Source organism: Acinonyx jubatus, chromosome D1 (assembly GCF_027475565.1).
Source record: "Acinonyx jubatus isolate Ajub_Pintada_27869175 chromosome D1, VMU_Ajub_asm_v1.0, whole genome shotgun sequence".
Lineage (NCBI taxonomy): Eukaryota > Metazoa > Chordata > Mammalia > Carnivora > Felidae > Acinonyx > Acinonyx jubatus.
Window position 1 is genome coordinate 106,859,789 of NC_069390.1, and position 576,716 is coordinate 107,436,504.

Genomic DNA, 576,716 nt, shown 5'->3' on the forward strand with positions numbered 1-576,716 from the left:
GGTAAAGGCTCTCCAGAAGAGCAAAATTGTACTTGTAGGATTTAATGTCCCAGACTTTCTGCTCCTGATGGCCTTTGTCATGCACTTCACTCCTTGGTTGAAATACTGTCCTCTTCAAGCAATCCTGAAGTGCAGATACTTTTGGAGAAGGAATTTAGGTTGAAAGGGAAGTCCTTTGAACAATTACTGGCTCCAAGTGACCTTAATAAGCATACAGATGGTGCCATATAATCATCCCACGGTGAGCAGTGACTACCTGTGGCCTGCCCAGTGGGGAGGCCAGATTGTACACACCAGGTATGATGGAGGGGACTAGCGGTGCTAGTGTCCGGAGTTACCACATGGAGTCCCACCTTCCCCGACCACAGATGGTACTTTGTTTCTGCAAAGTGACCGTGCTGTTCCGCTCTGGCCCAAGTATTTCACATTTTCCCATTCTTTGGGATGTCTGTTCTTGGTCTTGTGAGCCCACGTGAGAGCTTACCCACTTTGGTCTTTGTGAAAAGGCTGGCAGGTGAATGCATGCACCTTAAATGGGGGTGCGGAGGGACACAGACACCCCCTCGTCACCTCCATCAGCAGCTCCTCCCCAGCCCTACCCTCCAACATCTTATTTCTCCAGAAGCTGCTTTGTCCATAAGACTGATAGGAGCTGCCCCAGGAAATCTGCCCCCACCCTTGACACACAGCTAGAGGCATTCCTGTAGGACTTCAATTTCCGGTCCACCTTTTGGGTTGAGTGTAAATGGTACCTTCATTGGTCACAACTGGCATACAGTAATTTGGAGGATTTGACAAGATGGGGAGGGCCAGGGCCTGATTCTTGATCTGCTCACTATAGTGTGAGCCATGCCAGAACAGGGGTGTGTGGCCCAGTTGAGAGCCACAGCTGGCTGGGGAGCATAGTGTACTTCCCAAGAACTCTTGGGTCATGATACACGAACTTAGGTCATGCCCCATCTCTTTGTGGGGAGTAGAGCAGGAAGACTCTAGGTCAGGCAGAGCCCCTGGCTGGGAGACTTATTTGTAGACAGAAGGGCACTTTCTAATTGCCTGGAGTTCAGTGACGGCATGCTAATCTAGGAAGAAGTTTGGCTGGGTTATAGGAGGATACCCCTAGAGATCCCCAAGACAGGGATGCATGGGACAAGAAGAGACTAGGGAAGGTGAGAGTCCTATGCCCCTGGGACTGTGGATGGCACCACATTCATGATGGTCGAAGGGTGCTTTTGTCCAGCTTACATAGGCAGGAGGACTGGTTTCTGCTTTGTGAGCTTCTGTTGATTTTCTTCCCAAATATACGGTATTACCATGGAGAAGATGGTTCTCTGGATGACAAGGGGTGCCATTCTTTTCTGGGTGGGGCCTGTGCTGATCTAGGTGGGCCCAGACTTGATATAGTTCGTTGTGGTTCTCCAGGGAACGACCTGAACCTGCTGAAGCCTGGCCATCTGGGTCACAGTCCTTAATACTTAGCATTCAAATTCAAACACAGTCATCTCGTAAGGTGTCAGCTGAGCTCGTGCACTTAATATATATCTCTTGCCCAAAGCTACTGACTTTATTTCCTGTCTAGGGGCCTACACTTTCAGGGATCAAGCAGTTTTAAATTTTCAATCCTCAACACAGAATATTCCCCCGAGTAGACCATCAGGCCCTCCTAAGGGATGTATCCCTTGCTACTTCAAAAGCCATGAAAGTAACTCACCTTTTTAGAGACGATTCTTCAAGATATTCCATTGTGTCCACATCAAATTCGGGGGCAATAACTATGTTCAATCTATGCTATCCCATCCCCTTTGGAAGGGAAGCTGCTGTCAATAAAGGTAGAGCAGTTTTCTGGTGCCTTCCTGGCTGAAAAAGAGATTTGTCATCTGCACAGTCACTCCACTACAGTAAATTTAGTATGACTTACATTTAAGAATAAACCATCAACTTTGAAAAATCTAGTGATTTTTCTTTTGAAGTATAACATTTACAAGTAATCATTACTCTGATGGGGATTAATAACTACTTGTGCTTTATTGACATAGCAGTAAAATTTGTTGCCAACAGTATTGTTTTTATTTTTGGCCCACTAGAGTGATTACTTTGTGATTTTTCTCAGAGCAATAAAATTTATTTCCAACAAAGCAACTGTACATTTTATTATCTTCCCATTTCATTATTTAGCATCCCCCCCCCCCGCAAAGTTTTTATTAATTTATTTTGAGAGACACGGAGACAGTGCAGGTGAGGGAGGGACAGAGACACAGGGAGAGAGAGAATCCCAAGCATGCTCTGTGTTGCCAGTGCAGAGCCCAACGTGGGGCTCGAACTCACAAAACCATGAGATCGTGACCTGAGCCAAAACCAAGAGTCAGACGCTTAACTGAGCCACTGAGGTGCCCCCATATTTCGTTTTAGTCTCTCTGTCTCTCTCTCTCCATCTCTCCATATGGTCAGCCAACTCTTGCCTCCCCGTCACTCACAAGCCCTCACTAAGGATTTTGACACTGGCTACCATCTTCCCACCCAACTTCCTCCATAACTTGGATGATCTGTGCCCATGTGGATGACTTGCCCACACTTGAATCGCACGGTTTATTTATGGCCTCCATGCCAATGACTGTTACCTTAATTTCTCTGCTGCTCTCGTGATACATCTGTGTCTTGTTATCACTTAGAAGTGCTTTGTGTATTCCCATATTTTATATTCTGAGCACAATTTACATCCCTAAACCCAGCATACCTGTTTGTTTTTCCAGCCCTTCTGAACTCTTGTTCTTTGGTTGCTTTCATTTCACCCCTTCTAGAATATTCTTCTCCCTATTCTGCCCAGAGTCTGTGACTGATTGCTTGGATTTCGTCCCTCCTCACCTACATTCTTCATTTCCTTGCCCCCACATCCTACCCAGCAAAACCCCAATGCTGGATGGGTGGTGTGATACAGTACCTTTCGTGACTTCCTAGATTGAGAGATACAGATTTGTCCCAACCTGACATTCCTAGCCCATGATCTGGGCATCACTCAACTACCTGCTTAACATCACCTCTGGTCTAACTTAGGAAGTAGGCGTTGGAGAATCCCTAGGGTTGAGAGTCTAGGTTATTCTTCTATCCAGTCAAGGGAGTTACATGGATAAGGTATCAGCAGGTTTGTAGTGGAAGGCCTCCCTATCAACTTCATCCTTCGTTCTTTGGTTTCTCTTGGTATTGGTTCATTCCTCACTTTTTTAAATAGGAAATTTACTTGTTTATTTACTTATTTAAGAGAGAGGGCTCGCGCACACGGGAGGGGCAGAGGGTGGGGAGAGAATCTCAAGAAGGCTTCATGCTCAGTGTGGAGCTTGACGTGGTGCTCTATCCCACGAACCATGAGATCATGAATTGAAATCAAGAGGTGGACGCTCAACTGACCGAGCCACCCAGGCGCCCTGGAGCTTCATCCTTCCATTTGGAATGTCCTATTGTCCTGCTGTTATTTCCCTGCCTTCTGACAAGCCAAGCACTGGTTCAAGAAGTTTGCTTATAAGTACCAGACCTCAGGTATGACTGTTCAAGTGACACATATACCAGGTCTCCCCCATCACTTATATACTGCCCTGCTGTGCTAACATGGGGGCTACTGCCTAGGGCCCTCTGAGACAGTGAAAGTTGTCAGTCCAACAGCCTTCTACAACAAGATTGGTTGTTGCAACTTTAATTATAATAGCAAAAATTTGAAAACGGTGCATCAGCAGAAAGGATCAATAAATTTTGGTGTATTCACAAATGTAATGCTGCTCACTGATGAAAAGAATGCTTATGATACACGTGATGATGTAAATAAGTCTCAAAAACATCATATTGGGTGAAAGAAATGAAGAAGAAAAGAGTACATATTGTATGATTCCATTTATATAAAGTTCAAAGACAGGAAAAACTCATTTATAGAGCATGGGGAAAGGGGCGCCTGGGTGGCTCAGTCGGTTAAGCGTCCGACTTCGGCTCAGGTCATGATCTCACGGTCTGTGGGTTCGAGCCCTGCGTCGGGCTCTGTGCTGACAGCTCAGAGCCCGGAGCCTGCTTCGGATTCTGTGTCTCCCTCTCTCTCCGACCCTCCCCTGTTCATGCTCTGTCTGTCTCTGTCTCAAAAATAAATAAACATTAAAAAAAATTAAAAAAAAAAAGGGAATGGGGAAAAATTGACAGGAAATAGAAATCAGAATGTTAATTGCTTCCGGGTAGCACAAGGGTCCTTGGAAAAGTGCATGAAGGAACTTTCTAGGGTGGTAAAAACATTCTCTACCGTGCCTGGTAATATTGGTTAATGGGTGTCCAGTAATCTTTATGCCCATTGACTTCTTTCACTCAGACCTACCTCATCTTGCACTGTTCCTTGTTCCGTTTGATCTGCCCGATTCTCCCCTTCCACTGTCCAGCTGTGACCTGTCCTGGTACCTCGGGATGCGAAACCACAAGGCTTGTGGAAGGGGTCCTGCGCAAAAGGGGTGGCATGCAAGCTCCACGTGGACCCTGATACGGAGGTGAGCAGCTTACAGTCCAGAAGTATGGCTGTGGGATGTGACCTGCAACCCTTAGAATTCATTCTCCTAGGGGATTAGGATTCTCTGCTAAACCCACAAGGAAATTTAGGTCTGCTCTCTGTGAGAAGAGACCTTGGCACTCCAAACAGCAACTTCCTCAAGGACTTATCGTTGCTGTGATAAAAACAGCCTAGTATAAGTATAAATTTTTTAAATTGTAATTTCAAATAAATAAGATCTCTAAAGATCAGTACTCTCTGGTAGGCAGAATAATGACTCCCCAAAGAAGTTCAAGTCCTGTGAATATGTTACCCTACATGTTACAGATGTGATCAAGTTGCAATCTTGAGATGGAGAGAATATCCTGGATTACTGGGTGGGTCCAATGTAATCACAAGCGTCCTTCTAAGTGACAGTGGAAAGCAGAAGGGTCAGGGAAGATACTGAAACAGAGTCAGAGTGATGGGACAAGATGGAAACAGGACCATGAAGTACGGGGGATGGGCAGCCTCTAGAAATTGGAAAAAGCAAGAAAACAGATTCCCCCTGGAGACTCCATAAAGGAACATAGCCTTGCCCACACCTTAATTTTGACCCAGCAAGAACCATTTCAGACTTACGATCTCTAGAATTGGAAGATAATAAATTCGTGTTGTGTTAAGTCACTAAGTTTGTGGCTGTTTGTTACACAGTACATAGGGACACTAATACGCCAACCGTCTGTGGTTAATAAACACATCCAGGCGTCAGATGGAACAGGGGTACCAGAGGCATCTTGGACTCTAATCTTTTCAACTAGCTGAGGGACTGTGGACAGTGATAGTGTTCAAGTCATTGGGCCCCAGATCCTCTTCTGTTAAATGGGGATGACGGCAGGCTCATGTTTCCATTATTTTTCTCAAATATGGGTTGGTCGTACCCTGAGCCCAGGGAAGCATCCAATAGAGGGCAGGATCTGGGCTATGCAGTTCACCAAACCTATGTTCAAACTCCAGCTCTTTTATTTACTAGCTGCAGTCTTGGGCGAGTCATTTAACCTCCCTGAGCCTTTTCTTCATCTGCAAAATGAAAAGGGTAATCATGCCTCCTGCCCCATGGAAGGTTTAACCACTCAGTACATGTTACAGACTCAGAGCACGGCCTGGCATTTAACAAGTGCTTGACACACTCATTGTTGGGGCCATTATCTCTGACCTTAGGTAAAGTTATCATATAAGGATGACCTTTTGCTTATTTGTAATGTGGTTGTACTCTAAGAAATGTCTTCTTCATAGATTCCTATGAGGATTAAAGAAGTGCCTGGTACTTAGTGTTCAAAAATACTAACTCCCTTTTGTATCCATGCTTGTGGATAGCTTGGGGGAATTTCTTAGAAACTTGGAGGGGAGTTGGGTACCAGTTGAGTGTTTGGGCTTTGGAGAAAGACCTAAAATTTGAATCTCCTATAACTTGGTGACTTGGGGTAAGTTCCTTAAGCTCTCTGAGCTCAGTGTTCTTAACCTCAACAGTTTTACCTACAGGATTGTTTAAACGCTCAGCACAGCGCCTCGCAGGGAGTAAATGCTCGTTAAAATGTGGCTAGTGTTTTGGTAGAAGGATGTCACCCGACTTTTCCGGTGTACCTCAGAATCAGAAGATTGTACATAGTACATACTCAATAAGTTTATCCTGAATATATCATTTCAGAAAATAATAATTTGGGTGGATTCTCATCTAGGGAGCTCATTTGGTCTTCGAAAAATTGTTTTCCCCCTGTTTACACAAATGGTTAATGTTATGAAAAACTGAAGAAATACAGGTAAGAATAAGAAGGTAACAAAAATTCCTCCAGATCGGGATAGTCACCATCAGTAATTTGGAGAATGTCTTCCCAGTTTTTTATGCATGTACTCACATGAATAAAATTTGCAGTCATATACACACACACAAGTCTACATGTATGGAACTATATGGTACATAACACCTTGTGATTTTCTTTCTTTCTTTCTTTTTTTTTCACTCAACAAGATGTCATAGACATCTCCCCAAGCAGAGAATATTGCTCTTCCTGTCTTAAGAGTTGAATGCTTGAGGGGTGCCTGGGTGGCTCAGTCAGTTGAGCCCTCTGACTTGGGCTCAGGTCACGATCTCACAGCTCGTGGGTTCGAGCCCCGCATCAAGCTCACCGCCTGCTTCGGATCGTATGTCTGCCCCCCCCCCCACCTCTTCCCCATTTGTGCGCTCTCTGTCAAAAATACATAAATCTTAAGAACCAAAAACCCCAAACCAAAAAAACCAGAGTTGGATGCTTGAACCGGTAAGGAGACACCTGGTAAATCAAAGAAGTGGACACTAGGTGGTGGTGTTGAGATGATGAAAAATTCGGAAAATAAATCCCGGAGTTACACAGGAATGGGAGGCCCCTGGGACTTTGTTGAGCTGAATCCTGCCATTGACGTTCTGATAATTAATAACTGGTAAAAGGATATTTATCTAAGATTGTATTACTTTGGAGGCTTCATATTCCCCCAGCAAGCATCAGCAACTAAGACTCTTAAAAGATTGGTAAGGCTGCCTTCAGAGCTGTTTTATTGTCGATCTGTGAGACTGAAATCTGCCCTCTAACAGGAGGAGTGAACAACTGGCCTCCCCTTCACACTCTCTTCCCAGCCCCCAATCCAGACACAGCTGAGGACGAGCACTCTTGCTTCCTGTCGACTCTGAAAAGCAAGCCTGATTTTGGATTTCTGTCCATGGCAGCAGAAGCCCAGCTCCACGGCAATGAGGCCAGAACCAGCTCCCTGACTGGCCCAGGGTACTGTGGGTGATGCTCGACTCTGAGAGCTAAGTCCTAAGGGCCTAGATCCCCACACTCCCATCAAGTGCGTCCACAGAGATAGCAGGTCAGCCTAGACCTTCAGAAGCCTAGCCACCTTGGAGCCACCTGGTTTTCTGTGGAGACTTTCCACTTCAGATGCCAGCACACACACACACACACACACACACACACACACACACACACACCTTTGATATTTGTGCAGTATGCTCTATTGGGAAGAGTGCAAGATGCAAATCAGGAGTTTCAGGTCCAATTTTACGACATTGGTTAAATCCCTTACCCTACTTCTCCATCTTGGTTTTGTGAAATAGGAGTATTAGAAAACCGTAGGTCCAAGATGGAGTCACTTACGCCAGGCCACGTCACCAAGGTGGGGCTTAATACCTAACCCGACTGCATTTCCAAACTCCCCCAGAGGTGTAGTATTGTTGTTGTTTTTGAGATTTTATGTTTAAGTAATCTCTACACCCAGTGTGGGGCTTGAACCCACAACCCCGGGATCAAGAGTTACAGGCTCCACCGACTGAGCTAGCCAGGCGCCCCAGAAATGTAGTCTTAACTGGTCAGTCAGGAATTTTCTGGTCAGCACCCATGATGTAATGTATCACATGGATCCTCTCCATCCCCCAAAGGAAAATGAGGTAATCTGCCTAATGAGACCTCCTGCCATCCCCCTGAGGGAAGGTGCCCACAGAGGGGAACAGTCTTTTCTTTTGCTACTAACTTCCTTGTCCCACCCTCCTTCCTTTGAAAACCTTAAATTTTATACAACTGGGAGTTCCCCCCTACTTGCTGGTTGAGATGCTACCTCATCATGAACAGCCTAATAAGGCCAATTAGATCTTCAAATTTCCTCACTTGAATTTTTGTGTATTACATGAGTACTAACAGCTGGTCCCATTCTGGGGTATTAAATATGTAGACGATGCACACGCTTAGGACCCCGCCAGCCACCCCCGTAAATTAGAAAAAACATTCTGAATTTGGTAATTTCTATTTAAAAAAAAAAATTTTTTTTTAACGTTTATTTATTTTTGAGACAGAGAGAGACAGCATGAATGGGGGAGGGTCAGGGAGAGAGGGAGACACAGAATCTGAAACAGGCTCCAGGCTCTAAGCCATCAGCACAGAGCCTGACGCGGGGCTTGAACTCGCGAACCGTGAGATCATGACCTGAGCCAAAGTCGGACGCTTAACCGACTGAGCCAACCAGGCGCCCCTGGTAATTTCTAATTTTAAGACTAGCTGTCATGGGAAAAAAACGGTCTTTTGTGAGTTCCTTTACCTTTATTTTATGATTCAGTTCATTTTTATTTTGTACTACGCCAACTTCAAATCACTCCATGGTAGAGGCTCCTACAAGCTTAGTACCATCCAAATACTCTGTGATTCGGGACGTGACGGTATTTTCAGAGTCAGAGCTCAGTCCTGTCACATTCACTGACAGTAACCCCACGTGTCTATTATAGCACTGAGTCACTGACATAAATTTCTTCTTACGGGAAGTGGCACAAGGCAAGGAGAGGCTATGTTCACACAGACTCTATGAAAAGCTGTAAGTCACTTGCTCTGGAAGCAGACCCTTCTGGCTTTAGCTGGAGAAAATATCTGTCTTAATTGCACAGCCCGAATGGGGAAAGCTTGAGGAAATGGTTTGGGAAAGGACATTGTTGAAAATGTAAGGGCAATCTAGCTCTCCTTCTGGTCACAAGCAACCAAAAAGAGGGTTGGGGCGCCTGGGTGGATCAGTCAGTTGAGCATCACTCTTGATCTCAGTTCAGGTCTTGATCTCAGGGTTGTGAGTTCAAGCCCCTTGCTGGGTTCCATGGTTGGTGTGGATCCTGCTTTAAAAAAAAAAAAAAGAGGGTTAACTAGTGACCCAAATGAGGCATTGCCAATGTGATCACATTATATTCAATTTAATTCAATGAAATATATTTCAATCCACTTAACAGCTTAAAAAAATGTTTTTTAATGTTTATTTTTTGAAAAAGAGAGCACAAACAGGGTAGGGGCAGAGAGAGAGGGGGAGACACAGAATCTGAAGCAGGCTTCAGGATTTGAGCTGTCAGCACAGAGCCCAACGTGGGGCCCGAACTCCTGAACCGTGAGATCATGACCTGAGCTGAAGTCAGCCGCTTAATCAACTGAGCCACCCAGGTGCCCCATCCACTTAAAGCTTCTTGTGTGGCTACTGTGACTAGGGAATGTGGGAGATGAAGCGGGTGTGACTTCATCCCTGCCTTCAGGAGGCATAATCTAGAAGAGACAAACATGGGCACAACTCTGTTCTCCACTGCAGTCCAGTAAATGCAGGGACTTCGTGTATCTCTGTTCATGGTCCTGTATCCTCTGCTTGGAACATAGGAGGAGCTCATTGTTGTTTTCGGATGAATAAACATATAACCCATGCAAGGTGGAATGTGACGGCTGCTACCAAAGAGAGAAAGTGTGATGTTGGAACATGGATTAAAAGGAAAAAGGGAGAAAGGGAGACGGAGGAAAGGAGGTGTTTAGAGACCCTTAGGGATGGGTGGCATTTTGGAGGGAGCAGGGAGGGGGCACAGCGACTGCTCTCTTGTTCCAGGAGGGAACGTGATGGAACGCAAGGAGCACAGGCAAGGAGGTAGAGAGACAAGGGCAAGACAAACTTGAATACACATCAAAACACTACACATCTAGGCTTCCTGTGGCAGGTTCTGCTTTAAGCACTTCATAAGCGTGGACTCTGAACCACACCACATGTCTATGAGATGTGCTGTAATTACCTCCTCTCACAGATGAGGAAACTGAGATACAGAAAAGTCGAGTCATGTCCAAGGTCAGACGACCGAGTGACAGGGCCAGCATTCAAACCCAGGCAGTCGGTCTCTGGAGGTTGTGTCCTCAAGCGCTTGTGAATTGCAAATTCAGTGGAGATTGTTTTCTCTGTGTAGCCAAGGCTTTGGAAGTAGGGTTGACTTTCTCTAACCCCTTGAGTCTGGACTGAATGTGTGACTTCCTTTGGTCAGCCACATGCAGCAAAGGCAACACTATACCGATTCCAAGCTGAGACCGCATCGGCTTCAGTCGCTTGGAGGAGACTTGCCCGCTGGTCAATGAGAGACAGGTGACTCCATGACCTCCTTTGTTCAAGCTGACAATAGCCCGTTCCCGGAAACTCCCAGCTGATCCCAGCCCAGATCACCGATCCACAGATCGGGACCTAAAGAAATTGTGGTTGTTTTAAGCCCTCAGATTTGGGATAGCTTGTTAAGCAACAAAAGCTAATAGATAGGTGAGTACACTATGCTGCTTCTGGCTCTGTTGCTTACACCGTAGGACACATTTCATAAATGATTTTGCATGAAGCCTCAGAGTTAACTACCTGAGATGAGATTTTTAAGAAGCAGAGATTTTAGAAGTTGCCCAAGATCAAATCGCTAATCGGAAAAAACCCAGGATTAAAACGTGTAGTTTCAAAAATCATAGGTCAAAGAAGACTTCACCCTAATGCTGCTAAGGAACGGAGGCTACTTCTGGTTCTAGACACGCTGGTGAACCAGCAGGCTGCAGGCTCTCCTAACTGAACCACAGACATGCCACCAAAATGAGAAGAAAGCCCTGGGTTTGGCGCACTGAAGCATAAGGCATAAGAACTCCACCAGAGAGCCTTGGGGAGCTGCAGAGTGATGGTGACCTGGGGTGGAAGGGAAAACTGCGCAAGGAGTAAAGGAGACCGGGCTCAGGTAGGACGGCGGAGGGAAACTTGGTTATGGTCTTGTCTGTTGCTTGCGTGGCTCATTGAGGGGTCTCGTATCATAGAACAGAACGACGGCAGCTCCAGTCCAGGGGGAGGACAGTGGGATATCAGCAGGGTGACTGACCTGGGGGAGGCACAGTTAACAAGGATGCGGTCCGATGAAGGAGCCTCCCACCTCCTCCTAAAGGCAAATGCAGTGTTCTTCTCTCCTACCACACTCACACCTCCCTTCTGACACCATCTACCTAGCATCAGATCGCCCAGCTTAAAGGGCTCGGTCTCCCAGACTGCCCCGCTCCCTCTCAGACACCAGCCCTAAGTCCTGGGTTGTGTACTTCTGACCGTCCAGCTGGAAGTCGGGCGTTCCCAGGACCACCTCCTCCGGTTTCATAATCTGCTAAAAGGGCTCCTAGAAGCCAGGAAAACCATTTACTTACTAGATTACTGGTGTTTCATAAAAAGAAAGAACTCGGGAGCAGCCAAGATGGAAGAAGTTCATAAGGCTATGTGAGAAGGGGTGCAGAGCGTCTCGGTTGAGGGGACACCCTCCCAGCACCTCCGGGTGTTCACCAACCCGAAAGCTCCCCGAACCCCTTCAGTTCATTTTCTTTTTTTTTTAACGGTAACTTCATTATGTAGGCCCGAGTGATTGAATCGTTGGCCAATGGTGGTTGAATTCCATCTCCAGTGCCTCACCCCTTCCTAGAGGTCAGGAACTTTCAGTCTCACCACTCTCATCACCGGTGGTTCCATCTGGTGGGTCCTTGCCATCACCTGCACGCCATACCCCAATCCACCCCCAAGAGTGATCTCATTAGTATAAACACAGTGTGGTTGACAGGGACCTGTATGCATCACAAAAGATGTCCTCTCCCCTTTATCACCCTCATGACTTAGGAAATAACAAGAATTTTAAGAGCTCAGGTGCTTAGGAGGGGGACAAAAACCAAATATATATTAATTATCATCAGTCACAATTATCACACCCCACACATCTGGGGCTGGATAATTACAATGTAATTACAATGTGGATAATTACAAACTTAGAGGACTTTCCTTTCCCTGCAAGTGTTCTGCTTGACCAAAACACAGCTTATGTGCTCAGCCAATCCTCAGTGGCCAAGCCAACTCTGGGCTCTGTCATTACTTCTTTGTTTCTTATTTGTCATCCTATAAAGGAGTCCTGTTTTGCAGTTTTCCAGCACTTTGAAGAGGGAGACTGCCCGCTTCATACAGTGCTAAGTAGAGTTTGTTTGTATCACCTAAATTGTCTTCGTTAATCATTCTTAACAGTATGTAGGGGCAACTTCTCCCTCTTTCTCTCTGTCTCATTTGTAATTCATCTCTTCCTTAAGTAAAAGGAAGTGCACCATGCACTCTGTTTTGAGTCTTGTGTTTTCACTTAACAGTACATCCCAGAGATTATTCCATAGCATAGACTATAAGATTATTCATTATATCCTTAAAAAATTTTTTTTTAATGTTTATTTATTTTTGAGAGAGAGAGAGAAACAGAGCGTGAATGGAGGAGGAGCAGAGAGAGAGAGGGAGACACAGAACCTGAAGCAGGCTCCAGGCTCTGAGCTGTCAGCACAGAGCCTGACGTGGGACCCGAACCCACAGACCTCGAGATTATGACCTGAGCTGAAGTCGGCACTTAACCAATTGAGCCACCCAGGCACCCCCTTGTTCTACAAAATGATGTGGATGTGTTATAGTTTATCCAAATAGTTCCTTCTTGAAGGACATTTGAATTCTTTCCAGTCTTTTACTGCAATGATTAACCTTGTTCATGTTGGAGGAGGTAATCCAGAAGATGTGACCCAAGATGTGACTTGGGTCTCTGGATGACCCAAGAGCTGGGCTTGGGAAATCAGAAGCACCTCACCCCCTCTCCTTTCCTTGGGATGTACCTTCTGCCTACCATTCCCACAGTGGGCGCCATTTTCAAGGACACGGCCTCTAGAGGGCAATACGCTGTTAAGATCATCTGGATGGTATCCATGACTGAACCCAGTTGAGGCTTCTTTTTTTTTAATGCATTTTTTTTTAATGTTTATTTATTTTAGAGAAAGAGCAAGGGAGGGGCAGAGAGAGAAGGGGACAGAGAATCAATCAGGCTCTGCCCTGATAGCTGGGATCCCAATGTGGGGCTCAAACCCACAAACTCTGAACTTATGACCTAAGCCAAAGTCAGACACTCAACTGACTGAGCCACCAAGTTGCCTCCAGGTAAGGCTTCTATGCAAAATTTTAAGATAAGGCGGATAGGTGTGGAGGTCTACCTGTACTGTAAGTACTCTTAACTATTAAAAGGGTCACCTGCCCACTTGGAGTGGCCTGCCTCTTTCTGTGGTCTCTCCTTGCCTTCTGTGTACAGGGCCAGTTTGGGACCCAGCGACATTGTAACATAGTAAGGGAAGTCCTGGCCGGTGGCGAAACAAACAAACAATAGCATGAGAGGTATAAGCACTCAAAATGTGGAGGCCAATGGCAGTCCACCCCAAGAGGGTCCCTTTGACATGAAGCTTATTTTGAGTTAAACAGCAACCAAAACCCCAGCAGATTCAGGAAAAGCTCCTTATGTCCCTCCACAGCTGTCTAAAAAGAATTTAGATAGAGGACCTGCTCCAGGGAGCCATCACCACAGACAAGCACATCACACTAGGAACTAGGTATGCTGGACAGGGAGGAACCTAGCAAGGCTTGTTGGGTCAAAATCCTCTGTGTCCTGTTGTTTTTGTTTTTGTTTTTTTTTTTTCATATTTACTCTTTTTCATATTTCTGCAAATTGTATTCCTTCCCTTTGCGGTCCCAGACCCCTACCTCCTTGCTTAGTAGTTCAGAATGACACATATTCCTCATTTTGCCTGACTTTGGAATTTCATGTCTGTGTGGATTCCTTGTAGGCACAAAATTAAATTTGATTTTCTCCTCTTAGTCTGTCTCGTGTCATTTTGATTCTTAGTCCAGCTAGAAGGACCTTGAAGGGGATAAGACATTCTTACTCCTCAACAGACAAGGTAAAACCAAGCTATTCAACATTCAAATATATCAGAATTAGGGGTGCTTGGGTGGCTCGGTAGGTTAAGTGTCCGACTCTTGATATCAGCTCAGGTCATGATCTTATGGTCTGTGGGTTTGAGCCCCGTGTTGGAGTCTGCACTGATAGTATGGAGCCTGCTTGGGATTTTCTCTCCCTCTGTCTCTGCCCCTTCCCTGCTCATGCTCTCCCTCTCGAAATAAATAAAAAATAAACATAAAGAAACAAACAAAAGCAAATATATCAGGACTAATCCAAATATTTGGTGAAATTGTTGGCTACAAGGTCAAATAATAGTAAAAGTCAACACTGTTTCTCTAGGCCAGCAATAACACACTTTAAAATAATAGAGAAAATAAGAATCTGATGACAGTAGCAATAAAACTTGCACAAGAGGATAGATAATTAAAATATAGTGGCTACAAACTGAAACAGAAGTTTTAAATTGGATATTCGTGCAGGAATGGATATTTCTTAAAAATGGTGCTGAAGTGACAGAAGTAAGAAAAAGATTGAAGTTATTTTAAAAGCACAAATTTCATGAGAAGATATATACCTGGTTGAGAACATTATGTAAAATACATTATGGTTTGTGACTGGGGGTGAGGAATGAAGGAAAAGAATAAGGAGGTTAAAGAAAATAGAAATAGAAGAAAAGAATTAATAGATATAAAGGGCGGTATTTGCATGGGCTGTTATGACAATGTGTTGAGAATTAGGATTCTGCTAACTCTTCATCTAAGGTAAAAGAAAACAAACAAAACCAAACCTCATAAATAGACTTCCTGCAAATCCACAGGGACGTGACTCATGTTACACCAGGCAAGCAAAGGTTACTAAAATGGAGCGTTAGAAATCGCACGGCATGTTGAGAAACTGTATGACAGATTTTCTAAGCATGTAAGTATTTTGTTGAAATAAATTCAGCAACTTGTTAGATCAAGGTCTCTGTGCCTTCACAAAAGGTGTGGTACCGTGCTACCCCACACCTTTCTGAGACCTGATCATCAAAAACTCACTGGATCTTCTCATATGAAACCCGGTAGCAAAGAGTAGGAGTTTTCCACCAACACGTGGTGATGTGTCACTCCACAGAATGTAGAGTGGGAAGCAGCTGTCAGTGACCTTGAGTCACAAAGATTTGTGGTTAGAATATGTCTGCCTCATGGAATATTCTGCACAAATACCACCTCCTGTTGATGGAATTCACATCAGGGCCCCTCTGGGTGATGGTGTTCAGAAAGTGCACAGTCTTACAGAGGATTGAGTTTCAATTGGCTTAATCCATTTGGCTAAAATAATGAGGTCTAGGCAGTGTGGTCAAAACAAAAGTATCCAAGGGAACTGTGTTCCTTTGAGTCATAAAATATTTTTAGAAGGAGCCTATTAAATGGTTGTCCCGTCCAGTTCTTCATGTGATGCTTAACAGTGCTTAGCAAAATTCCATTAATTAGTCATTTAATTATGATTGAACATCCTTGTCTGGAAAGCTCATTAAGCCAGCAATAGGGATTGTGTTACCCTTTTAATACATTCACATATTTATTGACAAAAATTTATTGAATACCAACTCTGTGCCAAGTACTGGGCATGCAAGATTGAACAAGATACACAAACTTTCTACTTCGTGGGGCTTACCATCTGGCTAGAGCGAGGAATCAGCATACAGATAAAGAAGAATATGTCAGTGGGGTGCCTCGGTGGCCCAGTCAGTTAAGTGTATGACTCTTGGTTTCAGCTCACGTCATGATCTTGCGGTTTCATGAGTTCAAGCCCCAGGTCTGGCAGCAATCCCTGCTTAGGATTCTCTCTCCCCCCTCTCTCTCTGCCCCTTCCCCACTTGTGCTGTCTCTGTTTCTTTCAAAATAAATAAATAAACTTAAAAAAACACAAAGAAGAATATGTCAGGGAATAATCAGTATGCAATGATGTAATGAAGATGTAATGAACAGGGTGCGTAAACAAATAATGACGGGGAGGTAGTGGGAAGGCTATGTTAGGTGCAGGGGGGTGGAATCTGAATAGCAAGACAGAGTCATTCAGAGGAAATTTTAGGGGAAAACACGGAAGACTGAGGCAATGGCTGGTGCAGACACTCAATAGCCAGAACAATAACATTGGGTGTGTTGGAGGAACAGGAAGATCTTGACTTGAGGGGCAGACATTTGCTACTCATTTGTGTGTGTGTGTGTGTGTGTGTGTGTGTGTGTGTGTGTGTGTGTGTGTATTTTCTATTTTGGGAATCATATTATTTATTCATTTTTTTCAACTTAAAAAATTGGATGCCATTTCTTTTTCTTGTATGCTTTCAGATGTTCCTGGTACAACCTGGAAATTAATTCCTTGTTGGCTTTATAAGTGGCAGACATTTTCTAATGTTTGGTGTGCGTTGTTGAACAGAAATCCTTAATTTTGGTGTAGTCAAATCTCATCAACTTTTCTCCTTATGGTTTTGCTTTCTGGGTGTTGTTTAAGAAATCCTTCCCTAACTTTATAAGCTATTTTCTGACATTTTTTTCTCGTTTGCCTTGTGGGTCTACCTCTCACATATAGTTATTTAACACACCTGGGATTTACCTTGATTAATGATGTAAGGTGTGGGGGTGCCTGGGTGGCTTAGTTGGTTAAGCATCCTACTCTTTCTTGATCTTGGCTCAGGTCAGGATCTCACAGTTCATGAGTTTGAGCCCTGAACTGGGCTCTGTGCTGATGGGATGGAGCCTGCTTGGGATTCTGTCTCTCCTTTAATCACATTTACTCTCTCACAATAAGTAGATTCAGAATAGTTGCATCCATATCATGATGAAAACAAACCTACCAAAAAAAGGAGTTTGGGATTTGTTTGCTGGTCTGTCTCTCTTTGTCATTCATTCATTTGAAATACAGTTGAGTTGATTTGTTTCTGTTTACACTCAGCTTTAGGTATTCCCCACTCCTGCTGAATTAGTTTCATTGTTTGAATATGCAGAATATTAACCTGCTTCAGGGCGCCTGGGTGGCTCAGTCAGTTTGGCTAAGACTCTTGATTTTGGTTCAGGTCGTGATCTCACGGTTGTGGGTTCGAGCCCCGCATCGGGCTCTGCACTGTCAGCACAGAGCCTGCTTGGGATTCTCACTTTTCCTCTGTCTCTGCCCTTCCCCCATTCGTATGCCCATGTTCTCTCTTTCTCAAAATAAATAAACATAAAAAATAAATAAAAATGAAAACATTTCTTTTGGTACTTGGAACGTGTGTATTATTCACTGTAATAGTTACCTTTGTTTTTTAGTTGGGATATAATTGACATGTAACATTATATTAATTTCAGGTGTACGACATAAAGATTCGATATTTCTATATATTGTGAAATGATCACCACACACTGTGACAGTTTTTTTTATTGTGATGAGAACTTGCCTATAGTCACCATGCTGTACATCCCCATGACTTATTTTTGTAATTGGAAGTTTATACCTTCTGATCCCCTTCATCCATTTGCCCATGCCCTCCCCCCTGCCTCTGGCAACTACCCGTCTATTCTCTGGATCTGTGAATTCCATTTGTTTGATTGCTGGCTTCAGCTTCCACATGTGAATGAGTTCAGATGGCATTTGCCTTTCTATGTCTGACTTAATTTCCCTTAGCCTAATGTTCTCAATGTCCATCCACGTTGCTGCAGATAGCAAGATTTCCTTCCTTTTTATGGCTGAATAACATTCCATTGTATATATGTACATATACACCACACTTTTTTTATCCATTCATCTGTTTTTTTAAATGTTTATTTATTTATTTTTAATGTTTTTTTTTTTTTAATTTTTGAGAGAGAGAGAGAGAGAGAGAGAGAGAGAGACAGCACGAGCAGGGGAGGGGCAGAGAGAGAGAGAGAGGGACACACAGATTTTGAAGCCGGCTCCAGGCTCTGAGCTGTCAGCCTGATGCAGGGCTTGAACTTGCGAACCGTGAGACCATGGCCTGAGCTGAAGTCGGATGCTTAGCCGACTGGGCCACTCAGGCGCCCCTTTAAATGTTTATTTTTGAGAGAGGGAGAGAGACAGCAGGAGCTGGGGAGAGGCAGAGAGAGAGGGAGACACAGAATCAGAAGCAGGCTTCAGGCTCTGAGCTGAGAGCACAGAGCCTAACAAGGGGCTCGAACCCATGAACAGTGAGATCATGACCTGAGCTGAAGTCAGATGTTCAACCACTGAGACCCTCAGGCACTCCTATCCATTCATCTATGGATGGACACTTAAGTTGCCTCCACATCTTGGCTATTTGTAAATAATACTGCAATGGACGTGGGTGCATATAACAGTTATCTTTGTTCTAAAATCCTTTCTAACAACCCTAGTTCCTCTTTTTAAAACAAATAATGTTTCAGTTTGAAAAGGCATCTTTTTTTTTCAGTCAGTTATCTTTTCTCTACTTTCTCCTCTGTCTCTTCTCCTCCTGTTTTTTCTTTTTCTTTTTCTTTTTCTTTTTCTTTTTCTTTTTCTTTTTCTTTTTTAGAGAGAGAGACTGTGCAAGCAGGGGAAAGGGGGCAGACAGAGAGAGAGAGAGAGAGAGAGAGAGAATCTCAAGCAGGCTCCATGTTGAGGATCCCATGACTGGAATCATGACCTGTGCTAACCTCAAGAGTCGGGCGCTCAACCGACTGAGCCACCCAGGCGTCCCTCCTCTTGTTATTTTAGTTACATTGTTTTTATTTTGTTCACATACTATTCCGCTTATTTCCCAACCTTTGGTTTATTCCTAGCTCTACAATGAAATACGTTAAATGCTCATCATCAGACCTCTTGCTAAAATTTTCTTAGTTCTCTCTTGGTTGAATGAAACTTATCCCTAGTGGGTTTCTCCAGAAGTGTTTGTGTGCACCTGAAGGTATAAAATCCTTGGTTCTGCCAGGCTTCCTGTCAAACCTGCTACCTGGTTCCTTTCGTCTCCCACAAGCCTGGCGACTTGCTGGGATCATGCTGGTGGCAAATATCCTGTCCCATCATCAGACCTGTGTCAAATCACAAGTTCTCCTTTGGGGTTCAATACATGGTCACCAAACCTTTAAGCTTAGTGTTTTAATTTTTTTTATTAAAAAAATGTTTAATGTTTTATTTTTGAGAGACAGAGCATGAACAGGGGAGGGGCAAAGAGAGAGAGGAAGACACAGAATTCAAAGCAGGCTCCAGGCTCTGGGCTGACAGCACAGAGCCCCACTCGGGGCTTAAAACCACAAACCATGAGATCATGACCTGAGCCAAAGTTGGCCGCTTAACAGACTGAGCCATCCAGGTGCCCCAAAGCTTAGTGTTTTATACCAGAATTGGTGATAATGAAGTTTCATATCAAGGCATTTGGCTAGGGGTAGGGGGAAAGAAACAGTACCGGAACGTTCAGACCCATCACCGTTTAAACCTAGTGTGGAAGCTTAATTTAGATAGGGTTCCCAGAATATAAATAGATAAAACACTGACTGGGGAATGCCTCTCGGGTGATGCTGCTGAGAAAAGAAGCAGCTTCCATAATTAAAAAAAAGTTCCAGGGCTTCCTTCCCTTGTAACAGCTGACAGTATATTCCTAGCCCCTTTCCAGAATTTACTCAGACAAAAGGTCACTCATCCACAATCTCTTTAAAGCCTCTGAGACTTTGTAGGAGGTTAAGTGTCAGGGCTGAAAGCAATACTAGAAGTGGTCTAATACACCTTTTCTTTCTTTAGCGGATGAGGACTGAGTTGTCAGGGCAAGTCTTTGAAAATTGCATGTGAAATGTCAGGCTTATTTAAAATGTTTGGGAAAATAAGTTTGGTGCAGAAATGAACAAAGAATTATAAAATACTGTTAAGTTTTAGATTGAGATTTTTAAAAATTATTTTTATGGGAAAAAAAAGCCCAGAAGTATAGCATCCCATGTAGAGAAGTTAAATCACTGTGTTGTACACTTGAGACTAATGTAACATTGTGTGTCGACTCTACTCAAATAAAAAGAAGACAAAAATAAAAAAGCCCAACAAAGCTGAAGTCCCTTATGTTCCCCCCTCCCCTCTTTTTTTAAGTAGGCTCCTCACCCAATGTGGTGCTTGAGCTCATGACACTGAGATCAAGAGTCACATGCTCTGTGAATGGAGCTACCCAGTCACCCCCTCCGTGTTCCCTTCTTCTCCATCTCCTTCTCCATGTTCCCTTCTTCTCCTCCTCCTCCTCCTCCTCCTCCTCCTCCTTCTTCTTCTTCTTCTTCTTCTTCTTCTTCTTCTTCCTTTTAATGTTTTATTCATTTTCTAAGAGAGAGAGAGAGAGAGCAAGCAGGGGAGGGGCAGAGAGAGAGAGAGAGGGAGACACATAATCCGAAGCAGGCTCCACAGCCCAGAGCCTGATGTGGGGCTTGAACTCAGGAACCATGAGATCATGACCTGAGCCATAGTCAGACACTTAACCGACTGAGCCACCCAGGCGCCCCCGTGTTCCCTTCTTAACCATATTCCTGTCCTTCCCCAGAGGAAACCATTATAAATTTGGTATAGGTTCAGTCTGGGTTTGCACTTTTGCTTATATATGTATTAAATGTTATATAATTATTTTAATTTATAGAAATGGTAATATAGTATATAGCATTCTGAAATTTGCTTTCTAAACATTTTGATGTCAAACAACACTTCGTTGAACCCCCAATACATACCTCTGTACGTATGCGTGTTTCTTTAATATCAATCAATCAATCAATCTAGCTATCTGTTATCATCTGTCACCCATCTATCTGACTGTGTATCTAGAAATGGAATTAATTGCTTGGCCATAGAGCATTTGCTGCTTTTGTGTATATTGTTTTATTCCTTCCCAGAGCAAAATTCTTGGCTGTTCCATCGTCATCGTTGTTAGGCCTGGACATTTTTATAAATCTGGGGGCGCCTGGGGGGCTCAGTCGGTTGAGCCTCCTACTTCGGCTCAGGCCATGATCTAACAGTTCATGAGTTTGAGCCCTGCGGGCTCACTGCTGTCAACGCAGAGCCTGCCTCAGACCCTCTCTCCCTCTCTCTCTGCTTCTCCCCTGCTCATGCTCTCTCTCTCAAAAATAAATAAACCTTAAAAAAATTTTTAAATAAAAAATAACTTTTTAAAAATAAATCTGATTGGGGTAGAAGGTTTGTTATCTTAGTGTTTTACTGTGCCTCTCTTCATTAACAGTGAGCCCTTTCCATGTGTACATTGGCCATTGACGTTTCCTGTTTGTTGTGAATTGCCTATTGATATCCCCTGCCCATTTTTTTTTATTGGATTATAACTCTTTTTCTTATTGACTTTCAGGAATTTCCCAAACTCTGGATGTTATTACTTTGTTTTTATGTGCAGTTCATATCCCCGCCCCCTGCCCCAGTCTTTGGCTTATGTTTTAACTTTGTTTATAGTCTTGCTTTTACAGAAATTTTACAGTTTTATATAGTGAAAATTAACCATCTTTTTCATTTGTAACAAGGCTGACCTACAACCTCACACCAAATCAAGGCAAGATCAGGTAAAAACCCCAGTCATCTCAGCGTCCTTCGGGCTGCTGGTGAACGAGACGTTCGGCACAAGTATTCTTGTAATGGGACACACCGTGATAGTTAGCAGTGGTCAGTCCGTATCAAGTGTCAGGACTCTCTTGCCTTCTGGAAGGAGCTTTGGATGAGGAGTCCAGTCTACCGCTGGCTCTGTTCTTAATGGTGTGACTTTGGTAGAGGAGCTGAGGTGTGGCCGAATGAGCGCCAAGTGTGACGCAGAAGACCTGGCTCCTAGCTCTCCCGCTAGCTCCCTTCGAGCCTCAGTTTCCTGAGGCGTGAAGAACACTGGTGCTGCCTCACAGGGCCGGATAGGGGTGGAAATGCTTTGTAAGAAGAGAAGAAAAAGCAAAACGTTGTTACGACTCTCCTCTGTGGGCTTCGGTTTTCGTACCTGTACTATGAGAGTTACACAGCCAGGTTTGAAGGTCCTTTTTGGCTCTACAGGAGCCAGTGATTTCTGTGACTGGGAGTGAAAGCAGACTGTCCAAATCAGATGCGGTGGCAGGTAGCCTCTGGTGACTTAGGACTCTTGGTAAGGCCACCTTCCAGAATAAGAGATACGACAAGGCAAATGAGTAATCCAGTAGCCCTTCCTGCTTCCTTCCATTGCTTCTGTTCCTTCCTCCCTCCCTTCCGTCCTTTCCTCCCTCCTTTCTTCTTTGCTTTCTTCCATTCCCCACACCCGCTGCACTTCCTGGAACACTCACTCCCACCCTTCCTGGCTAATTCCTTTTCTTTCTTGAGATGTTCTTTGTTTTTCTGGGAAGCCTCCCCTTGGAGCTTTTCCCGATCCCTCAGATTTTGGTTGTGACGCTCTTCCCATGGGATCCCATGGCGCACTCACAACCCTTATCATTGCACTTGCCACACTGATTCTAATTGTCTGCAACCCTGAATACGGTGTAAGCCTGGGGGGCATGGGAGGCTCTGTCTTCTCCACCGCTGTATCCCCAGAGCCCATTCTAGCGCCTGGAGCAGAACAAGTCCTGAAATCCTGTTGAATGAATGGATGAATATACAGGCACTCTACTAGGCATCATGGATACGGAAATAAATAAGGCAAAACCTTAGCTCTCAAGGCACTAAAAGTCTTACGGGGAGGACAGACAGGCACACAAGTAACTGCAGCGCCGTGGTATGACTACAAGCAACAGGAATCTGTTAAAGGGGAGATAAATCGAGAGGAAAGGGTTTCGTGGGCCAAAGAAAGCTGTACAAGAGATAAGTGAACTGAATCTTGAAGGATGAGCACGAATGTGTTAATCTGAGAAAAGTCAAGGGCATGCCAGGCAGAGCAGCGGCAAGTTTACTCAGCAATTTACTCCACACATGTATCTGATGAATGCCTACTGTGTGCCAGGCCCTGCTGCAGGTGCTGTGGGGATAGCACACACTAGGGGAAATAGCCCTCCGGGGGTCCCTGCCCGCCTCCTGCAGAGACCCTCGTCCGTCCGGCCCGTGTCCTTCTGTGCCTCCGCGGGTCGCCTGACAACATGAGTGTTTACTGCATATGGCGTCCCACGGAGCAAGGGCGTACCTTTCTTTCCTTGGGCCAAGAGAACAGGGTCCTGGCTGTGTTTGTGCTGAGGAGGACGTGAGGGTTTGTGTTTCCCAGTGTTTTGATCAAAGGCACACACTGTTACATGAGAACGCCTTGGAAATGTAACCTGAGTCCCCTAAGGCACCCCACCATCTGTCTCAGGCCACAGTGCGACCAAGGACTATCTTTGGCCGCACACCCCTTGCGTAGGTCAAATATTAACACAGGCATCTGCTAAAGGGAAAGAACAAAGTGAGAAGAAATATAAATGGAATAAAGTCTGGAAGAAGTGTCATAACTCAACGTATGTGATTGTGCAGTGTTTCTATGGAGAAGATCAGTGGAAAGAAATACAGGAGGCTGCAGACAGGGGTGTTTTATGATAAAACTAGAATTTCCATTTCCAGCAAAGTTGGGGCCCATGTATACAGAGTGCCGGAAAGGAAGTGATCTTTCTTGTCTAATGGCGTTCTACTGGTTTACCAGAGTAAATCAACTTGGTATTTAAAACCAACCCTCTTTTCCATCTGATTGGCTGGTGGGGTTGACATAAGGTTTAAAACAAGAGAAAGACAGAGATGGAAGAGAGGGGAGGGGAGTGGTGAGGAGAGAGAGAGAAAGAGAGAGGGAGAATGAACATATTATACTACTTAAAAACATTTATCTACATTTTAGTCTTTTAAGTTATATGTGCCCTAGTGTGAGGTGACGATTGGCTTCACCATGCACCACAGGGATCCTTCGCTCACTGCGCATCTCTGTGCTCCGAAGCCAGTCCTCTCCTCCTTTTTGCTGATTCATTTCACGTTTACTTACTTATTTTTAAATAATGTGTCTGTATTATTCCTTGAGTTTTTAGTTTTAAGCATTATGTTGACTTCTTAGTGGGGTAGAAAAAGTTTGTTTCTTTTTACTCCCCCCCCCCACCCCCACCATGTTCCAATAGAGTAATATATAGCTATATATAATTTTTTAAAATATGTATTTATTTTGGGGGAGAGAGCAAGCAAGGGAGGGGCAGGGAGAGGGGGACAGAAGATCTGAAGCAGGCTCTGTGCTGACAGGCTGACCGCCGAGAGCCCCGTGTGGGGCTCAAATGTACAAACTGCGAGATCGTGACCTTGGCCGAAGTCAGATGCTCAACTGACTGAGCCCCCCGGGTGCCTCCCAATAGAGTTATATTTTAATGTTATTCAGCGTAATATTCATTCTTTTGTATTAGTGTTATGGAAATGCTATTCATAGTGGAGCCATGTAATACCGTGTAATAAACTGTGACTACTTTTCCATTTTCTGTATGAAATTTAATTTTTTCCTTGCAGTTAGAATTCACATCTTTTTGTCCGCTTGCTTGCTTTTCTTACACTTATCACTTATTCAACCCCAAATTTTGCTCTGATTCTCCAAAACTCCTTTTGAGATGTTCAGACGCATCAGGCTTCCTGGTGGCTGGCATTTTCCAGGGGTCTCCTGCGGCTGCCTGACCTACCCCAGTGTGGACAGATGGCCCTTTATTCCAGGGTACGGATGTCACTTTGCCGCATCCATTTACGATTATCTCCGTGTCCCCTTGGACTCTGCAGTTTCTTGGATCCCTTTTCCTGTTTGATGGGTAACCCCCTCCTTTCAGTGGAGCACATCATCTGGGACTGATTTTATGAGAGGTGAATTATTTGAAGCCAAGCGTGTCTGAAAATATCTTTACCCTTTCACTTGATGGATCGTTGACTGGGGATAAAATTCTCAGTTGGATATGGTTTTTCCATTTAAAAAACCCTGAATTTTGAGGTAATTTCTCCATTGCCTACCAGCTTCCAGTGTTGCTGGTGAGAAGTTGGACACCAATCTGATTTCTTCTTTGCATGTTTTCTCCCCATATAATTTCTGTTTCCTGCATATTGTTTTTCTTCTGTTTATTTTGGGCTCTAACTTCTACATTTTTTGCTAATATTTAAGTATGTGGACTAAAAACTGCTAAGACTCTTAGAGTACATGAGTCAGGCTTCTGATTATGCAGTTCTCTATAGTATGAGCTATTGACACCTTTTTTTCTCTTCTTTTTTGGCTTTTTAAGTTTTTATTTTATTTTATTTAAAACAAGTTTTATTTTGTTTTGTTTTATTTTATTTTATTTTATTTTATTTTATTTTAAGTAGACTCCACACCCAATGTGGGGCCTGAACTCACAACCCTGAGATTAAGAGTTGTAGGCTCCACCAACTAAGCCAGCCAGGTGTGCCCCTGCGTTTTTATTTTAATTCTAGTTAGTTAGTATACAGTGTTACCTTAGTTTCAGGTGTACGATGTAGTGATGCAACACTTCATACATCACCCTGTGCTCATCACGACAAGTGCACTCCCTCGACTCCTCATCCCCCACCCACCTCCCCTCTGGTACCCATCAGTGTGTTCTCTGTAGTTAAGAGTCTGTTTCTTGGCTTCTTTCTTTCTCTCTCTCTCTTTTCCCTTTGCTCATTTGTTTTGTTTCTTAAATCCCACATATGAGTGAAATCATAGTGTATTTGTCCTTCTTTGACTGACTTGTTTCACTTAGCATAATACTCTCTAGCTCCACCCGTGTCGTTGCAAACGACAAGATTTCATTCTTTTTGATGGCTGAGTAGTATTTCATGGTATATATATACATTCTGCATCCATTCATCAGTCGATGGACACTTGGGCTGCTTCCATAATTTCACTATTGTAAATAATGCTGCCATAAACAAAGGGGTTGTGTGTATCCCTTTGAATTAGTGTTTTTGTATTTTTGGAGGGAAATACCTAGTAGTGAGATTGCTGGGTCATAGTTTATTTTTAACTTTTTGAGAACCTTCATACTGTTTTCCAAAGTGGCTGCCGCAGCTTTCATTCCCACCAACAGAACAAGAGGGTTCCCCTTGCTCTGTGTCCTCACCAACACCTATTGTTTCTTGAGGTTTTGATGTGAGGTTCTTCTGAAAAGTGTGAGGTGATACTTTATTATAGTTTTGATTTGTATTTCCCTGATAGTAAGTGGTGATGAACATCTTTTCATGTGTCTGTGGGCCATCTGGATGCCTTCTTTGGAGAAATATCTGGTCATGTGTTTTGCCCATTTTTAAACTGGATTATTTGTTTTGGGGATGTTGCGTTTGGTAAGTTCTTTATAGATTTGGATACTAACCCTTAATCAGCTATGTCATTTGCAAATATCTTCTCCCATTCCAAAGGTCGCCTTTTAGTTTTGTTGGTCATTTCCTTTGCTGTGCTTTTTATCTTGTTGTGTATTTTTGCTTTTGTTTCCCTTGCCTCGGGAGACGTATCTAGTAAGAAGTTGATGCGGCTGATGTCAGAGAAGTTACTGCCTGTGTTCTCTCCTAGGATTTTCATGATTTTCTGTCTCACATTTAGGGCTTTAATCTACTTTGAGTGTATCTTTGTGTATGGTGTAAGAAAGTGGTCCAGTTTCGTTCTTTTGCATGCTGCTGTCTGGTTTTCCCACCACCATTTGTTGAAGAGACTGTCTCTTGCCCATTGGATATTCTTCCCTGCTTTCCTGAAGATTAATTGACCATATAGTTGTAGGTTTATTCCTGGATTTTCTATTCTGTCCCATTGTTTTGAGGCCTTGTCACTGAGGAATTCCAATATCAGCATCTTTTCTCCTTGGGCTGCTCAGAGTCCTCAGAGAAGGTTCTCTAATCATTTGCCTGGTGCTTCATGTGCAGTCTTAGTTTCCACTCTTCTGGAACCTGAACAGGAGAAGAGGACTTGGTGGGGAGATGGGTTCACCATACTGATGTGCATTCGTTTAAATCTCTCCTGTGAACAGGATACTTCTTTAACCGTGCCTGCAGCTTCTTAATCCAGAGACTCCCTCCGGGGAATAAACTCCAGCCTTCTGCCTGGGTGGGGGAAGAGCAATTGTTGGCCGTGCCAAGGCCGGGGGAGGGAGGAAAAGATCTTGGCACCTGACAATTTCTTGAAACCCTCTCAGAGAATTCTCCTTATTTTAGCCACCCCACTTTTGAGCCCCACCGCCACCAATCTGTAGCATCTAGATCGGCTCGGCTCTTGGCTTTTCCGACTACCAGTTTAGGATTCAGCTTTCTTAGCTTTGCTAAATTGGTTACACCCATCCTTTTGCTTTACAGCTTCTGAAATTTATTTGCTGCTTTTTTTCCATTTGATTCTCTTCATCCTTATGGCTTTATGTCTCAAAAAAAAAATCTTTCTACTGTTATTTTAGTAGGGTTTGGAGAGGGAGCACGCTTAGATGCATATGTTCAATCTGCTATCTTCACCCAGAAGCCCAGAAAACTTTTAAATTGAGGGTAAAGAGATGCTATTCCTATTACTGAATCTTGAACATTAATCGAAGTCAGGAAATTAGCAATCAGATAGCATAAGAGTTCACAGCTCAGACCCTGGAATTAAACCTGGGATTGAACCCTATGTCTGCCACTTGCTGGTTTTCTGGCCTTTTGACATTTACCTAACCTCTCCCAGCCTCAGTATGTCTTATCTGTACAATAGAGATAATAATGTGGGTCATTTATGAGATTGAAGTACATATAAATATATGATATGCTTCTTACATTGTCTAAATTCTGGAGTCTTTCTGTCACATCATTTGACTTCTCTTGGCCTTAATTTCCACATTTATAAAGCAGATAGAACAGAATAATCTCTCTACTCACAGCTTTTACAAATCCATACAAATCTAGGATGGTAAGAATATTTTAATAAGGTTAAACATAGAACATACTCTTCCCCTATTTAGTCCTCATTATATAGGTTTTTTTAAAGTTTATTTATTTATTTATTTATTAGGGATGGGAGGGAGGGAAGGAGAGGGAGGGAGACGGAGAGAGAAAGAGAGAGAGAAAGAGAGAGAGAATGAGTGGCAGAGGGGCAGAGAGAGAGGGAGAGAGAAAATCCTAAGCAGACTTCGTGCTGTCAGCACAGAGCCTAACAAGGGGCTTGAACTCATCAACTGTGAGATCATGACCTGAGCCAAAATCAAGAGTTGGATGCTTAACCAACTGCACCACCCAGGTGCCCCCATATATACTTTATCGCTTGTTTTATTCTTAAAGAGTGAAGGGAGCTTTACATTTGATTTAAAAGTTTGTGTCGAGAGGGGTGCCTGGGTGGCTCAGTGGGTTCAGCATCCAACCCTTGGTCTTGGCTCAGGTCATGACCCCAGGGTCATGGGAGCACGTGTAGAACATGCCTAAGATTCCCTCTCTGTTCCGTTGCCCTTCCCCCCCACTCTCTGTCTCCAGTTAAAAAAAAAAAAAAAGTTTGTGTGGAGATAGTTCTTGGTAGTAATTATTTTGTTGCAACAAAATTGTCTATGAAGATTGATTGTACAAATGGTTTATAAAAATATGACAGCCAGACCACATTTCAATCTTTGATAGTCATGTAATATATTCATAAAAGAAAGTACTGACCTTTATCAGCAAGATCTTCCTTTCCATAATGAATACAGGGGCATACGTAATGGAAAAGAAGAATTTCTCTGACATCTTTCAGTAATTAGTAGAATTGTAGATTTATCACCCTTAGAAAAAGGGTGGTAGATTGAATATTCTGTCTTATCTCCTTGTCTAATATTTTTCTTATTTTATTTTAGTTTTATTAATTTATTATTATTTATATATATATTTTAGTTATTTATTTGTTTATTACTTTCTAATAATTGTAAGAAGGCCAGTAGAATATATACGTTCCCGCTGAATGATCCATTTTGGAGTCCACCATATCGAATGATATCAAGACTCTTCTAATTCTTTGAAAAGTTCAGGTGGAAATTGATTATGTAATATTGTTCATGAAACTTTAAGGGACTAAGGATGTTCCCTTGATGTAGATTGGATCAGTGCCTGGGTGCCGTAGACTTACCACCAATGTTTTTGGATTCTTATTCATACCAAGCAGAGCCTATGGACTGGATACGTGACACTCCTTAGTATTTTTCAAATATTTGTTAATGTTATATAATTCATTTAAAGCCATTAAAACATTTTTTTCAGTGTGAATTTTGTTGACAAATGTTTTCTAAAAGTTTGAGAATTATTTACTTGGTGAAATGGGCACTTGATCTGGAATATGCATCTTTGAATGACCATAAACATTGCTTTTATATATAAAGGGTAAAGACTCCACCCTGGGTTGACCATTTAACTACTTGTGTGGCTCATTTACTTTTCCTCATTTGAAAAATGGAGATAATAATACAACCTGTATTTATTCCTCCAGGAATTTTGTGAGTCTCAAGCACATTGAAGAAACCAGATATGTTGAATGTACTAGATGTCACTGTGGTGACAGATATTATCACAATTGTCCACATGATGATTTGAAGCATAATGAGAGAATTGGAAAAAACAAAAAGATTCACCTACCTTCCTACCTCAGGGTTAGGGAATCAGGTTCACGTTTCTTGATTTTTAGGTGCTTAAAAGTTTAGTTTTTGTTGTTTACTTCAGTAATAATTCATTTTAAAAATAGAAGCAACATTTCTGCGTTAGCATGACAGAACGAGTACATGCAGAAATCTCCACCTTCTGTTCTAAATGCATAGGCATGAGATAAAATATTAAAGAATATATATAATCACATTCAAAAACTACTGGATTTTATTATTTTTATTTTTATTTTTTAAAATATAATTTATTGTTAAGTTAGCTAACATACAGTGTATACAGTGTGCTCTTGGCTTCGGGAGTAGATTCCCATGATTCATCGATTACATTTAACACCCAGTGCCCATTCCAACAAGTGCCCTCCTCAAGGCCCATCACCCATTTCCCCCTCCCTCCGCCCTTCCCTATCAACCCTCAGTTTGTTCTCTGTGTTTAAGAGTCTCTTACAAAGAGAAACACATAAAACAAAGCAAACAAAAAAACAGAAAACAAACAAAAAAAGAGTCTCATTGTTTGCCTCCTTCTCTGTTTGTAACTATTTTTTTTTCCCTTCCCTTCACCCATGGTCTCCTGTTAAGTGTCTCACATTCCACATGAGTGAAAACATATGGTAATCTGTTTTTCTCTGATGGATTTATTTCACTTAGCATAATACCCTCCAGTTCCATCCACGTTGCTGCAAATGGCAACATGTCATTCTTTTTCATTGCTGAGTAGTATTCCATTGTGTATATTAACCACATCTTCTTTCTCCATTTGCCAGTTGATGGACATTTAGGCTCTTTCCATAGTTTGGCTATTGTTGAAAGTGCTGCTATAAACATTGGGGTACAAGTGCCCCTATGCATCAGCACTCCTGTATCCCTTGGGGAAATTCCTAGCAGTCCTATTGCTGGGTCATAGAGAATTCTATTTTTAATTTTTTGAGGAACCTCCACACTGTTTTCCAGAATGGCTGCACCAGTTTGCATTCCCACCAACTCTGCAAGAGGGTTCTCCTTTCTCCACATCCTCACCAACGTCTGTTGTTTCTTGACTTGTTAATTTTAGCCACTCTGACCGGTGTGAGGTGGTATCTCAGTGTGGTTTTGATTTGTATTTCCCTGATGATGAGCGATGTTGAGCATCTTTTCATGTGTCTGTTAGCCATCTGGATGTCTTCTTTGGAAAAGTGTCTATTCACGTCTTCTGCCCATTTCTTCACCTGATTATTTGTTTTCCCGGTATTGAGTTTGGTAAGTTCTTTACAGATTATGGATACTAACCCTTTGCCCATTATGTCATTTGCAAATATCTTCTCCCATTCTCTTGGTTGCCTTTTAGTTTTGTTGATTGTTTCCTTTGCTGTCAGAAGCTTTTTATCTTGATGAGGTCCCAGTGGTCCTTTTTTTTTTTTTTTAAAGTTTATTTATTTATTTATTTTTGGGAGAGAGAGAGGGAGAGAGAGAGAGACAGAGCACATGAGTGGGGGAGTGGCAGAGAGAGGAGAGAGAGAATCTGAAGCAGGCTTTGCCCTGTCAGTGCAGAGCCGAATGTGGGTCTTGATCTCATGAACCGTGAGATCATGACCCGAGCCAATATCAAGAGTCAGATGCCCAACCGAGTGAGCCACCCAGGTGCCCCCAGACATACTCTTATTCAACAAACTTCTGTGGGGTGGCCACTACATTCTTTGCACTACCTGACTAGGCACTGGGTCTATGGGGTGAGAGAGCCAATCTCTGTTCTTAAGCTGGGGAGATGGACAAGAAGGTCAATGCTAACAAAAGAGTGGAATTAGTCGTATATAGGGCAGCATGGATCCCAGCCTTAAAGATCAGGGAATGTGATGTTTGAATCCAATAGTATTGTTGATCATCAAACAAAAGTAGGCGGTGTTGAGGGAAGGGAGGAAGGATGTTCTAATCAAAGGGAATGGCACACACACACACACAGAGAACGTCTGAAGTGCTGACAAGTTGGGGATTGTCGCAGAGGATGGCAGCAGTGAGTGTAGAAGCTCGACCACAGTAGGATCTTGTCTCTGCAGCTGAAGATTTCAAACCTCATCTGGGAGCGACAGGAAACCGCTGACACACAAAATAGTACGCTCGCCTTCTGGAGTGCAGAAAAGGCAATTTCCACTCCGACCTCGGTGGAAAGACAATTGGTAGGAAGCGCAGGATGCTGATGGTGTATGGCCTGAGCTTGAGCCTGAGCTTTGTGGTGCCGCATCCCCAGATACGTCAGTACGCGTCTTACGTACCGATAGAGCAAGTCTGATAGGGGTCGATTTGCCCTGGGAACTTAGCCAACTCCCGAGAGAGAGAATTCACTCTAAGAGAAGGTGAGTTTGGTATCACACGATAGTGGTGGAAGGGAAGAAGTGAGTCCGAGATAACAGGATGCCTCTTAACTTCTACGTAGTCCCTGGCCGAACTTCCCCATGAACTCCTGTCTGGGAAGACCGTGGCATGAGAGCAAGGAGGTGCTCCTGTGGTATTCCTCAACAGGGCGGAACACACAGAGAGAGACACGCTTCCTCACTGCCCCTCCTCATTTTGCTCCAGAAGCCAGTCTAACTCTGCCGTGGTCAAAATCTGCGGCACCCAGCCGAGGTGGCTGCAGAGGAAGGGCATCTTGGAGGCACAAGATAAGGCAAGCCACGGTGATGCCTGGGAGAGGCATTCGTCCATATCGCAAGTGGCAGGCACGTCTTCCGTTTGAGTTCGTAGCCAGTGGGAGTGGCATGTAAGTGGACTCAGTGACATGTAAGGGCAGTGCTGTAGCATCTAGCAGAAGAGGGCAGAATAGAAGAAGGAGAAAATGTTAGCTGGCTGGCTTTTCGTTAGCGCTAAAGGGGTACCCCCATGAGGGCACAGGTAAAATTGGCCTGAGGTGTGGGGACCCCCTTGTCTCTTTACAATGACAAATGAGGGCAAGAACCAGCAAAATGCGAACTGAAGAGACTAGGCCTGAACCACTTTCTCCCAGATAAGCTGCTCAAATTCCCAGAATATGAGTCCCTGGCGACTTCACATCGCTTACTGTAAAAGTGTAAGAGGTTAGGTTACTCCCCAGGCTCTAGAACAAGAGCCCAATGGCTCCCAGAGATAGTACGTCCCTCATCCAAAAGGAAACCTGGCCGGTAGCTTGCCTCCAGCTAATCTTCCACATTTCTGCAAACTAGGCGCTTCGGTTTTATCGTTGCCTTTACAGAGAGCGGAGTCGGATTTTCATGATTCTTCATGACCTTGTTCTCTCTGCTGTAACAGCCACAGCGAGAGCCAAAACGGACTCGTTCACAGAGAGCAAGCAATTTTGTCTGATCCTCGTTCTTCGTGTTGAAATTGCAATTGTGTTAGTGTGACTGACAGGTTCTCCAAAGAGATTCAGTGAAATCCTCCGTCAGGTTCACCAGGAAACAGAAGGTTTCGAGTAGGCGTGTCTGGCTGGTCTCCCCAAAGGGCTCAGTAACAACACGTCAAAAGACTGCTGAATTCTTATTTCCCATCAGAAAAATATCAAAGCCAGTCTGAAATCTGGGAGTGTTTGGAGGGCAGATGGTATTAGCCTAGTAGTAAACACATTTTTGGCTGCTTCTTTTTTTCTCCCTGGTTGCTATGTTTAATGTGCTGAGAGAAAGCTGTTTGCTTGCAGAATCTTATTATAGAGCAGAAATATACTTGTTCCAGAGAAGAGGAATTTAATTGGTTCCAAGTCAAATGATGCTAACAGGTGTCACCTCACCAACCCAGGACTTAAAATGGGTTATTATAAAAAGGACGAATACCTAGTTGTCTGGCTCTCGCTCCCGCCTGTTATGCAAGACTGCCTGCCCCTGTAATGTTCCTCCTGATTATTTCCAGCAACTTGAGGAGGTGGCTCATATGTACCCATGCACAAGTCCTGTTGGCTACCGCAGCGCCTGCAATTTTCTTGCTCTTTCGGCTTGAGCTGCTCTCTGCTATTATTTGCTACTGAGGCCTGCACCACTTAATGCAAACTGCAGGTTAAGCCTCCGTTGGTATTGCTGCTTCGGCCAGACTCTGTGACACTGGAAGGAAGGAACACTGCTGGTTCCCCGGAGGTGCCGAGGTCCGTGAGAATCTCTCTGTCCCGTTCAGCGCTACACACGGTGGAGGTTAAATTGTTAAAAGAGTTCCGGGGTTTTCACACGTGGCCCTCTCTCTCCGCTAGGACCCGGACTCTGAGCTGTAGTGAAGCAGGATGGGAAGTATGTGGGCACAGTGGCCGTGAGAATGTGTCTCTCACCACAGCGACATCATTGAGGTGGACCCCAGCTGCTGTGCTCCGAAATCAAAATCACATTTTAAACAGAAGCTATGCCTGCCATGGGCTGCTCCCAGTCAGTTATAAGCATGGTGGGGGGGGGATACGAAGGCTGACTCCTCCCCGGGAGACGGGGACCATCTCTGATGCACCACTAATAGCCTGCTCAAACTATCCTGAGAACTTCTACCCAACCTCCCTTCCCTTTTTCCCTGTCTCTTTCTCTTGCTGTGTGATGACTCTCTCAGTTTCCCCTCCTCCCTCTGTATTTTCTCTCCCAGGCATTTCCCCTAATATATTTTTCTTCTGCATGTTTAGTCCCGTCTTGGCATCTGCTTCTCATGGGACCAGCGAATCTGTGTTATGTGCAGTGGAATGACTATTCTCCCTGTTGCTGAAACACATGTATCTTCTTGACCACCTCCCTTCAGAGGAGTGTTCCATCCCAGGCGGTGTCTAGATCCTTTGGAGTAGATTTGACCTTGACCTCAACCTCCTCCACTCATGTTTGCTGGACATGCTCAGACATGTCCGAGTCTCAGTAGGAGATGCGATATGACGGAGGCTTGGGCTGAGCCCCTTGCTCTACATTCTGGAGCATCTATTATGATACTTTGTGGGTTCGATGCGTGGCTAGAGAACAAATAAATACAAGAAACTATCCCTGACTTTGAGGTGAAAATCCAGTTAGTGAGACAAAAATCACACATGTACCACAAGTGTTTAAGAATACAGATAATAAAGAGGAGGTCTGAGTGGCTCAGCCAGTTAAGCGTCTGACTCTTGATTTCATCTCAAGTCATGATCTCACAGTTCATGGGTTCAAGTCCCACATCGGGCTCTGTGCTGATAGTGCTGAACCTACTTGGGATTCTCTCTCTCCCTCCCTCTGGCTCTCCCCTGCTTGCACACACACACACTCTCTCTCAAAATAAATAAATAAACATTTAAAAAATTTTTTAAAAAGAATACAGATAATAATCATTACTTTTTCAAGGACATGGACAGAACTTCAAGAAATAGGGTTTCCTCTTTCTCTGGGCTTGTACTTAGGTATTTGGAATAATGAAAAAGAATAGCAGAGAGTGGTTTCTTTCCTTCTGAGCAGCTCCATGATGAGCTGGATGTGAAGATGTGAAGGTGAGAAAGACACCGTCATCATCATATTCATTACCATGATGTGTTAAGAGCTTATCACCTTTCATCAGGCCTTACTGATTTCTTACGGATTTTTTCCCCTTGTGTCATAGACTTGACACAAAACTCATGGACTGACATGAGGTGTTCACTTTTTACTTTCCAAACTAAAAAGGTGGATGGAAATGGGGAATAAATTGAACAAGCTAGGTGAGCTGCTAACCAGGCACAAGAACCCAACATTAATTCTCAAAGAGTACTGTTTTACACCTAAGAATGTATGGTGGTGGTGAGCGGGCGGAGGGGATATAAATGCTAATTAGATCGTTGGTATCAGTGTCAAGGTGAATGTTATTCAGTTGACATTTTTGGCCCTTGGCTAAGGTCTACAGTAATAGGCATAGAGATAATGTCAAAGATTTTTAAATACGTCTTCTTGTTGATGGGCAGAGCAGCACCTTGAAAGAAAGTTGATATGGCATGAATGCTGTCAAATCAAGGGGATTGCTCACAGAAAGGAAAATATCAGCAGACTTTAAGGAAGGTTGATTGAAAGGGATGCATTTGCTTTGGCACTGAGGTTTGAAATCTTGTTATTTTCAGTTTCTTAAATGAGAGACAGTAATGTTGATTTTTTTTTTTAATAGATCTGAAGATCTCTAGATCCTTAGGCATTTGAATACGTGCCAGGTAACTGGGTGGCTTGCATATTTTTCTGGAGAGATTAGGTCAAACTAATAACAAGCTAAATTCTCAATGTAACCCCAGTCTCTGATGACATCACAGGATAAGCCACTAATATGCAGAAGCTTCTGCAGGCTCTATCCGGGAGTTTGTCAATGTACTGGGCATAGTCGTCCCTGGTATAAATTGGATAAACCTAAATGGGACAACCAAGTAAACAAATTGAACTGACTCATTATTAAGTGGTAGGATTATCCCTCCAAGTTACATTGAAAGCGACCAGTTCGACCAAAATGACAGTGTTGGTGAGCTGTTCTGGAATATGTTAACATTTCCCCATTGTATTTAATGTTTTACATATTGTAGAGCTAATTCTGTGTTGAATAATGTAAAAAAAATAAATGCTTGCCCCCTAAGCACAAAACCAAATACATCGTATAGTATGAATTTGATTCTACATGCATCAAAAAAGATACAGGTTTTTCAAGTATCAGATTCCTTTACCAAAAATATCTTGGGAATTTGAGATTGTATCTGTGCAGCCTGAATGTGAATAAAGAGTAGTAGAGAGGATTCCCCCCCACCCCTTTGGATGGTGAGATTAGTGGCTGATATAAATTTTCTTTATGATTTAATATTTTCAATTTTTCTATAATAAATATATAACTTTTTAATTGCCTACAAAATAATTTTGAGTGGTCAAAAAAAGGTATGGGTGTGGCTTGGTGACTAAGAAAACACTCCCAGCATTTGAAACGATCTGGCAAGGGCTTGGAGGCAAAAGACAGAAATCTGACTACATTCAAGAGGTTTGCCAGATGGCAACAGATAATTGCCAATGTTCGATTGCACTGTAATTATTATATACTATCTGTCACTTCACCAAGCTATCTTTTTACAAGGCCTGTGGTGACAGAATGTTGTATTAACGTTATCTAGCATTGGGTTTGTGTTGAAAATGAAGAAATGGAATGGAAAGTCTTTCTTTTAGTAACGTCTCTGGAGTAGGAGGAACAGTGGGGTGAGATTTGACTCTGAACCCAACCACACGAAGAATTTTGCTTGATAAGCCTTCTGGGGATGCATTATTTCGATTGACCCTATCTGGGAATTCAGAGGGGCATTTGCTCTGTTATCTATAAAGAAGGGATTTGCTGAGCAAACACGATTGCTGGGGTCCCATGCTTTCAAGTCCAGTTAAATATTTCAAGAGGCTCCATGGACCTCTAGACATCTGAACTGTTAATTGTAAACTCATCTTAACAGCCTAGTTTTCATTGGTGTTTATATTTGAGTTATACAATTCTATTTCTTAAGGACAGATTCCATAACTTATGGTTTCCTCATTTCAATGCACTCTCCTTTTACCCCCTAGGTCTCTCCAAAGGACTGAGTTTTGCAGTATGGGTTTACTGCAGTATTGGTTTACTGACAGAGATATATAAACCAGGGCTTCCACAGCTGTTTCAGATGAAACTGTATATTAATGTGTAAACTTCCAAAATACAGCTTAGCTGGAATCTTATGCAGAGCAGGTGACTGAAGAGATCAGTTTCACCGCCTGGGGTACGGTCAGTTTTGAAGGAGCCAGAGATGCCTGTTGAATTCTGGTGCCTGTGCGGTTTGGGATGTGCGTGTGCAAGACAGAAAAGTCTTCACATTTCTAATAGTTAAGGATGGGGGTGGTAAAGAGAAGTCATATTTTGACACCCTCACATGCTGCGTAAGAGGAGCAACCAATTTTGGCACCCATCTGTTAATATCAGTCTATTACTCTTGGTTTATTAGGTTTCAAACACATGTTAAGATACTCATGAAGATCCAAAAGATGAATTAAAAATCCACATCAATTGCACCTAAAGTCAACTGGAAGAGAGGACTTTAAGTCCCTGGGCGGGGGGCGGGGGGGTGGGTGGGTAATACAAATCGGCAGCCAAAGGAATAGAGTCTTAGTCAACATATTTCTGTATTCCCCCTAAACACAAATAGCCTCAAACCTTTGAAGGTTGTTCCTCTGAGATGTTTCATCAGTGACATCACAGTGCTTGCCACCTCCCTCAGACTACATTAGGTCCTGCCCAGAGTCTGGGACTCCAGAGAGCCTGGGAGACGAGCGGGAGTTGGAGCCCAAGTTGGAGAAAGAGAAGAAGCCTATCCCAGCCACTTGTGTCCTTGACCCTCCTCAGGTGACAGCAGGATTTTTATACTTAGCATAGTGTGTGTGTGTGTGTGTGTGTGTATGTGTACAAGTTGCAAATGAGAAGCACTGAGGCATGTTTACATTTCTTAATGAAACAAGCAATACCTATTAGACATAGTATTTTTTAAGATGTAGAGAGTATTATTTATCCTTGCTTCCCTTTTTTTCCCTCTCCTGGTATGTGTTTTCTCCCTTTCTAATTCTCCAAGCCTCCATTCAAAGAAAGTCAATGTCAGTTTATTCAGAGCTTTTCTGGTTTTTATTTCACCCATATGGCAATCACTTTGGATCGTATGGTGCGATCTTGACTCCTGGGAAGACTTACGAGGCCAAAATTGTCTTTGTGGGTAACAGCAGAAAAATGGAAGGTTGCTAATCTCAATTTCTGCCTAACTTTGGTATAAATGTGTGTGAAAGTCAAGTGCGCTTCTTACTATTAGCATATGTGTTGATTAAATTGGGTTCATTAGAAATTCTCGGCTTAACTCTTTGTGCTTTATTCATTTAAATACAAATATTTAAGTTCACCATCAAAGTGCAAAAAATAGTAAGAGGTAAACTGTAGGAAATAAAGAAGTATACGAGGTGGCCCATCAATTCAGAGACTACTGAGAAAAAAATGTAAAGAATCATTAAGCATAATTTGAAAATAATTATAAATCGACACCTATATACTGTCACCCAGGTCAAGTAAGAGATCGTTGCTGACACCCCAGAAATCCATTCCTGATCATCTCTCCCTTCTGCCCTACCATAGGTAATCACCACCTTGATTGCTGAGATCATCTTGTTCATGCTTTTCTTTATAATTTTACCATCGATCTCAACGTTCTTTTTTTTTAAAGCAGTTTTTTTTTTTTTAACGTTTATTTATTATTGAGAGACAGAGTGTGAGCAGGGCAGGGGCAGAGAGAAGGAGACAGAATCCGAAGCAGGCTCCAGGCTCTGAGCTGTCAGCACGGAGCCTGACGTGGGGCTCGAACTCACAAACCATGAGATCGTGACCTGAGCCGAAGTCGGACACTTAACCGACTGAGCCAGCCAGGCACCCCTCAACATTCTTAAACGATAGGATTACATTCCTTGATTTGGGTTTTGGATTAACGGAGTCATATTCTAAGTTTCTTTTGTAAATTCTTCCTTGGCCCAAGGGTTATATTTGTGAGATCCACATACCTTATTGAGCATTCAAATGTATGAAAATACCCCAATTCACCATCTTTTCTGCTGTTGATGAACACCTGAGTTTTTTCCAGCCTGGGGATATTACGAAAATGTTGCTGTGAATATTCTTGGCTGTGTATCCTGGTGCATACGTGCTTGAGTTTCTAGAGTAGAAGTGAAATGGCTGGAGAATAGAGAATTAGCATTATCAGCCTTAATAAAAAAAATGTCAAACCGTTTTCCCAAAGTGTTGAAGACGTACGCAAAGTTGGCGTAGTCGGGGCAGTTAACGGCAGTCATAACCCCTTCTTGTATCACTCCTGTGTAGTGACCGCATTCTAACAACTACCAGCAGCCTGAAAGTTCTAGTTTGGCCTCTCCCTTGCTGTGTGTCATTGCACAAACGACCTAACTTCTCTCTCAAAGTCAGTTTCTCAGCCGGCATAGTGGGGCACATAAAAATCGTGGTGATGTTTGCCTGAGTGGTAAAGGTCACAGAGTTGTGAAGGTCACACCGACAGAGCTGTGGCCAGCCTTCAATAATATGTTCTGAGTATGTTGCTCTTGGGCCAGTCTCCATGAATCCTTCCTTTTCTTTTCTTTTCTTTTAATTTTATTTTTTAAGGGTTCTTTTTTTAAAATTAATCAACTGATTAATTTTAAAAATGTACATCCAAGTTAGTTAGCATTTAGTGCAACAATGATTTCAGGGGTAGACTCCTTAGTGCCCCTTACCCATGTAGCCCATCTCCCCTCCCACAACCTCTCCAGCGACCCTCTGCTTGTTCTCCATATAGGAGTCTCTTATATTTTGTCCCCCTCCCTGGTTTTATATTATTTTTGCTTCCCTTCCCTTGTGTTCACCTGTTCTGTGTCTTAAAGTCCTCATATGAGTGAAGTCATGTGATATTTGTCTTTCTCTGACTAATTTCACATAGCATAATACCCTCCAGTTCCATCCACATAGTGGCAAATGACCATGAATCCCTTCTTTTAAGAGGTTAATCTACTAAGCACATTTGGTGGGACAGTGATTTTGCCCTCACTGAATCGGATTGATCATTATAAATAGAGTCTCTGTCTCTCTCTTTTCTGCATATCTCTGTATTTCTTCAACATGTACCCAAATTAGTATTCATACCAGGATTTAGTATTATTTAAAAATTCATAGAGGGGCACCTGGGTGGCTCAGTCGGTTAAGCGTCCGACTTCAGCTCAGGTCTTGATCTCACTGCTAGGCTCGTGAGTTCGAGCCCTGCGTTGCCTGGAGCCTGCTCAGGATTTTGTATCCCCGCCTTTCTTTCTGCCCCTCCCCCACTAGCACTCTGTCTCTGTCTCTCGCTGCCTCTCTTTCTCTCTCTCTCTCTCAAAAAAAAAACAAAAAACAAAAAACCCGAAAAACCTTTTAAAAAATTCATAGAGAAGAGTGTGCCTATGATTCTCTTTCCTTTGCCTCCTGGCTTCCTGCCTGGACTTATCACCTTCCCGTTCCTGTATGGTCTTGTGTATATTCTAACACCTTCTCTCTACTTCTGTTATCCATTCATTTTCTTCATTTTACTTTCTCCTTCAAGCAAATCTGTGTAAAGAGTTTCATTGACAATTTACTGTATTCTTCATGCGGAGGGCCAAAAGATGGATAAGAATTAAAAGGAAAATGATACAAAAACCAGTGTTTATCAGCCATTTTTTTTTAAAGCAAGATTGAACAACCCACTGGCTATCACCAGCTGATTTGAACTTGTATGTTAATTATACTATTACATACTATGAAGAATGATTATTTAGTTCGTTTGTATAGTTAATAATTTGGTCCATTAATAATACAATAAACACAGTAATTAGAAATCGTAATTCACTCTGGTTAGATAGTTAAGAGTGCCATTCAGGGTCAAAACTTACTAACAACCCTTCCTACTCCCCGAACTCCCACCCTTAACAAAATAAACAAAACACTCCTTCCCCCTAAACGTCTTCCCTTTGGAGTATCAAAAATTTTAGTATCTAGATATCTAGAATTTTATCTTTAGTCTTTAATTTCATTTGGTTTGCACGAAGTGCCAATTATGCCCCCTCGCGAAGGTAATAATCTGATTGACTACATTGCGTGAGTTCTCAAAGTTTGATTTCCCGCATGTACTATCTTACAAGCTATAAAGATACCATCCCTGCTCTTTGAAGTGTTTACAATATAGGCACATCCTGCACTTGACTAAAAATAGCTGGCACAAGCCCTTTTTGAAATAGAAGTACCCATGAGGTTAACACTTGCTCTTTTGACTGAGTGCCTGCTATGCGAGGGACTTCTGGTTGACCCCAGTGGGCTCTATGCCCAATGTAGGGCTCGCAAGAGGCCACGCAGCTGCTGCAAATGCTTCATATGCTTTCACAGGGTTAGGCGAAGACCTGTGGTGGCCCGAAACTCGAGAGATTATGGCATCCTACTTCTATGTGCAATTCAATGCAAGAACAGATACTAAACCATACCACTTTGGGGGTTTTATTTTGTTTCGGTGACCTGGCTTGTTGGTATTCTAAGAAAAGCAAGCGCATGCGTGCACACACACACACACACACACACATATTGAAGAGAGAAAATAGAATATTTTGTGTTTTATCCAAAGCATCTGTACGTTCATCACAGGAAAAAACAATCAGGACTTTGTTGGATTTTTTGACATTAGGTAGCAAAACCAGGTTCTCTTTATTAGTCAGGGTTCTTCAGAGAAATAGAAGCAATAGGGTGCGTGTGTGTGTATGTGTATGTGTATGTGTATGTGTATGTATGTATGTGTAGGACCTACGTCTAGATGTTCATATTGAGATGGATATAGATAGATATATAGATAAAATTGGCTTATGTGATTATGGAGGCCAACAAGTCCAAAGTCTACAGGGGAGGTCAGCCGGCTGGAGAGCCAGGAAGAAATGTGGCTCTAGTCCAAAGATAGTCTGGAGGCTAGAAACTTAAGATGAAGGTATTGGCAGGGCTGATCTCTTCTGAGGCCTCTCTCCTTGGCTGGTAGGCGGCTGCCTTCCCTGCCTTCACATGGTCTTCATTTGTACATGTCTGCGTCCACATGTCCTCTTCTCAGAAGAACACCAGTCATAATGGGTTAAGGCCCATCTTGATGGCCTCCTTTAAACTGAAGTACCTTTTGAAGGACCCTATCTCCAAATACAGTCCCACACTGAGGTACTGGGTGTCAGGATTCCAACACAGGAATTTTGTTGGGGACACAGTTCGGCCCCTAACACTCTCCTCTTCCGCAGTGAGGAAAGCATGCTCATTAATCTTCCATGTTCTCTGTGTAACTTTCCATTAGGTGAGGACAAGCAGGACGTCTGTGGTGCGCCCTCAGGAGTCTGCCTTCAGTTCTCACCGAGCCAACTCAGAATGGGGATATCCACTCGAGAGCTGTTCCTCAACTTCACTATTGTCCTGATTACCGTTATTCTCATGTGGCTCCTTGTGAGGTCCTATCAGTACTGAGAAGCCATGTCACGCTCCTGGGATTGACTGCATCTCTCCAGAGCTGCCTGCCATATGCCCTGAGCTCCCATTGCTGTCATGGGATGCCTCTCTTGGCACCCCAAGGCACTTCTGACCCTCCCTCACGATATCCAAGGTGCCTCCAGTGTTAGGATCAATTGTGGGTTCTCTAAAGATGCTGTTCTCAAGGGCTGCTAAGTATTTGCCAGTGAGCATTAGATTTACTCCTCAACTCTTCCTGCAGATGTGTTAGACAAGCCACAAGGTTAAAATTAAATGATTCATGATGATGTAGAATTGTAACAAGCCCCTGATCTGTCTTACCCACACATCCCTTCAACCCACACTGTCTGCAACCAAACTCTAAATCAACTCACCAGAAGAAAGAAATGTTAGAGGAAGTCGTTGTCAACCCCTATAGCTATCATGTGAATAAAGTTAACTCAACCACAAAATGACTTTGGGAATTTATTTTAGCTTCTAGTTGTGATGCTGCATTTGACCCTTGGCTGGGATCGAAGTGACACGTGTTACAGTATCTCTAGCATATGAGATAAACCCAGATGCTCGAACTGCTGAGGATTGGGAACCAAGTCAATTAGGATTTGTCACATTTCAGAGAATTCTGTTGATTCGGTGTTTCTCCAACTTTCTCTCTAAACTAGTCCCAAGGGCAGAGGGAGATTAAATTCCACTCAGAGGTCTGGGGCATGGCCTGAAGTGTCCACTTAAAGCACAGAATTTCTTTGAAGTCTTGTGTTTTACCTTTAAAATTCACAAACAATATATATTGTACCCTGTAAATCCCCTTGTTTGTTTTAATATAAGGGAAGTTATTTGCCACTGAGTAAAACTGAACATGAAGCAAGTATCTAAGAGAAGCATACTCCAGTTCGCTTATTGTCATTATGCACATAGAGCTAGTCATTCATAAACTGCAGCTGTAACAAGGGGGAAAATTGAAAATGCAAATTTACATATGTGCTTATGAAATAGACATTTTTTAAACATGTTGCTAGAAAGCCCCATCCTAGAGAGACCACATTTGTTCTTTGGCCAATTCCAAGGTGACCATGGAGAAAAGGAATGTTGATGAACCTTGTGTCTCACAGCTCCCTCATGAAGGCGCTCCTGGCCGAGAATTCAGCCCATCTCTGAGGCAACACCTGCCTGGCATTGTGGTCCTCAGCCCTGGCCGCACGGTTTATGTACTCACGGGAGATTTTTCAAAATATTTATGCAAGGTCCTCTTCAGACCAATTAAATCAAAGTCTCAGAGGATTGGGGCGCCTGGGTGGCTCAGTGGTTAAGCGTCCAACTCCGGATTTCGGCTCAGGTCATGATCTCACTGTTCGCGAGTTCAAACCCCACATTGGGCTCTGAGCTGACAGTGCTGAGCCTGCTTGGGAGTCTCCCTCTCCCTCTCTCTACCCCTCCCTGGTGTGCACTCTCTCTCTGTGTCTCTCAAGAATAAATAAATAAATTTTTAAAAAATCTCAAGAGAGTGGAGCCCAAGCATCTGCCTTTTCCAAAGTTCCTCTAGATGATTAGAGTATGTAGCCAGAGTTGGGAACCCCTGGCCCCCACTAATACCTCTCAAACTTTGATGCGATGATGAATCACTGGGAATGACGATTCTGATTCCTTCTGATTCTGATTCAGTCTGGACTGGACCTGCGATTCTGCATTTTAAACAAACCTCTAGGTGATGCTGGTGCTATGGTCCAGGGTCTACACATGAATTAGCACGTTAGAATCGCCTGGGACCTTTAGAAAACCACCCAAGCTTGAACCCTCTTCCTGGGAATTTCTAACCTAATCGGTCTGGGGGTGAACTTGAGCATTATTCTTTTTTCGGGAGGATTTCAGGTGATTCTCATGTGCAACTCACTAAGAACCAGATAGAGTGAAGGGAAAAATTGTTATTTTGAGGAGTTCCCAGCAAAAGTTGAGAAATAGCAGCGTATGGTCGTCAACGTCCCGTTCCTAAGGTCAGAGTCAGACTACACATCTGGATGTGCAGTTGTTAATGATTTAGTGTGCAGCGCGTCTCCTCATAGACGCGTGGCTTTGGGGCTCTTGGTGGAAGGTTATTAGTCTTTCCCTTACTCTGAGAAGACCTTGGAGAATCTCCTGCTGTTTGTGTATGTGTTTGAGAAGCTGTGTGCATGCTGGTGGAGGGGAATGGGCAAAATGAGTGACAACGATCCCTTCACCTAAGTCAGTACTGGTGCCAACATTCACAACGGGTGCCATTTCTTGAGTCTGCTGTATATGAAGCTCTGTTCTGGGCACTTTCCACACGTTGTGCCGTGTAGACAACGTGGGAGCTGAGGATCGCAGATGTACGTGGTGAAGCTAGGGTGACAAGTCTCCTCTCCATCTCTGTTGGGACTACAAACAAATCATGCTTCATTATAGATCTCCCAACCATTTGATTCTAAGTTTTTACCCTCACATTCTTTAGCGTCCTAAAACCTCAGGCTAATCAGATAAAGGTACCAGCTGTAATTTCTCTGCTTGTCAACCCTCGCCTGTCTTTCTCCTGCTCCTCTTTTCCTAACTTGCTGTGACTGGATGTACCGATAGGACCCATTTGCAGACCACATTATGGATCACCTTTGCAGGGCTAGGACATCCATTAGCGAATATGTCTAATTTCCTCCCTGTTCAGTGGTCCCAGTCATTTTGGCTAAATTCCAGTCTGACTTGTAAGTCTCCTTTCACGTATAACTTTCCCCTAGACCTCGGGTATCCCGAATCATCACAGTCCTACCTCAGTGTTGGCCCCACCCACTCAAATAAGATTCTAGTTCTCTGGAACCACAACACTGAATCCTACTCGTTAACTAAAGTTCCAGCTGATGGGCTTGAGCCAACCCTAGCTTCCTTCTCTTTAGCTCATTCATTCAACAAGCACCTATGTGAACCGACGATATGTTGAACATCATACTAGACACTTGGGATAAAATGGCTAATAAGTCAGGTAAGCTCCCGTCTCAAGGAGCATATAATTTAGTTGGAGATGTGAGAAAGGGGGGTTACAATGGCATAATAAATTATTTTACAAGAGAAGCTTAGGGTGGGTGTTGTCACAAGAGATTTCAGGTGGAGGGAACGGCACGAATAGAGTCTCAAAGGCCAGACAGCGTGGCAATTCCAGGAAACTGAAGCGTAAAGTATGTCCCCAACCACTGGCAGAAGTTATACCATGTAAGGGCAGAGCTCAAGGCTCTGATTGCATCTGGCTTCCAAGTTGGACCATCTCTGGCTGTCCTCACTGTCATACCACCTCATTCACTGGAAGGGGCCTCCCACCACCGATAATTGTCTGGCCTGTGCCCGTGCTTGGACTTGGGGCCTCAGAACACCTGGCCATAGTGGTGAGGTGGGTTCTCCCCGTTCCCGTCTCACCCTCGGAGCAGCTCTCTGATGGGTGGGGGGTCTCTTCTTGCTGTGGGACCCAGGCTGCCAATTCAAGCACCTCTTAAAGTTGAACTTTTCACATGATAGTGCCAACCACCCATGTGAATTTTAAAAAGAATCTTGAGCTGCTGGCTTAGGCTCTTCTTCCAGTCTTCCTTACACTCGCTACTAAATTGGACATCTTTTTGTCTAACAATTTTTTTTAAGTTTATTTATTTTGAGAGGGAGAGAGAGAGAGTGCAAGCAGGGTAGGGAGAGAGAATCCCAAGCAGGCTCCGTGCTGTCAGTGCAGAGCCCGACATGGGGCTCAATCCCATGAACTGGGAGATTACAACCTGAGCCAAAATGAAGAGCCAGATGCTTATCCAACGGAGCCCCCTGGTGCCCCCTAACGATTTCCTTACAGTGAGGAAACACACATGCTTTTATCAGTTGTTGGAAATTCCAACACAGTATTTGCCAGCTCCTCTCCCTAGGAAGTTGGCTTTATAGGCATAAGAAATTATCCATATAATTCATGTCCCAAGCCACGGTTCTAAGAAAAGAGCCCCAAGATACTCCAACCTGATCAGCTTTTCCAATCACATTTCCATCTTTGCTCCATTGTCCCAGATGTGTGAAGATGGTCATAAAATGGCAGTGCTGTCATGGTTGTCTTTTAATTTTGGGCTTTCAGTCATTCCAGAAGACATGTCAAGGGGACAGCCTCCATTGCAGGTTTGCTAAACCATGAACTTTATTCTCTCACTGGACAACAAATTGGGGAAATCCTTATTTAGAAGGCAGTCTCCTATGAGAAGGTAAAGGTTGGATTTTCAGTTTTATTTTCACCCAACATCTGCCTCTTCCTATTTGTTTAGAATCAAAAGAGCAAGATTCATAGAAAAAAAAAAGCCATCTCTTTTTCCACAGGCCTGTCCCTTGGGGTAGTATCCTTCCACGTCATTAGATATTTTCAAAGTTCCAACCTTCATCCATTCATTTCTGATTGACCATCAGGCATACTGGAGACATACTTGTCAAACTGTACTGGGACGGCTTGGTCTCATGTGTCACCTCTCACTTTCATTTTAGCTCATGGTTAAGGGGATTGATCACCTTTATGATTTTTGTTTGTTTGTTTTTGCTTAGCTGTCCCTTGAACTCCCCCGGGGACACACTTCTTTCTGCCATTCCCACATGTCCACAGCCATTTGGGCGCACGATCCGTTTCATTCCTGTATGGGATCCCAGAGCCTTCTTCAGCAAGCCACGGGCGTGGGTTACCTCCTGGAGACCCCACTACCCAGAATCCTGTCCTGAATGCCTAGAGTTAGGGGTGAATGCCCCCAGGAGTTAGGGACCAAATAACCTAAACTGGTTCTGTGCCTCTTTCCTCCAAATACACTACCTATCATTCTCCAGGACATGTTTTATCATTTTCTTGCTTTTAGAATGTCTTTTAAAAGGGGCACCTGGGTGGCCGCCCAGTTGGTTGAATGCCAACTTTGGCTCAGGTCACGATCTCACAGCTCGTGGGTTCAAGCCCCGCGTCGGGCTCTGTGCTGACAGCTCAGAGCCTGGAGCCTGCTTCAGATTCTGTGTCTCCCTCTCTCTCTGCCCCTCACCCAATCATGCTCTGTCTCTCTCTCTCTCAAAAATAAAATAAACATTTAAAAAAAATTTTAAAAAGTCTTGACACAGAAGACTTTTCTTAGCTGATCTCTGTCTACCTGTAGCTTCTCTTCTGTTTACCTGTCCAACGCGCTGCACTCGACCTCTCACTTCCCCACATTTCTTACTATTCGTAGTTTTCCAGTATGCCATGCTGTCTTACACTGCTGTGATCTTGCACACCTATTCCCGTCGTCTGAACACTCCTCTCTTCCCTTTCCTGGCTACGTCATTGTTAAGATGGCCATTAGGTGTTAATTACCTCTTGGAGGTTATCCCGAAGATAATTCCCTTCTGTGAGCCTCACGCCTAACAGGCTATTAGCACTTATTACATTGTATGGTTTGTTGTTTGTCTCTCTCAGGTTACTTTTTAGTCCCCGAGGGTCTCCCCGCCACCCGAGGGTCTCCCCGCCACCCGAGGGTCTCATTTCAAAGCTACATTTTAGTTCCTAGCTGGTCCACTATCATCATTAGGTAAGTATCTATTGAACACATCAAGAAATGCTTGGCTAGATATGAAAATCCAGGGACGAGACACGTACCCGTTTCAATGATTAGGTACATGATCTGTGCTTGCCACAGGGTAAGAAAAGAGGGGGCCTGAAGTCTGTAGTCTAAAAGTTCTATTACGGTAATGAGCAAAGCAAACTTCTTTTAGATCTTAGGCAGTTGAAACAGCTTTTCCAAAGGCAGTCTGCTTCTTTATGAAATATTCATCGTGCTCGCTTCTTTTGATCTATATCTCTATCACCACCCTGAACAGTTTGACAGCGTGTATGAATGACTCAGCAAAGCCCAATGTGTTGAGCACATATTTGAGTTCATCTACAAACAGGGTGATACTGGAGAAATTTCAATCTTTCAAGCCGCATAAAAAGTTAGGGTTAAACTTCATTTATAAACAGTATAGTTAAACAAAACTCATTGCACACCTACAGTATGTTAGAAGCTTTTTAAATTCTCTTCTATCTTGCAACGTATTCGTTTTTACTCATACGTTAAAAGTGAGAAGACCGGACAGAAAGGACAGTAAGGTTCAGAAAGAACAGATGACCAGCCCCAAGACAGAGCTAACGAGAGTTTGAGCTGAGAGTCAAAGCCAGTTCTTTCCAACTCAGATCAGGTAGAGCTCTTTCCAATCACAGGGCTGCCCTTCTGCATTATCAGGTAAGTGATTCTAGGACAGAAGGCACATCCCCTTACTTTGGGCTGAAAATGTCAAAGGATAGTATATATCAGAGGCCTCTAGGCAAATACTTTAACTGCCCTATAGTTCCTTCACACAGGGTATACAATGTACATAATTCTGTTTCCCAAGGAACAGAGTCCCGGAATCATCTTTTCTTTGTCAGTCAGCTGAGCAGCAGACAAGAAAGGACAAGGATATTGATGGCTGATTAAAGCTATTTTCAGTGTGTCAGTGTTAGCTATGGGGATTAAGTAGAAATGACAGTTGTGTCTACAGCATTAGCCACTTATGCACACTTGCAGGAATTTGTTGGAGATGTTTTCATCTCCCACTCATTCGTTCATTTTAAAATAAAGCACTGGAAAAAGGACGGTCTTTGGATTCAAAGACTATATTTTGCTTACTAACATGTGACCTCAGACAGGTCACTGAACTTTTGTGAGCCACAATTTTCTTAGCTATAAAAATAGAGAATACTATTTTCTTTGTAGGATGGTTAGTCATTATTTAGATATCCTGCATTTAATTAGTTAACAGTGCCTGGTAATTACTAAATACTCAATAAACAGTAGTTAATATTATAACATAGACTAAATGTTTACAATGTTTGGAACACAGTGGCCCTAAAAAAAGCATCAAGCATCAAGGGTTTATGGTGAGTAATGCTGCTGTGATTCCAAGGCTATTTCTTCTAAGGGGGAAAATGATAGTCTTGGTGAAAGTTGGGATTTTTAAAAAATGTTTATTTATTCAGTTATTTTGAGAGATAGCATGTGATTGGGGGGGGGGGGCAGAGAGAGAGGGGGAGAGAATCCCAAGCAGGCCATGAGCTGTCCGCACAGGGCCCCATGCGGGGCTCAGTCCCATGATCCACGAGATGATGACCTGAGCTGAAACCAAGAGTTGGACGCTTAACCGACTGAGCCGCCCAGGCGCCCCGGCTGGGATTTGTTTAAAAGCAGAGGACAGGGATAGGAGAATGGCAGATTCCCTTACTCCAAAAGAGTACAGTCTATCTGTCAAAATGAAGGGGCCACCTGCATGACAATATCTGGATTGCTGCCCTGACCCTGGATCTGAAATGGAGTCTCCAAGAGTGGAGCCTGATTTGCTAACTTTTAAATCCGCTACCTAGATGATTCTTATCTTCACTTAAAGCTTGAGAACCACTAACTGACAACGTGCTGACATGGCAACCCACAGGATTTGCATCTCTGAGACTATTAAGGATCTGGGTGCTGGCTGGACTCACAAGTTCTCACATTTTCACTTTCTCAGAGGGATCAAGGAATTCTCACCCCCGTCCCTCTGAACTATAAATTTATCTTCTTATTCTTCCCCATTTTTCCACAGAAAGCTCTCCTTGCCCCCTTCCCCCGTGCTTTCCTGCATCTATAGAATCTCCCCCAAACGTGTTTGCTTCTTTGTACCTGCAGATTCAGATGCCATCCACATCTCCACTTGAAGGTTAATATTTCTGGGGACACCTGGGTGGCCTAGTCGGTTGAGCATCTGACTCTTGATTTTGGCTCAGGTGCTGATCTCAGGGTCGTGAGATGGAGCTCCCCCCTCCCCCCCACCCCCTGCTACACTGACAGCAAAGAGCCTGCTGGGGACTCTCTCTTCCCGTCTCCCCCTCCCCCTCTTGCACTCTATTTCTCCAAAAAAAAAGTTACTATTTCTAAACCTGAGGTTATGTAATGTGTTAGCTTGTACGCAACAGTTCTATTTTGATACATTCTCAAAGAAAACGTTGGAACTGTCAGTCAAGTTTTGATAGCTTTAGAGACATAAACATGAATAGATCTTTGCAAATTATGTTCCCCATTTGATCCTCGCCTTCCTGGCAGTGAGGTTGCACCCAAGGATAGAACATCAGAAGAAAGCTAGACCTCCGATTTCAAAAATGCAGAAATTTGTTTCTCCATCCGTGGGTAGGTAAAGTGAAAACGAGTTTTCTCAGCAGCAGCTGTTCCATTCAGGGTCTGCACGGTATGATCCAAGTCAGGTGGCAGCATTCACAGGCTCCGGCCAATATCGTCTGACCTCGATCCACCTGTGAATTGCTTCTCTTCCAACCACTTACGCACTTTATATTCCTCTGACACGGCCTCAAAAAGGCCGTGGAGGGAAAAAAGTCTATTTCCAATGCGTGCTGGGTCCACAGTGTCACGCAAAGTGATATCTACCGCCCACCGCACACATCCCACCAAGTCCTAAGATGGTTCGTCTTCACGATACAACCTTTTCAGGTGTTCAGAGGTTTCATGGTGTTTATCTGCTCATCTAACATGAAAGCTGTCCCTGTCTTTTGCTGCCTCCTTGTCGAACTTTCCATCTCACCCAGAAAGACAAGACATTCGTGGCGTCTTAAAATCACTTTTGAGAGGCGCCTGGGGGGCTCAGTCAGTTAAGTGTCCTACTTCGGCTCAGGTCATGATTTCATGGTTTGTGGGTTCAAGCCCCCACATCGTGCTCTGCATTGATGGTGCAGAGCCTGCTTGGGGTTGACTCTCTCTCTGCCCTTCCCCACCCCCACCCCCCAAATAAATAAATAAACTGATAAATTTTTATGTGTTAATTTTTGAGAGAGAGAGAGAGCATGAGAAAAGGAGGGGCAGAGAGAGAAGGAGACACAGAATTCAAAGCAGGCTCCAAGCTCTGAGCTGTCAGCACAGAGCCCGACGTGGGGCTTGAACCCACAAACAGCGAGATCATGACCTGAACTGCAGTCGGACGCTGAACCGACTGAGCCACCCAGGCGCCCCAGTAAATGGATAAACTTAAAAAAAAATCTCTTGGGGTTTCTCTATGAGTGGAGTGATACTGCAAGGTCATTTTTGTGAGTCACCACTGCCAGCCCCACCTTGTCAGAATGACTGGGGCCATATTCAGATTGCAGACTAACAATAAGCGGGAAACTAAACTCGTAAGATTTGATTTTGTCACATGTGATAATACCGTCAAACCTCGATTTGGGAAATGAGAGACAGTCATGTGCAATTGCAGAGACTGCCAACCTGAGATACATTATGCATTATACCATATGTCACTCACTTTAATGGCGGTTTTGGACTAGTTCCTTTTGAATATCACTTAGGGGAGATCATATCATTGACATTTAATATTGACGATTAGCTGCTGAGCCAGAAAGTGTTCTCTTTTCTTTTCCCTGTTCTTCGGGTATTTTCAGTGTCCCAAATATGCTTATTCTAATACCATAATGGTTACGATGACTGTTGGCTGAGGCTGTATTTCATCCGCAAGTCAATCCCCCAAATAAAAATCCCCCCAATTTTCTATTTACAGTGAAAAGGCAAAGCAAGCCTCATCTTCAGTCCTAGCTGTACAAAGCCCGTGGCCACTCATCTATGCAGACGAGAATGAAGGAGTATCTCTTATGGGGGAAAAGAGTGCAGGGGTACCCGATAGCAAGGCATGCATTTTGATAAGTACTATTTTTTATTTGCAATTCAAAGCCGGCAAATGCTCTTCTAAATATTAGATACGATGGCCTTGAAGAAAGGTATCAGAGGTCTTTTTCTATCCGGGGGCTAATCAAAAAGAACTCAGTCCTGAAATATGAATTGTTATATGTTACTGTGCTATTTTCCTTACAACTGGTTCTAGCCCTTCATTGTAATGTCTTCTATTTTCTGGGAAGAGAGAAATCTATGCAAATTTTGCTTGACTGGAGCTCCCCTGAGGCTGTTGGAGCTCTTGGTAAAGTGAGTGGTCTTCAGTCGCTCTTCCACAAAGGAAAACAAAATGGAAATAAGGTTGATGGAAAATAAAGTTTCTAAAAAAAAAAGAAAAGAAAAAAGAAATTAGAAGCCTTTCAAATGAAGGCTTCCCATTGGGCAGCACCCAGTGTGCTTAAACTACCCCATGTGATCTAGGCACAAGCTGCAACAGAGAGTCAGGAGAGATTCTTCCACAATAATTTGGGGCTAATTTTAAACCTAGGGAGTAAATATCTCTTCACTACCAGACCTCCAGTAAAATTTCTGGAATGTTTCAGCTAGAGAGAATTTCAAAGATACTTGGTTCAACAGTGAAATTTACAGCGGGGCGGGGTGGGGGGGCATGCTTAAAAAAGTTAAGCAACAATTCCTGATTTGTTAGTTGCAATTCTGGAGCGAGAAGCCAGATGCCCTGATGTTTAGGCCACCATTTTTCAACGGGCAACTCCAAATAATTGGAGTTCTTTAGTGGAATTTCTCTTCATAGCTCTTAGATGGGGCATGGGAGGGGGTGGGAGGCAAAATGTAGTTCCTTTAGGCTGTGGCCCACAGAGTGTATCTCATTCTGTATGTATACAACAACTGAAAGTATGTGATTGTGTGGCTACCCATGACGAAGTTTGTGTTGCTATAGGCCATAAAATACAGTGGCATTTCATCCTGGCTAGATGTCCAGTCCCCTCCACTTAAATTAAGCTTTCTAATAGTACAGTTACCCAAAAAGGGTGGGCTTGGGGTCCTGGCATCAGAAGCCTGAAGAATCTGTTACAGTCTTTTTTATGATTATTTAATGATGAACATTTTAGCCTTCATCATTTATGGCTGGAAGAGGAAGGGAACTTTCAGCAAGGGTTAAAGTGTTAGCCACAGGGAGGAACAAACAGCTCCTATGACCTCTGAGATTTCCTACAATATCATTGGATGGTTTCCCTGAGAACTTTCTTCACAACTCAGATTCTAAAACCAGCTGCTTTCAGATATCTTTCCCTACTCTCAAGGAACATGATCTAAATATGAATCATCACAGGCACCAAGACCTTGGCTAGAAAATCTTCCTAGTGACATGGTATCCTATTCCCTGAGATGTGCCAGAGGAATTCTTTCCATGGCTTCTTCCTCAGAAGAGAGGCAATAGGGCATAGTGGAAAAAGCTCTGGCTTTTGCTACAGTCAGAGTTAAGTATTAATCCTGACTCAGCCATCTATGGGCTATCTGACCTATGATAAATATTCTTTTCCTGGAGCCATAGCTTCTAATCTAAAAATGGGGATAATGTTGTGCACCTCAAAGAGTAGTGAAAAAGTAGAAATAGTGCATACAAAGTACCCTAACATGGTGGATTCTAGATAAATTATAACTTGCAACCATGCCGTGTATGTTGAGTCTGATCACTAGAATGAAGCACCATCTCTGTGTAAGGTAAGCTCGTGAGAATTTAATGCCCCACCAAGTCCCACACATGGATCAGTGCATGTCTGTGTTGGGGGTGAGAGTTTGGATGAGAGAAGGCAAGAATAAGAGAAGAGACCTAATTTTTATCTTTTTTACTAATTGTCTTTTCATCTTTCCCTTGCTCATTCCTTACTCATTTACTTAAAAAAAAAAAAAACACCAATATTAGATGTTAAAATAAAAAGTAACACACCAATACATTCTTGCGAAAAAATGTGAACAGAAGCATCCTTGTCATTCCTTTCTTCTGACAGGGGAGAGGACAAGATAAAATGCTAGCAAGTAAATGACCAAGGCTGGCTCTCTTGCTAGAAGTCAAAATTACCTTACCGATTTCTTCATATTAACTATTCCATATGAAATTTAGAATTCATTTTTTGAATTTTATAAAAAGTTCATTGAGATTTTTATTTTCATTACATTGAGTTCTAAACCGATTTTAAAAGAAGTAACACCATCACAAGGTAAAATATTTTCAACCATGTACTTGGTGTATTCCTCTAAACTTCCTAGCCTATTTAAAAAAAATATTCTTCAGTGAAACTTAGTATGATTTAAAGGGTTTCATATATTTCTCATTAGAGTTATTTCTATGTATTTCATAGCTCTTTTGCTATTATGGACAGAACATTTTTCTATTAAAAGTTAGTTTTGCTATGAATATTGTTCAGTTTATATCCATTATATCCACATTACTAAGCTCTTCTCGGTTCCAGGAGTTGCTATTGCTTTGAAATTTCTAGATGGACAATCGCATGTTATGCAGAAAGTGATGTTTTATTTCTTTCATTCAGATTTGCATAGTTTATATTCTTTCTATTCACGTTGCACTGGCTAGGTTCTTCAATAATCGGTTGATTAACAGTGATAATAGAGGGCATCCTCTAACTTTTTCTTACTTTATTGAGAATACTTCCATAGTTTCCTCATTAGATATGATATTTGATGTTGGTAACTTTTACGGAGTAAAAAAAGTTTCTATTTTGAATTTGTTAATTAAAAGAGTCATGGTATGGGGGCACCTGGGTGGCTCAGCTGGTTGAATGTCTGACTTTGGCTCAGCTCACCATCTCACGGTTCGTAGGTTCGAGCCCCACCTCGGGCTCACTACTGGCAGTGCAGAGCCTGCTTCGAATCCTCTGTCCCCTGTCTCTCTGTCCCTCCCCTGCTCTTGCTCTCTCTCTCAAAAATAAGTAAACATTAAAAAAAAAAAAAAAAAAGAATCAGGGTATGGTTTTAACTTTATTAAATGCTATTCCTCTGAGACTATCATATAGTTGTTGTTGTTGTTTTCTCAATTGATCAGGTAATGTATTAATCTACTTACATTCCTGGGATATATCCTACCTGATGACAATGTATTATTGTTTTCGCTATACTACAAGAATTCTAGTCATCCATGAAATGCTCAGAAGTGGCTTCATGCACAGATTTAGGGGATCCATTTCTCCAACTGTCTCTTTTCTATAATTTTCCCCCTATGTCTCGAGAGTGCCTTTTCATGGTCCTTAGAAAGCTGGAGTTAGAAAGCAGTATTGTTTTTTTTTTTTCTTTCTATGCTGTTGCATACTTTCCATTGTTGGGTCTGGTTCAGGAACAAAGGGGAGAGAGAGAAGAGAGAGAAAACAATGAATAGAGATTCATTCCTTCAACACTGTTTAAACTGCAGGGACTCCTTTTCCCAGTTCTAATGTAATAGAGAAGGATTTTCTGTGGGTTTTAGGTGCCTGCAAGCTCACCACTGCCGCTTTGTTGCCAAGAGCTGCAGGTTTTACGATTTGCCACCGGGCAGGGTCAGGAGATTAATAAAAGAAAAAAGTGGGAGATTTCCTTCAAATTCACAATCCCCTACCCAGTCCTCTAACTAGAAAATACAGGTTTCTGTTGGAGCTATTCTGTTGACATGCTGTTATAGTTCCAGGATCTGGGCTTGCTGTAGAGTCTAAATTAGGAGATTTGGCTTGCCCTAGAGTCTAAAGTAGGAGATCTGAGTAGAAAAAACAAAACGAGACAAAACAAAACCCCCCAAGAAAGAAAACTCATCATTTGAAAAGTTGTTATATGATTTTAAAGAAAGATAGAGAGTGGGGTTTATTCATTTTAGGCAAAACCCGAAGTTTCGTAAATCTAGATATGAATCCTCTAATCCCCCAACTGGATTAAGATGACACAAGGCTGTTAGTGCCACAGCAGTCTGGCAGAGCACATGGAAACTCTCTTGGGAGAGACTCTCTCATAATCCTAGAGCTCCATTTATTTTTATAATTGTTGATATGCACTCAATAAAAAAAAAAAACTAGGCATATGAAGAGACAAGAGAAGGTAAATAAAAAAGGAGAAACAATAAAGAAGAGCCACAGGACCCACAGAGAACAGTCACGGACTTGGAAATAACTCCTGCTTAAAATGTTCAAGGAAAAAACAGGGTTAAAAAGCTGTCCTTCGTGTTCTCTTATAGCTTTTAATATTCTATCAGTAATTTGGTCTTGTTTTAGAAGGTCTGCCAGCTGCTACTGCTTCTTTTTCTCCCCTGAAAAATCATGTATTGTTTCCGTTTGGTCCACGGTGTGGGAGAGGGTGGCTGAAACGCGGCCTGGTGGCTGCACGGAAAGGCTTAGGCAGCAGCCCTGCAACAGGGGGACGCGAGGGGGACACCGAGAGGACGCCACAGGGCCCCTCAGAGGCTGCTGGGCTTCGAAGGCTCCCGGTTGTGTTTGAGAGGAGCCTCTCTGAGAGCTACGGGCTGGGGCCCAGCGTGCGGGCCGGCCCGCGGAGGCGAGCCGTGGGGGCCGCCATCTTCCCGACGGGGTCACCTCGCCACCCAGGAAGTGGTTCTCCAGCAGCTCCCGGAGATGCCGGCCTGCACGGGCCCCGCCGAGCGCTCGTGGCTGGGCCAGGACCCGCCGCAGGTGCTTCTCCGGAACCACGGGGTCGCCCCGTCGTGCCGGGAGGCCTTCCGCACGCCCGGGGAGAGGGCGCGGCCCGCTTCCCCTCGGTGGCCCGCCGTGCGGAGCCACATCGTGGCGGGGACACAGGAGCGCACAGAGAGGTAGGGCGGGGGGCCGGCGGGTGCGTGCTGGCGCGGGGTCCACGCGGCCTGAACCCGGGGTGGACTAGTCGTGCCGAATCCGGGCGTCGGTGGTTGGGGGTGGGGGGTGGGGGGCGGCAAGGAGGGTGCTGGCGGGACGCCTGGCGCGGAGGCTGGGAAAGAGGCTGGAGGGTGGTGGGAGGCCGGACGAAGGGGCGTCCCCCGGCCTGTGCCGTCCGCGCCCCGCCGAAGCCGGACACGCGGTGCCCGCCTTTCGAAGCCCAGCAGTCTTTGAGGGGCCCTGTGGCGTCCTCTCGGTGTCCCCCTCGCGTCCCCCTGTTGCAGGCAGGGCTGCTGCCTAAGCCTCTCCGTGCAGCCACCAGGCCGCGTTTCAGCCACCCTCTCCCACACCATGCGCCAAATGGAAATGCGTGCTGTAGAACGTGTGTTTGTAGAACGTGCGATCCTTCTATCCGAGCCAGAGGGAATCCCTGTGCAAGGAAAGGCTGTTGTGAAGCCAGCCGCCTTCCCACAAAACCCAGTGCTGTTGTCTATGTGCACTTTAAAGAACTAGTTACAGTCACTTTTATGTCGCCCGTATTTTAATGTATGTTTTCAAGGCTTTATTTTGCTTTTCTGTATTTTTTTCATGATGGATGTTTGTTTTTTACTGTTCATTTATTTAAATGTGTATTTATTTATTTTGAGAGAGAGATTGGGAGGGAGGGGCCGAGACAGAGCGGGAGAGAGAATCCCAAGCAGGCTCCGTGCTGTCAGCGCAGAGCTGGGCTCGGGGCTGGATCCCACAGACCGAGAGATCATGACCTGAGCGGAAGTCGAGAGTCCGAGACTTCATCTACTGAGCCACTGGGGCACCCCTTGCCCATATTTTGAATCCTCACAAATATATCCAGCCGTAGTTTTTACTCAGCTTGCCCATTTGGACTACAGTCTCCAGGTTATTCAGGTGCCCTCTTTTTTTGACAGTAAATTTTCTTCGGGGAATCTTGTTTCTGATGATTGGCTCGCTTTTCTGCCCTGCCTCACGTTATCTTTTTAAATTTTCTTCTCCTATCCCGTTAAAAAGCTTATGATTCCCCCAGAAGTGGCCGCCCTCTGACTTGCCTCAATTAACATTAAAAAAGGAAGAGGCCTTTAAACTCCCCCGAATTTGTTACTGCAGTCACAGAACAATCCTCGTGCCAGCTGTCATTCAGTCACAGTTACTTCAAAGGGATGATACTCCAGCAGTAGCAGAAATGGGGACTAAAGAAGTTTTGCATTTGTGAAAAAGCACAGTATTCTGATTGGCTCATCTTGCGCCTGAGCTTTCGGTCTTAGGGGTGTGAGGTGAGAACACAGCATTGCCATTTCACTGGAGTTTGACTGTTCATAATGGAGGTGACTAAAAATAGGTCGGAATCTGTGGCGTGCGGTACATGGAGTTATTCCGAGCAGCTTTCTTTGAATATGCGTGCTTTTTAAGTAAAAAAAATTTACATAAATGGAAATGCATCTCTCCTCACTCACATTTCCTTTCTCATCATTGTCCGACGGTGTCTGCTAATAGAGACACGTGGTGTATTTTCAGGCAAATATATTGTTTTAAATAATTTGCTGCAAGATTGTCATTTTGTATCCCTTCGGTTGAAGCATTTTCTTTACAGTTATGTGATTGATCATGGCATACGATATGATTTATAAAGAGAGTGCTTTACATGGGCATTCCTCAAATTTTTCACTCTCCAAAGTAAGGCACTGCTCAATCCAGGTGTCCAGCCAAAACCTCAGCTCAAGTGATGGACGTGTCCCATGTCCACCGTTGCTTTTTCTCTCTCCTCACGGGGATTTCAAACACGACAGGGCAGTGAGTCCTATGAGCTGCCCTCCTGTCTCTCCCACTCTCTCTCTTTGTCTTATTACTCCATTATTTCTTATGAAGGGCTTATTTAGGATCTAAACAAGATACAAAACCCGAGCCAGACATTCTGTTTTTTTCAAAAAACAAATGACATGGGTGATTGCAGCTGTAAAATGAATGAGCCCAGGTGTAGCACTGGGGAGGGAGGCCCTGTCCCCTAGTTAAGGAGACGAATCCTTTGCCTGGAATGAGCCTTTCTGGAAACTTCTAGGTTTACTCGAGTCCGCTCAGGAGGCTTGCTTCATGCCCAGATGTGTGAACAGACCCATACACAGCAGAGGGCGCCCCAGTATAACACTAAAACCCCGGGGCCGCCGAACAGCCCTGCAGTTCCTGGGTCTGTGCTCAGGTCTTGCAGATCTAGCGATAGCAGTCCAAGCCAACATCTGGTGAGTGCTTATGACGTGCCAGGCGCATATACACTTCAGGCACTTCAGACACAAAGATGAATTTGGCTCAGTTCCTGCGCTCAAGAAACTTACATGCAGTCAAGTAGAGGAGATGGGAGTATGTGTGAACTAAAAATAACAACAGCTAATGTTCATTTTCCACTTCCTGTGTTTCACACACCATGCTATGGGTTTTGTTTTGCCTGCACAGTCTCATCTATTGTTCATAAGATTTCTTTAAATTAGGTACTATTATTATGGCTGGCATTGCACTGTCACCACCCTAGGGAATAAAGGTATTGGGGAAGAAATAGTAAGAAAGGCTTAAGTCTGCTGACCACACTAGGGAATAAAGGTATTGGGGAAGAAATAGTAAGAACGGCTTAAGTCTACTGATGGGAGTCAGGGAGGGGAAAGAAATAAGACAGTGACATTAGCCTTTCCTCAACTATGAGCTAGTTCAGTGCTCAGACTATATTTTGCTCAATTTTGAAACCTCAGTGCCTCACCTCGATAAATATCTCATGAACAAAAGGATAATGTTAGACTCTAAATAAATAAATAGGAGCATGTGGGTAGCTCAGTCAGTTGAGTGTCCAACTCTTGATTTTGGCTCAAGTCACGATCTCACAGTTTGTGAGTTTGAGCTGCTCATCAGGCTCTGAGCAGACAGTGCAGAACCTGGTTGGGAGTCTCTCTCTCCCCCTCTCCCTGCCCCTCCCTTGCCCCCTCTCTCTCAAAAAAAAAAAAAAAATGTTTGAGCTTGATCTGGAATGGTGAGATTTTCACAGTATAGGAGAAAAGAGCCTTCTAGGCAGTGGTTGCAGCATAACAAAGGCAGTGGGGTATGATTGTGAGATTGTCAGGGAATTTCAAGTGCTTTGGGGTGAAGGAATATCAGAGCACAAGGTGGAGAGTGGGAGGAGAAGCTGGAGAGTAGGTTGGTGTCTCAGTTAGCTGTGCTGTGTAACAAGTCACCGAAAGCTCTTTCTGTGTAACAAATTACCATAAATGGAGTGGTTTAAGCAATCAGTATTTATTGTTTATGAGCGTACAAGTCGATATGGCGGGGGGGGGGGGGTGGGATTCTGCTGATCTGGCCAGACGCTGATTTCAGCTGGGCTTGGTCATTAGTCTGTGGTGACCTGATGGGTATGCTAGGGGCTGCCTTGCCTAGGATGGCCTCATCTGCACATGTGGTTGTTGGCTGGATGTTGGCTGGTGGATCGAGGTGGCCGGCCCTGTCATCATGTGGTGGCCTACTCTGGGTTTGTTCACTTGGCGGTGGTGGGGTTCCCAGAAGGAGAGTGCAAGTGTGCAAGGCCTCTTGAGACCTGGACTTGGAATGGGTGCTCGGCCATTTCTGCCATTTTTTATTGGCCAGAGATAGTCACAGGGAGAGTCCCAGCCTAAATTCCAAGGGTGGGGGAATCGACTCCACCCCTTGATAGGAAGAGCTTCAAAGTCAAATTGCAAAGGGTGGGGATACAGAGGTGGTGAAGCACTCAATGTCTCGTAGTCAGATCAAATACCAATGATTATTGCCATCTGAATACCAAGTATGGATGTTATTTTGTACAAATGGGAAGCTCTCAAAGTTATGCCATAGATTTGGGTTTTAGAAAGATATCTCTGGTAGCGGTATAATACAAAGTTTGGAGGGAGGAGAGAATAGAGGCAAGGTGCCTTCGAGGTGGGTAATGGAACAGCCCAAGGCAATATGGGTTTAAACAGAACCCATAGTGGGGCGCCTGTGTGGCTCAGTCCGTTAAGCGTCCGACCTCAGCCCAGGTCATGATCTCGCGTCTGTGAGTTTGAGCCCCGCGTCGGGCTCTGTGCTGACAGCTCAGACCCTGGAGCCTGCTTCTGATTCTGTGTCTCCCTCTCTGTTTGCCCCTCCCCCACTCATGCTCTGTCTCTCTCTGTCTCAGAAATAAATAAACATTAAAATACTAAAAAAATAAATAAACAGAACCCACAGTAGTAGTCCACTCCATCTAGTGATCAAGACCACCTCTTCAATGCACCCACCAATTCATCTTCCATAGAGATTTAAGGGTTTGAATTTAAATATGTGGGCCTATAAATTAACTTAGATCTCTAGATTTCTTGTCTATGTTAAATTTCCATCATTTTAAGAGGAGCCTTGTCTATCGTTATTCCAAATGACTTGAGGATGAAATACTGTGTAAAAGTTACTTTCTTGGGGCGCCTAGGTAGCTCAGTTGGTTAGGCATGCGGCTCTTGATTTCAGCTCAGGTCATGGTCTCATAGTTTTGTGAATTCGAGCCCCACATCAGGCTCTCTGCTGACAGTGTGGAGCCTCCATGAGATTCTCTCTCCCTGTCTCTCTGCCCCTCCCCTGCTTGTGCTGTCTCTCTAAATAAATAAATAAAACATTTTAAAAAAGTTATTTTCTTACATAAAATAGATACACGTTGTGAGGGATCAAGGAAGGTTTTTGAACAAGAGAAAAATGTGATCATAGATATCTCTTCGAAGGTGAATTGCACAAGGAATAGAATAGACTGATGGAGGAATGTTGTAGTAAGGGAACCATTTGGAACCCATGGAGATAGTTCATGTAGAAATTCATAAGACCTGGGGGCGCCTGGGTGGCTCAGTCGTTAAGCATCCAACTTTGGCTCAGATCATGATCTTGCAGTGTGTGAGTTCGAGTCCCTCATTGGGCTCTGTGCTGACAGCTCAGAGCCTGGAGCCTGTTTCAGATTCTGTGTCTCCCTCTCTCTGACCCTCCCCTGTTCATGCTCTGTCTCTCCCTGTCTCAAAAATAAATAAAACGTTAAAAAAAAAATTTAAAAAAAAGATAGTATCAAGGGTAAACAAAAAAGGTTGATACATTGAACCTTGTTACAGTGTGAAACATAATTTCTCAAAAGTTGCTATTAAGAGAATAAGAAGATAAACCACTGGGTGGGAAATGTTTTCAGTATTTATACAAGTTTCACAAAATATATAAAATATTATGTAAATAAGAGAAATTGGGCAAGTTTTTTTTTTTAATAAGTATGGAATAGGAGTTTCATAAGTGCTCAGATGGCCAAAAAGCAGATATAAAAATGGGTAATTTTGAGATGCCTTGGTGACTCCGTCAGTTGGGCATCTGACTCTTAGTTTCGGCTCAGGTCATGATCTCACAGGTTCGTGGGTTCAAGCCCCACATCGGGCTCTGTACACTGACAGCACGGAGCCTGCTTGCGATTCTTTCTCTCTCCTCTCTCTCAGCCCCTCCTGTGCATGCGTGTGTTCTCTCTCTCTCTCTCTCTCTCTCTCTCTCTCTCTCTCTCAAAATAAATAAATACACTTTAAAGAAAGGTTAATTTCATTAGTTATCAGGGAAACCTAAATTAAAACAAAAATTATACATGGCACCTGCCAAAATAGTTTAAAATAAACAAATGTAATAATACCAAGTGTTCGTGAGGATATAAAGCAACAATTCTCATAAATCCTAACCACTGTTATGATTTAAAATTAACCACTCTGAAGTTAATATAATCACTTTGGAAAATTCAGAAAGCTGTACGTTAGTCCTAGGAGCAGCAGTTTCACTGCTAGATTTATACCCGACATCAATGAGTATATGTGTACAACGAAGGACTTGCACAGGAATGTTTATTACAGTACTCTTCCTAATAGACCAAAATAGAAAAAAACAATCAAAATGTTCATGAATTGTAGCATAGGTAAATTGTAACACTCAAACAATGGAATATTATTCGGGACTGAAAGAAGACAAAGTATTGGAATATGAAACAACAGGTGTAAATCTCACAAACATAATCTTGAATTAAAGAGGCCAAATACACTGGAGTCCATGTCCTGTAATTCCATTTGTACTAAGTTCAAAAACAGGCAACTCATAATCCATGTTGCTACAAGTCTGCACACTAGTGGTTCCCTTTATGGGGTTGTTGACTGGAGGGAACATGGGGAGCCCTCTAGAGAGCTGATGATAACTCTCTTTCTTGGTATGAGTGGTGATTACACTGGTTATACATATGTAAAAACCAGTGTTTATACAGTACCATATTATACTTCAATTAAAACTTATCTAGAAAAAAGTGTAAATTATCTTAGAGGCCAGAGCACAATGACTTGTTTTGGAGAGTTTATGGCAAGTCATTCCACAATGGAATAACTAAATGCTAAATGGTGCAAACAGAGGTTACTCTTTTACTGGACATTTACACTATTAAGCTTGGAAAATGATTAAATTCATTTTTCAAACTGTCACAAAAACATTGGAGGCAAGTTGGAACCTGGTTGTGGGAATGGGACAAGGCAGAGGAAGAGACGGAGGGAAATTCATTGATTAATGTCAGTCTTCACTCATTCATTCTATCTCCAAGGTCACCATTTTATTATTTATTTGTTTGTTTTGTTGATGTTTATTTATTTTTGAGAGACAGAGTGTGAGTGGGGGAGGGGCAGAGAGAGAGGAAGACACAGAATCCCAAGCAGGCTCCAGGCTCTGAGCTGTCAGCCCAGAGCCTGGTGCAGGGCTCGAACTCATGGACCGTGAAATCAGGACCTGAGCCGAAGTCAGATGCTTAACTGACTGAGCCACCCAGGTGCCCTAAGGTCACCGTTTTATAAAAATTAAATCTTGTTCCTTATAATACCATCTAGGTCTCTTCATGTTGTCACAAGTGGCACAACCTCATCCTTTTTTTTTGGCTCAGAAATATTTCATTGGATATATACGTACCACTTATATTCTGTTCATCTGTTGTTGGATACTTAGGTTGCTTCCATAGCCATAAACATGGGGTGCCTATATCTTTTTGAACTCGTGTTTTGTTTTCTTTGGATAAATACCCAGTAGTGGAATTGTTGGATCGTATGGTATTTTTAATTTTTTGAGGAACTGTTTTCTACGGTGGCTGTACCAATTGATATTCCCACCAACAGTACATGAGAGTTCTTCATCCCCACATCCTTGGCAATACTTGTTAATTTTTGTCTTTTTGATTTTAGCCATTCTGACAGGTGTGAAGTGATATTGTGGACTTGATTTGCGTATTCCTGATGATTACTGACGTTGGACATCTTTTTATGTGTCTGTTGGCTCTCTGGATGTCTTTGGAAAAATGTCTATTCTGATCCCCTGCCTATTTTTAAATTGTTTGTTTTTTGGTGTTCTTTCTGTATTTTAGATATTAACGCCTTATTAGATATATTATTTGCAAATGGCTTCTCCCATTCAGTAGGTTGTCTTTTTGTGTTGTTTTGTGTGTTTCCTTCACCATACGAAAGCTTTTGGTTTTGATGTAGTCCCAGTAGTTTTGTTTTTGCTTTTGTCTCCCTTGCCTTAGGAGACATATCTAGGAAAATGTTGCTATGGGTGATGTTAGAGAAATTACTGCCTTTGCTCTCTTCTAGGATTTTTATGGTTTCAGGTCTCACATTTAGGATCTAAACTGGAATTTTAACCTGTGATTTTAACTACTACACTTTAGTGTCTCCATAAAAAGTAAAAAAAAAAAAAAATGTTAAAGGTGGAAAAGCACATGCTGCCTAGGGAACTGTGTAAAAAAAGGACAGGAGATAAGAGATAGCCTAGCATTATAACTTATGCATAAGATTGGTTCTGGTGGAATATTATTGTATCAGTTCAGCTTCTCAGTTCCCTGTACTGGAAACTGAATCAGAATAGCTTAAGCTAAAGGCAGTTTGTTGATAGGACGTCAGAGGGCTCACACAATAGACAGGAGGCTGAATGACCAAGGCTTGGAAACGTAGGACCCATGAAAACCTGTGGAAACCTCAGTAGGCATTGTGGGAAGGGAACAGTCTGGTGAGCAACGTCTCGCCAGCCCTAACCCACCTGGCTTAGATTCTAAGTCCTCAGGAGTGTCTTAGGGGCCAGTGTTGCGTCACTTCTGCCCCCACCCCCAGGCTAGGAGAAGGAGAAGCTAAGCCCTTCATTCTGCTATGAGAATTGGTTTCCAAGGACTGTACTCTGTCTAAGATTGTGCAGTGCAGGAGAATTATTCCCCCACAGGAAAGCTAGGGTTGGGCGGAGGGGTGCTAGCTGGAAGCTAAATAATGACCTGGTCTGCTAAGACTGGTGTAAAAGAGCAATGACAGTTGATATGGAGTGTCACCACTCCCCACATCATCAAACAGGTGTTTTTTTCAACACTGAGGCTCTGTGTTCCGAGGAGCAAAAGACATTTGATTATTTTCATAGTGTCAAGAGTCCTCATTACTTTTGGGAGATTTGAAACTTTTCTGGAAAATGGTAATAGTCGAAAGATAATTCTTTTTCATCCTATATTTAAAACTAATATCCAAGTCTCCCTCATCCTCAGCTTTGACTGGACCGTTGGCTGGGTTTTTCTTTCCTCTTCCAGCTCTCTGAGAAGAGAGGATTTTTGGACCAAAGGTAAAGTGGGTGAAATATTCCAGAAATTGCATTTTTGATATTTATATAAATATCATATAAATATATAAATTATTAATTTATTAATAAGTAGTAATTATTTATTATATATATGTGTGTCCTGCCCAATGTCAAGCAGAAACAAAACTCACGTCTCCTGCTGTCAACTCTGCTTTCTCTATCCTAGCACAAAAACAACGGAATAATTTTTTCCACATTTTTCTTATGGTTTGCAACATGATTCAGATCCTTTAGTCACCTGTCCAAGCTTCCAAATTTCTGGCAGTACATTCTTCCCATTTCATGGGAAAATCTGGCTCAATTTCTCTCCTTCAAGTTTCCTGCACCCCAGGGCCCTCCCCCTCCTCTGGTTTCTGTGTTGCTCTGCGCCTGCATCTTGCCTGTGTGCCCTTGGTCACATCACAAGGATCATTAGGTTCTGCTCATTTTATGAGTCCGTGTCTCTTCTCCTCAGCAACTTTATCTTTGCCTCAAGGCCTCGACCCCTGCATCATTTAACAGTCTATCAAACACTGTGTGAATTGAAACTGGTAGGTTGATTGGTCTGATTAGCAAATTACCTTTTTTAACAACCTGCTTCCAGCCTTCAGTACTCTTGGCCCAGCTCTCCGAGCCCTCGGGCTGTTAGCGTGCCCAATGTAGCAACCTACTCCGGCTCCAGCCTCGTGCCTGTGTCTTTCTCTTTCCTGCTGTCTTCCCAAGCGCCAAAACCAGCCCATTAGTATTGTGGGCTTTTTGCCTGTGTTAACTTTGATAATCATGTTATTAGGCGTAAATGGAGAATGTCTGTTTCAGATACAGATGCTGCCTTATAAACCACTGCACAACTTAATGGCTTCAAAGAACAACCATTTTTTTATTGCTCTTGAGTCCGTGGCTGGGTGGTTCTGCTGATCTGGGCTGCGCTTGGCTCATCTTGGCCGGGCTTGCTCCTACGTGTGCTGTCAGCTGGCAGGTCATCGGGGGCTGGTGGCGTCTAGGTTAGTTTTGCTAGGATATCTTGACTTTCCTCCACATGGTTTTTGGTTCTCCAGCGGGCTAGACCACGCTTGTCCTCCTGGTGGTGGCTAAGTTCAAAAAGAGGAGGAGGAAACCTGTGGTTTGTTTTTCAGGCCTATCAGGTTTGAGATTGTCCCACTGGTAAAACAAGGCACAAGGCTGAGCCCAGAGTCAGTGAGGAGAGCAGAGAGATCAGATTCAGAGAAGTGTGAAAATTTGCAATGCAAGTACAGTCAATCTGGTACAACACCCAATTAAAGTAACTTTAAAATTAACCAGGCTGGTTGCTTGATAGGTGTATATTATACACATATATAAATATTTAGGGGTGTGTGTGTGTGTGTGTGTGTGTGTGTGTGTGTAGTTTTAATCCAAGGTAGTAATAGCAATCAATGGAGTAGTAACCAATGGAGTGGACATTGGTTGTTTTTTTGCCACTATCCTCCCCCCTTGTCCCTCCTTCTTGCAGAGGTCCCTGATTTGTTTAGGACTGGGTGATTTCTCCTGTACTCTCCGTGTTTACAGTTTTGGGAGAGCGGCATGTGACCATGTTTAGTGAACCAAAGCACCGCTTCCCTCTAGTAGCAGTGATGGGCACACATCTCCAGTTGGGCCAGTAAGAGACTCAGTGTGAGGTCTTTATCTGAAGCAGGCTGCTGCACCTAACTCCTTGGCAGGGCCTGAACCTGAAAGCAGACATTGTGGAAGCTGCTTTAGTCACTGCCACTGTGGAGCCAAGAGATGGAGACAAACTCAGTCCTGGTGGTGATGGTATCTGAGCTGCTGGATCCATCTGTATCTGAAGACACACACGGGACTCATTTATTCATTTACATGAGCTAATAAATCTTCTCTTTTTATTTAGCTGAGTTAAAAGATTAATACATATAAAGTACTTAGATCAGTATCTAGCAATAATAAGTACTCAGTATGTATTAATGTTATTTGTTTATGTCAATTTGACTTGGGTTTTCTGTCATCTGTAACCAAGTGAAACTTAACTGATGCAACTAACGAGAAAATATGATGAAGAAGAGAGCCCGTTTACAGTAGCGACAGGGAAATAAAAAATCCATACGTATTCACCCAGACAGAAATAAGTGAGGCCTAAGTGAAGCAAACGATGAAACGTTATTGAGGGACCAGAAGAAGATTTGAATATTTGAAAAGAGACAGCAAGAACCTGGCTTGGAAGATTCCATGTTTTTTTTTTTTTTTAAACATTTATTTATTTTTGAGACAGAGAGAGACAGAGCATGAACAGGGGAGGGTCAGAGAGAGGGAGACACAGAATCTGAAACAGGCTCCAGGCTCTGAGCTGTCAGCACAGAGCCCGACGTGGGGCTCGAACTCACAGCCCTCACGGACTGCGAGATCATGACCTGAGCTGAAGTCGGCCGCTTAACCGACTGAGTCACCCAGGCGCCCCAGATTCCATGTTTTAAATAGATGAAATTTCCATAAAATAATCCACACATTTTTCTGTGTATTAGCTCCTTCTTCTCTCTCCCACAGCCTGATGCCTCTCTCTCAACTCTTCCAAATATATACCACCCTCTTCCTCTAATCAGTTACGAACGCCTTGTGATTTAAGCTTTCCAGTAGTTTCTGAATCTGTTTCCTCTTCCCCATGCCCACCCTGACATTTCCAGTTTGGGACTGCATGGTCTGTTTCCTAGACCGTACTACCAGTCTGCCATCAGTCTTGCCGCCTTACTTTTGATCCCACAAGTTCACCGTCGAGTCCCTGCTCGTTATTGAAGCCTTCGAGGCCATTCTTATCCTGTCTCCCTGCTCTCTGACAGCACTGAGCTGCTTGGCGTGCTTCGCCTGGACCGTGCTCAACAAAGGCAGGTTGGTGCCTTTGTTCGTGTGGTCGCCATTAGTGGCGTCTGCTATGGCACCTTTGTTCACGTGGTCCCCGTTATTGGTGTCTCCCGTGGCACCTAAGACCTAATGCCGACCAGCGCACTCACCTCACTTAGTGTTATGGTTTGTTGACGTCTGTCTCCTGACTAGACTGGCAGGCAAGGAGCGTGTCAGCTTTGTATCCTGAGCCTAGCACAGAGCCCTCAGTGAATATTTGCTGATGGATCAGTGAACAAATGCATGGTTCCCTGGCCCTCTAGCTGCACAGGAAAGGAAAACTGAACATTTCTTCAAGGGGTATTGCACTTACGTAAGAAGATCGTTCACAGTGGGGTGTATGGTGCTGCGGAGTGGGAGGAAGCAAAGAATATTCAGGGTCGAGCAGTGAGATGAAAATGAATACGGTCACTTGTGCTGAAACTGTCATTCCTTGCAGCAGCGATAATAACAAGACATAAATATTCATGGTGCCATTATTCAGAGACTTACGAAGTGTTGGCAGAGGATGTGCTGTCTGGAAATTTTGCTTCAGTGCCTGAAACTATTACTGATAATTTTTTTTAGAGGAAAACCCAATGAACTAGTGGTCTCAGAGCTAGCGAGATCATGGGACTCTCACAGGGTGATGGCTAAGTGAAAGGAGGCTCTGGGCCAGCACCAGCCCAGGGGCCTGCTATCTGGCCAGGCTTTTACTGGGAGTATTTGTTAGGCTTGGCTCTCACCTGTGTGGCAACACGGGGCTGTTCTTGTGAGACCGTCTCCTCTTTGCTGCCAAAGAACGTGTGCATACAGTTAGATTTCCAAGGCTATTCTTTCTTTCTCATAGTTTTATGTATTATTTAGACAGAAACATTTATTTTCTCCAGATTTATTTCTCCAGATTGTGGATACCATGCAAACTCATGGAAGAGAATCTGGAAAACGTAGATGTGTATAAAATAAAAATTGCTTCTGTCACCCAAAGGTAACCATTTTGGTGTATTTTCTTTCAGTGACTTTTCTGAAAAATATACGAGTGCTGAGCTGGTGGGATATGGCATCGGGCTCTGTCGTAGAGACCTGCACTGGCCAGAGAACTGGGTTTGCAGCATATTCTTATTGCTGTCTAGCTGGGAGGCTCTGAGCCAGCCACTCACCTGTTCCCTGCCCTGGTTTCCTCATTGTAAAGTATGGATTAAGACAGTACTCCACAGAGTTAGTGTGAGAATTAGAACAGATGCTCACTGCAAAGCCCTGGACTCAGGGGACTCACGGGGTAGTGTGGAATTGGTGGCCAGGGATTGGCAGCTATTTCTAGTAGCTTTAGTGTTGATAACGGAAGTTGTCCCGTCCCTGACATCTCCACACACTCCTCCCTTTCCTCATCCCTGCGTCTAACCAGTCACCAAATCCTGGTGATTTTACTTGTTCTGTGCTACTCAGACATGTCCTTTCCTCTCTGTGGGGAGGAGGTCCTCCGATGCACCCCTCAGTCTCTGCTTTGGTTCAGGGTCTCAGAATTCCTTGCTTGGGGTATCACAGTTTTACTGGCCTCTTTTCTTGCTGCCTCCCAAACCATTTTCCATGCAGCAAGCAGAGAGAAGTTCTTTTCTTTTTAGAGAGCACACAAGTGCAAGCAGGAGAGGGGCAGAGGGACAGAGAGAGAGAGAGAATCTTAAGGAGGCTCCACACTCAGCACAGAGCCCAACGTGGAGCTTGATCTCACAAATGTGAGTGAGATCATGACCTGAGCCGAGGTTAAGAGTCAGACACTCAACCAACTGAGCCACCCAGGTACCCCAAGAGAAGTTCTTCAATGTAAATCTGACCATATGATGGTCCTGCGATAGTTATGGGGCCACGATGTTTAGCTCTGTGCGTGTGTGTGTGTGTGTATGTATGTGTGTGTGTGTGTGGTTCATGTAGGAGAGACAGGGAGAGTGTATGAGTGTGTGTGCATGTGTGTGTAGGAATTCTGAGGGTGAAGGAAGGGGTTTTGTGCTTGAGCCCCAGAGGAAGTATGGAGAGGTTGACTGAACTCCTTTCTGGTCTGGAAAGCTTCCTGATGGAGGAGGGGGTTTGGGCCAGAGTCTGAAGGCACTGTCTTCTTCAGCATTTTTGGTGCAACTATAGCTATAAACAGTGCCGCTGCAGAGACCTGGTGCCCGGTGGGCTCTGAATTACTTGTCATAACGTCTGCATGACCCACAGCTGCAGTGTCAGCTGCTAAAGCAGCAGTGAAGCCAGGAGGCTGAGCTGGGAGGCTGAGCTCAGCTGAGCTGAGCTGCCCGTCAGAGCCCTGGGGAGAGCTCCAGCCCACTGCCAAGGCCAAGGCTCCCTCTCAGTGGTCTGTGTAATGCGCACACCTGGTATACCGCACCCTCCGTGACTGGGCCCTTGCCTTTGGCTTTGGCTCCTGCCTCATTTCTAGTTAGGTACCCAGGAGTCCTCTTGCTCACACTGTTCGGAGCTAATGGTGTTTCCTGGGTGGATCGTGTATGTCTCCATGGTTTGGTACCTGATCTATTGGTCAGGATCTAGTCCGGGTGTAATTAACAAAGACTTACATAAAGAACAGCCTAAGTCACCTAGTGTGTTTCACTTTCACATGAAAGTCTAGGGAAGACAGGCTAGGGCTGCTAGGTCTCCCACTAGGAGTAGGACTGCCTAGGGACTTAGGCTACTTCCAGCTTACCACTCTGACATCCCTAGGATGTAGCTCTTGTATTTAGGGTCCAGGATGGCAAATATCACAGCTAGTTTATAGCAGCAGGACGAACTGAGAAATAAGTAAAGGGGCACAGGGCACGTTCTGCATTTCTTTAATGGAATATTCTGAGAAGCTTCCCACAGAACTCCTACTTACATGATATTAGCCAGAATTAGTCAAGTGATCATACCTAGCTGCAAGGGAAGACAGGAAGTGTATGTCTTTACTTTGGGTATAGCCAAAATTAGGGGTTTCAATCACTGTGAGAGAGGGGTCAGATAGATAATTGGGGAATGGCTGCAGTATCTAGAAATTCCTGCTCGTCTTTCATGCAGAATGGTTCAGCTCCTTTGGAAAGCGATTTGGGTATTTCTTATAAAACTAAAATGTGCGTTGCTGCCATATGTCCATCACTAGATGAATGGAGAAAGAGGATGTGGTGAATATATACAATGGAATATTATTCAGTCATAAGAAGTAATGAAATCTTACCATTTGCAACAACATGGCTAGAGCTAGAGAGTAAAATGCTAAGCGAGTTAAGTTCGTCAGAGAAAGACAAATATATGATTTCACTCATATGTGGAACTTGAGAAACAGAACAAATGAACAAAGGAAAAGTGAGAGCAAAGAGAGAGAGAGAGAGAGAGAGAAGAGAGAGAGAAACCAAGAAACAGACTCGTAATTACAGAGAGCACACACTGCCGGTTGCCAGACGGGAGGTGGGTGTGGGAATGGGGGAAACGGGATGGGGATTATTTTCCCGTAAAAATGTGCACACTGATATTCAGAGCAACTTTATTTGTAATAGCCCCAAACTAGAAACATGTCAAATACCCTTCAGCAGATGAATGGTTAAACAAGTGATGGTTTGGTTATTCCATGGAATAGTGCTCAGCCATGGAAAGGAATACTGATCCGTGGAAAAACTTGGATGATCGCAAGGGAATTATGCTGAGTGAAGGAGCCAATCTAAAAAGGCTACATACTATCTGATGCCATTTATAAAACATTCTCGAAGAGACCAGATGGTGGAGATGGAAAGCACATGAGTGTCAGGGCTTAGGGCCGGGGTGGGAGAGGAAGGTGGGTGTGCTTATAGAAGGGCTGCATAAGGTATCCTTATGGTGACTGGAATGTTCTGACATTGACTACGTCAGTGTAATTGTAATTGCAATTATGTAATTGTATGTTTTACACTGTGTAATTGTGTCAGTTACACAAACGTACACACAGGATAAAACTGCTCAGAACAACACACACACACACACCACACGCACGCACCAATGAGTACATGTAAGATGAAATCTGAGGTAGACTGGAGCAGTGTTGACTTCCTGGTTGTGATGTTGTGCTCTAGTCCCGCGAGACGCTACACTGGGGGGAAATGGATGAAGGGCGTATGGGATCTTTCCTTATCATGCTTTACAGCTGCCTGTGGTACGACATACAGTTATCTTCAGAAGTTTGATTAAAAGTGCTTTCAGGAAGTAAAATTAATGTAATTAAAACATCAATCCATAAAAAAAATAAACCCACAGCAAGTGAATAGCATTTTGGAAAGATCCTGTTGAGACGATCCACATATCTCCTGAAAATAGTAATTTTTAAAAAAGAAACCACACTCACACATGTTAATTCATTTCATATTTATAGAGAATCAGGAACACAAGTAGAAGCAAGGACGAGATCTAAAGCCGGGAAATTAGCTGTGTGGCTTATTGTAAGGGTAAATGTAACCCCAAACGTAGCAGTTTCATAAAACATTTAAATAGCTTTCTTAGAACTGGCATATTTTAAATTGGTTTAAAAGTGTCATTTTTGTTCTAGGTCATGAGAAAAGATTCAGATTGTTGTAAGTCCCAGTCAGATTCTTTGGTTTATTTAAGACTGGCCCTACCTTGTTTGGCAAATATTTTGGTTCCCTCTTTTTTTTTTTTCTTAAATTTATTTTTATTTTTAAAAATTTTATTTAGATTCCAGTTACTTAACCTACAGGCCAACATTAGTTTCAGGTGCACAGTGTAGCGATTCCACACTTGTGCACACCACCTGGTGCTCCTCCCAGGTGCCCTCCTTGGGTCTCTCTTAGAGTGGGGTCAGAACACTTGGGCTCAGAGTCGCGTAATTTTGATTTTCAGCCTCTTGGTGCTTCCAGGCTTCTGGGTTTGCTCTAGGAAGCACACACCTCAGACTTCAAATGACTTCTGTGGATAGTTGCTAAGTTGCAACCAGGTCGTTTCTGTTCATTGAAGGGGACACCTTGGCTAATATGTGAAGACTGTTTTCTCCAGCATGTAAGAGGCTGGCCGCTCTGACAGACTCCTTGAGAACAAAACTCTGAGCGTGGTCTTTGGTGGGAGGGAGCGTCTGGGGCAGCACCAGCTTTGGCTACTGTAAGAAGCTTCTCAGGAAGCATTTGGGGTAGAAGGGCAGGCCATCCTCTTGGGTCCAAGTCGATGTCTTAGTCAGTTTGGGCTGCGGACTGAGTAGCTTAAACAACGATTTATTTCTCATTGTTCTGGAGGCTGGGAAGTCCATGATCAAGGTGTTAGCAGGTTCAGGGTCTGGTGAGGGCACTCATCTTGGTTTGCCCATGGCCATCCTGTCATTGTATCTTCAGGTAGAGAGGGGCAGAGGGAGAGAGAGAGAAAGAGAAAGAGAGAAGGGATTCTCATGTCTCTTCATAAAAGGGACTACTCCCATCCACCCTTATGATGCTTATGAGGCCCACCCTTATGAGGCCTCTACCCTTACCACCTAATCATCCCAACACCCCCCTCCTGATATCATGACATTGGGGGTTAGTCCATCACAGCCCTCCTCCACCACGTTGACTCCTGTCTGCACCTGTGAGTGGCTGACAACAGAACACGTAGTCCTTCTTTGCTTTCCAGAGTAAGTTGTGGGAAAACAAAGGGAATGTTTGATTTATTTCTCAACCATAAACAGTTGAAGATTAGGCCTTGTCAGGTTTCAGCAGAGAGTGGCTGGATCAATACCCTCTGGAGCAGTGCTTGTCTAACTTGAAAGTGCACACGACCCCGCTGGGGGGAGTGTTACATGACCTTGTTCAGCAGGTCTGGAGAGGGGCTACGATGATTCATGTTGCACAGTGCCCATGTCGGTGGCCCCAAGACCACACTCCGCAAGCGAGGCACTGGGTTTGGACAGTGAGGTCTGGGAGACCAAGGACGCTGCCTTGTTTCCCATTTTATCCCGTCTTGGCATGACGCCTGGCACAAACGGAGTTCTCAATAAATATTTGCTGAATTGAATTAATGGGGGACACCAGCTACAAGGACAAATTTTATAGCCTAATTTTCTTTGAGAGTCAGCTCATAGCCCAAAACCAAATGGATAAATACCAACCATAACTAAACATGTGTTTAACCAGCCCTTTGGAGTTTCCCAAGCCCTTGAATTGATGTTAGTTTATTTGATTTTTACTCTTACAATAATCCTCTGAAGAGGAGCTGTTACTATTATTTTTCTGTTATGGATGATAAAAGCCAAGTCAGCAAGGGCAAGTCACTTGCCTAAGGAAGGCTAGCAGAAGGTACCCTGCAACGTGGGTGTTCTGACTCCTGGCTTTTTCCTCTTGTACTTTGCACGAATAGTAAAAACTTGACCGGAAGTAGATTATGTAACTCTTGGTATCGTACAGCTGGAGCCTGCTGATGTCCCTATTCCTTGTTAAGTGCCACACACTTGGCATAGAGGAGCTAATAATGTGTCTGAAATGTAAGTCTGTGGGTGTGACTGGAGATTTGTCAGAGAACTCACAAGCTCTCACTGGGCTGCTGGACCAAACTCAACTATCTGTGCCTGAAGGCTCTTGTCTCTCCCTCCCAAAGGAAGGGAGTGCATCTATGTTTAGTTTCCCGAAGGACCAGAGATTCCCTCCCCCAGGGCACCATCCCACACACCCTGGGGTCTGCAGGGGCAGGGCAGCTGGCAGGCAGGTACAGACTGCCTGGCTGCAGAGTGACCGTGGCAGGTCACCACCTCCCCCGAGGTTGCTTTCAGGCCTGTCCTGAGAGAAGGGCGGACAGCAGGGAACTCGGACCTACAGTGTGTCTAGATAGCACACAGGCCCTGCTGTGCCTTGGGACGTGGGGTGCGCTCACATCTTCTTTTCTCTTGCTAACGCTTGCTTTAGAAATTTCCCTGATGAAGCCTCTTCCAAGACCCATGTCTGGAGATGCTGTGGACTTCATCCGAGCTATTGTTATGGGGGGTGGCAGTCTCAAAGGGACCTCCCTTGACCCATCTTGCCTGACGGAGGGGGTTTGACTGTTTTGTAGGTGGAATCTCAGCTTTCTCTTCTCTTTGCGACACTCACCTGTTGCCATTGGCTTTTCATCTGTGGCCTCTTTTGCAAAGCAGACCACAGTTCCGGGTACATAATAGATAGAATAATAGAAAGGCACTGAGTCAACATTTTACTTTTTGTAACCCTGCCCCGACCCCTCTCCTAACCATCTATGTGAGCATATTGCAGTCCAGTCTCTGCAGACCCACCGAGGAGCCTCACTGAAGTTTCCCACAGGGGAGTCTGGAGGAGTCGTGCAGGCTTCCCGGACTCTCAGGAGAGAGCTTACAGTCCTGTCAGAATGGTTCTTTGTGTATCAAGGAAGAAATTCTGAGCAAGAGTGGGTGACGTCCTGAGGGACAGTGTGGCAGGATTTGTAATCTTTGTAATCTGCCACACGTGAATTCACCCGAAAGACGCCCGGCAAGAACTGTTACTTACGTGTATATTACCCCTTGAGGGGTAGGGGGCGTGTATGTGTTTATAATCTACCCTGGGCAGTGGAGAGTAATTCCAACTAGGGAGATGCATACTGATGAAAAGTCGGGGCTTCAGGCCCTGGGTTCGAGATCTAGCTGTGCCGTTTAGTTTTTTCTTCTTTTCTGTGCCTGTTGACCAGCCTTTCCCATTTCACCCAGCCTCCCCCACCTGCTCTGGCAACCACAGTATGTCTCTGTATCCATGAGTTCAGGGTTTTGTTAGATTCCACATATAAGTGAGAGAAATTTGCTTTTCTCTGTCTGGCTTATCTCACTCATCATAATGCCCTCAAGTCCCATCCATGTCACAGATGTCAGAATTTCCTTCTTTTTTATTGGATGAACAATACTCCATTGTATACATATGCCATGTTTTCTTTATTCGTCCTTTGATGGGCATGTAAGTCTTTTTCATGCCTTGGCTATTTTAAGTAAAATGCTACAGTCAGCTTGGGAGTGCAGATATCTGTCTGAGTTAGTGCTTTCATGTCCTTTGCACAAAGACCCAGAAGTGGAATTGCTGGGTTATAGGCTAGTTCTAGTTTTAACTTCTTGGGGGTCCTCTGGTTGCACCAGTTTGCATTCCCACCAGCAAGTGCACACGGGTTCCCTTTTCTCCACATCCTCACCAACACTTTGCTCCGTGAGGTGATATCTCACTCTCTTGAGATGTCTGGCGATGTATTTGATTCTGTAAGCCTGTTTGTCTAGAAAAACAAGCAAGTAAGCAATCTCACTTTGTATGTTCATGAGGGGATGGAATAATGCAGATAAAGGCCAGCATGGTCCTGGCACATGGCATCAGCACTCACCGAACGTTAGTTCTTGAGATGGAGTCCATCCCGGAACCCCTTTCATTCTAGGACCCAGTGTTACTCTCGCTTCTGCTCTTCTGCCGTGGTCTGCAGATTATAGAGCAGTTACTCCAAGCCTCCTCAAGGGTTAGAGGCATCGCTTTGATAGAGGACGTCACTGTGGCTCAAAGTTTCCTAGATATGGTTATGGATCTGGCTGACTCTTTTTTTTCCTGTCCCCCTTTTCTTCTCTTTCCCATCCCTGATTGCCACACTTCACCAACTCTCATCCTCTCCTGATATTTCTTCAGTTTGGATCTGCCCCATCTGTTTACAGATCAAGATTATCTGTGGCCATGGAGTCTGATTACTGGGTTTTTGTTTCTCCTACTGTTGACTTCCCATAAGCCCAGCCTATTCACCTGACCTTCTCAGATAAACCTCATGCCTCTGATGGGTCTTTTTTTTTTTTTTTTTTAATGTTTATTTGTTTTTGAGAGACAGGGAGAGAGCATGAGCAGGGGAGAAGCAGAGAGAGAGAGAGAGAGAGAGAGAGAGAGAGAGAGAGACAGAATCCAAAGCAGGCTCCAGGCTCTGAGCTGTCAGCACAGAGCCCAACATAGGGCTCGAACTCACAGACTGTGAGATCATGACCTGAGCTGAAGTTGGACACTTCATCGACTGAGCCACCCAGGTCCCCCTCTGATGGGTCTTTAAGATGTTGCTAGTATCCTAGATATCACAATGTCCATGTCCCTGTGATGTACTTCTCCCAGAGGTTAGAATGTGAAGAAATCAGGTTGCATTTGTCTGAGTCGTGGGTGGACAGTCCCTACTTAAGTCTGTCTCTTGGTCTCTCCCAGCCACCTAACATCTCCATTTCCTCAGACTGTCAGTTTACCCTGTTGTCCTGGAGAAATTACTCACAGCATCCTCTTCTTTTTCTCAAAAGTATCTTGAGCTTAGAAGATATATCGTAAGGGCATCCTATATTTTGGGATAGGTATATATTTAAGTTTTCAAGTAGAAAAGATGGTGGATTATCAGGCAAAAACATATTTTTTCAGTACAATAACAAGAATTGTGATAAGGAAAGTCAAATTGAAGTCATAATTTTCAAAAACGGTGCTTCAAAGGGTTTTCTTTCTGTAGTGAAAACTAGAATGTGTTTTTATCATAGCAAGCAATGTTTTGGAAAACTTGGAAGAGGCTTGCTACATGATTTACATTCTAAGTGGTCAACCCTTGTTCAATGGAATAAGTATACAACGAGCTAAGAATGCTCAAGGGGAAAACACATGCACATCACACATTTTTTGAAGCTTCTGAAACCCTTCTCTTCTTTTTCTCGCTTCCCTTCATGTTACTGGGCAGAACGCATCTTTCACAAGCAGGTGTGAACAAGAAGTCTGATAATACTCAGGACTAGTAAAAGTACTCAGAACTAGGAGGAGCCGGCAGCCCATCCTAAAATTCTGCAGCCATGTTAAGATATGACTGAGCGGAATCGTGTGAGGAGCTGGGAGAGAAAACTTCCAGCTTTGTTACCATCAGCTGTCTCTACCTGAGCAGAAGAGACGTGAGGTGGTGTAAATGCCACATACTGTCAAGCCGCATCAGTGACACAGGGCCACAGTGGATAGAAAGAGACAACGTAGCCTTCACACACAGCAGCCGCAGCTGTGGTAGAAACTCGGGGCTCCCAAGACAGGCCGTTTACCAGGTTCACACATTCTCACTCTGTCGTTCCTCAAGATACATGTCATGCGTTAACCAGGTCCTTTCCTTCTGCACTGTGTAGAAGGGCACAGGGCTGTAATAGAGGCCGGGCGAACGATGCCACCTGGTACCCAGCTGAAAGAGGACGTATAGCAAAATCCCAGAGGAGCTAGAATGGACAAGGAAACAAAGGTGGCTTAATGTTTCCTTTATCAGTTGTCTTCCCATGGACAATCCAGGCTTTATAAGGAGGTTACAAAGAAAAGGCTGGATCCTATTCTTTCATTAAAGCACCATCAGGCCTCAATGTTAAACAAAAGAAGTCTCTCAGATACGACACACTGTAATTTACACCTGGTTACTCGGAATGATGGCGTGATTTATATTCAGCTCTAGGTTGTCTGTCTTTGACATTCTACCCACTCACATCTTTGCATATTCAGAGGCTGTGGGAGCACAAAAATATTAAAATGAAATCCACTACACTTTACAGTAGAATGACATGTAATTTATTCATATAACTGACAGTTAGGCAGTACTCAAAATTCATTTAAGTAAGCAAGTGGTTACACAAACATCTAATCATACTAAAATCGATAGTCAGAAGGTATAAAATACCATGGGTATGAAATGCCATGGTAAATACTATTCAACAGACTACAATCATAATTCCAAACGAAATCATGGTCTTTCAAATGATTTTTAGCAATTTTGGAATGATGTGATTTTTCCCCCCCTCCAAGCCATTTACTTTTTTCACTGATACAAGACAAGGTCATTATTTTCAAGAGATACTACAGAAGGACACACCTTAGGTCCCTCTCTTGCAACACATTTTCTTGCAAATTGTTTTTTTTCATATAACCTCTTGACATTAAAAATAAACCAGTCAGCACTCAGTTCCCCAAGCACAGATGCTTGGATCAGAAGAGTGCCAGGGTGTAACTGAGTTCAGCAAGAGGCAGGCAGTGAAAAATCTTCTGCAGCTTTTGAAGCGTGCATACTTCTTTTCTGAGGCTCCAAGCATCATAAACATATTTAGGCATCCAAGCCAGTAAAATTAGGGGGATAAAATAATTTGATATCCATACGACTAGGATACAATCGCAACTGGGGATAAGTTACAGTATAATTCTGCGGTACTTTGGACAAAAACAGCACCTACCTAAATCTGCTTCTCGTAAGCCTCGTTACATCGTCATGAAGCGCAGCTGTGTTTGCAGGAATGGTTTGGTTTATCATGTGTCTGTCTGTATTATTTGCAAGTCATATACTTTAGTGGAATGAGGTCCAAGCGTGAACCCGGCCCGAAGAGCTAGCAGCGGTTGTCATGAGACGGATCAATAAATTAAAAGGCTTTCACAGAACAAGAGTCCGCTAGATCTCTCACGTACAAAAGACAGCTAGAGAAATACAGTTCTTCGATGCTGAATGATGAGGGGGAGGAAAACAATCTAAAAAAATAGAAAACTCTCTCCATACTTGGGTGTCAAGGCAAATGTAACACTGCATAATGCCACAACATGAACAGTCACTGGATGGCAGATACTCCAGAAGCGGTGATATCTGGGGATCTGGTAGTTGTGACCCAGAGATGAAAGTACCGTACCAAAAGGCATGCATACAATCACTGTGTGCACTCAGTGTATGAGCTGGGACCTAAGCAGGGAACTAACACGACAATGAGGCAGTGTTCCGGGGGTATCCGTTAAAACCAGTATGCGCGACTACATGTTGATCAAACCTTCTGAGGCAGCGAAGTGTGGGCACAATGCCATGTCTGGGTTCCGCAGCTGTTTTATGATCCTCTTGCGAAATTTCTCCCGCACACGATTGAATTCCATGATGTCCGTGGGGTCCTCTTCAATCCAAAACTTGTGAAACTCGTGCATCAAGTAGCCTGTTACAGAGAAGACAGTGATAAGATTGCAGGAGAAAGAAAAAAGTCCTTAATCACATTCAGAGTCACTGAATGCTGAAAGAGATGTCCGATCAATTGGTCAATTGACGGCAACCCCGGGGCTCAAAGAAGAGGTCGAAATGCAGCAGATACTCCTGTTATGGATTGTTCTTTAAAACCCGTGGGTGAGGAGAGGGCAAATGGGTGACCGGCATTGAGGAGGGCGCTTATTGGGATGAGCACTGGGTGTTGTAGGTAAGCCAATTTGACAATAAATTATATAAAAAAAAATGAAATAAAATTCGTGCAGTAGAAACTACCAGTCTGCAAGATTTTTGCGGCTGGTCCTGGGATTATTGTCCCTGTACTGAAGGAGGGAGATAGACAGTTCTGCCGTCTCTGGAATGTGCACCACGTCTGGAGCAGAACCTGAGGGGCTGACAGTGACCACTTCATCCTGCCCCTCCTGATTAAATTAACATAATGCCTGATTTTTCAGAATTACTCCACTCAGCCTTTTTTCTCGTTACTTGATTTGAGAAGAGCTTTAAATTACTCTGACAAATCAAACAAATGTGTTCTGACAGTCTATTATGAGACAATAAAAATTGTAAATCAACTCTGAACAACACAGAGCAGTCATTAAACTGCATGAAATTGTTACTAAGACCTTCTTGCTCTGAAGCATAATGTCCTCTTCAAATACTTCTGTGTCTCAAAAATGTTATCTATGAATAAAATGGATTGGGAACGTTTTCGGAATAAGCGCTAAGTATTGAATCTATTCATTGTGCTGTTTTCCCCACTGTGCACCGCCTCCCTCCCCTCCCCCCGCCCCCATTTAGAACTGACATGTGAACAGCTTTTTAAGAAGACAATAAAAGATACTTGTATGTACTAAACCTATAACAAGTTCAAGTGTCTTGTTATATATTAGGAAAAAAGTACTTAAGAAAATAATCGTACTTAAAAAACAAAACGAAACAAAACATTACAGAAGCTTTTCTTGGTATTAGCATTAGAAGGAGCAAGGATTCCAGAGCCAGAAACCTGGTTAGAATCCTAGCTCTTTCCACTGGGGAAGGAGTGAGCAGAGAGATGATGGGGGGTATGGGAAGAGAATTTTGGAACAAACATGTTAAGTCCTAATAGTAAAAAGTAAAAATTAAAGCCATTTGTTTTTCTATTTATTAACTAGCTACTTACGAGAAAACCTTGAACATTGGTCCCAAACAGATTTTTAAAAATCTCTACCCTATCTTGCTGTAATACAAAATTAGAAGTGACCTTCCTTCCACCCCAACACACACTTCCAGATATTGGTCCACTTGCACAAACTTCCCTGGTTTCTCATTCATTATGCTGTTCAATATGCTTATACATCTGTAAGTATATAGTCTCTCTACAGCTACAGGAAGAAAGGTAGTAAGGAGGGAGAAAATTTGGTTTGCTTTTTGTGGGGATTGACCATTGCATTTCTTTTAGGATTGGATTTATATCGGGCCCTCCGCACACAACTGATGTGACTGTTTTTAACATCTCTCCATGGGGACACACCAGTGCTGACTCAAAGGCCTCTGGGTCACACAGCCCAGGGCCCACTGCCACTGTTAAGGAAACCTGATCACATCTGGGAAACCCCGGATCAGCAATCCCAGGAGCGGTCCTATCCATCCTCCTCTATCTGCTGCTTGGATTCCCCGAGGCAGCGTCCGGCCTTGAGCTCTTCTGGTGACAGTGCCGACATTAGCCTGTCCCATGGATGAAGAACCTGGTTTTTAAAGGGATTTTCCTTACACTGGGCCCAAATCTGTTACCCTGTATTTCTTGGAACAAATTCAATCCTTCTCCAACTCAAATATTTGAAGTGTCTTTTATGCCCTGAACTTCTCTCTTTTCTAGGCTAAGCATCCCTATTTCTCCTCACCATTTCTCACAGGCCATGATCAGGAGTCTGCTTATTATTCTGGTTGTTTTCATGCACATCAAGAGGAAGTTGTTTCCTCTAATCTCAATATCTTATTCAACCAAAAGAATTCAATCATGTGTCCATTTCAGTGACTGGGCAAAGTCCTGAAGTATCCTGAGAATGTTATGAGGTACTTTTTAAAAATGCAGACCTCTCAGATTCAACCGCAGTTGAGTAAGATGAGTCTCAGGTCACTAAAGTTTCAGATCCATTGTTCTAGAAGATGCCATCTTTTTAAGTTCCTTTGGCTTTTTTCTAAATGTTATATTTTTTTGTGGTTCTGTGTGAAATCTTACGATAATTTATAATTTCTTCCTCCTGTGCTATATAATATACATAATCTTCCTGACTTAGCCTCTGAGCTCAAGTAAATGTGCCTGAGTTGTTTTGTAGAGTCAGACTTCTAATACTTCGAATTAAAATTATACATAATCATGGGGCGCCTGGGTGGCGCAGTTGGTTAAGCGTCCGACTTCGGCCAGGTCACGATCTCGCGGTCCGTGAGTTCGAGCCCCGCGTCAGGCCCTGGGCTGATGGCTCAGAGCCTGGAGCCTGTTTCCGATTCTGTGTCTCCCTCTCTCTCTGCCCCTCCCCCGTTCATGCTCTGTCTCTCTCTGTCCCAAAAATAAATAAACGTTGAAAAAAAAATTTAAAATTATACATAATCAGCTAAAAGCATCTTATCAGTATCTCATGAGTTATACGGTCTTTATCCTTATCAACAACAATGAACAGGCACTGGGAAAATCATCTTCTAATGAAGAATTTACTTTTCCATCAGACACAAGAAAATGTTCACTCTTCTCTACAATGTGCTGGTATGATGGCAATTGACTCTAAGGTGATCTTGTGTAGCTCAGAGTGTTAGAAGAATGCAGACCCATTTGGTTTCCCCATTTTTCTACCTTAAATGCAGTTACAGAAAGACATTTTGAAAGGTTTTAAAGACAGGCAAGGATAAGACTAGAGGTGGGTGGTTAACAATCTGACCCCACTCTCAGGATCCTTCCTCTTAAGAAGCTACAAAAGTGAAGCTGTCCCGTCAGGAGAATAGTGACTATATAACATGATTTGAATCAAAATGCAGAAATGGTGGCTTGGCTTCCAGGGTACACATGATAATTGTAAAACTCAACTCATTTTTATATGAACAGAGTGTTCCTATATCCATTCAGTCAGTTGGCCAGTTGGCTCATCTGCCAGGTAACACATATGCAACAGATATAAGAAAAAGGTAGAGTTCCTGTGTCCCCCAATTCTCTACCTCTTGGAAGAGACACCCAGGTAGACAATTGCCAGTGATGATTTATTAGCTGAGAAAGCTAACGAAACGGTGTGGAAAGCAGAGGGAGGAAACAGAGGCCAGACTATTGCTTATAGTTTCTTAATTCTCACAACAGCTTTGTGGAGTAGGCAGTGCAGATATAGCTTCATTTTACGGATGAGAACATTGGGCTTAGAAAAGGCATTTAAATGATGTACAATCCCACAATACAGCTGGAAGCTGGAAGCCAGAACCTGAAGTTGGCTGACTCTCCACCACTGTCCCTGCTGCCTCTTCCAGTGTACCCTCTTCCTCTGGTTCTTACTCTTACTGAATAGTCGCTTCTGAAGGTCAAAGGAAAGATCATTCTTTTTCCTTTTCTGGTCACTGTACTTTTCCTTGTGCTCATGAAACCTCACCTTGCTTCATTTCAGGGAAGCTTTAGACTGAATGCAGTTTTCGTAGCATGCTGCCTTGTAGTGCAGTATTCGCTGAATACTACTATAAAGTCAGAATGATAGAGCTATTATTCTCTTACATTTTTCACCTAGATGAAATACCTGTTTAGAATACTAATTTGGCTTTCCAGCCCAAGCCTGCAGTGTATTTGTTGTTGTTTGAATGTATCTTGGTTTTGCTTCGCTGCATTCAGTTAGTAGACAGCATACACATAAGCAAGGACACAAGTAATTGCAAGAATATTACAGAGGAAACGTGCAGAACTGCTCTTGTCCGATGGAGGGACAATGAATTCAGGGCACAGGGTGCTTCCTCTGAAGAGGTGTGAGTCCCTCTGCGTATACCCCAGTTCACAGGGGGATTGTGTGCTTTCTGAAAAACTGGTGAGGGCCTTGGGAAATGAGTAACCCTACTGCATGCCACTTACCTTGGCTAGGGTTCTCTTGAAAACCTATCACTTAAGGCCAAAAGCTAAATTTTTCATGAGAAACTAGATTTCCTTTCCTTTCCTTTTCTTTTCTTTTCTTTGTTTTTTTAAGAGAGAGAGAAAGTGTGTACATGAGAGAAAGAGAGTTGCAGAGGGGGCAGAGGAAAGGGGTGGAAAGAGAAAGAGACAGAGAAAGAGAGAATCTTAAGCAGGCTCCATGTTCAGTGTGGAGCTAAGCTTCCTTTCTTCTACAAAAGACATTATCCTTTATTTTAGCTTCCTCTCCACCCATCCATCCATCCATCCATCCATCCATCCATCCAACCATCCAACCATCCATCCAACCATCCATCCATCCATCCATCCATCCATCCATCTAACCAACCATCCAACCATCCATCCGTCCATCCATCCATCCATCCATCCATCCATCCATCCATCCATCCATCCAACCAACCATCCATCCATCCAACCATCCGTCCATCCGTCCATCCAACCAACCATCCATCCATCCAACCATCCGTCCATCCGTCCATCCAGCCAACCATCCATCCATCCATCCGTCCGTCCGTTAGTCCGTCCATCCGTCCATCCATCCATCTATCCAACCATCCATCCAACCAACCAGCCAACCAGCCAACCAGCCAACTAGCCAACCAACCAACCAACCAACCAACCAGCCAACCAATATCTACTGAGCACCTACTCTCCCAGGCTCTTTGCTGAGGATACAGTAGTACATACAAACAACAAAATGCCTGTCCTTAAATGCCAATTCCTACGACTCTCATTTTGATTTTCTCCTGCCAGAGCGCCCCCACTGTGTGGCTCTGATTTTCCTCTCAATGCTGATGAATCCCAAATCTGGACTTGTAATTCCTCAGAGTTCCAGGGCCTTACGTTGGAATGCCCACTGTTCAGCTCTGTGAGGATTTCCCAACAGAAACTCACCCTCAGAATGCCTGAAACTAAAAGTCATTCTATTTTGGCAAGTTTTCCTTGACTCCCAGACTGAGTGAGCTGTGTCAGCCATAAGTCTTTTCAATTAAAAAAAATTTTTTTTAATGTTTAGTTTTGAGAGAGAGAAAGAGAGCACAAGCCTGGGACGGGCAGAGAGAGAGGGAGACAAAGAATCAGAAGTAGGTTCCAGGCTCTGAGCTGTCAGGCACAGAGCCTGACATGGGGCTCCAACTCACAAGCTGTGAGATCATGACCTGAGCTGAAATCAGATACTTAACCATCTGAGCCACCCAGGCACCCTGAGCCTTTTCACTTCTTAAAAACAGTATCTTTACTTCCCAATCACAAAATCCTTCCCACTATGTTTTAATTAATTTTTTTTAGATGCACAGAACCCGATCTGTAGTAAAACTTCAGTATCTGCCAGAAATGGTCAGACTGAATATAATCACCTAGTTGTCAGAGTAGGAGCTATAATCATATATTTGAGGGGCTGCCATTTCCCACTATTAACCAGTCATAAAGTATATGTATTTCTAAATTTGCTCTTAATTTTTATCTAAGTTATACATGCATATAGTTTAGAGTCATACAGTTTAACAAGTCTTGTTACAAAAACTAAACAAAACCCAGCAGCACTTCCTGCCTTACTGACTGCTTCCCTAAAGGAACATTTCATCTTTTTTGCTGATTATTTTGATCATCGACTTCCATGACTGTATACAATGTGATTTCCATTGCGTGAATTTTTTGGACTTCCCTTAGAAGAAGATGAAGATTTCACTCTCTTTCACCCAATTCCAACCACATTATCACATGTTTCCTAACAATTTCCTTTGTGTGGTATTACCAACTGCCCTCTCTGTTTATTTGCTTAGTTTTCACCAACTTCACTGTAAACCAGGCCAGTATCTTTGCAGTGTGTTCAAACAAGGTTAGACACTCCCATCAGTTTTATATTCTTCAAAGAGTTGCTATCAGAGCGTTCTGACCTGTTAAAGTCTAGGTTTAATATTCTCATCCTGCTGCACAGATATCACCTGGAGCTTTTCCTTTACCTTTGTCTTTGAAAATTCTCTGCACTTCATTCCTGTGATAGGCTTCCTGAACCTCCTGGGAGGTCCTGTGGAGTAAATCAGGTTGCTTCTTACCTTTCCACACTACCTGTTTGGGATTTATTTTCTCAGGACTACTAAATCAGTTATCACTTAATCTGTTTTCCAGTTTCTAAAATGAGGTTTTTATTGCTTACTTCTTGATTTTTCCTGTCCTTGTGGGTTCATGCTTTCTTGGAAAAAATCCTTCTACATTAACTTCAGTGAAGTTAAAAAAAATTTTTTTTAATGTTTATTTATTTTTGAGACACAGAAGGATAGAGCTTGAACTGGGGAGGGTCAGAGAGAGGGAGACACAGAATCTGAAGCAGGCTCCAGGCTCCGAGCTGTCAGCACAGAGCCTGACGCAGGGCTCACAATCACGGACTGTGAGATCATGACCTGAGCAGAAGTCCGATGCTTAACTGACTGAGCCACCGAGGCACCCCAACTTCAGTGAAGTTTTAAAAGGGAGCATAATTAAATGCATTAAGTATGCCATCATTAACCAGAAGTCCTGATTAAGCGGACATTTAAGAAGACAAAATGCTAGATAATAGAATCACTATTAATTTAGGAGTTTAGAGAAAATAAATTGCTGTTAATTCTGTCACATTGTAAAAATGAAATGGGGACCAGCATGCCCCTGCGGTGGATTTGAGATGAGCATCTGTGTCTTAACCATACTTAGAGCAGCAGAACTGCTTAGCAAATTAGCAGAAAAGAAGAGTTGAAAGAAATATAAAATAGAGGAAAAACTTAGAATTTTTTTTTTTTTTTTTTTTGCTAAGAAATCCTGGGTACAAGGCCCTCAGTGCAGGAAGCGTGGTGTAAATGGTTTAGATGACATTTCTCCTTTAAACTGCCTGAGTTGCTTGATGATTTAGAACATCTTTCCATGTTCCTCCAAACCAGTCTGTGTCTGGCCCTCAAGGATCGTAATGACATTCAGATTTTAGGATCGTGTCTCTAAGAATGGAGAAAAACGTTCCAGGGCTCTGTCATATCATCTTGTTCTTTATCTTCTGAAACCTCAGTATAACTGCATCTCCAGAGGATACCCCTCATTCATACTTACCTCTGCAGCATCTAATCTGGGGGGGCTACACATCTTCCCTCTGTGGCAGGAGTAGGGAAAGCGGGAAGAGTAATACCAGTGGCAACGCTTACCAGCTCTCAGTTATCACCCACGAAACCAGCACTCCCTCTTTCTCGTGCTCCCTGAGCACCAAGTGTGGAACTGGCTAATAAAAAGTTTGTGTCCATTATCTCACTTTATCTTCATGGCAACTCTATAAGGAAAGGACTCATAGATGCCATAACTAAGGCTTAGAGAGTCTGGTAAGCATAGACCCAGGAGTCAACTCAGGCTGTCTTCAGAACCCAGGCTCTTAAGTGCTGTGCCATGCTGGATCAGAGGGAGGGAGACACCCAGACCAGAAGCTGATACCCTGAATATTAAGCAAGAGCTGGGAAAGAGAAAAATCCACGATGCCTGCAAATATCACTGTTGGATTTTAAGAAGAAGACAACAAAATCAAAACCAAAGGGGAACTTCAAAGACCCCAAAGCAGCCAAATTGCAAAGATCTCTCCGCTTTGCCCCTTGCGTAGCATGTTCCATAGAAACTATATTGCTGTTTAAGCAGTAGGACACTTACAAAATGTTTGCTGGAAATGAGACAGTGTTGGAGCTTCTGGGGCAATGTTGTAGAAGTGAGTTTTTAGCGCTCCGCTCACCAGTAGATTATACGCCAGATCAGTTATATTGATGCCCACAATTGCAAATGAGTACCTGTAAAGCGTAAACCACAAAACCAACTGTGTGTCACATAAGCATTGAAAAATATAACCTAATTTTTAAATGACTTATAAGATATCAGATTGGAAGGTTGGCCTTCCCTCTCTATCCTATCTTTACCCTGAATTTCGTAACTTATCAAAATGCCAGTAATGTAACCAAGGGAATTAAGAATCCATATGCTTTGATTGGGTAATTTTATTTCTAAATATATAAGAGAAAAAAATCTGAAACTGAGAGCTTTATACCCAAGGGTACTCATTATAGCATTATTTATAATGGCAAAGACATGGAAGCTATTCACATATTCTAAAAAAGGTGATTGGTGAAATAAGTTGTGGTAATCTCTTATGATATATTACAGCCAATAAATACTATATTTCTAAAGAGTACTTAAGTAGGAAACATTATGTATAAAACAAGCCAGGTTTTATTATATACACACAGATGTGCACAAAAAACAGGCGAGAATGAAATGCCACCAGATATTACTGTGGTATCTTAGAGTAATAAGATTGAGGTGATATTTTTTTTGTTTACTTTCCTATATTTTCTAGATTTTCCATAATGAGTTATATATTACTTTTAAGATGGGGGAGAATTTAAATAAGTATCTTAGCACTCAGGGTATATTTCCTAGTTCCGTTTCTACATGCGTATCAAAAATTAAATGGAACTGAGTACTTAAGTCTCAGAGTAACACAAACCCATCACATTAAAAAAGGGAGTTCTCCATTCAGCAATATCTTTGAATGCAAAGGGGAATTTAAAAAAAGACTTCTAAAGTAAATTTATATAATCCAATAAATTGACACTTGATAAAAATCCTTAAAACTACCAAGTGCAATCCTAAATGATGGTTTCTGAAAATCATGTGCATATAGTTTAACATTTTAAATATTGTCACTTGGCCAAAGGCGAAAATAGTACCATAGAACCATACAAATAGATCCAAACACATATAAGCACATCCTTTTAAAAGTTCACCTGGGTGATACGTTTCCATCAGGACACTCGTCATCTTTGTCATCCTTTACAGTGTTCTTAGGACATTTTTGTTCCGGTTCTAGTTCCAACTGACAACCTCTATATATGAATGAAATCCCACACTCACCCAATTGCTTTATCCATCCTTTTCTTCTCCCATTCCGCTTTGCTGAATTTGCTGAATAAATGAGTAAAGAAATAAGCTTTAATCTCTACTTGGTCCTTGTTCTCTTGGAATGCTTATACTAAAACTGTTGACTGGATGTCTGTAACTCAGTTATCAAACACTAATCAATTTAAATGTTCTCAATTAAAAATCCACAATATAATTTATGCAGATCTCAGAAATGGGATTATTTAAAGCCCTGCTACTTATCCCCTATTCCCTTTAGTGCAGCAGTGGGAGAGAGTCCTTAAGGCCAAACATTAAGGGACTTTTTTACGGGATTGTTAATTATCAAACGATACTTTCTCCATGAACCTTTGCCCGGGATGTGTGTCTTCTGATGCTCCCTTGCTCTCTCACGATTCCCCACTGCATCTCCTTTGGTTTTATTTGATGGCATTTATCCTAGTCAGTCTTATTTGTGATGTCTGGCTCACAGTAGATGCCAAATAAATGTTTATTGATTAAAGAAGTAGTGAACTAGTGAAGGGAAGGAAGGCAGTGGGGGGGAGGGAAGGGTATGTAGGCTTTACAAACTCTGACAAGTGCTATGGCAAGGCCTCTGGCAAAACTAAGGCAGCTAACCTGGAGCAGTTACACCGTAATCCGTGTTATAATCTGGGCTTCTGGCTAAGACTGCAGAGAGGGCCCTCTCAGATGCATTCTGAAAATCCTGCCTTGCCTTCCCTTAGCTTGTGGACTTGGCAGTCCTCCCTATTCTCCCCCACTCCGTGCCGCCACTGTTTTGTAAGCGGGACCCACGTCCCACTTTCTTCGTGGCTAACGTAACCCTCATTTCACACTAGAAAATGTGGTTAGCCTTTGAACTAAATAACATTTTAAAACTAGAGTTAGGAACATTTAGCTTCTATCTAAGCAGGGTTCTCTAGAATACACTGCAAACACTACACTAAAAGACACACATGTAAGACACACAGTGAAAGACCACAAAAACATGATACAAAGTTGACATTTAACTCTGTGGACTTTCTACTCTGTAAATGACTGGCTGTAATTCAGAGAACCTGCCTTTAATTCATGTTAAAATATGCCACCTCTTTTTTTTTTTTTTTTTAACATTTATTTATTTTTGAGACAGAGAGAGACAGAGCATGAACGGGGGAGGGGCAGAGAGAGAGGGAGACACAGAATCGGAAGCAGGCTCCAGGCTCTGAGCCATCAGCCCAGAGCCTGACGCGGGGCTCGAACTCACGGACTGCAAGATCATGACCTGAGCCGAAGTCGGATGCTCAACCGACTGAGCCACCCAGGCGCCCCTGCCACCTCTTTTTAAAGTGTAACCACGTACTAACCAATCAACCAACCAGCCAAAAAGGCATGAGGAGATTTTTACTTAAAAGACTCACATCCAACTAAAATGAATTAGGTGTGAAATTTAAGAGACTTTATATAGACAAACTTATAAGCACGTGTTTTCTCTTAACGAAGCTTTATGCACAGTGTCTCTGTGTTAAATGAAATCTCTCTCTGCATTGGAAATATAAGAAAGGCCAAATGCCCTCCACTTACGTGATTACTGAGGATACCCTGGCCCAAACGGAATGAATCCCTTTCTTCAAGAAACACACAACAACAAATAATCAAACAGTCAAAATTCTCCTTGTAAACTTGAATCTACTTATATCCCTCAAGCTGCTGTGGGACTCAATAGATGGAGGTTTACAAGGGCAATGATAACGATGTGTAATGCTTGCTGAAGGATAGACGGGAGAGAGCTTTCCTTAATAGATATTGCTGCTGAATGCCTAATAGATTCAGGGCCTCACACAACCTACATTGCTATCACAAGTCGTCATTATATACCTATTTTTTGACACTGATGAAGGATAGTAGCATTTCCCAAACATTCTGTTTTGTGTTTACTGACATTTACCACCAATTTGAATTGAATAATATTTGAACATCATCTCCTCAATTTTATGATAGCTTAAGGGACAAAAGCACAGTAGCTTTATGTACATGTATACACACACACACACACACACACACACACACACGTCTCTTCTTAAATAAGAGTATTCACACAAACCCTCAAATACATCCTCTCTGCTGGCTGACACAAGAGATAAAACTATATAAAGTCTTTCTTTGAGAATGTCTCACGGATAAAATTCATCACCTTTTAATGATTAATCCAAAAATATTTTAAGCTTCTTGTCACTTCCCAAAGACCATGGAGGATTCATGTGTTTTTTGCTGATGGTCTTTGGGGAATACCTGAGTCTATATGCAGACTCCCCAGACAATTTTAATTAGATGGAGTTCAGGGTCTATACATTACAGAAATATGCAATTCAGAAAATATAGTTAAAAAATTAAAATAGCTTGATTTTAACCCTGTGATATATCAGGAAAGAGCTAAGTGATTTTACTGTTTTTCTCAAAGTAAGTAAAAGGTAAAAAAAATGAAAATGTAATTTATAAAAAGATTATAAATATAAATCAGAAAGTATAGTGTTATTTAATGAACCTGAGGCAAATGAAGCTAGAATAAGTATAATAGTAAGGTGGTGGGGTCAAAGTCAACCTGTTTTTGAATTTTTGAGAATGGTCTGATAAAATTTTGCATTTATTTATTAAATATGAACACGAACAAGCAACTTAGCATGCTGAGGAGAAGGAAGTGATACAAACACATGGCTGCAAAATTTCAGAACTGCTTACATACAGTAAGTGTATATAATAACTACTGTTTATAAGACTTAAATATTTAATAACGAAATTAGAAATAGAGTACTCGACGAGCAGAATTGCTCTATGCCACAAAACTCCCACGTAAAATGTCCGTCTCGGGGGAGGATATGAGGTCGGAGCACGTGTGGAGATGTGTTCAGCCCTGAGGCAGAGTGTTTGACATGCTTCTGCAACCAGATAGAGCCATGGCCATAGAGGGCTGTTTGAAATTTTCTCTTGGGTTTGTCTACCGTGGTTTTCCTTCAACCCACATATAATGAAGTACATTAGATAAAAAGTTGGGAAATGTTTTTTTTTTTTTTGAAAAATTTTTCATGAATTTGTACGGCTGTTAAAATTCTTACTAATACTTATTCTAAAATGAAATAAAAGCAACAAAACACAAAAGCAAACAAAAAATACCTTGTTTCCTCTTTAGTGATATCCCTTCATGTAATCAGTTAAAGAAAAAAAGTTTAGGAAGGTAAATGAAAATGTAAAATATTTAGACTCTAGATTTTTACCAAGAAAACTAAAAAAGCCTCAGCATTCTAGACTTTCTCACTGGGCCCCTGACTTCATGACTCCCACTCTCCCCTCTGTTCCCCCATCATGCTCCCTGGTCTCTGAAATACTGCTTCCAGACTCCTCTCTCTCCTTCTTCCACGCCCGCCTCTTTAATCCTCTGGGCACCAGCACTGTTATCAGTCCTTTAAATACTTCTCTCACTCGCACGGTGCCACTTTCCCTCCTGAATCCCAGGAGGGATTGAGTACCTGCAGGTTTAACCCTCCTATTCAGTATTTGTCCAGAGGGCTCATTTGAAAGAGCTTGAAGCCTCGCTTCCGGAGGGGTGACGCTCCTGACAATCTCACCGACCTATCCGTGAAGGAGAAGTTCCTTCTGCCTAATCCGTAAGCCCCGTCCAGCTTTGATTTTCAGCAATTACCTGCATTTTGGATGAAGAGAGTCGGAGAGGACCTGCTGGGCTGCCGCGGCGTCCCTTTCCGCAAAATACCTGCGGTTGGAGGGAAAGAAAACCACAGCTCTGTTCCTGCCTGATGCACTCGTTTTCATCCAGTGTTGGGACGTGCTGCACTCCGAGTTTACCACTTGCTTCAGCTCTTCCAGAGAAGAGACAGCTTTTCATAACAGAATTTCCCAAATATAATGACAGTAGAGTAGGGTAGTTGTAAAACCCACTTAGATTTAGGAATGTATCTGGTAGGTTTGAAATTTGAGTTACGATCATTGCCTTTCCCCAGGGAGCAAAGGATATTTGTAGTAAGAAGGGTCATGGACAAGGGGGGCGGAATGAAGCTCCTCGGAAGGCAGAAGTAGCCTGAAGGGAGGGACACGCGGAGGGGCTGCAACGGCCAAGGGGCCGAGAGAGGAAGAGAATAGAGGAGGTGAGAGACCATGTGTTTCAAGTGCATTCTTCTTGGAGGATAGTCACGGGGTATTTGAATTCTGGATGGATGGACAATATCTCCTGGTGCTAAAAGCAAAATTCTGCCCTGGGGGCAAAGGGCAATGAAATTTCCTAAAAATACACAAAGTGACGTACCTTCTAAAATGCATCACAGAAAGTACTTCATAATGGCAGTAACAAAATAAAATGCTAGCATATGTTGTTTAATTTCATGTGTACGTATTTCCCACATAAATCGGAAGCCTAAAACAAGCTCTTGAATTTTCTCTCAGAAAAGTTCAAACCACAGTCAGCGTTTTGATAGTTTCATTATTAATGAAATTGAGCCTTTTTTCATACTTTTGTTGGCCATCTACGTTTCCTGTTTTTTGGTCCAGCACATCTAAAGATGTCTTCAGACAACTAAGTAACTGTACAGATCGGGATACTCTGTCACTTGTGTGAGTGTCGGCCTTGGCTCGTCTTTTCACTTTGCTTATGGTGGCTTATCTTACAGAGGTGCTTAATTTTATTTATTTATTTAAAAAAATTTTAATGGTTATTTATTTTTGAGAGACAGAGTGTGAGTGGGGGAGGGGCAGAGAGAGAGGGAGACACAGAATCCGAAGCAGGCTCCAGGGTCTGAGCTGTCAGCACAGAGCCCGACGCGGGGCTCGAACTCACAACTGCGAGATCATGACCTGAGCTGAAGTCAGATACTTACCCAACTGAGCCACCCAGGTACCTCAGGCTTAGTTTCTTTTAAAAATACATTACTATCCTCACTAATAGGATGGTAGCAAAGGACAAAGAGCCAACTTAAAAGGACTCCCTTTGGCTTGAAAAATAATGACTACATATGACTTAATTTAAACATGAAAAAATGATGAGCACTATTATTTGAATTATAATAAACATATAAGAACCAGGAATTAAAAATGATACTTAAAAACCAAAGCAAAAAAAAATTTTTTTTTGATCACTAACAAGGGAATTAGGGCACCAACTCCTTCCTCACTCTGAACATTGTCAGTTAAATAGAAAAATTGAGCATCTGTCTTGCCTCTATTTTAGAGAAACTAAATAACCATAGTTGATGAAGGAAACGGAGTCTTTACAGAATTCCAGCCAACAACTGTGGGAAGAATCACAGGATTGGAAAAGCACTTTTTACACAGTTAATTAACGGTCCAGTGACTATCAGTGAAAGATGAGATGCTCAGATAAAGGGCTGATGGGGGGAACTTTACAATGGAGACATCAGGCTGTGATTCCTCTGATCCAACTCAGCACAGGCCTTTCCAGATACCAGTTTTCAGGAAATACAGGCCATGGGTACCGGTGCAAACAGAAAATCCAGACCGTGGGACATTTTAGAGGATAGCTGACCTGGAATCTTGCGCAAGTTAGTTACCCCGGGGAGGGGCAAAAGGAAAAGGCACATGGGGACACACATAATAACAGTGTGATGTGTATGGATCTCGTATGGAACCAGATTAGGAGAAAACAGCCATAAAAAGACATTTTTGGCTTTTTTGAGAGAGCTGGGAAATATGGACTGGGTACAGAGGACACCAAGGAGTCATTGTTAATATAAGGTGAATACAGGTTTTTTTAGAGCTGCCTATTGAAATATGAGGGTGAAGTGACAGGTACAGGATTTTCATTAATATGCTTCTGCCAAAAGAATGAGCATCGTGGGTATTTCAGACCCTGATAATTACTGCACGTGGGCAGCGCAAGGGGTTCTCGAGTCTTCCGTGTGGTTTTGTACATACTTCAACTTTTTGTAAAAGAAAATTAAAAACAAAAACATTTGAGATCCACTTATAAAACACAATAAAGTCTGCCAAAGAAAAGGAAGATGGAAGCACCTCTTCGACGTTTAGGAACCCGAGTTATCTGAGGACGTCAGTGTTTTCTTGGAGTTTTCTGTGTGGTGGCTTTTGGAACTAATAACTTTATCATTTGCACGTGACCACAACATCACTTTTTAAATTTTTTTTTTAATGTTTGTTTATTTTTGACAGAGAGAGAGAGAGAGGGCATGAGTGGGGGAGGGGCAGAGAGTGAGAGGGAGACACAGAATCTGAAACAGGCTCCAGGCTCTGAGTGGTCAGCACAGAGTCCGACGCGGGGCTCGAACTCACAGACTGCAAGATCATGACCTGAGCCGAAGTCGGACGCTCAACCGACTGAGCCACCCAGGTGCCCCAACATCACTTTTTAATACTTGACCCTTCTCCATTTACTTACTGCAAATTGTATAGGCCCAGAAGTCCCATTCCTCGAAAATCTGTTTTAGGATCATCACCTTGGAAGCCAATTTCACACCATTGCTTAGAAATCCGAGATTCCAGTGGAGTATTAGGCTTCAAGAATTTCCATAACTGGAAGACAAGACAGAAAATTAGCCTGTTGATACAAACACAAATCCTCTTTCCCATTGGCTCAGATTTTGTACTCGGTATCTGAAGAAGGAACTTTACAAAGCTGAATGTATGCAAATATGGTATAGTTAAAGGTTTCACCGTATTTCAGTTATCTGTGGCAGGAGTTCTCAAAGTGGTCTGAAGGCCCCTGGGAGGGACTCCAAGACCTTCTGAAGGCGTCTGGGAAGTAAAGACCATGTCATAATAAAACCAAGAGGTCATTTGCCTTTTCCCTCTCCTGTGAGTATATAGTGGAGTCTTCCAGAGGCTACATGACCTGTGATGATGTCATTACCCTGGTAGTTATGGAATGTGTCCGCCTATATTTTAGCGTTTTCCATCTTTCTGATTCAATTTCTTTTTTTTTTTTGGCAAGTGTATTCATTTTTCAGAGAAAGCATGAGCGGGGGAGGGGCAGAGAGAGAGGGAGACACAGAACCCGAAGGAGGCTCCAGGCTCCGAGCTGTCGGCACAGAGCCCGACGCGGGGCTCAAACTCACGAACTGCGAGATCATGACCTGAGCTGAAGTCAGACACTTAACCGACCGAGCGACCCAGACACCCCTCTGATTTAATTTCTAATAAAAAATAGAACTATATAATCTCCCACAAAAGGTCCTCAAAAATATTTAAGAGAATGAAGGTAAAGGGCAAAAAGGGAAAAATTTGAGGCCATGTATTATTTAAATTATCAGAAAATTGCTATCTAACTCTATAGCAAAATTTTTCATAGCATTATTAACCAAAAGAAAAGTGGGCTGTCTTGAGTTTCATTTCTCACCTATAACAGAGGGGACAGTAAGTCATCTACTAAGTAGATGACATCTAAGTGTCATCTACTGGATGAAGGAAGATCAGTCATGTTCGTGAACAAACCTCAAAATATATGACCATTTTTCAGAGTTACCAAAGGGAATTTTGATTCCAGTTATATATTAATTGACAAATACAAACTTTAAACATTATGCTCTTCTTAAACTGGTTCTATTTTTCTAGGTTTTCTATAGAAAGATAGATTTAGCACATACTATTACTTGAGAAAGAGACCTACAGCCGTATAAATACATAATGCTCACACTATTAGTTCAAATACATAGAGATGGGCACATAAGCAAATTTACTTTTAGACTATTAATAATACTTTATATTTTATCTTTATTATGACAGGGACAAATACAAATGTAAAATTTTCATATTAGTATTTCAGACATAACTTTTTAAAAATGTTTTTTATTTTTTGAGAGAGCATGAGCAGGGGAGGGGCATGGAAAGAGGGTGACAGAGGATCCAAATTGGGCTCTGCACTGACAGGCTGACAGCTGATCTGACATGATCTGAGCTGAAGTCGGACACTCAACTGACTGAGCCACCCAGGCACCTCCATAATTCAACTTCGAAATAGTTTTTTCTTTTTTAAAAAAAATTTTTTTTTCAACGTTTATTTATTTTTGGGACAGAGAGAGACAGAGCATGAACGGGGGAGGGGCAGAGAGAGAGGGAGACACAGAATCGGAAACAGGCTCCAGGCTCTGAGCCATCAGGCCAGAGCCTGACGCGGGGCTCGAACTCACGGACCACGAGATCGTGACCTGGCTGAAGTTGGACGCTTAACCGACTGCGCCACCCAGGCGCCCCTGAAATAGTTTTTTCTATGTTATGTGGATTTTAAATCCTATAGAGAACAGTAATACACAAGCAGCTTCCTTTATAGTAAATTGTCACATATCTGACACAGTATAGAATGTAATATTCAATGAAGGGAAACACTAACCAAAAAAGATAGAATTCAAGGGATACATAGAATTCAAGGGATACATTATGTTAGTAGCACAACGGATGGATGCAGTCTGAACTATGAGAGGGGCTCCTGGGCGGCTCAGTTGGTTAAGTGTCTGACTCTTGATTTTGGCTCAGGTCATGATGTCAAGGTTTGTGAGATCCAGCCCCGTGTTGGGCTTGGTGCTGAGCCTGGGGGCTGCTTGGGATTTTCTCTCTTTCCTTCACTCTCTGCCCCCCTCCCCGCCAATAAATAAACATATAAAAAATAAATAAAGGTTGAGAGAAAAATTTCAGAGGAAAGAAAGTATATCTATCACCCTTGAAAGCAAAGTAGCAAACATGAGCATTAGAAATTGTCTTATAACACCCAGATGAGAATTTGCCAGTGCTCTGCATTCATCAAGACAGAAAATGTTTGAGTTCAACAAAAGAGTACTAAAAAATGAGAGAAAAGGTCTCTTTTTCCTCTAGGAACTGATTTGATTGCTATCACAATGAAAAAAGCAAGAACAAAGGGAAACCGTTTGTAAAGCTCATCACATTCATTTGACTAATAATTTGAAGTAATCTCAGGGCCCTACACAGTTTAAAAATCTCTGGTTTCACTGAGTGAGTAGAGTGAAATGGCAAAAGCAAACATTTCATTTCTATAGGCAGGTTATAAACCTCATTCATTGGGGCAATACTTAGTTTAGGGGAGTAAGAAGTTTGAATAATAAAATGCTTAAAAAAAGAAATTCCGGGGTGCCTGAGTGGCTCAGTCGGTTAAGCGTCTGACTTCGGCTCAGTCACAATCTCACGGTCCGTGAGTTTGAGCCCCGCATCAGGCTCTGTGCCGACAGCTCAGAGCCTGGAGCCTGTTTCGGATTCTGTGTCTCCCTCTCTCTCTGACCCTCCCCCGTTCATGCTCTGTCTCTCTCTGTCTCAAAAATAAGTAAACGTTAAGAAAAAAAAAAAAAAAAAGAAATTCCACTTTAATAATTTTATGTATCCTGACAGATTGGACTAATGGCTAAAAAGTGTTCTTAATTATGTTCTTAATCCTATCTGCTTTAATAAGGGTCACTTTCTCAGAAAATGAAAAGTCGATTATGCTAAAGTACTTATATAAAGTGCTACCATGGGTATATTTCCTGTGAGAATACTTGAGCTACTGGATTCTCTTCCGATAGACAGGCTATTCTCTGAAAAAGTAAGGGTAGGAGGCAGGGTGGCCCTGAAGGATGAGGTCATTTCTGGCATGTCGGGAGCTGACCAGAAATCTGAATGAAGGCAGTGGGCCTCTGATGAGGGGTGCTCTGAGGAACTCAGCCATCTAAACTGTGCTGTTGGGAGTGGAGTTACTACAAAGCCACTTGCCAGGGCAGGAGACCAGAGACAGAGAGGGTGATTCCTGTGCCAGATGACAAGTTGGGTGTGGAAGCTGCACTCTGAGTCACACCGTCCTCTGTCACGGCCCTGGCTCTGCTTAACTCTGTTCTCTTTGCACTGAGCCTTTGACACAAGCTTGTTTCAGCACTTTCTCCTTGTCTTACTTAGGTTTGCTGCAGAACAGCAAGGCAGGGGTGCTCGTGGCTCAGTTTGTTAAGCATACAACTCTTGATTTCAGCTCAGGTCATGATCTCATGGTTCATGAGGTCGAGCCCTGCATTGGGCTCTGCACTGACAGCTTGGATTCTCTCTCTCTCTCTCAAAATACCTAGACACTTAAAAAAAAGAAGAGCAAGGACAAGGCCGTTTGTCTGTCCACCCATTCATTCGAGGAGAAGCCGCTTCTCACCAAGGCCACCATGGGATTATCTCTTCCCAACAAGAGAGGATCTTTCAATTCTAGGCTATATTTTTTTCTATTAGGTACATGAATCCACATAAAAATTTCCCTTTATTATTTATGTGGTTTAGCAAATGTTTAATAGAAATGTCCATTTGAATAGCTCATATGGACAGTGCTGTGTGAACATAAGGTGATGTTTTTCATTTTTGTCTCAGCCAATGTTTAAATGATCCTAAAATCCAGATTTTTTTATACTTTAAGACTCTGAGTATAAGCACTGATGATGGTCTCCCACGTTTGTAAGTCAGAGCACTTAAACAATATGGCTAATATATTACCAGAGCTTCTAAATCAGAGGTTGGCAAACTTTGTCTGTAAAGGGCCAGATATTAAATATTTTAGGCTTTGGTGGCCATATGGTCACTCTCCAATTACTTCACTTTGCCATTGTCGTACAGAAGCAGCCACAGACCATACATACATCAATGAGTGGGCATGTTCCAACAAAACTTTATTTACAAAGAAGGGTGGCAGCCACATTTGGCCCACAGGCTTTAGTTTGCTGACTCTTGCCCTAAAAGTTTTATGGAGTAGGTAACAAGGGTATTGTCCATTTTAAAGATAAAGACGCCAATATCAGGTAGTTAAACACAAACCATGGGCCTGCCTCTGGAAATACAAATGGGAAGAAGACATGGGTCCTCCGTTGAGAGGCAGCGTGGAGCCCTTCCTTACCACGTGAGCTTGCGCAGTACTTAACTGCCCAGCCTCATTTTCCTCATCTGAAAATGGGGATAATGGCAGTATCTCACCACGAGGTTATTGTGACCATCAAATGAAATGATGTTGTAAAACATTTACTGTAAAGGTTAACATGTGCTAAACATTCACTGAGTGTTTTATGATTACTGTTTTTATTATCATACTTGGAATGTGAATAAACCAAAGAAGAGAATAAAGATCCCACTCCGAGGTGTTCCTGGGGAGACTGGAGAAGATTTCAAAATTGAACGAATAAGGATTTCTAAAAAGAGCTGGCTTTTGTGGTGAGAATAGGTAATAGGTAATTGGAGAAATAGATTGGAAAGGGTCCAGAATGCCACGTTAAGAAGCATGGGATTTATTCTGGCAGACACAGGGAAGCTGAAGTTTTTAACCTAGGGAATCACATGACTAGACAATCCCTCCAGCAGTATTTTAGAAGACGGAAGGGAGGAAGCTAACACTTAGTGGCAGAATTAAAAGGCTGTTGTAACAACCCAAGCTGGAGATGATGGTAGAATAAGCTGGTGGGCATGGAAAACATTTAAGAGATATTTTGAGGGATCTGTCTGGATAGGGTTTAGTGATTTTTTGTAGATGCATAGTATGTCCCAAGTTCGCTTGCAAGCCACTTAAGCGTAAAAAAGATGCCTTTCCTCAAAGTGCCTGGCACAATAGTGGACATTCCTGGTTTTGTAACTTACTGGCTGTGTGGATCAGAGTCTGGACTGAAATGCTTGTAGTCTGCTCAGCTGCAAAGTTACAAACCATCACCTTACCTCTTACAGCTGTGACAATAAAAGATAACACATACAAAATCAAATCATGACCAGAGATGAAAGGTACGTCATAAAAGTTCTTGACTTTTAGTATCCAGTGAACCACAGTGATTCATGCATTCACCTGTATTTGTTGAAAACCTGCTATGTGCCAGCACACACACGCTATGGATCAGCTAAGACAGTATAGCAGGCACACACACAACGGATGAGCTAACACAGAGCACCGCAGGCACCCAAATGTCTGAATCTGAAGGCATCACGGCACTCTAAGGAAGCCTTCAGCTGCTTGTGGCCACTCTGTTAATTCCACCGTCTTGTTTCTCTTTCATTCACCTCTTGTTTCTCACCTTGAAGTCATTTTAATTGAACGTGACTACTTCGATCGGAACATAGAATGAAAAAGGCAATAAAAGGAAATGAAGTTTATTTAGCCCAGTAGGTTAGGTAAATTTAAGCAGAGCAGAAATGGAAGAAGAAAACTACTGCAAAGAATGAAGCTTCTTTTAGCTTTAGGGATTCACATCAGATACAGCACAAATTAGCAGAGACCAGTGAGTCATCTGCTTACGTATTTCTATACACAAAAACACGGCAGGATACATTCTTAAAATTACAGCTCCTAGTGACACTTTTCAATAAAATAAAGTTAAGGCAGCTAACCAAATGTTTTCTTCCAATTTTGTTAGTGTCTTTTTGTATCCTAGCAAAGACAAGGAAGCACTCCATCTTAAAAAGCATCTGTTTTCAGAAGTGAATTGAGAAAATATTTTAGATGAACAGTTCTGAAGGTTGGTCTTAATTTCTTAAGCTCCAGATTCAGTGTTGAGGTCAAGTTTTGTTGGTATTTCATAACGCACCGTCAGATCATATGAGATTTTTAAGTTTTTACTTGGACAGCCAGAACTGTATATTGTTCTTCTTTTTTTTTTTTTAATTTTTTTTTAACATTTATTTATTTTTGAGACAGAGAGAGACAGAGCATGAACGGGGGAGGGGCAGAGAGAGAGGGAGACACAGAATCTGAAACAGGCTCCAGGCTCTGAGCAGTCAGCACAGAGCCTGACGCGGGGCTCGAACCCACGGACAGTGAGATCGTGACCTGAGCCGAAGTCGGATGCTTAACCGACTGAGCCACCCAGGCGCCCCTGTATATTGTTCTTCTAGCAGTTTTAATAAACCAGGTATAAACCTTAACCTCCTCTTCTAATACTCTCCAAGATACATGAATAAATAATCAGCAATAAGATCTTAGGTAATTTCCCAGGAGGGCTATTGCCAAAGCAGAAACCAACTTCATCTTCTTTGATGTCTATTAAAAGTCATAAATGGAAATCCCAGGTCACTCTTGGACAAGTGCTATTTCTCCTCCTGGCTTTCAGTACAGCTAAACAGCCTAAACGTGAGCCAGATACAAGAGCTCAGAGAAATCACCTGAGATGCTCTCAGATTACCAAAAAAAAAAAAAAAAAAAAAAAAAAAAGGACTTTACATTTAACTTCTCCCATGAGTTTTCTCGGGAAGAATTTACCTCCCACATCTGAACCAGCAAGAAAAGCAGGCTTTACCAACCAGGCACGGTGCCCACGTCTTAGTCATCTTTGTACCCTCCCCGTCTGAGCAGCGTCTAGCACTTGGCAGGTGCTTGGTGGACGTCAGCTGACCTAAGTGAAGGACTGAAATACGTTCGAGGTCTAACCTTCAACAGCATTTCTTCGTGTTGGGGGTCATCAGAATCATACGGTTCTCTGCGCAGTTTTTCCACATCTGCAACAAGGTTTCTGTAGCCAACGATTTGCAGGAGGCAAGCCTGAAGAGAGATTCCCAGCCTAAGGTGTTCAAAACCGGAAGCGACACACGTGAGGAAAAACGAAACAGATATTTTAGCATTTGTTCACTGGTTGTGTGCATAATAGGGCTTTCCATAATATAGAATGGAGGAAATTTTCACATGGGACGTATTTATTCACTTAGTTATTTTCTTCACATTTTTGTTTAGATTTTAGTTAGTTAGCATACAGTGCTTGGTTTCAGGAGTAGAATCCAGTGACTCATCCCTTATATTCAACACCCGGTGCTCATCATAACAAGTGTCCTCCTCAGTGCCCATCACTCATCTAGCCCATCCCCCACCCACCTCCCTCCATCAACCCTCAGTCACAGGGGATATATTTAATTGAAGCCCAGTTTTTTCTTTCCTTCTCTCTGTCCTTCCTTCCTTCTTTCCTTCCTTCCTCCCTTCCTTTTTCTTTTCTTTTCTTTTCTTTTTCTTTTCTTTTTTCTTTTCTTTTCCTTTCCTTTCCTTTCCTTTCTTTCTCTTTTTCTTTTTTTTTCTTTCAACATAGAGCCATACTTAGTTTATTTAGAAAAATAAAGGAATGTAACATTTCCTGTGCTGGTCTCATAACCACTTCTTACTTGAGTAGAAGCACAGTTTCTTACCAAAGCTCCACATGGATAGTTGAAGAACTTGGCTAAAAGTTTCGTCTCATTCTGGCCATTTCTTAAGCCAAGTTGCAACAATATGGTTTAAAAAACAAGGGAGTTCTTTTTGCAGGTGATTTAAGTAAGATGTAGAAAATATAAGTGATCATGAGCTCGTAGGGACCCATTAGCCCTGCCCCCCACCAGGTGGCTGTAGTCAGAAGCACCTTCCATGTGTGTGAGAGCGTGTCAGCCCTCAGTGGTAAGAAGATTCACAACAACAACACAAAACGACAAAAGCGCTTCTTCTTGGGAGCATCCCTGGCAGATGAGGCAGAGCCAAGAGGAAAAGCTGACTACACAACTTCCCACTCCATTCTGACTTGCTCTTTGTCTGAAGCCTTTTCCTCATGCTGAAACAAAATGTGCCCTCCTTATTACCGGGTGGTTCAAGGCTTGTTCTCTGAGGAAATTAATTTCCAACTTTCCCCTGCCACGACCGTTTAAGACAGTGATTTGCCCTTGTCGCCTGATCTTCAGTGCTAAAAAAAGTGCCCTATTCCTTCAGTTCCCTCTCATGGGACACGGTTTCCACATGCTTTACCATCTTGCACAGTCTTCTCTGAATGGACACTGTTTGAATAACGGCCCCCTTAAAACATATCACCCAGACAGAAAGCAGTCCGGCAAGTGTGCTACACAGAGGATCACTAGCTACTTTCTGTGATCACAACACAGCAGGTGAAACTCCGTCTCCTTAAGTAGTCACAGAACAAATTTATCGAACAGGTGGCTAAATAGTCACCAAGATCCTTGTTCACATAAACTACTGTCGTGCAAATTATTCTCCCATGCTTGTTTGATGGCATTTTTAAATCTAAAGGTAGGGTTTCACATTTATGCATTCCTGGTAAGTTTCTTTACGGTCATTCACTTTTGTGGCTCAAAGATTGTTTAACACTGGGAGCCACAGAGAATTTCACATCTTAGGATGGCATACCTATTCCATACTTAGAGTGCAGGGTCAGATAACCCAAATGCGAAACTTAAATAAAACTGAATGTTCAGTGAAATGGCCATTATAATTATTCGTTACCACAGCACCAAGAAAACCAAATCAGATTTAAATTTAGGAAAAGGGCACAGTGGCACTGGTCACCTTGAGAATCAGCATAGGCCTGAGAGGAGACTTAATTTGGAGGAAGAGAGCGAGAGAAGTAAAACGGGATGGAGCAACAGGAGCCGATTCCATGTTTACTGTAGTCATTTTTCAACTTGAAAAAAAAATGTAATTAAAACCAAATGTGGTTAAAGTTACAGAAGCAGCCCAAGGGTCCACCTGCAGATGAAGGGATAAAGAACATGTGGTATCCGGACAGTGGAGTATTACTCAGCCATAAAAGGGATGAGATCTTGCCATTTGCAACAACATGGATGCATCTACAGAGTATAATGCTAAGTGAAATAAGTCAGAGAGGGGCGCCTGGGTGGCTCAGTCGGTTAAGCGTCTGACTCTTGATCTCAGCTTGGGTCATGATCCCAGAGTTCATGGGATTGAGCCCATGTCAGGCTCTGCGCTAAAAGTGTGGAGCCTTCTCGGGACTCCCTCTTTCTCTGCTCCTCCCCTGCTTTCTCTCTCATTCAAAATAAACAAGCAAACTTTTAAAAAAAGTCAGAGAAAGACAAATACCATATGGTTTCACTCATATATGGAATTTAAGAAACCAAACAAAGGGAAAAAGTGAGACCAACCGAAAAAAACGTACACCTGAAACTGATAGGACATTGGATGTTAACTACCCTGGAATTAAAACCAAAAAAAGACGTGCGGTTTAAAGAAGTAATGGCTTGACAGATTAGAAAATATTTCCTTCAGCCTTTCCTATTTCCTGATTTTTTCCAGAAATTGAATTTCTAAAAATCACATTTTGTCATGTCAGTGTAGAAAAAAGCACCGAAGCTCATACTGAGATGTAAACATACACGCTACCGCTTATGAGGTTCCTCCCCGCCCCCCCCCCCCCGCCAAAGGAAATCACAAGAATAGAGGGCAAGGAAATGCTTCTGGAATGAAACCTAACTTTCACAGAAGAGACAGAGAAGATCTGCTATTAAATCTAACCCAGTCTCCAAATATGATTGTGAGTCTCATACCCCTCATGCCCAACCGCACTCTTAAATTTTTGGTTCAACTTTGTTTAATAATGAATTGCCTTCTTATTACCTTCCCAAAGAAATAAAATATGTGTCAGAGGTTTCAAAAAGACATTTGCCGTATAATTAAATCACCCTTCATGACTGAATAAGGAACAGACACCCAATTAGCTGAAGTGTGTGCGGAAGGATGCTCTGGAGACCATGTGGAGATGGAATTTTGTGATGAGCCCCCACTAGTCCCCAGAATCCCTCCAAGAGACAGACCTATACAGAGCGCACTCTGACATTCCCTTCAACCACAGCTCCCCGTCTTTAGCAATTAAAAGCCTTTCTCAGCGATAACATGCGAAGTTCCCGCCTATCCCATCCGAAAGACAGGTTGATTGTTACCTACCTAAACTGTCTCTAAATATACCTGCACCAGAACTTATTCTACCCAACATCCTTAGCCCAAAATTTCACTGAGAAACTCCTGTACCCGATGGAAAATATAAAGCTAATTTTAAACATCACGTACGATGACAAATGCATTTTAATATTTCCAAGATAAGATGACTAAATCACAAAGTTCTAAAGGCTTCATATAAAAACCATCTATCCCTCCCACACACGCCAGTCTCCTTGACAAGCATTAAGACCCGTCGCCAACATTATCAGCCTGTCATAAACTGGAGGAATATTTTTGATGGAGCAGATCCACTTAGGTGCATTTACAAGGTGAACATTTACTGTTCATTGAAAATAGGCATCGCACGGAGCGACTGCTGCTAAATGGGCTCCCCTGATTTCATCTTCTGATAGTAGGGCATCCATCAGATTTCTCACATTCATGGCATCTCAGAAGCCTACGCATAAATCATGACAAAAGTACAGAGTTGCTGCTGTTTACAAATATGAAAAAGGCACCTTTTCCCCCTTATTTTTCATCTGAAAGTCAAAAACATTGCAGATGATTGTGGGGGTGGGGCACAGAGAGGGAGAGCATGCCAGCGAGCTCAGCTCTACAGAAGTACTCAGTGCGTGCCCTGCGCTCTGTGTTTACATCATAAATACATTCTTACTGTGGATTTATGTCGGGGTTAATTTTTTTCAGTTCCATGATGTCTTCTATAGTTTTTTCAATAGCATCAGGGTGAACACTCACGGAAGTCTGCAGCAGCTGGAAAACACATTTCAGTCAGTTCCCTTGTCACGAGCATCAGTGGCTTAAGCGGGGTCTCTTTAGATGGGGAGCTTCAAGTATTTGCTTAGAACTTCTAAATAAGACTAAGCTAGAGCTAAGCTAAAAGCAAAAATTGATTTAGTGTTTGAATTCTAGAAAATCAGACATTTTCACAATAGGGGGAGTGCAATTTTCCTGATTAAGATAATTAACATAAAACAGAAATACATAAGTTTTTTGTCCTATTTAATTTTTTTCAAGATCCTTATATTGAAACATTACAGCTTATTTTTCTGACCCAGTGTATATGGTTTCCATTGTTAATGGGCAGTATGCCTATGAGTGAGTGAAGCACATAGTCTTAAGGATATCAAATTAAATAATAATATTCAAGAATCTTGAAAAAAAAACCCAGATTTTTCTCTTTTATGTGGATGCTTAACTGTGTGCTGTGATAGCTAGCATAGTGGCTTCTCTGATTTTCTTGGGAAATTTTGAGTATAAAATTAAGTGATTTGGGGCATCTGGGTTGCTCAGTTAACATTCCGACTCTTGATTTCAGCTCAGTCATGATCTCATGTTTCATGAGTTCAAGCCCCACATCAGGCTCTGTGCTGATGGTGCAGAGCCTGCTTGGGATTCTCTCTCTCCCTCTTGCTTTGCCTCTCCCCTGCTCACGCTCACCCTACCTCTCTCTCAAAAAATAAACTTTTTAAAAAAGAGGACGAATTCAACAATGAAGTAATACTGTGTCATAAATCTGCCTAGAAATTCACATTCAGTGGCTGCTCTCGTGTCATCAAGAGTATAATGGCTTGTAATGAGCAAACCAATCTTTTTTCTCAGTTTGCATTGCCATTGGTATATATTTGTTTGTTAAAACGTTTACTTTTTGATGATGGAGGTAAGCCTCCAAGTGAAAAGTTGTTGAAAAATACAGAAACGGTTTCACTTACCTTACTTTTTGAATCCCTCAGTGATGTTTCTGTAGAAGTGACAATAAAAAAGCCATGAAAAAATGACCATTTACAAGGGGCTTAAAATTACTAAAAACAGGGGTACCTGGGTGGCTCAGTCACTTAAGTGTCTAACTCTTGGTTTTGGCTTAGGTCATGGTCTCATGGTCATGAGAGTGAGCCCTGTAACGAGCTCTGTGCTGGGCACGGAGCCTGCTTGGGATTCTCTCCCTCTCCCTCTCCCTCTGCCCCTCCCCTGTGCATGCGTGTGCGCTCTCCCTCTCTATCAGAAGAAATTGCCATACACAAATATAACGTGCTGCACCCACAATCCCATCAAGCTTACATTCTGCTCACTTCTTTGTTTCATACTTACCGATTTTCATGGTTCTAGAAGCCCCAGGCTTGGTACTGTAACAGATCCGTTGCAGTTCACATCTTCCAGTCAGCTTCCTCATTACAAATTTTAGGCAGCGCCACAAAAATTTGCAGTAAAAATACAGGCACACCTGGAACAACATTCTGTCAAAGACAAAAGACAGCACCCTTCCAATAGAACTCTGGAAGAGAATGGAAAGCGGCCACCACCAGCAGGAAAAGCCCAGAAAAAAATCAACCATTAGACTTCTGGGTTTGCAGTCATATTCGTTTCCCTGCTCCCGTGTTATTTTACTTGGCACAGCTACAAAACCCATTTTTGCGAGGGAAGCCCACGGTCTGTGAGGATGCACTAACTATGACTGCAGGCAACTCTAGAAGGCCCTGTATTCTGGTTGAATTTGATATTCCAAACACCGAGGGGGACACACAGCCAAGAATCCTTTCTTTTCTTACCTTTGCCTAAAAACCTCATGAAAGTGAATCAGTACCATGTAGACAGTACGTCTGTGTTTTGGAGTTGCCTCTCCCGTAGCCACGGGGAAGAACGAGCCATGGCTGAACTCGCCTCCTGCCGCTGTAGACAGCCCCTCAGCTGGCCCTGCTCCATGTGCAGCCCCTCAGTGCCTGCTTTGACTCTTCCCTCGCTCTCATTCTTTCCCCCGCCTGTCTGCTTTCCATTAGGCGCCGTTGTCCCCCTTGAGGACTCGGTTGTGTGCCACCTGTCTTCTCTGCTGCCGCTTCTCGCGCTTGTCAGAAGGCAAGTTCATTGAACAAGTAGGGTGACCTTCAGTTCGTCAACCTTCTCTGATTTAAACCTTCCCCTGACTCCACCTCTTGACAAGCTTGTTCTTGGCTCCCGTTAAACAAAGTTTGCCTTAGAGCAGCCCAGTAATTCCCCAACAAACCAGGAAGTATCTAGTCACCAATCGTGTCCTTACATCTCTGGCACATGTGGACTTGTGTTTTATGCTGACTTTTATTTTTAACTTTTTTAAATGTTTATTTTTTGACACAGAGAGTGAGAGTGAGACAGAGTGTGAATAGTGTAGGGGCAGAGAGAGAGGGAGACAGAATCCGAAGCAGGCTCCAGGCTCTGAGCTGTCACCACAGAGCCTCATGTGGGGCTCGAAACTCAATGAACCACGAGATCATGACCTGAGATGAAGCTGGACGTTTAACCAGCTGAGCCACCCAGGCGCCCCTTATTTTATTTTTAATATGGGAATGTCTCCTACTTCATGACACTGTTTAGAGTCTCAACATGACTCAAGCTACAGAGGTAAAGAGGACTTCTCGTCCAGGAACTTATATTCAATCTACGTCTGCATACCGCGCATTCCTAGGAGGCAGAATTATTTATAGAACTTCCTGTCAGTGTCATTTCTAAAAGATGTTTCTTTTTCTCAAATGTTCACTGATTCCCTCCAGCCCTACCCTAAGGTGATCCGGGGTCACGCAGGTGAATGAGAGTTGTTAACTAGTAGCCTTAGTGATGTGATCCATCCGTGAATATGAACCGTCACCTTGATTGTGTTCCTTTGCTTAATTGCTCTGGCTCTAATGTCTTGAACAGCCTGTGTTAAAAATAAAAATTCTAGTAGGCTAATGTGTACAAGGGCTTGGAATCTGTATCATATAAATGCATAGGGAGTGGAGGAAACCGTAAGTAACCAAACTGCTACAATAAGACAACACAATGGAATCCTTTGTAGGTAATGGAATTATGTTCTAGGATATCAAATAACGTGAGAAAATGTCATGATATGCTTACAAATAGGAAAAATTAGGAAGAGACATACATGAAATGATCGACTTTATGTTTTAGAAAACTCTAATGCTGGGGTACCTGGGTGGCTCGGTCAGTTAAGTGTCTGACTCTTGATCTCGGCTCAGGTCATGATCTCATGGTTTGGGAGTTCTAGCCCTGTATTACTGGGCTCTGTGTTGATCCCAAGCCTGCTTGGGATTCTGTCTCTCCTTCTCTCTGCCCCTCTCCTGCTTTTGCTCTCTCTCAAATAAATAAACTTTAAAAAGTCAAAAAAAATGGAAACTGTTAAAAAAAAAATCTAATGGTGATGTCTGAACAAGGAGAAAAAGACACTGGATACATTCAGATGTTAACAGTGGTATTAATGGGTAAAGGAATTATGAGTACTTTTTACTTTCAATTTTCACTAAGTATATTTTCATTTTTTGTATAAGTATATTTTATTTTGTTTAATAAAAAAGGCTATAACAATTAAAATGTATAAATGATCACCAAAAGCCATTACAAGAGTGTATATAAGATTTCTATGTGAAGTCAGTTAGCTTCTGCTGAAAGATAAAAAATGGATTTACTACCTTTTAAAGTCTGAAATTCAGCTGTTTTAGTCACATACATCCTAAGATCTATTATGATTTAAAAAAAAAAAGGTAACCTAAATATAAATTTAGTGGAACATCTTAATTAGATGCATGAGAAATTTTATGAAACTTGAGCTTTCTCTCGGAAAAAAAAATTTCCGTTTTCCAACTACTAGATAGCTATGCCAGCAGAGAGGATTGAGCATATCTTTGTTAGCTGGTGATGGGCCAGCTGCTATTGCTGTTACTGGTCGGCTTCATTCCTGTGACGAAGTCGAGGATAAAAGCTTCCCGTGACCGGTCCTTCTGGGGCCCAGGGAGCTTGCTTACAGCACGTGGGCCGGCTCCTCAGATGAAGCCTCGTAGTCCGCGAGCCAGGACTCCATGACAGTCAGGTTCTTGGGGACAAAGGGTTCTGATCAGTCAGGGGTACCTTTGTATTTACTCTGCTTAGGGTACGAGGCACCAGACCATTTTACAGCTCAAATTAAACTAGAAAGTTTCCCTCATACAATGTCTCCATCAGATCCATGCAGAGACGTGGCTTGAGGCCTAGCCGTGTCCTCTGAGGGGCAGGAGGTGTCCACGTGGACAGTGGCATCTAGCCCATCTGTGATTTCTCCCGCTGCCTCCTTGCCCATGAGAAGAAAACGCCTGGGGAACTGTTTTGCATTAAGACAGTCTTACATAAAAGGAGAGAAAAGACATCATGTTCTGTTTGCTCTGATCTCTTCTGTTTCCAGCTCCCCTGAGGCTCACACTGTCAAAGACAGGGAGACCCGTCGTAGTCGGAGATCTCCAGCGACAGGCTGGCGATGCCGCCTCATGTCTCAGGGCTTGGCACTCTCTGGGGTCTGTCACATCCCTCTCACACAGCCACACAACCAGTGTCACAGGTTGTGAAAGAGAAATGCCCACTTCCATCACGGAGTGAAAGTTATACACTGCTTCTTTACCTGTTTGTAATTTCTAGGCCAGGAGTCCTGATAATTATTTATTAAGAATATATTTTAGCTCTTTTCCTAATGGGCCCAGACACCCACAAGTATTTCATTAAAAGGCCAGCTTGCTGTGCTATAGCACTGTATATTTTCTTGCTCTGCTATCTACATACTATATATTTTTTCAAGCCAGATCATTAGATCAAACAGTATTTTGACAGATATAATTTATTTTGTAATTAGATCATAAACCTAAGGCAGAGATTTCAGAGATGGAAATGCCAGTGGTGCCTTTTACTTTGGAAGCCTCGTTTTGATGACAGACACCACATCTAACTTGTTTCTGCAAGAAAGGACCAGATCAGCAAAGCTTCCATAGGATGACTGTTCTTCACCATCAGCTGTTGTCAAGGGCTCACTTTTGGAACGTTTGGACCTGTTGAAGTCCCTAAATCGTAAAGTTTATGCAAAAACTCCTGACGGTCCAGGGAGGATAAACATAATTAAATATTTTGGGAGAATGTTCGTAAGTTCATTTGGCATGTCTACCCTGAAAAGGAAGAAGTTAAGAAATGGATCTTTCAATGCTTTTTAAGTCCACCAGTGGCTGGTTTAGGAGAAAAGAAAGGAAGTTCTGTTCCTACTCTTTGAATGAGAATTACAGCCACACCCTCTCCACCATCCGAACTCTATATTCTGCTTGTTTTTTTTCCCTCCTGGCCTAAATCATCAAAATGAGAAGCTTAATTTTAGGTAGGGGAGTCTTTCGCTTTTTTACTTCATAACGCTAGACTTTGTTTTCTTACTTGTGATGGAAGATTCTCAACTTACTACTGAAAGGATCTACTACCTTTTGTAGGAACAGCCACAAAATTCTCAAGACTACTGGAAGAAAATCCAGATTAAAACTCGCCCCTGTTTTAATAGCCACATGCATAGACAGCCGTTTTTGTGTTTGATCCCGTTGTTTCTTTTTTTAATCATAGCATTTTGAGAGTGTTCCAGAAGGACTTACTGTGGCTTCCTAACTAACATCGATGTGTTGCACAAGCACTGGGAAAAGCTGATTTAATAATAAGAACTACTTACACGTTTCATTTCCAATATTTTCTATTACAACCATTTATTGGTATGCTCTAGAGTGAAGTCTATGGTTGAGGTCACAGCGGTGTTTTTCCACAAGCCAATTAGGGTCGCTTTTATTATTTCACATTCATTCCCTAGCTTGAACCAGAATAGCCATCCCAAGTAAGTTATTCAAAATGGATCATATCTCTAACACCAGATAAAAGAGAGCTCCTGTCTTGTGGTGCTTTGTTAGAGGAATCTACTCAGCAGGGATGGGACCGTTGAAGCAGGAGAATCGCCTAGAACCACGTAGCCCCAGCCTGCGGGGTGAGGGGGTGTGGGTACCTGTGGTGCAACACTACGCCATCATCTTAAGTTTGTGACTGACGTCTTCTTTTGGAATAATAAGAGAAAAGTGGCTTATTTTGAACAGTTTCAAGGAGTTTGCTAGTGAAAGTTAATTCTTGCTTGAAGAAATCCTGTAATAAATAAGAAGTACACTACTGGTGAGGAAGGACACAAGAAATAATCACAGTTCTTGATTCAAACCATAGTTGCCTAAACAAAACACTTTTCATCTGAGTGGCCGTAGAGAACAACAAACCGCTCAATGTTTCCAACATTTCATTCATTTTCTAAAACGATGTTTGAAAAATTTTAGAAAATGGGCGCCTGGGTGGCTCAGTCGGTTAAGCGTCCGACTTCAGCTCAGGTCATGATCTCACAGTTCGTGAGTTCAAGCCCCGCGTCGGGCTCTGTGCTGACAGCTCGGAACCTGGAGCCTGTTTCAGATTCTGTGTCTCCCTCTCTCTGACCCTCCCCTGTTCATGCTCTGTCTCTCTCTGTTTCAAAAATAAATAAACATTAAAAAAAAAAAAAGAAGAAAAATTTTAGAAAAAAATATTCTATTGAGGTTCCTAACTAGGGCTACTGGCAATCAATTGGGAATTAACTTGTCAATAGAGGTTTGGCCTAGTAAATGGGCCTCTCTCTACAATGAGCTTCCTAGTAACAAGAAAAACTGGAGTAGACTTGATGCGTGGACTGGTAATAGTAAATCACAAAGAAACTATTTGTGGGCCCTTAGAAGAACAAGAATAATTCCCCGCCTTGAACAGTGGTGAGACCCAGTGCGCCGTCTGGCAGGTGGGTCCCCTGGTCTTTTCCATCATTATTTATCTGAAGAGATAACACTGCCTTTGAAAAGTAGTGGGTATAAACTTATCATGGATTGGCACTATTTCAAATTCTATTGCTATAGCAAAGGGCACGGTTTTTACTTTCCAGGGAAATTTTATCTGAGGGCGTAGAGACCAAGAGCGGACGGAGGGATAACTAAAACAATACTGGGGCGCCTGGGTGGCTCAGTCGATCAAGCGGCCAATTTCTGCTCAGGTCATGATCTCGCGGTTTGTGAGTTCGAGCCCCGCGTCGGGCTCTGTGCTGACGGCTGGGAGCCTGGAGCCTGCTTCGGATTCTGTGTCTCCCTCTCTCTCTGCCCCTCCCCCGCTCATGCTCTGTCTCTCTCTGTCTCAAAAATAAATTAAATATTTAAAAAAATGAACACAATAAATAATGGCTTATCCTTTTTTCATTTCAAAGAAAAGGAGGCATGGGCTTATCTTGATTTATTGATGACTCACTACTCTATAAAAATTTGATGCTTAAATACATACATTTTATAAAACTTATTTTTTTTATAAAACTTATTTTTAAGATTCAGATTTTTTGTTTTTCTGTTTGGAGAATACTTACATTGACTTATTTATAAGGCAATCAACAAACACATTATACTTTGACATTTAAAAAGCATTTTTAAAAAGAAACTAAAAAGACTATTTAAACATAATCTCAAATATAAACTTTTATTGTAGATAAAAATATTTTAAAGAGAATGAAAAGTAAATCTATAAATAAAAGAAAGTCATCTTCCATAATAGGCCTCAAAATGTTCTAGAGGGGAGAAGGAGTGGGCCTATTACTGTTATGGATTCACTGCATAAGAGAATTTTTAAAAATGTGTAGTAACCGTCAGGAGCAGGGTAGAGGATGTTCTCAGTATTATGAATAAATTAATTTCTGTTGAGTTAAAGACCTAGAGTAGTTGCAGGAAAGAGATTGGAAATGAATCGGTGGGGGGAAAAATGACAGATGGTCACTGAAAGGTAGTTTACAGATACAAAACGAGAAGACAGGCTGTGAAGGACAGGACAGGGCGTGGCAGGGGGAAGAAGGGAATGTGAGTCAAGAGCTTAGTTTCACTGCAAATCACATGCCATCCCTGTCCACAGAGAACTTCCAGTCTGGTAAGGAAAATGACCATAAAAACAAGAACAGTGTGACAGTCCTCTCCAAGAAATCGCCCAGAGTGTTAGTTAGAGAGGCAAAGGAGAGAAAGTACCTTCCTCTGAGACTGGATGGGGAAAGCCCACCCCCGCTGACCTGATCATCCTAATAAGGAGGCAAAAACAACGGGGAACATGAGGGCGCCCCCCCCACTCCCCCCACTTCGGAACAAAAGACAAACATACAAGAGTTAAGGAAGTGAAATTCAAACTGACACTGAGTATCCCTGGCCTCATGCTCTGGATGACGAGCTTCATGAAAGTGAAGTGGCCCAAGGGGTGGCCTTGAAAATCTCACCCACAGGAAACTGCCTAGAACACCTTTCAGGCTAACATACTTCAACAAGGGTGTGGAAACAGTTTGTTGTTGCTGTTTTGTTTTAGCACAGGGAAGAAAATAATTTAAAATATGTGTGTGTGTAGGTGCACATGTGTGTGTGCTTGTGTGTGCACGTCATATGCGTGCGTGCATATTTATGTACATACGTATACGGTAACATGCATGCGTGTCGGCGATCACAGTCCTTCTTACTTGTGACTTCTGTGTCCATGGGCCTAGCACATTCTCCCTAGCAAGTGGTAGGCTCCTTCAGAGCAGAGGCCACCTCGTGTTTCCTGTCATATCCCCCACAATGCCTCACCACAGGCACACATGAGGACGATGCAGAAACGATGAGAAACAGCTTTGAGGTCAGGTGGGCCTCGTTCAAATATCTGTGTGCCCCTGGATGAGGTACTTCACCTTGCAAAGCCTTCTTGCCCTGCTCTGTACTATGGGATAGCGATTCATACTTTATTACAATTGTAATAAAGAGAAAGTAAGAATTAAAAATGTGGTACAGTACTGGAATTATTAGCAGTATGTGCTCACTAAATGAATCAGTGGACGTAGATACTAATCAAATGTGAATGACTTAAACCAATTTACAGTATTTTTTGCTAATTGGGAGCCTTTATTTACCTAATGACGGCAGCAAAATACTCTTTGTTCCCCTCAGTTGCTTTACAGTCAGGACTTGGGTGTAACTTTGTTTTATTTCTCAAAAGTTCTCCTGGGGCGCCTGGGTGGTGCAGTCGGTTAAGCGTCCGACTTCAGCCAGGTCACGATCTCACGGTCCGTGAGTTCGAGCCCCGCGTCAGGCTCTGGGCTGGTGGCTCAGAGCCTAGAGCCTGCTTCCGATTCTGTGTCTCCCTCTCTCTCTGCCCCTCCCCCGTTCGTGCTCTGTCTCTCTCTGTCCCAAAAATAAATAAACACTCAAAAAAAGAAAATTAAAAAAAAAAAAAGTTCTCCCAAGAAGGTGGGAGTGTGACGAATACATTCCCTGTCTTCTGCCCAAGGAAGGAAAGTACGCAGTGAAGTCCACAGCCAAGAAAGTGAGACCCTGAGGCTGGGATAGTTGGAAGCAATCATTTATATGGGTGACTTAAAAGATTCCCTTGGGGCGCCTGGGTGGCTTAGCATCTGACTCTTGATTTCGGCTTAGGTCATGATCCCACAGTTGCTGAGATTGAGCACCACACTGGGCTCTGTGCTGGCAGCATGGAGCCTGCTTGGGATTCTCTCTCTTCCTCTCTCTCTCTCTGCCCCTCCTCCCCTCAGAATAAATAAACTTAAAAGATTCCCTTTATTAGAAAATTTCAAAATTAATACTGTTCTGATTACTGTAAAAAACATAATTTCAGTAAGCCATCCCTGTTAATAAAATATGTAAACTAAACCCTAAGCCTCAGTTCTGTTTGGGGCTCAAAAAGTGCCCCCTCTTTTTCTGATCACACATAAACACACTTTCTTCTCCATTTTATCTTTGTATTTTTTAAATGCAGACCATGGCTAAAAGTCACTGAGTGACCACGGGCTACTTATCCATTATCCTGTATCTACTCTTACTTTAATTTAAAATACACCCTTCAGCTTGCTATACTAATCCTGGAGCATTTCTTTCTAATATATAGTATTTTTTTAATCAAATATTTTCTCCACTCTGTATTGCTCTAAGTGGTACACCATTAATAGATCCGATTGCAGCAGTGAGCTAGAAAGAGCGGAGTTGGGTACCATGTAACTTATATGTGGATTAAAATCCATTTTTTCCACAGCTCGGTTTAAGATTAACCTCGTTTCTTCTGGAGCTATAGCTGAAGTGTTTCATTCTAGAACAACTCAGAGGTTGACAGATTAACCACTCTGTGGGCTTTTAAATAATGCTGAATTCTTCTCAGAATCAGTTCCTTATTCTGCATAATGTATTGCTGAGCTCAGGAATAAATGCCTAATTTGTTCAGGCTATGCTTACATAACCTCTTTGGTTCAAGTGAAAAGATTGTCAAAATTGCACCACATCTGTGGGAGGGGACTACAGTGGGGAGAAAAGGCAATCTAAATGACCCGATAGGGTTTGCAATTCAGGGTTATTACTCCTTGCCCTGTTGCCCTTCCAGATTCCATAAACACCAACGTATAATGAATACACACACATTATAACTTACTAAGAAGCATTAAAAACACAAACGAAGGTCAAAAGCAACGATCAACTAAGGACGGCAGTGATCGAGTTTCCTTTTATGACTTCAAAACCAAAGGTCAATGGAAATCCTCAAGTTTCTTTCTTGATACGTAATCTGTTACCCTAGCTTCAGTGTCATATAAATAATTGATATCAAGTAATATGTATAAAATATGTGTCCCGTTAAAAGAGAAGAATTTATATCAGAACACCTAAGTGACTGCGACGTGCCAGTTCTGTTATTCTTGGCACTGGCCTGTGTGAAGTTACAGCAGATTCTTACCACGCCACATCTCAATCTCAAACACTAATTGTAAAATACTCCAGTCTCTTCTAAACCCAGTGTTGCAGCTATTCAGCTTAAAACTAACAGAAACAAGCGCTACCATTTCTCCCGAAATGGCTGGTTTTGAGGCTGCTCAAGTTTTTCTAAAGTAAGAGCCTGAAGAGGAAATCCTACTAGTACTGTAAGTCTTGCCACAGACGTCATCACTATCATCTCCCCCTTTTCAAAAGGAGCTCCTGACCTCTCAGCTCCGTGTAACACGAAAGCTTTCTACAACGAAAAGACACCTTGTTTACATTTGGGAGGGATTCCTAAATACCAATTTTTCGTGAATGTGTAAACAGGTGGGTTAATTCCCATGGCAACCCAAACCATGTCAGGTCAGTGCTCTGCTGGCCAATGTCCTAGTGCTTTTTCAAGTACTGTCCTTTTGCACAGCTGAGATACACAGGCTGAGGACTATTCTGTACAGTCAGTCGAAACCTAATGCCTGTAAACGGTTTAATAGTGACCTCCTGAGAGCTTTCATACTTCTAAGACCCCACCAAAACAGTGAGTTGCACACAAAGTGATGTAGGTGTTCCAGACACAGTGATGCAACCCAAATCAGTGAGGAAAAGAAAATCGTAAATGGCAGCCACTGAAAGAAACCATTTTCTCAAAGAATTAAGCCCACCAGGGGCCAGAAAGTGTCATAGAGGTAGCCCATCTTGGGGAAAAGAAACTCAGTCTTCTGGGAAGTGTGTACTGCTTTCTAACTTTGGGGGCCAGAATAACTTTGGAGACTATTTTGTCATAATTTTAATAAGATGTAAAATTTCTCTGGGAATTTCATTAGATTGTGAATGGCAGTTAAATACTCGTAAAAATAATTATAATCATAGGTCCAGCCAAATGGCTTTCAAAACAAAACAGTATCACCTCACAACGCACCAGCATAAATGTTACTCTATACAGCACAATCTTGAGGGAACCAATGGTTAATGTAGATTTCAGAGGCATCAGGAGTCAGGAGGAACAAAAGCTTAGAATATTTTTTTTTTTTAACCAAAAAGGAACATTTGAAAATGCCCGCATGGATGGCCAGCCAACCAAAATTTAAATTGGGGGATATTTAAAATTACTTTTTCTCAGGAAAATAATTCTATACAAATTATATTGACTACTTGGCTACTAATCCCTCAAACGTCATCCTAAATGCTTTAGAGACACATGGCATCCGGGTCGTCCAAAACACACCTGCCCCAGGCTTTGACGCCTGTGCTGGCTTACAGTCTTGTGTCACATCCTGCTGCTAAGTGCTCCGTCGTATCTGTTTGCAGACGGGGTAGCCGAGGAACCTGTGACCAAATTATTCTTAGCCAAAATACAATACTGTTTGATGCAATCCTAAGAGACCTGGATATAGGATCCCAAATGGTGAACAGGAATATTATCCTAATTGGGAAGGAAGTTTCTCCATTTTAGAGAGCTCAACCAGGGAACCATAAATACTTACCGCAGGAAGTGCTTCATTGTGCCGGTTTTGATTAGGTGTTATCCACACTGTCCTCAAGGAGCTGCTTCCGAATTTGCCTTTGTCAGCGTAAGTGTCAGCTGTGGGAACAAATTTAATATATTTACTATTAATGGAGCTGGAAATCCCAAACCTGAGATTTCTGCTTACCATAGTAAGCAGACAGAAAGCACCCAGAACGTTATCAACTGAACTGCTCACATAGCAATCCAGTTTGGTGGATGGAGATCATGGCCAAAGACTTTTACTTTGTAATGACATAATTAGCCTTTCATTGTAAGTCCCTTGATGGGGAAATAATTAGTTTCATAAACAGTCTCTTCAATAGTAAGATTTTTCTCTATTTTGGGTATTGTTCCTGTATTTTTAAAATTTATCTTATTTTTACTTTTTTTTAAAGTAGGCTCCACGCCCAACGGGGGACTTGAACTCACAACCCTGAGTTGGGTGCTCTATTGACTGAGCCAGCCAGGTGTCCCTGTTCCTATATTCTGAAGAACAGTATTTGTAAGAAAAATAGAAATGAAGAATCATATTATCCTAATTTTTTTAGAATCATATTATCCATAATTATCCTAATTTCCAGATATTTGGTAATCTTAAATCTGGCAACCCCAGCCTTCCAGAAGTACAACTTGAAAATAATTAGAAGCAACTGGTAATGTCTTTAAGCTAAAAATCAGATGTTAAAGAGCCACGCCCCTCCAAATAAATGAATCCTATGTCCCCGGCCCTGTTCTGCTTTTTTTTTTTTTTTTTTTTTTTTTTTGCACTGTGAACGAAACCGTGAGATTTTCTATTTGTCTAGCCATTTCCAGTTTCCAGTTTGCTTTCACAAAGTCTGCAGAGTATTGGTCTTCTTCCCCCCACAAGGAGGAAGCGCAGTTTCAAGTCAGGATGAGACAGAAAGGTACAGACCAGATAAGAGAGTGGCTGGAAGCCACAGAGAGAAGAGACGAGCGGAGCCCCAGCTGCCCTGGCCAGGCAGGCGAGGAGCTGAGTGTACAGATGGTGGCTGAGGGTGGAGACACAACGACCGGCCAGGACAGTCTGGGAATGTGGGCAGCTCAGACCGAAGAAGAGCCAGGTTTTTCTTTAATACATATGCTTCTGTAGCTGTTCCATGAATGCTTGAAAAAAAAGTGTCTGCACATCAGCTTAAGATTGTGGTTGCTTCTGGGAGGGGAGGGCAGGGTTTAGGACTGGGGAAAAGGCCACTGGGGGAAAATGACCTTCAACTTCAAGTGTTTTATTTCTTAACATAGATCTGAGGTAAAACAAAGCAGAAAAACATCGGCTTATTTTGGGTGGTGGGAAGATACATTAGTCTTTGTGCTTTTTGTGGTTTCTAAAAATGGATCCAGTTTTTCTGAAAAATTGTTAGTACTTACCCAGAGCCCAGATCATGGGTGTGCATATAGTTTACAATAAAGGGAACCAGGGCTCCTTGGGGAAATGGCTGATTCTAGGGCTGGGGTAAGGAATATTCAAGATGAGCCTGAAATGTCTTGTGCCAGAAAGTAAGGGAGTGCTCAAAAGAAATCGAGGATATATCAAATAAACACAGGAGCCAACTGAAAAGCTCCCAATGGCCAAAGCTGGAACCACTTAAGTAACAAAATATTGGATTATTGCCCAAAGTATAAAATAAATACCCATGATTGCACACTGATATAAATAAATGACTGAATAAATAAGTTGGGGAGAATATATAAATCTCTTGCACCAATGGATTCCAAATAGTTTGTGTAGATACTCTGCCCTCAAGGAGGTGGAGCCTGTCAACCCCTTAAATGTAGGCAGGCCACAGTGACTCCTTGAGTACAAAATGGAAAGTTGGGGGGTAGGGGTGGGAGGGAACCAGTAACTTTGCACTAGAGAAACCTGACAAACACTACCTCAGCTAGGTGGGCAAGGTTAACATCATGGTGACAAGTCATGTTGACAGTATGTACCCTGAATATGATGCAATGAAAATGGCAGCGAAAAAGACCTCTGTGGTCTTCCTCCTCCAAACTTACAACCTGGTCTAATCATGCTAGAAACATCAAATTCTTACTGAGGGATACTCCACAAAATACCCAACTAATACTCATTATAACTCCCAAGATCACCAAAAAGAAGGAAAGTTTGAGAGACTGTCATGGCCAAGGGGTACCGAAGGAGGCATGGCTAAGTGTAATGTGGTATCCTGGATGGAATCTTGAAACAGAAAAAGGACATTAGGTTAAAAACTAAAGAAAGTGGGGGCACCTGGCTGGCTCAGACAGAAAAGCATGTTATTCTCGATCTCAGGGTTGTGAGGTTGATCCCCATGTTGGGTGTAGAGATTACTCAAAAGTGAATAGTAGGGGCTCCTAGCTGGCCCAGTCAGTTACGCTCTGACTTTGGCTGAGGTCGTGGTCTCATTGGTTTGTGAGTCAGTGAGTTTGAGCCCTGCGTCGGGCTCTGCACTGGTGGTGTGAGCCTGCTTGGGATTCTCTCTCTCACCCTCTCTCTCTCTCTCTCTCTCTCTGCCCCTTCCCCACTTGCACTCCCTCTCTTTCAAAATAAATAAATAACCTAAAAAAAAACGCCAAGGCATTAAGAAGGCTATGTTCTCTTCTGGGAGCTCTAGGAGAGAATCTGTCCCCTTGCCTTTAAAAAAAAAAAAATGAATAAACTTAAAAAAAAAAACCAAAAAACTAAGGAAATCTGAATAGCATGGCTTTAGTTAATAATTAGGTATTAATACCGGTTCATTAGTTGTGACAAATGGATCATACTAATGTAAGATGTTAACAATAGGGAATACTGGGTGCCAGTATAAGGGAACGCTGTACTAGCCTCGTAACTTTTCTATAAATCTAATACTATACTAAAACTTAAACAATATTAGTGCCAACTCCGCTCTAGACACAGAGTTAGGTACTAGGGATATAGGTGAACACGTGGGGCATGGGTTCCATCTTCCAGCCCCAATGGCCTTGAGGGAGGCAGAAGAGAAGACAATATAGAGAAACAAATAGGTACTTAACCACAATATTACAAGCAGAAATAGGTGCTGTGTTCGTGAGTATGAGAGATATCTACCTTAGATGGAGGGGTCAGGGGTTCTCCAGACAACACATGCAAAGTCCCAGAAGCAAGAGAATACACAATGTGTAGATGGGAATGTTCTATATGACCTGGTTGTGCTCGGTGAGAGGGACAGGTAAAAAGGGATGACAAGATACAGAAAGGCAAGAAAGTCTCAAATCATCGAAGGCTTTGTAAGCAATATTGAAGACATTCAAACCTTATCCCATGAGCAGTGGTGAACTATTGAAAGTTTTCAAACTGAGATGTGACACAATCAGACTTCTAGTTAAAAAAAAAAATAGTATGGAGAATAAATTAGATTGTGGTAGAATTATAGATAGGGGCACCATTTAGAGGGTTGTTAACATTAAAGATAATAATGGTAGGATAAGGCAATGGACGGAGACAGAAATGTGATGATATTTGAGCGATATTTAGGAGGTAAAATCAAGAGGACTTTTGTTAATTTACTGATTAGGGAATATTAGTGAAAGAAAAGGAGTCATCAAACATTATGCCTATCTCTATGCGTAGAGAGTAGACCCACTAAGAGAAGAATTCTGGAGATGCAGATCTGAGGGTCTGGGTGTATTTAGGGGTCTTTGGGGCATTTTGAACTTGCAGGGTCAAGTGGTAGTGTGGATATATGTGGATCTGAAAGTCAAGAGAGAAATCCTGGTTGGAGACAAAGATTTGGGCTTCCTCAGCATATAGATGGTAATTAAAACCACAATCCAAAAGGAAATAGTAAATAAATACTATATACAACATCTGTTTCTTATAACAATAGTTCTTTGTCATTAAGGTAATATATTAGGATGGTCATACTACTAAAGAAATAAAGAATGAAATACACTTCAGAAAGATTTTGTGAAAATAAAAATATATCCTTAAATGGTTTAATTTCAGTTATCTAGAAAACTGGTTTATCTAAAAAAAATGTCATAAGGATGTGGGATAAGTGAAATATTATAATAATTCAGCTTCCTGTTCTCTACATAAGTCTTCCTGAATTTATCCATTTAAAAAAAAACCCTTTTGAATTTTTATGTGCTAGCATCATGCTGGGTTAATACAATATAGTTTAATGCTACAAGGGAGATTTACCACATAAGGGAAAATTCGCGAATATGGCAGCATGCGCATGCTGGTTAAGAGCACAAGTTTTGGAGACAGAGTTCATCTCTGGGATGTACCACTAACTAAGTGACTTTAGACGATTTGTTTAACGTCTCCAGGGTTTAGTTTTCACCCTCTTAAGTGGGGCAAAAAATTAATAACTACCTTGTATGGTTGTACTAAGGATTGAATGAACCAAAGCATGTAAGGTGCTTAGCACAGTGACAGGTATATAACATGCACTCAATGAGTTCGTACTCATTACTACTAATATTTTACTTATTATTTATCAAATTCTATTAAATACTAATAAATTAAATATTTATTAAATTATCTTCTAAAATAAAAGGTCATTTTGTCAAGTGAAGAATCACTGAAGGGACTTTTTAAATTTTATTTATTTTTTTATATCAAATATAATTATCAAATTGGTTTCCATACAACACCCAGTGCTCATCCCAACAGGTGCCCTCCTCAGTGCCCATCACCCACTTTTCCCTCTCCCTCACCTCCCATCAACCCTCAGTTTGTTCTCAGTATTTAAGAGTCTCTTATGGTTTGCCTCCCTCCCTCTCTTTAACTCTTTTTCCCCCTTCCCCTCCCCCACGGTCTTCTGTTAAGTTTCTCAGGATCCACGTATGAGTGAGAACGTACGGTATGTCTTTCTCTGCCTGGCTTATTTCACTTAGCATCACACTCTCCAGTTCCATCCGTGTTGCTGCAAAGGGCCAGATTTCATTCTTCCTCACTGCCAAGTAGTATTCCATTGAATATATAAACCACATTTTCTTTATCCATTCGTCAGTTGATGGACATTTAGGCTTTTTCCACAATTTGGCTATTGTCGAGAGTGCTGCTATAAACATTGGGGGTACAAGGGCCCCTATGCATCAGCACTCCTGTATCCCTGGGGTAAATTCCTAGCAGTGCTATGGCTGGGTCATAGGGTAGGCCTATTTTTAATTTTTTGAGGAACCTCCGCACTGTTTTCCAGAGCGGCTGCCCCAGTTTGCATTCCCACCAACAGGGCAAGAGGGTTCCCGTGTCTCCACATCCTCCCCAGCCTCTATAGTCTCCTGATTTGTTCATTTTGGCCACGCTGACTGGCGTGAGGTGGTATCTCAGTGTGGTTTTGATTTGTATTTCCCTGATGAGGAGCGACGTTGAGCATCTTTTAATGTGCCTGTTGGCCATCTGGATGTCTTCTTTAGAGAAGTGTCTATTCACGTTGAAGGGACTGTTTAGATAAATCCTGGCAAGTTGTGACCTGAACTGGGCCACCGACAGTGGTGGTAGAGAGAAGTGCACAGAAGTGGGAAATATTCAGAAGGTAGAATCAAGTGGATGGGAAGAGTGAAGGGATGGAAAAATAACAATTAGTTCCAATTATTTGTCCCCCAAACAGGAAACAAAGACAACGATTAGTTCTAATTATGTGTCCCCCAAAAAGGAAACACCAAAAATGGCGTTGAGTGGAAAGCTTGTGTAAATGCTGTTTAACTCACTGCTTGCTGTGTATTCATTCAATAACCTCGCTAAATGTTTCATCTAAAAAAAAATTACTGGTTACTTTATTTTTTTAAATCCAGCTTTGTTTTAAAAGAGGCACGCTTGCCAATGGCCTATGTGCTGTTAACTAGACAATCTGTGCGAATGGTAGGAGCGTGCAACAGATAGTTTGGCGTGCAAAGTATGATACTCTGAGCCACTGCGATTTAAGAAAATGTCTTTTGAGTTGCTTTTCCCTGAGTGGTTCTGAGTTAACCGATTCCTTTGTAGCCAAAGCAGCATTTTTTTCGAGCGCTGGACAGGGCCAGAGAGGTCAGGGAGACTTGGAGGCTGCTTCTGATGTGCACAGCGTTCTAACAAAACAGCAGCTCGGAGAGACTTCCCAAGTATTTTACTCACATGCCTGTCGACCTTCACTCAATTAATGAAGGCGCTTGTCTTGTTTGTATCCGTCTCACTAATTGAAAAACACTGATATTCACTCTTCTGTTTAATTCAGATTTATTCAGGTATTACTTATGTAACGTTTGCCCTGTTTTCGTCACATGTGAGCTCCAATGCCACCTGTTTCCCCGAGTGCAAGGACAGTGTGGGGACTGCTCTGTGTGCCGTCTCTTCCCTGAAACTGCCTCTCGAGAGGGGCGTGTAACCAGGTGGACACCAGAATTACCTGCTGTATTTAGATCTCTCCTCCTGTATTGAGGTGATGTGCTCCGTGTTTCTTTCCCCTTTGGACTACATGCCCCTCTCAGGCCCCAGGGAAGCCCCAAGGCCTGATACAGTGCCTGGCACACTGGAGGCTCAGTATGGATTTGTTGGGATGAACCCTGCCCCCTTCTAGAGAAATGCATGTCTTTAACAGCACTATTCCATAACAGCACTCATAAACGAAAAATGTCCCCACTGGAAGAAAAAGAAAACCCCTTAGATTTTCTTTTTAAACCAAAATAAACAATATGACCATAATCCTGGGTCTCCTAATCTTCCATTTACGTGCAGTGATTCGTCTCCACGAGTGTGAGGACACTGCCCTGACCCGCTCCGCAGGGAGGGATCGGATGACTGTGCCCCGTGCATCAAACACCTCCAAAGATCAGGTGACACTTCAGTGCTGTGTGTGGGCTTAGGTTCCTCTGTACTTTTATTTTCCAGCTGGAAAGAAAGGGACGGCAGGCGTGGTCCGCAGCTTTGAAAACTCATCGTCTCTTCTGGTATCAAAGAACCTGCTGCGGCCCCTTTGAGTGAAAAACCTCCTAGGGTTCTTTGTAGAGTACCTCGGGGTGACACTGCCTCTTAGAAACCGACCTCTCTATTGAGTATCACAGGGACTGAATTAGACACTCAACTAGAGGGAACAGAAACACTTTCTTTAAAGTCATAATCCCTACATGAGACAAAAAAAAACGACATATGTAGCCTTCAAATTCTAACTGACTGAATCCCCTATAACAACCCAAAATGCTTGTGGACTCATATTTATGTGTAAGTAAAAGACAATCCACAAAGTAAACAGTGCTCCACTCTCAATAATTTCCCTAATTTGGGGTCATCCTAGTTTGTTTTTTTTTTTAAATGTTGTACGGAACACATTTAAGAAATAAAATTTAATTTAAAAATGTAATGTCAGCGTAAAGTCTTGTGGCTGGCTAACATTTACCAAGTGCTTACCGTGCACCAGGCAGTATTCGAGGAGCTTTGTTTGTATCAGCTTACCTCACAGTCACTCTATGCAGTGAATAATAGTGTCTCCATTTTACAGTTGGGAAAGTCGAGGCACACAGAGGTGAAGCAGCGTTCCGTGGTCACACAGCTACTACTTACTGGCAGAGCTGGGATTCCCAACCCCGCAGCGTGGCTCCTGAGACGCTATTAATCACTCCCCTGTGCTGCCTCTGGAAACCACGGAGGGAAAATTCTGGACTGACTTAAGATTGAAAGAAATAAACAGCACATTCAATTCCAGCTAAAGTGCAGAGCTGGGGATAAAGCCTGGATGTCCATCTGCACATGAAAACTTAGTGTTCCTCTGGGAGTGAGCTAGGGGACTCTTGAATGTAAGAGTCACTCCTGCACTAAAAACCACCCTGTTTCCTTTCCTGAGGCAAATACACTGCAGATCTGAAAGTTTCCCAATGAGAACCTTTTATGAGAAGTTACACAACAGAGCCCCAAAGGGTGGGTTTTATAGTCTTTCCTGAGACCACATTTCCAAGGACATCTGAATCCTTGGTAGTATAATTCTGAAGTAACTAGCAGTAAAAGTACCCTTCCTCTCAAAGTCAACCTAGTGCTCCCTTGGGGAAAATCCAACGAAATGCAAGCTCGGGCCAGACTGCCATTGCTGTGGTGATTTCACTCTCCCCAAATTATTCTTTGAGTTATTGATCAGTGAGACACGGTGCTCAAATCAGCATTTTCTCTTGGTTTGCTTTCCGTCTACCTCTGTATGTTTTAGTTTCCACCTTGCAGATGAAAATATTTGTTTACTGTTTGTTTGTTTTTTGCTGCACATAAAAATCTGTGTAATGGTTGGTAAAATATTCCAAATCTACCCAGGAGGTATATACTAACTTGAATGAGTTTTCTTGATGTCACTGAAAAACAAAATAAGTTCCATTCCCCTTTAGAGTTCCCTAACTGCTTCTTGTTGTTTTCTTTTCACGCTACAACACAACTAAGGAGAAAAAAATCAATCAAACGGGTCAATCTCAAAATATGTCATTATAATCAGGAGATGAAGACAAATTCCACTACCCTTACCCCCAACCCAGAGTGGATTTAAAAGACAAAGTTTCTTTTTATCAGTAGTGAAAAAAAAGTCCATTTAGCATTGGAGGGAGGGGGGATATCCCGCACTTGAACCCTGCAGATGATAAGTTCAAGGTCAGCGGTATGGAAGTCATTTGCCAATGATTTAATTTCCTCACTTTGAGCTTTTCTTCTCATTTCAGATGAGAGAAGAAAACAATGGCACATTGGACGGTAAGGTCCAGAAATACTAAGTTTTATAGTTTTCTCCCCTAAAAATACGATTGATCAAAAGCCACTTTGGGTATCAGAAGAAAGCCTAAGGTTAATTTGGTTCAATTCCGTTTATTCTGTGTCCTTATTATATTATGTCACTTTACATATTTTCTAAAAGTAGTTGAGAAAATTTTCCTGATGACAATAATAAACTCCAAGTAAATGATCTTAACCTATGGGGAAATTTCCATTTCCCTCTTGAATGGTCTCAGAGTGTGCTACTTGTGCTCTGCTGAAGTCCAATGAAATCACAGTGGTGACATCCCTCCATCAGTCAAGGAGAGATTTGGGACTCTGGCAGAAAGAGATAGGGGCCCCTCTTTTCCACCCTTTCTTCCGCTTTGGTGGAAGACCTGTATGTCTAGGTGGGGAAGGTAAGCGGAGGAGAAGGGTTTGAAGCTTAGGTGGTTTTAAGATATCACCACTTCAGAATTGCTCCCAAACAGGCACGTCTCTGTAGGATCACAGGCAAGGGCAGTGAGGGCTGGGGATAAGGAGTGGCTGCTAAGCCACCTGCCGTGTGTGGGGCTGGGCTCCGGCTGAGCCCAGCCACAAAACACAAGGACGTGGAGGTCAGTCTTCTTAAATCTGGTGGGCCAAGTATCAGACCCAAATGAGGTGAATAAATAGGTCTGAATTAGCAAGTTCAGGTAGTGGCTAAGTTTCCATCATGCTTCCTACTTGTCAAGTCCTAAGAAGCACTGTGTCAGTGCGAGGGAGCCCTAGACAGATGAGGGAATCAGTCTTCAGAGGATAGAACATAGTCACCATGTGGAATAGGAAGGGAGGTGGGGGAGGGGGCGCGAGGATTGGCAGGGGAGGGAAGAGAAAGGAAAGAAAAATTTCTAAGGCTATTTTTGAGCATTTGAAACATGTATAACGTGCAGTTTTTGACTTTATTACAGGTATGCAGATGAGAGAGAGCAAGCAATATGAAAATTCACCACCCTGGAAAAGTGACAAATCTTTCAGATTACATTTCACACATGCTGTCCAGCATGCCACGTTAGAGGTATAACGCTCATGCATAACGTTCTCCCTGAGGCCACATTCCAGAACTTTTCTCCTCTATTGCTTAGCTTGAAAAGTGCTCTGCTGACACTCATGAAAATGACAACTAGGAAGGTTTTCTTTCCCCTTCTTCAGGAATAAAACACTCATCCAGGGTTTATTTTCGTGATTTATAGCAATGGAGGCCCCTGCCAGCCACAGGATCCACGGCTGCCTGCAAATATATTGATGATCTGCTTTAAAGGTACAGTGATTTTCTGGCTTTCCCTGTGGTTGCCAGCGTGTCTGCACTGTTTTCATGGAGGGAGCGAAGGGCTGGGAAAGCAGAACTGATAAAACTTGTCTTTCATCTTTAAAAGAATAAGGGCATTTCAAAATCATACCTTCTAGGTATTAATTCATTTTTCCACAAAAATACTTGTGTGGATTTTGTACATTCTCAATTCTTTATTTGAGTTTTAAAAGTTAAATTAAAAAAAATTTTTTTAAGTTTTATTTATCTTGAAAGAGTGAGTGTGAGTCAGGGAGGGGCAGAGAGAGAGGGAGAGAGAGAGAGAGAGAGAGAATGCAAGCAGGGGAGGGGCAGAGAGAGATCCCAAGTAGGCTCCACACTGTCAGCGCAGAGCCTGACACGGGGCTCAAACCCATGAACTGTGGGATCATGACCTGAGCTGAAATCAGGAATTGGATGCCCAACATACTGAGCCACCCAGGTGCCCCTAAAAGTCAAATTTCTATAAAACCACAATAAAAGAATGGTAACCTTATGACTACGTAAAAATTAAATGTATATGGTTTTGCCAATCTAGACTGATACTTTTTATTAAATTTTCTCTTTCATATAATGATAATACAATGAGGACATATGTTAGAAACACTTGACAGGAAAATCCAAGCGAATTAGGGCATTTCCAGGGGCCTGGAGGCAAACAGGTACTGCGCCCCTAAGGCAGTCGCTGACCCCAGTCACTTATTAGGTTGGGCTACAGCAACTATTCGTACTGTAAAACAAATTAAAAAAAAAAAAGTAGCTTTAAACTTATTTTAGAGCTATGACTTAACATGCATGACGATAAACATTTGCTGAGTACATATTATTTTATTCTTCCTGGTGGTATCTCATCAGTGCCATAAAGGATAAGATGTGCCATTATGTCATGTGTCCTTAAGGAAGGATAAAATGCTGCTAATTTGCTGCAGCCCGATTTCAGTGGCTTAGTGGGGAAAAAAGTCTTAGGATAGGTGAAATATAGTCAGACTGAAGTCACCTACTTATTTCCAAATTCCAGGCCATGATGTTTCTGCAGAAGATTCCATTGGTTGGTGACAAAGAGCACGAATGGCCTGCAGCAAATCACACCAGAGGATTCTTATTCCCCAACTCAAACGTTTTTATTCAGCTTAAACCAGGCTAAGTAATTCCAAGATCTGTTAGAGGTTGATGACATAGGAGCAACTCGCATCCTTCTTAACCCACCAGAGATGCTTCCAGCTGGTTACTGCATAGGCTCTGGGCTCTGGTTCCCCTCTCCTATCACAGCCCCTCCACGATACACACAGCACACACCGTTCACACACGTGAGCACACCTCATCTACAGCAAGAGTGAAGGAGTGAGTACGGAAATGCTTCATTGAAGGCAGAGCACTGTCTAGTCCAAGCTCCGTTTCCTTGACCTTACCATAGTTGATATGCTTTCATGTGATGCTGTGGCCTGTTTTTGCCTTCCATGATCACCCCTTCTCCTGGTTCCACCCGTTTCACATTCTTCTGCCTTTTAAGTGTAAGTGTTCCCTAGAATTCCATTCTTGACCCCTTCCTTCCTCTTCACCTCTACAAGGTGACCTTGTCTTTTGGGACCTCCGTCAAATCCAACAAATCACTTGTCCAAGGCCAGACAGCCACAGTTGGTAGGAAAAGACCTTGGCTCTAACTGCTAGTCCACAAACGTGTTCACTTATCATGTTCAGTTCTTTCTAGGCACCAGAGACACAAAATAAACAGGATACAGTCTTTGTCCTCCAGGCGTAGGAAATCTAGCAGATTTCACACATGGAGTCTAGGGCCTTTCTGAAGTCAGTTTAGAAGATCTGAGCTGTCTCAGGGGCACCAGGGCAACTCTGTTGGTTGAGCCTTCGACTCTTGATTCCAGCTCAGGTCACGATCTCATAGCTCATGGGATCGAGCCCCACATCAGGATCTGAACTGATAGCATGGAGCCTGCTTGGGATTCTGTGTCTCCCTCTCTCTCTGCCCCTCTTCCCACTCTTTCTCTCTCTCTCTCTGTGTCAAAATAAATAAACATAAAAAAAAGAAGCTCTGAGCTGTCTCAAATGAAAATACATTTCAGCCACGTCAGACTAAACTGGACTATCCTCTTAGGCAAGGGTTCCTGACCAGTATGTCCTTGTTATGGATTTTTCGTGGATGTGATGCAAAATTCTGATCAATGATATGAAATTCTCTTTTTTAGGGGGGAGTACATGTTATTTATAGTAGTGTGTGTGAGGTGGAATACTTTGCTAAGAAAGTGGTATGAGTAGGTTAAGAGAGCATTAAGATTTTCTGTGGGTTAGAGGCTCAGAGGAGCAACAAACAAGAATGGTCATTATGGAAGTTCACACAGGCAGCATGAGGTCCTTACTAAGTAGGAATTGTCTCACTGCAATTATTGCTGCTGTAGTTAACAGTATTTTACATCTATAATCCCTTTTAACTTAAAGCTTCTGTCATGGACTTCCATTTAAACATGGCAGAAAAAGGGGCACCTGAGTGGCTCAGTCGGCTGTGTGTCCAACTCCAGATTTCAGCTCAGGTCATGATCCCAGAGTTATGGGAATGAGCCCTGCATTGGGCTCAAAGCTGACTGTGGAGCCTGCTTGAGATTCATATTCTCTCTCTCTCCCCCTCCCTCCCCCTCTCCCCCTCTCCCCCACTCACACACTCTCTCTCTCTCAAAAAAAAATTTAGTAAGTAAACAAATAAACATGGCGCGCCCCCCCCCCCCACAAAATCCCACTGACGTGAGAATAAAGAAATCAAAAAGGTTTAAATCCATAAGGCTAAGGGCAATAGGAGCGTACGTGAGATATCAGCAGATTTCTAGAGGCTGAAAGGATGAACAAATGGTAATTTACTTAGCCTAACTGATTAAGCCTGCAGTCAGGGAACTGATCCAAAGGCAGTACCATTGAGAATATGGACTCTTGGTCATATTCAGGAGTTAGTGATGCCCAGTTCCTCTAAAAGTGGTAGTGTAGAATGAAGCCAACACAGGAGGCTTGGTGGGCATTTTTCATAAGGAATAGGTAGAGCTCCTTCCCCATTCTTGGAAAGCAAGTATAACCGCGCTCCATTCTGTCAGAAGAGGTGAGATTTATTCTTGAAGAGGTTGAGCTAGAGAGGCTCTGAACTTCTGGACACAAGAAAATGAGATGAACGGTCATCCTGAATAGAAGGAGCTAAATAAAAGTCTGCATGATAAATGTGAGATTTATCCAGGCTTCTTCTTCCACTCAACTCCCTGGTCAGAGGCAGCTATAATGCTTCTCCCCAGGCTACTGGGGATTTATCCCTCAGGAAATTACCCAACACACAGGTGGATCTCCCCCAGTGAAGCACCAGCCCCTCACTGGACTGCTGTGACACGATATGGCCAACAAGCCCCATGGAAAGCTTCCAGTCAGCATTTTAGTGCCTCAGTCTTAAATATGAATGGACAGCCAGGGATTATCAAAGAATTAGGGAACGTTTCTAACTTGATTGAATTATAGAGGCTCAAAGAAAAGTGAAAAAAGGGGGAATTTGGAAGAAACAAACAATGCAAAGAGAAGAAAATAATCAATACATCATAATTAATTTTCATAGATATTAGAAAGATATTACACTCATGAGACACAAGAAACACTAAAAATTCACATTAAGAGAATAAGAAAATGTTCTTAGCATTTTTTTTTAAACAACAGAGATGGAAGTTGAGGAAATCTCCCAGATTTGAGGAAATCTGCTGAGAAGAAATTGACAAAAAAGATGAAAAATGGGATAAAAAGATTCAGTATTCAAACAACAGATATTCCAGAGAGAAATAAAAGTGAAAAAGTATGTGAAAAAATTATTGAAGAAATAATACAAGAAATGCCAAGAACTGAGGAACTGAATCTTCAATCAAAAGGGCCCGGAGGATACCCAGCTCCTTAAACAACAAAAGATGCTCACCAAAGCATACCAATATGCACTTTTACAACATAAATGTATCCAGTGGGGGAATAAAAACAAACAGTTCACACACAAAGAGCTAAGAATCAGTGTCCAGTTTGTCAGTGGGAACATGGAAGCAAGAATAAAAATTCTGAGAAAAAAACTCTTTCCAGTTCAGATTTCTATACCCAACCAAAATATTAGGGATGAGAAAAGAATGGAGTCAATTTCAGACACACAGGCCTTCCATGTACCTCCCAAGCATGCCTTTTAAGGAGTTTCTAAAGGAAACATTCTACCGAAATGAAGGTAGAGAATGAGAAAGACATTGGACCCAGCAATCAGATCCTATATTTGAGAAAGGGGAAAAGAATTCTCAGGATGATGGTGAATGGGGGCTTAACAAAGGCTGTCTCCATGAAAAATGAACTGACAGATTACTTGACAGATATTTATGTGATGTTTTAAGGGACAGGTATTACTTTGCTAAAAACAGAAACTTAAATTTAAAGATAACATACACTAGATGGTACTCCTAGCCCCCTGAGGTCCAGTGCCCTTAATCTCTGTGAATCCATACAGAAAGAAAGAAAGATGGGAGGGAGATAGAGAAAAAGAGAGAGAGAAAGAAAAGGAAGAAAAGAAAAAGAAACTAAGGCTTCAGAGGAACTAAGGAACCAGAAACTAAGGAACCAGAGAGCTGCCTGCAATAGGTGGGGGGATTCAAAAAGCCCATCCTCCTTCTAGAACAGTATCCGACTAGGCCATAAGTTGCAGCTTGAGTGCTGGATGTGACACGGATGAAGACGCACTGAAAACATTCAACAGGAAAGTCACGGAGTTTGTGTTAACAAATGCTGGCAGGGTTCAGTGTGGGTGTGCCCATCATCTAACAGCATGTCCGAGCCACTTGGACAGTGATTCTGGATCCTCCTTTTAGGGACGAAAACAGAAAAGGCGTAGATAGGACTTTTCTGAAGATTGCTTTGGAAATGGCAAGAACGGCAGTTCTAGTTCTCAACTAGAGAACACATTCATATAAAAGCTACAGAATGGAAAAATCGAGATCAACACTATTCAGAGCTGCAGTATAACCTACCAGCATCATATTAATTTCTTAAAAAGAAATCAGTGGACACTAAAGTGGACTTAATTTGTTTTTCTTTTTAAAAACCTCCAAAGCTGGGGCGCCTGGGTGGCTCAGTCGGTTAAGCATCCGACTTCAGCTCAGGTCATGATCTCGCGGTCCGTGGGTTCGAGCCCTGCGTCGGGCTCTGGGCTGATGGCTCAGAGCCTGAAGCCTGCTTCCGATTCTGTGTCTCCCTCTCTCTCTGCCCCTCCCCTGTTCATGCTCTGTCTCTCTCTGTCCCAAAAATAAATAAACGTTAAAAAAAAAATTTATAAAAAAAAAACCTCCAAAGATAAAAACAGCTTAAAACCTAATTGATGAACACAAAATCTGTTAAGAAAAGATGCCACAAATTATAGCTATATTTTTCCAGAATATAATAATGTTATTGTGATTATGTGTTTTTGAAGAGTCATTGTATTTTACAGATACACACACAAATATTTACAAATGGTATGATATGTGTCTAGGATATGCTTCAAAAGAAAATGGGGTGGAAAGACAATAGGTTAGAAATCAAACAGTACTGGTCATGAGTTGATGATTATTGAGTATTAGGATCCATTATACTATTCTGTCTACTTCTGTATATATTTGACATTTTCCAAGTAGAAACTTACCAAAAAAAGGAAAAAAAAGGCACCATCAACAAAACTGAGAATCACTGTAAGCACATTAGGCATTTTTCTAGCCAAGCAATGATGATTAACACCTGACTTTGTTCATATCAGAAGTTAGAGGTAAATCTATGATTCTTCAACAGCCTTGGGAGAGTACAACAAAAATAAACAGGAATTTGGCATCTAACCCATTTCCATGACTGACTTAGTTCTTGTAGAGACTTTATACCCTCGACTGTAGAGCCTCTATATGGTGTTAGGCATTGCCATTTAAAAATATTTACCGAGCTTGTTTGTTAGTGGTTAAAAACAGTGTATACCAATGACATCTTGTATTTGTGAAATATGGTAGATGGATTTAGGAGAAAAAGTGGCAATTAAAATATGACACATTCTAGCAGTGTTTCCTAATTTCATAAATGTTAAGGTGAAAAAAAATTGCCTCTTGGAATTTTCCCAAGAATCCTTTCTTTCTCTCTTTTTTAAATTGTGTTTATTTGTGTATGTGTGTGAGAGAGAGAGAGGGAGAGAGAGAGAGAGACAGACAGAGCGTGAGTGGGTGGAGGGGCAGAGAGGGAGGGAGACAGAATCCGAAGCAGGTTCCAAGCTCTGAGCTGTCAGCACAGAGCCCAATGCAGGGCTCGAACTCATGAGACCATGACCGATTGAGCCACCCAGGTGCCCACCCCCAAGCATCCTTTCTTATCTCAACCCTTTGGCCCCATGCTAAATCAATCTTTAGAATCAGTAAACCCTCAAAATGATACCTGCCTCCATCTTCTCTGACAGTGGTGTCCCTGCCTCCTCCTGCTTGTCCCCATAGCACTGATTTGAAAATACCAGCTTCGTGTGCCTCTCCTCTCCAGTGCCAAGCAAGGTGCCTTATTCCAGAAGTACTCGGAAAATGAACACACATTTCCATTAGTGTTTTTCAGAGTGCATCGCGTTCAGCAGGTCCTAGTGACCGACTGATATGCCAGCATAAGCATGGACTTGCACCCTCTGACAGTCAGGGCTTATTATCACAAGGGACAGAAACTAGCTCTGTCTGTTTAAGCAGAAAAGGAACTTATTCCGAAGGTAACCCACCGAATCTCCAGGAGGGGTAGAGAACTAGGTTTAGAGGTTAGGTAGCCAAAAATAACTCTTGAAATGATGACACGGAGCTGGTCCAGTAAAGATACTTCTGATGCCACTGTGTCGAGACTCTGGAGCAGACACTGCTGTCCCCCAGCATTGGCCAAGGGGTGTTGCTGTCTGGAACAGCCGCCCCCAGGGCAGGGTCTGGGTCATGGGCCCAGGATGCAAGGATGATGTATCAGCATTTTAGCTCCTATGGTGGGGGGGGGGGGCGGGCTCTGCCTCATAATGTAGGACAGCCCCCAACACGGGAAGGGGGTTCAGAAGACAGTGTTCAAAAGGAATGAAAAGTGTCCGCCCTACACTATAAACAAATACCTTTGAAAGCCAAAACACAGTGCGGAGTAGTGAGTACACAGAGAGAACAGGAGAGGCACATGCTCGCCTTCCGTCTCTGAGTTGATTAGGTGTGCTGTGCGATTTTATTTTAGAGCCTGGACACATGCCCATTGTATGGCTCTTCAGTATACATACCTTTTTGAACTAAGAATTTCAATTCTGATCTTAGGTAATGAAAGAATACCTGTAAGTAGCCTTTTAAATTGAACCCGAGGTGGTCACAGAATGGAGGCACTTACTTTAAGTGATGATTGATTAATTACCTAGGGAATCATCATTAAGTAGAAAGAATAAGAATAGATATTATAAATCAACAAAAGGATGTATAATAGTTACATATTACATAAATAGTACCAGGCTGAATTAGACATTGGCAGATTCACGTAGAAGTGCCTGGGAGCTCAGTGTAAAGTGCATAATCAGATTTAGGAGGTGCTTTTGAGGTCATGGGTGCCAGCGTCCAGCCCAACAGAGAGAGTCCCTCTTATTACATCCCTGACAGGTGGCTTGCCATGCATCATTTTTTTTTTTTTAATGTTTATTTATTTTTGAGACAGAGAGAGACAGAGCATGAACGGGGTTGGGGCAGAGAGAGAGGGAGACACAGAATCGGAAGCAGGCTTCAGGCTCTGAGCCATCAGCCCAGAGCCCGACGCGGGGCTCGAACCCACGGACTGCGAGATTGTGACCTGAGCTGAAGTTGGACACTTAACCGACTGAGCCACCCAGGCGCCCCGCGCCATGCATCATTTTGAGTATAGTGTGTTATATTGTGTGTTTCTGATACAGACTCTATTCATCTCTGAGTCTAACCAAAGATAGCATTGATTTCTTTTGTATTGTTGTTAATACTCAAGTGAACTAAAACTACTTTTTACAACCCAAACTGTTGTTAACTAGGACTGCCACTCCCATGTCCTTGGGCAACTGATTTTACATCCTAAATGAAGCCAACATCTGTTTTTCTTCTTTTTTAAAAATACTTTATTTTTAAATTTACATCCTAGTTTGTTAGCATGTAGTGCAACAATGATTTCAGGAGTAGATTCCCTAATGCCCCCTTACCCATTTAGCCCATCCCCCCCCCAACCCCTCCAGCAACCCTCTGTTTGTTCTCCCTGTTTAAGAGTCTCTGACAACATCATTTCTTCTTAAGTACAGTCTTAGTTTCAGCCCTTGCTCTGGGCTCAGGGATATCAAATTTAATAGTGATTGTCATTCAGGGGCACCCAGGTGGCTCAGTCCGTTAAGCGTCCAACTTCAGCTCAGGTCATGATCTTGTGGTGTGTGAGTTCGAGCCGCACATCAGGCTCTGACGGCTCAGAGCCCGGAGCCTGCTTCGGATTCTGTGTCTCCCTCTCTCTCTGCCCCTCCCCCTGCTCATGCTCTCTCTCTCTCTCTTTCTCCTTCAAAAATTAAAAAAAAAAAAAAAAGATTGTCATTCAAACACACTAGTGCTTTGAGCTTTGCAACATCAGCAAACCTAATGTGCATATGGTCAAGTATACCTGAGTCATTGATAAAACGTTGACATGTCAGTGTCTGAGGCCAACAGAAACCATGTTGGCTTCCACACCTGTGAACATTCTTTGGGTACAGCTGGTCAACCCAGCTATTAGACCACATCCTAGACCTTATTTCTGCCTCTCCCCCTCAAAGATGACTCCACAGCCCCATTTACAGATGCTTTCCAGAAGGATGTTGTAGATATAAAAATCTGATGGTCTAGCTCTATTTTAAACACATTACGTTATCCACAGTTTAAAGTAGTAGGAGAAATTTCTGATACAACAAAGAACTCTTCAGTGAAGCAAAAACTGTAACCCCAATCCTTTTTTAAGTCTTGATTTTTATATACTGGGTTTACTGTTGGGCCGCATACACATCACACATGAGTCAATATGAAAGTCAAAATTCTATGTTAGGCATTTTAATACAGGCTTTAAAAATTATGACTAGCGATGTGCATAATACACATTTTAATTAAAACAACTTTGACAAATGCTTACCATTTTAAGAGAATGTATGATTTAACTTCTTAAGTAAAAACAATTTTTTTAAAAGTTTTTGCTAACTTAAATGGATTCTAAGGCCAAAGAAAATCTAATTAAAATTGAAATGTTCTACTGGAGGGGCACCTGGGTGGCTCAGTCTGTTAAGCGTCTGACTCCTGATTTAGGCTCAGGTCACGATCTTGCGGCTTGTGAGTTGGAGCCCTGCGTCAGGCTCCGCGCTGACAGTTCAGAGCCTGCTTGGGATTCTCTCTCCTTCCCTCTCTGCCCCTCTCCCTGCGTACTCTCACTCTCTTTCAAGATAAATAAACTTTTTAAGTGTTCTACTGGAATGTAGAATCTTCAGAAAACCTGTCTTCTAAATTCTGAAGGGGAGAACATTCTTACTCTTCTTCTAACAGAAAAAGGAAAAAAGGTACTTGTGCAGCAAATTCATTGCAGAGATGGATTCACACTTAAAATATTTATAATGCCAACTGGTGATATAAAAAAAATAGGAAACAGAGTTTATGATGTCACTGATATAAGCTAAGCCAAAAAACAGCTGTGGGATAAATAAATTATTCGTTTCATCATGAATGAAACCTTCAAAACACATGCCAGCCTTTTGCCATCTACTTGTACGAGGGAACTAGGAGGGAGAGTTCTAGCAGCTGAAGTAAGCTCTTTTACCAAGACTTCTAATTAACCAAGTCCTAATACCAGTAATTAAGAGGGAAACAACATTTAAAAGCTATATAAAGACCTTTGAATTCTGCAGTTATTAGCTTGTTTGAGACTGATTTTTTAAAGGGGTTTAATGAGTCCTTCTTAAGCATTTACCACAATCATCTTGCTTTGTACCAAAAAAGCAAAAAATGAAACAGCAAATTGTGAATTATCTTGATGGTGTCTAAAACATCGGAGGGTACACAGACAATACACAGATTGTCTAATTATCCTGAAAATGAAATTATTTATCCCTCAGAACAGTAGTCACAGTTAGCATCTATTTTATAGACATAGAGGATTGGAGCTGGCACGATTTTCTTTTTCTAAATGTGCATATCTTCCGTTTCACAGCACAGAAATGAGGTAAAATAAGACTTGCTTGTGGTCAGCAGAAGTGCGCTGGAGGGTTAAAAGCTCTTGGGATGCAAGAACACACTGTCTTCAGATTCTTTAAATTCAGAGTATTTACTGAGGACTTAGACTGTGAACTGAGCACACAATTTCAGTTAAAGCTCTCTTGGGGTGATCGTGCACATAAGCTTGTCATTAGAGACCACTGCAGTAAGCTGTTCTTTAATAAGCCATATCCATGTGAAATCTTGCTGAAAAAAACAACCTATGGTCTAACTGCCTGGAAATTTTAGCAAGCTTAGTATGTGCTAGATCACTTTTTTTTCTCATCTACTATCAGAATTATAAGGCAAGACGGGGCGCCCGGGTGGCTCAGTCGGTTGAGTGTCTGACTTTGGCTCAGGTCATGATCTCGCGGTTTATGAGTTCGAGCCCCGCGTTGCGCTCTGTGCTGACAGCTCAGAGCCTGGTGCCTGCTTCGGATTCTGTGTCTCCCTCTCTCTGTCCCTCCCCTGCTCACGCTCTGTCTCTCTCTTTCTCAAAAATAAACAAACATTAAAAAATAAAAATAGAAAGAATTATAAGGCAAGACATGTTTGGTAGATATTACAAAGAGGAATGGTACAAATACCTGAAATAGGATTTTTTTGGCTCTATTTTAAAGAATAATCCTTTGATAAGAAAGATCCTAATTAACTACTTCATTATTCATTTCAGCATAGAGTGATTTTTGTAATTTTTCAAGAACTTATTATAAAATATGAAGTGGAAACGTAACCATATGGAGGACACTCAAGCATAGGAGCTTCTTCTGAAGATGGTTGACAAACCAGATTTGTTGACAAGCGCAATCTCGAATGGCACTCTGGTGTCATTTCCTTGAGACTGGCAAATTGGAACCTTCAAGATCTGAGTAACACTTCTCTACGTAGCCTGTGCTGGTCTGATCTTCAACTTCTCTGGAAACTTCCTGTGCTGATGATCAATAGTGAAAGTGCCCAGTGGGTTTTCGAAGACGCGAATGTTAAGTGGTGTCCTATTTTTTCGGAATTAATTGCATTTGGAATGTTCTGAGCGGGAACTCTCTGGTACTACAAGCATCTGGTCATTTTCACATAGTGCTATTTCTGTAAAATCTACATTCTTTCCACCATCAGAATCTATTTCTGTAAAACCTACATTCTTTCCACCATCAGAATCTGCTTCCTTAAAGATAGCTGGACCACATCACGCAGTCATTGCCCTTTAGTATCTTTTCCTACTTGAGGCGATAGATTTGTTAAAGCTAAAACACCTGCTAATCCTGTGTCAGGAATTTGTGCCAGAAGCAAGTGAATATCGATCAACATCTCAAATATTACACTTTAAGATCTACTTGTATACAAAATACTATATAAATAGTATACTCCAGTATTACTCGACAATGACTTTTTACCTGAAGAAACCAGGATGGTGGTGGAACAGTGAAGGAGCACTTTGGGTATTAATCAAAGGGCATACCAACTGCTTTGTTAAATGCAGCAAAATGCATTCGTCCAGGTACCATTTCCGGATCCCTGCATTTGTCCCCACTGCTCCCTCCAGTCCCCAACTCCCCAACTATTTAAGGTCTTTCTTTCAGAATCCCCTTCTCGTCTCTTACTTTCCTCATTGTCAGCAGGCCACTCCGTCCTCCAGCTGAGGCCATCAGGTAAAGTCCTTCAACTTCCGGTCCAGCTCCCCTCCACAAGGTGTAAGCCCAGGGGTGTTTTTCCTCCCAGGATAAGGATAAGATCTCACTCTCTGATTCAAGGCCAGACCCGTCCAATGTGCTGGTCTTCTCACTCCCTGCCTGGAGCTACCCAGCAGAATTCCGTGTGGCTCCCAGGCTGCAACACTCACAGGCCCTAGCAGGCCTCAGGTCTCTATGTGGACGCCCCCTCACACACACTTCCCCCACTCTGTAGCTGGCACCTCTCACGAGCAGCTCAGGCAGGGGGACTCGACAGATATGTGTTGAACTGAAACTACTAACTTTTCAGCATGAGTTATTTTCAATAGCTTGAACCAGAACTGAGCCTGTCCCAGATTGTCTGCAGAACAGCATATGATTCCTGCTCCACTTTATTTTTTCAACCCATACATGACCCAAAAATGAGGAGTGAGAAATTTCTAGTGACTAGAGTTGCCAGATAAAATGCAAGCTGCTCCGTCAAAACTGATTTTCAAGTAAACAATATGGATCTTAAGTATAAGTATGTCACAGGGGGCATACTTATACTAAAAACAATTATTCATTGTTTATCTGAAATTCAAATTTAACTGGGCAGCCTATATTTTTATTTGCTAAGTCTGACAGCTCTACCAGTGACTCCTTAAAAATTCTCAGAGGACTCAAGGAATGCTTTAGAGCACTTGGAGATTTGTGTTCCAACTCTGCAAACTTCTCAACTGGGCAGATTTTATGTCTGTTAATGCAGCTGGGTTTCTTTCTGAACATCTCAGCGACATACTTTAGCAAGTGCTGTTTATTATATAAAATTTTCATTTCTTTTGCCAATTTATAGAATTCCTTTCTAATATCTATTAATGATTTACGCAGAAAGAATACCATGGTACTGCTCCAAATCTCTTACAAAGCTGATATTCGTATTATCACTATGTCTGAGTCAAGTCCTAGCTACATGTATTAATAACAATTTTTAAATATTTCGTATTTTCAGTTAAACCAGCAAAAGACAATATTGAAGATACCTAAGTCATCTTGGGGTTTCTGTTGTTCATTAATCAGACACCCGAAGACAGACTGTCCTCACTAACAGGCTGGGGAGAAGCAGCCTGGCAGGCGGGGGTGGAGCCCGTGATCTAACCGCAGTGTGCGTGTCTTTGCTGGAGAAGCCTTCCCCAATTGGGAAGCATCTGTAAACCCAGGCGCTTGGGCTTCCGTGTGAATGGGCTGGAACGCGAAAAGAGTCGCCTCTTTCAGCATCCTGTAAATCTTGGAGGCTTGAAATCTTGGTTAGCAGAATGCCTCGCAGGTCGTTTTAAAAGACATAGCTGTCTCTCTAAGGAAGGGAAAAGCAGGTTTCTTCTGCAAAGGAGTGAGTACCATTTTAGAGGACCGACTGCCCTGTGTGCCGTTGACCCAAGGTGATGGTGCAATGGAAGTTAAACGAACAGCTTGTTCCAGTCCTGAAAGTTTCCTACGTTAATGTGTTCCTGTTTAAGCGTTCTTGACAGCGATTGCTCGTTACTTAAGACACTGACTCCTTATTCCCATGAAAGAAAGCATTAGGGATGAACAGCTCCCTAAGCGGACGGATACGGAGTGTGCCATCCTCAAAATTTCATCTAGACTGTTCTCGGATTCAACTTGGAGGGAGAGAGTGACCAAGTCCGCCGTGGCCACCGGGTGTCACAAGACGGTAATGAATTAAGACGTCTATCCCGACACAAGCTCAGCACCTGCTTTCCACCATATTGGCCGCTCCGGTTAAGGACGGTTGTCAAGCCACCGGCACCACACGCACACACTGCAGGCATGCAGAACAATGCCTGGATGCCTGCCCAAAACTAGTCTCCAGATGACACACGCGATTTGTGGTCCCATTCCAAAGCTCACCGGGGGTTAGTGGCGTCATTCTCCTGGTTGGTGCGAGAAAAGGGATGGGATTGTTGGGGAAGCGGAAGGGCACGGGGCGCCCACCTGCCGGTGCAGAGAGCGGCGAGGCTCAGCACCACATTCATTAAACTTGATCTGAAGCAGGCAAGCCTGCGAGGTCGCCCCTGAAATATTCATAAGGCGTGTTACCCGACCTCCGCTCGGAGGTGGGGCAGGCGCAGCCCGCACCCGTACCCGCACTTGGGGGAAAGGCACTCACGACCGCACACGCCACCGCCACGCTCCCCGGTTCCACCTGCCTGGGGAGGAGCGATGCTCTCCTAAGGACTTTCCCGGCAGTTGCAGGAGGTGCGGCGCGGCGGCCCCTCCGGGACGGGGGCGAGGCCGACCCGCTGCCCGCGGCCCCCGCACGGCCCCGGGGGAGCCCCAGGACCCCGTGTCTGCCGCTCGCGGGGCCCAGGCCGCCCTCGGCGTCCCCCCCTCCCATTCCGGCCTCCGCCGGGGATGCTTCCTCCAGAGCCCTCGCTCGGTCGCTAGGTGACCCGCGCCTGGGCCGAAACGCAAACGGCCTCCCGCGCGGCCCCGCGCCCCGCCCCCCCGGGTGCTGGTTCTGGGGGGGGCAGGTTGCGGGGAAGGATCTCGGTCCCGAAGCCCCCGCACCGAGGCTGGGCGTGCTTCCCTTCCCAGCCCCTCTCTGGCCACGAGCCTACCTCGCCGCTGCGCCCCGCACTGTGCCGCGTCCCCGTCACCACGTCCCTCCTCCCCAAGGGCGTTCGCCCCTCGCGCCCCTGCCTCTTCGGGGTCGGCCCCAGGCGCGGCGACTCACCGGGCTCCGGCGGCGGCGGCGGCGGCGGCGGCTGCGGGACGCTCAGCAGGTCCGAGCGCTCAGCGGCCGGGTCTCCATCCCCGCCCTCGGCGGCGGCGCTCCACGCGCTCCGTCCGTCCCCCCGCGCCGCGGCTGCACCGGGAGGCCGCGGCTGCCGCACTGGCTGCGGGCGGGCGGGGCGGGGGCGGGCCCGGAATCTGGGTCGCGGGGAGCGGAGCCCGCCGGGAGGCGCCCGGGCGGCCGGCGGCGGGGAGGCGACCGAGAGCCGCCCGCGGAGGGCGCGCGGAGGTTTCCCGGGGACCGCGACGCGGACGGCGACTGAGCATGCCCAGTCCCCGGGCGGGGGCGCGGGCGCGGGGCGGGGGCGCGGTGGGGGCGCGGTAGCGGCGCGGCGGGGAGCGGAGGGAGGGGGGCGGCGCTGGGGGCGGGGGAGCGGGGCGGCCGCGCGGGTCCAGGTCAGTGGCACGGGGCCCATCCGCGGGAGGCGCGCGGACCCGGGGACCTGTCGGAGCGAGATGCGCTCCCCGCTCCCTTCCCAGAGAATTGTCCAGAAGTCAAAGTTTGCTGTCAGTTCAGCTGCGGCCCCGCGGCCTCTCCCAGGGCTTCCAGCAGTCCAGACGCCCACCCCACCTGCCTTCCTGTGCCTGGGAGCGGTGGGGGGGGGGGGGGAGGGGGGAGGGCAGCGTCGCCTTTCCCAACTCCTGGACCGGTCGGGTCAAGTTCTCCCAGGGCCAGCTCTTTCATTAGGTGTAATGGAGAGATCGGGTCCGTCCTCCCGGGTCACATATCTGCATTTCAACCAGGGCTTCGGAAACACTAGCCTCACCCCGGGGTTAATTGTTCTGGAGGGACGGTCCACCTCGTGGTCTGGGACTCTTTGGGGAGCATTGCTTCACCGCGCAATAGCGGTGGCCCAGGACTGCTCCGAAGCCCGTGCCTTGCTTTGGGATGGTGTTCGGTGTTCAATGAAGAACGTTTCCTCCCTACCTAAGCAAAAAGCTGCTCACGTTAGAGGCAGCATAGGTCAGGGAAAGAGGATGCGCTTCGAGGTCGGCCTTGATTTTCAGTGTCATTTCCTACCCTGGCTCCCTAGCCGTTGGGCGCCTCTGTGACCTGGAGGGTGGTGGTCCCGATCTCTCCGGACTGTTGTGAGGATTAAGTGAGGCAATGCGGTCAAACGAAGCACTTGGTACGAGGTAGATGTGCACTGAACAAGAGTCCCTGCGGGTCGCGCGTCCACTCTTCCGTTTTCATGAAAGGGGGGGGGGGTGCTAATCTTTAAATGGTGAGCATTTGTGCTGTTGCCTTGAATTGAATAAGCTGAAACTTGGATCTTTCCAACTTTTTGTTACAAAACATTAGCCACTGTTACCTTGTGGTTCAACTCTCCAGTTTCTTTGTACTTCTTTGAAGAAACCTCTAGGGAAAAGCTAGACCAAGGCCGTGTATAGGTGGGACGCGCTTTGGGCAGAGGGTCACCTACATAAGAACTGCACTCTATCGTCTTCTAAGAGTAGTTTAATTGGCCTGCATTCCGCTGTGGTCCGTGTTTCACAACTATTGCAGAAAGCGGGGGATGCCTGTATGAAAGGAAATTATAGTCTGTTGTGGGGAAGGTAGGTGGTAAGCACCCAAACAATAAATGATCACCGAGGAACAGGTCAAGACTATTTTTGTGTTTGTGTTATTCATCAAGTTAATGTATGCAGTCCCGATTCGTCCTTCCAGAAGTATCAATAAAAATACCAATACTGGCCCTAGGCCCACCAGATTACATGGACCTGGCTGCTGACCTACTTGCTGTTGAACCACTGATTTTTACACCTCTCTTTTGACTCCCTCAGCTAAAACTGTCCTAATCCCAAACAATTCTAGGTAGGTACCTGCAATCCCATATGATGAATGGAAGATGGTGAGGGGTAGGCCGGAGAGTTTAATCCCCACACCAAGTTATAGCCTTTCTCTGACTTCAAGGAATCTCCTCTCCAATGGCTAGATTTAGCCTGAATGCCCATATCTCCGGAATCCCAATCATCTCTCCCAGGATCATACACCACTCCCAGTCCCTCATCCTCTCACGACCTTTGGCCTCTGTGTATGTGAATAGTTCTTCTCTGTCGTACATCATTTGACTGTTTGGATCTACTCACGATCTGAATGACTCAAGCTTTTCTCTCTGATTCTCTTATTATCTGAGTGTGAGACAGACTTGGAGCCACGAAGAACCAACTTTCCTGAAGCGGATGCGTATACATGTGTTCCATGGCATTGATGACACCCTTGTCACGTGACACCCTGTAGGGCAAGATCTCATTCATCCTTAGATGGCCACACTAGCTGGTGATCATTATACAATAGATCCTCAAGATAAGATTGTGGAATGAATAAATGAATGTGTCCAGGTTCTCAACTCTTCTTGCCTCCTCAGACTATAGTTCTTTTCTAACTATTCTTCCTACTAAGGCTAGGGTTTGGCTCCGTTTCATCCTTTTCTACTCCACGATTTCCCTCCTGCCACAAATGCATAGAGTTCTGCACTTCAGGGTCCACAGAGCATTCTAGAGAGAGCCTTAGCCATAATTTGTTACAAGTTTGTGTGTTTTAACTAAAGCCACAACCTATTATCTATAAAACAGTATCACTCTTGCTTCCTCCAATCCACAGCAACTATCTTTAAAATTGGGTCTCTTTTCCAACTCCCACCCACCCACCACGTTTTGAACAATGAACCTCTGGCTCTCCCCACTGTAGCAGCGAAGAGAGACCATCAAGGGTCATCAGCTCATTATTATAAATATGTCCTCCATCCCCTCTTTCCTCTTCCTCTTCTTTCTCAGCAGAGTAGGTATTATCCTTATTCTCACGTGCTAGTCCAGTCCAGTAGACTATTTTCTTCCATCTTTGGTCCCTCCCTTTTGGCTATCACCAACTTTCTCTTATCTCTCTCAACCACCTTCTATCTTCTGATAAACATACTCAGAGTTTGTTAGGAGACCTGATTTGACACCATTGCCCTTTTAAGATGTCTAAAAATGACGGTCTAGTATAATGCTCTTAGGGGTTCTTTAAAGAAAACTCATTCGCTCTTTCCCGTCTCCAGGCATTTCTTTTGTGCCTCATCACGGCTACAGTTACAACTGCCAAGTTTGTAAGTACACAAAGATGTGTGACCTCATGGCCTGCTAACTGAAAAAGCTTTTCTAAATATCTCCATCATCAGACGTCTTTTATCTGTTAGTAGAGTACCAGCTAGGTGCCGCTCCTCTGACGTGCAGCTTTGTCACAGGCAAATAAAGCATTTCTCGTCAGTTAATCAACATTGGAACACTCAACGGATAGCCCGTGTAGTAGGGTGACATACAAAGAGGCGCGTAGAGTTTCAGGTAACAGCCTGTTGCAGACTGCTGCATCTTTGGATTCATCCAGAAAGTCCTCCCGGGCTTCCAAACTGGTGAGGGTTCTTGCCCAGGTGGCTTGGAAGCAATTAATTGTTGGAATGAAGGAAGCCAAGTGTTTGGTGACATTTGCTACAGCAACGTTACATAAAGTGAAAGCGCCAGCCTGGAAAGTCAGGGATGTAGGCTTCATTGTTTTCAGTTTTCTCCCTCAAGTGAGGATGACGAGAAGAACGTCTGCCTCAGAGTGTTGCTGGCGGGATTAAATGAATGATTTGTAAGGTGCTTAGCTTTGTGGCTAGCCCATTGTGCTCAATAGACGTTAGCCATGAGTCTAGCTGCATTGTTTTTGGATCAAAATCGTATTTAACAGATTACCGTGAGATCAATGGACGTGGTAGTTGAAGGAACCGAGATCGTCCGATGTAGCATTTAGACATAATGAGTGGAGACGATCTACAGAGGAGGAAATTGTGCCACCAAAGCCTGCCCTAATTACAGCAGTGGAGCTGAGGAGGAGGGGAATGCTGTGCTCCATCATCTACGGGATTCCACATCAGCTCATTACAGGTGATGCAGAGTCTGGGTCTTTCCAGGCAGGTGGGTATGCCGCCCTGCTCAGGAGATCTCTCACTGAACATCATCCTTAGGAATGTATTTGAATAAAAGCCTCCCCACCCAGAGGTTTCTATCTTTGGCAAGGGTTCTGTTGAGCAATGGGCAAGTGGGAGTTTCCTGCCTGGATCATTTGGTGGGTGGGGTGGAAGTCAGGGCCCATGTATTTATTTTTAATCTAGCTCCGGTCTTGGGTTTTTTGACTTGAAGAACTGCTGGTAGAAGATGTATGTGTTGTGTATATTGGCATCATAATGAAACCAGAAAGGCAGCCTCTGGGCTTCAAAAGTACCGGGCCTTGTCCCCTTTTGCCTAATTGTTGTGTCAAGTTTAGAAATCAATTCAAGGCCGTTCTGTCTTCCAACAGCATGGATTTTATAAGCCTGTGGAGTTCTGGGTACAAAACGGAAGTGGCAGCTGGACCCGGTATGCCTGTTAATATCTACATTGATAAAATTGTGCCTGGGATTATGTGTTAATCATCATGCCAGAGAATTCTCGAAACCAAGTACAATAAGGCTCTTAGACACGTTGCCTGCCATGTTAGTAGTTCTCAAAATATGGGATAGCGAGGGCTTTCTGGGGGCCTAAACACTGGTCCAAAATGAAACACGTTTACTGATCATTTACTGAGCACCTAGTGTATATAATGTATTGTGCTAGATAACTGGGGGGACAAAGATGGATAACACACCATCCATGATCTTGAGGAACTCCTATCCAAAGAGAGGTATAAACACGTGTGTACACACACACACACACAGGTTTTCTCTAACATAGGATTAAATCTCTACTAAACCTCCTTCTGTTCCCCTTTCAATCACCCTGTCAGACTCCTCTGGGCCTGGTTTTTGTTTAAGATGTCACTGCCCCATGACAATGCAGGCCCCAAATAGCTGTGAGTCCTGGTGCTCAGTCTTATCAGCCAAGTCCAAGGGAGTTCAGTTAATCTCCAAAAGGTGGCTGACCCTGCAGGAATCCAAGAGCAAGAAACTGATGTCAGATGACAGGGCACACGTTGGAATATTTTGTGACTGACACTGTCTGATGCTCCTACGTGGAAATTTTGGTGGGCCCAACCTACAATGGCCTTTCCTGGTGGGCAGCCTCGAGCTGGGGCATTGACGTTTAATATGTGGCAGCTTCTAGACTAGAATATATTTAAGGAGCAAACTAACATTTTTGAAGGGTTTTGTTGTTGTTTGTTTTTGTTTTTGTTTTGGAGGACAGTCAAGTTTAGTGGATGGGAGAAAATGTAGGCTTCTATTAGTCTTTGAAAATCAAGCTGTGATTCGAGTTAAGAAGCTGTGTCATTTCTTCCTGAAAATTGATGCTGCTTAGGTTGCAGTGAAATCCTTTGGTAAAACTCTGGAAAGATAAGTTACCTGGTTGGATGCCAAGATAAAGTTCAAGGACAATTTAAGACACCTGCAAAAACACGTATTTTCCCGTGGACAACAAATAAGAAAAGGCATTTATTGAAAATGACATGACCTAAAATACATAAAAGTAAGTGGGAATGTCCTTGGCTTTGTGCATGGTGCTGGGCTAGACACGGCTCTATATATGGCATCATTTCCCTTACCGGTCAAAGCCTAGCCAACTTCTTGGATCTCAGTAGTGGTGTAAAGGAGTTTCATGTGTATTAAATTTTAAATTGCTCGTTGCTGATCCTGGGGTTGGAACCCTGCTCCACATTGTTTTAGGTGGGACAGTGAAATTAGCTGTATTGTTTACGGCATCTTCAAAGACGGCTGAGAACCAGAACTCATGGCTCAGGTGGTCAGACTTGAAGGAATCGGTGTTCAGGGATCTTAGGATAGATACAGCAGTGCCCACCTCTCTGTTGCTTCTGGTTGACTTGGGGGACAGCCAAGAAGGATGTGGCCAGACTTCACCCAAAGGATACAGGAGTGCTGATGCATAGGCACACATGTACCCCAATATTTATAGCAACGCTTTCAACAATAGCCAAATTATGGAAAGAGCTCAAATGTCCATCAACTGATGGATGGATAAAGATGTGGTTTATATATACAATGGAATACTACTTGGCAATGAGAAAGAATGAAGTCCGGCCATTTGCAACAGCATGGATGGAACTGTGCTAAGTGAAATAAGTCAGGCAGAGAAAGATGGATATCATATGTTTTCACTCATATGTGGGACTTGAGAAACTTAACAGAAGACCATGGGGGAGGGGAAGGGGAAAAAAGTATATATATATATATATGCGTGTATATATGTACACCGTAAGAGACTTTTAGATACAGAGAAGAGGGGCACCTAGGTGGCTGAGTCGAGCGCCTGACTTTGGCTCAGGTCATGATCTTGCGGTTCTTGAGTTTGAGCCCCACATCGGGCTCTGTGCTGACAGCTCAGAGCCTGGAGCCTGCTGCATATTCTGTGTCTCCCTCTCTCTCTGCCCTCCTCTGCTCATGCTCTGTCTCTGTCTCTCTCTCAAAAAATAAAATAAACATTAAAAAAATTTAAATACAGAGAAGAAACTGAGGGGGGAAGGGAGTGGGGGGGGTAGTAGGGGGGTGGGGAAAATGGGTGATGGGCATTGAGGAGGGCACTTGTTGGGATGGGCACTGGGTGTTACATGTAGGTGATGAATCATGGGAATCTACTCCCAAAGGCAAGAGCACATTGTATACACTGTATGTTAGCTAACTTGACAATACATTTTACATTAAAATAAAAGGATGTGGCTAGAATGGCAAAGAAATGGCTCCTTGTTTCTTTTTTTTCTTTTTTTTTTTCTTTTTTATTTTTCTTTATCTGTTTTGAGAGAGAGAGATAGAACATGAGTGAAGAGGGGCAGAGAGAGGGGAAGAGAATCCCAAGCAGGCTCTGCACTGCCAGCACAGAGCCCGATGTGGGGCTCAATCTCATGAACTGTGAGATCATGACCTGAGCTGAAACCAAGAGTCAGATGCTTAACCGACTGAGCCCCCCAGGCACCCCTCTTTTTTTTTTAATTTGAGAGAGAGAGAGAGAGAGAGAGAGGGAGAGAGAGAGAGAATCTCAAGCAGACTCCATGCTCAGGGCAGAGCCCAATAGGCTCAATCCCACAACCCTGGGATCATGACCTAAGCCGAAATCAAGAGTCGGACGCTCAACTGACTGAGACACCCAGGTGCCCCTGGCTCCTGGTTTCTAATTCATGGGGGATTGAAGTCTCCATTCCTAGAGAAAGGGACAGTTCTCATCACTAGAAGGAAAAATAGTTTTCCATTAAAAAAACACAAAACTGAGTGAGGGTCGGGAGGCATATGGAGAATCTTAAATTTGTACTTTTCTCAATCATTAATTTCACATATAGTTTTCATTAAAATAATTTTGTCATGTTATGCTCTTTACACGGTAAAACTACCAGTGGACAGGGGTGCCTGGGTGGCTCAGTCAGTTAAGCGTCCGACTTCGGCTCAGGTCATGATCTCACAGTTTGTGAGTTCGAACCCGGAATCAGGCTCTGTGCTAACAGCTCAGAGCCTGGAGCCTGCTTCGGACTCTGTCTCCCTCTCTCTCTGCCCCTCCCATGCTCATGCTCTGTCTCTCTCTGTCTCAAAAATAAATAAACATTAAAAAAAAAAAAAAAACTACCAGTGGACAGCATTTTGGTGACTTTTGTGAGCAGTCTATGTGGATGCAGTGAAAATTTTTGAATTAGGACCTAGTTTAGTTAAAAGAATTCTGTTGGACACATAGTCTTGGATAATAATTAAAAGAGATAAAAAAAATCTCTGGCAATATTGCATTTAAAACAGATGGCTTGGTCATGCTAAAACTATTGAAAGGCTACAGTGGAGACATGATAACAAATATTACACAACATAATGTTGTTGCAAGTCTCTCATTTCACCACAGACTGAATTTATGGGGTTCTTCTATTCCAAACTATTTTCCAATAAAAGTTCCATATGTTTACCTGACATGTGTACTGTACCACTTGCCTTAAACTTGAATATACTATTTACGTCACAATCAACATCAAACCTAATGGCTTTTTTTTTGATGTCTGTAGAGCAGAAGTTTTCGTTTTTATTTTGTAACTGAATAATTCTGATTCTTCTCAAAATCAATGTAATTGATTCATCTTCAGGTGAGACAACCCTGAAGATCAAGTTATAGTTGTTGGTGCTTTAAATTTATTTTTTCTTCAGAATCTACCAGCTTGTTGCTGAAAGAGGGAAAAATATAATAAAATGTGGCTTTTTCTGTAATAGTTATTTATGTGGTAGAGAAGAATTTGAGTTAAGTTTTAAGTATTGGGGATGCCTTTAAAATCTGTTCACTAATTTAAATCCTATATTATGTGACCTATTGGCAAAAAATTCTGTACTGAGAAGCAAAAAAAAGTAATTTTTGTGACTATGTATTTATTTCCTGTCGAAAGCAACAGAGCCCCTCCCCACCCCCCATTTTGGAAGTATGAGTAGGTAATGTATTTTGAATAAATAAGGGATGGATGGATAGATAAGTGGATGGATGGGCAGATAAATGGAGGGAGGAGGGAGGGATGGGACATGGACAAGGCATTCATCTGTCCAGAATTTTCTGAGACTCACCAGATTTTCAAATATTTTTCTGTCGGGGCGCCTGGGTGGCTCAGTCAGTTAAGCGTCCGACTTCGGCTCAGGTCATGATCTCATGAACCCACAGGTTTGTGGGTTTAAGCCCCATGGTGGGCTCTGCACCGATAGGTCAGAGCCTGGAACCTGCTTCAGATTCTGTCTTCCTCTCACTCTGCCCCTCCCCCGCTCCTGCTCCTGCTCTGTCTCTCTCTGTGTCTCTCTCAAAAATAAACAAACATTAAAAAAATATTTTCTCTCATTGTCAGATTCCGTTTCAGATGATGAATCTCAATTTTTGGTTTGGAAGATGTGTTACCATATACGTGGAGATATTTCTCTTACTAATTTAATACGCAAACTAGAAAAAAAAAGATTACCATGACATCCTGTCTTCGTGCTGGATTTATTGAGTGCTATGAGCTAGGTTCTGGTGGATAGTGGGGATGTGAAGGTAAATAATGTGGAGACCAGCCTCAAAAATAGTAGCAGTCTAGTAGCAAAAAGAGTCACGGAAACAGATAAATTTAAGGGGTGGACTGAAGAGATGGACAGGTGCCTGTGGGGAGCCCACTGGAGGGAGTGCCTGAGTCTGTGTGTCTTTAGTATGTCCGGGAATTCTGTACACACAGCAAAGCTTTTCCATCACAGAGCATGTCTCCTTGGAGCTCAGGGGCATGTCGGGACAGCACCCTGTGACTCGTGCGGTGTGGGTATGCAGCTGGTGGTTTTTAAGTGTGTTAGTCACACTAGGGAGCCGCCTGCGGTGATGTACATCTCAAAGTTTGACTTTCCAGCCCTTGAAATTCCGCATAACAGCCGGGCTGAGAGTACCTGCTCTTTTGTGATCGTAGGAAGGGTGTTTCTTCTGTGAAGCAGCTCTGGAATTCAAAACATTATGTATCCATTCACAATTAACTTCCGTGGCTAAGATGACAGAGTGTTTCTTGAGGGTCTGCTATAAATGAGACACATTTCTAGGGAGATGCCGCGTAGTTAGGCCCTAGAAAGTAGTTGTAGCCCTGGGATGATAATAACAACACCTGAAGATAATAAAAAATAATACAAATAGCTGACATCGCCACACCGCTCCCACAAGGTAGCAGGGGCCGCTGCACGCACTTTCTGTATGAACCCAATTGACATGGGGCTCTCGTGCCCTGGATTTAACTGATTTCTGTGGATTTGGGGATAAAGGGGACGAGAAATTTGTGTTTGGATGTGCTGGGAAATACTGTCCTCTTGTAAAATCCCTGTTTAGTTTGCCGGATCACTTTAGCCAGTGTTTGCTTAGTGCCAGTATGGAAGGAGCTGCTACAGATGGCCAGATTATCAACCATTTTCGGAGGCAGAGAAGCAGCCAATGGTAATAAGGAGAACTTTTGATGCCGAGGAGCTACAAGTAGGTGAACCAATATGTCTTTTTTATTTATAACATCTCTCCTTTCATGAAAGTCAAACACATGCTTTACTTAAATCAAGTAGAATTCATTATATTTTTCCTATTCCCTGTTGCGCTCTTGTTTCTACATCAAAGTTCTAAGTGACTGGGGTGCCTCATAAGTAAATGTAAACAAGTATCATAAATTAAGAAACTAGGGGCAGAGGCACCCAAGAGAAAAATAAAAATCGCAACAGCCATGCCATTATGTTTTCAACATCGGCTTCAGGTGAAGGAAGTAAGGCACAAAATTACCCACAAAGGCTCTTTTTTTCTGTTGTTGCTCTCATTAAAATGGAGGAGGAACCCACTAGAAGAGTTAGTAGTTGCTCCGTCCTAACAGAACATAATTCCACGGTTATGTGATGGACTTGAACTGCAGGCATTTTCTTCTGTGATTGGAGAATTGGCTAAGAGATTCCTAGTACGCCTCGTTATATGGAGAGTGCCATCAAAACTGTGGGTAATGTTTTCATTCTAGTTGAAACTGAGTTTTGTTGAATAGGAGGGAAGGGGCCGGGAATACTTGGAGCAGGGGTTTTGCGTCAGAATATCGCTTGGGTAAACACTTCCCAAATAAACATGCTAGAACATCACCTAGGCCTAGGGAATCAGAATCCTTGGGGTGTGGGCCCCAGGTCTGTACGTGTTGGAAAACTCTCTCAGGTGCCTCTAATACACACAGCTGATTAAGAACCACGTGCCTAGAAGATCAGCCAAGTTCTGCAAAAGCATAAACGGCAGTTCCTTTGGTTCCTATTTTATTATATTCTTGCAATAAAATAACAAAATGTGTATGTTTTAAGCTTTGGTGACACTTTTAAAATCTGTTCACTAATTTAAATCCTTCGAAACAAGCCTGTTGTGAATAGAATAAGAGGTGGTTATCCCCCCCTTTTTTTTCTGCCTAAGTGGAACTATATTAACTAGCACGACAGCGAGGGCATTTAATGGGCACTCCAGAGAGGGAAGCAATGTTTGCCATCATTTACCAGGAACACTGATTAGGCTGTGGTAGACCTGGTAAGGCCACGAGAGACTGGGCCAGTTCGTTTACAGAGGAGCACGATGTAGAGGACGGGTCTGGGGGAAGAGTCTTAAAACAAAATATTTCTCTAGAAGAATGTCCCTTGTTCATAGGGCCTTACTTTGTGCCAGGCCTCATTCAGAACTCTTTGCTGGCATCGGGCCATTTCATCGTTGTAACAACCATAAAGGTGAGTTCTTCTGTGATGCTCACCTTCAAATGAGGAACTGGAGGCAAGGTGAGGTCAAGGTCACAAAGCTGGCAAGATTCCAGGCAGTCTGCCTGCATGTTGGAATGAACAGGGGATACTGTCTCTCAAAGTCATGTAGTTGACTGCAGTTTGGTAGAAGGGATGATGAGTGCGAGTTTTACTCTGTTGTGGGTTTTTTTTTTTTTTTTTACTGATTGTCAGAAGCAGCCCCATGCATAGTGGCAGCCTGGGGCGTATTTTGGAAGCCGGGGAGGACGTGGGTTTGTCGCCATTTGCTGAGACCATGCACACCTCCCCCAGCTGCTCTCCTCAGTCGCCTTCTCTCCTTTGTCTTCCCCCTTCCTCCTTGCCCCACCGCTCCTCCTTTTCCACTGCTCAGGCTATTAGTCTAGAGACTTCACCTGCAGAAACTCTTAGCGCTTTCCAGAACCCTCGGGTCTAAACAGGCAGAGTGCGAGAAGAAAGGCAAGCGTAGACCGGGCAGAGGAGGCACGGGTAAGAGTCCTGTGGAGGGGAGAAGCCTAAAGGGGCGGGGATGTATCCAAGGGAGTGGAGGGACGGCTGTCCCTGGTGCCTTTCCCTGCTGTCTGGACACGATTAGGCTCATGAGAAGCTGCAGGAAAGGGAGGTGGGTACACGTCTGAAATGAATGAGCTGCAGAGTGTGAAGCAGGGGAGGACTCCCTGCACACAGGGCCCGTCTTTATTCCTCCTCTGCAGATGGGAGGGGCAGCGGCGGCCAGGGAGGGAGAGGGAGGCCCAGTCCTTAGGCTGGGCCCGACCACCACCTGCTGGTAAGGCCCTTGTCCCAGGTACCTGTCGGTGACATTGCAAAATCATGTCATGCTACAGCGAAAGAGACTTTGGAGATATTTGAGTCAGGTAATTTTTAAAACTTTTAGCCACCGAAGCCATATGAACGGCCTTCTACGGTGAACCCCCAAACGTAAAACTGACAGAGGCGGATGTGCTGTCGATGAAGCGGGCGCAGGCCAGTGTCCTTCCCCTCCGTGCTTGGTGACCGCCTATGGTATCACTAGGACACCCTGAGGCTCCGAGAAACGCAACGTAAAACCCAGCAGTTTGGTCTCACGGCCCCATTTTACGGAGATGTAGGTGAGGTGCGGAAAGACCCCCAGACCTGCTGGAATGAAATGCCCCTCGCTCGTGACCCCCGTACCGCGTTCTCTGATGTACCTCGCTGCCTCTCCACCAGCGAGCAGAGTACATCTACAAACACGTGTCAGCACTCTCCATGTGCGGCGCTCGACCCCGGGGGCTATAATGGAAGACAGAACGGTGGAAGCCTTCCAACAGTTGGTCGCTTCCCTGGGGAAAACTGAATTCACGATGTAAAAGTGGACGAGTCGAGGGGGGACCTACCTGACCCCCGAGGGAAGGAGTGGTGTCAACCAGACCTATCCACCTCTGTTTCCTGCGGGCGCTCGGACGTTCCCACAGCGGGAGCCTCCTGAACGTGCCCTCCGTCCTTGACCTCTCACCTGTAGGCTCAAACCTGCCCCCCACGCTTCCCCCTCGAGGGAGTGAAAGCCCCCGCCAGGGCTCCTCCCGGCCGCTCCTCCGTTTCCGTCCCGCCTGTGGGATCTCCAGACGCGTTTCCTGCCCGCTGCTTCTGAGCCCGCGTCATGGAACTCGCTTTTCCTGAAACTGAAACTTGCGGGGTCGACTTTGTCCTTCAAGGCCGGTGACTGAGGGCTTTTACCTGCTGGTCCATTTCCCTGAACACGTTCGCTGGGTTTCCCATAATTGCCTGCTGTTGAATCTTTGTCTCCTTCTCGCCGTTTGGGGACAACTCTGCCACCCCGTTGCCTGCATGTCACCGATGGGTCTGCCTGGCTTCCTGGGTGCACTGTCTCCCGGCCACCCTGCCGGGCCGGTTCTGGTTCTGCCTCTTCCCTTCGGCTTTAAGCAGCCCGTGCCAACAGTGGCTGAAGAGGTCCCGTCTCTGCCTGCGGGCGGCTTCTCCTGGTCTTAGCTGCTATTAGACTAACTGAGTCTGGTCTGTCCTCACCTGCGTGCACGTGTATCTTTTAGGCCTTTGTGTCACCGCGGGCCCGGAGAGTTGTTTTTGGCGACCTGATTTGCAAAGAAGAGCAGGAGTGTCCTAGCAGCCTCACCTGGACCTTCCTGGCCCTGACTGCACCCTGGGAACACTGGCTCTGTGGGGTCCAGAGCAGCGGTCACTGCGGGAGAACGCTGCTCTGAGGCCTTACGTCTCCTTCCTCACCGAGAAGGATCACCTCTTCAAGACCCAGCATCTGGGCCGTCTCATCAGGGTGCGACCCACCGCTCTGACAGTTCAACACGTGTGGAGGAGTTAGAGAAGTCTGACTAGCTGTTTGCCGCTGACCTAACCTTTTCCGATTTTTCTAGGTCCTAGAATCCAGTCGCGGTCTCGTCTGATCACATGAAAATCCGGCCGAAGGTCAAGAGCCTCAAGGTAAGCAGCCTGCTGGGTGAATAACAGCCCCCAGGACGGCATTTGTGGAAAAGGCCCTGACAAATCTTGGGGGAGGAAAACGAAGCCGGTGTGCCAGAGAAGCGGTAAACCAGCTTTTATTTATTTATTTATTTATTTATTTATTTATTTTAACGTTTATTTATTTTTGAGACAGAGACAGAGCATGAACGGGGGAGGGTCAGAGAGAGAGGGAGACACAGAATCGGAAGCAGGCTCCAGGCTCTGAGCCGTCAGCCCAGAGCCCGACGCGGGGCTCGAACTCACGGACCGCGAGATCGTGACCTGAGCCGAAGTCGGACGCCCAACCGACTGCGCCACCCCGGCGCCCCAAAACCAGCTTTGAAATCCAGGGTTAGAAGTCTTTCTCCAGGTGAAACTGAAGTGCATCGCGGCACAGAGGAGCTCAAGCCCCCAGTGTCTGCAGCGGACCTAGGTCAACCGTAGGGCTCTGGGGATTTCCCAGCCGTGTGTCCAGTGCGCCCCAAGCTGGGGGTGGCTCATTTGCGTAGCAAAGGGCCGACGGCTCTCCCCTGTCTGGGCTGCTTTGTATTATCCACTGGTGGCATTTGTATACCACTTGGGACTCTGGCTTCCTGGCCAATGCTTGGGATGGAAATTGCCCTTCTAATCGCACTGGACCTTTGTCAACCTTGACTACTTCTTTAGTGACACTATGAGCTGGAGCCTCGGTGCCCAGGTCCATACAAAACCTCACCTACAGGCACTTACTTCTTGTACTCCTCCCAGCACTTCTTTTTTGTTGTGGTGGTTGATTTATTTTTTTAATTTACATACAAGTTAACATGCAGTGCAATAATGATTTCAGGCGTACACTCCTTAATGTCTCTTACCCATTTAGCCCATCCCCCGACCTCCTCCAGTAGCCCTCTGTTTTCCATAGTTAAGAGTCTCTTATGTTTTTTCCCCCTCCCTGTTTTTATATTAGTTTTGCTTCCCTTCCCTTATGTTCGTTATCTGTTTTGTCTCTTAAAGTCCTCGTATGAGTGAAGTCGTGTGATATTTGTCTCTCGAATTTCACTTAGCATAATACCCTCTAGTTCCATCCACGTAGTTGCAAATGGCAAGATTTCATTCTTTTTGATTGCCGAGTAATACTCCATTGTATATATATATCACATCTTCTTTATCCATTCATCCATCGATGGACATTTGGACTCTTTCCATACTTTGGATATTGTTGATATTGCTGCTATAAACCTGGGGGTGCATGAGCCTTTTCATTTTTTTTTTTAATTTTTTTTTAACATTTATTCATTTTTGAGACAGAGAGAGACAGAGCATGAATGGGGGAAGGGCAGAGAGAGAGGGAGACACAGAATCCGAAACAGGCTCCAGACTCTGAGCTGTCAGCACAGAGCCCGACGCGGGGCTCGAACCCACGGACCGCGAGATCATGACCTGAGCTGAAGTCAGACGCCCAACCGACTGAGCCACCCAGGCGCCCCAGCATGAGCCTTTTCAAAACAGCATACCCGTATCCCTTGGATAAATACCTAGTAGTACAACTGCTGGGTTGTAGGGTAGTTCTACTTTTAGTTTTTGAGGAATCTCCATACTGTTTTCCAGAGTGGCTGCACCAGCTTGCATTCCCACCAGCAGTGCAAAAGAGATCCTCTCTCTCCACATCCTTGCCAACTGTTGTTGCCTGAGTTCTTCATGTTAGCCATTCTGACAGGTGTAAGGTGGTATCTCATTGTGGTTTTGATTTGTATTTCTCTGATGATGAGTGATGTGGGGCATTTTTTCATGTGTCAGTTGGCCATCTGGATGTCTTCTTTGGAGAAGTGTCTATTCATGTCTTTTGCCCATTTCTTCACCAGATTATTTGTTTTTTGGGTGTTGAGTTTGATAAGTTCTTTCTAGATTTTGAAGACTAACCCTTTGTCTGATATGTTGTTTGCAAATGTCTTCTCTCGTTCTTTCGGTTGCCTTTTAGTTTTGCTGACTGACTGTTTCCTTTGCCATGCAGAAGCTTTTTATTTTGGTGAGGTCCCGGTAGTTCATTTTTGCTTTCGTTTCCCTTGCCTCTGGAGATGTGTTGAGTAAGAAGTTGCTGCGGCCAAGATCAAAGAGGTTTTTTGATGGCTTCCTGTCTTACATTGAGGTCTTTCATCCATTTTGAGTTTATTTTGGTGTATGTTGTAAGAAAGTGGTCCAGGTTCATTCTTCTGCATGTCGCTGTCCAGTGTACCCAGCACCACTTGCTGAAGAGACTGTCTTTCTTCCATTGGATATTTTTTCCTGCTTTGTCAAAGAGTAGTTGGCCATATGTTGGTGGGTCCATTTCTGGGTTCTCTATTCTGTTCCATTGATCTTTGTGTCTTTTTTTGTGTCAGTACCATACTGTCTTGATGATTACAGCTTTGTAATACAGCTTGAAGTCCGGGATTGTGATGCTTCCTGCTTTGGTTTTCTTTTTCAAGATTGCTTTGGCTATTCGGAGTCTTTTCTGGTTCCATACACGTTTTAGGATTGTTTGTTCTAACTCTGTGAAGAATGCTCGTGTTGTTTTGGCAGGGATTGCATTAAATATGTAGATTGCTTTGGGTAGTATTGCCATTTTAACAATATTTGTTCTTCCTATCTAGGAGCATGGAATCGTTTTCCATTTTTTTGGTGTCTTCTTCAATTTCTTTCATAAGCTTTCTATAGTTTTCAGTGTATAGATTTTTCACCTCTCTGGTTAGATTTATTCCTAGGTATTTTATGGTTTTTTCTGCAACTGTAAGTGGGATCGATTCCTTGATTTCTCTTTCTGCCGCTTCATTGTTGGTGAATAGGAATGCAACTGATTTCTGTGCATTGATTTTATACCCTGCAACTTTGCTGAACTCATGAATCAGTTCTAGCAGTTTTTTGGTGGAATCTTTTGGGTTTTCCATATAGAGTATCATGTCATCTGCGAAGAGTGAAAGTTTGTCCTCCTCCTGGTCGATTTGGATGCCTTTTATTTCTTTGTGTTGTCTGATTGCTGAGGCTAAGACTTCCAATACTATGTTGAATAACAGTGGCGAGAGTGGTCCCAGCACTTCTTATCTGGCGTGGCACACCCTGATTCTAACCTGACACCTGACACACCTGAGCATTGGGCCTTCGTGAAATCTACCTCTTCCATGGTCTGTGATCTCTTAGTGTGGAGACAGGCATTCCAGAGCTAATGGATGACGTCCTCAGTCTCCCCCACAGTGTATATGGGAGCAAGGAGGGGGTTCTCACTATTTTTTAATGGCCCCAGGGGCTAGATCATGGTTATCAAAGTCTGAAAGTCAAATTCCTAAGGAATTTCTATATATCAGACTTCCTTGGAGGCTCTCTGGCCCCATTTGTGCAAGAAACAAACCCAGGGTCTTCTGACTCTGGTTTTGCTTGCTTACCATCCTTGACCTGGGGACCATCTCTGCCAAGCACTTGTTCCTAACCTGACTGACCAGGAGATAGGACCTTGGAATCTGAAGTGAAGGAGCAGGGAGTTGGACCTAGCAGGAGCTCTGCTGAGGCCAAACTCTGTATCTGAGGCTCAGCACAAGGTCCTATTCCTTAAAAGAAGGATAGGTGACTGATTTGGTGCTTAATCCTGGGCTCTGGACCAGACAGACAACCTGGTAAAACCCTGCTTTAATCAAAAAGTGTGGCTAAGGGAGGGAGTATTCCTGAAGCACATTTTCCCTCAGGAAATGGCAATGGTGGCTGAAATCTGAGTGTTTTTGTTTAGAACGTCAAACAAAGCTTCTTGGCTCTTCTTCAGGTAGGCGTTTGACCCTATTTCTCTACCGTCCACATCCCTAGGAACTTAAAGCTCCAGCCATCACCTTCTGCCATCAACTTGATTAGAACTAATGCCCATTCTAGATCATGTTGTGACTGAGCCGTGCTTTATAAGATAGCACAGCCCAGGATGCAAGGCATCACGCTAGACATAATTCCTCACGGTAATACTGTCTCTCCTTGTGGTGATGAGGTCTGACCCAGCCTCAACAACCATCTCTTCAAGATCCTGGGAAAAAACATTCATTGGCCTTTGTTTATCTAAATGACACCTTGGCTTCGTTCCTTATTCCTGTATTTACTTTAACAGTTAGTGAAAAGTAAGGGGACATTTGTGATCTGCACCATTTAATTTTAGCTGCTCTCACAGACCACTTCAGTAGGGCTCAAGAAACTGAAGGACCCCCAAACACAGGATGGCTGTGTGTTGCCAAAATACCACCTAACTCAGACCAGACTCCCCCCTTGGGGGTGCTCCCCACCACTACTTCAAGAACTCACGGACCCAGATGCCCAGCCTAGATCTTTGGCTCTGGCCAGTGTTGTCAACATTTTCTGTTCCCGGTCAGATTTGCTTCTGGGACACCTGGGTGGCTCAGTCAGTGAAGCATCTGACTCTTGACTCTGATCAGGACTCAGGTCCTGACCTCATGGTTTGTGAGATTGAGCCCCACGTTGGGCTCTGTGCTGACAGTATGGAGCCTGCTTGGGATTCTCTCTCACCTCTCTCTCTGCCTCTTGCCCGCTTGCATTTTCTCTCTCTTTCAAAAAATAAATAAACACTAAAAAAATAAAAAGAGGATTTGCTTTTCTGCTTTGTTCTAGGACCCAAATCCCTATTCATCATTTCTGCTTCTTACTGAAATGCTTTGGTATCTCTGTTACTTCTGCTTGATTTTTGTTGGTAGGAACCGGGCTGACTTCTGAGAGACCCTTTGCTACCCTGGCTTCATGGCATCTGTTCAATATGCCCAACCCTTTCTGCTGGGACTCTGAATGGAGAAACCTGTGATCGTTTCAGTGACAAGGCACCTCCTAAAGGCTTCCGTACCTGCCAGGAGCCTCAAGTGATTCCGGAGTTCTTGAGGCAGGGTCCTGATTTCAGAGTGTGGACATTTGCTCAGGATTCCGTTTATTTTTTCCCCCCTACAAGTTCCCGCTTCTGCTGCTGCCACCTCCTGGTTGGAGGTACCTACTACATATGGCTCCGTGCTTCCTGCGTTTCTTTAGGTCCTGGATGCCCATTCATTAAACAATTCATTCCTAACTCCTTTTGTTTGGAATTGCTGAATTCCCAGCAGAGGCTTGTCTGACCGCTTCACCCCATGCAGTCTCCTCGGGTTAGATTAGAGCCAGTGAACACGAGGCCACTGCCACAATAACATTTACAGTGGTTGGACCGAGAGAGCATTTAAAACTATGGATGAATTTGTAGTAGGAGGGATGACCCAAGAAGTCTGTCGGAGACCCCTAAACCTCCAACAGTGATTTTGGCAGGCACAGAAAACATTTTTTAAAAATTTGAGATCATGGTCACCTGTATCCCCACGTTAATAATTCAACTTCACTAAGTTTCTGGTTTCAAATGATTTTTCAAAGCTATCTGTTTCCATCACGGTGTGTTAAATTTCACGAAGAACTCCGTAATCAGTGCTAATTAATTATTAATTCCTCATCCTGAGACTGTCAACAGGCTTCCTAGAGATGTTGAAAAGTAAATTCTAGGTTTAGTTAACTTCCTATTAACCACATGGTCTCTGAGGCCAGGATTTTCAACGGGAGAGAAACTGATAGTAGCCAATCTTTTGTTTGTGACACTGGAAGCTGGAGGAGCTGAATAAACAAGACAGTTAATACTGCTTGTCCTTTAAAAAAAATTGAGAATAGAGGGACACCTAGGTGGCTCAGTTGGTCATGCATCTGACTTAAGCTCAGGTCATGATCTCACAGTGTGTGGGTTTGAGCCCCGTGTCGGGCTGTCTGCTGTCAGCACAGAGCCTGCTTTGGATTTTCTGTCCTTGTCTCTTGGCCCTTCCCCTACTCACGCTGTCTCTCTCCCTCTCTCAAAAATAAACATTAAAAAAAAATTGGTAATAGAGCATCTAAACTTGCAATCAAGATTCTGGACTCACTCTCTTTATGGAAGGATAAAAGTTATACTCTGTAAATTATTCTTGCATGGGCTGCTTAAAAGATGCAACCATTTAGACAAGACATTTTTTCATGTTTGTCCTGTCTATATTTGTCTCAGTAACACTTGGGTAGTTGTCAGAATATCAACGGGCATTTTCCTACAGTAGTGTCCTTGAACTTAATGCATACGAATGGAAAAGGAGGGACACTGTGTTGACTCGCGTCTCTGTCACTAACTGTGTGATCTTGGGAAAACTGCTTCGCCTCTCTGAGCCCTAGTTTCCACTTGGTAAAATTGAGAACATAAAACTTATGCCTAGGGTTGTTTTGGTTGTTAGGGTTAAATGATAACGTACGTTAAGTGTTAGTACTTGCCCAAAAATAGTAGATAGATATGTTTTAACATGTAAAAAACTGAGCTCTTTTATTCATGTGAGAACACAGACGTGAATGTAGATCAGTCTCTTAAAAATGTCCCCTATTTAACCAGCTTACACTTTGTCTTTAAGACTCAGTTCCTACATCTATAAAATGGGCTGTGGAGATGGCAATAATTAAAATTGTTCTGAGACAGACATTTGATGGGTTCTCTAATTTGATGATCTGAATGCTGTATCATCTGGTTTCTTGGTCCCTCATTGTACCTTATACATTGAAAACATTTCACCTAAAATAAATCCCAAATGTATTAGAACCCTGGCACTCTGTTACTCTGGGAATTTTTCTTGGTAGAATTTTTCTTCAATGGTCGAGCGTTTGCAAAAGCAGCAGGATGGCTTGTGAAATGTGCGGATTGTTGGGCCCTAGCCCCCTGAGATTTTGAGACGCACCCTATACTCTTCCGGGGCTCAGAGAAGCTATTTAAACTTAGGTTTGCTTTCAGTTGACTCCTGTTGTCTCGTGGGGTCTGTAACTCTTCATTTTTAACAAGGACTCCAGTGATGCTGGTGGCGGCCAGTCTGAGGGCCACGCCTGGAGAAACATGCCCTCGTGCTGTGGTCTCTAATGTGCAGTTTGCACGGCTGAGAGTATCTGGAAGACGCTGGAAATTCTGCTAATCGTGTTACATAAAGCAAGTGAATCTCCACTCACGGTTCATCTACTGGAGGCTTTGTCAGGCCTGCGCGTCAGATTGTCACGTGTCCGGGACTTGGAGAGATGCTCTAAAAGAGGAGCGGTGTGGGAGTTCTCAGGCACAGGGGCTGCCGTGGCTGCCTTCCCTGCTTTGCCTTAAGCACGGTGTGATTTGGGTGCCTGGTAAGTGCTTACGTAATCCAAAAACTATTTTTGCAAAATGAACAAGTGGGCTAGAAAATTCTAAATTCCCTCCAGTGAGGGGGAATAAAGAGAAGTCCAGCCCCACCAATGAAAAATGGCAGAATTGATGCTGCTAGCCTGAGGTCGTCATTAGCCACAAAGTGAAACCCGAGACCATTTAACCACATGTAACAAGAAGCAATCGTCATGAGAATATGAAATGTGGATTTATATCTAGCACAGTTAATGAGGAAGCTTACCGTCTCTGGGCAAGTATCTTTTTGTTTGAGTGTGTTTTTGAGAGATTAATGATAACAGGAAGCCATCGAGGTAGACATTTTTAAAGGATTGTTTTTTAAATTTTTAAGAGAATTTTTGTCTTGTAAAGGGACACGTTTTATTTAATTATGTTTTTCAATGTTTACTTATTTATTTTGAGAGACAGAGAGCAAGTGAGCAGGGGAGGGGCAGAGAGAGAGAGAGAGAGGGAGAGAGAGGATCCCAAGCAGGCTCCAAGCTGTCAGCACAGAGCCTGATGCCAGGCTCAAACCCATGAACCGCAAACTTGGGATCATGACCTGAGCTGAGATCAAGAGTCAGATGCTTAACCCACTGAGCCACCCAGGTGTCCCTCGATCCTAACCTTTTTAAAGCCATAAATCCCAGTACTCTGGCCACCCCAAAGGTTTTCCTGTACCCAGAGTGGTCTGCTCTTTATTCTATTTATGAAAAGTATGTTGCAGGAAAAAAAAATATTCTGGGAAGTAAGCAGGACTTCAGCCTCAAGAACAAATCATTTTGTGTGTTTGTTGGTGGGGGTGGGGGGGCAATTAAAACATTGTTTTACAGCTAAAATGTTATGTTTTGTAACTGACCAAAAAAATCCCAGAAACAATCCTCCAAGCAGTGTTTTATGTTCTGTATAACAAATTGCAGGCTGGCCCCTTTCCTTTTTTATTTTCCTTTTTTTTTTGCCTCTAATTACTGCATGGGAATTTCACCATATGACAACCCGCAAACTTTTCATTGAATTTTTATCACCAGAGCATGAATAATGCATTCAGTCTTGAAATGTCACTGTGAACATCAAATGCTTTCCCATTATGCATTCTTGCTGGAGTTTCAAGAAGCCAGCGATCCGGGAAGCAGCAGAGACAAAAGTTTGGAAAGGAAATTTGATACAAACTTGTCATTTACCTAGGAGGGATAAAATAAGTCGCAGAAGAGTAAGTGGAAAGACTGAGAAATGAAAGTGTATTTTTAAAACCATAAGGAGGAAAAAAAAAAAATAAAACTTGCCAGTGGGGACAAGCGGGGAAAAAGCCAGAAGGTAGCCAGGAACAAATGGTCTGGGGTGGGAGCAAGGGAAATGAAAAAACTCCTAAGCATAGGAATTGAGTTTGAAAGTGTCGTGAAATGGCTCACAATTTGGAACCATAGTAAAAATGTAAGAAGTCTCAGGGTCTGTTGGGAACATCTTCAAATATTTTCTGATTGAGGAGTCTTGAAGTAGAGATGTAATGCTATTAGAAACCTACCTTTGGGGGCGCCTTGGTGGCTCAGTGTGTTGAGCGTCCAACTTCGGCTCAGGTCATGATCTCACGGCTTGTGAGTTTGGGCCCCACATCGGGTTCTGTGCTGACAGCTCAGAGCCTGGAGCCTGCTTCGGATTCTGTCTCCTCCCCACTTGTGCTCTGTCTCTCTGTCTCTCAAAAATAAATAAGTGTGAAAAATTATAAAAAAAAAAAAAAAAGAATCCTACCTTTGAATGCTGTGTTAGTTTATCACAGCACTCACCCTTCTAGCAACGCTGTCCCTTAGGTTTTAAGATAAATCCAGCCAGGTCAACTGTTCTGTCCTTTTATGGGATATACTGTCACTTGTCTACCCAACAGTTGTCTTCCTGTTTATTTCTTGCTAACAGAAACCTAATTTTAGAGTTTATGCCATCAAGGTCTCTTGATCTCGGGGAGGATGGGCCTCATCCCAGCCCCATGGAATTAATGATGATTAGCCTAAAGCAGCCATGGAAATCCCACGCTAGTGATCAGTCAGAGGGTAAACACATGTTTTTCTATTGCTGCTGTAACACATAGGCACACATCTATTACTTCACAGTTTTGTAGGCCCTAAGTTTGCACTGGCTCACTTGGTTTCTCTGCTCTGAGTTTCATAAGCACAGAATCAAGGGGTCAGCTGGCTGGGCCCTGACTACAATGCTCTAGGAAGGATTTGCTTCCAAGCCTATACAGATTGTGGGCAGAATCCAGTTCCTTGTGGCTGGAAATGTGGAAATGTCCCCATTTCCTTGCTGGCTACCAGCTGGGGGCTGGTTCTAGCTTATAGAAGCCTCTCTCCAGACGCTGCACACAGACTCTTACTTCTTGGAGACAGCAACAATATATCAAATCCTTCACACTTGAAATCTTTTTGATTTCTTCCACTTGAACTGTCTTGCTCTGGCTGGAGTAGATGTTCTGTTGTTTAAGGAGTTGGGTGGTTATATTGGGCCCCTGGATACTCTATTTTAAAGTTTGCAAACTTTAATTATACCTGCATATTCACAGGTTCCAATGTTTAGAGTGTGGTTATCTTTGGGGGTCCATTATTCTTCCTACCGCAGTATGCAACTCATGTCTGCTCAAAGAAGTAAGAGGGAGTCCATTGGGACTGAATGGACTCCATTTCCTGAATGAAAAAGACATAGACTCTGCTCCTTTTTTCCAGCTAGAGACACTAGTATGATGACAAGATATCTGGAGCAGCAGCAGCCACCTTATAACCAGGAGACATCAAGAATGAGGATAAAAAGTGAACATACAAAGGATGGTGGAGTGGGAGTGTAGAAAGCACCTGGGTTCTTGATGACATTTTGGAACAGGAGGACCAAAACCAGTGATTGTTTTGGTCTGGATGGCTTGTCAGTTGAGGGAAAAAATACTTTTTAAGCAGTCTGCCTAGGTTTCTGTCCCTGGCAACTAAAAGCAATTCTGAGTGATATGTTGCTCCTAGCCTTAATTCCCAGAGCTCTACTGTGGGACAGACTTCTGCTTTTCCATGCTTAAAATGTAGTAGTGACTAGCCTGATAAAATTCATTTATACACTAATTCATTATAAATGTCTTCAGTGGTGGTGCCAGTGTTAGCTTCACCTTGAGACTGGGGTCAGGATTACAGGGTCCAGGAGTCAGAAAACTATAACCCATGAGCCAAATCCTGCTGGCATAAGCCAGGGGAGTTAAGGAGGGTTTTTAGATTTTTTAAAGTGTTGTTTAAAAGCAAACAAACAAAAAGGACAAAAAAAGAATATGTGACCGGAGACCATGGGTGGCCACAAAGCTGAAAATATTTACTTTTTGGTTCTTTTACAGAAAAATGTTGCCACCCCTGCATCAGTCACTCAGAGGACAATAATAATCATGAAGCTGAGATGAGGTTTACTAAGGAAAGAGTCATTAGGTCAGCATTTAAGGCCTTAGAGAAATTATTATAGATCACCATGTAAAGCTTTTGGCACAGGTAAGGATGAATTCTATCTTCAAATTAAGTTTCTTTTCAGCTCAACATTGATTGGATTTCTATTATTACAAGACTATGGAAGACCCTGGAGTTACATAATGCAATACAACAGGGTCTTAGTGCAGCTGAAAATTGCTCCAGGGAGTCCTCTTCTCTGGGAGACACGATCCATGCAGTATTCCAAGCAAGAGATAAGGGCCAGTATAAAAAGGATTGCATGAAAAATTTAAAAAAATGTTTACTTATTTGAGAGAGAGAGAGAGAGAGTGAGCGTGAGCAGGGGAGGAGCAGAGAGAGAGGGAGAGCGAGAATCCCAAGCAGGCTCCCTGCTGTTGGCACAGAGCCTAATGTGGGGCTCCATCCCATGAGCCATGAGATCATGACCTGACCATCCCATGACCTGATCATGACCGAAATCGAGTTGGACACCTGACTGACTGAGCCACCCAAGAGCTACTGCATGCATAATTTTATACGTATCCACCTCTTTCTAAGGATATATTGTCACGGATGGACAGCAGGTAGTTAGAAATTTGTGTCTGTAACTTAAGGTCTGAAGGGTAGAAAAGGAACAAACAACCATTTAATGGCTACTTTATAGTAATGATTACATCAATCCCAAAAGGTGAACGCCATCTTGTAGTTTCTACTTCAGGTCATTCCGCAATGCCTGTGTTGTTTTCACTAAACCAAACTCCCTCCTACAAGGAAGTCAGGGGTGAAGATAAAAGATGAAGGAATGATTCACAAATCTTTCAAACTCTGGGGAAGTAGGGAAAGACTATAGAATAAGAGAAAAGCGTCAAATACATAATTTGAAGGATTGCTTGCATTTAATTGTGGAAAGATGAAGGCAAGCTAGCAAAAAACCCTGAAAACAAGTGATCGGAATGTGTAGAGACCTAAGAAAGAGAAGTTTCATGGAGGCTAAGAAGCTCAAAAGTTTTAAAAGCTTCAGCACGGGGGCGCCAGGGTGGCGCAGTCGGTTAAGCATCCGACTTCAGCCAGGTCACGATCTCGCGGTCCGTGAGTTCGAGCCCAGCGTCAGGCTCTGGGCTGGTGGCTCAGAGCCTGGAGCTTGTTTCCGATTCTGTGTCTCCCTCTCTCTCTGCCCCTCCCCCGTTCATGCTCTGTCTCTCTCTGTCCCAAAAATAAATAAACGTTGAAAAAAAAAAGTTTAAAAAAAAAAAAAGCTTCAGCACATTCCAGCTGGGTGGATAAGCACATGAAACAATTGAACTTGGCCAACAGGAGATATTTTATGTTGTTCAATTTGGGAGCCACTAGCCACATGCAGCTGTTTAAATTTTTTAAATGTTTGTTTTTGAGAGACAGAGCATGAATGGGGGGAGGGGCAGAGAGAGAGGGGAACACAGAATCTTAAGCAGGCTCCAGGCTCCAGGCTCTAGGCTCTGAGCTGCCAGCACAGTGCCCTATGCGGGGCTCGAACTCATGAGTCCTGAAACCATGACCTGAGCCGAAGTTGGACGCTCAATCGAATGAGCCACCCAGGCACCTCACAGCTGTTAAAATTGAATCAAAACTCAATAAAAAATTTTATTTATTTATTTATTTATTTATTTACTTATTTATTTATTGAGCACTTGAGCAGGGGAGGGGTAGAGAAAGAAGGAGAGAGAAAATCCTAAGCAGCCTCTGCCCTGTCAGCACAGAGCCTGAAAGGGGGGTGGGGGTGGGGGCTGGAACCCATGAACTGTGAGATCATGACCTTGGCTGAAACCGAGAATTGGACGCTTAACTGACTGAGTCACCCAGGTGCCCCTCGATAAAAATTTTTAAAACTAAAAATTCAGTTCTTCAGTTGTACTTACTAGCCACATTTGAAATGCTCAAAAGCCACATATGGCTAGTGGCTAACATATCGGGCGCCTACAACATTGCCATCATCACAAAGCCCTGTTGGAGTGTGTTTTTGAAAGCATCCAGTTGTGCAGAAGTAAGAACGCAATGGGGGAGATTGAAGAGGTTGTCCCTTATGCCCTCCCGTGGTGAGGGTGACTTGACCTCTCCAGCTTGCACCTGGCCTCTTCACTTTTGCAATTGGGACTTCCCCTCACACTCTTTCCTGGACTGTTGCAGTGGCTGCCTTTCTGCCTCCCGACTTCTGTTCTTTCCTGCTTCTAACCTCCTCTCCGTGAAAACCCTTCCTCCGCTCAGCAACACTCTCGTTGGGGCCATGTTTCCCGGGCCGGTCCAACCTCAGCTTTTGCTGCCGCTCCACTGTGCTGGGGTGCGGATGGGGGCAGCACATCAGCGCTGCGGAAAGTGATCTCCTCCAGGCTCCTGGCTCCACTTCCTTCCCTGCGCTCACGCGGTTCCTAATACAATGCGGGCTGAATGGTGATCAGTGCAGTCGTGTCACACGGATAACACTGGAGTCGCAACAATGGCTAACCCTCATCCTCTCCTGTTAACACCTTTTTCTTTTCCGTGCGCTAAGCCTGGGTCCTGGTTAACCGTTTGCTACCGTGCTTTTTTTTTTTTTTTTTTTTAACCAGTGCAACAGCCTGTTAAATAGTCTTTAGTTCCTCGTCCCGCCTCCCAGCGGAAGCTCTGGTCCCAGACCCGCAGGACAGGATGGTTTCTGTGATCACAGAGCGTCTTCCCTGACTCGGGGCGGCCCCTCTTCCCTGCCCTGCACCCGCCTCGGCGTTCTTCCACACGTCTTCCTGTCGCTGTGTGGTACTCACCATCCCCGGGCACGTTCGTGCATATTCCCTGTCCCCTATGTGGCCCACGCGATGTCACCTTCCAGACCCCAGGGTCCTCGCCCGTCCCTCTTAGAAGATTCGGGAGGAAAGGTGCTCAAGGCCCAAGGAGTAGGGGGGAAAGGGGGAGCATCATTGAGGGACCGAGGGACACAACCGGCTTGGCAGTGCCCACCTGGGGAGCTATGCAAAGTAAGGAGCACTCCCAACCCTCACTATTCCCGAGAATAAGATAACCACACCTTGATGGTACCACACAGCCATTTACGGGCGGCGGACCTAGGCCGGGGGAGTGGCCGAGGCCCTCGGGGCGGCGAAGGGGATTGTGGGAGCGCTCCTCGCCGCCCCGCAGACTCACGGGAAATGTAGTGCAGTTTCCTCCAACATGGCTGCGCCCAGGTGAGGGGATGCGCCTGTAGCCGCCGCCGCTTTCGGGGACAAACCGGTGAGGCTGGCGAAGGAGAGGGCGCCGGCGCGGTGAGAGCCCAACCTGGGCCGTGGCGGAGATGTGAGGCACTTGTCAGAGGCGGGAGGGGTGGCTGCAACGCTGCGTTGTCCTGTCGGCCTTTTCCGGTCTCCTCTGACCGCCTCACCCCGTGGGCCTCGGCACGCAGGGAGGGGAGGGGTGGCCGGAGCGGGCCCCTGGGACGGTCCGTGGGCTGCGGGGTGTCTGTGCGTCGTCTGGTCGTGTCGCTGTGTGAGGTGCACGTGTGTGTGTGCGCGGTGCGGATGCTCACGTGACTTCGGTGTCGCTCTTGGGTTTGCTGTGGGGTTGGGGACTGGCGGTCGCGGCCTGGGGAGTGTTCGTCTGGCGCGATTAGGGCTTGTCCGACCTGTGCATTGAAAGAAGGGCGTTGCTCGTGGGGTTGGGCGGCTCACACAGCTCGCTCTTCCTGTGCTCCAGTTTGAGCAATCCCGGAGGCCTTTTGGCCGTTGGTGGTGCCAGGCTCTGGTTTTAGTTGATTTCGTTTTACGGGCGTTTACCGATTCCCGCTGTCTGCCGGGCACTTTCTCTGTGACCTCAAGTAGACAGCATTTTTCTGGGCGAACCCATCACGCAGACGGGTAGTTGTGATACAATCTGAAAACTGCACAGATAGAGATACACTACGCATTAGTGAAACATTGAAGAGGGCCGCCAGACTCAGAATTCTGAGTGGCTTGGGAGGGTAGAAGGCAAGGTTAGGTAAATTTAGTGAGTATAGGCCTACTCAGTAAACGTTTATTGGGTGGTTACTTGTTGCCAGATCCTGTTTTTTGTTGTTGTTGTTTTCCTTACTTTTTTTTTTTCTTAAAGTTTATTTTGAGACACAGAGAGAGGGACGAGTGGAGGAGGGACAGAGAGAGAGAGAGAGAGAGAGAGAGAGGGAGGGAGAGAAAGAATCCCAAGCAGGTTCCTCGCTGTCAGCACAGAGCGCCATGTGGGGCCGGGTCTCATGAACAGCGAGATCATGACCTGAGCCAAAATCAAGAATGGGACGCTGAACTGACTGAGCCAGCCAGGTGTCCCTAGATCCTAGGGACGAAATACAGACAAAATACAGACTTTTCTTGTTTTATTTATTTTATTTTCTGTTAAGTTAGAGGAAGAAGAGAGGAAAATAATGAGTAGTTGTTCTTCAAAGTAAGAAAATACAGAGTAGGTGTTCTTCAAAGAATTAAAACAGTGAAATGACAAGTGACAAGTGAAATGACAACCATTTACAATTTCAGGGGCACCTGGGTGGCTCAGTCATTTAAGCATCTGACTCTTGGTTTCGTCTCAGGTCATGATCTTGTGAGTTGGAGCCCATTATCAGGCTGGCTGCTTGAGATCTCTGTCTCTCTCTGCCCCTCCACCACTCAGTTTCTCTCTCAAAAATAAACATTACAAAAATTTAATTTTCAGGGCACCTGGGTGGCTCAGTGAAGCCTCCTACTCTTGATTTTGGCTCAGGTTAGGATCTCACAGTGGTGAGACTGAGCCCTGAGTTGGACTCGGTGCTGGGCATGCAACGTACTTAAGGTTCTCTTTTTTTTCCCTCTATTCCTCCTGTCTCCCCTCACCCTTACCCATTCACTCTTTCAAAAAAAGGTTTTTAATTTTCTTTTTTATTAAAAAAAATTTTTTTTAATGTTTATTTATTTTTGAGAGAGAGACAGAGTGCAAGCAGGGGAGGGGCAGAGAGAGAGGGAAACGCAGAGCCTGAAGCAGGCTCCAGGCTCTGAGCTGTCAGCTCAGACACAGGGCTTGAAATGACAAATTGTGAGATCATGACCTGAGCCACAGTCCCACACTTAACCGACTGAGCCACCTGGGTGTCCCTTTAATTTTCTTTTTTAGTAGGAATGCAATTTGAATAGCTGCTAAATTCAAAAGTTATGAAAGAAGAAAGCCCCCTCTCATTCCTGTACCCATCTACCCATTTCCCCTTCCTGGAGGCAACCCTTACCACTAATCTTGTATGTTCTGGAGATTTGTGTGTGCAGCCTATATACCTGTGAGGTAGTTTATAAACAGGGCTCATTTGATAGGAATTTGCCTACAAGCACAGGAGCATTTTTCTTTCCTTCTTTCTCCCTCCCTGTCTCTCTCTCTTTCTTTCTTTCTTTCTTTCTTTCTTTCTTTCTTTCTTTCTTTCTTTCTCTCTCTTTCCTTCCTTCCTTCCTTCCTTCCTTCCTTCCTTCCTTCCTTCCTTCCTTCTTTCTTTCTCTCTCTCTCTCTCCCTCCCCCTTCCTTCCTTCCTTCCTTCCTTCCTTCCTTCCTTCCTTCCTTCCTTCCTTTCTTTCTTTCGTTTTTATTTTTGAAAGAGAGCCAGAGCACGAGCCAGAGATGGACAGAGAGAGAGACACACACAGACACAGAATCTGAAGCAGGCTCCAGGCTCTGAACTGTAAGCACAGAGCCCGACATAGGGCTTGAACTCACAAAGCATGAGATCATGACCTGATTCAAAGTCCGATGCTTGACTGACTGAGCCACCCACATGCCACCAGGAACATTTTTCTATACTTCTTTGGTTAATTATAGGCACCCCGTTGTTCAAGGAGGATGACACATACTGCTGTTACCACTTAGGGGGATATCCAATAGGATATGTCGGGGTTCAGCTTACTAGCAGAGTCTGTGTGATCTCCAAACTCTTGTGTCCTACAGAGAATGTGCTTTAGACTTTGATTAGACTGGACTCACCATGGCTAGTAGGCTGTCTGGTAAATCGCGATCTCACTCCCGTCACACTCCCACAACATGGCAAGCAGCATCCAAACCTTTGTGCAGTGGTAGAAATTTCTTGGTGAGGGAAGTGGGTTTTTTAGAAAGAGGGCACCTCCAGACCTCAGCAGCTGCTAGCAGCCTGCTCCTGGTTGAGGTGACTCAGACCTGCTGGGCCAGCGCATTGCCACGTCACTGTAACGGGAAGAAACGAGGCCTCCGTGGCTACCTGGATTTGTCTTTCTTCAAGTGTAATAATGTTGTTTGAGGGAGGAAGGGAAAGAGGATGACAGAGTGTGGTCATGAGGCTCCATCTGCTGGCACTGGGCTCTCAGTGTCATACTTTTACGAACATGTATCCAGCATCTTTTCTTTCTCATTTCTTCCACTTTGCAGTCTTTGCTCATGTGGCATGTAAAGAAAAAAAAAAAATCTTAATGCGTTCATCCCTTGTTTTCCATTTCACACTGCAAAAATGCCGTTCCAAAGATCATGATCTTGGGATAGAATGGCAATGAGATAGTTCTTTGAGGGCCCTCAGCTTTCCTTTGTCTTCCTAAACCATTCTGATCTGGCTCTTCTGGAAGTCACCAAATAATTATTAATAGGCGTATTTAATCCTTTTAAGAAATTTGTGACATAGTGTCAGAGATTAACACAGCCAGACACTAAAGTGGTGAAAACAGGTTTTAATTAGTAACTACTGACAGTAGGAGAAAGAGCTCAGCTCCGTTCCAGTTTGTGAGAAATGATTCGGATGTTTTAAAGGGAGACTAGGAAGGGAGAGCAGAGCAGGGACTCCGTAGGGCCAGAGAAGAATTACAAAGGATTGGTCCGTGCAAATGCAATACCAGCCAGCCGTGTTTGCTGCTAGCAGTTATCAAAGTTAGGATTCTGTCCTACCATGGAGACTGGGACAGAGGCTCCATCCTTCCCGATGACTACATTCCAAAGGAATGGCTCTTAGGTCCTTGAGAGCAACACTTCTGAGCAGAGAGCAACACTTCTGAGCAGCAAGAGATACATATTCCAACTGTAGTTCCCTTTCAATAAATACTTTAAGAAGGGGAGGTAGGGGTCTGTTGACAGGTGTTGCTGGAACAAATGGCATACTTTCCTGGCAGCATTTTTAGTTTTCTCAGGCAGGCTTTTAATGGGGGTGCTGGAGACATCCTGGCTTTATGCTGCTGGAAGCCACAGAAGAGTTTGGTCAGATTTTTTAGTGCAGGGTTTAGGTGGAGTTACGTGCCGGGAACAGGCACTGTTATCCCCATTTTACAGGTGGGGAGCCTAAGCACAGAAATGAATAACTCACCCAGGATCATACTGCTAATAAGTGGTAGAGCGGAGATTTGAGTGGACAACTGGGACCCCTGAACACTGTGTTACACTGTCCCTTAGCAGTGACAGAGGCTCCGGGGAGGCCATGTAATCCTGGTCCTCAGAGAGCGTGTAGTCCAGTGGAAGGGACCAGATGCTGGAAACAGATCATTGTAATTCGTGCAGTTTTAAAAATACCCATTCAGCTGTCCTCTGCCTGTCTGTTGAGGACACCGAAAGCTTCCTCTCTCACCTGGTTCCTTCTCCTTTTAGCCACTTCACACCGTCGCCCGCCAGCCAGGCACCGCAACTCCGTACCTCGCCACGACCTCACACACGTTCTGTCCTAAATCCTACCCACTACCGTCTCGTCCTGACCTTCTTCTGATGTCTGGAGTCAGCCCGGTGTCCGAGTGCCATCACTAGCCTGAGACTCTGCCGTGTTAGTGAGTGGCCTGTTTCCTCTTTCCCTCACGTCTGGGGAGTCACCAGGCCCTCCTGATCGTACTAGAACTTTCCCCGTGTCCTCCCCTGTCCCTGTTTCCTTTCTTCTTTCTTCCCTCCTTTCCTTTCTTCTTCTTCTTTCCTTTCTTCTTCCTCCACCCCGATCTTCCTGTCGGTTTCCACCTGGTGGGCTGGATTATCGAAGGTCCTCTTGCCTCCCCCTCCCCTGTTGCGCTGTGCAGCCCGCCTGTTGTCGCGGCCTTCCCTCTCTCACGCGCACTCCGTGTGCCAGGTAAGCTCCTTCCTGGCTGTTGTTTCAGCTGACTCAGCATTTTCTCTCTAGACGTGAAGATGGCTAATTAGAGTTTGGGCTGTTTATGAGCTGTTTTGGAGTATGATTTTATTTAACTTCCTACATTTATGTTGTTTGCTAACTTTGGAGGCTTTCAAGTGGGTGACGAGTGGGATCAGCAGATCAGCCAGCATTCCCTGCTCTAAAATTTTGCCTACCTCTCCCTGCCTTTGCCAGACGCATCCAATTCTGTGTTGAGCTTCTGTTGTCTCGCTCGATACCCTCCTTCCAAATGGCTCTGTGTTCCTCCTGTCCTTCAGTGCTCAGCTCAAGTCGGCTTCTGATTTGAAGTTCCCCCAGATATTTCCAGTTAACATCAATCTTATTTTTCTTCTAATTCACGGCACATCTGAAGACTGTACAGCTAACAATTGTAGAAAGATGTGTCATTCTTTCATTGCTTAGCGTCTGTGTGTTTTCCTGAGCTACGTGTAAGCTGCCTGTTATAGTTGTGGGCTGCACGCGCTGAGACCGTCCGTAGGCACGTGTGTATTTGCCCATCATCATCCGTTTATCCCTTCCACACATTTTCCTTGAGCACCTGCTGTCTTGGGGTTTACCTCCTGAGGGGGCAATTAAGCCAACAAAGGAATCATCACAACTTATGTTAAATTCTGTGACTGAAATAAGTAGGCTACTGTAATAAAGCATGACGTAGGGTCCTGATTTGGGTCGTGTGAAGGCCTTTTTGGGAAAGTGCTCGGTAACGACTTGCTGACTGGCATATTTTAGTAGAAGGCAAACACAGTTCTAGGGGTTCTTATGTCTGTATTTAAAAACTATAGAATTGTATAACATGTACTGCTTAAAAATAAAATATACCTGAACCTCCATGTAACCTAAGAAAGACCTTGATGCTTTGTATGTGCCTTTTATATCACCTTCCTCTCCTCCCCTGCAGGAATAACTTTTCTCCTGCATTTTCTGTTTATTATTTCTTTGCTTTTCCTTGCATTTTGCTCTGTATGTATTTCTAAACAATATATGGCTTATTTTGGGTTTTGAAGGTATGTCACTAGAATCGTACTATATATTCTGTGAATTTTTTTGTTTCGTTTGTTTCTTTTTTTTTTTTTCTTCTCTCCTAACATTATGTTTGTGAAATTTGTCTGTGGCACATTTTACCTAGGCCGTCATAAGTAAGGGGATATATACCTGTGGGTGATAGAGTGCATTTAATAGAGCTAAAGCATTGGAAAGTTTTGTAGAACCTCCAGAGATACTCTTAGATATCCTTGCTTCTTTGTTACCTTCTTAAATATGTCTTTGTTGTCCAGGCATCTGTTTGTTTTCACTTCTCTTGGTTGGTGAAAAGTAAAGTAAACATTTTAAAAAATTGTCACATAGAAGTATCTATAAACTATAGAATATATGCATAGCATCATTAGAATTCCCTTTGGGATTCTTAAGGTTGACATTTTGTATCTTTTTTTTTTTTTTTTTTTTTTTTAGTACTGCCATGGACAGCAACCATCAAAGTAATTACAAACTGAATAAAACTGAGAAGAAGTTCTTAAGGAAACAGATTAAAGCCAGGCATACTTTGCTGAGACATGAAGGCATTGAGACAGTATTGTATGCCACCCAGGTGACCTAAAACTATTATTTGAATGTAAACGTATTGCCATGTTATTGTTACAGTAATATTCATTAGTAATTGCTCAGAGAAGGTGGCTATGATTGTTCAGTCATGTGATACATCTCTACCAAATGTGCATACGGTAGTACCTGCTAACCTTGGATTTGGGGACATACTTTGAATTTCCATTGATTGTGTTGGTTGAATTATGGGTGCATATTAATGATACACTGTATATATACACTGTATAACTGTTTATGGTTTACAGAGTGTCATTACATTCATTATTATATTTAATTCCTTAAGAATTCTTACATGATAGTTGAGAAAACTAAGGTTCTGAGAGGTTGTGATGCATCCTTTGATACAGTGTGGCTGAACAGGAGACTAGAGTTAGGTCTTTTGTAACCTAATTCAGTCTTCTCCCCTCTATGCCTGACTTCAGTTTTGTTATAAAGTATTTTGATCATATGCTATAAAACATTTTTAACTTATTAGACCTTATTTACAAAGCCTTTTCATTTTCCGATGATCGTAATTCAATCATATCCATATCCATGTATATATGGGACTATGAGACGTCTTGGACTGTGGGTTAAGAAGAACTTACTTTACCTCTTAGCTTCTCCTCTTACTTGGACACGGGCAGTGCCTCTGATCTCAGCTCTCTTCATTTGTAAAGACCTGTTCCTGCATCCTTTTTATTCTGTTGGATTGTTAGATGCTAAAGGGAACATGTATGTGATGGTACTTACTAGGCATTAAAATGCCATGTGAATATCAAATATCTTTTCTGGTTGTAAAGAGTAGGAAGGAAGCTCATCCATCATGTAACTGAAAGCAGGAGAGAGACATGTCTTTGAGAAGATGAAGCTGGGATTAAAACTTGGGTTTCTTGACTCTCGGACCAGTTCTCCTCCCTTACGTCATGATCACGCTGTCTCCTGTGACGAGTTAAGGTTGACAAATGAGTGCTCTGTTGAGGGGGATTTAAATGAGCGAGGAAAAGGCCCATACTTAGATTTCATTAAGCACCATATCAATGACTTCAGAGAATTAAACTAAAATCCTGTAAAGAGGATAAAATACATAACATTACAAGTGGTTTGCCTGCACACACTTTACTGTTTGTGCCAAGAGCCACCGAGGCTGTGGGACGCTCAGAAGATGAAGCTGGCTTGCTCTCTTCTCATCGTCTCCCAAGTGCAACTTGCTTTCTTTTCCTTCCGGGGTCGTGAAGAGAAGTGGTAAGGAAAGAAATGGGTTAAGTTTCTTTCCTGCCTTAGAGGCTTGTTTCTAGTAGATCTGTTTTCTTAGGATTTCTAGAAGCTTTAATCCCACATTTATGGCTTCCAAAATGTGTTCTTATTTGGGCTTGCTTATTTTTTCTCCACAGTATTTTTTATTTTTATTTTTTAAATATTTATTTATTTTTGGGAGACAGACAGAGTGCAAGCAGGGGAGGGGCAGAGAGAGAGGGAGACACAGAATCTGAAGCAGGCTCCAGGCTCCGAGCTGTCAGCACATGGCCCAATGCAGGGCTCGAACTCACGGACTGCGAGATCATGACCTGAGCCAAAGTTGGTTGCTTAACCGACTGAGCCACCCAGGCGCCCCAGCAGAATGTTTTTTAAGGGGTGCTGTGATTATAAGAGGTGCTGGGCCATAAGCATCAGAATAAAAACAGGAAGCCTCTCCCCTCCCTCCCACTCCCACCCCTCAAACAAATCTCTGAAATAAAGTTTAACGCAGGACTGCAAATAACAGGCAGGAATCAGGAAGCTTACTAAGGAAAAAGTTTTAATTGTAAAATGGCTGAATTACTCAGACACAGAGGAAAATTTTCCTGTTTATGTTCAGCAGAAGCTGTGGTTGATTTTTCCTTGAGTCAGTACCTTTACTTCAGTTTTTAGTAGACATTGTAGCATGGTTATGTCAAAAGTGTGGATTCTGGAAAATGACAGAAGTATAGGTTGGAAACACAACTCCCCCTAATCACTATCTTAACCTACTTTTCATCTCTTCAATTTCTTCCTTTGTGAAGCGGCGTTAACATTAACCACCTTGTAGGCTTGTTGTGAAGCTTATGTTAACGAGGATTAAGTGGGTAAAAGCATCCATGGTGTAAGGTCTGGCAAAAAGTATTATGTAACTTCTTATTCCTTCTCTACCTCCTTTCTCTTTCATTGTGTTAAACTTATAAACAGTAATAAATGTTATTTTAATTTGTGTGGCCATTAAAAAAGGAATATTTTGCTGAAAGGGCTATTTAAGAATCATCTATTATTTACACATAGGTGTACTTTTTAATCCTCAGTGTTTAATAAATTGTTTTACATACTGTGTATGAAATTAGAAAACCAAATAACCGCCATAAGGAGACCTTTTTTTCCATCTTAATTACACCTTTGTAAAAATCTAATTTAAAAATAGCCTTATTTTTATTTGAAAATAAAATTTCAAATCTTATTTGAAAATAAATGGGTTGATACTAATTGCTCCTGTTTTTTGTTTGTGTGTGTGTGTGTGTGTGTGTGTGTGTGTGTGTGTGTGTGTGTGTCTTTCAAAGAGCCTGGTTGTGGCCAATGGTGGATTGGGTAATGGTGTGAGTAGGAACCAGCTGCTCCCAGTGTTAGAGACGTGTGGACCAGTAGATGCTCTCTTAATGCCTCCTAACAAGCCCTACTCATTTGTGAGCTACAAAACTGCAGAAGAATCCAAGAAAGCCTATGTCACCCTCAACGGAAAAGAAATAGTGGATGATTTAGGACAAAAGATCATTCTGTACTTCAATTTTGTGGAAAAAGGTATTAGCATATGGGCATCTTTTAAAACATAGTTGTTGCTTTTGGGTGAGTTTTCTCTTCATACCTAAGTGAGGAGGTGTGGTTTTTGTGAAACCAAACAGGACATCAGTTAAGTGCCCCCTCTTTCTTTTCAAACCCTCTTTACGCACCTAGTTTGTTCCAGGCATGGGGTAAGTAGCTGAAGGGACGTGAATTAGACATAGCCTCCCTTTAAGGAGCTGGGCCTACCAGCCCAACAGTGTGTGAATTATGTATGTCAGGTAGTTTGGAATCCTGCTGTGTTTTTCAAAATTTAATGGTGAGGATTCAGATGACCAGTTTTGCAATCTACCCAGAAGCTTTCAGTGTAGCACTTTAGAATTAATTGTGATCCAGATGACTGTGTGCCACACTTCCATTTACGGAGGCTACCCGTTAGCCGCCAGACCCCTAAAGCTTTATAGTGGCAGCGTCCAGTAGAACTCGCTGTGATGATGCAGATGTTCACACGTTCATAGTGGCACTGTCCAACATGATTGTGGGATTGAGGAAATGATTTTTTAATTTAATTTTATTTAAGGTAACTAATTTAAATAAAAGCTTTATAGGCTGATTTACAAAGCTGCTAGGGAGATTATTATGTCTCTTCACCCTTGTCCCATGGAAATGAGATGAACTTTGACTTAGACATCTGATCTCCTATTAAATTCACTTGCCACCTCTTTTTTTTTTTTTTTTTAAGTTTATTTATTTATTTTGAGAGAGGGAGAGAGTACAAGCAGGGGAGGGGCAGAGAGAGACGGAGAGAGAGAGAATCCCAAGCAGGCTTCACACTGCAGCGAGGAGCCCGACATGGGGCTCAATCTCACGAACCATGAGATCATGACCTGAGCTGAAACCAAGAATTGGACACTTACGTTATTGAGCCATCCACGTGCCCCTAACTTGTCACCTCTTCAGACAATGTCATGTTTTGTTCAGGTATCCTGGGGACTGGTAGGTGAGCATAATCTGACCAAATTTATGTGTTGGTAAAGTAAGACTCAAAGGAAACTTTTTAAAACTTTTTAAAGATCTATTTTAGGTGTTATAATTTTCAGTATCTGTATGTGTTTAGTTTAAAATCTGGCTTAAGCTTTGCAGATTGAAAAAAAACATATCTAGTATGTGTTTATGATTGGCTTTTGAAAACTGAATGGTTTGGGCGTAAGTTTTAATTAGAAAATACTGTCTTTGGGTTTTCTCCTAGTCAGTATGTTGAACACCCTGTAAGAAATTGCCCAAAGTGAGTTCTAGAGTGTTCTTTATTTGAAATCCCGTGTTAGATACAGATGTACTTTCAAGACTGTTGTTATCATGTTTATAACCTTGGAAAAAATACTTTTTAAAACATTTTTTTTTAAGTTTATTTATTTTGAGAGAGAGTATGAGCAGGAGAGGGGCAAAGGGGGACAGGAGAGAGAGAATGCCAAGCAGGCTACATGCTGTCAGCGGAGAGCCTGATGTGGGGCTTGAACTCGGGAACTGTGAGATCATGACCTGAACCCAAATGAAGAGTTGGGCACTTAACCAAATGAGCCACCCAGGTGCCCCCACCTTGGAGATAATTCTTGGTAGAAATGAATAGACAATAGAGGTGTGTCACAGATGTTCTGATAATCACCACCAGAGAGCCATGGAGTAACAAATACAAGGGGTATTTTTAATCTTTTTTTAAATGTATTTTTAGAAAACTAAGTATGAATTTCTTATACTATAAATTGCCTATCTTTAAGGAATTTTCCCCAAGTGTTTCGTACATAATTTAAACAAATAATATAATGCCTGACACACAGTAAACACTTTGGTAAATATTTATCAGGTTATTCACTATTTGTATTTCTGAAATAGTAATAAAATCTAGTAGACATTTATATTATTATTGTAGTGAATTTTTATATTACATGATTCAAAGATGAAAACTCTTCAGCAGAAAAGCTTTAGAAATCACGTCTAACATGAACAGTGAGATTCCCTAATGATAAATGTGAATTGCACTGTTCCCTTTAATCATAAATTCTATCTTTTTTTTCTTTCACGGTTGCATCTATCTTAAACTTTAAGGACACAAGGACTTAAATTATTTTAATGTATACCAAATAATTCCTTAATGCATCAATTCTACAATGATATTTTTATTTCTTTAGAATAAGTTTTTTGTTGTTTTACCTTTTTCTGTTACTTGACCATAGTTAGTATCAAGAACCTAAGGGCCAAAATGAGCATTTAAATTTGTGTTTTCAATATTTACAGACAATCTAGCTTTTAAATAGAGGAGCATATTGTAGATATTATGAAAAACCTTGTTTCCTAGTGAGATTTAAAAAGCTCAGTCGTGGGGTGCCTGGGTGGCTCAGTTGGTTAAGCATCTGACTTCGCTCATGAATTTGCGGTTTGTGAGTTAGAGCTCCGCATGGGGCTCTGTGCTGACAGCTCAGAGCCTGGAACCTGCTTCGGTGACTGTGTCTCCCTCTCTCTGTCCCTCCCCTGCTCATACTCTGTCTCTCAAAAATAAATAAATGTTAAAAAAAATTAAAAAAAACCTCAATTGTGTTCAAATAATATTGAAGTAAATATTGTTTTATTTGCTGTTGGTAACTGTAGTGGATAAAATGTACCATGATTTTTATCTTGGTCTTTATTTTTATATTTTCCTATGTCATGTGCCTCTAGTGTTCTTATTTATGAATATGAGGATTGGGAATTTTAGGATCTCATAAATGGCTATGGACAGAATTATTTGTATTTAGAAACTGTAAGTTTTGTATGTGACTTTTAATTTGGCTTCCCACAGCACAATGGAAAGAGTTGGGGCTTCAGGCCTTACCTCCAGGCCTCATGGTAGTAGAAGAAATTATTTCTTCTGAGGATGAGAAAATGCTTTTGGAAAGTATTAACTGGACAGAAGATACAGGCAATCAAAATGGTAAGTAAAACTTTTAAAATGTGTTATTTAAGTGTCTCTGCAAAATACCACGTTACTGCTCCTTCTTTCCTCCTCCTCCTTTGCTTTATTAAAACTTCTAATATTTTCTCAAAATTATTGGAAGTAGCCTAGATCTAATATTAGGCAAGTCATACCAATAATTCTTAGGAGCATTAATCATAAATGACATTTATATAACTATCAATTTTAAGCTCCAAACTAATTAATATTTATTAGCTAACTTTTGTAGAGCTAACACAGATAAGCCCTTTCACATGTATTATCTTAGTTGATCCTCTCCCCTCTAAGGCACATTTCCTGTGAGGAATCACCAGTTCACAATGCAGTAAGAGCCTCCTGGAGAGTCTTGCAAATTAGTTACCCTGACTCTTTCCGGATCTTTAATTGTCTTGTGATTGGCAGTGTTTGTGTTTAACTCTTTAAAGTTGACTGGAGTGAAAAAAGGGATTGTCACAATTTTAGACTGAAAATGTAGCAGAGATGAGGTAGAGTGGTTAATTTTATTAACGACAATAATTTAGCAGTTAGCAAAAATTACTATTACTAAGGGAATCTTCACTCACAATTTTGACTTCGAATATACAAAGAAATGCAATTCTTTTTCTCTCAAGTAGTTTATTTTCTTCTCTTCGTATAGTTCAAAAATCTTTAAAGCACAGAAGAGTAAAGCACTTTGGTTATGAATTCCACTATGAAAACAACAATGTGGATAGAGGCAAGCCATTACCTGGGGGTAAGTAATTGTGAATCGGTGACAAATGCTGAGTCAGAAAAGAAAGACTTAATCTATTGGAAGGATGTCATAGTATGTTTCATTTGTCATTTCTAGGTAAACTGGTGAGATAACTGGTTAAATTTAAAACATTTAAATTACATACGTAGTGCAGTTTTGTTATCAAAACTGGATACATATAGCCAAGGCTGAAGTCCCTCTTGAACACCATCCTTAGTCTCATACTTCTCAGAAGTAGTACTGTTAACCGGCTAGTACATTTTATTCCAGTCCTGTAACAAATGAGTTTACATCCCACCAGGGACACCTGTAAAGGTAGATAGTTGTTAGTATGTCATACTCACTATGTTGTGATTATATGTGGTATGTTCACATATTACGTGTATCCTTCTGCTTGTTCTTTTCCCTTCGTTAAATGTCTGGGAGATCTAATACAGCTTTATAATTTTATTTAGTGTTTAGCGGTAGCTTATTCAGTTAGTTCCCTGTTGGTAGACATTTAGGTTGTTTCTAGTTGTTAGCTGTTATAAATAGTGCTGCTGTGAGTGTCTTTGTGCCCGCCTGTCATGCAGTAAGTCAGGAGAAGTAGAATAGTTAGATCAAGGTTGTGTTCATTTAAAAATGTTAGTAGACACTGAAAAATTGCCCCCTAAAGCAGCTGTGTCGACATATTCTTACCAAGCGTGTACCTCCTCTCCCACCCGCCACGCCAACATTTGATGCTGTAAAACTTTTAACTTTCTGTTATTTTTGACTCCAGTGAAAGTAAGTTGGTTCTACTTTGAAAGCTGTGTTTTGTTTTTGTTTTTTAAATATTTTATTTTTTAAAGTAATCTCTGTACCTAACATGGGGCTTGAACTCACAACCCAGAGATCAAGAGTCTCATGATCTTATCAGCTGAGCCAGCCAGGTGCCCTGAAAACTGTGTTTTTCTAAAGGGAAATGACTTGGAATAACTAAGTTAAATTTAAATTTAATTTAAAATAATTAAAATAATTTAAAAAGAGCGGTCAGGCTAATTTCTAGTATATAACAGTAACTTTTATAATCTTATTGCTGTTTTACAAAATACCAAAATTGTCAGCACAAGTGTTCTTTTGGATACTTTATTGATTAAAATCAATAAAATAACTTCAGAAGCTTCTCAAGAAGGTTTTGTTTTTATTTTTATTTTGTTTTGCGTTATGGGTCTATTGCTGCATTTGGATCTGACTGCGAAATTAAAAGCTGCGTGATTTTTTTCACAGTGACTTTATTCTTGAATGAAACATGCAAAGTAAATATTTTAATATGTTTCACCTTTATGATTACCGACATCAGGTCTTCCTGACATTTGTGATGGCATTTTGGAGAAATGGTTGAAAGAAGGTTACATTAAACACAAACCCGATCAGTTGACTGTAAACCAGTATGAACCTGGACATGGTGAGTGCTTCTTATTTTAATACTCCAACCACATATTTCATAACGAAGTAGAGTATGCAACTCCCTAAAATCAAAGATATTATTTTTTATCTTGAACTATCTCTTCACAGTAATTTGCTTGTGTTTGTTACATGTAAGGCAAACTTTAATCCCTTGAGGAACTTGCTTCTCAAAGTGTAGGTAAGCAGGCTGACATAGTTGCTGTGTGATTTTTTTTTTTTTTTTTGTGATTTCTTTTTTTGTTCACTTCTCTACGTTTCATTTAGAGAGAGGGGAGATTGTTTTAAGGACATAGGAGACAAGTGTGATAGAGGTTCCAGATAATTTACAGATACCTGGTCTCTCTCTTCTTTCCCCTCAGAAGGTGAAGACAATTCTAGGATGGTACGTCAGTGAAAAAATCTTTAGGGTCCTGATTTTTTTGCATTTATTAGCATCTTCATTTGATGTTTGTAGTAACGAAATGGTCTTAAGGATCTGACTAATGTCAGACATTGTGGGGTTTTGTTTTTTTTCCCTGCTTTTATCACAATGTATTATAATTGCCTGTTTACCTATCAGTGTTCTTGGTCTCTATGTTCCTTGAGGACAGGGGTACATCTTACTTGTTTTATGTACTCATACCATGTGGCAAAGTTCCTTTTTCTAGGAAATACTCAATTAACATAGATGAGAAATGGGTAGTGGAAGCATTATTGATAGGCTTGGTCCTCACACCTGGCTGTCGCTTTTGCCCTGCGTGTACTTGGGGATCCAGTGTTCAAGGAGAACATGACTTTGGTATTTATCTTTCACACCTTTCTCTCGGGCTGGGACCGGGTCATTGTCCTAGGTCAGCAGTGATTCTCACGTTTTGGTTTCAAAATTGAGTGCCAGTGGCACTTCATCATGAAGTTAAGATATTTTTAGTTGAGATTTAGTTTGATTTTGTTTAGTCACGTTCACCCTAAATGTTTCCTTTTAACTAAAATTATCCTCCACTCCCGATTATCACACAGTGTTCTCAACCATAGTAATGAGAGGCTGTATTTAGAGTCATCTTAAACCTGCTAAAAGGAAAAATGAAGTGACATGTTATTTTATTTTCTGTCCCAGGAATTCCTGCTCATATTGACACACATTCTGCTTTTGAGGATGAGATTATTTCTCTCAGTCTGGGGTCAGAGGTAAACGTTCACACATTTTTATTAGCTATCTACAACTCTATTACCTTATCGGATGCCAGGAAAACCCCTGTAATTTGATTTTTCACACATTTCACCTGAAGCCCTTGACTACAATCCAGACTGGCCTTACCCATGCAGCACTGCCATCTAGTGGCGGAAGGCGGTAGCTGCCGGCCACGCAGAAAGGAAACAAAACAGAAATGTGCGTGTCCAGAATTTTGATGCTTTTTCACCTATATTAAGTGATTTGGTCTCTTCACGACACCTGAGCAGTACACGGTAATATCCTCATTTTTACAGATAAAGAATAAGTGGCTCATGTGTATTCATTGACTTGTTCGTATCGCTGCACTTTACTTGAACTGCTAAAGAAGATGTGAAAAGTGTGATTTCCAGTGATGGTTGCAAACTGCAGATAGAGTTTTAGTTAAAAATCAGAACTTTAAGTCCAGAAGAACCCTTAACATGTGAGGTCATCTGATCTAACTAGAGGTTGCCTCAAAATCTAATCTTGTTGCTGAGGGCTGATACTATTGACTAGGGGTTGGTTTGTTTATTTGTTTTTTTAAAGGATATTTATTTTGAGAGAGAGAGAGAGAGTGAGCGAGAATCCCAAGCAGGCTCCAGGCTGTCAGCACAGAGGCTGATGCGGGGCTGGAACTCATGAACTGTGAGATCATGACCTGGGCCAAAACCAAGAGTCAGACACTTAACTGACTGAGCCACCCAGGTGCCCCAAGTGCTTTGGCTTGTTAACCCATGCTGAGCTCGTGTGATCATGTTGATTCTGGGACAAGCAAGCTGGTGTCATTTGATGAGACGGAACCATTGTATCAGCTACATGTGTGGATTTTTTGTTAAATGCTTTAAAAAGTAATGAGGATGGGTAGGAAAAAGAAAAAGGTCTTTGTCTAGCTTATTTTTATCTTCTTAATACTGGCTTATGGCTCTAGGGGATCAGTAAAGAACATCTTTGTCCTTTCCTCTCAACTGTGTACTGAACTGAGAAAGGAGACATAACTGGAGATCAGACTGCCCTAGATCTGTAGCCGTGTTCGTGTTAATACTTCCCCTTTGAGTTAAGAGACACGTCGTCCTTGTCCCTGGCACAGCCAGATGGCTGGACACCGTCCTCATAGAGGCAGAGACTTCCCCTAAAACAGGACTTGAAGGAGCATATATTAGGTTCTGCAAGCCAGCTAGATCTGAAAGAGAGAGGAAAGAGCTCAGCCAGATGCATGGCCCCAGGCAAGCCACTCAGTGGAAGCCAGGCCTTCTCTCCTGGGAAGTTAGGGGTGGGAGTGGGGTGGGGAGGAAAGCCTGGTATGTTCTATACTTTCACTCCAGGGGACATTCCCTCCCCTCTTGGGGAAATAGGAGGACTGGGAACTAAGTGTCCCCCCACAGCCGAAAGTTGTAGAGAAGGGACAACGTGCCCCTTACCTGCACCGATAATCTGCTGTATTTGTTGTCTCCACTTGGTGTCTCTGAAGGCACATAACTGTTAGCTGCCAGTTTGCATGGTGGGGATCTTGGTTACAGCTGGCCTGGTAAGAGCAGGAAAGCATCCATGTTATACATTATGACAAGAACAGCAGATTTTCTTGTAAATGAGTTTTTGAGGGGTAGAGAATCTTTCTAACTTGGGGAAGAATATTCACTCGACAGGTAAGTTTGTCATGCTATTTAAAAAGTTGACTGTATTTGGAGCCCTTTGTCTCATATGAAAAATGGCATTAACATCAGCTCTTGCCTGGCTGAAGGATTGGGGGCTAGCGTATGCGGACTGTGTTCTAACTCTGAGCACTGGGTACATGTAGAGACATCTTACTAAGGGGGAGCTACTTCTGGGGCTCCTTCCGGGAAGGTGTATCAAAAGGAAGGTTACATTCCCATGGCCTCAAAATAAGATTTCCAGTGGTCACCAGAAAAGTGACCTCAGCTTTTCCTCTTGAATTTACCCAGTGTCACACCTGGGCCGTGTGCTGTTTGCTTTTTCCTACTGTGCAATTGCTGGTTCTTTACCCCCGACCTGGAACTGGCTCCCAGACTTATGTCCTTTTTTTCTCTATGTTCTCAGCCTTGACATCCTTAATTGTTGTAAGAAATGTATTACAGTGTCTATCCCAGTAATAATTTGTCAGCATAACCTTTTTTTTTTAGTGTTTGTTTTGTTTCTCCTTGCCCAAAATCTTTGAGATTATATTTAGCTCTTGACTTGCTTGCTTTTCCTAGAAAATTTCTGAGAACTCCTAATTTTTTTGAGTATAATTGACTTACAATATTATATTGAGTTCAGGTGTGATGTAATGATTTGATATTTACATATATTACAAACTGATCAGCCATAGCAAGTCTGGTTACCTTCTGTCACCCTGCAAAGTCCATATGTATCACATCAAGATTCATGGAAAGACTGTCCAGACGGTTACCACAGTGGGCACAGATCACTGCTGGCATTAAACACAGAGATATTTAGAGAAGTACTAATTTTATAAGAAGTTGGTTTATCCGTAAATATTTTTCATATTGGTTTCTTTTTTTCTTTTAAGATTTTTATCTTATTTTTAAAAATTTTAACATTTTTTTCAAAGTTTATTTTGAGAGAGGGGGAGAGAGAGGGAGAGAGAGCACATGTGAGCAGAGGAGGGGCAGAGAGAGAGACGGAGAGAGACAGAATCTAAAGCAGGCTCCAGGCTCTGAGCTGTCAGCACAGCCCGATGAAGGGCTCAAACCCACGGACTGTGAGAGCATGACCTGAGCCAAAGTCGGACGCGCAACTGACTGAGCCACCCAGGCGCCCTGGACAGTTATTTTCGTTATAGTACAGTCAGCATGGCATTGGGCCACATCTTCATTTTTCTTTTTATCCAGTGTGTCCCTAACATTCAGAACTTCTGTGGATGAGTAGGTCTGCTGGTTTGTGGGCCAGAAATAAATGCTTTCCCTTACTTGGTCATGTTCATTTTTATAATCAAATTCTGTTTTCACTTAAGTATTTTCTCAAACTTGTGTTCGGAAGATTCCTATATTTGTGTAATTTTCTCATCTTACAAGGTCTCTTGGGAGCCAAAATTCCCTTTTGTGTCAGTTGGGCAAATGAGGGTCTGCTGACAGTTTTTAAAGTGTACTCTTTATCTCCTTTATATGCAGTAATATTCATGCCCTTACAGTAAGGATAATGGCAAAGAGATATGTCTATTTTGGCCAGTAATCTGCTAACAGAGTCTGTTTCGTGGTGCGACATCATAAAATAGAACATTTTGTTGTATTCGAGGTCTTCTAAGTACCAATTCTTGGATCTTTTCAGGTAGAATTCGTACATTTGCTTCGTAGCAAGATAGCAGCATTATTGTCACTCCAGGTATGTAGAACTAGAATAAAATTTATCAGTTGAGTGCAGAAAACTACAATAGAGTCAATTTTAGGAGATGTAGTTGGATCCACTGGTTGGCTGCTTATTGAGAAGTCACTGATTTGGGGATAATATTAGTAAAGATACATGTGTATTGTAAACATTTTGTTTTACCTCACATATAAATTTACTCACCAGTATTTTGATGTAGGTCCTTTCTGTGAGAGTCCACGGTCTGCCTTGTCTTTACAGTTTTCATTCCTTTAAAGTGAAGCAAAAGCTTAAAGACATCTATGGAACCTTCCACAGGTTTAAGGTTTTTTAAGGTTTTAGGTTTTGATGTTTTTATTTCTAAGGTTTTATTATTGAGCTGTCACATCTGTTACAATGTTTATTATTTTGCCCACTTCTACTGAGTCTTTCAACAGCATTCAACCTCATTTATAGAGAAAAAAACCTATCTTCTCTTAAGTCCGTTTCATCGGTTTGCATAACAGATGATTAAATCGAGTAACCGCAGAACATTTGTGGATAGCACAGAGTGCTTCACTTGCTCAGGTACAGCCCAGCCGGTGAGAGTAGAGGTCCGAGAGCGTGTCGGAGAGTGGCCGAGGATCAGCAGACACTCAGGGCGTGAGTGTACTTTCTAGAAGTAATGGAGCCGGTTGGTTGGTCAAATAGATAACCTTTTAAAAGAGTTTTTATTTTTACTTTTTTAAATTTTGTTTTTTATTTTTTAAACTTTACATCCAAATTAGTTAGCATATAGTGCAACAATGATTTCAGGAGTGGATTCCTTAGTGCCCCTTACCCATTCAGCCCATCCTCCCTTCCACACCCCCTCCAATAACCCTCAGTTCTCCATATTTATGAGTCTCTTATGTTTTGTCCCCCTCGCTGTTTTTATATTATTTTTGTTTCCCTTCCTTTATGTTCATCTGTTTTGTCTCTTAAAGGCCTCATATGAGTTAAGTCATCTGGTATTTGTCTTTTTCTGATGGACTAATTTCACTTAGCATAATACCCTCCAGTTCCATCCACGTAGTTGCAAATGGCAAGATTTCATTCTTTTTGATTGCCGAGTAACACTCCATTGTGTGTGTGTGTGTGTGTGTGTGTGTGTGTGTGTGTGTGTGTATATATATATATATATATATATATATATACATATACATACCACGTCTTCTTTATCCACTCCTCCATTGATGGACATCTGGGCTCTTTCCATACTTTGGCTATTGTCGATAGTGCTGCTATAAACATCGGGGTGCATGTGTCCCTTCGAAACAGCACACCTGTATCCTGTGGATAAATACCTAGTAGTGCAGTTGCTGGGTCATAGGGTAGTTCTATTTTTAGTTTTTTGAGGAACATCCATACTGTTTTCCAGAGTGTCTGTACCAGCTTGCACTGCCATCAACAATGCAAAAGAGATCCTCTTTCTCCGCATCCTCACCAACATCTGTTGTTGCCTGAGTTGTTCATGTTAGCCATTCTGACAGGTGTCAGATGGTATCTCATTGTGGTTTTCATTTGTATTTCCCTGGTGATGAGTGATGTGGAGCATGTTTTCATGTGTCGGTTGGCCATCTGGATGTCTTCTTTGGAGAAGCGTCTATTCATGTCTTTTGCCCATTTATTTACGGGATTATTTGTTTTTTGGGTGTTGAGTTTGATAAGTTCTTTATAGATTTTGGATACTAACCCTTTATCTGATATGTCATTTGCAAATATCTTCTCCCATTCTGTCGGTTGCCTTTTAGTCTTTCTGATTGTTTCCTTCGCTGTGCAGAAGCTTTTTATTTTTATGAGGTCCCAGTAGTTCATTTTTGCTTTTGTTTCCCTCGCCTCCAGAGATGTGTTGAGTAAGAAGTTGCTGCGGGCAAGATCTAAGAGGTTTTTTCCTGCTTTTTCCTCGAGGATTTTGATGGCTTTCCGTCTTTTTTTTTTTTTTTTTTAATATTTAATGTTTATTTATTATTGACAGAGAGAGACAGAGCATGAGTGGGGCAGGGGCAGAGAGAGAGGGAGACACAGAATCTGAAACAGGTTCCAGGCTCTGAGCTGTCAGCACAGAGCCCGACGCAGGGCTCGAACTCATGGACAGCGAGATCATGACCTGAGCCGAAGTCGGAGGCTCAACTGACTGAGCCACCCAGGCGTGCCTGATGGCTTTCTGTCTTACATTTAGGTCTTTCATCCATTTGAGTTTATTTTTGTGTATGGTATAAGAAAGTGGTCCAGGTTCATTCTTCTGCATGTCGCTGTCCAGTTTTCCCAGCACCACTTGCTGAAGAGACTGTCTTTATTCCATTGAATATTCTTTCCTGCTTTGTCAAAGATTAGTTGGCCATACAGTTGTGGGTCCATTTCTGGGCTCTCTATTCTGTTCCGTTGATCTGAGTGTCTGTTCTTGTGCCAGTACCATACTGTCTTGATGATTACGGCTTTGTAGTATAGCTTGAAGTCTGGGATTGTGATGCTTCCTGCTTTGGTTTTCTTTTTCAAGATCGCTTTGGCTCTTTGGGGTCTTTTCTGGTTCCATACAAATTTTAGGATTGATTGTTCTAGCTCTGTGAAGAATGCTGGTTATTTTGATAGGGATTGCATTAAATGTGTAGATTGCTTTGGGTAGTATCACCATTTTAACAATATTTGTTCTTCCTATCCAGGAGCATGGAATCTTTTTCCATTTTTTGGTGTCTTCTTCAATTTCTTTCATAAGCTTTCTATAGTTTTCAGTGTATAGATTTTTCACCTCTCTGGTTAGATTTATTCCTAGGTATTTTATGGGTTTTTTGTGCAACTGTAAGTGGGATCGATTCCTTGATTTCTCTTTCTGTCGCTTCATTGTTCGTGTATAGGAATGCAGCCGATTTCTGTGCATTGATTTTATACCCTGCAACTTTGCTGAACTCATGAATCAGTTCTAGCAGTTTTTTGGTGGAATCTTTTGGGTTTTCCATATAGAGTATCACGTCATCTGCGAAGAGTGAAAGTTTGTCCTCCTCCTGGTCGATTTGGATGCCTTTTATTTCTTTGTGTTGTCTGATTGCAGAGGCTAAGACTTCCAATACTATGTTGAATAACAGTGGCGAGAGTGGACATCCCTGTCTTGTTCCTGACCTTAGGGGGGAAGCTCTCGGTTTTTCCCCATTGAGGATGATATTAGCGTTGGGTCGTTCATATATGGCTTTTATGATCTCGAGGTATGATCCTTCTATCCCTACTTTCTTGAGGGTTTTTATTTTTATTTATTTATTAAAGAAACATTTTTTTAATGCTTTTTATTTATTTTGAGACAGAGAGAGACAGAGCATGAGCAGGGGAGGGGCAGAGAGAGGGAGACACAGAATCCGAAGCAGGCTCCAGGCTTCGAGCTGTCAGCACAGAGCCCGACGCGGGGCTTGAACTCACAAACTGTGAGATCATGACCTGAGCTGAAGTCGGACGCTTAACTGACTGAGCCACCCAGGCACCCCTCTTGAGGGTTTTTATCAAGAAAGGATACTGTATTTTGTCAAATGCTTCCTGTGCATCTGTTGAGAGGATCATATGGTTCTTGTCCTTTCTTTTATTGATGTGATGCATCATGTTAATTGTTTTGCAGATATTGAACCAGCCCTGCATCCCAGGTATAAATCCCACTTGGTCGTGGTGAATATTTTTTTTAATGTATTGTTGGATCCCGTTGACTAATACCTTGTTGAGGATTTTTGCATCCATGTTCATCAGGGAAATTGGTCTATAGTTCTCCTTTTTAGTGGGTATCTGTCTGGTTTTGGAATCAAGGTAAGGCTGGCTTCATAGAAAGAGTTTGGAAGTTTTCCTTCCATTTCTATTTTTTGGGACAGCTTCAAGAGAATAGGTGTTAACTCTTCCTTAAATGTTTGGTAGAATTCCCCTGGAAAGCCATCTAGCCCTGGACTCTTGTTTTTTGGCAGATTTTTGATTATTAATTCGATTTCCTTACTGGTTATGGGTCTGTTCAAGTTTTCTTTTTCTTCCTGCTTCAGTTTTGGTAGTATATATGTTTCTAGGAGTTTGTCCATTTCTTTCAGATTACCCATTTTATTGGCATACAATTGCTCATAATATTCTTTTAAAAAATTTTTTTTAATGTTCATTTATTTTTGACACAGAGAGAGACACACAGCATGAGCGGGGGAGGGGCAGAGAGAGAGGGAGACACAGAATCCGAAGCAGGCTCCAGGCTCTGTGCTATCAGCACAAAGCCTGATGTGGGGCTTGAACCCACAAACAGTGAAATCATGATCTGAACAGCAGTCAGACACTTAACTGACTGAGCCACCCAGGTGCCCCGATAATATTCTCTTATTATTGTTTTTATTTCTGTTTTTTTGGTTGTGATCTCTCCTCTTTCATTCTTGATTTTATTTATTTGGGTCCTTTCCTTTTTCTTCTTGATCAAACTGGCTAGTGGTTTATCAGTTTTGTTAATTCTTTCAAAGAACCAGCTTCTCATTTCATTGATATGTTCTACTGTTTTTTTGGTTTCGATAGCATTAATTTCTGCTCTAATCTTTATTATTACCTGTATTCTGCCTGTTTTGGGTTTTATTTGCTGTTCTTTTTCCAGCTCCTTAAGGCGTAAGATTAGGTTGTATATCTGAGATCTTTCTTCCTTCTTTAGGAAGGCCTGGATTGCTATATACTTTCCTCTTATGACTGCCTTTGCTGCGTCCCAGAGGTTTTGGGTTGTGGTGTTATCATTTTCATTGACTTCCATATACTTTTTACTTTCCTCTTTAACTGCTTGGTTAGTCCATTCATTCTTTAGTAGGATGTTCTTCTGTCTCCAAGTATTTGTTACCTTTCCAAATTTTTTCTTGTGGTTGATTTCTTGTTTCATAGCGTTGTGGTCTGAAAATATGCACAGTATGATCTCGATCTTTTTGTACTTACTTAAGGCTGATTTGTGTCCCAGTACATGGCCTATTCTGGAGAATGTTTCATGTGCACTGGAGAAGAATGTATATTCTGCTGCTTTAGGATGAAATGTTCTGAATATATCTGTTAAGTCCATCTGGTCCAGTGTGTCATTCAAAGCCATTGTTTCCTTGTTGGTTTTTTGATTAGATGATCTGTCCATTGCAGTGAGTGGGGTGTTGAAGTCTCCTACTGTGATGGTATTACTATCGATGAGTTCCTTGATGTTTGTGATTCATTGATTTATATATTTGGGTGCTCTCACATTTGGCACATAAATGTTTACAATTGTCAGGTCTTCTTGGTCTATAGACCCCTTGATTATGATATAATGCCCTTCTGCATCCCTTGATACAGTCTTTATTTTAAAGTCTAGCTTGTCTAATATAAGTATGGCTACTCTGGCTTTCTTTTGTTGACCATTAGCATGATAGATGGTTCTCCATCCCCTTATTTTCAATCTGAAGGTGTCTTTAGGTCTAAAGTGGGTCTCTTGTGAACAGCATATAGATGGATCTTGTTCTTTTAACCATTCTGTTACCCTGTGTCTTTTGATTGGAGCATTGAGTCCATTGACGTTTAGAGTGAATACTGAAAGATATGAATTTATTGCCATTATGATGCTTGTAGAGTTGGAGTTTCTGGTGGTGTTCTCTGGTCCTTTCTAATCTTTTGTTGCTTTTGGTATTTATATATATATATATATATATTTTTTTTTTTTTTCATCTTTTCTCTCTCAGAGAGTCCCCCTTAAAATTTCTTGCAGGGCTGGTTTAGTGGTCACAAACTCCTTTAATTTTTGTTTGTCTGGGAAACTTTTTATCTCTCCTTCTGTTTTGAATGAGAGCCTTGCTGGATAAAGAATTCTTGGCTGCATATTTTTCTGATTCAGCACACTGAGTATATCCCTCCACTCCCTTCTGGCCTGCCACGTTTCTGTGGATAGGTCTGCTGCAAACCTGAGCTGTCTTCTCTTGTATGTTAGGGACATTTTTCCGTTGCTGCCTTCAGGATTCTCTCCTTGCCTGAATATTTTGTGAGTTTGACTATGATCTGCCTTGTTCATGGTCAGTTTTTGTTGAATCTAATGGGAGTCCTGGATTTTGATGTCTGTGTCTTTCCCCAGGTTAGGAAAGTTTTCCGCTATGATTTGCTCACATAACCCTTCTACCCCTATTTCTCTCTCTTCCTCTTCTGGGACCCCTATGATTCTGATGTTCCTTTTTAAGGAGTCACTGATTTCTCTAATTCTTAAATTGTGCTCTTTTGCCTTAATCTCCCTCTTTTTTCCTGCTTTGTTATTCTCTATAAATTTTGTCCTCTATATCACTGATTCTCTGTTCTGCCTTGTCCATCCGTGCTGCCGCTGCATCCAACCGTGATTGCAGCTCAGTTATAGCATTTTTAACTTCATTCTGGCTATTTTTTCTTCTTTTATCTCTGCAGAGAGGGATTCTAATCTATTTTTGACTCCAGCTAGTATTCTTATTATCGTGATTCTAAATTCTGGTTCAGACATCTTGCTTATATCTGTGTTGGTTAAATCCTTGGCTGTCGTTTCTTCGTGCTCTTTCTTTTGGGGTGAATTCTTTCGTTTTGTCATTTTGAATGGAGAAAAGGAATTAATGAGCGAGAAAAATTGAAATTAACAAATTAAAATTAAAAAATACTTAGATTAAAAATTAAAAACTCACACATAGACAAAAATCGAATAGATGATGCTAGATCCTAGGTGTGTTTTGGTCTGGGTGTTGAAAGTGGTTTGACAGATTAGAGAAAAAAAAGGGGGGTGGGAGAGAAAAAAAAGGATATCGTTTGAGAATTTGAAAAGATGAATACACTGAAGTAGACTAAAACAAGATGATGGGGGTAAAATAGAATTTGAAAAAACATACACAAAAGTAAAGAATATAGTAGAAAAAAATTAAAGAAAAATATTTTTAATAAAAATTAAAAATAAATATGAATTTTTTTGTTTTCTGCATTTAAGAAAAAAGAAAAGAAACAAAAAAGAGAAAAAAGATAAAAAAAGAAAAAGAAAAAGAAATTGTTTGAAAATTTGAAAAAGTGAATACGGTGTAGTAGACTAAAATAAAATGATGGAAGTAAAGTAGAATTTGAAAAAATTTACACAAAAGAAAAAATATAGTAATGAAAATTAAATAAGAATATTTTTAATAGAAATTGAAAGTATAAATGAAGTTTTTCTCTTCATTCAAGAAAAAAAAGAAACAATAAAGAAAAAGAAAGGAAAAAAGGAAATTGTTTGAAAATTTGAAAAGGTGAATACACTGAAGTAGACTAAAATAAAACGATGGAAGTAAAGTAGAATTTGAAAAAATTTACACAAAAGAAACAATATAGTAATAAAAATTAAAGACATATTTTTAATGAAAATTGAAAATAAAAACAAATTTTTTCTCTTTCTGTATTCAAGAAAAAAAAAAGATTTGTAAAAGAGAAAAAGGAAGGGGCGCCTGGGTGGCGCAGTCGGTTAAGCGTCCGACTTCAGCCAGGTCACGATCTCACGGTCCGTGAGTTCGAGCCCCGCGTCAGGCTCTGGGCTGATGGCTCAGAGCCTGGAGCCTGTTTCCGATTCTGTGTCTCCCTCTCTCTGTGCCCCTCCCCCATTCATGCTCTGTCTCTCTCTGTCCCAAAAATAAATAAATGTTGAAAAAAAAATTTAAAAAAGAGAAAAAGGAAAAAGAAAGAAAATTGAATAGATGAACCTGCTAACAGATTGAAGTAGGACTGAAATTGCTTCGTTTTCCCCTAGAAGTCAGTCTGTGTAACTCTTTATAGTCTGTAAATTAAGCCAGCAGTGAGGTTTGTGTTCTTGAAGAGCGAAGCTGTCCCAGTTGGGCGGGACTCGGTGTAACAGCTCCACTCTCCACTAGATGGTGCTGCTAGCCTACTGGGATAGATTGTTGCCGCGCTCATAGGTGCATATTCACATGCTGGGGAGCGGTGAAAATGGCGCCACCCAGCTACCCAGTGTGTTCTCCTGGATAGGCAATTGCGCACCGTCGTCTGCCTTCAGCTCTCGTCCACTCCCCGCTTCTTTACTCTCTCTGACCAGACCCCAGGCAGTACCTCTCTCCCAAGCCTTGTCTCAGATGCGGCTGTTTTCCCCAGCCCCTTACTTCCAAGGTCTGCGGCTTTGACCCATTCCTCCCCTCTGCAGGAGGGTTTCACCAAGCAATGGCCAAATACAGGCTGTACCCAGGTACGCCCGCTGGACCCTGTTGTTGCTGGTGCCCCGAGACTGCAGCCAGATGCCAGCCTGCCCCGGAAAAAGTTCGTGAGATATGGCATAGCAGCAGCGTCTCAGGGATTATGGAAAATCGCAACCGAAATCTGGCACCAGGCTGTACCCTTAACGACCTTGTCCCAGCACCAGCGAATGTGGCTGCCTTCCGGGGTCTGCTGGGACCAGGTGGCCTCAACAGTCTCTACCAAATGTCCTTCCAGCAGTGGAACTGCTTTTCCCTGTGAGGCCCGAGAACCTCCCAGACCCCACTCTGTTCCTGGGGATTTACCCTTCCCACCAGAGCACCGCCAGGTATCAAGCTGAGGAGTTGCAGCCTTTGCGCTCCCCTTGTTTACAGTCTTAATGGAATTTAAACCCTCTCCTTTCTCCTTTCTCCCTTTTTAGTTTAGTTCCTGTGGGTGTTTCCAATTTTCTACTTTCTCTCCAACTGCTTTTGGGGAGGGGTGCTTTTCCCGTATTTTGCCCCCCTCCCCAGTCTCTGTCCTCTCTCTGCCCACAAAAGCAGTTCCCTACATTTTGCGGCTTCTCACTCCCCAAGTTCAGCTCTCTGTGCCATGTACCTGCTGAATTCTGTGGTTCAGGTTGTGTGCATTGTTGTGTTAATTCTCCAATCAGTTTTCTAGGTGTGTAGGATGGTTTAGTGTTGGTCTGTCCATTTCATGGACACAAGACACACTAAAAGCTTCCATGCTGTTACGCCATCTTGGCTCCTTCCTTAAAAGAGCTTTTATTGATGTGAACAGCATTTTCACAAGCAATTTGGGAGATAGAAAAACATTTCCAGCCTTGACTACCCCGTCCCCACCTCAGATTTTCGATGTGAATATCCAGCTCTCTAAAAGATGTTTTCTTTTTTCTAAATATGAACTTGTTATCTTTGTCTTTAGCCATTTTCCACCCACTGCCATTCTCCCATACAAAACAAAACAGACTTTGTCTCCTCCTCAGTTCCCTGCTCTGTTTAATTTCCTCCAGTCGATCAGTGTAGAACCTGGGAAACATTCTTGACGTACATTTTTAAAATTGTGAATTTTGCTTTCAAGTACTACTATTTTCACTGCACCCCACAATATTTTCTTCCAAGAACAGCTCCTACGTGTAATTGTCAATAGCTGCACATATTAAAATAAACACTCATGAAAGCTTCACCACTCTCAAGATAATGAACATATCCATCATCCCCAAGAGTTTCCTTGTGTCCTCCTGTTCCTTAATATCTTAGATTACATAGTATTTTCCAGAGTTTTTATACAGCAATCATGCAGTATATACTCTTTCCTGTATGGTGTCTTTTACTCATCACAATTATTTGAGATTCATTCAGAGTTGAAGCTTAATTGGAATCTTTACTTTTTGCTGAATAGTGTAAGAACTTCAGAACACTTTAACTCTGAGACTCCCTTATAATTTACATACTGTTATTACTGTGCAGTTGAATTCTCTTCATATTTTTTTAGCTACTTCCCTGATTTATACCATTAGTGATCATTTAGACATACTTACCATTTTCTTTTCTCTTCATTCCTTGATCTCAGACCTCCCATCTGGGATCATTTTCCTTTTCCACAGTACAACCTTTAAATTTTCTTGAGTCCAGGTGCACTGCTGGCTGCCCCTGTTATTGTGTGCCGGTGTCTTCACCTCACCTTCATCCTTCAGCCTATTTTCACAGGGTATAGAATTTGAGGTTGGCAGTTCCTATAGTGCGTGCAAGACTTCATTGACTTCCTTGTGGCTCACATTATCACTCCCATGACCTTTGTTTATTTCTCTGGCTTCTTTTCAGATTTTCTTCTTTCTCTTGTGTTTCCTGTACTTTTATTTTGATGTGCCTGATTATTCTGTTTATTTTTATGGGTTTATTTATTCTTGGGACTTACTGGGTTTCTTGAACCTGTGGATTTTTTACTCCCCATCAATTTTGGAAAACTCTGAGCCATTATCCCTATAGATTTTTGCCTCTGTTCTGTTCTCTGTCCATCTGCCTGTTTTCTATAGACTTTATTTTGCTTGCCCTCTCTTCTGTGTTTAGTGTATTTTGTTAGAGACAGTTTTCTTCTGTCACTAATTCTTTTTTTCAACCATGTCTGATTGCTGTTAAACTCAGTCATCAGTGGCCTAGTTTCAGTCATGGTATTTGTCAGTTTCAGAGTATCTACTTGGTTTTTCTTCAAATTTACAGTGTCTTAAAAAAAAATCATTTCCAGTTCTCTGCTGAAATTTTCAGGTTTAGCATTTATATCTGTAAACTTGGTAAGAATTTTTGTTTTATAGCCTGTTTCTGATATTTATATATTTGAGGTCCCTGTGGTTCATTTCTGTTCTTTAGAGATATCTAGAGATGTTTCTCTAGACTATCTTTTTCCAGAGCAGGTACTGTGGTTTATTCTGATTCAGAATGTCTGAGATGAAGGCCAGTTCTCTATATTTATAGCAGGCTTACAGACAATTATGATATTTAGCTAGAATTCTGAGTCGTTGAGTTAGAAAATGTTAAAATGCTAAATCTGTACAATATCAACTTCAAAGGCAGTAGGATTTCATATTAATCTTTCACAGAATAAATAGAAATGAGGTAATATAGGCACCCGATGGCAGTTGTAATCATCATTCAATCAAATGTTCCAGTGCAGTGCTAGAAACTGAAAAAGTTAAAGTCTGTGTGTCTTGTGTCCAGATCCTTACGTTTTCACACAGGGATTGGGTTCATCATTGGACAAGTCAGGAGAGTTGGGTTGTAGCTCATCCCTACTGGTAACTCTTAATGGACCATGGAGAAGTCACCTCCTTTCTGTGCTCTCTGTCACAGATTGAAGATGGCATATAATTTTTGAATTTTAATTGTACAGAATTGAGAAGAATTCAACAATAACGGCAGCTACTGTTGCTGCCACCCCTACTGCCGACACTGATGTACCATAATCATTGCACCAGCAGTGAGTTGTTGTTGTTTTAGTGTATATTTCATAGTTTTGGGGTTTTTTGTTTTGTAATCGAGATGTAATTGACATATAACATTGTTTTAGTTTTGGGAGCACAACATAATGACTTGGCATATGTGTATATTGCGGAATGATCAGCACAGTAAATCTAGTGAGTCCCAGTAACTCTAGTGAGCATCTATCCCTGCATATGATTACAGTGTTTTCCCCTTGTGATGAGAGCTTTTAAAATCTCTCAGCAACTTTCATACATACACCACCGTATTACTATTAGTCATCATACTGTACCTTATCTCCCCACGATTTACTAGTTCTATAACTGGAAGTTTGTTTACCCATTTCACCCACTCTGCACTCCCTGCCTTTGGCAACCACCAATCTGTTCTCTATCTGTGAGTTTGGTGTTTTAATTTTTTTATATTCTACATATTAAGTGAGCTCATATGGCATGTCTTTGTCTGACTTATTTTACTCAGCATAATGCCCTCCTGGTCTGAGTCCATTCATGTTGTCACACATGGCAGGATTTCTTTCTTTTTAATGGCTGAATAATATTCCATTGTGTATAAATATCACACCTTCTTTATCCATTCATCTTTTGATGGACACTTAGATTGTTTCCATGTCTTGACTGTTGTATATAATACTGCTGTGGACACGGGGGTGCAGATATCTTTTTGAGTTAGTGCTTTCATTTCTTTTGGGTAAATACCCAGAAGTGGAATTGCTGGATCAGAGAGTAATTCTAGTTTTAACTTTTTGAGGAACCTCCACACTGTTTTTCACAGTGGCTGCACCAGTTTGCATTCCCAGCAGCAGTGCACAAGGGTTCTGTTTTCTCCACGTCTTTAACTCTTTAATACTTGTTTGGCTTTCCTTCCTTCCTTCCTCCCCTCCCCTTCCCTTCTCTTCCCTTATTTTTTTTCCTTTCTTTCTTCCTTCCTTTCTTTCCCTTCCTTCTTTCCCTTTTCCCTTCCCTCCCTTCCCCTCCCCTTATTTTTTTCTTCCCCCTTCCCTCCCCTCCCCTCCCCTCCCCTCCCCTCCCCTCCCCTCCCCTTCCCGAGATGTGAAGTAGTACCTCATTATGGTACCTATGGAAGCTATTCTAATAAGTGGGTTTTGCTTCATGAGAAGTAAGCTAGGGCCTCAGGAATAGATATACTCGTGACTACTATTGTTCTTTTTGCTTTAGCTGTCTCATTGTGGTTATCTGTGTATGTGAATCTGTTGACTTATTTTGCCTAAGGAGGAAAGCTCAGAAAAGAATTAAATGGAATTTTGGAAGCTTTTTGTCCAAAAATGTAAGGTACATCACCCTATTCTTTTCAAATAAATTGTTGATGGTGAATTTATTCATTCACTTATTCATTCAAAAATATTTGTTGAGTGTAATCTACTAGACAGAATGTAACAAGTAAATAAGCATAAAATATCAAATAATTTAAAAAAAAATTTTTAATGTTTATTTTTGAGAGAGAGAGGCAGAGCATGAGTGGGGAGGGGCAGAGAGAGGGAGAGAACTCAAATCAGGCTCCAGGCTGTGAGCTGTCAGCACAGAGCCCGACGTGGGACTTGAACCCATGAATCGTGAGATCATGACCTGAGCGGACGTCGGATGCTTAACCGACTGAGCCACCCAGGTGCCCCCAAATAATGTTTTTTAAAGCTAAAATGTTTCATTACCTTTGGAGTTTTGTCATATATAAAGCAAAACTTAATTTTACTGAAGTGGTTTGTGATTGTCTCTTGTTTTTGGATTTCGACTTTGGGGGATGTGGATTTTCACTTTACAGTTCCTGCAAAGGAATGAAGCCTCCGTGTGGTAAATGAAAGCTGATAGCAAGTGGTCCCAGTGCAAACAGGTGAGCATGAATATATCACAGACATTTAAGCTAAGCATTTATAATATTCAGTGGTGGCTACAGTGTGTCCAATTCAGCATCTTTTCTTTTTCCAGTGTATTCTTCCGTTGTGCAGTGTTTACTTTGCTCTCTTTTGTGCCTTTTGCAAATGTATTTAGACCATTTAAACTAAAAAATGCTTCCACTTTTGTTTTATATTCTACTTGAGCTCAGCCAGACAAAACGGTTCAAAATCATGTGTATTTGGGGAAGATGTAGAGATGCCAGCCTCTATTCTTTCAGCAGTGGAGACCTAGTTTGGGAAGACAGAGTTGTATTCGAAAGGTGGAATTTGCTGACATACACTCCAGAGTTGTTTGTGGTGTTTTCTTCTGAAATTTTTGCCTGATTTTGTTTGTTTCACACACCCACTACTGTAGGCAGGTTCCCAGGTATGGATCCTAAATGCAGACGTGGTATCTGACCAGCGGGGAAAGTTTTCACACCAGAAGCTCAGATGATGGTCTGCTTCTCGCATCCTCTCTCAGAGGCAGTGGGGAACGAGGGCATTTGGGCCACAGTGGTAGTTCTCTCCTGCGCGTACTTCTTGAAGGACCACTTTGCTGTGCCACAAAATGCCATCTCATCTATATGTTCTAATGCGCGACTTTGCCCCTCACGACAAGAATAGTGAGGCCTGGACATTACAAAATTGCTTCTGACTGTGCAACAAGGGAGTAGAGTTTGTTTTCTTTCAGCGATTTTCAAATGGGAGACTGTGGGTCTAGTATGTTCAGGGTGTGTGGCTGCCACAGTTTCTTTCCTTTGAGTTTCACAAGACTTGGTAATCTTGACTTCTCAGCTTTCAAGAAATTTAGCAAATTTCAAGGCTCCTGCTTTTGTTGTTGTTTGGAAACTTATCTTGCCAATAGGAGTCCAGGAAGGGAAATAGGTTTGTTTTGGTCTTTGATTTTAACTTGCCTTAAAGGATGAAAACTAAGCAGACTTATATGGCGTGGGTAAGAGATTGAAAGGTCATTGACATCAGCCAGTGTTCTCCAAGTGTCCCAGACAAAATTCCTATTAGTTCCTCTGCCCTGGAATAATATGGCGTATCAGCAGGCTTTTCCGCCAGCTACTTTTCAGTTTAGCAAAGTACACATTTAGGGGCGTCATTTTTTGTAGAGAGACAAAAAACTATTATTTGTTTTACTAAAAATGTTCTAAGTTCCTCTTCTCCCCCACAATGGACTATATATCTCATGATACACTGGGATTCTGTATTTGTGGTCCAAGGAAAGTATGTAAACAGACATTTTTGACATGACCTGTATTTCTTTGTAAATACTTTATAGCTTCAGTCTTGTATATTTGCATTCGTGACTCTGTCCCTTTTTCCTTTTCTCCTTTCCCACTTGTCCAAATGTGGTAGACATGGCCCTGATGAAACATGTAGAGTCACTTGTTTGCCATTTTTAAAAAATATTCGTTTATTTATTTTTTAGAGAGATAGAGGTGGGGGTGAGATTGAGTGGGCAGACACATAGGGAAAGAGAATCGTCTGCAGGCTTCACGGTATCATCTCAGAGCCCGATGTGGGGCTTGAACTCACAAACCATGAGATCGTGACCTCAGCTGAACCCAAGAGTCGGACGCTTAACCAGCTGAGCCTCCCAGGAGCCCCCTTGTTTGCCATTTAAAATAAGCAAATTCTTGCTTCATTTGAATCCAATGAAAACATCAGTGCAATTACAGAAGATTTATATTTGGCAGGAAATGGGGAACAGGTGGACTTCTCTAGCTCCTGCTACATTCTCAGCTGTGGGATATTTTCTTCAGTCAAACATAGTGACTTCCACCCTATCAGTCTTCATCGTTCTCTGTGACTCACATGTCATGCTTTACATCATATTGTCTCTCGTGCATATGCCGTTCAGGGTTTCAGAATGTTCATGATCTCAACCCAATTTTCTAACCAGTAAGGATCCACATTAAGTTTGTCTTCTTTCTTGGAAATGCTCCCAGTAGCAGTGTACTCTTCATTTTCCTGTTTAGCCGACACGGAGATCTATTTATTTCATGTACTTTTCTGTCATGAGTCATCTTTCCTTGAGGATAGAGTGATGGCTGTGTCTGGGGTTTTCACCTCTATTGTACTTTGAATGCATAAAGGTTTTATAAGATCAGAGAGTCTAGGATTTTTTGTTTGCTTGCTTTGAACTCAACATTATTCTCCATCATGCCCCACGAGCTTGCTGGGACCTTGATCTTTATTGACTCTGCCATCTCGGAAAATAAGGAAAATAGGTAAAACCAAAAAGAATAATTGGAAAAAGCTCCTGTGGAGCAAAGCTGTCACATTGGCAGAATGATTCAGCAGTTGCAGGGAGCGTTATTGATTGTGAATCCTTTGTGAATTTTTTAAAAAGTTTTAAAACCCTAGGGTTAGGGTTAGGGTTAGGGTTTTTAAAAAGTTTTTTTTTTTTTTAGTCTTAAGCCTTGAGATACAGATACTTTAAATAAATATGATGATAATGACAGTCTTTTATGATAGACTGTTTTAAGAAAAATTTAATTTTCTTTTAATTTTATAAATAAAAATTACTTTCTTAAAAAAAAACAAACTCTCACATTGTATACCTGTGAGGTAATAGAAAACAGGTATATTAGTCTGTGTCCCCGGTTCCTGGCACAGAACTCCAAAAACACTTCTAAATTTCCTAAATAAGAAGAGTACTAGGAGCATTTTTTGTTCTAATATTTGGTAACTCACCCGGGTTCCTGACAGACTTCCTAAGGCCTTTGGAATTCCCTGGGGGATGGCAGTGTCTTGTCCTAGTGAGATGACTCCTCGTGGGCTCCTGGATGGTGGCTGCTCACCAGAAAGACCAAGCCAAGGTCAGAAGCTTGGAATTTTCAGTCCCGTTCCCTGTTTTCCAGAGGCGAGAGGGGCTGGACATAGAGTTAGTAACTGGTCATGCCTACATGATGAGGCCTCCATAAAAATCCCAATAGTCTGGGGGTCACAGAGCTTCCGGGCCGATGAACATGCAGAGGTGCTGGAAGAAGGGCACAGTAGAGAGGGTATGGAAGCTGTGTGCCCCTTCCCACACACACACAGCCCTGCACGTCTCTTCCATCTGGATGTTCATCTGGATCCTTTATAATATCATTTTATAATCAACTGGTAAACAGTGAGTGAACTGTTTTCCTGAGTTCTGTGAGCCTGTCTAGCAAACTAATAATGATTATCATCAAAAATAATGATAAGCATTATGTATATTCTAACCTAATTCCCGTAAAATTTGACTTATTTGGTAGTGTGTTTTTCTTCCTTGAAACTTGGCTTCTGTATTCAGGACAAATATTTTCCAAATAATTAGCATCAAGTTCATACTTGTTAGTTCTGATCATTTGTCTAAACTGAGATTTCCGAATTTTAAGATCATTACTCTCTGTTGATGGAAGGAAATGTGTTTGCATTTTACAAGTAAATAGGCACTGTAGATTTGTAACAAATGTTGAGTGTTAATTATCCAGGAACTGTAACCTCTGGGCAGGCAAGGACATGTTTCTCACTTACCATTGTGGCCTTTGAAAGCTCACACAGTGAAAAATAAATATTCATCTAAGGAATAAATGGGAGTCTCGTCTCTCAGAATAGTTTCTTGTCAGCAGTTTTCATTTCCTTAAGCCACAAATGATTTTCTCTGATAAAAAAAAAAATTAATAAATCTGCTTGTCATTCTGTCCTCTACATGGACCTTAGTTTTTCTTCAGAAGATTGAAACCTTCATGTGTTGGTTTAAAAATGGGTCAGAGTGGGTTTTTCTCCCTTTCCCTCCACTTTTTAGTATGAAAATTTTCATATAGGAAAATAGAATGAATTGTATAGCAAATACCTATATATGTACCACCTAGATTCTCCAGTTTTTAACATTTTTGCTTTATCGAATAGTTGTCCATCTATCCATTCTTTTATCAGTCCATCGTCTTATGTATACATTTTGGAAAGTTGCAGGTATCATTATACTTCACCCTACAACTTAAGAATTCATCTGCAGTGTTTATAAATAGAATATTTTTAGAGCATGGTTTTTTGAAATTTCAAAAGTGATCATTTGGAACAGATAATTGTTAGAAAATGAAATTCTGTCAGTTCGCTTTATTTTCCCTATTTCCCAGGACAGATGCAAAAGGGAGAAAAGCACCTTGGGTCTTTATAATTCTTTGTAGTTTACGAGGAATTTTCATGTCTGTTGTCTACTTTGAACCGATAATAGTCGGTAACAGTTGTTATGCGAGGTACTGTACTAAAAGTTCACCTTTAACAAAGATGCTTTGCTAAGTTCCATTCATCCTGCTGATACTTCGTTGTCATATTTATTTTTCAAGTGGATTGAATTGTTCACTTAAAAATATTTTTTAGCCCCGTGGTGTGCCTTTTAAAGTCACCTTTGTTAGCTGCTGCTATGTTTAGACTGAACTCTTTGGCATTTGGGTTCCTGAGGACAAATAGTTTCCTGGTGTTGTATCTTAATAGGTTGTTATTCATAATAATATTTGAGCACAACTTAGAAAGAGTTACTGAAAATGTTCCTGTGTTCTTCAATTGTCTCCTATAAATTAGCCTTCAGTATCCAAAATGTTGCATGACTTTAAAGGCAAAATGGGTTATATGAGAATAGGCATCTAATAGTTGTTGGGGGGGGTGTTATTAATTATTAATATCCTGTGTGTAATTATATTATAGAATTTTTATATTATATGCCAGATAGTGTCTTCTATGTCCATTATATATTTAATTCATGTAACAGTCCTATAAGGACTGAGGAAACTGAGGCATGGAGGGGTTAACTGACTTGTCCTGGGTCATATAGCAAGTAAATGCAAGAGTCAGGATATGAATGTTTCAGCCCCCAGTCCTAGCATTTGACCACTGCCTTCGTGTTTTGCATTGTATGTATGGTCCTCAGACCACCTGCATCATAATTTCCTGGGGTGATTGTTAGAAATGCAGATTCCTGGACCTCATCCTAGACCTGCTAAGTTTGAGCCTATGGATGAAGGGTGTTTTTTAGCCGTCCAGTTGATTTTTATGTGCACAGAAGTTTGAAGACCACCGTGCTATACTCTTCTGTAAGCATTATCATGTCTGAATCCCTGTTAACCTGGAAAGCCAGAATCAATTAATCATTCTCACCCTTGGAGTACATGACATTTTTGATTCATCTGTATGCTTTTGTCTTTCCTTCAAGGTTGTCATGGACTTTAAGCACCCAGACGGCATCACGGTGCCCGTTATGTTGCCTCGTCGGAGTTTGCTGGTGATGACCGGAGAATCTAGATACCTCTGGACACATGGGTATGTATTGAAGTGACCTTGATGACAGAATACCTCTTCCTTTGTGACAGTTCTCATCCTCTCCTGCTTGAGCTGCCAGAACCAGGCCCCATGTCTGCACATTGAGGTGTCCAGGTTTAAATCCCCAGAGATATCTATGCCCCTTTTTTGGTAAATCTTACCCTTTTATTTTGATAAAAGCCAAGTTTAATGGAAAGTTGCTAGCATGGTATAATGAACTCCCCTCACCTTTCACCTAGATTTACCATTTGTGAACATATCACCGTGTGTTTTATTTCTCTCGTACATATTATCATTATCATTATTGTTATTGCTGAGTCATCCGAGAACAAGTTGCAGACATTATGATCCTTTACTCTTCCATGCCTCTTTGCAGTTTTCCTAAGAGCAAGTATATTTATTACATCAGGAGTTGGCAGCCTATGGCTTGTTGGCCAGATTTAGCCCGTAGCCTGTTCTGTGCAGCTCTTGAGCCAAGAATGGTTTTTACATTTTTATTTTTATTTTTTTTAAATTTAGGATTATTATGATTGTGATTATTATTTTGGTTTTTACATTTTTAAAGGGTTGTAAGAAACAAAAGCAACAGAGAATATGTCACAGAAACTGTACATGGCCCTCTATGCCTCAAATATTGGCTATTTGATCCCGTTACAGAAAAAGTTTGCCAAACCCGATGATAGAAGGCTGCTGTGCAACTCAAATTCAGAAAACTCAACATTGATAAAAATACTCTTAACACAGTCTTATACAAACCATCTACAGATTTTGCTGGCTGTACTTCATAGTTCAGTCCTGTCAAAGACTGCCAGTAGTTAAAGTAGCAAAACCAGATTTTACTCAAACTGTTGCAGTAGGAGAAAAGGGACCACAGTATAGAACTTGCCCGGATTCCAAATACAACAAGGAAAAGTCAGGATTGATAGGCAAGGAGCTGGGATGGGGTGGGGCAGTATCAGTAGGGGGGAAATTACGGAGAGGAAACATCAGCGATGGGGCCAGAGCGGGGGGCCGGGGGTGGGGGCACTTCTGGCTAAATCCACATAGGATGCTGGCAGATCAGAGGTCACCTGGGGGTGCCAGTTGGGGAGTGAGGAATATGTTTGGTTATTGAGGACAATCAGATATCTAGAGTGGGGGATTCTGGTTAAACTGACTCAGCAGGATTCTTTCTAAAATTGGGCTCTTGCCCAAGGCTGGGGTTGAATCAGGCTCAGAGAAGGCCAACTAAAGTTTGGTCAAGCAGAGGATCTTTCCTAGTGGTTTATAGTACACTTCCCCTCTGATCTGGGATCCGTCTGTGAGTTCACAGTGTCCTTCCCCTCTGATCTGGGACTCTGTCTATGACATGCTAACTTGTCAGTTCTCTTTAGTCTTCTTTAATTTGAAACAGTTCCTCAACTTCCCTGTGTTTCATAATTTTGGCATATTTAAGGGGCCAGTTGTTTTCTAGAATGTCCCTCACTTTGAGTTTGTTTAACTGAATCTAATCTCAAAGAAATGGGTTTATGCACTTTTGATAAGAATATATCTTTAGTCTTGAAAAGGGAGACATCATGCCATTAAAATTTACTTATATTCTACTTAAAATACTGCTGAGTTCTTCACTTACTAATAATGTCCTGCTTGAAGATTTTAACTGATTCATTTTTATAAGAATTCAAGGAAATGAACATGTAAATGAATTTGTAACGTGTCTTGAATGTGAACCATAAAAACGGATGGCCTGATTTTGTGCAGTGAGGCTTAAATTTACCTGATTTTCTTTTCATGGCCATCTAAAATATTTTCACTTACAGTAAATGAAAAAGGTGAGGTGATCCAATGGCTTCAAGTATTCCTAGAATTTTGAGAATATTCACATTTTCTTTTTTTTAGGTTTAAGCATTTTTACTGTTGGTAACATTTAAACTTAAGAGCAATGGTATTTCAGCAAATACAAAATGAAAAATGACTTTTCATAAGCCTGTGTTATAAACATATTTTAATCTATTCTGGGTGATGGTACAGATTAATTCTCCTAAACATCATTTTGATCACATTATTTTCTCATCCAAAGTATATTGTGCTGTTCATTGTTAAGAGGAGTTATCTCTGCAAGATTGACCAGAGGGCAGTTATGTCTGCCCTAAAATATTACTTACAAATTCTTAATTTGATCTAGTTCAGATTTCCTATTCTAGTCACCATGCTCTTTACAGCAGATGGGCAGCACGTGGGTCAGATATAGTGGTCAGGCGTGTTCTCTTTGGCTGGGGTAGTGGTGGTTATGTGTGGTAGCATGTTAAAAAATAGTGTACGTAAGAAAATCAGGTGCTTTCACATAAAAATCTGAGTCTTCAGCGTCCTTTGAAAATTGGGAAATGTGAGGCGCCTGGGTGGCTCAGTCAGTTGGGCATCCAACTTCAGCTCAGGTCATGATCTCACAGTTCATGGGTTTGAGCCCAGCATCGGGCTCTGTGCTGACAGCTCGGAGCCTGGAGCCTGCTTCGGATTTCTGTGTCTCCCTCTCTCTTCCCCCACACATGCTTTGTCTCTCTCTGTCTCTCAAAAATGAATACACATTAAAAAAAAAAATTAAAAAAAAAAGAAAATTGGGAAATGTGACAACAATGGGCCCTAGCAGCCCTTGGCCATGGTTTTATTAAGTCAGTGGCCTTCTTTAGATGAGACGGACGTTCTCAAGTTCTCTGCAGTTCCTGCCTGGTTCTGTGGTTCCCCACACTGAGGCTGAGCATCACCTGTCACTTACCACTGTGCTTGCACTGTTGTGTTTATCTTGTGACAGAGTCACCTGAAAACTAAATAGATCTCGTCTGTGTTACAAGTAGAGAATGGAAAGCTAGAATGGGTGGAAGAGAACACTTTGTTGTTTTGAAATGAAACGATTCCAATGTGTTTAATGGCAAACGACGCATTTCTTTCTATTATTGTTTTTAATGTTTATTTATTTTTGAGACAGAGAGAGAGCATGAACAGGAGAGGGTCAGAGAGAGAGGGAGACACAGAATCTGAAGCAGGCTCCAGGCTCTGAGCTGTCAGCACAGAGCCCGACGCGGGGCTCGAACTCACGGACTGTGAGATCCTGACCTGAGCTGAAGTCGGACGCTCAACCGACTGAGCCACCCACGAGCCCCATCAAATGACACATTTCTAAACAAGCCCACCTGCTTCACTCCATGAGGGTATTTGACTGCCTGGGGAGGCCCTTATTTATACATTTCTTTGATTCTTCTTTTAAATTACTTTTGGAGCGTTTTCTTTGTGCTGGCCCTTGTGCTTAGAGTTTCACACAGTTTGCTGACTTAACTCATCCTGTCACAGTGGAAAGTTTGTTCCATGCTTTGTCCCATTTTTAAAGGGAATTGGAACATAAAGAGGTTATGGAACTTGTACAGAGTCATAGAACCATTAAGTGTCAGAGCCAAGATGAGAAGCCAGGCAGTCTGGCTTCAGGATCTGTGCCCTTAACCATGATGGTCCAGCTGGACTCGATTGTTCTCTTTCCTCGGAATTTATATGGTGCCCTCTGTACCCTCTAGCCTTTCCACTTGCGCCAGCCCTCAGTGCAGTAAGCTTCCTTTCCTTTGTTTTTACAGTAGAGCTCAACCTTGACTTCCTTTATAATTTATAAAACTTCTGGGTACATTAGCCTGAAATAATTTCTCTCTTAAACTCCTAAAGATTGTTTGATCCTTGAGGTGTCTCTTCTATTGAACTATTATTTAAATCTAAAAAATGTTTTTATCTTTTTATTTAAGATTTTTTTCAACTAGATTATAATTTGAGTACAGAAGGAAAAAAAGGATGTTCAGTACTGTTTAAAGAATTCATTCTTTAAAAAAATTTTTTTTTAATGTTTATTTATTTTTGAGAGAGGGACAGACAGAATGTAAGCAGGAGAGAGCCAGAGAGGAGGAAAACACAGAATCTGAAGCAGGCTTCAGGCTCTGAGCTGTCAGCACAGAGCCTGATGCGGGGCTTGAGCCTATGAACCGCAAGATCATGACCTGAGCCGAAGTCAGATGCTTAACTGACAGCCACCCAAAAGCCCCAAGAATTCATTATTCTTAACCTACGGATTACCCATTGCGGAAAATCTCAGAAAAGCAGTTAAGTATTGCTTGGCCTTTGTCTAAGCTTTAATTGTAGGCAAGTGAAGTAATTGACTTAAAAGAGCCGTAACTGGATAGAACTGGAGAGTGTTATGCTAAGTGAAATAAGTCATTCAGAGAAAGACAGATACCATATGTTTTCACTCTTATGTGGATCCTGAGAAACTTAACAGGAGACCATGGGGGAGGGGAAGGGGAAAAAAAAGTTAGAGAGGGAGGGAGGCAAATCATAAGAGACTCTTTATTTTTTTTAATTTTTTTTTTAACGTTTATTTATTTTTGAGACAGAGCATGAACAGGGGAGGAGCAGAGAGAGAGGGAGACACAGAATCTGAAACAGGCTCCAGGCTCTGAGCTGTCAGCACAGAGCCCGACACGGGGCTCGAACTCATGGACCGTGAGATCATGACCTGAGCTGAAGTCGGACGATTAACCGACCAAGCCACCCAGGCGCCCCCATAAGAGACTCTTTAAAACTGAGAATAAACTGAGGGTTGATGAGGGTAGAGGGGAGGGGAAAGTAGGTGATGGGCATTGAGGAGGGCACCTGTTGGGATGAGCACTGGGTGTTGTATGGAAACCAATTTGACAATACATTTCATATTAAAAAAAAAAAAAAAAAAAAGCCGTAACAGAGAACTACTTAGTCCTCAATAGAGAAATTTACTTGCTAATAAGAGTTTCAAGATACTCATTGTACTAAAATATCTTGACTGCATTTAATACCGTAGCTTTAATCATTTTCAGCTATCAGGGTAACAATCATATAAAATCAGGCAATGATTGCTTGCTTTTGCTTCTAAAAAATTGCCTTCAGTGCAAACTGTTTTCCAAGAGCCACTCTCCTAACTTGTTTTATGAGACCAGCATTACCCTGACACGAAAACATGTCAAGGACATTACAACAAAAGAAAATTACAGACCAATATCTGTCATAACAGAGATGAGAAACATTCTTAAAAAATATTAGAAAATCCGATTGTATGAGATATATATATAAATACATCATGACCAAGTAGAGTTTATCCCTGGATTGCAAGATTGGTTTAACATTTGGAAACCAAAACGTGTAATTCATGACATTAAAAGGACAAAGGAGAAAAAAAATATTTAATCATCTTGATTGATGCAGAAATTGTATTTGACAGAATTCAGCATCCATTCATGATAAAAACTTGGCAAACTAGGACAAGAAGGAAACATCTTCAGTCGGATAAAGGCTATCTGTGAGGAACCCACAGCTAACATTTTATCGAATGGTGAAATATGGAATGCTTTTTCCTAAGATTCTGAACAAGGCAGGGATGTCTGCTCTCACTACCTCTATTGAATATTATAGTGGGTGTTTTACATAGTATAGTAGGTCAAGAAAAAGATGTAAAGATTATTGAGATTTGAAAGGAAGAAGTAAAACTCTTTATGATTGTGGATGTAGGAAAATCCTAGGAAATCTAAACAAATGTTAGAACTAAACCGTGAATATAGTAAAGTTGTAGCATACTAGGTCAAGATTCAAAAATTAATTTTTGGAAAATGAAATAGAATACTTAAAAATTTTTTAAAAATATTTATTTACTTTTGAGACAGAGAGAGAGAGAATTGGGGAGGGGCAGAGAGAGAGGGAGACACAGAATCCAAAGCAGGCTACAGGTTCTGAGCTGTCAGCACAGAGCCAGATGTGGGGCTTGAATGCAAGAACCATGAGATCATGACCTAAGCTGAAGTGGGACGCTTAACCAACTGAGCCACCCAGGTGCCCCTGAAATAAAATTCTTTTTAAAATAGCATCAAGACCTGTAAAATACTTCATTTTAGTACCCAAATTAGTTAATTATGATGTGGTTTAAAAAGATATTAGCTTGGGAATTCTGATTCTTTTTAAAATTGAGATATAATTCACATATAAATTGTGTTAGTTTCAAGTGTGCAACATAATGATTCTTTATCTGTATGTGTTGCGAAATGATCATCACAGTAAGTCTGGTTAACATCCATCACCACATGTAGTTACAGGCTTTTTTTGTTGGGATGAGAACTTTTAAGATTTACTGTTAGCAACTTTCAAATATGCGGTTCAGTGTTATTCACTGTAGTGACCATGTTATACACTGCATGCCCAGGATTTATTTATGTAACTGGAAATTTGTACCTTTGACCACTTTCACCCATTTTGCACAGCTCTGCCTACCCTGGCCCGCCCCCACCAGCCCCACAGCCCCACATTTAAGGTTTTTTAACAATGTTTATTTATTTATTGTGAGAAAGAACACGAGTGGGGGAGGGGCAGAGATAGAGGGAAAGAGAGAGAATCCCGAGCAGGCTCCGCACAGTCAGCACAGACCTCTATCCAGGGCTTGATCTCACAATCAAGTGAGATCATGACCTGAGCTAAAATCAAGAGTCAGATGCTTAACCAAGTGAGCCACCCACGTGTTCCAAGTTTGCTTTGTTTTTGTTTTACATTCCATATATACGTGAGATCATATGGGATTTGTTTCTCTTTGCCAGACTTATTTCACTTAGCATAGTACCCTCAAGGTCCATTTACATTGTTGCAAATGGGAAGATTTCTTTCTTTTTTATGGCTGAATAATATTTCATTACCCTTCCCTCTCCCTTACACACACACACACACACACACACACACACACACACACACACAAACGTTTTCTTCATTCATTCATTATGAGCACTTAGGTTGTTTCCAAGTCTTGGCTGTTGTAAGTAATGCTGCAGTGGCCATGGACTGCAGATATCTTTTCAAGTTGTTTCCTTTGGAAACAAAAAATCCAGAAGTGAAGTTGCTGGATCATAGGATAGTTCTACTTTTAATTTTTTGAGGACCTTCATACTGTTTTCTCCAGTGGCTGCACCAGTTTATATTCCAACCAACAGTGTACATGGGTTCTCTTTTCTCTGCCTGCTCGCCGACACTTGTAATTTCTTCTTTTTGGTAAGAGCCATTCTAACAGGTATGAGGTGATATCTCATTGTGGTTTTGATTTGTATTCCCCTGATGATGAGTGATACTGAACACATTGTCATGTACCTGTTGACCATCTGTATGTCTTAGGAAAAATGTCTCATCAGATCCTCTGCCCATTTTTAAATGGACTGTTTTTTTGCTATTGAGTTTTATGAGTTGTTTATATATTTTAGATACTAGCCCCTTACCAATATAATTTGAAATGTTTTTTTCATTCTGTAGCTGGCCATTTCATTTTGTTGATGGTTTCCTTCACTGTGCAGAAGGTTTTCAGTTTGATGTAGTCCCAGTTGTTTATTTTTGCTTTTGTTGCCTTTTGAGAATTCTGGTTCTAACAACAAATTGAAGAAACAGTATAACAGTGACAAAACGAAAACGAGCTGAAATACATTATTTTCACTTCAGGATCAAATCCATTTTAATGATATAGTTGAACTTTCTCTTTTTTAGGTGTGTAGAAAAAAACGTATCTGGCTCTTAGTAAAGAGAAATCAACACATTAAGTGTAAAATTATGCTTTTGTATAATTTGCTCAGACCTTTGAGGCTTAGCACATTCTCTCTGAATGTAAAACCCACCTCTGTAGGGAGATAAACTTGCTAGGGTAAATCAAGCAGAAAACTTGGCCTCAGATTTAAATCTTGGGGCACCTGAGTGGCTCAGTCAGTTAAGTGTCTGGCTCTTGATTTTGGCTCAGGTCATGATCTCACAGTTCATGGGTTCAAGTCCCACATCAGGCTCTGTGCTGATAGTGCTGAACCTACCTGGGATTCTCTCTCTCTGCCCCTCCCTCAGGTTGCTTCCACTCTTTCTCTCAAAATGAATAAATAAACATTTTTTAAAAAAAGTTTTAAGTCTTAGGAATAACTTAACAAAAGATATGCAACACGTATACACTGAAAATTATGAAACACTGCTGAGAGAAATTAAAGAAGACCAGAAAGAACGAAGAGATAGAGATGCCATGATCATGGATAGAAACTTAATATTGTTCAGAGGTTGTCCCAAGTTGATCTAATGTTTCAGTGTAATTCCAGTTAAAATCTTAAGACTCTTTTTATATAAACTGATGAGCAGATTCTAAAATTTATAAGGAAATAGGAAGGATCTAGAATAATCAAAACAATCTTGAAACAGACGAACAGTTTTGGAGGATTTATTTTACCCAGTTTTTAAAATTTACTGAAGCTACATAATCAAAAGAGTATAGTGTTGGTGTATAGACAGACCATTGGGGCAGAATACATCCACATATATAAGATCAGTTGATTTTTGACAAAGACCCCAGTATAATTCAGGGTGGAAAAGACATTTAAAACAAAATTTTTTTTAATATGAAATTTATTGTCAAATTGGTTTCCATACAACACCCAATGCTTATCCCAACAGGTGCCCTCTTCAATACCCGTCACCCAGCCTCCCCTCCCTCCCACCACCCCCCCCCCCCACCCCATCAACCCTCAGATTGTTCTCAGTTTTTAGGAGTCTCTTATGTTTTGGCTCCCTCCCTCTCTAACTTTTTTTTTTCCCCTTCCCCTCTATGGTCTTCTGTTAAGTTTCTCAGGATCCACATATGAGTGAGAACATATGGTATCTTTCTCTGCCTGACTTAGTTCCCTTAGCATAACACTCTCCAGTTCCATCCACGTTGCTACAAAAGGCCAGATTTCATTTTTTCTCATTGCCACGTAGTACTCCATTGTGTGTATAAACCACAATTTCTTTATCCATTCATCAGTTGATGGACATTTAGGCTCTTTCCATCATTTGGCTATTGTTGAAAGTGCTGTTCTATCCTGTTTTTCAGTCTTTCTTTTCAACCATTATCTGTCCTTATTTTAAGGTATGCATCTCTTATAATTGACATAGAGTTGGACTTTATTTTTTTAATCCAGTTTGACATTCTTTGTTTAGTTGGGTATGTTAGTCCTTTTACATTTGACGTAATTGTTGATTGGATTTAAATGGGGTTTTTTTGTTGTTTTTGGTTTTTTTTTTTTACTGTTTGTTTCCTCTTTGCTCCATCTGTTCCTTATTTTTTTCTCTCATAATTGGTATTAATTAAATATTAGTTACTCTGTTTGTATCTCTTGAATAATTTGTTAGTTGTACATTCTTTTAATATGATTACCCTGAGGATAACTTTTTAAAAGATAGAGACTTCTATTTTTTGTTTTCTCTACAATGCTTAACAATTCAGGAAATCCAGTAGATATATGCAATAAATTCTTCTAAATTTGCTCTGTTCCCTTACTGTTTTTAAAAGGACCTGAAATACTTTTATGAATGCGGTGTTAAATAAATTATTTTGACTGTCGTTTTTAGAATCACACCCAGAAAATTTGATACTGTTCAAGCATCCAAGGGTCACAAAAGTGGAATTATCACCAGTGATGTTGGAGACTTAACTTTAAGCAAGAGGGGAATAAGGACATCATTTACATTTAGGAAAGTGAGGCAAACACCTTGTAATTGTAGTAAGTATATAATTTTGGTTCCACTGTACAATGGAGTAAATCAAGTGTAAAAATCTTTTAAAGTCCCATTAGAACCAAGGAGAGCTCGGTCTTAACTTCACTAAGGGTATTTTCCATATTTTGCTTAGTGTTGTACTTACTGTAGACTTTTCTTAACCCATCCCCATTAGAGTTTATATTCCTTGAAGGCAGGGACTGCATTTTATTCATCTTTATTTTTCCTAAATATAGTAATTGAGCATAGTTGGATGCCGAATAAATATTTTATTTATTGGAGTCACACTTGTAGGACATTAAAATATCACTTATACAAAAATAGTTTTTATTGGAAACAGCTTGTCTTGTTTCTAAATTACTTCTCATTAACCCAGTGAGGAAGTTAGAGATGACAGATTGTTCCTTAGTAAGTAGGTAACTCTAGGGGGATAAACAGTGGTTTGTGTTTTGGTCAGTTTGGAAATCTAGAAGGGAATAAAAGAAGTGCTCAAAAACATGTCAGGAGTATGTTATTCCTACTTATCTATACAAGTACATCATGACCTGTATTTCTTAGACCCAGTGAATAAAAATCCCTTTCATTTTGTAAATAGTATCTGTTAGAAAACTTGAAATTGCTATATCTGATACCTAGTGAAACTTCAGATTTTTGTTTCTTTTGCTAAAAGTGTCATTGCTACCTTAAAACATCAACATTTTTATCGATTAAAAAAAAGCTTATTTAGTATTTGTTGAGTGTCTAAACTGCCAGTAGTTTTATTTATTTATTTATTTATTTATTTATTTATTTATTTATTTATTAAAAAAAAATTTTTTTAATGTTTATGTTTGAAGAAGGGAGAGAGCATGAGCAGGGGAAGAGCAGAGAGAGAGGGAGACACAGAATCGGAAGCAGGCTCCAGGCTCCGAGCTGTCAACACAGAGCCCGACGGGGGGCTTGAACTCACGAACTGCGAGATCATGACCTGAGCTGAAGTCAGAGAGGCGCCCCATAAACTGCCAGTAGTTTTATAAGATACTGACAAATAAAGCATGGCTCATGTTCTCCAGGAACTGAAGTCTAGTTGGAAAGACAAGCCGGTTTTCTTACGCAAATGTTTCTTTGTTGTGGACATTAATTAAATGTAAGGCGTATTGTAGAAGCTCTGAATGTATATTCAGTTTACAGATGATTTTCACGTTCAAGGCCATCTTTTAGACACTCTTTGTCAAAATGTGTGGGTTTTTAAGGATAAGGGTTGCTCCTCCCTTTAGCTAACTTAGATGTTTATAATTTCCAAGAGAACAAAAATGTTCCTAAGATCAGTTTAGGATAATTCTAATGTATATTGTGTCGGATTCTGATGTGACCAAGATAAGGTAACCTGTCTGTTTTCACATGTACGTTTTAGAGCCCTCAGGCTTTCTGTGGCTCTCCTTTTCTGAAACGTCCACATAAACTGTTTAGAGCTCCACCTCACACATTAGCATAGAAGAGCTATCTCCTGCCCCATTGCTCAAGGTTCAGCACCCTCTAACTATAGGCAGGGAGAATTCCTGAAGCCGTGAACACTGCAGCCCAATTCTTAGCTGCCTCACGATTTCTGATTATTTCCTTTGTCCTGACTGTGGTTTCTCCAGGGACACCACTCCTTTTTCCTTTATTTTCCAGAATAAAACGATGTGTATCATGGACTTTGGCCGAAGATAAAGGGAAATTATAGGACAGCAGAGAACAGACAAGGATTTAAAATGAGTATTAGACATGATTGCAGAGAACAAAGGACAACTTCAGAATTCAGTTAATTAGAATAACAGTGTATCCTAAATTTCCTTCGTCATCTTGACTTGATGGTGTTCTCCTTGGAGTTTGCTGATTCAACTGAAGGAGGCGACACCTGTAGTCACTGAGAATGTGGGCTCCGGTGTTCCCACCGGCTGGGTGCAGTTCGGGCTCTATGACTTGCCATCTTTGTTGCTTGAGGATTGTTATTTGATGTTCTCTGCTTCAGTTGCCTCATCTGTAAAGTGGATGCAATAGTACCAACTCATGATGTTCCTGTGAGAACTGAGAACACACATATAAACTGTTTCAAAGAGTGCTCGTTTAAATGCCTGTGATCATTACCAAATGATGCACTTTGCTCCTAGGGCTTGTTTTTCTGAGAGTCTGAGGGCCTCAGAAGTCCTGTCTCCTCTGCCCACCAAGAGAAAAACCCTACATCATGTTAGTTCAGCTAAATTTCTTCTTTTTGGGCCAGGCCCATCAGGAAGCTTTCCTGAATGAGAGGACCCTTAATCCTGAGTGGTGATAGGCACCTGCATTATATGGCCTGCAGACTTGCAGTCATTTCTGTCACACATGGATTTTTCCCCTTCTGTGTGTGTTAGACCCTTGCACATATAATTAGACTTGTTAGGTACCACCTATTTTTAAACTGATAAATCAGAGCCTGCTTAGCCCCCGTCACCAAATTTGGATTGATTTGCTTGTTCTTTTAAGAAAACATGATACCTTATGAATCACTTGGATAAAAATGAAAGGTTTTTATTGCTTAATTTTTGCATTAGGTTACCCTTTGGTCTGTGACAGCCAGATGAAGGCGACCCCCCCATCATTTCCAGAGAGCGAAAGAGAAGCCTCACAACTGGAGCAAGAGTATGTCCACCGAGTCTATGAGGAGATTGCTGGGCACTTCAGCAGCACAAGACATACCCCTTGGCCACATGTGGTGGAGTTTTTGAAAGCTTTGCCCCGTGGTTCATTAGTGGCTGATGTTGGCTGTGGAAACGGAAAGTATCTTGGCATCAATAAGGAGTTATATATGGCAAGTAATTGTTGCCTCTGGCTCTCTTTTGCTTTATTTGTAAGGGTTGTTAGCACCTTCTGCCTTATGATAGAATGTTGTTTGTTGATTAGGCCATTATAGAAAAGTTATAACCAACAGATGGAAAATTAATGAGCACTCATTCTTATTTATTCCCCGAGAATTTGTGGGCATGCATGCCATTATTTATAATTTCCCCCTTCCCTTTCCTTAGATTTTGCTTCCTGAGATTATTTTATCAGTAATACTATCTTATATCTGTAAAACTCTTTACAGGTTAGAAAGGATATTTACATTTTTTTTAACGTTTATTCTGAGAAAGAGCTTGCAAGTGGGGGAGGGGCAGAGAGAGAGAGAGAGAGCGGGAGAGAGAATCCCAAGCAGGCTCTGTGCTGTCGGTGTAGAGCCTGAAATGGGACTCAATCCCATGAGCCATGAGATCATGACCTGAGCGGAAATCAAGAGTTGGACACCTAACTGAGCCACCCCAGGTGCCCCTGGAAAGGATATTTATAGAAGCCATTTTCTTTGCTTTGATCCTCCTAAATATGAGAAAGTTAAAGCAGATATTTTCTGGTTTTTTTAATCCTGTTATTTATTTATTTATTTGTTTATTTACTTACATCCAATTTAGTTAGCATATAGTGTAGTAATGATTTCAGGAGTAGAATCCAGTGATTCATCCCCTACATATAACACCCAGTGCTCATCCCAACAAGTGTCCTCCTCAATGCCCTTTGCCAATTTAGCCCATCCCTCCACCCACAATCCCTCCAGCTAACCTCAGTTTGTTCTCTGTATTTAAGACTCTCTTATGTTTTGTCCCCGCCCTGTTTTTATATTATTTTTGCTTCCCTTCCCTTATGTTCCTCTGTTTTGCATCTTAAATTCCACATGAGTGAAGTCCTATGATATTTGTCTTTTTCTGACTAATTTCAGTTAGCATAATATACTCTAGTTCCATCCACGTTGTTGCAAATGGCAAGATTTCATTCTTTGTGATGGCTGAGTAATATTCCATTGTGTGTGTGTGTGTGTGTGTGTGTGTGTGTGTGTATATATATATGTACGTATATATGTATATATATGTATATACACATATACACACATAATGGAATATTACTCAGCAATATACATGTATATATATGTATATACACACACACACACATACATATATGCATACACATACATGCACACACACAACACATCTTTATCCATTTATCTGTCGATGGACATTTGGGCTCTTTCCATATTTTGGCTGTTGTCGATAGTGCTGCTATAAACATTAGGGTGCATGTGCCCCGTTGAAACAGCACTCCTGTATCCTTTGGGTAAATACCTAGTAGTGCAATTGCTGGGTCATTGGGTAGTTCTATTTTTAACTTTTTGAGGAAAAAAACTCTGGAAAATACTGTTTTCCAGAGTGGCTGCACCAGTTTGCATTCCTGTCAGCAATGCAAAAGGGTTCCCTTTCTACACATCCCCACCAGCCTCTATTGTTGCCTGAGTTGTTCATTTTAGCCATTCTGACAGGTGTGAGGTGGTATCTCAGTGTGGTTTTGATTTATATTTCCCTGATGATGGGTGGTGTTGACCATCTTTTCATGTGTCTGCTAGCCATCTTGATGTCTTCTTTGGAAAAGTGTCTATTCATGTCTTTTGCCCATTTCTTCACTGGATTATTTGTTTTTTGGGTGTTGAGTTTGATAAGTTCTTTATAGATTTTGGATACTAACCCTTTACCTGATATGTCATTTGCAAATATCTTCTCCAATTCTGTCGGTTCATCTGGTTTTTTACTAATGAAACGGAGGCTCACAGGCTGTATTCTTCCCTTATGTTGTAGAATTAGGGAATATAACTGGGATTTAAACCCATGCCTCTGACGCCAAATCTAGTGTGCTTTTATTCATAGTAGGAAAATATAAAGGTTACTATTTATTGGTGTCTTACTGTTGAGGAAACTAAAGCTTAAGTAGATTAAAAAATGTGACCGAGGTTACAGTGCTAGGCCCAGAATCTGAACTCACCTGTCTCTTATGCCAGCGTTTCTGTTTTCAGTTGCTGTAATTTCCTTTTTCTAAGGTCGACTTTTTTTTCTCCTATGCTGGGAAGTAGGAAGTTCTCCCTGACTAGTGCATTATTATAAATACATCAGCGCTGCTCTGGGAGGACTGAAGCTTCCCTTTCTCAAACTAGGGAGGGAGGACTAGAGTGAGGACAGTAGGCGAGGAGAATGAGAGCCATCTACGCGCACGGGCTACTGTAGCACATCAGATTGTGCGTAATGTGTTTGCACCTCATCCTTGACATCACACACCTCTGTCAACAAAGTAAGTTACTCCTGTGCTTGAGGAAAGGTTTGTGCATTAAGAAATAAAAGCATAGCTTTTCATCACGATAAAATGTTAGTAGTTGTATATTGTCATTATGTTTGGATGAAGTTTTAGTTTATAAAGAGAAAGATCGAATGAATTATGTTTTTTCATGTTGAAGAAGTAGGTTTTGATATGCCACTTAAAAATCAAAGTGATATTTCTGATTTTGTAATCTTAAGGCACTGTCCAAAATGTTTCTCAATGAGCTCTGCTTTTGCACTGTCTTTTTTTTTTTAATGTTTATTTATTTTTGACGGAGAGAGTGACAGAGCATGAGTGGGGGAGAGACAGAGAGAGAGGGAGACACAGAATCTGAAGCAGGCTCCAGGCTCCGAGCTGTCAGCACAGAGTCCGATGCGGGGCTCGAACTCACAGACCGCGAGATCATGACTTGAGCTGAAGTCGGATGCTCAACTGACTGAGCCACCCAGGCGCCCCTGCTTTTGCACTTTCTTGATGATAACCCTTAACTTTATCTAGTCAGGCAGCATCTGTGACCAAGAAGCTAGGTTGAAGTCAACCACACTGACTTAGTCATGATGATAACATTATCCTGTTACAATTGAGAAAAATGACTTCTTGGTAAACTGAGGCATAAATCTGAAGCTAGTCGAGAAAGAATATATTTAGACGAGTGGGGAAGCCACAAGTACTGTTACCTTCCATTGTTCGTATTCATTTTATCAGTGGCTGTCTGCGTGTATTGCTTCCTGTCTGCTATTCCCAGAGCCTCCTGCACTGTCTGACTTCTCGGGAAGGCTCAGTAAGTGTTGGTTCAGTGAATGAATGAAAGCTACAAGTCTGGTTGGACTTACAGTTTTCATTACACCAGAAATGAAATTATATACAATATAGGGGAGCCTGCTCTTGTAAGCTGCTGAGGCTCCAACCTATGTATTTGAATGTACTTTGAGCCTGAAAATATGTATGTTTCTTGACATTCATGAGGAAATGTGACCCGAGACATTCATTCTAGGTATTAAAACATAGGATAGTCTCAGAATTTAAAAAGTCATTAATATTATTAGTACATACTTCCTTAATAAAGCACTTTATTTATTTATTTATTTATTTATTTATTATTTTAAAATTAATCTTTGTGAGAGAGAGAGAGAGAGAGAGAGAGAGACTGCATGAGTGGGGGAGGGGCAGAGAGAGGGGGAGACACGGAATCTGAAGCAGGCTCTAGGCTCTGAGCTGCCAGCACAGAGCCCAATGCGAGGTTCATGAACTCATGGACCTTGAGATCATGACTTGAGCCAAAGTCAGATGATTAACCGACTGAGCCACCCAGGGCCCCTAAAGTGCATATTTGAAATAGTAGCTTAGGCTCTCTTGTAGATACTTTTATAAACTGCTTTTCATTTTTTATAACATCATCGGTTACTGTTCATTTCTGTCATCAGCACTAGCTGTTGTCTCTATTTTCAGAGTTAAATTTTGTAAGCAAAACTTGAGACCTTCAAGAGATTTATTGCCTTTATAATAGTACCAGTAAGAGGTGAGACAGTATGAACCCAGAGCTCAGCCTGACTCATCCATTGTAGGGACTTTCTTGGTTGCTTTAAATAGTCTGGATTGCAAATATAATAATAACTCCAGGAACCTATTTATAATTAGAAGAATTGGAGATATGTTTATATAAACCTCTTCTGCACGTTTCTGGTTTGGTTTGGTTTTGTGTTTTAACTGTCGACTACGCCAATAAAGGAAAGAACAGAAGGGATATTAACATTGACAGGTTCCTCCCGTGAGCTGAGTGCTGTGCTGTGTGTTCTCACACAATGTGGGAGACTGGCATTACTCCCTCCATTTTACAAATGGGAAACCGAATGCTCAGTCAGGCTATGACAGGCTCATGGTTACATGGTGTCAGGACAAGTGTCAGGACAAGTCCAACAGAGGGAGAGAGGGAATCCCAACCAGGCTCCGTGCCTTCAGTGCAGAGCCCAACGTGGGACTCAGTCCCACGAACCATGAGATCGTGACCTGAGCCCAAATCAAAAGAGTCAGTCATTTAACGACTGAGCTACCCAGGTGCCCTGAAATCGTGTCTGTTTTGTTGTCCACCTACTTGGCACGTGATAGAAGCTTATTAATGGTTTGTTGAATGGTGAGGAGCAAACCTGTGAATTCACCCTCAATTTCTTACATGGAGAGCAGAGTATACACAATGCCGTGTTGTGTAATCTTGGAGGAAATGCGACAACATGAAAGTGGGTGGGCCTTCCTCCAGAGTAATGTACCTTGAGGATACAAGGATCTCTCTTTGTATCTAGACTCTGGGATGCGAGTTTTTGTCCACTCTTTGTTCCATATAATAATAATGATAGCATTTGCATAGCCCTGCTGTGGTTAGTGAAATATTTAGTTTACATCATTTTGTTTGATTCTCATATGAACCTTGAGAAGTAGGCATTTTTATGATGAGGAAACAGAAACTCTGAGATACCATATGGCTTTCCTAGGTTGTTCGCCTAGTTACTGCTGGAGCCACACTTCAGCTCGCGAGTTCCGAGTGCTGTTTTCACTGTACTGGACTGACTTTGACTCTTCCCCGGCTCTCTCAACTGTGTACTGCCCGTCTGATCTCCCTGTAATTGCTTGTTTTCTTAGTAGTTTTAAAAATGTTGTATTTTCTAAGCAATAAAAATAATGTAGCTGCAGTTCCGAAGATGGAAGGAAAGGTGTTTACCTATAATCTTAACACCCTAATAAACCAGTTTGTTGTGAGAAAGATCGTTCCAGTGTTTTCCTGTAATGTTTATATCATCATGAGTATGAGTACAGCTCAATAACTCATTTGTATTGCTTCATATTTCCATTTTGCTGTGTGGCCTTACATGCTTCCCGGACTTTATGATGCTCTTTGCGTTTTTGATGGTTCCTCATGTTCAGTGTGAAGTTGTTATAAATAACACAGTAATGAGAATCTACCCTGAGAAATACTGTGACAAGGAGGAAGAACGCGGCTTTTTGGAGTGAGAGACACCCAGGTTTAAATCTCTGCTCTGCCGCTTAACTGTCTTACTTGAGCCAAACTACCTACGTGCTTTGAGAGGAGGTTTCCTCATCTGCAGTGTAGTAACCGTACCTGACTCAAGGTGTATCTTCGCGGTGGGTACATTAGCACAGAGAATCTGCTGTAAGATTTAGCGGGTGCCCCAGTAAAAGGCCCCCCCCTTTTTTTAAATCCTGTTTAGCTTTTTCCATATGTTGGATTATTTCTTTTTTTAGGATGAATTTTTAGAAGAACAATTATTGGGTCAAAAGTTGTGAACATTTTTATCTTCCTTGAAAAGCGGTGTGCCAAACTGCTTTTGAAAATGGGTGGAGTCCATTTGTAACATCACTAGCACTTTTGAGAGCAAGTTTTGTTACTGCCGTCACCATGGTGTACTGTGGTTTTAAAATATTTTTGATACCTTCGAGGGAGAAAAACGAGATCTTGTTTTCTAGTTTGCCCCTTTGATTACTAGTTTGAATACTTTTTCTTTTTTTTTTTTACCAGCCCTTCCAGAATTGCATGTTTAACGTTTTGTTGGAGATTTTAAAAATTATAAACAAGTTCAGGCACTAGGTGGCTCGGTTGGTTAAGTGTCTGACTGGATCTCGGCTCACATCTTGATCTCAGGGTCGTGGGTTCAAGCCTTGTGTTAGGGCGCCACTCTGGGCGTGGAGACTACTTAAAAAAATTAAGTGAAAAAAAATTTTTTTTAAGTATAGAGGAGTATAAGCACACATTTTAAGTCCAACCTGTATGTGTTTTTATGTCATTGATCTCCATCTGCCATACAGAATTAACAGAGCTTTACGTGAGTCTTTTAATGAATGCTAGTATTTATAATTAGGCCATTTTCTGTCATATTGTTGACATTATGCAACATCATTAAGGAGAATTTCAAGTACTGGGTACTATCCTTGGTATAAAAACTTAAGGAAATTTAAAAAGAGAAAAGAGAAAAAGATAGTGATGACTTGACTGTAGTATATGAAAGACTCAGGCCAGTTAAGCGCAGGATGAAAGTTCTGAGCCAGGCACGAATCACGTTTACGCTACACCTGATGCTTTGTGACTGAGACGGTCCCATCCCTCACGCTGCCACACAGGGGCACTTTGTACAGGTAACGGTAGCAGCCTGGCAGCGGGAAGAGGGACATTTCCTCTTGTTTTATTTGGCTGCTCTTCTCCGTGTTCTGCTTTATCTATGGTTCTTGGGTAATAACTTTCTTTCCATGTTGAGCTCTATCTCCTGGTATTTGTTCTGTAGTAAAGTTGCACTTTTTTCCTGTCGACTTTCAGCTAGGTTTATAGCAATCTGTCAGGGTCGGACATACTTGAAACTTCTGATTCCGTGAACTGAATTTTATTATAAAAACAGTGGCAAACTCTAGAATGTAATATGCGTATTACTTCAGTGGTGTTGTCATCTTGATGTTGTCACTGCTAGCTCAGTGGTGTAGAATATGGGTGAAAATAAATACAAGGAATAATAAAGCACTTAACGTATCTTACATAGTTAAAGACAGCAATCATTTGGGAATTGGGCCCCTGTTATTAATGGGCCCTTGGTACTTTTTCATTTTTTTTTTTAATTCATTTTGAGAGAGAGATAGAGAGGCAGAGAGAGAGAAAGAAAGCAAGCGAGTACAGGTTGGGGGGCAGAGAGAGAGGGAGAGAGAGAATCCCATGCAGGCTCCACACTGTCAGCACAGAGCCTGATGTGGGGCTCGAACCCACGAACCACGTGATCGTGACCTGAGCCCAAACTAAGAGTCAGTTGCTCTACTTACAGAGCCACGCAGGTACCCTGGGACTTTTTTGTCTTAAAATATATCAAAGGGAAATTGCTATATTTTACCTCTAGTGTGGTACCTTTTATTATGCTTCAAAAATAAATGCAGCTCTGGGATAGAATATAGAAGCTGTTTAATACCAATTAGAAATTGAGCAAATTCATATTAAGTATGAGTAGCCTGGCAGTGTCCATTAACTTAATAAGAGTTGTTTTGAGGGGCACCTGGGTGGCTCAGTCGGTTAAGCATGCAACTTCAGCTCAGGTCATGATCTTGTGGTCCATGAGTTTGAGCCCCACATCTGGCTCTGTGCTGACAGGTCAGAGTCTGGAGCCTGCTTCGGATTCTGTGTCTCCCTCTCTCTCTGGCCCTCCGCCCGTTCATGCTCTCTCTCTTGTCTCAAAAATAAATAAGAAAAAACATTAAAAAAAAAAAACTTAAAGAGTTGTTTTGACATGAGGACTCATGCTCCTTATTCTCACATAGACCAAGGGAACCCTAACAATCAGTGCTCACTGCATCAGAAATTCAGATGAGTAAACACAAGGTCGAGGTGGCCACTGCTGTCTGATGAAACCTGCTTTCACATTTCCTTTTCTCTTTTGTAGAGAGTGAGTAAAGAACTGTCTGGGGATAATTATTAATTAGTGGTTTAACCTTTCTGATGCCCTGCCCACCTTCCCTGTCTTCCCTCATTTCACGTGTGCACACTGCGTACATGCTCTCTCCCTCCCCTCCACACGCACACACGCACACACATGTGTGCACACACATGGTGCCCTCAGAATCAAACAGCAAAACTGAACACAACAGTAACAACCAAAGTAGAGAGGAGAGAGGCTGCCACGGTGCCCAGATGCTTCCCGCAGAAGCAGACACAGGCAGAAAGGCACGTGAGGTCCTTGCCCAGGGACATGAAGGGAGGCTGCGAGCTGCCTTCATGCTGCCTTTCCCTAGGGACGGTTCGCTTAGACTGCAAGGTGTAATTAGATAGCACTTGACAGATTTTGAATTCAGCACTTCATTCCTGATTTATATGGGTTAGGTGTTTAGCAGAACAAGACTCAATAGCTTTAAAAAATGAAAAGTTATTTTACTTTTTTGTTGTTTTGGGGTTTTATTTTCTGATTGTACAGTAACATGTACTGAAAAGTAAAAAGAAGCAGGCACAAATCCCAGCCACCCTCTTGCTATCTGGGCCAGCACAGTATCGTTGGTGTAGTGATGGGGGACATCTGTAGGTCCCCACAAAGGACCGAATGTCTGCGTTTACAGAATAGTTTTCGTTTTTATACGTGCGATCTCACATAAGGATCTAGGTGGGTGATCGATTAGAGGGCAATTAGGACTTTCCATTTCCACTGCTGACATCTTTATACTAGTCGTTTTCTTTCCGTTCTCTACTTTGAGCTCAGTCTGGTACCTGGTAAGATAATAAAAGCTGCCCCCTAAACGACGGACTCTGACTTTGTGCCGACTGTAAGAACTGGTAAACCCTGGCTTTACCCGCTTCACGGTGCATACGAGGTCTGCGCCCTCACTTTATGGTAATGAAGAAGCCCGTGCTCTTAATGTCCCATGACGTTTAAACAAGGGGTTGTGAGATTCGTCGCTTCTGCCTGTTACAGATCGGTTGTGATCGGAGCCAGAGCCTCGTGGACATCTGTCGGGAGCGGCACTTCCAGGCCTTCGTCTGCGACGCGCTGGCTGTGCCCCTCCGCGGCGGGGCCTGTGATGCCTGCGTCTCCGTTGCTGTTATTCACCATTTTGCAACAGCGGTGAGTGCTGTCTCTCTCTCTCTGCAAGACCTCGTGGCTGTGGTGGCAGGAAATGCTCGTGGATTTCACCCACGTGGACCCTATTTTAGCTTTTCTTCTCCTTCCCTTCTCTTTCCTCCTTACGTGGTTTGCCCCCTTTGCTGAGAAAGCGCGTGGAAGGAGGTGAGGTGCCCCGCTGCGGTGGGCCTCTGCCCTCTGCCCACCACCCGCCCTGAGCCTTCCTCATCGTTGTGTCCTCGAATCCGGGGCCACGGCGCTCTGGCTGTCAGGGGCTGGAGGCGCTCATCGGCGCTGCGCCTCCCCAGCAGTCTCTCCTCGGCCTCTGAGCCTCTTCTCTGTCCGTGCCCCACCTGCCCTTCCCGGCCCTTCTCCGCAGCCCTGACATCTGTGTCCTCTCCTTCCCATTCTGCTTTTCTTCTCTTCTCAAAATTCAGGTATTTAGCTGCTGCTGGTATATTACTCATGCTTTTAGTTAGGCGCACAGGTCCCTAATTTTAAAATGAGTGAATTTAGGGGCGCTGGGGTGGGTCAGTTGGTTCAGTGTCTGACTCTTGATTTCGGCTCAGGTCGTGATCTCGTGGTTCGTGGGATCGACCTCCACATCTTCATGTCTCTCTGCCCGTCTCCCGCTTGCACTGTCCCCCCCCCCCCCAAATAAGTAAATAAACTTAAAAAAAATAAGTGAATTTAATATTTTATATTTTTCTTAGAAGAAAACAGAATCTTATTCTTCCTGTGTGTGGGTGGTTTCTCCCTTAATCTCAGCGATAATTTTATAAATCGCCCTGTGCTGGCATTACCAGCAGTCCCCACGCACCTTGTGACTGAACTGAACGCAGGACAAAACCAAGTGGCAAACCCTCTATTCCTCTATTTAATTAACACAACTAAAAATGTCCTTTTCCTTATTTCTTCAACACTTTTTCCCCTCAGAAGATTTCCCGTCTCTTTTTTTTCTTTTTTTTTATTTTATTTTATATTTATATTTTGGTAGATTTTCTGAGCTGTTCGTCGTAATGAAAAGCAGTGCTATCGCCAGTCCAACTTCCTGTTTCCTCTGTATCTCCTCTTGGCTGATAAATGGCAATGTGTGTTTTTACCGTAGGAGCGCAGAGTAGCCGCTCTCCAAGAACTCGTTCGACTCCTGAGACCTGGCGGGAAGGCACTCGTTTATGTCTGGGCAATGGAACAAGAATATAATAAGAAGAAATCCAAGTATCTTAGAGAAAACAGAATGAGCCAGGGGAAGGAGGAGGAGGTCAGCAGCGATACGCCAGGCCCAGAGTTGCTTGTGGAGCAAGTGCCTGACACAGGCCATAAGGAGCCAGCATGTCGAATGCCCTCCATCAGTGACTTCCAGGAGGGAGGGCAGAATTCAAGGGAAGTTACTAATTCCAAGCTCCCCATTCACACTAATAGGACTTCTTTTCATTCTCAAGACGTACTGGTTCCCTGGCACCTTAAGGGCAACCCTGGGAAAGACAAACCTGCTGAGCCGTTTGGTCCGGGAGGATCCCATGACCCAAGTCCTGTGTTTCATCGTTTCTACCACGTGTTCCGTGAGGGGGAGCTGGAAGCCGCCTGCCAGACTCTGAGTGACGTCCGCGTCCTGCGAAGCTACTACGATCAGGGGAACTGGTGTGTGATTCTTGAGAAGGTCTGACGTCTCTGAACATACACACCGGAAAGAAAGGCTCAGCTTTATTTTTTAAAGGACTCTAAATTTACTGTCCTCTTTTTTTTTTTTTTTTAATTTTTTTTTTTCAACGTTTATTTATTTTTTTGGGGGGACAGAGAGAGACAGAGCATGAACGGGGGAGGGGCAGAGAGAGAGGGAGACACAGAATCGGAAACAGGCTCCAGGCTCCGAGCCATCAGCCCAGAGCCTGACACGGGGCTCGAACTCACGGACCGCGAGATCGTGACCTGGCTGAAGTCGGACGCTTAACCGACTGCGCCACCCAGGCGCCCCATAAATTTACTGTCTTTTTAAAGAGAAAATGTGTGGAAAAGAATCAAAGAAAGGAGAACGCCTGAGAGAAAATTGGAAGTAGAGATTAGTTAGGACACATTTGGGCTACTAGTATGGCCATTTTATCCATAAATGTGGGAACGGTTCTCTTAAATAGGGAGGCATAGGGAGGGATTTTAAAAGTGACTGAAGTAGTTTGTGAAGTTTTTGGGGTCCCAGCGTAAGAATGCAGCATTCTGAAGACAAAGTTTTGGTATTAAGGTTACTCAGCGAACTAAATCATGTAGAATCTTAGTGATGCAGTCATACAACATTTTAATAAAGAAGTATTTCTGGACAGCAGAGAATTGTCTGAAGACTTTGACTCTTAGCTCTGTAAAGTCACAGACGATAACCTCTCCCCCCTCACCATCCTAATGCAGGCTTGACACGTAGTAGGTGCTCAGTAGAATTTCAGCCCATCAGATCGTTCATCCCACAAATACTTACAGAACCCCTACTATGTATTTAAGTACTGTGAGTGGAGCTGTGAACAAGAGTGAAAGCTCCTGCCCTCCTGGAACTTCCGTTGTGGAAGAAGGACAGCCGGTATGCAAATGAAATTGATCCAGTGTGCCAGGTAGTGAGAAGTGAAACAGGACTTGGAGGTTTTCCCCGGGAACAAAGGATCATTTCCAAAGGGCTGCGGTAACCATGAATCCTGACTATAGTTGGTTACCGAGAATTAGTTGGTATTCCTGATGTATTGACCAGGTGTTAAAGGCAACCCCAGTGGGCTCTTATAACTCCTTTGTTTAAGTAGCAAAAGTTAGAATGGTTGGTCAGACTTAATTATGCCCTTACAGCCACAGCTGTGGTGTCACTACTGGGTGTCTCCAGTTCCTTCATGGTTTGTACCAGTCTGGGCGCAGTCAGCAGTTTTTACCTCCAAATACTTCACACTCAGTCAACTTACCACTCAGGTCAAGTTTCCAGGAAGAACAAAGGTAGAAAGTCAACCGTAGCTCAAATGATCACGCAAAAGGAAAGTACTTTTTAAAACATTCATTGCTTTTATAGAAGTTATGCTTAAGACTACTTCAAGAAAAATTGCTTCCTGTGAACGATGACGCCCAGACAATTGTGTCTGTTGTTATTGTTGAGATGTTTATTTTCCAGCGTCAAGCTTTCCGAAACCGGCTGTGATGAATAGGTCTCGGATGAGACGACGATTGTTTTTGTCATGGAATCTTCACTGCAAGATTGTAACTGTTCCCTCCAGATGAATGTATAAGGTTCATGATATGAAAAGACAAATTATGGGGCTACAAAAAAGCAGTTTTATTCTGACAGAAATTCTAGAACTTCACATTGCAATGTGAAGCTCAGCTCCTGCGAATAACTTTTAAAATCTAGATGAAATGGGCGATTTTCAAGGAGGATGCAAATACATGAACTCAAGAAGAGGCAGAAAATGGAAGGTGTTGAAAAAGCCGCATAGGAATTCAGAACTTGGCTCTTGATTCAGACTGGAAATTGAATTCTCGATCTGCCATTAGTTTTAGCCAGAGACTCTGGACAAACTCCCTCCCTTGTCTGTGCTCCAGTTTTCTCAGCTGTAGTGCTGGAGGAGTTGTTCTGCAATTAGCTGGGATAACAGCTCTCAGAGCAGTGCAAGAATAGAGTGTGTGTGTGTGAAACATGTTTATTATCATTAGTCCCAGAGAAAGCCCTCAAGAGTTTCAGGAATTGAATGACATCAAATCTAATTTGTTAATTGTGTATTAAAAACCTATGGTTTTACTGATTTTTTGTCTTTTTGCTTGCTCTTATTAGTTGCAACAGATACATCACAATTTCGTGCTATGATTGTGGATTTCTCTATTTTTCCTTCCAGATCTATCAATAATTATAAGGCAGAACTGGAAGGAAAATCCCAATGTCCATCAGCAGTAGAGTAAGTGAATCGAATGTTACTACCTAAGCAGTGGAAGTGAATAAATCGTCTTCACAAGGTACACTGTGAATAGATCTCAGGACCATAATGCTGAGTAACAAACCCCACAAAGTCAGACCATACAATTCCTTCAGCGTGCAGGTGTCTCTGAGACTACCTTCGCTTCTGACACTGACTGCAAGTTCAGGGGCTCCCAAGAGTATCCTCAGGTCTGGTCATTTGCTAGAAGGATTCACAGGACTCACTGAAACTGTCATACTCATGACCATTGCTTATTACAGCAAAAGGCTACAGATTAAAATCAGCCAAGGGAAGAGGTGCAGGAGAGTTACACGCATGGAACTTTCTGTTGCCACCTCCTGGTGAAATCTGGATGGAGCTGACTTCTCCCAGCAGCAGGTAGGATAATACACATGGAGTGTTGCCAACCATGGAGGCTCACATGAGGCTTGGGTTCAGATTTTTAACTGAGGGCTTAACTACACGCACATGGTTGACCACCCATATGGCTGACCTTTCATCTCTAGCTCGTCTGGAGGCCCCCCCCAGGTAAACAGATCCTTTTCAGGCAGGATATTGCAAAGGCTTAGCGATTACCTCCCAGGAGCCTAAGACAAAGGCCAGACCTCTTCTTGGATAAGGTCAACTCTACTACATAGTTTTTTTTAAGTGAGAGTTTATAAACAAGCAATATTATACTTTTACAAGACTGGATAATGGTGAACTTTTGAAAGGAAGGAACGAGTTCAAGGCCTTCTGGGGTGCTCACAGTTTATTTCTCGGGGTGGTATGTACCTGGGCGCTTGCTTTGTGTTAATTCACTAACATGGAGTGTGTGATAAAACACTTAGGATTTGTTACCTTTATATGTAATATAAACTTCAAAATTTAAAACAGTTTGTAAAAGAAAGTTCTAAACATGCAGTGAAATATTTTAAATATTAAAAAAAATTCAGTGTTGTTTTTTTTTTTTCTTTTTAATTTTGAGGGAGAGAAACAGAGTACAAGTGGGGGAAGGGCAGAGAGAGGGAGACACGGAATCCAAAGCAGGCTCCAGGCTCTGAGCTGTCAGCACAGAGCCCAATGTGAGGCTTGAACACCTGAACTGTGAGATCATGACCTGAGCCGAAGTCAGATGCTTAACTGACTGAGCCACCCAGGTGCCCCAAACCAAACTTTTTTTTTATGAAATAATCTCTACACTCACCATGGAGCTTGAACTCATTACCCTCTACTGACTGAGTTGCATGCTCTACTGACTGAGCCAGCCAGGCACCCCCTGTCAATTATTTTTTTAATTTTAAAGATTGTGCTTCTTGTGTTCTTTTTAAGAAATTTTTGCCTAAACCAAACCACTAAGGTTTTCTTTTATGTTGTCATCTAGAAGTTTTATAGCTTTACCCCTTACATTTAGGTCCATGATCCATTTCAAATTAAGTTTTGTGTACATGTTGTGAGGGTTGGCTTACCTTTCTGCATGCTGCTATCCAGTCGTTCCAATATCATTTTGAAAAGATTAGTCTTTTCCCCAAGTGAATTGCTTGACACCTTTGTGGAAAACCAATTGGCCATACATATGTGGATCTATTTCTGCATAGTTTTTTTTTAATTTGTGTGTCTATTTTATGCTGTTTTGGCTACTGTAGCTTAATAGTAAGTTTTGGAATAAGGTTTCCAACTTTGTTCTTCTATGCACTTAATAACAGCTTCAAAATACACAAAGCAAAAACTGATGTAAGTATAGAAACATAGACAAATGTATAATTATAGAGGGAAATTTCAATAATTGATAGAACAAGTACCTAGAAAGTCACTAAGGGTAGTATTAACCTCAGCCTTATTGGCATTTTAGAACAGCCCAGCCAACAACAGCAGAATACACAAGAACATTTACTAAGACCATCTTCTAGGCCATAAAACAAGCCTCAGGAATTTAAAAGTATTAAAGTCATACAAAATATGCTGTCTGGACACAGTGGAAATAACCCATAGATTCAGCAAGAATTCAAAAGGGAAAACAGTATTTTGAACTGGATGAAAATAAAAGCACAGCCTATCAAGATTTGTGCACAAAAACAAAAGAATACCAGGCTTGACATTGCTGTCCTTAGAAAGACCTGCTTAGAAGGTTAGCCCTTAGCTGGTGTCCGTGAATTTGGATTTCAGGGCGTGGGATTCCCACTGCCCTAACTGATAAGAGTAGCTCCCTGTGCCTAACATGTTTCTACAAACGCTATAGTTTATGCCGAACGCCTGCTTCCCTTTTGGGAGTCTGGAGTTGGGCTGCGTGCCAGCAGAGAGTGCCTACGTGACCAGCTCTCAATAAACGTGGGCGCTAAGTCAGTAGCTTCCCTGGTTGGCAGCATTTCATGCTGGAGGGATTAGGCATGTCCTACGTGACTGTACTGGGAGAAGACTCTTGGAAGCTTATGCCTGGTTTCCCCTGGACTTCGTCCCGTGTGCCTCTCCCTTTGGTGACTGAGCTGTGTTTTGCTATGATAAATCTTAGCCCTGAGAACAATCATATGCTCAGTCCTGTGAATCCTCCTAGAGAATCACCAAACCTGGGAACTGACTTGGGGACTCCCAGCACGTTGCTCAGAGTAGTACTGAGGGGGAAGCGTACTGCATTAATTGCCTATGTTAGAAAGGAAGAAAGGTCTCAAGTACAAGCACCTCAGCTTTCTTCTTAAGAAACTAGAAAAAGAGGAGCGAATGCAGTGCACAGTATGCAGATGAAGTGATAACGATCAGAGCAGGAATCAGACACAGAACAACAGTAGAGAAAAGCAGTGAAACCAAAAGCATGTTCTTGGAGACTAATAACATTGATAAACCTCTAGCCCGTCTGAGTTGACCAGGGAGACAATGCTGTGAATTTTATAATTGGAAAATTAAATTAATAAAAACAATTAAAGTTCTCATGTACTCACTTTTTAAGCCTAATGGTTGAAAAGGGTTTATTACTGTATTCATAATGCTTATTTTTCAAAAAATATTTACAGTAGGATTACTTCAAATTCCAATTTAATTATGCAGTTTTTCTATGATCTGTTGAGAGAAATAAGACACTGTTTGTATATGAAAGAAGCATGATCTTAGCCAGTTCCTAAATATGTTTGGAAATTGTGTTTGAGAATTTGAGATTCCGGGTAGAGCAAGAAAGCCATGTTGACTGACTATAAGGATAAAAATTCTTTTTTTTTTTTTTTTTTAAATTTTTTAATGTTTATTTTTGAGAGAGAGAGAGACAGAGACAGAGCACAAGTGAGGGAGGGGCAGAGAGAGAGGGACACACAGAATCCGAAGCAGGCTCCAGGCTCTGAGCTGTCAGCACAGAGCCAGATGTGGGGCTCAAACCCATGAACCTTGAGATCAGGACCTGAGCCGATGGTGGACGCTTAACCGACTGAGCCACCCAGGAGCCGCAAGGATAAAAATTCTTAAAACATATTATTTATTCTTTTTGCCACTTTGAGTATTTCTCTATTCCTTGACATTTAAAAAAAAATTAAGAGAAATTCTTTCATTGTAATAGTCCCTTCATTGCTTTTCTGCTTTCAAATAGCAAATGTGTGCTGTTGGCCACATTAGGAGTTTACTAAGTGAGTCCCTTGTTCTTGCCAATAGCCTCAAGTCAGCCTCCTGAATGTTTTCCACTCACAGTGGGCAGAGAAGGTATTACTTCTCTCTATGCCTCGCATTCCCGGCTTCTTCTCGGTTCCTAGCATCGTCTGGTTATTTTGTCTTCACTTGAAGTGGAAGAGGAACATTCAAGGTACAGTCTTGTTGGCATTCTCCTGAAGAACCTTCTTTAGTAAAAGTCTTGATCTTGCCATAAAAGAATTCCCATATAGGAAGAGAGTGCATACACTAAGATTTTCAATTCGCTTTTGTGGTTATGACCCTATAGTTTTGAAGAGTTATCATTCTTTAGTTAATGAGAGGAAGAATCTCAAGTTTTAATAGAGGGCGTTGGGGGATCAGGATATACGGCGACTCATAATTCTTCCCTCTGCTGTTTGATTGGTTTTTGAATTAAAGTGTCTGGGGGCTGCAGGTAGGGTTAGAAATATTAGCTCCCCACGTGTGGCTTCAAAACCCTATTTATGGTATGGAAGATAACCTAAGTGCCTCTGTTAGAAAAGAAGAAATAATAACCTGTTTAAATCAGCACTGGATAAGATAAGACCCAAGTATAAGAAATAAGAATAGGGCTCTCATGTGATAGGAATCAGAGTTTCCATAGCTGGCTCTTTGAAAATTAGTTGTGAATAGCAGAGTATGGTGGAGACTATGGCTGCTTTACTTTTCAGCATCTGCCTTGCTAAATACTCTTCCCTAGTGTCCTTCTGACCGGAGGCAAATTGGTTTAGTGGTTCTAGAATGAATGAAATGTTTTTAAGCCAGACGTGGATTTGAAACTGAACTCCACTACTTAGCAGCCATAAGACTCTGGGGAAACATGTGTCCGCAAAGAGAGAACAATAATACCCACCTAGACGCTGTTGGGTGGATTATGTGAGATTGCGCGTAAAATACTCACGGCACTTACTACATACTAGACAGTCAGTGAATGCCAGGTCATTCCTTCCCCCTCTTCCGCTTCATCGCATCCCTGAGAGCAAACAATCTGGTCTTTACCTTCCCTAACCTGTGTGTTTATGTGTATGTGTGTGGTCAGTTTGACACAGGCATTAATGAGTTCAGGGCTCATTTATCGATCGCTTACTATGTGCCAGGCACTATTTTAACTAATGGATACATCAGTGAACATGAAAGGATCCTGTGCCCCCGGAGCTTACAGTCTAGTTGGAGGGAGTAGTATCACGGCCTGTGGTGGAACGGACGCTGAACATAGTAAGTCAACCGTGTATTATGTTGTTTTCCTCCATCGAGAAAAGAAGCAGAGCAGAGGAGGAGGTTAATGGTGGGAGGGCACACGAGTTCCAGCTTCTAAAAGGGTGGTCAGGACAGTTGTCTCTGAGAAGATGACGTCTGAGCGAAGACTTGTAAAGGGGGAGGATTAACTGTGTACTTATCTGGGAAAGAACATTCCAGAGAGAAGGAGAGGCCAATGCAAAGGCCTGAGACGAAGGAGCGCTGGGAGGCCGGTGTGGCTGTGGGACTGCGTGAGAGCTGGTGGAGGTGAGTGAGGTCCGAGAGTTGCTGGAGGGGTGAGGCTTACCAAGCGGGACGTGCCAGAACGTCTCCGGATTTTGCTGTCAGATGGCGAGCTGTTTGGAGTGGCTTTGGGTGGACCCGCCACACGTTCTCAGCTCCATTTTAAGAGAGATGCTCCGGCCGCTGAGTGGAGATTAGACAAGAGGATGCAGGTGGTGCGGGGAGACAGGATGGAGGGCTGTGGCCATAATCCAGATGGGGGATGACAGCTGGCGTGCCACCGCGTGGTGGCAGTGGAGGTGGGGGCAAAAATAACAGGCTGGGGATTGTGTGATTTGGAGGTAGAGGCATCAGTGCTTCTGACGGGTTCGATGTGGGGTGTGGAGGGTAGGAGGCGTCAGCGATGCCCCCATCCCCGTGAGAGGGCAGCCACTGCACAGCGATTCCGATCTGTTCGGTGGGCCCTGTCGTTCAGAGGCAGTTTCTGCTTGTCCTATTGTCCCCCTCCTCGGTCGTGGGCACAGATCCATCGTGGCACTGCCCCCAGCATGTCGTCCTGGTAACATCTGCTGATAAACCCAGCAGGTACTTTAGGCTCCCGAGAAGCTCGATGTTCAGTCAGTGTGTGAAAACAGAAACAGAAGGCAGCACAAGGACTGTGATCATAAACTCCTTTAGGGACCATTAGATCGAGGTAAACACACACACCCAGGGATTCCAAAGTAGTGTAAGCAATAGAAAGGCAGGTGATGGAGGGCACTTTATTTTTAGTAAGTTGCTAAGGAGAAAATGCTTCCCCAAGAAGAGCCAGGCATGCAGGACCATAACCTTCCAACGCCCTTCGCAGAAGCAAGGGAAATAAACAGTGATGGAAAGAGGGAGTTAAGAGCTTTGTTGCTGCCTTGCTTCTGTTGCACCTCTGTCAACAGGTTCCCCAAAACCCTGAAAAGCAAATGTGAAAGAAGAACAACAATAGATACTCTCTCATGTGCAAAGTCTCATTTTCTTCCCTCTTGCACAAGAAGCCAGTGGAGTTGGTTATTGATTAGTGAGAAATGGCGAATAAGCCTATCATGCAATGTTAAAGAATGTCCATTCTGGCTTTTGTAGTTTCCAGCAAGGAAAAGAGGGCAGTTAAGGAAATAAAAGCTTTTAAAACACATTTTAAAGGTTCAGCATAAAGGGCTAAGAGAGGTCTATGTAGAGTTCAGGAAGGAGTTCTTAACCTGTGGTCCATGACTAAGCTTCAGAGTGTTTGTGAGTGACCCACAGTTGTGTACATAACTGTGGGCAGGTGCATGTACACATCTTCTTAGGAGAGTCCATTTTTTTTTCTAAAAAAAGTTAAAACTCACAAGCTATAGACTCTAGCCAGTGACCCCCTCCCTCCACCTTGCTTATGCTCGTGAGATTTTAAAGACAGCCCAAAGTCCAAGCACCAGAGGCACTGATAGATTCGGATATAAAGGTGCCCCCAAGGGGTGTGTGTGTGTGTGTGTGTGTGTGTGTGTGTGTGTGTGTGTAGGTGGTAGTATGTCTATAAGATTATTACTTATTACTTGAATCAGTCCTTGATCCAACCCTTTTGAATACATATTTAGGTCCTATGTGGAGAAAAGACTGTAAGCAAAAATGAAGAGAGTACATGGTATGTTCTTTAATTTGTGATTGACCTTGGGGCAGGAATAGGAGAGACATGATAAGTATTAGCCAGGATAGTGGGTATTTTCCTACAGAAAACTCCCATTTTTGCTCTTGGACGATAAAACAAGCCAGACTAGTACATTTCCTTGTTAAATAGAGCGATTGAACCAATAGTAATGGAACCCTCCCACTTTCAGACAGACCCGTGGCAACATTAGCCAATTATAGAAAAAGATGAAACTGGGGCACCTGGGTGGCTCAAGTTGGTTGAGCGTCTGACTCTTGATTTCAACTCAGGTCCTGATCTCAAGGGTTCATAAGATCATGCCCCGCGTCAGGCTCTGTGCTGTTGAGAATCTAATTGGGATTCTGTCTCACTCTCCCTCTCTCTCTGCCCCTCCCCTACTCCACTTGCATTCTCTCCATCTCTCAAAATAAATATTTTTTTTTTTAAAGAAAGAAAACAAAAACTATCCCCTACAGATTATCAGTGGCTCCTGGGCTGTACAGTCATAAGACTGGTGGTGTAGGATTGTCTCTGATCTGTTGCACTATCACTGTGGCCAGGGGAATGAGGTGCTGATTGGCTCAGGCCTGGGTTGTGTGCAATTCTCTACACCCATCACTGTAGCCGGAGGAATGGGGTACCTTGATTGGCTTAAGGAGTCAGGACCCTCCTGTGTATCTTTGGGTAGCACCAGTACTACACAAACTATGGGGTTGGGAATGGGGAGAAGGTTTCCTGAAGGGAATTTGTCCTGTACTAACCTGAATGACCATAGATGCTGGGCTGCACATAACAAGGATTTTACTGTTACCCCTCCAGAAAAGGGTGCAAGTGAACCTACATCATATAAGGTTTTGTAGCCTTGGCACCATGAGGCTTTCTGGCGGGGCAGAAATGGTATCGCAGCATCTTCTGGCCAGGACCATCATACCCGTGGGACGATAGCAATGTCTCCCAATGACAGGCAGAGCAAGAGGGACTATCCAAGCAGCAGCCAGAGAGACCTCAGAACCATGTGGAGCAACGATGGCGTCAGGAAGAGTGTTGGTGGCTGGGGACCTCCGAGGAGATCTCAAGTTTGTGAGGAGTCCCGAGGATCCTTGAAGAGCTCTGTGCTCACTCTTCTCTGAAATTACAGTGAGAGCTGCCAACAAACTAGGACCCCCAAAGTAATGGGGGCAAGGGGATTCTTGGGAGGCAGGGGCTCAGTGGCTGCCCTTGACCGCCAAAGCAAGGTGGGCACAGTTACCGTGAAGGACAGCAGAGTGGAAGCAGCAGTCAGAGTCTGGCTGCAGGAGACCAGGTGCTGGCTGGTTGACTATTCTGTCCCTATAAGACAGTTGGATGAGAATCTACTAAATTTTTACTTGGACAGTAGAAGCAGGAAAGTTCCAGTTGAAGTCTAACTTGAATCACCAAAACAAAGAGTCACAGCTGTTCAGTCAGTTCCCAGGCATGAGCCAGTTTACAGACCAGAACTCCTTGAATTAAGAGGAAGCCAGCTCCCCTTGAGGAAGGATGCTGGTCCCCTGCTAAAAATTTATATTGTGAACCTTTCTCTCAGCCTTTCTCAAAGGGACACACTGGCCTTGACCGGGCGACTGCGCACTGGGAAAAAGAAAATAATCAGACCTTGTGGGGATCACTGGACACGACGCTATAGCTCTGAGAGACCCAAGATGGCACGTCGTCCAGCAGGAAGAGCAGGGGCTCACGGAGGTCAGGTGATCATTGGAGTTTTAGCTCAGGTCCATCTCACAGTGAGCCCAGAGGGCCCCCGAACCCAACTTGCAGTTACTTCCCTGGTTCCAGAATGAATAATTGGAATATTCAGCTGCCACAATCCCTGTGTGGGTTCCCTGCCCTCTGGAGTGAGGGCTATGATTGTAGGAAAGGCCAAGTGGAAGCCACTAGAACTGCCTCCCTAAGGAAAATAATGAGCCCAAGGCAGCAGCACATTCCTGAAGGCACCGCGCAGATCAGTGTCACCATCGAGGGCTCGAGCCACATCCCCATTCCACTGGCCTTTCTTTGGCTGGTGAAGAAAACAGGCGGACCTTGACAAATGACAGGGGATGGTCATAAACGTGCCCAGGTTGTGACTGCAATGGCAGCTGCCAATTCAGACACGGTCTAAGTGCTCAGGCCACTGATCCTGTCCCCTGGTTGCTGGCGTGCAGCTGGGTCAACCACCAGAACACATTGCCAACGGTTTTTAGTTTTTCTTCAATTACTCTAGCTCAATACTGCATTGTTTGAATAATGAAAAATACTTAGTGACTTAGTTCTTTTAGTAATGAGGAGCAAGCCATGTTTTGGATTCTCAATCTGCCCTTAAATAAAAAGCATAGCTCTTTCACACCAAGAACACCACACGGACTTGTGACTTCTTTAGCAGCAAAGTCACAGCTCCTCGAGGACTCCCAGAAGGCACGACCTCATAACTAGGTATTCAAACATCTACTCTGGCCTCTCCAGCCCTTTTATTTTGTTATTTTTAATTTTTTTTTAATGTTTATTTTTGAGAGAGAGAGACAGAGCACGAGTAGGGGACGGGCAGAGAGTGGGGGAGACACAGAATCCAAAGCAGGCTCCAGACTCTGAGATGTTAGCACAGAGTCCAACGCGGGGCTCGAACTCACGAGCCGTGAAGTCATGGCCTGAGCTGAAGTCCGATGCTCAACCGACTGAGCCACCCAGGCGTCCCTCTCTGGCCCTTTTAAACTACTCCCCACCCTGGACTCCATTCCACACACTGCCTGAACCTCCAGATTCAGTACTGTGAGCGATTCTGTCTCGTGCTGTTCAGTCATTTCTTGCATTTTAGGTCGCCAAGTTCCACTGATTCCTACTCCCGAATATTTCATGCATTGATTTCTCCCCTGCCCCATGCCTCACCTCTCTTTGATTTTCTACACTGCTGCCAAAGTGAATTTTATAACATCTGAAGATGTTTGCCCTTAACTCCATCGTGACTTTTACTTGCCAGCGATGAAATTCAACCACTGTGAATGTCGGACGTGACTCTTCATCGAACAGTGCTCTGCTAGGTGTGCCCCTCACTTCTCTCTGCTCCCCACCTCCACCTAGGGCCCCATTCATACCAAGCCACTTGGTCGTTTCCATGCATGCTTCACACTTTCCCTGTGTTGTTTACTGATTCTTTCTCTTCCTGCTCCCGAGATGTTCTTTTCTGTTATTTTCAGACGCTCAATTCTTATCCATTATTTAAGACCTACTTTGAGTGCTGTCTCCTCTGTAAAGCTTTTTCCCATTCCCCTACCCCAGTTGGGAATAATATCTTTTTCTTCCAATATCCAAAGCATTTTACCTAAGATGCTCCTGTTTATTCTTTTGTACCTAATTATATTCATTTGTATATATGAATTACCATCTTTATTTTAGAATGTAGGGAATAAGAACATAGTAGGGAATCGGTAATTCTTTGTTGAAAGAAATGTCATAATTAAAGGTATTAGAGCTAGAGGTGTCTGGGCGGCCCAGTCGGTTAAGCATCAGACTTCAGCTAAGGTCATGATCTCGTGGTTCATGGGTTTGTTTGAGCCCTGCGTTGGGCTCTGTGCTGACAGCTCAGAGCCTGGAACCTGCTTCAGATTCTGTGTCTCCCTCTCTCTCTGCCCCTCCCCAACTCGTGTTCTGTCTCTCTTAAAAATAAACATTAAATTTTTTTTTTAAGTAATAAAGATATTGAAGCTAAATTTTGGAAGGAAATATTAATAAATCTGATACCTATTATACTTGCTTTTTATTAAAAATTTTAAATGTTTATTTTTGAGAGAGAGAGACAGAGACAGAGCATGAGTCGGGGAGGGGCAGAGAGAGAGGGAGACACATCATCTGAAGTAGGCTCCAGGCTCTGAGCTGTTCGTGCAGAGCCTGATGTGGGGCTCGAGCTTACGAACCATGAGATCATGATCTGAGCTGACGTCAAGAGTCGGACATTTAACGACTGAGCCACCCAGGTGCCCTGAAATCTGTTATACTTGTATAAAGTTTAATTATCTCTCAAGAAGCTCACAGGTGTGGAAAAACAATCTGGTTAGAAGTATAGTAATGGGATAAGAGCTCTATCATGCCATTGGGTTGATAAATTGTTATTTTTTTTTTTTACTTCATTCTCAACTTTATTTCACTTCCTTGTGATATGAAGATATATGTAATCAAATCTATTCTCTTCTTGTCCTATGTACACTGTCATGCTTAATGCTTGTATCATTCATTGGTTTGTTTGTAATGCAACAAATAATTACTGAACGCTTGCTGTGCCAGGTCCTGTGGTGGTCCTGGGTACTACACTGGGAATGAAACACACCTGCCCTTGCCTCCCTAAAGTTTAAAGTATTGAGAAAAGAAAAACAACAAACAAGTTAAGATGCAAGTCATTACATAAATTACAAATCCTGTAAGTGCTCTAAAGAAATAAATCTCATTTGGGGAGCCTGGGTGGCTCAGTCAGTTAAGCATCTGACTCTTGATTACAGCTCAGGTCATGATCTCCCAGTTTGTGACATGGAGCCCCAAGTCGGACTCAGTGCTGACAGCGCAGAGCCTGCTTGGGATTCTCTCTCCCCCTCTGTGCCCCTCCCCAACTTGTCTTCGTGCATGCTCTCTCTCTCTCTCTCAAAACAAATAAAAAACATTTAAAAACATCTTTAAAAAAAAATAAAAAAGAAGTAAATTGGATTTACTGATAGAGAATAAAAGCAGGAGAGCTCCTGCAGAATGATGAGATTACCAAAAAAGTAAATGCATTTTTAATTTGAAAACTTAAATAAGGGACACCTGGCATGAGACTCTTGATCTTGGGGTCATGAGTTCGAGCTGCACTTTGGGTGCAGAGATTACTAAAAAAAAATAATAATAAACTTAAAAAAAGAAAAAACAAGAAATCTTAAGTAATATAGTCACATGGTTCAGAAAAATTTAAATACAAAAAAGGTGTTTGGTTGCTTCACTACCAAGTACCTTTTCACTGATAACCTTTTTGTTATTTTAAAATTTTGGGGGGCGCCTGGGTGGCTCAGTCAGTTAAGCGACTGTCTTCAGCTCAGGTCGTGATCTTGTGGTTCACAGGTTTGAGCCCCACATCGGGCTCTGTGCTGACAGCCCAGAGCCTGGAGACTGCTTCAGATTCTGTGTCTCCCTCTTACATTGCCCCTCCCCACTCACTCTCTCTCTCTCTCTCTCTCTCTCTCTCTCAAAAATAAAGACACTGAAAAAAATAAATAAAAATTTCAACACTGTAAGTGTATTACCTGTTCACCACCTTGTCATCTATATGCCCAGTTTCTGACATCTTCCTGTTGTAGATTGTGGTTGCAAATGGCTCCCCATGATGCCTGCCTTCTGGTGTTCATGCCCTTGTATGATCCCTCCATTTTCTGTGTGGACTAGACCTTGTGGCTTGCTTCTGAATACAGAAATGTGATGGATGTCACTTCCATGATTAGGCTACAGAAAGTGACCTCTGTCCTGCTAGCTGACTCTCTATTTCCTTCTTGGCTAGCATTCTTGGATGATAGCAGGTGCTGTGGGGGAGAGGCCTTGTGGCAAGGAACTGAGGGCAAGCTTTGGCCATCAGTCAGTGAGGAACTTGGTCCAACAACCTTTGAGGAACGGATGCTGCCAACAGCCACTAAATGAGGTTGGAAGTGCATTCTTCCCCAGTTACAGCTTCCGATGAGTCTGCAGATCTGGCGGCCTCATGAGAGACAGTGGGGCTGAGGACCAGCTGACCTATGCCCAGATTCCCAACACACAGAAACCGAGATCGTAAATGTATATTGTTGTAAGCCTCTACGTTTGGGGATAACTTGTTATGCAGCAATATAACCAATACACTTATTATCAGCTATTGTAAAAGCACGTGTCTACCTCATACATTTGTATATTTTTCAATAATACATCTATAGGAACAGCTCCAAAGTGCGGGATCACTGGCTCAGAGAGGATGTGCATGTGTAAATTTGTTTGCAATTTCCAATTACCCATCACATAATCCATACTGATTTATAATCCCATCAGGAGTAAGTGAGGATGACTCCCCATCTGAATTTGTTATTAAAATGTTGGATAGATGGAAAATCATAGCTCATGGCGTTTAATTTGCATTTCTCTTGTGAGTGAGGTTCAGTATGTTTTCTTGTATTAAGTCATCTATATTTCTTTTTCCATGAATTGTCTCTTCATGTCTTTTGGCCATTTTTCTCTTAAGTTTTTCTCTGTTGATTTTTAAGGATTAGGCCTTTGTGAGATGAGTTGAAAATATTTCTTTCCAGGTTTTTATTTGTCTTTGTAGTTTTCTTATGGTATTGGTAGCCAATCATGGGGCTTTAGTGTCGATCTTTTCTTTCATGGTTCTGGATTTTGAATCAAACCTAGAAGGATCTTTCTTATCTGAAGATATTAAGGAATGGTCTGTGTCTTCCATTCCCACCCCACACTTAGATTTTAGTAATCTTGGCTTTATTTTTTATGCTTAAATATTTGATCTATTTGGAGTTTATCTTATTGCATACTGTACCATAAGGGTCAAATTGATTAATTTCTGCCACATGGCTACTCAGTTGACCCAGTACCATTTATTAAATAGTCTGTATTTGCTCAGTGGTTTGAGATGTCACATTTACCACATATTAATCTTCTGTATGTAGCTGGATGTATTTATGTGCTTTCTAATTTGTTTCATTATTTCTTAATCTACTCATGTACTAGTTCCATAAAGTTTTCATTGTTGAAGATTTATTGTATCTGGCGAGTCTAGTCACCTCTCCCTCCCCACCAATTGTGCTTCTTCAGAGTTTCTGAAGAAGTTTCTGGTATGTCAGAGTTTCTGGTGTGTGTGTGTGTGTGTGTGTGTGTGTGTACTTTTGAATCACCTTAATTTTAAAAACTTGGAGGTGCCTGGGTGGCTCAGTCAGCTGAGCATCCAACTCTTGATTTCAGCTCAGGTCGTGATCCCAGGGTCATGGGATCAAGCCCCCCAGTGGGGTCCCCTACTCAGCATGGAGCCTGCTTAAGATTCTCTCTCTCCCTCTCCCCCTCCCCCACTCATACACTCTCCCTCCCTCTCTCTCTCTCAAATAAAATTCTTAATAAAATACTAAAAAACTTGTTGGTCTTTTTGCTTAATAGTTTTAACCCCTCATTTATAATTGTTACGACTCTAGTTTCTTTTCTCATCTATTTGTGTTACTCAGTATCTCCAGTAAAATTTTATTTTATTTATTTTTATTTATTTTTAATGTTTTTATTTATTTTTGAGACAGAGAGAGACAGAGCATGAGCTGGGGAGGGGCAAAGAGGGAGGGAGACACAGAATCTGAAGCAGGCTCCAGGCTCTGAGCTGTCTGCACAGAGCCCGATGCAGGGGTTGAACTCACAGACCATGAGATCATGACCTGAGCCGAAGTCGGACGCCTAACCGACTGAGCCACCCAGGCACCCCTCCAGTAAAATTTTAAATAATAGTGGACATAGTGCTTATCTTTGTCTTATTCTTTTTAAAAATTTTTTAATGTTTATTTATTTTTGAGAGTGAGAGAGACAGAGCAAGAGTGGGGGAGGGGCAGAGAGAGAGAGAGGGAGACACAGAATCCTTAGCAGGCTCCAGGTTCTGAGCTTTCAGCACAGAGCCCGACACGGGGCTCGAACCCATGAACCGTGAGATCATGACCTGAGCTGAAGTCGGAGGCTTAACCACCTGAGCCACGCAGGTGCCCCATCTTTGTCTTATTCTTAACATGAGTGGAAATGATTCTTGTGATTTCCTTTAAGCATGTTACTTGTATTGAGGCTGAAATTTTATTCTAGTATCAAGTCTATTCCTATTTTATTGACTTTTATTTAAACAAGAATGTTGTTAACTTTTTAAAGTGCTACTTTAGCACCCCAAGACATGGATGTAATTATTTTTCCTTATATCTATAACCTGATAAGTTGTGTTGATAGATGTTTTAATGTTGGAGCATTGAAAACTGTTCAGGTGAACCTCATTTGGTCATGTGTGTTTTATTTTAGTAGGCTAATACTTTATTCCAGATCTTTGCGTTGCTATTCATGAACAAAAATTGTTTGTAGCTTTCTTTGGAGTCTTTGTCAGGTTTTAGTGTCAATGATATATTTTTTTCATAGAACTAGTATGGAAGTTTTCTCTCCACCTGCCCATTTCCCTCCACCTCCCTCCTCAAGCTCTGAGATGGTTGAATAGCATTGGGATGATCTCCTTGAAGTCTGGGTACAACTCTTATGAAGCGGTCTGGGCCTTTCTGTTTTGTTTTGTTTTGTTTTGTTTTGTTTTGTTTTGTTTTGTTTTGTTGAGTAGGGATAGTCTTTAGCAAGTTTTCTATTTCTTCTATGGAAATGTAATTAGATTTTTCTGCTTCCTCTGAGGTCAGATGTTATATCTTAGAATATTCTCTCTCTTCCTCAGGTTTTCATAATTGTTTACACAAGGTTGAACAAAGTGGTCTTTTATGATTCTTTTAACTTTCTTTTCCTGTGGTTACTTTTTCTTCTCATTTCTTATTCTGTGTTTCTGTACTTTGTCCCATTATCACTTGATTCGGTTAGTAGTTTGTCCAACTTTCTCTTTAAAGAATTAGCTATTGGTGGGGCACCTGGGTGGTTCATTTGGTTGAGGGTCTGACTTCGGCTCGGGTCATGATCTGGCAGTCCGTGAGTTCGAGCCCCACGTCGGGCTCTGTGCTGACAGCTCAGAGCCTGGAGCCTGCTTCAGATTCTCTGTCTCCCTCACTATCTGCCCCTCCCCCTCTCTTGCTCTGTCTCTCTCTCTCTGTGTCAAAACTAAACATTAAAAAAATTAAAAGAATTAGCTATTGGGGGGCGCTGGGTGGCTCAGTGGGTTAAGCGTCCGACTTCGGCTCAGGTCATGATCTCACGGTTCATGGGTTCGAGCCATGTGTCAGGCCCTGTGCTGACAGCTCAGAGCCTGGAGCCTGCTTGGGATTCTGGATCTCCCTCTTTCTGCCCCTCTGCTGCTCACACTCTCTCTCTCTCTCTAAAGAATTAGCTATTGGATTTATTCCTTAATACTGTTTTTCTATTTTCTAACTCACTGACATCTTTCTGCTTTCCTTTTTGAGACACGTGCTTAATTCATTTATTTTCATTTTCCTTTTGTATTGATTTCTCTTGTCCTCTAAGCTCTTCTTTAGATTCTGATAACGTCACGTTTCCATCCTGGTTGATTTTAAGAAATCTGGCAACTTCCATTTGTCAAAGCGTTAATTACAAAAAAGACCTTTAAATTTCCCAGGCACAGTGGAAACATTTATTTTCTGCTTTTATAATAAATTTTTACAAAAGTTCCCTTACTTTTCTCCTCTTACTGCATTTATGATCATAGAATGTTGTCCATGCTGTTTCTACTTTTTAATAATTTACTGAGGCTTGGTTTGTGGCCTAGCATACGGTTAGTTTTTGTGAATGTCGCAGCATCTGAAAAGAAGGCATTTATTATAGGGATATAAGGTTAGATCTGTACCAGTCAGATCTGCCTTATTTATCACCTTATTTGAGAGCTCTCTTTCTTTACTTTCCAAATTTGAATCAAGGCAGCCCCAGTGTCTTTACACCAAGGTTACTAAGATGTTTAGTATTGTTATGGCCTATTTAAGGGTTACTCTCTGTATAAGTTGGGGTCCAGCAAAGAGCACAGATGACATACTCTAATTAGGCAATGGGGGAAAGTTTACTGAAGGGGCTGGTGACAAAAGTGTGGGCAAGGTTAAGGGAAACCATCGGAGAGAAGTACCCCATAGCTGGCAACAGCTGGGAGCCGTAACACTCTCCAGGCATGAAGTAGCAAGACCAGAGGGAGGGGATGGTTTCTGGAACCAGGAGCTGGTGGCCGTGGGAGAGGGCTGCTTGACAGCAGCAGTGGCCTTTGATAGAAGAACACAGACTATTTAATCTACAGCCAAGCAGGTAGGGAGTCAGGGGAATAAATACCCCTACTTCTTTCTTTTCCTGTCTGCAGTCTTCTGCCTGTGTCCCTCACTGGCTGAACTGAAGAGGAAACCAGAAAGCAAAGGAGCCCAGTGATACAGTCCATGAAGGGCAGCTTCCTGGGGCACGGGGAGAAAGATGTGGATTGGATTTTGCCACGTCTGACCTACAACTAACTCCCTTTTGGCTTGAAATCGGAAAGTTAATTAGTTTCCCACTCCCCTTTCCAAAGCACTAGAAGGCCTCAATATTGTTTTGAGAGTGGGAAAAATTCTTTTCAGAGAGCAAGACACAGCCCTGGGTAATTTGCCAATACCCTGTAGGCTTATCCTCGGTATTATTGTTATTACTGGCCAGATACTCCTGACCTTCATCAGAAACCAGAGGACTGGGAAGGGCAAAAGACAGAAGTTCTTTGAGCTCTAAAATCAAGTGGTGCTCAAGAGAATAGAGAGCCTTCTTTTAAAATTCAGTTTAAACTAGACACAAGGGCTCATCAGATACAGTGTTCTCTCCTTTCTCTGCATGACGCTGCATAGGTGAGGGAAGATTCCCTGAAGGAATGAAAGATCTATTGCCTCCAGTTAGAGAATAACCTTGATAAAAGTCCTGCTGGAGAAATGAATAGACCCAAGTAATCTTGGACGACACAAAGTTCGCACAGGTAAGTCAGGATATTGTTGACATATTTGACCTGCAGAAGAAGTTTCATGCCAAAAGGCCAAGTGTCAGTTTTTATTCTTGGTGATACATTTTCTTCAGAATGTCAAGGTTGTTGTAAAATGGTCTCATGTAAAATACTGGAAACATTTCCCACAGAAGCAGGTTGTTCTGTTTCTAATCTAGGCAGAGTTTTTTTGTTTCTTGGGTTTTTTTTTCCAGGAAGCCATAGAACATTACCCTGGTCAACTGAGCAGAATGTCAGTGAAGAGTCTCTCATGAGGGAAATTTGGTTTGAAAGCTCCAAGCCAAATAAACTCCTCCAAAGCCCTTCTGGAATGAGAAGTGCTGCATGGGACTTCTGTGCTTCCCCAAGGACAAATATAAAGCCAGTGCACCTGTCATAATTCAGGGGGAGGAGGTTTGCAGTGGCCGCCAAGCAGTCATCTGGTCAACCCACTGTCTGCTGGTCTGGAAGACTGACAGCTGTGCTTTTAAGAAACAACTTCCACAATGACAAAGAAAACACTCTTGGGCAAAAGGGCTGTGATCTCAACTGGCCAAAAAGTGTTTTTCCCTCAATTAATTCTTAATTATTGTAGAATTATCATTTTACATGGGTCATATGGCCCTTTGGAAGTTTTCCTACAATTTCCATATGGTGTGTATTCACCGAGAGCAGTTTTCCTCAAAATGTGGCTCCTTAACACCTGCCTAAGAATTACCTGGTTGTGCCCAAGGAGATCTGTGCAGGTAGACAAGCTAGAATCGCTGAGGCTGGGACTCAGGTGTGTGCATTTTAACAGGCTCCTGGAGTGATGTTTGTGCACGGCAAGGGATTTGATTCCATTCCTGTTTTAAATATTTCTGACCAGGTCATGATGCTCAGAAGACCCAGGCTCAGCGTGCTACTTTGTCATTTACCAACTGTGTGAGCTTGGGGAAAAAACCACACTCTGAACCAGAGTTTCTTCATCTATAACCTGGGGGAGATAAAACCTCCATCATATGGTAAATTGAAAAGATTAGGAGAGATTTGCAGAAGAACTTTGTGTACTGCCAGACCTGAAATCAGTGATAATTGATTAGTTATCGCGATGAGAGATTGTGTAGGTGGAGGAGATTGGAGTAAGAATTTGGAGAAAGTCTGAGATAACCTTGGGCTAGAGGAACCCTGACAGAGATTCATGGAGGGGTGGTGTTTTAGGGGCACAATAAAGAACAGGTAGGATTTCCACAGCCGTAAAGGGGCTAATTAATCACAAAGAGGTGAAAGCAGAAACGTCCACACTGTCATTTTCAGAGTCTGGTTTGACTAGACCAGGGCTTCTCTACCTCCCTGTACACTAGCATCACTTGGGCAGCCTTTAAAAATACAGAGGTCTGATGGGGCTCTTGGGTGGCTCAGCTGGTTAAGCATCTCACTTCCGCTCAGGTCATGATCTCATTGCTTTTGAGTTCCAGCCCCGCAATGGGCTCTGGGCTGACAGCTCAGAGCCTGGAACCTGCTTCGGAGTCTGTGTCTCCCTCTCTCTCTGCTCCTCCCCTGCTTGCGCGCTTTCTCTCTCTCTCTCTCTCTCTCAAAAAATAAATAATCATTAATTTTTTTTTTTTTTTTTTTTTTTTTTAAATACAGAGGTCTGAGCTACCCCAGGCCAGCTAGAGAAGAACCTCTGAGGACTGGGCGTAGGCATGCTCAGGCGCTCGTAGGCGGAGAAGTGGTATTTTACACAGTGTTGTCTGCGTGCAGGGAGGGGCACCGGTGGTGAGGCTGGAGAGAGAGGTTGGGATAAGGATACAGTGGGCTTCAAATGCTCGTTAAGGAAAGTGAAGCTTATATATAACAGGAACTGAGTCCTAATCGTTTTCCGAGCAGCAATTCAGGAAGAGGTATCCTGTGGTGGTGTTTGGATCAGGCTGAGGTGGGAGGGGGCCAGAGTAGGGTGCAGGGGTTTGGCCGCAGCAGACTGATCCCTGAATGATGTGAAAGAAAGACAAATAAGCCTGTCTTGACAAAAGGTGAGATGAGAAAAACGAATTTCTTCTTTAAGGAAGATGTGCAGCTTCAAGGCCCTGTGGTGCTTGTTGGCTAGATGGGAGGTTAAAGGAAAGGTGTCGACGCTAGTGTATTTTTGGTTCCTTTTTTCACTATAATAATTGATCTGTAACCGCCTAACTCAGAAAGAAAAGAAGCTTCCAGCGCTTAGAAACCTCGTGATTCACTGCTTTTGTTTTTCCTCCCTCCCTTCCAACAGATTAAAGACCTTGCGTCTCTCGGGCCTTTTAAATGTTTCCAACGCTTCTTACACACTGTTCAGATAATTCTACTTCAGGAAACAGTTGTAGGTGTGAATATTAAAGGTGACTTAAAAATGTATTTATTAAAAGATATAAAAACGTACTCTTTTTCTTTAAGAGGCCGGCATTCATAGCTCATGAGTTTCATCTCTCTTGTTGGTGTTCAGTGTACAGCTACCACAGTGGCTGTCAAAGGTGATTTGAGGAGTTTTCCTGAATCTTAAACAGTGCAGAAGAGTTTTGTTTGCCTAATTGTCTTTGACAGTCACGTGATAAGAAAATGTAGCAGTTGGGTAGCAATGGGAGGAATCCCCTAAAAGAAGATACAGCAACTGCCTTGATGGGCGGGAGCAAGGGCAAAAGAAAATTGCCCTTGTGGGAGTCCTGGAGAGACGTCCTGAAAGAGAAGCCGGCTCTTGGGAAAGATAAATCCAGCGTCACTGACTCGACAGTCTGAGATGCCTGCCTCCCTCCCTCCCACCACCTCCTCCTCCTCCTTTGGACAGGTGGAAAAGATGACCCCAAAGATTCCAATGTCATTGCCCTCCTGTTTCTGGGAATGCAAATGTGTGCAGCCACTCTGGAAAACAGTGGAGGTGTCGCAAAAGAGTTAAAAATAGAACCACCCTATGATCCAAGAATCGCAATACTGGGTATTTACCCAAAGAACACAGGAACACTAATTCAGAGGGACAGATGCGCCCTGGTGTTTATAGCAGCATTATCTACAAAAGCCAAATCATGGAAGCAATGCAAGTGTCCATCAACTGATGTATGGATAAGAAAGATGTTGGATATATATATATATATATATATATATATATATATATATACATATATACATAATGGAATATTACTCAGCCGTAAAAAAGAATGCAATCTTGCCATGTGCAAGCACAGGGATGGAGCTGGAGAGTATTATGCTAAGTGAAATAGGTCAATCAGAGAAAGACAAATGCCTGTTTTATGTAGGTCAAGCTTTTGCTTATGAGGTAACATCCATGGGTCATAAACATATGTAGGCCTTTGGCGGCTGTTGATCTCCTACAGTTTACTGAATGACAGAAAGAAATTACAAATCGTCACCCCCTGGTCCCGATCACCATGAGTCACACTGTCATTATTCTCCAATGCTGAGTGCTGTGGAAGCAGGGAGAGGACTTTTCAATAGTTCTCTGGCACAGACAATGGCTTAACCATTTCTTTCTTCTGGAGTCGCGTTGTCCATTATGGTAGCCACCAAGTACACATGGTTATTAACATTAATTAAAACGAAACAAAACTTAAACATTCAGTTCCTCACTTGGACTGGCCACATTTCAAGTGCTCAGTAGCCACATGTGGCTAGTGGTGGCTACTATACATTTGAGAGTGAAGATATAGAACATTTATATCATCACCGAAAGTCCTGTTGGACAGCACTGGTCAAGGAAATTTCAACCTTCGGTGAAAATCTACAGTAAAGCCGGATGCCACGATCCCAGGAGTACTTCTTTGGAAGTCCGTCCTGAAGGATGAAAATATTTTAAAAGGCATCCTTACCCTACCCCGTGCCGTGTTGTATATCCCCTTGCCCTGCCCCACCCCTGCTTTGGTAAACGCTATCTTCTGCAGAGACGCTTCTTCGTGCAAGTGCTTGGGTATTGACTGCAATCTGAATGCTGGTCTGCAGCACAGCCACCCCATGCAGTGAGGGCATTTGGAAGGGAACATGTGTGATGCCCTAGCACATCGGATGCAGAATCCCTCAATAGCGGGTTCGGTTATTCTTATTAAATGCGTTGCATTTATTTTGTGAAGATACACTGGCACCATGAACTGAGCGGGTTTGGGGGGGCCTATAGGAAATCGTTCTGTAAGAAATTAGGTAAAAGGAAAACAGTTCAGACCTTGGGACTTCCCTTCAAGAAGGTGAGTCATGATGAAAAGGAAGCTGGAGCTGGAGGAAAGGAGGAGGAGAAGCTATGGAGAAGTGGAGCTCGAGCTCCTACACCAGGGCCTCCTAGCGTGTGACTCTTGTGTTTCTCCTGGCGTCCTGTCCTTGGACAGTCGCCTCTTTAGATTATGAACTCACTGGGGAATGGCCGTGTTCACTTTATGAGATGTCTTGCACCTGTTCACTAACGGTGCTCAGTTAGTATAAACCAGTACACCACGGGGAATTATAAAAGTTGCTGCAGTTAGAAAGCAATGAGACTTGCTGTCTTCCAGACAGGGCCGTCTGCATGACGTGACAGATGGGCTGGTGATCACCACTGTCTGGGTTTTGGCCTCAGGCTTGCAGATCCTGAAACTCAGTTTTGACCAGAAGGCCAGGGTTGATCAGGAGGAGCAGACTGAGTCTCAGTACCCAAGGTCATAAGAGGCTGATCAAGTCCCCTCTTGTTCCTGTCTAATGGAAGACTTTTCTTTCTAGAACCTAAACTTCAACCAAAAACATTTGTTATATGTTCTTACTTGTATTTCCAGACACTCCCTTGTCAGAATTAACGTTCCTAGGAGGTAGAGTTAGTCTTAAAATGATGCTTGTGGAATCCCTAGAATAACATGGACACGGTGGCTCCTAGATGTGTGCCTCGTGATGGCCTGGGAATCACAGCACAGATAATGTTACAGCATGATAAGAATTGACAAAACGTTGACAGGTCACATCACTCTGGTGATTGGCATGTCAAAGCGTTATCTGCTTTTTCCTCTTGAACAATAGCTGATATGTGTTCTTAGCTTTTTCCTCTTCTATGCTCCCAAAGACTCTTCCCTTTCTATCGTGTGGTTTTCCTCAGATGTAGTGCCCCTGTTTTTTTTTAAAGTTTATTTATTTATTTTGAGAGAGACAGTGATAGCTTGAGTGGGGCAGTGGCGGGGGGGGGGGTGGTGGGGAGAGAGAGAGAATCCCGAGCAGGTTTCGCACTGTCAGTGCAGAACCCAACGCAGGGGTCGAACCCATGAACCATGAGATCATGACCTGGGCTGAAACCAAGAGTTGGATGCTCAACCAACTGAGCCACCCAGGTGCCCTCAGTTCACCTCTGCTGAAGCAGGGGCTATTTATATAAAACATAATCTGCATAGACCTACTGTTGTACATAATGCAGATTGAACTAAAATGGAGGTAGAACTGGATAAAGAAGATGTGGTACACACACGCACACACACACACAATGGAATATTACTTGGGCATCAAAAAGAATTAAATCTTGCCATTTCCAATGACATGGATGGTGCCAGATGGAATGTATTAGTGCTAAGTGAAATAAGTCAGTCGGAGAAAGACAATACCATATGATTTCACTCATGTGGAATTTAAAAATAAAACAGATTAACATAGGAGAAGGGAACGAAAAATAAAATAAGATAAAAAAACACAGGGAGGCAAACCATAAGAGACTCTTAACTATAGAGAACAAACTGGGAGTTGGTGGAGGGGAGGTGGGTGGAGGATGGGCTAAATGAATGATCAGCCTTAAGGAGGGCACTTGTTGGGATGAGCACTGGGTGTTATATGTAAGTGATGAATCACTCAATTCTACTTCTGAATCCAATACTATACTATGTGTTACCTAACTTCAATTTAAATAAAATCTTAAAAAAAAAAAAGATTAAAGCACCTAGCTTTAAAAAGTATTGTGTGGGAGGGGTGCCTGGGTGGCTCAGCTGGTTAAGCGTCCGACTTTGGCTCAGGTCATGATCATACGGTTCGTGAGTTCAAGCCCTGTGTAGGGGTCTGGGCTGTGCCCAGAACCTGGAACTTGCTTCAGATTCTGTGTCTCCCCCTTTCTCTGCCCCTCCCCTACTCATGTTCTCTCTCTCTCGCTCTCTGTCTCTCTCTGTCTCAAAAATAAGTAAACATTAAAAAAAATTCAAAAGTAGTGTATGGGAAATAAAAGCAGATAAACAAATGTGGATATCAAGAAAACAAAAATATAAATATATCTCCACGACCTACCCCTAGTTTCCGTTTAGCACTCAAACCATCGCCATCTTTTGTCCAAGATTAAAAAAATCTCAATCACTACAAGAAATGTTTCCTCTTCTTTGATGTTCTGTTCAAGTTATACTTAACATCACTGCCCTTTCTACTGTGAAAGGTGGTAGAAAGTAGGGAATAATACTGCTGTCGAAATCAGATTGTCTTGGGTTCTTATGCAACATAACCTCTCTGCATTGCCCACCTGTGAAATGAGGACAGTGATGGTACCTTCCTCACAGGGTCGTGGCAAGGACTCACAGAGCTAATACACATAAATTGCTTAGCACAATTCTTGGCGATACACTTAGCAAGTGGGAGCTTTTCCTCTCTCCTTCCCCCTCCTCTTTTTCTCTTTCTTTTTTTCCCCTGCCCTCTCTCAACATCTTGACTACCTATTTTATTATAAAATTATTTTCAGTGTGAGGTAAACAAGCATAGTGCTTGAACATGTCCACATCGCAACAGGTCGTTGCTGATAAATGTGTTCTCTCTCTTTTTTCTGCCTGTGTTATTCCATGAGTATTCCATTGGCATAACTGTCCACATATTCAATGCCTCATTCTAAATTACACCCCACCTACGCCCCTGATTCCACCATATGCTCTTGTTACGTGATGTCTCAAGTGCTCATAACGGACTCTTCACAGATGTATGGGATTTTCCTATAGTAAGCATCTCGTCTAAATATCTAAGCCAAGTCTGGCCTCTGCCACTGGAAAAAGCTTTTGTGATGTCTTCTCCTATGATTTTAAGGCTCAGTGCTCAGGGAAAGCAGACTCATTTCAATAAAATTACAAACGCAAGATAACTAGCAAAGTACATCTGCCGTTGGGGAGAATAATGAAGCTCCAAAGCATATGCTATTTAGGACAGTGCTCTACAGAAATATGTCATTCCTGCCTTCTGTTACTGTGGATAATGAAGTGTTGATTGGTATTTAAAACACAATGAACTTTATGCATGGGAAATAGAAATTAATATTTTGTTATTCCCCGCCTTTGTTGCTTACAGGACTAAAAATCTGCTGACTGTAGGCTCAGCCAACCCAGGTCCCAAACCCATGAAAACCTCATGTGACAAAACAGTGAAAGTCCAAAGCCCGCTGACATGGGTGGGATTGGTATCCTGACCCCTAGTCACACAGTACACCAGTGTTTCCATTGAGTGGGGGGCACAAGTGAATAGTAGCAGGAATTGGGAGAAACTGTAACAGGGGCAGAAGATATGGTGACCTCCATGGAGAAACAACATTCTTAAATCACTAAGAATAAGGAACTATAACCAGTTCTGCTCTGCCTAGAGCAAGGGTCAATATCCAAGAGGGCTGGGCCAACGGGAAGACTGTGGGGAATCTGGTAGAGAGATCAGAATCCTACAGGTCGGGGATCCTTGCAAAATAGTGTGAGATAACAAAAACAGGGTCAAGCCCCAGGAAAGAGGCTGGCAGGTAAGGGAGATCTAGAGCCCCCTCCGGCTGAGCTGAGGTGCAGAACCAGGCTCCAGTCCTAGAATCCAGCTCCAGTTTTACCCCAGTAGAGGAAAACCAGAAACTGCAGACTAGTCATGCAGATAGACCACAGCCAGTGGGGAGATGAATGCAAAACACCCATTGTCCCGGATTCACCCCCAAGAACACCAAATGCTGGGTCAAAAAGTAACTACCTAACTCCCTAGTACATGAAGCACTCCCAGTATCCTGCTGATTTAGACTTTAGTTTTCCACTGGGTGGAAATGAACTTGTCAGGTCGCAGACCTCTGGGGTTCATGGTAGTCAGAACGCATCAGACAGATGTGTTTGAATACTTTCAAAGCAATTCTACTGAGACATCAGACAATAGTGAACGAGTTCATCATGGTGACATCTCTCACCTTAAAAATCAATTATTAATTGAGAATCAATGAAGTAAAATGAAACACATCAGCATTTAACTAACGAGGGCCAGGTGAGGTGAAGTGATTTTGGACCACATGGTCTCTAAGTAGAAGCTAGCGCTTTGTCTGGTGCCCAACCAGGCGAACAGTGATCTGCCAATTCTGGACAAGTACTGGCAGGGTGGACTCACTGAGAAATGGTTCTCTTCGTTTCCTGTATGACTCGAAAATGTGCATGCGATAAATCTAGCCGGCACCCATGCGGTAAAGATTAGAGAGAAAAGAATGGTTTAGTGTGGCGTCAGGTAGTCAGGTAATAGACAAGGATAGGATGGAGTCTGAAAAGATTATTGCTGACATGCTCTGAGCTGCAGTTTTGACACATTGTTCTTTTTTTCTTTTTTTTTCTTTTTTGTTTACTTTGAGAGAGCCTGAGTGGGGGAGGTGCAGAGAGAGAGGGGGAGACAGAAGATCCGAAGCGGGCTCAGTGCTGACAGCACAGAGCCTGACACAGGCAGGGCTCAAACTCACTACCCGTGGGATCATGACCTGAGCCAAAGTCGGACCTCAGCCAACTGAGCCACCCAGATGCCCCTTGTCATACTGTTCTAAGGTTTAACTTATTGTACGTTTCAACCCGTCTAATTCTCGCTGAAGTTCTGCGAGGTATACGTGACCGTTATTCCCATTTCACAGGTGATATAAACTGACACAGCTAGTCAGTGGCAGGGTTCGTATCTAACCCAGAACACTGGCTTCGGAACCTGAGCATTTAACACCCAACTAATTCCTTTAAATTATTACAGTCATGGCTGGAGGACAGGGACTTTTAAATCTGTGTGATCGACTGCAGCATATTGTTAGAAGACTCTTGCCCTTTCCTTCAACTCTACCTTCTTCTGAAGATAGGCAGGAGTAAGATCTTCACGGTAGAGTGGCCGTATGATATGTCATCCAAACTGGGACACTTCCAAAAGTCAGAAGCTATTAATAACTTCACCAGGAAAACTGGGACATATGGTCAGACTACTCACAAGGTAAGTTTCAGCTTTCAAGACCTGCAGAGTATTGGAGAAGTTGTAGCAACCTGAATCTGACACACACAAATACGTGTATATTACTGTTTACGGTTGTTTTCACGAGATGAGGTGCCTGTATTTCATGGGCAATTTGAAGGTTTTGATGGATAATTTTGACTGTGCCTGCCTTACCCAAGGGTGGTAGAATTTAACCCCCTACAAAGAAACCACCCCATACAGTTAGGTGAAGGATTTTTCAAACAAGTTCTCTTATCTAGCAGGTTAGCCAACTTGTAGAAAGATGTTTTTGAGAGACTCTGTATGAACTGATAGCTTTTGATTTTCCTGCAAGAATTAATACAAATTCCAAATAAATGAGGTTTGCAAAGAGTTTTTTTTTTAAACTGCAATAGATTAATACACTTTTTTAAAATATAAATTCATCCCTTCCCTGAATTTGCTGAGCTGCCCTGTCACACTTTGCTAGGTGCTGGAGAGACAGCAGGAAACAAATTGGCAAAAAGAAAAAAAAAAATCTCAAACAAAACCTCCCAAAACAAGTGGAGACATTTACAGGTGGAGACAAGAGCTATGTTGGAAATAAAACAGAGGGTGTGATGGAGTAACCGGGGGGCAGTGTCAGGACAGGGGAATTCGAGTGTGGTCAGGGAAGGCTTCCTCGAGGAAGGGACATTGGATCTGAGACATCAATGACAAAAAGTTGCCAGTTACATGAGTCCCCGGAAGAGGCAACAGCAGGTGCAAAAGCCTGAACTCGTGCGCAGGGGTGGGAGGTGCAGGGGAGAGCAGGGATAGGGGCACCGGGGGCACCGCAGCTCCCACGTCCTGCGCATCTCCGTCTGTCACTCAGAGACCAGATTTCCATCTGTGTCGTCCCTTGAGCACTGGCTGTGTTTAGTGTGGATCGGGACCCAATAATGTCTGCATTGGGCAGGTGGCAGGCCTCACCTCTAGGTGAACCAGCCCAGCTAAGCACACTGCTGGACCTCCTGTGCAAAGACCTATTTCTTGGAGATGTAAAGAAGACAAAGAAGGAGGCCCCAGGCGGGAGCTAATCTCATAACTGAGGCATATTTCCTCAAGGCGATGGAAACTCCTTTCATATCCAGGTTTGAGAAGACCTTCTGGAGATTTTTCAAGAAGCCCAGGAGTAGAATCAAGCATCCGTGTGCTATTCAAAGGGGCAGCATTCTCCCAAAGTGGCTACATTAGAAAAAAGGATCATTCTAATTGGCTCCTAGCTACTTTGTTACCCTTGGGTCGCAGTTCACCTCCCTCCCCCTGCCAAGGTGTCATGTTCTCTTGTGCTTCTGTACATTTCATTACATTGTGCTCTCTGCCCTGAAGTCGCCCTCTCCCCCCATGCCCTGTCCTCTGTTCTTAAAGGTGTGTCAAGATTCAGTTTAGGACTGTTGCCTATGGGAAGCCTTTTCAGAAACCTCAACGCTGACCTCAGATCATCCCTCTCCCCTCCCCACCACCTACAGTCATGATCACCTAGGGGTTCCTCCAGCAGAGCAACCACATGCCTTGAAATTCTGCTGACAGAAACAATAAGAAAATACAATGTGTATTTACAGTAGGCATTGTTGTGGGCACTGAAAAAAGAGCAGACTAAAATCTCTGCTCTAATAGAATTTATTTTTGATGAGGGAAAACAGGCCGTAAGTGGATGAATAAATTCCTATAATTGGATACTATGCTGCTGTGAAAAAGAATCAGGAAGAGATATGTAGCTTGCTCTATGGCCTCTAGGATGTATAACTTGTCTAGTAAAATTCTGGACTTGGTGGGTTGGATCACTTCTGTGTAATGTCACTGAGCCTGTTTCTCTAGCTCCTGTGTTTTCAATAAACTAGTTAGATCTAGAAGTTGGATTGAATTCACGGGTTTGTTTGTTTGTTTGTTGGCAAAAATGCCTTGTCAGCAATGTGCTTCCTAGCGGGGAGGGACATAGCAGGAGAATTTATATCAATATTCCTTACAGTGGAAAATATATCATTGCAGTTTTGTATAATAACAAAACATATTTGGAAAGAGAAGGAAACATTGGTAAGCAAGGAAACTTGCAGTATAAAATTAATCCATATTGGTGATAATGAAGTTTATAAATGCTGAGAAAGAAGTTTTTGAAGCCAAAGAGGTATAATATAAGGGAAACACAAAAACATCCTACAAATAACTTGTTAAGATTTAGAAAACTCAAGCATGTGTGTGGAGGTGTGTTTAGAGATGACAGGGAAAGGATGTCCAGAAGCCATTTTGATTTCAATGGAAATGAGAGGGTTGGGCTAATAGATGATCCAGATGAGGATGTACAAATAGATATTATTTTTACATAATAATGATATAAATGTTTAATTATATCATGTGGGAGCAGTGAGATAACTGTTAAGAGAGCTAGAATACATACCAAGGATTATCAAATCAATGAGGGAAACCTTGCCCAACGCAGTGAAAGTAATTAACAGGTGAAAAAAGAAACAATAAAATAAATAGAACAAAATAAAATTTAAGAGAAGCATAAAACAAGGAAGGCCAATATCTGGTTTATCAGTCATTACACCAAATTTGAGTGAACTCATTTCTCCCAAAAGACAGGGTTTAAAAAAATCAACATCCAGTTACATATAGAATACAAGAAATCTGTCTATAAAACATGGCCTGCCCACCCCCCAAGTGTTGAAAAAATAAAGATATAGGCAAGGAAGCTATACCAGGAAAGTACACAGAAACAAAGCTAGCAGTGGTAATACTAATATCCATTCAAGGTGAGGAACATTAAATATGCTTTAAACAGAGCAATTAAATAGAGTAATTAGAGACATTATGTGGTTTTTTTTCAAGATTTTATTTAAATTCAAGTTAACGTATAGTGTTGTATCGGTTTCAGGAGTAGAATTTAGTGATTCATCACTTACATACAACACCCAGTGCCCATCCCAACAGGTGCACTCCTTAATGCCCATCCCCTATCCAGCCCACCCCCCACCCTCCTCCCTCCATCAACTGTCAGTTTTTTCGCTATCATTGAGTCTCTTGTGGTTTGTTTCCCTCTCTGTTTTTATATTATTTCCCCTTCCCTTCCCTTATGTTCATTTGTTTTGTTTCTTAAGTTCCACTTATGAGTGAAATCATACGGTATTTGCCTTCTCTGACTTATTTTGCTTAGCATAATATACTCTAGCTCCATCCACATCATTGCACATGGGAAGATTTCATTCCTTTTGATGGCTGATGTTCCGTTGTGCATATATATCATATCTTCTTTATCCATTTATCAGTTGATAGACATGTGGGCTCTTGAGGCACTATCAACAAGAGACATTATGTGTTAATAAAAGGTACAACCCAACAAGAGAGCATAAACTGAAAAAAAAAAATGATTGTGGAATCTCAGCAGAGGTGTCATAGTTTTTGAATCCCTTGAAATCTCCGAACACGAATATAGACAACAACTAGGAAAGCAACACTTCAACCCAAATAGTCAAGAAAATATCCCAACAATGGAGAATTTGGGTTAGGCCAAATCATCTACAACTTCAAGAGCTACGAGGAAGCACAGGTGTATGGGAGCAAAGGGAGGAGGGATAGAGGGCACTTCTGAGTGTCCCAAGAACCATGACCCGGAGATCAGCAACAAGTGCTCACTTCAACATGAGGGCATCCAACGCCGAATGAAGGAATAGTTTAACCTAGGAAGGGCTTTACATACTCCCATCTGTAAGTGAGTAGACAGAGGCTGAAGTAAGAGCTGAGCTGAGGTGGCCTGGGTGCTCAAGGCTCTCAGAAACACCCAGAAAACATAGAGCCAAGATGTAGGAGAAGCTTCTGATAATAGAACACACTGATCAGGGCAAGAAATCTTCTGGTAAAGGAGACAGAAGGGTCAGATAAGACTGTAAGAGGTGTCAGAGAATGGAAATATAAAAACCTGAGGGAAAGCTGGTGAAGATGGAGAAACTACATTTTTCATGTGATGGAAACAGTAATAAAAGGCCGTGAAATAAGTAATCCTGGCCCCACACATCCTCCTTCTAAAATTCCTAGATAACCCATCTCCCAGATAAGATATTGTAAAGGGGAAAAAATAGAATGATGGGACTATCATATTCACAGAGAATGATATATTGGAGAAATAGAGCTATAAAACAGAAGAAAATAGTTATTTGTTGTTTTAAACAAAGCTGTAGGAAATTAAAGAAAAACAGAAGCTATAAAAAGAATGCTCAGAGAACTTTGGAGAAAATCAGAAATCAAAGAAAACATTTCAGAAAGAGGTACCTGGAAAGTATAAGGAAAGCAGAGGAAGAAGAAAAGTGGGAAAAAAAATCAAACAGAAATGAAGGGAATAAAAGTTTTTGGAAGTGATAGTTATAGATGAGAGTCAAGGAAGAGTCAAAAGGAATCCAAAGAGAAAAGTCAAAGCAATGGCACAAAACAAACAAGGGTCCAAGGACCTATGGAGAGGGGAGAAGCCTGACTCAAGTTTGGTCAAGTCAGCTTAGCGGGTAGATTGTGCAGATCGGTGAGTGGGAACAAACAGTCCAGCTAATCATTTATTATTTTTTAAAAAGAGAATTTGGAGAGAAGTTGTAGTCTTATTTGTAAATAAGGATGTCATGAGCAAGTATCATCTAAATCACATGGGAAGGATGGTTCTTTACAGCAAGCCATTTCCTGGCACACAAATGGGTAGGTGGATTCCTACTCCTGACCTCTAAAACAACAGCTGTGTCCAGGAGCACAGGGCTCAGGTAAACCTCAAAATGGTCAAAGTGAAGATCTGGGCATTAGATACGATCATTAACATTGGGGGATTGCTGTTTCTAGGTCCTCTTAATGGACAGAGCTGGGAAGACAGGTGATATAGATACACAGAAATGTTTGTATTTCTATATCTACCTATAAATACTAACAACACGAATTCTTACAGATACCTCCAAATCCAATTCAACACCACAGTGTCCATTAGAGTTTGCTTCATTTCCATACACAGTAAAACCTTGGTTTGTGAGCCTAACTCGTTCTCGAAACATGCTTGTAATCCAAAGCTCTTGTATATTAAAGCGAATTTCCCCATAAGAAATAATGAAAACTCAGATGATTTGTTCCACAACCCAAAAATATCCATATAAAAATGATTACAATATTGTAATATAATACAAAAAATAAAGAAAATGGAAAATATAAAGAAAAACAAATAAATTAATCTGAACTTGCCTTTGAAAATCTCGTGGCTGGTGTGAGGGAGACAAGAGAGTGTAGGATGACTTTCACTATCACCGACGGAATCACTGCTATCTATTGGCTCAGTGGAATCTTTTTCTTTCAGTGAAACTTTAACAAGGAACCAATAACCTAGAATGAAGCAATGCATTCCTAAGCTTACTCTTGTATGGAAAAGCGAAGGACTGTCCATAGGTGCTTTTCTTTTTACTTAAAAATTTTTTCTTTAAAATGGTTAATTATTTTTGAGAGAGAGAGAGAGAGAGAGAGAGAGAGCGAGCATGAGTGAGGGAGGGGCAGAGAGAGGGAGACACAGAATCTGAAGCAGGCTCCAGGCTCTGAGCTGTCAGCACAGAGTTCAACGTGGGGCTGGAACCCACGAACTGTGAGATCATGACATGACCTGAGCCCAAGTCGGATGCTTAGTTGACTGAGCCACCCAGGCACCCCCATAGGTGCTTTGAAGTGACAAAAAATACAATAGTGCCTGTGTGGACACCTTCCAACGTTCTGGAAAAAATCACTGATTTCTGACAAACACTGTGGCCTGAGACCGAGCAATTGAGCATGGGAGATGATTGCCCATTCCTGCAGAGAGAGAGAGAGAGCGAGAGAGCGAGAGAGCAAGAGAGAGAGAGAGAGAGAGAGAGAGAGAGAAAACCATTGGTTCAGTTGTGATCATGTGACATTTGGCATCACATACTATTCGTATTCCAAGACACTGCTAGTTTGTCACGTTAAAATTGATGAGCAGTGTTTGCTCATCTTGCAGAACACATTACTCAAAATCCAAGGTTTTATTGTATTTTTAAAATTTGAGACAGAGAGAGTGTGAGTGGGGGAGAGGGGCAAAGGGAGAGAGAGAGAGAACCCAAAGCAGGTTTCGTGCTCAACCCCGGGGCCCCACCCAGGGCTCAATCCCACAATCCTGGTACCATGACCTGAGCTGAAATCAAGAACCGGTGGCTCAACTGACTGGGACACCCAGGCACCCCTTCATTTCCATATTTGAAACTCCATTCTACAACAGGGATAAAACTAGTATATTAACATCTTTGTGCAAGTATCCAAGATATAATGAGTATTTGTTGCCATCAAGGTTCCCTTCCTCACCCCACTCGAGCCCTGACATCCTGTGCTAGGTATCCCACTCAGGTTCCAACAGTGTTAAGTAGGCCACCCTCCAACTCAGATGTACTCCTTCCTCACCTGCTTGGGTCCTGACACCCTGGTCTCAGCTGTCCCTCTGCCACAGCAGCACTCTTCTCAACCCTCCTGTGCTGGGAGCATTCCTTCCCATTGCCCCCTAAGTATGCACACCTTGCTTAGCCCACCCAATGAATGACTTCCGGGCTGACATGTACGGGAAGGGAGTGAAAAGGAGAGGAATTGGAAAAGAAAGATGACCTAATAAACCCGATGCGAATCTGATTTCCTTTCTCTTAAAACGGAATCTTCCTTCATTCTATTTGTTCTATAACACACACGAATTCCATTTTATTATCATTATTTTAGTTTATTTTATAGATGAAATTGTTGCTTTTATTTAATGGAATATATGAACAATGAACAGGTGAACACGATTTAAAAACACTACATATTCACTTAAGTCATAGAAGAAAACCTATTTTTTGTCCTCAGCAACCTTTTAAAGACTAATCTCCATGTGTTTGATTACTGATGCCACACTTATTTATATTTACAAAACACAAAACAGAAAAACGCAATTGAATCGATCTTTCTGCCTGTATTCTCCAGATACTGTTTTCCCTTTAAAACCCCAATAGTTTTCCTATAATAGGTCTCATTGCTCGCTGTTTTGGGTTGATTTTCCCAAGTACACAGCGCGTACTTTTAGTAAGTAGGTTTATGGCTTTTTTATTAAAAAGAAGTTTTCTTGAATTGTAGCAAAGCACCGAAACTGCACAGCAACTGGTCTTTCCTGCCCCCTTTCAGGCCATCCCTCCTGCACAGGGAAATTCTTTGCCCACAAGGGCACTTTGGTGGGAAATTTCGAGATGTAGGGACTTAACTTCTATGAGCTTTTAACTCGTAGATTTTAAGAGGAAATCGAGGAGAATGCCGTTGGTGTCGTGCGAAGCGCGTAACAAACGCAGTGTGACATTTCTCCTGCTCGAGGAGATTCCAATTTGCGAAGGGAGCACAGGTCCTCACTTCATCCTGCAAAGTCTCCCCTGAAACCCGAAATCCGCGTCAGCACCGGAGCCTTAAGTGACGCTCACACGCGCGCATGCTCCGTTGGTGTAGCAGCGCCCCTCCTTTTCCGCCAGGAGGAACTCCCGTTTGTTTATTAAATTACGACAGTCGTAAACTGAGATTTTTGTGCCGGCTTCCTAGTTTTACGACGACAGCAACAATGGCGGCCACCAGTGGCAGGTTTGAAAGTGAGAGAAGTATTGAAGAACGTAAAGAACAGACCAGGATTGCCAGAGCCGAGGTGTTGCGCCAGGTATCTCCGTTTTGGGGGTTTTGGAGTCATTTAGAATTGGGAATGGACGGTTCCTGGGAACTAGGCCTCTGGCTGTCTTCCTAACCCCCTCTCTTCTTTCGCCACCTCAATGTCTCACCTAATCTGGGTGAGGGTCTCCCTTTGGGATGCGCAAAAAGTCTTGGTTATCTCCCGCGTCGGAGATGCGTTGGCAGTCTCTAGTTGCTCATTCTCTTTTTAGGAAGACCTGTTTCTTTCCTGAGTTTACTTAATTTTGAATTTCTCCATTCTTGATATTTCCATCATTTGGCTACCAGGGGCAGCGCCCTTTTGAGGTACTCTGCCACTAATGACGGCTCTCCCAGCGCGTTTCACAGCCTCGGTCCTCGCCCCTCCTGTATCTGAAATAAAAATTCCCGTTTTCAGAAATACATGTGGGGCACATTGCAACAGACTGTTTCACGCTCTTGTCTTACTATTGATATCAGTTGGAGGGTTATTGTAAATCCTTACTGATCAATGCAAGGATTGGCAGGAGAGATTCGAAAAAGGTTAAGACACATTGTATTTTTAAGGTTGAGATGCATAGAAGTAACCTGTAAAGAATGGAGGAAGTAAACTGTATTATCTGACAAGATGTAAGAATGAAGGGGAAAAGTTGTGACTGGAGAGCAGCATGGGGTACAAGTGGGCGTTTTTGTTTTTGCTTAAGATGGAATACTTTTAAATAAATACCGATGAGAAAGAGCTGGTAGAGGGGAAAGGCATAATGACTGTAGCCAGATGTCAAGGGGAAGAGTAGGCGATTAGTGTTGGACAGGTGAATGGTTGGTATTGTTCTCTGATTTCAGCATACTGTAACATACATGTATAATAAATATTCTTCATCCTTGCTTTTTTGGTATTTCGGGCAGTTTTTGGAGGGAGTAGGATTTGTAAGCTAGGATAAACTTTATAGTAAAGGGGACTCTGGATGACTCCAGTCGGTTAAGCTTCTGACTCTTGATTTTGGCTCAGGTCGTGATCTCACGGGTTCGTGAATTTGAGCCCCATGTTGGGCTCTGTGCTGGCAGTGTGAAGCCTGCTTGTGATTTTCTCTTTCCCTCTCTCTGTCTGTCCCTCCCCTGCTCATGCTCTCTTGCTCTCTCTCTCTCAAAATACATAAATAAACTTAAACTTTTTTGTAGTAGAGATACCCATAGAGTTTGAGAAGGACAAAACCAGCTTTGGAGTTTGGAGAGAGAATGAAAAGGCGAAAGCAACCTCCTAGGAAGAACTTATTTTATTTGACTAATTGTTGAAAGATGAATACACATTAGCAACACGATCATTTGTTTTTAGAAAGATGATTCTTCCTGAAGCATTTGAGGGCATGGGTAGAAGAATATGACATTGCAGATTGAAGGCATTGCCATTCTCCTAACACTGAAGTCCCAGGCAGTAGCAGTGGGATGGTGAAAGAAAAAGAGATTCAAGTCCTATTTAAGACAGGGAGCTTGGGCAGAGGGGGCGGTCTACTATAGATCCCAGCATTCTGTCCCTGATTCATTAGAGACTGGTGATGTGATTAGTAATGTGGAAGGAGAGGGTTTAAAAAAAAAAAAAAAAAATATATATATATATATATATATTTTGCCCCTATACTTTGGTAGAAGCAAATTCCTGTCAGGGACAGACAGTGATTTATGAGACTTTATATGAAAGTGGAAAATGACTTTGTTTTACTTTTTTTTGCGAAACATAATTGGATCATTTGTTAATTTTTCTTTTTTCATTGTTTTAGGCTAAAGCAAATTTTGAAAAGGAAGAGAGGCGTAAAGAACTTAAACGACTTCGGGGTGAGGATACATGGATGCTACCTGATGTGAATGAGCGAATTGAACAGTTCTCACAGGTGAGTACTAACAGGTTTACTTGATGTAACAAATCTGTCTTTTTTTTTGCTCTTATTCAAGTTAATATTGGAAAAGCAACTTTATTTTTTTTATTTTTTATTTTTCAATATATGAAGTTTATTGTCAAATTGGTTTCCATACAACACCCAGTGCTCATCCCAAAAGGTGCCCTCCTCAATACCCATCACCCACCCTCCCCTCCCTCCCACCCCCCATCAACCCTCAGTTTGTTCTCAGTTTTTAAGAGTCTCTTATGTTTTGGCTCCCTCCCTCTCTAACCTTTTTTTTTTTTCCTTCCCCTCCCCCATGGGTTTCTGTTAAGTTTCTCAGGATCCACATAAGAGTGAAAACATATAGTATCTGTCTTTCTCTGTATGACTTATTTCACTTAGCATCACACTCTCCAGTTCCATCCATGTTGCTACAAAGGGCCATATTTCATTCTTTCTCATTGCCACGTAGTACTCCATTGTGTATGTAAACCACAATTTCTTTATCCATTCACCAGTTGATGGACATTTAGGCTCTTTCCATAATTTAGCTATTATTGAGAGTGCTGCTATAAACATTGGGGTACAAGTGCCCCTATGCATCAGGACTCCTGTATCCCTTGGGTAAATTCCTAGCAGTGCTACTGCTGGGTCATAGGGTAGGTCTATTTTTAATGTTTTGAGGAACCTCCACACTGTTTTCCAGAGTGGCTGCACCAGTTTGCATTCCCACCAACAGTGCAAGAGGGTTCCCGTTTCTCCACATCCTCGCCAGCATCTATAGTCTCTTGATTTGTTCATTTTGGCCACTCTGACTGGTGTGAGGTGATATCTGAGTGTGGTTTTGATTTGTATTTCCCTGATGAGGAGCGACGTTGCGCATCTTTTCATGTGCCTGTTGGCTATCCGGATGTCTTCTTTAGAGAAGTGTCTATTCATGTTTTCTACCCATTTCTTCACTGGATTATTTGTTTTTTGGGTGTGGAGTTTGGTGAGTTCTTTATAGATTTTGGATACTAGCCCTTTGTCCAATATGTCATTTGCAAATATCTTTTCCCATTCCATTGGTTGCCTTTTAGTTTTGTTGGTTGTTTCCTTTGCTGTGCAGAAGCTTTTTATCTTCAGGAGGTCCCAATAGTTCATTTTTCCTTTTAATTCCCTTGCCTCTGGGGATGTGTCAAGTAAGAAATTGCTGCGGCTGAGGTCAGAGAGGTCTTTTCCTGCTTTCTCCTCTAGGGTTTGGATGGTTTCCTGTCTCACATTCAGGTCCTTTATCCATTTTGAGTTTATTTTTGTGAATGGTGTGAGAAAGTGGTCTAGTTTCAATCTTTTGCATGTTGCTGTCCAGTTCTCCCAGCACCATTTGTTAAAGAGGCTGTCTTTTTTCCATTGGATGTTCTTTCCTGCTTTGTCAAAGATGAGTTGGCCATACGTTTGTGGGTCTAGTTCTGGGGTTTCTATTCTATTCCATTGGTCTATGTGTCTGTTTTTGCGCCAATACCATGCTGTCTTGATGATGACAGCTTTGTAGTAGAGGCTAAAGTCTGGGATTGTGATGCCTCCTGCTTTGGTCTTCTTCTTCAAAATTACTTTGGCTATTCAGGGCCTTTTGTGGTTCCATATGAATTTTAGGATTGTGGAAAAGCAAGTTTATATACAGTTTTCACAAGTTACAGAATGAGTATTACATAGTTGGCATTACTGACTGGTTTTATCTCCCTGGCAGAAATAATATATTTTGATATTTTTGGACATTATAACAGACAGATTTTGTTAGTTGAGTTGATGGGTAGGAAGTTTAATAAATTTCTGGCCCACTTATATCAAGCTTGTGGATCTAAAAAATTATACCCTTTAATATTTTTTAAAAATTTATTTAAGTTTATTTATTTTAAGAGAAAGATAGTGGGAGAGAGAGAAAACGTGTGAGCAGGAGAGGGGCAGAGGGAGACGCATAGAGAGAATCCCAAGCAGGCTCCATGCTTTCAGTACAAAACCTGACATGGGGCTCAAACTCATGAACTGTGAGATCATGACTAGAGCGGAAGTCAGATGCTTAGCTGACTGAGTCACACAGGTGCTCCTACATTTTATATGGCCTAATAATCTTCTATAAATTCTTACAGGGCCATAGAATAATATATATACACACACACACACACACACACACACACACACACACACACACAGTTTGTGTATAAATGTATTTATTTGATTATATCTGTCAGATGAATCTACAAATCAATTAAAACTAAAACATCCCCCATATTTTCCTGGTAAGGTATCTCAGCTCTGTGACTTATTTGTGGGGCATATATAATAGATGCCCACATCTAAATCTCAGAGGATTTTATTTCAATGTATTTGTTGTCTCATTTCATGAAAATATGGTTTTTGGAATACAGATTTGTTTTTCCTCAAAATACTTGTTTTATTTTTTTTAATTAAGTTTTTCCCCATGATCCATTTGCTCAAATTACCTCTGATGCTTTTATTTATTTATATATTTATTTATTTAATGAATATAATTTATTGTCAAATTGGCTAACATACAACACCCAGTGCTTATCCCAACAGGTGACCTCCTCAATGCCCATCACCCACTTTCCCCCCTCCCCCACCCCCTTTACCCCTCAGTTTGTTCTCTGTATTTAAGAGTCTCTTGTGGTTTGCCTCTCTCCCTATTTGTAATGATTTTTCCCCCTTTTCTTTCCCCCATGGTCTTCTGTTCAATTTCTCAAGATCCACATATGAGTGAAAACATATGATATCTGTCCTTCTCTGACTGACTTGTTTCACTCAGCATAATACCTTCCAGTTCAATCCACTTTGCTGCAAATGGCATGATTTCATTCTTATTGCCAAGTAGTATTCCATTGAATATATAAACCACATTTTCTTTATCCATTCGTCAGTTGATGGACATTTAGGCTCTTTCCATAATTTGGCTATTGTTGAAAGTGCTGCTATAAACATTGGGGTGCACGGGCCCCTGTGCATCAGCACTCCTGTATCCCTTGGGTAAATTCCTAGCAGTGCTACTGCTGGGTCATAGGGTAGGTCTATTTTTAATTTTTTGAGGAACCTCCACACTGTTTTCCAGAGCGGCTGCACCAGTTTGCATTCCCACCAACAGTGCAAGAGGGTTCCTGTTTCTCCACATCCTCACCAGCACCTGTTGTTTCCTGAGTTGTTCTTCTTAGCCACTCTGACCGGTGTGAGGCTTTGATTTGTATTTCTCCCCTTGGAGAGAAAGTCTCCCCTTGGTGGTGGTGGTGGGGAGAAAAATAGCGACACCCCAGTCTCTCCTCCACTGACTGAGTGTCCCAAAGCACTCTGTTCCAGCCGTTCTCACTGTGCTGCGGATGCAAACAAGGTGGTTTGTCCTGCTCTGCCGACTCCCGTGCCTGGTGCTTGGCTGGGACTCAAACTCCCGCTCCGTGCGCCCGGGTACTGGGGAAGCACCGTTACACGCTGCTGGATATGTGGTCCCCGACTGGCGGGCGCAGCAGGCTTCGTCCTCCCCTGCAGCACTCCAGGGAGGGGATTGCTTTCTCCTACTGCAGACTGCATCCCTGACCTAGCCACTGAGCCTGGGGCTGGCTCCCTCCTTCCCAGTCACATGATCTGGACACCTGACCCCAGTCCAGAGCAAGCCCCGCAGTTAGAGATTGGCTCTTTCTCCATCCTGGTTTGAGGTTTTTCTCTTGTCCAGATACAGTCCTATGCTTCCCCAGCTGCACTTTCTCTTCCCTTTGTCTCTCTGCAGAAGGGGATCCCTCCCCTCCTTTCGTTTTATCTCTCCCAGTTCAGAATCACGCACTTACGGCCCGTCAGATTGTCCCTGTGGGTCCCTGGAAGCAAGTGTCTCTTTTCCTCCTGGACTCTCAGAATTCACAGTCCTTTAGCTTCAGCACTGCTTTGTTTGATAGACGAGGGAGCTTGGGATCCCCCTACTTCTCCGCCATGTTGGCCCCTCCTCTACTGGGTGATTTTTCAAAATGCTTGTTTTAAAGTAAGATAAAACTAAATTCCTTTCTCACCTCTTTAAAATGATTATTTATAGGAACACTCTGTGAAGAAAAAGAAGAAAAAAGACAAGCACTCAAAAAAAGTAAAGAAAGAGAAGAAAAAAAAGAGTAAGAAACAGAAGTATGAAAAAAGCAAGGAGTCAGCTGATAGTTCATCGGTAAGTATGTATTAAAGCCAGCCAAAGCAGCTGCTTGAGAAAATTGTATTTGAAGGAATGATGTTTAGGAACTTAGAATATATGAGAACTGAAGGAACATGACTAGCTAGGGTATGAAAACGCCTGGGAAACATCGACTTGGAGATGTCTAGGAAATGCTGGAAACATGGATCTTAGGTTACAGAGAAAGGTAGGAGGATGGAGTTAGAATTTGGGGGCCATTGCTCTGTGAAGCCATGAGAATAGATGAATTGTCCAGGGACACTGAAGAAAAAGGGGGGCACGACACTGAAGAGCCAGGCAGGAGTAAAGGCTGTTCAGTAGAGGTAGCTGGAAATTGGAAGCAGCTGCAGGGAAAGAGCAGTTGCGCACACATAAAAGACGAGAGTTTTAAGCCATTTGTGAGTCTACTACTCTTGTTTACTTTTTTTAATAGAAATTAACAATTCTTTAAAATAGGACATGGTAATATATTTATCTTCATGGTCAAAAGGATGTGGCCCCACTGTGTCTCTAGCCGGTTCTGGGATGAGAGGACTCACAGAGGAAGGGAAAGCCTCTCATGAGTATTTTCAGGAAGAAAGAGGTACATGGTGCTTAGAGAGCTGTGGGCTATAGATGTTGAGGGATAGTTTGGTTTCCTAGGTCTGATCTTCAGAGGGTTGTATGTGCAGGTGAATCACCAAATTCCCAAGTGTAGCCCTCTTGCCGTTTCAGAAACTGAGCGTGTGGTGGTACCCCCTGAGATGATAAATGGCTCGTGGAAGCCTGTCTTAGGTGAGAATGCAGTTTATTAATTCACAGCGGATACTTTATCCACAGCTGGATACTTTGGTCAGGTAGCCAGCATATTTTGTAGTGGTAGGAATATTTAGGTTTTACAGAAAAAAATTTGTTAAATATAATTCAGGACGAAGTGAGTTGGAAAGTCTTAGAGCAGAAAGAAGGTAGAAACGGTGTTTCCACAGCTCTGTGTGGAGTTGCTGGTCCTGTTGAGAAACTGAAAGAAGTGAGTGATCCTCTTTGTGAAAAGAAGTTTGTATTTAAAGTTGTTTATTTCAGTGGGATTTATGAAACTCCCTGGGGTTTACGCAGAGATCACAGGTTCGGCATCCCTGTCCCATGGGGATGGATCTGGCAGGCAGAGTAAACATTTAATAATCTGACTCAGGGTGCTTGCTTCCTTTTAGAGGCACACTGCCTGTTATTTCTCTTTGTTCTTCCCTAGAAATACAGTTGCCCCTTGAACAGCATGGGCTTGAACTTTGTGCATCCACTTACAAGCAGATGTGTTTTAGATAAATATAGTACAGTACTCTATTTTTTCTTCCTTATGATTTCCTTTTTTCTAACTTACTTTATTGTACGAATAGGTGCATAATTCATATAACATACAAAATACATGTTTGCTGATTATGTTATCGGTAAGTCTTCAAGTGCACCCATAGGCTATTAGTAGTTACATTTTTGGGGAGTGAAAGTTGTATGTGGATTTTTGACTATGTGGGGAGTCAGCACCCATAATCCCCTCGTCACGTCATTCACTGGTCAGCTGAATAGATAAGTCTTTTTGTTGCAACATACAACGTGTACACTTTTACATATATAATAAGTTGTATAACTGTACCTTGGAGAGAGTTGTTTAAGTGAAAGGTCAGCGAAAGCACAGAGAGTTCCAAACAAGATGAACACAAGATGGTGTCTACACCATGGCACCAAATAATTAAAGGGTCAAAGGTTAAAGATAAAAAGAGAATCTTAAAAACATCAAGAGAGAAACAAAAAGTTACCTACCAGGGTAAAACCTATAAGGCTATCTATCAGCTGATTTTTCCTCAGAAACTTTGCAGGCCAGAAGGGAGTGGCATGACATAGTCAAAGTGCTGAAAGGAAAATGCCTACAACCAACGACATTCTCCCGGGCAAGGTTATCATTCAGATTTGAAGGACAGATGAAGAGTTTCCTAGACAAACAAAAGATAGACGAGTTTATCACTACTAAACCAGCCTTACCAGAAATGTTAAGGGGACTTCTTTTTTTTTTTTTTTAATGTTTATTTATTTTTGAGAGAGAGAGAGTGAGAGAGAGAATGAGTGGGGAAGAGGCAGAGAGACAGAGACACAGAATCCAAAGCAGGCTCCAGGCTCTGAGCTATCAGCACAGAGCCCGATGTGGGACTTGAACTCACAAACCATGAGATCATGACCTGAGCTGGAGTCAGCAGCCCAGCTGACTGAGCCACCCAGGTGTCCCAAGGGGACTTCTTTAAGTGGAAAAGAAATGGCCATACTTAGACATAAGATTAATATGAATAAAAAGATGTAAAATAGGACAATACGTACATAAAATGTGGGGAAGGGTGTAAAAAGGGAAGAGAAGGAGAAAAATATTTTTTTTTAAGAAAATGTTTGAACTTAGATGACCATCAAATTAATATAGACAGCTGTTAACTTAGGATGTTATGTATGAACCTCATGCTAACCACAAACCTGAAACCTATGATAGACTCAAAAAGTGAAGAGAAAGAAAGCCAAACAAAAGACTATAAATAATCATTTGATCACAAAGAAAGAGCAAGAGAAGAAAGGAAAGAACTATGAAAACAATAGAAAACAGATTTTAAAAATGGCCATAAGTACATACCCGTCAATAATTACTTTAAAAGTAAATGGCCTAAATGCTCTAATCAAAAGACAGAGTGGTGGAGTGCATAAAATACCAAGAGCCATCTATGTGCCATCTGCAAGAGACTCAACTCAGACATAAAGATTCACCGTGCAAATGGAAGTGGAAAAGAAAACTGGGGTAGCAATATTTATATCCGATAAAATAGACATTAGAACAAAGACTACAACAGAGACAAGGGCATTACGTAGTGATTATCCATTGATTCCACTATTGGGTATTTACCCAGGGAAAATGAAAACACTAACTTGAAAAGATACATGTACCACTATGTTTACTGCACCATTATTAACAACAGCTAAGACTTGGAAGCAGCCCAAGTGTCCATCAGCGGATGAATGGATAAGGAAGATGTGGTGTGTACACACACACACACACACACACACACACAGGAATATTACACAGCCTTAAAAAAGGATGCGATTGTGCCATTTGAGACAACATGGAAGGACCTGGAGGGTATTACAGTAAGTGAAATAAGTCAGACTGAGAGAGACAAATACCATATGGTTTTCTCATAAATGGAACCTGAAAAAGATGAATGGGTACACAAAAAGAATAAGAACTGTAAATATGGAGACCAAACTGATAGCTGCCAGAGGGGAGGGGTGTAGGGGGTTGGGTAAAATGGGTGAATAGAAGAGGGAGGTACAGGCCTCCAGTTAAGGAATGAGTAAGTCACGGGAATCAAAAGCAGAGCATAAGGAATATAGGCAGTGATGTAAAAGCAGCATAACGGGGCAGATGGTAGCCACATTGTGGTGAGCACAGCATAATGTATAAACTTGTCAAGTCACTAAGTTGCACACCTGAGACTAATGTAACATGGTAGGTCAACTGTACTCAAAAAAGAAAGAGAAAAAAACCCTCATGTGTAGGTTAACAATAAATATCCTTTGAATCTTGGACTTTGAAAAAAAAAATTACTGTGACTTATTTTTGGGCCCAGCCTGTGATCTATCTTGATGAAAATTCCATGTGTATTTGAAACAAGTGTGAATTCAGCTGTTGGTAGGTGTAGTATTCTATAAATGCCAGTTTGGGAAAGTTGATTAATAGTGTTAAGTATTTTATATTTTTACTGATTTTTGATTTTTCTCTTCTGTCAGTTATTGAGAGAGCAGTATTAAAATCTCTAACTGTAGTAGATTTTTGTCTATTTCTCCTTCAGTTTTGTCAGTTTTTGTCTTATGTATTTTGAAGTTAGTTACTAAGTATGTACACATTTAGAATTGTTATATCTTTTTTTTTTTTTTCAACGTTTATTTATTTTTGGGACAGAGAGAGACAGAGCATGAACGGGGGAGGGGCAGAGAGAGAGGGAGACACAGAATCGGAAACAGCCTCCAGGCTCTGAGGCATCAGCCCAGATCCTGACGCGGGGCTCGAACTCCCGGACCGCGAGATCGTGACCTGGCTGAAGTCGGACGCTTAACCGACTGCGCCACCCAGGCGCCCCAAGAATTGTTATATCTTTTAGATGAACTGGCCATTATATTTTTGTGAAATGTTTCTTTTTATCTCTAGTAATACTTTTGTTGTAGGTAACTTTGTTTCATGTTAATAAACTTCAGCTTTGTTATTTGTTTTTTCATTTTTTATTCCTTTATTTTTAATTTCTTTTGTTTTTATTGAAAATATTCTTGTAGACAGTGTATATTTGGGTCTTGCTTTTTTTTTTTTTTTCCAACGTTTATTTATTTTTGGGACAGAGAGAGACAGAGCATGAACGGGGGAGGGGCAGAGAGAGGGGGAGACACAGAATCGGAAGCAGGCTCCAGGCTCTGAGCCATCAGCCCAGAGCCCGACGCGGGGCTCCAACTCACGGACCGCGAGATCGTGACCTGGCTGAAGTCGGAGGCTTAACCGACTGCGCCACCCAGGCGCCCCTGGGTCTTGCTTTTTTATCTAACCTATCAATTTCTTCCTTTTTAATTAGAGGCTTTTCTGCACTATCTAATATAGTAGCCGTATGTGGTTTTTAAAATTTTAATTAAAATTCATTAAAGTAATATTAGATTGAAAATTGATTTCTTCATTCTCATTTGCCAAATATTTTTTGTAAATTTTTTTTAATGTTTATTTCTGAGAAAGAGAGAGAGAATGCGAGCAGGGGAGGGACAGGGAGAGAGGGAGACACAGAATCCGAAGCAGGCTCCAGGCTCTGAACTATCAGCACAGAGCCCGAGGTGGGGCTTGAACTCATGAACTGTGAGGTCATGACCTGAGCCGAAGTCCGACGCTTAACCAACTGAGCCACCCAGGTGTTCTGCCAAATATTTTAAGTATTTAGTTATCACTTATGGCTAGGTTATGCCCACTGTATGGGGCAGTGTAGTATAGAAAAATTCTATTGGATAACAGTGGTTTAGATCATTTATGTTTAATGTAATTATAGATCTTTCTTGACTTACAGTTGGGTTATGTCCCAACAAACCCACTGTAAATTAAAAATATCGTAAGTCAAAAATGCACTCTATACACCTAACCTACTGACTGTTACGGTTAAGTCTAGCCCACCCTAAATGTGCTCACAGCGCTTAACATTAGCCAATAGTTGGGCAAAATCATCTAACACAAATTCTGTTTCCTTAGCTCAGTAAGATTGTCATATTCAGCTCGAGTCAACCCTTTCTTGTGCCTTGGTCTGGAAAGTGCTTTGAGGCAAAAAGCTGTGGAGATAGTAATGATAACATTCACCTCATTTGTTTCCCTTTTCAGGGATCATGGCCTGGTATTACTGAGATTCAGTGTTCCGAATAGAGCTTCAAACATTTTCCATTATTATTTCTATTTCTGTGTATTTCTATTTTGATGCCATTTATTTTGTCACGGACAGAGGCAGAAGTCCTTAAGTTCCTTTGATTTTTACTGGTAGCACTTTGCTGTCTGGGTTCCATCTTAGAGATTTTGGCTGATAGGATCAGGGGTATGGTTATTATAAAGGCTGCATATGAGAACAAGAGTTCTGGGAGCTCTGTTAGGTCAAGCACATTAAGCTTGATGGTGTAGGAGTTCTTCAAGGTAAAATGGAGGATTGAAAAACTGAAATCCACAGAAGGACTGAGGTCATAGCATATTGGGGAGAGGGAAATAGCAGCCATGCTGAAGTAGTGAGCTGACTGTGCAATGGTGAAAGTGAGAAACAAAGTTAACAGACAGGGAATGAAGGCAGGCGCTTTGTACACAATGGTGCAGGTATCACCCTTCTGTAAACAAATAACAAGAATACTAAGTGTATCATTGATGCTTCTTTCCTTCAGTGCCTGGTATTTAATGCTTGAATGCTGGCTGCCGATTAATGTTTCTGATTAGGGCTATTGGAAGGGTAGAAAAAGAGGATTTAGTTAATTTTAGGTTCACCTTTATTGCATGCCAACTCTGTCAGACACTGGTATAGACACATGGAATGTAAAAATATAGTTTTTTTTTTCAGGCCTTTGGAGAACTCATTTTGTAGCTAGATAAATAGATACATAATTTCAATATGCAGTCTCCTGATGCCAAGACAGAACAATGTATTAAGGGAAAGAGGATTTCATCTGCAGACTTGTTGGGGAGATAATATTTGAGTTGAGACCTGAATAATGACTAAGAATTAGCCAGGCACAGAAGGTTATTGGCATTTCAGGCACAAGGAATTATGAGAGCAAAGGCCTGGAAGTGAGATAACATGGTGTATGTATGTGTATATGTAAGTAGATAGAACTACGAACAATATGATAGCACTAGGTTACAAAACAAGGGGGGAGTGGATGGTGATGAAAATGGAAGAGTTGATAGGGCCTGTAAACCAAGAGCTCTGGCGCTATTCAGTAGGAAGTGTGTCCTCTAATTAGGTTCAGTTGCATTTACCAGAAAATCTGAGAGTTGCCATAGGTTAAACAAGACAGTTAACTTTTCTCTCTCATGAAAGAATCAGGTAGGCAGTCTGGGACTCGTGTGGTCTTCCGGGACTAAGGCTTCTTCTGTTTTGCCCGTCCCTCATCTTTATAGCATTACCTCTTCATCTAGGTAACAAGAAAGGGGACCCTCTCTTTCATAATTTGTCTTCCCGAAAGTCCCACATAATACCTTCATTTCAGTGTCATTGGACACTTGACTATAGGGCTTTGCTTTGCAGCAAGGGAGGCACGGTAGGTCTCCCAATAAGATTGGGTTCTGTTGGTAAGAAAGAAGAGGAGCTCTGTGACAGGGAGCCGTAGAAGGGGTCGTATGTGCCCTTTCTGTTTCTCCAGATGTGTCTGGGGTGGAGATTGGAGAAGGAAGGACCGGCGTCCAGGTTATTGCAGTTGTCCGGGTGTGAGACAAGATCTGACCTAGGATGCTTCAGGATGGACAGGAGAGGTGTGTATTAGTTGGGGCTTTTGGTTGCAGGCAATAGAGATAAAACAAATTGGCTTATCCAGAAAAGGGGGGACACTTTATTTTTTTTTAATTTTTAAAAATATTTATTTGTTTTTGAGAGAGAGAGAATGCGGGGCAGGGGCAGAGAGAGAGGGACACACAGAATCTGAAGCAGGCTCCAGGCTCCGAGCTGCCAGCACAGAGCCTGATGTAGGGGCTTGAACTCACAGACCCCAAGATCATGATCCGAGCCGAAGTTGGACGCTTAACCAACTGAGCCACTCAGGCACCCCAGGGGGGCAATTTATTATTAGAGTACAAAAGTCTCGTAGTACCTCTAGGTGTGGGAATGCAGCTGGCCTTCAGGAATGGCTGGAACTAGAGTTGTAATGCTTTTATGAGTTGTCTTGCCATCTTCCATTTTTGTTTTTCTCCGAGTTCACTTTTTTTCTTGGTAACAGATCAGTGTTCTGCTGAATTGTGTCCTCATGGCAAAAATGGCTTCTGCCAATGCATTTCCAGTTCTCTTTAGAGCAGTCCCATTTTGTTTTGATTTCAAATTCCTGGAGAGTAACTCAGATTGATATCAACTGGGTCAGAATCCTACCTTTGAACCAGTCAGTTATGGCCAGGGGTGGAAGTGGGGTCCCATGGTAGGCATGTGGTGTTCACTGGATGATGTATTTGAGAAAATATTTTGGAAATGAAAATAGTAGGTTTTGATGGGAGGGGCAAAGTTGATCCTAAGATTGTTGACTTGGTTAAGTGGGTGGTTGGTGGTACCAGGTGATTCAGTTCAGCAATTCAGGAGGAGGAACAGGTTTTATGGAAGAAGATGATGGGTGTATGTTTTGTGTTTATTGAGTTCAGCATGGTATCCAAATATGGTAGGTAGTTGGTTAAATCACCGACACTTTGGGTAGACCAATTTGAAAGATATCAGCACAATTGATGGTAGTTCAAGGCATGAGAGTGGATTTAATGGCCAAAGGGGAATGTTTAGAGATTAAAAAATTAGTGTGCCAAGAAAGGAACCCCACACAGCATTGATATTTAGGGGCTGAGCAAAGGAGGAAAAATGCATAAGGGAAATGGAGAAGAAAGCAAGAATGGAAGCAGAACTGGGAAAGGTCCTGGAAATCAAGGAAGTTGAGTTATCAAGAGTTGTATTCCGAAACATTCTGCTGCATTGGACAAAGTGGCAGCCGGTGGTGACCTTTGAAGAAATTTCAGCGGATTAGTGAGAACCTTAGCCATATTGTAGAGTTTTGTGGGGATGTGAAGGCAGTGGCTACAGACTACTCTTTGAAAATTTTGGCTTAGAGTAAAAGTTGGAAGATAAATTGCTGCCAGGGGGAGACATAAGGTCAACAGAGGTTCCTCTTCTTCACTCATTTACACACACATACCCACACACATGCACGCACGCACGCACGCACATACACACACACACACACACGATGGAAAATGCTTGAGCATATTTCTAGGCCACTAGAGTGCTTCTTGTAGACCAGGCTACAAGAAAAGGAGATAATTGATGGTCCGTGGTCCTGGAGGAACAGGAATGGTTGGGACCAAGATCTTTGGAGGAGCACCTGCCTTGAATAGGAAGAATTAACAGGAGGAAAGGAGAGGCACAAGTGTACATAATTTTGTTGGGGGTTGGGTAGGAAGTTAAGGTGGCATCATTTTGCTTGGTCAAGGAGGAGGAGAGATCCACCAGCTGAGTATGTGGTGAATGGGGTTTGATAGAAAACTTGAGGAAGATGTTGAAGAATATAATAAGCATCACCTCTCTGCTAAGGTGTTAAGCTATGTCCTTGGGGATACGAGCTAGGTGAGAGCAGAAGCGGTTTTTGTCCTCCTAGAACTTACTGCCCAGTGGGAGAGTGAGACATCAATCAGATAGTTACACAAGTAAATGTAAGAGTGATACATCTTCAAAGGGGAGTGAGCCAGGGGAATGAAAGGGAGAACTGACCAGGGGCCAGTAAGAGGAATACTGGTTGTGAATGAGGGTCTAGCTCAACTGAAGTTGTAGGTCATGATATGGAGTGGCCACCGGTTGCAGCTGTGGTGAAGCAGCTGGTGGCTCTGATCACTGACTCGCAGGTGATTGGTTAGCAGCTAGTAGGATACAGAAAATCTGTGGTTTTAGAGGAGGGCCTTCGAGGGGCGCCAGGCTGGCTTAGCCGCTGGAGTGTGTGACTCTTGATCTCGGGGTTGTGAGTTCGAGCCCCACACTGAGTGTAGAGATTACTTAAAAATATAAATCTTAAAAGGAAGGCCTAAATGTCCATCAACTGATGAATGGATAAGTTGTGGTTTATACATACAATGGAACACTACTTGGCAATGAGAAAGAATGAAATCTGGCCATTTGCAGCAACGTGGATGGAACTGGAGGGTATTAAGCTGAGTGAAGTAAGTCAGGCAGAGAAAGACAGATACCATATGTTTCCACTCATATGTGGATCTTGAGAAATTGAACAGAAGACCACAGGGGAAGAGAGTGGGGAGAAATAGTTGCAAACAGAGAGGGAGGGAGGCAAATCATAAGACTCTTACATACAGAGAACAAACTGAGGGTTGTTGGGGTGGGGGAGAGGGGAAAGTGGGTGATGGGCATTGAGGAAGGCACCTGTAGGGATGAGCACTGGGTGTTGTATGGAAACCAATTTGACAATAAATTATATATATTTTTTTATTAAAAAATTTTTTTTTCCTAACATTTATTTATTTTTGAGAAAGAGACAGAGTGTGAATGGGGGAGGGGCAGAGTGAGAGGGAGACACAGAATCCAAAGCAGGCTCCAGGCTCCCAGCTGTCAGCACAGAGCCTGAGGCGGGGCTCGAACTCACAAACTGAGAGATCATGACCTGAGCCGAAGTCAGAAGCTTAACTGACTGAGCCACCCAGGCACCCCTATTTTTTTTTTTTTTTTTAAAGGAAGGCCTTTAACAGAATCCTGTGGAAAGCTAATGTAAACATTTTTTTTTTTTTTTTTTTTAGCTTGATGTTAGCAAATTGGCACCCGAGGGATGTGCTTTCAGATTATAAACTTCCTTTCAGTGGGTAACAGCAAGTGGTAGCAACCAGGCTGCTAAATTGATCTTTTTAAAAAGTTTTTATTTAAACTTCAGTTAGTTAACATACAGTGTTCTGTTAGTTTCAGGTGTACAATACAGTGATTCAACACTTCCATACAGCACCCTGTGCTCATTACGACAAGTGCACTCCTTTCTAAGTTGGTTTGACGATGTAAATATGACTAGACCAGAAATAGGTTCATAGTGGTTATCTTAAAAAGTTTTAATTATATATGTCAGTAAGTAGCTCTAATGTTTCTGTAAGTCCAAATCAAGGTCTGAATGAATGAATGAATGAATGAATGAATGAAGTCTGCTTTGTATTGGGAAACAGTTGGCACTTGAAATGCCAGAGACAAATATGTTTTCTCTGAGTAGATTATACCTTTTACCAGACATATGTTTGTTCCCTGGTTAGGTAATTATCAAGAACTTTGTGTAGATAGGGGGCGCCTGGGTGGCTCAGTCAGTTGAGCATCTGACTTCGGCTCAGGTCATGATCTCGTGGTCTGTGAGTTTGAGCCCCGCATCGGGCTCTGTGCTGACAGCTCAGAGCCTGGAGCCTGCTTCAGATTCTGTGTCCCCCTCTCTCTCTGCCTCTCCCCTGCTCATGCTCTGTCTCTCTCTCTCAAAAATAAATAAACATTAAAAAAAAAAAAAGAACTTTGTGGAATGAAAAAATATTGTTCTCATTCAGGAGACCCACCTTTGCTTCCCTTGGCCTCCAGGTTTCTCTGTGGGACATTAGCAAGTGTTGTGTGCTAGGTGATTTCTAGGGTCTTTCCTACACTTCCATTGTACAGCTCCAAAGAGATTTTAGAGCCAGACACATCTAGGTTTCTATTCTGGTTCTCCTGCTTGGATACCATGGAACTTGGGCAAGTTACCTAATTTGGGGAAGCTTTTTCTTATTTGTAAAACCAAATAGTATTTTATGTAGGGTTGTTTTAAGGAGTCAGCTTGAGAACATATGTGAACGTACTTATTACAGTACTTAACATAGAAGGAGTTGATTGATGCATTTGTGGAAAACAAAATCCAGAACTTGGCATAATGCTGAGCACATAGGGGATGTTGGCTAAATACTTCCTAGCTGATTTAATAATCTGGTATTTAAACACATTAACAAAGTGCCTTACCAGTCTGGCTGTTCCCTGCGATCTCTGCATTTTTAAACCCAGGGAAATCCCAAAACTCGAAACTTAGAGGCAGAGTCATTTACTTGGGTGTTGTTTCCCTTCTTGTAGTTAAACAAAGATGTCGATATCACTTAATGTTGGTAGGAACCGCAGCTCTGTGTTGAAGTGAGTTCTCTGCTGTCACTTCCGATCTTTTGTTTTTGCTTTCCCCTGGCAGGAAAACAGTCTTGGTGTTTCATGGGCTTGTCCCAGAAGAGTGGGTTTACAGGTTCTTTGTTCAGATTTTCAGTGTAGCTTTTTCAAGGGGAAGTATACTCTGAGAATTTTCTCTGGGAAGCTGAAGAATTTACCATTTAACAACAGCACAGAATTTTTATGTGGAAGTGTGCGCGTTTGAGAACTTCTCTTCTATGCCGCCTGTTCCTAGAGCTCTGAAGACGAGTGGGTGGAGGCTGTCCCGCCCCAGGCTCCTGGCAGGGAGAAGGCCTGGAAAGCGAAAGGTGGAAATACGGAAAGGGAAGGCAACCAAGTTGCCCAGGTAAGTCGCCCGGTTTTAAAGAAAGAAGTATGGACTTCTAAAAATAGATGGATGCTGAAATGACAGATGGATCGAATTGCTTCGGGAGAAAAACGAGACTGTGAAAACAGTATACTTTTACAAATAATTCTGGCAGTGGTACCGTTTGCTTAGTCTTTAGACTTCCATTCTTCTTCTGTGAGAAAGTGAGTACTTCCCTCTGTGTGAGTCCCACAGAGGGTTTCCTGCTTCCAGTTGTTGCTAGAAATGCGGCCCTTTGTCCTCGTGCCCTGGCAGCTCTGTGCTGTTACCTGTATGTGACCTTTCTCCACTGAGTAGTTTCCCTTTGCCACACCATGTCATCATTTCTCTCAGCAGTATTTAGAGTTGGGTAGTTCACAAATTTGGGGCCCTAGTTCACCCGGCTACGTGCGAATGCATCGAGCCACAGCGAAGAGGGGTGCAAAGAACTGGTGTTTGAGTACCTGTTGTCTGTCGGGCACTGGCTTGCGCTCCTTAAATCTTGTTTACTCCTTGAAACAGTCCTAAAAGGTAAGACTTTATTCCGCTTTACAGGAGAGAGATTAAGGCATACAGAGACTAAAAAACTTGTTTTAAGTTAGGCGAATGTAGGATATGATCCAGGTTTCAGTGCCCACAGAATCCCTGCTGTTATTACCAAGTGTTTATTTTCACTTCTAATCAATTTAGATTGAAGTGACTTTTTTTTTTTTTTTAAACAGAGAGATGAGTGGATGACTGTTGATTTTATGTCTGTTAAAACTGTGTCATCATCGTCGCTCAAAGCTGCAAAGGAAACTGTCAGGAAAATAGAGCGAGAGAAAACCCAAGCGCTAGAACAGGTAAGAGAATATTTCAAATGCTGTAACTTGTAGTTTACCTTTACTAACCAGTGAGACATTTAGGTAAATGCAGTTTCGCTTGTGAAGTATTATTTTCTCTGCTGTGGTAGTTAATAATATTAGTGGGAACAGCTATGAAGTGTGATAGAAGTTCTGGTGAAATGAATCTCCTGTGGGAAGTCAGCTGAATGCTATGCTAGATTTATAAATCCCAGGCATGTATCGTTGCCTGAGTATTGAGTTTGGTTCACGGCATGGATGTGTAATGGTTTCACTGCTGCCTGTGGTCTGAGAATCTTCAAGGTGAGAATTTCTTTTAAAGCTCTCTTGTGTTGGTAGTGCCTTGAAGTGCTTGGCAGTGGTGAACCCTGGGGCTTTCTGGAGGACCGCAGTGTCGCTGTGCATACCACGGGTTTTCCAGAAACAAGCTCACAATGTGGAATCACAAAATACATGAAAATACAAGGCTGGTCCATGAATGAGAGGCTTCTGAGGTAATGAGCAGTAGGATCAGACACGTGAAGCCTTTATCTGTTGGGATATTTAGTAGCGGTATACAGTACCAGTAGATGTGGAAAATGTGAGTAAGAAGGAAAAGATTATTATGAAGGCAGATATGAGAAAGAGCCAACAAGAACTTGTAGAAATGAAAAACACTACTGTTAGAAACTCAGTAGATGAGTTATCAACAGATTGAATACAGCTGAAGAGAGAATTAGTGAACAAGAAGATCATCCTTAAGAATTTACCTTGAACACATCATAGAGAGACAAATAAACGAAAAATGTGAGAGTGATGGTGAGAGTCCTGTGATCGGTGTTGTTTTCTCCCTCGTCCCACTGTCCAGTCTAATTTTAATTCTGAAAGTGTGGGTGTGGCACGTGGTAATGGCTTATTAGCTAAGCAGCTCTCCACACGGAACATTGAAGTCCAGGGAGTTTTGGAGCATCTTGGCTGAGCTCTGTAAAATATCTTTGTCTTTGAGACCTGAAGGAGTTGGAGTCATGGTATCAAAAGAGGAAGGGGGAAGTGCATGTAGCAGTAGGGAGGTAACCCGTGGACACTGGAGTCTGCAAAGTCTGGAAGCCGGTAGTACCCATTGTCATTACAGGCTTGCTTCTGAAATCGTGCTCCGCTGTTTGCAGGCACGAACGTTTTGGCATGTTGGGGCAACCCTGGCTTGTGGTCTTCTGTTTTGTTCATATCCTATTCTGGCCTATTCTCCATATCAGACAACAGAACATAGTAAACCCTTGACTATCTTTACAGAGTGAAATAGTGATCAGTTATTCTTAGCAATTCTGTCCCATAAAGCTATCTTCATTTTCCTATGAAATGGTAATAGTTTTTTCTTGCTTATCTCCCCCCCCCCCCCTTTTCAGCTTTGTCTTCAGGATTTCTCACTAACATAATCTTTTCTTACAAATTCTTCTATAAACTTCTCTGATTCAATTACGTCTGCATCTGTTGCTGTGCCCACATCTTGTCCTGTGTCTCTGTACCGTGTTTTTCATTCCTGCTGCTCCTGCTTGAGTTGAGTTGCCACTTAATCAGCTGTATGTCTGACTTGGCCTCTCGTTCCTCATTTACCTCCTCTCTCCTGGAGCTGAGTTAATGCGTGTGACGAACTGAGGACAGCCTCTGGGACTAAGAGCCATTCGCGGTTAGATGTTATTATGGTTCTGGCCCTGATTTACTCTTGCCTGGGCAGTTTCAGTGCCCTCTTCATTTTTCACTCCGCATCCTACAATGATGTCAGGTCAAGTGTTTGACAGGACAGCTCTGGTCATGGCGTTACTCTGTGTAGAAGTCTTCAGTGATGCGAGTTGAGGGGAATGTCTTCACCATTTCTCATGTTTCTTTTTGGGTGAAAGAAGCTCCACTAGTGGTTATCTCACGTCACCCTCTTTCCTCATTCTGTCCTTGAGGCTCTGCAGTAAATATTCTTCTGGAGAATTTGGAAAGAATATACCTGGCATACTTGGCTTAGCCCAGCCTTGCCTGCTTATGGAACAGGCTGCCTGCAGGGACCATGTGGGGAATCGGTTGCGGTGGGGTTGGTTCGGTGCTGATCGTACCTGGGAAAGTGCCTCATTGTGGGGTTCACTTAACAGGCCCGTTTGGTTTTTACTGAAAGAAAAATTCTCTTCCGATTTAGCCTTCACCAGCAATAAAGGTCGTTTTTGTCATTTATCTCCTTATGTTTTTATTGCATTTCTTAACTTGTTCAGAGGCTGGGCTGAAAAAATAAGGTGCTGTATTTATTTTTCTCCCCTAAAGACCCTGTCCCTCAAAAGCTGCTGTAAATAGAATTCAGACACATTGGATTGGACTCTTTCTCTTAGGTAATTTGTACCTCAACTAGGCTAGTTTAACCACTGTCCCTCATTTCTTTGCAAATTCCTATCTCTGTATTTTTATTCATTTGGTTCTTTCTTTGCTTCTTTCCTTCTTCCTTCCTTCCTTCCTTCCTTCCTTCCTTCCTTCCTTCCTTCCTTCCTTCCTTCCTTCTTTCCTTCCTTCTTTCCTTCCTTCCTTCCTTCCTTCCTTCCTTCCTTCCTTCCTTCCTTCCTTCCTTCCTTCTTCCCTCCTTCCCTCCCTCCCTTCCTTCTTTCCTTCCTTTGTTTCTTTGTTTCTTTCTTTCTAAGTGTATTTATTTTTGAGAGAGAGAGAGGGAGAGAGAATCCCAAGCAGACTCCGCACTGTCAGCTCGGAGCCTGATGTGGGAGTCAATCTCACGAACTATGAGATCATACCTGAGGCAAGATCAAGAGTCAGATGCATAACCGACCAAGCTACACAGGCACCCCTCATCTGGTTCTTTCTAAGTGAATTAGAAAGTCTATAAGTCTGCATCTTGTTTATCCTTTAAGGCCTAACTTGATATGTACTATGAAATTTTTCCTGTTTCCCTTAACTGAAATAAATCTCTTCTGTCTTTATGTTTCCATAGCACTTTGTTCCTTTACTTTATAGTACTTGTAGATTTCTGTAAAGCACTGTGATTTAGTAGTTTTCTCTGATTTCCCTTATGAGATTATATACTTCTTGAGAAACTGTGTTGTTTATATCTTCCTTAGCAGCTAGAAGAGAACTCCGTGTGTAGTGCCTTTTTTTTTTTTTTTTGATATATTTGAAAGTATAGAAGATTTATTATTCCTTTCCCTGTGAACTTACCTTGCTGCTCTGTAAATCCTTGGATTTAGTTCGGATGTTTAAAGCCTGTAGTAGTTTCTGATTTTTGTTTAGGTAACAATTCAGACTGTTGGGAGCACAAGTAGATCATCTAGACTATTGAGTGACAGCAGCCAGTTTTCAAACACCTGCACATCAGTCTGAGTGTGCTGTTCTCTGCACATGATTATATTCTTAACATGTGATAAACATTTGGTTTATTTTGAGGAAAAAAAAGGCCCTTGTCTTAGAATCAGATGTTGACTCTAGTAATGAGAGTGTGGATAACATGAAGACAGTGGGAAGGAGTCTAAAATGATGGTCCTGAACGGAAGCTTCAGTGTGAAGCATGTTGATTTTATGTCTTTTCTTGTTTTTGAGGATGTCATTTCTTTGGTGTTCCAGCCTGGTGTTCTTCAAAAGTGGGTCATGTAATTGACGTATTGCAGTCAGCACTTAAAATATCAATTGTCAGCAGTTTTACATGTAATAAATATACATTTTGTTTCCTAAAACCTTTGTTTTGGACACACACACACACACACACACACACACACACACACACACACAGACTGTGTATAAACACACACATACAATCTCTCTTTGGGGGAAGGTCACAAAAAAGTGTGAAAACAAATGCTCAAGGCTGTGTCTTTGTCCTCTGGGCTGCCTCTGCCCGCACTGTGCTATACGCTGTAGACCTGTGGCATCTATCTGTAGACCTCGTCTGTAGAGCATTGTAGAGACAAATACCCACTTTTCAGCCTTCTTTTGCCAGCAGGAGGTGTCCCACCCCAGTCCTGAGCTTTGTGTGCTGAAGCTGGCTCCGTCCCCATCTCACTGTGGCACTCGTAGTGTTTATTATCTTACACAAACTGAGGAAGGGCTGTTGCTTTCTGCCTGCACATAGAGCCCAGTAAGGCCTGGATTTCCACTTTGCATTACCTTTCTGGTCCGTGGAGGTGTTTATCTTGTCTTGAACTGAAGTATGTTTTATATTTTATGTTTCTTTTCTGTTTGTCCTGAGCAGGGAGGTTGTGATGAGTGAATGGAACCTTTATAGGCCATTTTGACTTGAAGGCCTGAGTGTGTTTTAGAGATTGATTCATATTTTGGTTCATTCCTTCAAATCACCGTGCAGTCTTTCGTCATCTAACTGTGCCATTCTGTAGCTGTCCGTTTCTTGTGGTTATCTGTGGACATTGGCACTGGTTGCTGTTTTTCAGTGTTACACACAGTGCTAGACGAGGGTCCTTGTGTGGACTTCTCCTTGGTGCACACCTAGAAGAGTTGTTGCCAGGTTATAAGGTACTCACCTGTCTTGTGTAGATGGTCGCTTACGCTGCCCTGACAGTGTGCGTTTCTTTACGGTCCTTAGCATCTGTATTGTCAGACTTGTAAATTTTCGTCATGCTAATTAATAGTGAGAGATGGCATTTCATTGTTTTTTCTTTTTAATATTTATTTGTTTTGAGAGAGAAAGAGAGAGTGTGACTGGAGGAGGGACACAGAGAGCAAGAGAGAGAATCCCAAGTAGGCTCTGAGCTGTCAGCACAGAGCTCGATGTGGGGCTCAAACCCACAAACCGTTGAGATCATGACCTGAGCTGAAGTTGGATGCTTAACCTACTGAGCCCCCCAGGTGCCTCTCTTGTTTTTTTTTTTTTTTTTTAAGTTTATTTTTATTAATTTTGAGAGAGAGATAGAGAGCAAGTGGGGGAGGGGCAGACAGAGCAGGAGACAGAATATCCTAAGTAGGCTTCATGCTGTCAGCCTTTTGTATTCTTTTGAGACTTTGATGTGGATCTTTGAGTGTCTGCACAAGACCACTGGAAGAAACACCTTGATTTTAGATGCTTTGAGATTTTGTAGTAGTCTAACAAGGGAGGTGACAGAATCTTTTTTTTTTTTTTTTTAATTTTTTATGTTCATTTATTTTTGAGACAGAGAGAAACAGACCATGAGTTGGGGTAGGGGCCGAGCGAGAGGGAGACACAGAATCAGAAGCAGGCTCCAGGCTCCGAGCTGTCAGCACAGAGCCCAGCGCGGGGCTCGAACCCACCAACCATGAGACCATGACCTGAGCTGAAGTCAGACGCCCAACCAACGGAGCCACCCAGGCGCCCTCAGAATCTTTTTTTAATTTTTATTATTTTTTTGGTACAAACTACTCTAAGAAGTCAAATTCTTATGTTTTTGCCTATCCTTCCACGTTAACCTTGAACTTAAATTTTGTACTTTGAAGATTCTCTACTTTTTTTGTCAACTCATGAATGTATTTTAAAAGCTTTAAAAAAGTTTTATTCACCTTTTTTTGTTTTCAATAATATGGTTGGCTCATATTACTAGAAACTGACATTGAACTCTCTTCATTCTTCTCCATCTAGTTGCCATTATTAATTCTAATAATTGTTGTTGTTAGTCCTGGGAAACATTTTCTGGCCTCCTCAGGTCAAGTCAGGTACCCCTTGTATGTGGTTCTATAGCACCCTTTACCTTCATAGCATTCCTGTATTGGAATTGCTTAATTGTCTCTCTCCTTTCTCCAGACGGTCCTTTCTTTGAGGGAAAGGACTCTGGCTTCTTCATTGCAGCCCCAGGGCCCGCCACCGTGCTTGGGACGCGGAAGGCACTTGGTTTGCGACAGGGCTACTGTCATCTCTTTGCTGATTATTACCACAGTTGTCTGACTGGATTCCTGCCTCTGATCTTGCTTTCCTGTACTCTTTCCTCTACTCTGAACCCAGTTTGCTCTTTGTGTAATTCAAAGCCAATCACTTCCATGATTCACCACCGCCCTACTATGAGAGCCCAGTAGCAGTTTCAGCTGGCTCACGTGGCCCTTGTCCCTGGTTATTCTACAACCTAATGTCTTATCACTACTCACTTATGCTTCTAGGTTTTAGACAGTCTCAATTATTTTAAGTTCCTTGGAAGTGTTATGTTTTCTGTTTCCTCTAGGGTTTTATAAATATGCTGCTACTCCTCGCTGGAGCATCTCTATGCCTTCTTCCCCCACAAAAGAGGATTTGGCTAATCCCTGCTCCTCTTTAGGTCTCAGACTGCATGTACTACTTCCTCTAGGAAGTCTTTGATTTGCCAGTGTGAGAGGGGTTTAAGTAATGTGTGGCTATAGCACTCTGCACTTCGTCCTCAAAACACTTGTCAGTTACTTGTTCATTGTCTCCGTTCCTCACTATCTCCTAATCTAGCCAGGGACGAGTTAGGCAGATTATTATATCTTCTGCATCTACCACAGTTTTGATTCATAGTAGGCGTTCATTGGAAGCATTGGACGAATGTTAATTTAGGCATTATTTTTGCAAGTTGCAGAAGAGTGTGTCTTAGGATTGTTTTAATTATTTGTCCAGGTTTACAATTGTTAACTGAGTCTCATATATTATTGATTAATGTATTTTATGGCGGCTTTTTAAAAAAATTATGACCTCTGAAAACGTTTTGTTCTAGTCCAGACTGCTGGAAAGAGAACTGAATCCATACTGGAAAGATGGTGGTACAGGTCTTCCCCCAGAAGACTGTAACGTGTCATCAGTTACTAAAGGTATCTCTACATTTTGGTTGTAGCCACACAGGCGTTTCTTGTAACTTGGTATTCCTAAGGGAACGACCAGAGTTTGTTGGTAGATTGGGAAGATCTGATTATTTAAATATTGCGTGTTTCTGTGTGGTGAGGTGGTTTTAAGTCTGTAACTATCTGTGCTTATTTCTGTATTTGAAAAACAACTGTAAGTTTACTGATCATCTGATGTGGAATCCGGTGGTTTCATATTATGAGCCTCTATGGATTATTATTGAAGGTTCAGATTACATAGGACAAAGTAAATAAAATGTGTGCGGTCTTTTGAGGCCTTGTTTAAATTTAGTACCTGGAAAGATTGATTATGTTAATTATATATGTTGGGGAGGAAATTGATTAAATCTATATTTTTATACTTGATAATGTTTTCATATTTCAGTGTCTGTTTTGAATGGATTAATACAAAGTATGATTTTGCGAGGATATAATAATGCTTTGGGTTGTTACATCCTGTAACAAAATGTAAAAAAGCGGTATGTCTGAACTTTTATGAAAATAACGTATAAATATTAAAGATGTGATTTCATATGTTCTTTAGAAATTCCTACTTTGCCAGCATTCATAAAACTTGTTATTTACCTTGGATAGTGCTGTTATTTTCCAACAGATGGAGACAAAATATTTAAGTGTCACATAATCACGCTTGATACCATAATTTTAAAAATATTTATATGCCAATTAAGTGTTCATTGACACCTCCATGAAAAGTTCATTCAAATACAATTAACCCAGTGTACAGATAGTGGCATTGTAAGTTAGGGTTTTATCTTTTCATCTTAGTGGTTTACCAGAATACGTTCCTGCTTTTTGTTATATCTTTTATTTTTATTGTGGCCATTCATAAAAATTTTTCTTATATTTTATGTAGAGATGTCCCTAGAGCCCCCTTCCAGTTTCATTTGTATTTTTTTCTTTAGCAGTTTTGCTGAAGTTATTAGTAATTGTAGCATTTTCTTTATTGCCTTTCAGCACTGGTAGAAATGTCTCTGCTGGGTTATATCATAGGAAGTGTAGTCACACAGGAATCTCTTTGAGATACTTTTTTTTTTTTTTTAGACACTTAAAAGCGAAAGCGTAGGGCAGTAAGTTAGCTTCCTCAACCATTACTGTGTCGGGCTAATTTTATGATCCAGGCTTTTACCAGCACTCTTGTCAGAGGGCAGTCAATAAATTCATCCCTGGGGAAAACTTAGAATTGACAGACTTAATCTTTGGGTTTTTTGCAGTCAATAGGTTCTTAACTTCTTGAGTGTGGGAGACTGAAAGTTCTACCTTACGTGGTATCTTTCAGTTGAAACAGCATAATCAAAGACGGTAGGAGAAAAACGACCTAATATGAAGCTTTTGGAAAGCCTTTTTCTTTCCTCTTCATATATGCTTTCACTGCTCCCCTTTCCTGTATTACTTAGAAGGAAGAAAAATGACAGAAAGCTTCTCTCCGTCAGACGTTCAGATCCCAGAGTTGAAATTAAATTAAAAACTTTTTTTAATGTGTATTTATTTTTGAGAGAGAGAGAGAGAGAGAGAAAGCACGCAAGCAGGGGAGGAGCAGAGAGAGAGGGAGACACAGAATCCGAAGCAGGTTCCAGGCTCTGAGCTGTCAGCACAGAGCCCATTGCGGGGCTGGAACTCAAAAGCAATGAGATCATGACCTGAGCGGAAGTGAGATGCTTAACCTCCTGAGACACCCAGGCACCCTGGAGTTAAAATTAAGTTTTAAATGATCTGCGGATTTTACCACATATGCAGATAGTATAGTCATTCTGTTTAGACCAGTGGTAAGGCTGAAATGGTTAGGCACCTAAAAGTGTTGTAACTTTAATATTAGGGAGTTGTGTTTGTTGGTCACATAGTGTTAGAGTTAAGGACTCAGATTTTGGAGTTAGGCTGCTTGAGATTGGAATTTTGGTATTTCCACTTACTGCTTTGTGATTTGGGGAATGTTTCTTGACTTCTCTGAGTCCAGTTTACTCATTTTTAATAAAGTTTTTATTTAAATTCACTTGCCTCACATGCAGAGTAATACTAGTTTCAGGTGTACAATATAGTGATTCAACACTTGGGTGCATCACCCGGTGCTCATCACTGCAAGTGCATCCTTAATCCCCGTCACCTGTTTCCCCCATCCCCCGCCCCACTCACCTCCCCTCTGGTGACCATCATTGTGTTCTCTGTAGTCAAGAGTTACAGCCCTGGTTTTTAATCCCTGTTTTACAGTAAGAGGTTAAGTAAATTCCTCAAGTTCATGGCTAGTAAGTATCCAAACCACAGTTTGAATCCAGATAGTTTGGCTCCAGAGCCCGCTCACTTCCCAGCATGCTGTTCTGTGCCTCTCAAAGCTGGAGACAGAAGTGTACTTTCATCCTCTATTTGGTCATACATCTATGCCTGAATTTTTTTTCTAGAGTAAGCATGTATTTTGTATTTGGAAAAAAAGAAAAAAAAAACTATTTGAAACCAGCCAGTTTAACTTGGTGTCAAGTTCATGCATTTAATTTTCTGCCAAATTGGCAAATCCTGAAGTTAAGAAAGATAGCCGCATAAGGATGTACCCGCACACAATAAAAACCCTAGGCTGATTCAATATGGTATTAAGTCATCAGGTCCCATTCTTTAGGGGTAGAAAGTAAGAGTTTTTGTGGTGGTGTTAGTTGCCAAGGCTTCACCCTTGCGTATGGAACCAGATTTTGCATCTCAAAAGTATAAAGCTAATCAGAATTTTCTCGCTCAAAATATTTTTAAAGGGGAATGTCCTTTATGTAGTATAAGACGGAAAGAATTAAAAAAAGTTTGTCATCTGTACCTGAACCAAGTCTGCCTTTCTCTGCACGACCACTTGGCTGTGCTATCTCTTGATTCTGCTCTTGCCTGCTCTTCGGTGATCTGCTTGCTACCCCTGTAGCCCATGCTCCCCAAGACGACCATAAGCAGGTCCTGCAGAAGTAAAACCAATCCTGTCATAGGCCTCCTCCTGTAACATTCTTCAAGGGCTTCCCATTGTTCTTGGGGTAAGAACAAACACCCTTCTGGAGGCCAGTGATTCCTTGCACCCTCTGCTTTCTGGCCACTGGTGCAGTTCCTGCAGCCTTCATTGAAGGGGCCTCAGGGCCTTCAGGTTTCCCCTCCATTACCTAAAGAGCCCCTACTCTTCTGTCACATCACTGCTGCGACATCCTCTGCGAGGCTGTTCCTGACCCCCGGACCAGGCTGTTCCCTGCTGTGTGTGCTAGCTCTGTGTCCCCTTCAAGACCCTTACTGTTACGGTAGCAATTTTACATGGACTCATGTGGTTGTTTGAATGTCCATCTCATCTGTAATGAGATTATGAGCTCTGTGCTGATAGGGTGGCTGTTTTGCTTACCTTTTATCCCCAGTAGCTAGTACAATACCTTTCCCAAGTGAATAACGTGACAGGCCGCTGAGCCAAAGTGCTATGTGAAACAAAATATGAAAAACAGCATCTTGGTGAATGTTTGATGTTTTATCATTCCTTCCATTATTACCCAGTTAAGCTCAGTTTGGAAATGAAAATAAAAAGGAAATGGTATATTATCCAGTTAACTTATTGAATATTACCTACAGAATATGTATGTACCTGTATTTTATGTAAGAAAAAAAGGGTTTCTCAGTCTTTACATAATACCCATTCTGTGTAGGAATAATAGTAGTCAATGTTAAATACAACTCTATTTTTTAAAAACGGTGCATCTTTATATCAGAACATTCACGGGACATCACCTCTTAATCAACCTAAATTTGCAGTAAAAGTTGTTTTCAGAAATAAGTATTTGTGAAATTGACAAGCTCCAGTAAATTCTTAAGGCAAATAACTATAAAACCTGGACAGAAGGCTCCTTAGTTTCACATCGTCTAGAAATAGCTTCACAAATCATTTGGAAAATCCACCTAGGGGTAATCATAATAAACCACATTTCCCATTCATTTTTGAAGCCAGTCTTGCTTGAGAATTGATCAGACAGCACCTGTTGCTGAAGATAGCAATAAGGCCTGACCCTGATACTTAAGCTTTGATTCTGGATCAGTTTTCTGGCTTGGGCTGGTCAAGAGTCACTTCCTTCAGAATCTTCATCAGTGAACTAACTGAGGCAAGTATGCACTCACATTATCTTCTCTTACAGCTCTGCATCCTTTTCTGGTAGAGAGAGGTTGTCAATACCCAGCTGAGATGCATTTACTGTGGCTTTTGTTTTTAAGAGGTAGCACAGCGTTTTGCCACTGGAAAGGCAGAAGTGACCTCTCAAGGCATCCAGGGCAGCGTGGGTAGAATACAAATGGAAACCAGGGGGAATCCCACAGGAAGTCCAGAATCAGAGGTTGTCGGTGCTGCCTTTGAGGAGACCTTCAAGGCCAGCTAGAAAGGGAGCTTCCCATACCACCATATTTGTGAATCTAGAGAAGCGCCCAGCCCCGCCCACTGCGGCAGGTCTCGGGCCAGGTGCCCAGGGCACCTTCATGGGAGCGCGGTGTGGCGCCAGGTGCACTGGAACAGGTGTACCTCTCAGTGCGGGGCCAACCAGCTAGGACTGCTCAGCACCTGCGTGTCCTACTCCTTGGACCCGCACAGGAAGTTTATCACTTGCCTTGTTGGTGCCATCACCCCGGGAACATGGTGGCCGGTCTTAGGTGGGTGCTGTGAGGATCCAGGGAGGAGATCTTCCAGCAAAATATCTGGGATACAGTAAAATAATGATGAGAGTGGCAAATACTTGTCCTTATGATGAAATGTTTTGGGAAAATGAAGTTTTCAACGGTTTGGTTTGGTAGTGATTAAGGTGCCATGTTTTCAAAAATCAGTTCATTAGTCTTGATCTTTTCCCCTTAGAAAAAATTAAGTGGACAAGTAAGTAAACTGTTTTCAGCGTTCATACAAAATTATTTTTAACCATATTTTAGCAGTGGGAGGGAATATTTGTACAGTTTTAAAGTACCTGCGGCACATTTACACATGAGCTCATTTTCGTAACAACCGTGTGAAGGTAGCAGAGTAGGTGTTATTGTCTTGAATGTTACAGTGCAGGAGAGTAAGGCTCAGAGTGGCCGGGTCGTTCTCTAGTCAGAGGGGTGGTCCTGGGACCAGGTCTTCTGATTGCTGGCCCACGTTTAGTTGCTCTGGATTCTTCACTACAGGACTGGATGTGTTACCATGGAGTTAGTAGACATTCTTGCTTACAAACTGTTCTCATGTATTTTTGTTCTTTCCAGGATGTTTTCCCCTCTGTTTTTTGACTTTTAGAATCTTCTGAGTTGGAAGAAATTTCATAGGCAGTTTAAATCAAAACTGCCCTGTAATACAGATGAAGAAGCAAAGATTCAGTCAGTGACTTGGTTAAGATCTTACAACTAGTTTATAGGAACAGTGAGGTTAATATCTTGGTCTCCTGATACTTTGTTTGTTGATGTTTTTATATTTGTCTTATGAGAAATGGGAATGGAGCTTGGATTCATTTGGTTGTGTTTTGCATATACCAAATAACCTTTAATTATGATGGAAGCATATACTTTTAGTCTCTTACATTTTGACCTTAGATATAGGTGTATATATGTTGTATACCATGAGATTATTATAGTTATTTGATATATCTTTATCTCTGCATAAAGGATAGCGACTATGTTTTATTTATTTTTTACTTCCTACTGTGTTTAACACATTTTCATATTTATAGTAAATATTCACTAAATATTTGTTAGAATGAATTTCATGATAGATGGTGCTGCAAATTGGTATTTTTTATTTGTTTTTAAAATATTTGGTGATTATTACTGTTAAAAATATTTCATTATTGTCATCTCTAATTATAAGATTAATAAGACTATTGAAATAGAGCATACAATCAACTAAAGATATAATATTATTGAGTAATTTTTTTAATGTTTATATATTTTTGAAGGAGAGAGAGAGAGAGAGAGACAGAGTGTGAATAGGGGAGGGGCAGAAAGAAAGGGAGACACAGGATCTGAAGCAGGCTCCGGGCTCCGAGCTGTCAGCACAGAGCCCGATGTGGGGCTCGATCTCATGAACCGTGAGATCATGACCTGAGCTGAAGTTGGACGCCACCCAGGTGCCCCTATGATGATATTATTGTATAAATATTTCTAAAATTGTGAGTCTTACTCATACCTGAATTCATTGAAAGGTTTATTCTTTTTAGAGAAAATTTTTTTTAACGTTTATTTATTATTGAGAGAGAGAGAGAGAGAGACAGAGCATGAGCATGGGAGGGGCCGAGAGACCGGGAGACATAGAATCTGAAGCAGGCTCCATGGTCTGTGCTGTCAGCACAGAGCCGGACGTGGGGCTCGAACTTACAAACTGTGAGATCATGACCAGAGCCAAAGCTGGATGCCTAACTGACTGAGCCACCCAGGCGCCCTGAAAAGTTTTTTTTTCTTGTTTGAGTTCCTTGGTAAATGTCAACACAGAGGAATAAAAGTCTTCCTTTTTCTCTGAGCTTTTTTTCTCTGAACTGTGTTAATATACTGGTGATTGTTAAGGAAATCTGGTCTTCACTCTGCCCGTCAGCATTTTTTCAGTTTCGTAGATAATTCTTTGAAATAAACTTAATTGTGTAACTGGGATGTTAATATAGGTATTATTGATAATGGGTTTCTCTTATCCTCGTGTAAATTGAGGATTTAGACTAACTTCCTTGAGTAATTGCATTGTTAATTTTGAACTCATACATTGTATAAAATAAAAAAGGAGTAAGAGCAAAATAAACTTGAAAGAAAAGTGAATCATTGAGTTAACTGGACATCTAGGTTTTGAAGTACGAAGTATTTTAGATCTGTAAAGAGAGACTTCTTTTCTTAGAAGAGATTGCTTAACAAAGATAGATTTTTGAGATTTGAGTGAGACTATAGTTAGAGGATTGAAAAATCTTTTTTTTTCCCTTTAAACTTTTTAGTAAAGTCTAACACATACAGAAAAGTACACAAATCATTAAGTGTACAGTCTGATCATTACTCCAAAGTGAAAATACCCGTGTAATCAAAAAGGCACACCTTTTGAGAAACAGAACATCTTTAGTATCCCACAAGCTGCCTTGTGGCGCTTCTGGTCACTCTGCTCCTGTCAGAATAGCCACTGCTTTGGTTTCTAGCACCAAAGTCCATTTTCTCTGGAATCCCATAGTAAGTACCGTTGTTCCCTTTGGTTTCCTGCTTCCTGTGTTCCCATTTTCAGAATCACCCACGTTATGCACTGTTGTAGTCATTGATTTCCATTGCTGTGTATTTTAGGAATATGTCACAATTTATGCTGTTTACCCATGTTACTAATGGTGGACATTTGGGTTGTTTTCTAAGCTGGGATTACTGCAGACTTTTCCACTATTATGATTTTTACACATGTCTTTTGGGTTTTGTGTGTGTTTTTGTTGACTGTAGAACTGGGATGATCTAAAGCCATCCTATTTTTGGACAAGGAAAATCAGGAACAGAATTTTGACTTAAGTAATTGATTAGATTTCTTTATGCGCGTAAAAGTGTGATGTGTGTAGAAGGAAATACAAGCAGCTTAATAAAGTTTGTTGAAGGCATTCAGATTTTCATAGCTGGCAGTCATGACTATAATGGAATAATTTGTTTTGGTTTGCCTTTCAGTATTCTCTTCTGTAATTTCCTCATTTGTTCTTTGTTTTGTTTCTGAGGTAACTTTTTCCTCTTCTGTGTGTATACTTTCATCCTTTATTTCTGGGCATGCCCTCCCTGCTTTTATCTTTGTTTGTGGACATCCAGCTCCTTGTTTTAAGCCTGATCTTTAAATTTTACGTGACCTTCCATTTAGAAATAATCCATCTCTCATTGTTGTATAATTCTTTATCTTTGTATAATTTTTACTACATATTATCTTTATTGTTATTGTTTATATCCTTTTATCTTTATACTTTTAGATTGCACTTTTTTTGAGGATAGCTTAATTTTTGCCTTCCTCAGTCCCTAAAATACATACCTTGCATATATAGGTACATAAATAATATGTTGAATTTTATTTTATTTTATTTTTTTTATTTAAAAATTTTTTTTTTCAACGTTTATTTATTTTTAAGACAGAGAGAGACAGAGCATGAACGGGGGAGGGGCAGAGAGAGAGGGAGACACAGAATCGGAAGCAGGCTCCAGGCTCTGAGCCACCAGCCCAGAGCCTGACGCGGGGCTCGAACTCACGGACCGCGAGATCGTGACCTGGCTGAAGTTGGACAGTTAACCGACTGCGCCACCCAAGCGCCCCAATATGTTGAATTTTAAATGCACTTATGGTTCTTTTATGTTCAAGGAAGAATAACTTATACTTTAAGAAATTATTAGAGAAGCAATATTAATTCTGTTATAACTACATGAAAAGTATAACTGACATTTAGTACTGGAATTTAGTTTCAGTGGTAGAAGATGGTGGATTGAGCTGGCTGAGGAAGTCTTACCAGAGAATGAAGGAACAAGCTGAGAAACAGAACAGACGTTTTGAAGACATTGTGGCTGAAAGATATGGGGTAAGTACTGGCATTAAGGAGATATGTATTATATTCAAAGTTATATGAGAAGTAATGTCTGTAACTTTGTCAGTGTTTTGTGCCATGAAGCTCTTTTGAATTAAATGGGTATTAAATCTCAACTCTGTCTACTGCTGAAGCCATTTTCTGCCTTTTTTTAATTGTGTAAACTTCTGTAGCATACTTTTATTGATATGATGAACATAAAACTTAAGTGTGTGTGTTTAATCTAAAAATAACATTTTCTCATTGTAAGAAAATTTAAATAATGCAGGAAATCCCCCAATATGCCTCTTGAGATAAGCGCTGTTGAAATTTTGGTGTATTTCAGAGTTTTTCTTTATTCCAGAGATTTTATTTTCCAGAGTTTTGAAATACAGGTTTTTTTTTTGTTCTTGTTTTTTTGCTTTCTTTTTATTTATTTATTTATTTATTTATTTATTTATTTATTTATTTTAACATTTATTTTTGAGACAGGGAGAGACAGAGCATGAACAGGGGAGGGTCAGAGAGAGGGAGACACAGAATCTGAAGTAGGCTCCAGGCTCTGAGCTGTCAGCACAGAGCCCGATGCGGGGCTAGAACTCACGGACTGCGAGATCATGACCTGAGCCGAAGTTGGCTGCTTAACCGACTGAGCCACCCAGGCGCCCCTGCTTTCTTTTTAAAGAGAGAGTGTGTGCACACATGATATTTTAGAACCAGCTCCCCCATTTACCAGTGTGGATAATCTATTTCAGTTGTTAGTAATGCCCTTTTGTTTTTTAATTTCTAGCAAAAGCAGATGTAGAAAGTAGTAAGATTTCAAAAATATGGGCAAGTAAAAAAAAAAGTGAGAGAAAAATCATATTTATTTTAGAGATTTTTAAAAAATGTTTTATTTATTTTTGAGAGAAAACATGAGTGGGGAGGGGGCTGAGAAGGGGACAGAGGATCCGAGCATCTGAAGCAGGCTCCATGCTGACAGCAGCAATCCCAGTGTGGGGCTTGAACTCACCTTTCAGATCACCACCCAAGCCAAAGTCAGCCCCTTAACCCACTGAGCCAGGCAGTGGCTGGGAGATTTTTTTTTTTTTTTTTTAATGTTTGTTTATTTTTGAGATAGTGCCAATGGGGGAGAGGCAAAGAGAGAGGGGGACAGATCTTCCGAAGCAGGCTCTGCCCTGACAAACTGGAGATCAAAACCTGAGCCAAAGTCTGAGGCTCAACCAGCTGAGCCACCCGGCTACCCCCAAATCATCCTTTTTTTTAAAAAAAGAATGCTTGTGAGGATAAAGGAAGATGGCGGTGTAGGAGGACGCTGGTCTCACCGCATCCTGCGGATCACTTAGATTCCACCCACATCTGCCTAAATAACCCAGAAAACCGCCAGAAGACTAGCAGAACGGACTCTCCGGAGCCAAGCGCAGATGAGAGGCCCACGGAAGAGGGTAGGAAGGGCGGCGAGGCGGTGCGCGCTCCACAGACTGGCGGGAGGGAGCCGGGGCGGTGGAGGGGCAGCCCGCCCTGCAAGGCAGAGCCCCCCAATTCTGACTTGCAAAAGCAGAGGGGCTGGACGGAGTGTGTTTGACAGCCAGCGGGACTTAACATCTGGAATGTTATAAGTCAACAGCTCTGCTCAGAGAGCGGGAGGGCTGGAGGACAACGGGAGGGAGAGTTGTTGAGCCCTGGAAGACAGAGCTCAGCTCTGCGGGGAACAAAGGCACTCGGAAGCGCCATCTCCCTCATCCATCCCCCAGCAGAAATCCCAAAAGGAACCAGTTCCCATCACCGAACTTGCTTGCACCACGCAAACACCCAAGGCTGTGCTTCTGTGGGTCCATTCCTCCGACGGGTCTGCCTGCCTGCCTCCCAGTGCTGCAGGGCCACTCCCACAGCGGACCACCGATGGCAAAGCGAGCTAAGCCTGCCCCTCCCGCCCCTGTGCACCTTGTGGATCCATCCTGGCTAATACGCCCTTGGCCAGGTCCCATTCAAGCAGCACCACAAGCCTGGTAGTGTGCAAGCAGTCCAGACAGGGGCCACTCCACTCCACAGTGAGTCCTGCCCCTCGTAAAGGGGAAGATAAGGTACACACCAGTCTGTGGCCCCAGTGGTGGGCTGGAGTGAGACATTGGGTCTGACTGTGGCCCCACCCACCAGCACAAGTTACTCAAGACAGCACAGGGGAAGTGACCTGCAGTTTGGAGCCACCACAGGAACTACCCAAAATGATAAAATGGAAGAAATCTTCTCAAAAGAAACTCCAGGAAGTAGCGACAGCTAACAAATTGATGAAAACTGATTTAAGCACTATAACGGAACAAGAATTTAGAATAATAGTCATAGAATGAATCGCTGGGCTTGAAAAAAGCATAGAGGACAGCAGAGAATCTATTGCTACAGAGATCAAGGGACTAAGAAATAGTTATGAGGAGCTAAAAAATGGTATAAATGAGGGGCAAAATAAAAAGGAGGTGGCCATAGCATGGATTGAAGAGGCAGAGGAGAGAATAGGTGAATTAGAAGATAAAATTATGGAAAAAGAGGAAGCTGAGAAAAAGATAAAAAAATCCAGGAGTATGAGGGGAGAATTTGAGAACTAAGTGATGCAATGAAGCACAATAATATCCGTATAATAGGGATTCCAGAGGAGGAAGAGAGAGAGAAAGGGGCTGAAGGTGTACTTGAAGAAATCAAAGCTGAGAACTTCCCTGATCTGGGGAAGGAAAAAGGCATTGAAATCCAAGAGGCACAGACTACTCCGTTCAGACGTAACTTCAATCGATCTTCTGCACGACGTATCATAGTGAAACTGGCAAAATACAAGGATAAAGAGAGAATTCTGAAAGCACTAGGGATAAACTGGCCCTAACTTACAAAGGTAGACACATAAGGGTAGTAGCAGACCTATCTACTGAAACTTGGCAGGCCAGAAAGGAATGGCAGGAAATCTTCAGTGTGACGAATAGAAAAAATATGCAGCTGAGAATCCTTTATCCAGCAAGTCTGTCATTCAGAATAAAAGGAGAGATCAAGGTCTTCCCAAACAAACAAAAACTGAAGGAATTCATCACCACTAAACCAGCCCTACAAAAGATCCTAAGGGGGATTCTGTAAGTGATATGTTGCAAAGACCACAAAGTACCAGAGACATCACTACAAGCATGAAACCTACAGACATCACAATGACTCTAAACCCATGTAATAACACTGAATGTAAATGGACTAAATGCTCCAACCAAAAGACATAGGGTATCAGAATGTATATAAAAAAAAAACACAACAAGATCCATCTATTTGCTGTCTACAAGAGACTCATTTTAGACCTGAGGACACCTTCAGATTGAAAGTGAGGGGATGGAGAACTATCTATCATGCTACTGGAACTCAAAAGAAAGCTGGAGTAGCCATACTTCTATCAGACAAACTAGACTTTAAATGAAAGGCTTTAACAAGAGATGAAGAAGGGAATTATATAATAATTACAAGGTCTATCCATCAGGAAAAGCTAACAATTATAAATGTCTGTGTGCCGAATACGGGAGCCCCCAAACATATAAAACAATTCATCACAAATGTAAGCAACCTTATTGATAAGAATGTGGTAATTGCAGGGGACTTTTATACTCCACGGACACCAATGGATAGATCATCTAGACACAGGATCAATAAAGAAACAAGGGCCCTGAATGATACACTGGATCAGATGGACTTGACAGATGTATTTAGAGCTCTGCATCCCAAAGCCACAGAATATACTTTCTTCTCGAGTGCACGTGGAACCTGCTCCAAGATAGATCACATATTGGGTCACAAAACAGCCCTTCATAAGTATAAAAGAATTGAGGTCATCCCATGCACACTTTCAGACCACAGTGCTATGAAGCTTGAAATCAACCACAGGAAAAAGTCTGGAAAACCTCCAAAAGCATGGAGGTTAAAGAACACCCTATTAAAGAATGAATGGGTCAACCAGGCAATTAGAGAAGAAATTAAAAAATATCTGGAAACAATTGAAAATGAAAATACAACAATCCAAACGCTTTGGGATGCAGCAAAGGTAGTCCTGAGAGGAAAATACATTGCAATCCAGGCCTATCTTAAGAAACAAGAAAAATCCCAAATACAAAATCTAACAGCACACCTAAAGGAAATAGAAGCAGAACAGCAAAGACACCCCAAACCCAGCAGAAGAAGAGAAATAAAAAGCAGAGCAGAAATAAACAATATAGAATCTAAAAGAACTGTAGAGCAGGTCAATGAAACCAAGAGTTGGTTTTTTGAAAAAAATAAACGAAATTGATAAACCTCTAGCCAGGCTTCTCAAAAAGAAAAGGGAGATGACCCAAATAGATAAAATCATGAATGAAAACGGAATTATTACAACCAACCCCTCAGATATACAAGCAATTATCAGGGAATACTGTGAAAAATTATATGCCAATAAACTGGACAACCTGGAAGAAATGGTTAGGAATTTTCCTAAACACCCACACACTTCCAAAACTCAAACAGGAAGAAATAGAAAGCTTGAACAGACCCATAACCAGGAACGAAATTGAACCATTTATCAAAAATCTCCCAACAAATAAGATTCCAGGACCAGATGGCATCCCTGGGGAATTCTACCAGAGATAAAGCAGAGATAATACCTATCCTTCTTAAGCTGTTCCAAAAATAGAAAGGAAGGAAAACTTCTAGACTCATTCTATGAAGCCAGCATTACTTTGATTCCCAAACCAAACAGAGACCCAGCAGAAAAAGAGAATTACAGGCCAATATCCCTGATGAATATGGGTGCAAAAATTCTCAAAAAGATCACTAGCAAATCGAATTCAACAGCATATAAAAAGAATTATTCACCATGATCAAGTGGGATTCATTCCTGGCCTGCAGGGCTGGTTCAATATTTGCAAATCAATCAGTGTGATACATCACATTAAATAAAAGAAAAGATAAGAACCATATGATCCTGTCAATCGATGCAGAAAAAGCATTTGACAAAATTCAGCATCCTTTCTTTTGAAAAGATACTTTCTTTTCCATTTATGAAAATCCCACAGCTAATATCATCCTCAACGGGGAGAAACTGAGAGCTTTCCCCCTGAGATCAGAAACATGACAGGGATGTCCACTCTCACCACTGTTGTTTAACATAGTGTTGGAAGTGCTAGCATCAGCAATCAGACAACAAAAGGAAATCAAAGGCATCAAAATTGGCAAAGATGAAGCCAAGCTTTCACTTTTTGCAGATGACATGATATTATACATGGAAAACCCGACAGACTCCACCAAAAGTCTGCTAGAACTGATACATGAATTCAGCAAAGTTGCAGGATACAAAATCAATGTACAGAAATCAGTTGCATTCTTATACACTAATAATGAAGCAACAGAAAGACAAATAAAGAAACTGATCCCATTCACAATTGCACCAAGAAGCATAAAATAGCTAGGAATAAACCTAACCAAAGACATAAAATATATGTATGCTGAAAACTATAGGAAGCTTATGAAGGAAATTGAAGAAGATCCAAAGAAATGGAAAAACATTCCGTGCTTATGGATTGGAAGAATAATATTGTTAAAATGTCAACACTACTCAAAGAAATCTACACATTCAATGCAATCCCAATCAAAATGGCACCAGCATTCTTCTCGAAACTAGAACAAGCAATCCTAAAATTTGTATGGAGCCACAAAAGACCCTGAATAGCCAAAGTAATATTGAAGAAGACCAAAGTGGGAGGCATCACAATCCCAGACTTTAGCCTCTACTACAAAGCTGTAATCATCAAGACAGCGTGGTATTGGCACAAAAACAGACACATAGACCAATGGAATAGAATACAGACCCCAGAATTGGACCCACAAACGTATGGCCAACTGATCTTTGACAAAGCAGGAACGAATATCCAATGGAAAAAAGACAGTCTCTTTAACAAATGGTGCTGGGAGAACTGGGCAGCAACATGTAGAAGAATGAAACTAGACCACTTTCTTAGACCATTCACCAAAATAAACTCAAAATGGATGAAGGACCTGAATGTGAGACAGGAAACCATTAAAATCCTAGAGGAGAAAGCAGGAAAAAGCCTCTTTGACCTCACCCGCAGCAATTTCTTACAAGACACATCTCCAAAAGCAAGGGAATTAAAAGCAAAAATGAACTATCGGGACCTCATGAAGATAAAAAGTTTCTGCACTGCAAAGGAAACAATCAACAACACTAAAAGGCAACCTATGGAATGGAAAACGATACTTGCAAATGACATATTGGACAAAGGGCTAGTATGCAAAGTCTATAAAGAACTCACCAAACTCCATGCCTGAAAAACAAATAATCCAGTGAAGAAATGGGTAGAAGACATGAATAGACACTTCTCTAAAGAAGACATCCAGATGGCCAACAGGCACATGAAAAGATGCTCAACGTCACTCATCATCAGGGAAATACAAATCAAAACCACACTCAGATATCACCTCATGCCAGTCAGAGTGGCTAAAATGAACAAATCAGGAGACTATAGATGCTGGAGAGGGTGTGGAGAAACGGGAACCTTCTTGCACTGTTGGTGGGAATGCAAACTGGTGCAGCCGCTCTGGGAAACAGTGCGGAGGTTCCTCAAAAAATTAAAAAAGATCTCCCCTATGACCCAGCAGTAGCACTGCTAGGAATTTACCCAAGGGATACAGGAGTCCTGATGCATAGGGGCACTTGTACCCCAATGTTTATAGCAGCATTCTCAATAATAGCTAAATTATGGAAAGAGCCTAAATGTCCATCATCTGATGAATGTATGAAGAAGTTGTGGTTTATATACACAATGGAATACCATGTGGCAATGAGATAGAATGAAATATGGCCTTTTGTAGCAGCGAGGATGGAACTGGAGAGTATTATGCTAAGTTAAATAAGTCATACAGAGAAAGACAGATACCCTATGTTTTCACTTTTATGTGGATCCTGAGAAACTTAAGAGAAGACCATGGGGAAGGGGAAGGGGAAAAAAAGAAGTTGAGAGGGAGGGAGGCAAACCCTAAGGGACTCTTAAAAACTGAGAATAAACTGAGGGTTGATGGGGGTGGGGGGAAGGGGAGGATGGGTGATGGGCACTGAGGAGGGCACCTTTTGGGATGAGCACTGGGTGTTGTATGGAAACCAATCTGACAATAAATTTCATATTAAAAAAACATTGCTTGTTAAATTTCGATGTATTCATTTTTATAGATTTCTTTCCTGTTTTTTATATACTTTTAAAATAGTTTTATAAAAGTAGGCTCATAGAATACATTCTGGGTTTTTTTATGTACTAATAGAGGCATAGTTGGATGTCAGTAAATACACATTTTAATGACCTTAATATTTTAATATATATTTGTATGGATTTGCCATGTATTTATTTACTTAATGATGGAGTGACATTTTTATTTTATTTTCCCCTGTTAAATAATATTGTACTCATCATCTTTGTTTAATGCATTTTGTAAACTCACCAGGTTACTTTCTTAAGATGAATTACTAAAACCAAAATTGTTATTTGAAGGATAGGGATACTTAAAATGAGTTGTATATTAACACATTTCTCTACAGAAAGGATCAAACAAATTATATTTTCATTACAATGACTCTTATCATATGATTTTGTTAGTCTTCATAGTGTGCTACTGTGGCAAGCAGTTTTTTTTTTCTTTTATTTTTGCTTGCTAATGCACTGGAATGTTTTTCCATATTTTTTTGGTCATTTGTATTTTTTTTTAAATGTTTATTTATTTTGAGAGAGAGGGTGCGTGAGAGTACTCATAGAACTAGGGAAGGGCCGGAGTGAGAGGGAGAGGGGATCCCACATTGCAGAGCCTGATGTGGGGCTCAAACTCATGACTGTGAGCTCATGACCTGGGCTGGAATTAAGAGCTAGATGCTCAAGTGTCTCAGCCCCCCGGGCGTGTTGGCCATTTGTATTTTTAAGTGAATGGATTGTTGATGACATTTACCCATTTTCCCTTCCGGATATTGATTGCTCTAAGATCTTTTAATCTGTTGTAAATTTTTCTCTCAGTTTCATGTTTAGTTTTTACTTTGTTTATATTTGCTATGGGTAGGTTTTGAACATTTTTACCTAACAAAATCCATCAGGTTTTTCTTTCATCACTTAATATTCTTGCTATAATTCACTGAAAGGCTTTTGTCACCCAAAAAATCATAAAAATGTATGTCTGTATTTACTTTGAGTACTTGCTCAATATTTTTTATGGGTATCTTTCATCTTTTTGGAATGTATATATATATATATATATTTGTGTATGTTGTAAAGTAGGTTTCTAACTTTATGTCTTCAGATAGTCATTTATAATATATTGAATAAGTTTTCCCACTACTTTGAAATGACACGTTTATTATATATTAATTTGTCTTTTATAAAATGAGTCTATTTTACTGTCAAACCTATTCTGTTGATTTTTCTGCTCTTTCCTGGAATTAGTATCCTACTCTTATAATTACTGTTGTTTTCAGTAACTCATGCAGATAGTAAGTGATTAGTGAACACCTACTGTGTGGCAAGGTCAGTCTTTTTTTATTAGTCATTAAAAAATTAGCTCTTCATTCTTACACATTTTTCGGTTGTTAAATGTAAAAAAATTGTTAACAAATATAGAAATTGTTTTGTCAAGTTCAAGCTCAACTGAAACATTTTCCCAAAATTTATCATAAACTTACATATCTTTTTGGAATTTTGATTTGAATTTAACTAAATTTAAATTTAACTAAATCAGGGATGATTAATATCTTTATAATGTTAAATCATCCTAAAATATTGGACATTTATTCAAATTTTCATTTATGTTCTTCAGTAAATTTCTCTGTGTAATTACTATGCATGTGTCCTTAAGGTTTAAAAATCTTTTTTTCTATTTTATATTGAATCTTTTTTCCTTTGTGGGTTCAGACTTGCTGTTGGTGCTAGAAGGCCATTATTCTAAACTCTTGTCATTAAATCTAATTTTTTAAATTGGGTCATCTGGAAAGATAGTTATATACAAATGATTTCTTTGCTTTATCCCCTCACTATTAATGATGTTTGATCTTTTTTGTCTTCTCAAAATAGAATTTCAGAACTTTGATAGAAGCCCTGGAAGCTAGTTCTCTTGTTTTTCCGTGTAAATGCTAGCTTCTTGCATTTAAGATGAAAATTATCATCTTTAAAAAGTATCCTTGCATTCAGAGTTCAGTAGATAGTAGAGGTGTTCTTTTGTTTCCTTTTTTAAAATTATAAATGGGTATCTTAATTTTTATGAAATAACTGTTGTGATGTCCTTTGAGATGATAGGATTTTTTTTCTGTCGGTTGATAATGAGATGAATTGTGTTAATACATTTCCTAATGTTAGACTGCTCTTGCATTCTTTGAATGACTCCTATTTGATCATGGCATTTCCTTTAATATACTACTAAATTAAATTTGTTAATATCTTATTTTGAACTTATATCTTCACTTACATATGTAATGGCCTTCAGTTTTCTTCGTATGTTATTTTTATTAAATTTTGATAGGGTTATTATAAGTTTATTATTTGAATTGTGAAGTTTGTTATAATTTCTGAATGCTTTAGAACAGTAAAAACATTGGCTTTGTAGTCAAATAGTCCTTAATTTCAATATTTGTTTTCTTACTCTTTTGGTGTGTGGCCTTAGCTTCCTTTTCTCCCCGTTATAAAAACACCTCTATTAAATAGCAATCTCGTAGGATTCTTGTGAGCATTAATAATAATTTGGGTCCTTTTCATGTGCCAAACACTGTTGAAGTGCTTCATGTATAATTAATTAATTTAATACCACAACAGTTCTATTATTCTTATTTTGCAAATGAGGAAACTGAGGCAGACAGAAGCTAAATAACTTAACCAAGATTAGATGGTTAATCAGTAGATTTGAACCTAGGTATTGTCTCCTAAAACTCATTTAAATGATGTAAAATAGGTAATATAATGAGAATTGGATAAATTGTGGTAATTAGTGTTTTTTTTTATCATTACCATACTTTATTGACTCTAAGAAGCCACTAATAGTAGATACACCGTTATTTCATGTATCAATAAGAAAGTAAAAAGCTGCCTTTAAGGCAATGTTTTCATTATGAAACTACCCTCCCTCCTGCCCCAACCCCCTCCGCTGCCATCATTTCTGTTCTGTTCATATTGTTACTTGATTTAAGAAACATGTCAAATCTATAATTTTAAATAATTAAAAAAATGAAACATTAGGGATCATCTCTGCCTAGGCTAAGATAATAATTTTACCATATTTTGATCCCCCATCTCACCTCTCAGACTTGGTTAAAATAATTTGAAAAAAAATTTTTAAGTTTTAAATTTCAGTTTGTTAACATATTGTGTAATATTAGTTTCAGGTGTACAATGTAGTGATTTAGCCCTTCCAGACATCACTCTGTGCTCATCACAGCAAGTGCTCTCCTTAATCCCCATCACCTGTTTCCCCATCACCCCACCTACCTCCCCTCTGGTACCCATCAGTGTGTTCAGTATAGCTTAGAGTCTGGTTCTTGGTCTGCCTCATTTTCTCTCTCTCTCTCTTTTTTTTTTTTTTTTTTTGCCCCGTTTGCTTGTTGGTTTTGTTTCTTAAATTCCACATATCAGTGAAATCATATAGTGTTTATCTTTCTCTGACTGACTTATTTTGCTTAGCATAATATTCTCTAGCTCCATCCATGTTGTTGCAAATTGCAAGATTTCTTTCTTTTTTATGGCTGAGTAATACTCCATTGTGTGTATACCACATCTTCTTCCTCCATTCATCAGTCAACGGATACTTGGGCTGTTTTCATAATTTGGCTATTATCGATAATGATGCAATACACATCAGGGTGCATGTATCCCTTGAATCTGTATTTTTGTATTCTTTGGGTAAATTCCTAGTGGTGTGATTGCCGGATCGTAGGGTAGTTCTATTTTTAACTTTTTAAGGAACCTTTGTTTTCCACAGTGGCTGCACCAATTTGTATTCCTACTAACAGTGCAAGAGAGTTTCCCTTCCTCTGTCTTCTCACCAATACCTGTTGTTTCTTGTGTTGTTGATTTTCGCCATTCTGATAGATAATAATGTAATATCTCATTGTAGCTTTGATTTGCTTTTCCCTGATGATCAGTGATGTTGAGCATCTTTTCGTGTGCCTGTTGGCCATCTGGATGTCTTCTTTGGAAAGATGTCTGTTCAGGTCTTCTGCCCATTTTTTAATTGGATTATTCATTTTTTAGGTGTTGAGTTTTTTTTTTTTTTTAATTTAAAGTTTGTTTATTTTGAAAAAGAGAGAGAATGAGCAGGGGAGGGGCAGAGAGAGGGCCGGGGGTGGGGGGGGGACAGAGGATCAGAAGTGGGCTCTGTGCTGACAGCAGAGAGCCCAATGTGAGGTTTGAACTCATGCATTGTAAGATCACGACCTGAGCTGAAGTTGGATGCTTAACCAACTAAACCACCCAGGTGCCCTGAGTTTTATAAGTTTTTTTTTTTATATATTTTGGATACTAATCTTTTAGCTGATACGTCATTTGCAAGTAATTTCTCCCATTCTGTAAGCTGCCTTTTAGTTTTGTTGATTGTTTCCTTTGCTGTGCAGAAAGTTTTTATTTTGATGTAGTCCCAATAGTTCATTTTTGCTTTTATTTCCCTTGCCTCAGGAGACATATCTAGTAAGAAATTAATGGGCCAATGTCAAAGAAGTTCCTGTCTGTCTTCTCTTCTAGGATTTTTATGGTTTCATGTGTCACATGTAGGTTTATTCCATTTTGAGTTTGTCTTTTTGTGTATAGTGTAAGAAAGTGGTCCAGGATCAACCTTTTGCTTATAGCTGACCAGTTTTCCCAACACCATTTGTTGAAGAGACTATCTGTTTTGCATTGGATATTTTTCTCTGCTTTGATTGAAGATTAATTGACCATATAGTTGTGGGTTCATTTCTGGGTTTTCTATCCTGTTCTAGTGATCTATGTGTCTATTTTTGTGCCAGTACCATACTGGTTTGATCACTGTAGCTTTGTCATATAACTTGAAGTCCAGAATTATGATGCCTACAGCTTTGCTTTTGTTTTTCAGGATTGCTTTGCCTATTTTGGATCTTTTGTGGTTCCATACAAATTTTACAATTGTTTGTTCTAGCTCTGTGAAAAATGCTGTTGGTGTTTTGATAGGGATTGAATTAAATGTGTAGATCGCTGAGAAGTATAGACATTTTAAAAGTGTTCTTCCAATCCATGGGCATGGAATGTCTCTCCATTTTTTTGTGTCATCTTTCCATTTCTTTCATCAGTGCTTTTCATAGTACAGGTCTTTCATATCTTTGGTTAGGTTTATTCCTAGGTATCTTACTGTTTTTGGTATAGTTGTGAGTGGGATTGATTACTTAATATCTCTTACTGCTGCTTTATTATTGATGTATAGAAATGCAACAGATTTCTTTATGTTCATTTTGTGTCCTGCAGCTTTGCTGAATTTGTGTTTCATTTCTAGCAATTTTTTGGTGGGTTTTCAATATATAGTTTCTTGTCATGTGCAAGTAGCAAAAGTTTGACTTTTTCCTTGCCAATTTGGATGCCTTTTCTTTTTGTTGTCTAATTCCTGAGGCTAGGACTTCAGGTACTATGTTAAATAACAGTGGTGAGAGTGGACATTCCTGTCTTGTTCCTGACCATAGAGGAAAAATTCTCAGTTTTACCATTGAGAATGATATTAGCTGTGGTTTTTTCATAGATGGCCTTTATTATGATGAGGTATGTTCCCTGTAAATGTACTTTGTTGAGGGTTTTTATCATGAATGGATGTTATACTTTGTCAGATGCTTTTTTGAATCTGTTGGAATGATCATACGGTTCTTTTCCTCTCTCTTACTGACATTGATTGATTTGCAAATATTGAACCACCCTTGCAGTCCAGGAATAAATCCTATTTGGTCGTGGTGAATGATTCTGTTAATGTACTATTGGAAGTGGTTTGCTGGTATTTTTTTTTTTTTTTTATTTGCATCCAAGTTAGGTAGCATATAGTACAACAATGATTTCAGCAGTAGATTCCTTAATGCCCCTTACCCATTTAACCCATCACTCCTCCCACAACTCCTCCAGCAACCCTCTGTTTGTTCTCTATATTTAAGAGTCTCCTATGTTTTGTCCCCCTCCCTGTTTTTATATTATTTTTGCTTCCCTTAGGTTCATCTGTTTTGTATCTAAAATTCCTCAGGTGAGTGAAGTCTTATGATATTTGTCTTTCTCTGACTAATTTTGCTTGGCATAATATCCTCTAGTTCCATCCACATAGTTGCAAATGACAAGATTTCATTCTTTTTGATTGCCAAGTAATACTCCATTGTATATGTATACATCTTCCTCTCCATTCATCTGTTGATGGACATTTGGGCTCTTTCCATACTTTGGCTGTTGTCGATAGTGCTGCTATAAACATTGGGATGCATGTGCCCCTTCAAAACAGCACACCTGTATCCCTTGGATAAATAAATACCTAGTAGTGTAATTGCTGGGTTGTAGGGTAGTTCTATTTTTAATTTTTTGAGGAACCTCCATACTGTTTTTCAGAGTGGCTGCACCAGTTTGCATTCCCACCAGCAGTGCAAAAGACATCCTTTTTTTCCGCATCCTCACCAACATCTGTTGTTGCCTGAGTTGTTAACGTTAGCCATTCTGACAAGGTGATGTGGTATCTCATTGTAGTTTTGATTTATATTTCCCTGATGATGAATGATGTTGAGCATTTTTTCATGTGTCGGTTGGCCATCTGGATGTCTCTTTGGAAAAGTGTCTATTCATGTCTTTTGCCCATTTCTTCACTGGATTATTTGTTTTTTGGGTGTTGAGTTTGATAAGTTCTTTATAGATTTTGGATACTAACCCTTTATCTGATATGTCGTTGGCAAATATCTTCTCCCATTCTATTGGTTTCCTTTTGTTTTGCTGATTAGTTCCTTTGCTGTGCAGAAGGTTTTTATTTTGATGAGGTCCCAATAGTTCATTTTTGCTTTTAATTCCCTTGCCTCTGGAGACGTGTTGAGTAAGAAGTTGCTGTGACTGAGGTCAAAGAAGTTTTTTCCTGCTTTCTTCTCTAGGATTTTGATGGCTTCCTGTCTTCCATTTAGGTCTTTCATCCATTTTGAGTTTATTTTTGTGTATGGTGTTAGAAAGTGGTCCAGGTTCATTCTTCTGCATGTCACTGTCCAGTTTTCCCAGCACCACTTGCTGAAGAGACTGTCTTTATTCCATTGGATACTCTTCCCTGCTTTGTCAAAGAGTAGTTGGCCATACATTTGTGGGTCCGTTTCTGGGTTCTCTATTCTGTTCCATTGATCTGAGTGTCTGTTCTTGTGCCAGTACCATACTGTCTTGATGATTACTGCTTTGTAATACAGCTCGAAGTCCATGATTGTGATGCCTCCAGCTTTGGTATTCTTTTTCAGGATTGCTTTGGCTATTTGGGGTCTTTTCTGGTTCCATGCAAATTTTGGGATTATTTGTTCTAGCTCTGTGAAGAATGCTGGTGTTGTTTTGATAGGGATTGTTGGTTTGCTAGTATTGTATTGGGAATTTTTGCATCTGTGTTCATCAGGGATATTGGCCTGTAGTTCTCTTATTTGGTGTTGCCTTTATCTGGATTTGGTATCATGGTAATGTTGGCCTCATAGAATGAATTTGGAAGTTTTCCTTCCATTTTTTTTTTTTTTTAAATTTTTAACGTTTATTTCTGAGACAGAGAGACACAGCATGAACGGGGGAGGGGCAGAGAGAGAGGGAGACACAGAATCTGAAACAGGCTCCAGGCTCTGAGTTGTCAGCACAGAGCCTGAAGCGGGGCTTGAACTCATGGACCGCGAGATCATGACCTGAGCCGAAGTCGGACGCTTAACTGACTGAGCCACCCAGGCACTCCTGGATAAGCCCTTCATATGTGGAAATTAGCTCGGGAAATTTTCTTATATTATTCTTATTACTGATATTATTGTTATATTGTTAATACTTTGCTCTATTTTTGTTCTTTCCTTCTGGAAGTACCCATATATGCATATTAGATTCTCTAGAGTTAATTGTCCTTGTCTTTTTTCCTTATAACTTACATTTATTTACCATCTTTTCTTAAGTAGACAGAATTCCCAGACTAGTGTGGAGTTCACTAATTTGGATGTTTTCTTTTCTTTTGTTCACTATATATATATATATATATATATATATATATATATGCATATTTTTGGACACGTAGTTTTCATTTACAAGTTTGTCTTGTTCTTGGACTGTTCTTTTTTCATGAGAATCTGTTTTGTTTTAGTAATGTTGTGACATCTTGAATCTCACAGTAGGAATTAATTTTTCATAAATGATAATCTTCGCTGTTTTCTGTATTATGTTTTGTTTTAGTGCTGGGCAGTTGGTCTAAGTGGCCCCACATTTGAGTTCTTATATTTTTTTCATTGTTTGGTAAATTTTTGTTGAGTAATCATATTTTTTTTAAGCATTTATCTTAGGATGATATATTAGTTTGTTAGGGCTGCCATAACAAAGTTCCACAGACCAGGTAGTTTAAACAACAGAAATTTATTTTCTCACAGTTCAGGAAAATTGAAGTCCAAGATTAAGGTGTTACAATGTTTGGTTTCTTCTGGAGCATCTCTTTTTGGCTTATAAATGGCTGCCTTCTCTATGTCCTCACATGGTATTTTCTCTTTGTGTACTTATCTACTATATCTCTTTGTATTTCCATATTTCTTCTTATAAGAACATCCATCAGGTTGAATTAGGGCCCAACTGAACTTCAAGCGCCTGTCTCTAGATGCTGTCATGTTCTGAGGTACCAGAGGTTAGGGCTTCAACATATGAGTTGGGAGAGGGCACACTTAAGCCCTTATCAGGTAGAATGATTGTATGGGTTCTTTCTTCTCTCCTTTATTGGGTTTTTCTTCATTGTGCCATATGATGGTGTATCACGGCACAATGGCAAATGGGGGTACAAGTCATTGAACCTTTCTTAATTTCAGATATCTTGTTTACTTTCTCTCCTTTGTAGTCAATGGAAATATTTGAGTCAAAATTAGAAGAAGCTGAAAAAACTGCATCCACAAAAGAAGAGTGTAAACGAGAACGGTGGAGGAGACCAACATGTTCAGATAAAGCACAAAGTAGTCAAGAAAGTAGAAAATCAGACTTGGTAAAAGATAATAAAAGTTCAAGGGATAGATATAGTTCAACAAGTATTACAAACAGTGTCAATAAAGAAAAGTCTAGTGGTGATGAAAAAGATAATAGGTCGGGGTCTTCAGAAACATATAGAAGACAATCCAATCCAAGCCAAAATCAAGAGTTTTCTTCTCTTGGAAATTTGAAACCTAAATTTTTAAGACCCTCTGATAATGAAGAACTGTCATTTCATAGCAGGGGCAGAAATTTTGACCCATCTAGTTCATCTTCAGTACTGGTCACTCAGGATTCTGTGCATCGTGGTTTTCGAAAACCCACAGAAAACAGTGAAGAAAGTTCATCGTCATGGAGCCAATCTGGTAGGAGAGAAGGAGACAGGAAACATTCAAATCAACGGTCAGTGGACACCCGTGGCAGTGTCGGCGGTGGGCACATTTCTGAAGACAGAAGAGAAAAATCATGGGACGAAAGCTTGAGAGGTGATTCTGTGAAGAAAGAGCATGTGCAGGACGCAAAGTCTTCCTCTGCTGGGTATTCTGTTATTTGTTTATTAAGCTGTTAAATGTTAAATATCAGAAGATTCAAAGAAATTGAGCCGTATTTTTAAGAAATCAGTTATTAATGAGATGATCTGTTTCTTAAATTTTGTGGAAGAGATAAGATTTGCCCATTTAACAAATCAGTAGTTTTGTTTTATGGGTTGCATTTATTTCATTTCACGGTTTCATTTAATAAATAGAAGAACTCAGTAGCTATATTAGCTCAAAATCTGTTGCTTTTTTGCACATTAAAATATTAAATGAGTTAATAATCCTTTGAAATGGATATGCCACAGGAGGTATTTTGGTAGATTGTGCTCCTGCTGCCATAATTGCTTTCAAAGGAAACCACTTAATTGTAAAGCATAATCATGATTGTAAATATGGCATGCCTGTCTGGAGGTAGCCCTCATATGAAGTGAAAAAGATATACAGAAGATCCTGTAGAGGAAAGCATGAATTAATGGACTGTTTTGCAGACAAAGAAATAATCCACTTTGGACAGTTGACTGGTTTTAAAGATAATGTTAGAGTTTTAAAAGGGTGCCTGTGTGGCTTAGTTGGCTGAGCATACAAATCTTGACTTCTGCTTAGGTCATAATCCTAGGGTCATGAGATTAAGCCCCATGTTGGCCTCTGTGCTGAGTGTGGAGCCTGCTTAAGATTCTCTCCCTCCCTCTCTCCCTCCCTCTCTCTCTTTCTCTCTCTCTCTCTCCCCCTCTCTCCCTCCTTCCCTCTCTCCCTTCCTCCCTCCTCCCTCCGACCCTGCCCATCCCCTGCCTGCATGTGCGCACCCATGCTTTCTCTCAAAAGAAAAAAAAGGGAAATATAGGTAGGTTAGTGGTTGTACCTGTAGTAATTAGGCATAGCACTCACTGGTGTTACTATTCTTGCACCTCTTGTACTTATATACAGAGCTGAGTCAGTAGAACAGGAAACCCAGGTTGAGTGGGATCAAACCTAGGAAAAATTGACTTAGCTATAGAGTTGGTTGTATTGGAAATAGCCATAAGTGGGGAAAAAAGTGTCCAAAGAATAATGAGTAGCTTAGATGATCATTAAAATATGTTTTAAAATACCACCAAATGAATAGGACCCTCAAGGAAGAGGTTTTAGGAAATAATAGAAATCACTGGTGGCAGTTGTAGGTATAAACATTGTGGTTTGGGGTCATGAGTATGGCAAATCATTTTTCTTAATCCCATCTGAAGCTGTGGATTATAAAGCACCATGTGCAGCTTTCAGTGGGAGGAAGCTGGCAAAACCTGGACTGAGTGATGGGAGCCCCAGTCAGATGGGCTCTGGTTCAAGGCAGGGTTTTGTTCCGAGGAGACCAAAGGAGAAATCTGGTTGTACTGACTGGATAAACAGGACAGGGATTAGAGAATGTCTTATGCTGTCTACATATATAATTGTCTAGGCTTTGCTCCACCTACTCTGGAAGGTAACTGTTTCTAGTCCCCAGCTGCTGGCACTAGGAGACTCTTACTTTTTTTTTTTTTTTCAATATATGAAGTTTATTGTCAAATTGGTTTCTATACAACACCCAGTGCTCATCCCAAAAGGTGCCCTCCTCAACAACCATCACCCACCCTCCCCTCCCTCCCACCCCGCATCAACCCTCAGTTTGTTCTCAGTTTTTAAGAGTCTCTTATGCTTTGGCTCTCTCCCACTCTAACCTCTTTTTTTTTTCCTTCGCCTCTCCCATGGGTTTCTGTTAAGTTTCTCAGGATCCACATAAGAGTGAAACCATATGGTATCTGTCTTTCTCTGTATGGCTTATTTCATTTAGCACAACACTCTCCAGTTCCATCCACGTTGCTACAAAGGGCCATATTTCATTCTTTCTCATTGCCACATAGTACTCCATTGTGTATATAAACCACAATTTTTTTTTATCCATTCATCAGTTGATGGACATTTAGGCTCTTTCCATAATTTGGCTATTGGTGAGAGTGCTGCTATAAACATTGGGGTACAAGTGCCCCTATGCATCAGGACTCCTGTATCCCTTGGGTAAATTCCTAGCAGTGCAATTACTGGGTCATAGGGTAGGTCTATTTTTAATTTTCTGAGGAACCTCCACACTGTTTTCCAGAGTGGCTGCACCAATTTGCATTCCCACCAACAGTGCAAGAGGGTTCCCGTTTCTCCACATCCTCTCCAGCATCGATAGTCTCCTGATTTGTTCATTTTAGCCACTCTGATTGGCGTCAGGTGATATCTGAGTGTGGTTTTGATTTGTATTTCCCTGGTGAGGAGTGATGTTGAGCATCTTTTCATGTGCCTGTTGGCCATCCGGATGTCTTCTTTAGAGAAGTGTCTATTCATGTTTTCTGCCCATTTCTTCACTGGGTTATTTGTTTTTCGGGTGTGGAATTTGGTGAGCTCTTTATAGATTTTGGATACTAGCCCTTTGTCTGATATGTCATTTGCAAATATCTTTTCCCATTCCGTTGGTTGCCTTTTCGTTTTGTTGGTTGTTTCCTTTGCTGTGCAGAAGCTTTTTATCTTCGTGAGGTCCCAGTAGTTCATTTTTGCTTTGAATTCCCTTGCCTTTGGGGATGTGTCAAGTAAGAAATTGCTGCGGCTGAGGTCAGAGAGGTCTTTTCCTGCTTTCTCCTCTAGGGATTTGATGGTTTCCTGTCTCACATTCAGGTCCTTTATCCATTTTGAGTTTATTTTTGTGAATGGTGTGAGAAAGTGGTCTAGTTTCAATCTTCTGCATGTTGCTGTCCAGTTCTCCCAGCACCATTTGTTAAAAAGACTGTCTTTTTTCCATTGGATATTCTTTCCTGCTTTGTCAAAGATGAGTTGGCCATACGTTTGTGGGTCTAGTTATGGGGTTTCTATTCTATTCCATTGGTCTGTCTGTTTTTGCACCAATACCATGCTGTCTTGATGATTACAGATTTGTAGTAGAGGCTAAAGTGTGGGATTGTGATGCCTCCTGCTTTGGTCTTCTTCAAAATTACTTTGGCTATTCGGGGCCTATTGTGGTTCCATATGAATTTTAGGATTGCTTGTTCTAGTTTCGAGAAGAATGCTGGTGCAATTTTGATTGGGATTGCATTGAATGTGTAGATAGCTTTGGGTAGTATTGACATTTTGACAGTATTTATTCTTCCAATCCATGAGCACGGAATGTTTTTCCATTTCTTTATATCTTCTTCAATTTCCTTCATAAGCTTTCTATAGTTTTAAGCATACAGATCTTTTACATCTTTGGTTAGATTTTTTTCCTAGGTATTTTATGCTTCTTGGTGCAATTGTGAATGGGATCAGTTTCTTTATTTGTCTTTCTGTTGCTTCATTATTAGTGTATAAGAATGCAACTGATTTCTGTACATTGATTTTGTATCCTGCGACTCTGCTGAATTCATGTATCAGTTCTAGCAGACTTTTGGTGGAGTCTGTCGGATTTTCCATGTATAATATCATGTCATCTGCAAAAAGTGAAAGCTTGACTTCATCTTTGCCAATTTTGATGCCTTTGATTTCCTTTTGTTGTCTGATTGCTGATGCTAGAACTTCCAACACCATGTTAAACAACAGCGGTGACAGTGGACATCCCTGTCGTGTTCCTGATCTCAGGGAAAAAGCTCTGTTTTTCCCCATTGAGGATGATGTTAGCTGTGGGCTTTTCATAAATGGCTTTTATGATCTTTAAGTATGTTCCTTCTATCCCGACTTTCTCGAGGGTTTTTATTAAGAAAGGATGCTGTATTTTGTCACATGCTTTTTCTGCATCGATCGACAGGATCATATGGTTCTTATCTTTTCTTTTATTAATGTGATGTATCACATTGATTGATTTGTGAATGTTGAACCAGCCCTGCAGGCCAGGAATGAATCCCACTTGATCATGGTGAATAATTCTTTTTATATGCTGTTGAATTCGATTTGCTAGGATCTTATTGAAAATTTTTGCATCCATATTCATCAGGGATATTGGCCTGTAGTTCTCTTTTTTTTACTGGGTCTCTGTCTGGTTTAGGAATCAAAGTAATACTGGCTTCATAAAATGAGAGGAGACTCTTACTTTTATCCTCAGGGTTGGCTTAACATTTGGGCAGTCTGTAGGTCTTGACTTCTGTGACTTTGGCTACGTGGGAAATAGCCTTACACTCAGTATTTCATCTTGTTCTCTAATTGCTTCATATTTGTAAGTCATATTTAAATTGTACATTTCCGATAGATATACTGTAATATAGGTACTCACTAAAAGCTGTATTTTTTTGGTCTGAAGGCAATACACATGCACACACACACACACATACACACACACGTACATGTATATATTTTAAATGTTTATTTTTTCTGAGAGAGAGCAAGTGAGCACACACGAGCGGCAGGGGTTGGGGGTGGGGCAGAGAGAGGGAGAGAGAATCCCAAGCAGGCTGTCAGCACAGAGCCTGTTGAGGTGCTCAAACTCACAAACTGTGAGAACATGACCTGAGCCAAAATCAAGAGTCTTAACCAGATGCTTAACCAGCTGAGCCACCCAGGCACCCCATGAAGGCAGTATTTTTGTTAGCTGTGTCATTTTGGTGTTGCAGATGGTTTGAAGCTTTCCATGAATTCCATGATTGACTGGAGAAGGAAAGAACAATCTAGAAATCATCTACATATATGTGAAAGAAAAGATTCCTGAGCCCGTGTGGGTGGTGTAAAGTCAGAGACCAGGAAGCATGTTGAGGAATGTCTGTTTCCAGGGACTGAAGAGGTTCACTGAAGTATTGTGGGAAGCTGTTAGTTTGAACATTATCCTGGGTATATGCTGAATTCTTTATAAAATGCTAGAATTTTATAAAGCTAGGGAGCTTTAGAATGAATAAGTTTTTTTTTTTTTTAACGTTTATTCATTTTTGAGAGACAGAGCATGAGTGGGGAAGGGGCAGGGAGAGAGGGAGACACAGAATCCGAAGCAGGCTACAGGCTCTGAGCCATCAGCACAGAGCCCGATGCGGGGCTCGAACCCACAAACTGCGAGATCATGACCTGAGCCAAAGTCGGACGCTCAGCCAACTGAGCCACCCAGCCGCCCCTAGAATGAATAAGTTTTAGAAGTAGGGGAAAAAAATCGTAGAAATAATTGTACAACTAGAAGAAATAATCGTCTGTCCTGTATTTTCCACATGCAGAAACTGAGGCGTTGAGGGTGTAGCTCACACAGTGGTGTGTTGAGAGAGTTGCCAGGTTGAGCAAATAAAAAATAGTAAGTCCCTTGCAGTATGCGGACAGACTGACCCCAAAAAATTTTTGTTTACCTGAAATTCAAATTTGACTGGGTGTCATGTTTTTTATCTGACAATTGTATGTAACACTTAGCCATTTTCTGGGTTTGTGACCGTTTTGGTAGAGATAATATTATATAAAAAACTTAATTACCTATCTAAGTTACATAGCTTCACAATGTATATACCATTCTGAACTTTGTTGTGTTTTTTTTCCCCAATCAGTATATCTTAAAGATGTTTTCCCATCATCCCGTATGTATGTATTTTTTAAAGGCTCTTTAATATTCTATTAAAACTGAGGTATAAGCTAGTAGTTCTCCTGGGTCCCCTCTTGGTGGATTTTAGGTGATTTCTAGTTTGTCGCCCTTACAAAAGTGCAGCAGTAATAGTGATGTGTATCTTTGCACATTGGTTAAATACAGCTGTAAAATAAATTCAAGCGGTTGGATTATATTTCTAAATCTTGTTATATTAGCCAGTTTACTCTCTTACCAGCCAAATATTAGGATGACTTTTCTCTTCCTTACCATCAGTATTATTGAACTTTTTAGCCTTGAAATTTTGTCATATGCATCATTGAGAAACAGAATCTTTGCTTGATTTGCATTTCTTTAAATCTGAGTGAAGTTTGGCGTATCTTTATAAATGTTAGTGTTTGTTTTATTTTTGTTAACTAGTCATCTGTTTTGGCTACTCTTTGAGTTCTCTGTAAAGACTCTTTATAGTTTTCACGTAATATATAGTGTTTACATCAGTTGTAGATTTCCTTTTTCTTCTTGTTTCATTTTCCTTTTTCATCCCTACTTTTCATTCATTCTTGCTGTGATCACATTTCTCATTCTTTTCCTTTGTCCTCTTCAGGCCTTGCATTTTTCTCAAGTAGGCGAAAAGCATCCTCTAGAAGGAAGGTGTCCATATGCTCAAGAACTTTAAGCTTATTATTCCTAGAAATAAAATGCGTTTGTGGATAATTTTGTTTTGTTGGAAAATATATCAGTTGTGTATTTTCTGGATTCTGAAACCTAGAATATTATGCCATATGAACAAAAACTAGTGTGCTGTCCTTAATTTAGATTTTATAAAGTTAGTATCAGGAACTAACCCATTTTATATACTGTCTTAGCCTTTGGGTATAATTCTTGGCAGAGTTTTCTGTGGGAGCTCAGAAGGACAAGAGAAGGATGACAGGTTCTGAAGGTTTTGAGTATAGTCATGAGATCCTTGGACAGGGAGAAAATTGGCGAACAAGCGTTGAGAGTAATTAAGGGCAGGAGATCTATGAACACTGCCAGCAGGCAAAGAATAATTGCAGTGTACTCAGGGTTTCTGAAATGTCATTGGGGTGGAGGTTTTTAATTACTTCTTCCTCAAAAGTTTTTAGGCAGAGTTGGGTGTGTGTGTGCCGCACAGAGAATACATTTTAATGGGAAAAGGGGATTTGTTTTTTAGAAATTAATTATGAAGAAGACTTCTGAAATGTAGCAGTAATCCTGGAAAATGAGAAATGCTTGTACTTTTTCCTTCTTACAGGATGATTGCAGATGTCATGGCGATGTTTCTTTCAGGGCATTTGCTCATTATTGTCATTGTTAAGAGAAAGTAAGGGAGAGTCTGTTCCTTGTATTTGCTGCCAAGGGGTGTCTTTGCTGTGGTGTTAACCAGATGAAATCATGTGTCCTGTATTCACTGTGTGCCCAGCAACTCATTTTAGTCTTTATTTGATACCTGTTATTCTATGAAGTGAATTGAAGTGTATGTTAATATTGAAAATATTAGTATTAGAGAGGCTCAGAATTCTTGTTAGATCATCTAATTTATCCTTATCTAGTTTTTGTCTCCTAATAAACAATTTAATTTCTGTTAGAAAATACACCCCCCCCCCCCAAAAAAAAAGATGTACGAGTATGAATTTTATGACAGTGAAGGTTGTTGCTTTTAAAGCTTTCTTGGGATTTCAGTTACCTTCTTGAAACTTGGGAGCTTTGGTTGGAGTTTAGCATACCTTCATTGTCCTCTCTCTCTTTTTAAATGTTTATTTTGAGAGAGGGAGAGTGACAGGGAGAATGAGAGGGAGAGAAAGAGAATTCCAAGCAGGCTTCATGCTCAGCGTAGAGCCCCACACAGGGCTTAATCTCACGACTGACCTGAGCTGAAATCAAGAGTCAGATGTTTAACCACCTGAGCCACCCACGTGCCCCTTCACTGTCCTCTCTTGATTGAATCTTCAACCTTGCATACTAAGAAGTGGTGGGAAAAGTCAAGTAAAATGACAAAGATATGCCTTTGGATAGAAATAATAGAGGTCTTGGGCAGTTTAATAAAAAATATTATCATTGTAGGGGTGCCTGGGTAGCTCAGTTGGTTAAGAGTCAGACTTTAGCTCAGGTCATGATCTCATGGCTCTTGAGTTTGAAACCTGCATTGGGCTCTGCGCTGACAGCTTAGAGCCTGGAGACTGCTTCGGATTCTGTGTCTCTCTCTCCCTCTGCCCCTCCCCTGCTTGCGTTCTGTCTGTCTGTCTCTCTCAAAGATAAGTAAAGATTAAAAAAATAAAAGAAATCATTGTGAAAGAGGATTTATCAGCCAGATTTCATAGACTAAGTTATGATTGTGGGTCATGAGGTGGTAGAGATGGAAAGTGTACATGGGAAACATGGGTTAAGTAAAGTGCCTCCTTTCTCTTTCCCTTTTTTTTCTTTTAAGTTGCAGACACTTGAATATGTTTATATATTAAGGGAGAAGTATCAATTTTAGAAGAGTGATGATAGATGGCATAATTTATGGGCAAAATCCCAAGAGTACTGTGGATAAATGTAGGATCTGATATACTCAGACAAGTGGAAGGATTGGTCTTGGACGGGGGTATTGAAGAAGAGGAGAGTGTGGCTGTAATTTGTGAGTGACAGGAGAAAATTACAGAAATTCTTGACAACTCAGGTCAGTATTTTTCAACATAGGATCCCCACAATATTGGTGTTCCTTTTTAGTCTTTGTATGCACCACAGTGAGTTTGGTGGCTTCAGAAGAGAAAAAGTGACAGAACAATTTAATTCACACACAGCTCACAAAGTTGAAATGTCCTCTCATTGTTATGACTTAACTGCTATTAGCTTTTTTTTTTTTAATATGAAATTTGTTGTCAAATTGGTTTCCATACAACACCCAGTGCTCATCCCAACAGGTGCCCTCCTCAATGCCCATCACCCACCCTCCCCTCCCTCCCACCCCCCATCAACCCTCAGTTTATTCTATTTTTAAGAGTCTCTTATGGTTTGCCTCCCTCCGTCTCTAACTTTTTTTTTCCTTCCCCTCCCCTGTGGTCTTCTGTAAAGTTTCTCAGGATCCACATATGAGAGAGAACATATGGTATCCTTCTCTGCCTGACTTACTTCCCTTAGCATAATACCCTGCAGTTCCATCCACGTTGCTACAAAAAGCCATATTTCCTTCTTTCTCATTGCCACGTAGTATTCCATTGTGTATATAAACCACAATTTCTTTATCCATTCATCAGTTGATGGACATTTGGGCTCTTTCCATAATTTGGCTATTGTTGATAGTACTGCTATAAACATTGGGGTACAAGTGCCCCTAGGCATCAGCACTCCTGTATCCCTTGGGTAAATTCCTAGTAGTGCTATTGAAGGGTCACAGGGTAGATCTATTTTTAATTTTTTGAGGAACCTCCACGCTGTTTTCCAGAGCGGCTGCACCAGTTTGCATTCCCACAGACAATGCAAGAGGGTTCCCGTTTCTCCACATCCTCCCCAGCATCTATAGTCTCCTGATTTGTTCATTTTAGCCACTCTGACTGGCATGAGGTGATATTAGCTTTTTATTTTGACCAAAATGTTGATGAACAGTTAAAATTACTGGTCCGTGTGCATGTCATATTTTCTTTAAGTGATCTTTGGAAGTTGAAAGTTTGAGAAACAAACTCTCTTTTATTCAGATTTGAAAAAAAAAGAAAAAGTATCTGTTCTGGTATGACCAGGAATGCAGTGATGAGGGGAGGTGATATTTGTACCAGACATGTCCCTTGGAACTTCAGTTAGATGGCTTTGACAGATTCTTTCTGCTGTGCATCTTACATTTACTGAATTCAGCACCTCCTTCTTAGGTCTAGTGCTATAAAAACAGTTATGACACAATTTCTGCTTTCAAGAAGCTCACGGTATCAAAGAGCCAGTTATGTAGGTATGTGAAGAAATATGTACATAAACGCCACGATACTTACAGTTAGTTGCTGGTCTAAATATAGATCCTTATGATTACAATTCCTGTGTACAACAAGGGATGATTAACTCCTCTGAGGTATCACTGGGGGGACAGAATCCAGGAAAGATAGGGTCTTGAGGGATGAACTCATTAGGTGTAAGTGGGAAGGGGTAATTGACATGGAGATAACTTGGAGACAAGTCAGCGTGGTCTAGTTGAGCATTTGAGAGTAGAATTTTGGAGTGTCAGATGCAGTAACTCCCTGAGGAGAGGGCATATTTCTTTTTATGGTCTTTGCGTCTCTGAATCCTGGTAGAGCGCATAGCACAAATTCACCTCTCAATAACTTGTGGAATGTAGTTGAATGGGAGGAAAATGGGTAGGCAGTTATAGCGAATATGCCTCATGTGCCTTGTAAACAGCTCCAGAAGTCATGCTCCCGAGTTGGACAGTATTCTCTGGTGATTGGAAACAAGTATCTCCAGGATTTGAAATAGATCAGATTTGTATTTTATTTATTTATTTATTAAAAATGTGTTCACATTTATTTATTTTTGAGAGACAGAGCGTGAACGGGGAAGGGGCAGAGGGAGGGGGAGACACAGAATCCGAAGCAGGCTCCAGGCTCTGAGCTGTCAGCACAGAACCTGACGCGGGGTTCGAACCCACGAACTGTAAGATCATGACCTGAGTCGAAGTCAGATGCTTAACCGACTGAGCCACCCAGGTGCCCCCAGATTTCTATTTTAGAAAGATTCCAGCATACTGTGTAGGCCAGTTTGGGAAATGGAACAGATTTGAGGATGAAATATTGGCGAGGAAGCTCTAGTTGAGAGACAAGAAGTCATGAACCAAAGGAGTGAATGTAGAGGAAAGGGGGAGCTTGAGTTGGCTTCTGTGGCTCAGTGATGAGGCATCTATTTCTGTGGCCCCTTGGAAGGATTTGCTTACTTACTGTGTACCATTTCTGGGCATTCTTTTAAATAATTTTCCTTAAGTTTATTTGTTTAAGTCATCTCTATACCTGACTCGGGGCTCGAACCCATGACCCTGAAATCAAGAATTGCATTCCTCTCCAACTGAGCCAGCCAGGCACCTCTCTTTCCTTTCTTGAAAAGATTTCACTGTTGGATTTTGAACGTGGTGAACGGAGGACTGGTTGGAACATTCCTCTTTGACTCAGTAATTGGCTCTCAGTGGCAAAAGTTACCATTATTGAGCATCAGGCTATGTGTTGTGTTTAGAATTTTATTCTATTACTGAATTTATTATAATTTTATACATTGTCACATTTGATTCTGATAATGTGAGGGTAGGTATTGATCATCTTTTTGGTGTTATAGCCTGAGAGAGGTTAAGATACTTGCCCAGTCTCATAGAGCTTGTAAAGGACAGAGTCTGGATTTGAACCCATGTCAGTCTGACTCCAGAACTACTTTTCTTGTAATACTAACAGGGATTTCTCATTTCTACAATGATGATGCAACAGTAGGATTAGCATTCTCTTTATTTATTTATTAAAAAAATTTTTTTAATGTTTATTTTTGAGGGAGGGAGAGAGAGAGACGGAGACAGACAGACAGTGTGAGTGGGGGAGGGGCAGAGAGAGAGGGAGACACAGAATCTGAGCTCTCAGCACAGAGCCCGACGTGGGGCTTGAACCCACAAACTGAGATCATGACCTGAGCCACAGTCAGATGCTTAACCGACTGAGCCACCCAGGTGCCCCTGCATTGGCATTTTAAAGAAACAGCTTCTAGTGCTTCATGAAAAGGTTGCATTTAGAACTCTTAGAATTTGAATCTGTTTTTAGGTGTTTATACCTTTATTTTTATCCCTATTTGTAGGCATGACTCTGTTGACATATTGACCCTTGAAATTAAAGTAAATTACATTTATAATAAAAATGATGTGTGCCTCAGAATTGAATTTGGAAAAAGTTACTGAAAAATATTTTCCATACAAAACAGTCCAACTAACTGACAAGCAATCCCTCCACGTCTAGCAGCACGTAAATGGTAGTGATGTTCTGCTCACATGAATGCAGTGTCCCTACTGCTCTTCCTAATTGGTTTTTAAAATGTAGACTGAAGGAATTTGAGAGGAACAAAAACATTTTCCTTTCTAATGGTGCTTTACCTAATATTTCTAATGGTGCTAAAATATTTTAGGTTTCTTAGTCTGAGCACCAGGGTGTTTTTTCTTTCTGTGAGAAGAAATGGTTCTTCCAGAATTTCTGCAGATATTAATGTCTTTTTTTCAAAAAATTCACATGCTGTCTCCTGAAAGATTTGCTATTTTTTTTTTTCCAAAAGGGAATTTGCTATTTAGAAATAATTGCTTGTTAGGTCAAGTTTTGATTTGAAGATCTGTTTATATATTTTGCTGTTACCCACTCAGAATGTATGTTGAAAATGCAAGTTGATTTCAGTAGAGTCTGATGAAATGTGCTAATTGAGGAAAACTAGAAATATCATAGATACATCCTTGATATGTGAGATTCTGACAGGGTTTTTAGCTTGAAAGTTTTTAAAATCACTCCTCTTTGAGGGTTTTGAAAAACAACTATTGAAGTATAATTGACATGTAATAAACTGCACATAGATAGAAATGTACAATCTGGTAAGTTTAGAAATATGTATGTTCTCACAAAACCATCATGCCCCAGGGTTTTCTGGTACCCTTTTATAATTCTCTCCCACCTCTCCCCACACCCTTACAAACCCCTAGATTTCACTCATCTGCTTTCTTTAATTATAGACTAGTTTGCATTTTCTGGAGTTTTATGTAAGTGGGATCATATGTTATGTACTCTTTTTTTGTCTGGCTTTCACTGTGCATAATTATTTTGAGCTTTATCCATGTTGTTGCAGTAATTCATTCCTTTTTATTGATGGGTGGGTAGTTTTCCATTGGTAGATAAAACAATTTTTCCATTCACCTGTTGGTGAACATATAGAATGTTTCCAGTTTTTAGCTATTGTACATAATGCTTCTTGGAATATTCATGTACAGAACTTTGTGTGGATGTATGCTTCCTTTTCTCTTGGGTAAATACCTAGGAGAGGAATGGCTAGATCATGTGGTAATCATATCTTTAAATTTTAAGAAACTGCCAAATGGTTTACCCATTGATTGTATCATTTTACATAGATTTGAGATCATTGATTTGAGATCTTGCTTTTCTAATATAAGCATTTAGAGCTATAACTTCTCCCTAGTAATGCTTTACTAGCATTCTATAAATTCTGATTTGTTATGTATATGTATGTATGTGTGTGTGTATATGTATATGTGTATACATATACACATGTTTATTTTTGAGAGACAGAGCGTGAGTGGGGGAAGGGGCAGAGAGAGAGAGGGAGGGAGACACAGAATCCAAAGCAGGCTTCAGGCTCCGAGTTGTCAGCACAGAGTCCAATATGGGGCTCTAGCTCATAAACCATTAGATTATGACCTGAGGTGAAGTCGAGCGTTTAACCAACAGAGCCACCCAGACGCCCTGTTATGTTTATATTTTTATTCGGTTTGCAGTACTTTTTAATTTCTCTTTGATTTTGTTATTGACCATGGGTTATTCCCAGATATGCTATTTAGTTTCCACATAGTTGAGGATTTCTCAGAGATCTTTGTTAATGATTTCTAATTTAATTTCATTGGGGTTAGAGAACACAGTTTGTATGACTTAAATCCCTTTAAATTTATTGAGACTTGCTTTATGGCTCAGAATATGGTCTATCTTGGTAAATGTTGGCATGCACAGGAAAGAATGTGTATTCTCTTACGTGGTAGGGTATTCTCTGAATTTCCATTAGGTCGTGGTAGTGATAGTGTTATTCAAGTCTTCTATATTCTTGAAGAATATATTAAGTACTGGGAGTGGGGTCTTAAAATCTGCAACTGTAATTGTAAAATTAGTCTCTTTCTCTTTGCAATTCTGTCAGTTTTTGCTTTGTGTATTTTGAAGCTCTCTTACATTAGGGATTCTTTTGTACTCTTGATGGATTGACCTCTTTTTCATATGAAGTGAAACAGCTTTCTTTGTCCCTGGTAATATTTATTGCTCTGTAATCTAATTTGTTTGATAGTAAAGAAGTCACTTTACCTTTCTTTTGACTAGTGTAAAACATGATATATCTTCCCCTCCCCCCTTTTGTACTTGACGTGTTTGTCTTTATGGTATGTTTTTTGTCATTGAGTTTTGCTCTTTTATCTGACAATTTTGCCTTTTAACTCACATGTTTGGACCATTTATATATGTGATATAAAGGTTTAAGTCTAATTTTGCTCTTTGTTTTCTACTTGTCCTATGTGTTCTTTGTTCCCTTTTTCCTCTTTATGTGACTTATTTTAATTAAAAAAAATTTTTTTTAATGTTTATTTTTGAGAGAGAGAGACAGAGACAGAGACAGAGACCCAGCCTGAAAGGGGGAGGGGCAGAAAGAGAGGGAAACAGAATCCTTAGCAGGCAGGCTCCAGGCTCTGAGCTGTCAGCACAGAGCCCAGCGGGGGGCTTGAACTCACAAACTGCAAGATCATGACATGAGCTGAAGTCAGCAGCTTAACTGACTGAGCCACCCAGATGCCCCTTTATGTGTTTTATTTTAGATTACATATTTTTATGATTTTGTTTCATTTCTCTTGTTATAATTTTTTTGGTATTTTGTGGGGTTTTTTGTTTGTTTTTAGATTTGATAGTATACATTTTTAACTTCTCCAACTTCATTATGCCATTCCTGTATGGCATAAGAACTTTACAATAGTTTGTTTACATTTATCCCCTCCAGTCTTTTATTGTTGTCATACATTTTACTTATCTTTGTCATAAACCTCTCATATATTGTTATTATTTTTGTTTAAATAATTATTTTACAGAGACTTATGTAATAAGAGAAAGTATTCTTCATTTACCCTTGTAGGCATCATTCTTTGAGTTAATCCATACTACGGTCTGGTATAATTTTCCTTCTGCCTGAAGGCTTTTCTTTAACATTCTTCAACTCTGTCTGAAAGAGTTTTCATTTCAATTTGTTTTTGAAAGATACCTTCACTTGGTATAGAATTTTTGGTTGATAATTTAAAGTACTTTGGAAATGTTGCTACTCTTTTCTTGCTTGGATTGTTTTTGATGAGAAATCTGCTGTCACACTACTTTTTTTCTGTGTGCCTAAGTGTGTCTCTCTTTTATCCCCCCTGTGGCTGCTTTAACACTGTTCTCTTTATCATAAGTTTTGAGCAATTTGATTATGATGTCCCTGGGAATAGGGTTTTTTTTTAATGTAGTTTTTTTTTTTTTTTTTTTTTTTTTTTGTGCTTGGGATTCCCTGAAATTTTTAGTTCTCTAAGCAGCTTTTCAGGTGTTTGGAAAATTTGGCCTTTGTTTCTTCTGTCTCCCATTTCTTTTGGGGACTCCAATGGCCTAAGTAGTCAGGTTTAAGGTTATCCCATAGTTCTCTGATGCTCTTTTTATTTTTTAAAATTCTTTTTTTTCTGTATGTTTCATTTGGTATAGTTTTTAATGTTTATTTATTTATTATATTAAAATTTTTTTTAATGTTTATTTATTTTTGAGAGAAACAGATACAGAATGCAAGTGGGTTAGGGGCAGAGTGAGAGGGAGACACAGAATCCGAAGCAGGCTCCAGGCTCTGAGCTGTCAGCACAGAGCCCGACGCGGGGCTCGAACTCACGAGCTGTGAGATCATGACCTGAGCCGAAATTGGACGCTTAACTGACTGAGCCACCCGGGCACCCCTGTTTGTTTATTTTTGATAGAGACAGAGAATCCCAAGCAGGCTCTGCGCTGACAGCGCAGGGACATGGGTCCCGAACTCAGCAACTGCGAGATCATGACCTGAGTTGAGATCAAGAGTCGCCCAACTGACTGAGCCACCTAGGCCCCCCTAGTTTCTAATATTTTAAGTTCACTACTTTTTCCTTGGCAGTTTAATCTCCTGTGAATCCTATCTAGTGTTTTTTTTTTTTTTTAATCTGAGACACCAGTGTTCAACTGTAGAAATTGAGTTCTGATCTATTTTATGTCTTACTTGTTTGTAATGTTTCAAACATATGGAATGCAGTTACAATAATAACTTTTAATGTTCTTATCTGCTTTTCCTTACATCTGAGTCAGTTCTGGGTTTATTTTGATTGATAGCTATTTCTCCTAATTGTAGGTCTTATTTTTCTACATCTTGGCACGTCTGCTATCTTTGGTTACTAGATGCTATGAATTTTACTGTGTTGAGCATGGGATATTTTTGCATTCCTGTAACTAATTCTTGATGTTTGCCCTGGGGGAACATGGTTAAGTTGATTGGAAACTCTTTGCTCCTGTAGACTTTTGCTTTTAACATTGGTTCATTGGGCGTAGATCAACATTTAGCCTAGAGCTGCTTATTTCCCAGTAATGAGGTGAGACCTTTAATGCTCTCCCTAGTGCTTTCTGAGTTGAAGCTTTCCTCGTCTGGCTAGCGAGATCAGGCACTTTTCCCAGAAATGCTGGATGTCGCTCCTCTTTGGGATGGGACTTTCTCCGGCCACGGGCAGTTTCTTGCTAAATACTCAAGGGGAACTGTTTAGTTTTGTGCGCTTCTCTCACTGTGCAGCTTTCTTCTGTCTGGCTGTCTTTGAGCTTTGGAATCTTAGCTGTGTCTCCTTCACTGAGGAGTCAGTTCTTCAGGCTTGGCCTGCATCCCTTCCCCGTACCGCAGTGACCTTTCTTAGGGAAGTAAGCTGGGACAACTTTTTATGTGCCAGGAATCTAACCTTGGCTAGAAATTTCTCTGGTCTTCAGCGAGTCTAGGTTTGGCCCATGACCTTAGTCATAAACTAGTATTTGTTGTCTAATTCAGTAATTTCGCATTTATGTTGCAAAAAGAACACATGCTCATTGTTTTTATTCTTTGACTGCAGTTAAGCATGCCATTTCCTGTTTAGTTTCTTAGACTATCAGTAATTTATCACACCCAGCTGTGTAGAACTATGGCCTGATTGTAGTGTTTTAATTTTCTCTTGTTTCCTTTTTAGAATGAGTATGGGAACATTAGATAGTAAAGAATAGTTCATATAGTATTTATCTCATTCTTACTGGGACTTTGGTCAGTTATTATAACTGCCTGATTGTGGTATTGTGACATAGAGCCTTAAACTGGTGATTTTTGGTGGAATATTGAACCTTTGTTTTTTGTCTTGTTTATATTTTAAGGTTTTAGAATCATGATCTCTTGATGCTGAATATTTTGTTGAGGTCAATTAAAATCATATTTGAGTCTTGATGTTGTTAGTTGCAGTGTCCCTCTGTTTCATATGCTCTTAATCTGTCCTGTTCAAACAGAGGCGGTCTTGAAGATGATTCCATCCACATTTTGAGTGTTGATGAGAAGAACAAACTGGGAGCCAAGATTATCAAGGCAGAGATGATGGGAAATATGGTATGTCTTCTGTGGTGTTTCTAGGAGAATAGGAGTTAACTGTTTAACTTCTTACCAGTAATTGTGGAAGTTTCTTCACAGTGTTGGCTGTAGCCAACTGTTGCTTATTGATTCTTTTAACAAAATTCTTGAACATTCCTAAATCCTGTACTGCCCACTTCTAAATAAATTGTCTACTTTTTCTGTCAGATCTCTGAAGTCTGAGATCCCAGGGTATGACATGTTTTTTAAAATTTCTACTTTGCAATTCTAGCATAGCATATTTGAGGGAAATAAAGATGTCATTGTTTTCTTTCCCTTGTTTTGTCACATATTATTGAGAGCATGTATTGCTTTCTTAAATTCCTTTACTTAGGTACCTAACAAATGAGCTCCTAAAAAAAGATAGTTGTTTCATGTAGGCATATTTTAATGTAGTACGTTTGTGCCTGGTAAATGTTTGATGCATTGTATAGATTAGCTCATTTAATTTCCATAACAATGTTATGCTGTAAGACTGATTGACCTGAGAACTGAATAGAAAATATGGATGATTTGGTGTGAGCTACACCTATCTCTGTCTATTTATTATCGCTGTATTTTAGTATCACATTTCTGATATACTAATACGTGTGACATCATACATGGCAGAATAGCAAATCCAGACAGCTTTGCATGGTGTGACAGAATAGATTTCCTCCTGGTCATATGTATGTACTGATCTCAATACCAAATGTAAGTGATCCCTAAGTAGGCTTCCGTTTTGTTGTACTGCCAGTATGACCCTGTTTGGTAGCATAAAAGTTGCCAAACAAGATGCTTCTATTTTTATTAGTTTGTGTGTCTGATAAAAGGCGTATCTTGCACATGCTGCACTTTCTCATTGAGTCTGGTCCTTGGTAACACTGAACTGCAGCTCAACCCTGAAGTTTGGTAAGAGACACAACCCGCCAGGAAATAATAGCAGGAAAATAAAGTTTGAGTTTTCAAGCACAAAGGAATTAGTTCACACTAGTGAAAGAGAGGTCACCAAGTTAGGAGGTTAATTTATGTTGAAAGAATTGTTCTTTTGGTCACGGAGCCACTGCAGTGGAGAACACTGTTCTTTGCCTGGTCATATGCTCCTCTTTGTTTATTTCTTTACATGTCACTTGTTTTCTATACATTTCTATAAACTTCCTAGAGTAAAAATGAGATACGTTCAGAGTTCTTATTAAAATTACTTAACAATAAAGAAGGTAATATGTTAAATCTTATTATGGCTTTCTTGTTACAGTAATTGAAATTTTGAGTACTGGATGGTGATAATATCCGAGGAATTATAAAAATGTCATTCTTGAGGTTGTTTTCCCCATATCCCTGTCTCTCCCCTAGAATATATGTCCTTGTAATTGTTTACTCTCAAATCATAAACGAATGCTACGGGCATTTGAGACATATGTAACTGAGATGAATTCATTAAAAAGCAGTCCCCTGAATTTAGGTTTACTGCTGCATGAGTGTTCACTCTGCTCTTTTCCCTTCTGCATATACATTTGAAGTATTCTTCACTGAGGAATTAAGCTATATATGACACTCATTGTTCTTGTCTTTCCCTCTGAAGGAATTAGCGGAACAACTTAAAGCTCAACTTGCAAAGGCAAATAAATTCAAAGAAACTGTAACACAGACGTCATCCAAAAACCCTGGGGTGGAGGTGAGTTAACGGAAGTTTGTTTGTATACTACTACTACTGGGCAGTGCTGATATTTTAATGCAGGGTGTTTCTATATCTGTGTTACTGTGTTTATACGTGCATTTGCTTGTTTGTTTACTTGTTTTAAAAATGGATTTTCATATGTATTCTCTTATGCTCCACTGGTGCGTCCCAGGGGAAAAGAGAGAGACCCGGTTTTATTTTGGACTGTGCCATTTACTGACTGTTTGACTTCATAGAAATCACACTGTCCTTAAATTCTTCTCTTAAAGAGTGAGAGACTTAAATTTGGTGTGTTTCACATAAAACAAATTATTTTGTTCCAGGATTCGTTCCTTCATCTATTAGTGAGCAAAACAGATAGAAGTGGCTGCCTGCATGGAGTTTCATTTGGGTAGGGAGGAACAGTAAACAACAAAAGTAATAAATAGTGTAGCATGTTACAGACTGATACATCCTATGGCAGGCTAGAGGGGATCTTGAGTGCCCAGTGCTGGTGGCTTTGGGTGCACAGGCTAGTTATTATTGAAAAAGTGACCTTGATGCAGAGGCTTGCTGTGGAACAGCAGATCTGTGTATCTGAGAGAAGAGCACTCTGGGCATGAGGAGTGGAGGATGTAAGGTTCCAAAGATGGGAACATGTCTTATGTGTGGGAGGAACAGCATGGGGCCCAGTGTCGCCAGAGTGGAATGAATGAATGGAAGGGAGGCAGGTGGAATATCCAGGTTAGAGAGGCTGTGGGAGGCTAGACCATGTGAGGCTTGAAAGTCAGGGTCAGGGAGTGGGTTTTTATTCTGGGTGAGATGGCATTGGAGGGTTTTCTGTAGAAGATCTATTTTGATGAGACTGTCTTGGCTTCCTTGCTAAGGGTGCATTGAAGGATCATAAGGGCAGAAGCTAAGGAGATGGTTAGAAGTGGTTAGGTTTTTATATGCATAAATATTTCCTGTGTGTTTTATGAAAGGAGAGCAGACAGGACTTTTTTGATGGTTTGGATGGGTTGGGGGATGTAGGAGATACGGAGGGGAGGCAAAGTCACTTCAAAGTTTTTAGGCTGAGCAGCTGGAAGAATACAGCAGCCATTCTTGGGAGTGTAGAAACAGGAGGAGTGTATTTGGGGGCGGAGGGTTCAAGTTCTTTTGTAGATATGTGGCATTTGGGTATCTTTTAGATTTGGGGCTGGAGGAGATGCCAGGTAGGGAGGGGGATGTTGGGAATTTAGGGACGCCTGAGGTAGAGGTGGAAACTGGGGAGCCCTTAACACAGAGACAGTATTTAAATCCTGATGCTGCTTGAAATCAGCCCAGGAGTAAAGGTAGATAGAAAAAGTTAAAGGGCTGAATTGGGTATATTACAGTGTTGAGAGGATTATAATTAGGTTTATAAGTGATTTTAAAGAACTGTTCTCAAAGATTAACTTATGTCATTTTAATGTCAGTGTGTGAGATGAGAATGTACAAAGTCAAGTTCCATAGAATGGTCTTCAAGCTAACATTATTGATGATTTAGATAATAGTATATAGAGAGAGTATGTTTGTGAAATTGGCTGTTTTTACTACTATGTGCCAGCTCATGTTTTAAAAGATATTTTTTAATATTCATTTATTTATTTTTGAGAAAGAGAGAACTTGCCAGGGAGGGGCAGAGAGAGAGGGAGAGAGAAATCCCAAGCAGGCTCCACACTGTCAGCGCAGAGCCCGATGCGGGATTGGAACTCATGAACCATGAGGTCATGACCTGAGCTGAAACCAAGAGTCAGACACTTAACCAACGAAGCCACCCAGGTGCCTCGCTAGCTCATGTTTTAAAAAAGTGGTTAAGTTAGAATTCCTTACACAGATTAGGGAGGTTGACCTCTCATGTGGTTTCTTTGTGCCAACCATGTTATGTACTGATCTTTCCACAGTGTGGCCTTCCACAGAATAGCCCCATTTTCCAGCCTCACCTCCAAGGCTCTCTCATCCATAACATGCGTGTCTCTTTGACATTTACATGTGTTCTTAATTATCCATGCCAGATACTACCCTCTTGAGTGCTGTCCACTTTTCACTTTGTCTTTACCTCCTTCTTGAAGTGTTTTTTCTCAGCCTCTCAAAAAGTTGTAACGTATTCTTGTTTTGAAACTTTAAAGACCCTTAAAGTATTCTCTGTGGAATCTGTCTTTTGAAATGGTATATATTTGTATTCTTGTCATCACCCTGTAATCCACGCGTTTCTTTCCTGACACTTGTCACTTTATATGAAAGGGTTCTAACTCTGTGGCTGGACTTCCGGGGATTCTTGAAATTGAAAGCAATTCAACTGAAAAAACTGAAGCAGATCTTCTTTGGAATAACGTTTTTTCCTGCTGTTTTAAGCATATCATACAGTGACTGACAGACTATATCTCATCCCTTGAGCACACACTTTATAATATTACTGATGTCCATGATTTTTAGCTCCTCCTAGCTTTTGAGCAGTGGCCCTCATAACCCAGTGGAATAGGATTCAAAGTTGTATTCAGAGTTGTACACAAAGTTGTATTTCCACTTCTAAACTCTTTTGAATCCCAAGCTATATGAATAGCCTTGAAGCTTCATATAGAAAGATTTTTATTCCAAGGATTCTTTGAACACAGAGAAAAAGGTTCATCTTCTCTGCAGAGATGATGGACTTGTGATTTTGTTCAAGCTTTACCCGGCGTACGTGTGGAACAGACTTTTGCCCATAGCTCTGCAGGGATTCGCTGCTGCCAGTAGTCAGTGCATTCTCTCAGGGCCAGGGCCTTGACTTCTCTGCCCTGTTTCAGAGTAGTTTTGTTAGGAATGACAGTAGAATGCAAAGTTGTTTACTACCTCACAGGAATTTCCTGACTTTTTAGAGGAAAATCCTGAAACGCTTCTGATAAAAATTTTGCTTTTTGAGAGAAAAGAAAATTCCATTCATAGAACAGTTGAACAGGGAAGAAAACTTTTCTTTTCTTTTTTCTTTTCTCTTCTTTTGTTTTCTCTTTTCTTTCTTTTCACTTTCCTTCCTTTCTTTTCTTTCTCTTTCTCTTTCTCTTTCTCTTTCTCTTTCTCTTATTCTTTCTTAAGGATAGGGAGAGAATAAACACAGCATGCATGAGCAAGAGAGGGGCAGAGAGAGGGAGAGAGAGAGAGAATCCCAAGCAGGATCCAAGATCTGTGCTGTCAGCACAAAGCCCGATGTAGAGCTCAATCTCACGAACTCTGAGATCATGACCTGAACTGAAATCAAGAGTTGGATGTTCAAATGACTGAGTCACCCAGGAGCCCCAGGAGGAAAGCTTTCATTGCATGGTTTGTTTGTTAGAAATGTTAGGCCGTGTGAGCAAGGTGAATATCTTGATTCAACAATCTATGAATATTATTTTGCCTTTAGTGAAAAACCATCAGCACTTGTAATTATTAGTTTGCTTATTCCTCTTCCCTGTTAGAGGGTGGACTATTCATTATTTAGGACAAGGACTGTTTCATTTCATATCTAGTGCCTTGGGTAGTACATGGCTGTCGACAGCCAAGAAGTGCTTGAAATATTTGTTGTATGAATGTCTTTGATTTATTTTATCACTTAGAGTTTTCTGTTGTAAATCTTGAAAATGATCCATGAACTTCAAAATTCTCTGGTCTGGCCTTCCTCTGAGTATAGCTTCCTTAGTGAGACAATAACCCAGCTGCACAGTATCTCCATGTAATTTATGCTTTACACTAAGTGATGGATTTTGGAAGACCACCAGTTCTCTATCAGGACAGATTGAATGCTAATTTTTTAATATAATAGATCCTAATCTGCCTTTCTAGAACTTCTACCTGTTAATAATCCTTCAGTGGAATCACATCATGGACACATTTAATCTAAGGGAATTCAGCTTTCCAGGTTTATTTATTTTTTTTTTTTTACACAGTAGTTCACAAAATTCAGCTCCCCATTTATGACACATAATGAAATCGTCATTGTGTGATGGTGCAGTGACTTTACAGTTTTATAGTTTGTTTACACAACTGGCAAAAAAGAGAAATACATTGTAATAGTCCCTGGGCAGCTGTGTGGGGAGGGTTTCATAGACATTCTCTTGAAAGAAATTGAGGAATTAATGGAAGGCCTAAGAGGGCCGTCGAGAAACATTAAGTAATAAATAATTGAAGAAACCAATAAATTCATCTGTGGCATTTTGTACATAAAGTCAGGCACGTGACTGGTGATTTAAAATATTTCCAAGAGTAGTTTGGCCATAGTTGGCCTTAACACTGTCTTTTGACTCTGATTCTTTAGTATGTTGTGAGTCTGCTATTATTACAACTGCTGGGATTCCTAGAATGTGTGTGTGTGTGTGTGTGTGTGTGTGTGTGTGTACACACCTAGACTGTGTTTCTGTGTATTGGAATCCCAGTCTTTGTACCTGATCCTCACAGGCATAGTTAAAAAAATTAATTACAGGATTTAAATAAGTATTTTGCCTTTCTTTCTTTCTTTCTTTCTTTCTTTCTTTCTTTCTTTCTAAGAGCGAGTACTTTAGTTGATTTTTTTCAGATTTTGACATGTAACAGATAAGAAAACATAGGGAATATTTTACTAGCAGTGTTAACAAGTGTGATTTAAAATATCTGCATAAAACTTCATTCCCAAAACATGGCATCCACCCTTGTTCCAAATACCCATGGAATATTTACAAAAATTAATTTTACTTAGGCAAAATGTTGATATAAAGCCCCAAAGTAGAAGCTTTTATTTTCTAACCACAATGCAATAAAGTTGGGATTTAACAACTATGTATTTTTTTCCTTAAATAGATAAAAATTTCAAAACCTCATTTTAAACTTCTGGGTTTTTCCATTTCTTTATGTCTTCTTCAATTTCCTTCATAAGCTTTCTATAGTTTTCAGCATACTTTTACATCTTTGGTTAGGTTTATTCCTAGGTATTTTATGCTTCTTGGTGCAGTTGTGAATGGGATCAGTTTCTTTATTTGTCTTTCTCTTGCTTCATTATTAGTGTATAAGAATGCACCTGATTTCTGTACATTAATTTTGTATCCTACGACTTTGCTGAATTCATGTATCAGTTCTAACAGACTTTTGGTGGAGTCTGTCGGGTTTCGATGTATAATATCATGTCATCTGCAAAAAGTGAAAGCTTGACTTCATCTTTGCCAATTTTGATGCCTTTGATTTCCTTTTGTTGTCTGATTGCTGATGCTGGCACTTCCAACACTATGTTAAACAACATCGGTGAGAATGGACATACCTGTCGTGTTCCTGATCTCAGGGAGAAAGCTCTCAGTTTTTCCCCATTGAGGATGATAATTAGCTGTGGAATTTTCATAAATGGCTTTTATGATGTGTAAGTATGTTCCTTCTATCCCAACTTTCTCGAGGGTTTCTATTAAGAAAGGATGCTGTATTTTGTCACATGCTTTTTCTGCATCAATCGACAGGATCATATGGTTCTTATCTTTTCTTTTATTAATATGATGTATCACATTGATTGATTTGTGAATGTTGAACCAGCCCTGCAGGCCAGGAATGAATCCCACTTGATCATGATGAATAATTCTTTTTATATGCTGTTGAATTCGATTTGCTAGGATCTTATTGAAAATTTTTGCATCCATATTCATCAGGGATATTGGCCTGTAGTTCTCTTTTTTTTACTGGGTCTCTGTCTGGTTTAGGAATCAAAGTAATGCTGGCTTCATAGAATGAGTCTGGAAGTTTTCCTTCCCTTTCTATTGTTTGGAATAGCTTGAGAAGGATAGGTATTATCTCTGCTTTAAATGTCTGGTAGAATTCCCCTGGGAAGCCATCTGGTCCTGGACTCTGTTGGGAGATTTTTGATAACTTATTCAATTTCTTCGCTGGTTATGAGTCTGTTCAAGCTTTCTATTTCTTCCTGTTTGAGTTTTGGAAGTGTGTGGGTGCTTAGGAAAATTCCTAACCATTTCTTCCAGGTTGTCCAGTTTGTTGACATATAATTTTTCATAGTATTCTCTGATAATTGCTTGTATTTCTGAGGGATTGGTTGTGACAATTCCATTTTAATTCATGATTTTATCTATTTGGGTCATCTCCCTTTTCTTTTTGAGAAGTCTGGCTAGAGGTTTATCAATTTTGTTTATTTTTTCAAAAAACCAACTCTTGGTTTCATTGACCTGCCTCTGCAGCTCTTTTAGATTTTATATTGTTTATTTCTGCTCTGATCTTTATTATTTTTCTTCTTCTGCTGGGTTTGGGGTGTCTTTGCTGTTCTGCTTCTATTTCCTTTAGGTGTGCTGTTAGATTTTGTATTTGGGATTTTTCTTGTTTCTTGAGATAGGCCTGGATTGCAATGTATTTTCCTCTCAGGACTACCTTCACTGCATCCCAAAGCATTTGGATTGTTGTATTTTCATTTTCATTTGTTTCCATATACTTTTAAATTTCTTCTCTAATTGCCTGGTTGACCCATTCATTCTTTAGTAGGGTGTTCTTTAACCTCCATGCTTTTGGAGGTTTTCCAGACTTTTTCCTGTGGTTGATTTCAAGCTTCATCGCATTGTGATCTGAAAGTATGCATGGTATGATCTTAATTCTTTTATACTTATGAAGGGCTGTTTTGTGACCCAGTATGTGATCTATCTTGGAGAAGGTTCCATGTGCACTTGAGAAGAAAGTATATTCTGTTGCTTTGGGATGCAGAGTTCTAAATATATCTGTCAAGTCCATCTGATCCAGTGTATCATTCAGGGCTCTTGTTCCTTTATTGATCCTGTGTCTAGATGATCTATCCATTGTTGTCAGTGGCGTATTAAAGTCCCCTGCAATTGCCACATTCTTATCAATAAGGTTGCTTACGTTTGTGAGTAACTGTTTTATATATTTGGGGGCTCCTGTATTCGGCGCATAGACATTTATAATTGTTAGCTCTTCCTGATGGATAGACCCTGTAATTATTATATAATGCCCTTCTTCATCTCTTGTTAAAGCCTTTCATTTAAAGTCTAGTTTGTCTGATATAAGTATGGCTACTCCAGCTGTCTTTTGAGTTCCAGTAGCATGATAGATAGTTCTCCATCCCCTCACTTTCAATCTGAAGGTGTCCTCGGGTCTAAAATGAGTCTCTTGTAGACAGCAAATAGATGGGTCTTGTTTTTTTACCCACTCTGATACCCTATGTCTTTTGGTTGGAGCATTTAGTCCATTTACATTCAGTGTTATTACGGAAATATATGGGTTTAGAATCATTGTGATGTCTGTAGGTTTCATGTCTGTAGTGATGTCTCTGGTACTTTGTCTCACAGGATCCCCCTTAGGATCTCTTGTAGGGCTGGTTTAGTGGTTATGAATTCCTTCAGTTTTTGTTTGTTTGGGAAGACCTTTATCTCTCCTTCTATTCTAAATGATAGACTTGCTGGATAAAGGATTCTCGGCTGCATTTTTTCCCTGTTGAAAACATTCCATGCTCATGGATTGCAAGAATAAATATTGTTAAAATGTCAATACTACCCAAAGCTATGTACACATTCAATGCAATCCCAATCAAAATTGCACCAGCATTCTTCTTGAAGCTAGAGCAAGCAATCCTAAAATTTGTATGGAACCACAATAGGCCCCGAATAGCCAAAGTAATTTTGAACAAGACCAAAGCAGGAGGCATCACAATCCCAGACTTTAGCCTCTACAACAAAGCTGTAGTCATCAAGACATCATGGTATTGGCACAAAAATAGACATATAGACCGATGGCATAGAACAGAAACCCCAGAACTAGACCCACAAAAGTATGGCCAACTCATCTTTGACAAATCAGGAAAGAATATCCAATGGAAAAAAGACAGTCTCTTTAACAAATGGTGCTGGGAGAACTGAATAGCAACATGCAGAAGGATGAAACTAGACCACTTTCTTAGGCCATTCACAAAAACAAACTCAAAATGGATAAAGGACCTGAATGTGAGACAGGAAACCATCCAAACCCTAGAGGAGAAAGCAGGAAAAGACCTCTCTGACCTCAGCCGCAGCAATTTCTTACTTGACACATCCCCAAAGGCAAGGGAATTCAAAGCAAAAATGAACTATTGGGACCTCATGAAGATAAAAAGCTTCTGCACAGCAAAGGAAACAATCAACAAAACAAAAAGGCAACCAACGGAATGGGAAAAGATATTTGCAAATGACATATCAGACAAAGGGCTAGTATCCAAAATCTATAAAGAGCTCACCAAATTCCACACCCGAAAAACAAATAATCCAGTGAAGAAATGGGCAGTAAAAATGAATAGACACTTCTCTAAAGAAGACATCCGGATGGCCACCAGGCACATGAAAAGATGCTCAACATCACTCCTCATCAGGGAAATACAAATCAAAACCACACTCAGATATCACCTCACGCTAGTCAGCATGGCTAAAATGAACAAAACAGGAGACTATAGATGCTGGAGAGGATGTGGAGAAACGGGAACCCTCTTGCCCTGTTGGTGGGAATGCAAACTGGTGCAGCCGCTCTGGAAAACAGTGTGGAGGTTCCTCAAAAAATTAAAAATAGAGCTACCCTATGACCCAGCAGTAGCACTGCTAGGAATTTACCCAAGGGATACAGGAGTGCCGATGCATAGGGGCACTTATACCCCAATGTTTATAGCAGCACTCTCAATAATAGCTAAATTATGGAAAGAGCCTAAATGTCCATCAACTGATGAATGGATAAAGAAATTGTGGTTTATATACACAATGGAGTACTACGTGGCAATGAGAAAGAATGAAATATGGCCTTTTGTAGCAATGTGGATAGAACCGGAGAGTGTTATGCTAAGTGAAATAAGTCATACAGAGAAGGACAGACTCCATATGTTTTCATTCTTATGTGGATCCTGAGAAACTTAACAGAAGACCATGGGGAGGGGAGGAAAAAAAATGGTTAGAGAGGGAGGGAGCCAAACTATAAGAGACTCTTAAAAACTGAGAACAAACTGAGGGTTGATGGGGGGTGGGAGGGAGGGGTAGGTGGGTGATGGGTATTGAAAAGGGCACCTTTTGGGATGAGCACTGGGTGTTGTATGGAAACCAATTTGACAATACATTTCATATTAAAAAACAAAACAAAACAAAACTTCTGGGTTATAGGAAGACTAAAAATTGAGTGTATACTTTTTTTATTTTTAAATTTTATTTATGTATGTATGTATGTATGTATGTATATATGTATGTTTTAATTTACATGCAAGTTAGTTAGCATATAGTGCAATAATGATTTCAGGAGTAGAATCCAGTCATTCACACCCTATGTATAACACCCAATGCTCATCACAAGTGTCCTCCTTAATGCCCCTTACCCATTTAGCCCATCCCCCCACCTACAACCTCTCTAGCAGCCCTTAGTTTGTGGTCTGTATTTAAGTCTCTCATGTTTTGTCCCCCTCCTTGTTTTTATATTATTTTTGCTTCCCTTCCCTTATGTTCATCTTTTGTATCTTAAATTCAGTGTGTAAGTGAAGTCATATATTTGTCTTTCTCTGACTGACTACTTTCGCTTAGCGTAATACACTCAAGTTCCATCCTGGTAGTTCCAAAGGCTGCCTTTCATTTTTAAGCAGTGAACTTTGACCTTCATTCAACAAATACCTTTCACTGCCTTCTTTGTAGAAGTCACATGTGTTCTCAGTTTTCTGAATCAAATATTTTAAATCTAAAGTAAACTTTGCGGCCTTGCATTTATTCCACAACTTAGCATGTTACATTACCATGGATATACTCTCCTTGGTAGTTTAGCCTTTCCTGCCACAGAACAGGAGCACGGAGAGGTCATATCCCTTTGGTCACTTGGCTGGTTTCCTCCCTAGCCAAGCAAAGCAGGGCAGTGGCTGTACCTCTTTTGTACACACTTCTACCTCTTTTTTTACCCTCCGTAAACTATCTGTCATTTCTGTGCTCTACATTTAGAAATATCATCCGTGCGCTACTAGAGAGCATATTTCTTTAAATAAGCTATTACTAAAGAGCAAACATTTTAAGCTAAATTAAAGCCAGACCATTTCATAGATGATACATACATACAAACACGTTTTATAGTAACATAGAATCTTATATCTATTCACTCTTCTTACATCTTGCATCAACTTCCTCTTGAAATAGTGTCAGCATTATTTGCTAAATATTTCCTAAATCTGCTGTTTGCTTTTCTTATCACTGCATCAGCTCTCTATGGCTATCAGCCCTTTATCATCATCCTGTGGATCTCTGAGTACTTTTCTCTCCGTTCTCACTGTCTTTGCAGTTTTTCCTTTGCTTAAAATGTCATTCCTCTTTCCCTGTGTTCCCGTAGTTACCTCCTATTCATCCTTTACATCTTAACTCAGATACCACATTTTCCTTTGGAAAGCCTTCTCTGTGGAAAGAAATCTTATAAATAAGATCAGTTATACAAATATATTATTACAGCTTTGATATAAAGGAGAAGTATAGAAATATGGGGATACTGAAGAGGGCCCAGTGCAGTCTGGGCATCCAGAGAATGTTTTGAGGCTGTAGCCATTATTTTTGGATGTTATCATTAGTTTTGTAACTTTGCCAAAGGAAAAGCTATTTTCTTTGTGACTGTGCTCTGTAAGACGTACTACTAAGTCACAGAAATAATCTTCACTATGGCTGTTAAGTATTATCCTAGCTGGGAGTGATGACCCATAGGCTTCAGTTACTGATTAGGAAACACCCGCTTGAATGACTTGTCGGCCATATTTGTTAACAAGCGCCATCCAGGTAGGTGTTTTGTTTTATTTAATTGTTTTGTGCAGAGTATTCTCCCAAATGTAGTAACTTAGAGTAACTTGTAATTATTTTGGATAGTTGTGATCATATATGTATCAGATTGAATTTTGGTATGAAGAATTCTTTTGAAGACTCTCTTATATTTTGAACCAAGACCCTCCAGAAGTTACCAAAGCCATACCTAGTTAGTTGGTTTTCTTGGAGAAGGAGGAATGACCAAGGAACAAGCTCTCCCCTGCACCAATTCTCTGTTCCCTCAAACTCTCAGTAGTCTGCTGTCGTCAGTGTTTCATTGTTTTTGTGTGTTTTGTTTCGTTTTGTTTCTGTTGTGTAATTAAATTTAAGGGAAAAATGAAATGCTACTCCATATGGGCAATAGTGAGTCCTAAGACTTCTGTGTTCTCTTGAAGGGCTTGATTCTAATACATTGTTTTCGAGATTTTGGTGGGGGCGTGGCGATGGAAAGATGATGTCACATACTTATATTGTAGATTTGTAATTTAAGGGTACAATTTTAAGTTAAACAAATCAACCCCAAAGTAAATTTTATCCTTATATGTACTTAAAAATTACTCTATATTCTACTCTTGTAGTATGCATAACAAGTTAGTTATAAGAAAGTCAAATTTAATGTGGAAAGCCAAAAATAAAGGTTTTGTTTTGTTTTAATAATCAAACCATTTTATTGAGGGGCTTCAGGGAAAGGCCAAACAACTGGTAGGATGAGATCCAATGTCCTTGGCCCAGCTGTGATCTCCCCTGCTTTATAGTCCCTGAAAACAAAGTGCACTTTTCAATCTTGTAGTGCATAATAAGTGTGCATGTACCATACTCAGATTCTGAATACAATAATTATAGTAGACGGTTGCTAATAAAGATTTATGTGGAAGAGAAAATATAATGAGTTGAGTGGAACTAAACACTAAAAAGCAAAAAAAACCTCACTTCAGAGGTTTTTCACAGGCAAAAAAAACTTAAAAAGAGAAAATAAAAATCATAGAAAAATCATAGAAAAAGTTTATGGTATTTGTTATGTTCCTGTCTGCCCAGAAATACCCAGTGTTTCATCCATGTGAGATTCTCCGAATTAAGTCTAAATAAGAAGTGATAAAATATTTTGTTTTAGAAGTCTCTGTCACCTGAGCATTATAGGATATGTGTAATAAAGAATTATTATGTTAAGAAAACCACTTTGCTTCTAATTCCTTTAATAATATTTTTTATTTAGGTTCTGTTTCTAAATTTATTTAATTAAATTTCAAGATAGAAGTTTATTTTTCACGACAGCAATATTGATTGCTGTGTATAGTATTATAATTGCTGCCGTTATTAATAGTAATAGAGGATATTTTTTGAGGACATCCTGTGTGTCAGGACTTGTTTTGATTGTTTTATTTATAGAAATTTATTTGATTCTCATTAAAATCCTATGAAGTCATTTATCTTCATTTTCTTTGGATAAATTAAGTGCAGGATGATCTGAGTCTCATTTAAGTTTTTATTTGGTGGCAAGAAATGAGGTTAGGTGTGTGTGCAATTTATAATTATTTAAAGTAAATAATAATTACTTAAAATAATTGCTTTGATGTAAATTGATGAACTGGTGTTTGAAATATAAAAAAAAATCTGATGTTGAAACTGATTTCATATGTGCCGGTTATGCAAACTCTAAACATAGAAATTTAAGTTGCCTAGAAATGCTCACACAGTTAAATAGAAAATTTCTCTATATTTTGTATATGTGCTTTAAAAAGTAAAGTATGTTTTCAGGATGCATGGGTCGCTCAGTCAGTTGAGCATCTGACTTTTGATTTCAGCTCAGGTCATGATCCCAGAGTTGTGGGATGGAGCCCCACATCGGGCTCCACACTGAGTGTGAGTCTGCTTAAGATTCTCTCTCTCTCTCTCTCTCTCTCTCTCTCTCTCTGTTTCCCCGTCTGTCCCTCTACCCTGCTCACACTCCTTTCCATCTAAAATAATAAACTAGAAAAAAATAAAAAATAAAGTATATTTTTCTTTATTTTTTTATTGTTAGGTGACTTCTAAGTAAAAGTATAATATGTATTCTTTGTAGAAACATGGAAAATGCAAAAAAACTTAAAATAAAAATCACACCAAATCCTACCACTTAGTGATTATACACTGATAAATACTTTAAAGTAGTTCCCTCTAGATTTCTTTCCTTCCTTTGTAATGACATGTTAAATATTTTTGTACAATTGGCAAGCAATGCAAAAAACACACAAAAATCTACATTTAAAAAATATTCAATGTTTCCCTTAAGTCTCTATCCATTATAACTGTGTAAACACATGCATAATTTACATAATTGTAATCTTTTTTGGTCTTTTAAAAAAAATTCATTCTGTCAACATTTCTCCATGCTGTACAGTATTTATTATTAAATTAAATTGTAATTAATCAGCATATTTAGTGTCCCCAAAATAAATTTCTAAATTTTATTTTAGAAAAGGAGACTGAAGAAATTCAGAATGACCTATTTCTCTCTGCAAATTTGCCTGCAAAAAAAAAAAAATCGTTTTTCTCTTAGCAGTTACTCAAAAGTTTTGCCATTCTCCCTGAATTCCCTGGTTTATTCTTAGGAGTCACTTTGCTGTGTACCTGACTACAAGGTTGAATGTCTTCAGTGTCTGTCCATTGTCTTTGTCCCCAGAAAACCAGTCTTTCTGTGTCTCTCATCTGGCAGTGGGGACAGTGTTGTCATTGCCTTTGGGGTAGGTTCCTTCCCAGTGCTCATGGTCTCCTTCCTGTTCCGCCTCTGGAACAGTTCCCACCTTGTCTTGTATGGGATCTTCAGTTTCCCTCTGTTGGCCCCTTTCTCGTTATTGGCAGATGCCCTTCATTCGCTGGGCCTGTGACACGAACAGCTTCCTTTTTTCTTGGCGACTTCACTGTCCTCCTCCCGCAAACCAGCAGGGAAGGGAGGTCCAGGCATAGGAGCATGGGTGAGGGTGCCGATGTGAGAGCAAGGTGGTATGATCTGAAGACAGTGTGTTGTTCTGAATGGCCGCACAGTGAGCTAGGAGCGAGGGAGGGGGAAGAAGAGGTTGGGTCATAAACACGGATCAAATCCCTGTTCTCGCCCTGGCTGTATCTCTTCACTTCGTGGTCCCAGTTTTCATCTTTCTGTGGATGATCTGTCACTGGAGCTCTGCACTCTGGGCTGAGCTCTAGACTCGCGTTTTCAGTTGTCTGTCTGACTTGTAAGGATGTACCATGACTTCAGAACCTATAAAACCATCCCATTTACAGATGGAATTTTCCTTCTCTTAATTGCATGCTCATCCTGCTGTTTTTCTGAGTTTAAGCCATGAAGTCCTTAATTCCTTCTTCTGGCAGCACATTCAGGTTTCACCAAGTAATAGAGTTTTACCCCACCTTCCCTCCTGGGCACACCTCACCCTTTTCATTTCTCCTGTCCCTGCCCTAGTTCACTGCACCATTGTCTCTTGCTTCGAGTATGTCAGTAGCATCCCAAGTGATCTTCTTGCCATGATTCCTTTGCTTATCACAGTGTCCTTTCGATTGCCACCAGGCTTCATCTCAGTGCAGTTGTGGTACAGTTGAAAGAGCCCTGGGTTTGGGGAGTTAGAACCTCAGGTCATGTTTGACCTTCTTTACTCCTTTAGCCAAGTTAGTTATCTTGAGACAAGGGCATTTGAAATACTTTTGAGAACTTCAAAATGTAATATAGGTACAAAATTTCTCTAAAACATGAATATGCCTTTACTTAGAAATCTTTAAGCAATACTGGATCTCTGCGCTTTGTTGTGGTTGTTTCCTTTACTTCTTAACCCTTTGCCATTTCATCTTTGTTTCCAAAGACGCAGTTCATTTGTACCCAAGAACACATCTGTTTCTCCATCCCGTGTGATCGGGTACCACTTGATTTATACTTTATCTTACTTAATAGTCTAGTGGAGATTTCTATCAACTCCCTGTTTCATCTTTCTCCCCCTCTCCCTGACATTTAATTTATGAATTCTTTAACAGCTGGAACCATATCTTGTTCATCATATTAGACACATTCACACATTCATGCTGTTGGATCACATCATGATAAAAGTTATTCTGAGTGGTAGGAATTCATTGATCAGATGGAATGGAATGAAATAGAATATTAAAAAAAATGAAAAGTCTGCAATGTTTTTGATTTACTTTTTATGCCACTTATGGCCGTATCTTTTCAGATTGCCCAAAATTTTATCCAAAAGCTGGATAGTATCATAAAATATATTAAGCCAGTAGTCAAAATTTGGCTTGGTTGTTGAGTCCTTAATAAGGTACGCAGGCATTCTCAGGAAGTGTGCAGATTTTCATTTGGGGGAAAGAAATTTTTTGTAATCACAAAACCTATCATTTTTTCAGTTAAAGGAGCATTGCCAACTTACCTTTTCTTTGAAAAAGTGTGTTTACTAAAGTGTTTGCGTTTACTAAAATGTCATTTTTTTAAAAACACTTCTTTTTTTAAAATGTTTACTTGTTATTGAGAGAGAGAGTGGGAGAGAGGCACAGAGAGAAGGGGACAGAGGATCTGAAGCAGGTTCTGTGCTGACATCAGAGATTCCGATGCGGGGCTTGAACTCACGAACCGTGAGATCATGAGGTGAGCCGAAGTTGGGTGCCCAACCGACTGAGCTATCTGGGTGCTCCTAAAATGTCCTTTTTACTGACTCATTTTATTAGAGAAATGGAATATTAGAAATAGCACATGATAGAACTAGTAAAGGAATGGAAATGGGATTTTAAAGCCAAAGATTTATATTGGATCCAGAACTTCATCATTTATTTTACGTGGTCCTTAGTATCCTTCCTTATAAAATATGGCTCAGTGATAGCCATGTTACAAGGTTCTTGAAATCACATGAGCTCTATTTTAGAACTTTATAAAATTATATGAATATTAATTTCTTTTTTAAACAATTTTTTTAATGTTTATTTTTGAAAGGGTGACAGAGTATGAGTGGGGGGAGGGATAGAGAGGGAGAAACAGAATCTGAAGCAGGCTCAGGCTCCAAGCTGTCAGCACAGAGTCGGACGTGGGGCTGAGCTGAAGTCAGACACTTAACTGAGTCACCCAGGTGCCCCTATAAATATTAATTTCTATCTGGAAAAGTTGTCTTGGCTTTTTTGTTTTTAAGTTTATTTATTTTGAGAGAGAGTGTGTGAGCAGGGGAGAGGCAGAGAGAGAGGGAGAGAGAAAATCCCGAGCAGGCTCTCAGCTGACAGCACAGAGCCCAACATGGGGCTCAGTGTCATGAAGCATGACATCGTGACCTGAGCCAAAATCAAGTGTTGGACACCTAACTGACTGAGTCACCCAGGCACCCCATCTTGGTTTGTTTTTAATGAGGAAAAATATAAGGCAGTGTTTAGATTTTTTTGCTATTGTTGATATACTAAATCACATATATTATCCTTAAATTTATCTATTTCATAAGTGTCAGAATAAAGATTTTTTTTTTCTTACATCTGAAAGCACTCTATCATTTTAGTGTGGAAAGATTCCAGAATGTCCGTCAACGTTAAAAAAAATTTCTCAATCTCCTTTCCTCCTCTCATCCCTCCCCACCCCGGCAAATGCTGAAAGGAACCTGGTTAAAAATACAGCGTAAAGTCATGTGTTTTTTTCCTAGCTGGCTTCACATGTAAGGCTTACAAAGAAGCAACGATGAAAGAAGGAAAGGAGACTGAAGAACGGAATTGGCTTTCGTATCCGCCGGCACCAGATACCACGCTGGCTGTACAAAATATGTGCCTAACAAAATTAAAATCACTAGTGGTTAAATGTGTCCCAGAGAATCCACTGTTGAAATTGTGAACTGGAGTCTAGTCTTAAGTATTACTTACAGCTTTTTAGTAATGATCCTTCACGTTAATATTTGATTTTCTCCAGCTTGTGCATGGTTAGTGTCCCTCCCACCAGCAGCTTCGTGGCGAAGAGGTTAGGCACCTCTTTACTGTACCAATTTGACGGGAAAGAAAACCGGGATAAAAACGTGCCTTTGGTCTAACGCTACAGCGTGCTCTAGAAGAGTTCCACGATTAACGGGGTGGCTTGGGGAGCCGGGGGACGCGCTCGTGGAGCACGTTTCAGTCTGTGTGGGGCCCTCCCGGGTCTTCCGAAGTTCGGCGTCGAGGCGCCGCCTCCCGGTGGCCCCTGCGGCGTCGCGTGTGAGATCCCGGAGCGGCATTTCCGAGCTCTGACCGCGCGTGCGTCGTGCTTTGAGGCCTGCGCTCCGTGCGAGAGGGTAGCGATCGCAGACAAAATGCGAAAAGAGAAAATTGGGCGGCGTGTAAGGCGCTTAGAAGTAGAGACGGCCCTCTGTGGATGAGAAGCTGAACAGAAATCCGAAACTGTGAGGAGCTGGGGCTCGCAGGGATCCGACTCCCCAAACAGGCAGCGCGGCCGAGAGCTGAGCGCATCTGAGAGGCCGAGCCCTAAAGTTCTCCTTCCGGCCTCTCCCTGCCTCATCCCTCCTGACGAAGGAGGCTGAAAAGGCCTTGAGTACTCGGACGTTAGGTCGCGGGAGACTGTGAAGGCGAGAGGTGTTCTCGGTGGGAGAAACACACGTGGCCTCGCGGCGCTTGCTTGGACTCTGTGAACCGTGCCCAGTATCACAGGGCGCGAGGTCATCGTAAGAACCGGGAACCCCCGTGCATGGGGCGCACACTGTCAGAGCTACCGATTACTGACGGGTGAGAGGAGGCGGAGAGGCAGGAGGGACGAAGACGCACCTCCCACGGAAGCCCCGGGCGCTAGCGTACCAGAAAACAGTAGTTTTCCCTCAGACAGACAGTAGAAAAGAATTGGGACGTAAACACTCGTTGCCAGTAAATTTCAAACGGTAGTGCGGTCTTAAAAGGACTCTAAGTATGTGTAGTAGCCTCGCTTACAGGTACAGAATAACATTCTGAAGAGTAAGTGAAACAATAGTAGATGAATGTGGAGAAGAAATAATGTCCTAGGAATTTTAGAGATGAGAAGGGGTAAATCCTAGGAAGGCCCCAGTCATAAAGAAAGGACTGGATAAATGAAAGTGAGCTAAAGAGTATAGCTAATATTTATTGATCACTCACTTTATTCCTAGGCGTTGTTTTATTTTTTTATTTTCATGTTTTAAATATAATTCATTGTCAAATTGGTTTCCATACAACACCCAGTGCTCATCCCAACAAGCGCCCTCCTCGATGCCCATCACCCATTTTCCCTCTCCCCACCCCCCATCAACCCTCAGGTTGTTCTGAGTCCTTAAGAGTCTCTTATGGTTTGCCTCCTTTACTCTCTGTAACTTTTTTTCCCCCTTCCCCTCCCCCATGGTCTGTTAAGTTTCTCAAGATCCACATGTGCGTGAAAACATATGGTATCTGTCTTTCTCTGCCTTATTTCGCTTAGCACAATACCCTCCAGTTCCATCCACGTTGCTGCAAATGGCCAGATTTCATTCTTTCTCATTGCCAAGTAGTATTCCATTATATATATAAACCACATCTTCTTTATCCATTCATCAGTTGATGGACATTTAGGCTCTTTCCATAATTTGGCTATTGTTGAAAATGCTGATGTAAACATTGGGGTACATGGGCCCCTATGCATCAGCACTCTTGTATCCCTTGGGTAAATTCTCCTAGGCATTGTTTTAAATACTTTGCATGTTTGATCCTGTAAATACCTTGTTATTTTATTTTACAAATGAGGAAAGTGAGGTAATTAAGTATACTTGGAAGGTTCTCTAATGAGGCAGGATTGGCGCGTGGGCTCCTGACCCTGGGATCCACGCCGGCATGCTCTCCTGGTGGGCCCAGGCCAGGAACTCATGGCAGAAAAGATAAGAGAAAACGTATCAAAGGTATTAAAACGTATCAAATGAAATTACTGAAATAGCAAACCAAAAGTAAGTAGAGGTTATCAAAAAACCAAGAAAGAAATTAATAGATAAGCCTTTAGGAAGGCTGATCAAGGGGGAAAAGTAGAACACACAAAGAGTATTCAGAATTGAGAAAGAATTGAGAATTACTGAAAGGTGGACAAAACTGAGGCTGCTTGGAGTCTGTCTGGTACCATTATGCGCTTAGCAAAAGGTGCTTCCCTTGAGCCTGTGCAGTCATGTGAATAACTCTGTACCAATTGAAAAATAGCCTTGAACCAGGATACGCATGTCGGTGAATGTAAAATGGCTTGATGTTCAGTCCTCCCATTGCTGTGGTTGGGAGCTTGTATGTACTGAGTAACCTGCTCTCTATAGACATAATTAGAGATAGAATAGGGATTGTTTAGAAAGCATGAAGATACCATGAACTGTAATTACTGCTTATTTATTGAAACGTTAAAAGATAGAAAATGGGAACAGGTGTTGTAGGGCCTTCAGTGATGACAAACTTGCCGAATACCAACTGGTGGGAAAATCTGATGTAGTGAAAGTTTTCCTTTATTTACAAGATGCCACAAAAGGATTTTAAGCAAACATTTAGAATTTTTAAATACCAGCTTTGAAGCAAGGCCCTGAATGCTTTTTCCTTTTCTTTTCTTTTTAATCAGCGTGTTACAACATGCAAATAGTGCTCAAAGGCTGATGTGAAAGAATGACGGTGCCTCGAGCCCTTTTCAGACCTTACCCTGCTCCTAAGATCCCAGTTTTAGTTCTTGGCTCTTTCTTCTGGCCTGGTTGTTTCATGTATTTTTCCTTATTGTCTAGCTTCTTAACTGTGGCGGGTTATATCTGGTTTTCCTTGTGGCCCTTCTGGCCAGAAATGGACCTCCAGCGTATGTTAACAAAATGAAAGCGTACCGGGTCCCTTTCTTTCTGTCTGTGATATTATCAAGCAGTTGCAAGTTTTTATCTTGCTGTTCTCAGGTAAAGTAATCATTAAATGATTTTGAATTAGTTTTATCCCTTGAAGAACAATAGAGATCAAAGGTTAGCAGTCTTTTTCTCTACAGACCGGATAGTAAATGTTTTAGGCCTTATGGTCTATCCAGTCTCTGTCACAGCAACTCAATTACATAGCTCTTAAGCCGTCGTGGAATGAAAGCAGCTACAGAAGTTGTGGAATGAAAGTATATAAATGGGTGAACACGGCTCTGTTCCAGTAAAACATTATGGGAACTAAAATGAGAATTGTATGTAATTTTTATTTGTCATGAAATATATTCTTTTGATTTTCCCTCAACAATTTAATAGTGTAAAAACCATCCTTAGTTGGTGGGCCAAACAAAAACAAGCAGCTTGCTGGATTTGGCCCACAGGCCTTAGTTTGTTGGCACTGGTGTGATTCTTAAATAAGCGCCATGTTCTGTATTATTGTAGTAGCCAATGTGGAATTGCTTGTATTTCTGTTGTGGGAACCCAAAGTGGGAAAACCTGGTGTCCCCTGGCATGCCCGAGGAACAGAGAGTAGAAAAGCGTGGAGAAGAAGACCGTAGATGGGGCAGTGGGTTAGCTATGGGGGTAGAATTCATCTGTCCGAGGCATTTAGTAAGTACACATTGTTTCTGCCACTGTACCAGGTACTGTAGACAACAGGTAGTGTGTAGCTTGGTCTTTGGCCTGGAAAAGTGGCGAAGACCGATAATTGTAAATAAATAGACAGATAGTGACTGAAAAGATTATGGTCTGGCAATACAAGTATGCCCAAATTTATGCCTACAGTTATCAACTGGATGGTAAATTTATAAAAATTATGAGGAACTAGAGAAGAAGTGTATTTCAGGAAGCCCATAGTATTTGAATTTGAAGGGCCTTATGTGTTGTGTTAAGGTGCTTGGCCTTTATCCACTGTCTAGGACAGTGTTTCTCTGTGCTGTAGGATCAGATTTTTTTTAAAAAATTTTCCAGCCCATTATGAACTAATAGTTTTATAAAATACAATAAAAATTATAGAAAAATGAAATAAAGATATTATAAAATATACGTCCAAATTTTAAGTTAGATTGAGCCAACATAAAATTACTCTTTAAGATTGCTGGAAAAATTTATAAGCACCCAGGTTTTGTACTTAACTCCTCACAGGCTGATAACAGATATATCGTGGCTGACAATTCTCACACTGTCACTGGTCTGTGGGCCAACTTTGAGTGGTACTGATCTCTCCTAGCTAATATGGGGTCTCTGCAATTTTTCAGCAAACAATGACATAGTTATTTTTGTGTTTAGCATAATGAATTTTTTGTCAGCACAAGTGGTAGTTAGGTTTCTGGGTGGAAGGATGGAAACCAAGGAGCCTTGGAGTCATCAATGCTTGAAATGTAGCTCAAAGTGGAGGAGAAAGTGAAATTGACTCTTTTGATTCTCATTAATTCATGTACAGGATAATTCTTGCAGTAGCCTGTAAACTTCTTGTAGGCAGGTACTGTATTTCTTTTAGTAACTACATAAGGCAGGCACTTTTCAGAATATTTAATGACTGAATGAATGGGTCAGAGAGGTGAGGCAGAACCAGGAAAGAGTAGAGTATGTATAAAACTAGAATAAGAAGGGTTTCAGGCTGAGAATATAATGAACAGAATCAAATACTTTCAAATAAACGAGGGTGATAATTGATAAGTATTTATTAGATATAGTAATTTGGAAGTCCTTAGGGAGATCACTTTAGTGACATGATAAACTTAGATAAAAGATGTGTTTCCCATTTCTGTTATCCAGTAAGAGAATGAATAGAGATACCCTGTATTTAAAAAAAAATTTTTTTTTAACATTTATTTATTTTGTGTGTGTGTGTTTATTTATTTTTGAGACAGAGAGAGACAGAGCATGAGCAGGGGAGGGGAAGAGAGAGAGGGAGACACAGAGTCTGAAGCAGGCTCCAGGCTCTGAGCTGTCAGCACAGAGCCCGACACGGGGCTCGAACTCACAGACCGTGAGATCGTGACCTGAGCCGAAGTCGGACGCTCAACCGACTGAGCCACCCAGGCGCCCCTAACATTTATTTATTTTTGAGACACAGAAACAGAGAATGAGCAGGGGAGGGGCAGAGAAAGCCCCTGAAGCAGGCTCCAGGCTCTGAGCTGTCAGCACAGAGCCCAATGTGAGGCTCGAACCCACGAACCGTGAGATCATGACCTGAGCCAAAGTCAGACACTTCACCAACTGAGCCACCCATGTGCCCCTCCCTTTTTTTTTTTTAATTTTTTTTTTTAAGGTAGAGATACCCTTTAAATATGACACATCATTAGGGCGCCTGGGTGGCTTTGTCAGTTGAGCATCCGACTTTGGCTCAGGTCATGATCTGATGGTTTGTGAGTTTGAGCCCCCCGTGGGGCTCTCTGCTGTTAATGCAGAGCCCACTTGGGATCCTCTATCCCCTCTCTCTGCCCTCCGCAACTTGTGTGTGCGCAGGTGCTCACTTTCTCTCCCTCTCTCTCTCTCTCTCTCTCTTACTCTCTCTCAAAAATAAATAAAAATATTTAAAATATGACACATTCTTAACTAATGCTAATTATTTGAAGAAGAAAAGTGATAACTTTAATTAGTATTGTATGTGAATGTAAGATCAGTATTGTATTTTTTTCTTCCATCTTAAAAAGGGAACTAAGTCTCTAAATGGAGTTGAAATTGATTTTTAATAATTTGTTCTGAGTTGAGCAAAAAATTGAAATGTGAATAATTTGGTTGGTCTTGTTTCAAATTGATCTTTAAGAAAGCAGTTATCTAATATTTTTTATGTGATTCTTTGTTAGAACCTTTCCAGTAACATTCTATTTTCATTATAGAATAAAGTTTAATCTTAATCTGTACTGTACCAGGCAAGTATTTGGCCAGTAGTTTGTAGGAAAAAGATTATGGATTGAAAGTATGTGGGATATAAATTCTGAAGAGTCAGGGAACTGAAAAGCATTTGAGGGCTGTTAATGGAAAGAATAGAAGTTGTCTGGAGCATCATTATAGCAGCTAATGTAGCAGTTTGTTGTGTCCTTTAGTTGCTTTATGTCTTAGAAACAAGTTTTAGTAGCATCTTTAAATTGAAGAAACACACATTAAACATGATATCTATTGCCTAAATGTGTGAATATTGGTACTTGGTCATCTTTAATATTGTCTAGATGGAAACGTTATTTGAATTTTCCCTCTGTGATTGCTTTTCAAAAAAAATAAAATAAAATGGACTTTGGATATTTTTCCCCCCTTTTCTCTGAAAAGATCGTGATCATTTTACATTACGGTGGGTAATGAAATTCCAGGCAACTTAAGATAAACTGTAATTTTTATGCTGTTTTTTATTATGAAATATAAATATTCAGTACTCTTCACAAGAATTTCAAAAGTTCTCTCTACATCTTTCCATAGAATGAAGACCAAGAAGTGGTCCTGGTCAGAACAGATCGGTCTGGAGGAGTGTGGCCTGTGAGCACAGCAGGAAAACCTCTGGAATCTACAGGAGGAAGAAGGAAGAGGCAGATGGTGTGTTTACCATATGTCATTTTTAATTCGGAATTCCTTTCCCCTCCCTGGCTTTGTTTGCATCAGACTACTTCAGAATATTTTCTAAAGTGTAGGTTTATACTACAAGCATTAGAAGGTAGTAAGTTATAGTATTACTTTTATTCTCAGGTATATCCGTTTGCATTTTACAAAATGGAATCTAATTCAACTATGGGTTTCAAATGCAAACATGGAGTGCTTAAAGCAATTTTAATTTTGTGTACGTTGTTTTTGCCATTGTTTCTAACTTCCTTTTACATATTTACCGTAGCTCTTAGGGAAAATTTTGCATTAGCTAATTTGAGCCCTGGTGATGGGGTGTCGATATACAATAATGTCTTAATTATGTGGTTCCTGTGATCCGTTATAAGCCTTATTTTCTTTTCCATCTTCCAGCTCTACCAATTAGTTTTTAGCACTACCCTGAGGCTCTAGAGATGGTAAAAAGAGTGTATTCAGTTTTCCCAAGTTAGATTTTTTGTTTTAAATTTGGAAGATCATACAAACGGTAATTGGGTCCACAGAAGATTTGTTTGTTCATAATTTTTTCTGTCATATGTTTACTATTTGTCTATTGAGTGCCTGTGCTGCTGGAGAGAGTAGTTGGTTCAGCAGATAGAGCGGGATAGATGCCTCCTCTAATGAAATGGGAAGAATTAAGGGTTTGGAGCTGAGATGGGGCAGGAGAATAGTAAAGGTTTGAATTCTGTGGAATGACGGAACTGGCTAGGGAGCCATAGATGCGTTATCCAATGGCATCAAGGGCTCTGTTTGAGTTGCCTGCGGCCGAGCACTTTCAGGTACAGGGTAAAGAGGGCAGACACATTCATGTGGGACCGAGGTTTGCCTTTTGAGTGTAATGACAGGATAGGAGGGCCAGAAATTAAGGGTCTGGAACCAAGGAGTGATTGAAGCCACGCAATGTGAGATTTAAGCTAGTGATTTCAGGAATAGGAATGTTGGGAAAAGTACTGGGAATGTGCTTCCAGAGGTCTCAAAGAGGTTGAAGAGCGGGTTTTGTTTGGCTAAGAGAGTGTGATGATAAGGGACATATGGGAGATGTGACTTAGGAGAAAATACATGACACTTTTCTTTGCTACAGGTAGGTATGGAACCCACTGATAGAAAGACCCAGGACTGACTTAGATGAGAATCAGAGTATCAGCCTTGTCCCTGGCAGAGCTGTGTGAAATGAGTTTGCTCATACTTGCCCTCTGTTTTCAGTGTGCTCACTTTATCTCCGGATGGCTGTGCGCTTCCCTCCACAGCAGTCAGGAGTTACTCCAAGGACAAGAGCAGATGGGAGGGAAGAAGGGTAAAGCAATTCTGCCTTTTCCCCCAAACCCGGAAGTCAGATAATGCCATCCCTGGGGAAGAAGAGAGTAATGGGGCAGAAAGAGGAAGTGGTATTTGAATGGAAATTCTTCCAAACCGGAAACACATAGAAAAGGGATAAGCTGGAAGGAAAGCTTGTGATACGTCGTGGCATGTTGTACATTTAATATGAGATTTATAGGTAATTAAAAATACTTCAGAGACCCAGACCCATGTTTTCACTAAATAATGTTCATTTTCTCATAGGCTTCAACTCACGAAGAAAAAGAAAGGGTTAGATACTTTCACGATGATGATAATCTCAGCCTAAGTGATTTAGTCAAGAACGAAAAGATGGGAACAGCAGAAAATCAGAACAAACTTTTTATGAGAATGGCATCTAAGGTAAGATATATTCCTAGGATATCTTTCAGTTTTGAGAAGCTGGTTACTCCCATCTAGCAATGATGTATTTTTCACAGAGGTCTGTTCTTTCTGATCTTGATTTATTTGAATAAGTCAAACCCTTTGTAAGACGTTAGGAACATGCATTTTGGAATTGATTGGGAAGTATATATTTGAGATTGATTTTGTTTTTATTTTTTATCTTTATTTATTTCTTTGAAGTTTATTTTGAGAGAGAGAGAAAAAGAGAGAGGGTACGTGCACGAGCAGAGGGGCAGAGAGAGGAAGAGAGAGAGAATCCCAAGCAGGCTCCATGCTGCCAGTGCAGAGCACGATGTGGGGCTTGAACTCTTGGAAATCAAGAGTAGATTGCTTAACCAACTGAGCCTTAGCCACCCAGGCACCCCATTTCGTTTTTAAATATAAGCTCTGGTTTAGTTTTTTTATGTATGCCATGAAAACATTAATTGTGTATTTGATCTACCAGTTAAGGGAAAGTCTTGGGCCAGAGTTTAATGTTAGCAACATGCTGCTAGTTAGGTGACCAGTATGTTTTGTCTTAATGTTCCTCCAGTTCTTCATAATGTTTACCACAAGGAATATATTTGAAGTAAGGTATTACGGATTATAGAGGAGGCATCTTAGAATAATCTTAAGTCTGTTTATATGAAAACTTGTATTTGAAAACATTTTTTTAATGTTTATTTTTGACAGAGAGAGAACAGAGTGCAAGCAGGGGTGGGGTAGGAGAGAGAGAGAGAGAGAAAGAGCGGGGGAGACACCGAATCCGAAGCAGGCTCCAGGCTCCAAGCTGTCAGCACAGAGCCTGACACAGGGCTTGAACTCACGAGCTGTGAGATCATGACCTGAGTTGAGGTCGGATGCTTAACCGACTGAGCCACCTAGGTGCCCCTGAACACTTGTGTTTATATTTCATATTTAAATGAAAATGTATATTAATACATCATTATGGTTAGTAGGATTAATATTTGTTGCAGATAGCATTCTTTGTTGCAGTCCCTTCCAAACTTGCCCACTAACATTTTTGATACAAGAGATATTTAAGCTCAGCTGTCTAACAGGGTTTGACTCCCCTGGAGCATCAGCTTGCTGTCTCTTTGCAGAAGCAGTTTTCCTGGAAAACAGCTGTCTGCATTTGTTTACATATTGCCGAAGATTGTTTTCACTCCATAACAGCCGAGTTGAGTGAGTTGAATCGAGTTGAATGAGTTGAATCGTTGTGACAGAGACCTTATAGCCCACAAAGTTGAAATATTTGAAATACTTTGGCCATGCCTTTGTGATACCATTGGTTACTTTTTGGTGGTGGGCGTTTGGACCAGGTATCTGAGGTACGGGAGGAAGACTCTCCTGCCTGGTGAAGAACTTAATGGAAACTAGAATAAAGATAACTAGAGGTATCTGTGTATGTATATGTGTGTTGGGAGGAGTGACACAAACTTGGGTTTAAATAGAAATGGTCATTCTTCCCATCACTAAGAATTGTAAATTTAGCCCATAGGATCATTTCATTTCTCTTCATCTGGAGGGAAAGACTAGAAATCAATCCCCTAGGGTCTGGAATTTCATTTTTATGAAAGTTTTCTTCTCAGAAATGGGGCATGCCACTTTATGTGGAACTCTGAATTAAATACAGTTTTAGTAATCTGAGCGTAGTACGTTCGGGTGTATACACAAGATTAAAAAAAAAACCTTGTTAAAAATTCTAATAGTCATTTGTTCACTTGTTCATTGAACAGCTGAGGGGTGCACAGTAGTCCCTATGCTGGTGCTGTGAGTAGGGATCCGATGAGTTCCTCCCCTCCAGAGGCTTATATTTCTAGTGGATGAGACAGAAAATGAACAAATAGATGGTATAAAATACTATATAACATAAGTAATATTACACAAAATAGGAAATATTTTTGTAGGAAATAAAGCATAATCGGAGGTGATAGGCTGGTGTTTTCAGTAGAGAGTTGAGGGCAGGCCTCTCCCTGGAGGTGGTGTTTCTGCAGCCTGTGAACAAAGTCGGGGGGTGGGGTCCACATGAATATCTGGGGGAGGCTATTCGTGCAGAAGAAACAGCACATGCAAAGGGTCCACAGCAGAGGCGAGCTTGGAGCATGTGTGACCTGACCAGGGGCACAGGGAGGTGGGACAGGGGAGCAGAAGAGGCGGGGGACACAGCAGATCTTACAGGCTGTGGTGTGGGAGCGCACGCTTTCGTTGTTAAGTGATGGGACGCCATTGTGAAACTTCGTAGTAGGACAGTGTCATGATTTGGCTTATGTTTTGTAGTTGCCCCACAATTCTTGTGTGTTCTGTTCTGTTTTTTTCATTTGTGGAAGTTTCTCTTGTCATCTTCCAGCTCCGAGGTTCTTTCCTCCACTGTGTCTGGTCTGCTTATAAACCCATCATTTCTTCATTTCCGTTGTAGTGTTTTTTAGGCTCTAGGATTTCTTTCTGACTCTTAGAGTTTCCACCTCTCAGCTTACATTACCTGTCTGTTCTTGGTGAGCCTATGCTCCTGGACTGTGAGCCTCACCCGTACTTGTCAGTTTGTTTTTCCTGCTTAGTTGGGAAGGGATGGCTGGGGGGGCTGGAGTCAGGTGCTCCCTTTACTTCAGGTGGGTTAGGCCATGATAAAGCCCCAGCAGGTACAGCTCTGGTAACATTGTTCCTCCTGAGAGCTGGGCTTAAGATGAACAGAATGTTCTGGTGTATTTCACAGTGGTGCTCCTCTCCCTGCCTGCTGCTGGAAGCAAGAGAGCACCTGGAGGTAAAACTCACACAACTGTGGGGACTTTATCCATGACTGGGTCCCCCTGGAGTTGTTAACTCTCAGACTTGTCCATTTTGTCCACACTGAGCCTCCAGCAATTTGTCAGCTAAAGCTTAGGTTTTCCTGGCCTGGCGGTGGTTCCCACGGAGCTCCTGCTCTGTGCACACAGATAGATTGTGATTCCCTGTACCCCCCTGACTGGCTCCCTGACTTTGGGGTAGAGTCGCTTTCCTGAGAGGCTAAGGAGAGGTGTTGATTTTTCAGCTTCTTCAGCTTTATACTTGTTTTTGGGGCAGAGTGGCAGCTTCTCAGCTCTTTAAATGCCAGGCTGGAAACTGCTGTTTTATTTTTGAAAGGATTTTTCTGGCAGCTCTTTCAAGAAGGTGATGTAGGGAGGCAGGAGTGGAAATAGGGAGATCACTTTAGGAGGGTCTCGCATTAACTCAGATAGAGCCTGGGATTAGAGTGTAAACTGGTGAGAAGTGTTAGGCCTTGGGGCAGTGCTGATGCTATTTACTGAAATAGAAAACCCTGCAGGGGTCACATATCGCTGGAGGTAGGAGATGGGGAATACTCTCACACATACGTGCTATACGAAATGCCCATGAGACATTCACATGGTGCCGTGGGCTCATTGCCATGGAGCTCTGGGTCTGTGTTGGCTCTCACAGACGCTTGGGTGCTCTGAACATTGAAATGTATATAGAGCCATGGGACCCAGGGAATTATTAAAGTGGCTCTGAAGACTGAGCTCTGGAGCACTGTGTGGAAGGGGACGAGGAGGGTTCCACAACTGATGCTGAGAAGGGGCAGCCACTGAGGCACAAGGAAGACAGGCCGTGGTGGTTGAGAAGCGGGAGAAGATAGGAAGGAGCCTGTGAATAACTGTCAGTTGCTTCTGAGAGGTTGAGTCAGATCTTTGAAGCCAGGGAGGTGACCGTTAGGTTTGGCATTGTGGGGGCTTCTGGAGACTCAAAGGGAAGGCCTCTGTCCATGTGCAGAGGCAGATGGGCTTGTAAATATGGTAGAAGAAGGAACGGGGCCCCCCCTCTTACTGTTCCCCTTAGTTTAGTGAACACTAAGGTTTTCAGCTGGGAGTCATGGTGAAGAAGGGGACATCAGAGGGTCGAGAAGAAAGAGCGAAATGGTTTTTGAGAGAAGCTGTGTGAAGTAAAGCAGGATTGCCAAGCAGTACTGAAGGTCCATCTGAGGTTTACAGTTATAAATTTAACAGTGAACATGGCAGGGTGTTCGTGTGGTTTTTTTTCTATCATGTTTGGATGGAGACTTAGTTTTACTGAATCATGATATAGTCATCATGACTTGTTTTGTATTTTTCAGATTTTACCACCATTGTATCTTGCTTTAAGGGTGCAGATAGTAGACCATGTTTATGTTTTTTTTCTCTGTTTGTATATTATAAGATCTTTTAGTAATATTTGTATTGGATAGGGTTGTTTTTAGTACTCACTGAGTTGACAATGATCATGATCCCTGAACATCTAAAATCTTTGACTTTTTGAAAATTTGAGTTTACTAAGCTAGAACATTATAATAGGCACTGTAAAAATTCACAAATGGGATGTCACCAAATGGCAGAGTAATGGCCATCACCTCCATCCCCTCACAGAGATCAGCCATCAGGTGGCTAACGTGACCAAGGAGAGCTCTAGAGTCTGCATAAAACCTTCAGCAACACAGTGGGACAGAAACACAGGAGAATGACTGCACAAGATGGGAAAGAGGACAGCTTCACTTTTGCTTGGACTGTCCTGTCCCCACGCTGGCGTTGCTCAGCACCGAGAGGGAACACTCCAGCTAGGAAGAGTTCCTGTGGCAGGGAAAAGAGCAGGGTGAGTGACCAGCTTCCCTAGTGTTTCGTGGCACCACGTGAAGTTCCCACTTCAGTTTCCGCCCACCCAGGGGCCGAGAGCAGAGACAGAGAGACAGCTAGGAACAGGGGAGAAAAGTAGGGGCCCCCAGGAGCAGCCACACTGCGGGTGACTATGGTTCCCAGGGGTCTGTCCTGCAGACAAACCAACAGCATTTGCCCCTGGAGAGAACAGTGAGTGCTGCCGCTTGCCCTCGTGTGTAGCTCTTGCAACAGCCCTTGCAGCCTCTGTGAGCCCCCCGGAGATTCCGCCGAGGATCACGTGGATGTTGATGGCGTGGACCCCGGTGACTTGAGCCAGTGAGCCACCGCCCTCCCCAGGCTTGTTGCTACCATATGCTCTCATACTTGGCACCCTATGTCTTTAGACCTGAGGTCACCACACACCCCAGCATGCCCCTGCGTGCAGATAGATATTTTCCCTTACTGCAGTCCATAAAGTCTGGAAGAGAGGACTGCTTTTTCAAATGCACATCTACACAACGTTGTAGGGATTGTAAATAATTAGAGAAACATGACTCCAACAGTAAATATCTAATTACCGTCACCCCCCAAAAAAGAAGGTAACAGGCATTACCTGATGAAGAATTCAAAATAATCGTTTTAAAGATGCTCAGAGAGCTGTGAGGACATTGATAAGCAGTGTAATGATATCAGGAAAACAATACAAGAACAAAATAGGGAGTTCAACAAAGAAACAGAACACAAAAATAAACCAGGCATTGGTAGTGGAAGAATACACTGAGCGAACTGTAAAAAATTCAGTAAAGAGCTTCTCTCGCAGACCAGACCAAACAGAAAAAAGAATCAGCTCACAGAGAATTTGTTTGAAATCATCCCATCAGAGGAGCATCAAGAAAAAGGATGAAAAGGAAAGGAAGAAGGCATATGGGTCTTAAGGAACACCGTAACAAATAATCTGCATCCCTGGAGTCCCAAAGGAGAAGAGAGGAGAAAGGGATAGAAAGCTTACATAAAGAAATACTGGTTGAGTACCTCCCAAAGCTGGGGAGAGATTTGCACTTTTAAGTTCATAAAGCTAATAAGCCACCCCAAAATTTCAATCCAAAGTGATCTTCTCCAAGACACTATTTAAAACTTAAATTGAAGAAAAAAAGAATTTTAAAAGCAATAAGAGAAAAATTCTCTCCTACAAGGAACCCCTTTAAGTCATACAGTGGATTTCCCAGCAGAGTCCTTTCAGGTCAGGAGAGAAGGGTTTGGTACAAACGCTGAAAGAAAGAAACTGCCAACCAAGAATATTTCACCCAGCAAAGCTGTCCTTCAGAAAGGGCAAGATAAAGACTTGAGCTTGTCACCACTAGGCCTGCCTTCTAGGGAAGGCTGCTAATTAGTGACATGAAAACATATGAAAATGTACAACACCCTAGTAAAGGTAAGAATCTAGTCAGATACAGAAGGGTGTTAACCACTTAACTCTAGCCTGAAAGTCGAAGGACAAAAGTATTAAAAATAGTGATAGCTACAATAATTCGTCAATAGATACACAATATAAAAAGTAAAGTGTGGCATCAAAAACATGAAATGTGGGTGTTGTGGGAAATGAAAGGGTAGAGGTTTTCTGTGAGATAGAAATTGTTAGTTTAAAATGACTTCTGTCTCTAAGATGTGTCAGGTCAGCCTTAGGGTAACCATAAACCAAAGCCTGCAGTGGAAAAGATGAAGGGAACCAGTGTGTCCCCCCGTGGCCAATCATCCATTCACAGAGGAGGACAGCAAGAACGGAAGGAAAGAAAAAGGAACTGCCAAACAGCCAGACCCATTCACGAGATGATGATACAAGCTCTCACCTGTGAACAATTACTGGGAGTGTAATGGCTTAAATGTTCCACCAAGAAGGCAGAGAGTGGGTGAATGGATAAAGAACCAGACTCAACTATCTCCTTTCTGTAAGAGACCCACTTCAGCTTTAACAACACAGATAGGTTCAAAGTGAAGGCATGGGAAAGAATAGTCCATGCAAACGGGAACTAAAAGAAGCAGGGGTAGCTCTACTTCTACAGACAAAATGGGCTTGAGGTCAAAAACTGTAACTGGACACGAATAAGGTCATTATGAAATGATAAAGGAGTCAACTCATCAGAAGGAGATAATAATTGTAAATACATAAACACCCAACATCAGAGCCCCTAAATATGTCAGGGAAATAATAACAGATCTAAGAGTGCTAGATAGCACTACAGTAATACTAGAGGACTTCATTCAGTACCTCACTTTCATCAGTGAACAGATCATCCAGCCAAAAAAAAGCAAGAAGGAGACATTGAACTTGAACGACACTTTAGATCAAATGGACCTAAGAGACATATACGGAACATTTCATCCAACAACAACAGAGTGTGTATTCTTCTCAAGCACACATGGAACACTGTCCAGGATGGAACATAGATTGTTATATCACAAAGTTAATCTTAAGAAATTGAAAAATATAGAAATGATGGCAAGTACCTTTTGAGACCACAGTGGCATGAAACTAGAAATCAGTAATGAGGAAACCTAGAAAATTCACAAATATGTGAAAATGAAATAACACACTCTGGAACAACGAATGGGTCAAATGGAAATCAAAAGGGAAATCAAAAAAAAATATGGAAACAAATGACAGTCTAAACAGAATATACCAAAACTGATGGGATGCAGCCAAAGCAGTGCTAAGAAGGGGGTTCATAGTCCTAAACCATCTATAGTTACAAAAAGTAAAGATCAGAAATAACAACTTACCTCTTATACCTCAAGAACTAAAAGGAGAAGAAGGAGATAGCAAAGACCAGAGTAGAAATAAATGAGCTGGGGAATAGAAATACAATACAAAAGAGCAAGGAAACTAACTTTTTTTTTTTTAAGATAAATAAAATTGACCAACAATTAGCTAGACTTAGCAAGAAAAAAGAGAGAGGACTCACATAAGTAAAATTACAAATGGAGGCACCTGAGTGGCTCAGTTGGTTAAGTGTCTGACTTCAGCTCAGGTCATGATCTCGTGTTTGTGGTTCAAGCCCTGCGTTCGGCTTTGTGCTGGCAGCTTAGAGCCTGGAGCCTGCTTCAGATTCTGTGTCTCATTCTCTTTCTGCTCCTCCCCTGCTCGCACTCTGTCTCTCTGTCTCTCAAAAAATAAAATAAAATGTTAAAAAAATTTTTTTAAATTACAAATGAAAGAGGAGACCTTTCAACTGATGCCACAGAAATATAAAAGATCATAAATCAGATACTGTTATGAACAATTACATGCCGACAAACTGGACAACCTAGATGAAATGGATAAATTCCTAGAAATAAGCAACCTACCATGTCTGAATTGTGAGGAAATAGAAAATCTGAACAGATCAATAAAAAGTAAGGAGGAGATGAATTCATTTATCAAAAACCTCCCTTTAAAAGCCCAAGGCCAGAAAGAAAAGGAACAAGTGGGCGCCTAGGTGGCCCAGACGGTTAAGCTTCCAACTCTAGGTTTCAGCTCAGGTCATGATCTCAAGGTTCGTGAGTTCAAGCCCCGCATCGGACTCTGCACTGACAGTACAGAGTCTGACTCTGGTTCTCTCTCTCCCCCTCTCTCTGCCCCTCCTCTCCTCTCTCTCTCCCTCAAAATAAATAAACTTGAAAAAAAAACAGGAAAAGAAAAGGAACAAGTAAAACTGTCTCTGTTATTTGCAGATGACATATTATATATAGAAAACCATAAAGATTCTACCAAAAATGTGTTACAGCTAATCAACAAATTCAATAAAGTTTTAGGATCTAAAATCTATATATAAAATCAGTTGCATTTCTATACAGTAATAATTAACTATCAGAAAAAGCATATTAGAAAATTCAACACTCTTTTATGATAAAAACTCTCAAGAAATCGGGTATAGAAGGAACATACTTCAACATAATTAAGTTCATATACGAGAAACCCACAGCTAACTTCATACTTAACACTGAAAAGTTGGCAGTTTTCCTTCTACAATCAGGATAAGACAAGAAGGTTCACTCTCAGCATTCCTATTTGACATAGCAGTGGCAATTCCAGCCGGAATGGGTAGGTCAGAAAAGGAAAGAAATGGCATTCAGATAGGAAAGGAAGAATTAAAGTGTTCTCCATTGAAGATGTGATCATGTATTAAAAAAAAAATGCTAAGGACTCCACCAAAAAACTGTTAAAACTAATAAACAGTTCAGTAAAATTTCAGGATACAAAATCAGCATGTAAAAACCAGTTGCATTTGTATAAATTAACAATGAACTATCTGAAAAAGAAATAAACAGTTTTCATTTACAGGAGCATGAAGAGCGGTGAAATACTTGGGAATAGATTTAACCAAGGAGGTAAAAGATCTGTACACTAAAAACTATAAGACACTGATGGAGAAATTGAGGACAAATAAATAGATACCCCAGGTACATGGATTACAATGGTTAATGTTAAATTTTCCATACTGTCCAAAACCATCCATAGGTTTAGTGTAGTCTCTAGCAAAAGTCCATCACCATTTTTCACAAAAATTGTAAAAGCAGTCCTAAAATTTGTATGAAGTCACAGAAGACCCCAAGTAGCCAAAGCAATTTTGAGAGTACAAAGTTGGAGACATCATACTTCCTGATTTCAAACTATAGTACAAAGCTATAATAGTCAAAACAATCTGGCACTGACATAAAAAGAAACACAGACCAATGAACAGAATTGAGAGCCTAGAAATAAACCCTCACATAATATGGTCAACTTTATTTGGCAAGAGAGCCAAGAAACTTGATGGGGAAAGAATAATCTCTTCAAAAAATAGTGCTAAGAAAACTGGATATCCACATGCAAAAGAATGAAATTGGACATCTGTTTTGCACTTTTCACAAAAATTAACTTGAAATAGATTAAGGACTTAAATGTTAAGACTTAAACCATAAAATTCCCAGAAGAAAACATAGGGAAAAAGCTTCATGATGTAGGTCTTGGCAGTGATGTTTTTTTGTTTTTTTGTTTTTTGATAAGACAAACCAAAAGCACAAGCAACAACAAAAAAATTAGCAAGTGGGACTACATCAAACTAAAAAGCTTCTGTAGAGCAGAACAAAGGCAGCCTATAGAATGGGAGATAATATTTGCAAACCATCGCTCTGATAAAGGATTACGATCCAGAATATGTATAAAGAGCTCATACAACTTAATAGCCAAATAACAAACAGTTCAATTTAAAATGGACAGAGGACTTGAATAGACAAAATTTTTCTAAAGACGACATTTAAATGTCTAAGAAGTACACAGAAAGATGCTCAACATCAGTAGTCATCAGGGAAAAGCAAATCAAAACCACAGTGAGATATCACCATACACCTGTCAGAATGGCTTTATTAAAAGGAGAAGAGATAATGTTGGTGAGGATATGGCAGAAAAGGAACCCCTGTGCACTGCTGGTGGTGGGAATGCAAACTGGCGCAGCCGCTGTGGAAAACAGTGTGGAGGTTCCTAAAAAAAATAAAAATAGAACTATCCTACGACCCAGTAATTCCGCTTCTGGGTATTTATCCAAAGAAGATGAAATCACTCTCTGGAAGACATTTGCAACCTTCACATTCACGGCAGCATCATTCACCATAGCCAAGACGTGCAAACAACCTAAGGGTACATTGATGGATGAATGGATAAAGAAGATGTGATGTGTATGTATTTGTGTGTGTGTGTGTGTGTGTGTGTGTGTGTGTGTGTGTGTGTGTGTATTTCAGTAAAGCTGGGAAAAAATTATCAATGGTATTTGCCTTAAAAATTCCATTCCTGGTCTACACACACACACACACACACACACACACACACTGGAATATTAGTCAGCCATGAAACATCCCTAAGGCATTACTGCCATTTGTGATGTTGAATGGACCTTGAAGGCATTATTCTAAGTGAAATAAATCAGGCAGAGAAAGACACATAATGTATGATCTCATGTGTAAGTGGGCTCTAAAAACATCAAACTCATAGAAGCAGAGTAGAGTGGTGATTGCCAGGGGCTGAGGGGTAGGGGAAGAAGAGGAGACGTTGAACAAAAGGTACTACGTTTCAGTTATAAGATGAATAAGTTCTGGAGATCTAATGTCCTGCATGGTGACTATAGTTAACAGTGTTGTTTATACACGTGAAAGCTGTCATGACAGTAGTGCTTTAACGACCTCACTGCAGCAATAACAACGGTAGTGATGTGAGATGTGCAGTATTAACTAACCATATTGTCGTAAACATTATGCAATATGTACGTATCAGATCATCACATTGTACACCTTAAACTTACACAGTATGTGTGAACTGTATCTCAGTAGAGCTGGGAAAGAATTTTATCAATTGTATTTCCCTTGAAAATTCCATTCCTGGTCTGCATTAGCTACAACGGAAATTTTTGACTTCCAAAATAATGTCCCAATTTTATAAAATGACAAATTTAGGATTTAATAGATGTACAAAATCATCCTTATTAAGTGGAGTTATAAATCTTACCAGGGTAGACAGTTGGCATTCAATAATAAATGTTTATTTCCTACCTTCTGTTCATTTTTTACATTTTTCATAAATAAATACTGTTTTTATTATATGATTTAGATATTACCAAATAGTCTTTGGTAGAAAACAGCCAGAACTGGTAACAATAAGTAAACTTACAAGCCAGATGCATTTTTGAGTGTGAAACTGATACACTTAAAACCCAGGTTTTAAAAAAAAAATCAGTTATGTATTGTTGAATTTGTAGTGGTGTTAAGATTGTGACATGGGCGTTTTTCTCTGAGCAGATTGTCTTCTGTGTATTACTTGATGGAGGTGTTAATTTCGTTCTAGCGGCTGAGGAGATACCATCCCACCCATCTTCCTCCTGCCCGCAATCCTTTTAGCTTTTTCCTGTTTTTTTTTGTTTTTTTTTTGTTTTTTTTTTTTCTTTTTGGCTCCAGATTGATTTGTATATGATAGCAGAAGGAAGAGGTTGGCTTTTCATAGGAAAGGATAAGCTTTTTTTTTAATTTTTTCATGTTTATTTTTGAGAGAGAGAGGAGTGAGAGACAGAGCATGGACAGGGGAGGGGCAGGGACAGAGGGAGACAGAATTTGAAGCAGGCTCTAGGCTCTGAGCTGTCAGCCCAGAGCCTGACATGGAGCTCGAATCTACAAACCCTAAGATTATGTCCTTAGCCGAAGTTGGATGCTTAACCTATTAAAGCCACCTAGGCGCCCTGAAAAGGATACGCTTTTTAAGAAATACACAAGGTAATGCTAGACCCTATCTATATGCAGTAGAGCTAATGGAATGACAAGTTACTATAAAAATACTGGTTTGGGGGTGCTGAGCCTGGGTGGCTCAGTCGGTTGAGTGTCCAACTTCAGCTCAGGTCATGACCTCATGGTTTGTGAGTTCGAGCCCCGCGTCGGGCTCTGTGCTGACAGCCCAGAGCCTGGAGCCTGCTTCCAATTCTGTGTCTCCTTCTCTCTCTTCCCCTCCCACACTTGTGCTCTGTCTCTCAAAAATAAATAAATGTAAAAAAAAAAAATGCTGATTTGGCACTGTGATTTTTTTTTTCTTTTTTGAAATTACTTAAAAAAATTTTTTTTATTCTTATGTTAGATAACGTACAGTGTAATCTTGGCTTCAGGAGTAGAATCCAGTGATTCATCACTTACATATAACACCCAGTGCTCATCCCGACAAGTGTCCTCCTCAATGCTCATCACCCATTTCCCTCCCCCACCCACCCAACACCGTTTTTTGTTAATTGTGTCTGATAATTAACCCTAGCATAGTAACAATTTATTTTGTGTGTATAATACTTAAAATCAGCTCTGCTAAAAACCTGTAGTACTAAAAGCTTAGTAAAAAAAAGTATTTGAGGGCACCTGGGTGGCTCAGTCAGTTAAGCATCTGACTCTTGATTTTGTAGTTCGTGGGATCGAGTCCCATGTCGGGCTCTATGCTGTCACTGCGGAGCCTGCTTGGGATTCTCTCTCTCTGCCTCTCTCCTTGCTGGTACTCTCTCTCAAAATAAAGAAATATTTAAAAAATATCAAAAAAACCCCAAAGTATTTGGGTGTTAACCATTTTTATCAATACCATGCTTAATCTTTTTACTCTTAAAAGACTTTGAATTCACAGGTGTTATTACATTTTTAGAGCCAGTCATATGATTGCCTTATTGTCTAGATATGTTAAGTATTTTCATCAAGAGACACAAAAGCTCATCTGTATTTCTTCCTTTATTAGTTGAAAGGCATTAGTCTAGGATAGAGATTGGAAAAGTTTTTCTTACAGGACCAGATAGTAAATATTTTCAGCTTTCCGGTGCAGCCACCAGAGGTGGCTGAAGGTGGTACGGTAAGTGAGTGGCAGTGAGTGATATGGGGGTATTCCAACAAACCTTCACTTACATACACACGTGGTGGCCTGATTTGGCTTGTGGGCCATGGGTTGTCAGTCACTGGTCTGGGAGTCTAAATGATAAGTTATTTCCATGGGAAATGTCTTTGAATTTGGGTACTTTCCTTACTCAGTAGTTACCCTGAAAATGGATCTTAAAAGGCCCTGGGAGAGGTAACCAGTCAGGCATAGTTGGTATTAGATCAAGATCCTGTTTATCCATTTTATCCATTTATTCTGTCAACAAATACTAATTGATCGCACTGGTTGTGTGAGGTGTTCTTTTGAGGATTCACTGGTGCATTAGGAAGACATGGCCTTTGCCTTTAGGGAGCTTACAGGCTGGAGAAATGAATTCAGTAATTATAGATGTGCAAATTACTGTGAAAGACAAGTGGAAAGTCTTTTGAGAGAAACACCAGGGGGTCCTACCGTAAATTGGGAAGTCAGAAAGTATTTCGGGTTGGACAGCAGTTTTGATGCTGCTTCTGGTCAGTATTCATTCCTACCCTATCGTATATTTTTTACTGTCCATCCTTTTGTTTTCCTTTCTTTTTTTTTTTTTTTTTTTTTTTTGGCAATTCTGAAATTCAGATTATGTTTACTTTCTTTTATATTTTAGCATTAAGTCTCTAATAGTATTTCTTTCTTATAACCAGGTTAAGAAAGGAATCTCATGCCAAATACAAATTTGATTATATTTTTGTGTTTGGATAGGACATTTATGATTTTTTTAATGATTTCTGTATTTTTTAGTTTTCCTGAATATTTACTACATAATTCATAAAAAAAAAAAAAAGGGAACAATCAGAAATCCTGAAAAAGAGGGGTATGTGCGTCTCTTACCGTACATATGTATGTGTCTTAGAGTATGGCTGGTACTACGTTCATTACGATGTGGTAGGAGACCGTAGGTACCTAGTAACTTCCTTTTTGGAAGTTTCTTCCTCTAGAATCCTAGAACCGAAGCATATGTGACTCTGGGGAGAGATTTTGCGAATCTTGCTCACCCTTTCACCTGTTACTGAAGAGGAACCGGGGACATTAAGAGAATCACATGGCCAGCGCCAGGCTGAGTGATGTGTCCGAGTCCCCACAGCCAGTGAGGGGCAGAGCTGGTATCGCAAGCCTCAGCCCCGACTCACAGTGCAGCTTTTCCCTGGAAGGTTACGGCCTTTCATGTGACTCGGGTTAACGGGTAGTTGTTGGTTGTTGCTTAAGTTTAGTTGTCTTTGTACAGTTTCCATGTGTCATGTATTGGTGTCTGTGAATAAGTGGTGTGTGCTTTGCTCTTTCTTAAAATACATCCTATCGACTCCAACTTTCTTTAAATATAAACTTTTCCATTTAAAATCTAAGACGTCAGTGTTTCCTTGGCAACATAAACTTAAGGCGCATCTTCATGAGATCTCTGTACATCTTTGCTCATTAATTTTGTTAGCACCGTGGGCAGTAATTTTATCCTTTTTGTACTCACGGTGCATTAAAAATGGACTGGAGGGGAGAGAAGATGGAAGGTACATGAGAAGAATAAGATCGGAGAGAAAGACTCAAAAAGTAATTAGGGTTTTACCTTAATATGGTAAGAAAACAAGATGATTTTATGGTCTAATAAAAGATGCCTGCATTTCTGTTGATAAGTTCATTTTTTTCTGAATTTGTGACACTCAAGGCTTGATAATTTTTTGATGGAGTAGTCTTGAAAATGTGAAGTACATATTTCCATAAGAGATGGTAGAACTTGGAATCCTTTTTAAAAAAATTTCCAGCAAACTGTATTAGTAAGGGTAAGTCTTGAGAGGTTGGGGGGCTCAGCTTTGTTAATGGAGCGATCAGAAGGTGAGGAGAATCAAGACTGCCACCTCCTGACAGGACCCCCGGCTGTGTGGGTGCTCAGGACAGCCACTCCTGTCCTCGTAGACATTCTCTCACCTGGGCGAAATTAGCCTGGGAAAAAGCTAATCCATGCATGTGAAATTATGCATATTGTCCTGTGACGTCCTCTACGGAAAGTTTGGAATTTGGGCATCAAAAGATGATAGAAGTGATATTTTGCTTTGGTATGTAACTGAGTAAAGTCTGATGTACTTTGTTCATTTTTCCAGAAGATGTAGGTTTGAATTCAGTCCAAGCTGCTAACAAAATAGTTGTGTTTTGTTTCGTTTTCTGAGCATCTTAGGGGTGAGAACACCAGAAAAGTAATTTATCTAGCTTTCTTTAGTTCAAGTCCCATTTCTTTTTTTAATACTAAGATATGCATTAAATTTAACCATTTTCAAGTGTACAATTTCATTGACCTTAAGTACATTCACAATGTTGTACACCCATCTCTACCCTCTGTTTCCAGAATGTCTTCTGTCATCTCAAGCGGAATCCCTGTACCCATGAAACAGTAACTCCCTTTCCCATCCCTGTGTCTCCATCAACCCTGGAAACCTCTCTTCTACTTTTGTCTCTATGAATGGGCCTATTCTAGGTACCCCGTATAAGTGGAATCATATACCATTTGTCCTTTTGTGTCTGGCTTACTTCACTCAGCACAATGTTGTAGCAGGAGTCAGAATTCCATTATATGTATATACTACTTAAAAATAGAAGCAATCTGTGCACCTGTTGATGTGTATCTGGGTTGTTTCCACCTTTTGGCTATTGTGAGTAGTGCTGCTGTGAGCATTGGTGCACAAGTATCTTTCTGAGTCCCTGCTTTCAATGCTACTGTGTTTTTATCTGGGTGTGGAATTGCTAGGCTGAATGCTAATTCTGTGTTTGGTTTTCTTTTTTTTTTTTTTAATTTATTTTGATTGCTTTTTGTATTTATTTTGCTTTATTATGTAATTTATTTTGAGAGAGAGAGAAAGTGCAGAGAGAGGGAGAGAGAGAATCTCATGAACCAGAGATCATGACCTGAGTCAGACAGTCAACCGAATGCACCCCCCACGCACCCCTGTGTGTCTTTTCAGGAGCCACCAAACTGATGTCCATGGCAGGTGTTCCATTTCATGTTCCCACCAGTCATGCGCAAGGGCACCAGTCTCCCTACATTCTCACTAATTCTTACTGTTTGTGTTTTGTTGTTGTTGTTGATTTGTCTTTCAGTAGCAGGTGTCCCAGTTCCTGACCATGGTGAGATTCTATGAGAACTATAGGCATTCCTGCCAGATTTTGACCTATTATGTTGAAATTGTTGGCCACTGGGTATGCTGGTTCAGTACTTTATCCTTTTTTTCTTCCTAAAGAAGAATAAGGTCTAAAATTGTATGAAATTTTATTTCATTAGCTAATTAATCTTTTTTCCAATGAAACTGAGGGCTTGGAATTTGAAGGATCATTTCAAAACTTGGATTTTGATCAAAATTTTGATTACAGGTTTGTCATAAAACTTGAAAGGCTTTTTCAAGTCTAAGAATTAGGCACAGTGTGTTTTTCTTGTTGATAATCTCTGTGTCATAATGCAATACTAATTAGACAGATTTGTTGCAAACCATTGTTTCTACATAATGATGCTAAAAAAAGCTTTCAGTTTTCATGGAGTCTTTTCAGTTTTCATGGAGTCTTTCTGAGTGTCTGATTTTTTATAAGATGGCATCTTTTTTGTCTTTTTTAGTTCAGGCTTTTTTTTTTTTTTTTTCTCCTACTAAAACACCAAAATGGTGAAGCAAATTAGTGTTCATGGTTAGAAAACATTTAACATTTTCATACACTTAGTATTTAGGCTGTGAATTCACTAACATCTTCCATTGGCAGGCTTGAATTTGGAAACTATTTGCTTGATTAAACAGAATGTAAGTAATAATTCCATTTAACTTCCAATTCATGTGGACAGTGGTTACCATTATGAATCCAGAAGAACTTCCCAGGCTACAGTAATGTGATCATAATCCCTCTGGACCAGGGTTTCTCAGCCTTGGCCCTGTTGACGTTTTGGGTTGGCTAACTGTTGTGGGAGGGCTCTTCGTCTATTATGGGATATTTCACAGCCTTCCTGTCCTCTACTCAGTAGATGCCAGTAGCATCCACATCCACCCTGTGTTTTGAACAACTAAAAACGTCTCCAGATATTGTCAAATGTCTCCCAGTGAGAACGTTGCCCCCGTTGAGAACGCTGCTCTGGGACAGTGTGGGAGAGAATAACAAAAACTACTATTTTGTGAGGATCTGCTCCATGTTAGGCTCTTTGCATACGTTGATGTTTAGAATTATCTGGCAGCATTGGTATTGTTAACTCCTTATGGTAAACCTATGTTCAGAGATACTCTGTGGTTTTCTTATGATCACATATCCCTTTCCTGGACTCAGTTCATTTTTGTTTTTTCCTTTGTCAGTATGTAGTATTACTAGCTATAGTGGGTCAGAGAGCTGGGAGTCCTCAGCGATCCCTTTCCTTCCCTCCCTTTCCACATCAGATCTGTTGCCAGTCCTGCTCTCCCCTCAGTCCAGTCAGTCTGCTTCCCTTCAGTCTGCTAGATCTGTGAAAATGGGCTTGTAACCGGTTTGCTGGCATTTCTTTTTATCTTCCTTCATTTCTTTTTTAATTCTCCCTCATTGAAACCAGAGTAATTGGTTTTTCTTTTTCCCAAATGTGTCTCTGACCCTTTGGCCTCTATGTGAAAATGTTTCCTATGGTATTTGGTTGCTGTCAGATTCTTTAACAGGACCTAACAAGACCTTGACTGGTGTGGTCTCTTAGGTTTCCTGTCTGGTCTCAAATCTTGCTCTGTTTGGCTTTGCCTCCTCTGTGTCAGCCATGCTGACTTTGCTTCGGTTCCTCCTGGGTGCTGTGCTTTCTCTTGACATGGACTCTTTACACGTGCAGTTTTTGTTCTGTCTAGTTGACTTCCTGTTCGTACGTGTCTCACCTTTCTCATTCTTTCAGGGAAGCCTTTTTTATCTCTGTGATTGTGTCATCCCCTCTGTTAGGGCCTCACATTGCCATCACAACTGTAACTCGACTTTTTTTGTTGAACATCCCTGTAGTTAATGCCTGTCTTTCCCATATCATTCCATGTTATTGGAATCATGTCTGCTTCTGCTCACCATTGTGTCTTCACTATCTGTTCTACATTTTAGTACACAATAGCGTCTGATAAATATTTATTGTGTAGAATAACATACCTTGAGGCTTGAAATTGAGTGCAGAAGTCTCATTTTTACCATTATACTACATTGCATAGAAAATTCATATATTTTCTGTTGTTTTCATCAATGACTGTTGTTTTGATTTTGCAACAATATTATGTTAAAAACAAGCACGTCTCTTATAATTGTTGTCCTTTTTATCATCAACCTTCTCCACTTTGTTCCAGTACAGACCACATTTGAAAAAATTTCATAGTGGGCCTAACATTGATCTGCAGAGAACTGTCACTTAGGTTTTATCAGAGGAGACGTGTGGTCACTCAGATAGTCAGATCCTGAGACAGGTTTCCTGGAATGTATGGGTAATTTGTAGTGTGCAGGATCCAGAATTAAATATATAAGTTTTTAAATTTCAGAAGTAGTGATTTTTTTTGGAAGTTCAGATGCTTAAAAAAATAGCATGATGAGAATATATTAACTATTAAGTTGGCTGAATAAAATTAGCAGGGTTTTAATGGCACCTTCAAAAAAACATTTGTCTGTAATTTGAATATCAAATACTTAGAGTTACACATAAGCCACTGCTACAGTGGAGAATAATCTTGAGTTCTGCCTGTAATTCCTACCATTGTTCCTCTTGCAACAAAGACTTTAGGGAGGGATCAGGAAGTTTTTACTTCCTGGCATAGTATGCATGACCTAAGAAAGCTGTAGATGGAAACATTGGAAAAGTAAACTTATAATTAGGCAATATCGATATTGTAAAATAAATAAATAAACAAACAAACCTTGTTGAATAGTCTTCTGAAAGGTGTTTTACAGACCAAAATGAAACAGAGCACCGTTCCTGTGCTTGTCAGTAGTTTAATAGTAAATTACCTGTATAGCAAAAGAAGAATGGCAAGGAGTAACTAAAATGTTCCCTGATCTTTTAGAGATTTTAGACATGGAAATAGTCTAATGAAAAATGTTGCCAGTTTTCTGTCAAAGCTAACATTAAAGTTTATTTACTTGGATAGTAAATAAAAGGATGTGGAATTAAAAACTGTCCTGGATTCTGGTCACTGATAGGTCAAATCTCTAGTGCTTCTTATGGCATCAGTAATATCCACACTTTAATTTTCAGTGTTTAAGATGAGGTTTTCTTAATTCTGTGATTCAGCGTGATTTCTTCTCTTTCCTGATGGCATGATAACTTGTGTGTATGGGTATTTTCTTCCTTGAAGAAAACAATCACTTACAAAAGAATGACTCATTTTTGTCTCACAAAAGCTGTTATCTCTAGTAAGTTAGTTTTAATCCTCAGATGTTTCGTGAGGGGCAAAGATGAGTCAAAAACAACATAAGGACTTAAATCATCTGGGAGTGAATGATTTGTTATTTTATTTCATAAGATTTTAATATGGTTTTAATGGAATTCTGTTGGGTTTTCTTGTCCTGTTTTTTTTTTTTTAACAGGTTTTGTTAGATAAATTATGATCTATTCAGCGTATCTATTTAGCTGCTGACTTTCTAGTGTCGGAGAGAGCAATTTTTAGAAATAGAGTTTGTCAGCTGAGTTGCTATAGCGGGATGTATTTCATTTGAGATTTTTCTCTCAACTGAAACTTAAACTTAATGGTTATGTAATCATCAGGAGGCAACGTATCAAGAGTGTTAACTGTATTGTGTATGTACTTAGGTGGTGGTTATGTGAATAACTGAAACATGAGTATATTTCTCATCATTTCATAAAGCTAATACTTGAAATTAGTGTTCTTTTCAATAAGCTAGGTGATAGTAATATTGGTTCATTATGAACTCTGAGCGTTTTAATTGTCAAAGAGGTAGATAATATGGTCCTTCACATAGTTCGAAAGGATCGGGTGAAGGCCAAAACCACAGTTCATTTATTTCGTCTTAATATGTCATTTGTTTTGTCTTTGCCAGTGGGCTTTAGTTTCACTTCGAAAAACACTTCCTTGTTAGTCTTGGTTTTGAGTGATCTGAAATTAATTTTGAAAATGTATGGAATCAGTTTCCTTATTTTCTTCTTGTAACAAATTATTGTGACTATTTTAGCGTCATAATAATGCCTTGTTTGAATGGCGATTAGTGGTAGAAGAAACAGGATTCAGAAAGTTTCTTCTAGCCAGGATGTCATTGTGTACCAGAGAATATAAAACAAACCTATGAATCCCTTTTTCTATGATTTGTCATGGTTTTAAAAGTCATTTTGTGTATCATCTCTTGATGCTAATCACGTTTATAGATCGTAAGCTAGCTTTTTAATGTTTACTCTAAATTTAACAGCTATTTATTGATTCCCTACAGGTTTCCCTCGAGCCCTACTTTTTTATATTACAAATAATGCTAATGTACTTGGTTATCCAGTTTTAGACCAGAAGTATAATAATAAAAGCAAACTGGAAGTGAGGAAACAGACAACCACAAGAAAAAATGCTTATAGCAGTGAGAATTGACAGCTGGCTTAGTATAGAGAGCAAAGAATGAGATGGAAAAATGGGGAGAAAGAATAAAAAATCATGGACCTCTTTGTGGATGTAGCTAGCATAGAAGCTACCAGCCCTCGAGAGGGTCATTCCTCAGTTATGATACATTATATTACTTATCCCAGTAATTATTCTATATTATCAGGAAAAGATTAAATTAAGTTCTATGTATTACGTTTTATTTGTTTTCCATAATAACATTCTTTTTTTTTAATATGAAATTCATTGTCAACGTATATTATGTTTTACATGGAAGGAAAGTTGATAATACTATTTGGGAAATTGCCTTTCAAAATGACTGCAATGAGAAATGTTTTTTATACTTAAATGGAAAACCCTTACCTACTTGGAAATTTCCTGTTCAGAAACGCTGACTCTAGCAGTTTATAATAATGGTTGTATTCTAAACATCAGTCATAATATGATTATCACTCACATTATTGTCAACTACCAGTCACTCTCTAATAAAACCCTGACTTCTTTCTTTTCCTCCCTTGACAACTCATTCAGGAGGCTTAGCTTCCTGAGGGAAGGTGATCAGTATTTGAAAGGAATGATTAAAATAGAAGAAGCTGTGACATGCTTAAAACACACTTTCTGGTTTGGAAGAGTTGTTGGCGAGGGGAAGAAAGACTAATGGTGCGGGAGAAGAGGAAGTCCTGAGTGCCATCTGTAAGCTCCCTGCAGGGTGCGTCGTACCCAGAGAGTATGAAGTGGGGTCGGGGCCCAGCGAGTGGACGACGGGGCTGTTCCCACAGAGGCACAGGTGCCCTCCAGTGCGGCAGGGGGGAAGGAGGAGGAGCCAGCGTTTGCTGGGGGTCAGTAGGTCCACTGGTGGGAAGATGAGGAAGTTCTTGTCTGACTTTTCTTTGAGGTCTTCTACCGGGAGTGAGAGGAAGATTCGTGGAGCATCCAGGGCTCGATGGTGATCGAGCCACTGTGCACAATGGGAGGTTTTCAGAATGGTGTTGAAGAGCCAGTTCCGCTTGTGAGTTTATAGTGAAACCGACTGCAAAATTTAATGACTTTTCTATAACACAGCAACCAGGGCATACGACCAGAGCAGGACGGTGGTTGATCACATTCAGATTAGACCAGACTAAAATAATACTATTGGATTTAGTCATTAGAGATAATGGACTGGAGCTGAAAAGGAGTGGTTTCATTTTATTATTAATTTTCAATCACGTATTATGCAGTTGACATTTGAAATATCTGAATTCTGTATACTGTTATATACCTATTTTTGCACAGTGGTTAATGATATTTAAAAAATAATATTATTCTTGGAACATTCTTGAAAAAATGTACAAGCAGAGCCTCTGAACAAAAGCAGCTTGTTACTGCTATTTATAGGTTAAATCTGTACCAGTCACTTTTCAGTCAGAGAAACAGAATAAAAGACAGAGACACAGGCTTCTTACAGGGGTTTGAACTTGTACAGTTGTGGGAGCTAGGTAAGCAGTCCACTTCAGGCTCTTGTGTTTGTGTCTTTGTGTCTTTGAGCCCAGAGGCAGGCACTTGGGAAGGAAAAAGGAATGTAAAGAGACTGAGACCAAGAATAAGCTGGAACCCACAAGCATGAGCCGGGGCTCTCAAGGGTGGGCAGGAAACACACATCCGTTCTTGTTGCCTCTGGCCTTGGTAGTGTGGATATCCTGTAGACTAGGCCAGGAGCTACATACACACGTCTGGCCCAGAGCTCAGAGAAGCTGAAGGGAAGGGAGGCAATGGGGGAGCAGGTGCAGATCCAGCGGCTGCCTCATACAGGAGGCGAACCAGCAGATAAGTTGACAGTGTATACTGGACAATGGCTGGACTTCGTCTCTGTTTTCGACGTCTCCTGTGAGAGTTTCTCCCATTGCCCACCTTGACCAGAAACACACAGGAAAGGGAATTCTGGAAAATGTCTCTCAGAGTAGTCAAATTGACAGTAACCACACCCATGGCTTTTTACTTCGGCACGTCTCCTTAAGCTGTATTTAATCTCCAAACAAAGAAAGTTAACAAAATCGTGCTTCTGTCTAACATGATACAACTGTCCCACATACAACCAAAAATATGCTAACTCTTTCCCCACAATAGAACACAAAGCTACTTCTGGATTTTTAAAATTAAAAAAAATTTTTTTTAAGTTTTTGTTTATTTTTGAGAGACAGTGTAAGCGGGGGAGGGGCAGAGAGAGAGGGAGACACAGAATCCAAAGCAGGCTCCAGGCTCTGAGCTGACAGCTCAGAGCCCGACACAGGGCTTGAACTCACAAACTGCGAGATCATGACCTGAGCCGAAGTCGGACGCTTAACCGACTGAGCCACCCAGGCACCCCTGGAGTTTTAAAAATTTTTACATGTTTAAATTTTTAAAAATGTTTTTAGAGAGAGACAGAGCATGACAGAGAGAGAGGAAGAGAGAATCTTAAGCAGGCTCCATGCTCAGTGTGGAGCCCAGCATTGGGCTGGATCCCACAACCCTGGGATCATGACCTGAGCTGAAATCAAGAGTTGGATGCCCAACTGACCAACCCACCCAGGTGCCCCACAAAGCTACTTTTAATGTACTTATGTTAGATGGTAAAGAGATGAGAGAGGGAAGAGAAGAAAACATTTGGTTAATATTTAAATGTAGATTCACACATACTCGTATCAAAGTAGTGAAGAGATACTGTAATTACTATAGTATTAACTTTTGAAACTGGTTATGTGGTTTTAGCTAGTGTGTATAACCACGTTCCTCCACTACCCGTTCCATATTCCTTTTGCCCTCAAGGTTCCTTGCCTGGCGGGGTGGACCCAAGTCTTCATTCTGAAGGTCTGAGCCATTTCCTAGTGGCCTTAATTTGAGTCGTAGTTTATCTGTGACTTGAATCACAGGCCATGAGAATACTAAGAGGTGCCCTAAAAGATCTCCTACATTCAAGATACACGTCGCCTTGCCTCTGTGAGGTAGTGCCCGACCCATTTCGCCCTTGGTCAGGATCAGTCACTCCAGGCAGGATGGTAACTGCCTTCTTTGCCTTCTGGTTTAGTGGAATGAGGGGTCAGAGCAGCCCCGTGGCCGTGTCACCTTCAGGTGCAGTGAGTCACTGTTGTGTCCCTTGGTAGAAGTGTTCCTCCCTTTGGAACTGACACCTGTATACCAGTAGGGCCTTATGTCGGAGGCATGGGAGCATACGTTTTGCTGGTGTATCATAAGGGCTAATGATAAGATGAGTCTCTCCTGTTTTTTCCCCTAGTTCCCCAGACCTGTGAATCCTGGCAGTGAGAGAGATCCCATCATCGTTTGGATGTTGATTTAGAGCACATACTGCATTCTGGAGGACGTTGCCCTAGCCCCCTAGGGGCCATCTAGCCAGCATTTCTCGTTAAACCTTGAAAAGGCCAGTTTACTGTTCAGTCAGCTAGCTACCTCGGCATGATGGGACTGTGGTGATCATCATTGCATAATGAATGCAGTGGGCGTGGACCCATTGCCACAGTGCATTTGCTAGGAGATTAGTTACTTGGTCACAGGAATGCGTGTGATACCATGGTGACATGAGTCCAGAGATAGTATATTTGGCAAAAGTATTGCATGTAAATCCATCCATATCCAGAGTAAGCGTCTCTTCCAGCAAGTACAGGGTCCTTCCCCTTCCATGACAGAAGCAGTCCAGTGTGCCCAACCTGTCATCAGGTAACTGGTGCCGATCAGGGGCACAGTGTGATCTCTCTTGTTCGTGGATTGGGTCTTCAGCAGTGGCTGTAGCCGGATCAGCTCTGATAAGTGGAAGGTCATGTTGCTGAGCCCACTCCCAACTTCCGTCCCAGCCTGTTCACCCCATTCATAACCTTATTTGGACAAAGGTCGGAGTGGCTAGTGACATAAATGTTTTCACAAAGGCTGGAAATGGCTTTGTACTCTGTATCAGTTTGGAGAGAGATCTGTCCACGTATTTCTTCCCCAGACCTTGTTACTAGTTCTCTGATTGTGTTACGTCCAGGTCCCTGAGCATCCAACCAGACCATCAGCCCTAGATCACAGATTAGTTCAGACTTGTGGCTCTGCCCATCCCTCCTTCCGGGCCGCACGAACCAGATGCTCGGAGTTCTCACTGAGAGGACTTCCTTGCCCCACTGTCCCCACTGCCCTCAGGGCCGTCTCGGTGTGGAGCTGCCATGCTGCCACTGTCCACTGTTGGGTGGTGTCTGTGTCTTGTGCAGAACCATATGTTTACTTGAAAAGTGTTCATTTATAACCTATATTTAGGGGCACCTTGGTGGCTCAGTCGGTTAAGCGTCTGACTTTGGCTCAGGTCGTGATCTCACGGCTCGTAGGTTCGAGCCCCACTTCAGGCTCTGTGCTGACAGCTCAGAGCCTGGAACCTGCTTCGGATTCTATGTCTCCCTCTCTCACTGCCCCTCCCCCACTCACACTGTCTCTCTCTCTCTCTCAAAAATAAGTAAACATTAAAAAAATTTATGATCTGCATTTAAATTTTTGTAATTTTTTTTTTTTTGAGATCCAGAATCTGACCAGTGTTTGTACATTGCATTTGGTTATTATGTCTCCACGGTGTTAGACTCCCCAAGACACCAGCTGCAAGTTCAGGGATCCCCAGGGCTACCCTTTGGTTTGATATTTCACTGCAAGAAGTCACGGAATTCACTAAAAGCTGTTACACTTGCTGAAAGAATACAGATATAAACTCAGTCAAGGGAAGAGGTGTATGGAGCTGCGTCTAGGAGGTTCCAAGCCTGAAGCTTCCATTTGTCCCGTCCCATTGAGTTGTGGACAGGGCGAACTTCTCCCAGCAATGATGTGTGAAATGTGGCCAGAGTATTATCAACTAGGGAAGTGCACCCAAGTGTTAGCATGCAGGGTTTTTATTGGGGTTTGGTCATGTAGACATGGTTTGTTGCTTGTGAGGATGACCTTAGTTTCCAGCCACTCCTGAGGTAGAGTTGATGATGTGTGGCCCAAAGCCCCGAACATAAATCACACTGTTAGTGTAGACTGTCTGGTGTGACCAAAAGTCCCCAGGTAAACAAAGCCGCTCTTACCAGAAGGGACATTTCAGGAGTTTAAAGATAACCTTCCAGGGGCACAGACAAAGGCCAGACCTCTCTTTGGTTAAGGTGACTTTTTTATTTAAAAGCTTCATTGAGATATGATTCATATACCATATAATTCACCCACTTAAACTGTACAATTCAGTGGTTTTTAGCATATTTACAGACATGTAGTCCCTTGAGACTGTCAGTTTTAGGACATTTCTTTCACCTCAAGAAGGAATAGTGTAACTTTTAGCTGTCACCCCCTAACCCTTTCGGCCCCCCCTTGCATCCCCACCCTCAAGGGCCACAGATCTGTTTTCTGTGTCTGTAAATTTCCTCTCTGGATATTTCATGTTGATAGTGATTTTGTGACTGGCTTCTTTCACTTAGCATGATGTTTTTACAATTCACGTTGTAGCAGGTGTCAGTACTTAATTTCTTTTTTGTAGCCTAATAATACTCTGTCATACAGATTTTACACGTTGTTGATCTCTTCATCAGTTGATGGGCATTCACATTGTGTCCATCTTTTGGCCGTTATGAATAATGCTGCTGTAGAGATTCATGTTCCAGATTCATTCCTCCTGGAAGTGGAATTACTGGGCTGTGTGGTAATCCATATGTTTAGTTGCATATTTATTAGTTTGTATTTAATTGTTTCAGGAACTACCAGAATGTTTTCCAAAGAAACTATACCGTTTCACATTCCCACCAACACTGCATGAGGGTTCTAGTGTCTCCACATTCTTGACAACACTTGTTATTATCTGACTCTGTTTTAAAAAATTTTTGTTAATGTTTGTTTATTTTGAGAGAGAGAGAGAGAGAGAGGAGAGAGAGAGAATGAATGGGGGAGGGGCAGAGAGAGAGGGAGATACAGAATCCCAAGCAGTCTCCAGGTTTTGAGCTGTCAGCACGGGGCCCAAAGTCACGAATATTCAGATTACGACCTGGGCCCAAGTCGGACGCTTAACCAAATGAGCCACCCAGGCTCCCCTCTGACTCTGATTCTAGCCATCCTAGTGAGCCTCAAGTGGTAACTTCATTGTCGGTTTGCTTTTTGCATTTCCCTGTGCTAATTGGGCATTTGGGTAGCTTCCTTGGAGAAATGTCTGCTCAGAACCTTTACCTAGTTTTAAATTGGGTTGCTTGTTTTTTTGTTTTGTTTTTTGTTGTTGTTGAGCTCTAGGAGTTATTTATATATTTTGGATATATGATTTGCAAAGACTTCCAGTCTGTGGGCGGCCTTTCCTTCTGTTGACAGTGTCCTTGGTGCACAAAAGTTTTTCGTTTTGATGAAATCCATCCTATCTATTTTTTCTTTGTTGCTGTGACTTGTCATCATAACTGAGAAATCATTACCAAATTTAATGTTAGGAAGCTTTTCCTCTATGATTTCTTCCAAGAGTTTAAAAATTCTAATTCTTAGGTTTAGGTCTATGATCTGTTTTCAGTTCATTTTTATATATGGTGTAAATTAAAGGTCCAAATTTTCTTTTTTTTCTTTTTTTTTCTTTGGCATGTAAACATCCAGTTTTCCCAACACCATTTGTTTAAGAGACTGTCATTTCCCTGTTCAGTGATCTTGGCATCCTTGTTGTGAGTATTTTCAGCATACTTGAGAGGGCTTATTTCTGATCTGTCTGTTCTATTCTGTTAGTCTGTTTGTCCATCTTTATGATAATATTACATTGTTTTGGTTACTGTAGCTTTGCAGTAAATTTTAAAATCAGGAAGTATGAGGGACACCTGAGTGGCTCAGTTGGTTGAACATCCGACCTCAGCTCAGGTCATGATCTTGCAGTTCATGAGTTGGAGCCCCGCATCGGGTTCTGTGCTGACAGCTCAGAGCCTGGAGCCTGCTTTGGATTCTGTGTCCCTCTCTCTCTGCCCTTCTCCAGCTCATGCTCTATTCTCTCTGTCTTTCAAAAATGAATAAACGTTAATTTTTTTTTTTTAATCAGGAAGTGTGAGACCTCTACCTTTGTTCATTTTCAAGATTATTTTGTCTGTTTGTAGTCCCTTGAGACCCATCGTATGTGAATTTTAAGGTAGATTTTTCTCTTCCTGCAAAAAACATTATTGAGATTTTGATAAGCATTGTGTTGAATCTCTAAATCACTTGGGTAATCTTCCCCCTCCTTTCTTTTATCTTATGTTTTTTAATGTTGTAACTGTTTTACCACATTTTTCTCATTTATTTGGAAGAGGTTCTCAGAGTTGTAAAATTTATGATGTATGAACTTGAGCTTGAATCATCCCATCTGCTTTCTTTAGGACTTTTTAAATGATGAAGAGTTTTATTTTCATACCTTCTTTTCTTTCTTCACCTCCTTTCTTCTGACAAGGTTTTTGCTTTTTTTCCTTCTTAGACTCAATTCTCCACTCTGTGTTAACATTCTGTCCATTAAAACATTTTTTTGTTGTCAGATAGGAAGATGGTGGGCTGAAGATCACAGGAGATGTGTACATGATTAATAAGTTGAAAACATTTTCGATCAAATCCCACAGAGAAGATAATGGGAAAAATTCAAATAATTAGAGGGTGTAGGAGGAGAGGATTGTAGTTGTGTTGAAGCATCAGTTTTGTATTGTGTTAAAAAATTATGCAGATTTAACAGACAAGACTGTCCTCTATTTAATTCAATACTATGAATCAATCAGAGAAGTTTGGCAACGTCCATGAAACATAGATTTAAAGTATAGAAGCACTATCTTCTGTATACAAAAGATTTGATTTGAATTGAATCAGGGAATTTTCCCTGATCACTCATGAACTGGTTTTAATAACAGTGTTTTTATAACAGTGTACATGTGAAGGGACAGTTGCATGTGGAGGTATGTATTCTGCTTCATTAATATACTTTAGAAAAGATCGATACCTGTTAGATGTCTGTGTTGTCTCTGATAAGTACCTTAAGTCATTTGGGTGTATTTATTCTAGATGACATTTAAGATTTCTTCGAATTCTCTGTTCTGCTTCATAGACTATATTTAAAATACACCCTTTCTGTCTTTTAAAGGTGGATTTCTTTTCTTTTTTTTTTTTTAATGTTTTATTTATTTTTGAGACAGAGACAGAGCTTGAGCAGGGGAGGGGCAGAGAGAGAGAGGGAGACACAGAACCCGAAGCAGGCTCCAGGCTCTGAACTGTCGGCACAGATCCCAACGCGGGGCTCGAACTCATAAACTGCGAGATCATGACCTGAGCTGAAGTCAGATGCTTAACTGACTGAGCCACCCAGGTGCCCCTAAAGGTGGATTTCTTAAGTGAGAGGGGCTCCCTGAATGTCATATACTCTTCGTTTTTATAGTCAGATAGGCCTACATTGGATTCTTGCTCCTGTCTCTTAATAGCTATGTGATTTTGATTATTTAGTCTCTCCTAAGCTTTTTTTTTTTTAATGTTTATTTATTTTTGAGAGAGAGAGCACAAATGGGGGAGCGGCAGACAGAGAAGGGGACAAAGGACCCAAAACTGGCTCCGTGCTGACAGCAGTGAGCCCAGTATGGGGCTCAAACTCATGAAGCATGAGACCACGACCTGAGCCCAAGCCGGATGCTCCACCTACTGAGCCACGCAGGCACCTTAAGCTTTGTATTGTAATCTAACAAGTGACAGTGACAATTCATTCCTATGTTGTAGGGATATTTGGATGAGAGAGTACTTAAGGTCTCTATTAGTACCTAGCACATGGTTGGTCACTGTTATGAAAATAATTAGTGACTAGTTCTGATATTTTTAAATGTTATATGTTACGGTCGAGATAAAGGTCTGAAGTTAAAATAATAATTTGTAAGTCAGGGCAGTTCACATAAATAGACAAAGTTGACACAGTAGAGAGGTATAAACAAGGATCAATAATGGAGAAAAAGTAGAAGATAAAAAATAAATTCTAGTATAGAAAAGGAAGCTATTGTGCTCAGACAGATACCTTATATCTAATAATTAGTACCTGGTTTCTGATTTTTACCTAGTTCTATCAATAATGACATCTTAGAAATCTTCTGTTTACATTCCGTTCTCTTTTCTATTCTTTTCTTAAATTTCTTAAGGTGGATGTTGACATCATTAATTCGCATGAGGCCTTTCTTCTTTTTTCTTTCTTTTTTTTGTCTTCCGATGTAGGTGTTTGGTGCTGTAATTATCACTTTAAGTACTGCTTTAGCACCATCCCACAAATTCTCATTTTTTTTTTTAATGGCAGTTCAAAATACTTTCTGATTTTTCCTTCCTTCCTTCCTTCATTCCTTCCTTCCTTCCTTCCTGCCTTCCTTCTTTCCTTCCTTCCTTCCTTCCTTCCTTCCTTCCTTCCTTCCTTCCTTCCTTCCTTCCTTCCTTCCTTCCATACATGTGTTATTTGGAACTGGGCTATTTAATTTCCAAGTACTTGGCAATTTTCCAAATGTATTTCTGCTGGGATTTCTAATTTAATTCCATTGTGTTCAGGGCACATACTTTACGTTACCTGAATCCTTTTAAATTTATTAGGAATTGTGCTATAACTAAGAATGCCCTCTATCTTGGTAAATGTTCTTTGTGCACTTGAGAAGAATGTTTATTTTGCGGATGTTAGATAGAATTTCTGTCGATGTCAGTTAGGTCAGAGTTTTGGATAGTTTGTTCAAGTCTTGTGTGCCTGTTGATTTTCTCCTTGTTCCATCAGTTATTGGGAGAATGTGTTTAATTCTCTGACTACAGTTGTGGACGCGTAGTTTTCTGCAGTTCTGTCAAGTTTTGGCTTCATGTATTTTGAAACTCTGTAATTAGGTGCATAAATTTTGCTATTGTTATTCCTCTTGATGGTATGACCCCTTTATCCTTATGAAATGATCTTTTGTGTCCTTCGTTTCTTTGCTTTGAATTCTATTTTCTCTGACATAAATGCAGCCATTCTAGCTGTCTTCAAATCTTTGTAACTGTCTGATAAGATCCAAGCATCCTGCTATTGCTTTGTATTTGATGATGAAAAAGAAAGAGTTCACTTTTGGTACTTAGTAGACTAAATAGAACTTTGAACTTAGCCTAATGAGAGAAAAACAGAAGTTAGTGAGCAATTATGATACAGTGTGGTCATGAAACTGATAGGAGTGCAGTACTAGAGGGTCTTGGGAGATCCAGGGATGTTCTTTTGTGGAGGTGACAGCTAAATCTAAGCCTCAGGTTGGAAAATGAGTAGCAAATGGCTAAACTGAAGGCAGAAATTGGTCAGAGAGCAGTATGTGCAAAGCCTGAAGGTAACAGTACTTTTGGGTTGAAAACAGGAAGACCAGAGCATAAAGTTCAAGTAAGGGTGTGATCGGATGTGACTGGAAAGGTCATCAATGCCAGATTATGAAGAAAATTGTAATAATAATGGGGGCCCACATTTGTGAGTCCTTATTGTGTGTCAGGCATGCGTTGAGAGGATTAAGCAAGATAACCCTGTTCAGTAGATAGTATTGTTACAACCGTTGTGAAATGAGGAAATAAAGTGTGCGGAGAGCACAGAGAGATTAAGTAACTTGCCCAAGGCTCTACAGACAGGAGACAGAACTTTGCCAGGGTCATTCTATCTGTGTCTATGATGTAGTAGGCAAACCAGAGTTTGAACTTGATCCTGTTCACAATGTGGAGTTCTCTGAGGATTTTAAGCAGGGACATAAATAAAATAAGTAAGTAAAATTTGTGTTTTAAAAGCATCCCCCTGGCTACAGTTTATGTTGGGGGAGATGGGGAGAAGCTGCCTGGAGAGAACAGTTGAAAAATGTTTATGTTCTCTATGGAGCGTATGCTAATTTTAAAATGAAAGTAGTTCTTAACCTCTCTGTGGTTCAGTTTCCTGATCCGGTAAATGGAAATGATGATGGTCTCATTCTCACAGGAGCATAAAACAAATTGCATAAAATTGTACATGGTAAATACTCAGTCAACTTCAGCTGTGATGATGATGATGATGATGATGATTGATTGACTTGAAAATCAAGCTTAAATGTTTAATCACGTTTTTCTTCTTCTTTTTTTAAATTTAAAAGTTGTACCATGGAACTTACAGATATGTCTTTGGTAGCTGCAATACAATAAAACGTTAACCACCTCCCTTCTCCCCACTACTGTTATTTTGGTTTTTCAGTTTATGGGAAAAACAGATGGAGACTATTATACCCTAGATGACATGTTTGTCTCCAAAGCAGCTGAGAGAGAACGTTTTGTTGCAGAGGAAGAGAACCAGAGGAAAAAAGCCATTGCCGAGCATCAGAGTCTCGCTGCCCGAATGGAAAAATGTCCCTACTGTTTTGACAGCTCTCAGTTTCCCAAGCACCTTATTGTTGCGATAGGTGTTAAGGTAAGAAATACCACACTCATGGCCCCGAGGAAGTGACGTAGTGCTGTGTCCAGATTTGTCTCTTTCTTCAGACCCTTACAGGATTTTAACATGTCTGGTCTTCTCTTACTCTGTGTTGCAAATAGTTTTCTTTTCTGACTTCCTGTGATTCTTAGACTCTTCGCTAGAGCAGCATAAAAATTTAGGTGACTTGAAGCTCACATTTTGTATGATTCTCCTCTTTAGAGGAGCAGCACTGGGCCTGAACTTGGGAGCCCAGCCGCCTGAACCCAGGTTCTGGCCCTGGCATTGGCCAGCCGTGGGACGTCATTTTCATGGTTGGCACTTGATTCTTAGTATTCAAGTCACTTCAGAAATACTCCGTCTAAAGCAGTTGCTGCTTCTTCCTTTACTTTCTCATAGAACCTATTTGTTTCTTCTTAGAATATCTGATAAATTGAAAATTTTTACCTTATTTTACTTGTGTATTAAGTCTCTCTTCTGATAGGCTGTAAGTTCTGTGAGCACCTAGATAACTCTCACTCATCATTGTGCACCAAGCATGAATTCCTTTGTTGACCAAACATATATCCCATTGTATATCAAGAGTGTATGTTCGTAGTCACTTATTTTAATAAATATTAATGATTGCTTAATTACTGATAATTGTCACTTATTTCAATAAATATTCAGTGAGTTAACTCTTGTATTGATTAATTATTGTGTACCCGACATACACCAGACCGTAATTAGTTTCTAGAGAAAAGTAGACTCAGAATCAGAAGTACTTGTGGAGCTTGTATTCTAGTAAATAAGGCAGAAAATAAAGTAATAATTGCCCTGATTGAAGAAAGTGTTGTCAGAAAGCAAATAGAGCAAGGGAATGGGACAAAATGATGGGAGAGTATTTTTTGAGAAGGTGATCTAGAAGGCCCCCTGTAAGGAGGTATTTTAGGGAAGGTATGAAAGATGGAAGGAGCAAGCAACATGAGGATGTGAATGACTGATATTTCAGGAAGGGGTGTCAGCAGGTGAAGAGCCATGAGGAGGAAAGAGCTGGTTCGTGGAGCAGAGTGTGGCCCAGGGCAGAGGGAGTGAGAAAAGGAGAGGAGAGGAATGAATGAGTGCCATGCTAGTTCAGGAACTCATAGTTCAGGGACTGTGCATATACGTGTTTATTTGCTAGTTTTTTGTTTCTTGTGTATGTCTCGCCCCTCTCCACACACACCTGTGTGTCCAGAGAACTGGTGTGGGCTTTTCCATTCCGACTCTAGCCTTTAGTATCTTTAGGTTGTTGTTAAGACAGTCAACTTATCAGTTCACGTTAGGGTTTCTTTAACTTTATTTCTTCACTCTTCTTTTCTCCCCCTTCCAAACTATCAAAAAGGTAAATGTAAAAGTTCCATTTAAAATTTATTCAATTAAAAAAAATAAAATTTATTCAGTTAAAAAAACCCCACCATAACCAATTACTTGTATCAATTTATCTGAATTCTTTTCCAGACTTTTATAAACATTTACATTTTTCTAGTTATGACATTATAAATATTTCATTCCTCTTCAGTCCGATCCCTACCTTTTAAACACGTAAGAGCAAATTAAACAAAGTAAATTTTTCCTGCTGTGCTTTAGAAGTTTGGAGAATTTTCATTGGGGTTTTTTGTTTTCCCCAGTGCACTGGAGGCAGGCTGGGCTCAGGGGGCACAGACCTTCTGTTCACCTCCTGCCTTGTAGGCTGCTTCCCCAAGGAGGCATTTCTCAGTTCACTCGTGAAAGTGAACTGCTGGCCTGTGAACAGACACTTTCTGGTTCTTATCTTCCACCCTTCCTATTTGTCATACACGTCTTTCCCTGTTCTTGTCGGTGGTCCTCTTCTGCTGTCAGGTAATCCACCCTTTCCAACTAGTCTTTCCTCATGGTATTAAATTCTTTTTGCCTTTCACTTCCTGAGAGTTGGCTGACCTGTTTCTTCCCTTTGGGACTCAGTCTTTTCATTCTAGTTTAACTTAAAAAACCACTGGAGTCTCTCCTTTCTGCATCTATGCGTTATATGCTCTAAAAACTACCATCTACCTCCGGCCTTTCGGCTGTGACTATGTTAATACAGAAATATTTGAAATATTGATTAGAAGGAATCTTATCCGTCATCTGACTACCTATCCCATCCACTGTAGCTAACAGGCCATTTAATTAATCTGAATAAACAAGAACAAATTACTCCTTTCAGTTATTACCTAAGTTAATCTTAGATGGTTTTGAGTTTCTAAGGAATTATTTTGCCATTCAGTGGAAATGATAAATCACATTCCATAGCAATTCAGTAATTCTCACTCAGCTTGAATTTCTAATATTTAAAGTGAATGTTTTAAATCCAAATGTATTAATGAAACTATATTAATACTCATTAGAATCACAGAGTTACATAACTTCTGATTGTCAGCTTTTCGTGCTTTCTTCCTCCTTTTTTTAAAAATAAAAGTTATCTGTCTCCCTCGTCTTAACACTGTGCTTTACTTTTTTTTAAAAAATAGACTTTGTTTCTTTTTTAGAACAGTTTTAGATTTACAGAAAAATTAAGAAGACAGTTCCATATACGCTGTATCCAGTGTCTTCTCTTACTAACACCTGACATTAGTAAGCAAATTTACAAGTTGTAAATTTGTAATGAATCAGTACTGATGTTATTTTTAAAAATATTCTGAATATGGTTATGATCTTACTATAAACTTAGGTAAATTTCCATATCCATTCCTTCTTTGTCCTCTTTGAGCAGAGTTTTAAAAAGTTTGCATTATTTTGTGAAATAATATTGTCTGCCATACAAAATACTTCTATCTAAAACCTAACAAAAAATAGTAGAAAATAAGAGTGAGCCCCTTTGCAGAATATTTTTAATGTTCCTCATGAGCACTCTTTGCTCACTATATATAGGCTAATTGACTTTTTTTCTTTTTTAAGACACTTGTATATAGTGGAAAAATAGCACCAGTTTGTAGGTAACACATGTATTTAAACAGATGGAACTTAAGCAGAACAGTAAAACCATACAGAGAACATTTCCTTTCTCTGTTACTTGGGTTAATTCTCTTTGCTCAGGCAGTATGATAAGGAAAACGTGATTGATAGGCTTCTCTTTCATTACCAAGTTAGACTTCTCTTTCATTACCAAGCCATATATCTTTTCATTCTTGCCCCAAATTGTGTTGTTTCAAGGGCTTTGAAAGCATATAACTTTCTCAGATCAAGGATAAAGTGTGTCATTCATTTTGCCCTTGGGTATGCTCAATCTCTGAAATACATAGAACAGTTAAAATTGAGACTTGTGCTGTAAATTTCCATTTTATTAGAATCTGCCTTCATGGCTTTTAAAAGTATTTTGAAAATATCAGCTATCTTTAAAAACATTAAAATAAAATATATTGCTTGTAAACAAGTGTGCTTTATTAGGTGTCAGCCATGTTTCCCATGGCTCATTGGTCGCAACTGAGAATAAATACAGTAACATTTCTCTTTGCAACTTTTTCCCCATAGGTTTATTTATGTTTACCCAACGTCCGATCTCTTACTGAGGGACACTGCCTGATAGTTCCTTTGCAACACCACAGGGCTTCCACCTTACTGGACGAAGACATCTGGGAGGAAGTTCAGGTCAGCATGGTAATCTCATCATTGTAATGCGCAGGAGCAGTTTTTACAAAGTAATTGCCAGTGGGTTTCTTTATCACCTTTGTCCAGTGATTTTGGTTTCTGAACTTACACATTTGTATACATTTCCCTAGTTGTGTACATCTCCAGATCATGTTTTCACCACTCACTCCCTTTTTAGTTTATTTCCCTTATGTACTCCCTGTTTTGAAGGTTTTTTTTTTAAATTTTTTACTGAGATATAATTGATGTATAGCCTTACTAGTTTCAGGTGTACAACTGAAAGCTTTTGTGTACTAAACAAACTGTGACACAGTAATAAGTATTTTTACTTAAAAAATCAGTGTAAGATTTCTAATCTCTACTTTTGTGGAGCAGGAGATAGCCCTTCTTGACAAAGTAAGGTAATAAAAGAAAAGAGATTTTCAGATAATAAAAAATAAATTTTGGAAGCCAGAGGTTCATATTCAGCATTTGCCATATTTTCCTGTAATGGAATTGGTCTCTGCTGCTGTGATTTTGCTATCAGCCTTTACTTTTATACTTTTCCCTTTATTACCTGGCCCAACTTTTAGATTCAGGATTTTTCTTCCCTCCCCTCCCCTCCCTTCCCCTCCCTTCCTTTTTGTGGCTGATTCTGCAAGAAACTGGAAGGCACGACATGGGTGAAATTGCTGCTGAATTATTTCAAGACCTCATAATGACCAAAAAAGAAAAAAATAAAACTCTTCATTTTTCTAATACTTGACAGTTGAATAGGGGTTACAGGGACCCCTAGTTAGAAAATGTGAAAATTGTAAGACTGTAAAAGACACTATGTACTGGTCTTTGCATCATGTTGATAAAGATGCCAAAGAGGAGATATTTTGACCACACATTGTGAAATTCAGTCTCTTACTCCTTGTAATCTTTACGTTTATGCTGTGAAAGTAAAGGGCAGACTGTTACCATACATCTGTGGCCAGGCATGGGTAAGAATGTGGACAAATACACTTGATGTGGGGAAAAAATTTTTTTCTAGTAGTGGATGCCAGTGCAGTAAATAATTTAAAGTGGAAGTATGCAAATTTGGTTTTCAGAATTATTTTGAGACTTTTCTGGAATGTCTTTTAAAAAATTTATGCATGCAAAACTGATTTAACTTAGAGCAAACTACAGTGCCAAAAAGATTTTAAGTAATATAGGAATCTAGTCTGTGTGTTTTATATTTCTGTAAGAAATTAAGCCACTTGATGGAAAACATTGAGGTGGATAAAGAAGAAATGTATTCATTCAGTAGATACTGAGGACATGAATGTCGATAATCCCGGTGTCCTGAGAAATGCAGAGATAAAATCATTAATTCTGCCCGTAGGTGTGGTGTATTTTCGTACAGGTTATATTGCACTTCAGTGGATTTGGGAGTCGTATGCACTATGGAAAATTGAATGAGGGAGGAGAGCCAAGTTATCTTACACAGAGAATAGCATTATGGCTTTTTGTGTGATAAGAGAATTAGTTGTTACAAGTTGTAAATTAGTATAAGACAGTGAGCAAATAAAGTATTTGAATTCTAGCTTATTTAAAGAAATGTAGCTTTGGGGATTTTTGTTCTTACCTTCAAATATATTCAGAAGTTCAATACTGACTGGCTGGCTCAGTCAGAAGAGCATGCGACTCTTGATCTTGGGGTTTGAGTTTGAGCCCCATGTTGGGTATAGAGATTATTTAAAAATAAAGAATCTTAGGGGCGCCTGGGTGGCTCAGTCGGTTAAGCGTCCAACTTCAGCTCAAGTCACGATCTCACGGTACGTGAGTTCGAGCCCCGCGTCGGGCTCTGGGCTGATGGCTCAGAGCCTGGAGCCTGCTTCCGATTCTGTGTCTCCCTCTCTCTCTGCTTCTCCCCCGTTCATGCTCTGTCTCTCTCTCTGTCTCAAAAATAAATAAACGTTAAAAAAAAAATTTTTTTTTTAAATAAATAAAAAATTAAAAATCTTAAAAAAAACCCTTCAAGTTAATCACGGCCTGGTAAACATCTTTATGGTTATTCCCCCCTTCTAGAGAATATTTAACAAAGATTATTTGACTTAGGAAAAAATAATGTTTGGAAATGCAGGAGCCACTTTTTCTAAGTGATGTTTATCCCCATCCTCTAGTAACATTTAAATTTAATTTTGGATCTTATATTTAATAGAAAATGCAAAACTAAGTTTCAGCACAGCATATGGGAATAATCACAGATTTTGAATGAATAGGAGCCAGGTTTTTTAGTTTCATTAACTATATAGTGAAGCTTGGTCCCCTTTAAAGTTATTCTTATCAGTTTGACAGATAGGTTTGAGCTTATGTTATCGTCAGACACCGTGGATCCATTATTTAAATATCCCAAACTAGCGGTGTGGTGGTGGGGCCATTGCCTACAGTGGGCTTTGCTGCTGAGCGGTGTGATGGGGCCATTTCCCTGGGAAAGCTCCAGTATTGCACCCTCAGGGCTTTTTCTGGGGCCGATCAGACTCTCCAGAGACAATTCTTCCCATCTCTCACCTGGTGCATCTGAGACGGTTTGCTCCTGTTCTGGCAGACAAGTGGGGGAAGAAGGCTGGGGCAGCAGAATTTCAACACTCTGTATGTAACATTTCCTGTAATGCCCCCGTTTTCAGACTCCAGCTGTGTCAGGTTTTGCCAGCCCAGCAAACTTACTGTTGACCTTCTACAGAGAATAATGCAACAGCGTTCTGCTGGTGTTGAGGGTATCGGCGTGTTAATTGCTTTTTTCAAAAGACTTCCATCTATGCCATTTGCTTTTTGCTACACCTTCACTCTCCTTCTGTAACCGCTTGGTGCTTACCAGTTCTTGAGCCTTGTGAGGGTTCTGTAGTGCGGGATGGCTGTCTTCTCCGCTACCCTTGCCGATCCCCTCCCGCCACACCTGCCAGGGATGAGCCAGCTTGCTGATGTTTAAGTCGCTTATTATGGAGTGATCTGATTTCCAGTGAGGCTCCTCTCGTTCTCTTTGTTCCAGTAATTTGGGCTGTTTTAAAAATTAATGTCATTTCTGAGTGGCTACTCCATGGAGGGCACAGAGTTAAATATATGTATTCTATCTCATAACATTTATCTCTGGATAACTTTACCTTTGGACATGTTCTATTTAGAAAATCTGAATAAATTATAGTATTAATATTATATGATCAACCTTACATAGCTTTGATATTTCCAAGTATAATACTTTAATTTTCATTTCAAAAAGTTTTACTTATATACACCTGAATTGTTATAATGTGACTTGATACAAATTAAGAATTGCAACACTCTAGTATAGCTTACTTAAATATATTGTAAGGAATTTTAGTCTAGATGTGTTAACTAAAATGAGGAATGGCATGTAGGTGAGTCGTCATAGTTTAGAAATGTGGAAAATAGTGATTACCCAATGGGTAGAGTTTTTTCTACTAGGAAAATGGGAATGTTATATAATCCCCATAATATGGGGATCTATATCTCTGTGAAGCATAAAATAGTTTTGGTATGTTATAATAATGAACTAAAAAACTTTCTTCAGTGTTTGGTTGTTGTATAACTTAATGAATATTATTTAAATACGTATGGTGTATGTGTTATACTGAGCTTCGGGAAGATCCTTCTTTAGTGGAGCGGGTAACCTCCAATTCTTTCATTGAACTCGTGTTTTTCAAGTACAGTTTGTTTATGCAGAGAGAAGTACTTCAGTGTTTGTGTGTGCCCTGCTTGTATGATGTTTATATTATCATAGTGAACTCTTCTTGCATCACTACTAAGTTAGTACCTTTAAGTTTGCATTTGTAATTCATGACTCTGGAGTCTGTCTTCCTCACTGTCATCCACATAGTATCTAGAACAAGCATCGAAACAGTTAAACCAGGAAAGGGCTGTGGATCAACAGGAAAGCAAGGAAGTTTGTGAGACAATGTTACATTGTCGGTGCTGCTGCCGCTTTATATCCATTTTCTCCTTTCTTCAAAGAAGCTTAGTTTTCAAATACGTAGTTCTACTCCAGCAATGTTTTCCTTTTTCTAGCCTGTAAGATTATGTTACCACTGCACTAGGTAATGAAATAAATAGCAGTTCATCGAAAATATTCATAATAAATAAAAATTCACAAACGGTAGCAGTTAACAACATAGAGACAGTCTAAAAAACTATCTTATAAAACCAGCTTTGTATATTTTTCCCATTTTGTTTTCTAAGTGTTTTGTGCAAGTGTGTTTGTTTTCTAAGTGTTTACCAGGCCTGCGAAGGTAACTTTTGGGAAAAACAACAGGGTAGAGGTGGGAATGGATGAATGGTTGTCACTTCCTGGCTCGTGAGCCGTGTCAGTCTTAGCACCGATGTCTGTGAATCGTCCATCGAATTGTGGTCACTGCTGTTGCAAACAGAACCGAACTCACAGTGCTCAAGACAGGAAAAGTTAATTTCTTATGTCACGGTCCAGTGTGGGTTGGGCAGTTCCCAAGGCAGATCGCCCCCAGGCATTTAATTGGGTATCCAGGATCCTTCCATCATCAGGCTCTCCTGTGGTGGGGTCCTCTTTCAGGACCTTGGATGGAAGAAAATGAATACAAGAAGGCACACTGCCCCTTCACTGTTTCAAGGGACACATAAGTCACTTGTCACAAGTGACACCTATCATTTCTAGATACATTCCTTTGCCCAGAATTAAATATGTCCCCATCTAAGTCCCAGAGAGGCTGGGAAATCTAGTCTTGTTTGCCCAGGAAGAGGAAAATGAAACCGTTTAGTGAACATGGCTTTTCTTGGGAAGGTTTGTTGTCTGCAGAAATCAGATTGGGGCCATGGCAACTATAAAATTTGAATGACCACTTTCACCATGTAGATACCTATACCAGTATTTTATATTTTATGATTTTTTACCGTAATTTAACCTCAATTGTGTGTGCACTGTTAATTTGATTTTATGAAGTGTAGTACAAGATTCAGAGGATTTTTAAAGGGGAAGCAATCCTATATAGTCATCTCTAATGATTTAGCTAACAAGTCACCTGACAATGAGATTATTAGACTATTAGCCAAGACTTTGACAGCAAATGGAGTCTCTAAAAGAGGCTTTGCTGAACTTCTCTACAGCTCTGGTCAGAAATGAAAAGCAAATCCTGGGTCTGTTGCTTACTAGGTATCTTTGTAGTTTATCTCAATGTATAATTATTTGATTTCCTTTTTTCCTACTTGTTCTTGTTTTATGAAATGAGTACAAAACGGAAGCGTGACAAGTCATTACTGACAAGCGATCATCGGAGGCCTGGCGGAGTCCCAGGACCCCCACCCCCCAGGCAGCAGTGATAAGTAGCTTCTCCCCTTTTGGGGTGTCCGTGGAGGCTGAGTGGGGAAGCTGAACAGCTGTCTGCACGTGGCAGTCGCTAGGCAGTGTCTGAGCCACAACCTGGTTGAATCTCCAGGGAGTTAGGCTGAGCTAAGACCAGGAACCTCAAAAGGTGGTGTGATTCCACCTGTACGACATGCTTGAAATGGTAGGATTAAAGAAATGGAGAACACAGTGGCGGTTTTGCCCATGTGATGAGAGGGAGTGTGGCTGGGAGCGTTGGGATTGCTCTGTGCCTTCACCGTGTCCCTGTTAATATCCTGGTTGTGATGCTGTACTGTGGTTTTCTAAGATGCTACCGTCGGGGGAAACTGGGGTAGAGGTGTATGGGATCTCTCTATTTTCTACATGTGATCTGTAGTCCTAACTGAACAATTTAATTAAGATACTTGAAAGTTATAAATTAGCTGACAAATCTAGATTAAAAAATGTTTCAAAAATAAATTTAACAAGGTGGGGGGGGGCGCTCCTGGGTGGCTCAGTCAGTTAAGTGTCTGAATCTTGGTTTCGGCTCACGTCACAATGTCACGGTTCATGAGATCGAGCCCTGTGTTGGCCTCTGTGCTAACAGTGGGGAGCCTGCTTGGGATTCTCTCTCTGCCTCTCTACCTCTTGTGCACTCTCTGTCTCTCTCTCAAAAATAAATAAACTTTAAAAAAAATAAAAAAAAATCTTTCTTCCTCCTACTTAGACAAATATACTAACACTTAATAAAGATAGAATAAATATATGACACTCTACAAAGCCAAGTTTGAATTTCGAATTCTTAGACACCTTGGCGGTGTGGGGAGAGTCAGCCTCTGGCTACAGCCTTCAGCCTGGTCCCCTTTCTTCTAAGCCCTGACATCATCCTGTACCACAGGGGATGTCCTGTGCGTACCTGTGAGCGTCTAGATGGCGTGTCTGTGCTCCAGGACTCAGGGTGTGAAATAATAAATCTGTAAGTGAGTAGAAAAGAATAAAAAGTAGGGATTTTATAATAACGCTGACTTCTTTGGGAAAAGAAAACACTCTTACTGTTCCACCGTAGTACATTTGACTTTGATACACTCGGTGGGACATGATTGTACGTGAAAATAGGGGATGCTTGAGTATACAAGGTCCAAGTGCAGGGTCAGCAGACGTGTGTGGGAGCCAGTGGATGAAGATGCTGTGAGCCTAGGGAGATACTTGGAAGTGGGTTCCACACCCACCTTCCAGGAGTACCTTCTGTGTTTTGTGGTTATTTTCCTCTGATTTTACCATCTGTTCTGCCTATTTTACTCCTTGAGTTTGATTTTATCTCTTCCTTGTCTTATTGTAGTCTATTGGAACATTTCCAATATATACACAAAACTCCGCAGAGTAAGTTTCAGTTTAAAAAGAAAAGTTGGTTAGGGGCGCCTGGGTGGCTCAGTCGCTTGGGCTGACTGACTTCGGCTCAGGTCATGATCTCACGGTTCGTGGGTTCGAGCCCCGCATGGGACTCTGTGCTGACAGCTCAGAGCCTGGAGCCTGCTTCTGATTCTGTGTCTCCCTCTCTCTGCACCTCCCCTGCTCGTGCTGTGTCTCTCTCTGACTCTCAAAAAATAAATAAATGTTAATAAAAAAAAAAGAAAAGTTGCTTAAATATGTGAAATGATATAGTAGATTTAGAAAGTAAAGTAATGGTAAGGTAACAGTACGGAATCTAAACATTGTTGACCATTTATTTTTTATTTTAAAGGGATTTAGTGTACCTTTTATTGTTTTCCATATTTTCTCTGTAAGTCTTTTAGTTACCTCATCATTTTATTTTCTTCAGATGTTTAGGAAATCATTGGTAAAGATGTTTGAAGATAAAGGGTTGGACTGCATCTTTTTAGAAACCAACATGAGCATGAAGAAGCAGTACCATATGGTTTACGAGTGCGTTCCTCTCCCGAAGGAAGTGGGTGACATGGCTCCCATCTACTTTAAGGTATTTCTGGATACTTTTGCATGCATCCTGTTTCACAACAGTGCTGTTTTATGAATACGGTTATCTTTTTTCTTGTATTTTTTGTCCTTATATACTAATATCAAACTTTATATACAGAAATGCAGTAAAGCACACAAAAAAATTCTTTGTAAATTTCTGTAGAGAGAAATTTGGGATTTTGACCTTTAAAAAGCATGCTTATTTGGGAGTGCCTGGGTGGCTCAGTCGGTTGAGTGTCCAACTTCAGCTCAGGTCGTGGTCGCACAGCTTGTGAGTTTGAGTCCCGCATCTGGTGCTGTGCAGACAGCTTGGAGCCTGGAGCCTGCTTTGGATTCTCTGTTTCCCTCTCTCTTTCCCCCTTCCCTGCACACACTCTGTCTCTCTCTCTCAAAAATAAACATTGAAAAAAAAAGCATGCTTATTTGTAAGTATGAATATACTGTTGAATGGCAGTTTATGATTTCTATTTTAATTTTTCAGTTCTAAAATGAAAAATCAGGGTTTTACCTTGAAGTCCTTTACGGTCAAAATTATAGTCGTAATTCTAGAAAACTCACTGAAATTCACAAGAGCTGGAGAGAGTTACATACAAATAGTCCATGTTACAATTGCTGAGACAAGTTACTGTTCTTTTAGTATTTTAATACCTCATGATGCTATTTGTAAGAAGAAACTAGTATCTAACCTTGACATACATTTTTGGACATAATTACTAGAGTTTTTAATCAGTTAAGTGTCATTATAATATTCAGGCAGCTTTTACAAGATAGCATGGTTTTGAGGCTGAGCTGAATACATTATAATTTATAGGCTAATATAAATGCATGTGTAGAAACGTATATGAAATAGTAACATGTAAAGTGAAAAATGGAGGCAGTGTTTTATGAAATGATGCCCAGAGACTTTCCCATGCAACATTTAGACGATACAGGATGGGAGAGTTTATTCGTGGACTGGACAACCCAGTACAAAGGATGGTGAGACTTGTTGAGGTTAATGAGGTGGTGAAAATACGCTTTCTCTCTACAGATTTCTAAAAACAATTTGATTGTTTGATTTTAAAAAATATACTAGTAAAGTAGGAGAAAGAGCCAACTTGCCAGTTGTGTGTTAAGCAAAATCAGTTGGGAAAGAGATTATTATACTTTTCTTCATTTTTTTTTTCTTTCTTTTTTTTGTATCTCCTCCATAGAGTCTTAGGTGATTGTGACCACAGGCATTGAGGTAATAGGAATGTAAGCAGCCACTGTTGCTCATGTTGGGTGACAGAAATGTCAGCACTTAGAATGGTGTGTCACTTTTCTACCCTAAACCTTTTATTTGATTTGCCTTCAGTTTTATACTGAATGTGCTATGTTATAGTATCAGCCCCAGTGCCCCATATGCCTTTTAAATATGGACCAGCAGTGTATCTGATGCTTTTAAACTGTGCTTATTTGAATGCTAATTTTATGTTTAAAATTTGCTTCATTAAGGATGACAACTGTACAAAAATGAGAGTACTTGATACTCATCATCCTGGTTTTTCTATTAAATATTTCTTTACCATAAATACTAGTTCTGTTGCTTAGGCTCGGAGGTCTTACAATGCCATATCTATGTATTTTTCCCCTTCATTTTTACTTCTTTGTTATAGGGCCAAATAGTTCAAGTACTTGGTTGTCAGAAATTACTCTTTTGCGAAAAGGGCAGTAAAACTAAACAAATTTATTTGAGTAGGTTTCTATGAATGGGATAAGGAAGTTGTGAACTTTTATGTTCACAAACTTACGTTTAAATTAAATTGCTTAGGCTTATTAAGGATTGTATTTGTGGTGTAGAGTTGGGCTGAAGTTAGTACAAGAATTAAGAATGAGTAAATAATATTTCCTTTTTCCTAAAGATAGGACTTTAAAGAAAATTAAGGTCCAATTTTAAATAACGAATTAAAGCCTTAACCCATTTTAAATAATGAACCACCTACCATGAATACTGTATCTGTGATTAATTCACTGTATTACTTTATTTTTAAACAGTCTCTTTGTGTTTGCTTATAAGCTATTTTTTCATTAATCAATGGCTATTTCTTAGAAAGCCATAATGGAATCTGATGAAGAATGGTCTATGAACAAGAAATTGATCGATCTCTCTTCGAAAGACATCAGAAAGTCTGTAAGTATCTTTTTCTTGCCCTTGGTATAAGAAATGATCCTGATGTTTAGGGATCATTAATTGTCACATCTTACTTAAGAAAGAGACCATTTGGGGCGCCTGGGTGGCTCAGTCGTTTATGCGTCTGACTTCGGCTCAGATCATGATCTCACGGCCTGTGAGTTCGAGCTCTGTGTCGGGCTCTGTGGTGACAGCTCAGAGCCTGGAGCCTCTTTAGATTCTGTGTCTTTCTGTCTCTCTCTCTGCCCCTCCCCCGCTCACACTGTGTCTCTCAAAAATAAATAAACATCAAAAAAAAAAAATTAAAAAAAAGAAAGACCATTTGGCTGAGTGACCCAAGGTGAAGTAAGTAATTCTATGAATAAGAAATTCTTTTCATTCTACTTGGTCTAGCAAATGCTCCTTTGTTCAGATGCTTACGTGAATATTTATTCCTGACCTTCTGGCCTTGTACCTTCCTTACCTTCTAGAGCTGTGCCTTCCTCACCTTCTGGCACTGTGCCATTGTGGTGCCTACAGTTGGCTGTGACCACATCAGACTCTGCTGTAGGAGCTCCTGTAATGGGCTTCTCAGCCTCTGTGGAAGTAGGGAGAGGGGCCCTCTCGTTACTCAAATTATAATGAGGATAACATTTTCCTAGAGACTCTATTTGATTTTGGAGTTCTTCCCTCCCCCCCCCCCCCCCCCATATAAAGATTACCTGTTACAATCTTTAAAACAGTGGCTAAGTTAGATTATGGGTTCATTTTTCTTTAGGGGAGTTTCCCAACCGAGCTTCACAGCTTAGTCGATCCACAGACTCACTCTTAGACACGTTACACAAGTTGAATACTGTCACAAGGACCTCTCTCTTTTCTAGACGTCTAAATGAACTGGAATAGAGATATACTAGAACTGTGGATTCCTTTTTGGTTTTCTGTTCAAAACACACTTTGCTGTACAGCTGTTCACTGAGTGAGAGCTGTTTACCAGGCACTCTTCTGTGTGCATTGCATGTGCTGGAACAGAACAGGGATGTGGACTCTGGGGGTGGGGCAGGCACTTCAGCCTGTGTGCTAGGTCATCCCTCTGCCCTCGTGTGTAAATAACATTATTCGAGTGCAGCTACACCAGTTTGTTAGGTGCTGCTTTTGGAAGCTTTCATGCAGCAAGGGCAGAGTGGAGAGTTGCAGCAGAGACTATGTAATCTTCAAAGCCCAGAACATTTTATTTAAATTCAGACTTTCATGTTTTCTTAAGTTTGCTGACCCTTGTTCTAATAGATGGCACTAGGCTGTTTTCTTCCGTATATTCTTTTTGGAAAGCCAGACTCCTGATACAGGTGACTGGTAAGATACCTCATTGCATTTATTATGTCCTACTCAAGAGATTGACATTTCATTGCCTTACTGAAGATAGGTTTAATACAAAGGTAAAACATTGTCTATAGTCTTCTTTTCTCCCCTTGCTGGTGACTTCGACCAGACAGTATATTAACTCCCCCCTTAACAAATGTCCTTTTCATTTCTGTCTTCTCTGAGCCTACGGTAAAACGTATCTAGGGGGCAGCTGAGGGGTTCATTCAGTTGAGTGTCTGACTCTTGGTTTTGCCTCAGGTCATGTTTCCAAGGTCATGGGATCAAGCCACGTGTTGGGCTCTGCACTGAATGTGGAGCCTGTTTGGAATTCTCTCTCTCTCTCTCTCTCTCTCTGCTTCTTTCTCTCTGCCCCTCTCCCCTGCTTACATGCTCCCTCTGTCTCTAAAAGAGACAAAAAGAAAAGGATACCTAACATACACACATCTATTATGCCTGGGTTTTTCACTTCTCATAATCTCCATTGCCATTAAATATTCTTTTTTTTTTTCTACATTTATTTATTTTTTGAGAGACATAGAGAGACAGAGCACAAGTTGGGGAGGGGCAGAGAGTGAAGGAGACACAGAATCCGAAGCAGGCTCCAGGCTCTGAGCTGTGAGCCCAGAGCCCGATGCGGGGCCCGAACTCACAAACCGTGAGATCGTGACCTGAGCCGAAGTCAGACGCTTAACCGACTGAGCCACCCAGGTGCCCTGCCATTAAATATTCTTTTATAACATGATTTTAATGGCATTTGAAAGTATTTCTAAGTAGACGTTCTTAAAGATACGTATTATTCTCTATTTGCTATCCTGCATATGCAGTTTTCTTCTTGGTGAACCATCTAGTACCTATTTTAAGTTTGTTTTTTAAAACGTGCTGAGTACTTGAGTCAAATGCCTAGGGAGTTTTAATATTTTAACTAATATGGAAAATCTGAAACAGATACAGACCTTTGTAGGAACAGTAGTTGTATATTCTACTTGGAAGCATTGCCGAGATCCCAAGAGTTGCCTTTCTAAGTCATCACATAGTATCTGAGAGTCACAGCAGACAGGGAGTGGACCAGATGACATCTCTGGTCCCTTTTAGCTTTAGGATTCGATAATTATGTGGATGGAATTGTGAAGAGAACTTGAGTATTAGGAATAATTCTAAAGGAGGTCACTTTTTAGGTTAATAAGCTTTTCAGTGGCTTTTTAAAGTGATAAAAGTGTTTCTGAGCACAAAGTGAACAATCTTGACTTATTTTAATGTTATTTCTATTCTGGAAGAACCTCATTATACTTATTTTTAAAACTGTGTCCTTGGTAGTTTCATAAAGTGTTTTACCTGCTTTGTGGGGTGGGGTGATTTTTTTTATTCAAGTAAATTCTTGGCTTCTGGTAATTTATTCTGATTCTTTGTTGATTTATGTTTTTCTGCTGTGAGTATGAGCTTCTCTTTTTGTGCCCCCTTGCTCCCTTTCTGGGCCCTGATTTCTCTGTAGTTGTATGAAGTTCGTGGCAGTACACAGGGAAACACATCTCTCTGTGTGCTCAGTGCAGAGCACTTGTGTGTTATCAACTAACTTGTCAACAACACTGCTCGGTTTTCACAAGGCTGTGACATTGAGATTTCATGTGAATTCCTTCTCAACTTTTAATGTGATGATTGTAAGTTTAATTTTGTGATAGCTATAATTAAAAAACCTCTAGCACATTTAGGGATTTTTAAGACTGAGGAAAGTCCACATCAAGGAAAATTTGGGTTCACCCAGAGACCTTCAAGCTCAAGGACAATTAGAGCAAGTCAGGAGTAATACCTGGAAATATTGAAAGGGGCAGATTCAAATATTACTGTTTTGTTGTTGTTGTTGTTTACCATCAATAAAATGTTTTGCCATAGTTCTGTCAGTGTCTTTCAAGAGCGATACCAGAGGTCGTTCCCTCTGTCTGGCCAAGGCAGGAAAAGCAAAGTGGTAAGGGTGCACGCGCTTTGATACTAGAGCCTTCGTTTGCCTTCTGACGAGCCACCATCCTGATGAGACATCCGGTTGTCCCCAGTAGCCACAGGGAGAGGACAGACAAGCTCATGGTAGCCCCCACTCCCTGCAGAGCAGTGGTGTGTTTACTGTGCCGTCTCGGCACTTACGTCCTGAGTTGTTGAGTCAGTCACTTGGCATGGATGTTTGTTTCCTACCGGCGACGGAAGGACACAGATTTATTTTGCAGTCCTGGAGGTCACAAATACGAAATGTGCTGCACTGGACTAAAATCAAAGTGTTAGCAGGTGTGCGTTCCTTCTGGACGCTCTAGGGAAGAATCTGTTCCCTTCCCTTTTCTAGAAGCCACTCGAGATTCCTTCCTTCATCTTCAGTTCCAGCGGTGTGGGATCTTCCAGTTTTTCTCTGATGCTGACTCTCCTGACTCTTACTTATAAGTATCCTTGTGATTGTATTGGGCCCACGAGGATAACCCAGGATATCTCCTCATTTGAATATCCATAAACTAATTGCATGTGTGAAGTCCCTCTGCCGTATAAGGTAGTATATTCATGGCAAATAGAGGATTAGCATATATTTCAAGGCCCATTTTCCTGCCAGGTACAATATGTTACAGACAAAGGGCATGGCCCCCATCCTTACAGATTGCTTCCTCAAGTTCCCTCTCCTTGAAGTGCTGTCTGGTAGTCAGCGTAGTTCCGTAACTTTGTTTTAGCCATTCCCGTTCATGCCTCACGTACAACGCTCTGCGTCACCTACCAAAAATATTCTTAGGGAGTCCTCTATCCTTTTTGCTTTGACCACCATGTTTGCACAAAGCCCTGCTGTTTGGAAACCAGGAAGACAGTAATATTTGAATGACCTTCTCTGTGTGAGGCATCAGGCTTACCCTGGGTGCGCAGCTTCTAGTTCATCCTCGCAGCAAACCTCTCAGTTCTTCATATTTCTCAGGAGACCCAGAGGTGGTAAATGACTGGCCTGGGGCTACGTAGGCAGAAGGTTCAGAGCTTTGATTAGAGGCCTTCTCAGTCTCTTGACTTTATTTTTTCCTGACTGTCTAGGTCATGTACTTGTTTATCCTGTTCTGAAAATGTGAAAGTAAGAAAAATAAATAAAGCCACAAAACAGTAACCTGTTTAACCTGCATTTGATGTTATATACAATTATATAGTGTGTGTGTGTATGTATATATAATATATATATATATTATATATATATATTTGATGTTATATTCTATTTGATGTTATATACTATTTTATAAACTGATTTTTTTACAACATTAACTACTTATAGTGAAATAGACATGTGGGATGCAGGGCCACAACGAGCACGTGCGTGCATGCGCGTTTGTGCGTTTGTACATTTGTGTGTGTGTGTAGTGTGTGTATGTGTGTGTGTGTAGAAAGGAGAGAGGAAAAGATCATAGTTAGTCCTAGAGATACTTTGAAATGAGGTTGGTTAACTAAATATTGTTATACCCACCTCACCAGTTAAGAAAAAGTTATGATTGGGTTTAATTTATTTTTGATAAATAAATGGTAATAAAAATATTATGAGCAAACTCTAAGTATATGGTTAGGCCTCTCTTCCTGTTCTGTTTTGTGAGGGAAATATAGGAATGATACCCTTATTCTCTGTGTAGTTTAAAGAAAATTATTCTACTGTTATCTATATAAAAACAGTACGTTTCTTGCTGTTTTCCTCAAAGACAGGAAAAGAATTGGTTTTGATTATAGCTAAAGAGCTATCTGGCTGAAAGGCTACCAAATGAAATGTTTGACTCTCAAAGTTACGTCACTATGTATTCTTGAATTGGAAATTTATTATATGCTCTTGTTGTGAAGGGTTGCCTAACTTCTGTCATATCCTAGAGCAGGAGAAGGGATTGCACAGAACTTGCCGATTCCAGGCTGTACTCATGTGTGATTTATCTGTTTATTTAGGTACCCAGGGGCTTACCTTACTTCTCTGTAGATTTTGGCCTCCGAGGAGGGTTTGCCCACGTCATTGAAGATCAACATAAATTCCCTCATTACTTTGGGAAGGTAAGCTCACAAGTTTAATAAAATTCCAGAGTGTTGTAGCAGTTTGGTAATAACACTTCTCTTTCAAAGGGAAATCAAAACTTGGGGCACAATACAGAGTGAAGTTGGTGAGTGCTCTTCTACCCAGTTTTAGAGAGAGAACCTCAAAGCTGCCAGTAAAAATTCCTCAGACCGTTGCTAACAGTCAGGAATGTCCCTTTGGAACCCACCATTTTCTGACAGCGTCGAGAGCGAGGGTAGCCGTTTTCCTATGGAGGCAGCCGGCCTTGTGCCACAAGGGTGACACTCTAGACACCCACAGTGAGTCTGCCCGCGGTGACTCTGCTTTGTGGAGGCTGTCCTTCCTTTCATCTCACCGATGGGGGAGCCGGGCTGCAGACAGGTTATGTGACCCAGTCATGCGCTTCTGAGGGACAGAACTGGTCCATGCACCTCTCATTCCTGGTTGAACCTGAGAACGGATGACCTCACGTCTGCACTTAACGACGAAGCACCATGTGGTCCGAGAAGAGTATATGACTGAGTCATTTCACACAGTTTCTGGGCAGATGTCTGCGTGGCGATCGTAGATCGCCATTCGCTTCACTGCTGGGGGTGCAGCCACAAAGTAGGGTCCACTGCGTATCTGGGAAGTATGTGAGGTAGTGTCAGGCGCTGGAACGAAACTAACGTGGCCGCTGCAACAGTCAAAAGAAGTCTGGGCAGTAGTAGTTCTAGAAGTGGCCTTTGAATCGACTCTGGCTCAGGCTTTCCTGCTCATACCGTCCTCTGACTAGAAGAGCCTTCGTGAACTCTGCCCTGGGGCCCCTGTCTCCCTCCTCACTCTCATCTCCCCTGTATGGCCGTCCTCTACAGCGAGTAGGCTCGCGTCAGGAGGAATCTTGACCCCAGAGGTTCGGATTCAGAGCTGTTTATTCTGTTGCCTTTAAAATGTTAGAGGCCCCAAATCACATGCATTTTTGAACTGTTGAGATATAGTACAGAAACGTGTTTGAGAAATTTTCAAAATGTTTTTTCACGGAGTTAATTAGAAAGAAATTTGTTTTCATTGCTCTGAAAACCCCTGTTGTTTTAATCAATAGAACTCTATAACTGAAGGCTCTCAGACTCTGGATTCCTCCCTCCCTTCCTTCCTTCCTTCCTTCCTTCCTTCCTTCCTTCCTTCCTTCCTTCCTTCCTTCCTTCCAACCTGATTTTTTTGAAAACAAAGTAAAATACCCATTTTTTTTTATTTTGTAAATTTAATTGGGAGATTGCAGTCCTGAACAAATATGTTTATATGATACTGTTTAAAAAGAAAGCTTCCTCAGTTAGCATGGCATCGCTGATCCGTTTCCCCCCAAATTTGCTTCTCAAGAAGCAGCCTGTGAGCCCAAGAACTCCCTTCAGCCTGCTGCCTAAGCGAGTGTTCAGAGAGCAGGAGGGGGATGGTCTCTTTCCATTCACAGCTGCTTCTGTTACCAAGACTCAAAGGTACCTGTATGGTACCCATAAGACAAAACTTGGTATTTTACAGAGACAGTGTTAGGCCAGTTCATAAACTAGGCTTGCTTAAACTACATTGCTTACTTGGGCTGATGCCAAGAAAACTCTCGCATTAAATCTAAATTTAGTCTTGATGTTTCCTAAAATTACTCTCTTTGTTGGGCCCTTTATTTCTGTTTCTCAGTGAAGGAGCTTACACTAAGCCTTTTCTGATGTATCCAATAACTAGAATCTTCTTTTTTTTGAGTCTCCATGTAGTCTGCAATGGCATTTACCTTATTCTGCTCTTTAAGACAGTTCTTTGTGTAGTTGGTCATTCTTCTGTTCCTACCATAGGCCCACATTCTGTTAGTTCTCTGAAGACAGGTAGATGTATGTTAGTTATCTTTGTATCCCCAACGACATTTGGTACTTGCTTGTACACAGTATGTCCCCTTGGTAAAAATGTCCAGGATCTCACCACACAGCCGTGTGGAAGTAGACTGAACATGCAGAGTTTGACCTTCAGCCCAGTGTTGTCCTGTGTTGCCATACTGCCCTCCCGTAAGCATTGCACGTTTCCCCCATATCCTTGTGTACGTGGATACTCACAGGCATAAATTGCATTACTTTCTGTAGCTAACAGCACAGGAAGAGAATCATGAGGGAAGTAATCTAGGATAATGAAAGCAGTCAAATCAAAATCCATCTCTTACAGGAGTTTGGAATGTGACTCTTAAAAGAAGGTGGTTTATAATTTTTAATTCTTTGTTTATTTGGATTATTAGTATTAAAATATGATTCTAGGGATGCCTGGGTGGCTCAGTCGGTTGAGCATCTGACTTCGCTCAGGTCATGATCTCGAGGTCTGTGAGTTCGAGCCCCACGTCGGGCTCTGTGCTGACAGCTCAGAACCTGGAGCCTGTTTCAGATTCTGTGTCTCCCTCCCTCTCTGCCCCTCCCCTGCTCATGCTCTGTCTCTCTCTGTCAAAAATAAATAAAACATTAAAAATAAAATAAAATAAAATAAAATAAAATAAAATATTCTATTTCCTGAATAAAGATCTCCAGCTAATAGTAGAAGAAACTGGCTTATAAATATAAGGGGTAGTAGAGAGAATGTTGGCCTTAGATTCAACTGCAGTCCGACACCAGAGTTAATAATTGTTGCATGTTGGCTAACTTTTTCTCCATACTGGTTACCAGAACAGCTCATGAGGACCAAATTAATTAAATGTCACGCTCCCTTCCTCCCCTTTGCGCCTCTCTGGTAGATGTGCTAACAAGCAACAAAACGGACAAAGAACAGGACAAGAGACAAAACTAGCACTGCTAGAATTCTAGGGCTTGCATAGTTAGAACTAACTGAAAACAAGATTTTTTCCCCCAAGTTTTCATTTAAAGTCCAGCTTGTTAACATACACGTGCAATAATAGTTTTAGGTGTAGAGTTTAGTGATTGATCATTTACATACAGCACCTTGTGCTCATCACAGCAAGTGCCCTCCTTAATCCCCATCACCTGTTTCTCCCATCCCTCGCCCACCTCTCCGCTGTAACCATCAGTGTGATCTCTGTGGTTAAGAATCTGTTTCTTGGTTTGCCTCTCTTTTTTCCCCCCCATGCTCATTTGTTTTGTTTCTTAAATCCCACATATGAATGAAATTGTAGCCATATGTCTTTCTCTGCCTGACTTATTTCACTTAGCATTATACTCTCTAGCTCTATCTGCATCGTTGCAAATGGCAAGATTTCATTCTTTTTGATGGCCAGCTAATATTCCATTGTATATATACCACATGTTCTTTATCCATTCATCAGCCAGTGGACACTTGGGGTCTTTCCATAATTGGCTATTGTAGATAGCGCCGCTGTAAACATTGGGATACATGTACCCTTTGAATCTGTATTTTTGTATCCTTTGGGTAAATACCTAGTAGTGTAATTGTTGGGTCATAGGGTAGTTCTATTTTTAACTTTTTGAGGAACCTCCATATTGGAAAGTAAGATTTTTTAACTTGAAACTAGTATGTGTGTAGAATTTGAGTATCATCTTGGAGAACTACTGACTTTTATACTTAGTATAAATATAAATAGATTCATTCTGTTTTCAGCATTTATACATATATGTGTCTGTATTTCTCTCATTCTTTAAAAGGAAATCATTGGTGGGATGTTGGATATAGAACCCAGGCTGTGGAGGAAAGGGATCCGGGAAAGCTTTGAGGATCAGAGGAAGAAGGCACTGCAGTTCGCTCAGTGGTGGAAACCATTCGACTTCACCAAAAGTAAAAAATGTTGAGTCAAGCCTTTCGGTTTTTAAATGTCTTCTTCAGATTCCTTTCACTTTTATTTCTATTCTTTCTCAACAACTGACCCTCAGGCCACAGGGAGAGAAAGTCCTGCTCTGGGTCTCGGATGCCTGTGCATCACTGGATTGTGTCCTTTCCTACCTTGTCCTGCGCCCTTCCCTGTTGTCATTGGGGAGCAGGACCAGATACGGGGTGACCCTGTGTTCCCGCTCTGTCCCTACGTCTTTGTGTTCCGACCAGTACAGTTAAGATGGGGAAGGACTTTCCTGAAGGATTGCCGAGGAGGGACAGCAGATCACTGGTTCAGAGGGAGGTGGGGCTGCTTCAAGGTGGTGAACACTGTTGACCAGCTTCTCTTGAATATTTTAAACTGAGTTGGCATATTCAGTAATAATTGCAACTTCTCTTTGTAGCCTTTTATAGAAGAGCTCTTCATTTTCTACCAGTAGCAGATATATCACTGCTATTCTTTTTATTAAAGGAAGAAGAATGTTCGAGAATAATAAATTAAATAAAGCATCACATGTTCATGATTTGTTGGTTTCTATTTCTGGATTAAAAAAAATTTTTTTATGTTTGTTTTTGAGAGAGAGAGAGAGAGACAGAGACAGAGACAGAGCCTGAGCGGGGGAGGGACATAGAGAGAGGGAGACACAGAATCCGAAGCAGGCTCCAGGCTCTGAGGTGTCAGCACAGAGCCTGATGCGGGGCTCGAACTCACAAACTGGGAGATATGACCTGAGCTGAAGTCGGATGCTCAACCGACTGAAACACCCAGGCGCCCCTTAATTCTCGATTTTTAGATAGTGTCTTTGAATTTGCGGGATGTTGAAAGTAATTGTTCCAGATGACACAATTTACAGCTGTTTGGGTTTTGAAAGTTGAAAAATTTAGCCAAATTGTCATTTTGGGTTTGTAGTATTACAAAATCTTAAGTAATTAGAGTATTCTGAATGTCTAGAGCACGTTCCGTTGCTCGGCACTTGATCGAAGCTTCATTTTTCTTTGTTCTTACGCTTGGTATCAAGGGGTTTCGAAACCATATATTTAAAAAATATGACCATGGGGTAAGAGTGCTCCTATTTTTTTAATCTGGGAGATGTTTTTGATGTAACCCCTTCTCAAAGATCCTTGGCATTTTGTCATGAAATGTTGAATACGTAGAATCAGTGTGATGCATACTCTGGAGAAACTCCTAACTCTACACAGTTATTTTTTAATATCGGCGTCTCGTTATTTCTTTAGTATGGCACAAAATGTTTATATTCTACCTGTAGTTTTTAAATTTCGCATATGAGTTGAAGTTTAGTGGTTTCATTTTCTCAGTATTTGCAAATTGAATTTAAGTATAATTATCAGATACTTGATAGTATTTTTTTTTAACTGCTATTTTCAAACTTGTTAAGCTGTATTGCAGAGACACAGAGGAATCTATGACATTTATGTAATCAGTGAGGTAACAGTTCATGGGGAATTTTGGTTTTGTGCTAGTAGAGTGCAAAAATAAAAAGTACTTCCCCTACTTTAAATTATTTTACAGTCTAGCGGACAAGGAGACGTGCGTCAGTGATATAGCACCGTGTAAGTTCTAACGCGAGGTATGTGTCAGGTGTATCTGAGCGCCATGCTGAAGAACTCTTCACACCTCCTCTGTCTGTCTGGGTGGGTGACTTTGCTGCTTGTTTTACTGAGATTGTAGAACCGCAGAGATGAGATTTTCCACCCCATCTCCCAGTAGTCCTCCATGTGCACCCATGGGCTCTGTGTGCCCTCTTGCTAACTATAGATAAATTATTTTGTTGTTCTTCTCTAGGGCTCATCCACGCCATTATGTCCTGGATTTCACCCCCCTCACCTACTCAGTTGGCCCTACTCTCTCCCTATTACTAGGATTTTCCTCTCTCGGTAAAAGTGAGTTCCTATTAGCATATGAAACCATCTTGTAACAGTCCACCACAGACGCCCCCATCACATCCTCTCTAGCCATTTTCCTTCTCTGCTTGACAGCAAAGCTCATTTAAATAATATTTGCGTCCTCTCCTTCCCTCCTCCTCCTGTTCTCAGTACGCTTAACCCCCCACCCCCCCCCCCCGCCTCGTTCTACTAAAACTGCTTGCGTCAAGGTCCTCCGTGAACCTGCCACATCGGTAAATCACGTAATTACTGCCCATGTTCCTCTTGCTCGCCTGTTGGCATCACTGACAGACTCGAGACACTTTCTCTGCTTCCAGAGTGCAGTTTCTTATTTCTCCTCCTTCACTGCTGGCTCCGTCCTCCCAGCCTCCTTTGCTGGTTCCTCTCCAGCCGGTCATGTGTTGAAATGCCCATCCTCACTTCTTATCTGTTCTCTGTTACATGCTGTGTCTCAAAGTGATGTCATACTTAAAATGTTCCTATGGACCACCTTTAGGTTGGCTCATTTATTCAACAAATATTTGAGTGTTTTCCTTGTGCCGGTTATTATTCTGAGTGCAGGGAATACACTATGAATAAAACAAAAATGCCTCCTTTGAGGAGTTCGTATTGTATCAAGGAAGACAAACGTAGTAAATAAATTATCCAGAAAATGTCAGAGGTGGTAAGTGCTATGGAAAAAGGAAAAGTAGAACAGGACAAGGAAGACGCCTCTCAAATTTATGCCTTCATCCTGGACCTCTTCAGCGAACTCCGGAAACAAATACCAAGGTGACATCTCTACTGTATCTAATCTGTGAGATGGACATCCCACCTGAACTCCTGATTTCCCTCTCGTTCCGGGTATTTATAACAACCATTTCATTACACCATGTGGTTGTATAGATGAGGACTTTGTTTAGGGCTCAGCTGGATGATTTGCCTCTGTTTCCTGATGTCTGGGGCCTCAGCTGGAGTGATTCAAGCGTCTGGAGATGACTGGGGCCACACGTGTAGGGCCTCTGTTCTTCACATGGGCCATGTGTGCGTGGAGCTGGAATAGTCGAAATAGTCTTTCACTCACATGTCTGGTGTCTGGGACAGCTTGGGGACAGACTGATGACACTCTCTTCTCGTATGGCAGTTTCAGTGTAGTTGGGCTTTACCATATGACTTCTGACTTCTGTTCCAAAAAGATGCTTCCAAGAGAGAAGAGGTGGAAGGTGCCACTCTCTTAGTTAGGGCCTGGGACCGGAAATCAGCACCGCGTCATTTTGCTGTGTTTTGTCTGTCAAAGTTGTCACAGAACCCACCGACATTCCAAAAGAGGGGTCATAACTCTACCTCTTGTTGAGAGTAGTGTCAAATCATTGGTGGCCCCCCTTCATCCACCACAGTCTGCCCTCCGGCCACCAATTTATACTCCCCCACATTAAAAATACATTCAAGTCCTCCCAAGGAAGCCTTATCCCAGGAATGCACTAGGCCTGGGCTGGAGATTCAGGATCCCAACTACCCAGGCTCAGATACACGAGGCCCTTCAGATGCTTCAATCTGAAGATGTGTGAGTTTAAGAGACAAATTATCTGCAACCCAAACACACAATAGTGAGAAAAGCACACAGTAACTTCAGTATAGGCACCTTCACTGAAAAAGATGGAAAATTCGAGACACATTGCCATCACTGTTGACTAGTTCTAACATCAAGTCGAGTGTATGTTGCCAGTTTCTTGATTAGGACTGCAGTCCTGCTTCTTGGAGGTGATTCTGTGGGGCTTTGTGCTCTGCCCTGCATACTCTTAGTTCATCCCTGAATCAGCCTTTTTCTCCCCCCATAAATAGCCGAAAGACTCATGTTTCCACCTGAGACCACGAGCCACGTTATCTTCCAGCCTCAAACGACCAAAGAATTGACAATGTACATGTAGTGATGGTTTTTAAGACATGGGTATCAAGCAAGAAAGTATAATGATCCCTAAGTGACGGGAAACAAGTAAAATAAGCTTTGTGATGGCCCTGCCCTCTTGCTCTGAGACTGTCCTCATCTCATGGTACCAGGTGTGGGACCCCAGTCAGAGCTTATAGAACAGGCTGAGTTAAGGACATAGACTTAGGAATCTTGGGGGCCCAGAGCCACAGGACGGGTTAGGAGGAAATTACGTGCAGGTGCGGAGGCTACCTGGGGCCATGCAAAGGTTGACCTACCCGAGAGGTTAGAGGTCACACTTCCCACTAGCTAGAATGGAGGGTGTCAAGACTGTCTGGTAAGTGCGAGTACCCACAATGGTGGCGAGTAGTGTGGAGTGATGGAATCTCAAGACTTAGCCCTCATCTAACCTTGACAAACAAATCTTACATGCAAGAGGCAAAAGGATCAAGCTGTTTCCAAGTAACTTCCCTGTGTCCCAGAACAAAGCTCGACAACACATAGGAATAAAAGTATATCCAGTAGTCACAACATAAAAAGTGTCTGGAGTACCAAAAAGCACAAGATGGTAACTACATGGGGAAATATAGAAGATTTTTCTTATTTATTACGTTTATTTAAAGGATACTTTATTGTTCAAGCAAGAACAATTAGTATGAGGTTTATAACATATGTAAAGACTAAATGACGATAATATAATGAAGGTGGGATGGGGACAAATGGAAGTATACTATTATGAGGTCGCCGTACTCTGCTTGAAGTGGGGTCGTAGGACTTGAGCACAGACTGTGATAAAGATGTAGAATTCTGCGGCACCTGGGTGGCCCAGTAGGCTCAGGCCTCACCGCTCGTCAGTTCGAGCCCCGCGTCTGGCTCTGTGCTGACAGCTCAGAACCTGGAGCCTGCTTTGGCTTCTGTGTCTTCCTCTCTCCCGGCCCCTCCCCCGCTTGTGCGCACGCTCTCTCTCTCTCTCTCTCTCTCAAATGTTAAAAACAATTTTAAGATGTAGAATTCTGAGCTGTAAAGCAGGCCTTACGATTAAAAAAAAAAAAGCAAATAGAGATTTATAGCACTAATCCAATAAAGAAGATAAAGTGGAGCATGAAATAATAATCTAAATGAAGGCAGAAAGAGGAAACACTACAGGTGGTACAGATAGAAAATGAGCCGCAAGATGATGGATTTAAGCCAAAACATTCTATCAATAATACTCATTTTTTATAGCTGCTTGGCGGTTGAAAGCAGCACACATTTATTATTTCTCGGCTTCTGTGGGCCTGGAGTTCAGGTACAGCTTGACTCATCCCGACGCTGAGCTGGGAAAAGACCCATTTCCCCGCCCACGTGGTTCCTGGCACCACTCACCTCCTTGCTGGCGGCCCCGTGTCCCTTCCCACATGAGCTTCCCCAACACAGCCCCTTGCTTCCCTCACGACCGGTGAGGAAGAGGGAGATGGTGACAAGGTGACCACTGACATCTTACACGACACAGTAACGTCATCACACAAAATTACACACACCCCTTGCCTTAGGGTATCATTGGAAGCACATCACAGGTCCTGCCCGCACGCAGGGGTGGGGTCACACCAGGACGTGAGCCCCAAGCAGGGGATCGGAACACCCCGGAGGCCCCCGAAGAGTGTGCCACTTCACATCGGAAGAGACTTAAACTGGATTCGTACATTTCTCCCATCTTCCTCTTTGTCTTGAATTTTACTAATGTGTCTATCATAATCCGCAGAATGCATTCTTTTGCTTTAAACACCCAATTCTAAAGTATTTTTAATGAGAAAAAGAGCTTTTTATATTCAAATATTTGCTGTTTTTCGTACTCTGCATGCCTTTGAGTTGATTCACATTCGCATTTAGTGTCCCCTGAGTCAATGTGCATGTAAAGTCAGTTTGAGGTTTTTTTCAGGCTTGCCTTTTCTGTTTCCTGAGGTTTCTGAATTGTTGATCGATTCTGTAGTGATTTTTGTTTTCTTTTCCCCCCTTGCTTGCTCATGTTTTTATATCCAAGTGATCTCCCTAGTTCTATTTTTTTTTTTTTAATCATCTTGTTTTTGAGCTCTAGACATGAGATTTTCATCAGGCTTCTCAAGACGCAGTTTATAGAAATGTCTTTCTTTTGTGGTTGATCTTTCTTCTAACTGGGTTCTTTTTAGTTTGCGTGTTTTGTTTGAACTCATTTATACATTTATTCTTTTACTACTGTTTTGCCAGGGTGTGTATACAGAGTTGCCACAGTGTTTCTTTTCATCAGCTCACGCTTGGAGGTCTGTGCTTCATGATGATGGTTACAGTGTTATTTGGTACATAAATATTCATCAGCGTAATTTATTTTTTATTGTGAATTGTGGCTTTCAGCATTAAACAGGGAGCAGCCCTAGGCTCCTGAATCACCTCTTGTAGGAATATTGCCAACCCATTAGTAACACCTGGTTTGGATTTTATAAGAGCAATGAATAGACTCTACCTTTTAGAGCCATTAGAAATTTTAAATTTTTGTTGAAGCAGCCTGAGCTACTATAGAAATTGGCACTTTGAAAATTGGGAGCTTCTAAACAAAAGCCTTTAAGATATGTGACATTGGTTCAAGTGCAGCCTTCTATTTTTAGCACCCAGGTTCCTTGTGTGTGGATAGTCCTTATAATATGAAAGTAAGTGTAGGGAACTCTGGTTCTGCTGTGTTTGTATTCTCTGAACATGAATTGTTACTCATAAGGTGTGTAGAGATCACATGATGTCAGTTCATCCATTTATTTGGTGTCACTCGCTTGAATAATCAGTTCCGACTTGTCCACTGGGTTGCCAGTTGTGACAGCTACTTAGTGCTCATTAAAGGAACTCGGTAAAATAAATATTATCATTAAAATGTCAGCTGTGAAAACAATTTTTTACGTGTTAATATAGTGTTAGGTTTTAAAAGGGAACGCTAAGCAGTGTGTGAAAAATCATTTAAATGGGTGTCAAAAGGGAGAACTTTCTCCAAATGGAATTATGAGTGTCCTTTTAAGAACCTTTAAAGACATAGACACATGATGTAAAGAGAGAAATGAAAAATTAGAGTCCCATCACCTCAGTGTTAGCCAGATAACGCTTAAGTCTTTAGGCTGCTGCTCTAGATGATGTAGGATTTTGCTGGAACGTGTTTTGGTTTACAGATAGTTAAAAAGGAATCTTACTCATTTTTTCAAACAGTAGAAACGTAAGTTTTTGTTTTGTGAATCCCTTTGGAATTACTAGTGATTCTTTGTTAATTTTTGTTTCATTAAAAAAATTTTTTTAATGTTTACTTTTGAGGGGGGCGGGCAGAGAGAGAGGAAGACACAGAAACTGAAGCAGGCTCCAGGCTCTGAGCTGTCAGCACAGAACCCTACATGGGGCTTGAACTCAGGAACTGTGAGATCATGACCCAAGCTGAAATTGGATGCTTAACCGACTGAGCCACCCAGGCACCTCTGTGTTTTTATTGTGCTCTCATAAGTTGTGCTATTTTTCCTGGAAATGAAAAAGATATACAAAAGGGAAGACTATGAAATTAGTCATTACTGAAATGTCATCTCGGTGATTAATTTGGTTAAACAATAATTCCTGGAGTACCTTCTGATGATAAAAAGCATTTGCTCTTCAAGGAAACTTTAGATTCCTTCCTGGATATCATAACACAAGTCAATAGCAAATGTAAGTAGTATACTACTTAAGTCAGCTAATTAATTTTACCCATTTTTTACCCTCACATTTTCCTCAGGAATTAATTAATTAATTAATTAATTAATTAACATCCAAATTAGTTAGCATATAGTGCAACAGTGATTTCAGGAGTAGATTCCTTAATGCCTCTTACCCATTTAGTGCATCCCCCCTCCAGTAACCCTTTCTTTGTTCTCCATATTTAAGAGTCTCTTGTGTTTTGTCCCCCTCCCTGTTTTTATATTATTTTTGTTTCCTTTCCCTTATGTTCATCTGTTTTGTCTCTTAAAGTCCTCATATGAGTGAAGTCATAGGATTTTTGTCTTTCTCTAGTTTCACTTAGCATAATACCCTCCAGTTCCATCCGCGTGGTTGTAAATGGCAAGATTTCATTCTTTTTGATTGCTGAGTAATACTCCATTGTATCTATATATCACATCTTCTTTATCCATTCATCCATCGATGGACATTTGGGCTCTTTCCATACTTTGCCTATTGTCGATAGTGCTGCTATAAACATGGGGGTGCATGTGTCCCTTCGAAACAGCACACCTGTATCCCGTGGATAAATGCCTAGTAGTGCAATTGCTGGGTCATAGGGTAGTTCTATTTTTAATTTTTTGAGGAACCTCCATACTGTTTTCCAGAGTGGCTGCACCAGCTTGCATTGCCACCAACAATGCAAAAGAGATCCTCTTTCTCCGCATCCTTGCCAGCATCTGTTGTTGCCTGAGTTGTTCATGTTAGCCATTCTGACAGGTGTCAGATGGTATCTCATTGTGGTTTTGATTTATATTTCCCTGATGATGAATGATGTGGAGCGTTTTTTCATGTGTCAGTTGGCCATCTGGATGTCTTCTTTGGAGAAGTGTCTATTCATGTCTTTTGCCCATTTCTTCACGGGATTATTTGTTTTTTGGATGTTGAGTTTGATGTGTTCTTTATAAATTTTGGATACTAACCCTTTATCTGATACGTCATTTGCAAATATCTTCTCCCATTCTGTCGGTTGCCTTTTAGTTTTGCTGATTGTTTCCTTCACTGTGCAGAAGCTTTTTATTTTGATGAGGTCCCAGTAGTTCATTTTTGCTTTTGTTTCCCTTGTCTCTGGAGATGCGTTGAGTAGGAAGTTGCTGCGGCCAAGTCAGTAATCTTTTTAGATGAGTGACAGTTCAAAAGTACCTTGGGGATGATGGTAGTGACAGTGAGTTTTTGAACCTCACTAAATGCTATAAATAGCAAAGCAACTAAAATGCAAAACTGAAGACCCACAGAAACCATCTTCAAAACAGAGTATTCCCATAGCCCCCAATTATACTATGCTTGTAGGGACAGACTGCCAACATTCATAGCCTCTGAGCAATATCAGCATCTGCACAAGAGAGAGTGGAGGGAAAACACATGGCCTTTTAATGTCCCCAGGTACAAAAGAACCCTAAATTGCCAAAAAGTGCTTACTGTAAAGCCTGACAACTTAGTCTGAAAAGAGCAGACGAAATTGGAAACAATCCCAGTTGGGTTGAGTCTGATGGCATCTGATGGCCGTGAAGTTAAAAGAAATAAAGAGCTACTCTGGCATGTTCACTGCCTCTGAAAGTAGAGGCCGACTGTCTTCATTCAAAACAGTAAGTGACAGGAGATAATCTCGGTTAAATCCCATGCGAAGTTTTCATGGAATAAATGTGAGAGATTAGGAACCAAACAGTATTCCTATAGACCGAGCTCACAGATAGATATGTCTTCAAACTGATGAAAACCATAACTCTGTAGTTCAAAATGAGCTTAAAAATTTAAGAAAATGATATAATGTATGAAGAACAAACAGCATATATTAGGACTGTAAAAAAAACCTCAGAGATGAAGTGAGGAAAGGAAGATTTTACATGATTATTTATTTACTTTAAGAGAGAGAGCATGAGCAGGGGAGGGGCAGAGAGAGAGGGGGAGTGAGAATCGCATGCAGGCTCCACCCTGTCAGTGCAGAGCCTGATGCAGGGCTTGAACTCATGAACCATGAGATTGGGACTTGAGCCGAAATCAAGTGTCGGACACTCAACGGACTGAACCACCCAGGTGCCCCAAAAGGAAGGTTTCAAATGAGAGTTTCCAACACTCAGGAAGGATTTAGGATTCAGAAATGAAGACAAACTAGGAAAAAAAAATATATAACAGATAACTTAATAGAAAGGTAAGCTGTAAAGAGGAAAGCTTTTTTTTTTTTTTTAATAAAAAAAGATGTAAAAGGTTGAAGAGAATGTGAGGGATACAGAAGATAGGCTGGACTTGAACACAAATACAGGAAAAAACTTTGAAGAAGGAAATCAAGGCAGTGAACAGAACAGGAAGAATGAGGCCCAGATAATGTCTTGAGATTTTACTAAGCCTTTAAATGCCCAACAATCCTAATGCTTCTTAAGCTCTTTCAGTGTGCAGAAGGAGAACTTCCAAACCAGTTTCATGAAGCAAGTATACTCTGATCCCTAAACTTGAGAAAGGTCGCACAAGATAGAAAACTCGCAATATCATCTGTCATTTATTAATATTGATGCAGAAATTATACACTGATATTAGTAAACATGGAGGGCGTCCAAGATGGTGGTGTAGGAGAATCATGAACTCACCTTCTCCCACACACCACAGCTACATATGGATTATTTCTCTCTGGAAAAGATCTTGAAACTGGCTGAACTGCTCCACAACAAATAAAATGACCCCATTGAGACTTATAGGACAGGCAGAAGCACAGGCTGGCAACCCCCCCCCCCCGCCCCACCTCCCCTGCCCACCCCAGCTCACGGACATGAAATTGGGAGGGATCTCACCAGACAGGTGCTTCTCCTGGAGGAGTGAGGATCTGCAATCTGACCTCTGGGACCTGCAGGGGGAAGATGAGCCCCTTGAAAGTCTGGCCTGGAAAACTGTGGAGGTCCCAGAATTCTATAAGAAGCTACGATTCCCCTCTTGGAGTATTTGCATGTAGTCCTGTTTGCCCCCAGGGCCAGCGAGCAAACAGTGCGTTGGAAAGTGCCTAGACTATATGTGAGGGAGATTGATTTGCTGACCTGGGGGTATTGGCTGGAGGGGCAGGGGCCAGTTCAGACTCTCCCCCCAAAACAGAGGTATGTGCAGATGCTGTTGCTGCACTGTCCATGCAGCCTGCTAAGCACGGGTGGATGAGCTTGGACACGGCACCTTTGTACCACGTTGCTGGGATGGAACCAGGTAAGCAGTCATAGCAGTTGCTCAGGCCAGAGAGTGCATGTGATGGCAATGTTTTCCCATTCCCTGGCTGCAGGGGGCAAGTGCGAGTGGTCATGGAGTTCTCTCACTTCCTGGTGAAAGGCTGCAAGTGTGGGCAGTTCCCATACTCCGCTACCCGCTGGCCAGAGCTGGTGAGCGTGAACGGTCACAGCATTCTTCCACTCTCAGTCTAAAGCTGTGTGCAGACGCTGGCAAAGCACTCTCCCCCTGTGTTTCTGAAGCCCGTAGGCACAGGCATTCAAGACATTTCACATTACTTTTCCGAGATCAGCAAGCGTGCGCTGCCCCCTGCACTCTCCAGCTGCCTTGACAGCAAGGAAAGACAGGGGTCGGCAGGCCACTTCCCCCAGGGCACCACAAAGACAGACTGAAACAATCCCAGTCTTCCTGTGAAAGAGGCCTATTAGCCTGGAGCTTCAGCTTGAGGGACAGGCTTCAGGTTTCCCACACATCTGGAGCTTAAGTAGGGGGATAGAGTCCTTGTGTACCCCTTTGGCCTCACTACAGGTTAGTAAGACTTCCCAGAAAGGGGATTATACACTCATGTGGAGCTCCAATTTTTGCAACTTCACTCAGAGGACACCTTCAGATCTCCAGTCTGGAGGCCACAGGGATCATGATTTTGGCCCCACAGGATTGTATATATATTCATACTTCAAAAACTGCTACCTGAGCATCTGCCTTCCAGTCAGCCTGAAACTAGATGGTAAATGGGATTCTTCCCCTTGGATCACTGACAGGTCTTGGCACACTCTCAACAATGGGGGTATATCAAGAATAAATCAAGCAGTTTAGATAGTCACAAAAGTTGGGAAACAACGAAGAGCTAGAGGAAGGTTGAATGAGAAAGATTATCACTTATGCAAGACCAGCTTTCAAGGCTGAGAGAGATAGCTGTCTTCATGCACAGAAACACAAGAGAGTTGGCCAAAATGGAGAAACAAATATGTTTCAAATGAAAGCACAAGAAACAACAAAACCTCAGAAAAAGACCACAATGACACAGAGATCAGTAATCTACCTGATAATTAAAAGTAATGGTCATAAAGATGCTCCCCAAACTCAGGAGAAAAAAAGATGAACACAGATCTTCGAGAAAAAAACATCATAAAGTACTGAACAAAAGTCACAGAGCTGAAGAATACAGTAACTGAACTGAAAAGTACACTGAGGGGTTCAACAGCAGACTGGATGAAATAGAAGAATGGATCGGTGAACTTGAATATAAAGCTATGAACTCTCAGACATAGCACCTGAAGGAAAAAGAATTAAAAAAAAAAAAGATAAGGGACTTCTGGTATGACATCAAGCAGAATTACATTTTCAATTAGGGGGTCCCAGAAGGAGACAAAAAAGAGAAAGAGGCAGAAAACTTATTTGAAGAATTAATGGCAGAAATTTTTCTCAACCTAGGGAAGGAAAGAGACATTCAGGTCCAGGAAGCCCAGAGTTCCAAATAAGAACCTAAAGAGAGCCACGCCAAGACCATTAGGATTAAAAGGTCAAAAGTTAAAGGTAGAGAATCTTAAAAGCAGCAAAACATATCATTACATACAAGGGAAACCCCATAAGGATATCAGCAGATTTCTCAGAAGTTTGCAGGCCAGAAGGGAGTGGGATGACATATTCAAAGTGCTGAAAGGAAGAACTTTCAACAAAGAATACTTGACCTACCAAGGTTATCATTCAGATTTCAGGAGAGATAGTTTTCCAGACAAGCAAAAGGTGAAGGAGTTCATCACTACTCAACTGGCCTTGTAAGAAATATTAAAGGGACTTCTTTAAGCTTTGGAAAGAAATGGCACTAATTAACAAAGCATATGAAAGTAAAATCTCACTGGAAAAGGTAAATATATAGTAAGGATAGTGGATTAATCACTTATAAAGCTACTAAGAAGGTTAAAAAGATAAACGTAGTAAAATTAACTAAAACCAGCAATAAGGGATACATGAAATAAAAACAGTATAAAAAGTGACATTGAAAACATTAAATGGTAGAAATAAAAATGTAGGTGTATAATGTGTTCAAATTTAGGTTGTTATCAATTTAAAAAGACGATTATATACATAGGATGATATATATGAATCTTAATGGTAACCACAAAACAAAAACTTACATACACAAAAGAAAATGAGTAAAGAATCTAAGAATAACACTAAAGAAAGTCATCAAAACACAAAGGGATAGAGAAAGAGAAAGCAGCAACAGAGAGGAACTACAAAAACAGCCAGAAAAAAATATGAACAAAATGGTAGTAAGTATATACAATGATTACTTTATTATTATTTTTTTTATCAATGATTACTTTAAATGTAAATAGACTAAATTCTCCAAATAATAGATACAGAGTGGCTGAATGAAAAAGAAAAAAACAAAACAAAACAAAACAAAACAAAAGATCTGTATACTGACTACAAGAGAATTACTCCAGAAATAAGGACATACACAGATTGGAAGTGGAGGGATGGAAAAAGATATTCCATGCAATTGGCAATGAAAAGAAAGCTGGGTAGCTTTAATCATATCAGACAAAACAGACTTTAAAACAAAAACTGTAATAAAAGACACAGAGGAACTACCTAATAATAAAGAGGTAAATCTAGCAAGAAGATACAACATTTATAAATATATATCCACCCAGAATAAGAGCGCCAAAATATATAAAGCAAGTATTAACAGACCTAAAGGGAGAAATTGGCAGCGATACAATAATAGTAGGGAGTTTTAATACCGTATTTACGTTAATGGATAGATCATCCAGGCAGAAAATTAATAAGAAAATACTGGTCTTAACACAGTAGACCAGATGGATTTATTATATACATACAGAACATTCCATCCCAAAGCAGTAGAATGCACATTCTTCTCAAATGCACATAGAATATTCTCCAGGATTGATCACATGTTAGACCACAAAACAAATCACAATAAATTCAAGAAGTTTGAAACTATATCAAGCATCTTTTCTGATCACAATGGTATGACACTAGAAATCAGTTACAAGAAGAAAACTGGAAAACTACAAATAGGAGGAGGTTAAACAATATGTTACCAAAAATTACTAAGTCCTGGAAGAAATCAAAGGAGAAATAAAAAAAAAAATACATAGAGACAAGTGAAAAAAGAAATATGAGAAATCAATGGGATGTAGCAAAAGTGATTCTAAGGGGGAAGTTAATAGCAACACAGGCCTACTTCAAGAAACAAGAGAAATCTCAAACAATTTAACATTACACTTAAAGAATTAGAAAAAGGACAAATCCCAAAGTTAGAAGGAGGGACATAATAAAGATCAGAATGGAAATATATGAAATAGAGACTAAAAGGACAGCAGAAAAGATCAATGAAACTAAGAGCTGGTTCTCTGAAAAGATAAACAAAATCAAACAACCTTTAGCTGGACTCACCAAGAAAAAAAGAGGGCACAAATATATAAAGTCAGAAATTAAAGAGAAGTTACAATTGATAACCACAGAAATACAAAGGATCAGGACAGACTGTCATAAACAATTATATGCCAACAATATCGAAAAACCTTGAAAAAATGGATAAATTCCTAGAAATTTACAGTCTTTCAAGACTGAATATGATGAAATAGACAATCTGAGTAGGTGAATTACTAGTAAGGAGATTGAATCATTAATTAAAACTTCCCAACAAATATCTAGGACCAGATGGCTTCACTGGTGAATTCCAGCAAACATTCAAAGATTTGTATTTATTCTTCCCAAACTATTCCCCAAAATTGAGGGGGAGCGAATGCATCCAAACTCATTTTATCAGGCCAGTATTACCCTGATACCAAAACCAGAAAAAGATGGGGGGCAGGGGGGAGCCAAGAGAAAAGAATAGAAAAGGAAAAGGAAGAAAATTACAGATCAGTATCTCTGATGAAGATATACACAGCAATCATCAACAAAATATTAGCAAACTAAATTCAATGATACATTAAAAATATTACACCATGATCAGGTGGGATTTATTCCAGCCAGGGATGCCAGGATGGTTCAACATACAATCATTCAATGTGATAACCATATTAACTGAATGAAAAATAAAAATCATATGAGCATCTCAATAGATGCAGAAAAAGCATTTGACAAAATTCAACATCTATTTGTGATTAAAAAAACAATCAACAAAGTGCGTACATGGGGAAAATACCTTAACATAATAAAGGCCATATATGACAGACCTACATCTGGAAGCTTTTTCTAAGATTAGAAATAAAACAAGGATGCTTACTATTCCCACTTATATTCAACATGGTATTGGAAGTCCTACCTACAGCAATTAGTCAAGAGAAGGGCATACAAATTGGAAAGGGAGAAGTAAAACTCACTATTTACAGGTGACAAGATACCATTTATAAAAAAAATTGTTAGAACTAATAAATGAATTCAGTAAAGTTTCAGGTTACAAAATTAATATACAGAAATGTTTTTTTCTATACGGTAATAACAAACAATCAGAAAGAAGTAAAAAAATCCCATTTACAATTGCATCAAAAACAGTAAAATACCTAGGGTAACTTTAACCAAAAAAGGTAAAAGATCTAAACATTGAAAACTATAAAACATTGATCAAAGAAGTTGAAGAAGACACAAAAAATAGATCTTCATGCTCATGGATTGGAAAAATTAATATTGTCAAAATGTCCATACAATCCAAAGCAATCTAGAGATTAAACGCAATTGTTATCAGAATTCCAATGGCAATTTCTTTATAGAACTAGAACAAATAATTCTAAAATTCTTATGGAACTACAAAAGGCCTAAAATAGCCAAAAACATCTTGATAAAGAAGAAAAAAGTCAGAGGTATCATTTTGCCTGATTTCAAAGTTACCCTACAAAGCTATAGCAATCCAAACAATATGGTATGTATATAAACAGACACAGAGATGCATGGTACAAAATAGAGATCCCAGAAATAAACCTATGCATATATGGCCAATTAATTTGTGAGAAAGGAGGCAAGAATATAAAAAGGGGGAAAGGACAGTGTCTCCAATAAGTGGTGTTGGGAAAACTGTACAGCTGTTTGCAAAAGAATGAAACTGGACCACTGTCTTATACACAGAAATAACTCAAAATGGATTAAAGACTTGAATATAAGACCTGAAACTGTAAAACTCCTAAAAGAAAACATAGGCCATAAGCTCCTTGACATTGGTTTTGCAATATATACATATATTTTTGGATCTGACTCCAGATGCAAGAGAAACAAAAGTGAAAATAAGCAAATGGCACAACATCAAACCAAAAAGCTTCTGCACATTGAGGGAACCATCAACAAAATGAAAAGGCAACCTGGTGAATAGGAGAAGGTATTTGCAAATTATGTATCTAATAAGGGGTTATTATCCAAAATATATAAAGAACTTCTATAACTCAATATCAAATAAACAAAAACCCAAATCCTATTAAAATGGGCAGGGGAACTGAATAGACATTTTTCTAAAGAAGACATACATATGGCCAGCAGACATATGAAAAGATTGTCAACATCACTATCATCAGGGAAATGCAAAAAAAAAAAAATGACAGAGATATCACCTTACACCTGTCAGATTGCCTATTATTAGAAAGAAAGAAAGAAAGAAAGAAAGAAAGAAAGAAAGAAAGGAAGGAGAAAGGAAAGGAAAAGGGAGAAAAGCAGGTGTTGATGAAGATGTGGAGAAAAAGGAACCCTCATGCACTGTTGGTGAGAATGTAAATTGGTGCAACCACTATAAAAAATAGTATGGAGGCTCCTCAAAATATTAAAAATAGAGCTACCATGTGATCGAGCAATTCTACTTCTGGTTATCTACCCAAAGAAAATGAGAACATGAATTGAAAAAGACATGTGCACTCCTGTGTTCTTTGCAGCATTATTTACCATAGCTAAGATGTGGAATCCACCTTGTCCATCAATGGGTGGATGAATGGGCAAAGATGTGGTATATATACATATATAGTGGAATACTGATTATCATAAAAAGGAATGAATTTTTACCATTTGCTACAATATGAATGGACCTTCAGAGGCTTCATTCACTTTTTGCTTTATTCACATTGACATCCGGTGTTAATAAGCTTCTTTGCCATCATCACACACAGGAAGTTGTAATGATGTTGACCCCGACCCCATGATTTCCAGAATACTATTTGAGGAATTTTGGCCTGATGTTAGTTTCAGGTAACTAATATCCACCACAGGTTCAGATTGAGAAATTTGATGCTTCTTCTAATCTGCCAAAAACCCCAGTTGACTTGCTAATAATACTATAGAGTGTATTCAAATAAGTCAGCAAACATTACAAAATGTATAAATTTAATGTAGAAAAAACTGAGTGACTTAAAAATGCAAAAAACCTAAAATATTATTTGCTACGAGTGTAAATAAAAACAATAGGGGAGAGGATGAAAGTTTATATCCAACAGAATTTTCTCTGCATGGTGTATACATGCACTCTCTATGAAGTTAGACTCCAGTGTTAATGATTTGGCCAAAGCTTTCTGCTTTTGGTAGTGGCAGACTAGGAAATACGAGCCAGCTTTCACACACAGAAGCTGAAGTATCTAGAAAAATGTAAGGCAAACCAAATCTACCTGCTTGAAGGTACAGAAAAGAGTTCACAATGTAGTAGAGTCTAGGAGAGATAAGTATCCAGAGAAATCCAACATTTCCTATCACTTTGCCACTGGGGTTAATTACTGATTCCAGAAGCCAAGCTGCATAACATGTGCAGCGTTTTATTTGTTGAGGCAATCCCAAGGATGTACCCAGTTGCAAGTGCAAGAGAAGTAGACTTCACCTTTTGCTAGGGGAAGGGCAGGGTATTAAAAGAGCACACAGAATGAAAATATTATTACATTCATTTCTGGAAAATACAGTCTGTTAGAGAAGGTCAATGGAGTTAAAGTGTCCAGAGTCTGCAGAGTGTTCAGAGGGACACCTGGGTGGCTCAGTCAGATTTCGGCTCCAGTCATGATCTCACGAACCCATGAGACCCATGTCCATGCTCAGCATGGAGGCTGCTTAAGATTCTCTCTCTCTTTCTCTCTCTCTCTGTATGCCCCTCCCCGACTTGCTCTCTTTTTCAAAAAAAAAAAAAAAAAAAAAATTGAAAAGCAGTAGTACCCATTAACACTGGACTTTGAAAACTCAGGGCTGCATATGTAATCATTAAGGTGACCAGTGGAAGAACCATCGAAGAAGTGTGTATCACTATGCAGCTAATAGACAGGGATGTGTAGTAACAGAAGACAAAAAAAGACAAAGCAAATATAGAACACATGGTTGAAGAAAAAAAAAACCCTATGGTAAAATGGCAGTTTTAAATCTATACCATCAAGAAAGATTATCATTCTGTATTTTAAAAGTCAACCACCAAATCTGACCAATTTTCTGTGAAATCTGGCACTGAGAAAGGTCATGGTTTGTGTTTTGCAATCTGGTCTCCTTCCATCTCTCACGGTTTGTTAATTCAGTAAGGGTCGAGTCAAATTAGAGACTATTTACTGAGTGCTATAAACAACAGACCGTGTTGAGCAGAGTGGACGTGTGAAGAAGAGTAAAATGGGCTTTTTATCCTCAAGGAGATTAAAGTTTTAAGATGTTAAATTATGGGGCGCCTGGGTGGCTCAGTCAGTTGAGCGTCTGACATCAGCTCAGGTCATGATCTTGCGGTCCGTGAGTTCGAGCCCCGCATCAGGCTCTGTGCTGACAGCTCAGAGCCTGGAGCCTGTTTCAGGTTCTGTGTCTCCCTCTCTCTCTGACCCTCCCCTGTTCATGCTCTGTCTCTCTCTATCTCAAAAATAAATAAACGTTAAAAAAAATTAAAAAAAATTTCGGAAATCTCGTGAGTCTAAGTAATTATGGCCTTCTCCTATCAGTATTGTGGCATTAGTGCAGATGTTAAGAAAGAAGATAACCTACTTGAAGTAGTGTTTTAAGAAATTAACCTGGAAGGGAGTAAGTAAAATTCAGGTAGATCATTTACAAGGTCTAGCACTCATCTTGTTACAGTAAAATAAGGGCTGGGACTTTTGGTCACACATTTCAGGGGCATATCAATGTAGAGTTGAAGGAACAGTGTTACTAAAGTAACAACAAGGAAAAGAGTTCTAGGTCTCTTTCAGAGATACTTCTCTATGCATCTTTGGTACATGCACCATTTTCTTTTCTGTCAGCTTCTATGGTCCCATGGTAACCATAAAGAGTAGGAGTTAAATTAAATCACTAACACTCTTTCCTTCCTTTTATCTCTGTATTTTTATATCATTAGAATGGATCACTGGATCAATGGATATAGTACTTGAGAGAGAATCCATGAATTAATGCCCTCAACACAATGGTAGAGAGTCAGCTTTTGGACAGAAAAGGTCATTCCTTCCCTGAGTTAGACGTACTCAGAAACTCTTGGTCCCTTAAACACCTTGATAAAAATTGATGAAACTTTGGAGTCTTGCAGCAGTAATTTTCAAATATCACAGTCTCTACTAGTAAAAAGTGCATTTATTTCTTGATGATTTATCAGTATCTCTGGGCTCCAGAATGATCATCTGGAATATATAAATCTTTGTGAAATATGTAGTCATGGAATTTATTGCATAGTTAATACTTTTCATCAATCTTACCTTTCAAATTGGTAGTCTCCATTTAGAAACATTTTAATGATAAACAGTAAAATATGCCAACCTTCCTATTAGTTATCTTTTTTGTCTGTACCTCTGAATGTTAAAAAGTGTTGATCATTATTTACACAGTGATATTTCATTGTAGTTACTATCGTATAGTTCAGCTCAATGTCAGACTTCCCACTGGATGCACTGTACAAGTCAGTAAATGAATATCATTATATGTATTTTTGGTTTTTAAATGAAAGTATTGTAGCAGCAAGGAAAATGCAACCCACTTCAATTTATTTACTTGTTTGTTTTTTTTTTTTTTAACTAATACAGGAAGTTGTATATGGAGCATTGTAAAGAAAAAGATTTTGGAGTAGTGTGGTCGTGTGTTAATTGTGTGGCTTTATGCACATTATTTAAATGCTCTGTTGTACTTACTCTGAGACAGGCATTGTGCGAGGCTCTGGGAATGGAACACAAAAAAGGTAGAATCTGGCTCTAAGCTGATTAGAGTTTCATGAAAGTGGAGGTGGGACGAGAAAAACATCACAAAATTGTTGAAATGAAATGAGTTTATGTATACCCAGTGCACAGATAAGTGCCGGGTAACAGAGACAAGGTTGTAAATACTGGTTTTCCCTTTCCAGATGTTCCCTATTTGTCTTCTTTACGGAAGACCTGATACCATACAGTGACATTTTATCATAATACCAAACTGCATTGGTGACTGGAGTTTGGCTGAGCATGGTCTTATTTGGGTCAAGGTGAGAGTTTGAACTGTTCTCTATATATGCTCTCTTCTTAATATGCAACTTGGGTTTCACAGCAGAAAACAGTTTTTCATATTCTAATAAAATGTCCTGTGCTTACTTGAATTTAACAAATTAACCATCTCTCTCTTTTTAAAATATAACTCAAGGGAATGAGGAACAAGGCATTGTTGAGATGTATTATTAGCTGGCATAATTTTTTAGAATTTCTGTACAATGACACAGTGTTGGTAATACTCAGAGGATCTTACTTTTCTAGTAAGTAGGAAATACACTGCTCATTTTTAGACCTTACTTAAATATTCTAAGCTATTATGGTCTGTTAAGATTCATCTTTCAATTTTTTTTAAATCTTTATTTTTTGAGATAGAGACAGAGTGTGAGCAGGGGGAGGAACAGAGAGAGAAGGAGACACAGAATCTGAAGCAGGCTCCAGGTCCTGAGCTGTCAGCACAGAGCCATACATGGGGCTCAAACTCACGAACCGTGAGATCATGACCTGAGCAGAAGTCGGACGCTCAACCGACTGAGCCACCCAGGCACCCCAAGATTCATCTTTAAATACTCTAAATGAGAACCAAATGGACCAAATCAGCACATCACTGATCAAGGAATTCAATGCCCACAGAAGCATATGATATTATATAAAAAGACAAAGACTATTTTTTTCCCAAGGGGGTTTACTATAATTTAATCTTATGAATTCTTTGAATTCAAAGAGCTATCTCTAATAAAACATGTTCTCTGAAGAGATTTTACATGGTGGTAATGACATTCTGCTCTTCCAGATACTTACTTATCTGGAAGTTGTACTTGACATATGCCTGGGCCCAAAAGGAGCTGGACAGACATATAGAAATACAAAGTACTTGAAAATGCAGTTTGCGGTAAAGAATAGAGTTCATTCAATTGGAGCACAAGAAAGCATGAAGTAACTGAAAGTGCATATTTAACTTTTCTCTACCATATCTACTTAAATACCTTCCTTTCTGAACAAATATTTTACTCTTTAAATGCATGCTAATTGAACACAATTATATGGAATATTGTTGAAGTCACTTATTAGCAACATCTTAAGGGCTGAGTTTCTGGAATCTAAAATGGCAAGCAAAAAGTAGTGAATGGTGGGATTGCCTGCATTTTTGTGCTGAGCATTTGGTTTCCCTCTCCAGACAAGTATTTCTAGGAGTTAATTTTTTAAAAATTCACTTTATATACATACACAAACGAGTAATATTTCATTGGAAAACTCTGGTGGGTATGTCTTTAACCAAATGATCAAAGTTAGCATTTCCACCATGATGGGATAAAATGGCTTTCTTTTCCCCCAGTGGGATGCACTGGGAAGTTCACAACATGACCTCTGTCATATTCCAACAAAAGGATGTTTCGCTTGAATCTTCTCATCAGGAAACAGTCCAGATTTTGAGGCATACTGTAAAAGAAGTGGTTGGTGCTCTTACATTGTCAATGACACAAAGGGGCTGGTGAGCTGATTAGGTTAGAGGAGACTAAAGAAATTTGCCAACTAAATGCAAATATGTGTGCTTCCTGATTAATACCTGGAGAAGAACAAGAAAATAAGAAGAAAACCACCACAAAGGAACAGTTGACCTAATTTGATTTTGGGACAATTGGCAAAGTTTGAATGGGGACTGTATCTTGGATACTAGTTCTTTATTCACGTTAAATTTCCTGAGTGTAATCATTGTGTTGTGTTGTGTAGGTGAATATCTTTGTTCTTTGGAGATGCCTACTGAAGTATTTAGGGATGAAAGGTCAGAGTCTGCAAGCAGCTCTCAAATGGTTGGGTGGGAAATATGTATATAAAGAGATAAACACGGCAAAATGCTAAAACCAGTGAATCTAGGGGAATAGCAAACAGGGATTTCATGTATTATTCTTGCAACTCTCTTAATTGTGTGAAAATTTTCAAAATAAAAATTTGCACCTGCAAAAAAAATGGATATACAAATTGGAGAGAAAATTAGGTTGGATGAATAATATAGAGTGAGTCCAGTTGTGACCAATCATATCGGACCCAATTCTTATTTTCATAATAAATATTTTTAACACCATCTTTACTATCTGGATGAAATCCATAGATTATATAACCTAATATAAAATTTTAAACTTCAATGGAATGACCTACTGTAATAGAACAAAAGATTGTGTTCTTCATTGGCTTAATGTTTGGGCACAATTACAGTGTTGTCCTCCTAGATTTCCAGATTTTCCCCTAGGGGGTGGTACTGCCCCTGGTTGTGACACCTGGGTTAATTATTTGCTAGTGTAGCAGGGATATTATCCTGAGACATCACTGTGATTAAAACATGACTGTGTGTGTTTGCTGAATGGGTAAGAAGGCCCAGGAGACATCAATCTGTATTCCATTAATTTGCCTGAAGGTTTTGAGTTTTGGGGCTCCATTGGGAAGAGAATTAGTGGATTTCTGAGTTACAGGTGAAGTATGAAAAGTCCTGTAAGGTGTCTGTTTTCTCACTCGGTTCCCATAGATTTTGTTTAAGCCCTATGGAGGAATAAGGTTCTAGGCAAAAGCTAAAGAAGCTGTGTTTTTTTTAGGGTTTCTGAGGAAGATGTAGACAGTGTATATTTGTGTGTTGATATGTTGACAACACAGCTGAATGCAATTTATTTTGTTTCTCTTGGTTCTTTAAAATTTATACAGAGGAGGAAGTTTTTTCCATACCCCTGGATGAAACCTGGACTGGTTCATTGCTCTCTTGATTAGTATTTGGTAACTAATATTTAAGGTTAGTTAACTCTTAGTTGCCCTGATTCCATAGTTTAAAATGTTCAATCCAATATGTTAGAAAACTCTTCATTGCAAGATATAGACTCCCTGTTCTCCAGTTAGGGCCTGTAGTGGGTAGGCACCTACCCTCTCTGAAAGAGGGAATAGTTGACTTCTCCTTGATCTCCCTGCCCCCGCCCTCCCTTCACTAGCTACTCTTACTACTGATTCCTCCTGATGGAGTTGGAATTTGCAGTGGGAAAGGGTAACGCAGGCTGGAGAGTTTCAGTAAATAGGTCTTAAGGTGACTTTGGGCTCTCTGAGTCTGGCAGATGTAGAACATTGACTGTCCTATGCCTGCATTGTTGGCATTTCAGAGGTTCTCCTGCTGGGCTGTCCTGGTTGTGAGGTGTGTAATGAACTCTCTTCTTTCATTGTCACTTGTCTATGAGCCCTAGTGTTCTGGCAGGCTTCCTACTAGCTCTCTGTCCCATTGGGGCCCACATTTGGTTCATGGATAACATTCCTGAATTCATTGACTCATAAAAGTGATGAGGGAAGGGCAACACAACTGTGCTTACCTTGCTCCTATAATTGAAGTGTCCAGCTGGTCACATTGCAATGGACAAGAACCCATTAGGTTTCTCAGGCAGGTGTCACACTCTAGTCCATTGTTTGTTCTCATCTTTGGAAAATACCTGCCAAGTTTTCCAGGTGATCCCACTGAAAGTCTTCTCTGCAGACTAGATGAAGGAAATAGAGATGCCCTTCCCCCCCTCTGCTTTGGGGAATTGGTGGTTCTCACAATAGTCTGTTGCTCTACTTTCACAAATCTTCTCTGACTAGTCAATACCTGTTGTAACACATGACTTTGGAATTTTATATCTTTTTTATTGTAGAGTCTCCGTGGAAACTCCCAGCTGAACATTCCATTCTTCTTGGGGTCCCAGGTAACAGTGCAGGGGGGCAAGCAGGCTAGATGTTGGAGAGTCATGTCTGAATTTGACTTTGGATTCCACCGCTCGTTTTGTGATCTTGGCCAAGTTACTTAACCTATTAGTAAAATAAAGGTAACATATGCTAATTGGAAGTAAGTGAGATACTCTGTGTAAATCATTTAGGCTGGGGCACAGCGAGTGCTCAGTAACTTGTGTAGTTATTACCAGCATCCTTTCCATTTATGTGTAGAACAAAGTGCTGCTCTAATGCCTTCAGAGTCAGCAGATTTGAGGACATCAGAAGATATTTACTTGAAATGAACATCAGCATTCCAATGGGAGGCATCCAACACTGTAGCAACAATGAGGCACCTTCTGTGGCTTCATAGGTAGCAGACATTAACAGGATCTGGAGTAGGAGAGGTGATAAACTGGACTCTATCTATGAGATTCCCCTGGAGACTCCTAGATGCGACCTGGTGAGACTTAGCAGGAACAGAAGTCCTCCATGACCTTTCTGTGGGAAATCCCAGTGAAATCTGTGTTGAGACTGATAAAGTGAGCCCATCAGCCAAATAACTCGAAGTGAAGAGCAGAGCTTTCTTAAGGCATAAGATTGTATTTTCTTTTGTTAAGAGAGAAATACTGAAATGGTAAAAATGTGTTCAGCTGCAAGTAGAAGGATACCTAACTAACGAACAGTGAATTATGAAATAAAAACTTTTAATAATCTCATATAACAAGATATCTTGGGCAGGCAACTGCTGTGTTGGTTAGCTGATTCCAAATTGTTATGGCAAGTGTCTCTACACTCTCTGCAGTTCTTTTAGACTTCCATCCTGGTCACAAAATGTGACCAGGTCTTTTGTTTGTTTGTTTGTTTGTTTTTGCCTTTCTAGGCATCAGGTCTACGTTGAAAGCAGGAATAAATGGGAAAAGTTGGTATCAGTCATCAAGATGATGTTCTTTCATCAAGAATGCTAACATTTTATAGAGTCACCCTGTACCCCCTAAAACCCCTGCTTGCATCTCATTCACCAGGATGGCATCACAAGGCCACCGCCATGAACCACAGGGGAGATTGAGAAAGCCTCTTGGAACAGATGTCGTGTTAAGCAACCAACAGAATCGCCCACAAATACCATCACCTTCCTTTGAGTGTGAGCATCATTCTAGATCTTTCCAAAGATCAAAAGCACAGAAAATTTGGACAGGTTTCAGATATTTTCCAAGAACTTTAAGATAAATATAGACAGAAACTTTGAGAAGAAAATAGACATGGAGCTACAATTTAGAAATTCCAGAAGAAGAGGCTGAGGTGGGTGAAGGGTAAATTAAATAGTGGCACATATTCTCTGAAATGAAGAAAGATTATGAGAGCAAAAGACCTCCCCAAGTATGAGTTAGAATTAACAAATATCTTAGCCCATAGTTGATATTTTTGAATTTCAAGTTTTAACTAAAAATGTCTAAAATCATCCAGGCAAAGGAAGTGTATTACCAACAAGGAAGAGGGATAATATTCTCCACAGTATTAAAGGTTAGAAAACTGAAACAGCTACAGACTTCTGAGGAGAAATTGATTCAATAATTCTAAGTTCAAAGGCTTCACAAACCTTTTTCATACATGCAAGGCTTTTAAGTAGTTCACTTCCGTACTTTCATTACAGATATGACCTCAAAAGTGTTTTCAGGTTGAGAAAGAAATGCACAAAAAAAGACAATGAGGGGTGCCAGGTGGCTCCGTCACTAGAGCGTGCAACTCTTGATCTTAGGGTTGTGGGTGTGAACCCCACATTGGGTATAGACATTACTTAAAAAATAGACAATGATAAGGCTTAATATGCAAAATATTATAAAGCAATGAAATTGTGAAAGTTAGAGATTATGTTTAAGTAACTTTTTGAATTTTTGTTTTGAAATTTATGACATTAATTAAATATTTTTCTATTTGAAAATACCGCATGTTATATAATGTAAATTAGTATTTACCTGATTAACATCTGAATTATTTGAAATAAAAAATATGGAGTAGGAGAATGGAAAACTTAAAATGTTAATCTTTAACCAATAAGTAGATAAATAATTGAAGAAAATTATTGATGTGGGTGTTCACAGACTTTGTCCTTTCCCCCAATCCACACAGGAAAATATTATCTTGCTTGCTGCATTTCCACTTGCCCTTTAATTGCCAAATTACCTCCTGTATTTTGATGATGTACAATGCGGACACTGGCAGGGGAGGATGGGTCCAGTGAATCTGAAGTAAGAGGGTAGAGTGAGGGAGATGGAGACATCAGAAGTTGCTCAGGATGGGGTGGATGAGTTGAAGTTTCTCCCTGCTTTAGGGCTGAATTGGTGAGTGAGGAGCTCAGGAGTGTGTGGACAACTAGACAACTGGCCAGATGAAGAAAGGATTGTAAGATGTATTCATGGGGGTTGTGTATCAGAACCTCCTCATGTCCTTTGACAGATGCAAGCAGAGGATGCAGTCTCCTTTTTAAGAGCATCGAATCTCAGAACACTGTTACCATTGTGATCAACTGTGCTTTGGGATACTTCCCAGAGCATGAAACACAAAGGTTGTAGCTCTAGCAGGGCTACTCTTGGGGGGCTTGTCCAACAGTGTGAACTGAGAGTACTCAGCTGAAACTTAGTATAACGTCATTGCTTTGTCACCTGAGTCAAGAGCACATTTTTATACCCAGCCCAAGAGCACCCTATTACCGTGGCTAACAGACTTTATGATGATAGTGGAGAGGAGGGCAGCTTTGATGGCAGCAGGGATAGCAACAAACACATCCTGGTGGGTAGGCTGAAATCCAGGTTGTCAATGATATTCTACTTGGGGTGGATGTACCAGATGCAGAACTAAACTTATACATGAGTTCACTAAATTGAGAAAGTCTAAAGGAATCCTTTAAGAAACAGTGCAATGAAAATTATGTTTTATCCCAATATCAATGGATATCCAATTTCTCAAGGAGATAGACCTCTGTGGCTCCTCAGAGGAGCCTAAGCCAGATGTGAATAACTCCAACCTTAGTTGACCAGATCCTCATGCCAGAACTAGATCCCATGGGGACATGGTGGTGGCATATAGACTGAATTTAGAAGCACTGGTAGGTTATTTGCCAGAAATGAAACGTGATACATCAAAGACTGAAGAAAAGGACTTTGCATCATGGTTAGAAAAAGTTCAAGGGTGAACAGAATCAGCCTCAGAAGGCTATCTCCACTGTGAGATTTCTTATGGGCATAAAGAGCTGAGCTTTATATACAGGTCAGCCTCATAGAGGATGACCATTGAGTGACATTTGTGAAACTCCGTGTGCTCCAGAGACTGGAACACATGGACCATCACTTCATCAGGGTTACAGATGCTGTTTTGTTTGGGATATTGATATGGAAGTGTATGTTCAAAGATTATCTAAATATTAAGATAATTGTGAGACAAAAATCCTTGAGGAGTCTCTCCTACTAGCTCCATCAGAACATTCCCAGGGTAAACTTTGACTTGGGTTCAGTTAAGCTCTGTGAAAATGATACCCACTGGGATTTCACGAGAAGAAACCAGAGAATGAATCCAAGAACTTTAAGTGCCAAGAAGGTAGAACCCAAATAAGAAGAAGACTTCATGTGGAGTTAAGCAGAAGGATGTTTCAGATCTGTGGGATCTGGTCAGCTTTGCATGTTGACGCTATGTGATGATCACCACATGAAAGGGTGTGGAAAACAAATGAAATATTTTTGAGATGAATAATGTTTAAATTGTTATGTGGTGTCAGTGATAATTTGCATTGATGCTTCCTCCTAGTTAATCTATATTGACAGAAATTGCACTATGAAATCCTAAAAATAGAATTTCAAAGTGAAATTCTAAAAAACTCTAAAAAATGGGTGCAGCCACCTGTTTTGTGTAGTGCTTACACACTCGAGCTTTGACTAGCTATAAAACTTGGGACAGTAAATCTCTTTGAGCCTCCATTTCCTCCTTTGTGAGCTGGAGATAATAATATCTACCTTACATATGGTGGTTAGCACACACACATCTCTGTCAACACACACAGGTATAGATGGATACACATATACATATAATGCATCTCACGTAATAAAGTGCTTAGGGAATGCTATTCTTTATTTATTTATTTATTTATTTTTAATTTTTTTTTTAATGTTTATTTATTTTTGAGACAGAGAGAGACAGAGCACGAAGGGGGTAGGGGCAGAGAGAGAGGGAGACACAGAATCGGAAGCAGGCTCCAGGCTCTGAGCCATCAGCCCAGAGCCTGACGCGGGCCTCGAACTCACAGACCGCAAGATCGTGACCTGAGGTGAAGTCAGATGCTTAACCGACTGCGCCACCCAGGCGCCCCAGGGAATGCTATTCTAATATAATGGTATTATTGTTGTAAGTATTGCATATTTGTAGACATAACAGCACTGAAGACATTGATCATACACGAAAGGAGATTTTACAAATAACAAATATCTCTTCCGAAAAAAAAAAACCAAGATTGGGGAATGGCATAGTTTTAGGGAAGATGAAGAGTGTGTATCAGGTGCAGATATGGATGGGTGATGATTTTGACCAGTAGGAGATTTAACAAGGTAAACTTGGACAAGATGGCCCTGGAACGGGACCTTGGAGGCAGGTGCCCTCTGCTGGAGAGGAGTAACAAATGCCAGCATGTGGGGAGGAGAAGGAAACTGAGGAAAGAGGATCCTATTTGGGCAAGAAGCATCCAAGCAGACAATAGAGATAGATTAGATGGCGACTTGAGCACAGTCCTGTGGAACTCAGTGAGGCTCCCAGTCAGGTGGCCCTCCCCTCCCAGCCCCCACCACCTCTGGTCCTGACTTTGGGCTCCCCCAACTTTTGGCGGACTTCCAGGTGGAATCTCACAGGAATCCCATATGTATTTTTTCCTTAAATCTAGCCTCTTTTTTTTAGTCTATGGGGTATTGTTCAGTTTCTAGGGGGTTTAATTCAACTTAGAGTCTCTCCACACGGTTTTGTAGTATCTTGTTATACACACATACCATACGTGTGTGTGTAGATGTAGGACATGTGTGAATATGCACATATATATTACCCTGTCATTTCTGGTGTTTGGTGAAAGACATAAAGAGTGTAGTATGTGTCCAGTTCACATCTTGAAACTGAGAGTCCTTTAATGAAGGCCTGTTATGCTGTGGTCATGACAGAAGCAAAACATGGGGCACAGGGGACAAGAATAAAGCAGGGAACAAGAAGGTGCCTCACAGTGTGTAACTGGAAAGTTAACGCTGGCAGTAAAGAGGTGGTTTTGTTCTTAATAAAGTGGCATTTTATAGTTGTAAAGAATCATAAGACACTAAGTTCTATACTAGAGCCTTCCACTTGCCATAGAACTCTGGGTACAAGTTTGTATTTTCATTTAGTGATTTTGCTTTTTAGAAGGAGAGAGAGATAGGACCCAACAAATCCATTTCCTGAAGAGACTAAAGTTAAGAGGAAAAGCTTTTCCAAGGACGCAGCCTGAATTCTGTTATGAAATCTCAGCAGAGTGAGCTGTTTCACCGAGGACTCCCAATTTAATCATTACCTCATTTGTCTCATGCTGAGTCTTTTGCTTCCACCTTTCTTCATTAGAAAAAGCAATCAATCTCTTAATTTTGTGGAGTTTTTAAATGAGTTCCATCTAGATCCATATCAAACGAACACAGGGAATCATACACATGATGCAAGAAGAGATAGTCAAAAGTAAAAACCCCTTGAAAGTATGAATTAAACCAATCTAACCTTAGGCTTTCCAGACAAGGTGACTCGATCTCTACAAAGACTTTTATTCTTCTCTTTGTCCTCACCTCTCAGATGGTTTTCTCACCCCAGATAATAGGAGGTCCTATAAATTTCTAACCCTCATTGCTATTAAGATTTATTAACATGACTATATGACAAAGGAATATCCCAACACCACTGGTTTCAATGTCTCTGCTCTAGGTACATGAATACTAACGTGGCTGATGAAAGTGCTAAACCTTGCAGTGGTGTTTGGCTTCGAAAACTAGGTTTGGGCCCAGCTCTCCTGAAACAGAAGCGTGATCATCATCATATCATGAGCATTTCGTGAGCTCATGCTCAACGTTGTCATGCATTGTTTCCCTTCATTTTAACAGTGACTCAAAATTAGGTAGATGCTCTGAATGCCCTTATATGAGGCCTTATTCTGCAGATGAAGGAACTGAGACTTGGAAAGAGAAGCGATTCAAGGCACACCAGGGCTAGCACCACCCAACTCCAGGGGGCACCATCACACCACAGCCGTAGAGCTGACCATTGCAGACTTTGCACAGTTCCACACAGTCGTGTGCTTCACAGCAGTGGTCCTGTTGGTAATGTGCAGGGTGATTGCTTAAACATTTTCCAGCAGGCTTCAAAGCTATCATTTAGAAGAAGTACTGTACTCCAAGGGTAAATGCTGGAATGAGTTCCTTTAATAAGTTCTCTTTGGGCTTATTTGGGACAAACCTGACGTATGCTTAATTCTCTATTGTTAATGGATGAAGTCTAGAAAATCTCACATTTTTGTTTTTTGTAACAGTTCCAAATGCTAGGATTTTAATTTATACATTTCATTTCAGCATATCTGGTGTAAGACCACTGAACCTTCTTTTTTAATTTAAAATTATGTATGTATGTATGTATGTATTTATAATATAACTTATTGTCAAGTTAGCTAATATACAATGAATGTATACAGTGTGCTCTTGTTTCAGGGGTAGATTCCCATGATTTATCGCTTACATACAACACCCAGTGCTCCTCCCAACAAGTGCCCTCCTCATTGCCCATCACCCATTTTTCCCTCTCCCATGCCCTGCCTCCCCCATCAATCCTCAGTTTGTTCTCTGTACTTAAGAGTCTCTTATGGGTTTGCCTCTGTCTCTGTTTGAAACTATATTTTCCCCTTCCCTTCCTCCATGATCTTCTGTTAAGTTTCTCTGCTTCCACATATATGTGAAAACATGGTATCTGTCTTTCTCTGACTGACTTATTTCACTCAGCATAATACCCTTCAGTTCTATCCATGTTGTTGCAAATGGCAGGATTTCATTCTTTCTCATTGTCAAGTAGTATTCCATTGAATATATAAACCACTTCTTCTTTATCCACTCATCTGTTGATGGACATTTGAGCTCTTTCCATAATTTGGCTACTGTTGAAAGTGTTGCTATAAACATTGGGGTACACGTGCCCCTATGCATCAGCACTTCTATAGCCTTTGGATAAATTCCTAGTAGTGCTATTGCTGGGTCATAGCGTAGTTCTATTTATAATTTTTTTGAGGAACCTCTATAGTTTTCCAGAGTGGCTGCACCAGTTTGCATTCCCACCAACAGTGCAAGAGTGTTCCCGTTTCTTCACATCCTCACCAACATCTGTTGTTTCCTGAGTTATTTTAGCCACTCTGACCGGTGTGAGGTGGTATCTCAGTGTGGTTTTGATTTGTATTTCCCTTAAGAGGAGTGATTTTGAGCATATTTTCATGTGTCTGTTGGCCATCTGGATGTCTTCTTTGGAAAAGTGTCTATTCATGTCTTCTGCCCGTTTCTTCACTGGATTATTTGTTTTTCTGGTGTTGAGTTTGGTAAGTTCTTTATAGATTTTGGATAATAACCTTTTATCTCATATGTCATTTGCAAATATCTTTTCCCATTCTGTCGGCTACCTTTTAGTTTTGCTGATTGTTTCCTTCACTGTGCAGAAGCCTTTTGTTTTGATGAGGTCCCAATAGTTCATTTTTGCTTTTGTTTCCCTTGCCTCCAGAGACATGTCAAGTAAGAAGTTGCTGTGGCTGAGGTCAAAGAGGTTATTGCCTCTTTTCTTCTCTAGGGTGTTGATGGTTTCCTGTCTCATGTTTAAGGACCGTTGAATCTTGAATTGACTGGAAGCATGCAGCGAGTATGTTCTTATAATTTATTCCATTACATGTCCCAGTTAACCATCTAAATCTTTGTGGGTTTTTTTTTGACTTTCACATTAAGCAAAATAGTCTACACGTTGCTGGTACAGCATTCATTATCTTTCAAAGCTAAGAATAGGCAATAAAGAGACTGGCATTTTAATTAGATACTTACCTTCACATACCTTCCAGCAACAGACTAACAAAACTGAATAATAGATGACTGTTTGGTCTGACTTCAGACATCCTCATCCCTCAATTGCATCATGACAGACCACACAGGAGTGCAGGATAAGAACAATTTTGTTCATTTTTTTTCTTAAACCATACCTTGCTCTTCTTTCCCTATAGTTATTCCAATTCACTCTGGTTTTCTGTTCTTCGAGCAGTGCAGTGATGCTTGTTGGCAGAGCACCTGCTATCTTTATACATAATCATTTTCTGAAACGCTGATGTTAGAAAATGAGATAATGGCATTCCAATTAGCCCAGCCTGTCCCTTTTTCTTCTTTGTCTCCCACACCTACAGGTGGGTGTTCAGGGCACTGGGTTTGGGCTGCCCTCCTAGAAAACTGGGACCAGATGGCACTAACCTCTCTTGGAGCGTGAATCTGAATAGAGGAATTCACAGGCTGCCACCTTGAGCCAACCGCTGTCAAACCTGGGCAGACTGTCAAATTGGATTGTCAGTTTAAGAAGGGTAAGTCAAGAGGGAGAATCTAGGTGGGAGACAATAGTGGAAAAGCCAGAAAACCAGGGCAACAGGTAATTGCTAGAGAATTTGAAGTAAATGGGGGGGGGGGGCAGATTCAGGAATTACTGAACCCTTGCTGTGACAGGGTTATAATTACAATGACAGACAAGATGTGGTGCTCTGTCCTCAGAAAAGCTCAGATAATAAGACAGCTACAATATGGGGTGACAGATGTTAGAACAGAGGTGTGCACAAGGTATTGCGAAGGAAATTAAACTACTTGAGGTGAATGGGAACGAGAGGACAGCCAGGGACCATGTAACAAGGAAGAAAATATGGCAACTGAGCTTGAAGGATCAACAGGACTTAAATAAGCAGAAAATAAGAGAGAACATTCTAGAAAGGGACATCCTACTGCAAATCCACAATGTTGTTCTACAGCCAGTGGAAGGGGAAGAGATCTCAAAATGGCTATAACCCAATGGAGATACAATAAATGATACTGGTGAGGTGGGAAGAAGCCAGGATGTACAGGGACATTCGGTTCCATACTCACAAGTTGTTCTATACTCACAATTCAGGTGGGTAATAGGAATCAGTAAAGATTTTAAGGTGGGGTAGAAAGATGATCAGATTTGTGTAGAAAAACCACTTTGGCACCCATGTGGAGGATGCCTCAGAAGGACCTGACATAAGAGAAGGGAGATTAGGGGCAGGGGCACCTGGGTGGCTCAATTGGTTAAGCGCCTGACCCTTGGTTTCAGCTCATGTCATGATCTCACAGTTTTGTGGGACTGAGCCCCTCCCCCCCCCCGTTGGGCTCTGCCCTGACAGTGTGGAGCTTACTTGGGATTCTCTCTCTCCCTCCCTCTGTCCCTTCTCCATTCATGCTCATGTGCGCGCGCTCTCTCTCTCTCTCAAAATAAGTAAATAAACATAAAAAATATTTAAAAAAAGAGAAGGGGGATTAATTTATAGGCACTTGTAATACAGTATATTTGAGAGATGAAAAGGACCTGGACCAAGAAAGTAGGTAAAAGATATATCTGAGAAATACTTTGGAAATAGAAACTTGAAAACAGATCATAGATGAGTACCAGATTTTAGATGGTTGGAGGGAACACAGGAGGAGAAACAATTTGAAAAGGGGAGATAAACCAAATGAATTTGGTTTTAGGTTTTCTGAATTTTGAGAGCTTTAGGACATTCAGGAGGGTAGTTCCAAAAGCAGAATGGACTTTAGGAGAGTGGTAATCCTGGAGATAAACCACCTGGGTTTACATGAGATCAATTTATATGATATAACATGAAATCAATTTACATGAGAGATGAGATATGCATTACACACACACACACACACACACACACACACACACATATATATATATATATACACATGAGGTATAAATATCTGAGATAAATTTAAATGAGATAAATCACCTGGATTTACATGACACATGGAGTGTTACCAACTCATGGATAGTAGTTGAATCCATAGCCTGGATGAGCTTAACCAAATTGATGTGGAATCAATTCTGGATATGTAATGTACAGCATGATGACTGCAGTTAGGTATTGCATATTTGAAAGTTGCTAAGGGAGTAGTTTTTTGTTTTTTTTTTTTGCTAAGAGAGTAGATCTTAAACGTTCTCATCACAAGGGAAAAAAAAACTTGTAGCTATATGAGACGATAGATGTTAACTAGGGGTAATCATTTCACAATATGTACCTATATCAAATCATTACGTTGTACCCCTTAAACTTACATAATATTATATGACAATTACATCTCAATGAAACTGGAAAAAAATGAAAAAAAAAAGCAACTAAACAAATAAAGCCCAAGGTCAAAGCCATGGGGAGCCCGAGTTAAAGGGGACAATGGGAAGGATATTGTCGTGAAAAGTGCATTGCCACGGAAGTGGTAAAACAGTGGCATTCAGTATTGCCCAAAGTACTTGAGGGTAAGTGACAGTTTGTAGAGCATTGTTATATTCAACAACAGTGATGTCAGAGCCTTCCAGTGGAGGGTCAATTTTGGGTTGGGGAGTGAATGAGAGGAAAAGAAATCAAGACTGTGACTATTCCATTTTTCTAGAAGCTTGACTTTAAAGGGAAAGAGAAAAAAGACTTAGCACAGCTGGATGAGACAGAAGGGTCATGTGTTATCTTTATATAACAGATAGCAGAATGGAAGCTCTGAGAAGTTGTGATTTGCCCAGGGTCAACCCCTGGTCAGTAGTGGAGCCAAAATGCAATCTGATTCTGAATTCCACCTGAGTAATTGCAGGATCATCTGTTGTAGTGGATATGGTCATAATCAGTGTAAATGAGACCGTGGTATATGTCATCTGGAAGAGGGTGGAGTAGGAAAAGGGAAGAATTATTTCCCCTGTTTGTCCGAATTGGTGAGATGTAGACAGGAAAACTTCATTTTAAGCCTCATTTGGCCTGTTTTCTTGGCTGGCTGTGGTTGCTCTGCCAGCCAACTCCTGCTTTCCTCTTTAGCTGTAGCCCTGACAGCCTTGTGCTCCTACTGTGATTTCAATTCATGACCTGACCAAGGATGATAAAAAGTAAATCGCATTCCCAAGTATATCCATAGTACAGGCCAATTACTTAGCTGCCCGAAATACTTTGTCATTTGGACGACATGCATTAAATAGAATCTTTCTTCCTTGATTGAATAAATGCAAATTGTTCAGTGTTTTCTTTAGGGATTAAAGCACCTGTCCTTGTGGTGATGCCCAGTCTGTTGGAGTCGGAGCAGCCATCTGCAGTAACGAGGATTATGTAACATCCCTTGCTTTCACGTAAAGATAAGCCTCCCATGCAGACTTGAGGAAACCAGATTCTATTCTGAAGTCAGATACTGTGAACTTGAGTCGGCATCTCTTGGCCCTCCTCACCAAGAACCTGGAATCTTAGAATCAGAATTAGATGCAGTGCCGGGGCACCTGGGTGGCTCAGTTGGTTAAGCATCTGACTCTTGATTTTGACTCAAGTCATGGTCCCAGTGTCGTGAGATTGAACCCTGTGTGGGGCTCTGTGCTGAGCATGGAGCCTGCTTAGGATTCTCTCTCTCTCTCTCTCTCTCTCTCTCTCTCTCTCTCTCTCTCTCTCTCTTTCTCTCTCTCACTCTCACTCTCTCTGCCCCTCGGCCCTGCTTTTGCATGCTTACTCTCTAAAATAAAAATGAAAAACAAAATTAGATGCAGTGCTTTGTGATACTTGGAGTCCAAGTTCACGTGGAAGATGGTATCCACCTTAGAAAGGATTAAGACAATAGAGTGTATTCATATACCTTGTGAATGAGCCTGGCCTGAGAATGGACTTTTGTCATAATTACTCAAACCCAAATATCTATTCCCTTTTTTTTTTAGAGAGAGAGAGAGAGAGAGCACATGTGCATGCATGAAGTGGGGGAAGGGCAGAGAGAGAGAGGGAGAGGGAGAGGGAGAATCCCAAGCAGGCTCCATGATGTCAGTTCAGAGCCTGATGCAGGGCTTGATCACACGACCCTGGGATCATGACCTGAGCTGAAATCAAGAATCGGTCATTCAACCAAGTGAGCTACCCAGATGCCCCCCAAATATCTATTCCTAAGTAGATTTGCCTCCTCCTGTAAGAAGTAGCAAGTTAAAAAATGATATTTATTGAAATAGATGCTAAAGCTTCTTAAGAGTGGGAATCCTGTCTTATGCTTGTTTCATAATAATAATAATATGGTTATGTGTAATAATTGCTATATCCCATAGATTAATGAATATTATGGGCCAGTACTTATTGTTCAGCTTATAGTCATGCCCAGTAAATAACTGTTGACTGGTTTCACCTCATTCTAAGTTCCTTAGTAAATTAACTGCAGTTTGTAAGTTGAACTAATGCCCCTTCCAACAGTACTAGCGAGCTTCAAAGAAAGCTGCCTTTAGGGTTTGTTGGCTGAAGAGCTCTTCCTAATATAATATGATGCATCCAGGAAGAAACAACAAAAATATGACAGTTTCCCTTCAACATTTTCCTTTTGTTTTTTTTGCCTGTTAGTTGGATTTACTATCCAGTTATATCTGATCACAGTGGGAGGCATAGGTGCAAATAAAGTAGATATGTGTGTGCTTTGTTTATTTTATACTCAGTTATTAAATGGCTTTATGAAATAAGAATTTAGCAATGGAAATATTGTCTTTTCTCTTTCTACATCCTGAAGTTCAGTCCTAGGCTGTCTTTCCCCATCACTTTGCATCTCTGCATATTAGGAGGAAATGGATCTGAGATTAAAAAGCCCTAAGTGAAGTCCATGAGAAGTTGTAATATTTTATGAGAGCATACATTTCTTGAGCCAGGAACCCTTCTTCCATTCTCTGTTTTGTGAAAAATAAGCCCATCTACAGTGTCATGGCCAACCTTCCAGCCTGACCAAGGCTCCGGCCAAGCAAAGAGCAAATAGAACTTGAGATCAGATGGCTACAAAGCAAACACCAAGTCCAAGAGGAACCTGTTAGCTGCTCATGGAGTGAAAGCACCTCAGAATTCTTTCTAACTTCACACCTGCATTACAGCTATACCTAAAACCTTCATAAGCTGCACATCCAGACACGGAGTACTAACTGACCAAACATACAGATCTCTTTGGGTAACACAGCTTGAATTTTGATCTCCATTCATTGCTAGGGAAATGTAGGAAAGGTCCATCTTTGAAACAGTGGAAAATTTTGCCATCTGTGAAAGTGAGGGATACTGCTATTTTATTTTTTATTTTTTTCAATATATATATATTTTTTTCAGGAATAGGATTTAGTGATTCATCACTTACATATAACACCCTGTGCTCATCCCAACAAGTGCCCTCCTTAATCCCTCTCACCTTTCTAGCCCATCTCTCCACCCAACACCCACCAGCAACCCATAGTGTGTTCTCTGTATTTAAGAGTCTCTTATGGTTTGCCTTCCTCTGTGAGAAACTATTTTTTTCTCCTTCCCTTCCCCAATGATCTTATGTTAAGTTTCTCAAATTCCACATATGAGTGAGAACATATGATATCGTCTTTCTCTGACTGACTTATTTCATTTAGCATAATAACTCTTGTTCCATTCAGGTTGTTGCAAATGGCAAGACTTCATTCTTTTTTTGTCACTGAGTAGTATTCCACTGTGTGTGTGTGTGTGTGTGTGTGTGTGTGTGTGTGTGTATATATATATATATATATACATATATGTATATGCATATATATATATATATATATATATATATATATATATATACCACATCTTCTTTATCCTTTCATCAGCTGATGGACATTTGGGCTCTTTTTCCTTCCATACTTGGCTATTGTCAATAGTGCTGCTGTAAACGTTGGGATGCATGTGCCCCTTAGAATCAGCATTTTTGTATCCTTTGAATAAATGTCTAGTAGTGCAATTGCTGAGTCATAGGGTAGTTCTATTTTTAATTTTTTGAGGAATCTCCATACTGTTTTCCAGAGTGGCTGCACCAGCTTGCATTTCCAACAGTACAAAAGAGTTCTCCTTTCTCTGCATTCATGCCAACATGTGTTGTTGCCTGAGTTGTTAATGTGAGCCATTCTGACAGGTATGAGGTGATATCTTTTTGTGGGTTTGATTTGCATTTCCCTGATGATGAGTGATGTTGAGCATTTTTTCATGTGTCTTTCAGCCATCTGGAAGTCTTCTTTAGAAAATTATTCATGTCTTCTGCCCATTTCTTCACTGGATTATTTGTTTTTTGGGGTTTTGAGTTTGATAAGTTCTTTATAGATTTTGGATACTAGCCCTTTATCTGATATGTCATTTGCAAATATCTTCTCTCATTCAGTCGGTTGCTCTTTAGTTTTGCTGATTATTTCCTTTCCTGTGCAAAAGCTTTTTATCTTGATGAGGTCCCAATAGTTCATTTTTGCTTTTGTTTCCTTTGCCTCCAGAAACATGTCAAGTAAGAAGTTGCTGAGGTTGAGGTCAAAAAAGTTGTTGCCTGTTTTCTCCTCTAGGATTTTGATGGCTTCCTATCTTACATTTGGGTCTTTCATCCATTTTGAGTTTTTTTTGTGTGTATGGTGTAAGAAAGTGGTCTAGGTTCATTCTTCTGCATGTCGCTGTCCAGTTTTGCCAACACCATTTGCTGAAGAGACTATTTTTCCATTGGATATTCTTTCCTGCCTTGTCAAAGATTAGTTGGCCATTCATTTTTGGGTTCATTTCTGGGTTCTCTATTCTGTTCCATTGATCTTTGTGTCTGTTTTTGTCCCAGCACCATACTGTCTTGATGATTACAGCTTTGTAATACACCATAAAGTCCAGGATTGTGATGCCTCCAGATTTGGTTTTCTTTTTCAGGATTGCTTTGGGTATTCAGGGTCTTTTCTGGTTCCATACAAATTTTAGGGTTGTTTATTCTAGCTATGTGCAGAATGCTGGTGTTATTTTGATAGGGATTGAGGGTAATGCTATTTTAATGAACAAATCCAAAGATGATACTCAAATCTTAGTTTGGTCAGTAGGGCACAGAGCCCAGCACTGTACCTGACATAAAACAAGTGCTCAAAAAAATACTTGTCAGTTGAATAAAGAGTGAATGTCTTTTTCACTGTCTTTTCCATCCCTCATATCACCATACCAGGTTTTTAACTTGGGGTGAAAGGATTGCATTTGAGCCTCATCTTCATGGCTATTGTTACACTTTATACAAATTTAGTTTTGAGGGGGGTTCTACCTAGCCAAAAAGTATCAAAGGGGAAGGCATTGGGTCTCCTTTCCCCCAGTCTCTATAATTTCTTTGGAAATAAGTTCAAGTTGGTTACTTACCCGTAGCAAAGATAGGAAGGAATTTTTGATAATAAGGCACATTTCTGGCTTTATTTTCTCTCCATTTTATAAGAACAATTATGCACATTTAAAGGACTTCTGGACATCTGGTAGCTAAGGAAGGTCAAACGAAACACAGAAGATGATTTTTCATCCCTGAAGTGAGGGGTCAAGTTTCTTTTCCAAATATAATAGGCTGTTAAATGGGACATATGGCTACTGCCTCTAAATTTTAGCTAAAGCTTCAAAACTATGGATGATAGGGGAGATGTAAACCAACTTTCTAATATTCTTAACATTTGCAGTCTTTCTGGAATCATTGAAAAAGTTATATATATATTTCATACAAATCATTACATTAGGATGTTTTATCATGTGTGTTGTCTCAGGATTTCAAAGCCAGGAATAAAAAGGTCTACATATAGTAATAATCTAAATACAGAAAACTGCCAAAGTGGGCAGCAGCCATTTATCCATATAGCTTACTGAAAAAATTCAGGGAATTGGTCTGACATTGCCTCTCTGTTCCTTCAACTGCCTTTTCCCCTCTCCGAGTCCTCATACTTGATATAAGGAGAGATGTGCCAGTGGGGAGGGTGCCTTTGGGAAGCGTGATGCAGTGTGTCTAAGAATACTGTGTTTTTCTCCCCAAGACCTTGTGTGTAGAGAGGCAACTGTGGGCATCATCTGTCCCTGTTGTGAAGGGAGAAAGGTCTTGGTAGAACCACTTGTAAAGACAAGAGATGGGGTGGGAAGGAAGGGAGACTGATGTGCTCTTCTACTGGGTGTTTGCCTGTCTTCCCCTAGTTGGGCCTGCTAACTTGCATCTGTGTTAGCACAGCATGTGGGCAAGAGAGAGTCGAAAAGGGTGTCACCCTGGAACTGCCGGACAGAGATGGGCCCAAAGCTGCTCCTGTACCTGGAGGTGTGGAAGATGGATCCCATGTGGATGGAAGGCACCCAAGAGATGGCCACATCACACAAATGACTGCTGACGCCTGGAGTTGCTGCTGGGGAGAGAGAGGACCCCTCACTGAACAGGGCAGTTTCGATGGACCACCCGCCCACAGCCCACATTCTCTGTCCTAGAAAAGTGGTCCTGGATACCCATGGAAAGAGCTGAGAACTCACAGTCAGGGAAGATGTCAGTTCTTCTCTCTTCCTCTTTCCCACCCTGACTGGGAAGGGGGAGTGTAAGGAAGCATGTGAGGGGCAGGTGTGCCCCCTCCTGCACAACAAGCTGCTAGAACCACAGGGGGATCTGGAATTAGAGCTGGGGAGGGTACAGGAAGGGGGAAGCTCTTTGAATCATGTGGGAAATTGAAGTTCAAGAGTGAAATGTCTCAGCTAAGACATTTTGGGAAGTCAAAAGTGACTGAAGTGTTATGAGACCTCGTCAGGAGGAAGGATGGGTTTGACAGAGTATATCATTGGGCAGCAACTGTAAGGAAAAATGGTTCCACCTTTTAATCCCAATAATTGAGACCCCTCCACAAACCGGTTGCACCATCTGACGTTCCATCTCGATGAACTCTCAGGTGGCCCATTCTTGTGTCACGCCTTCAACATGCTGAATGCCATTTCTTTGTTATCTTTGGTTTTGGAGCTGTTTTGTACCTCCAGAGTATACATTTATGGGAGACAAGGACTTTGCTAGTTTTGCATTCCCCCACCCCCACCTCTGGTATCTGATATATGTACTTGAGACATGAACTCGGCTGCAGATTCACCATGATGTCCTTTCCAACTATTTGGGGACAAAATAAGGAAGGAAATGATAATTTGAATCTAAAATTAATAAAGTGTCATAAATGAATGAGATTTTCCATCTGTGGAAATCTTTTCGGAAGGAAATGATTTTGGCTGAGGGTTTCTGATAAGATTAGAGACTTCTTAGCTCCCAGCCAGGGACCTCAGGGGCTCCTCCTTCCCCCAAAAGAAGGCATCGATTTAGAATGTAACTAATGAAAGAGAGGCAGTCATCTTGGAAATAGTGACATGTCTATCTTGAAGGTGTGTTGTAACGACAGAAGTCTTTGGTGGCTGTTAAAGAGCATTGAAAAAGCAAGTGTTTGGGAAGAATTTGTGATTGCTAATCTGTCATTGTCAGAGGCACAGACACCAGACACTGTGTCTGGCAGATGTGTATTTTCTAGTCATGTTAAAGCTGAACTACCTTGTGGACTCGGACTCGGGGTAGCATCCAGAACACCACCCAGGTTTCTTTGGGGTGGAATCCTTCCCACAAATCTTCTGGTGACAAGTCGGTCTCCCAGGTAACGTGACAGCTGGAGGTGAGTGGACGGGGGCGGAGGGAGAGCTGTGCCCTCGAGAGCAGACATGAGTATGCCAATCACCACTTTCCATCTAAATTAAGTCTGCCCTCATGGTGATGTCTTGTCAATTTGGATAGCAAGGATCAGTTTCTGGAACATGCGTGGTCCTCAGGAGGACAAACACAGTGATCAGAGTTTGCTGCACTTGGAAGCAGATCTCAATCTCTTGATCACCCCCCTCTGGGAGTAGGCATCAGGTGCCCCACTTCCCTCCTCTCCACCCCTCATGTTTGTGGTGTAGGAGGGGGATGGGGTAGCAGGGAGGGGTGGGGTGGGAGGGAGTAGCAGCCCACAGATGGAGTCTTGTCCTGACAACACATGTGGCTGCTGGGGAGAGGAGGCATACGAGGCGGGGGGGGGGGGGGGGGTAGAAGGAAAGTGAAGGATGTCAGGAAACATGGACACAGTATTTTAAGTAGAAGGATGTGTGGAGATAAGGTTTCTGATGTTGCTTGAATGATAGTACATTCCTTCTAAGGAAGGACGTCTAAGTATGGACATCATCTGCAAAGAAGTCCAGACCAGAGACAATATTGTGACACAGATGCCAGACTCACAAATAAGCATCTAAGGCAGCGCAATCCCAAAAATCTCTTAAATTTTCTTTAAGAAGCTTGGATGCCTTCATTCCATTGGGCCCTCATAGCAATAAGGAAAACGCTCTTGGCTTTATAGTTACATTTCATCTACTTAAAAAGCCTGGGGAGAAATGTAAAAAGAACGAAAGAAAACACATTTGGCTCCATCACAGCCACTCTGCTTTTAAGCAGATGCACATTCAATTGCAGACTTTGTTTTTTCCCCCAATTAGTCTCCAAATGAGTAACTCATAATTTCCATTTGCATGGTTCATTTTGTCTCCCAGTGAAGTAAATGATTATTTCTTGGTTCAAAGAAAGTCTTTTCAAGGACACCAGAGACCAATAGCATTCTCATCCATTAAAAAATGAAAAAAGTTTTGCTTACAGTAGTAAAACCAAGTCTTTTAGGTTGCCTTTCTGTCCCTAGCAGCCCTGGGGTGTATGGATAGGTCAGTCATGTGCCTCTTAGGAAACCGGTTGGGGCGGCCAAGGGCTTCCCCTTTCTGGTTACGTATGGCCTATGGGCTGTCAGCTCAGCCTACAGCCCTGAGAGGTGATCTGGTATGTTGTGTTCTGCTCAAACAGAAAGGCGCTGGGCCAGTTGTGCCTTTTGTTCAGGGGAAGTGTGGTAAATGCAGTCTTCCCCCCATACCCATTCACTGCAGGCTTTTACTGGCTTAAAACCATCAATGGATTCCATTGCCATGGAATGGCATGGAATGACCATGACCATGCCATGACAATAAACAAAAAGTTCTTTATCTTGTCCTAGGGATTCCTGCCTGGTCTGACCCATGCCTGTTTTCCTGATTGTGTCCTGAACCTTCTCCCTCCCTTTTTGTTCCATCCACACTGTGTTTTTAATTCCTTAAAATGCCGCTGGGACATGGTCTGCTTGGAACTTTCTGCACCCGTTTTGCATCTAGTATCAATGAAATAAACTTACAATTTAAAATGAGGGCAAGGGTCTTGAAGTAAGAGTAGATAGAGCTAGGAGAGAAAATAAGGGAGGAGGGAATCTAATTTGGATTGGAGAGGGGCAGGAAGGAGCACTCAGAAAAGGCTTCTAAGCTGATAAATGAAGGATGAGGACCTCACATTTGTTTAATAACTGATTCTCCTACGAGACAGAACTCTGTGAGGGCAAGAGCCATCCTCAGTTGGTTTCCTGCATTACCTGTAGTGCACAGAACCATACTGGTCTGGCGGACACTTAGTGTATATATTCGCAGATTGCCTAAGTGAATATTCAGAACACCCCATGAGGTTAGGCTGTTGTTCCCATTTCCCAGTGAAAAACACAGGGCTGAGAATGACGAGGCTACTTGCCCAAGGTCACCAGGACTTGCCTCTAGGACATGACACGGCCAAGATTAGAAGCCAAGTGCAAGTCCAAGGCTCTGACCTACTACCTCGGTGGCGTCCTACAGGAAAGCAATACATGAATTTGTGCTTTGGGTCAAAGAGGTTACAAGAGCACACTGACCTCCAGTCAAACGGGACGCTCTCCTGATCACATCCTGAACTTTCCCACTCTTGTCTCTTTGGCCCTTTCTGTTCTACCTGGAAACTTTCCCCTCTTTCTGTGTCTATCCAAATCTCACTGTGCAGAGGCCACCTCAGATACACCTTCTAAACTCTGTTTGCACTTTTGCTGCGATGCTACCATCTATTTTGTGTGAGGATTATTTATATCTCTCGCCTGTCGGTTAATTCCCTCCTTGAGAGATGAGATCGTATCCTATTTGTATTTGTAAACCTTGAAGCACTTAGCACAATGCCTTGCATATAGTTTGTGCTTTTTAAAAAAAATTTTTAAGTTTATATTTTTTGAAGAAAGAGAAAGAAAGAAAGAAAGAAAGAAAGAAAGAAAGAAAGAAAGAAAGAACAAGCAGGGAAGAGACAGAGAAAGAGGGAGAGAGGGAATCCAAAGGAGGCTCCACACTGTTAGCACAGAGCCTGATGCAGGGCTCAAACTCACAAACCATGAGATCATGACCTGGACTGAAACCAAGAATCAGACGTTTAACTGACTGAGACACCCAGGTGCCCCTAGTTTATGCTCTTTAAAAATTATAAACCTTGATTCTGAAGCCTCAAGTTGTGCTATTTTCCATAGATGTGTTTCTAGGACAGTATGCATAATGGTGTCTCCCTTACTCACTGATGAATGTGGTCTAGAAAACCCTGCTTGACTTCCAGACTTGTCTCTCTGCTGACCAGGCAAGTCATTTAATCTCTCTATGCTTTTTCTTTCTTTCTTTCTCCCTTCCTTCCTTCCTTCCTTCCTTCCTTCCTTCCTTCCTTCCTCCCTCCTGCCCTCCCTCTCTGTCTCTTTTTCTTTCTTTCTTTCTTTCTTTCTTTCTTTCTTTCTTTCTTTCTTTCTTTCTTTCTTTCTTTCTTTCTTTCTTTCTTTCTTTCTCTTCTTTCTTTCTTTCTTTCTTTCTTTCTTTCTTTCTTTCTTTCTTTCTTTCTCTTCCTTCTTTTCTTTCTTTCTTTCTTTCTTTCTTTCTTTCTTTCTTTCTTTCTTTCTTTCTTTCTTCTTTCTTGTTTAAACTTGGAAAATGTAAGATAACATACGTAAATATAAGTGTAAAGCTGTTATAAAGTTTGACAACTGCCTCTTGAGGGTCTTGGAGGTGCTGGCTGGTCAAAGATGTTGATAGACCAACTTCATGTTCTGATTGGCTTCCTTAACATTGTTTTCCTTGTTCTCACTTTTCAGCATTTAAGTGAATGCATGGCTAATGGTGTGTCAGATTAGTAAGTACGAGAGAAATAATAATAATAATAATAATAATAGCAATAATAATAATCATAATAATAATAATAAAGTATTCCATTCTAACACTATGTAGAATAATCTTATACCAAATTGTCTCATGATCCAATTGTTCCATTCTTGGTCATTAGGCTATAAACCAAGAAGCCAGACTAGATGGAGCCAGACCACCCATTTCTCAAGTTTGTCTGTTGACAGAAAGCCCAACACACACACACACACACACACACACACACACACACACACACACACACACCAGCATCATCAGGAATGGTCAGTGTGAATTCCTAGTGACCTACTGCTCAGGAAGCTTAGGGCTCTGCCATCGTGGCCACCATGTATTTCCTGTGGCTTGCCTTCCTCAATGGAACTCTCTGTCTCAGGGATGTCTAGGCTCTGGGCCAGAAATAGGCTTCTCTTTGCCTTTTCAAAAAGCAGTCTCCCTTAACTGGCCCTACATGATGCCTGGCTGAAAAATGTCTCGACTATAGTCACATCATCACTCTGGAGGTGACTATAAACATCATTAACCCTAGAAAGGCAATGTGCATGATACATAGCCCTGTGGGGAACAGTCTGACCAATTATATTAGTGCAAGAGAAATACAGCTTTACAGATTACTGTCATTTATTTTATAGGCCTTTGTTACACTTGTCATTCAGAGAAGAAAGAAATCCCTAGTGAAACTTCCATAATATTGAATCGGAATGACTCATATTCTTGCCTAACTATTGTTAAGCTTTTTGGTAGAATTCTGTCTGGTCCTAATTGAAGTTTATAGAACTTTTGCCTTCAAATGCAATAAACCTGTCATCACTAGGGAAGCACTTTGCACCTGGGGATACAGTGTGACATTGTCGTGTGTGTAGGGTTGATATTCTGAAGAAGAGGCTGCGACCAGGAGTCATGCTGATGTCAGCTCCAGCAAGCCCACGTGCCACCCACCATTCTATCAAGGGGAGCCCTGGCCTATGGCACATTGAGCATGGGCCCTGGGCAGGGAGGGAAGGAAGGCAAGGCTGGCCTCACAGAACTTCCTGCCCCCACACCTGGAGGTGCCAGCAAGCTGCTGGGAGTTCACATGCAGTGTGAACTTTCCCCTGTGCCCACCCCCCATGCTTTATCACACATGGGGTTGGATACCCCAAGGAACATTTCATTAGGGGAGTTTGGAAAACTGTACCCTTCAAAGCTGATAAATGGTAACGATAAATCTTATTTCAAAAGTAATACATACTCCTTATAGGACATTTATTTGATAAACAAAATGAACAAAAAAATTAAACTTATCCAGTTATTCTACCACCCACAGAAAACGCTTTTCGGCATATCTTTGAGGGATCTTCTCTGTGCACATTCACGTGATTCCTTTCCAAACCTGAGGCGGATACTATCCATATGGTTTTGGCACCTGCTGTTTCACATGATACAGCATGAACACATTTCCTATCATGTTGAATCATCACAAATTGTAATGCATGCAAGAGTATTCCGTTTTAGGAATGTGCAACTATCTTGGAAACATTCCTTTATTAAGCAGTTAGATTGTATTAAATTTCCATGTTAAGTAATGGAAATAATTACTTAAAACCTTTTTCCAATTGGATAAGTAGATAGTAACATTTAAAAAATTTGAATCTATTTAAAACCATTGGGTTATATAGATTGTCATGTCTTTGTAGCCACTTAAAAGTTTCATATGGGGTGCCTGGGTGGCTGAGTCAGTTAAGCCTGTGACTTCAGCTCAGGTCATGATCTCATGGTTTGTGGGTTCAGGCCCCAAGTTGGGTCTGCCTTGACAGCGTGGAGCCTACTTGGGATTCTCTTTCTCCCTCTCTCTGTCCCTCCATTGCTTACCCTCTCCCTCTCTCTCTCAGAATAAACATTTTAAAAGTTTCTTTTGTGATTTCCCTATTTACTGCATTTATATTGATGTGTTTATTTATTTGATTTAATTGATTTGTAGAGATTCATGCTCTAATGAGGATATACGTATTCCACACACACACTCACACACACACACACACACACACACACACACACACACACACACTATACCTGTATGTCATATCTATTATAAATATTGAAATTTATACCACTTCTTTAAAATTTTACTTTGGGAGATTAAAAAACTATTGAAAATTTAAAAATTAGTTAAAACCCTCAATTCTTTTTCCAGCTTTGAGATATAATTGAAAAAATTGTAAGATATTTCTTGTATGGCTTTTTTCCTTTTGTGAAATAGTTAGAAATCTTACTTTAATCAAGATTGTCTTAAAAATATTCACCTATACTTTTTATTCTTAGTTCTGTTAAAGTTTGCTTTTTTGTTTTTTTTACATTTACTTATATCTGGAATTTATTTTGATACACGTGTGGTAGGGTATTTACTGCCTTTTGCTGCATTACTTCATAGATGTCCCAACACTGTTAATTGCATAATTCATAATTCTCCACCGTATTCAAAATTGTCCCATTATTATATATTACATTTTTGTTTTTAACTAAAAATGTTTATTGATTTATTTTGAGGGAGAGCGTGTGAGTGGAGGTCGGGGCAGAGAGGGAGGGAAAAAGACAATCCTAAGCAGGCTCCACTGGGCTGTATCTCACCGTCTCACATGGGATCATGGCCTGAGCTGAGATCAAAAGTTAGACATTTAACTGACTGGGCCAGCGAGGCACCTCTTCTATTACATTTTTATATACATGTTCTATTTTACTGAACCGTCTGTGGAGCTGGTAGCTGAGAGCGATCACACACTGAAGAGAGAAAACAATAAGCACAGGTCGGTTAACTAACTGCCAATTTAAGGCACCACAGGAAAGCCGGAGACCTCTGGGACGGCTTTTAAATATTTCCCTGCAGCAGAGGCCAATACAGCTAACGTCCAGGCCCAAGACCTAATTGCAAAACGGGCAGAAGTTCATAGAAGGCTGAACCTGCCTTCTAAAACCGTTCACACCCAACTCAGGGCTCGGGGAAGAAGACCCCAGGGAATGCGGTTGGGGACTTCTAGGTAGATGCATCTGAGACCCAGAAACGGCCAGATGCCTGCAGAAGTGGTCTCCTGCCTCCCGAGGAAGATGGCAGCTTCCCTCACCCCACGTGACCAGCGCTCAGCCAGAGCCCGGTCTGAGCCCGGTCACATTCCTCAGGGTCTGCCGCCACCTTCCTTCTCGGCTGCCTGGCCCGGCCTGGGGGGTGCGTTATCAGCACTGGCTGCCCCTGGTCACGAGGGCCCTGCTGGTTTTCACCGAAGAGGCTGGTGGAGCCTGTACTTCAAGCCGGCCGGAAGTGGGCTAGCTTGCCCGGGAGAGGGGAGTGCTGTCAAGCTGGATAAGAGAGAGCTGGTTAAAATGGGGGAGTCTTTTGTTACTAGAAGTTGATGCCCCCACGTGGAGAGACAGGGCCCTATGCTGCTGTGATGGCTTTTAGAAAAGCTGGAGAAAGTGATGGCTTGTACACAACAAGCGAGTCATTTTCATTGTAGAAAACTTAGAAAAAAAAGTATTAAAAAAAAGTCCCCCTAAATCACTCTTTGTCCTTTGCTCTGAAGATAAGTGCTATTAATATTCTGATATATTCCATCCCATACCTTTTTCTCTGTGCACATGTGAACACTCACACATCAAAAACCCACTATAAATATTGAGATGACACTGTATAGAAAGTGTTTTTAATCCTGTTTTTTAATTTTTAATTTTTATTTATTGTTTTAATTTTTAATGTTTATTTTTGAGAGAGAGAACACGAGCTGGGGAGGAGCAGAGAGAGAGGGAGACACAGAATCTGAAGCAGCCTCCAGGCTCTGAGCTGTCACAAAGGATCCGGACACAGAGCTTGAACCCAGGAACTGTGAGATCATGACCTGAGCCAAAGCTACGAAGTCGAAGCTTAATGGACTAAGCTACCCAGGTGCCCCAATCCTGTTGTTTTTTTGTTTTTTTTTAAGGAAATTAACATTACATTGTAAGTATATTCCCCCAAACACTAATACTCCTGGAGAATGATACTTTTAATTTTAGCAAAGTATTCCATTATGTGATGTTAGGTTCACCGTGGTTGACTGCCCAACACTTGCTTCAATGAGTTGCAGTTAGAAAGCTTGGGGACTTGACTCCAGCACCAACAGTTGGTTCCTGGGTGGGAAGCAGGATGCAATTTGGGCCAGTGAGGTGCAAGGAGAGGTGTATAGGTGGGTTCTGGGTGGGTGGGAAGGGGCAGTATTCCTCTGGCAGCTGACTTACGACGTGAGAGGAATCAGAATAAGGAAACAATCTGACATATGGAAATGGGCCAAACCAGGAGAAATACCAGAAATCAAGTCAGAGCCCCAGATAAGGTGTCTAAAGCCCATCCTACTTTTGGGCTTCCAGTTATGTGAGTCAGTAAAACTCATTGTTGGAGCTAGTTTGAGTTATTTTCAGCTGAAAGCATTTAGAGAATACGTATGGAGTCCAGAGTTGGCCTTCAGACTTGCTGACTCAGTTCTGATTTTCGAACACAGCAAACCTAGATCTGGTAAGTAGAGCTTCATACTAAAGCTCAGACTTAGGAATCAGAAGTGCATGGGTTTGACTCCTTACTCGGCTACTGACATCTGATCTGGGGCAAGTTATTTGTAGCCTCTGAGTTTCATCATCTGTAAAACAAAAATAGCTATTTCACAGAATCTTCATCTAATGAAACTAATTATTGTTATCAAAGGAAGGTGGAGAGAAGATAAACTCTATCCCTAGCTATAAAAATAGCCTGCAGAGGGGCACCTGGGTGTCTCAGTTGGTTGGGCGTCCGGCTTCAGCTCAGGTCATGATCTCGCAGTTTGTGAGTTCCAGCCCTGCGTTGGGCACTGTGCTGACAGCTTAGAGCCTGGAGCCTGTTTCGGATTCTGTGTCTCCCTCTCTCTCTGCTCCTCCCCTACTCGTGCTATGTTTCTCTCTGTCTCTCAAAAATAAATAAACATTAAAAAAAATTTTAAAAAACCAGCCTGCAGACTGCCCTGCCAGTGTGGAGCCTTCTTGGGATACTCTCTCTCCCTCTATCTCTCTGCCCTTCCCCCACATGCTCTGTCTCTCTTAAAAGAAATAAATAAACTTAAAAAAAAATAGCCTGCAAAGGGTCTGTATGGTCTTAGAGTCAGTCTTTTATATTTTTATTTTTTATTAAGAATTAAAAAAAATGTATATTTTTGAGAGAGAGAGAGAGAGAGCGAGCACAAGCAGGTAGGGGCAGAGAGAGATGGAGACACAGAATCTGAAGCAGGCTCCAGGCTCTGAGCTGTCAGCACAGAGCCCATCGTGGGGTGTGAGCTCATGAACCATGAGATCATGCCCTGGGCCCAAGTCGATGCTCAACCAACTGAACCACTCAGGTGCCCCTTGGTATCAATATTTGTAAATGGGACATTTTTTCTATAAAAGTAGTAATTTCTTATTTAAAAATTCTGGAAAGTATTGAAAAAGAAAAAATTACTCATAATCCCACTTTGCTGAGCAACCAGCATAGCAATCAGCCTCCCTATTAAGCGGTGCCCATAAAGTAGACAACCAGAGTTGTTTGTCTAACTCTGTCTGCATTACTTCTACAATATTAGCCAAGGCACTCCACCTCTCTGTGCCCTGGGGAATGCCGACTTCCACAGGAGGAAACAAAGAGCTTCCTACCTAATCGTGGAGGGCAGGCATCTAGCAATTTCCCATGTCTACAGGCCTAGAGAGATTTTTTTTCCCCTAGAGTGTTTTATGTATACCAGTCCAGGAGAATAGAATCCCGTTTATACAATTAGAACTAATTCATAGGTGTCCAAAGGGAACATAGGCAGGGGCTCACTGCATTAATTTTCAGGCAGGCAGATGAAGTGATCTCTCTCTCTCTCTTTTTCCCTTTGGCTTATTGGTTTGCCAGCAAAATGCAAGCAGTGTCTCCTATTTAATTCTGTGGGGACAATCTGATGCAGGAGGACACACATCCTGACCCTGAATTGTCTGCCTCTGAATGAGAATCCTCGGTGGTTTCAAAAGGCAATTCAATTTGAGGTTGTTCCAGATTTTTAAAGCATAGAAACCAACAAGTACAGACACATATGGAAGAGGCATTCTGGGCATGAATTACCACTTACATGAAAGAGGTGAAGAGACCAGTTATCTGCCCAGGGATCACAATTCCAGTGAATGGATGGGCACCTTTTCCAGAGCAAAGACCTACTTAATCTCCCAAACATGTTAAATTGAGTACAGAACCAGCCTGAATAGCCTGAGTGGCTGTATACCGGAACATTCTCCAAATTAGATATTGCCTTGCCTACCTAGATGGCCTTCTCTTGTACCAATCTCACTTCCTCTTAATCTTACTGGATAGAATTTAACAACCCTCCTCCACACACCCTGTTAACTTTTGTTCTTCTCACATGCTAGTGTTACTACTCTGCCCTAGAATGTTCTTCTTTCCCGTCTTTGCCTTGTCAAATCCTCCCTGATCTTTGAGCTTCATCTTCTGTGTGACAAACACGGTGGGGGCAGCTGTCTCAAGCCCTTCAGACAAGGTTGGATCTTCTGTTTTATATTCCTAGAGCTTCCTGAACTTCCTGTTTGGGAGCATGGTTACACATTTCATCACCTGCCTCAGTGGGAGACTGTCTTTTTTAAAAATATATACACTTGAGGGAAGGGCTATTGAACCCAGAAAGAGCCTTTTTAAAATTTAAAGCAGAAATGATTGAATTGATGTTGAAATGTAAGATTTGGTTTTCTGCCGTTAGTGAAAGTGGGATCTTGGAAACTAAGCAAAGTGCAACGATTAAAAAAAAAAGTAAGTTCTATTCTTGCAAATGGCAGCCCTTCATTACGTGAAAGTCATACTCTGAAAAAATGTTCTCTTTACAACCTGCATGTTTACGCATGTTTGTTGTTGGGTATCCAGCAAATGGGTTTTGTCCTGTGGTTTGTTGTGTTTTTCCTTGCAGGTGCTGAGAGAGGACTTTGTGACACTAAATGAGAGAACTAGGTCAGGCTGCTTGTTCAGAGTGAATGCCAAGATTAAGTCAGAATTCGGCTATTCCTTATCCTGAGGCTTTGGAAGGAGAGACAGAAGACACCTTTTTTATGGGATTTAGAAACATGATGTACGAATTCTTTCCCCAGATATCTGTTGTATTTATCAGTTTTAAGAAAACCTATTACATGAAGAAGAAGAAGGACAAGGAGAAGAAGAAGTCAGACTCTAAGAGGAACAGAAGAAGACAGAGGATTCACAATTTGAATTAGAAGATAATTCTTGGCAGTACAAAAGCAGTTCTTTTCTTTCCTGAAGTTCTCATTTATGGATCATTAGCCACTTGGCAAGAAAGATTGGGAGAAGACAAACTAGCAGCTAAAGCACTAAGGACGAATAGCCATTGGAAGATCAATCATAAATGAAAGAGAGCCTCTTGGTAATTGCCATTCTCTGGGAAAATGTAATTCGATTTACAAAGTTATCGATTTAAATTCGTCTTCTGGAGAGTGGCAGGGGGTGACCTTTCAGTAATACCACATATTTCTTGCTTTGAAATTTCATCCAAAAATGTAGGAAAATCTCTCTACTATGGTAGTCTAGGGATCTGGCAACATCTCGCCAGCTGGCCATGTAACCATCACTTGGTCAGTATCACCCTGGAGATGGAGATGTGGAGTTCTACAAGGGTCATATTTGTTATAACTAAGGTTCTGTCCCCCCCTCCATTGAATTGCAGTAATATTTCTGCAGCCTGGAGCTTGTCCCTGTCTTGGGTTTCAGCCGTGTCTTCACGGGTATGGTTCCCAGGTCTTACACTGGTTTCTCTGTGCCCATGTGAGGTGCAGGCTTATGCCACCGTGGAGTTCTGAGGACCCAATGAAACAGCATGCATCACTCACTCTCTCCTCCATCTCCTCCTCCATACTCTCCCTCCCCACAAAGGTGCCTCCACTAAGCAGAAGGCACTTGTCTCTCTGCACGGGGAGACACAACCTCTCCTTCAGGGGGAGCTCAGTCAGAGACCTCAGTGTATTTTGGAAGTCAGAGGAAGGAGTCTGAAGACGAGGGAGACTGAAGGGAGAAGAAAGGAGGCTATTAGTGGAAAAAGTCTTGAAGGAGGTGATGGAGTGGGGAGAGGAAAGGGAGGGGACAGAAGAAGTGTCTAGAACACAGAGGAATGTGTTACCTTTAAATAGGAGAAAGGGTGAATTTTCCTTTTAGATGAGGTGGCCAGTTAAAGAGGGTAGATGTTGGTCTAGGCATTTTGACATGGTGATTGACACAGTGATTTTTACAAAGCTGGAAGACATTTTGATAAATCTCCAAGGACCCAAACTCATTCCTGCTGAATATCACCACCTGTCTGTGTGGGGAGCATAGGGCTCTGCACCTGCCACCATTACTCCACGGGCATTACTGGTCCCACTGACAGACAAAGGCAGTGGCACTTGGAGCCTCTGCTATGACCCAGTTATTGTACAGGTGAACCTCAAGAAAATAAAATGATTTCGGCTCTTTGTTCTAGAGGTAACCTTTAGGTTTATATGGTCTCACTTGTGGGGGGACCATATGGGGTCTCATATGTGGGGGGTTAAGAGTTTTGAAGACATTTTAAAGGACCTTTGGAATCTCATTTGGCAAAATGTACCCAGTGAAATGTGACTCTTTTCAGTCCTAATTATTCTGACTCAATGAAACCTGTCTGCACAAGTTTGAAGAGGAAAATACAGTGCTTCATGACATGGCTTCTCAGGTATGCTGTGCTTGTGGGCACGTGGCTTTGCCCTGGAGAGCCCTAGAGAGGCCCACAGTTCTCAGGCTGGAAGTAGAAGCGGGTAGTGCTAGATTTGCAAATTCAGCTATGTAATGGATGTTGTGATTCTATCTGAGGCATGACAAACTGTGCTTAGATATTTTTCCCTCTGGAAAAAAACTGAATCTACTGAATCAGGAGAGCATGCAAATGCATAGGGATCGAAAAATCTAAACCATAGTATTTGTCAAAGGCAAAATCTGATGGCATTGAAGTCTATTTTGGGGGTGTCTCAATTTGCCTTTCTTGTGTTCCCTTTTTCCTTGCTGGACCCCCACCCCCTACTTCACATCTAGCATCATTTTTTTTTTTTGAGAGACAAAAAAGAGAGCATGAGCGAGGGAGGGACAGAGAGAGAGGGAGACACAGAATCTGAAACAGGCTGTCAGTACAGAGCCCGACGTGGGGCTTGAATTCATGAACCGTGAGATCATAACCTGAGCTGAGGTTGGACACCCAATGGCCTGAGCCACCCAGGCGCCCCACATCTAGTATCCTTATACTGACACTTTCTGCTCCCTCATCTAATGTTTGCCTTCATAGGCACCATGACTATAATAATCATATATTTTAGACAAAAATTTCACCACATGGTTTAACAAGAAATTTGCAAATGTATTTATACGAAAGTCATAAAATTATAATTAATTATAACTATAGTTGTAATAATATATAAATTCTGACTCAGAATGACCTCCCTTCCCATCACCTCCCTCCAACCAGTGACATTCTTCTTCTTCAGCCCACTACTCTCACCTAAAATTGCTTTGGTGAAATAATAGACTTTCAAGTGATGGTGGCTGAAATTCACCGATTGTGGATATTAATGATTTGTGTGTGTGTGTGTGTGTGTGTGTGTGTGTCCAGGACATCTTTCTTCTTTTGAGAATCTCACTTTCTTCCTGTTAGTGACTCACATCTCTACTCCCCACAGTCACAGGAAATGGATGAGAGTCTATATTTTCTAATGACCCCACCTCCCTGGCAACAGTGATTGGTTCAGGGATAAAATCTAATCTGAACTGGCCAGGATCCTTCGCTAGGAAGTTTTGTTTTTTAAACTACCCGGGAGGTAATAGTCTCTTCCCTGTCTGATTTTTGAGGGTCAAAAGATAGAAGGCAATAACGAGTAGTGTCCCGGTCTTCAGTGGTAGAGACTTCATTCGCAATAAACAGCCAACACATTTGAGAGAGTCCTACAGACGTCAAGCCTCTGCTTCATTTTGTCTTGGCCCTACCTCTGCCTTGCTGTTCCTGCAATTGGCTCTTATTACTCAAGAAATGTCTACTCCTCCTTGTCCTTTTCCTCCTCTGTTTTCCTCTTAAATATTAGGAGGAGCTCTGGGGTGCCTGGGTGGCTCGCTCGGTGAAGCGTCCGACTTCCACTCCGGTCGTGATCTCGCAGTCGGTGGGTTGGAGCCCCCGCGTCAGCCTCTGTGCTGACAGCTCAGAGCCTGGAGCCTGTTTCACATTCTGTGTCTCCCTCTTTCTCTCTCCTCCCCCGCTCAGGCTCTGTCTCTCTCTTCTCAATAAATAAATAAATAAATAAATAAATAAATAAATAAACGTTAAAATATTAGGAGGACCTCTATTACAATTCCATAATGAACTAACTCAACCGAGGAAATCTTTACTTTTCAAGAGGACATGGTCACTAGCATTTATAAAGTTCGTCTGGTGGTGGTTCAGGCAGTGTGACAAGTGGGAGGGAAGGGGTTTGGAGCAGAGTGTCTACTTTCAACACACCACTGGTGGTCTGTGCCTCTCACCAAAAATGCTACTTTTGCCATAGATCTTTTGGGGGGCTTAGAGGTATATGAGCTGGACAGCGATGTCCAGCCACCTCCTGAGTGCTCTGAAACAACCTAGAAAGAGAGAAGGTAAGCCTGCCCTGCACAGTGCTTCTCCCGTTCTGCCCTGTGATCTGAGCTCTCTAACAGCTATGTCTGCGCTTTGATGCCGCTGACTCCATGTGACGGGCGCCTGAGAACAGTCTGCACTGTCATAGAGGATGTGACTGTGGGCCAGCAATGCCGGGGATTTCCTGGGAACCATATGGCTTTTCAGCTGAGCAGAGTAATTTTTTTTTTCTGTTTCTAAAAGGAACCTCAGCTGGCCGGTTGTCCAGAAAATTCTCAAGCTTGGGGCCAAGGTTTCTGGGAACCACAAAATCTCTTTTTGCCCCTGAGTCTTTGAAGTTCTCAGCTTTGGCCCTGGAGGGATGGGAGACAGTTTACTGCTAAGCAGATTCTCTTGGAACCATGTTTAAAATTGTGAAGAGAGTTGGTGAGTATGTTCCTTGATCTTCCTGCCTGAGAGCCTGTTGAGTATGGCTGGCTTTGAAACATCCTCTGGAGTCTATGTTGACAACAAATGGAGGGATATCTGCCTTTGTTCATGGTGGGGACGAGCCTCACGGAGCATAACAAAGAGTCTCCCCAAAGTCCTTGTCAAGCTGTCTAAGAGTAGTCATGGCTGTGGTTATGTTCTCTAGGAGCAGTATAGTGTGCAATTAAAGCTCTCTGTGGGGGTAAAGTGTTAGCGTCCCAGTATTTAGCATGCGTTCCTAAGAGAATAGTAATGGCAATGTACCTTTCATTGAGTACCTGTTATGTGCTAGGTGCTTTTCTACCCATGTTACATGTATGACTCCACTTAATTCTGACAAGAAATCCATCAAGTAAGCACACTTATCCCCTCCATTTTATTGATGGAGAAAATGAAGCACAAAGAATTGAAATAAATGCCCATGGTTACTATGGTAGCTTGTCTCCAAAGTTGAGCCTCCTAATGAACCACGTGCCATGATATCTTGAATCTCTCTTGGCCACCATGACTCACCTTTGACCAAGAAATATGGCATGAGTGATGTTACATGAACTCCAGGGATAGTTCATAAGTAGCCTTACAGATTCTACCTAGTTTTTGGGGAACACTTGGTCTTGGGATCTCCCTTTTGGAAACACAAAAGCTAATAATAAATTTTATTTTTTAAATTTATTTTTATATTTAATTAATTTATTTAAAAATATTTATTTTGAGAGAGAGAGAGCTCAAGCAGAGAAGGGGCAGAGAGAAGGGAGAGAGAATCCCAAGCAGGCTCCACACTGTCAGCACAGAGCCTGATGCAGAGCTCAAACTCATGAACCATGAGATTGTGACCTGAGCTGAAACCAAGAGCCAGACACTTAACTCACTGATCCACCCAGGCACCTGTATTTTTTTAATTTTTAAAGTTTATTTATTTACTTTGAGAGTGAGAGAGAGACAGAATATGAACGAAAGGAGCCAAGAGAGAGAGAGGGAGGGAGAGAGAGAATCCCAAGCTGACTTCATGCTGTCAGTGCACAGCCCAACACAGGGCTTGAACTCATGAACCACGAGATCATGACCTGAGCCGAAATCAAGAGTTAGACACTTAACCAACTGAGTCACCCAGGTGACTCTAAATTATTTTTTTAAAACATGAAATTTTAGGGTCGTTTAGTATACAACAATAGACAACCAGAACACTTACAGAGCAGGTAAATGGCAGGGCTGGGATTGAAACCCAGGGAGCTTGGCTTTAGATCCCTTGCTCTCAACCGGTAATTGACAATGAGCCTCCAGGGCTTTTTATTGTTACTGTCCTGATGAGGATTTTCACAAATGCATTGTCCTCAAACAGGCAGGCATGCAAATCTGTAAGTGCACAGGGTAGATTTGTATAGAAAACACAACATATATATATATGTCAAACTCAGGTGGACCTGGGTTTGAACCTCAGCTTCACCACCTCCTAGTTCGTGATCCTGGACAAGTTACCACCAGTTGGGGTCTGATGGTGGTGAAGGTTGGGTTCTCAAGTCAGTGCATACAATCAGTTACGTCTGAAAGCTCTTCACATTCTGTTAGTACAAACTCAAGTGTCCTGGTGGCCACCTACTCCTTTTGGTCAAATATTTTCTTTTTCCGATACTGTTTGACATCTGAAACAAAGGTTCATTGAATGAGCTGTCTGGAGCCATGGGCACTATTAAAAGTAAATATTTGGTTTTATAACTTGACTGAATGTACATGTAGTTGAAGTCACTTAAGTTAAATGTGTTAGGAAGAGCCTCCATCCACCTTTTCTGTGCATCTGTTTCCTTATATAACGTGGGAGTTAAATTAACTGCACAGGGATCATGTGGTATTAAATGAGACGTTGTAAAAAGAGTGTCCGATGCTTGCTTAATTCAGGGTAGAGGATTACTTGGATGCTCTTATGACCTGGCAGACTGCCCCATCGCCTACTAGGCTCCTATGGGGAGAAAAATAGATCAGTGATACCAAAACAAATTTTTAAAGGACTGAAGAAATCAATTTACTTCACTAAACCTTAAACCAAACTTCGTCTTTTGTACCCCAGAGATTGAAATGTTTGTGTTTGCAGTATTTCCCACTGTTCAGCGGACAAATCAAGAACATGGTATGGTCATCGCCTAAGCCAAGACCACACTTGTACACTAATCATGTAGGAGTTAGTGTGTCTCCTGAGAGTCCGATTGTAACAAACGTGGTGACGTTTTTCAACTTTCTACTCAATGCTTCCATAATTAACTGAAGGAAACTGTGATGGGAATCCCTGAAAATTCTCATGTGCAAACAAGCAGTGGAAAGAGAAGACAGAAGAAGTATAGATAGCTAGGGTCCCATTTCACAATTGCTGCATCTCTGTTCTACAGAGAACTTGATTGCTAGAATCCATCGGGACTATCTGTTGCTGTATAGTAAATCACCCAGTACTCTCATAACTTAAAAACAACAATCAAACATTACCACTCATGGCTTCTGTGGCTCAGGAATTCAGATAAAGCACAATGAGGATGACAGACCTCTGCTTCACATGTGTGACGGCTTGGCCGGAACACTTGAAGGCTGGGGACGAGAATCATCTGCAGTCTCAAGCACTCCTATGTCTGACAGTACATGCTGGCTTTCAACTGGGGTCCTAGCTAGAGCTGAAAGCTTCATCAGCTGGAACACCCAAACGTGGCTTGTGCTTCCTCAAAACATGGTGCCCGGGTCCCAAGGGCAAGCATCGGAGAAAGAGAGGGAAACAGAGACAGACAGATGGAAGTCATCATGCCTTTTCATGACCTAACCTTAGAAGCCAAGTAGCATCCCTTTTGCCATGTTTGATTGGTTAAGATCAGCCCAAATTTAAGGAGGAGGAAAAGGGGGGTAGGGATAGGTCCTACTTCCCAAAGAAAAGGTGTCAGTGTCACTGTGTAAGAAAAGTATCTGGGGGGCACCTGGGTGGCTCGGTCAGTTAGGCGTCTGACTTCGGCTCAGGTCATGATCTCATGGTTCGTGAGTTTGAGCCCCGCCGTCGGGCTCTGTGCTGACAGCTCAGAACCTGGAGCCTGCTTCAGATTCTGTGTCTCCCTCTCTCTCTGCCCCATGCCTGCTTGAGCTCTGTCTTCCTCTTTCTCTCAAAAATGAATAAACATTTAAAAAAATTTTTAAAAAGACGAGTATTTGGAATGGGATGTGTGTGTGTGTGCACGCATATGTGTATGTATATACAGTCTTCTTTGACAAATACCATCTCTCCCCCACCCCCCCACCAAGTTTGAAGTAGGTTTTTTGCTAGGTCCCACAGAAGTACCCTCAAGCCTTATCTGCTTCCAGGGTCTGTCCCATAACACCAGCCTGGATGGTTGAACAGTTGGGGCCACAGCAGCTCAAATGATGGAAGGGGCTCAAATGATGGAAGGGGCTCAAATGATGGAAGGGGCTCAAATCCTGAGCTTTGGCAACAAGCAGAATGTATGAAAGACTGTGTGAACTGAGGGAAGAAAGCACCCAGGATTCAGTACACCAAAAGACAGCATTTCAGTGGCCAAGAGAACTTTTTATCTTCAAAACCAGGGCAGACCTGGAAGATGTCTTTCTAGATCTCTCACAACACTCCCTTTTTCATTTGATCTCCGGCTGGTTAAGGGCCAGAGAGAATGCCCAACTGGATCACAACACAGGAGAGGCTCCAATTTTGGCATATCTAAGAGGACAGGAACGAGTCAGAGGAACTCACATACATCAAAGTCAAACATGTGATAGATTGGACACTTTGCTTCATTTTTATTTTCTGTTAGCCGTGCATGTGCAGAGAGTGTCCCACACTTTCTAACCACCTGTGCACGAAAACATTTTTAGTTTTGTTGTTAAACTCTTGTTTGAAATTCCCATTTTTAAAAATCCAGTGAAATTTTCTATGAGGTAGGGAAAAGTTGGTGTTGTGAGCTGGACAGAGAGGAGTTTGCATCCTGACTCTGCTCTACATTATCTGCTTGATTTGGGGTAAGCTCTTAAAACTCTCAGGAAGATCAAGAAGAACATGCAAACAAAATACGGATGGTGCCATAAGTCAGGCACATAGTTGGAAGCCAGCTGAATGTCACAGAAGTCTCAAGGAAGATGCCAAGAATTATGCTGTGCAGAAGCTGTTGGCATTTGCCCTCCTTGCACTGATGAAGTCATCTCCAGAAAGTCATTGGTAAATGAAGTGTGCCACAACTGGGGAGGGGCTGAAGGTGGTGTGGGGGGATCCCTCTGGCGGGGGGGGGGGTTGAATTATGACTCCCTTGCCGGGGTGTCACCATGGATGGCTGAAAGGAGAAAAATGTTGAGTCTGACTGAGAACTTCCTGGGCATTGAGCAGGTCCACTGTGCTGCCTGGAGCTGAGCCAGTGTGAATACACTTTGTGTCTCATTGTCGCAGTTGCCTTGCCTCCTGAAGCTGTTGGCACCACTAAGAAAGGGTGTCTTATCTGAAAGATGGGGGGGGGGGCTCTGTATCAATTGGCTGGAACTTTGAGCGGTTTCTAGCAGCCTAACCTTCACTGTGCACTGTCCTTGCTGCTGCTGGAGAGGGCATTTCTTGAGGTGCTGGGATGTTGGGAAGTCAACTGTTCTTGGTAACGATGACAATGTGATCACATGAAGAGATTCTTTTTTTAAAATTTTTTTTATGAGTGAGAGAGAGAGAGAGAGCACGAGCTGGGGAGGGGAAGACACACACACACACACACACACACACACACAATCTTAAGCAGGGTCCACGCTCATCATGGAGACTGACATGGGGCTTGATCTCACAACCCTGGGATCATGACCTGAGCCAAAATCAGAGTCAGACACTCAACTTACAGAGCCACCCAGGCACCCCCATCTTGAACTTCATAATTTCTGAGTAGGATGCATATCTTTTTATTTTCCTAAGCTAAACTTATTTATTATTCCTGCTAGCCATTCGTTTATTCGTGCACTTGTGGTGCTGAGAAAAATTATCCAAAAGTTGGAAATGAGAAAGAAAAAAAATATGAGCACTTAACATTCACAAGATATTCTGGCATTTGCAGCTAGGCCATGTTACTCTCCAATTAGGTGTAAACAACCTGACAGAATTTCAACTTCAGACAAGGTCTCTCATAGATAAATGAGACCGAGTTTACTCTGATAAAATGAGACAAAACAGGACCACTTTTTTTTTTCTTTTGAAGCACAAACACAAGGTCACTGTGCCATTTACAAAAGAGCAAATCTCTCTCTCTCTTTTTTTTTTTTTGATAAAATGAGTGCCTGCTGTTCCTTTACTGATCATAGCTCTATCCTTGTTCTAGTTTCCCTCCCTGTAGATAAGATTTAATGAGACCCCTGATCACAGAATTGCCCCTGCCCAGCAGATGCTCAACCCAAACCCAAATCCCATAAAGAGTTCTTTCTCATGCCCTATTACTGAGGCACCGCACGGTTGTCCGCGGTGTCCACGGTGAGCATTCTCTCTAGCTGCAACGAGAAATGAACGCTGTTCAACTGTAGATGTGTTCTTGGTGGACTTTGGCTGAAGGGCGTGGATAGAACTGAGGCACAACGGTGATTATGTGAGGTTTTAATACCACACAAAGAGCATTGTCTAGTGGGTCTTAAAATGCCCTTTGGCTCTTCAGGAGCATAAACTCTGCACAATTCATCAAACAGTTCTGCAAACTAGTAAGATACACATGTTAATTTTAGATAACTTCCCCTCCCCCGCTGTGCTGTAGAAAAGATAGTGCTGAAGGTTCCGGTTACATTGTGCTGAAGGATATTAACTGGTTTTGTAGCTGACATGGCTTGTTGGTTCCAGTGTTCTTTTTCCACCACCCCCCCCCCAACTTATGATAAAAAAAATCTTAGTTTTTCAAATTCCCTTGGAATCAACTTTGTTATTGTTTTGGTACAGGCATTAATGCTCACTCTCTGTATGAAAATGATGTTTCTAACGTTTTGAGACTTCTTTTTTGCCAGTTTGGACCATAAGGTGGAATGTTGAAATATGAGATGTCTTGGGGGAAAACATCTGAAATGTTTCTTGTGCCTCACCTGTCAACACAGGCTTGTGAGGTGGGGAGCGGAGGGGGCCTTGAGGGTGGTAGTGAGACAGAGGAGTTGACTTCTGATGAATTTAAGCGCTCCCTGATCCGATTTAGCAAGCCTAGGGCTACATCCCCACTGGGCCCAGCCCGTGGGTCCTGACTCCAGCCCAGTGATTGGATGTCTCATAGGCTGCCACTAAATCACACTTAGACTTTTCTTCTGCGCTCTGAATAATGTAGGAACTCATCAAATATGAATCCACATTTACACATCTGGGACCTCGTGCTGAGGTTTTGAAAAATGATTATAGAAATGATGTGACTCACAGTGATTCTTGACCAAAAGCAATAAAATCTCAGATGAGTCGATAATGGAGACAATTTGGAGCTTTATTCCCCAAGGACAGGGTACAGTCCTGGTGTCTTACTATGTAGAACAGGAACGAATCCAAACGCACCATGGTTTCCCTGCAGAAAATAAGTGAGACACACACACACACGCGCACACACACACACACACACACACACACACACAGCAGAGGTATAAAACATCCAAGTGCATCCTGAGAAGGTTCACTTAAGAAATGGTTTAGATCTTGTTGCTGTGAAACGAGCAGTTTGTTATCCAGATTAACAACAGAGAAATGCCATGTAGATTGGATTCATCTGAATGAGTGGCCCCCTTACTTTCCTGTGAATAATGACTCTGTCTAAAGCAGATCTTCTTATCATCCTGGAATTTCGGAGCTGTGTCTCTCATCCGGGAACCTTTATGGTACCGAGGACAAGAGCCCAGAAGCTTTAGGCCCGAGTCTATGAAAAACAAGTTGAAGTTCTTTGTTTCGTGTGTGAGATCTTTTTTTCTTTTTTCTCTTGTCTGAGTGGGACTGAAACAGATGATCTCATTATAAACCAGGCTGTAGCCATTCTGTATCTTGTATAATTTGCCCGGGTCCTGGAGATAACACAGGCCAGCTGCAGATTGCCGTGAGACACATTGTTATTTGCCTTTTCATTGATTTAACACATGTTTTTTGGACCTCACTATGTGTTAGGCTTTGGGCTAGGTAATGGGAAACATCGGTAACTGAGACTAGCCATTTACCACCCTCGTGGAGATTATGGGGAAATAATGAAGTGGTCCAGGGCACCGACCCAACTCTAGGGACCAATTACCTGGGTTCTTATACCAATTTCACCCCCTCCTGTTGTATGACCTGTGCAAATCACTTAGTCTCTGTGTTGTATTTTTTTTTTTAATTCATTTATTAGCTATTTTGAGATAGCACGAACAAGGGAGGTGCAGAGAGACAGAGAGAGAATCCGAAGCAGGCTCCATGCTGTCAGGACAGAGCCTGATGTGAAACTCGAACTCGTGAACCATGAGATCATGACCTGAGCTGAAATCAAGAGTCAGATGCTTAACCGACTGAGACACCCAGACACCCTAGTCTCTGTGTGTTTCAGACCATTTGGGTCAGTATAACAGAACACCACAGACTGGGTGACTTATAAACATCAGAAAAAAATTTCTTTGTCACAGTTCTGGTGGCTGGGAAGTCTAAGATCAAGGCCCCAGCAGATGTGGCACCTGGTGAGGACAGTCCATCTGGTTCATAGGTGGCTGTCATCTCTCTGTGTGGCCAAATGGTAGAAAGGACATAAGAGCTCACTGGGTCTCTTGTACAGGGCATTAATCCCTCTTTTATATGTCTTTTAAATATCTTTTGTAATCTTTTAAATGTTTATTTATTTTTGAGAGAGAGAGAGAGAGAGCATGAGCAGGGGAGGGCAGAGAGGGAGACACAGAATCTGAAGCAGGTACCAGGCTCCGAGGTGTCAGCACAGAGCCGGACGTGGAGTTTGGACCCACAAACAGTGAGATCATGACCTGAGCCGAAGCAGGATGCTCAACCTACTGTGCCACCCAGATGCCCCTTTTTTGTAATCTTTACATGGACTCCACTCTCACGGTTTCATCATCCCAAAGTCCGTCTCCCTGGTACCATCGCGCTGGAAGCTAGGATTTCACCGTATGAATTTGGGGTGACACGGCATTCAGTCCACAACAGCGTATATGAAGGGAGTGATTTGGTGAATTGACCAGAAAGGCGCGGGCGGTGACTGTAATAGCATAAAACAAGGACTTAGACTTGAGATAGGCCTTCAGAAAGGCTTTTTATAGAAGGCGACGGCAAGGCTGTGTGGTCTGTGGTAACCGTGTGATCTCCAGGCCAAGTGGTGGTAAAGAGAGTGGAAGTGAGGCTGTTGGAGTCTGCTAGTTGTCTCTCTGTCCGTCTTCCCCTTCTTTTACAGCCACGGAAGTGTAGGGTTTTAGCGAAGCACACGCTACCCGAGGCAGAAAATGCGGTTCTTAGCGTCTCTTGCAGTCAGATGCCTCCTGTCACCACTTTCTGGTCGATGACTTGTAAGCGCCAGCAATGGGAGCCTCTTCCAGGAAGTCCTCCTAAAGGAAAGGGACATGCGCTTCTCACCCTCACGTTTCTTGCCTCCTCAGTGCAATGCAGTTGTGATGACTGGAGCTGCGGCAACCCTTTTAGACCTTAGAGGAAACTGAGGCATGGAGGCTGTACAGAGCAGAACAAGAAGCCCTCCCACCTCATTACCGTTTCTGCAGCAGCTGTCCACGGCGACTTGAATATGTGAGCAGGAAATGAACTGTCACGTGTAAGTCATTGTCGCTGGTGACAGACTCATTCTAACTAGATGACAGGTAGAAAGGAAAGGCCGTTACCACACCTGAAGGTGAGCGGAAGTGTGGTGCCTTGTCAGAACCAGAAATATTTGAGAATGGCCCAAGCGTAGGGCAGCACTGAGTGCACACAGAGGAAGGGTGTGGATGGGGAAGGCCTTGTCGGCCTGGATGAGGACAATGGCAGGCACTGTCTTGTTCTGAGAATACAAGGCGCTGCTGGAGGGGTGCAAGCAGAGAACTGACCCGGCCACGGTTATCATCAGGAAGAAAGAGGGGTGCCTGGGTGGCTCAGTCAGTTAAGTGCCAGACTCCTGAATTTGGCTCAGGTCGTGATCTCACGGTTCGAGGGTTCGAGCCCCGCGTCGGGCTCTGTGCGGACGGCTCGGAGCCCGGAGCCTGCTTCGGATTCTGGGTCTCCCTCTCTCTCTGCCCCTCCCTCGCTCTCTTTCTCTTTCAAAATAAATAAATAAACTTAAAAAAAAAAAAAGGAAGAATGGGTTGGCGGTACTGTGCTGAAGGGATGCCACCCAGGACTCCTGGAGGGCAGTCAGAGCTGGCACAGAAGCTGTGGGGACCTGCCTTGCTGGCTTGAGGGACAGAACATGGCGGCAGAGGAAGAGAGAACAGGGACCACTGGCCTTTATTCAGTCCCTGTCGCCTCCTCTCCACGTCTCTCCACCTCAAATAAGACTTCATTCATGGATCTGTGGATGTTTCCATTGCCCTTTGTTATGGACCCTCCTCCCCGTCTCTTTACAATTAGAGGGAGGTATTTACGGACTTGAGAATTTCTGTCATCCACCCTCCCCCCGCCCCCTTTTCCTCTGCCAGGTACCCAACTGCACGCAATTTAACTCCTACACAATAGCCTGTTCATTACTGTATTCGTTAATTTAACAGTATGATTAGCTCGGAGCCTTGTTCACTTATTCCAAGCTGGATTCTTACAAAATGGTTGTTTATCTATAACCCCCCCTGACACGGGGCTCGAACCCACAAACTGTGAGGTCTTGTCCTGAGCTAAAGCCAGACGTTTAGCAAGACCAAGCCACCCAGGTGCCCCCAAGGTGGATTTTTAAGAATGACAACTAAAATTTGTGCCGTGTACCCCTTGCTTGTTTGTCCATTTGTTTGTTTGACAGATAGCTGTGGTTATAACTAGTTTTATTAAAAGCACTTTAGGCAGAGCCAAATGAGAGGCAGGTGAAGGAGGCAACTGGCTCCTTTTATAAGGGATTAATTTGTTAATTTATAATTTATCAGGGGCAATAATTTATTTCCTTATAAGAGATTTATAGGTCCATTTACGGGGGTTACTAAGATATTACTACAAGTATAGGAGATAGAGCGCAGTAGAAATGTTTAGTCAGAACTTTCCTCAGGTGTGTGTGGTATGCTGTTGGCATTAATTCTTTATCAAGCTCACTTGGTTGAGGTGGAATAAGCTTCCCCATGTGCTGGCTTGTGATGGTTAGTTTTCTATGTCAGGTGGACTGGGCCCGTGGGGTGCCCAGAAGTTTGCTCAAGCGTTGTTCTGTGGGTTTCCGTGAGGGTGTTTGGGGATGAAATTAACATTTAAAACAATAGCCTGACTACTGGTTTGCACTCTGGCCCCTGTCCCTGGAGGGAGAGAGACCAAAGGAAGAGGCAGACGCTCCAGGTTGCTGGGAAGCGGGTTTAAGGAGCAAGGAACTGGCCTATGAGGCTTGTCTTGGGTGGTCACAGATGACTAGATCTCTGCACCTGACCACCAGAATCTTAACAAGCCTCTATATAAACAGGTGGTCTCAACAACACCTCGCTCTCTCAAGGTGATTCCTTACAAATGATGCCAGCTGTGGGAGCGGTGGGCAGAAAGTACATTCCAGGGACGGGAGCAGGTGAGGAGGCTCCCCTTGCCCAGTCCTGTTCAGGCTCAACCAGCGGTGGTGCCCCTCAACCACCTTCTCCAACGTGGACGGAAGCAGACTGCTGTCTCCCAATCAGCTGAAGGCCCAAACAGAGCGGGAAGACCTTTCCTGTGCAACGTAGAATTCTTTCCAGTCTTGATCACTGGCCTTTTTACCTGAACTGAAACATGGACTCTTCCTGGATCTCCAGCCTGCTGGCCTTCCAACGGGAACCAAACCTTTGGTTCCTCTGGTTCTCAGGCCTTTGGACTCGGACTGGAACTAACCCATAAGCCCGCCTGGGTCTCTGGCTTGCTGACTCACCTGCAGATTTGGGACCTCATGGCCTCCATCGGTACGTAGGTCCATCCCTAAGTCTCTTTCTCTGTATGCACATACATATACGTGTGTCTCCCTGGAGAACCCTGACAGGTAAAATACTCAACTGGCCAGAGATGATGCACAAAGTGTCTTCTAAGGATGAGAGGCAGGAGCTTTGTTTTGTTGAATAGACCATGTAAACTGGGGACGGACCCGGAATGTTTGGTATAATAGAGGGAAGACTAAGCTTCTTTTTCTACTTGTATCCGTTCGGATGCTTTAAAAGAAAGTTAGAGAAAGCCTTTCTCAAACTATTTCAAGGAATGATGAAATTCTGTCACAGCCCCAGGTCCTCAGGTGGGGTTGGCTTTGCCGTTGGCTGATTTAGTTAGCAAGACAGCTGTGGCATCGAGAACCCGGGTTGTTTTCTGCTCCTCAGTCCACCGTCTGCAGAGCTGGTGCTGTTGCAGGCACACTTCGTGTCATAGTAATAATGTGGTTCCACTATTAACTACATGCTGCCTATGTCAGAGAGCAAGAGGGTGGGGGTGGGGAAGAGATGGGGGGAGGACAAAGAAAGCTATAGGGATGGACGGAGTCACTTTTGGGGCCAATTTAGATCCCGAGCCTAACTCTGGACTCCTAGCTTACACTGGAGAGATGCCCTGAGCTGACTATCTGTGGCTCAGTTCCTGGGGTTGGCAGGGTTGGCACAGACCAGTCGTTCTCATTGAAAGGACACTGTTCACCTCGGGGGAATTTGGAAACGTGTAGGGAAATCTTGTGGTTGCCATAGTGATTGGGATGCACATTGGCATTTAGTGGGAAAATGGCAAAAGATGACAAAAATTCTCTAAGTCCAGGATGATTTCTCACGGTGAAAATTGTTTCGTATTCCAAGCTATTTTAAATGCCGTGAAACACCAAGTCCGCTCTAAATATAGCTCTTGGTAGTATTTTTAGGACATACGATGAGCAATTTTTAGCGAAATTACTTGAAATATGAAAAAACAGGTTTTTATGGAGAGAGAGGATTCGATGACGTACGGAACAGCTGAGATGGAGGGGCTTGTGGCAGACAAGTAGTTGCACTGAGAATAACTGAACAAGGTAAAATGAAGGGAAAACAGTGTGTTTGAAGGCAGTGGAGAGTTGCTGAGGAAGTCAGAATTTGAGGACTTGATCCCAGAAATAAAGTGGGCAGATGTCCTTTATGTTGCTTCTCCCCTCAGACCATTTCCTGATTCTTGGCTTGGGGGCAACAGGCTGGGGATCTGGACGGAGGTTGAAGCCCTCTTTCACTGCTTGTGAAAAAAGGGTTTCCGGGTTTCCATTATAACCTTAGCTAGTGGGACTTGGGCCTGTCATTTTCTTTCTTCGGTGGTCAGTGGCACCTAAGAGCAGCCTACCAACTCCATGCTGCTTAAAATGACCATATATATGACCTGCTGGAGAGGTTGCACAGGCCGGTGTGTGTCCTTGAACCTGTATCCCATCTCAGCTTGTCACGGATGACAGCCTTCGTAATTGTGATCCTGCAGCATTGTCGACATCACCAAAAGCCCAGCGTGGAGTTTGGGTTGTAATGTGGCCTTGGGTGATCCAGTTCCTGAGGCTCTTCTTAGGAATACTTCTACTACTACTAAGTGTTTCAGATTTGGTTCCCAACAGTGGGTCTTACTAAGCCATCCATGTTTTCAGCAACTAGAGCTTTATCTCATGGAGAAACTGTGGAAAAAGAACACGGCACATATGTTAGTATTATGTCACCAAAGGGGAGGGGGCTGGGGTATTTCTGCATCAACTCCTAAGAGTTGTTTGTGGGGAGATACTTCTCTGGGTGGTAATTTCCTCTTCCTTCTGGACTGCCATGCAAATATAGGCAGAGCAGCCTGCTGCAGTTCCAGAAAACCTCCTCATGCAGAGAGGAGAGGACGAAGCTAGTTAGAAGTTGGCCAGACAACAGTGACATGGCACAGACAATGTCTGCAACACCTGTGGAAGCCATAGTGGTCACTTAGGCTCTGACTTTAAGATTTGGGCGGGGGGGCGCCTGGGTGGCTCAGTCGGTTAAGTGTCCGACTTCGGCTCAGGTCATGATCTCACGGTCCGTGAGTTCGAGCCCCGCATCAGGCTCTGTGCTGACCGCTCAGAGCCTGGAGCCTGTTTCGGATTCTGTGTCTCCCTCTCTCTCTGACCCTCCCCCATTCATGCTCTGTCTCTCTCTGTCTCAAAAATAAATAAACGTTAAAAGATTTGGGGGGGGGGAAGAAAAATATGAGTCAGAGTATTGTATCCAAGTTTGTGGGGGTGGGTAATGGGTTTAAAGTGGAATAAAGATACTTCCACACCTTCTTCTCTTAGGAAAACAAAAAAACCCCACAAAATTTAAGTCAAATCAAGGAAGACAAGAAATGGAGGCATCTGAACCAGCATATGAGGATGAGAGGCAGATGGAGAAAGGGTAAGGAAGGCAGGGAGGAAGTCAAGCGTAGGGGTGGAGAGGACACTGATAAGACAAAGCCAACATGCTCAGGTGGTCCCCAGAAAGCCTTGTGATTGGATGCTCCAGGTGCCAAAAATATGTGAGGCTAACAGTAGAGAATGAGTTAGGAGTGGCTATTGGAAAGTTTGTAGAGAGTGAGGGTCCTCACTTGGCATAGCGACTGTCTTTTCTCACCCCTCTGCTTAGCTGAGCTTCTGGGACACCAGCTGAGCAGGAACAAGGCATCAGATGTAAAATTGAGGGCTTATATTAAAGTTCAAAACCACAAAGATAAGGCTCCAGCCTATGTCCCCAGGCAGCTCTGGAACATGAAAGACCAAGTCCAAAATAATAGTAAAAAAGCCAAGAATAAAAGAAGTGATAGGCTATAATTAATAGCTTCAGAGAGATGAGACTTTTTAAAATTCAGTACTCCTAAGTAAGTTTTAGGATGCTATGAGATAATAATAAAAAAAAAACAGGAAAGAACTCTTAAAAATAAAAAGTAACATTTAAAACTTGAACAGATTTCCCAGAGCTGAGACTTAAAAAAAAATCAGAGAATAAACAATAAGGGAGAAGAGTAAAGGAAATTTGAAGAACAATTCCATATTGGAGTCACAGAAAGGAAAAACGGGGTAACAGGGATGGGACTACCAGCACATGAGAAGTTTCCCAGAACATGGAATAAGAGTCACATTTTCTAACACGGCTGGCGGATGAGCTGAGCTCTAGAATCAACACGAAAGGCTCCAGAAGACAAGCCAGAGGGAAGAAGGGAGTTCATCTAGTCATATTACAATTTCTGTAAAACTGAAAGATGGGAATTTGTTGATGGAAAATACCTGTTGAGTACCCAGCAGAATGAATGAAAAGGTGTCACCCCAGGGCATAGAATCATGGCCTTTTACAACATAGAGGTTAAAAGGAGATTCCAGAAACTTGGAGAGAGAAGAAAGGAAGGAACACATATACAGGACCAGGAATCAGAATGGCATTGCTCAAAACAGAGTCTGAACGTCAGAAGACAGTGGAATATAGGTTTTCAACAATGTGAAGGAACATGATTTCCAGCACAGAATTCTTAACCAAGCAAAATGATCAGTCTAGTCCACAGCAGAATAAAAAGATTTCAGGCACGCATGATTTCACAAATACGTCTGCCAAGAGCTCTATTTAAAGATCCCGGAAGAGGTCCTCTCTTCAATGGAAGGCTAATGCAAGAAAGAGGAAGACAATGGACCCCGAAAACAGAGTCCATCACGGGAGAGAGGCTGGGAGGGGTCCAAGTGGACACAGGGCTTGGGGGCCACCCAGTCCAGACTAGATTGGGAAAAAGGAGGACTCCAGGAAGAATGTCTCTGGGAGAGCAATGGGCTTAGTAGATTATCCGACAGGTTTGAGCAAGAGGAAATTTGTATTAAGCAGCCTTTTACTGAGCTTTCAGAGGAGGTGGAAAAAAAAATTAAGAAATGAAGAAAATTAAATTAATCACAAAATGGGGTAATTATTAACTCTAGGAGCAAAAAAAAATAAGTTGTTCAGAAACAACGATAATCCTAGTTGCTACTTGGCTCAGCATAAACAATTAAAAAATTTTTTTTCAATGTTTATCTTTGAGAGAGAGAGAGAGCATGAGCAGGGGAGGGGCAGAGAGAGGGGGAGACACAGAATCCGAAACAGGCTCCAGGCTCTGAACTGTCAGCACAGAGCCTGACTGGGGCCCAAACCCACGAACTGGAAGATCATGACTGAGCTGAAGTCAGATGCTTCACCGACAGAGCCACCCAGGTGTCCCTCAGCACAAACAATTTTAACATAGTCAAATAGTGACTAAAATTTGTGACTCAAAAATATTGAACACATAGTAAGGGAACTTTAGTTTTCTAAGGGCAACACAGTAGACACTATAAGTGAAGAGATAATAGTACACATACGTTAGTTAGGAATATGGTGATAACGTAGTTCACCTGCAGTATTGATTGGATAGGCTGAGAAAGCAGATGATGTGTTCAGGGTGTGCAAACTTGGCCAGCGAAGGCACGGAGACCAGAGTGATCCCTGCTCATTTGGAAGATGTATGGGGACCAAGCTGCTAAGAGGGAGGAGAGCAGCTGGAAGGGCTGGGAGAGGCTAGGCGGTACAGTCAGGTGCGTGGAGTAAAGGCAAAGGCAACTCTCAGTCCTGGCCTGCTGAAAGTGGACAGGATGCGAGAACACGCTTGAACTGCTGGAAAGTCTTCCCGAGTCTGATGCACCCCTATTCCCACGATTCCTGTTGTTAACAGCGATGCTAGACCATGATTGCTTCAACATGGTGGCAGTTCAAGGTGTCTGCTGGAGTGTGACCTGCTCGAGACTGCGCACCCGTTTTCAGGGGAGTTTTGTTCCCGGAAACACCAGCAATCACACTGAAACACCGCTTGCCTTGAGATGGGAACTGTAATGAGGCTTCCGCATAATCCGAGCTGATTTAGCATCTTCTAAAGTATCTCAAACAAGACAGGGTAGCCGAGGCTTGGTGTAGAAGAAACCTTGCTTGACATGTTTATGTTAGAGGTTTTGAAGGCATTTTTTCCAGGGCACACCTTCCTTTTACGTCTTTAGGAAAAGATTTGGAAGGGAAGGCACATGTAAAGACAGGAAATGGAAGGGAGTGACTTGTCACTTCCCAGCCTTTGGTCGTTTATCTGCTCTTATGGGGTTGTGTGGCCACATTCCGTGTCGTCCTCGCCCGCTTTATGAAACAGTAGAATCTTCTCTTGAAGATTGTACCCCCTTGAAATGAGCATGTGCGAGGCAAGAATTGTTTGGATCCCGAGTTTGCTAAGGAGTATGTAAATACTTAAGGGAAAGTGGTTTCTAACACGTCAGGCCTTGATTCTGTGACTAGTAGACAAAGAACCAATAACAGGAAATCAATGATATTTTCTTGCCATATCAAAAAACTTTTTTTCTTCCATAAACGGAGGCAAACTCTATCATCAAATCTATGCTTCTTTCTTTATTTCTAGTAATCTTGTAGCAGAAAGAGCTGTCCTGGGTAGTTCTGCCTGGCACATAGTGAGCCCTCACAACATGGTAATTTTATTCTTACAGCTTTGTCAGATTCTAGCCCTGGCTGTTTCCCTGGGGTAGATGAGGGATCACAGAAAGCCTCTTAAGCTCTTTAGACATGAGACTGTTCATCTATAAATGAGGATGTTAGATAAAAATTGTCCTTTTAAATTTATTTATTATTTATTTATTTAGAGAGTGGGGAGGGTAGTGGAAGAGGGGGAGGAAGGGGGTGAGAGGGGGAGAGGGGGAGGGGGGAGGGGGAAAGGGAGAGAGGGGGAGAGAGAGACAATCTTAAGTAGGCTCCGTGCTCAGCGAGGGACCCCATTCCATGACTATGAGATGTTGACCTGAGCCAAAATCAACAGTCAGATACTCATCTGACAGCCACCCAGATGCCCCAGGTAAAGATTGTTCTTAAGATTCCTTCAGCACTAAAGTTTTGTGATTTAATAATGTTAAGATGTAGAGACTATGATTTCCGTGGCAAAGATTTTCCAAAGATTATGTCTAATGGCATGAACTTTAACTTCTAGGTATGATAAATATGTTGCTTTTTTATGACCGGTAAGTAGGGAAACAGAGTTATGAATTGGAGGTAACTGGCCTTGGTGACAAAATATTCAGTGCTGCACCGATCTGTAATTACTGCCGATCCTGGAGCAGAGTCCAGCTCCCTTGTCCAAACCCTGCCCGTAAGTCCATGGATTGAAAAGACAGGCCTCCTCTCCCTTCACAGCAATTTACTTTGACACTAGTGAATGAAATCACCTTTTATTAAAATTTTGGTTTTAAGTTTCAAAGTATATATTTGACCCTGTGAATCCAGATACCTAGTTTAATGATACTTTCCCTTTAACAAACATTAGTTAGGCATCTGCTATGCTCTGGGTGTCTATGAATTTCCAGAAGAGACTGAGTGTTCTCTATCATTATCTTCACAGGACCTACAGATACAGAGGATGCATGATAGGCAAAACATAGGGAAATCGAACATCCTTTTGAAGAATGTCTAAAGATATTTTCTCAATTCATATTCATGGTAATCCCCATAACTCATAGGGTCTCTGGTTTATAAAAGCAAAGAGCCAATTAAAAAAAAATCGGGTATTCACTTGAGAATTTTAAATATGGCATTTCACTCAGTAATGCCAACTGGCATTTGATGAACCCTTTCTTTATATCACCTCCCGCACTTTCTCTTTTTATCTTCAACACAGGTACTGTTCCCATTTCTGCTTTACAAATTCAGGAACCAACATATGTAACCAAAATGTATAAATGTTAAGTATTTTGTCCAAGACCACACTAGTTAGGGGTGGACTTAGAACTTGATGCTGGATACTTTTTTTTTTTTATAAATTTGTTTTTAATGTTTATTTATTCTTGAGACAGAGACAGAGCATGTACAGGGGCAGGAGCAGAGAGAGAGGGAGACACAGAATCTGAAACAGGCTCCAGGCTCTGAGCTGTCAGCAGCTGTCTGAAGCTGGGGTCCTGTCCCCAAATTTCTGCTGGTCGCAGTCCCACACAGCTCAGTAGGCATCGGGTGGAACTGTTGAGGCCTTTGGTTCTCTGGTTTCCTAGCATTTGGATGTTCACCCTCAGAGCACAATGGCCTGCAAAGAGTGACAGCTCTTATAAGTGCCACCAGAAACACCTGTATATACAACGATACGTCTCATTGTCAGCCATGCCATCAATTAATCAACAAATGTTGGCTAGGTGCTCAGACACTGCTCATTACTTTTCACTGCCTGTCCGGAGCTTTGAGAATCAGCAACAACCCAGCTACAATATTGTGGTCCCCTTTACTTTGTGTGGTAATCAGGTCTGGCTAAAAGATGTTACCCATTTTATGGAGACTTTTTCTAGTCCTCAGATCTGTAGGCTCTTGGTTCAAAGATACAGAGATAAGGTAAAAGAATAGATAAACTGCTTTGTCATTAGGGTTAATGTCCAACTTCTCCTATTTCTTTGCAACTCACTGTCTACGTGATGCTCTTAAGACACTACAATGAATGGAACTTACTCACATGGGAAACATTAGATGTTCAGGCACTGTTCTTTTGTTGTATCCAGATGGTATCTAGTTTGCAAACATGCAGTCAATAAGAATTAATATCAGTGCTAAAATTTTGTATAGTTTTTTTATGGCATGTAAAATAGATTATAAAATCATTACAAGTCCCCTCTGAAGTGGGGATTATCTCCAATTTTGTAGAGATGGAACAAAGATTCCGAGGAGTTACATCATTAATTAATTATTTATTTAGTAACTTGCAGAGTAGCATAGTTTCAGGATTACAGGATTTGGAATCACACCAAACTTTTCATTCAGTTTCTGGCCCGTTTATTAGCCATGTGATGCTGGCCAAGTTTTCTAGTCCTACTAAACTTCAGCTTTCTTATGTGTGTTTTGGGGCTACTCAAAATATACACTCATAGGGACGCAGTGAGAAATTAAATATGGTAATTCATGTAAAATATGAAACACAGTATTTGGAGTATAGCTGTTGCTCCATAAAAGTGGTGGCCGATGTTGTCATATTAATATGACTGCTTTTTCATCTATGTTCTGGGCACTGTGATAGGTGCTGGAGACAGAACTGTAAAAGATAGTCTGGCGTACTTGCATAGATATTTACAACTAGTAGGTAGAAGAGACTGCACACATTTTCTGCTTCTTAATCCTTAAACCAATTTAGTTTTAATTTTTTTTAACATTTATTCATTTTTGAAAGGCGGAGAGAGACCAAACGCGAATGGGGAAGGGGCAGAGAGAGAGGGGGACACAGAAACAGAAGCAGGCTCCAGGCTCCGAGCTGTCGGCACAGAGCCCGACGCGGGGCTCGAACTCACGGACCACAAGATCATGACCTGATCCGAAGTCGGCCACTCAGCCGACTGAGCCACCCATGCGGCCCTAAACCAATTTAGTTTTAAATGCATTAATGCCTTTGGGGTGAAGAAACGTTAAAAAGTCTGAGAAATGCAAATAAAAGCTAGTTAGGAAAATGCCGATATCTCATGAGTTGTTCAAAGTAAAGATGTTATCCCTGGGTTCTGGGCAGAAGCCCTTTTTCTGGAAGTGAAGGCCATTCTGATTTGCAGTGTGTGAACATGGGTGCAGTGGCCAGCTGATTCTTTTCTAATATGGTCCTCACAGATACAGCGTTTTCTCAGCAGATGTTGAAATCCAGATTGAAAAAATTTTTCAACGATGGATTGCAAAAACTATCATCTCAACTAAGATACCATGTTGCAGATGGTCTTGTTTAACAGGCTTACGGAGTAGTTATGGTTTCCATAGAAACAAGTCTAAATCCTTCCTTTAATACAATCCTGGAGGTCTCAGCAGACCTGCAAAATATGCCACGAACTGTCAAAGCCCTGCTTCTGCTGACACATGGGAGCGGCATTGTTGGTTTGCCAACGCTGTCCCTGCATGGCACGATGCACTGGAAATTTCAGTTACGATTCTGATTTTTACAAAGGAAACACATCTTCCTCAAATGTTCTACTTTTTCACTGCAGTGTTCAACAGGACAATAAGACAAAGACTTAAATCCGGACCTCTCTCATATACTGTGCTTGCAGTTTCTAATAGAAGAGCTCTCACATGCAGATTCACCTGCTGCAGTTTCCTCATAGTTGACTTGTCATCTCATAGTAATTACACTTTTTCCTCAGCCTACAAGCTAGGTCATGTCACTCAGTTTTGATCTGCTGGAAAGAGACAGCAGACTCTTGGGAATTTTAACCATCACGCTCCCAGAAAGTGCTTGGACGCAATTCATTTATAATTCTTTCATTGTCAAGAAGGGTAAAGATATTGATTGATCCACACCATAGGGAAGCTCTGAAACAGAGAAGTAACTTCAAAGGTTGCAAAAAAAAAATATTTCATCTTCAGCATTCTGTTTTTAGACCAAGTTGGAAGGGATGATCCATTGGAAATGGTAGATGACTACGGACAAGTAATAATAAATTCTCAGTGATGTGATTATAGTGTGAGACCAGCTCTTATGGTAATCAAAGTGGACATAGAAGGCAGGTAGAGAGATAGTCAGCTAGAGAAAGCAGAAATGTTAACAATATGTAATTACAGTATAATTTTCAAAAGTTTATTTGCGTAATAGCCACTTCTGGAGTAGGCCAATGACCTCTTTGTGAATATTGTTTCCCTTTTATTACTATTTTTTTCTCTTTACATTTGACCATTGGGCTGTTGGCCATCAAATGAATGTTATTCCCTTTTTTGCTGTTTATAAAGGAAACACATATGTATTGCCAAAAGATGTAGTGAAATCCAGTAAATTACAAAGAAGAAAGCAAAAGCCAAATGTAATCTGATTAGTAAAAGGCTGTTACCACTTTGGTGGACATTTTCTCAGAACTTGTTCATATATATTCATCGAAATACATAAACATTTTAAAGACAAAAATAAGTACCATATTGTTTTGTCATCATTTCTCATTTAGTATAAATGGGTTTTTAAATTTTTAAAAAAATTTTTGTAAAAATATTTTTAATTTTTGTTTTGAAAAAGAGAGAGAGAAAAACAGAGAGAGAATGAGTGGGGGAGGGGCAGAGAGAGAGGGAGACACAGAATCTGAAGCAGGCTCCAGGCTCTGAGCTGTCAGCACAGAGCCTGATACGGGGCTCGAACTCATGAACCGTGAGATCATGACCTGAGCCGAAGTTGGATGCTTAACTGACTGAGTCGCCCAGGAGCCCATTTATTTGGGTTTCTATATCAATAAATTGGGGCCTATATGTTTTGATGGATAAAAACATTCCATTCATGCACTCACTTAACAAGTAATTATTGAGTCCCTGGGTAGTCTGAGACACTGTGATAGACAAGAATAAGGATCTCTAACTTATTTAACCATTCTCTTACCAGTGGCTGATCAGATTGTTCTGCCATCTTTAAATGGACTTTTGTTCTTGTCTGGAACACTTGATAACTGGCAGAGGAATTGGGAAGAGGGTAACTTTCTTTTGGAAAGCTCTCCCAATATTAGGGTTTGGGGCAAAACCTCTAGAAGAGCCTTTGCTACCTTTCAGAATATTCAAATAAAATCCTGTCTCTCTATATCCATTACAACAATAATAACAACAGCAGGCACTTAATGAGTGCAGTATAAATTCATTCTGTTGATAGCTTTTAGTCCTCACAACAACCCTATGAAGTTGGTAAAATTAACTGGTTGTATTATGATTCCTACTTTAATAGCTGATGGAAGAGAGGAGCAGTAAATGCCTAAAATAACAAAGTAAATAAATAGAGGGATGGGGATTTGAGCCTGATGGCCTGACTCCAGAACCTTTACTCTAAGCTCCTCTTATTCATACTGAACTCCAAGTATGTACAGTGCTATAGTAATACACTACATAACTGTGTTATTGAAGCATTGTCTGTGTCATAATTCTTTGTCATGTCTGACTCCTAAATATGAGTGTGAGCTTCTTGACGGTCGAGATCATGTCTTTAATTTTTTTTTTTAATAATTTAACTTTATTTTTATTTTTAAAATTTACTTCCAAATTAGTATATAGTAGAGCAATGATTTCAGGAGTAGATTCCTTAATGCCCCTTACCCATTTAGCCCATCCCCCCTCCCACGACTCCTCAAGCAACCCTCAGTTTGTTCTTCATATTTAGGAGTCTCTTTTGTTTTGTCCCTCTCCCTGTTTTTATATTATTTTTGTTTCCCTTCCCTTATGTTCATCTGTGTTGTCTCTTAAAGTCCTTATATGAGTGATGTCATATGATTTTTGCCTTTCTCTGACTAATTTCACTTAGCATAATACCCTCCAGTTCCATCCACGTAGTTGCAAATGGCAAGATTTCATTCTTTTTGATTGCCGAGTAATACTCCATTTTGTGTGTGTGTGTGTGTGTGTGTGTGTGTGTATACACACACACACACACACATACTTTGGCTATTGTTGATACTGCTGCTATAAACATTGGGGTGCATGTGTCCCTTTGAAACAGCACACCTGTATCCCGTGGATAAATACCTAGCAGTGCAGTTGCTGGGTCATGGGGTAGTTCTATTTTTAGTTTTTTGAGAAACCTCCATACTGTTTTCCCGAGTGGCTGCATCAGCTTGCATTCCCACCAACAATGCAAAAGAGATCCTCTTTCTCCACATCCTCGCCAACATCTGTTGTTGCCTGAGTTGTTCATGTTAGCCATTCTGACAGGTGTGAGGTGGTATCTCATTGTGGTTTTGATTTATATTTCCCTGATGATGAATGATGTTGAGCATGTTTTCATGTGTTGGTTGGCCATCTGGATGTCTTCTTTGGAGAAGTGTCTATTCATGTCTTTTGCCCATTTCTTCACTGGATTATTTCTTTTTTTGGGTGTTGAGTTTGATAAGTTCTTTGTAGATTTTGGATACTAACCCTTTATCTGACATGTCATTTGCAAATATCTTCTCCCATTCTGTAGGTTGCCTTTTAGTTTTGCAGATTGTTTCCTTCGCTGTGCAGAAGCTTTTTATTTTGATGAGGTCCCAGTAGTTCATTTTTGCTTTTGTTTCCCTCGCTTCCAGAGATGTATTGAGTAGGAAATTGCTGTGGGCAAGATCAAAGAGGTTTTTACCTGTTTTCTCCTCGAGGATTTTGATGGCTCCCTGTCTTACATTGAGGTCTTTCATCCACTTTGAGTTTATTTTTGTGTATGGTGTAAGAAAGTGGTCCAGGTTCATTCTTCTGCATGTCACTGTCCAGTTTTCCCAGCACCACTTGCTGAAAAGACTGTCTTTCTTCCAATGGATATTCTTTCTTGCTTTGTGAAAGATTAGTTGCCCATACATTTGTGGGTCCATCTCTGGGTTCTCTGTTCCATTGATCTGGGTGTCTGTTCTTGTGCCAGTACCATACTGTCTTGATGATTACAGCTTTGTAGTATAGCTTGAAGTCTGGGATTGTGATGCCTCCTGCTTTGGTTTTCTTTTTCAAGATTGCTTTGGCTATTTGGGGTCTTTTCTTGTTCCATACAAATTTTAAGATTATTTGTTCTAGCTCTGTGAAGAATGCTGGTGTTACTTTGATAGGGATTGCATTGAATATGTAGATTGCTTTGGGTAGTATCGACATTTTAACAATATTTGTTCTTCCTATCCAGGAGCATGGAATCTTTCCATTTCTTTGTGTCTTCTTCAGTTTCTTTCATAAGCTTTCTATAGTTTTCAGTGTATAGATTTTTCACTTCCTTGGTTAGATTTATTCCTAGGTATTTTATGGTTTTTGGTGCAACTGTAAATGGGATCGATTCCTTGATTTCTCTGTTGCTTCATTGTTGGTGTATAGGAATGCAACCGATTTCTGTGCATTGATTTTATATCCTGCAACTTTGCTGAATTCATGAATCAGTTCTAGCAGTTTTTTGGTGGAATCTTTTGGGTTTTCATATAGAGTATCATGTCATCTGTGAAGAGTAAAAGTTTGACTTCCTCCTGGCCAATTTGGACGCCTTTTATCTTTTTGTGTTCTCTGCTGAGGCTAAGATTTCCAATACTATGAACTCCTTGATTATGATATAATGTCCTTCTGCATCTCTTGATACAGTCTTTATTGTAAAGTCTAGTTGTCTGATAGAAGTATGGCTACTCCGGCTTTCTTTTTTTGACCATTAGCATGGCAGATGGTTCTCCATCCCCTTACTTTGAATCTGTAGGTGTCTTTAGGTCTAAAGTGGGTCTCTTGTAAACAGATGGGTCTTGTTTTCTTATCCATTCTGTTACCCTATGTCTTTTGATTGGAGCATTGAGTCCATTGATGTTTAGAGTGAGTACTGAAAGATATGAATTTATTGCCATTATGATGCTTGTAGAGTTCGAGTTTGTGGTGGTGTTCTCTGGTCCTTTCTAATCTTTTGTTGCTTTTGGTGTGTGTGTGTGTGTGTATGTATGTGTGTGTATATATATATATATATATATATATAATTTTTTTTTCATGTTTTCTCCCCTCAGAGAGCCCCCTTAAAATTTCTTGCAGGGCTGGTTTAGTGGTCACAAACTCCTTTAATTTCTGTTTGGGCAACTTTTTATCTCTCCTTCTATTGTGAATGACATCCTTGCTGGATAAAGAATTCTTGGCTGCATATTTTTCTGATTCAGCACACTGAATATATCCCACCACTCCTTCCTGGCCTGCTAAGTTTCTGTGGATAGGTCTGCTGCAAACCTGATGTGTCTTCCCTTGTAGGTTAGGGACTTTTTTTTCCCCTTGCTGCTTTCATGATTCTCTCCTTGTCTGAGTATTTTGTGAATTTGACTATGATAAGCTTTGTTGATGATCAGTTTTTGTCGAATCTAATGGGGGTCCTCTGTACTTCCTGGATTTTGATGTCTGTGTCTTTGCCCAGGTTAGTAAAGTTTTCTGCTATGATTTGCTCACATAACCTTTCTACCCCTATTCTCTCTCTTCCTCCTCTGGGACCCCTATGATTCTGATGTTGTTCCTTTTTAATGAGTCACTGATTTCTCTAACTCTTAAATCGTGCTCTTTTGCTTTTATCTCCCTCTTTTATTCTGATTCTTTATTCTCTATAATGTTTGTCCTCTGTATCGCTGATTCTCTGTTCTGCCTCATCCATCCTTGCCACTGCTGCATCCATCCGTGATTGCAGCTCAGTTATAGCATTTTTAATTTCATTATGGCCATTTTTTACTTCTTCTATCTCTGCAGAAAGGGATTCTAATCTATTTTTGACTCCAGCTAGTATTCTTATTATCGTGATTTTAAATTCTGGTTCAGACATCTTGCTTGTGTCTGTGTTGATTCAGTCCCTGGCTGTCGTTTCTTTGTGCTCTTTCTTTTGGGGGTGAATTCCTTCGTTTTGTCATTTTGAAGGGAGAAAAGGAATTAATGAGGTAGAAGAATTGAAATTAAAAATTAAAATTAAAAATATTAAAATTAAAAATTAAACACACATACACACACACACAAATCGAATAGATGATGCTAGATCCTAGGTGTGTTTTGGTCTGGGTGTAGAAAGTGGTTTGACAGATGAGAGAAACAAACAAACAAAAGGAAAGGGCGGGAGAGAAAAAAAAACAGAAATCGTTTGAGAATTTGAAAAAATGAATACACTAAAGTAGACTAAAATACACAAAAGTAGAGAATATAGTAGAAAAAATTATAGAAAAATATTTTTAATAAAAATTAAAAAGAAATATGAATTTTTCATTTTCTGAATTTAAGAAAAGTGAAAAAGATAAAAAAGATAAAAAGATAAAAAAGAAAAAAGAAAAGACAAAAAAAGAAATTGCTTGAAAATCTGAAAAAGTGAATACACTGTAGTGGACTGAAATAAAATAATGGGAGTAATATAGAATCTGAAAAAGTTTACATAAAAGCAAAAAAATATAGTAATAAAAATTAAATAATATTTTTAAAAGAAATTGAAAGTAAAAATGAAGTTTTTCTCTTTCTGCATTCAAGAAAAAAGAAATGAAAAAGAGAAAAAAAGAAAAAGGAAAAAAAGGAAATTGAAAATTTGAAAAGGTGAGTACAGTGAAGTAGACTAAAATAAAATGATGGAAGTAAAGTAGAACTTGAAAAAATTTACACAAAAGTAAAAAATATAGTAATAAAAATTAAAGACAGATATTTTTAATAAAAATTGAAAATAAAAATGAGTTTTTTCTCTTTCTGTATTCAAGAAAAAGAAAATTGTAAAAGAGAGAAAGGAGAAAGAGAGAGAGAAAAAAAATTGAATATAGATGAACCTGCTAACAGATTGAAGTAGGAATGAAATTGCTTCATTTTCCCCTAGAAGTCAGTCTGTGTAGCTCTTTATAGTCCATAAATTAAGCCGGCAGTGAGGTTTGTGTTCTTGAAGAGCGAAGTTGGCCCAGTTGGGCGGGGCTCGGTGTAACAGCTCCGCTCTCCACTAGATGGCGCTGCTAGCCTACTGGGGTGGATTGTTGCGGTGCTCCTCGGTGCACGTGCGCATGTGCGGGAGTGGTGAAAAATGGCGCTACGTACCCACCCAGTGTGTTCTCCCAGATCAGCAATTGGGCACCCGTCATCGTCTTCGGCTCTTGTTCACTCTCCGTGACCAGGCCCCAGGCAGTACCTCTTTCAAGTTTTGTCTCAGATGCAGCTGTTTTCCCAGACCCTTACTTCTGAAGGCCTGCGGCTTTGACCCGTTCCGCCCCTCTGCGGGAGAGTCTCACCCAGCGATGGCCAAATGAGCAATGGCCGAATATCTGCTGTACCCAGGAACGCCCACTGGACCCTGCTGTTGCCGGTGCCCCGAGACTGCGACCAGGTGCCAGCCCACCCCCCCAAAAAATCGCGAGACAGTGTAGCCTCAGCGTTTCAGGGACCATGGAAAATCGCAACACACATCTGGCACCAGGCTTCACCCTCAACGACCTTGCCCCAGCACCAGCGAATGTGGCTGCCTTCCGGGGTCTGCTGGGACCAGGTGGCTTCAGCAGTCTCTACCAAATGTCCTTCCAGCAGTGGAACCGCTTTTCCCCTTGTGGCCCGAGAACCTCCCGGACCCCACCCTGTTCCTGGGGCTTCACCCTTCGCACCAGAGCACGGCCAGGTATCGAGCTGCGGAGTTGCAGCCTGTGTGCTCCCCTTGTTCATAGTCTTAATGGAATTTAAACCCTCTCCTTTTTCCCTTTTTAGTTTAGTCCCTGTGGCTGTTTCCAATTTTCCGCTTTCTCTCCAGCTGCTTTTGGGGAGGGGTGATTTTCCTGTTTTCTCCCCCTCTCCCCAGTCTCAGTCCTCTCTCTGCCAGCAAAAGTGGTTCCCTACCTTTCGGGGCTTCTTGCTCCCCAAGTTCAGCTCTTCGTGTCGCGTCCCTGCTGAATCCTGTGGTTCAGGTTGTGCAGATTGTTGTGTTAATCCTCCAATCAGTTTTCTAGGTGTGCAGGATGGTCTAGTGTTGGTCTGGCTGTATTTCCTGGATTCGAGACACGCAAAAAGCTTCCATGCTGTTCCCCCATCTTGGCTCCTCCCACCCATGTCTTTAATTTTTATGTAACTGGAAGAGTGACTGGTTTGTAAGGGGTACTGAGTAAATTCTGAAGAAGGAAAGAATGAACAAATGAATGAAGGCTATCCTGTAAATGTAACATAACTCAAAAGAAGGTAAGGTTATGTTGGTGAATAGGTGATCAGAAAACATAACAAAAATGTCAACTTCTTACAAAAGCAATCTTTGCATGTATAGGAAGCATATCTAGTCCAGGATCATATGTGTCCTTACCAGCATCAGACTCAGATTTCTACTATGGTCTCTGAAACTTGAAAGCAAATCTAGATGTAATAGCATCCAGTCACCGGCACGTTATGTGGCTGTCCATTATCTAGATGTTTGATGAAAGGCCCGTATTAGGAAATACTCAATGTTTCATGTCCTCACAACCCTGGTTTTACTGGGGGAAGTTTTACTTTTCATCCTGAGATTTTCATGCACTATTAACACTTTTTAAAACTTGTTCAGGGCTAATGGATGAAATCAACTTAGAAGTTACAGCAAAAGCACCAACTTGTGGGTGATGTTGAGTGTCTTTCCTTGTGAAATGGAGCCTCTTCCCAAGGATGGCAGAGTTAACCTCTCAGTTTCGAAAATGGTTATGGGCAGGCCAGCAAGATCAGTGGTTCTTTACAGAGCCTGGAAGGGCCTTCAGAAAATTCTTGGGAGGGTTTGATGGTCACGTCTGCTGCTGGCATTGCAGAGATCTGACCCAGGGAAGCTAGACAGCTGCACAGCTAGACAAACCCCCATCACATTGGGGGTTTGTACAACAGAGATCTGTCCCACGTCCCATTTGATTTTTAAATATTAAAAAGGTATTATTTTATTATAAAATACTTCCTTGATATATGTGCAGGTGGTATACATAGACTCTCTGAATTTTTTTTTTTTTTTTTTGTCTAGAGAGTTAAGGGACTTTAGAGAGTATTTGTTTTAAAAGGGGAGCATCAGGTCTCCAAGAACCACACCACCCACCTCCAGAGGAAAAGCTTTCCGAATCATTGTAGTATTTCATTTTTCTCAGAACTCAGTTTTTTAGAAACTGAATTCAATGTGAAGTATAGTAGGGCAAGATGTTTTGTAAATACCCAGAGAGGCTTCTTGAGTTAATGCTTGAGACTAGAGTCTACCACACCTTAAGTCTCCACTTCCCCAAGTCCACCGTGTCTGATGTGTTCTCTCCTCTCTCCCCAGTGAATGTGACCGCATCTGGGGTAGGGAGGATTTTTCTAAATGCAATTGGAAGGAAGTGGACGGTGCAGCCTAGAAGCTTCCTCGCTTCATGTCTGATGTACTCAGATCTTTTCTTGAGAAAGATAAATCCGGCAGCAGGATTTTCAGATAAGAAAAATCACACCTCCCAGACTGGGTCACTCACTCTAGAGGCAAGTAAAAATAAGTAACATTTGTCACATTTCCTTATACTTACAGATCCTTCTTTTCCCCTCTGATTATGCTTCTTCGATTCTTCAGGCTCTTTTCATCTCCTCCTCTGAAATTTCAGAGGAGAGGAATCTGCTGCACACGGGGATTATAGGGGTCACACAGTTGAACAGGTGATTGTCTAGAACAGCCCCCAGTCTTGGCTTATCTTACTTTCTCAACCTGCCCTAGAGAGCGAATATAATCTTGTTTCTTTGCTTTCTGGGCTAACTCCTCTTTGGAGCCTGACTGCTTGGTGCTGTGTGAAAATAAAATTTTATAGCTAGTGACTTCAGGACCTTAACTGTTATCCTATTAGGATGTTTTGGAAACCACTCTCCTTGAGAAGAAGTCAGCCTAAGCTTCACCTTACATCACCTCTGTCCCTTTTTGTTCCCCAAAAGCTATGTCCTATGTTTTCTGTGGAGGAAACTGGGTGGATAACGAATCGATTCTAATTTACTCCTCATTATGTAATAATTTTCAATAAGCATGGTATACTTCAGAGTGCTATAATAGGAAAGCTGGGCAAACATGGCTCGCATCAATGATTAAAATCCTAAGCTACACTTCTCTGTCCACAGGGACAGATTCCTCACTGATCTCTTCATGATGTTTGGTCTCCTCTTCGGTCCTGTTTACAGGAAGGTAGACTTTATTTATGAATACGTTTAACAAATGTGTTCCTGTGCATTTTTGTGGTGGCATTTGTTTTGTTTCTGCAAAAGCAAAACCAAACCAAGATCACCACCATGTAGGTGAGAACATTTCGACCATGAGCGCAAGGTCAGAGAGTAGAGGGGGCAGAGGGCTCCCCAGGTGGGTTGGGAATCCAGTGTTAAGTGAAACCAATGTCCCTAATGACTTTTTCTGTCACATTACAAAATATCTCGAGGCCTCTCAGTATGTTAAGGTCTTAAACCTAGGTGGTTGAGCCCGCGTTAAGCGACCATATGGTTCTACCTCCTGATTTACCATTGGGTCAAAAATTACCTCAGAGGGATGAGAAAAGGTGAGCACTGCTCGGAGGACAGGTGGGGTCATCAGGGAACTGCCTGAGGCCCTGACTCTGGGATGGGAGGCAGGAGTACTTGGAAGGCCCCAGGACTAGATGAACAAAGGAGTCATGAAGGGCGCAGGGGTACACTTCTCCTGTGTGCATGTGCTGGAAATGGCCTGTCCTATAGTCACTGCAGCCTTCCGGGACATGCACTGGATGCTTGGTGCTCTCGGCCCTCCTGGTTGGTCAGCTCTAGGATGCAGGGTGGTGTGGGCACTGCTGTCCTCCCTACTCTGCGTCCCACATGCTGGAGCCTCGGTCCAGGCCAGCCTAGCAGCTCCCTGGTTGTGTGTGCCTCAGTGTCACCATCCTCCCTGCCATCCTGCCATCCCATAACATGAGTTCTTTTTTTTAATTTTTAATTTTTAATTTTGTATTTATTTTTAGTTTTTTATTTTTAAAGAGAGAGCATGAGTGGGGAGAGGGGCAGAGAGAGAGAGAGAGAGAGAATCTCAGGCAGGCTCCATGCTCACCTCGAAGCCCTACGTGGGGCTGGATCCCACCAACCTGGGATCATGACCTGAGTCAAAATCAAGAGTAGAGGCTCATCCAAAGGAGCCAGCCACCCAGGTGCCCCCATGCATTCTTGTGTCAGAGCCAGAGACACACTCTTTTTATGATCACCGCACGGAGCTCTGTACGTATTACATAAGCCTGATTTTGCATCAACTTGTCTCAAATATTCTCAGATTATTTTACCCTAAGTGACTTATTCTTGCAAAAGACACCAAGTTTGAAGCTCAGATATTAAAAATAAAGCTGTCTTCCTTAAGAAATGCAGCTTAGAAATTCTCCAAAATTTACTTTGGGAGGGCAGTTTCCTGGTGGACCTGCCCAGCCCTCTGTCCTAATTTCACTTCCCTGAGTGGTTCCTTCTCCTGTTGGGCACCAGCTCACCAGATGAGTTTGGATATCCCTGGTACATAATAAACTCAAGATTCAGAGAATCTTTTGACAGTTGATGAGCAAAAAGATGAGAATCCATAAGAGTTCTAATTCCAGATCTCGCCTAAAAGTTTTTGTCCACCTTTTGGAAAATCAGTTATTCTCCGAGTCACTAGAGATGGAGGCTAACAGTGCTTCCTCTTTCACCCTAAGGGATTTCTCAGAGGACAAGACCAGAGGTGTCTGTTTAAGTGCCTGTTTATGGGTGAGTTGCCCCATGCCCAGGATGGGGAGCTGTAATTTCCCACCTGGGTTGGGTTGAGACAGAATGGGAAAACACTAGGTTATACTTGGTTTGGGAAGTCTCTGCTCTGTGCAGCCATCTATTTGTATGCTCTTGGACTTTCTTTGCTTTTCACTTTCCCATTAACTTGGGAGAAGATCCCAACTTGCCTTGCTTCATTAGGCCAAGAGGAAATAATTTTTCTACTCATGCCTCCCAGTCAGTTCTTGGCCACATTCTAGGAAATTGTGGGGATTCATTACCAAAATTCTTTTCTTCTTAAAAAAAAATGTTTTTAATGTTTATTTTTGAAGGAGAGAGAGAGAGAGAGAGAGAGAGAGAGAGAGGGAGGGAGACACAGAATCCAAAGCAGGCTCCGGGCTCCGAGCTGTCAGCCCAGAGCTCGATGTGGGGCTCGAACTCAAGAACCGAGAGATCAGGACCCGAGCCGAAGTCAGACACTTGACTGAGCCACCTAGTTGCGCTAACAACACTCTTTTCTCGTGAGTTAGAGCAGTTCCCTTTCCATTCTCCCTCTACTTTCATCTCCCCCCCCCCCCCATTGTCTTATTCCTTTTCCTGGGTGTGGGTTAGAACCATAGTCTACACACTTTGGATAATCTCCTGTTTGTAAAATGTAATGGCCCCCTCGTAATGAAAGGGCAAAATGGGAGTATTCTGTGGGAGGTGGGAAAGGGTGTTTTTCTTACCAGTTTCTGCCATACTGAAAAATAGTATGCACATAACTTAAGAGCCCCTGTGTGGACGCACTTACCCCTCTTCTTCTGGAGGCAGATAAGATAGCACGTTTCATTCTGCTTTCTACAAGCGTCCCGGTGGGACTAGACGGCTCTAATTGTTAGTTAGCAAAGCGATTCTATAGGGCTCTATTGGAAGCATCTTCTCTTGTGTCATCAGCTTTTAAATTGCTTCTCTTCTGTTACCAGTTTTAAATTGTGTCTTTTCTGTTATCAGTTTTTAATAATCTAGTGAGGGGGCAGGCAGAAATTTATCCAGTGTCAGATTTTGTTATACATTTCAGAAATGTTAACGTTCTGTCCTTTGTGATGTGGTGGGTGCATTCTACACAAAACAAGAGTCAACAAGGTAACTTCGGTGGGGCGTGCTTATCAAAATAGAACAGAAAATCATGTTTACCAATCAAAGAATGGTGAGAAACACTCCAACTGGCCTTGTCCCATATTCATGAAGAATGCTGGCATTGTCCCAACTTTTTCTGGGTATCTTTTTTTTTTTTATTTGTAAGACATGGTATGGAAAGTAACCTGTTACACGCACATGCACACACACACGGAGAGGGAGGGAGAGAGAGAGAGAAATGGGAAAAGCAAGAAAAATCATGTTCAACAAAACAACGTATCACATGGGCTTCAGTTTACCTGGCTTCAGGTTGGCAGTCTATCGGCTCTTCTGCCATCTGTTACTGTTGTTTCTGGTGACGTTACCCAGCCAACATTAGCCAGGGAGGCTGGGGAGATACTACATCGTGTGAGGGCAGAGCAAATTGGCACAGCCACGTGGGCTGAGTGAGGTGCAGCTCATTCTTAAATATTTCTTCTTCTTTTGATTTATTTGTTAATCTTTACTTATTTTTGAGAGAGAGAAAAAGAGAGAGAGGGAGAGAGACGCAGACAGGGAGACAGAGAATCCAAAGCAGGCTCCAGGCTCTAGGCTCTGAGCTGCCAGCACAGAGCCCGACGGGGGGCTCCAACCCACAAACTGTGAGTTCATGACCTGAGCCGAAGTGAGATGCTTAGTGGACTGAGTCACCCAGATGCCCCTACATGCAGCTCATTCTCGAAGGGCTCTTGCTTCCTGATCCAGGCTCCTCAGTGTTCTGTGGGAGGCAAGACTTTGCTTTTAATGTTTGGCTTCAGCCAGAGCTACTCTCTTTTGTGTGTGCATTTTACACATTGAGATCCTATAAAATATTTGGTTTGAAGGAAAGGTTTCTGCTCCCAAAACACACATGTCTCCCACTGCTATAGGGCGGAATGTCTAATTTAAAAATAGCATGTAAGTTAATTTGTTTTCTGAAAAGCAACACACTTAAATTCTGGAAGGGAACTCGTTATTTCAAGATAACCTCTTTATTCTTCTGAGAAGCAGAGTAGTTTTGTAAGCTTAATGATAATTGCTTTTTTTTCCCCTGAAAATCCAGATCTTTCTTTATATGCTAAATTTGCCTAAAGGAGGGTATGTCTTTAAAGGTACAACAGAGAAATTATGTATGTCTCCAACCCTCTTCCCTTTCCCAGGTCTTCATGTTTGTCTACAACTCTAGCCTTTGCTTATGTTCCTCTGATTTTCTGAAATGCTGGTGGACCTCCTCTGTCTTTTCACACCCACCTTTCTTCAGGGGCCAGCTAGAAATCAACTTCTTTAATGAGTATCTCCCACTGACAGTCATCTTTTTGCCTGTCCTTTTTAAATTTGGTTAAACAGTGGATAGTGTGTATGTGAGCTTAAGCCCTTGTTTGTGGCTTCTAGTATACTGTGCTGTTATATATTACTCAACATCTCCACCCACACAGGGAAGAGAATGAAATCCTCCTCAGAGAGGAAGGAGTGAGTCATCAGGGAGGGAGTGCCTCCTCAGCTCTAGGCTGCGTGTTCGATGCCTACCCATGCACGGACTCTGTGCTGGGTACTTTTGTGAACCCTGGGGTTAGAACCTGAGCTTGAAGATTGGCTCTTTGGTGTGCTAGCTCTGTGGCTCTGGACACACTTTTTTGTGTTTTAGTTATTATTTTATCTGTAAATTGGAGCTAATTATAACCTATTTGGTTGTTGTAAGGATTAAGTTAGATTCTAGATGTCTAAGACTTAGAGTACTTGGCATACTGTAAGCCTTCAAAGTATGTTAAATATTTTTGTTTTTTAAAGTTTGCTTATTTATTTATTGAGAGAAAGAGAGAGAGAATGTACAGGAGGGGTGAGAGAGAGTGGAGACAGAGAATCCCAAGCAGGCTCCATGCCATCAGTGCAGAGCCTGATGTGGGGCTCGATCCCACAACTGTGAGATCATGACCTGAGCTGAAATCAAGAGTCAGTTGCCCAACTGAGCCACTGATGCACCCCTGTTAAATATTTTTATTAGCCCAATGAGACATCCTATGAGGTAGACATTCTCTCCGTCTTGAGGTGAAAAGCCTGAGGCTGACAGGTTAAAGAAATTGCCTAAATTTATATTCATCCCTGACAGGATCGACATCGGTAAACATACGTCTCTTAACCCAGAGTTCTGGCTAAGAAGATGCTAAGGACATCGTTTCCTTCATATTTGTATAGAATGAACTCTGCCCTGTTACTTCAACATGTTCCTCTCGCACTGCCTATAGCAGCCAGCTTAGTGGCAGCATATTGGTAAAGGTCAGTAAATACTTGGCAATTAGATGAAGTTGTGAATGTGAGAGCATCTGGCAAAGTGCTTAAAACTTTTTCTTTCAGACACTGTTAAATACCCTTGCTGGGAAAGGCCCACACAAGCATAATAAACTCGCAGTGCCTGGCACGCTCCTTCCAGTTACGAATAGTACAGTGGGAAAACTGAGGAATTTTCAGAATGAGATCAGAGGGAAGGAATGTTGAATTATAAGGGATCTAGGTAACTGAGTGGTTTTCAAGTATTTTTTAGTCATGGAACCTTGATTTTGGATTACATTAAATCTTTCCCATAAATCCAATCAATAACAAAATAAGTCAAGGTGAAGTTCTTTTTTTTTTTTTCTTTGAGAGAGAGAGAGAGAGAGACATAATATGAGTAGGGGAGGCACAGAGAGAGAGGGAGCCACAGAATCAGAAGCAGGCTCCAGGATCTGAGCTGTCAGCACAGAGCCTGATGCAGGACTCAAACTCACATATCGTCAGATCGTGACTTGAGCCAAAGCCAGACGCTCAACCAACTGAGCCACCTAGCTATCCCCAAGTTGAAGGTCTTCTGATTGGAGCTGAAAGGAGGGACCACATCATCGCTGGGTTTGGTCACCCCCTCCTCCTTTGAGGTACCGCCTCTGAGTCATGGGGGGTTTCAGGACTCAATCTTCTGTTTTGTGTTTTACTGTGCAGTCAACAGGGCTGAATGAGGTGCAGTTACTGGCCCAAGGCAGGAAGTAATACAAGCCCAAGAACTTGTTTTTTTTTTCATCCTGTCATTATGCCTCAAGGAGTCATGTGGTCACCTCTTGGACTTTTCCTTGACTAGATTTCTGTGACTGTTCCTGACAGTTGGCATAATGGAGAACGAAAGTTCCATGTCTCCTAACCCCAGTAAGAGAACAGAAAGGCCACCTCTACCCACACCTGTCAGAAACAAAGTGCCTCAGACCGTTTGCAGGCACTAAATTACCAACGCCGAAGTTTTCAAAGGAGACCATGTGCTTCAAAGCTTTTCATTTGAATGACTATGTGTATAAAAAATAATAAAATGGATATCTGAATTTTTTCTTTTTAAATAATACAATGCATTTCAAGGGTTTGAAGCATAAGCTGGTAGGAATGGTAGGGAAGGTGGCTGAGACATCCCAAGTTTTAGTGGTCCACATCTGAGCATTGTACTGCATTCACATTAATCACCTGTTTTTGATGTCCCAGTTGGAAGAGATTCAAGGATATATAGTAACTTTAAGGGAAAATACAATATAGAAATACCTTGAGATACTTCAGGGCTCCAGACCACCACAGTAAAGCAGAGATCGCAATAAAGCCAGTCAGATGAATCTTTCGTGCACATAGAAGTTACGTTTACTATAAGTTTACCCTAAGTTACTTAATAGACTATGTTGTAGTCCATTACGTGGCAATAGCATTATATCTAAAAAAACAATGTCCACGCCTTAATTTAAGAATACTTTATTGCTAAAAAATTCTAACCAGCACTTGAGCTTTGAGTGAGTGGCAGTCTTCTTGCTGATGGAGGTCCTGCCTCAGTGTAGATGGCTGCTGACTGATCAGAGTGGCAGTGGCTCAAGGCTGGGGTGGCTGAGACAGTTTCTCAAAATAAGACAATAAAGCTTGCTACATGGATTGATTCCCTTTCAGGAGTGATTGCTCTAAAGCACGCAGTGCTATTTGATAGCATTTTGCCCTCCGTAGATCTTCTTTCAAAACTGGAGTCAATCCTCTCAAACCCTGCTGCTGACTTATCAGCTAAATTTGTCATGTTCTCAACCCTCTTTTGTCATCTACAAAGAGCCTAGCATTGGGGATTTAAAGATGAATAGAATCATGGTCCCTGCCCTGAAAGAGCCCAGTCTCTGATAATACTTGTGTCAGTCTCCAAATTTTACACCCTGGAGATGAAGTGGAAATGCATGATTCGAGCCGACACTAGGGTGCAGGCTTTGGAGAGAGAACGTGTGTGGGCTTGCACAGTGTTGTTGGGGGACACAGTGGAAATGTATGTGAGAAGAAGATGGGGTCTTTGATTGGGGGACTGTGCTCATCCCTTATTGATTTCATGTCTTTGGACAACAGGCCTAGCTTCCCTGGGCATCACTTTCCTGGCCTGTAAAATGGGACTAATACTAATACCATTTTTATAAGTTACTGTGGAGACTAATCCGATTATAAATAGGAAAGTGCTGTGTGAACTATTTTAATCCAGACACCAGTTGGGACTTTTTCAACCTTGCTCTTCAGCAGCCCTTCTAAGTGCCCCTTGTGGCTGCAGCACTGACCCACGTGTGTGATGAAATGGAAGGAAATGTCTTGGTGACTTCCTCCCCAAAGAAGTTACCAGCACTGGCATTTCATGTGGTCATGGAGACGGGTCAAAATACACTCTCATAAACATCTGGCCATTTTATTGTTTTTCATCTGCGTGTCCTGGGTTTCTTCTAGGAGCTCCAACTCCTTTGCCTTCGATGACACAAAATAACTTTCTTCATTTTGGGAGTTATTGGTGCCAAGCCAACACGAAATTCCCCTCCCAAACACTTTCAGTGAGTTTTTCCAACAAGGCATCTTTCTTCCTCAGATGAATGCAGCTCAGACCCTATAAAGTATTGAAACACGTTTTAGTTCTTAAGGTGTTACAATTTTTATCGTGGCAGAAACACATACCATAAAATTTACCATCTTTACCATTTTTAAGGGTACAGTTTAGCAGTATTGAGTATATTACTGTAAAACAGATCTGCATAACTTTTCATCTTGTAGTGAAACTCTGTACCCATTAAGCTACAACTCTTTCATCTTTCTCTATCACAGTTATTTAAAAACATTTCAAGGGCACTGGGGATGGTTTAGTCGGTTAAGTGTCCAACTCTTGATCTCGGCTCAGGTCATGATCTCACATTTGGTGAGACAGAGCCCCATGTCAGGCACTGCGCTGATAGCACAGAGCCTTCTTGGGATTCTTTCTCCCTCTCTCTCTGCCCCTCCCTTGCTCACACTCTCTTTCTCAAAATTAATAAACTTAAAAAAAAATTGAGTGCAAGAGCAACACTTGGAATTTCTTTTTAAATAAAAATGATGTGACCAAGCAGGTATGTTAAGTGAGTTTGAGGATGATGTGAAAAGTTGTGAGGTAATAATTTGGATGAATGAGTGGGTACATAATGAATGATGCATTTGATTCTTTTCATTTGGATCAGTGCCGTCCCAAGAAGAAATGTAATATGAAGTCAAATGTATTCATTAACACAAGTAATCCGAATGCATAAATTAAACCAGAACCAGATTTCCATGTTACATCCAATTTATAAGTGAATTATGGCAGAATATCTAGTTTCACATTAATCTTTTCTTTAGAGGCAGGTGACCTCTTACAGAAATCAAATGATCCTAGGAATTTTGGATGACAGTTCTCTTACTTGCAAGACATATACATTTACTCCAGAGTCTCTTAATTACAAAAAGAGAACTTGAGCATCTTGTAAGGTTTCTTCCATGAAATAGCTAAGATGCCCTCTGGCAGCTATATTTTACATGGTCCATAGGCTTATGATCTCTGAAGGAGAGAAATTTCTTCTCAGCCTGTATCAGTGTTCAATAGAGGATCATCATTGTCTAGCTTGAGCCACGAGCCTACGCTCTGGGCCAATCATTATTTAAAGAAGGATGGGGTATTTAGGTTAGACAGCCTGGGTCTTGACTGAAGGGACAGTCTTCAATTATGGTGGGGGGCACAGGATAATGGATATTCCTGTCAGGGAGGACTAGGCAGTTCCTTAAATGACAGGGAATGAATAAAAGAGGGAAGAGGTAATAATGCATAGGCAAGAACGGCAGATGTAAGATTTTGTAAAATTTAAAACCCTTTCAATCATTTGAAGGGTTGTAGAGGATGCAGCGGTGGCCCGAATCCTTGGAAATTCCACTCAAGTGCCTAATACACTCATGCATTCCCTCCTTTGCTAGGTATATGGAAGTCACACGGCTCTGTTTGAATTTTTTTCTATCACGTGATAAGTTTTGAAAGCTCATTATTTTAAAGGATGATGGTGATGATCATTACTATTAATTATAAATAGGAGTTTTGTATTTCAAGCGCAGTATCTCTGTCAATGTTTCTTTCCTTCGGGAAGCTCTGGTTCCATGGTGTCCATCAAAGGAGATTTTAGTATCTAAAAGTATCTCCTGAGTCATCTGCATTTATGAGGGAGATATTAGAGGTTTGGAAAGGAGAATACCTTTGGTTTGTGGCTCTAGCCACAACCCGAAAATATTTATACAGTATCCCCTAAGACCTCCCAAACAGGTCCAGTGTGATTCTGAGGTTCAGTAATTGTTACTCCTCCCATCCGTCCTAAACCCGGCAGCTTGGACACCGGGAGCTTTAGCAGGTGTATTAAGTTAGCCCCAATTAGGTTTTTGCCTCTCTGCTTGTTGACTGTGCTTTATAGTGTCAGGCCTGGGGGCCCCTGGGTGGCTCAGTCGGTTAAGCGTCCAACTTCAGCTCAGGTCACGATCTCACGGTCCCTGAGTTCGAGCCCCGCGTCGGGCTCTGGGCCGATGGCTCAGAGCCTGGAGCCTGCTTCCGATTCTGTGTCTCCCTCTCTCTCTGCCCCTCCCCCGTTCATGCTCTGTCTCTCTCTGTCTCAAAAATAAATAAATGTTAAAAAAAATTTTTTATACTGTCAGGCCTGATTCTGATAACTAAATTCAGCCCTGCAGTTCTCTTTGTTCCAGAGTGCCCATTAGAAATTCAAGATTAGTTACCTGAGGGACCAATTAATTCAGTTTGGAGCTCCAAGCCGCTCAGGCCGTTTGCATGCAGTTTCATCTAAAGCGAAGTGGTTATGAGCTGCTTCTTGCTGCCTGGACACAGACCTGGAAAAGTTAAGCTCTGGTAGGAAGCGTGGCAGGATAAGGGGTATATTCATTGGCTATAATCGGGCACAAGCGCAAAGATACATGAACGTGGATTTTCACTAAAACATTGTTTTTAAAAGTCAAAGATTGGAAACAATTTGACAGTTGGAATTTCCAATGGTAGAGGATTGGCTCAGTAAATTACGATAGTGCTATGTTCACCCAACAAAACCGTTAAAAAGTGAAAAATTAAAAATAAGGAAGTAGATGTGTGTTTAAATATATATCAGCCTAAATTATGATTATTTTTTCTTTTTCTTTTTTAAATATAATTTATTGTCAATTTAGTTAACATATAGTGTATATAGTCTGTCCTTGGCTTTGGGAGTAGATTCCAGTGATGCATCACTGACATACAACACCCACTGATCATCCCAACAAGTGCCCTCCTCAATGCCCATCACCCGTTTTCCTGCCCCCGCGCTCCCTCATCAACCCTCAGTTTGTTCTTGGTATTCCAGAGTCTTGTATGATTTGTCTCCCTCTCTGAACTATTTTGTCCCCTTCCCTTCCCCCATGGTCTTCTATTAAGTTTCTCAAGTTCCACATATGAGTGAAAACATGATATTTGTCTTTCTCTGACTGACTTATTGCACTTAGCATAATACCCTCCAGTTCCATACCACTTTGTTGCAAATGGCAATATTTCATTTTTTCTCATTGCCGAGTAGTACTCCATTGTATATATAAGCCACATCTTCTTTATCCATTCATCAATTGGTGGACATTTGGGCTTCTTCCATACTTTGGCTGTTGTAAATAGTGTTGCCTTAAACATTGGGGTACATGTGTTCCTATGAATCAGCACTCCTCTATCCTTTGGATAAATTCCAAGTAGCGCTATTGCTGGGTCGTAGGGTAGTTCTATTTTTAATTTTTTGAGGAGGCTTCACATTGTTTTCCATGTGATTGAGTTATTGATCATCATTAACATAGATAAGGTGATATGTATAATACAACTTCATTTTTATGCAAATGGTTTATTTGTATAAATAGCGTAGAGGTAAGAGGTGATGATATATGGTCAGGTATGCAGGAATGCCAAGTTTCTGCCATGCTGATTGTGTATCTTTCTCAGGTCTTATCAACCAAGCAAGTGCTCTTCAAGGAGCAACAGGAGATGGTATTGTTTCCTAATACCTGGATAAGCATTTAGTCCACCTGGGAACTCTGAGTTAAAAGATCCGTAGAAGCACAAGGAGAAAATACTTAAATCCAGAGATCTTTAAGTGAGGCTTTCTGAATGAAAGATGGCTAATTTAGCTATTTAGTTATAGATAGGACACACACACTAACCCCTTGCAGTCCCTGCTGCTATCATCACAAGTCATAGAAAGAGGTGAGCCAAAGGAGAGAGCTTGTGGTCCTTAAGGTGTAATAGCTTGGTCCGCTGGTTAAATCTGGCACAATAGCCATCCTGAACTCTGGCCAATAAAATGACGAACTAGGAGATGTTTGAGTGGAGATGTACTTGGAGTTAATAAGATGGACAGAAGATGTATTTTTACCAGAACATGCGTGTACAGAAGAAAGACTGGAACCGTTCATATGAAAGGCCATAGCGCTTTTGTTCTGGGTAGGAGGACTGGAAACGATTGTGACTTTTATAAGTTAATGATTGTACTTCCTGGGTTACATGGATTCTTTCTGTGCGGCAAGCACACATAGAACTTTGGCTTTATTGTCATTTTAGGTAAACACTCTACCCCCACCTCGGCCAAACATTCATGTTCTAATTACCAAGGCATTTTGCCTCTAATCATCTGGAGGCATTTTAAAGAAATGGGCTCCTTTCTTTTTCACTGTTAGGTTGCTCAGTGGGTGGCCCATGTTTCACACCAGGCATGGGTGAATTCTCATGAGCTCCCACAGAACCTCTACTAAATGCCCATCACATTGGCTGCCCTGGATATGCCTGAGCTCTAAGCACATTCAAGGAGATTAGAACTTGACTAGAAGCTTCAGAGGAAGGCACTGGGGGAAAGAAAAGCAATAATAATGATGATAATAAAAGTTAACACCGCACTAGGGATTGCTTTGTCCCAAGGTTTGTTAAAAGCCTTAGTTAACCCATTTGGTCCCCACAACTCCTTTAATTAGAAATTATTATAATTCTCATTTTACAGATAAAACCCCAAGGGGCCAAATGATTTGCCAAAGCTCACTCAGCTAATGGCTGGCAGAGCTGGGATCCAACCCCAGGCAGTCAGCCACCGTGTCCAGATGTCTGCCACTCTGCAGTACTTTGGTGGTGGCAGGTGGGGAGTCTTACTCTTTGGTGAACTCCTGGTGTTCTTAAGGCTAGCCACAATCCCCTCAACTCAGCTGGGGGGCTCCCAAATTTTATTCATGATGTCTCAACCATTGTTAAACTGAGTTGTGTTTTCATTTGTTTGTTTTTTAAAGCACTCTCTTCCTTCTTCTAGCCTGTGAGATTCTTGAAGATAGGGTCATGTCTTAGCATTGTCTCCCTGGAAATTACTTTATTGTCTGACTCCTAGAATATGTTCAATCAACATTAGTGAATAGTTGGTTATCCTGGTATCGTGGGCACACAAACTCTACAAAGCGCAAAGTTCCACTGAATATATACCCAAGGGATAGATTAGTTTCTTCCAGTGATGTGACTGTATAGGTAAAGTGTCCTCTTCAGGAACTGTCTCACTGAGTTGCTCATATGCATGGTCCTGGGCTTAGTTACATGGAGAAGTAATTACGTGAAACCTCTACTTTCTAAGAATTTATAGTCTAGGGAGGCAGATATGAAATTGCCATCATATGTTGTCTATAAAGCCAAAAACATTTTTGTTCTGGGTTGAATATCATGCTCGGAATTTTGTGGGCTAGAGAAGGAAATAAGGGAACATAGCCCCAATGTTAAAAAGAAATTATGATGATGATGATTTTTAAATGTTTATTTGAGGGAGAGTGGGGGAGAGGCAGAGAGAGAGGGAGAGAGAGAATCTCAAGCAGGCTCTGTGCTGTCAGTGCAGAGCCCGATCAGGGCTTGATCCCACAAACCATGAGATCATGGCCTGAGCCAAAATGAAGAGTCAGATGCTTAACCGACTGAGGCTCAGATGCCGCAAGAAATTATGATTATTATGTAAAAAACCCCCATATAGCTGTTGCTTTGCTGTTTTCCTTGCAATTTACTAAATTACACAAAAATGATTTTGTGATTTATGTGATAACAACAGTAATGATTATAGTTAGTATTTCTTGTCAATGATTTTATTAATTTAGCTTATTTATATTTAAATGTATAACGTATCTTGCCTTACTTAGTCCTTACAGTAACTCTCTGAGGCAGATACTATTATTATCCCCCATGTTATAGATGTGACCTCAGAGTTTTCCAAAGTACACAATTCATTTATTTTAATGACTTTAATTGACAAAATAATAGGATCATATTTCAGAATTTTGTAAAATAAAATATGGGGTAAGTAACTCATTGTATTCCAAATCCATCACAGTAACATATTATTACCAAGTGCATTACTCAGGTTTTCTTTCTACATTTAAACAGTGTGAGGTTGTTTCTAAGCACTAAGAAGTTCAGAAGGGGACGTTTCTTGGAGGAAATGTCTTCAAGTTAGTCCCTGAAAGATTTTTATTTAAAAGTCAAGTTTAATGTTTCTTTTTTTAAAAAAGCTATTTATTTATTTTTGAGAGAGACAGTGACAGCATGAACAGGGGAGGGGTGAAGAGAGAGGGTGAGAGAGAGAATACCAAACAGGCTCTGCACTGTCAACGCAGAACCTGATGTGGGGCTTGACCCCACTAACTGTGAGATCATGACTTGAGCCGAAAACAAGAGTCAGACACTTAACCGGTTGAGCCACCCAGGCGTCCCGCAAGTTTAATGTTTCTTAAAATACATTTGATTTTCAACTTTTAAAAAGTCTGTTGTTGTGCACTCCTTTGTTCCTTCCTCATTGCTGACTACAGATGGGCAAAGGATTCTGTGCAAGGGGACTTATTTCTGCATAGGCTATTACATTTATTATTTCCCAAGGTTGTCCTCCATCACTGAGAATCAGGACATCACTCCCACAAATATGGGTTTTATCATGAATCTTCCCTAATACTCTTATTACATACCTAAACATAAAGGCAAAGCAGGTAGAGAATTTGTATTTAGTGACTGTCAGGAGGAGAGGTAGAAAAAAGGAAACATTGAAACACACACTAGTTCTATTACAAGTGATCATTGGGAATTCTAAGGCAATATGGTGCTGTCTTATCCACATTTTCCTTTAAAATATTTTTGAAGATGTACAAATTTTTCATTGCTTTGGAAATCAATGGTAAGAGTGTAATATAGGTTAGCATTCAAGGTCAGTGTCTATGAAATGAAAAACTGATTGGGTTCGACTGAGAAATACTTCCTTACATTATGTATGCTGACTCTTCACCTGAGAAGGTTTTGTCTCATTTTGTGTGTCTTCCTCTAGCTCAGGTACAGAAGGGGTATACTAATCAGGCAATTGATCCCCATGCTACATAGGAACTATTTTACCATTGTCCCAGAATTTTCCCTCCCTCTGTAACCCAAACAAGTAAATTATCTCATTCTACATCTGCAGCTACCAGGACACACGAGGGGAGAGGAAGATGTACATTAATCTTTGCATCCTGGGACATGTATTTAATTAGCTAACATGGAGAGTCTAATAGCAAAGGAGAATATTTTAGAGCCACGAGGATGAATGCTTAGCATATCCCATAAATTGGATTAGGGGTATACTTACTATGCTCCTAACTTTAGTTTTGAAATAAACCATCTAATGTTCCAAATGCCCAACAAAGAGACACTTGAAGACTCACAATTTACCATGTTTTTTGGCAACACTAGATTTTAACAAATCTCAATTCAGTCAATCATACATATTTTAAAAAGGCAAGAAAAAAAAGCAAAATAATTTGGTTTATGAACTATTCTATAGCACCAAAAAATAAATGATGTTAACCTGAAGGTTCAATGCAGGGTAGACTTCTAAATATATTTATGATGAGAAATAGAAGAATATTTAGATAATCTATTTAGTGTTCTCAATGAAAGATTTGAATGTATGACCTTTAAGAAGTACGAGTAACTAATAGTAAAGAGACAATGATCTGAGATAAAGGACAATTTGAAATGGAAGGTAGTAGTTATGAGGATAAGAATGCAAGGAATGTAGAAAGGAAATATAAAGAGATAGAAAACAAAACAGCAAAAGTTGATAAATGGAGAGTTTAAAAATTTTAAGTGTTTCAAAATAAGATCAAGACATATAGATCACAAAAATTAATACACACTAAAATAGAGGTAGGAATTTTAGTTTTCTCTAAAGGGATAACTGTTTTACATGTAATATTAATAGTAATACATCTATAATGAGGCATGATAGAAGTATTTTTCAATTTCAAGAGTAACGGGGAAAAACTCATGACCATTAAGGGGAAAAATAAAATTTAACTTTTTGCAAAAAGATCACAAAGTGGGCTTATTTCATACTTTTTAAATATTACCATATTTTAATATTGCCATTAAAAAAAGGGCAACATAAACAGAAAGTACCCAGTAGAACTGGCTTTTGTGATCATACATTAAGGCAACGGGTAGATTTTCAATTCAGTCAGAGCTTTAGAATATGCCAGTTATGTAAGCTGCATGAAGAATAATTACTCAAAGGCATTCTTTGATTGAAAGATTCTTTTGATTATGAGATGAATTATTCAAACCCAGAAATTGAAAAAAATGGAAAAATAATTAGGTGAGTTTTGAAACAGTATAAATATAGAGGTTGGAATCAAAACATTTTAAATAGAATAACAATCCAAATGTTTAAAATTTCTTGAATACTCATAGAAATAAGCAATATTATAATACTAATCTGAAACATGAACACCTTATTATAGGAATTTTTTGTTCTAGTCACAAATGAATTATCTAGTATTGGACTTAATATCCTGTAGTAAACAACTATAAAGTGGGAAACACATATGAAACAACATTTTCAAGCATTAAAGAGTGGACAACATGGGGTCACAATCTTTGAGATAATAGAAGCATATGAGGTGAGATCTACATCCACTCAGGCTTCCTTTCAGGGGGCATTTTCCAAAATGCAGCAGTGAAATGGAGCCCAAGCATAGAATATTAACCTCACTGGGCAGAAAAAAAAATGGAGTTTGTGGTTGCTAAAGCAGTTGATTTCAAATGGCAGAGTTCCAGAGAAGAAGATGCAAATAATATTTAGAAATTTGTATAGGGATTCCTTTTGGGTTCTTGACAAATTCTACTAGGACAAGACTCTTCAGGTATAGCAGAGAACAGAGGTTGGGATAGAAGAGAGATCATACAGTACTGAAGAGATATTGGTGTTCTGACACAGCCAGAGTAGGCAGATCTTAGTGTACATCCTGATCGCATTTAAGACTTCAGAAAGGTCCTGCTTTAGGAATAGGTATCACATTCTAAGAGTAAGTGTTATTTTAGTTTTGAACTTACATTTAGACGTCCAGGCCCATAACCAAGAGAAAAATCAGTCAATGAAAGAATATCCAGAGATGACCACAATGTGGAAATTTGCAAAGATTTGAAAATTACCATTGTAGAAACATTATCTAAATGTAATTTAGGACAGATAATAGATAAATACAGTCGAACTGATGTGGCATTTTAGTAGAGAGATGGAAACTCTACAAAGAAGCAAACGAAAATTTTAGAACTAAAAAACATTGCAATATCCAAAATAAGCATAAGACACAAAACAGAGGGTGTAGGGCCTGTGGCACAAAACAAGTGGTTTAATATATGTGTATTTGGAATCCTATGAGGAGAGAAGAGATATACTGTGGTAGAATAAATGAATACAATTTTTCTGCAATTGATAAAAGATACCAACCCCAAAATTCATATCCCGAGCAAAATAACTACAAAGAGGGCCACACTCATAATGTTCTAGATAAACTACTGAAAACCAAAGATAAAGTGAAATTCTGAAATCAGCCAGAGAAAAGGGATGCAGGGTGTTTAATAAGACAACTGACTTCTAATTAAAAACAAAAAAGATAGAAGGATAGAATGTGATCTTGAAAATCCTGAGAAAAAATAATATCACCAGAAATTCTACATGATGTAAACATGTTCCTTAAAAATAAAGATAAGATTTAAAAATTTTCAGATAAACAGAAAAACTGGGACAATTCACTGCTATCAGAGACAAACCACAGGGAATAGAGAAGGAAGCTCTTTAGGCTGAAGAGAAATGATTCCAGATGAAAGCAGAGCATAACAAGTGGTAAATATCTTCATTAAAAAGTCCATTAAAATATTAGAGATTAGTGGGGTGTCTGGGTGGCTCAGTTGGTTGAGTGCTGAACTCTTGATTTTGGCTCAGGTCATGATCCCAGGGCTGTGGGATTGAGCCTTGTATGAGGCTCTGAACTGAGCATGGATCCTGATTAGGATTTTTTTCTCTCTCTCCCTTTGTACCTCTCCCCTGCTCACACATGCCCTCTCTCTCTCAAAACAAAAGATTTTTGGCTGTTTAAAATAGAAATAATAAAAATGTATGTTAGGGACACTTGGGTGGTTCAGTGGGTTGGGCATCTGACTCTGATTTCGGCTCAGGTCATGATCTCACAGTTCATGGGATTGAGCCACATGTTGGGCTCTGTGTTGTCAGTGGAGCTGCTTGGGATTCTCTGTCCCTCTTTCTGTGCCCATCCCCTGTTTATGCTCTCTCTCTCTCTCTCTCTGCCTGTCTCTCTTATAATAAATAAAATTTAAAAAACGTATGGTAGAGTTTATGGTGTACTTAGACGTAAAATCTGTATGAGAAAAGTGACATAGAGGACAAGGAAAATTAAAAGGAATTTTACTGTTAAAGGTTCTTAGATTTTATGTAAAGTGGAAGGACATTAATTCAGTGTAAACCTTGCACTTTAATTTCCCCTATTGTTTGATTTCTGCCCTTTCTTTTGATTCCTTCTTCTTTCTTTGTATTTAATTTGCTGTTTTTCCTAACTTCTTGAGGTAAATCTCTATCACATTGTGATTGTGAAAGATTAAAAATTCGCACTACAATATTTAGAGCAATTACCAAAGAAAACACAAAGAGGTATAGATAAAAGACTAACAAAAAAGTTAAAGTAGGATACTGAAAGTATTAATTAACCTACTATATCAGTAATCACATGGAATGTAAATGGATTAACACTCCATATAAAAGACATATCGTCAGACTATATATTTTTTAAAAATCCAATTATTTTTTGTTTGCAAGAATTGTCATCTTAAATAAAAGGACACAGATAAGGTGAACATGAAAAAATGGAAAAAATGAAAAAAAACATATACAAATATTAATCTTAAGAACGATAATGTGGCTTTATTAATTTCAGACAAAATAGATTTCAAGACAAAAGTATTACCAGATAAAAAGACGAATTTTTCGTAATGGTAATATATTAAATTTCATCTAAAAGATATAAAATTTTAGACATCTGATTTTAAAATGTAGCTTCAAAATGCATGAAGAGAAAAACGACAGAACTGAAAGAAGATATAGACAAAATAATTGGAGATTTTAAAACTCCTTTGTCAGTAATTATTTGAACAAGCAGACAAAGAAGTCTTTTTTTTAAAACTTCTTTTTACATTTTATTTATTTTTGAGAGAGAGAGAGAGAGAGGAGAGACAGAGCACAAGTGGGGGAGAGGCAGAGAGACAGGGAGACACAGAATCTGAAGCCGGCTCCAGGCTCTGAGCTGTCAGCACAGAGCCCGACGTGGGGCTTAAACTCACAAACTGTGAGATCATGACCTGAGCTGAAGTTGGACGCTTAAGCGATTGAGCCACCCAGGCACCCCCAAAGAAGAGTCTTGAGAACATAAATTTAAACACTATAAACTAGCTTGATATAATTAACAATTATAGATAACTATACACCAAATAACCATACATTATATGTTCTTTTTCAGTGCACATAGATTATTCACCAAAATATGGTCCATATGATGGGGCATAAATAGATTTTAACAAATATCAAAGGATGAAATTTGTACTGCATATGGCCACAGACAACAGTGGAATTTTCTAGAAATCCATATATTAAAAGATAACAAGAAAATCTCCAAATACTTGGAAATTTAACAGCATACATCTAAATAACCCATGGAAATTAACAAACATTTTTACTGTAAACATAATGTATGTGCAACATTTCCAAATTTGTGGGACGTAGGTAAATTACTGCTTTATTTTATTGCTTTTATTTATTGCTTTAAATTTACATATTAGAAGGAAAAGAAAGACAAAATCAGTGATAGGAGATTTACTTCAAGAAGTTAGGAAAAATAGGGGCGCCTGGGTGGCTCAGTCGGTTGGACATATGACTTCAGCTCAGGTAATGATCTCACACTCCATGAGTTGGAGCCCCACGTCAGCTCTGTGCTGACAGCTCAGGACCTGGAGTCTGCTTCAGATTCTGTGTCTCCCCCTCTCTCTGCCCCTCCCCTGCTCATTCTTTGTCTCTCTCTGTCTCAAAAATAAATAAAAACATTAAAAAAAAATTAAAAATAAAAAAAAGAAGTTAGGAAAAATAGCAAATTAAATACAAAGAAAGAAGAGGGAATCAAAAGAAAGGGCAGAAATCAAACAATAGGGGAAATTAACAAAGCCCACAATTTCGCTTTTGAAAAGATTTATAAAATTGAAAGAAATAAAACATACAAATCAGTAATGAAAATGAGAACATCCTTATAAATTTTACAGCCCTATAAACAAACTTTAAACCAATAATTTTAACACCTTAGGAAATTCCTTAAAAGACCTAATTTTCCCAAACAGACACAACCAGTATAAAATATGAACACTTGTAGATTTGTTAAGGAAATTGAATTTCTGATTGAAAACCTTCTCTAATCCCAGATTACTTTACTGGTGAATTCTCCCAAAGACTTAAGATATAATATCAATCATATAAAATTTTTCAGAGAAAAGAAAATGAATGCTTTCTAATTCATTTTATAGGACCAACACAATATTGTTTCGATAATCTGACAGATACCAAATTACAGAACCAGCATCTTTATGAAGCTGCTTTATAGATGTAAAAACACTTATAAAAATTTATATGTATATGTATGTACTTTTATATTGTTCTCATTATTTATTGTAGTTGTGTTCTGTTAAGTCACTGGACGCTTTGACCTCGCCAAAATTCTGTCATTGTTCCCAGAGGACATACAGGACATACATTCCTGTGAGTCTCTGGTCACAATATTTTCATCAACCAATAAATATATAACTTACTCTTTAAAAAATATATATGGTAGGGGCGCCTGGGTGGCTCAGTTGGTTGAGTGTCCGACTTCAGTTCAGGTCATGGTCTCGGGGTCTGTGAGTTTGAGGCCCCCATTGGGCTCTGCGCTGACAGCTCAGAACCTGGAGCCTGCTTTGGATTCTGTGTCTCCCTCCCTCTGCCCCTCCCCGGCTCATGCTCTGTCTCTCTCTGTCAAAAATAAATAAAACATTTAAAATAAAAAAATATATATATGGTTGATATATATGTATATATATGCATATAGCATATATCATATACATATCGTTAACATTGACCTAGAGCCAACAGCATTATAATTCATGCCTGAATGAAGCAAATGTATTTTCTCCATAAGGGACATTGCAGCCTCTTGTGCTTTGGAACACTTGACAGCACTTCATCACTATGGATGGTGCCATTTTAAACAGAAAATCCCTGGGTCACCTCGGTGACTCCTTGGCTTGGGTCATGATCTTGTGGTTTGTGAATCTGAACCCCACCTCAGCCTCTGTGCTGACAGCTCAGAGCCTGGAGCCTGCTTCACATTCTGTGTCTCCCTCTCTCTGCCCCTCCCCTGCTTGTGCTTGCTCTCTCTCTCTCTTTCAAAAATAAATAAACATTCAAAAAAACCTTTTAAATAGTGAAATCCCTGAAAAAAGTACAAAAATGCCAAAAAAAGTGACACAAAATAGACCATAAAAGGGACGCTTTTTCACAGTTTGAGACTGAAACAGGAGGACACAGAATCTCTTTGTTTGGCCTCAGCTGGGAATGTGTCTCTTGGCACCTTCAAATCAATTTTTTTTCCTGCCCTGCACATGTCTGCCAATGACAATGAGGACACTGTGAGCATGGCTTTGGGGGTTATAAATAAATTTTAGTGAGTAGGTACATTCAGAATCCATGAATAATGAAGATCAATTCTATCATCTATCTACCTATCCGTTTTTTTCTTGGCAAATCTCATCAGGAGATCAAAGGCCCTTTTACAAACATGTAGAATGAAGTTCAAAAACAAAATTAGGGATAAGCTCTAAGAAAGGTAAAATATTGGAATTATATTACTTTGCAGTGATACTTTCCACAATCTTGAAGGAACTGATCATTTTCTGGTAAAATATAAAACACTGAAACTGACTCAGAAGTGGAATAGCTGAATAACCATGAAATACATTGAAAGTGTTTCCAAAGGCTTACACCCCTAAAGTTTTTTAAGCAAGATGACTTTGTCTCTTCCTATGTCAAAAAGTTTTCATTAAATTTAATAATAGTTTCTGATTTTCAAAATAAACTCTTGGAAATTGGGCATATATATTTCTGTGGAACGAGATCATGAACTTAAAGTCAATAATATGTTTAGTCATGAAATATTACAGGCATTGCTGTGCAGGTGAGAAGCAAACTAAGAATGCTGATTGTTACAACACATGCTAAGAATATCTTTGAATTTCTAGTCAATTTAAGATGACCTGAAACAGACTATGCATATACATATATGAAAAGAGAAGACAGAATTATTAGAATTTCCAGATAATATTTGTACATCTTATTTGGAAATCCAAGAGAATCAACCTAGAAATTATTAAACTAAAAAAGTTTTTTTCCCCCGGCCCCACACTAAAAAAGTTTTTTGAGTTAGTTATGTATAAAATAAATATTAAGAAATCCTTCAATTTTCTTATACCAGAAAAAAATTATGTTAACATGTAAAAATGATGCCACAAAAATGGAATAATATAAGAAAATTAGGTATGATGTAAATGAAGAAAAACATGAGATTTTATTGAGTGGCACACAAAAAATCCAAATTGAGTTGGAAGACTGAATATTTTAGCTGTCAGTTTAATCCAAAGTAATCTAAGGGTTTAATGCAATTGGATCTCTTTTTTAACTTTCTCAATTTTCTGAAGTTAATTTTGAAGAATAAATAAATAAGAATACCTAAGATAATAATGAAATAAGTAATGAAAATTGATGAGTAGCTGAGATGCAATTCCTCATGTTGACTAGATGCATAGAACTTCTGCTAAATCAGCCTCGCAAGTCAGTCGGGAAAGGAGAAATCATTCAAGAAGTGGTGCTGGGCAGTTAATACTGATTTTCACCTCATACTGCATTTCATAACTTGAGGTTTAGAAAGAGCCAATTTTACAAATTAAAAAATAATAGACCAGAATACAGAAAGACTACTTATAATTTAATGATGTAGCAATAAGAAGACGACCTGATTGTTTTTCAAAAATGGCAAGATATTTGAATAGACCCTTCATTATGAAGACATATGAATGGAAAATGAGCAAAGGAAGAGATGCTCAACCACATTAATTATCTGCAAAATGCAAATTTAAATGATAGGGAGAGAACTCTACCTACACACTAATGCGTACTCAGTGGAAAGATCAGAAGACTGGTCTGAGAACAGCATAAAATCAGTGCGGTTTTACAGGTTGCATTTGTGAGTATGTTCAAGAAGGTAGTAGTTAGGTCAGTACATGCTGAGTCTGGTCCCACAAAGCAGGGTTTGGCAAACCTTGGGCCAAAGGACAAATCTATTTCACAGCCTAATTTTGAGTGGCCCGCAGATCAAGAATTTTTATTTATTACAATTTTAAAGGATTGCAAAAAAAATATTACACATACATAAAAAATACCTTGTCAGAGATCACATGTGGCCCACATTGCAGAAAATCTGCAATATTTATTACCTAGTCTTAAAAAAAAAAGTATATATTCCTACTTGAAACACTTGAAACTAACTAAAGCAATCTACACTAAGATCCCTGGCCAAGAGGAACTTGTACAAAGTAGAATCTAAATTGAGCAGGAGAACAATAGGAACTAAAGCAAAAGATGGTTTTAGATAAGATTCAAACAGGAGAACATAGCAGGTCTTTGGAAAATGTTAACTGCATATGCATTTTTCGACACTTGGGGACAACATGAGCAGAGAGATCTGGAACCAAGCATCCAGGAAAGTCATTCTGGACTGCTCTCTCATATTAAAAGTGGAAGAAATTTAAATTAAATGTGAGACCAGAAGAGCAGTGTATTCATTACTATTTAAAGCCATAAAGTTATTACCAGAAAAAAGTGAGAAACTGAATAAAATTCTTAGAGACAATGCTCATAGAAATAAAGGAAAAATTTTCACCTAATGTTTCAAAGTAAGCTTAAAGGAATTAAGAGATCACGGGAAACTACAAAAGAAAACGATGCAAACTACATTAGAATACAAGAATACAAAAGAAAACAATAAAGCTATAAACTAAAAATAACTCCAAAATGAAGGCTAATCTAGAAGGAACAAAAAGTAAACATACACAATGCATTATGTCTAAACAGCAATGTAAGTTTAAAAAAAAGGGAAAATTTCTGGGGTGCCTGGGTGGCTCAGTTGGTTAAGCGTCTGACTTCAGCTCGGGTCATGATCTCATACTTGGTGACTTCAAGCCCTGCATTTGGCTCTGTGCTGACAGCATGGAGCCTGCTTAGGATGCTGTCTCCCTTTCTCTCTGCCCCCTCCCCTGCTTGCTCTCTCTCTCTCCCTCTCAAAATAAATAAAAAATAAACTAAAAAAATTTTTTTTAAAAAAGTAAAAGAAAAAATTTTAAATGAATTAGAAATGAAGAAAGAGATTATATGTATTTGAGAGAAAGTCACAGGTAGAGAAGACAGACAAAGATGATCCACAGCTAGAATCCAAACCCTGAAAAATCAGCCAAAGGAATGAAGCAGAAAAAAAAAAAAGTGTGTGTGTGATCATAATAATCCAAGAGAAATTTTCTGAAATAGATTTTTTTTTTAATTTTTTAACATTTATTTATTTTTGAGACAGAGAGAGACAGAGCATAAGTGGGGGAGAGGCAGAGAGAGAGGGAGACACAGAATCCAAAGCAGGCTCCAGGGTCTGAGCCATCAGCACAGAGCCTGATGCGGGGCTCAAACTCACGGACCGTGATATCATGACCTGAGTCGAAGTCGGACGCTTAAGTGACTGAGCCACCCAGGCGCCCCTGAAATAGATTTTTAAAAATTAACAAAAGAAAGAAAAGATAAAGCTTTGTTCTTAGTCAAAACTTAGAAATAGGACAAAATTAGAAATGTAAAGGACAATCATTAATACGTAAAATTACAGAATCAAGAGTATCTTATAAAAATCTGAAAACAGAGAAATTGATAATTTTCTAAAATATACAGTCTTACAAAATTGACTCTTCCTAGAGGCAGAAAGTGAAATAGGCTATTTATGCTATAGAGTAAAAGATCTACTGTGAAGTGTCCACACACACAAAAATATCAGACCAGATATTTTTATAGGGAAATTAACAAATTTTCTTGCTTTTCATGACCCTGACAGTTTTGAGGAGTCTTGGTCAGATATTTTGTAGATGCGCCTCTACTAGAACTTCTCTCATGTTTTTCCTCATGATTAGAATAGAATTATGGGCTTGGGGGAAGAAGATCACAGAGATAAAGTGCCATTTTCATCACTTCACATCTAGGATTTATGGCATAATTTAATTTACTGCTGCCTATGTTAAAAATTTTTTTTTTAATGTTTATTATTTTTGGAAGAGAGAGACAGAGAGCAAGCAGGGAAGGGGCAGAGAGAGAGGGAGACAGAATTGGAAGCAGGCTCCAGGCTCTGAGCTGTCAGCACAGAGCCAGATGCAGGGCTTGAACCCACAGACTGTGAGATTGTGACCTGAGCTGTAGTGGGCTGCCCAACCGACTGAGCCACCCAGGTACCCCTACTGCTGCCTATGTTGACCTTGACCATTACTTGCCTAAAGTAGTGTTTCTCAGGTTTCTTCACTGTGAAATTACTCTTTCTGCCCATTTCTACAGAATATTCTTTGGAAGGAAATGGCTACACACAGCCCACGCTTAAGGAGTTGGGAGTTAAGCTCCATTTTTTTTAAAAAGCAGAGTATCAACGTAAATTATTTGGAATTCTTCTGTATGAGAGATTTGTCTCTTTCCCCCAATTTATCTACTTTTAATATCAATATAGATGCATAGATATTTTATACTTCAGGTTATAATCTAATACTATATTTTGTTGCTCAAATTCTTCTAGGTTTGGCCATTAGGAGCTCTTTGAGTTATGTCCCTTTGACATACTTACTACCATAAATGGTAATTAAAAATTTTTTTATTACATTTGGCACTATAATTTGCTCCAATCTCATCTTGTATATTTTCTGCCCTAATGTAGTCCTGGAATCAGCCATTTTCCAAGGAACCCTGGTTACTTTTATTGGACAATAGTATTAGAAGCCAAGATGTGAGCACTAACTGGACTCGCTGTTACTGAGGTATTCCTCTTTTAGGCTCTCTCAGCTGACCTAACAAGGAATTAGACACGTGTATAGTAACACATGTATGTACACGTATCTATAAATATTTTTATTTATTTATTAGATGTTTATTTATTTTGAGTGACAGCACACATGAGTGGGGGAGGGGCGGAGGGAGAGGAAGAGAGGGAATCCCAAGCAGGCTCTATGATGTCAGTGCAGAGCTTGACACGGGGTCCATCTCATGAGTCATGAGATCATGACCTGAGCTGAAATCAAGAGTTGGACGTTTAACTGAGCCACCCAAGCACCCCAGTAATATTTTTTGATGTGACTATTTGTATATATATTAAGAAAAATAAGAGTTTATTCTGCCACTTCCAACTCTAATCCATTACTCCAGCCTCCTCTCCCTGCTGTCTGTAAATTCCTAATTCGTCAGTGGGAAGCCTGACTCCCATCATCTACCCTCCATTCACTCAATTCCGGTATATCTTAGAACAGTATCACAATTGTTAAGCCACATCATCGTGGAGAATAACCTCATCAGGTAGAATACAGTTCCTGTGAGCAATTACTTTTGACTTTTGTCTTTTAGAATCCACTGAATTCCAAAGTTACTTAGGTCAGCATCATTTCCCCATCCAGTGAGGTGGATTTATACATTTGTTACACAGTTAGGTTCTCTTGTCGCTGTCTGCATTCCTTTCTAGGATCCTCTGACTTCCTAAATGATTTTCAAAAGTTTGCATACCTTAACATTGAAGCTCTTTATGCTCTAAAGTTTTATGGGTTTGACAAATGCAAAATGTCACATATCTCCCATTTACTGATAATTGGTAGGTAAGAAGGGAAGAATACTGCATGTCACCTCTGAACAGACAGTTTTACATTAAAACAATTTTTTTTAATGTTATTTATTTTTGAGAGAGAGACAAAGTGAAAACAGGAGAGGGGCAGAGAGAGAGGGAGACACAGAATCTGAAGCAGGCTCCAGACTGAGCTGCCAGCACAGAGCCCCACACGGGGCTCAAACCCATGAACCATCAGATCATGACCAGAGCCGAAGTCGGACATTCAACTGACTGAGCCACCCAGGCGCCCCTGAACAGACAGTTTTATTTTTTCTTCCTAATCTGTATGTAGGAAACATTGAGATTAAAAGTATTTTTCCAGAAATGGCAGGAACCATCTTTGTCGTACTTATCAATTGCGGTTTTCTTTGGTTTTATCATATGCTGTTCCCTTCCCTTTTCTGTGTCCCAAAAGTTTCAAAGAGAAGATTTTTGTTTTTCAGCATAAAGTGGATTTTGTTACAAAAGAAGTCCATTTGGAACAATAAAACTCTCTCTTCAGATCCACTATTTAAGAAGGGGAAAACCCCCTCAAATCCCATCCTTTTAGTTCAGCCTCATATGGTTGGATAATGGACATAATGCAATCCTGTGGTGAAATTTGGGATTTCCAGGTGAGAAATTGGCTAGTGTCACTGACGATTAATATACCACAGGAAAAGGTCACAGTCACCATAAACAGGGTCTTTGTCTTTTACGAATCCAAGGATCAGTGAGTACATGATTCTGAGTTTGTAAACGGTCTTCTATTTCAGATGTTTTGCCCCTACAGAAGAGCAAAGAAGGAAACTTCCTACCCAGGCAGAGCTTGGGTTTGTCAGGTGTGATTTATGGCTATTTATTTTAGTTGCTATATGAGTAATCATTTTTTTCCCTTGACAGTCTATTCTACTATTTAGTTTTGCCAAGTTTTTAATAATGAAAAAGAACTAGATTTGAAAATTGAAATGCCTCCAGCAGTATATGTGAATGTGCCTGGAAAGATATAAAGGAAAGGAAGGGAGTTCTCTGAAGGAGGTGGTTGTGTCTGTTTTGACTTTGTATTTCCCTTGAGGCATAATAAGTGCTGAAAACATGCCATTCGATAAGTGAAAGAGTACATCACCTGGTGTCATTTTTACAGAATGGTACTGGGAATGGAGGTGCACCAATACATACCCATCGCAATTATTTGATAATTCAGAAATGGGATCATTGGAGGTCTCACAACTTTCCTACCCCTATAATAGCTCTTCTCTCTGCAAACTCAGGGTTCTTTGGTTGTAGGTGGCAAAAACATGTTCATTGTAGGCAAAAAAGTAGATTAGTTACTGCTGTGGACTGAATGTTTGTGTACCCCCCAAATTTATATGTTGAAGCCATAAAACTCAGTGGGACTGTATGTAGAGATAGAGCTTTTGTAAAAGTAATTAACTCATAAGGGTAGGGCTCGGATCTGATAGGATGAGTGTCCTTATACGAAGAGGAAGAAAGGCCAGATCTCACCCTCTCTCTGCATGGAGGAGAAGACCATGTGACCACACAGTGAGCAGGCAGCTCTCTGTTCCAAGCTAGGAAGAGATATCTCACCAGAAACCAGACTGGCCTACAGCTTGATCTTAAACCTCCAGCCTCTAGAGCTATGGAAAATAAATTTCTGTTGTTTTCAAGCCTCTCAGTCTATGGAATTATGTTATAGCAGCCCAAGCAGATGAATACAGCCACTCATCTGATAGAATAGATAATGGCATAACTCACAGGCTTAAAGGAAGAGATGTCTAGGAAGGAAGGAAGGAAGGAAGGAAGGAAGTCTAGCCTCAGGGAAAGCCACCAACACTTGCTCACTCATGCGCTCCCTCTTTTGTGTGTGCTTTTGTCTGCTTGACTGATTTGAAAGACTTTTCCTGTTGAAAGACTCTTCACATGCAGAAAAAAACCACTCACCCTCAGATTTACACTCTCGTAGTGCAGCAACCTAAACGGGAAGTTCTGTTTTTCATGTCTGAAAATCAGCCCTGGAGAAGGACTCTGATTGGCCCTGTTTATAACACAGGCTCACACCTTAGGATAAATCTCTCTTATTGGGAAGATAATTAGTTATCATTGACAAGGTCGCATGCCCATTACTGTCACCGTGAAGAAGGGAAGAGCCAGGTGCCACCCCATAAAAACCACGCTTAATGGGTTAATGGTGATTCTTTAAAGGAGAGGATGCATTAATATGAAGGACATACGCTCATTCCATAGAGGCTGGGCATATCTCTGATTTGGGGAAATTGAAGCATCTCAAAATTAATGCTCAGGGATTCAGAATCAAGCCATATTTTGACTCGTACAGCTCTGATGGCACTAAAATGGTGTTTCTCATTTTCAGAAATTAGGCTTCTTTCTAGTTCCTGAGACCAAGCTGTTGCCAAGTACTTGGGTTCTGAGTATTTTAACACTGTTTTCTCCCCATTTCCATAGGCTACGCCATGATGTAATCTCTAGCATTTCTAGTTCCTCTTGACCTGAAATTAGTCAGGAAGTAGATAATTCTATGGTTGGATCTACTCCTTTGAGATCAGTTTTCTCCCTTTTCGATTCCCAAACATTATTTGCTTCTGGATTTTATATTGCCATGCTGTGTCTACAGTGTGCTTATTATCAAATCCCATTTTCCTCGTGTTAGGCTCTGTGAGGTTGGTTGATATCCTGGCGTAATGCTTGCTACCTATATCTGACCAGGCTGGAGGGGGGCTCTGGAAGTAGTCCAGTGGCAGCCCTCCTGCTCTTCTTACAGACCACTGTCAGCGGCTGCAGACCTCAGTTTCCTCCCCTATGATAGCTTTACCTGAGAGAGAAGGCATACCATTTGCAGCTTTTACATTATATATACCATAACTTTTGATATTCACATTTTATGTAGTTTCCTCTGGTATTAATTCTGGGCTTTGGCCAATGGGACACGAGCAAACAGAGGTTTGAAAATCACTTGCATACTGGGGTGTTGTACTCTTAGAATGTTCAATCTTGGATTCCTGAGGCACTAAGTAAAGATGTCTGGCTGCACTATTGGAGAGACCATGTGGAGAGAGGGAGAGAGGGAAAGAGGGAGAGAGGCAGAGAAAGAGAAAGAGTAAGAGAAAGAGAAAGAAATGCTAGGAACAGCTCCAATGGTTCCATCCATCCTAACTAAGGTACCATACAGGTGAAAGAAGTTATCTTGGATAATCCAGCCCCACTAGAAGAAATGCCAAGTAAATCTTACCTAGACTGCGAAATGGTGAGAAATAATGAAGCATTATTATTTTAAGCCACCAAGTCTTGCCAATGGTTTGTCATCCATAGTAGATAATGAAACACACTACTTTTTGTCAAATTTGGAGGTGCCATCAATGTTTTGTCCTTGCACAGCCTTGCTTCCAGTCCAGAAGTCAATGTGAGTGCTTAGTTATCAGGAGATGTTCCTGCCCCATTTCTGGTTCAGTAAGAAGGTAGCATGTCAATCTATCAAGAACCTTCACTCTGCAGTGGAGCTGGGAAAATCCCAGTCTGTTTTCTGTCCAGTGGTGGCGATGTGTGTGCATGATGTTTTGTAAGCTGAGAGGTGTTGGCTTTTACATCTTTAGTTCTTTCATATGGTGGCTGAGAGAATTTAATGCAACGATGTATATACAGCATCAGGCTAAGACTTGATAATCCATCCATAGTAGCTGTCATGCTTATCAATCTTTCTTCTTCTCAGGTTTCATAGACTGTTGAATTTTCTCTGTGGCCTCCAGAATGCAGATACTTGACAAGGGGTTTGCAGTTGTAATGAGGCTCCATCTCTGTCTAACTTACTGGAAATTTCAGTCTTCTGTGTCTCACTTTGAGTGCACAATATTTCTAGAAGGATTTGTCAAGGAAACTCTTTTCTTTCCACTTAATTTCTCTCCACACTTCTGAAACCACACTCCCAGTATGTTCTCATGGATGCACTCTTCCCTTAGGCTTCCACTGCCTGTTCAGTAATCAAAGTGAATCCCTGATTCCCATGTCTGGACTTCATCTTTTATTAGCCAACAAATCATTACCATGTGGTTTTGGCTATTTTCCCAGCTTTACTTGTTTAGCTAGGGCTGTGACAGTCAGCCATATGACAAGTTACCCATGGAAATTGATTATGTCATTCAACGGCCTAACTCTCATTTAAAATATAATTTTTGACAGATCCATCCATAGCTCTGAAATATGTTGTGGAAAGATAATTGGCTAATGCCCATGTAATAGCTATCTCTTCTTTGGGGATTAGGCATTGAGAATATTTGAAAGAAATGAGCTGGCTAATGCACAGTATTATTAAACTTTTCTCCAAAGGTTATACTAGTTGAATACGCAATCTCAAATAGTATTTAATTAAAAGTTAGAATTTCTAGTTCATGGTTTTTGGAGCAGCAGAATTTTTAATTAAACTTATCTTTGCACTGGTATATGTTCTTTTTTTTAAACTTTACTTATTTTGAGAAAGAGAGATGGTGGGGGGCAGGGAAGAGAGTGAGTGCATGCAAGCACGGAAGGGGCAGAGAGGGAAACTCAAGCAGGCTCTATACTGTCAGCATGGAGCCTGAAGTGGGGCTCGACGTGGGGCTTGAACCCATGAACTGTGAGATCATGACCTGAGCCGAAGTCAAGAGTTGGTTACTCAATTCACACAAGAGCCCCTGCACTTGTATAACTCAAGGGATATTAACCAACAATACAATTTTTAAAAAACCTGATTTTTCAATCAAGACACTAACATTGTGCCTTTAAATAGGTCATTTAACTTCTCTGAGCTTCAGTCTTATCACTTAGAAAAGAATAGGTTACATATACCCATACATTTGGATAAAATCCTAAAAAATTAAAACTTAAAAAGAAAGCCTTGATACTTTTATAACCATCATATTTGTCTGCTGAGAGTTCTATAACAAAGTACCATAGCCTGGGTTGGTTAAACAACAGAAATTAATTTTCTCAAAATTCTGGAGGCTGGGAAGTCCATGTTAAAAGTGCTGGACAGTTTGGTTCCCAGGAAGAATCCTTCCTGGCTTGCAGATAGCTGCTTTCCCACTGTATTTTCACATGGCACAAAAAAAGAGGTAGCTGTCTAGCAGCCCTTACAAGAACACATCCTTTAGGATGAGAGTTCCATCCTTATGACATCATTTAACCCTGATTACTTTCTTACTCCAAATACAGGCACACTCGTGGCTAGGTCTTTTCAACGTATACATTTGGAGCAGATATAATTCACTTCATAGCAATTAATAAATCAATAGGACCTTTTCATTAAGAAAACAGAAGGAAAATATGGTTTCTGTGAAACTTTAAATGAAAAGATTAAAAGAAAATTTTTAATGTTTATTTTTGACAGAGAGAGAGAGAGAGAGATAGAGCATGAGCAGGGGGAGGGGCAGAGAAAGAGGGAGACACAGAATCCAAAGCAGGCTCCAGGCTCAGAGCTGTCAATACAGAGCCCAATGCAGGGCTCGAACTCCTGGACCACGAGATCATGCCCTGTGTTGAAGTCGAACGCTCAACCTACCAAGGCGCCCCTAAATGAAAAGTTCATTTAAAACTTACAGGAACTCTTTCAGAGTCTAGATAAGGAGTGAATATTTCCCAAATCATTTTATGCAGCTAAATAGAACCTTGATTGCAAAACCAAGTGAGGACAACCTGAGCAAAAAAATTACCTGCAAATCTCCCTTGTGAATATAAATGTATAGATTGTAAAAGAAAATTATTAGCAAACCAAATCCAACAGTATATGATCATAAACAAGTTTAGTCCAATACTGAAATCCAAGAATAGTTTACTATCAGAAAATCTACAAATCTTATTTATCTCATTAACAGATGAAAGGAGAAAGATAATATATAATCACCTGAAAAGATGCAGATAACTTATTTTTAAAAAATCAGCATCCTTTCATGAGAAATACTTTTAGTGAAATATGACTATAAACAAACTTTATTAATACAATATATCTAGCAAAATTCAGTGCAAATATCCTTCATGGAAAATTGTTGGAAATATTTATTTTAAAACTAGGAATAAGACACAAATGCCCGTATCATCTTTTCTGGAGGGCCTACCTAGAATGACAAAGTCCATTGGACAAACTACCTGAGAATTGGAACTAACAAACCTGTCAATACACAGAGTTGCTCTGATTGAATACATAGAAAATGCAAAAGAATCTATAGTGAAATTATTAAAAGCAATACAGGTGTTGATCTAAAAGTAGAATCTGAGAAAGGAACTAGGATGCATGGCTTTTATTTGAGAGGTTAGCTCAGAGAAGTAGCAGTGAGGTGGCTGGAAGAATGGGACAGGGAGTAAGAAAAGCCAATCCATGATGTGTTATTGAGTTAGTTACTGCCAAGGGCATCTGCAGTTTAGTACCACTGGTGACTTTGTGAAGGTCTGTGTAGATAGAATGTGGCTTAGAACTGTCCCTACAAACATGGGACACTAGGGAAGAGGCACCAAAGCATATGCTTGAGGTAGGACACTGGCAGTATGTACATCAAATGCCCACCACTGTTGTGCTAAAATTGGAAGTAGGGTGACAAAATGTGGTGCAGGGCATCTGAGCATCTGCTGCAGTGACAGGATATAAGACCATTATAAAAATAAAATGAATTTCTATATACCAGAAATAAACAGAAAACATAACTTAAAAAATGTGTTAGACATGTATGGAGAAAGTTATAAAAATTATACACTTCCTTGGAAGTCATTATATATGGCTAAATAAGTGGAAAGATTTACCATTTTCATGGAAAATAAGTCAGTGTATTGTAAAGTTATAAATTCTCCCCAAATTTATTCCTAGAAGTGAAATCCAATCAATATCATCTTTGAGTTTTTCTAAAAATACTTCATATGGATTTTTCTCGTCTTCCCAAGAATAATGAATGACAAGGAATTTATATCAAAGCAACGTGATAAGGTGGAAAGAACATGCACTTTGGAGTAAAGCTAAACATTATTTTTAATGCTGTTTTGAGAAAATACTTAACCTCAGAGAAATCATTTCTTTAATTTTATGCAAGAAGGGTAATGCCTAAACTCAAAGAATTATGAGGACTAAATGAAAAAAACAACAACAATTAAGTGAGAATGTAAAGAAAGTGCCTGGCACATAGTAGGTATTCAGGAAGTGTTCATTCTCTTCTTTTCTCCTTGAAGACAGCCTTCCACTTTTATTTATTTATTTATTTTTAAAATTAAATTTATTTTTTAAATTTACATCCAAATTAGTTAGCATATAGTGCAACAATGATTTCAGGGGTAGATTCCTTAATGACCCTTACCCATTTAGCCCGTTTCCACCCCCCCCCCAAAACACTTCCAGGAACCCTCTGTTTGTTCTCCATATTTAAGAGTCTCTTATGTTTTGTCCCCCTCCCTGTTTTTGTATTATTTATGTTTCCTTTCCCTTATTTTCATCTGTTTTGTATCTTAAAGTTCTCATATGTGTGAAGTCATGTGATACTTGTCTTTCTCTGACTGATTTCACTTAGCATAATACACTCTACTTCCATCCACGTAGTTGCAAATGGCAAGATTTCATTCTTTTTGGTTGCCGAGTAATACTCCATTGTATATATATATATCACATCTTATTTATGCATTCATCCATTGATGGACATTTGGGCTCTTTCCATACTTTGGCTCTTGTTGATAGGGCTGCTATAACCATTGTGGTGCAAGTGTCCCTTCGAAAGAGCACATATGTATCCCTTGGATAAATAACTAGTAGTGCAGTTGCTGGGTCATAAGGTAGTTCTATTTTCAGTTTTTTGAGGAACCTACATGCTGTTTTCCAGAGTGGCTGCACCAGTTTTCATTCCCACCAGCAGTGCAGAAGAGATTCTCTTTCTCCGCATCCTCGTCAACATCCGTTGTTGCCTGAGTTGTTAATGTTAGCCATTCTGACAGGTGTGAAGTGGTATCTCATTGTGGTTTTGATTGTATTTCCTGGATGATGAGTGATGTTGAGCAGTTTTTCATGTGTCAGTTGGCCATCTGGATGTCTTCTTTGGAGAAGTGTCTATTCATGTCTTTGGCCCATTTCTTCACTGGATTATTTGTCTTTTGGTTGTTGAGTTTGATAAGTTCTTTATACATTTTGGATACTAACCCTTTATCTGATGTGTAGTTTGCAAATATCCTCTCCCATCCCGATGGTTGCCTGTTAGTTTTGCTGATTGTTTCCTTTGACATGCAACAGCTTTTTATTTTGATGAAGTTCTAATAGTTGATTTTTGCTTTTGTTTCCCAGGCCTCCGGGGACATGTTGAGTAAGAATTTGCTGAGGCCAAGGTCAGAGAGGTTTTTGCCCGCTTTCTCCTTGAGGATTTTGATGGCTTCCTAGCTTACATTTAGGTCTTTCATCCATTTTGAGTGTCTTTTTGTGTATGGTGTGAGAAAGTGGTCCAGGCTCATTCTTCTGCATGTTGCTATCCATTTTCCCAGCACCACTTGCTGAAGAGACTGTCTTTAATCCATTGGAAATTCTTTCCTGCTTTGTCAAAGATTAGTTGGCCATATGTCTGTGGGTCCATTTCTGGGTTCTCTATTCTGGTCCATTGATCTGAGTGTCTGTTCTTGTGCCAGTACCATACTGTCTTGATGATTACAGCTCTGTAATACAGCTTGAAGTCCGTGATTGTGATGCCTCCTGCTTTGGTTTTCTTTTTCAAGATTGCTTTGGCTATTCAGAGTCTTTTCTGGTTGCATACACATTGTAGGATGGTTTGTTGTAGCTCTGTGAAGAATGCTTGTGTTATTTTGATAGGGATTGCACTGAATATGTAGATTGCTTTGGGTACTCTTGACATTTTAACAATATTTGTTCTTCCTATCCAGGAGCATGGAATTTTTTCCATTTTTTTGTGTCTTCTTCAATTTCTTTCATAAGCTTTCCATATTGTTCAGTGCAAGGATTTTTCACCTCTTTGGTTAGATTTATTCCTAGGTATTTTATGGTTTTGGTGCAATTGTAAATGGAATTAATTGATTCCTTGATTTCTCTTTCTGTTGCTTCATTGTTGGTGAATAGGAAAGCAACAGATTTCTGTGCATTTTGTATCCACTTTGCTGAATTCATGGATCAGTTCTAGCAGTTTTTTGGTGGAATCTTTTGGGTTTTCCATTTAGAGTTTCATGCCATCTGCAAAGAGTAAAAATTTGACTTCCTCCTGGCCAATTTGGATGCCTTTTATTTCTTTGTGTTGTCTGATTGCAGAGGCTAAGACTTCCAATACTATGTTGAATAACAGTGGCAAGAGTGGTCATCCCTATCTTCATCCTGACCTTAGTGGGAAAGCTCTCAGTTTATCCCCATTGAGGATGATATTAGCATCGGGTCTTTCATATATGGCTTTTATTTTCTCAAGGTATACTCCTTGTATCCCTACCTTCTTGAGGGTTTTTATCAAGAAAGGATGCTGCGTTTTGTCAAATGCTTTCTCTGCATTTATTGAGAGGATCATGCGGTTCTTGTCCTTTCTTTCATTGATGTGATGAACCATGTCGATTGTTTTGTGGATTTTGAACCAGCCCTGCATCCCAGGTATAAATCCCACTTGGTGGTGGTGAATAATTTTTTTAATGTATTGTTGGATGTGGTTGGCTAATACCTTGTTGAGGATTTTTGCATCCATGTTCATCAGGGAAATTGGTCTATAGTTCTCTTTTTTAGTGGGGTCTTTGTCTGGTTTTGGAATCATGGTAATTCTGGCCTCATAGAAAGAGTTTGGAAGTTTTCCTTCCATTTCTACTTTTTGGAACAGCTTCAAGAGAATAGGTGTTAACTCTTCCTTAAATGTTTGGTAGAACTCCCTTGGAAATCCATCTGGCCCTGGACTCTTTTTTGGGGGGGAGATTTTTGATTACTAATTGAATTTCTTTACTGGTTATGAGTCTGTTCAAATTTTCTATTTCTTTCAGTTTTCAGTTTTGGTAGTGTATATGTTTCTAGGAATTTGTCCATTTATTGCAGATTACCCATTTCATTGGCATATAATTGCTCATAATATTCTCTTATTATTGTTTTTATTTCTGCTGTGTTGGTTGTGCTCTCTCCTCTTTCATTCTTGATTTTATTTGCATCCTTTCCTTTTTCTTTTTGATCAAACTGGCTAGTGGTTTATCAAGTGTGTTGATTCTTTTAAAGAACCAGCTTCTGGTTTCTTTGATCTATTGTACTTTTTTTTTTCCTCTTGGTTTCAATAGCATTGCTTCCTGCTCTAATCTTTATTATTTCCTGTCTTCTGCTGGTTTTGGGTTTTATTTGCTGTTCTTTTTCCAGCTCTTTAAGGTTTAAGGTTAGGTTGTGTATCTGAGACCTTTCTTCCTTCTTTAGGAAGGCCTGGAGTGCTATATACTTTCCTCTTATGACTGCCTTTCCTGCATCCCAGGGGTTTTGGATTGTGGTGTTACCATTTTCATTGGCTTCCATGTCCTTTTTAATGTCTTTAATTTCTTGGTTATCCCATTCATTCTTTAGTAGAATTCTCTTTAGTCTCCAAATATGTGTTACCTTTCCAAATTTTTTCTTGTGGTTGACTTCAAGTTTCATAGCATTGTGGTCTGAAAATATGCATAGTATGATCTTGATCTTTTTGTACTTGTCGAGGGCTGATTTCTGTCTCAGTATGTGATCTATTCTGGAGAATGTTCCATGTGCACTGGGGAAGAATGTATATTCAGCTGCTTTAGGATGAAATATTCTGAATATATCTGTTAAGTCCATCTGGTCTGGTGTGTCATTCAAAGCCACTGTTTCCTTGTTTATTTTCTGTTTAGATGATCTTTGCATTGTTTAAATTGGGAGTTGAAATCCCCTACTATTATGGTATTACTATTGATGAGTTTCTTGATGTTTGTGATTAATTGATTTATATATTTGGGTGCTGTCACATTTGGTGCACAAATGTTTACAATTGTTAGGTCTTCCTGGTGGATAGACCCCTTAATTATGATATAACGCCCTTCTTCGTCTCTTGTTATAGTCTTTATTTTAAAGTCTAGATTGTCTGATATAAGTATGGCTACTCTGGCTCTCTTTTGTTGACCATTAGCATGATAGATAGTTCTTCATCCCCTTACTTTCAATCTGAAGGTGTCTTTAGGTCTAAAGTGGGTCTCTTGTAAACAGAATATAGATGGATCTTGTTTTCTTATCCATTCTGTTACCTTATGTCTTTGGATTGGAGTGTTTAGTCCATTGATGTTTAGAGTGAGTACTGAAAGATATGAATTTATTGCCATTATGTGTCTTGTAGAGTTGGAGTTTCTGGTGTGTTCTCTGGTCCTTTCTAATCTTTGTTGCTTTTGGTATTTTTTTTCCCTTCTTTTCTCCCCTCAGAGAGACCCCCTTAAAATTTCTTGCAGGGCTGGTTCAGTGGTCATGAACTTCTTTAATTTTTGTTTGGGAAAATTAATCTCCCCTATTTTCAATGACAGCCTTGCTGGATAAAGAATTCTTGGCTGCATATTTTTCCAACTCAGCACAATGAATATATCCTGTGACTCCTTTCTGACCTGCCAAGTTTCTGTGGATAGGTCTGCTGCAAACCTGATCTGTCTTCCTTTGTAGGTTAAGGACTTTTTTTCCCTTGCTGTTTTCATGATTGCTTCCTTGCCTGAGTACATGGCATATCATAGTCAAATTCACAAAGTACTCGAATCTAATGGATTTTGTGCTTCCTGGATTTTGATGTCTATGTCTTTCTCCAGGTTAGGAAAGCTTTCCTCTATGATTTGCTCACATAACCCGTCTACCGCTTTTTCTCTCTCTTCATCTTCTGGGACCCCTATGATTCTGATGTTGTTCCTTTTTAATGAGTTACTGATTTCTCTAATTCTTAAATCATGCTCTTTTGCCTTAGTCTCTTTTTTTCTGCTTCTTTTTTCTCCATAAGTTTGTCCTCTGTATTGCTAAGTCTCTTCTCTGCCTCATCCATTCGAGATTGCAGCTCAGTTATAGCTTTTTTATTTCATCCTGCCTAGCTTTTACTTCTTTTATCTCTGCAGAAAGGGATTCTAATCTATTTTGGACTCCAGCTAGTATTCTTATTATCATGATTCTAAATTTTGGTTCAGACATCTTGCTTGTATCTTTGTTGATTAAGCCCCTGGCTGTCATTTTTCCTTCTCTTTATTTTGGAGTGAATTCCTTTGTTTCATCATTTTGAAGCAAGAAAAGGAATTAATAAGGTAAAAAAAAATTAAAAGTAAAAAATTAAGAATAACACACACACACACACACACACACACACACACACACACACACACAAATCAAATAAATGATGCCAGATCCTAGGTGTGTTTTGATCTGGGTGTTGAAAGGAGCTTGATAGGTTAGAGAAAAAGGGGGAGGGGAAGGAAAACGTTTGAAAATTTGAAAACAATGAATACATTTACGTATAATGAAATGATTGAGGTAAAATAGAATTTGAAAAATTTACAAAAAAGTAAAAAATATAGTAGAAAAAATTAAAGAATATTTTTAATAATCGACAATAAAAATATATTTTTCTTTTATTCAAGGAAAGGAAAATAAATGAAAAAGAAACAAAAAGCAAATTGAACAGATGGAGCAGTGAACAGACTGAAATACAATTGAAATTACATCGTCTTCCCCTAGAAGTCAAACTATGAAGCACTTTATAGTCTGTAAGCTAAGCAGGTGGAGAGACTTGTGTCGTTCCTGAAGAGCGAGGTTGGCATAGTTGGGCAGAGCTTAGTGTAACAGCTCTGTTCTCCACTAGATGGTGCTGCTTAGCTTACTGGGGTAAATCATTACGGCGCTTGTAGTTGTGTATGTGCATGTGCGGGAGGGGTGAAAATGGCATCACATAGCTACCCAGTTTTGAGTATCAGAACTCTGTTCTCCCCAGTCAGCAATTGCCCACCTATCCTTGGTCTCTGACTTCCATCCATTCCTACTTTTACACTATCTGTGACCAAGCCATCAGGTTGCCAGGAAGCACCTCCCTCCTGAGTTTTATCTGAGATGTGGCTGTGTTTCCCAACCCCTCATTTCTGAGGGACTGTGGCTTTGACCTGTTCTGGGTCACCAAGCAATGGCTGGGTGCCAGCTGTGCCCAGGAACATTCACGGGATCATGCTGCTGCCGATGCCCAGATACTATGGCTGGGTACCAACCTGCCCCAGAAAAAGTTCACGTGATTGTGTAGCAGCAATGTTTCAGGGATTATGGAAAATCACAACACACATCTGGCACAAGGCTTCACCCTTAATGACCTTGTTCTAGAACCAGTGAATGTGGTTGTTCTCTGGGGTCCACTGGGGACTTTGCCTGTGACGGGGGCGGGGGGCACACAGCCTGTACCCGATATCCTCCCAGCAGTGGAACTGCCTCTTCCCGTGTGGTCCGAAGACTCCCAGACTTCACTATACTCCTGGGGATTTGCCCTTCCACCAGAGCACTGCCAGGTATCGAGCTGCAGAGTTGCAGACTCTGTGCTCCCCCTGTTTATAGAGTCTTAATGGAATTTAAACCTTCTCCTTTATCCCTTTTCACTCCCTGGGGCTATTTCCACTTTTCCACTTTCTCCCCAGCTACTTTTGGTGGGTTGCTTTTCCTGTACTTTCACCCTGTCTCCATCCTCTCTGTACAAGCAAAAACAGCTCCCTGCCCTCCATGGTTTCTCTCTCCCCCAGTTCACCTCTCTGTGCCATGTACCTGCTGAGTTCTGTTGTTCAGGTTGTGCAGATTGTTTTGTTAATCCTCAAATCAGTTTTCTAGGTGTGTGGAATTGTTTAGTGTTGATCTGGCTGTATTTCATGGATGCGAGACACAAAAAAAAACTTACATGCAGTTCTGCCATCTTGGATGGTCTGATAGGCTTCCAGTTTTAAAGATTTTAGTATTTCCATTCTGTGATCTTTGAACTCACAAAAGAAGAATAGAATGTTATCAGCTGTTAAACTTTTTGGAGAATAGAGAAATACACATCAAGTGAAAAAGTATTAGTTTGAAATGTCAGTATTCCTTTGACAAATGGACCTCTTTTTCTTATTTTACTACCACTTAAATCACTGTTGTTCCTCACTTTCTTTATGATGTTTTTTTAGACATTCTTGATTTTAAAGTAACCAATTCCAGCAATATTTTTTTAATTTTTTAATGTTTATTTATTTTTGAGAAAGAGACAGACAGACAGAGTGTGATTGCGGCGGGGGGGGGGGGGGGGCGCGTGTGGAGAGAGAGGGAGAATCTGAAGCAGACTCCAGACTCTGAGCTTTCAGCACAGAGCCCGACATGGGGCTCGAACCCACAAGCCATGAGATCATGACCTGAGCTGAAGTCAGATGCTTAACTGAGTGAGCCACCCAGTTGCCACCTAGCAATTTTTTCTTATGCTTAGTGCCTTTTTGTTTCTTATTCAATAAATATATTAATTATTATAGCTTTATAACAAATTTTGATGTGTAGGAGAACAAGTCTCCTGTATTATTTTTCTCAAACACTCTTGGGCCTTGGCTCTTTCCTGCTAATTTTGTAATCAGTTTATGAAATTGCTCAACTAACTATGTTTGGATTTTGATTGATATTACATTATTCTCTAGATTAAGTTGAATTTACATTTTTTAGAATATTGAGCTTTTCTGTGAATACAGAACATATCTAATTTATTCAGTCTTATTTAACTTTTTTTTTCACTTTTATTTTTTTAAAAGTTGAGTGTTTAGTTCGTGGGTGTGAATTTGGGATTATGCTTCATAACTTAAATATATGCATTATGTATCCAACATAACATAATCTTTTTAAAAATGTGGAAATATGCTTTAAGTGGAATATAGCTATTCAAAGTGATGGTACAATTACTGACATAAAAAGATCCAGCACCTTAATAAGTGAGTCATGCCTTTTTCATAATAGCATATGTTTAGGTAAATGCCATTCATTTAAATGCATGTGAAAGTATGTGTGTAGAATAAAGAGAGATATTTGAAAATCTACTAAAAATGCAGAATTGAGTGCAAGAGTCAGATAGAGGAGCACTTCTAGGATGGTGGAGTAAGAACCCCTGAAAATCCCCTCCTCTTTGTAGAAAAGCAACAAGAACACTGACAAAAAATGTCAAAATTAAAATGTTCAGAACTCTGGAAGCTACAGGATTGCAACATTTGAGGAGCATCTGTTCAAGAAAGTCAGCTGGATCATGGTAAGAACATTGAGCTCTGTGGTGTCTTAAGTTGCTATCATCTCTTGCTATTTTTTTAGATCTGTAGTAACCTTGAACAGTGACACTTTGATAACTACAGTAGCTGTAATAACCAGCAAACTAGTGGCTATTGGAGGGCATGGTATGGTTTTGAAGCTCTCTAAAATCCCACAACCCAGACATGTGACATTATTTGACCCGTTTGGTAGCTCACTAAAGATTTCCATTCCCAGGCTTGTCTTTATTTGACTTCAGAACTCACTCTGTGTCAATAGCCCTATCCCTGGAGAATTTGTCAAAAATAATTGTTTAACCCTGCTGAGTGTAGTAAGGGTGAAAAAAGGCAGACTATACCACTTAAAAGGAAAAAGCTGGGAATGAGATGTCTGCATGAAGCTTTGAAAAGCTCCAACATATCCTGGGAATTTAGAAGGCCACATGCATGTACACGGATGTGCACATGCCTAGGAAAGGCCTGAAAAGTCTCTAAACTCTCCGTGACCTTGAGGCTGTTGCAAGCAGGACCTGAGGCCTAAGGAAGAGTTGTAAACAGCTTGCCAGAGCATTGAAGGTGTTCCCCAATACCCACACAGAGCCTCTCAGAAAAGACTGAGACACTTACTGGTTCAAGGAATTTATAAAAATCTCTGTCCAGTCTTTAGCTGATCATTAAGTTGATCAATCAGAGACTTTAGGGGCCATATACAACAAAGAATACAGACTTAACAGTATTAATTCATAGAAGTAACTAAACAACAACATCAACAAACCTTGGGAAGGGAGAATCAGATTTTTATTAAGTTAAGGAAGTATATCATTTAAACAAGTTTTTAATGAAAATTAAGAGACATTCATAGAAATAAGCATGACCTATAAACAGAAAAAAATGTAGTCACTAGATGCTACCCCTAGAAAAACCAAACATACTCACTACACAAAAAATTTAAATAAATTATTTTAAATATGTTCAAAGAGCCAAAGGGACAAATGATAATGAGGTCTTGCCAAATAGTGAATATCAATAAAGGGAGAGAAAGTATCAAAAAGAACCAAATAGAAATTCTGCAGCTGAACAGTACAATAAATGAAATGTTAAATTCACTGCAGGGGTTCCATAGCATATTGAATAGGAAGAAGAATGAAGCAGAGAACTTGAAGATAGATAGGTAGAGATTATGTAGTCTGAGCAACAGAAAGTAGAAAAGAATGAAGAAAAATGAACAGACCTTCAGAGGTGTGTGTGACACCACCATATGCATAATGGAAGCCCCCAAAAGAGAGAAGAGAGAGAATGGGAAAGAAAGAATTTTTGAGGAAACAATGATTAAAAACTGTCAAGCTTCTGAAATCCAAAAAACAGAGAAGCCTGAAAGCATTAGGAGAAGAGTGATTCATCACGTATGAAGGATTATCAATAGTATTATCAGCTGATTTTTTCTCCTCAGAAACCATGGACACCAGAAAGCAGTATAATGACATATTTAAGTCCTCAGAGAAAAAAGACTGTTAACCAAGATTTCAATATCCAGCAACACTGTGATTCAAAAATGAAGTATAAATTCAGGCCTTTCCAGATAAACAAAAGCTGAATTTGTTGCTAGCAGATCTTTCCTACAACAAATACTAAAGAGTGTACATCAGACTGAAACAAAAGCATAATAGATTGTATTATGAAATTAACAAGAATTAACAAGAGTTGTAAATTAACAAGAATATATAAAGAATACTAGTAAAGATAACCATGTAGATAAATATAAAAGACAGTATAAGTGTATTTGTAATTTCTTTTTTTCTCCTATTCGATTTTAAAAAGAACTGCATAAAGCAATAATTATAATATTGTGTTGATGGGCTTATAACGCATAAAGATGTAGTTTGTGTGGCAATAACAGCACAAAGGAAGTGAGGTAAAAGCTCTGTTGCAGCAAAGCTTTTGTATACTATGGAAATGAAGTTGTGCTTATCTAATAGAAGCTTTTAAGTTGAGAACTTAATTTTAGCACTCCAGGTTACCCGCTAATATCACTCAAAAAATCATAAAAGAAACAAGAGAATTGAAATGGTATACTAGAAAAATATCTGTTAAACAAAGTAGAAACAGTGATGGTGGAAAAAAAGACAGACTTACAGGAAAGAAATAGTAAAATGACAGAAACGTATCTTGCCTCATCAATAAGTATATTAAAGGTAAGTGGACTAAACACTCCAGTCAAAAGTCACAGGTTGGCAGAAATGAATAAAAATATAATCCAGCTGTCATCTCTGTATAAGAGGCACACTTTGGGCATTAGTATCAAATAGATTGAAAATAAGAGCGTAAGAAAAGATAGCATGCAAACAGTTCCCAAAAGGTAGTTGAAGGGCCTATACTAATACCAGCAAAATAAATTTTAACAATAGAAAAATGCGACTAGGGAAAATAAGTTTGCCTTATTGGCCTTTATAAGAGGGAAAGTCCATACTAAAATCATTGGAGTGCAGGAAAATCAGTGCTTAAATGAATTTATAGGTTTAAATGTAAATTTATAGCTAAAAATTAATAAATGAGTCAGCAATGTGGCAGGGTACAATATCAGCATAGAGAAATCAACTGTATTTCTATACACCAGCAATGAATAATTCAAAACAAAATTAAGAAAAGCAATGAAGATATAGGAAAATGAAGGCTATTCCATTTACAATAGAATAAAAAAGAATGAAATCCTTAGGAATAAATTTAACAAAAGAAGTATAAGATTTAAGAATATATTTTTTCTTTTTTCTTTTTTTGTAACTGTATGAGATGATGGATGGTAACTAAACTTACTATGGTCATCATTTCACAATACATGTAAGTCAAATGATTACACTGTACACCTTATCCCTGTACAGTGCTGTATGTTCATTGTATTTCAATAAAACTAGAAAAAAGCAATCTAACACAAGTACATTGTAAACCGGAAGTGTTGTTATAAGAAGTATTGGTGAGAATGTGGAGAAATTGCAATCCTCATACATTGAAAAATAGTTTGTAGTTCCTCAAAAAGTTAAATATATGATTACCATATTATCTAGCAATCCCACTTCTAAGTATGTATCCAAGAGCATTGAAACATATATCCATACAAACTTGTACACAAATGTTCACACCTGGGTTATAACACTAAACATACGGCAACAATTCCTATGAATGGAGGAACACAATGTTTTATATTCATACAATGGAATATTATTCAGCTGTAAAAACAAAGTACTGATACCACGTGGATAAGCCTTGAAGGCATTAGGGTCAGTGAAAAAAAAGCCAGTCATAAATGCATATTATATTGTATAATATTGGTTAGTCCCCATTTATATGAAATGTCCAGAATATGCAAATTCTTAGAGACATAAGGTACATTAGTTGTTTCCATGGGCTGGAGAGAGAGGAACACAAGGAATGGCTGAGAGTTATAGGGTTTCTTTTGGGGTTGGTTAAATTTTCTTGAATTAGATAGTGGTGATGGTTGCACGACTCTGTGGATGTACTAAAAACCACTGACTTGTACATATGAAAAAGTTGAATTTTGTGTTACATAAATTTTGTCTTAATAAATTTGTGATTAAAAAAAGCAATGCATTCCAAGGTCCTTTTCAGTTCTGATACTTTCTTTTAAGGCACACAACTGAATCATAACAAGTAGCTATAGCAAACCTAAAAAATCACAGACTCATCCCTGAAAGGACTGTTTTTCCTTAGTGCCGTACCCACAGAGAATTCTTTGCAGATATTTCACCTGTACACAACCTGTTTGAAAGTGGCTCAAAGGGAAGTCCCCCACTGCTAAACCAGGCCAAGGGAGTGACTGCACTTGGTGGACCTGTCTCATTACATGGTCCCAGAATTGGAAAATCACCTTCTCTGCCTGGTAGAAGTGAGAGTGTTGCCTCGTCTTAAAAAATGTACAGATTCCATATCCCTCATTATGCTGAAGTTCACCTCTGCTCAACTGGTCAGCTTCCTGTGGTTACATCTGGCAGCTCAGGATTCTAGGCTGCCTGGTCTACTGAACAGGGGACAGTTCTTGCACGAAAGCATCAGAAACTTAAATGATACAGTATGAAAATGTACAGTCTTTTAAAACAGCAATTTATTATATTAAAATTTATTATTTTAATTATACTTAATTATATATAATATATATCATTTATAGTGGTTATATATTATATATAATGTATGATATATGTTACATATATATGATAAATTTAATTATATTAAAAATTATGTGGGGGTACCTCACTTACACTTTATGTAAGTGAGGATGTCTCAGTCGGTTAAGCATCGGACTCCTGATTTTGGCTCAAGTCATGATCTCATAGTTTGTAGGTTTGAGCCCCGCATTGGGCTCTGTGCTGATGGTGTGGAGCCAGCTTGGGATTCTGTCCCTCTCTGCCCTTCCACTGCTCACCTTTCCTCTGTCTCTCAAAATAAATAAATAAACATTAAAAAATTTATTGTGTTGAAATTTATATGTGTACTTAAAAAAATGTTGATTCATTTTCTGGGGGGGTGGGGGGGTGGAAGTACAGAGAGAGAAGGAAGCACAGATTCTGAAGCAGGCTCCAGGCTCTGAGTTGTCAGCACAGAGCCTGAGGCAGGACTTGAACTGATCAACTGTGATATCATGACCTGAGCCGAGGTCCAACGCTCAGGGGTCCACCCAGGGGCCCCAATATGTCTACTTTTAAGAATATTCAGCAAGAACAGAAGAAGAGTCTTCCTTTGTCACCAAACCCACATATCACTCCCAAGAGGTAACCACAGTGAAGGAGCTAGTATGTTATTCTGCCAGTCATCTGCATATTTGCCCTCAGATCCTGTCTCTCCTCTGTTCTGTGTTACCAAGAACTCACTTCCCATCCTCTGCTTTATCCTCAGGTTTCCAGGAAGGTTCAGTTGATGGAATACACTGGTGGGAGACTGAATGGCACTGTGGCATTCCTAAGGCAAGTGTATCTCATCTGTGACCCCGTGTTCCTCTCCGGGGCCCATCATGGTTCATGCTTCTCTTGCGTGGCTCCAGCACCTGGGATTTGGTGACACTGCCTCCCTGTGTTCTTCCAGCCGAGGGATCTTAGTGACTTCCTGATTTTGCTAAATTCTGTGGACGCCTCAGGTTTTTCTTCATCTGTTCCACAGCTGTGTTAAGTTCTTCTTTTTGAAATATCTAGGGTAGTGTGTTCTCTGTCTTGACACTGATAAGCAATGTTCTTCCAGAAATTTTCTATGATTATATATTCATATACATAAATATTCTTTTTTATGTAAGTGAGGTTTTAATATTTATATGTTGCCTTTCTATTTTATGATATAGCCTGGAGATCTTTCCTATTAGCCTGTGTAGATTGACAGCTGTATGTTAAATAGCTGCATATTATTCCATCCTAGGGACGTACCATGGTGTATTTGTTAACCAGTGTTCTATTGGTGGAACTTGAAGTTGCCTCCAGTTTTATGTATTAATAACACTGACACATAGATAAGTCTTTGTATATATGGGAACTTTTGGAAAGTTGGGAGAAATTGCCAGATTGGTTTTTAAAGAGATTATTCAAATTTCTACTCCAAGCCAATGTATATAAGTATTCGTTTCCTCATATTCTTATTCATTCTGTGTATTATCAAACCTTCAATTCTTTCCAATGTGATAGAGGCAGAAAAGGCACTATCTCATTGTTTTAAGGGCAGTTTTCAAATAATGGACATGATTAAGAGGACCAGTGTCCTTCTGTAGAGAAGTCCCGGGGCATGACCTGGAGATCAGAGATTGAACAAAGGAAGAGACTGTCATAGCCAGCATAAAAATGGGAAGCCAGACCTAGGGCCTGTGCAGAGGATAGAGATAATCTTTCTTCAGTCTGGGTCTAGAGCGAACTGATTCTCGGGACAAATGCCTGTCTTATGGATGGGTGACGTAGGGTGCGTGCTGGTGTGTTGGCATGCTTCTGTTGTATGGGATTTAATGTTTATTACCTAGAACACAAGGAAGAGCCTTCATCTGACACCTCACACTGACCTGCACAGTCAAAGCCCACCCTAGACCTTCTTCTTGAAGATTTTCTGTGGAGTCAGCCTTAAGTAGCTTAGACTTCCAGAAGAATCAACTGCTGAAGATTAACTCCTAGAACAACATCCCCTAAGTAAGACTGTGGTTTTTAGGGACCCAATCAGTGGGGTTTTTCTTTATGGGATTGAGAGCCCCATACCGAAGGCTCAATGAAGGAGTTACTGTCTCAAAGGAGAGTAGGTGCCAGGAAAGGAGACCTAGACTTGGACTGGACTTGTGGCCCAAGAGTTCCAGGTTGTGCCTGGTAATGAAGTGGGCAGTGGAGGGTGGATGTAGGGGTAGAAGAGCTTGGAATGCAGGGAAGAAGCTTCCAGAAGGACAATCCAGAAGTAGTTGTTGGGGAAAGAATCTACTTGATGGAGGCTGATCTATGCCACCCCAACATAGCCTTTTCCATTGGTGGTGCCCCCACAGGTAGATTGGCCAGAGGAGGGAGACAACAATCAAGTAAAGATGGAAGGGTAATTTTCTGAAGTTTACAGTTGCCCAGTTCATAGATTTACCCTTGCTCCTGCCACAGGACCCTTTTAGTGTTTCTCCATTTTATGTTTTTTTTTCGTTTTTTGTTTTGTTTTGTTTTTTTAACGTCTTAGCACAGAGTTCATTCTTTGCCTTATGCGTGCTCCTCCAGTTAGCTTAAATGGGGGTGGGGTGGGGAGGAAGTGGGAAGAGACTGAAAAAAAGAAGAGGTGTGGGTGGTAGGGAAAGAGGAAGGAGAGGAAGAGGAGGTGGAGGAACTAATGCCCCCATGGGTCTCTTACCTAAGGTTAACCCCTATCTAATTATTTTTCAATCTATTTCCCTGTCAGTCCAAGTCATGTAGATGGGGTCCCTTTTATTCCTCAGCTACTGTTCATTTTAAGCAGTCTCTGATTTTGGGCAAAACTCTGTTTCCTGGGTGTTAAAAGTGGAATTGCTTCTTTGTTATCTACATAGATAAAACTGTTCCTGAATATCTGAAATCTATGCATTCGGAGAGAAACTGCTACTTTCCCAAGCACTCTCTCCCCCTTACGGAATTAACTAACTATGAAAACTGCCCAGCTTTTCAAGAGGTGCCCACTGGTCTTGGACTGTCCATTGACCTTGGAGTTTTGGAAGCCGGAGGTAAACAGCCCCCCTCATCACCTTTATTCCACAAGGATCTTGCAGGAGGGAAGCATTCATAGCTTGCTAAATGGAACAGGCTAAAACTGGAAAGGAAATAAATGGTATTTTCCTGCTTCTAGGAGCATATTACAAAAATAGAAGCTGAAAGTAAAAAAAAAAAAAAAAAGACAAGGAAGAAGAACAAGAATTCTCAGCTGTACTGTGATGCACAGAATTGAAATTCCCTTAAGAATTTTGGTTTAGGAAAAGCATTCCTGCAACTTTTCACAACATTCTGAGTGTGGGATATTAAGATCCTTAATAAATATCATTGTTAATTTAGGAAAGCTGAGTCAACAAATGTGACTATCACTCATGATTTCCTCCTCCTTGCCATCTTGTAAGAGGAATTTTTAGCGAGGGCCCCTGAAAATGGGGGCAATTGCCTTGGTCTCTGCTAGATATTGCCTGACTGGATAGCATGCCATTTCAAATATTTTGCATACACGCCTACAAGTTATTCACAAATAAAAGCATTCAAACAAGCCAACCTATGACCCCTGGTATTGCTAGGAGAAAACACAGCTGCTGTGGGAAGCACATGAATTTCCATCTATGCCATTTTCACGGGTGCAAGAAACAGCGAATTTCCCTGCTGGAGCTGGGACCAGTCACACACGAGGAAGTTTGACTGTCAGGGATTCAGAGGTAATAGGATGGCTGAGAAGCAGGGACATGCTCCTCATGCCAGGGGACTGTGTGCAGCTGGAGTTAACACACATCAGATGAGATGTCACACTTTTGGGAGCACTGGAGAGGCATTTAACTCAGGCCAGATCTCTGCTGTGTGAGCTCCCTTTCCCCAGTTGGCATGCTGTGTGTAAGAGCTGAATTTATAAAACACCACAGTGAAGCTGGCAGGCTGACAGCCAGTGGGAATTGGAAAGAGAATAGGTGAGATTGTCTGTGTTATTGGGACCTGGTGGACGTGAGTTTGGCTTCATCTTCCCATTGCATTAAGGTAATGTGTTAGGATGGAAGTACTCAGGACTTTGATTACTCAGTGTTGCCTGTATGCAGAGAGGGTCCTGTGGCTGGCTCTGAGCAAAACATAGACTACAAAGTTGCTAAAAGGCTAGATATCCCTGGATACCATGTTTTAACAGTGGGCTTTCAAAGGTACTCTTTATAGGTTTGCTGCCCAGCCTGCAAAGTGACACATAGTGGAGATTTCAGGCAAGAAAATACAGGATACTATATTCACGCAGAGAGAGATAATTGACCAGGCCCCCAGTTTTGTCGTTCTTGTGGCCTCCATTGCTCTCTGTAGGGTAATCCTTTATCACTTGCTTTACTATCACAATAACCATTAAACTTGTTCCTGTCTCAGGTTTTTCCTTATTCCATGCTCCCTGCTGCATGTGGCACACACAGTGCTCTGTGCTGGGGATACATATAGAGATGCATTCTCTTTCCTTAAGGGTTTATGGTGTGTGGGGAAACAACCAGGCAAGAGACCAATTAAGTGCAATTCTAGAAGAGTTGCCAAAGACAAAGAACAAAGTTCTGGGAGAGTGTCAAGCATTTTTTTTTCTTTCTGGAAAGCCCCTTAAGGTTATTAACTGTTGATTTTTAAATAAAGAAAGGTAGTTTCTTTCTCCGCAAATAGCCAGTTACAGTCTTTCGGTAGGAAAAGTGGGGTTTATGGTCACCCATAGACAGTGGTAAATAAAAATAGTCCTCTCTAATTTATAAACTGGAAGCAAGGCATTCAAGTTCATGTATCAAAAAAGAAATCATAAATGTACAATCATATATCACTCACCATAAACAAATACATTTCCAGAGCTTAATAGAGGAATTCTAACTTAAAATTTCTATTAAACCTTTCTACTTAGACTAATATCAAGTCAATTCTTGCCTTAGACTCATGGTTCCCTTAAACTTAACACATATCTACTAACTATGTACTAGGTGCAAATTTCCATGCCAGGCACCAGCAGCAAATGGAAGAGAGAGGGAGAACAGGCCAGGAGGACCCGTGGCTGCTTAGCTGTGGCCAGGAAACCAGAGCTTCAGTTTTGATGTTGGCCAGTTCTCGTTCTAGCCTTTCTATTAGGATCTGATGAATCCTTTAAATGCATTTTTCATCAGACACCCAGATAACCAGAAGACATATGGTGCTAACGTTTCACTGGCATTTATGAACAGAAGCAGCTGGTAAGCAGATTGGAAAAATTTTAAAAAAGGAACAAGTGAGCCTAAGGGGATCAAAATTGTTATCAATCAGCCCTGAGTTCTTCGGCATTCATGTGTGTCTTTAGCCAGAAGGGGTTGAAAGAATACACAGAACTGGCTTTGCTTTGAAGAGCCTGGTTGGGAATGTGTCACCTGTGACAGGAACAGATGTGATCCTCTTTGGGCCCATGGGCCTCCATCATGACAAGAGATATGAACAGGTCCTGTTTCCAGAGGCATAGAGCTGTCCAGGCGGCTCCAGGGAAGATGGAGGGAGGCTCACTGGCCGTGTAGGTCCTGGGACAGGGTGGTGGAGGCTGGTAGGGATTTCTCAGACTGCCCTTGTGTTGCTTTCTTAGTTCTCATTTGTAAATTAAAACCACAATGTCTAAATTTTGGAATAAGCCCAATCAACCAGCCAGAATGAATCACATTCTCCTTAAGAGTTCGTTTTTTTCTCAACCAACTAACTTCAAATTATTAGACTCCATTTCTATACCTTATTTTCCTCCCATTTTAGGGAAAATTTTCAAAGACTTATGGGACCATCGCTGCTTTATTTGAATCCCATATTATGATAAACATATTGTTTATTGAATGTTGAGCATGTACTAAGTGTTGCGTTGGGTGTTTGGCATTCACTGTCCAATCTGAGTCTTGGAAAGAACATACGGCCCTTCCAGAGATAAGGAAAGTAAGACTCAGAAGAGGTAAACAATCTGCCTGAAGATTTGCCAAGCCAATAGGTAGCAGAACCAGGATTTTAATCCCCATTTCTCTCTCTCCAAAGCCATTCTCTGACTCTTGCCATTCAGTATTAGAGAAGTCATAATTGCTGGGGTCTTTCCAAGACCCCAATGTGATGGTCCACAAAGATCACCAGAGATAGTGTATTCCAATGCTGAAAAGGAAGAGGATGAATTGTACAAAGGGTTATGTAACCCTCAAAAGATTCAGTGTGAGCTTTGACCTGAATTTTGTGTCTTTGGCAGTGGGGAGTCAGGGTAACGCTGGCTTAGGGCTCCTGAAAGTTTGGCTGCCGGGAACAAGGGCACAGACACCAAGGCTAGCTTGGAGTACATTCTTTGACTTGAGTTCTGCAGCGAAATGAGGAAACTTACTGCCAAAGCTCCATGTCCTCCATGCTCTGGAAAATGTTTCATTCTCCTCAAAGCTAGATTTTAAACATGAGGTGAGTGGTCCCAAAGAGGAAGATACAGCAACCATTCTTTAGAAAGGAATGAAGATTTCAACATCCACTGACAAAAATGTGCTTCATTAAGTAGCTGAGATAAATACACCTGTCAGCTGATTTCCTTATAAATTGTTCAAGACAGCGCTGCCATCTTGGTGCTCTTCATCTAAAGGTCCAGACGAGCAACCCTGCTTCATTTCCCAGTATTTTCTAGGAGGAGGGGAGATTAACAGGAGTGATGCCCATCAGAAGCAGGGGAAAGAGTCCCACTCTCCCAAGCCCTGTCTTTAAAAGTGCAGGTTTAGACCTATAGTCTCTACATTTCCTGCTACTTGACTTTGAGAACAAGTCACCCTGCTGACAATGTCTGACACGCTTTGTCCATTCATGGAAGCGATCACAGGGCTTTTTTCTTGCTGAGGGTCCAGTTTCCCGTGATGACTCACGTCTCACCCCTTTATATTTCCATGTCTCTAAATGCTTCCAAGCGCACTATCTCATTAATTCCTCACATCTGCTCCACAGGGTAGATGTTATTATCCTCAGATGTTGAAACTAAGGCTCAAGGTCATAGAGCTTGTAAGAGGCAGAGCTGGAATGCAAACTCAGGACTATCTGTCCCCAAAGCCTGGGCATCTTAACCATTATGCTACGCTTGTCTTTTACAGATATGGGAATTAGGGCTTGGAAAGATGTGGCAGCCTGCTTAGGGCAGAACCAGTAAGAAGACACACAATCAATTCTTGTTTTTCGTTACAACTCTCTGCCTTAAAAAAGAAGGTGATTTATTTATTTATTTATTTATTTATTTATTTATTTATTTATTCCTTTCAAAAATAACCTTATTTTTTAATAAAAGTTCTAGATATACAGAAAAATTATGAAGATGATGCAGAGAATTCCTGAATACCTGTTGCCCAGTTTCCCCCATTATTAACATTTTACGAGTATGGCACATTTGTTACCACTGATGAGCAAATATTGGTGCGTTAGCATTAACTGATGTTTGTATTTTATTCAGGTTTCCTTAGTTTTTACCTAATGTCCTTTTTTCCATTTCAGGATCTCACCAAGATACCATATTACCTTCACTTACCATGACTCTGTAGGCTCCTCTTGGCTGTGATGGTTTCCTAGACTTTCCTTGGTTTTGATGACCTTGACGATTTTGAGGAATGCTGGTCAGGTGTGTTGTAGGATGTCTTTCTGTTTGGATTTGTCTGATGTTTTTCTCAGACTAGTCTGTTGTGGATTTTTGGAAGGAAGGCCACCAAAATAAAGTGCCATTTTCATCACATCATATCAGGGATAGATACTTTCAATATAAATTATTGCTGTGGATATTGGTTTTTATCACCTGGCTGAGGTGGTTTATGTCAGTTTTCTCCATTGTAAAGTAATTCTTTGTCCCCCCTTATTGTACTCTTTAGAAAGAAGTCACTGCACAGCCCATGTTTAAAGGGGTGAGGGGTTAAGTTCCATTTCTTTGAAGGTGGAATATCAACAAAAATAATTTGAAATTTTTCTGTGCAGGGGATTTGTCCCCCGGCCCCCCCCCCCCATTTATTTATTTATATTAGTATAGATCTATGGATATGCATTTATTTTTGACATTAAAGTTTATCTAGTCTACTGCAACAATAAGAAAGTAATTTAGGACAGCCCCTATTGCTCTAGTTAAGTAGTAAAAGTTTCTGTTTATTCTAAAGAGGTAGTGGTGTATCTGGAGGCATAGTCTATCTGTAGGCTGTTTATTGACTCTTGAAATGTTGGTGCTGGAAGGTATTGTTGGTATCCTTTATTTACTGATTAGGAAATGTCCTATAACTACTATGACACCAATGGCCCAGTTTATTTCTCACCCTGCTCCATCTATACCCATTCCACCCCCACCCCCACCCCCTGGGCCAGATACCAAGGGAGCCTAGTAGCTTCTCTGTGACTCAGAGAGCTGTGTCCATTCCTAACCTCAGTTAAGAAGAGCAGTTTACACCTCATAGCACCTACCCCAATGAGAGTGCTGTCAATTTTGCAACATACGGAGGACAAGCAAGCCAACATCTTTCCTTTTCAAGCACAGAGGAAAGAACTAGGTAATCTTTGATGTCTTGAATCTCCTTGAGGAGTGAGAAGGATATGGTATTTTTGTTTTCCCTTAAGTACTTATTGGGTTTTGTAGAGCCCGTTTTGGTAAGAGGAGCCAGATATACCTGGGCAGTAAACTTTAGTGTGTTTTGTGCAGATCTTCAAATTGAAATGATAAAACCTTGGAATTTGCACCAGCCCAGCATGGGAGAAACCAATTAGTAAACCTTGGTAGCAGGAGTGAACTGTTATCCACCTACCCATGATGTCCATATTAATCATCTCTGCCACATACTGTCAAGAGCGAAGGTCTCCTCAGCATGCCCTGACACTTACCAGCACAGGGTGGAGTGGAACACTTCTCTTCTCTGTCTCCCAAGGCTTTAGCAGAGAAAAGTAGTTAGAAACAGGCTGCCTCTCCTTTGGAAAATCTCCATATGTATGTAATTCTTACAAGAGTAGTCTTGGCTTTCAAGCATCATCATTTGGGTAAGCTCACCCTGCTGACCTGGAGCTTCCCTAGGATGTGAGAGATTCCAACCATATTTCCTTTCTTGCCTGGTGTGCTCCACGAGTGAAATTGTTTTGTATCTTTATTAAATGACATGCTCTCCCTTTCTGGGACACAAAAAGTACAGTCTGGTCCAGTGATGCAGTCAGTCCTGTAGAGGCAGAAAGCTGGCAAATGATAACTTGGTCTCTTGGTGAAAGGCTGACCTTCAAAGAATGACCTGGGGCTACCTCAGTCAACATGCCCACGGGGAACGGATGGCAGTGTAGACTGACATAAATCAAAGAGATTTGAGTTGCAATTCTGCTCTATCCCTTATCAGCCAAATGACCTTGGGCAGTACTTAACCTCTGCGAACTTCTGTTTTGAAATACCTGCCTTGTGTGATTTCTATGTGGATTACATGAGACAAGGTATATCAAGGACCTGAAGCATAGTAGGGAACCATAGATGATACTTGTCATTCTCATCATCAAATTGTTGATGCTATATTCTCTATGATTATAATTCCAAGATTCTGAAGTCTCCATGCATATTCCAACTCCTCTCACTTTGGGCTTGGCTTTAATAAGAAATTTCACAAAGGAAAATGTCTCTTCTGACGTATCACTACAGCATCATTTTGAATTATTTTCCACGGTAGGCTAATTTGTTCAGACACATTCTCTCCCTCTCCCTTTCCTGATTTTATGTTCAGCAATGAACATCTATAAGATCACTGGCCCTGGGTATGATGTATTCACAGCTCAAATAAAGAAATGGGTATTGGTACCAGGGAGTGAAACCAGGACTGTGACTTCACAACTTGGAGCACAGCAAAATGATCATTGCAGGTATTGGGTTGTGCTGGCAGAATGCCTCTGAGCCTCCAGAAGGTTCACTTACTTTCACACCTTGGTGTGCTTCCTTTTCCTCCGTCTCCCCATAAACAAAACTAACTCATGTGTTCTTACTGATGTATCATTTCTATTAGAGGTCAAAACTGTTTGAAGGTCTCACCTGATACATACATACAACCACAGACTCTCAAGGCTAGTTGAGAGCTCACTAGCACTTCAGTCCTAACCGGCCCTATAATAATTTGGGGATCACATGTGGCCCGCCTGGTATGTTTTTACCTTTCTGCTGGGTTAGGCTACTTGCCATACAAATGTTTTGGACTTTCATCTAACACAACATTTCTTACCAGCCTCTTCATATTTCTGGCTAGGGGCCTTCACGTCATGAAATCTTTTCTTTGACCTCCAAACTTTTCAAGTGAGTTGACACTCTGCTTGTCCACTCCTATGCCATACACACACTGCCTCTTGTCTGCGCCATGATTCTGAAGTTGCTCACTGAGGGGACACGTTCTTGGTTGTCTCCTGGTGCCCCAGCAAATTCCCTCCCCCAAGCCCATCTTGCTTCCTGGTGTATGTGAAACTCTGCATCATCCTTCTCTTCCTGCAATGGCTTGCCCGACTTCTAATATTTTCTGCTACTTGTCAGATTGTTCCTCTGTCTGCTAGGCTGATGTTTCCTTCTTTGCCCACCTTAGAAATGTAGGCATTCCCCAAAGGCCTGTTCTTACCTGTGTTATTTCATCTTCCTGCCAACCCCTTTTCTCAATCATCTTGTCCACTACCACGGCCTCAAATATACCTTCTCGCCAATGGCTCTCAAATCTTAATCCACATCTTAACTCTCTCCCAATCTCCTGTTCTCTCTGTTCACTTGCTTGTTGTTTTCACCTGTGGATCTTTGGGTACCTCAAAAGCGACATATCTAATCTGAATTTATCATTCATAGGGTTTTTTTAAGTTTTATTTTAATTTTTTTATTAATTATTTTAATGTTTGTTTATTTTTTAGAGAGAGAGAGTGTGTGTGCGAGTGGGGAAGGGTCAGAGAGAGGCAGAGACACAGAATCCGAAGCAGACTCCAGGCTCTGAGCTGTCAGCACAGAGCCCGACATGGGGCTCAAACTCAGGAACTGTGAGATCATGACCTAAGCCGGAGTCAGATGCTTAACCAACTGAGCCACCCAGGTGCCCCAGTTTTATTTTAATTAAAAAAAATTTTAATTCCAGTGTATTTAATATACAGTGTTATATTTACTTCAACTGTACAATATAGTGATTCAACAATCCCATCATAGGTTTTTGAGTTGGGTTTTCCTGATCCCTAGGGTTCATGAAAATGACTTACATGCTAACTGGAGGTAGGGCTAGTGGTCATGAGAATAAGGGCCCCAGTTCTCCGGTTCAACTAACTGGAGCACTTTTTGTTCTTGTGTTTGATATGTGGGACCTCCAAGTGTGATTTCATTTTTCTCAAGAGTTATGACGTTGAAAAAGTGTTTTGAAACCACTAAGTTACCCTGAGCTAGTTAGTATCCTGAGCTAGTTCCTTCTACTCGCGACTTATTAATTTCCATTGTTGTTACTAGGACCTACAAACATATATCTACAGGGGCCAAGTACAAAATGTAAATGAGTGAAATTCCCTGAGTCGAAGACAAAAGAGAGTAGTGGCAATTGTGATGTTCTGAAGATAACATAACCATAACTAAAATCTTTCTAAGCAAAAAGTTAACTCAGAGTAGGAGCCACAAAATCCTTATCTGTAAGTGACACTTTCCCAGGGGTTATACATTACTAGTATCCTGGTTACCCAGGCTGGACATCTTGGAGGAGTTTCTGTCCTTCCCTCCCCCTGCCCCCTACCCCCTACCCCCATCATTAATTTTCTTCCTGTCATTTCATTCGTGACCAAATGTAAGGCTTCTTCTGTCTCAGTAGTTTCCTCTTCTGTCCGTTTTCATCTTATTCTTATTGATCTTGTTTTAGATTCCTTACCAGATTATTCATGGACTATTTCTTTGCTCCTCCCTCTGAGCTCTTCTGCATCGTCTGTTCAAAGCTTGTCCACATTGTCTATAGTGAGAAGCCAAATACCTCAGCTTAGTTTTTGAGGCCATTTACCTTTCTGCCTTATCTTTGCCTTTCCACAGAAGCTAGTTATAGTCACCCTCTGATATTTTCTAATTTCTGTATCTTCTGTCTTTTACTATAGTTATTTATATGTATGTTTCATTCATCCTGCTAGATTGTGAACTTCTATTTTATTTAATGTAGGCATGCATTCTTTAGTAACTATCATCTCAAACAGGTACTGTTTTAGGTGCTTTGGACATAGTCTTTATCGTCAAAGACATCAAAGATGAGGCATGAAGACAGTAATGCAAACAAATAATTAAAATATGAAATAATTAAGGCATGTAGTAAAGATCTGTCCAAAATGGTATGGGAATGCAGAAAGGGGACTAGTTAATTCTGAAGGAGTTGTAGGTTAAGTGAAGGATCCTGGAGGGTGACACACATGCAGGACTTAGAACGAGGTCTCCTTGGTGTAGGAGATACCAGGATGGAGAAGAGACCAGGAAAAATAACTGTAGACATTCCACATGGCTGAAACAGAATCTTGGAAGTAATGTAATATAAGGAAATGTGGGAGGTATTAGTGCTGTTTGCCTGGAGAACATTTGAAGAGAAAATGGACTCTTCCCTAGGAAATAATAAGGACTAATATGTGGAATTTATAGAAAGAAATTTTGGATTCAATGTGATAAAGGTCTTTTCTGTAATTAAAGGCCCTGACCTTGGGCATGGGTTGGTCCCATAGTATACTCTGTGTCAGGTGGAGGCTGAATGAGCATCAGAAACTATAGAAGGATGGATTACAAAATGGAAAGTTTGACCACAGTATACTTTTAAAATATGTTTTAAGGGTGTTTTTGTATCAGCCAGTGTGACTATTTTGGCCAAACTGATTACAGCATTATCAGACGAATTAAATGTATTGGTTCTGTGTACACTGCTTAGCACAGGAAAGGCTCTCTATAAATGTGGAATCAAATCCAAGTGGATGAATAAACTATCTGTGATCAATAGACTGGCTTCTAAATAGGAGCTTTGTAGAATATTTTCAGTGACTCTGCTTTCAAAAACTTTCTGCAGGCCATTGGGAAATGGGCACTTTTTTCCTCTGCTTGTGGAAATAGCAATTAGCACCACCTTTCTGCAGGGTAATTTGGCTTTACACGTAAAGAGCTTCAGCACATTCTTATCTTTTGACCTAATACTTCTACGTGAAGTAGCTCACACTAAGGCAATTAGTATAGATTGTCAAAGTTTTACCTATAAAAATGCTCATCACAGAGGTACTAATAATAGGAAAAATTGGAAATAATTAAATGTGCATCACTGTGTAATTGGATAAATCATGGTACATCTGTACAATGAAATATTATTCACCCACTGAAAATAACATTATAAAAGAACACTTAACAAAGACAACACCTTCACAACCATTTGTTAACTTTTAAAAATTTTATTTATTTATTTATTTATTTATTTATTTATTTATTTATTTATTTATTTATTTATTTTAGAGAGAAAGAGAGAGCAGGGGAGAGGGACAGAGAGAGAAGGAATCCCAGGCAGGCTTCATGCTCAGTGTGGAGCCCACCATGGGGCTTGATCCCACAACCTTAGTGTCATGACCTGAGCCAAATTCAAGAGTTGGATGCTCAACCAAGTGAGCCAACCAGTTTCCCCCTTTTTGTTAACTTTGAAAAGCAAATTTCCTAAGTACTATAATTCTACTTTTATCTTCCATATACATTGATTGCTGAGTTGTGTGGTTATGGAAGATTTTAATTTTTTCTGCTTACTTATTTGTAGTAAACATTTTTCTACAATAAAAATATGCTTGTGTAATAATTTAAAAGGGTATTTTTTTTTTTTTTTGAGAGGGAGACAGAGCATGAGCAGGGGAGGGGCAGAGGGAGAGGTAGAGAGAGAATCCCAAGTAGGCTCCATGTCCAGTGTGGAGCCTGACACGGGACTGAATTTCATGACCATGAGATCGTGACCTGAGCTGAAATCAAGAGTCTGAGGCTTAACTGACTGAACCACCAAGGTGCCCCTAAAAGGGTATTTTAAAAAAGCCCTCAAACCTGTGTACATGGCTGTCCTTGCTCCCTTGGAGTTAAAACCATCACACCTACAATATGGAAGCCACAGGGGTGTAAAACCCAGAAACCAGGCCAAGCTGGAGGGGCAGAGGGGTCCTCAAGTTGGGTTCAGTGTCTCTGGCCAGGAGGATGGATACCCCCTCTCTTGAGCATCAAAGGCTGTCTTCCTCCTCTGCATTGTACTGGCCACAAATTCAAATGAGGAATTGTCCTTTGTTTCAACTTTTCCCCCTACAAGACTTACCTCATTTGCACTTCCTAAAGCCTTTCTGTGCTTTCCCTCTTCTACTCTTCTCACAAGTCCTGGTTGTCTCACTGTGTCCAGTGCTAGGCAGTAATTGAATGAACAGATAATTAAAGAAGGCACTCTCATGGGATAAATGTAAAGAATAACCCATTTGCTCTCTTGGGGGTCAGGACCTGAGCTTCTATAGCTTTTCCTACTGAAGTGAGCCTTCTGGCTTCAGACCTTTGTACCTGCTGTCTCATGGATGTAGGAAGGGACAAGAGTGTCACACAGGAACAAGTGCATGGTGTGAGAAGATGAATTGGGCCTCCATCTGCCTCCATGAGAAGGTGACAAGCACATAGAGGCCTGCCGGGACAAGCTAAGGTGGTTTCATTCTTTTCCTGGTGGCTGAGATTTGGACAATGTTACTTCCCTGCCCTGAGTTTATGTGATTTCCTGGTGATTATTTTCTTTTCTCCTTTACTGGAAACAGAGGTCACAGTCAATATAAATGACTTTATTTTAACTTTAACACTACATTCAGGGAGGAACTTCAGTTTTGGGATCACCTGTTTGTTGGTTTATTTATTTATTTAAAATATGAACCACATAATGGGCCATGGTGGCATGCTAGGGCAGCAGCAGCAAAGAGCCTCAGAGCTTATAGGAAAGATGCTGTGTGGCAACTGTTCCGACATTTATTCAACAAAAATCTACACAGGCACTTTTGGGCCATGGGAAGACAACGAAGATGGAGTCATCATTTCTTCCCATAAGTAGAGGAAAGAGGCTTTTCTAGATGATTCAAGATTATTACAGTCTGTGTGAAATGCAGGGGCAGAGGAATGCATGCAACTTGCAGGAGTGTGGGGTGCTGGTGGAGGAAGAAGGGTAGGGTTTGGGGATGAGGGAAGGCCTGAACTGATTGTACAGGATGAAAGGAAATAGGCAAACCCAGAGGAACGTGGGAGATGTTCCAGACAGAACGCCACATGAGCAAAGGAACAAGGTGTGAAAATGTGTAATGTGTTCAGGGATTAGAATGTGACATGATGAAGTCTTTGGGAAGGACGTGAGGCTGCAGACCTGAGCATAACCAGGTATTAGAGGACCTTGTGTGCTTTTTGTTGTGCATCTGGACTTATTTTGTAGGCAGTGGGGAGCCATTACCGAGTTTTAAGCAAGGAAGCGTTATAATTGTATTTGAGCTTGAAAAAGCTCATTTGGTTGAAATGGTGTTCATTGGAAGGAGAGAGGATTAAGGGCCACTTAGGAAGTAGTTGTTATAGCTCAGGGCGGGATGGAAAAGACAAGCTTTAATGAAGGCAAAGGTGGCTAGTAGTTTGGAGAAATATTGAGGAGATAAAACTAACAGGATTTGGGAATTAATTGGATATGTATGCATGATAGTACAAAATTGGGAATCAAAGAAACAACCTGCATTTCAGGTGACCATTGCTGTGTGGAATGACAGTCACATGCTTCTGTGGGCTCCATTTTACAATGGGCAGTTATTCCAGTCACAGTCTGTCTGGGTGTCTGTCTGTTTGGCTTGATATTAGGATAGAATGATTGAAGGCATTTTCTTGAAAGAATATGAGGCAAACATTTTTCATCTGAATTTTGTCTTTCTTTCTTTTTTTAAATGAAGGTTGGGGGAAAATAAAAAGGGAGAAAAAGAATCCCTAATTTTTTATGAAAAGAGATACATTAAAGAGGTATTTTTTTGAATAGAATTATAGTCTCCTTGGTATCAAAGTATTAGGGATTAATGGTCCAGATCAGCTTTAATTTTGGATGTGAAGAATTAAATGTTGGCAAGCAAAATATCTGTTACCAAAGGAGCAATTTGAATGCCTAAATAGGTAAAACCCAAGGTAGTTAATCAGACTAAGTACTGCTGGGGACGGCTTTCCTTCAGAGTATTGCCAGGAAGGATGATTAAGGATTTAGAAAAATTAATTTTGCATCCAGGGGAAGGTGAAAGACACCCAATGATTCATCCAGTGGCTGTTAAGGACGATCTGGCATCTGAGCTATAAAACAAAATGCTGTCTTTGTGTGAATTATGTTTCCCTAGTGCTTCCCTGGTGGACACTGCTATGCCCAGGGCTTACCTTTCTGTCCACGTGTTCTTTCAGTGTCAGGGTGGAGGGGATGTAGGGGGAAGGATTTCAGATAAATGAGAAAGGGCTGGGGAAGCTGTACTTATTTTAGGGATCTCTTTGGAGGGTAATACCCCCTTTTTCCTTAATGGTGCTTTACATCATCATGAGATCATGCTCCTAATATCTTCATTTTTCTCCTTTTTCCTTTCTCTTCTCACCTCTCTCCTCTATATCCTCTCCTTCAACCTCTTTCCCCTCTTTTTCCATAAACTCAAATACTGTCTTATAAACTCAACACATTGAACAGTACAAAAACCAATTTATTGTACAATTATACAAAGTAAAGGGGGCACAATCTGGCAGTTTTGGGCTCAAGCGCCCTGTGTACTTAGCTATGCACCTTTCAGCAAGGTAATTTTTTCTCTTAAATTCAGGGAGTTCTGACAATATTTTTTTGCTACTAAACCCAAATGTCTGCGTGGTTATGCTTGTTATATGTTAACTTTACAAAGATATTAAAAAGTACCCTAGGGAGTAAGCTCACATTGATAACTTCTGACTGTAAAAGTAGAATGTTTACTGTTTCAAATTCTCATGATTTCGGAGTAATTTCTCTAAACAAATGCAATTAGAACATGATACTAATATGTCAACAGGACAATGGGTCTTGGAGTTCAGAAAAACTGCAACACCACGACAGTGTCAGTGTTTAGTTCACAAACACATTTCCGATGCCTCTGAATGCCAATTAGTGTGATGTAGGAATTGGTGATGCGTATGAGGGGTGTAAATGTCAACATCATTAATTACCTCTAGCTGTTAATTACCCAGTAGATGCATTACTAGAAAAACTCAGAATGTCCTAAATCTGTTAAATGGATGTTAAATAAGCTTTCATGTCCCCATTTTGATTTAGCAGTGGAACTGCCAGTGAAAAGACACAATGGTTCAAAGGAACAGAAATTTTATTATTTTTTTCTCTATGGATCCAATTAGTCATTTTGTTATTTTGGTTGACTAACATCCATTTCCCTTACCTAAAAGCATCCTAATTTACTTTTAGAAAATAACCTCATTTTCATTGGATATAATTTGATTGTAATGTTAAACTTGTGCCTTGACCTTTCTAGCCAGAAAACTAGGCATTTGACATTTAAGTCTGTGATCTATTTTGAATTAATTACTGTGAAGGAGGGAAGAATGTTTGCATGCAGATGTCCAGTTGTTCCTGCACCATTTGTTGAAAAGACTATCTTTTCTCCATTGTATTGCCTTTAGCTTTTGTCAAAGATTAGTTGACTGTATTTATGTGGGTCTACTTCTGAGCTCTCTGTTCTGCTCCATTGATTTATTCATCTATTCTTTCACCAGTATCACATTGTCTTGATTACTGTAGCTTTAAGGTAAGTCTTTTTAAAAATTTTATTTATTTATTTCGACAGTGAGCATGAGCGGGGGAGGGGCAGAGAGAGAGGGAGTGAGAGAATCCCAAGCAGGGTCTGCACGTCAGTGGCGCAGCCTGATGTGGGGCTCGATCTCATGAACCATGACATCATGCCTAGAGCCAAAATCAAGTCATACGCTTAACTGACTGAGCCACCCAGGCAACCCTATAGTAAGTCTTAAAGTTGGGCAGTGTCAGTCATCCACCTTTTTTCTTCTCCTTCACTACTGTGTTTGCTACTCTGGGTCTTTTGTCACCCCCACCCAAAGCCCCTCAAGTCTTAACCTGTCACAGCAACAACTTTTACTACATTTTATTACTTTGATTCTCAGTTCTCCTGGTTTAAGCCACCATCATTTCTTGTCTGGATTATTGCCGTATGTCCTTACTGTGTTCTTCACTTCTGCCATTGCATCTGTGAAATTGATCCAGAACACAGCATCCAGAACGTTTTTTTAAAAATGTTAAATCAGATCACATCTCAAAATTCTCCGCTGGTTTCCCATCTCATTCTCTAAAAAAATTGAATTCGTATAACTCTCCTCTTACTACAATATTTGGCTCCTGTTACCACTGTGACCCCCTCTCCTCTTACTCTCCCCCTTACCTTCTCTACTACAGTCCTACTGGTCTCTTTGTTGTTCTGTAGCATTCTGTGAACACTTGTGTGCTCAAATGTATTGGTCAAGGAGGAAGAACAGTCAGCCTCCAGTATTGACTATACTGCACTAGCTTGCATCTCTGGTCATTGCCTCATCTTCAGAGAGGTTGTCCTTGGCCATCCCGTAAAAATTAACCCATGTCCCAATCGCCCTTTTCCCCATTAACTTATTTTGCTTTTTTCTTCATTGCATTTACTACTATCTGCTATTATCTCATGTAATTCTGTTTTCTCTCTCCACTGCCAGAAAAGTAAGCTTTGTAGTGGCAGGTTTCTTTCTTTCTTTCTTTCTTTCTTTCTTTCTTTCTTTCTTTCTTTCTTTCTTTCTTTCTTTCTTCCTTCCTTTCTTTCTTTCTTTCTTCCTTCCTTCCTTCCTTCCTTCCTTCCTTCCTTCCTTCCTTCCTTCCTTCCTTCCTTCCTTCCTTCCTTCCTTCCTTCCTTTCTCCCTCTCTTCCTCTATTTCTTTCCCCTCCTTCTCTACCTTCGCCTTCCTCCCTCTATTTCTTTCCTCCTCCTTCTTCTTATTCTCCTCCTTTTCCTCCTCCTCCTCCCCCTCCTCCCCTCCCTCCCTCCCTCCCTTCCTCCTTCTATTCCACTTCCTCCTCCTCCTCCTTCTTCTCTATCCCTTCCTCCCTCCTTGTATTACAAGCATCTAGAATAATAGGTGGCACACAAAAGGCACTCAGTAAACATTTGCTGCATGAATACCTACACATTATGTGATTGAATTCCACAATCATTTACCTACAATTACATATCTGCTGATATATTTAGTCTTTTGCCATTAACATCCTTGTTCATTTATCTTGGCGCAAATGTGCAAACCTGGTGTTAGGGACAATTCTTAAGGAATATGTGCTTTGGAAATTGTAAAAGATATTACCAAATTTTCTTCAAAGACATTGCAATGATTACATCCCCCTAATAATACATGAAAATTTTCAGTTTTCCATACCTTAAACTACATAGAATGATCTTTACAATCGATAGGTAAAAAATTATTTGTTATTTTAGTTTATACTTCTTTTTTATATTAAATATAATTTATTGTCAGATTGGTTTCCATACAACACCCAGTGCTCATCCCAGCAGGTGCCCTCCTCAATGACCATCACCCACTTTCCCCTCTCCCCCACACCCCATCAACCCTTAATTTGTTCTCACTATTTAAGTCTCTTATAATTTGCCTCCCTCCCTCTCTGTAACTTCCCTCCCCTTCTCCTCCCCTATGGTTCTCTGTTAAGTTTCTCAGGATCCGCATATGAGTGAAAACTTATGGTAACTGCCTTTCTCTGCCTGATGAATGGATAAAGAAGATGTGGTTTATATATAATGGAATACTACTTGGCAATGAGAAAGAATGAAATCTGGCCATTTGTAGTTTACACTTCTTTAATTACAGATGAGGTTGGAGACATCTTCATGTCCATATATTCTTAAGTCATTTTGACTTATTTTTTCTGTGTGGGGTTGTTGGAATTTTTCTTTATTCATCAAAGGTTTTTGAGAGTGTTATGTTCTAGACACTTTTTGAAGTGCTAAAAGTATAGCAGAGAACAAAATAGACCAAAAATTTGCCCTCACAAAGCTTGCATTCTAGCAGGGAGAAGCAGATATATAAGTAAATATATATACCAGGTGAACAAAAAGGAGGAAAGAAAGACAGGAGGTACTGGGAGTAGGGTATGTTTGTGATTTTAAACAAGAATAATCAGGGAAGGCCTTACTGAAAAGGCATTTGAACACAGGCTTAAAGAAGGTGAGAGCACAATCCATAAGGTATTTTGAGAGACAGAACACCAGACAGGGACGGCAAATACAGAGGTGACATATGCCGGTCAAGTTCAAGACCAGCAATTAGACCAATGTGGCTCCAGCAGAGTGAGTAAGGGAAGTAGGAGATATGGAAGCCATATTGTTTAGGGACTCAAACCATTTTCTTTTTATTCTGAAAAAAGATATGAAAACCATTTGAATGAGAAGCCTTTGGAGACTTGTGAGAAGAAGAGCGAATTGACACAGTTTTAACTGGATCACATTAGCTGCTGTTTGAGAATAGTTTGAAAGGAAGCAAGGGCAGAGAGAGAGAAACACTAGCTGGGGGGATGTTGCAATCATCCAGGTGAGCTATGATGGTGACAGGACATGGATGCCACCATGCAGGTAATGAGAAATGCTCAGATGCCAGCTGTATGTTGGAAGTAGAGCGAACAGGGTTTGGTAACACATTTGATATGGAATTTGAAAGTTATTTCTATAATAATAAAATCAAGTCTTTGTCAAATGTGTTGGCTATTTTTATAGTATGTTATTATATATTTCTTATTTTTCACCATTAACACATTTCAAATTTTTATGTGGTCTATTTGATTCATTTCTTCCTTTGTGATTTTGGGTTGTGTGTGCTGTCTGTAAAAGCTACCCTCTTTTTCAAATCACATAAAATATCCACTCTTTTTATTCCATCTGGGATTTATTATAGTGTTGGGAGTTAATACTGTATTTTTAATCCCTCCTTAAATGGTCATTGTAACCATCCACTGAACAATCATATATTTACCCAATTAGATGTGATTGCCTACCACCTTACACCTGTAAGAATGGCTAACATTAACAACTCAGGCAACAACAAATGTTGGCGAGGATGCGGAGAAAGAGGATCTCTTTTGCATTGTTGGTGGGAATGCAAGCTGGTGCACCCACTCTGGAAAATAGTATGGAGGTTCCTCAAAAAGCTAAAAATAGAACTACCCTATGACCCAGCAATCGCACTACTACGTATTTATCCAAGGGATATGGGTGTGCTGTTTTGAAGGGACACATGTACCCCCATGTTTATAGCAGTACTATCAACAATAGCCAAAGTATGGAAAGAGCCCAAATGTTCACCAATGGATGAATGGATAAAGAAGATGTCGTGTATATATACAACGGAGTATTACTCAGCAATCAAAAAGAATGAAATCTTGCCATTTGCAACTACGTGGATGGAACTGGAGGGTATTATGCTAAGCAAAATTAGTCAGAGAAAGACAAATATCATATGACTTCACTCATATGAGGACTTTAAGAGACAAAACAGGTGAACATAATGGAAGGGAAACAAAAATAATATAAAAAAAGGGAGGGGGACAAAGCATAAGAGACTCATAAATATGGAGAACAAACAGAGGGTTACTGGAGGGCGTGTGGGAGGGGGGATGGGCTAAATGGGTAAGAGGCATTGAGGAATCTACTCCTGAAATCATTGTTGCACTATATGCTAACTAATTGGGATGTAAATTTAAAAAATTAAATTATAAAATAAAAAAGAAAGAAATGTAAGAGAGGGGCACCTTGGTGGCTCAGTTTGTTGAGCATCTGACTTTGGCTCAGGTCATGATCTCACAGTTAATGAGTTTGAGTCCTGTGTCAGGCTCTGTGCTGACAGCTCAGAGACTGGAGCCTGCTTTAGATTCTGTGTCTCCCTCTCTCTCTGCCCCTCCACAGTTTGCTCTCTTTCTCTCACAAGAATAAATAAACATTAAAAAAAAGAAATGTAATAGAAAAATAATTATAAAGATAAAAGTAAATTGAAGCCATAAAAAGGAGAATAGATATAGTTAGGTCCAGCACATGGGGAATAATATTGTAAAATAGATGAAAATGAAATTTAAAATTATTTAATATAATAAACAAAGAATACATATATAAGCCAGCAAGTGCCTAGTGGGTGTTCCTGAAGACAAGAATAGAATAAATGGAACACAAAATAAAATATTCAAGGGTACAATAGCAGGAAACTTCTGAAATAAATGAAAACTTGAATCTGCTGGTTGAAAGGACATACCGTGGCTAATGTAAGAGGGAGCAAATTAAACAGAAAAGTATATAGCAAGATATTTCTGAGTTAAGAAAATTATTGGACTTCAATTTTAAAATTTAATATTTAGGGGACTTCTTAGCAACATATAAGCAAGAAGATGGTGAAAGAATATCTTTAAAATCTTCTGTTAAAATAATCCAACCTTTTACTTTTTAAAGTATAAATGCAATAATATTCCAGGAGAAGTGTTGTGATGAGGTATTCTTTTAAAAAAATTATTCAGTTATGAAATCCAGCCATCCAAAAGATGGATGGAGAAACAAATGTAAAGGGATTGATGGGAACACCTATGTCTGCCCAAGATAGAATAGAAGAGGCTGGATTTATTCTCCCTTTTCAGGGAAAAAACCCCAAAGGACAAAATATATGAAACAGTTTTCATGTCACTAGACATCAAGTAATAAAGGGCAGTAATCCCTTAGAAAAAAAGAAACAAATAAAACCTACAATTGTCCTAGTGTAATGCCTAAAAGGTCCAGGTTACTGCGCACGGATAGAGAACACAGATGGAGCCAGAAGATGCTGTATGTTGAGGAGATGGGACTGAGAGTACAGGAGATTAAAACAACTGGTGTGCGCAAGACAAAGAATGAAAGGAGAAATTGTTGGAGATAGAGAGAGAGCCCCAGACAACTGCATTAGATCCGTCTCTAATATTCAACAGAATGCGTAATGAACCTACCTGAAGCCCAGGAAAATTATCCAACATATTACAGAACAGTGCCTGATTCTCACATGGGACCCAGAATAGTGCCATTTTATAGCAAGATTGGAAGAAAAAAAACCCTCATACTCACAAGATAATATTAGGTAAAATCCTCAGGGAGGTCTTGCCTCGATAATAGGGAATAATTAATCCTAGCTTGAGTACAACCCCAGACCTACAAAACACACCATTCAAAAAAGATACAGAAGAATCACACTGTTTCCAAGTAAATTAACTGCATCATGGGACAAAGACGAGAATATTTATGAGAATTAAAACATCTATCAACCAACAAAATAAAATTCACGTGTTTTACTTCTAAGTGAATATTACCAGGCATGCAAAAAAGCAGAAAAGCATGATCCATAATGAGAAAAATTAATCAAAACTCACTAGGCACTGTCACAGTTATTAAAATTAGCAGACAAGGACATTAAATCTTAATTATCATACATTAAGATATGATAATATATTACCCTTGTTTCCACCATAAGAAAGTAGAAAAAGAAGAGTAAATTAAAGCCAAAGTAAGAAGAAGAAAATAATATAGGTAAAATAATGAATGAAATATAAAGTAGAAAAACTATATGAGAAATCAACAAAACCATAGTTGATTCTTTGAGAAGATCAGTAAAATTGGTAAACTTTTGGCCATACTGTTAGGAAAAAAAAGACAAACTACCAATATCAAGAATGAGAAAGATGACATCACTATAGACTCTACAGAAATTAAAAGGATATGGGATTGCAGTGCCTAAGCATTTAAAAACTTTGATGAAATGGGAAAATTCTTTGAAAGGCAAAACTCACTTAAGAATAAATATACAACATGAATAGCCCTATATCTAGTAATTATATTTGTAATTAAAAGCTTCTCCACAAAGAAAACTCCAAGCCCAGATGATTTCACTGGTAACTACACCAAACACTTAAAGAATATCAATTTTCATAAACTCTTTCAGAAAGTTGAAAAAAAAGAGGAAACTTTTCATTCATTGAGTCAAACATTTGCCTGATATCAAAACTAAACACATTACCAAAAACAAAGAAAAAACTCCAGACCAATAGGCCTGATGAATATAACTGCATTTTTTTTAAATTTTAGCAAATCTCATTATACAAAATATTGAATAATGTAGGGTTGGTTTGACATTAGAAAATGAACTAATGCAATGTAAAACTGTAAAATGTAAAACCAATGTAAAAACTGCAGTATCATCTCAATAGATGGAGAAAAAAGCATTTAAGAAAATCCTATATCTATCCCTCATAGAATATCTTAGCAAACTAGAAATATGAAGAAACTTCATCAACCTGATGAAGGTGATCTATAAGTAATGGCTTATATCATACTTAATGATAAAAGACTAAATGCTTTCCCCTTTAGATCATGAACAGGACAAGAATGTCCACCCTTATCACTCTTATTCAACATTGTACTAGAGTTTCTGGTTGTGCAATCAGCAAGAAAAGGAAGTAAAAGGCATCCATATTAGAGAGGAGAAAACTATTTGCAGATGACATGTTAAGTTTATGTAGAAAAGGCAATGGAATCTAAAAAAGAAGCTACAGGGGCACATGGATGGCTCAGTTGGTTGAACATCTGACAATTTCACCTCAGGCCATGATCCCAAAGTTGTGGGATCAAGCCCCACATTGAGTTCCAGGCTGCTGAGCATGGAGCCTGCTTAAGATTCTCTTTTTCTCTCCTTCTGCCCCTCTCCTCTGCCTATGCTTTCTTTCCTATAAAAATAAAATAAGCACAAAAACAGACAAATAGGTCAACAGAACAGAATAGAGAACCCAGAAATGAACCCAGAAATGTATGGCCAACAAATCTTTGACAAAGCAGGAAAGAGTATCCAACAGAAAAAAGATCGTCTCTTTAGCAAATGATGCTGGGAAAACTGGACAGCGACATGCAGAAGAATGAACCTCGACCCCTTTCTTACACCATATACAAGAATAAACACAAAATGGATGAAAGACCTAAATGTAAGACAGGAAGCCATCAAAATCCTAGAAGAGAAAACAGGCAAAAACCTCTTTGATGTCAGGTGCAGCAACTTCTTACTAGAAATGTCTTCAGAGGCAAGGGAAACAAAAGCAAAAATGAACTATTGGGACCTCATCAAAATAAAAAGCTTCTGCACAGTGAAGGAAACAATCAACAAAACTAAAAGGCAACCGATGAAATGGGAAAAGATATTTGCAAATGACATATCAGATAAAGAGTTAGTATCCAAAATATATAAAGAATGTATCAAATTCAACACCCAAAAGACAAATAATCCAGTGAAGAAATGAGCAAAAGACATGAACAGACACTTTTCCAAAGAAGACATGCAGATGGTAACAGACATAAAAAAATGCTCAGCATCTCTCATCATCAGGAAAATACAAGTCAAAACCACATTGAGATGCTACCTCACACCTGTCAGAATGGCTAAAATTAACAACTCGGGAAACAACAGACATTGGCAGGAATGAGGAGAAAGGGGAACCCTTTTGCACTGCTGGTGGGAATGCAAACTGGTTCAGGCAGTCTGGAAAACAGTATGGAGGTCCTTCAAACCTCCAACCTATGACCCAGCAATTACACTACTAAATAGTTATCCAAAGGCCACAAAAATGCTGATTTGAAAAGTCACATGCACACCAGTGTATATAGCAGCACTATCAACAATAGCCAAATTTTGGAAAGAAGCCAAATGTCCAACAACTGACAAATAGATAAGATGTGGTATATACATACAATGGAATATTACTTGGTGATCAAAAAGAATGAAATATTGCCATTTGCAACAAAGTGAATGAAACTAAAATGTATTATGCTAAGCAAAATAAGTAAGGCAGAGGAAGATTAATATATGATCTCACTCATATGTGGAATTAAAAAACCCCAAAACAGATGAAAAGACGGGAAGGGAAGGAAAAATCAAGATAAAAACAGAGAGGGAGGCAAACCATAAGATCCTCTTAAATACAGAGACAAACGGAGGGCTGCTGAAGGGGTGTTGGGTGGGGGAATGGACTAAATGGGTGATGGACATTAAAGAGGACACTTGTTAGGATGAGCACTAGGCATTGTACATAAGTGATGAATCACTGCATTCTACTCCTGAAACCATTATTACACTATATGTTAACTAATTTGAATTTACATAAACATTTTTTAAAAGATTAAATCAAAAAAAGAAAAGTATAAACAAAATAAATAAATAAGCTACAGAATTAATAAGTGAATTTAGTAAAGTTTCAGGATAGAAGATAAATATACGACAATGTAATGTATTTCTATATACTAGCAATAAAAAATCAGAAATTGAAATTAAGTAAATAAGCCCACTTAAGCATCCAAATTGCAAATCCTTATGAATAAATCTCCCAAAGACATGTAAAACTTATATACTGAAAACATGTACATAAATGAATCTCAAATAATTATATGTTGAATGATGGGAAATAGACACAACTATCTACTGAATGGTTTAATTTATTTAAAATTCTAGAAAACGCACAGTAATTTATAGTGCCAGGAAGCAGATGAGTAGTTGACTGCAGATGCTGGGGTGGGGGATGTGGGGGCAGGCCAAAAAAAGAAGAATTTATAAAAAGTCTTGAGGAAATTTTAGGAGTAATGAATATATTAACTTGACTGTGGGTATGGTTTCAGGTATATATCATATGTCAGTACTTATCAAATTATATGCTTTAAATAGATGGACTTTATTGGAATAACATACCTCTATAAATTGGAGAAAAGAAGAGATATGCTGGGTATGTGGCTTTTAAAGTTTGTAAAACATATTTTAGATAATTTTATAAACAGCTAAAATATAATATTTTGATAACTCATTGCTATATGTATAGTTGGTCATTTCAGATGCAAAAGAATTCATTGCAAATATTTTATTTTCCTCTCTCCTCTTTTTGCCTTGGATTAAGCCCTGTTTGACATGCCTATAAAAATTCAGAGTAACTTCTGGTCGTTGAGATAAGTTTTATAATTAGTGATCTCCGCTGCAGCTGTATATGACAATCTGAATTAAACAGAAGAACTTCTGACAATTTCCAAATCTAAAGCCAACACAAATTCTCATTTTTTCCAAAATACGACAGCCCAAGATCACATATATGTCATAATGAAAATGAGAAAAACTGAACTATTAAAGGGATAACACTGTCAAGACTGGGTCCCCAGAAAGTCCAATATTTTCTGTCCATAAGAAATACATTTGCAGCAAAGTCATTTAGAAAGTTTTTAAGTTTTTAAAAAGTGGGCCGAATATTACGAGGAGAACACACACCCACACTAGCACACAAGCAAACTGGATATTAATACAGGATTAGTTAGATGTTAGAATCACACAGGGTTAAAAAATGAATAAAGAAGGGCAATTGATAAAGCATAAATTTTTATAAATTTTGTTGCATCAAATAGCATAGTATCATTTCAAAATGCCAACCAGAACAACTATAACAAAAAGTAGAATAATATTAAGGTAATTTTCATCCACCTGTCTCAGCTCATAAAAAATTAACCCTATGACCCAGCAACCTATGACCCATAGGGTTAAAAAATTAACCCTATGGCCCAGCAGTAGCACTGGTAGGAATTTACCAGGGATACAGGAGTACTGATGCATAGGGGCACTTGTACCCTTATGTTTATAGCAGCACTCTCAACCATAGCCAAATTATGGAAAGCGCCTAAATGTCCATCAACTGATGAATGGATAAAGAAATTGTGGTTTATATACACAATGGAGTACTACAGGGCAATGAGAAAGAATGAAATAAGGCCCTTTGTAGCAACGTGGATGGAACTGGAGAGTGTGATGCTAAGTGAAATAAGCCATACAGAGAAAGACAGATACCATATGGTTTCACTCTTATGTGAATCCTGAGAAACTTAACAGAAACCCATGGAGGAGGGGAAGGAAAAAAAAAAGAGGTTAGAGTGGAAGAGAGCCGAAGCATAAGAGACTCTTAAAAACTGAGAACAAACTGAGGGTTGATGGGGGGTGGGAGGGAGGGGTGGGTAGGTGATGGGTATTGAAGAGGGCATCTTTTGGGATGAGCACTGGGTGTTGTATGGAAACCAACTTGGCAATAAATTTCATATATTAAAAAAATAAAAAAAATTAAGTGCATAATACAAATAAGTAACAATATAGAGAAGACTTTCTCTGAGTATGTTCCAAGGATTACTTGCAGCAAACTCTGCCAGGAATCTTATAAAATAGAGTATATTCCAAGACCCTACTCCAGCATACAGCCTTAGACTAATATATTGATGTATAGATATACACTA

The 576,716-nt window shown here is 41.1% G+C and overlaps 4 protein-coding genes, 1 long non-coding RNA gene and 1 pseudogene across 24 annotated transcripts; 5 read left to right on the forward strand and 1 right to left on the reverse strand.

Annotated features, from left to right (window-relative positions):
- Positions 1-37,708: 37,708 nt before the first annotated feature.
- On the forward strand, positions 37,709-42,978 carry SLN (sarcolipin). The gene is made up of 2 exons (XM_015082130.3): positions 37,709-37,852; positions 42,357-42,978. Exon 2 carries the CDS (start codon positions 42,428-42,430, stop codon positions 42,521-42,523), a length of 96 nt encoding a protein of 31 aa, XP_014937616.1. The 5' UTR covers positions 37,709-37,852; positions 42,357-42,427; the 3' UTR covers positions 42,524-42,978.
- A 36,128-nt stretch (positions 42,979-79,106) lies between these two features.
- Positions 79,107-119,443, reverse strand: ELMOD1 (ELMO domain containing 1). Of its 4 annotated transcripts, XM_053204163.1 has the most exons (12): positions 119,346-119,443; positions 113,058-113,191; positions 108,353-108,498; positions 107,977-108,005; positions 106,920-107,017; positions 102,977-103,106; positions 96,008-96,141; positions 93,290-93,358; positions 92,764-92,787; positions 89,608-89,658; positions 88,354-88,487; positions 79,107-80,520 (listed from the first exon to the last, which is right to left on the reverse strand). In XM_053204163.1, exons 3-12 carry the CDS (start codon positions 108,495-108,497, stop codon positions 80,348-80,350), a joined length of 987 nt encoding a protein of 328 aa, XP_053060138.1. In that variant the 5' UTR covers position 108,498; positions 113,058-113,191; positions 119,346-119,443; the 3' UTR covers positions 79,107-80,347. The 4 variants fall into 4 exon arrangements, with proteins under 4 accessions (XP_053060138.1, XP_026892224.1, XP_026892225.1 ...); XM_027036423.2 differs by lacking the exon at positions 113,058-113,191; XM_027036424.2 differs by lacking the exon at positions 113,058-113,191 and having other exon boundaries at positions 108,353-108,536.
- A 14,142-nt stretch (positions 119,444-133,585) lies between these two features.
- Positions 133,586-134,464, forward strand: LOC113593130 (rRNA N6-adenosine-methyltransferase METTL5-like; annotated as a pseudogene).
- Positions 134,465-171,523: 37,059 nt separating this feature from the next.
- On the forward strand, positions 171,524-231,963 carry ALKBH8 (alkB homolog 8, tRNA methyltransferase). 16 transcript variants are annotated; one of them, XM_027036412.2, is made up of 13 exons: positions 171,524-171,581; positions 175,969-176,141; positions 177,944-178,079; positions 180,640-180,877; positions 183,690-183,821; positions 184,480-184,575; positions 185,897-186,001; positions 187,097-187,167; positions 208,785-208,891; positions 218,318-218,469; positions 221,017-221,273; positions 230,077-230,226; positions 231,332-231,963. In XM_027036412.2, the coding sequence occupies exons 3-13, from the start codon at positions 177,951-177,953 to the stop codon at positions 231,887-231,889; spliced, it is 1,995 nt and encodes a 664-aa protein (XP_026892213.1). In that variant the 5' UTR covers positions 171,524-171,581; positions 175,969-176,141; positions 177,944-177,950; the 3' UTR covers positions 231,890-231,963. The 16 variants fall into 16 exon arrangements, with proteins under 16 accessions (XP_026892213.1, XP_026892218.1, XP_026892222.1 ...); XM_027036409.2 differs by having other exon boundaries at positions 171,556-171,627; XM_027036410.2 differs by having other exon boundaries at positions 171,565-171,690.
- Positions 231,964-238,066: 6,103 nt separating this feature from the next.
- LOC128311962 (uncharacterized) lies at positions 238,067-257,239 on the forward strand. The gene is made up of 3 exons (XR_008290719.1): positions 238,067-239,282; positions 250,931-251,563; positions 253,976-257,239. It is a non-coding gene; the product is annotated as an uncharacterized LOC128311962 (long non-coding RNA).
- A 10,966-nt stretch (positions 257,240-268,205) lies between these two features.
- On the forward strand, positions 268,206-417,335 carry CWF19L2 (CWF19 like cell cycle control factor 2). Of its 2 annotated transcripts, XM_015082097.3 has the most exons (18): positions 268,206-268,439; positions 270,202-270,312; positions 274,370-274,492; positions 286,181-286,291; positions 287,014-287,133; positions 293,775-293,868; positions 302,299-302,414; positions 318,471-319,132; positions 335,938-336,034; positions 337,617-337,709; positions 360,757-360,870; positions 362,473-362,610; positions 394,378-394,590; positions 398,101-398,217; positions 405,354-405,509; positions 407,580-407,660; positions 412,926-413,027; positions 416,649-417,335. In XM_015082097.3, exons 1-18 carry the CDS (start codon positions 268,221-268,223, stop codon positions 416,790-416,792), a joined length of 2,811 nt encoding a protein of 936 aa, XP_014937583.2. In that variant the 5' UTR covers positions 268,206-268,220; the 3' UTR covers positions 416,793-417,335. The 2 variants fall into 2 exon arrangements, with proteins under 2 accessions (XP_014937583.2, XP_026892207.1); XM_027036406.2 differs by lacking the exons at positions 394,378-394,590; positions 398,101-398,217 and having other exon boundaries at positions 268,284-268,439.
- Positions 417,336-576,716: the final 159,381 nt, after the last annotated feature.

What these genes read in the sequence shown, in the direction of transcription:
- SLN (XM_015082130.3), top strand. Translation starts at nt 42,428, where the DNA reads ATGGGGATATCCACTCGAGAGCTGTTCCTCAACTTCACTATTGTCCTG.
- ELMOD1 (XM_027036423.2), bottom strand. An exon ending in CTGGGCCTATACAATTTGCA is followed by an intron (nt 93,359 to 96,007) that starts GTAAGTAAATGG and finishes CTCCAACCGCAG; the next exon opens with GTATTTTGCGGAAAGGGACG. An exon ending in TCTCTTCATCCAAAATGCAG is followed by an intron (nt 92,788 to 93,289) that starts GTAATTGCTGAA and finishes GATTACATGAAG; the next exon opens with GGATATCACTAAAGAGGAAA.
- ALKBH8 (XM_027036408.2), top strand. An exon ending in CAGTATTGTATGCCACCCAG is followed by an intron (nt 178,080 to 180,639) that starts GTGACCTAAAAC and finishes TGTCTTTCAAAG; the next exon opens with AGCCTGGTTGTGGCCAATGG. An exon ending in TTCACCATTTTGCAACAGCG is followed by an intron (nt 230,227 to 231,331) that starts GTGAGTGCTGTC and finishes TTTTTACCGTAG; the next exon opens with GAGCGCAGAGTAGCCGCTCT.
- CWF19L2 (XM_015082097.3), top strand. Translation starts at nt 268,221, where the DNA reads ATGCTCCGTTGGTGTAGCAGCGCCCCTCCTTTTCCGCCAGGAGGAACT. An exon ending in CCAAAAACCCTGGGGTGGAG is followed by an intron (nt 337,710 to 360,756) that starts GTGAGTTAACGG and finishes ATCTTTCCATAG; the next exon opens with AATGAAGACCAAGAAGTGGT. An exon ending in ACATCTGGGAGGAAGTTCAG is followed by an intron (nt 398,218 to 405,353) that starts GTCAGCATGGTA and finishes TATTTTCTTCAG; the next exon opens with ATGTTTAGGAAATCATTGGT.